Below are 484691 nucleotides of genomic sequence, written 5' to 3'. Positions count from 1 at the left end.
GTGCAGTCGTGGACTTGGTACCTGCTGGGGGTGTGCTGAGCCTGTGAGAGACACCAAACCTGCCTCTCAGGAGCTGAGGCCATCTCTGTTCCCTGGGATTTGGATGGACCTGCTGCTCCTGATTCCTCTGAGGGCACCACAGGGATGGACGTGGGGCAGGCCTGGATGGAGCTGAGGTAAGTTTTGGAAGCACATTCACCTCATCACAGGTGGCCTCAGGTCTTTCAGGTTTCCTCGAAGGAAGAGGAGCAAAAGGAGCAGGGGCCTTGGTGGGCAAAGTGTGTTGTGCAACTGCTGGGTGCACAGGCAGGAATTGTTTGCTGACTGGTCCAGACTCAGGTCTAGAAATGTTACCATTTATTGTAGCAATGACTTGGGAAGTTCTCACAAAGAAATACAAATGTCTAGGAGTTATTTCACATGACAAAGTGTCTCCTTTATTTCCCTATTAACTCAAAAATGTGTGTGTATTAATAGGCCGTACTGTATTTAGTTCTGCAATAAACAGGAACTGTTCTTCATTTCAGTGACAGTGGTGTTTTAAGATGCAGATCCTACAAACATTTAAAATGTCACTGGTGGATCTGATGTTTGTTTTGGGAAAGTTTTTCTACAAGTAGCATAAAAAGACAAGGCATATAAATTACATGAGAGGGTTTTCTATACCCCTTGTGACCAGAGAACCCCCAAATTTCCTCTCTGTCTCAGATAAGTCCTGTGCAGGTCCTGCTGATTACTGAACAGGTGTTATTTTTACACAGAATTTAACAACCTATTTGGTAGCTTGGAAAACGCTGGGACACTAAGATGGGAGGTGCAAAAATTTGAGTGACATGCTTCAAAGAGAAACAATTGCTCAAAACTCAGGGTACATCTGGAGATGAGCAAAGCTCAAAACTACAGCTCTGAGGCTTTTTGTGTGTACTTTGGAACAATTAAATATTTGAAAGTATTTCTTCACTTGTCAGCCTGCTCCTTTCCCTTTACTGTTCTGGCATCTCCCCCCGCCCTCCCAGTTGTTTTCAGCTGCTGTCACAAGTGCTCATGATACTCGCTCACTCGTGCTAAATTTTGGGTCAATATGGTGCACTATTGCTCAGGCCAGCAGAGTTTCTACTTCTCATTAAAGTGCAGATGAAATGACAATCTAGATGTCTTCAGATAATGTTTGCTCATCATTAAATCATGAAATTTAAGAAGGATTGTGAAGCATAAAGCAGTTTTTAACCCAAATTTTCAGACAAAAGTATTCATCTCTACTTGAGACATCAGATGTACAATTTCTGAAGCAGATTTTACATCCAGCTGCTCTGTGGCAGCTTAGTCTTGGTCTCTCAATGTGAGGCAACTGCAAATGGTAGCCAAAGTGGAGGGCAGAGGGGAACTGGGAAATCGCTATGGAAGTAGCTATTTTTCACTAGCTATTTTCTTCCCTGAAACTTTGTTACTTGATTTTACTTTAAATTGCTGAAAAAATCCCCAAACAGTCCTATTTGGGGTGTCTTCCTGTCCAACTGCCCTGGTATGTTTGTTTTTCTTTCCTCATACTTAACTTAGTGCTGAAGTTGAGTCTTAAAAATTTTTCTAGCTTCTCTCTCCCAGTAAAGATCTTGGTACCCAGAGCAGTCATCTGTCACTGTGACTCTGTAGTTGAATAGAAATAGTTAAAAAGGCTACAAGAAAGGCATCTGAGTTGAGAGGTCTGAGCTTGTCTGGTTTGTGTCTTTAAAGAGATGTTTTAATGGCAATTCTTTGTCATAAACGAATGTGTGTTATATGTGAAGTAATAGCCAGGATCCTTCACAAAGCACTTAGAGATTTATGTATAAGAAATGGCTTCATTAGCTAAGATAAATTTGATATTGTTCTGTTTGTTTTCCAGGCTGCAGTGAGATCTTTTGATCTAACTCAGGCATTCCCAAATATTTATGTCTCACTTTATGTTTTAGTTTACAGAAGTAAGAAAGATGCTTTGCTTTTATGGTGCCTTAGAAGGCTTTAGATATTTTGGTTACACAACTCTTCAGTGTCTCTTACTGGTTTTTCTGCTACGCTCTTCATATGTGTTCCTACTTTATGTCTTTAGCAAAATCTTGTGATGAAAGTGAATTAGATTAATACTGGTCAGGTTCCTTGAGGGAACTGGTAGTGCCTGAAATGTGTACCAGCTTTCCTGTAAGGTGGCTTGAAGTCATATGGCTGGATGGGAGATGGCTTCTCTGTACATTTGGGAGAGCTGTTTATGGAGACACCTTGACTGATATTCCTGGATGAGAGATGTGCAGGTGTGCCAATTCCCACCCTAAGTATGATGGTTTATTCATGAGATCATGGAAACTGTCGAGAAACCCTTCATTCATTTATTGCTTTCTGTTGGTGAGGGAGGATTGGGGTATGGTGCAGGGCTGGAGAATCCTTGGAGTGTTTAATGAGCAGCTTTATGTATTTATAGATGAGATTGACTGAGACTGAAACCATCCAGGAGACACAAAAGGTTGCTTCTCATTGGATTTAAAAAGAGAATAACTTTGATCATTTCAAAAGCAATGAAGCCTGATGCTCCAGTGAGAAAGGAGAGTGGTAATTTATAGCTGCCATTAAGGGAACAAAGACAAAGACTGAGGGAAAGTTTCATTCTGAAGATTTACTAATGTGTATAAACCGCCCTTGCAACTAGAAACAGCTCGGTATTTCTCACAGAACAAAACAAAAGAGAAAGGGCAGTGAAATGGGGATGGGAGGGAGGGGTGGAAGAGAATACTGCCTGCTTTTGCTTGCAGCTTGAAAGGTCAGACATTATTTAGGAAATTATAATTTCAGTGAATAATGTATGAGCCAATTTTACCTGCCAAAGGAGTGACAGCTGTGAGAAATCCCTAGCTGGGAATGGAGGTGGGATGGGGCTGGGTTGGGGGTGGGGTGATGTGTGGGTTTTGGCATGGCCTTCAGCCGGGGATTCACGCTCTGCAGTGGGGTGTAATTACACGGTAAAAATGTCAATATTATATTCTTGAACAAACGCAAATGAGGCTGGAGCGAGCCGCGTGTGTTCGGGCTGCGACAGGCTCCTCGCTCGGGCCTGTCTCTGCGGCGGGCGATGGTTCCCGGGCCGCGGGCAGCCCCGGCTCGGGCACAGCTGCCGGGGGCACCCGCAGCCTGCGTGTGGGCTATTCCCGCTCCTGCGGGGGGCAGCGGCTCCGCGGGACACCTGTGTTTGGGGCGCTGCGCAGGTGGGCGAGCGCCGGGGCGGCTGCCGGGGCTTCCACGGGCGCGGATGGGGCGGTTCGCGTGCCGGGTGCGCCCACCGCGCCCGGGGCAGCGGGGCAGGGCCGGGCAGGGGAGGGGGCGGCCCGCCCAGCCCTCGCCGCCCCGCGCCCGCTGTCAGTGCGAGGCGGGCCGGGCGCCCCAGACACTCCCTCCGCCGCCGCCTCCTCCCGCCCGGCGGCGGCAGCGGCAGCAGCGCCATCGATGGGGTCCGGCGGCCGCCGCGGCGCGACGGGGGCGAGGGCGCTGCCGCTGCTGCTCCTGCTGCTGCCCGCGCCGGCCGGCCCCGCCGCGCTGCCCCTGCCCGGTGAGTGCCCCCTGCCCGGTGAGTGCCCCCTGCCCCTGCCCGGTGAGTGCCCCCTGCCCGGTGAGTGCCCTCTGCCCCTTCCCCTGCCCGGTGAGTGCCCCCGCTCCCCGCCCGGTGAGTGCCCCCGCTCGCCTCAGCCCCGGACAGCGGCTCCCCCCGCGGGGCACCGGGCGGTCCCGGCTCTCCTCTCCTGCCCGGCCCCGGGGCGGGGGAGGCGGGCGGCGAAGGGAAGGGGCGCGGGGCCGGTGCCGGGGTGAGGTGCGGCCGTGGCGGGGCCGTGCCCGGCGCGGGTCGGTCGCTGCTCGCAGGGCGCTCGGGCTCCGCGGGTGCTGCCAGTGCCGCTTTCCCGGCGGTTCCCGCTGCCCCGGGAGCGGGATGAGCCCCGGGACGGGGCACCTGGGGAGCGGGGTGTGAGCGGCGTGTGCTGCGGGTGAAGCTGCCTTCGGTCCCCGCGGAACAAGCCCAGGGATTCTCCCGCCGCCGCCTCCTGCCAAGTTGAAGGCTGCGATGTTTGCTCATAGTCTCGTTCCTCCAGGGTCTCTCTTCTGCTCTGAATATTGTCACTGCAAGGGGAAATCTCGCTCTCTGTGCCTGCGGGTTTTTCCTAGCCCTCTTTTCCATGCCTTTCAGTGCGTTAGTGCTGCGGCTTCTTGTTGCGGTTCTTTACCGCACGCTGCAGATCAGAGGGGCGGTGTACGAATAACCCAGCAGAGCCGCCGTCCTGCCGCTGGCACGAGAGCTGATTGATGTCTGTGTGTCCTGGCTTAGAGGGAAGCTCTCTCCTTGCTGTGTGTTTTCTGGGACCCCTCTTGCCGGGACAGGTGTGTCCCGCTGGCTCGGGTAGGGGAGAGCTGGCGGTGCTGCGGGCACACAATCAGCACGTGTGGCTGATGCTGCTTTATGCCCGCTATTCTTCCCTGCCCATCCTTTCTTTCTGCCCCACCTACCTGAGTCCCACTAGCTGGAGGCCCGCAGCTATTCCCCTTGCACGACTTGCTCCTTCAATTCACTGCCTCCCGTATTTTTTAATGGCTTGACTTTTCTGCTTTGAGAGGAGGCAGATTCTGCTGCTCTTCCCAGCTGTTTTCCACTGTTTCCCACCTTCTCCTTGTTTTCTGGTGGTAGCATCTGGGGACCCCATCACTGCTACTGGAGCTGTGTGCACCTGAGAGCGAGGAAAGCACTGCTGCTCTAACACTGGCTCCTTGCCTTGTTTCCCCCAGCCAAACCCCAGGAGGAGTTAAAACCAAGTGAACACTTTCTGCAGTTGGCAGCTGCTGCAGTACCTACAGGCACATTTTGTGATTGGGGAAAAAAAAAAAAAAAAGAGCAGGATGAATGCTATAATTGTAAATGGGAGAAGTGCTGGCTGAAATTCCCCTTTAGAAAGTGATCCCCACCATAAAAAATGGCTGACTATTGAAGTAGTTGCCTTCTGCTGATACTCATGCCCTATTTCTTGTTTTAGGAGGCACTTTTTATACCTGTGTGGACTGTTGCTTCTACAATTCTTCCTTTTAGCCAGTTGCTGGAAATCTTCCTGATTCCATGTTTCAGCTTTCCTCTGCTGTGTGAAAAACTTGTGCTGATGTCTTCTGCTGCCTGTAACTTTTCTTCCTCTTCTGTCTACGCTTCATCTCCAGGACTTCTTCCTGTTGGTGTTTCCCTTTCTCTTCATTTCCTCTTCTCTGAAGTTTCCACCTGGATATTTTGCTTCAGTGCTTTGAGATGGCTGGCCAGGTGATTTGGCAATGCTGCTTACCAGATACTATTCTTGTATTTAAAATTTTTTTTTAAGATTATACATCTTTTTAATGGTAAGTCAGTCTTTTAATGGTTTGGTGGTGACTTTGAAAGTACATTTCTATTGACTCCTCTTGTTATTTTAAAAATCATTGGGCTTCCTGCAGGTGATGCATGGATGTGATCATGAACTCTTTTGGTGACTGCTTTTGTTAATCAGAAAGATTAACAATCTCTGATGAATCTCTGAGACTATCAGTTGAATTTCATGGAGCATCTAGCCCTTAAGAGATTGTTTTGGATGTATTTATAAATGTGCACAAGATCTTAACATGGGCTTATCTGAATTGCATATAAATACATCTGTGTGCAGGTAGAATATTACACAAATTGAAGTGCAGATACTGTCTCTGCATGTTTCTGTCCTGACACACAAAACCACACAGTATTCTCGTGGGCACCACAGAGAGGTGCTCAGCCTTGTGATCTCCTCAGGGATGTGTTCAGGAGACATGCCCTGTTCTCCTCCTGCTGACATCTCTCCTGAGCCTGCTGTCTTTTCACAGATGTGGATGAGTGTGCCCTGGGGCTGGACGACTGCCACCCAGATGCTATTTGTCAGAACACCCCGAAGCTGTACAAGTGCATGTGCAAAGTGGGCTACACTGGCGAAGGGAAGAAATGTGAAGGTAAAGGGACCAGAGCACCATGTTCTGTCTGTGTCAGCATGGAGCATTTCTAAGAAAATAGAGCCACTAAAAATAATGGAGGATGATTTTTGGATCAAAATAGTCATTGTTTCGTCACCTGATTTACTTCTTGTTTACAAAATTAAAGGCCTACCTTGCATGGGTTTTTACCTGTTCATATCACTCAGCCTGATAATGAGTTTGTTGTTTAACCAGCAGCCTTAAAAAATAAAAGCTAAAGCTGCAAGGGGGTCTCAGGGTGTTTTCTCAGTCACCAGAAACGTTCAGCAAGAAATGCATTAAATATAGTGTATTTGCAAGACAATGATGATTTTGGACAGCAGTTGCTGCTTGCATTTACGCAGTCACATCCCTGTCTATAACACTCAGGCAAGCATCCATCATATTGACTTTTGCTTTATTCCTCAGACATTGATGAATGTGACAATGACTTCAATGGGGGCTGTGTCCACGAGTGTTTCAACATTCCAGGGAATTACCGCTGTACTTGCTACGATGGCTTTATGTTGGCTCACGATGGCCACAACTGCCTGGGTAAGGAGTGTGTTCAGGAGCAGTGTGGGTGGTGATGTGAACACTGCCCTGTAGCTGCATCCATGGGGAACACATGGCAATCTCTTGGGCTCAGTCAGTTCAGGGAGAGAAGAATGTTGCATGTGGGACCAAGGATTTCCAGGTACTGATGTGCCATCCCAGTGTGGGCCTTTCCCCCTCTGTAATTGAGGATAATTGTGCTATATTTCTGTGGAGTGCTTTGGGTTTAAGGGTGTCAAATGTCATCTATTATTATGCTAAATGAGTTTATAGAAAGGAACATGTGCTATCGCTGTCCTCTCTGTTCCACAGTTAGCTTAGTCAGGTTGTCAGGTGTGCTTCCAGGCTTAGCAATCGTCTCTCTCAAATGTGTCTGTAATGTGGGGGCTTCTCACTCTTAATGTGTCTGAGTATTCCCGAAAGGAGAGGATGATTTGGAGCGTGCAGCAGCTGTATACGATGGAGGCCACTCAAGAACAGAGGGACCAATGCCAGTGTGTGGGTTTTCCCTGGGTGGTTAGTGTGAGACAAAGGACACACCTCTGGAAGGGTTTTCAGGGCAGCACTCTGCTGACCCTCCATGCACACTCTCTCTCTGACCATCTTTTTCTTTATTTAAGACGTCGATAGTCTCCTTTTTGTGTGCCAACAGGTGAAAATCTTTAGCAATGAGTAACAAGGCCTTGTGGCTTTGCTGCGGTAGGATCCTCCAGCACCGAGTGCAGCAGTGCACAGAAAGGTGGGAGCTGTCAGCCTGCTGGCAGTGCTGCCGCAGAGCCTCGTGCTGCTGAAGCTGTCCTGCTTCCTGGACCCCAGCTGGGCACCCCGTGTGGCTCAGCCCTGTGCTGCCTGTGCCATTTGCTTTTTTGGACATGGCTCAGTTTTCCTCTGCTGCTGCTCTCCATGTGGGTGTGCCCAGACACACCCCCATACCCTTGGCAGTCAGAGGGAAAGCTGCTCTCCCTGCATAACTGAAGTGAGCTTGGCTGGGGCACTTCCCACCAGTGTGTGGCACATCAGGTGGGGGTCAGACCACCCCCAGGCTGTATCTTCTGCTGGGACAAATCAGAAAAGCTCTGGAGATTCAGTGGGATTGTGTTGGGGTTTACCTGCTGGGAACCTGTTGTGTGCCCAGCTTTCTACAGAGTTAGTGGAAGAGGGTGAACTCACCAGGTTCCAGGTATTTAACTAAATAAGGTAGAGAGGGAAACAAAATATCTGCAGATACTTTAAAATAACAGAACATCCATCTTATTTTTGCGTTAGTGTAAACACAGAGTGGAGTTCAGTTGAGGTTACCACGAAGGGCTGGATGTGAAGGAACACACAGCCTCTGACAATGGCACCAAAAGGCATGTGTTTATTCTCTTTGTACCCAGGGCACGCTTCAGCTGGGTTGTTTGTGACCAGCAATGTAACTTAGACCAAAATCTACCACCTGCTGTGTCACTATGCTCAGTGTTGCATGGCAGACCTATAAAATAAAATGTCATTGACATACAATGAGGGTTTTACCACTGATGTGCCAATTTTGAGTTGTGATGTAAACGTTAAATAAATATTTTGGCATGCAGCAAATTGGATCACATCTTCTCTTAATCTGTTTATTTACTTTGTTCACGCCAGGGTTGCCCTCCTCTCACCCTTATTTTTGAAGATCTCGGCTGTGTGCCTGGGTTTAAGCCAAATAGACAATTACTTGTTGGAAAGAGATGATTTTTTTGAAAGCTTTCCAAGGTCTGTAAGACAGAAACATCTGCTGGAGTTCAAATCTATAGCACTAAAGGCTCGTGGTGGCTGTTTATTCATGATTGTTTGCACATTCACATAGCTGCAGAACTCTAAAATACTCAGCTCCTTTGTGATGGACATATGTCAGCCGCTCTTTTTCTCCAGCAGGTCACATTCTTTTGCATCCAATTGGCTTACTCACTGCCTTCACTAGACATTAAATCTGTTGTAATACTATGTTATGCTTCTTACTAACAGCCTCTCTTTCTCCTTTTTTTTAAAAGACAGCTGTTTTCTGCCAGAAACGCTACAGTGTTAACTTAAAAACATTGTGCTATTAGCCAGGAACAATGAACAGAATAGGGAGCAAACATGATGTTACAGATGAATTTGCAAATGAGACCAGTGCTTTGCCTCAGCAAGGTTTTGTCCTGTTTTTAAGGGACTGAGCATTTTTGAGCTCCTGTTAAAATTTCTGAAAATTAGGCTAGAAAAAGTATTTGGTGGTAGTGGTTACAAAAAACCTGTGCTTATTAAGGGGTAAAATTCCAAAGAATTGGGAGATTGGGATGGGCATCTTGTTGTTCAGAGGCTTAGCTAAAGTTTTTCTACTCTTTGGTTCTCTCGGTTTTCTTGCATGCAGAATCCTTCTGTGTTCTCTGGTGTTGCTGAGGCTCTGAATGTTGCAAAATCAAGATTAAAACTGCTTCCAGAATTTCTGCTCTTGTGCTTGACCGCAGTCAGGCAACACAGCAGCAGCCTTGATGATGAGTGATGATGTCCTAGACTTGAGGGAGGAGGATGATAAATCAAACCAAGCACCAGAACAGATGTGGTGTGTGAATTCTAGCTAGGGTGAAAGGAAGAAGCAGGGGATAGGTTTTTAACTGAATTTGAGGTTTGTATTCTTCTTGTTCCTCATTTGCTTCAGGATGTGGAGCTTTCTGGGAAAATGCCTTTTATAGCTTGGATGGGTTTGGATCCAAAGGGTCTTGTCCCATTGAGCCAGACAGACCCAGGTGTGATTGCTCAGCTGGATGTTCCAGAGCTGTGGAGTGCCAGTGCCAGATCCAGCTGCACTGAGGGGCACGGAATGTTCCCGTGGGTGCTGGGGGGCCTGATCTGGCTCTGCCAAGGCTGCTCCTCCTTAGCTGTAACCATCAGCTCTGGTTATTTGGGTTGGCCAGCATTTCTTGGGAGCCCTGTGGCTGCTCGAGCAGACTGCAAACAGGGGAAGAGCGGCAGCAGAAATGCACTTTCCCAAGGGTGACAGCACAACTGCAACCACGGGGTAGCCCGGGGTGTCTCAGCTGCCTGGGTGGTTCCAGCCCGAGCCGATGTCTGTATGTACCGTGGGTTGGTGTGAGCACAAAGCTGATCTCTCTTTCCCCTCTCTCTTTCAGACACAGACGAGTGCATGTTCAACAACGGTGGCTGCCAGCACGTTTGTGTCAACACCGTGGGGAGCTACGAGTGCCGCTGCAAGGAAGGTTTCTTCCTCAGCGACAACCAGCATACCTGCATCCACCGCTCTGAAGGTACCGCCCCTGCCCCCGGGCAGCGAGCAGCAGCTCCTGACAGAGGCAACAGCTCTAAACCATCTTCACAAGTATTTCTAAGTTGAGGTTTTCAAAGCTGTGAAGGGTCTTGAAGTCCTCACTGCTTTTAAAAGGAGCAGCGTGTCAGAATCTTCTAAGAGGCTTTAACGACGCTACATCCCTTCCTCCTCTTTGATCCCACCTGTGTGTCTGCGGTGTTGTGCTTGTTAAAGGCTGTACTCCCCGTGTCCTTGATGCTCTGCTGTGCAGCTAAGCTGTGTCCTAATCCAGGGAATGGCAACAAATGGAAAGACAGCAAGTTCTGACCATTTTCACTGGCTTTAGTTACAGGGCAATACCTGAACTACCTTCAGATACGTTTTAGATTCCCTGTACAGTGCTTAGGTTTCAGCTAAGAGATTTATTGTTTGTCAGCCCAAAAGGTATTCAAACCTAGTGCTTTGTTTTGAGTGAAACCTTTGTGAAGCGACCTTTGAGAGATCAGAGTCTTGGATGTCTAATTAGACATCAGATTGAACAAAATTATTTTGGATGCCCTTAGGAAATACTTTCAAGTGGTTGCTCAGATCAGGGAGTTGTCCATTGAACTGTACAGTGAAAATCTTAGTAAGAAGTATTTAAAGCTGCAAAGCTTTCTTTAATCTATGTTGGCATAACTGGAAGAGGAATCTGAGCATGAATAAACAAATCTCACTTTAAAAATCCCCACAGTGAAGAGATCAACATTTAGAGACACATAGGGCCATCCACAGATGAGGGTGCTGAGGTGGCTGTCATCTGACAGAGCTGAGTTGATCTTTTGTTTGGATTCAGAATTTGTGTTCCCAGCTCCTCTGGCCCTGGGCTTGGTCTCACAGGGGCTGGGTGGTTTCTCAGGCCACGGCTCCGGTTGTCACTGCAGGGGCTGAGCCAGGAGTGGGGGCAGGCAGGAGGGCAGCAGTAGTGGGACAAGGTATGTGGCTAGCAGGGATGTGAGTTTGTGTGCCTCCATGGAGGAGGTCTCTAAGGACAGAAACTGGTTTCTTGAACTCCTTGTCTTGTCTGATGCCAAGGGAGGAAAAACTTCCAACTCTTCACACTTGCTGCTACTTGAGTACATTCTACTCTCCTGAACTGACAGCAGCAGCATTCCCTATTAATATTTGTTCCCTAAATTGTACCTTTAGAATTCTACCTCTCTTCTTAAAGATGCTTTTAATTTCTCTTAGCTTTTTTTTCCCAAAGAGACCTTTTGTTCATAATACCAAATATCCACTAAACTTAGGCCATTTTCTTTGGAAAGGAAAACAAAGAGGGGAAAAAATATGTGGGATTTTTTTTTCATAAATACTATCAAATAAAGTACATCTTTATCAAAACCCATCTTAAGAAAAAACCCCAACACGCTGTTTTGCCTGATACATTTTTTTCTTCTTAGTAAAACACTGAAGTGTTTGTTTTGCTTTCTTTAAAAGCCATTTTTTTCACACTTTCATGCTGTGACTGTTTCCCTCCCACCCCCCTTCATTACTATAAAGTACTGCTCGGGATTCCCCACCTTTTTTTTTTTAACCCTTTTTTTTTTTCCCTTGGGTGGGCATGTCTGTTGTAAGCCAAATCTCACTGCTTTATCTCTCCCCTCACTTTGTTCTCTGCTTTTCTGCTCATTTCTGGGACTTCTGTTCTCTGCCTTGTGTATGCATTGCTCAGTATTCATACTTTATTGGTTCTGTTTCGAGACCTCACAGCACTGATCAAAGTAGCTTTTGTCTCCTACTGCCTAGATCATCTACTCAGTCGTGCTTCTTCTCTGTAAAATGAGGGAATATTTCCTTCCCTGTCTCCCAGCCCAGCTAAGATTCTTCATACATTAATACCTGACAGACCTTCCTTGTGGTCTGCTGTATTGGCCTTTAAATACACAGAAGTAGAGTGAACTGGAGCTTAAACCACAGGAACCAAAACTGTCCTGGGAAGTTGTGTGCAATCCTATTTCTTTCCTTGTTTGCCTGCTGAAATGAGTTGCTCTTCATCTGTGTGGGAGAATGAATTACCTTGGGAGGCTGTTTACCCAGGGAAAGGCTGTTTCATGGCAGGGCAGCAATGCATGTGCACCTTGTTTCTGGGTTCAACTTGCCCCGTATTGGAGAATACAAAAATTTGAAGGAAAACATTTTTTTTGGTGAGTAAATACGTAGTACATCTTTGTGGCTGATATTGCTCTGGATGGCAAATCTTGCTGCTCTCCCTTGTGGTATTTCACAGTCATAGCTCTCTGTTTGTTGGGCTGAATTGATGGGAATGAACTGGATCTGTGGGATGAAAGCCACGTTTCAAATTTCTGTGTGGATGCGTACACAGGGCACCATCTCACTGTCACTCTAGGAGCCTTGGCTGTGGAGAACAGGGATAACTAGAGAGCTTTTGGGGAAAAGTTGCCTTAACATGAGGATGTAGCAAGCATGATGAACGACTAAAGCATTCCTGGGATGTCCTGTTCTGCTGGCTGTGCTGATGCTCCTCACCATTTTTCTATTAGAGGATGCCTCTGAGAACCTCTGGTAACTCTATATCATTGCATCCTCTCCCTCTGTCCTACGGAGTGCCTGCTTGAACATGCCCTAAATGGAGCCTTAATGCTCTTAGCAGATTGGGAATGTTGTCCTGACACCTTCCGTGCGAAAAAATACAAAGATTGAAACACAGATCATACATATAAGAGATTAATTTAGCATGACCTGATAGGGAAATACCATGCTGGCTTTTTTTGCCTGTGTTTTGCCAGTGACAGGAGTGCTCACATTTCAGGCTTGCTGGGTAACTTCAAGAAGGTCCAGTCATCAGAAAGGACTCATCTGGCTTGGGATCTGCTCAGCCAGGCAGGCGCTGGATTCACCTCTTTTGGCTGAGAGTGGCAATCCAGAGTCATCCATCCCAAGATATTTGTGAGACAGTAGGGCAGGGTCTCCTGCAAGAGAAATGGTGGGTCTGGGAAGTATGTGATGGGATTTGACCAAAATTTGTTTGGGGTTTGGTTCTGGACCACAGTCTGCCACTGCAACAGCACTGGAACAATGTGACCTGGGAGACTTTGTGTCCACCAAGGAGTTTGCAGCTGCACAGCTTTTATGGCTTTACAGATGTGTTTTTAATACAACCTTATGAAATGGGGCTTGGAGAGGTTTATGACCTTTGGAAACAAGCAGCAACCCCATAGTAAATGCTGGAATGTGTGGATGTGGGTATCTTCTATGAAACTGCCTTTTGGGTAGCTAGATTTTGGTGGGTTTGGTGGAGTACCTTGTTACACAATGGATACTTTGTTATTAAAATGCATCCTGGTCTGGAAAGTGCGGCTTTAGCTTTCTGTGGAGACCTGATTGAATTCTGCTCACTCAGAACGGAGCAATCCCAAATGGAGCATAGAAACCATTTGTTTGGTGTCAGTGAACTTTACCAAAGTACCTGCTTGAACAGTTTCCCCTTTGGTAGCTCAATAGAGACAAAAGAATGACTTTGTTAACAGAAGCTAAGCTGCTAATTCCCTTAATGCTCTCTAACCCCTCCGAGCTAACAGACCAAACCATACTGCATGCTTAAGACCAGAACTTTCACAAAAACACCAGTGCTAATGAGGCTAATTTGTGGCCTCATAGGTTGTCTCCTTCCTTGACTGACACAATAATGGGTGACAGCTTTCCTGTGGGCTCCTTGGGCTGTGTCTGTGCGCTGCAGGTTTTGAAGCCTCATTGTCTTGTTGGACTTCTGGAGAGTCCTCACTGTGGGAAAGGAATCAAAAAGCCAGTAGAGCAGAATAATCTGGGCTCTGCAAAGTCCATTCTTTTGTTGCTTAAAGCTGTCTTAATAGAGAAAGGGTCCTGTAGCTGGTGCTTCAGGGGGCAAGAATAGCGGTGTGGAACAAGGACCTAATTGAAGTGGAGTGGAATAATGGTGACCTCTGCCTCACAATGCAGTGGGTTTGTTTCACTTAGCAATAAGGCTGCCAAAAGGGCTGTGTAAGTTTAAAAAATATATAGGATGTGGAATTGATCACACAATCCCTTTCCAGCAGCATGGTCACCCTTTCTGTTCTGCTTCTGATTGTGCATCTGCTCAGCTCCAGTGGAGTTCGCTGGGGTGGTGTGGGATGAGCCCTTGCAGCCAAAGTGTGCTCCACTTGGTCTTCACAAATGAAATGTTCTCACTGAGAGAGAGAACATTTTGGTGTAACTTGTCCTTTTAAAGCCAGATGTGCCAAGGCAGTGAATTTGATGGCAAAGTTATGCTCTCTGTATACCCCAGGAGAGCATTCAGGTGTCTTCTCTTTCCTGGTTTTGTAGCACTGTAGAGGACTTCATCAAAAATCTGCGGTATTCTGTTAAAGAAAACCTGTTTGGTCTAATGATCCCTTTGGGTAACTCAGCCAGCTGCTGTGTGTTTTTGTGTTGTATGTGTACAGACTGTACCACCTTCTTGCCAATGGCAAAGCCACTGATTGCACTGAACCATAGGGCAAGGTGGAAGAAGTTTTTACAATTATTTTAGGAGCTATTCCTCCCCATTCAATTGACTTCATCTTTTTGCAAAGGCCAGACAGGACACTCTGGCAGTCACTGAGCGCTGTGCGTGGACTGGCAGAGATAAAAATGGCAGAATGTTTTAGGAGGTGTAGCAAAAGAAATAGAGTCACTAGTGTCACACTGGTTCTTCATTTGGTTAAAGCAGGCACTGGCACTAAATTCTGTCTAGCTGGGAAGGTGTGTAGAAATACAGAATATGGTAATAATACCCAGTGATGTTATCTTGGGTGGTATTTACTGAAATCAGGAAAAAATTGAAAACAAAATGGTTAACAAAAAGAGAACTGATATACAGCATGTGTGCAATCTGCATGTCGGCCTGGTGTCTACTTGGTCACTGCTGAGATAGGTTATGACTCTGGGAATCTGCTTTGTAAGCCAGTAATTGAAATTGGGATGACCCTTGTGACTGCTGTTCTAAACATTCCTGTGTCTGCTGGCTGCTCTTTTAAGCAGAGAAATAAGAACTTCACTTTGGACTTGGATCTTGCCAGGACATTTCCACTTTTATAAAAGAAATGAGGAGGTTTTATGAACACTGGTATAAAGTGGGAGCATTGAATGAGAATGCAGGTGCTGTACAAACCTGTGGATGTTGCTCTTTGACCTTGCAGTCAAAGAACATGGGCACAGAAAAGATCACAGAAGGAGAAACCTTGGGGCCATTGACTATGCGGGACTGGATTTGCTGCCTTTCCTCTCTGTAAGCTGACACTTCTTGTCCCAGCCCTGCGGAGCCTTCCCAGGGTAGCAGGCTGGAGTATGTGTGTGTATTGAACTGACTTTGTTGCCTGCACACAGAGGTGCTGAGGGTGCTGAAGCTCTTGTACCTTTCCTGTTTTGCAGAAGGCATGAGCTGCATGAACAAAGATCATGGCTGTGCCCACATCTGCAGAGAAACGCCCAAAGGAGGAGTTGCCTGTGAATGCCGACCAGGATTTGAGCTGTCCAAGAACCAGAGGAGCTGCATTTGTAGGCAACATTCTGCATATGCTTATGGTTTCCCAAAGTGAACAAATGGTGTTCTGTTTGCGGTGAAATGGGATTTGGTATGTTTTAGCTAATGAGGGATGATACGCCTGAACTGTGTGCATTTGAATTAAACCAGAATTGATGTCTTTTCTGGACACTGTCACACAGGTCAATTAACTGCTGTAGTGTCTGTAGTTTGGGAGTTGTGCCATCATTCATAATGATGGGAAGTTCAGCTCCACGAGACAGCTCTGCACTGTTTCAGTCTCACAGAGTCCTTCAGGACAGGGGCACATTACGAAGGTGTGTTGGATGCTCAGCTGGCGATGGAATTGCACACCGTCCTTCAAAAGTGCTGGAAGTACTTGTGAGAGTGACATGTGTTTTCTTCCCAGTGACATGTAACCACGGGAACGGGGGCTGCCAGCACACGTGTGATGATGCTGATGATGGGCCTGTTTGTGGGTGTCACCCCAAGTACGTCATGCACGTGGATGGGAAAACCTGCCTGGGTCAGTATGCGGTGGAGGGAAGTAGTTTTCTGTCGATGGCCAGCTCGAGGATGGTGTGGTGGTGCTGTGTGTGCATGATTAATGCCCCTCATAAGAGCATGGCTAGAAAATGTGAAGGAATTTAAAATTAGGGAACCTGATAGTGTGTGAGTGAGTTGGTTGGCAATTTATGCTTCCCTATATAAGTAGCTACCTAATACTATTGCAACCTGTAATTATCACTGGTCCCCCCTGAAACACGAGGCCTGTCACTAACCAAAGAAGGTTTCCTCCCCTCTAGGGTATTCTAGGTTCAGTTTCTTCAATAACATGAGTCAGAGAGTGTAACCAAGGAGTACATCTGTTAAAACTGGGACTCTGAAATCAATTAATGTATAATTTTGGCAAGGCAGTTATCCAGTAAAGAAAGTACTTAAGATTGATAAACTCTTCCAGTCTCTGGAAGAGTTTGTTGTCTGTTGATTGAAATCAAATGCTCAGGCATAACTGGCTGGTCGTTGCAATTAACCCACGATAGATGATGACAGTGAGCTCCTCACAGAACAGTTCATGACAGTTCAATTAGTTCTTTCATCTTGTTGCTGTTTGCTACATCTGTAGCACATCTTTTGTTTTGTTAAGAGTACTGAAGCAAACATGACTTGTAAGGAAGCCACAAAAGCAGAGTATTCTCATGGTTTTGACTGAAGGGTCTTCATGATTTTTATTACTGCTTGCGCTTTAAAAATTATTTATTTCTGCCTGGCCAGTTCCGACTGTCTCTGATTCAGCGTGTGATGAAGCTGTTTGAGTGTGTGTGTGTGTGTGTGTTGGATGTCAGATGAGGATTCTGGTCAGGGCACCTTTACTCACTTGCTTTTTTCATGTTCCTTACAGAGAGGGAAGAGGCTGCTGTTGACATTTCTGAGGGAAACACTACAGCAGCAGCTGATGTGGACAAGAGAGTGAAGCGACGGTTGCTTATGGGTAAAAGTGCTGATCCAAAATAATTCTGCTGCTTGTTGAAACTATTTAGATCAAAGAATTGGTGTGGGGCTTTCTTGGTTTTTTTTGTTGTAACCTTCAGCTCTGGGCTGAATTCTGCCTGAGATTATCCACTCCCTCTTAAGGAGATAATATTATTCCATAATGTTCAGACCTCTAAACATATAGCCTTGTTTTCAAAAAGAATGACAGAGGAAGAAAGAAGATGCACTCTGTCTTCCCTTGGAGGTTGAACACAGCGTGCCAATAGTGCATGTGAGATGAGAGACTGGGAGGGAATAAGCCAGTAGAGCTCTCAAAACTTGACAATAAGTAGCATATGCTTGATGCTGCAGAAAACGAGGATAGAGCTAGAAAGAAGACTTCAAAAAGCAGACATAAAAAAATGTTCTTTGCAGCTCTCTCAATCAATACATTCTATGTAAAATTGCATTTGTCCAGCCAGTGAAAAGGTTGTTAGACTGACTGAGGTGATTAGACTGATGACAAGAGGATGAATGCCAAAGAGTGAGTTATTTCTGGTTGGTTGGCTGTGAAGAACTGTGTTTTAGGAGTGTTCACTAGAAAGATTTGGTGAGATTGAGACACAGTTTGCATAGGGGGCAGTGAGAGGAACAAACTTTGGTTGAAATGGCACCTGGGTTACCAGGCTGAGGGGATGCTCAGTGAGGGTGTTATCCACCATGACTGGGAGCACAGGTAATGTGGGAAGGTGAGCTGGGAGGGATTTAAGGAAACTGGTTTAGTAGTGCTGAGTGAAACCAGGTGTTCCATTGGTGGGAAGTGTCAGAGGATCAGCCGGGATTGAGTGCGGGCATAAGGAAACAGACTGACAGTAAGAGATTCATCATCAAGGAGCAGGGATTTGTGTTTAAGACACAAATAGAATACCCAGAAGATGGTATTTTGGTTCCTAGAGTTTCCAAAAAAACCTGGAAATAGCTGAGGCAGGGATTTTGCCAATACATGCGTTTAGCAGTTGCTTGTGTGTTCTAGGCTAAATGTTTGAATAGCAGTGTGCTTGGTACTGTGTCTTGTATCCCACAATGTTTCTTGGTACCATCATAATTTCCCTGAGCAAACCTGAGCTTCGTCTCGTTGGCCAGAAACGTGTGCAGTGAACAACGGCGGCTGCGATCGCACCTGTAAGGACACATCCACCGGCGTCCACTGCAGCTGTCCCGTTGGATTCACGCTCCAGTTTGATGGCAAGACATGCAAAGGTGGGTTTTATACTCCTGGACACGTGTACCAACAACTGTAAAGTGTTACCAAGTCCTGTAAGGTATTAATCTCCTAACAAAGGCAGCCCAGTGTCCAGAGGAAGGCTGGTGTGTGCAATCTGACCAAAGGAAGGACTGCACCGGGGGTAGAGGGTGTGGTTTCCTCCACATCAAGTGTATCATGTGCAGAGATTCTCTTCTGCTCTGCCCTCCGTCTTTCCACTTCCACCTCTTGTGCCTCATTTTTTGGAGGTGAGGTTTGGGAGAGCAAGAACAGCTCTGTGGTCAAGCAGAGGCCAGCAGGTGTGTGGGTACTTACAGGTCTCCAGTCCAATAGCAACAGCCTGCTGTACTACCCACAGCCAGCTGGACATTAGAGCAGTTGGTAAGTAAATATCAGTGTGTAAACAGGGATGTGTTTTATAAATATGCACTGGGCCAAGCACCTCTAATGAGGGCACTGGCAAGGACCAAAGGCATGGTTGGGTTGTATATCATATTGCTTTTCCAGTAATTAGATGTTAAGGCTGTTCTGCTAAGCAAAAATGATGAAATCGCCAGGCCTGAGTCAATTGATATTAGATAAAGGCCTCATTCTACTATTGCCGTGGAAAGGATGGGGTAGCTCAGGAAGTCTCTGAGATTTCTGCAGGGCTTATGAAGAGGAAATGGAGAGAATGTTTAAGACACTAAAACCTCTTAGAGAGCCTTGGAGTCAAAGTGTTTCCAAACAGAACTTAGGGAATGGTCTTTTATGAATGCATTACCCAAATGCAACTGACAGCAATATATTAAATGAGAGCAAATAACACTGTCCTGGGGCTGAATGGGCTGGATCATTCTTAAGAGTTGGATCTGATCTTCCTTACAATTTGTGGTAGTCTCACTAGATTTTGTTTCTGGGCTCCTCTAACCGACTGGACGTGACTCTTTTCTGCATCTGGCACTGGAAGTAGGTTGATTGCTGAAGCTCTGTTTATTTGCTGAAGGCTTTTTTTTCTGTTACAGATATTGATGAATGCCAGTCCAATAATGGAGGCTGTGATCATTTCTGTAAAAACACTGTTGGCAGTTTTGATTGCAGCTGCAGAAAAGGATTTAAATTATTAACAGATGAGAAGTCCTGTCAAGGTATGTGCACTAGAGAGACAATGGTACAACAAAAGTAGGACAAATCAGCGTGGCTTGGACATCTACTACAATGATGAAGTGATAATGGACTCCAGAATAATTTCCATTCCTCAGTTTGGATTTTTTTCTTCTGAAACAGCTGTTGAGTTAATACAGTTGGCTTGATGCTATTGTAGGAGATATGTTCAATGGCACAGTGAGATATTATCTGGAAGGGACAGAGACAGCATCATCTTAAAAAGCTCTCTACGAGGTTAATGCTTCCTCCCGCCTTAATGATCTTAAAATAATTTACAGGGAAAATTAAGCAATGTCTCTCTCTCCGTCTTACTGACTGATTCACCGTTACAGTGAAACTATTTTTTCTTAATAGGATATTTAGTTGCCATGAGCTCATTATTAAGGAAAAAGATATAACATGATCTATGAAATTACAGGTCTGTAGACAGACTGGAATCTCTATTCTCTAAAACATCTTGGAGCATTTGCTCTTGAGGATGACATGGATTTCTCCTGTGAGACCTACAAAGCATATTTGCTTTGCTGTATAGTGGTTTGTATGTATAGATTTATCAATCTTGTTTAAGCTGCTTAAATGCACAAAAAATGTGAAGATCAAAATGGTCTGTGGTTGTGGAAAAGCAACAGGATGAAAAAATGTAAATTCAGTCAGCCAAATGGGGAATTATGCCGTTTCCTAGGCAACCAGCTGACATTAAAGGTGAATTTCAGAAAACAGAACTGACCAAGAGAAAATAATTTTCACCTAGGGTTTTGGTGCTTTCTTGTCCTTTATAAATAGACAAAGAAGGACAACTATTTACATGGGAAAAAAGTTGCTATATAAACATCCGATTTTCAAGATAGCTTGTTTTGGTTTCTTTTAATTAAAACTGTTTACGGATGTATTTTAAAGACATGCATCTCCCTTTTGCCCCTGCCACTTCTGTTACTTTCCCTAGGCTGTTTCAAAAGTGATATCATGATGCATGCCAAAACCCAAGGAAAAAGATTGATGAAAAATCTTAGTGAAGTTGATGCGAACTTTTTTTATGTCTTGCAACATTCTTACCTGGCATGCAAAATGTACTAGCACAGCAATTTTAGGTACTTTTGATGGTATAATGAATGTTCATTCTCAGAGAACACTGTGATTCTCAGCAGGCTTAAATCAGGCACTGTAAATTCATAAAGAGCTCCATTCAGGGAGAAAAAACAAAGGCAATGCTTTCCTTTATAGACTTCTTTTCTACGTAGAGTAATCTTAATGAAATAAGAGTTTTGTCAGCAGTTTTCTTCTCCCATAGAGGAGAAATAATTTGTTTTAAACATAATTGTAAGAATGTAGCATCAGTTTTTGCTCTTGCCAAGAAAAAGCTTGTTTGGCAAACCAAGCGTTCTTCTAAAAACTGTCATTTTGTTATGTTACATTATGTGCTTTGAAAGAATCTGCTTAGTTCACATAAATCTGCACATCTCTGCAGTTGTTGAACTCTGTTGGCTCCTCAGGGCTCCCTGGCCAGCCTGAGAGGTTCTGATGCATCCCTTTAAACCTTGCAGACATTGACGAATGCTCCTTCGAGCGGGCGTGCGACCACACGTGCATCAATCACCCCGGCACCTTCGAGTGCACTTGTAACAAAGGCTATGCCCTGTATGGCTTCACACACTGTGGAGGTGAGTTACACACAGGCCCTGGCACAGAGGGCTGTTCCCACAGGTCTGCTTAGTGTCCCTGCAAGACACAAACTGAAGCAGATGCAGGAGGCCTACGGAGTAAATTTTGCTCCTTGCTGTGATAATGAGACACAGCAAAAGTAGAAACTGATCCTGCTTATTTCTGTCTTTGCTCAAGTGATTTTGCCTTTATACCGTGCATGCAAAAAGGACCTGTAACTATTAGGACAAACTGATGGGTTTTGTACTTGGATCTGAAATCCAGAATTCAATACAATTTTCACATGCAGAAGAGTCATTGACTTCAATGAAAAGTCAGTGGAGTGGGACTTGAAGAACCAGAAGCTCTGAGTGACTCTGAAAATTACAGTTCTGCAGGTTGCTCTTGTGCATGTGTCAGATCCTCATGTGATGTAGGTTGGAATTTAGCTGGTGTAGTACCACTTTAGCCTGGCCAAGATTAATACTCTTAAATTTTTTATGTCTTTCCTACAAGAACGGTTCAAGGAAAGAGAAAGCTGTTCGTAGAACCTTAACATGTGAAAAATTCCCAGAATTGACATGAGGAAACATGAAAAACTGGGACACTAAATTGAATCAAACTTGTTTCATATAAGCTCTAGGCAAGACCTTACTGACTCCAAAGTTTACTTAATTCTGAGTAAGACCTTTTTATTTCTGAGGCAGAATGAGCACAGTTGGAGATGACAATTCAGAAATCTGTGTGCCTGTCCATTCTACCCTCTGTCTCTAGAAATTCTGCAAATAAGGTTACAGGGCTACAACATCACTGTGTTTTATTCTGACGAAGAGGGGAACTTATCTGGATAAGGAATAACACTGTCATGTGCTCTACTTAGTAAAAGAAGGGTTCTGGTTAATTCCTCTGCATTAATTCAATTTCTTTTGGCTACCAGTAAGGAAAAGGAACTGTGATTTTGCTGTTGGCTGTTAATTGGCCTTTTCTTGTCATACCCCTGTGCAGAAGATGTTAATCCCCATACCACAGTGAGTCCCTCATTGACTGGCAATCACAGGCTGGTCAGAGGTGGTAGGGTACTGGGAATACACCTTCTGACCTCTGTGGAAGAAGTCAGTAAGTGCTGGGGATAAGAGGTTGCCATCCTAACAAAAGGTCAATGAAAACCAAAGATTTGGGCTGATTTTGTGGTATCTTAGGCAGCAGTACCAGTTTAAGGTGTTGCCTTCTTTCTCCATTATTCCTCTGCTCATTCCTACCCCTGCTGTCTCAGTTCTGTTAAGAGCATATTTTCCCCCCAAATCAGACTGGTTTTGTAATGTGTTTTGCAGTGTTTTCTAACAAAATGTTCCTTAGAGGGTATCTAGTTTGGGGACAGCAGTGACAAGAACTTACTGCCACTGAGATATATGTATGTGGAAGTAGGTACCCTCAGATGCACAAACTTTATGGGACTTTCAAGAGGTTTCTTGATGGCAGCTTTCTGGGTTTATGTACAATTGCCCTAAAGCTATGGGAGAGAAGTGAAGCCCTCCTCAGCATGGATCCGAGCAGAAAAGACAGAGACCTTTTCATTTACCTTTGTTGAAATTCATGAGATTCCTATTGACCCATTTCTCCAGGCAGTCAAGGTCCCCCTGAATAGTGTCACAACCATCTGGTGTATCAGCCACTCCTCCCAGTTTTGTGTCATCTGTGAACTTGCTGCGGGTGAACTCTTGTCCCACCGTCCAGGTTTAATGAAGAGGATAAATAGTATTGGCCCCAGTGTTGACCCCTGGGATACAGCACTGCTGAATGGTATATTCTGCATCAGCATGCAAGTTTGCACTAGAGGCAGCATGTGTCGTGTTGTCAGTGATTTCTCCTCCTGTTGGCATTTATTGGGTGGGACAAGGCCCCAGAATTGGCCAAGAGAGACAAGGGGGACACAATGGTGGTGTTTGCCCACAGAGCCAAAGTGTTCCACAGCAGTTGTCTCTATCAGAGCCCTTTGGAGGGTTGGTCAGTATGAATCCTGCCCATGTTCTGTCTTTATTTCAAATTGGAAATACTAATTACCCAGACAGAGTGCAATACAGATTTGACTTGATCTGCTTTTCTTAGAGTTAATTCATTATTGTATTGCTGATGCTGGATATTGTTTAATTATGAGCCACCAGTATTTGGTGTATTTTGACATTTATCAAAGGATTTCCATGAAGACAAGCTATTTCAAGGTGGGTGTCCAGGTAGCATTCCTGCAGTCTTTTCAAAACCCTACTGAACAGTATTTGTGTCCACATTCACCTAACAGAGTTAGAGTGCAGAACTTCGGGAAGAGGAACTTTTAAAAAGTATTTTGTCTCTCCTCTGTAGATATTAATGAATGTAGCATCAACAATGGTGGTTGCCAGCAGCTGTGTGTGAACACTCTGGGAGACTATGAATGCCTGTGTCACTCTAACTACAAGCTGCACTGGAACAAAAAGGACTGTGTTGGTAAGGTGTCTAGTCAATACATTTCTACTCCTGATGTGTCTAACGGGCCATATGGTTACAGTCAAATTTGATGGTCTGTCCAGTTAAGTGGTGTGAGTCATTGTTCCCAGTATTCTGCTTTAATTTTTAGCAAGGCATGATGGTAGTGATGTTGAAACTCATAAAAACAAACAGAAAACCAACCCCAAAAACAGGAGATACTTTGAGGGATTTTGATGCTTTCTTTCCTGTGCTTTTATCTAGCTCATTCTTCTATTTCCTTTTGTTCCTCTGCATGAGAAGGTTTTGCTCATGACAAAGGAAATTACTTCTGTGGTGTGACCTTCCAGAGATTTTATTTTGCCTTAATTTTCTGTCTAAACAGCATATTAATTGCATGGGTGCTCTCAGGTACCGGCTATAAAAGCAGCTGCACGCTGATTTATCAGTAGGGTGAAGGGAGATGTTTTAATTCTGTGAGTGTTTGTTTTATCTTATTTAGAGACAAAAGGTGCCTTGTCTGATAATGTGTCACCCAAGGTATTGCTGCACTGCATTAAGAGTGGTGGGAGTGATAGATGCTTTTTGAGCTGCTCTCCGGATGTCCAGGTATTCTCTGGTAAGTCAAAGCTAACGAAATTGAGCATGTGATCCTGGACAGAGTGTAAGAGTGGCCAATCTCCTAACTCTCATGGAAGCCCCTAGAAGTAGTCAATAAACAGATCTTTCCTCTTTCACTGCAGATAATAAAGGGTTGTATCCCTGACAGTGTCCAGGAAAGCCCCTCTTTCCTTGTCTTTTATAACCACTCTACCCTCAGATTCCCTTCTCACGACAAGTCTCTTTTTGAAGCTGGGGAGGACAGGGAAGAATTCTCTGTGCTCCCTGGGCCATTCCTTAATTGGCCCTGAGAGGCACTGGTGAATGGGGCAAAGGCATTCCAGCCCTGCGTGGGGTCTGAGATTTTGCCCACACAGCCCCTCCATCCCACAGGACACGGCATGCGCACTCAGCCGGCGCCTATGGGACAGATGCTGTTTCTCTTCCTGAATCCTTTAAAAGGCTTAGGAAGAGACAAGTTCTAATGTGGAGTATTTCATGAACAACACTGGATGATGATACCAATCAATTTAAAATGTGTTTCATGCTACATGAGTCCTCAGTGTGTGCACTGTGCCTGTGTCTGTACTGTCTGTCTGTCTGTTAGGAGCACAGGATGCCTACACCCTCACCTGTGGCAGGTCCTCTCAGCTTAAGAAAAAACAGCAAAATGCAAATGCTTCCAGCTGGCTGGGTAATCACCACATTTACTGTTACATACTTTGATTTATTTTCATTGATAATTGTGAAACAAAGGTATTTCTGTTGACTTTCTACTTTCCTTCTTCATTATAATCTGTCTCTTTTTTTCTTCCTCATGATTGTAGTTCATGATTGCCGCAGAAAATTCCCCTTATGTGGCTTCATCAGCATCATTCAAACTGAGACTTAAAAATAAAGAAAAAGATCAGTAGTGAAATAAACAGCTAGACTCCTTTTAGTCTTCCAGACAGTATTGACAACATACAACGTGTTTAGGTTGAGCTGTTGGACAGTAAAGTTTAGAAAGCATTTACAGCCATAGACATAAACTACTTTCTGAAATGATGTGGAGTATCTCCTTTGATTTCAGCTCACCCTTATTTGTTTCACCCAGTAGTAGATCTGGTCTTGCTCCCCTTTCTCTCATTTTCTTTTTTCTAATAAAATGCACTACTCTTCATTCTAATTCCAGTTGTGAACCAGCTTCACAGCAAGAGGGTTCTGGCATCTCATTAGGTTTTCTGTGATGATCACTTCATATCAGCACATTTTTTGTTGTCATCATTATGATGTGACATTAGGGTTATCTTAATTTCCTACTCCTTTTTTTAAAAATAATGAGTCGTTGTTTCTTCCTGAAGATGCTTCAGCCATCAAGATAAGCGTAACCTTTAAATTAAATGAAGGAAAATGTAGTTTGAAAAAGACTGAGATGTTTCAAGAAGGTCTGGAGCAGATGATACCAGGTATGGATATAAAAATGCAGGTAAGCAGGTTAGAGCCATAGCTCAGGGGTTAACTGCTTTTCAGATATGAAGTACACCATAAGCAAAGCATAGAGGACTGTAGGCTTTCTGTTCTTCACTGACTTCATGCATCATGCTCCTGCCTGGCCATGATTCTTGCAATGGTTATTTCAGATCCCAGAATCTCCTTGTGGCATCCTTACAGTCTTGCTAGGAAAGCCCTTATCCTTTTTTTTGGTAACACTGCTAATAAATTCTCATTAAAATCAACCATTCTCTTTGTTCTTTTGATTTCTTCCTTTTCTTCCTCTTTTTATCTTTGTGTTCTTTCCTTTCTCACCTGCTGCCTACTGTCTGATGCCTCACTGAAGAATCTCCTGACCTTTTATGCTGACTCTATTGTCCAAGGGTTATTCCTCTTTTCTCTTGTCTTCCTTTCACACTTCAGCAGCCCCAGATGGATGCAGTGAGGTCAGCTCTTCCATCTGTTCCAAAGCAGAAAGTATAGCCTGGGAATTTACAAAGTCAGCAGAAAATGAGGAGGAGTACTTTAAAAAAAAGAAAAAAATTGGGGGAAGGATTCATTAAACAATGTGATGGATCAGTGTGTCTGATTGTTTGTCCTTAGCAGAGTAACAGCGAGAAACTGCGCTGAACGCTCAGTGTCAAGTTATGTAGTCCAGAACCAGAGCTTATTCTGGGTGTTTCCTTTAACTAAACCTTATTTCCTCATTGAAACCATGAATATGGTCATGATTCTGTGCACCAGCTGAGAGACTGGCCAAACTGTTTGTTTACCGGCACATGGAGGTGATTGTTTGCTCCTCTTTAAATCTTCATGATGACACCTGTGCTGAGCACCGGTGAATGTTCAACAACAGAGCTGGCCTAGCTTTTGCTTCCTTTAATTTTGTTCACACAGAGAGACAAAATTCAGTAATGGAGAGCTTCCACTATGTAAACCTAACGTGCAGCTCTGGCAAGAAAGCTCATGGAGCCCTCAGTAGACTGACAGCGACTAGAGAGATTTTTATCACTGCAGACTTTGAGCTTGAAACAAGCCGGAAGGAGGTGACAGGTTGGTTGGAAAATAATTCCAGGTGCGGTTTGAAGCTTCTTGCCGTTTGCTTCTTAATTTCTGTATTTTTCCCTTCTGCCTGCATGCACAATGATGATAAAAAGTATCTCCTGTTTTGAAAATTAATGTTACTGCTTCAGAAAGAGTGAGGGATGGGGATAGCTTCAAAGAGCTGCCCTGTGTATTTGTCCTTACAGATTCCAGACTTGTTCCCAGACATCGCTTTCTCAGTGATTTGAGTTGGTTGGTGTTTTGAACTGGGTGGGGTTTTGTGCATGGTCACTTACAGCAGCTTTCACCCCTGATGCTTTTCAGACACGTGTGACGTGCGCTGTGCCCGGAAGAAGACGGAAAAGAGGTTCCGTAAAACCATCCGAACCTTACGGAAGACGGTCAGCAGGGACCAGTTCCGCATCCGCGTCTCTGGCATGGACCACGAGGTGGCCAGGAAGGCTCTCAAGCCATCGGAGCCACAGCAGTCCTGTGGTGTGGGACAGGTGCATCCAGGGAGCAGATGTGGTGAGTTAGGTGGGGATTGGGAATGAAGCATCTTGTGTGTTTCGCTGCTTTGCTCAGGCCTGGCGAGCTCAGAGGTGGAAGTCCCGGGAATAACATCAAGCACAATGGCCTTGACTTCACCAGTGTTGCTTTTAAGACTACATTTAATATTCAGTGTAATGCTGTGTTCCTGAGCTTGTGCACATCTCACTTCTCCCTTGTCCCAAGGAAAGGCTGCTCAGAATTCGATACAGTCACATCCACTTCGCTGACTTAAGCTCAGAGTCCCAGAGAATCTTCACGACAGAGTTATAAATTCATGGAGAGCAGGGGGTTTATAGGCCAGCACTGAGAAAAGTCTTAATTATCATGGCACTGGAGGGCACCACCATAATGCAGTCCATAGTAAATGCTTCCAAAGCACAAAAGTTAAGGAGAGGGGTCAGATGTTACATCTTAACAGGGGCCTAACAACCATGACGGCTAATTCAGGCTGCATGGGGTAGGCAGCGTGTAGGTGGATTGTGAATCAGCGAGCCCTTAAAATGCCTGTCACATTGAATTAGTATGTCTTCCAGCAGCAGCATTTGGCCTAAGAACAGATTTTCCAATCCAGTTTTGCTAACTCTAGAAAAACTTGGATTTGTAGAACAGAAAAATTGTTTAAAACATCTGTGCGAGCAAGCAGGGAATTACTTAGGAAATATCGGAAAAAGCTCTAAGGTTTCTTTTTTTTTTTCTTGGAACATTGCAATAAGTCTGAAAAACTTTGGAAAGTTCACCAAGATGAGTTTACAAGGATGTGTTCAAGCTTTTTTTTTGGATGCTAGAGGAAGGCTTTGAAAAAATATGTCTCAGTCCAGTTGTACACAGCACAGTATGACTCTGAAGATGTTTGTGATTTCATCTGGAAAAAAACAGCAATGAGTAAGCTAAAAATGTTGCAGGTGGAGAAGGCAATTTGAATTACAATTAGAAACTGGAACAGTGAAGAAACACAATTTTTTTTAATGTAGCTGCAGAACCTGTTTAATGTCGCAGCACAAATGAAAAGCATACCTGGCATTTCTGTGCTAGTTCAAGAGAGGAAGGGGGCTTTTGGGAGAATGCCTGCCTGGAAAACTCTCTGGTGTGGTGATCATAAACAACCTGTCCATGGTTAAAACAGAGTCACTGAGCATATGAAGACAAAGGTTTTGAAGAACAATTTGTAGAAGTCAGGCCTCTTCTGTTGTTGAATTAGTGCCACAGTTTATTCTGGACATCCTGACAGGTGCTGCTGTGAGCAGTGGAATGACCCTGTGTGTCTCATGCCTTATGGTTTGATTTGCTCATGCCCACCAAGGTGCAACCAGTAAATGAACCTTCCTTTCTTCAGCTGAGTTATTCAGACCATATCCTTGTGCAGATTTGCTGTGATCAAACAGGCGGTGGAACTTGCACCGCAGTCTTTCACTTGCAGGGGTGTTAAGAAGGTCTCTCTCCTTGTACTTGTTCCCTGCTTATTTACATTAAATGCACAGAAAATCAGTATCTTTGAAAGCTCTCTGCATCACTTGTCAGGCTGCTGGGAGCTGGGCAGACAGCTCACGAGCTGCTGAGAGGACATAAAAGTACACACAGAGGCAGCGTTGTTACGTACGGCTCATTTCCTTAGAAAAAGCTGATTGTCCCAGGGTGAATGGTTAAGGTAAGACTGGGGGGCTGGTGCTGCTGCTTGGACTGCCAGTCAGATGGAGCTAAGAAATAGACTGGGGAGAAGAGAATGGAGTGGGAACAGTGAGAAAAAAGGCAAGAAGCTAGCTCAGGGATGAGTGGGAGAGAGTGTTTTGGGTTTTTTCCTTTGTTTTGATCTGATTGTTTTGCAGAGCTGCTTGGGAAATTCTGGACAGGATTGGGGCTCAGCTTACCTAGATATGCTAGTGGTTCTAGGGAGAAAGTGACTCCACAGCAAGAGATACTGCTCAGCAGATGGATTTGGTGCAGGTGGTAGAAGTGGTCTCTGGACAGCAAAGGGACTTTGCTCAGTCTGGCCAGAGGAGTAGGAAGCAGTGAAGGAACAAAGTAAATCAAAGGGACTTACATGTTGTCTTTGATGCAGTTACTGAGTGAAATGCAGGTTTTAGTTTATTGTTTTCAGATACTTGGAATATGGCTAGGTTAGATACAGTTTCATTTATTCAGTGAGTCTTGTGCTGGTCCTCTTCCTGTGGTAGAATTCTCCTGGCAAGCACTGTCTGAAATGTTATTTATGTTTGAGCAGTGTCAGAGGGAAAGCTCAGCTCCTGCTCTGACAGCTTTTGTGCTGGGTAACTGGTCTGCAGTCGCAGCAGCAAGCTAAATTTCATTTGGTTTCACACTTCTGGTGAGGTAGTTCTATCCCTGACTTTCCTGTCTTAACTCCCACTGTCTTGAGTGGGGCACAGCACAGAAGAAAAGCTTTAGAAAGGCACCAAGAACAAATTAGATGTGGTTTCCAGGGTATTTTATAATTCTTAATATGCTGGATGATTGCACGTGTGTGTCTGCAGTTCTTTAAAGAGCTGTTGGTGGTAAAAGGGAATTCACTGCTGATTCCATGGGATAGTGTAGTTTATTTAAAGTTTGCTGTTTGATGTACAGTTCTGTTTGGGATTTCCTGGTGCTTTAGAGGTTCAAGTGTTGCATTTTTCTGCCTTGTTATGTGTGAGCTGTGTATCAATGATAAGCTCATTCAGCATTGGCTCATGTTGGTTAATTCCATGAAGTCCTGTGTATGGCTTCCAAGGAGCAGCCAGTGATAGGTCCATAATAATGGATGTCACATGAAATGCATGCAAAGCAAAAAGGGAACTTTCATCAACCTTCCCAGAGAACTGGATTCTCTTAACAGAAGTATGATCTTCCTGCATTGAAGTAGATCTTAAGGTAACAAACATACATTTTGGAATGTCAGTGTGTCAAGGCTGCATATGAACCCTCTGAGGATGCTGGAAATGCTACATGCTTCCTTGAGAGGAGATTTGTCTTGAGGAGAATGCAGTTTCACTCACTAGTCTGGCTACAAGTGTTCTTTCTCCAGTATGAGCTTGAATTCAGAGAGATTTAACAGCCAAAGACCAACCATTTAAATACTACCAATTCCTTTCCAGAAACTGATTTACCAGAAACCTCCATATTGAAATAAAATAAGTCCAAGCAACAAGCAATTTAGCTGCTTTTCCATTGATTAAAACTGTCATATCTTGATGACATCCCACGGAGTCAAAAGCACACCTTGCCTGTTCCATTTGATATTTTTTTTGGTGTTGGACACACCAATACTTTCAGAGGAGGAAGGAGGCAACGAGAATTACCATTTCCTGAAATGGATGCAAAAAAAGGACATGAGGGCATTTCTTTGCTCCACAGTAGTTGCAAGTGGATTCACCCAAAGAGCTGTAACTTCAGAGAACAGCAGGCATGAGCAGCACAGGCACTGCTCTGATGTAAATGATGAGCAGCTTCATCTTGTGTGGGAGGTGTCAGCGCATTTCATTGCTCAGCATTCACCAGTTTTGTCTCCTTAGCTGAGAGGGTGCAAATACCATATAAACATTTCATCCAAAATGAGTAACCACATCTCAAAAGTTTGCATGTGGTATGATACAGGCATTAGGAAAGTATGACGAGATCTAAAAGGAAAAGCAAAGAGCTGCCTGCCCTTGCAGTTGTTATAATTAATAGTTCTTACACAATGGTTGTTGGTTTTTTTTACAGTTTTATGAAAATCCAAGAAGAAGAAATGAATTATCAAATGGGGGGAAAGGGTGCTGTTTTTCCTGCTAACCTGCTAGCCCTGGCAATCATAGATTCAAGATAAATCCTTAGAATGCGTAACCATCTCATGTGACCTAAATGTGTGACCCACTAAGACACAATAACTTAAAGGATGCCGCTTCAGAATCAATTTGCATCACTTGTTGGTGATTTTCCTTATAAAGTCAAGGCATCATTCTTAAGAAAATGGTGAATTGGTGGATCATGACCTCCTTTATGAGGTTCATCTTCTCAGCCCCTGAGATACTACAGCATTTGTCTATAAGAGCAAATGCTCAAAGGCTAATGTGTTGAAAAGATGGGAAGAGCCTTTAAATGTCTTTGTAACTGTTAATCCTGGTTCCCTGTGGGCCCCTCTCTTTCCCCCCCACCCCCCTTTTCTTCTTCTTTTTGCATCAGAAAAGCTTTCACTTTTTTTTTTTCCTTTAAAACATCTGCATGAGACTCAAGACCAGGTTTTTAATGGGTATTGAAGATAAACAAAGGCAGTGGCTGCAGAAATGAAGTCTACTAGAGGCAATTGGTTCTTTTGTTCATTTGGAGAAAAACAATCAAGTTTCTGAAAAAAAGAGCAAAGCCAGCCCGTGGAATTGTGATTTAATGTCATTATTTGCAAATCTTCATATCTGGTTTTGACTGGGTATTTCCCACATGTCAGGAGGGAGCATGCAGTTTCTAGTTTTGCAAAAATGAAGCTCATAAACTTCTGTATTTGTTTTATTTAAGCAAATATCTGGAAAAGTTGAACTTCTTAGAGGTGTTTCTTGTGGATTTTTGGTTTTTGTTAATTTTGTTGGGCTTTTCTTAAGAGAAGGATCATCCTAATTTTATGCACAGTCCTATGGAGTTCTGTGGGATGATTTCTGTGTTGGAATAACGTCCCTATTATTAATGTTACTGTAATTGAATCCAACACTGTTTGTTATGCTAAATTGGGCCCCTGTGAATGCTGTGAGCTTCTAAACAAGTTTTCCTCATTACCCCAGCTCTGTGCTCCAGTGGGGCTGGATGAGAGGCCTGTGTTTGAAACACTTCTAGGTGGACGATGAGGAGGAACTGGGAGCAACTTACAGGGAACGTGTTTGTGGATTGAATTATCTGGACACTTGTACCACTCTGAAAAGCTTGGTTTGATGTAGTCACATGAATATATCATGAGCTTGAGGCATTAAAACTTGGACATGGCATGGAGTAATTCTAATATTTGCATTGAATATTGAGTATTTCTTAGACTGTAAATGGTAAGATCTGTATGTGGGTGTGCTGATCTTGTACTCTTTTCTCAAATGCACATAGGATCAATTAAAGCCTGAAGTGCTTGGTGTGTCTCAGAAGTCAGAGCTTTTTTCAGCTGGTTTTGAACACCCTGTTACGGTGGTGCAGTGGTGGTAGCTAGTCAACCTTTTTTCTTTCTGTTGTTGCCACCTCTTAGGAAAATCAAAAGGAAACACTTGACTCAAATGGTTCAGATTTAATGGAAAAATTTTCCTTTGGCCCAGATTTAGGATCTCAGTGATATTTGAGGAGGTTTTTATAAGTTTACTTTCTCAATTCAAATTTTCAAATATTAGGCACTTTGCTAAATAATCTGGGAAGATTTAGATTAACTCAAGTTGTATTCCACAGGGAGCTCCACAATTTTCACAACATGTGGTTTCAAGGCAAGTAAGATGCAGATGGTAAAGCTGTCAAGAGAGATCTGATGGGATAAGTTCTCACATCAACATTTCCACATAAGTTGTGGGTTTGATTCCTGCCCAGGGCAGGTTTCCTTTGAACTCTGATAGATGTCCTGCTGTTCTGCTGGACTTTGAGCAAGTTTAGGAAAACTGAAGTACAGTTTTAAGATTGAATTTGTATGGTCAGCGTTTCTGTTCAAAATGCAGAACAGAGACACCCCTTCTCCCAAATGTAAAAAAACCAAAAGCCCAAACCACCCCAAATTTGACATGTGATTAAAATGAATGGAAAAAGGCAGGCTGAGGGGAGAGAGCAGAGAGCAGCTATTTCCTAGCAAGGCCACTCAGAGCATTGAGTTCCCATAGAGCCATGGAGTATTATGAGGGAAGGAGATGTACTCAGGTCTTTCCATTTCTCCTAGGGTTCTAAAGTCAGTAGCCACTTCTCAGAATCACCTTTCCTAACCCTGAATTGTCTTTCCTTGTCGTGGAATTGTAAATAGTGCTCTTTCCTTACCTTATTAGGAATGCTGCAATGAAAGCCTGAATTCATTCATGTTTGTGGAAGTGCACAAAGTGTACAGAGATGAGTGTTCTGTAGGAATGTTTATAAAATGGAGAAAGGCTTGAAAAGTGTGGGAGCAAATGAATGTGTGTCCTTATGAGGGCAGAAGTGATGTGTGGTGGAAAAAGTTAGAACCAGGAGCTAGGACTTCCTCACAAGCTTTCATTGATAAGCTACAGAGCATGGCTTAACCTGCTGCATTTTATTTTTAAGCTAAGGAGGAACACTCACCTATTCCTCTCAGTGTATCAGCCATAAACAAAACTCTTCATCATTGATCATGACCGGTAGTTAATGCCCTGCTTGTTGTTAGTCACATATCCTGAAATGAAGCCAAGGCCAATTTAACTTCCTAACAAAACAGCTATTCACTGAGTGATTTATTGGAGCTATAAACTAAAACTAACAGTTTATTATTGTAACAGGTCTTAAAAGGACAGAATTTTTCAGCACAGCTGAACAACTGCAACAGTGTTTTGTGCCTTTCCAGAGCAGGGTAATTATTAAATACCGGCACTGAAGCCAGTTCTTTTGTGAAAAGTTTGAAAACCAGAACTTTTCAAAGATACTCATGAATATTGCTGGGCTTGCTAGATAATATTGAGGTGCGTGTTTAAGTAAAATGAGTCAGATTGAGTTAGTGCTGTCTATGCACCATACAGAACACAGCAGGCCAGTGCACAGGTAATCATTATCCAAGATCCGGCATCAGAGGAATGGCCAGAATATTTCTGCTTTAAAAGCCTTTGAGGCATAATGTTTAGTTTACTGAATTTGCACAATTACTTGTTGCACTTGAGGTTTTCACACAATCCAGTAATGCTAATAGTTATGAAATATGAATATTCAATAATATTAAGATTAAAGCACTCACAGAAATCTGGAAGTACATTTTTGGCATTTTAGGTTCACTACTGAATTATTTCATTTGGGAGGAGTTCAAGAGCTCTCTAGCTAGAAGGAGGAGATAATCACTACATAATTGCACTGTACAGATGAGCAGAGAGCATTGGACAGGCTGAGGGTCCAGGGTGGCCTTGCAATGAAGTGTGAAATCCATTCCAGCCCCCAGAAGAGCTCACTAGCACCGAAGGTTATCAGTGTCTGTTTACAGTGCACATGGGAGGTTTTAAGCTCTAGCTGTTGCCAGCATTCAGTTCTGGACCCCTGGTTGCAGCTGCTCCAGTAAAGGAGAGCAGTTTCACCATGGGGTTTCAGGTCCTGCGCAGGCTCACCAACACACCTTCATCTATGATGTGTGCTCTTCCTCCTCTAGATCAGTGCTCCCCAGGGGAATATTCTCCTGATGGCTTCAAGCCCTGTCTGCCATGTCCCCTTGGAACATATCAGCCTGAAGCTGGGAGAGTATCCTGCTTTCCCTGTGGAGGAGGTCTAACAACAAGGCATAGCGGGGCATCCTTGTTTCAGGACTGTGAGACCAAAGGTAAGGCCAAGATGTACCTGATGAACTGCATTAATCCAAGGCAAAAATAAGTGCTGCTGCTCAAGTGGGGCATTCAGAGAAGGTTCTTTCTCCTTCTGAGGGTCAGTCCTTCCAGGAGTCTCATAGCTGGTTGGCCTGGCCTGGCTGCAAGGAAATTCAGTGAAGCCTCAATTCTTTCTAAGACTGATTACCAAAAGCATGGGTAAAAGGAAATTACTTAATAGAAATCACTAGAGGACAAAGTCTTAACAGAAAATCCTACTGCTGCAGTGCAGAAATAAGGGATAGAAATAAGGTCCTGATGCAAACATTTGGTAGTGGTTTGGATTAAGAGTTCTTTCTAGTTTCAGTTAAGATATGTTTACTATTGAGAATTGCAGCATATTATAAGAATTTTGCAGTATCATTGAAGAATTAATATTAATGGTAGTAGTGTGATATCTAATAGTTTCCTTCAGTGTAGGATTGCTGAATCCACAAATACTGTTTTTTCATACTTAATTTTGCAAAACCGAAGTACTAAAAAACGATGTTAAAACTCTGGATCAAGATAAGAGGAACTGATTTCAGTTTTATTTAACATAAACAAAACCAAGTCTACAAATGAGGTTCAGTTTTCAAATTGGAGTGGAGATTAAAGGGATTCTTTCTATTAACTGGAATGAAGAGCTCAGGAATTTGCACGTGGAAGAGGCCACATGAGACATGGAATCACAGATGCAAGAACTATTTGGAGCTTATCTGAAGCATTTGGATTGGGGCAGCATGTAGGGAAGGACTCCTGGCTGAGCTAGCTTCCAAAACTCAGCAAGAATTATTTGGGAGTAAGCAGAGCTTAAAAGGAATAGAAAAAAAAAGGGACTGTGCAGCACAGAATACTACATTTGATAGATCTTTTCAACTTGTACAAAATGACTTGATAAACTGAAATTGTTTTGTTACCCTCATAGTTTATTAATATGGTTTTATTGCTGCTTTCACATACAACCACTCTGTAGTGCTGCATTTGGGAATTTTGAACCTGCGCAAGATGACCTGATGAACTAAAATTTGCTTAATTACTCAGTTTCTGAGATTACACTAGGTCTTATACAAATGTATAAAAGCATATTCTAGTATGCTACTGTCTCTTTTTTAACCATGATGCATATTTAATTACTGTCCAGTTCAGTGTTCTCCTGGCCATTTTTACAACACCACAACTCACCGATGTATTCGCTGCGCAATTGGGACATACCAGCCTGAGTTTGGACAAAATTACTGCATTTCCTGCCCTGGAAACACCACTACTGATTTCGATGGGTCAACAAACATAACACAGTGCAAAAGTAAGTACAGCAAGATGGCTTTGATGCTCTCTTACAAATAAAAAGACTGGGCCGTTAATGTTTGGAGTGGCCCTAAGGGCAAAACTTAGCTTTGCTCCAGGGAGCTGGAGAGAAGGCAGAGGTGTTGCTCCTCTTTTGCTGCCTGCCTGCATCTCACCCCACATGGCTCACTGAGGTCTGTGAGAGACTGTTTCTGCAGACTGCTTCCATCATCCTTGTCAAGGTAAGGGATGACTGTGTTTTGCTGGTTGGTGCTGGGTTGCTCGGGGTTTTGCTATTAAGTGTTTTCTCCCTTGATATAGCAGAGTTTGTGTTCTCAGCACCCTGATTTTTTCCCTCCTATTAAGAGGAATGGAAGCTGGCTCACACAACTTAATAGCTGTAGTAACCATTTCTTCTTAATAACAACCTTTGAAAGAGGCAATTACAAAGGGAGCCACTGTTCTGGACTTATGGTAGCTGTGGTGTGGGAAGCTGAGGGTAAATTAAAGAGGGAGAATGGAGAGCAGAGATGTGACTGCTCACAACCACCTCTGGAGTCCCTATATACACACAGATGTATGTAAACACACCTACACAGAAATGTGAGAGGCTGGCAAAGAGAACTGTACCTGCAGCAGATGCAAAAAGGAAAAAGAGTGTCTGTCACCCGCGCAGCTGACAGTGGCTGCAGGAGAGCTCTAGGGTCACCTCTCTTTGCCTTGTCCTGCATACTGTGTTCCTTTTCCAGACAGGCAGTGTGGAGGGGAACTGGGAGATTACACTGGATATATTGAATCACCCAACTATCCTGGGGACTACCCTGCAAACACGGAGTGCACTTGGAATATCAACCCACCACCGAAGCGCCGCATCCTGATTGTGGTTCCAGAAATATTCCTGCCCATAGAAGATGAGTGTGGAGACTACCTGGTGATGAGAAAAAGCTGTGAGTCTGAAATATTCACTGAGGCATATCTCAGTGGGCAGCACAGGGCTCTCACAGGCATTGCTGCTTGCAGAAACTGAATGTAGCCTGGTCTCTACCTAAGAGCAGAAATGTCCTTAAGTGTCAAATGGAGAAGTCCTATTCATCAATGCTGCTCCATAGTTTTTGGTGAAACAAGGGTGCAAGGCTATGATGTGTCATGTGTTAAGAAGGGGTAGGTGGTTCATGCATTTATGCTAAGCAGTTCTAGCCTGGGTTAGGAAAGAGGAAATGCTTGCTAATCCTTACAAGAGCCTGATGTGTGGATAAACAGCCTCAGCTTCTGGTATAGGCACGTCCTTCAAACAGCAGACTGTTTTTTTTAGGAAAAAGGAAAATATTCCCTCACCAAGAAGTCCCTTGTTCATGGCCTGCCATCCACTGATGGCCTGCCACATTTTGAGGAGTTTTCTTAACACCAACAAGCATTTTTGTGATGGTAGTTCAACCTATTTTCTAACAGCTCATTAGTATGAAGCGTTGTCACCCAACTGCCTATCGTGTGTTTTCTTTGAAAGCTTCTTCCAACTCGGTGACCACATATGAGACCTGCCAGACCTACGAGCGCCCCATAGCTTTCACTTCCAGGTCTAAGAAGCTGTGGATCCAGTTCAAGTCGAATGAAGGGAACAGTGCCAAAGGATTCCAAGTTCCTTATGTAACCTATGACGGTAAGCGGGTGAGAGCAGCTGGGCTGATGCGGGCTAGTGCAGCCGCAGCAGTGCAGAGCTCCCCTCCCTGAGCAGCAGGGCAGCCCAGCGCTCCCAGCGGTGCCACTAGGAGCTGCTTCCAGTAGCTGTTTCATTTAAACCCAATTTAAGGAATTCTGCAGTGCACTGCAGCCTTTTAAGTGCCACCGTGCTTCCAGTCTTCCACAGACCTAAACAAAGAACTGGAGTTCTGGGCTCTGGCCTGCAAATTGCAGAGCTCAGAGCTAAAAATCTAATTTTTATGCACTTCTGTGCCTTTCCAGTTGCTTCAGGTGGTCCCAGTTAGGAATTAGGCAGAGCCCAAGTACCTGTGATTTATTGTGTTGGTGCTATCATTTGTGACCTAGAACCAGAGAGAAAAATACCTATCTTGAAAAGAAGCTTGAGGGGAAAGATTTTCACCTCATCCTTGTCAGAATCACGAGGTGTGAAACTGGAGCTGAGAATTTCCAGTTCAGCATAAGTGAAGTTCTGTTCACACTGGATTAATTGTGAGGGAGTCATCCCTGCTGTGATCTGCAGAGTTTCACCAGTGGTGGATAAATAATTTTTCAGTGGAGACCTCTCCTTTTGAAGAATTTCAGGTTATGATTGACCAGGGGTTTGCTTTTAAGAAGACATCCTCTTACATAATTTTTTTCCCCTTCTTCCTGTAGAAAGAAGTCAATAACAGGTTGTGGGTGTGCAGATGGGTTCCTGCAGTTCAGCTGGCTTGAAGCAGGTTACTTGGTTACAGTATGCACTCCAGTTTTGGGTGCTTTATGATTTCCTTCTGGCAGATTGATGCTGAGCTGCTCAGCAGAGTACACTGCTCTCGTAGTAAACACAAAAATGTTTGGAGTATTTTCTGGCTGCTAATATGTGGACAAAGTACCACTGGTTCTTCTGAGGGCAGGGCTTCCAAGGGTAGCTGAGGGAGGTATTGAGTATGCAAGTGAAGTGAACCTGCAAGTTACTCTCTTGTGCATTCCCCACAGAGGATTACCAAGAACTCATAGAAGACATTGTTCGGGATGGCAGACTTTATGCATCTGAAAATCATCAAGAAATACTTAAGGTACATTCCTTCCACTAAGCATGTTGGTTTTGATTGGAAATTATGTTATTTGGTGTGAGTTTGCTTCCTGCCCTGCATCAGGTCTGTTCCTTGGTGCACTTAGACTTGTGCTGCTTCAGGGAAAGGGGGTGAATCAGCAGATCCTGATTGTGCAGAGCAGTGCATATGGGACCCTTTGCACAGGGGGATTGAAGGTGGATCAGACCTACTAGGGAAATTAGTTTATTCACTTGGTGCTGCTCCCTGTAGCCTGTGGATTAGCAAAGGCTTTTCCTCCCTGAGCAAAACAAATCTTTTTGTGGATTTCTCTGACCTTGTTTGGGGGACTTCCACACGCAAGTTGAGTGCATGCCTTTATTTTGCTGGATATCAGCTCAAGTGTGTGTTCCTTTTATGGTTTGTTTGGTGTTGCTGGATGTATGAGGAGGGAAGAAATTCTGGTGCTGCTAATGTGGAACGCCAGTGACTTCCCAGGGGCCTGATTGTCAGCCTTGCTCCATTTCTAAGCCCCTGAAACACCTGAAAAGTAAAATGCCCATAATCTTTTATGGGTTAGACAGGCATTAAACTCTTGTAATACTGACCCTAACTCCTCTGTGGAATTACAATAAAATCTGCTTCTCTTTGCCCAGGACAAGAAGCTGATAAAAGCATTGTTTGACGTGTTGGCGCATCCACAGAACTACTTCAAGTACACAGCCCAGGAGTCAAGAGAGATGTTCCCAAGATCCTTCATTCGGCTGCTGCGCTCCAAAGTTTCCAGATTTTTGAGGCCTTACAAATAGTTGGCACTGTCCTCAAAAGCTAAACCAGCCCTGGGCATGCACAGAGGGGCTGTGGTAGGTGGGGCTGCTTTCTGTGTTTTACACACTGGCAGAGACACTCCAGGGAAGCTCTCCAGCTCTGTTCTTGGCAGAGTTTGGCTTTCTCAGCTAATATAAATATTTTGGTGAACAGAATTTTGATTCCTTTCCAGATAATACCTTTTGGGTACCAAAGGGTACTTCACAGGTCCCTGAATTGGAGACTGCCCATGATTTCTGTAAGTGAATGGCGCCAAGCATAAGTTTGTAGAGCTCTGTCCTGTTGCTTCATCAGCACCTCTAAAAGCTAATGAGGACAGGCTAAGTAGTGTGGTTTGGGATGAACCCTGGGCTGCCATTAGTGCATATTACCTCAACAAAGCTGAGTTCATGTTTGATCTCGCTGAAAGTGAGAACAGGATTGATGTCTCTCTCAACTTTTGCTACGCAGGAAATTCAGAGCTAAGGTTGACACAGTTTTAATTCAAGCCAGTGAGGCCAAGACATGGACAAGGTGCAGTTTTCCTCAGAACTATATGTGGCATGAAGCAAAGGGTTGAATGTCAGCTTGAATGTTCAGGGTCTGGCTCACACCAAGTCCATGCTAATGACCTATTGGCTTACATGGAGTGGTAAGAATAAACTGGGGGTACCACAGCAATGGAAAACAGGCCCTGACCCACCAGACACTTCCATTTTGGGCTGTCTGCAACTGTTAGAACAGGTTGGATTCTTTGCTAAATCCCACTGTTGTCCCTGTGCAGAGGCCTGGGGCAGCAAAAGGCATCTCCAAGTTGTATAAAATTCTGTCCTCTGAGCACCTGCAGGTGAACACAGAAGCCCCATTTTAAGTGCAGGCTTTGCATAGATGGTGCTCTTGGTACAACACTGTTTAAAGCTGGATAAGGTTCTTGTATGAGGCTCAGTTGTTATATTATCTACCTTTTCTGAACACCTTGCAATGGCCTCATTGAGCAGAGAAGGGCTGCTGTCCCTGTCTGGCTGGAGAGGAGAGGTACAACAACTCAGCCAGCCTGTCGCCACAAAGGTTGTCTCTGGCAAATTGTTCTTCAGGATTCCCAGACTCTGTGTTCTTCTCCTCAGGCTGTGTTTCCTGTTGGAGACCAGGCTCTCCTGAGAGGGCCTGTAGGGAGAACTGTGTTGATCAAAATGTTGCCTCAGTGCTATTCTGTCCATACTTGCATGTCCTGTGGCCATACAATCCATTGTCTCAGAGTGATGTACCTTGGGGACCTTCTGCCTTGAAGGGAGATTACCACAATCCCATCCACTTGGAAATGGACTTAATGACTTCTGTCTTTTGGTCACTGGCCATGCCAAGGGGTGCAGTGGGCACCAAACTCCCTCTCTGTGCCATCTTAAGAAAGGTATTTACATTTCACAGGGTAGCCAGGACAAATGCTCCCTTTCCTATGGTGTGGAGTCAGATCTCCTGGGTTTCTTTGCATTGGCATGTGGTATTTAACTGCTGTATGTGAATAATACCACGTCCCCGGTGTGACAGAGGAAACCCTTATCAAGAGCTGGGCTCTGAATCTCCTCCCTGCACTGTTGGGATCAAATGGGTGCTCCTGACTCAGCCTTGCTGAGCTGCTGTGCCATGGTGATGTGTGTGGGGCAAGGATGCATCTTGGCCATGGTGTGATGGGGAGGGACAATGGCTTTGGCCACAGCTGGGGAGCAGATCCTCTCAGGATGGGGCCGTGTGGTGCCGTGTCTGTCTTGCTGCTGCTGCTGCAGTGGAGCAATTGCCATGGCCTGGGCAGAGCAGGGAAGAGTTTTATGCTGCTGCCAGGAGGGAGAGCTGTGTCTCCCAGCTGGCTGCACTGGGCAGCTGCTGGGGGATGGCTGTGGCAGCGTGGTGAGTGCCCATTCCAGGAATGGGGCTGACAGGCCTGCAGCAAGAGGAGCAAGGCACAGGGAGAATTGGCAGAGCAGAGGGGAGGGAACATGGGTCCTTATGTGCTGCGCTTTATCCTGCCTTTATCCTGTCCCTGCTGCCTTTTGGGGAGACAGGACAGGATTATCTGGCAGAAGGCACAAAGCAGTGTCACAGGGGAGGGGAATGGCTGAGGAATGCCAGGACAGGAGGGAGGGTGGTGGGAGGCTTTGCTGCATCTGTGGTGAGGTGTGCTGTTGTGGAGAGAGCCCAGGAAGGTATTTCCAGACAGTTTCCCTTTGGCTGCACAGCCCCTACCCCTGCACTGTTGGAGGCTTCCCATGCCAGATGCAGTGTGTCAGTGAGCCCCAGCAAGCCACCAGCCACCTCTGTGCGGCAGTGGAGCGCTCTGGAGTGGTCGAGGTGCTGCAGTCCTGCTCAGGCGGTGGGGCACTAAGGGGAGAGGGCCATGATGTGCCAGCTTCTGGGCCAAGCCCAGCAGAGGGGCTTTGCTGCAGGCTGTGTGCTCAGTGCCAAGGGAAAACAGGCCAGTTCTTGCTGTGTTCCCTCCCAGGGAGGCTGCAGATCTGAACAGCTCTGTTTTGTGGTGCAGAGGGACACACAAATCAGTGATTGGTTTCAAGCAGTGTTCAAGAAAGCCAAAGTTGTGAAACGCCCAAATGTTTCTAGTGGGTGAAATTGGGCTGTCTTGCTCTGTGCACGAGTTACTGACCCCTGCTCTGGGTTTATCACACTGCACCTCCTCTCCTAGTCCTGCTGTGCCAGCTCTGCAGAGCTGCCTGAGACCCATGGCCTGCGTTTGTACAGTGATCTCAGCTTTGCTGCTCTCGCCCCATGAGCACAGGCCATTGTCATTGCTGGGAGAGAGCAGTGTGCATGGTCTGAGGCTGAGGAGAAAACCTGCCCTTTCTCAGAGAAGAATCCTCATTGTTCCACAGCCCTGTTCCTTTCCTTCCTAAATAGCAAATTACTCAGAAGCACTTCTGTTACCCTTGATCTAACATTACAGATCAAAATTTCCCCTTTTACTGTAATTCCTGTGTATGCAGTAGAAAGTGAAGAGGGAATTTTTGCTACCTTGAATGCTGGGAGAAGTGATAACTTGCAGAATGTTGTAAACACTTGGCATTGTATCTTCATAGTGATGGTAGTGGCTCTGTAGAAATTTCAATTTCTACTTTCTGTGTGGTTGTAGACTGATGTTGTGTTTTGGCAACGAATGACTCAAAAGACGTTTAACCTTATAAAACAAGATTTAATTTTTGGAATAATAATTAGTGCTAACTGGATGACTCAGTGTCACCTACATGAGATAAGCATAAGGCTCTTTTTGATGATTGTAAATTAATGTAAAATGTTTCAGACTGTTACTCTTGATAAGAGAAATAAATAAGTGAACATTTAGCTGCATGAAGTTCTTGGGTAATATTTTTAGTTTGCTGTGCTGCATAATAGTTTGGACACATTTAATGGTTGTTTAAGAAGTTATTGCACATCAGATACACTTTATCCTGGGAACATCTGCTTACCACAGCATTCTGTTTCATGTAGTATATTGCTAGGTTGCATCTATACCCATAAAGATACAATTCTTCATGTATGAGGTACACATAATTCTGGCAAGTAAAATACCAGAATTATCCTGGTATTAATTCTAAAAATTATTCTAAAAATGTCTCCTATATGATGAGCTGGAGTCAATTGGTCTGTTGTAACCAGCTGCATGAAGACAGGATAAACAACTTAAAGTAACTACAAAGTATTTTATTACTTTGTAGGTTCATCTGATTATTTTTCCTAAAAAACAAAACAAACCAAAAAAACCCTCACACAAAAAAACCCCAACCCCAAACCACCTTATTTAAAATGAAAAATAATTTAAAAAAACCCAAACCAAGGAAAACAAGGTGAAAACCTGTTTTAAGACACAAGTTCCCAGAATACTTTTAAGATTCCACCACAGTGTCATTAAATTCACTGGCTTAATTTCTTAGAATTTAAAAATATTCATAGAAATAAAATTTCTATGAATTAGGTCATAGAAAACTGTAAACAATTCAATCTACAGTAATTAATACCGTTTTTCTGGTTTTTTTGGTTTTTTTTTTTTAATATTATGTTGAGATTATCAGCTTTAGTCTATCAAACTTTTATGAAAGTAATCCAAATATCTTCTCCTTAATTTATTCAGCTGGCTGTTTGACCCTTAGCTTCCTTTGATCACAGTGACAAGGACTCGTTTGTATTTCACTGAATGTGTCCACCCAGGCTCATTTGGTGTGGTTTTGGAAGACACAACTGTGTAATTCAGCTGTTTGCTGTGGAAAGGTGGCACTGGTTTACGTGGCAAAGACAGCAGAGTAAACGACATACAGGAATATAGAGGTCCTGGAAAGGTATGGTTACTACAGGCTGATCACAGGAGAAAACTGTGTTATTCAAATATTCTTCCTGATTCTGTGAATGCTACTAGTGCTGAATTGCAGTGATGGACACGAGTGCTCAGATACCCTCTGGGACAGGGAATGTCAATATGAGCTATCCTGGTAACTCCCACAACAGTGGGAACTGAAATTCTGACTGGGACCTTTGGGTGTTTGCATAACAGAAATAATTAATAGCAGAATATGGAGAGGAAGACTTGAAGCTTATTTAAATCCAAGGAATCAGAGGAGGTCTGGTGTGGGTAAGCAGGAAGCAATGGCCTTATGATAATCCTGTGTAACAGAATGCAAGAATAGTGGTTCACAAATCTTTCTGAATTCAATAAGCTTCAATGCGGACGCTTTTTCTCTCATGCATCTGTGATGGCATGAGATGTGATGGCATTCTCATCATGCATTCTACAGATGGCATCCTGTAAATGCAGCATGTGGACTGCAAAACCTGTCACAACCAAAATGTAAACACACTTCCACTCTTCCTTTGGATGCTGCTCCACTCAAATTGCTTGTGCAAGGTTGCTGCTGGAGGGGACAAACAAGTACTACTTAAAGAACTTGAGCCAAACTCAGGTTTGTTTCTGGGGATCCCTGGAACAAACCCATCCTCCGACACCTCTTTGCTGCTGCCCATTTTATTTGAACAATTCTCTTGCTCATAGGCAGATTTGCACTCTCTCTTGTGGAAGTCTGCTTTCCACAACACATGTTCTGCTGGGACTGTAGAGAACACCCACGAGCAGCAATGCAAATAGAGCACCAGTGGGGAAAACAGGAGTTAGAGAACTTAAGGGACACATTCCACTCAGTAAGTTCATCTAGTTTTTCTCCAAGTCAGTGCAAATTATGTATCACATTCTCATGCTGCTCTTTAAACTACCTTATTAAATCACTTCAGGTGTTAGAAAGAAAAAAAATATCCTCCTCTGTTTAAATTTGTGTGTTAGTGCAGCTTTTTCTCTGATTAAGCACATCTTGGAGAGGAAGTTTTTCAAATTCTTTGAAGCAAAGCCTGTTTAGTACACAGTGGGAAAAAACAGGTCAGAAAAGAAGACCTTGAAATATTTTTTCTTGTTGGAGATGTCTATAAATACAGAATTCATAAAGGAAACTCCCTCACACTGTCTAGCTGCTAAACTTGATCTGATGCAACCAAAGCCCCCTCTCTCTTTTTTTTTCTACTGGGAAGTTTATTCAATAGGCAATGTAGACCTACAAATCATATGCCATGAAATTTCCATTTTGTGATTATTCTGGGGTTCAGGAAATCAAGGGTTCATAGTTTAAAGGAGAGAAAAAGTTACATTGGAAGCTGAAATACTCTGAAGTGGTCACTTGAGATGCAATTTGGTGTTTAGGAGTTCTTAGCTCAGGTCTTGCCTGTTATGCACACTACAAATGTCCATGAAACACTTCTGTACAGGACAAGTTTATGGCTGGCTAGAGGAAGCCTCATCCTCTGTGCCTCAGTCAAATGTGAGAGTGGTAGCTGTCACCTGTTGCAAAATGCCAGCTCACCTGGCTTCTGGAGGTGCTACCTGGGGTAAAACCCAGCCACAGAAAGCAGCTAAGGGCAAGAGAGGCGACTGTGATTTTTGTGAGGTTTAAAGGGGACATTTAGAAAGCATTCCAGAAAACTGGGATTCAGCATCTCTTTGTCCAGTGGACAAGCTTGTGTGTGACACAACACTGCTCATGGATTTTGGGTGGCCCCCAGTTTGCTGTTACTGATGTAGTGCTGGTGTGAGGGGCTGTGTGGAAAAGCTGAGACCAGTTATTAAAAACAGGACCGACAGAAAAGTGCTCAGGGGGCCTGTCTGGCTTACATAGCACAACTATTGTGCCCTGGCTCCTGTAGGTGCTAATTCTCTCAGCAAACTTACAAAAATAAAACCCTGAAAAGGCTCATCCATGCTGAGAACAGCAACTTCATTCAGTGGGAGAAGGAAGCTTAGCTCTAGGAACTGAAGGCTCAACACTGCAGGCATTGCTGTCTTGCCCAGGGCTGTCCAGAACGCCCTGCAGCCAGTGCCTGTGGTGTGAGAGGGATGCAGTAGTGCTGGAATAAACACATCTCAATTGCCTCTCCCAGCTCAGTGCAGGACACAAGTCCAATGGGACCACGTGCTCTTGGAGTGGATAAAAAAGGCCTATCTATCCCAGCAGGATATGTTTCCTCATGCAGGACTGGAGAAGTAAAACCTGGTGAAGAAGGCAGTCTGGCTTAGGGATGCTCTGGACACGTGCTCTGGCACAGCTTCATGTGAGATGCTAGAGCCCCATCCGTCCCTCAGACACCTCTCAGGGTCTGTTCTTGCCTGGGCTATTGTGGAAGTGCTCAAATAAGGAGATTTTTGAGGGTTTGGGCTGAGATAGTGAGGCTGCGCTGGTCTGCCTGAAGCTGCTGTGCCGGGGCTGTGGAGCAGCTCCCTGCGGTGCTGTCCCCGGGCTCCGCGCTGTCCGTGCCCAGGCAGCCGGGTACCATCCGCAGGGCTCCCCACGAGAGGGCAGCATGTGGCCCCAACAAAGACCGATCCTGCTAAAATCCCTGCTGGCAAACAGCGGGTGGGTCTGGATGGGGCTCCTGCGGCAGTAGCCCGTAACCAGACAATCGGCTGAAACGGGGGCTTCGATACCTCGGCAGCTCTTGAGCCTCACCTCTGCCTCTGATCAATCGTTTGGAAGGGGAGGGGGTGATTTGTAAGTGACCTTGTGTTTTGAGTTATTCTGTTTTTACAAAATGCAGTATGGGACCTAAAAGGAGCCGTGCTGCTGGGCCAGGTATTGCTGCCACTTCAGGTTGCAGTGGAAGGAGACCTTCTCCTGAACTGAGTTCTGACCATTGATCAAGGCTATTCCCCCATCTCTTCCAAATTACTGGTGAGGAAATGTGTGGGTTGAAAGTTGTTGATTTCCAGGCAGAATAAACCTCAAAGGAAGCTGGAGGAAATGGGCCGTGACTCTGTAACTTCAGTTGCTGTTATTTACTTCTGAGAACAGTGAGTGATTCTGGCACTCTGCCTGGCCCCATCACTCTGGTGACTCAGTTCTTACAGATGTCAATAATGGACTTCGAACCTTTCTCTTTAAAAATGAAATTGTGTGTGCAGTCAACTACTGATTTCCTGCATTGTTTGGTTGCTCAGCTTGATCACAGCTTGACTCAGTGGCTGGACAGATGATCCTGCAGTAAATTACACCCAAGGTAGGGCACAAACACCTCAGAGTGCTGTGTGCCTCATCATTCCTGCCCACAGTGCTCGTGTTCCTGCTCTCCTGGGGCAGCTGCCTTCCTTTTGGGGCATAGTGTGAGCTCAAGTGTCCTTCAGTTGCCTAGACTTGAAGGTGGAGGCATTTAACCAAATCACAACATGGCAAACACAACCTCTGTGTTAGGAGAGCCACACTGAAGCCCTGCTGACGATTCTATACGTGAGCAAATATTAGCCCTGAGTATCCAGTAACATTTCTGGCTGAATCTTACCCATCAGGAGCTGCAGTAGCTCTGCATGGGCTGGGGCAGGAAGGGTACAAGGGGAGCTCACTTATACTTGCAGCGCTTGAGAGTCCTGGAGCCTTGGCTTCATAAAATAAACATAAGGGCTCCACAGAGGTGAGAGATCCTGTGTTTGACTAACACTGTGGTGACCTCCTCTCTAATGCTGATGTAAATAATATTTTTGTCTTAAATGGATACTGTAAATATCTTACACTCAGATTTTGCTTTATCTCAAAGTTCCAAAATAAAGATACTTTGATGCATTTGATGAATTTAGGATTTGGATGTTTTAAGTCCCAAAATTTGTATACCTTTAACTTACAGCATTCAATCCCTGAGCTCATAGAATATTGGTCTGTTGTGAAACCAGATCAATTTCAGACTCTATATACAAAACAAGCTACTCCCTTCTCTTCTCCTCTGAAGGAAAGGTGCAAAGCTGTCCTAGATCCAAGCTCCATAAGAAGGTGGAAATATTTGTCAAAGGAAATCCTTCTATGAATACTCCTTTAACTGGTAGCAGCAGAAGAGGTTCACAGTCAGTCTTTTAAAAAGTATAGTAAGAATGTTGTTCCTTGGTGAATCCCACATTGGCACGAGTTGAAACAAACACCTGTTCTTGGGGCTTTTGCAAAAGAGCTGGGAAATTCCAATTTTGTTCAGCTCACTTGCTTACTGCATCACTGGAGTTTGTTATTTTTGTCACCGTCACCTGGTAAACTGGGTAAGCCATAGGGGAACCCTTCAAAAGGCAGTTCTGTTTCAGAGCCGACCTGAAATCGTCCTGTTCCAGAGACACTGTGATTTTTTTTTTCCTTTTTTTCTGAGTTTTAAATTTTGTTCTGAGATTTGTCTTCTCCATGAGGTAAATTCCAGAGAGTTTGCTTGAGAAGTTCCCCCTCCCTCTCCCCAGGTACTGCTATTTAGGAATTTTACCACTCCAAAGCATCTGGAATGAAAAATGCCTCTGCAGCAGATTTATACTTGGCAAGAGGGAAGTTCTTTGGCTAGAAAGCCAGAAAAAGCAGAGGGCTTTTAAAGAGTTTGCATAACTCCTTTCAGGACAGAGAGTTCCCCCCTGTGGCAGGGAGCTCTCAGACACCTGTGCCAGCCCTAAACTTGTTACCCAAACCCAGGAGATGACTCTTTCCGCTGTATAAGCTGCCAGACTTTCCCGATCTTGCTCCTGCTTAGACTGCCTTTGTTTGCTCTCATCCCCAGCTCAGGTTTCAGAACCTATTCAGTCCTGTCATTGTGTGGAGAGGGCAGAGCACTGAGTCTGTGGCCTCACACAGTCCATAGCTTCCATCTTTTATCCTGGAACCAGTGTGCATTTCACACTGATGAAGACATGGGGTTATGGAAAAGAAAACCTTGGATCTAAGCACCCTGGCTAACAGGATGCCAGTGGAAAATGATTATGATGTGTTCTTGTCCTGGTCCATTGTGGGCTCGTAGTGCCAGTTGTTTCTAAGAATAATTTTTTGGTTTGAGAAGAAAGTAAAAGGGAGAAAATGACAACCCAGTGTTCTATGTTTGCAACAATCAGGGGATAAATATTTAAAACTTCTTGCTGCCAAGTTAGGACTGGGTTAGGGAATTACTTCCGTGACTGCAGCTAGGCACAGATGTCATTGTGGGCACCATGTATCCCCACTGTATCTCCACTAATGATCAAGGTGTTGACTCAAGGAAAAATTTCGCCAGCTGCCTTATGATTAATTAGCCTCAGAGATGTAAAAGCAAACACAGATGTCCCAAGTATCCGAGGGAAATGTATACCTATCACACATGATTTTGTGTGCATACTCATATTTTATGTACTGAGGAGTGACTTTTCACAACGCAAGCACAAATTTTGTAATTCCTATTCACAAAAGCGTTTAAGCAGGTGCTTAAGTGAGTTGGTGAATAGAAATGAGTTGTTCTATTGGAGTATTTAGACCAAGACTGGACTCCTTTGTACCCAGAAATCACTGGCTGATAGCATGGCTGGGCTTTTTCCTGAGTGCTGTGCACAGCCTTTGTCCCTTGAGCAGAAGGAGAGAAAATTACTAACGGGACAAGGAAAATATGGGTGAAAACAATGGCATGTCTCAGCTGGAGAAAACTGGGTGCTGCTCCTGCTCCTGCAGTGGCTGTTTCTCCATGTCTCTTGTTAGGTGGCATTGGTCCAGTGGTTAATGACAGTGACAGCATCCTGCAGCTCCCTTGATGTGGGGAGCCCATAATCCCTTTGTTAGGGATAGCTGGGATGGGAACTATTTCAAGAAGCAAACAGGAGCAAGCCTAGCAAAATTCTACCTGTGGAGTGGTTGCTGTTCAGATGGTTATGTACCACCCCTTGCTTTTACAGCTCATTGTCAAGCTCTGATTTGTCCAGGTGCTCTGAGCAGGGTCTAGGGAGAGACACTGAGTGCAGCAATTCCACTACAGCGATCCTTGGCTCTAGGATGAGCCAGGAGATCCCAGCCCCATTGCTTGATCCTACCTGTGATCTTGTTCTTTGCAGAACCCAGGGTGGAGCCTGTGTCTCCTGAGTGCGGCTCAGAGCCAGCATCTCATCCCACCAGCCCCTGCTTTTCCAGAGCAACAGGCTCCCGGTTATTCCTTAGCAGTTCCTGCTGGACTGACAGAGAACCTGATGGGAAGAAGAGCAGCGCCCTCTTCCTCCTGGCTTTCAGAGCTCAGGAATCCCGAGCAGCAGGGCATTCCTGCGTGTCCTGCCCTGCTCCTCCTTGGTCTCCAGATGTCAGGCATCTGGAAAGTTAGAACGGAGCGAGAAAACTGTGTTTGTGTAGTGTGAAGTGACTCGCCCTGGTTTAGCCTTAACAAGATCCCTCCTATATATTTAATGACCTGAATGTAAAATTTATGGCTTGGAATGCCCCAGCAGCAGAGGAAGCCTTCAGCACACAAGCTGCCTTTTGCAGGACAGGAGAAGTAAAATCCCCAGAGGTTTGAGAAGTCTGAGTGATGTAGTTATGGTTGGCACTTCGAATATACATGTAGATTACTTCAAAATAAATATTTGCAGTTCAGCTCTAACATACATACGGGAAGGTGAGAACTAGCATGTATTAATATTTCTTCAAATTAATAATTTTGAAAATTTTACACTGAAATAATTTTGCTGTTGCACATAATAAACAGAGGCTGGTGTGGGTACATGCTGGGGAGAAACATCACCTGCCCTCTACATACACCATTTCCTCCTGTTTTGAAGAAAAACAGCTCTCCTCATGTTTCAGCCTCTTTTAAAAAGGGGAAATAAAGGTAAGGGAGCTCTTGCAAGACTTGTCATTTTAATCTCTTGTTTTGCTATGTGCGGCTTTTGTGTTCCTGAAACTCTCATCCACCTGTTGCCTCTGTGTATGAAGAGAACCAGACAGATAAATTCAGTTCAGTCTCCTGGGAGGAGCTGTGCAATGTCTGATTCCTCTCCCAGTGTCATTCGTGCCTCTGCTTCGTGCTTGATGCCACCAGCCCAGGCACTGCACAGAACACACACAGGGGAAGGAGGTTGGAGCTGCACCCAGGATAAACACAGAGAGATGCCCTGGGAACAGTTGTCTGTGCCTGTGATGGGGCCCATATCCCAGCCCAGGAGATCCTTTCCCTTGGTCAGCACTGGAAACAAAGGAGGTGAGTGTGGGGTTACTGGACAGACTGGGCCACATTTCTCAGGAATCTCAACCTGGCTCTATTTTTGTTTGTTAGAGGATTTCTCCAGCTCTATCCATAGGGTTTGTCTTGCCACAAATGATAATTAGGTAGCTCAGTAAATCCTTCTGGATTTTTGTATCCAACGTTTTTAGAAAATGACTGGTTTGTCGTCTCCCTATTTTTCCAGGTTTTTTCCTGATTACACTAGAACTGACCCTTACTAATGCACGGATGGACAGAAAGCTTATTTTAATACATCAATTATTGTGATTTTGTTTTTTTAAGATCTTCATAGTCTTTTCTGTGGAAATGGATTCTCTAAAATTTTCTCCTTGTGCTGAGCAAATTATTCCTTTTGCACCTACTGCCTGCTTCTCTTTCTGTTAAATTATACCACTCTGTGCTTTCTTCAGAGTTTTCTGGGGCATCTCTGCATTTCTTCAGGATATGGCAGCCACTAACAAATCACTTCTTTTTAGGGAAAGATGAGAAATCAAAGAAAAGGAGATAAAAAAAAAAAAAAAAAAAAGGACCGACCCACTTCCTGGGTTGCCTGCTGCTGCTTTCCTCCTCACCGGGAGAGGAGATGGAATGGGGGTGTGAACGAAAGTCCGCAGCTCCTCTTCTCTAACGCTGATTAAGCTGCAGGCGTGACTGGAGACTGAGCAGTACAAACCGGCTGTAAATAGGGGTATAACCACCACAGGTGAAGCAAATTGCATTTGGAAGGCTATGCCGGTGTCGCTTTGTCTGCCCTGTAGGGTGGCTGATAAGATTATCAAAGCTGCGCGTCCTCTCCCCTCCCTCCTAGGGCACTCATGCTGCCCTGTGGTGCTGCCTTCCCTGTCCCCAGCTGTGATGCCAAAGGGCACTTTGGAAAGGCCAGGGAAAGCACCCTTTCCCTCTGTTCGCTCTTTGCAGTGGGTTTGGACACCGAGGACTTCGCTGGGCCAGCAGAAAATCTCTGGGGAAGCTGCCGCGGGCACGGGACAGAGCCCGTTCCAAACCTGCGGCAGCTCTGCTGGTACCTGGTGGAGCCGCCAGCCTCCGGGGTCCTGCAGCCGCGCCTGCCACGGTGCCACCTCGGCTTCCTGGCAGAGCCAGCCTGTCCTGGAGGGCAGGACCAGACCCTGGCTGCAGGGGTTTTCTCCATCACAGCCCCGTGAAGCCTCTCTTGGACGTCGGACTTGATGTTACACAGAGGTGCAGAGGAACATTCTGTGCTGCTCTGGAAGCGGGAAAGAGCAGGAAAAGCGATTTTGTCCCTCGGAGCTTTTCCTGAGTGAGGGACAGTGGTCATGCACAGGCCTGTCTCTGGTGAGAGGATGGGGATTTTTCGGAAACGTTCCCCTATTTAGGTACATTGTATGGGGAGGGGGTGAAATACCACTGGCTAATCTGTTGCAAACAAGTGATTTAACCAGGTAACCAACTTAACCCCTGGGTCTGAGCTGTCCGAACTGAGCCTCTCTCTCAGTGTGGGTCCTGCGTAGTTTGAGCAGATGACTTACTGCTTCTTCCCCTTTCCTCTTTCTCAGGATTAAAAATCAAGAGAGGAGTTAGGCCTTTGTCTCATGTGTTACTCTTGAGCATTGAGCAGATTTTCTTGGGAGCTGTTGGCACAAAGTGCATTTGTAACATATAGCAGAAGTGAAATTGCAGGGCTCAGACAAAATGCTTGTGTGCTGAATGGAAACACAGGCTGCAGCCTTGGAGCTGCAGTGTGAGAGGGCTTTCCATGCTTCACCTGTGCTTGCAGCTTTACTCTTGAAATAAGCCAGAGCTGACTGGACATTTGTTAATACACTGGGCAGAGTGCTGCTACTCTGGGGAGTTTTTATACTAAAAATTGCCTCCTGGTTTCAGTGGCAGCCCTTTTGCTTCCTCCTTGCCTTTGGGAGAGCATCGATGCAGTCATGTATCTTTTTTTAATCAGCTGGAAAAGTGCCAAATAGCTCCCAAGGAGAAAAATAAGGTGCTTTTATCCTCCCGGCCATGTGTGCCCAGAGTGGAACAATAGTCCTGTCATGTAATGAGCTGAGTCAGCACAGGGAATAAAAATTATATCTCCCTTTAGACTGTCAGCCCTGTTATCCTTCTGTGGGCTGACACATTGACTGAGCTGGGCTGGCTCATGTGAGGCTGTGAAATAACAGGCTTAGGTTTTATGGCATTCTGCCTCAGCATCTGATTTTTTTCCCTCCTCTCTCCCAGGTCACATGAGGAGGGGCTGAACATACATGGTCTGTCCTTGGCTGCAGAGCTCAGATATGTAAGTTCTGGTATCAGCCCTGCCCTGTACCAGCCATACTCCCCAGGCCAGGAGCAGGGGCTGCAGGGTGCCAGTTGTGTCTTGGTGAGCAGAAAGTGGGAGTCCAAGCTCTGTTGGTGGGTGACAGCAAAGCAGAATCAGAGTCCCAGCTCCTCATGAAGGTAAAAGTGTCCTGGAAGTCTGTCTTGGAATAAATCCTGGGCTAAGCTCTGCTTTTCTTGTGGTTTGCCTAGCACATCAAAGGTCTCTCTGAGTTTAACAAGAGCCAAACCCATGTGGATCTGTACTGTCTCTCTGAGGCAGAGCTGCATTTTTTCTGCACCTGTTCTATGCAATAAGCTACTTGGAAAGCAGAAAGCTCAGGGAAGCACCTGCTGCTCTCACTTGCTGTTGCAGCGAAATAAACCCAAGTGTGCTGTGAGTCCTGCTAAGAAAATTCCCTTCTCTAACTATTACATTAATCAGTCTTTATAGCATGGAAGTCTATTAAGTTTGTTCATGTGTGTTAGTTCATGTTGTACACTTTAATGGAAAGAGGTAGAGGAATTTTACTGGAGACTTTGTTCATGCTTAAGTAAAACAAGTTAAAGGACAGCCCAGCCCCAGGAAAAAGGATTTTGCTTCTTGGAAGCTTAGGGCAGCCTGTGAAGAACAAAGGATGTCTCTGGACAGCCAAGGTATTGCCAGCATCCTCATCCTCTAACACGTCTCCTAGCATTGTCTGGGATCAGAGGTAGGTAACTAGATCCAGCAACATCTGGATCATTAGACAAGCAGCAAGAAAGCTGCAAACCTATATCTGGTTTGCCAAGTTTTGCTCTGATTAACAATCAGTTGTGTTGGTGTTAGTGATTAGTCAAATTGTGCTGTACTTGGACATTTGATGGGTACAGAAACCCTGTGTAAAACCGCATTTAAGGTGCCCCAGTTTGGCTGGGACAACTTTTGTGGCAGTTTTCCTGGGCACTTGAGTGGACACTGATGATCCAGATCGGTGCTGGCAATGTTCTGGTGAGACCAGGGGCATCCTGAACCTGCCTCGAGCAGAAGGCACCAAACCTCCCCATGGCCAGCTGCACAGTCCGTGTGGGACAGCGTGACCCCGGCCCGGGTGGGAGCAGCCCCCAGGAGCACACGGGGGCCGGGCAGTGTCGCCTGTGGGGACACCTCCGTTCCCCATGCGGGGCAATCCAGCTGTGCCTGCCGGGGCTGGCCAGGAGAGCGCTGGCTCCCGGGGCTGTGTGCGGCTCTCAAAGCCCCGTGCCGCTGCTCCGGTGCTCTCTTCTGTCCGTGAGGGCTTTGAGAGCCGTGGAATGCCTGTGGCTAACCGTGCTGCCGGGAGAGCAAGCGGGGAGGAAAGGCAGCGATGTGCTATCCCCTCGGAGCAGCCCGAGCTCCCCCGCCGCTGTGGGTGCCCATCCCCTCCGGCCGAGGTACCTGCCGCCCTCCTCACGTCACCAGGCTCCGACTATAAAGCGCAGGCGACAGAGCATCCCCCCATCGCAGCTCCCCGAGACGCGCATCTTCAAGGAGAGAGCCACTCACGGGCGGAGAGATGTTTTATTCGGGGATCCTGACAGAGCCGAGCAGGAAAGAAGTGGAGATAAGGGAAGCGGCGTCTCTCCGCCAGCAGAGGAGGATGAAGCAGGCGGTTCAGTTTATTCACAAGGATTCCGCAGATCTCCTCCCTCTGGATGGGCTGAAGAAGCTGGGCACTTCGAAAGATACTGTAAGGCTCTATTGTGTTTACTGGAAGGAGACTTAAGCTGGTAGGGGAGTGTCTATTTCTTTTTTCACGCTGTTTTTCTCTTAGGAGAAGTTGGTTGTGTGTGGAAACCAACTTGTAAAAAATAGGACTTTTGTATGTAAAAGGAAGGGAGTAGAAATATGATATTAGTTATAACCACAGTTGTTTTCTTCTAGTAGGTGATTTTTACATGCCTGGCACCCAGTTAATAGAATTTAAATTTTTAAATTTTTATTTTTACTTTTGTATGAAAATGGCATACTGTTTTCAGTACAAAATTCCTCTCTGGGTCAGGGTAAGTCAAAATGGCTTCATACAATGCATATATACACCCATGTTTGCCTGTGATGTGTATATACACACAACACATAATCATAAATATTCAGTAAAGTATAGTTACTGGTATTTCAAAATATAAAACTGTCAAGATCACGCTTCAATAAAGGCTTATGCAAATATGGGGTTTTTTAAAACCGAAGAGACATAATGTTAGGTTTAAAATATTTACATATACAGTGATCGATGTGGTCCTGTACTTGGTATTTATTAGTCGTCATGTCTGGGGGCAGGAGAGCATTTCTAAATACTCTATAAATATTTGAGCTTTCTCTACTGAGAAAGGATGCTTCAATGTAACATTGAAAGTTCTGACTTAAGGAGTAAAATTTAGGAAACATACCTACCAGGGAAAGCTCATCTAGCTTTTCTTGCCCAACTGTTGCAAAATTCTTGCACCTTGCAAAACAATAGCTGCTTTTTTTCAGTGCTTGATAATGGGTTTTGTTGAAAAACAAAGTCAATCTTTTTATTTTTAGTGGCATAGTTTTGTTCTGTCAGAGCCTTCCTGCTCACCTGGGTTGTGCTTGGCTCTGCCTGCCTGAGACAAGTGGAATGAGTTGGCTGTTCTCTGCAGTGCACATGGAGATGGTTTTTTTTGATATCCCGAGTGTTTTGCAATTGTAGGAGGTGAAGCTCCTGCCCAGGGAAGGGCTCAGAAGGAGCTTTCCCAGTCACCACTGAATTGCAGCTCTCCAGCAGGGAGCTGAAGTGCCTTTCAGGGAGCGATGGTGTTATTATTACTGCTGTCAGCAGAGTCTAAATGACAACTTGTGGTTCAGTGACCCCCAGCATGCGGGGCTGAGTCCCTGATGTGGGTTCTGCTCTGCCCAGATAAGAAGCAACAGGCAGCAGGAGCCAGGGGCACTGAGCACTGAAGCCCTTTGCCCTGCACAGCGAGGTCCAGGTTTTGCAGCAGCAGCAGGGACAGAGCATGGGGCTCCTCGTCACCACCTTGGACACAGAGATGTCACTCGAGGTGTCCTCCCTGCTCCCGTGCTGTGGCTGCAGCATCACAGCCCCTGCAAGGAGGATCTGCATGGGGACCTCTCTCCAGGGATATGCCAAAGCCCTGGGGAGGTCCACAGCTCCCAGTGCCCTCCAAGAACAAAAAGAAGGTGCATATGGCAGAGGTGAGACGCTCATCTGGCTACCCTGGCTGGGGTGGGTCTCTGGCTGGGGATGGGGTGAGAACCCAGCTGGTGTGGGCCACCCCGTGGCAAAACCCCCTTGTCCCCACGCCACAGCAGGGTGTGATGGCGCAGTGGACACCTGTGGCCAGGGCTCCCTTGGCCACAGCCTCCTGCCTCGTGGGGTGTATGGGGAGTCCCCACAGTGAGAGCACTGGCAGGTGCTCAGGCCCATCCCACAGTCCCACAGGAAATTCCATGAATTTCAGAGATGTCTCCCTGGGTTGTGTTGCAGAGAAACTGCTGTGGCTGCTGGGACGTCACAAGAGATGTCCCCAGGAGGAGCAGTAGATTGTGCATCGCTGAGACTGGAGACCCTCCAAAATATGGGACTCTGCCTTGGCGTGGCCCCAAATTGAGAAGCCCAGAGGGGCTGAGCTGCATGGTCAGGAGGCCCAGGGCATCAGAGATCTTGGCCCAAGGTATTTGCATGGCTTCCTTGGGAATAATTGTGCACCTCCTCACAAAGCAGCACATTTTTGTGAAAGCTGCGTGGCAGCTGTGGTGACGTGGGCGGAGGGGCTTCTGACGTGCCCAGCGTTATTAATGCAGGGTTTCCCGCGGGGGTTTTCCAGCAGCCTTGGCAGGAGCAGAGAGGAGGGAACAGCTCCTCAGAGATGGCGACAGGTGGTGAGAACAGATCCTGTCTGTCACTGTGGCAGCTGGCAGCAAGCATTCCAGTTTTGGGGAGAAATTCCCTTCCTTTTGGCCACAGAGCAGGGGGTGCTGTGCGCAGCGAAGCAGCAGCAGGTCAGCAGGGTGGGTGTGCTGGCATCCCCCAGTCTGTGTGGCATTACTCAGCTCCTGAAGCAGCTCTGCCAGTGATGCTGTGCGCAGGCAGAACTGATAAATACTTGTTGTAATCATCCATTTCAAAGCTCTCATCATTTCCAGTGAATTACTCTGGCCCAGACCGAACTCCAGCTCCTCACTCCCTTTATGTACTCTGTCCATTATGAGACCAAGCTATAGAAAAGCATACACTGAGTTTGGCAAATGTAGGGCTGGATGTAGAGAACAGAAATGGCTTTGTTTTGATGACTCTGCCCTCTAATAGCCTCTTTCCTGAAGCCCAGAAAATTGGCACAAGATGGTCTTTAGCTGGGATGTGGGCTCCCTGACAGGGTAACCATGACCCCTTTCCCAGCCTGAACAGGGTGTGCTGGCTCTTGCAGCCCCTCCTGGTGCTCTGACACTTCTCCCTTGCCCCGAGAGCCCCCAGTCCAGTTTGGAGCAGCTTTGCCTGATACAGTCCCTCATCGCTTTACAAGCTGGGAAACAGAGTTATAAATAGTAACAAACACCAGCAACAGCAACAAAAGCGTTTCCCCTTTCCATCATGCCCTCAGACCTCCCCTGGGCACCCTCAGAGAAGCCCTGGGTGCCCTGTGCCACTCCATAAATTGCCCCGGCTATGGGAAGCTGGGGCTGCATTTGGGTGTCCCCACTCTCCTGCTGTGCCCACCCCAGAGTTTGGGGTGTCCTGCCTGCAATGCAAAAAGCTCTAATGTTGCATGCACTGCCTTGCCCAGAGACCTGGCTGCTGCCTGGGCATGCAGGGGTGCAGGGAGGACTCTTGTCCCACCTCTTCACCCTAATAGAGGGGCTGACAGCACAGGATGCTGGTAGAAGATGTGAATTCGGATGAAGGATGGTAAGAAGACAGAGAAATTGATTATTTCTTGGGATGAGAGCTGTTGATGCATTAAAACTTTTTTTTTTTTTTCTCTACTCTCTAGGCACAGAAGAGAGGGCAAACCTGAGATGGGTTTATGGAGGAGGGGAGCTGGTGTCTTCCCTGACTTTCACCTCCACCTGAGTGAAATTGTTGATGGGTCTGGTTATCTATCCCCAGATGTAGAAGCCAAAATAGAGGGAAACCCCCCAGAGAAATGAATACTACGAGCTGCAGCAATGCACTTGCTTATAAATCAGAGAGGAACAAAGCTGGGCAGAATTATTTGTGCTTTTGACAGTGAGTGGCAAATAACTTCAGCAACAGAGGGTGTCTCTGCTCACTTCTTTAGGTTTCTACTGTGACATTTTTAGGGCATCATGGGTTTTTGCAAGGTCTCAGGCTTGGAAATCCTGATTTGTATTTATATAGTGTGAATGATACCAGGAAAATTATTTTTTCAATGACACAATGAAATGTAACATTTTATGTTTTTATTAAACTTTCAACAGTTTTGTGCAATGCAAAGGAATATTGTACCAAGTAATCTGGATTCCTTCAAACACTGCCAGGCCCACACTGGAGGGAGAACACAGCTGCCTTCCCCACTGCTGTCAGGAGGAGGTGTTCCCCCTCTCCCTCCCTCCCAGACATGGTCTGCTTGCAGTTTGCCTGCAAAATGTGTATTTGCAAATGTCCCCAGGCACATTATCCCTTTACCAAGTATGTATCCATCACTTGAGTCATCTCCATGACTAACATCTCTCACTCTGTTGCACACAAGAGTCAAGGGAAATCCAAGTCAAAGCAAACTAATTAATAGCCTGAGACAGGATGGTGCTGCAGGGAACCTTTCCAGCCCCCTCCTGACAGATTGTTGCTGTATTGGAGCACACCACAAGGAATATTCGTCCCCTCAGAGGCAGGATTTGCTGTGGTTTTCAGAAGGGCAAGTGTCAACAAAAGACAATCCCATTTGTGCTGGTAACTTGTATTCACTGAGTGGTGGATTTTTTTCCTTTTGGTGATGCATCCTGCATAGGATTCATAAAACCAGGGTCTGAGAAACCCCAAGTATGTTACTGATTAACTATCCATGGGAGAACGTGTAGTTAAAGCAATTTAGGTTGAATTCAAGGGTAGATGACAGTTAAAATAGCCATGAGGAGTGAGTTGCAGATTGAGACCAGGCAGATCAGAAGAGCACCCAGACTGTCCTGGATGATGCCACTCAGAAATTTCTGTTGGTCCTGCCTGAGTGGGATTGGACACAAGGAGGTGACCACTGCGTGATGGGCTGTCTTCTGGCCAGCTGGGTGAACTTCATCCATCTACTTCTACACTCCCCTATCCTCTCTCTGGTTGTTTTTAAAAGATGTGAAGAATTCCAGCTGTGTTCCTGAGCTGCAGTCAAACATAAAGGGTAAAAAGGACGTCCCATCCACTGTCAGAAAACCCTGGCTTGCATTTTTGCTCTGGTGAGGAATGCTGGAGGTGATCACTGTGCTGACTGTGCACCTACACCTTATGCCTCATACAAGGGAGTCCTCCCTTCCAAACTGATCTGCTTGTCCCTCCACACAGGGTCCAGTACCAGTGCAGCCAGTCTGCCTGCCTTTAACCCAGTTAAATAGTGCTGGTTTCAGCTGTTTGGCCTCACTGGGAGGGCAGCATAATGTCAGATCTGATTCCTCTCCATCAGAAGTGTGGCTGTGTCACTGCCTGTACACAGGACATGCTCTGTAGTGTGCTGGTCAGACACAGCACCTGCAACCCAAAATGGCCATGGGATTTTCTTTCAAGTAGCAGAAATAAGAACAGTGGAAAGTGGGGACGCAAGGAGCTGACACGTCCCAGTGACCACCGGTGCTGGCTGCAGCTGCCCCATCCCATCAGTCAGGTCCAGCTCCACTGGCCACGTTGTGCCCACAGCAGGATCTTAAGTGCCAACGTGGCTGCAGTTATTTTAAGATGATGCCAGGTTGCATTAGCCTTGTGTAAGTGGTGTTACTTAACATGCTGTGCACAAGGGTGGGCACTGGCCAGCTCGGGAAGCCATGGCCCAAGGTTTTCAACGTTATCCTGACTCTGATATTCCCTTGGGATGAGGAAGTTTGCTGGTTCAGATGTCTCTGCAGACACACCGGCTTATTTAATGTGAATGCAAAAATTCAGGAATAAGCCAGTAAGAATGTCTCACCATGGACAAATTAAAATCAGAAGGAGAGGCAGATTAGCCAGGCAGAGAAATGAGCAAATAATCAGGCAGAGTCATTTCACCTCCAGCAGAGTATGTGCATCCATCTGTGATGAACATTAAATGTAAAAAGGCGTTTGGGAAAGAGGTTGGGGGAGATCTTGAGAGGCAACATGCTTCTCCCAGAACAGAAGGAAATGACAGAGAAAGAGAGAAGTGTTGGGAATTCCTGGGAGAATACCTGCCTACCTCAGACCAACTTACCTCTTCCCCTCCTCTCCTGTTCCTCATGTGGTATGGCACTCAGGATTGGTCCCATTTACCCACCCTTAGCAACTAAATAAAAATATGGGGGAAGAGACACACAGGGCAATTTTAGACCTTCTTCATACTTAGGTGGTGAATGTCATTGGAAAGGCAATTTGTTACATCTGAATTTTTCACATCACTACAGAATTCCCAATATCAAGAGATGAAGGCAGTTATGGATGAAACAGCAGCTTGAAAAGGCCGGACTTGTTTGGATTCCTATAGGCAATCAAATCTTGAGTTTGGTAAAAGAAAAGCATCCCTCCAAAGTCTGGTTAATATATTGAAAGTATTATTCCCTTTGCAATATCAAGTAGCTCTCTAGTGAAAGCCAGGTAAGCCAGAGCTAGCTAGGAAGAGTACTTGTAGTCTGGGAATCAGGGAGAGTGAGTTTAGGGCACTCCTCCCATGAGAGCAGCACTGGCCCATGGGCACCACAGGCAGTCTGGTGACACAGGCCCCTGTGTGGCTTTCCTCTGGCTTCACCCTGCTCTTCTATGTGTGTTCTTTCTCAAAGCAACCGCATAACATCCTGCAAAAGCGCCTGATGGAGACAAACTTATCCAAGTTACGAGGCAGCCGAGGCAGCTGGTCTCCAAAGGGCGATCTCTCATCACAGATCAACAAGCTGAACCAAACCAAACTGGGCAGCTCAGGGAAAATGGAGGATGAAGAGCTCATAGCGGTGAGCTGCCAGGTAATAGTCCCTCCACAGCCTTTTGTGATGTTTTTTCCCCTGCAGATTTTATTTCTAACAGTCTCAGGCTGTGCTCTCATTCTCCATGTTTCCCAGTTAGGGTTGTGCTCCCGCAGGGTTGTCATGGCTGTGTGGATGCACTCCCTCTGCAGCTCCAGGCTGCCGTGGCAGAGATGCCCACCTGGGAACCATAGTGAAAACTGGTCTTATGGATGTCTTCCCCCACACATCAGGGCAGAGGGGGTAGCTAGGCTGGGGCAGCCTGCTGAAATGCTGAGGTGTAATTATCCATGGCAAATCCTTGTGCTCACAGCCTGCTTGTTTTCCTCAAGTGCCATCCCTATTTTCTTTGCCCAAGGGTTATTTCACATTTCTCTTCCTTAGCCCCATGCTCTTTTGTATTTCCCACTCTCCACAATATTCTCCCCTGCCTGGGGCTGCCCCATCTGCTCTCTGCGGTGGCAAATGAGCCAGGAAGGGCTCAGGACCCTACATGCATCTGAGCATGCAGGGGAGCAGGGATGAACTGGCATTAGGAGAGTTCAAGGGGACCAGAGATCCTGGACACTCTGTGCTCATCCTGCGCCCCACACATCATTTCCCATCTCTTCTTGCTCTTGCAGTGTGCGGGGAAGGAGCTGAAGGCTGTGGTGGACACCGGCTCACAGCACAACCTCATGTCATCTGCCTGCCTGGACAGGCTGGGGTAAATATCCAGCTGATTTCTGTTTTGTAGGAGCATGGCACCTGGAAGCACAGGCACTGTCCTGGGGCTGGGGCTTTGCTCATGTCAGTGATGGTCATTCTAGAAGGGAGTGCTTTGGGCTGTGACTGGGTAAGCCCCTGAGCCTCCTGGTACAACCAAATCCCATCCCAATCTTAAATGGCAGAGAGATGGAATAGGAAACCACTGGTACCACCCTATTCACCTCTGAGGGAACCTCTTCAGACGGTTGGATGCATTTGTATTTGTTCACTGCCTGCTTGTCACTCAGTGCCTCACGAAACAGCTGAACCTTTCCCAGCCTTCTGTGTCCCCAGGGCAGGCGTGGGGCTGCAGCCCAGCCCAGCTCTGCAGGCTCCTGTGGCAGGGCAGGGACCAGGCTGCTGGACATGCCCCCACCAGAGGCTGCAGCACTGCTGGCCCAGCACCGAGTGTAAAGGAGCTGTGTGCATGCATGTTCTCAGAACTGGGTCTCCGATGCTGCTCCCAATTACAAATTTCTCCTGGTTAAAGGAAAAGGAAATGTATTTACAGATTGTTGGAGAGGTGACTGACAGCCATTTGCAGCAAAACTCACTCGTCTCTGAGAAACAGGACCAGGCATCAGCTCACAGGATATCAAGGAGGTTTTGGCACTTTATTCCCATGGAGTCACTGCTTTTTTTTGCAGTAATTATGAAAAAAAAAAATTACACCTTTTCCTTGAGCACTACTGCATGGCCCTGAATGAATGGTGCCTGTTCCTGTCCTAATATTAATTACTTATTTGCTGAACAGTGTTTAGTGACTGGAAGGTGGCTGGGCTTACTACATCCTTGTTCCAGTCTGTGGAGCAGCTCAGCCAAGCTTAGGATGGCCACAGGATGGCATTTGGAGGGATATCATGGCCTGGGACAGTTCCTCTGCTCCCTGTGTTACTTACATGTGTCCAGTGCAGTTCTCACAGCACTGCTCTGCTGCAGCAGCCCTGTCCTTCAAAGAACACTGAAGAAAGAGGTTAGAGCCTGTTTCTGGTGCCCAGGTCTCAGGGGACTCAAAACAGCGCATATGTGGCTGATGCTCAGGCTCAATTCCTCCCTTCTTTTTCAAAAATCTTTTTGTGTCTTGTCAGGATGCCAGTCACTCTCTCCCCCTCGCTCTGAGGGAAGCAGCAGAGTAGGCTCACAGGTTGCCAGCATGAGAAATCCCCTGTGGAGCTGTAGGAGGTGCAGGAGGTGGCCAAGGAACTCCTAAACTTCTCAGTGATATGTTCCCACTGGTTTTTAGGGCCACACTCCAAGAAAGCAGCAGAGGGGATCCAGCTCCTTCTCTCTGCTACCCTCCTGGTCCTTGTACCTGTGTTAAATGGTGTGGGCAATGCCCACCTCAGTCCCGGGGCCTCTGAGGGGGCTGGTCCCCCCAGGACAGATGGACAGACAGACACACACACACGCACTGCTGCAATGCGGCTCAGCAGAAAGGTACCTCAAATAGCTGAAAATTGATACAGCTTTTGTCCAAGGGAGAGATCAGCACCTCAAATGGCCTTTCCATTAGATTCTTGTTCACTTTAAAAGAGAAACTGAAGCTAAATAATTAATTAGTATTGTCAGACTGGTGTAGTTAGAAGCTGTACCTCTGACAGAAGTATCTCTGACATCCTTGTTTTCTTTTCTTTGGGCTGATGTGATTGATCTGTCCCCATTTCCTCTGAACAAATCCAGCAGCAGTGCCTAACAAACTAACAACCTGATTGGGCTGCCCTGGGTGTGAGCCATGTTCAGCATGGACAAAAGGGGACTCAGGGGGTACCTTATTACTCTCTACAACTACCTGAAAGGAGGCTCGAGTGATGTAATGAGTGACAGGACCAGAGGAAGTGGTCTCAGGTTGTGCCATGTGGGCTTTAGTTTGGATATCAGGAAAAATTTCTTCACTGAAAGGATGGTCAGGCCTTGGAACAAGCTGCTTAGCGAAGTGGTTGGCATCACCATGCCTAGGAGGGTTCAAAATATGTGTGGGTGTGGCATTTGGGGACAGAGTTTAGTGGTGACCTTGGCAGTGCTGGGTTAACAGTTGGACTCAATGGTCTTAGAGGTCTGTTCCAACCTCAACATCTCTGTGATTCCATGGGGACACAGTGTCAGCGCCACTCGTGGAAGCTGGAGTGAACTACCCCTTCCTTACACCCACACTGCTTTAGAAGCAATTTTGTATTCCCCAAGCCTCGAGGAAATGTGGGAAAAAGATTCCTCAGGTAAAGCCAAAATCCAGTACAGAGCTGTGCTTGGGGCAGCCCCAGGGCTGCACTGTGGGTCCTGCTGTGGTCTGATGTGGGTGTGGGCTGCTGGCTGCCTGCAGAGCATCCACAGAGAACCTGCCAGGGAAGCAGCTTTCCAATAACAGCGTGGTAAATGAGCAAGGCTAAGAGCACTTCAGGCGTAAGCACCCTCCAAACACCGTTTGCTCCTTGCTGGAACAGCCAAGCCATGGCCATCTGATGTTAGGGGTGTTTTCAATGCACAGGTTAAAGGAGCATCTCAAAGCACTCCCTGTCGAAGACGAGACGGTTTCGTTGCCGAACAAGGTCAGAGCCATAGGCCAGATAGAGTGTCTGTCCCTCACAGTGGGAGCGGTCCCCGTGGAGTGCGCTGCCCTCGTCGTGGGTGAGTGTATAACCCTCTGCTCCTCCACTACGGGCTGGGGTCTAATTCCTCTCACCCCAGAAGGACAAAAAGAAGCTTTAGGAAGATGTTAAAATTAAAATATAATAAGTTCTTGTTTGGCCCCTCAGAGGAAGGGGAGAGGAGGTGTTCAGCAGGCTTAGCTTTGTCATGCTGATGGAGCAACTCCTGCATGTCCCTGCAGGCACACCCGCCTGCCCTCCTGCCATCCTGTACCCTCCTGTTCTCCTCTGGAGTCAGTCCCTTTATAAACAGGGTTTTGTTTAGTAGAACAACCACGAAGGAAGGAAGGATGGAGTCACTGACAAAAAGCACAGGAGGGCATTTTGAATGTATAAATCTGAACTGTCCTGTTTTTTTCAGAAGACAACGAGCAACCCTTCTCCCTTGGGCTGCAGACACTGAAGTCTCTGAAGGTAGGGGTTTTCCAGCAGGATGCTTACCTGTGCTGGTGGGGGCGCTGGGACCACTCTGAATTGCAGTTTTCCCTCTCACCTAGAGGCATTTATTCTCTACAGTGTGTCATAAACATGGAGAAGCACCACCTTGTTCTGGGGCAGATGGACAGGGAAGAAATCCCGTTTGTGGGCATTGACAGTGCTGAGGCAGGAGAGCAGTAAGTAGTCTGGGGAGGTGAGCTGCATGTCTATCCCTCAGCCTGGTGGCAGGGCCCCCTGGCAGGGCCAGACAGGAGCTGCCAGACCCTTTGCTGGAGGCGAGTGAGAGGTCAATGACCCCGGCAGAAGTCGTTTTCATCAGCTCATAAAATTTTGAAACAGAGCTTTTTCAGCAGCCCTTGTCAGCTTTTACTGTTTTTTTTCTAGTAAATATTGTACATCAAAGCGGGTGTCTGAAAAGACACTCACAGGGGAATGCCTTAGGAAATGTACTTTTTGGAGGTCACTAAGAAGACTCCTTGAGCCCTGCTTTGACAGTGTTCACAAACAAACCTTTGTCTGGAAAATATTTATGAAGCAAGGCTGACAAACCCACATGAATGTTTGAGAGAGAGATCCTGTCTGGAGATAACGGTGTTGCCACTTCTCCCTGCATTACCCCAGCAGCCCTCCTTCCAGCTCTTCCTGGTGTCCCAGATTTTTCCAGCCTTATCTCCCTAAAGAAAGATAAAGATGTGCTGCACCTCCTAAATGAGTGTGGCTGGCTCTGCGGGCGAGCAGGCTGCAGGCAGGGCAAACCTCCTCCTCCCAGGCACTGCACGGGGCTCTTTCTTGCTGAGTGCTGTGAAGAAGAGATGTATCACCGATTCCTGCCTCTGACTCATGAAACCGGCAGGCACCGAGCGCCTGACAGGGGGAGGTCTGCACTTCTGTGCCATCGCAGGCAGTGCTTGTGGTTGCTCAGCGATGAGCAACCTAAAAAGCGTTTGCTCACTGCTTAAGAAAGAGCGTCTGATGGATGATGTAGGTCAGCATCTTCTTTAGCTGCCTGTCGCGACCAGCCACAGGGATTTGGGATGTCCTGCAGCCCCGTGCAGCTCAACCCTCTGTGCTGGGCACTGCCGAGCTCGAGTGGGGTGGGGGAAGGAGCACAGCTCCCTCAGCCGGTTGTATCGATGGGCATTGGAGAGCGCAGGAGGGATGTGGGGGCTAGTGTGGGCACTCAGGGTGAGAGCGCAGGTGTGCCTGCTCTGTGTCCAGCTCGCCCACCTGCCGTGTGTCCGGGACAGCCGATGGCCCTGGTGCAGCGTGTGAGCCCGGGGAGTGCCGGGCACAGCACTGTGGGGGAGCCACGCCGAGCCATGCCAGACCACAGGCTGGTTTCCCTGTCTCCTTTGAAACAGAGATGCGAGAGACGCAGCGTGGTTCTGTCGCCACTGCAGTGATAAATTATTTCTTAGTACTGCTTTCAAAGTCAAATTGTGCTGCTTTTTTTTTTTTTTTTTTTTTCCCCTGTGAAAAACGCCTGTTTTACTAAATGTCTTTTCCTTCCAGTTTCAGCAGTTTGGAGGCATAAAGAGAAATTGAAACACCATCCCTACACAAGAGCTTGATATCAAAGAAATCCTGTGCAGCTGTTCCAGATGAAACAGCAACGCTCTGCTTTGAAAACATTTATACTAGGCTACAGCTTGAGTAGAGCTAAATGAAATCCTGTTTGTAGCCAGTAATTTAGAGATATTGTCATGTTTATCTATGGATTTTGAGAAACAAACGTGTGCTTATTTTCTGGACTTTTCTATATAGTGTACTCTTTATTACAAACAGTTGGGAAAACCTTATTAATTCCTTCTGATGAGAAAAATACTTTTTATAGTGGCCTCATATGAGTAATTGTACTTAGCTGTGATTAGAGGCTATCAGAATGAGACTTTTATTAATGATTTTTCCAGGAGCTAAGCATTTATATTCTCTTAATCAATATTGCCACATTCAAATGGCCACTACCAGGAAGTTACTCGGAGTAAAATAACAATGTTAATACTACCTAGGAATTATAGCTCATCCTGTTAGCATAGTATTGTTGCCATGTAATTAGGGATGCAACTGCTGGCTTGATGAGAAAGAGTAGTTGCAGAATTATTAATGGGTTATAGGCTTCTCTGCAGTGGTGTGGCAGAAGCATAGGAACAGGGCTTGGGAGGGCTACCAGGGTGATCTCCTGGTGTGGGGTTGGCACCAGCGCTGGGGCTCAAAACCCTCTGAGGAGGGATCCTCTGGGCAAGTCTTGGCTGCCTTCCTGTGGGGGTCATCAAGTAACTAAATCATTACACCGGGCCAAAAAGCAAAAAACAAGCACAAAAGTGTGTTGTCTGGAAGCAGCAGATGCAGTGCCCTTGGTTCCCCCTGCCACCAGGACCTGTGTCTATCCCTGCCCAGCCAGCACCCAGCCTGAAGCCCCTGCAGCACCCAGGCCATGGCTGGTGCAGGTTATTGACTCCAGCTGCACTTCAGTGCTGCTGCCAGAAATGCCATATTTTTTATATCTGTCTGCAAATTGCCTGGGTTTTTAAGTACAACCCCTGATTACCCTCAGGGGAGGTGGGAGTTTTTGCCAGGACAAGCATTTCATTTGGTGTCACTGTCCTGGAGCAGCAGGGTTGCTGCTTAGCCCATGCCATACGTTATTGCCTGGGGGAGCCTGGCCTTGCACAAATGCAGCTCTTTATGTTTCCAAAACCTTACAGGAATTAATCACTGTCATCTGCTGAAGAGGCATTTTTAAAATTCAGAATAATATCCTTGTGATGTTGTGCATCCTCTGACGGCCAGTCCTGCTGCAGCTGGATCCTTAAGGGATCTATTTGTGCTGCAGGAGCAGGAGCTGCTCTGGTAGCTCTGGCTTAGCAAAAGCACTTTGGCCCTGGCATCAGCCACAAGCACCGACAGCATTCCCACTTTGGAAGCTTCTTGATGGTTCTGGGTGGGAATCAAAAAGTTTTGTCACCTCATGGCCATCGGCAGCCAGGCTCCTGCCAGCTGATCCAGCGTGTGCCCACTCCCACCATCCCGTGCCTGCCAGGGAATCTCAGCTGGAGCTTTATCTCCTGCAGTGGGTTTGAACCTCTTTTCAGTATTGGGTATATCCAGCAAACCTGACCTATCTGTATTTTGAGCTATTTTCTATTTTGGTGATAAGTTTCAGTGCTTTCTCTACATACAATATTTTATAACAGCTATAAATATAAATACATATATATATACATTTACAAGGTTGGGCTGCCCACGGTAGTCCCACTGATGTGTTGTAGAAATATTTCACTAAATATGAAATATATTTGATTATTTTATATGCTATGAGTTTGGTACTTTGGTACTTTTTTCTTTCTGTGCATATTACTGTGCTAAATGTCAAATTAAATCCAAATAAAGTTACACTGTTATTGCTGTTTATTTGCTTGCATGCTGGATATGCTGGGTTTTTTTTTTGTTTTCAGTGCACATCTCTGTTAAGAAAAGGAGTTTGTTTCACTCTTTAGTCTGATGGGGCTCTACAGTGCTTTTGGAAATGCTGTTGAGAATTGCCATTGAACTGAGGGAGAGTGGCAGTGGAGATGAATTAACCAGGGCAGGCTAAATGGTACACAGCACTTGGGGTAAAGGTGAGCACTTGAAATCCCAGCCTTCTGTCACCACGTGTCTCCCTCCCGAGGGAGGTATGAGATCCTGCTGTTTCCAGGTTTACACTTTGGAAAGCTGTTTTGGTGTTTATGCTGTGTTTGGTGAGCTCGCTGGGACAATGCCAGCGCAGGTGGATATGAAAGTCCTTTGGAAACTCTGGAAAGCTGGGAAAAGAAAGTGGCCAGGACACAAGAGAGGCGAGGCATGTGACCACAGAGATCTGGGTCTTCCCCAAAGCTTTGAATGTGGATTTAGGGACTTCCTGTCTCTGCCTGGATGGGCTTTAGGCTGCTGCAGCAGTAGTCTAGCTCTGTCTTACTGATGAGAAGTTATCCTTTCACGCACTCCACATCCCACAGCAACAGCCTTTGGTAGAGCAGCAATGCTCTAAGCCCACTAAAACTGTCTCTCCTCAACACTGGGCTGGCACTTTCTATGAGCATGGAAAGAAACCAGGCTCCAGCAATGAAGTGGGAAAAAAAAAAAAAAAGGATCAATGTGCAGGCAAAAACAATGTCTCGTGCTTCCTGGAGCTGCTACAGGTTTCTAGATTTACTCAGACTGTTCCTGATGCTAGAGAGCAGAGTCCCAGCACACGCAAATGGAAAATCAGTGGGCAAAATTCCATCCCTTCTGCACAGAGTAGGGCTAGCCCTGGAGCTAGTGGCCCTTCAGAGCTGGCTTCTGTGAACAGGATCTCTATAGGACAGGACAGCTGCTATAGCAGACAGGCGTTCACCTCAGTGCAGAGGGATTATAGAATATGGGAAGTAATACCAGATCTCTGCATCAAGCACTTGCATGGTCACAGGGGTAGATGGTACAGCAGCTGAGTGCTGCAGAGCAGCTCAGCAAGCCCTGGGTGCTTGCTCCTTCTCCTCTCCAGCCCTGGTGTGTGCCTGTGCTCCTTTGGCAACCTCTCCCTGACGTGAGTTTGCAGGAAGGCCTTGTAACCGAGGGACCTGCTGCTTCTTGTCAGGTGGCTGGGGCAGAGAAGAGGGCAATGCCTGCAGCCATCTGAGATAAGGAGGACTCGAGATAAAGAGACAGCTGTGAGAGGATATTATGAGAAGCCTCTGGGGTGGTAGAGGGTTTTGTTGAATGTTTTATTCAGCTGGTTAATGCTGTCATGCTGCACACAAACATCTCACAGGTGAGGGCAAGCACAACCCCCTTCCCAAGAAGCCTCAGGGAAATCAAGCCAGCTGCTCCTTGGCCAAAGCACTGTCCCTCGTGCTCATGTGGCCAGCAGAGTGTGGTGGGACAAAACCCCTTTGCTCCCTCCAACACCTTTGCTCCCTCCAAGACCATGTCATTTTGGTCATGCCTAAAGCCGAGACAAAGCACACAAAGAAGATACGAAACAGAACCTTGGTGAGCCCATTGCTTCAAAAGCTGGTGGAACATGCAGGATCTTGATGATTGGGTTCTTGCAATTAAGACGGCCCATGTGGGTAAGGCATCAACACTCGCTGAAAATTGTAGAGACCTGGAGATCTGGTGGAGAGTGGCTGTCAGGCTCTCAATGCATGTCTGTACTTCATTGCAACTAACACACCTGAGGGCATGTGGGCAGGCAGCAGCAGAGGAGGAGCACCCTGGGGCTGCACAGTGGGGTTCTGCCCACAACCCCAACACCTTCCACCACATTTGCTAATTAACTCCTTCTGGGCTGCCCACTCTGCAGCAGCACTTGCTGCTGATCCGAGTGGAAAGTCAGAAGCCATTGCCAGGAGTAACCCTACAGCAATCATTCACATGTGTTTTGGATCCTGCTGAGATCCACCAACATCTTTTCATCACCTCTACCAGCAGAGCAGCTGATTAGATGAGACCTGCTGGGGTGTTTCTTCACAGTTATCTCCAGGGTAATCTGTTATCTAACAGCTCTCCAGGGAGGTCCTTTTTTATGGGCTTTTCTATTACTGATGATGAAACGATGCTCAACATATTGTGAAAACAAATCTAATTCTTACATCTCAGAAGCAAATAACTTGATGACTTATTTCTATATAAACATTTGTCTTGGGGCTGTATATTGGTGGGATTATTTTATGGGACAAACATCAGTTGAGGTCTGTATTGCTTTATCACCTGCTGCTTAATAGGTGGAGGTGAAGTATCAGGTTTCCATCAACTACAAGTCTGCTCCTTTTCCTAAGATGAGATTCCTCTTTTCCATGGGCTCTGCACTGCAGGCAGTAACCCAATTTGTCTCCTCCTCCTCCTCCTCCTCTGTTAACAACCGCACGGCTGATGAAGGGCTGCAGGCTCTGGAGATGACACTGCAGGTATCAGTGACATTTCAACAGAGATGGCTTTGCTGCAAAGGCAATTGATTTAATGATTTTGTTACTAGAGTGGTGCTGCCACCACTTCCCCAGGATGAGATTTCATTGCTCCCAAAGTGGGTGTGAAGAGAGTCGACAACCTAAAAATATCGGGAGTTTAGGAATAACAGGAAGCCACGGCAGCAGGAGAACTAGCTGGGGGGGAAGCTACAGGGACTTTCTCTCTGCTTCTTGAGTGCATCAGGATCGATGCCTGGGGCTCGTGGCCGCCCCCTCAGGGAGACGCAGTTGGATTCTCCAGAAAAGCGCCTCAGCTCGCACAAGGGGAAGTGGTGCAAAGTTATGTGCTCATTAAACCTAAAGCCACCCAGTATCCGGAAACAGGTGGGGATCTGCAGAATGTGGGGAGCTTTTAGTGCTGTTTCAGCCCCTTGTGTCTCCACCTGCTCCCCCCAGACAGTGGCAAGGCCAGCACTCATTTACTGCTCACCTCCTCTCACCTCTTTCTCAGAGACCAGGAGAAACAACCTCCTCCCTTCAGTGGAGCTACTGCAGGTGAGGTAACCACTGCCTAACACTTTGAGGTGCCTCTGGGGTTTCATTGCCTGTGGGGTGGCACAGCCTGCTCAGACCCTGTGCTGTGGTATCCAGCTGGTTGTGCTTGGCTTGGCTTGTGCTTGGCTCTGGGCTGGAGTGCAGGGACCCTGCTGGGGGGCAATGGGCTGCAGTGTCCCTGTGCTCTTGCTGGCAGCAGCCCCATGGGTGACACAGGGGCTGCGGAAAGTGGTGTCCTAGCTTGGTGCCAGAAGAAAGGAGCAGATGCTCCTACCAAGGGATGAAGCACTAAGAGAGGACTGGCAGGAAGACTGGGGAGGGAGACCTGGACCCAGCCATCTAAAACCTCTCTGTTGTAAGGAGAAGGTAGGCAGGGCCAAGTACTGCTGTTACCTGCAACCCAGGGCTGCACAGCTGGCCATCGAATATTCCAGGTGTTGCCAGCTAGGAAGCATCTCAATGGCAATGCTGGCACAGGCAGCATTGAAAAATACTGCCTAAGGGAAGGAGCAATATTGAGACCTGTGATCTCAGTGAGAAAACCAATATATTTTGAAGTGTTGCTATAAATCTCAGTCCTCTGTTCCTCCACAAACAAGATCACATGGAGCGATCAGGTGAGTGATCAGGCACTTGACAGATGCAAAACATACTGAGTCATGGAGAACAGGGGCAAAGAGAAAGTGCGCAACACCAGATGGCACTGCCTATTAATTTGAAAATAAAAATGTAATTAGGAATTAATCATTGGTCTTTCCTAGATCACAAATCAAAAACCTGTTTCAAAATCCCTGGGTGGATGATGAAGCCCAGGATGAGTGCATTGCAGACCAGTGACCTGGTTTTATCCAGGCCAGTAGAGATCAGGACACATGAAAAGTGATGAGGACTTTGCCACTAGCCTTTTTGGTTGCTGGTGGGGAAGGAGAAAACCCATAAATGGGCAAAATGTGCCTTGGAGCTGGTGTAACAAAGAAACTTCAACAGTGCAGTCATATGAGAATCCAGTGAAGTGGGTCTGCTGTGAGAGGTGCCCTGGGAAGGCTGTTCAGCCTTCTGGTTTGGCAGGCTTAGAGAGGAAATCTGTGGATTTTAAGCTCCTACTCACAGAGAGCTTCTATACTGAAAGCATCGTGATGCTTCTTGGTTTAGACTTCAATGGCATTTTTCAAATTGACTTTTAAGGCTAACAGAAGGGATAATGGGCTCTTGTTCCTTCAGGAGACTACAGTGTATTTTTAAGAACAAATTACGCATGAAGACTAATTAACTTGGCATTTACAGCTTAGCATTCTCCTGGCTAAATTTGCCCCAACTGAGACCACGCTTTGTTGCAAGAAAAGTTCTGCCTGGCATCTTGTTCCTCCTGCTGCTTCCTATGCTGTGATATCAAGGTCACGAGCCACCTTCCAATGTCCTGTTCAGTGACTTCCAAGGAAGTAGTGAGTAGGGTGAAGATCTCAGGTTTAGCTGTGAGGGCTGAGAGGTGTCACAGGGGGGACGTCTCTCTTATGGTCCTGGTCAATGTTCTAACAGCTAGGAAGTGCCTACTGGGTTCACCTGTACCTATGCAGAGAGCATCTGAGCACAGTGGCAGCTGGAACAAAGCTACTTGGAGAAAGCTCTAGCACAATGAATCACTGTAGTCTGTACACAGGGAGTTAATAGGATGCTCTCATTCAAAAATTGTATTAGAAGACACTGATGACAATGAGCCCACATCAGTTGCTCTCCCTGCACTTCCGCTCTCTGCCATCCCAAATCAAGTTAAGGTGATCCAGATGCACCTCTTATTGCTTTAGGAGAAAAGTATGTTTTGTTTGTTCCTAAGGGTTGCAGGTAACTAATGCAGCAGAGGCCAGGCACAGCAAAGGCCCAGCACTATCCTTGGCACTGCGAACTGCCACAGCTGCAGGGGGGTCAGTGGATCAATCCCAAGGGTCAATCCCCAAGGCCCAGCCTCAGGAGAGAAGCTCTCAGGACTCTGCATGACAGAATGAAGGGATAACATGCACCAGCCTTAAGGCTGGTTTGTGGGAGGGTTGCAGATCTGCATCACTATGTGCTCATACATGCAAACACAAACCTTGAGTTTCTTTCACTCTTTTAGATTCTTTTCTCTTGATTTTTAAGTCTGAATTGACACATCTTCGACCAGCAAGGTCAGTTATTCACTTTCCCCACACTCCCCACAATACCAAACCATAAACATAAGTAGTGGTGGTGACTAAACAACCAGATTCGAAGGACACAAACATAAATCCCCAAAAAACCACTCAGTTGTAAAGCTCAGAAGCTCTAAACAGGGGTCCAGTTTGTTAAACATGATACAAATGAAATGGACTCAGTATCCAGCTTTTGAGGCTGATGAGTTAAAATTAGGGCAACTTGAGAAGGGCAACTTGGATAGTGAAGAAGAGAGGATGGCAAAAGGAAGGACATGAGGTTTTAGCAGAATTAACTGTGTGCTAAAATAATCCTTAGGAGACTGGTATTAGTAACCAACTCTCCTGACATCTCCTTTGCATGGAATATGCTGCTTACCCGTCACAGCTGCATTTAGGTGTAGAAGCAGCCTCCCAGGGAGCACTGCTCAGAATGGAGTGTTTCCAGGTAAGTCCCACTCTGTGGGAAGAAAAGCAAGGCTGTGTATTTAGTAGAATCACCTACCTGCATTTATTGACCTCCCCAGAGACCCTGGCTGCTCACCACCACTAAGCCACAGGCTGGCCCAAATGGCTTTCAAAGAAAGCCACCCAACTCTCTCTGAAAAAGGCCCTAAATTTTAATCTTTTAATTGATGCAGCAAATCTCTTTTCTGCCCTTGAGCTGAGTGAAGTGGGTGCTCTTGTCAGGTAGAGAACAACCAGAAGCACATCTCAGGAGCACATGATGTACTGAACTCTCCAGAGACTGCTAATGATGTTTGATTAATTTTCATTATCGGTGTGAGCAAGCTTTGAGCTCTCTCTGCATCTGTCATATTTAGAGTAGTCTTTTCTTCCTTAGTTAAACAGCAGCTTCTACGGACAGTGATCTAATTGTTCCTCAGCACCTGCTTGAAGCTGTCCAAGTTAAGTATGGATATTGTGTAATTTGCAGTACATGTGATTTGGTCCTTAAGGCTCAGATCAAATAAAATGGAATAGCAAATGAGCCAGTAATTGAGTTAAGTGGAAGGTACTGCGCAGGCTGGCGCTGGGGTGACAGAAATGCTTGGGCTGGACAACACTGACAATGGAACAAATCAAAATACGTGTGTTGTGGTCACCCAGCAGCAGGATGAACAGCCTTCTAGCGGACATCCTGAGCTCAATAACCCATAGAATGCTTTCTGTCTACCAGGGCAACTGGCTTTTGCAGTGGATTTTATTCTGAGTCTTTGCTGTGCTGCAAAATTATTCAGCCAGGGCACAGAGAGTTCAGTTGCTGCTGGTGGGGCAAGTGCCCAGGATGGGTTATGTGCTGTCACCCATGGGCCTGTTACCATCCTCAGGTGCACTGCAGGGAGCCCCTGTTACTCACACCTCCCAAAACCTGTCCTGGGTAAGGCCATGGCCATGGCAGGACAGAGAACTTCCCAACCCCTGAGCTGCTCCTGTGCCAGAAAGGGGATAACTGTATCAGCATTCAGCTGCAAGCTCTCTCAGTTGGATAGTCCTGGAGGAGTCCTTTTGTGGGTCCTTTGGTGAGTCCTAGTAAGGATCTCAGCCATTTTTTGGTTATCAAGCCTAATTTTGATTTCCTCCCAGCCAGATGACAACATTCACCCTTTGAGGCGAATACTGAGCAACTGGGAGTGGTACAGCCAAAGTCACAGACTGAGATCTCAGTCCACATTTGAAAAGCTTAGAATCTGAACAGGAAAAAAGTTAAAAAAGAAAAAAAAAGAATATCATCTTCTACCTCACTATAGCATTACACTGGACTGGCAGGCAGGCAGGAGAACTTATTCTACCTTCCTCCGCTGCCACCCAGCTTCAATGCCTTGAACTCATCTTTATGCTCCATATTTCTCATCTGCTCCTGCTCATTTTGCCCGAAGAACTGCTGGCTTGATCAGTCTCAAGGCTTTGCTCGTGGAATGAGCACACAGCTTTTGGAGGACTGGCAGGACAAATCTCATCCCCAAGAAAAGCAGATTGTTTTCTCCAGAATATTAGTCCAAGCAGCTACTTGCCATCTACTACATGAAACCAGGAGTTACTTGAAGTGCTGTTAGATATTAATTCACTTCAGCATACAAGGAGAAGCAACACCAATGAAGAGAAGAATATAGTCCCTGGAGCCAACCCAAAGTCATTCCTGATTACATTACCAAGGAGCAGTGTGCAGCGTGAACGGCAAACCCAGCCACTCTCCCCGTGTCTGGGTGGTGGAGAGCTTAATCCCTCTGCTCTGATGATCAAAATGCTGCTATTTCAAACAGATCTTTCTTCCTTGGAGAAGGCTTTTTGGTAATTAAAGCAAGAGGCGTTGTCTGGGTTGAAAGTCGGAGCCTGGGCACGCTGTTGGGTGCGATGAGGCAGTCGGGGGAAGCTCGCAGGAGCTGCTTTGCAGGGTGTTGTCATGGGAACAGAGCAAGTAGGGCATTCGCCGCTCCGCATCCTCCACACAAACGCTGGCAGTGCGGTGGCACAAAATCGATGCTGTTTGCAGCACTGGGAGAGCCAGCTCTCAGGTTGTCTCGAGCAGAGATTGGACCTGAATGAAATGCAAAGGCCAGAATCTCCCTTTGTGTGAAAGTGGTGTCATTCCTGAATTGAGTGGAAGACTTTATGCTGTGTTTGGGCATATTTTAACTGCCTATGAATCTGGCATCCATAATGGTTAGTGGCAGCAGATGAAGGGTTGATCCTGGTCATCACCATGGTGGGCAAGCTCAGAATATGAAATATTGCCATATTGTCAATACTTGTGGTCATCTGAAGTATCTGACTCACCTTGCATGATGCTGTCCTTGAATGCAGCTTACCTTCTCTGTGCAGGTCTAGGTATGTGGAATTGTTGGAATTTTCTCCATAAAATACACAAATACTATATGTGATATTGCGATTGCTAGGGACAAGCAGTGGTAGTGAATGGTTTCCTGGATAAAGAAGAATACAGAGATTCCTGCTCTTTCAATTATTAGGGATATGTATCTAAAAGAAAAAGAATATTGTTGCATCACAGAGACCAGTGGAAGCAGAATTAAAGGCAACACGTAAGACAAGATCTGACAGAGGTTGAAAATGCTAATAGGAAAAGGGCTAATGGAGCAAAATGCAATTCATTGCCTCCAAGCTTTCATTTTTGCCTTGCCCAGGTCTGCTGGCAAAGTAAAGATCTGCTAATTAAAGCAGGCATCTGCAGAGTAACTGCGTTGCTGCCGCTGACCCAGGCCAGCAAGGTGCTGAGTGAATACTCCTCATTTCCTATCCACACCGAAGTGTGAATGAGGGGCCCACAGCCATCCAGGGATTGCTTGATATGTGCTTTGGAAAAGTGACCAAAATAGCAGGCAAGGGAAGAAAATGGAGCCAGTGCATGGAGGGGTTCCCAGTTTTCTTCCTGAGGTTACTGAAAGCCCCTCTGCTTAGCAACAAAAGTAATGATAAACTTTGCCATAAAAACACTTGGAGCTGTATCATAAACATCATCTTACCTTGCCTTTAACCTATCCCTCCCTGGCTATGGTATTTCCATGCAGGTTGCAGCAAAGATTGGAATGAAATGGCTGGCACGGGGTAGAGCACATTCTGGATTCATAGTGACATTACTTCTCGTGCTGATCCCATTTAATATAAAACAGGAAGCCTGAATTTATTAGAGTAATCCTAGTGGATTAGCCTGTATACAGAAGAAGAAACTGTGGTTCCTTTTTGGGCATGTTTGCCTCCATGCCTCTGGGGCAGAACAAGGAGCAGCAGATGAAGTGTGTGGAGCAGCACTGACCTTGTCTCTCCCATGAGCAATACAGGCAGGGCATCTGAGGTCTTGCTGGGTCAGGGCTGGTAGAGGCTATTTATAAGTTTTGGATTAAACAAACAAACGCAGAAGCTGTTCTTCATGCTGCAAGGGATGAAGCCAGAGTTGTGGACTTACAGATTGTGGTTGAAGAGCTGAAGCCTCTGTCTCACCTACAAGCTGCTGTTCCATGTATTTGCAGCATGTCTCCTTTGCTGAAGGAAGGGACTTGCAGCAGGAATTGCACTGATAAGAGCATGACATATGTCACTAATTGAAACCACACACAGAACACAGCGTGCTCCCCGTGTGTGTGATGTGGGGACTCAACTGCTGCGGTGTGTGAGAGCCCTGACTGACCTTGCATTAGCAGAGAGGGACCTTGAACTCTCACAGCCTGCAGAAAAGTCAAGAGTGGATTCACTGAGACAGAAAGATAAAATAAATGCACAGCTCTTTCAGCACTTCCCTCCATTCGCTTCATATCATAAATATCAATACAAATATAGAAATACAGAGGTAAACAGCCTGCCCAGCTTGCCCTTTCCATATGCATGCATTTCTGCTGTGAAAGGCTTTATGTAACTCCTGACAGCAGATCACAAAATAATGCCTCAGTTATGGAAGGAAGCCACGAGCCATTACATTGCATTACGGTAAGGTAATGGAGCTCTGAGATGAACTGGATTTGGAGAGCTTGCTTTTATTGTCAACCTTGTACCCCATCCACCCCACTGGCATTGATTTCTCTTTGTATTCTCCAGAGACCAAAGACCACGAGACCAGAATAGCAGCTAGACCTGAACCAAGCCACTGGGGTTTTGGCCCAAAACAGAAACTCATGAGACAAAACTGTGCTGTTTATTTGAAGGGATGCAATACCAATGACAGAACATATTCAGACAGATGCTGATGACCAACCTGCTGAAAGGTGAATTTCTCATTAGCCTAGAGCAACTGACATTATAATTAATCTCTTCCCATGTTTCTTTCCTAAGTAAAGGCTGCTGTGACAAGTGCTGCCATCACTTAAATTTTTTAACTGAAGGTAGGGAATAGAAAAAAAAAAGAATCTGCGTTTACTTGGTTTTTCTTCTCTGCAAATGTCACACCACTTTCATGTTGGCAATAAGTGCAGAAGTGCTGGTCCAATCACTTATTTACATAATCCCCTCAGATTTTTCTTTTATATCATTGTTGATAATGAAAAGATTTTCTCAGCTGGGAAAACAAAGGGAAGCCAGGCAAGTTCTGAATGTGAATAGGCTGAACTGACATAAGAAGATGGTAATTTGCATTAGTAAAAAATAATCATAATGTGGATTATTTAAATTATGGTAAATAGCATCTATCCCTACCTGCCCTGAGGAACATCCACCCCGTGACAGTGAAGGCCCGTTCAGCTGCAGTGTGTGAAGCAGCCCTACACCAATTGTTTGACACAGCACAGCAGAGTCCAGCTTAATTACCACAGAGCATAAAGGTACTTTGCAGAGAAAAGCTTTTAAAATACTCATATTCACACGTGAATCAGTGCAGCACAGTAAGGAGGAGCAGAGGCACAGCTTAGTGCTCTGTTGGCTATGGAGACCACGTGGCTTTGGGAAGGCTCCTGCAACAGGAAAGGAAATGCAGGAGCTCACTGTGCACGTAGAGTGCCTAGAAACATAAAGCTCTTTATAAGCTATTTTTGTAAGATGACTGAGCAGGAAAGATGTGCCCCTGGAGCGGCTGCCCTGCCCAATGCCTAGAGATGCGCAGCCTGTGCTGTGTCTTTGTTGCATAGCCTTGATTCTTGTTCCCCAAAGCCTGGCTCAGGCTGTGCCCCAGTAGCCCAGGGGGATGTACCCCACGGCTCACCCCTCCACGGCCGGGGCAGACCAGGGCTCCCCCCTCCCCAGAACCTCAGAGGCAGAGCGTTTGAATGATCAAAGGCACTGCCAGCAGCTCTCTGGGGCACTTGGTGTGTGAGTATTGATAATGGAGACAAACGTGAGAGCAACTACAAAACTGTAAAACCCCTAATTCAACAGAGCACACTGACAGCAAAGTGCAAGGTTTAGCTTCGAGAGGCCAGTGCATACTTACAACTCTCAAACAAATCTTGTTATTAAAGCATAGTGCATGTTATTTTTAAAAAGCACACTAGATGAGAGAGCTCAGTTCCATTAACTTGAAAAGGATTGGTCCAGTAAGGACAGAGTGAGCAGTGCAGGGAGCAGCCTGCAGCCACTAAAGCTCAGACTCTGCCGATAACCCAGTGAGAGCTCTCTTGAAGATGAAACACATCTTCAGCCCTTCTGGAAGATTAGCAAGCTGAAAAGCAATTATGCTCATGGCAACCATTTCCTTAAAATCAACTTTTGTATACATTTTTTAGCTGCCTTTCCTCTTTTTAAAAAACTGTGGTTTAACAGTATTGCTTCTGATACTGGTGTGCTGACAAATACATTAAAAAAAAAAAGAATGGAAACAAAATTGAAAAAAATCTAAATGTTAAGACAGAAACTCCCAGGGCTCTTTTCTTAATAATTCATCCAGAAGCCTTTGCTTACTTAATCACTTGTTATTGTTTTCTAGGGGAAGAATGGGCTCGTCTGGAAGAAGTAACCTTTACCTACTGCAGCACCAAGAGCCTGTGGCTCACAAGTTCCCGTTTCTTTATTTTGGTACTCCTGGCTTTGAGGAAACTCCAAGACTGGGCCTGAAGATCCCAAAGGCTGTTCCAGCCACCTAAATAAAAGCGCATTTATTACCTGTGTATCAGACCCCTCTGATTGGGTTAAAAAATTAGTTTATCAGGCTCTCTTTTCCTACACCAAACTCTTCCAAAGGCAGTGATGCTTCTGAAGCTGCGTATTGTTTACTTCAGCTCAAAATGTGATCTGTGTTTTTCTAAAGATTCAGCATGTTTTTCAACTCAGCAGTCAACCTGCCCATCGTAGACTACGGCTGTGGGTGGTGGGGAGGACACAGAGCCTTCATGCTTCAAACCACTTTCATTGCAGATAGAGTCATTAAATAGACAAATTGTTTGGCTAAGGCTGAAACCTGATGTATGCTCATTACAGTCTGCTGGCAATTTCCCCATAATTTTAAAAAAAGGTGTTTTGTGTTTCCATAGTAACTCGAGCTCCTTTCCTGAGATGTCTGATGCACTGCTAGGGTTACATAACCTATTGTATTAGGAAGGAGTGAATAGCACAGTTGAAAAGTCTACTGAATCTAAAGGATTATGAAATTACAGCCACCAAGTGGGGGCTGGGGAAGGAGAGGGGAAATAGAGCAGCTTTCAGCCATGTACAGTTTTGCTACTGAGCAATTTAGACAGAGAACCATGGAATTGCAGAATGGATGGGGTTGGAAGGGACCTTAAAGATCCTCCTAGTTCCAATTCCCCTGCCATGGGCAGGAACACTTTCCACTAGACCAGGCTGCTCAGAGCTCCATCCAACCTGGCAGCTTGAACACTATCAAGGATGGGGCATCCACATCTTCTCTGGGCAATCTGTTCCAGTCTCTCAACACCTTCAAGGTAAAAAATTTCTTCTTAATAACTAATCTAAACCTACTCTCAGTCTGAAGCCATTCCCTTTGTCCTGTCACTACCTGCTCTTGTAAACAGTCCCTCTCCACTTTTCTTGCAGGCTCTCTTCCGGTACAGGAACGGCTACAAGAAAGACAGAAGGTATGAAAAGGAGGAGAAGGAATACATGGGTTGAGTCACACAGCCTGCTGTTCCTCTGTGAAGGTGTCAGAGGAGCTGAGACGAGCCCAAGCTGTTTTCCAGGCTGGGCTCAAACCCTTATTCAGCAGTGGCTGCTGTACCAGGGACAGGCTGGATCCATCCAGCCCTGGCTGCATCAGGTAGGTTTGGGGTTCCTACACAAGTAGGGAAGACTCATAGACTGCTTGGTCTGCCAGGTCTTAGGGAGCACAGCTGGAAACGCTGCTTCTCACCAAGGTTGGCCACCCTCTGCAAGAAGGTGAGCACAGCTCTTGGGTGGAAATAATTAACAATGACATGACAAATGGAGAACATTGCTGGATTTTAGTGATGTCTTCTCAGAAAAACAGCTGTCTATAACATGCATGTAGATTTACATAACTGTATGTTCAGATGTACAAAAACTGGATTCTACGCTGCTCACACACCTCGTTTAGAGTGGTACTAATCATCACTTCTAAGCCATTCCAATATTCCAATATTGGGGGAACTACAGGCCCATCAGCCTAACCTCTCTTTAAAAAAAAAAGACATGTTGATACTAACGTGTGTCCAGAGAAGGGTAACAAGGCTCCTGAAAGGCTTAGGAAATATGTCTTATAAGGAGTGGCAGAGAGAGATAGGTTTGTTTAGCCTGGAGAAGAGCAGGCTCAGGAGAGACCTCATCACTCCCACACCTGCCTGAAAGGAGGGTGCCGTGAGGGGCTGGTCTCTTCTGCCGTGCCTGCAGGGAGAGGAGCCGAGGAAATAGCCTTAAACTGACACAGGGGATATTCAGATTAGATATCAGAAAAAGTTTTTTCACTGTCAGCGTGGTCAGGCATTGGAATATGTTGCCCAGGGAGGTGGTGGAGTCACTGTCCCTGGAGATGTTCAAGGGGCTTCTGGATCTGGCGCAGGGTGATACGGCTTAGTGGTTACAGTGCTGGATTGGTGGTCGGACTGGATGATCTCGGAAGTCTCTTCCAATCCTGACGATTCTATGGTTCTAGGAATATTTTTGTGCGGCCGGCCCGCGCCCCGGAACCATCCTGCGGCGCCGCCGATTCCCGCGGGGCCGCCATCGCGGGCGGACGGCGCCCCACGTGAGGGCGGCGGCAGGCGGAAGTGATGGCGGCGGGGGCCCGGCGGCGGCCCGGCGGCGACAAGCGGCGATAAAGCGGCCACAGAGCGGCGGGGCCCGACATGGCGGCCCGCGGGGCGCGCCTCTGCTCGCTGCTGCTGCTGGCCGCGCTGGGGGGCCTGGGCGCCGAGGCCAAGGTGAGCGGGGAGGGAGGGGGGGGACGGGTCACGGTGGTGCTCCCGGTACCGGGCCCTCCCTCCGCCGGGCGCTCGGTTCCCGCGGGTCGTTCCGCCTTCCCGGCCCCGCTGCTTCCCCGGCCGGCTGTAGGGGAAGGCCCGCGCCAGTGGTTTTGTGGGGGCGCTGCCCTGCCCCCGCTCGGCGGAGGAGCAGAGCCCGGCGGCGCGGCCTCGGCGCCAGCCCCGGTTGCCGCGCTCGCCTCACGCTCGGCGGGGTTGATGTCGCTTTGCCGCGGTGCCCGGGGACGCCGTCACACAGAGCTACGGGTGGCGATGGAGCTGCTGTTCCCGAGGCTGCCGGAGCTGGGCCGGGCTGAGCCCCGGGCCCGCCGCAGCTCCAGCGCGGGGCTCCGCGGCCGCTGCCCGGCCTCACCCAGCTCCGGCCGCCTCACCCGCGCTGGGTGCAGGCGCTCTTCTCTTGGGCCTTCTGGGTTAATGTTTGGGGCTATTACCGTAGTTCTCTGTGACGGGCAGAGAACACCGTGTCTTCTCCAGTCAGAGTGCCCGCGTGTCTGAATTTTCTGCTTTTCAGCGGTAATCAGCTGTTTGAGTCCTCTGAGGCGAGACCAGAAGTGGTTTGCTGTATGGTGTGTAGATTACGGTGTGGATTTACGTGCTCTCCTGAGACCCACCTGCAGTGCTGCATCCAGCTCTGGGGTCCCGAGCACAGGAAGGACATGGAGCTGTTGGAGCGAGTCCAGGGGAGGCCATGACCGATGATCACAGGGGTGGAGCACCTCTCCTGTGAGGAAAACCTGAGGGAATTAGGATTGTTTAGTCTGGAAAAGAGGAGGCTCCGGGGTGACCTAATTGCACTACCTGAAACCTTGCAGTACCTGAAGATTGTAAGAGAGACGGAGAAGAACGTGGGCAGGCAGTGTCAGGACAAGGGGGAGTGGTTTTAAACTGAAAGAGGGTAGGTTTAGATTGGATATCTGGAAGAAATTCTTCTCTGTGAAGATGGTGAGACACTGACAGAGGTTGCCCAGAGAAGCTGAGGGTGCCCCGACCCTAGCAGTGTTCAAAGCCAGCTGGATGGGGCTTCGAGCAGTCGGGTCTAGTGGAAGGTGTGCCTGTGGCAGTGGAGTTGGAACTAGATGGTCTTTAAGGTCCCTTCCAACCCACACCTTTCTGTGATTCTGTGCTAGTGCAGTCAAGGTTTTCCAGCTGACCTATGCCCACTTAGTGTTACTCTAACTTGGCTATTCAGTGTAGAAGTTCATTATCAATCCTTGTTCACACATTCTTTTGTAATGCCACTGGAAATTGCCATGAACTTTAGAGAAGCCACGTTCATCCTTTGTCTCTTATTATTTGCTAAAATAAGTTTGGTATTGTTTCATTCATTTTAAGCTCATCACTGTGTCTGTTAAGCAGCTGTCTTCATAAGCTGGATAGTTGAGTCATCACCATCAGCAATTTCTGCATGTGTGGTTTTTCTTAAAAAGAGGAATGAGCTTAAACTCCATTTTTTTCCCCTCGAGAATGTGTTCCTATCTCAAATAATAGTGTTACTTGACAAATTGCTCTACTCTCTTAGTATTTCTGAAGGGTTGTTCCTAAACTTGTAGGAAGTCCTGAGTAAGACTGTTCAAAGATACTTGCAAGTAGTTTGTGTTAAATATTTCAAGTATTATGTGAAGAATGCTTTCTGTAGCCCTGATAATATAACTAATATAATAACTGATGATAATTTGTTCTAAGCATGATGTTTACTTTACTTTTAGAATTCTGAGGATGTCCGGTGTAAATGCATCTGCCCTCCTTACAAGGACCATTCAGGCCATATTTACAACAAAAATGTTTCACAGAAAGACTGGTGAGTGTGTGTGGCACATGCAAAATGATAATAAGTCTTACTGGTTAAAGACCTGTCCTGTAGTCATTACATGAGAATCTCCTATGCTGGTGCCAGGACAAAGCAGAGCATTTTCATAACTTACTGGAGCTTTTCTTTCAAAAGTACTCCAGAATTCAGCTCTAGCAAGGGACAAGGCTTAAACCCTGTAGTTTATGCCCTGTCTTTTGGTTTGCTTGCTTGCATGTTTAATTGTTTATTTGGACTTGGAAGTAGTGGAAGGGAACAAAGTGGTGTATCTTGAATCCAGTGATTTGGAATGGTGTAAAGGCAAGGGAGCACAAACCTGGAGCTGAGACTTGGGAGTATTGTCTTTGCTTGCTCTGCTCTTCAAACCCATCCTGTCATTTAGGGACTGTTGTTTCTGGAGTTTTATGCAATTCCAGTAGATTTTGCACTTTTTTAGCAACTTGAAACTCTGTGTTGGAGGGGAAAAATTCTGATATTAGTATTTTTTATCTTCTCAGTAACAGACTTACTACTGTACTTAAGCAGCATATAAGATTTCCACTATACTTGTGCAGTGTATTGATGCAAGCTTTCAGTCATAGGAACAGCAATTGCACAGATTATATCTTGATTTTTGGTTTTGTAGCTTGAGTGCTGCATTCTTCCACAGAGGAGAATGTAATTCTGCTTTCACATAAATGAGAAAATTAAACCCTCCACTCCCCTCCAGAGGCTGTGAGGTGGCACTCAGCAGTTGCAGCTATGAAGAAGAAATACAAAGAGCACAGAAGAGATGAGCTGGTGCCTGGCTGAGTGTTTGCAGTGTTGTAATTTAGCCCAGTAGAGTCTTGAGTCCCAGGCTGCTGCTGTCACTCCAGGCCTTTTGTTTCACTACCTGCTGCTGACTGTGCCAACAGGTACAGGAGGTAACCAGGAGAAAGGTGAAATAGGATTTTGGTTCTGTCAGTGCTCTGCAGGGCCCAGGGGGTTTGAACTCTGAGTAACACCCTGAGTCAGCAGAAGGACCAGCATTACATAAGTTGTTGTTGGAAGCAGCTGTCTCGTGGCAGCTGGATTTTAGTGCTGTGGTATAGAGTGCCCATAATATTGTCAACCAGGGTTTTCCACAGGGGACTGACTTACATGTGGTAATTTTAAGTCAAATGCTTTTGCTGAAAGCTGAATGCTCTTTATTCACCATTTTGCTGCTTAGAGAAACAACCCAGCTGAGTTCCTTTTTTTTAAATTGTTTTTGCAATGTCTGTACCTTGTGATGACAAGAAAAAAGAAATTCAGTTCATGAATGTCAAAGAGAGGCTAATCTCCCTTCAGATACTGAAAGGATGGAATAAAGTATGGTGAAGAAAGAAGTGGAATTAGTAGCTGGAATTTACTTTTATCCGTGATGTCGGTGTCAAATGATGCATTTGTGCTGGATTCATATCCTTGGACTTGTTCTGCTAACAGCTTTAATACTTTCACTGAAAAATGAAGACACTGTATTGAGTTAGAAAGATCTTAAAACTTGTTTAGCAGCTTGTCAGTAGCTGAATTTCTCATTTAAGTGAAATAACTGTGGCATAGTGATTTATTTATACCTGAAGTTTAGAACAACTGAACTTAAGCAAAGGTGGCTTCTCATCTCCTGCAGCAGAGTGGAACAGCACAGCTAAAGGCAGCTCAAAACTGACTGGGCAGTTTCTGTGTTTCCTCAGTGATTGTCTCCACGTGGTGGAGCCTATGCCTGTCCCTGGACCTGATGTAGAAGCATATTGTTTACGTTGTGAGTGCAAATATGAGGAGAGAAGCTCAGTCACAATTAAGGTAAGTGGTATAATTCTGTTGGCATATATTAAAGACCTCAACTGTTTAGTAAATATGTCTGTTGTCTTTCAGAGAAATACTATTTTTAAAAGGAAAACTTTTCTAAGGCAGTCTAAAATGTAACTTTTTCTGTAGTAGTTGCTCACAATCTTGAGCAGTAACAATAGCATCAAACTTTAGCTGAAGAAGTGAACCTGATACCCTTTGTTGAAGATCTCTGCTTTTGAGATCAGACTTCACACTTGCTAAAATTTTGAGTATTCTGAGATACTTTGTCAAGCTTTGGGCTTTGTTTTCCTTATTATTTCAGAGGGCCTGTCATTACTCAGCTGCCTTACTTGCTTACTATAAATTTTCTTTACCCACATTTGTTCTAACAGATGTTTTCTGTGTTCTTCACATTCTTGTCCCATTGGAGTCGTTGAGGCCTGGACTGGTGTGAAAAGACTGCAGTATATCTTTTGGTTTTTGACAACACAGACTACTTTATTTTGGGACTTTAGAAGTTTGGTATTTTGTTTTGCCTTCCCATTGTGCTTGGTGACCGAATGCAGGTCTGTGCTAGAGAATGGGAGATCATTGGGTGACGCCCCAAATTTGTCACAAGTTGAATGGCCAGACTGTACAGTTGTCTTGGTTGAAGTGAGGTTTGTAACACCAAATTGTTTTAAGAGGGATAGCATACGATTCTTTGCAAGGTCTCACTGTTTCAAGCTGCCCTAAACCCTTTTAATACCATGTTGTAGTTTATTGGTTTTCCTCTCTTTCTGGATTTTAAGTCATCTGATGACACTACCATAGATCAAACTTTGCCTGTACTCATCTTTTGGTCCATGCTGCCTGTTGTGAGGCTGGGGGGGAATGTCACAATCTTGGCATAAACTGTGCTTGTGTTATGTAGGTGACAATCATCATATACCTGTCTATTTTGGGCCTACTTCTTCTGTACATGGTGTACCTTACCCTGGTGGAACCTATACTGAAGAGGCGTCTCCTTGGACATTCACAGCTCATACAAAGCGATGAAGACATCGGGGTGAGTTCACCAGAGTCTTTGAGCACTTGGTTAGTGTAAAGACTGGGATGGTTGGTTGATAAATAATTATTTGGGGTGAGCAGCTTTTATTGCCAGGCTATGCTGGGAAAGGGAAGAGAGAGCTGTGTGATGACTTCTGTGAAGCCACTCTTTCATTTTTCACTGGGCTGGAAAGTAGTAAGGTGAGAACTGCTTCAGTTCCACCAGCTCTAGGCACAGATTGTTTTCACAGAGAAGAAACAGTGTAGGAATGGAGGTAAGAATATAGAGGAGTACAACTTTTTAAGAATTAATGATCCAGTCTTGCCAGTGAGCATTTTTATGTGAAGTGCTTACTGCTTAGATTGCTCTCTACAAAAAGAAAGTATGGGAATTGCATCTTTTATTGTTCCAGTTTGAGTTTCCTGATGCTAAAACTTCAAGAAGAAATTGCTATAATGAAGTAAAATAGTGATGGATGCTGAAATAATTTCTTAGTATTACAGCCAGAAATCAAAATGTGGCAGTATATTCCAACAGATCAGGAGAGCTTTTTTTGGGAGAAGAAGGGGAGTAGTCCATTAATGATGTGGTTTCCTGTCATTACTGACCTTTCCAATCTCTAGCACTGGGTAACAATCACATTTTTTTGTTGTGAAATCAAGGTACATAAAGCATAGCTGATAAAAACTATTACCTGGGAAAATGCTTAATTTTGGATACTTAATTACCCCCTTGCCAAACAGAAACACCTTTTTAAGTGAAGGTGGCTGAAGATTATGTCCCATTGTTTCCAAACTTCCCCGTGTATTACATGTAGACATGTTTCAACTGTCTTTGTAATGACAACATAAGATTTTCACAGTTACCTCTGGAAGGATTTTGGGTTGAGTTTTGGTTTTTTCTTTTCTGAAAAAAAGGTATTGGAATAACTCTCTCTTTAAATTCTTATGGCAAATTGGGCAGTTCCTACTTGAATTAAGTGAGCTTGTGCTGTATGCTATACCTCAGACAAATTTATACCTTAGATAAATTGTCTTAATGCCTCCAACTGTGAGTTAGTCTTTTGATTGTAGGTGGAAGAAGTGAAATAAGTCCCATGGCAGAGTTCAGGTTAACTGCAGAATGAATTTACCTAAAAGTCTGGATCCATCTTAACCAATGTCATGTTTTGCTGTAGCTGTTCTGTGAACATAACATCATTTAAGGTCCCTTATGAATGATTCCCATCCTTGCCTTTCCTTTTGCAAGTTCTTGAGGTATTCTTGTCACACTTCAAAAATACCATGTCCATGGATTTTGTGGCTGAATTTCAGGGAAGTGTGTTCACTCTTTCTTGTTGCCCATTGGTGACAGTGGTAACTGATCAATGTAAGCCGCTTCCTTAGCCCTCTTTCCTCTTAAATTCTTTTTTCCCCTTATTGTCTACATAGAAATTGACAGTAGCTAGCCTTGGAGCTGAGAGTCTTGTTTGTCAGGAAGGCCACTACCATCTAGACTGTCCTGTGTTTTCCCACCATGTGTTCTGCAGTAGAAAACCGTGTGTTGCTATTATGATTTTTTTTTTTCCCCTGTGAATGAAGTGACCTGTTTCCTGTTAAGTGCCCATTCTAGGGATATCCAACTGTATAACTTTTTATGGTGAGATGACAGCTCTTTTGATCAGGGATAGTCTCTTGTTCTCTGTGAGTATATTTTTTTAATGCTCATTGTGGCTTTGGGACTTAGAGCAATCGTTTCAATAGGTATCATTAATAATAATCTCTGTACAGCTGAGAATTGTCATTGAGCTGCTCTACACAGTCATATCACAAATAAAGCATCCATTAATGTAAATGTCTTCTGAAAAAAAGTGTTACGGAAAAAAATAAAAGGAATGTGAAATGTAGGTATACAAAAAGACAGTTATTTAATACAGGACATAGTTACGTTATTTTTCATTATGCATTGTATATATGATGCTTTCTGGCATAGCTTTAGCAGCATGATTTTGTCCAAACAGTTTGATAGCCAAATAAGAAGTTCAGTTCCAACTCTTACTGTTTATAACCTGGCTATATTTACTAGCAGAAAATAAAGCCTCGCAGGTACTGTTAGAAAACAGAGTAAACGTTAAACAAGCACTTGGTTTTTGTTGCGCTCTGTCACTTAACAGCTGTATTGACACTGTGCCTTCAGACAGCTCAGCACAATGGGCTTAGTTTGGTAAATAGCAGAGTGTGTTGGTTTGATATAGAAGCTGTGTGTGAACATCCTGAGGTGCCTGGCAGGAAATGGCCAGGAGCTGGCAGAGAGCTGGCTCTGATTCAGTTGTGAAGTGCACTCACTACAGTAATGGGGTGCCTGGTTCTGCTCTGGGCTGCTGTCCCTCCAGTTGCTAATGGATGCAAGACTATGGGTCTGATCCTGCAGCTCACCATGATGGCTCTGGGCAGCAGGCAATTGATAGTACAAAGAAGTGTGGTGTATTTGGGAAACCTGTGGAAGTTCCTGTGAATGAGAAATTGAAGTACAGTTCCAACAATTCAAAACCTCGTGTGGTCGTTGTTACTAACCAGCTTGTTGGAACATCTCGTTTACCTTAAAAAAAGACGACACCGAACCAAACCCCGCATCCCGTGGAATGTAACGACACAAAAGACTCTTGTAGCTGGAACTGCTGAGGGGTAACTGTGGATTTTTGCTGTTCCAGGACCACCAGCCTTTTGCAAACGCCCACGACGTGCTGGCCCGCTCGCGGAGCCGCGCCAACGTGCTGAACAAAGTGGAGTACGCCCAGCAGCGCTGGAAGCTACAGGTCCAGGAGCAGCGCAAATCGGTCTTTGACCGTCACGTTGTGCTGAGCTAATTGGGGCTCAGGGAAGGAACTCCAGGGATGTGCACTAGTGGAAAGAGCTGACAGAAGTCTTCCTGATCCTGCCAATTCAGAGGAGTTTTCTTGAATGATTTGTTATTGATTTAAAAAAGAAAAAAAAGAAAAATTAAAAAAGTATTTGAACTTTGAAGGAATGTACTGGAGTGGAAGCAGTTTAAAAAGATTAGTTAACCAAAAGCTTAAATCTTTGTTTTCAAATGGCTTTTACTAACAAAACTGAAAAGAAAACAAACCCTAAGATACCTTGGGTTGCCACTGTGGTACATTACTTACAGTTGTGACTTTATGGTGGTTTTTAACTATATATTTCTCTCTACTATTTATGTGGTTAAAAAGTACCTGGGAACACAGTAATTGCTTACAACTCACTAATCACTTTATGTAAAGACCTTTTGTAAATATACTTGGATTTTCTGCTGATTGATGCTAGGTACTGGAAATTGAAATCTTGCAGTGTAGTTTTGGTCTCAGAGAATGAAACCCTGCTGGCTGTGTTCATCATTTGGTTTCTTGCACTCGTACTTCCAAGATGCTTGTATGGCAAGTGATGTCTGCAGATTTAAGGCAAAACATAAGTGGACACTGACTCCTGGAGCTGCATATTTCAAGTACTGTGATGTAGATAAATTCAAATGCAGTGCACATTCAAGACAGTGTTGACATTTTGTTATATTTTGCTTTAATAGCTTAATATATTGTAGGTGTATGATAGATCTTAAAAAAAAATTTTTCCCTTTCTTTTCATGGGTGAAGTCTCAGGAGTTAGTATATGATGAAATATTTATTATAAAAATCTTCCTGCATTTGTCTGGATCGATGGTGTAAGGCACATACTTTCTCTAGCACCTGTCATCTTGGGAGTTAGGTGTATTTTTTTATCTGTGACTCTGTACTCATCTCTCTTCAGAGGTTATACAGTTGCTAGATTACTAACTTTCATATATCCCCTTTGGAATGTAACAATTAAAGATAAAACTGATTTTTGAAAAATGGATCTGCATTATCAGTTTGTCATCATTTTTCTCCCTCATTATGCTGCATGTACATTCCATCCATAAAAGCACTTCCCTAAAAATGCTTCAGAGTAGAAACGCACTTGTTCAGTGATTAGGTAAAGAAAGGCTCATCAAATTGCTAATTGGAAGAAGTTTTTAATCCCTGACTCAGATGTAGCTGTGCACATGCAGTTACATTATTGTGTTACAGTTCTCAGTTCCGCTGTGGAAGGAGGTGGTACATGGAGGAATATTCTGTTTCTGGGTGCAGTTTTGGCTTGCTTAGTCCGTGCCTGGGGGACAGATGGTACCTGTGCTCATAGCTCTGCCAGGTTAGGGCTGCAAACACAGTTGCCCCATACCAACATCTGTACTGACTGAGCTCTTCTGCAGGTACCGAGCTTTGTTTTCATGTCAGTACTGTAGACTTCCAGAACTGAGTTAATCTGGAGGGATTTAAAGCAGGTGATGACTTGGTAGATTCACAGGATTCTTGCTTTAAATAAAAAAAAAAAATTGCACAAGGTTAAGAAAAATAAATTCAGGCTTGGGTTCAGTTTTTGTGTTCAACATTGCCCTGATGAGTGGGAAGTTGTTCAGTTGGTGGTGTTCGGTTACTGGTTATGACACTGATGTCCTTAGGGTCCACTAAAGAAAAATAATGCAACCTGTTTGTGGAATACATGCTTTGTTTGTTGAATATCTCCCTGTCTACCAGTCCTGGGAGTTGTTCTACCTCTTGGCTGCCTTTCCCGTGATGCCTGAAGCTGGTGTGGGAAGGAGAAGGCTGAGTACAGTACTATGGCCCACAGAGGGGCAGCACAAGGTGAAGCTTTCTTTCCTTGATGAATGACAGTCACAAGGAGCAGGACTGAATGTATGTACATCTTTTGGTAGTACAGGTATTTCTAATCTTACAGTGTCTTCTGAAAGTTTTAAGCTAAACTAGTTTGGGTTTTTTTATGTGGTGGTACTTTGATGGATAGAAGGGCTGAACAGTGAGATAGTCTTAAGTGTCAATCCTGTAAAATGTGGGAATTTTGAAGAGAGGTGTCCTATTTCCTTGCACCTGTACAATTGGACAGCTGTATACTGATATATGTAGCATCTATGTACCTGTACACATTACATTATAGATTCCATACTGTTTCTCTTTTTAAGCAAAACTTGTCTTGCTACTGTTAGCTCACTGTTTTCAAATCTTCTCTTCTTATATATATTCACCTTGTATATGATGTTACAGTTAACACTGAAAGAATTTTCCAAAATTACAAATTTCCAATTTCCAAAATTAAATTGAAAGGCATTATGCTGACTAATAATATGTGTCCTCACCTCTAGTGGAGAGAAATCCATAACAAATTTCTAAATAAATGCTATTCTTCCGTGTTTAAAATGAAGCTATGAAAATTAGTTTGCTTATGCCTTGATAGTGAATATTTACCTAAATTCTAACTGATTGTTATATTTAGACATTAGAGTACAAAATGCCAATAAATGAAAATACTGCTTTGTATTTTCATTACTATACTGTAGTAGTCTGCAAAAGAATGCAAACAGGAAGTGAACAAACCACATTCCTGATTACTTTTTCAGGTAATCTGGATGTGTTCAATTACAGTTTCAAAATTTCTAGCCCTTAATGCCAAGTTTTGTTGCCATCATAGCTGTGGTGTGGGTGGAAAAGCCCAACCAGAAATGAGCAGATCTAACTAAGCTACTTTGCATGTTGTCAATTGACTATAAATTGCAGTAGTCATTGACTCAGTGGAACAAGCTACATAATTCAGGTAAGAGACTTGCATGTTGCTGTATCTAGCCACAGATCTTCACTTAATATCAATGTTCTTGTAAATCACTTCTACCAGCCATTTACTAACAGTGTTTTCATAGCTTTTTAATGAATCCTGTTTAATTTGTAACCTATTTAATAAGATGTAAGAAAAATGGAATAATAACTTCTTTTTTTTTTTTTTTTTAAATATCATTCAGACATTTTCAGGTATTCATCACCCTTACGAGAGCACATCTTGTTTCCCTGGATTTTACTTTCATCTGAAGATTGGTGAGTCTCTAGTCTAACAGGAAAATGTTCCTAACACTTGCATTTTGCGCTTTGTGCAGGTGTTGAGGCAGCAGGTAACTGTTTTATGTAACACTGTTACACGGCAGAGATGTCAGTACTAAGCAACAAATACTGCAAGTATCTCTTCTTGAGGGGTTGTGCTGGTTTTGGTTTCTTGCTCTGGAGTGATGTGCTGTAATTTTTTTTTTTTTTTGCTATGTAGCAGACTTTGCTTCCTCAGTGTTTTTAAGTTGTTAGCAGTAGAAAGTTTTTAGGCAATAACCCAACCTGTATAAGTAGAAAAGGGAAAGTTGGCTGTCTACTATTTTATGAAGAGTGTATATTCACCTCTGAATTTTTTGCATGCATATTAATGTGAAATGGATGTGTGTTCATGCTTTTAGCCTACCTACAGAGGTACCTGTTTAAGATGCATGTGACTCCCACTCATGCCTAGCAGCTATAAATGAATTCTTCACTCACAGGATTTCTGTTGTGAAATCTGTGTGCGTTAGAAAAAGAGACAACTCTGCATACAGAGGCATTTTCATAGAATATGTTGTGGGAATAGGTCCATATGAAGTAAAAATTCTCAGTATAAATATGGCAGGTATGAAGTCATTAGAAAACATTACATTATCCTCCTATCCTTGTGAAGGATTAAGGGAATCCCTTTTATGTTGTGGAACTGTGATTGGAACGTTTGAAGCTCTGCCAGATTTCTGTGAGTATGGAATCCAGAAGTTTCTAGTAACCTAGTTTAATGTTCAGGTGTGGTTTCCATTTTAGGGGATTTAATAGAACCTAAGTGCTTTAGACAGCAATGTATGGATGTACAAGTGGATGGTGAGTAAGAGCATTTTTGGATCCATTCTGTGTAAGCAAGTATTGCTTGCATTCTGTGAGGATGGCTCACAGAGATTCTTTAAAAATCAACTGGTTATTTCAAATGTATTTTAAGTAGCTATTAAGTAACAGTCATTACATTCTCAGCACTTAGGCTGATCTTTAGCTGTTTGAATAACAATATTGGGAAGGCACTATAATGGAGCTTCTTATAAACCACTGCAAGATTATCTTTGTAATAAACATATCAGAGTGATTTGAGTAGTTACACCTGCTGTAATGCTGCTCTGAAGAGAGGGTGTGAGGGTTGGCCAGTCTGATTTACAGGTTTCTAGCAGGGCCCCAACAACTGTGTGCCATCCCTTCTTTGTATTACTAGGACATGCATTTTTCCTTTAATAAATTGTTTATTTCTTAACCCTCCAGCAGTAGGATTGTTTTTAGTATTTCATGTCTGTGTTTAATCTGCAGGTGAGCACAGAAGGAGCATGAGGACCCAAGGAGATGTTGTCCGATTTAGTAGAAATTCTCTCGTCTTTCGAAATTCTCTAAACTTCTTGTAAATCTTTGTATGAGTGGATGTAATACCTGACAGACATGGAATTAAGACTGAGATCCATTCTCTGCACAAATTTTCCATCTTATTAGGATGATATATTGAATGAGGCATCAAGTGAATAGAGAGAAAACTAATTTGTCTTTGGAGGCTCTTTGGTATGAATAAGGGAGTCTTTTACTGGAATTGTAGATTGAGGTTTTTTCAGGGAGGGGACGGGAGTGGGGAGAATGCTTCAGATGTTGGCCTGCTTTATTTGTTGTCTGTAGACATGTAAGTTTTGGTGAATTTGGAGCAAGCCAGACCTATGTGGAATACATATAGGTAGATTCTCTTAGTTTCTAAAGCTGAGGTGGAAGGAGACTGCTTGCTGTTTCCTTCAGGAAACTTCAGTGGCTTTATTAATATCTATTGTGTATTAATTTAATCAGTGTGACTGACTTGCACCTTGTACTTTTGAAGTGGGATGTTGTCTCTTCTACCTAATCTTCCAACACCATTCTGAAATGTCACAAATGCATTAAAAAATCTCTTCTGGAAAGTGTCAGCAAGGCCTAGCGTTGGTGAGTCCAGGTGAGCTTTTTCTATTGTTCAGTGTGAGTTGTTCAAAGTATTCTGTAATTTATGTGTTTCCAGGCTAAATGCAGAACCTGATGGATGGCAAAAGCTACTGTAACCTCATCTGTGCTGAGGCTCAGCACATCCAGCTGGCAAGGCCTTTCTGTGCAGACCCACTGGTCACGTTTCACGTGTACCCAGAAACACCAAACCAGGTCCCTTTGTCTGAAGATTTGTCATTCCTTCCTTTCATGTCAGAGCATCTCATCACGGAGACCTTCTGCAGTGAGCCCTGCCCCTTTGCCTACCAAATGCCCCATTCCAGTCTCCACAGAAGTGAGTACTCCTATGGGTCAGCTTTCATCAGGAGGAGGAATGAGAGGGAAAGGCAGCGTGTTAAGTGTGTCAATGAAGGCTACGCCAGGCTGAGGCACCACCTGCCGAAGGAATACTTGGAGAAGCGGCTCAGCAAAGTGGAGACCCTCCGTGCTGCTATAAAGTACATTAGGTACCTCCAGTCTGTGCTGTGCACTGAATCTGTGGTGGCAGGAAAAGGTGTCATGGAGCCAAACCAAGCACCTAAAGCCACTCACAAACAAGCGCAGTTTTTGAAGACGATCTAAAGCGTTCCAAGGCAAGCCAAAGGCATCCTGTCTGGGAATGTAGTAGCCACTATGTTAATGACGTGCTTGTTCCTGGCACTTCCTAGGAGCAGATCGTGGCCCACGTCAGTGTCAGCCCACACAAGAGCTTTAATGTTGCAGATAGTAACTGCGCTTAGATATGAGAAAGACAGCTGGGAAAATCTCAGCCGAATGACCTATGTTAATTCATGAAAATCAGAATGCAGTTCTAAATTTGTCACCAAGCTAAAAATGTAACACCTATATGTGTGAAGTAACTATGTATCATCACAACCTGCATGCTTTAAAATAAAATCTTTCTACTTATGGGACTGAAATTCTTCTCATTTTCTCTAATAGTGCTGGTTTACTCTCACATGCGCTTCCTTAAAATATTCAGTCTAATTGCCAGTGTTTATTTTAAAATACCCTTTTAAAGGTTCCAAGGAGTGTTGTTGGATGCCAAAAGAAAGGATAGTTTAGTTTAAAAGGGTGAAAAATAGAGTACGGTAGGAGGTCTCTGAAGCAGAGTTACTGAACATAGGAAGAGCATGAAGTTTTGCAAGTGCTGTTCCATCATTTTCTTATTATTGAATATTTTAATCACATTGAAAACTTTTGACTTTGCATAATTTCTATTGAAAATTGGATTCTTCTATAGATGTCAGTGCCCTTAAAAATTACTAGGACTGGTTAAACAATACACAGTATAAAGAAGGCTGGCAAGGTTTTGGCCATGGGCATAAAAATAATCCTGCAATAGAAACTCTTTGGGACTTTGACTAATAGTCATTGAGGTCTGGAGTGGTCCTTCCCAACCTCCCAGTCTGTTCCTCTGTACTGCTGATGGTTTCAGTTAAGTGTTATAAAGTAGAACTGTGTGGAGGTGATGAAGAGAGTTTAGCTTGTAACTGGTAAAGCGTCCTTAACATTTACTCTGTGTAAGGGAATCATTGATACTGAATATTCTGCTGACAGTGTGAGAGCATGTAGGCTGGCTGTGCAGTAGAATGTACCAAAAAAATGCTTACAGACTTCCTAAGTGATGTATCCTTCTCCCTACCTGCAGTCATCCCTCGTGTTACATTGTTTTTATAGCAGTGCATTGAAACATGCCTAAGAAACCAATTAAGTATTCCAAGCCCCTCCTCCCCGCAAAAAACCACAAAAAACCAACCAGACAAAAAAATCAACCCACAAATGTCGACTCTTTGTCTTTCTCCTAAGGAGGAAATGAAAATTAGGGATCACAGCAGAGGTTAACACATAGATTTCTGCATTATGACATTTTTGATAGGCACTTTGTAAGAGAGGGGTAGAATTCATGAATCCTTCCCCCTTACTGTGAAAGGAGAAAGTTGTAAAGTGATTTGACCTTAGTTTGTCTCAGCTTCAACCTTTCTGTGCACATTTCAAACCAATTTATTTGTCACACCCTGTGGTGGTAAGCTTTTTTTAAAATTTTCCTTAATGTGAACTGTAACTTTGATGCTGTTTTTCACCCTGCAATCATAGGCAGAAGCCTGGAGGACACTGAGCTCTCTTAAAATGCCTTCCATGCCCCTGCAGTCCTGCAGTGCAGTGCATCCATGGGGAGTTGAAAATTGAGCAAATGTGTGGCAGTCAAATGGTCCTCTCTGCAGTCACTTTCTGCTGGGTTTTAACCAGTAAGGTCAGGATGTCCAGTCCTGGGAGTAACAACTGTGGCAACCTCCATAGCAACTGGGAAACACTGGCAGCAAAAGGCTTCCTGTGTCCAACAGGCAAAAGGGTGAGGTTTCTGCAGTCAGACTAAATCCAAATGGACCAGATGCAGTGTTACCACTAGCTGGTAAGTCTGAAATACTGCTGTGCCAAAGTACTCGGAGTTATCCAGAAAAAACAGCACAATTGCCTTTGTCAATGCACTGTTTTGTGTAGAAACCCTACTCTCAGCTGAATGGTGTTAAAATGTGCTTTAATGCAGAAGTGATAGTTTCCTTTCTTTGCAAAGTATTACTGATTCCATCTTGTTTTGGTTTATAACAGGAGTTTGTGCAGTCATGAAATAAGTGGATGTATTGTGCTGTTTTGCTGACTTAAAGATGGATTTTGCAGCAGTTAATCCACTCTTCTTGCTGGGTTTGCTGTGCTAGTTTTCTGAAATAACATAGAAATCTGGCAGTCTCCATAAAAAGGACGTGCAGATCATATTTCTTAGACGAGACAAAATATCATCTAAACATGAGTGCTTAAACTGCATTTTGTAAAATAAATTAAGCACTTAAATTTTATATGTTCTTGAATTTCCATGCAAATTTTATCCTAAGTGTGTCTAAGCAATGTTTTAAAAGAAAATATGAATGGAAGGTAGTCTACTACATCTTTTGAAATTACCAGAGATAGCATCACATCATTGATCTTACTGTGACAGCCTCTGAATAGTTATCACTTGTCACATCTGAGCATCTCATTCTTTCTCGTTGCAAGCCATAATCCTACCGTTAATAAAACGTGACAGGACAGCTGAAAGATCAAAATATTTCCTCTTAATACATCACTATAAATAACATGAAAATGTAATCTAACATCAAGTTCAAAACCTGTCATGTTTACTCAGCTTGTCAACTTCAGCTGTAATTTCTGTCTCAGCTTGTAAAACAGGGAAGGGTTTGGCTGGGTCTGCGTACAGGAAAGCTTTAAAGGAAGAGTGTAGGTATTGGAAAAGGGAGCTGGGTGTTACAGAGGGAAACAAATGTTGGAGGGAGGTAAAAGTTATTATTTTCCTGGGGATTTGCACAGTATTTGTAGTTTCCTTGGGTGTTTCTGCCCTTTTTCCAGGTTAGGATTTGGGTGAGTGAAGATAACTGAAGTCAGTGATGTGGGTTCATCTGGCCAAATGCCAGTCTGAATATTTTGAATTCAGTGTTTTTAAATAAAAATAAGCAATTAATCAAAAATACTGGGTTCTTGAGGTACACTGGACAGCACTTGCTTGTTAGAAATGTCAGCACATTGTCTCTTTTCATCCAACAGGTCACAACCGAGTCCTGCAGGTAGCAGCTTTTCCAAGAATGGCTCATTTGGACGGGTCCCTGCCCAGGGCTCAGAGATATTGCAGTGTGAGGCCAGCTCCGGACAAGTTCTCATGTTCCAGTGCCATATCTACAGTTAATCCCTGCTGCAGGAGCTCTTTTGTCGTGTACCCTGCCTGGATTGCTGAGCCCCTCACCCCCCAGAGGTAAAATCAAGTTCCTGTTTAAGTCTATGATTTGTTTTTTTCCATGGTATCTATTAGGATAAACCAGGCTGGTGTGTCAGACTAATAAATTAGCAGCTTAAGCATCATTCGAGCTTTCCCATCCCTGCACTGGCAGTTTTTTAGATGTATTAACTAAAGTCATTTGCTACCTTGGAGATTATGAAGAGCAAAGCCTGAGTAAGCCTCTTCTCAAAGAAACATTCCTTTAATATTATTGGGATAAATAAACACATCTTGCATTAACAGCCGTCTTCCATGAAATGTTTCTAAATGCTTTGTGACAGGCAATTATTTTCCCAGTTTTGAACTAGAACCTGTTATCAACCACAGCTTTGTTGTTTACTTCTCTGTTTTGCTGTTCCTGGAATGCTCCAGTGTAAACCATCAGCTCCAGCACTCTGGAGTGCACCTACTGGAGATGGATCCTTTCCCCTGATCTGAAGGGTTGCATTGTCTTGCCGTGTAAACAGCAAGAGGGCTGGTGCAGGTAATGCTGGCCTAGGATTCCAGCATGCCCCTGGCTCACTTCCTATAAACCCCAAAAGCAAAGGAATCTGAGTAAAAGCAGGCACTGATGTGTTTTTCGCAAAATCAAGGAATTATCCCAGCACAAGCAAGTTTTCTGTTTCTTCCCACACGATTTGGCCTGTGGGAGTGCTACAAAATGAGGTGGAGTGTTCCATTTCTTAAATCTTACAAGATTATTTTCTTCAAGACCTACAGAATCTATTTCTTTCAGGGCTGACCCATTTTCTTTTCTTCGAGGTGCCAATGGATTAGCCACTGCCTCCCCTCCCCAGGCCCAGCATGGAAGAGACTGGGGGGATCAGGGGGCCTAGACAGCAACGTGCCTGTGCTGGTGAGAGGGGAACAAGATGGATTTTATTACCGTGGTACAGTAAAAGAGGAGATGGAGGTGAGTGATGGTTGCTGTGTGGTAGCTGAGAGGATGTGTAACAGGGAGCAGTCCTCACACACTACCTGGTTCAGTGTAGCAGTTTTTGGTTCAGCTGATGAGATTAGAGATCACCAGGCCAGCAGGTGCCTGAGCAGCCCTGTGCTTGTGCTGGCACTGGGCACTGAGCCAGGCTCAGCCAGCCCGGGTGCTGCTGCCAGCAGCGTAGGGGCTGCTGTTTTGTGTAGACACAGACCCATCAACAGCACAGGAAAAAGGGTTTGTGTTTTATGTACACATGTCCAGCTTGAGTCAGCCACAGACCAATGGCTCTGGGTCTTTCCAGAAAGGTTAGTGAAAGCTTTAATTCATTGGTTTGTTAGCACTTCAAACTTAACACAAAAAAGAGCCTATTCTTTCTCAAGAACAGGGAAGTACCTCGTCTCATTGTTGATAGAAAGCCTCTTGACAGATAAAAATTCCCAACAATCCCCCCAAGAAGCAGAGCTGGTGTTGTATGTAATGGGGAAGGACTTGGACATGACTGAACAACAGGTCTGAATGTCTCCAGTGTCCCTTGTTCCTTGGCAAACACAGCAGGGTTTGTGAATACACTTGCCTATAGCTTTTTCTCTTGGGAAAGAAAATACAGGTCCTAGTGGGAGTGAATCTGAACATATGCTTCACTCATCCTGCTTTCTGGTGAGCCTCACGGAGCATTTTCTGTCTGTCTCAATGCTGAACTAACACCACACACTTTAGCTGCTGTTCAGGCTTGTTTTGGCCTAGTCATATAAGCACAGGATGGTCTCCTAGTGAAAGTTGCATTACCTGGCACATTATGGACTGTTTTTCAGTGGAATTGTTATTTTGTTCCTGGTAACAGAGTGAAAGAGACATGTTTCTGGTAGAGTTTGCCAAACCACTTGTGTCACATGGAAGGCATCCAGTGTGTGTGCAAAAAACAGCTAAGGATGACATCCTGGAATATGTGAATGGGATGAAGCACTCCTTACTCCCTGGAGACAGTGCTGGCACCCTGGGAGCCAGATAGGGCCAGGTACGGCCCAGGAACCGTCCTCACAGGCATTGAGACAAGGGATCCTTTACGAGGTGAGAAAAGTGGTGCCATCTTCCTCCTCTTGTTCCTCTGGAACACAAGTGAGGCTGTCAGGATAAACTCTAGTCACAGTGCTGCTGCCAGAGAAATAGCAGTGCACAGACTACAGCTTAGTGTTCCAAGCTTGCAGGAGCTGATGGGACTGCTGATGGATATCTGTGTGTAACCTCACCAGTCTGACCCTAAGGAAGTTGTGGCCCATAAAAATGTCATCATCTGTGTCCGTGGGTGTAGCTGGGACAAGGCTGTGTCTGCCATGTGCAGGACTGTGGCCTTTTCATGACAGATACAAGTGAGACAACTATCAGGAAGCATTCATCTGAGCTTAAGTGTTCACATTTGTACCAAATGGTACATCTGGGGGTGATTTTATCACCCAGACGTAGGAGATTTCAACAGCTCATTCATTTTTCCCATGTCTGACAGTCAAGCTCCACTGACTTACCAAAATACTATTCTCAGAGCAGTACTGCTAACTTTGGCAGCAACAACAAAAATTACTCTGTCATCGTTTTCTTGTTCATCTGATGACAAACTGGGAGGAAAGATGCTGCCAGGCCTGTTGTTTTAATGATGCTGCCCACTCCTCCTCTGTGACATTGTGGTGAGGGGTTAGAGAGGGGCAAGAGTTGATCCTGCCCTTTGACAGGAGTAGAGAAAGTACATAAAGCTGCAAAGGCTGATCTGTCTGTATGCACTGCCCAGGCAGGCCAGCTGCTTAAGGCTGCTTACTTTTTCTCTTCACAGCCTCAGAAGATGAAGAAATTACGGTCCATTTCTGGAATGACAAGAAAGTGAAACTCCCCCGTGGTGTGGCTCTGTGGATCCCTCCTAGCCTGTGGGAGAGGATTGTGGAGATGATCCACATGCCCTTCACCAGCAGGGTGAAGCTCAGACCAAGTCAGGACACCAACTCTTGTGTTTTTCCCTGCAGTCCTAAGCCAGCCCTGATTCCTGTTTGTGCTGTACGTAGCCTTGCCAAGCACTGCTTGCTCTGCTCTCCCTGCTGGCCAGATTTCCACCACCACTGTGATGGTGGTATCTGTTTATCAGCCTGTGTAAGGTGCATCTGCTGCTGCCATCCCTGTGCTGGTGCCTGGTGGCCTCTTCCCTCCAGGTCTCTGGTCTTTCCAGAAAAATCTGAAGAGGCAGAGTCCAGCAGTGAGCTCTCTCCAGGTCTTCTAGAACTGAAAGGCACAAAGCAAGGAGAAGCTGCAGCTGTGGCAACATCTTCCCCCTCTTCTGGCTCAGAGTGGGACCTGAAGCCATCCCCCATGAAGAGTACTGTGGGGGACAGTGCTGTTAACACAGGCTCCAGCTGTCTCGAAAAGCCCAGGCTAAAGGATTCTGCAAGACCTGAGGGGAAATACTGGAAAAGAAGCCACCACAAGTCCCATTCCAGTAATTCAGGTACCTTTTAACAACCCCACAGGAAGCAGCTGTCAGAGGTGGTCTGGGCAGGGCAGTCACTCTGCCTGCAGGTTATTGGTATTAGTACTGTAAATTTGCATATCAGACTCTGATACAATTCCTCTCCCTCCCCAATGTTTCTGCTGCCTCATCTGGCTCTTCCTTCGGCAACTCGTCCCATGGAAAACTACCAGAACAATTAATTTCATTTGGAAGTACAGATATTCCTCTCTGTTTCCTGTCATTTCCCTATGCCTTTTATGATGCTAACATCTTCATTAATCTGCATAGCTCGTCCATGCAGAATAATCAGAAAGAATTCCTTTCAGGCTTAAAGTGCATTTTTCTCTCTTCTGAAATGAATGTTTCTCCATTTCAGTTCTGGTTTCACTCTTAGATTCACTTTTACTCCTTCCTAGGACCTGGAAGTTGTAGCAGCACATGTACAAAGGGCCAGCTGGAATCCAAAGCCATCTCCACTGGGGACATATCCCGTGTGGCCCCAGCTAATCAGTGTGCAATATTTGAAACCATTGAACAAACTCCCAGAGGGCAACTCACAGTGAAAAAAATCCTAAGAGACCAAGATTTCAAGCCATCATCGAGGGTAAGGTAATTTGTATTAATATTGTAGTTATGTAAGCAGGAGGTTTGTTTGAATAGAAAAAATATTCTTGTTAATGGTCTGGAACCTGGCGAGAAAACCACATTGTTTGTAACTTAACTGCTTCCTAAGGCCATCCACCAGTTTTGTGATAGGTAGGAAAGTTCTCCAGTAATGAAACCAAAGCAAAAATCCCAAGCCCTTAGGAAGGGCTGAAGCTACTTGGTAAAATGGAAACAATTGTCAGTAGCCATGTGAGCATTCAGTAACGGAGATTTCAATTCAGAAAGCTGCCAAATGCCCATTGACATCTACCCAATGTTGAACCCATGGAAAGGTGCTGAGCTCTGCCAATCAAACTGTGATAGTCACAATCTCTGTCTCTCAGAGGTAAAAGCAGATTCTTTAGTAAACAGTCTTTGCTGAGTTTTTTCTCTTACTCCCCCACTAGAAGCCACAAGTTTAAACAGCAGATCCCTACCCTGAAGCTGGGGGATACAGAGTAAGCAAACTGTGTCACAACTAGGAACAACATCACTACCCTGTTCTTTAGGCCTGGTTTCCCTTGTGCTTTAGAAAATCTAGGAAGAAAAAATAATCAGAACATGAATGCTAAAAAAAGCAAGCACAGAAATGAGGAAGAAAAAAAATTACAGGAAGAAGGGGAAGATGAAAGAGAATGTCAGGATCAACAGAAACAGTGCTCAGCACAAGAGCATCAGGGGTACAGTTAATAAATTTTAGACATGAAATCAAATATTAGTTCTTCTGTACCTTCATCCTCTTGCTACTGTGAGCTGACTGCAAAGTAAAACTTCAAATGTTCTAAACTTGCATGTTTAGAGATGAATCCATGAATAACATGTCTTGGTGAACAGAGAATATACTGGAATACATCTTGTATTCTCACAATTATATGCATTCACTTTAGGCAGATGCCTACCAACTTATCAACTGCATGGTTCCTACTTTCTATTTCTAGTCGACTTTATTGTTTAAATAATCATAGTTACATAACTGCACACCTCTGTAATTGATTTCCTAGGAATTTTCAGGCCAGTATGGAGCTCCAGGCAGGCAAGCTCTATGTTAGCAGTGTCAAGGCTGTGCACTGAAGCGACATGAGTTGCCGTTTGGTAAAACTAATAAGAAAACAGAATTGTTTTGTTCCAGCCCCAAAGCGGCAGCATGAATCACAGTAGTGGATGCAATGTGGTAATGCAGGGTATAATGACATAATTTTGTTCCTGTAAAATAGCCCTTGGTGATTTTAAACCCAGAAGATGCATTGCTACTCTGAGATAGCTGAAGCAGTTTTATCATATGATACAGGCTGCATCAGAAGTGGCTTGCAGCAAACAAGTGGAGTTAGAAGACAGGCTTCCCAGAGGTGCTCTCTGGGGGGCTGATGTCCTCTCACTGCAGTCAACAAAATCCTCCTGACTTCCAAAGCAGAAAAGTTTTTAATCAAAGCCTAACAGCTTCTGAAAAGCCTTTGTTCTTACTGTCCAATTGTGTGTTTCAGCAGTAGAGTTTGTCCTAGCACAGAAAATAGAGCATTATTAAAGCTCTGTGAGGCAGAGGTACAGCCAGGAAAGCAGCAGTTAACAAAGACACTGATGCTTTTTTTAGACCAGACTCCTGAGGGATTTGTTTTCTGTCCTCCAGGAAGAAGGCTTTGCAGCATCAGAAAAACAAAGATATAAAGCAGCATCAGACGATAAATGTAAAGTGACTTGTGCTGGAGATGACAAACCTGATGTTATAGACCTTGTCAGAGCTCACTTGCAACAAAGCAGAGAGAGAAATGATCAACCAGGATTCAGTCCGTGTACAACTGATCAGGTTCAGGGGCCGAAATTTCAGGTAAATTGCTTCTACTATATCAGTGCTACATATATTAAGCAAATCAAGTTCTGATTTAGGTACTGTCTCAGTACAATATCTTTATGGATGACTATATAATTTTAATAAGTGAGGAACTCTATTTTCACTCACATCAAACTTGACCATCCTCATTCTTTATTCCAAGGTGCTACATTAAATTCCTAACTATTTGGACTTGACTTTACAATTCTGGAGAGATCAGATGGACTAGCATGAGCACTAAAAGCCTGAACAGATGCACATCAAGAGTCCAATAAACCTCCAATTTGTCCACGGTTCTCTGGAGTGAGCCATAGAAATTCAGCAAAGCAGTTTCTGTTTGTAGAAAGCCAGAGGGAATGGAGAAACAATACAAGCCGACAGCTGAAAGTATTTTTTTTCAGGATTAAAGCAGAAGCAAAACTTGCCAGAGGCTAAAGGACCTGCTACTGTAGATACAAACAACAAAATGATTAGCATTCAAGCCACTGATTTTTATATTCTGATGAAAATGATCTGAAACCTTAATATTATCAGCTACAAAAAGATGACAGATCTATATAGATCATATCACTAATTCTAGATGTGGAATCTGGCCCTTTGGGAAAGTTAAGCATCCAGGGAGTTTTGTTAGTAGGACTGCTCATGTTTAAAGCATATGAACTTGGTCATAAGCTGCAGTGTGCAGTTGCTCAGCAGTAAATAGGATAACTCAGGGTACCTCCACAGCCCACAGAAAAGGGGTTTAGCTTGGTCTGCAAAGCCTGCAAAGAGACAGGACTGGAATCAATAGTTCATGTGCCTATACTGAACACCTGACACATATTTAGCATGTTTCTGAGTTGAGGTTCTAGGCAGTGAATTTCATTTGCATTTTATTTCTTTCCCAGAATAGTAGAAGTACAGACAGGAGAGTGGCTTGTGAGCCAGCGGCTCTAAAATCAGTCCCAGCCTACAGAAGCTAATGCACATCCATATTCATACCACATGGATCATGCTCTCACTGGTCAACACGGCGACATGGGGGTTCTGTCTGAGGATAACACAAAAGAACCTGTCATCACAGAGGCTTGATCATGTATTTTATTCCACTGATTGTATCTTTAATTGTTTAGAGCAGAAGAATCTGGAATTACACAGTGACATAACTGGATTTAAAAGGCACACAATGTACAAACATTTATAAAAATCAGTGTACAAAGTGGGCTACATATAATTGCATTAAGTAGAAAACAAATATACAGGCCATGAAAATGGAGTCCCAAAGAGGAAGCTACTATTAAAGTGCTAACAAGAAAAAGATATTTATAGTTCATTACATGCATTAAAAAGAACCTCATATTTTATTCCTGCTACTGCCAGGAAACAACAAATATCACAGAACAAAAGTTAAATCAATACTTTGTCCTGCAATGACATCTACTATGTGGGTTTGTTCCACCATGTCCTCTGACATTGCTGTGACAGAATAGATGCCAGGAGAAACTTCAATGTAGAAGTCTTTGGAAGGTCTTCTGGGCTTTGAGGGAAAAAAAAAAAAAAAAAAAAAGAAAAGCTACATTACTAGTTAGTCATCTTAGATTTTCAAAAAAAAAAAATTTGTGTTTAGGTAAAAAAATACATTTCAGCTGTTATACAAATGTACTAAGATTTTTCTAAATATATAGAAGGCAGTGTAAACAAAACTGTAAAATGTTTCTGTCAGTACAAAAATTAGCAAGTGCCATACTCAAAGTATTTCAGCTAATGTTTCAATCAGTGGAAGTAATCACTGTGCTGTAATCTATGTCTCACAAAACTGGAAGTTACCAACCTAGGCAGTTTTGAACATAAACCTGGGAAGCATTCCCTATACCAACAGTGCTCCCACTAATTTATACTGTGGTACAGATTCCATGTTTCTTATCTTTTGTGGCTTAGAAGTTCCTGAAATTGATTTGCTGAGATGTTAGGCTTTGAAAAATAAAAACAGTTTTCTTCTCCTTGAGGAACAGGAGTCTTCAGAAAGCCTGTGGGAGGGCCAAGTGCAAGAATGCCACAATCTAGTTTCTAACTAATTGTGCAAGTCTCTGTATGCCCATTTGACTGCCTATACATATATTATGATTGTGAATGCACCACTGGTTAATATTCTGTGCCATCAAGGTCTCCACATCTGTCACAATTTTTTTGATTGTCACATTGATGCAAAATGATAAAAGAAATGCTATCAAATACCTCCACTTAAACCCAAAGTAGTCTATACACTTACACATTGTTGGCAAGTGTGAGCGTGGCTGGGTGCTCTGGAACCTTCAGTCCTCTGGAAAGAAAAAGATATTATTTTCTAATGATTCAGCACACAAGGCAAATCCAGCCGAAGTGTGTGGATGCTTTAGGTGTGTGAAATTTTCCCCTCCAAGAAAGGACCGATAGGACACTGACTGGTGCCACAAGAAGTTACTCTGCCTTCCCCCAACCCACCACAAAGCTTGGATCAGTCCAGGCATTTCTAAGTCTATAAGGTCAACCTACATACGTGAGTGTGAGTGTCACAGAGATCAGGTGGATAACAATTACCCCACAGCAAGGGAAGGAATAGCCTTTCACCAAAACCAAAAGTACCTACTTACCTCTTCTCCTGTGGAATCCATCTTTCTTTCTACTTTCTTGCCATGATATTTGCAGAAGTGTTTGATTTCATGTTCTTTGCACTTGTGGACTGATGTAGAACCATAGTACTTCTGGATATCAACAGAAAATATGATGTGGGAGGCATCAAAGCATACTTGCAGCTACTGCAGATTTGCAATTGAAAAGGGAACTACACAGATACTGATGGTGTGTATTAATTGGCTGGTTTGTTCTCTGTGAGGGTGAAAACAATGCCTGTATCTTCAAAGGACACCTGCCTTCTGGTACAAGACTCTATCAGACAGACCTGATTTTAGATGCCTATTTCCTGACACAATATGTAGGGGCAGGGACTCGGACACCTCAGAACTGAATTCATGAAAATGTCAGAAGGAATACTCTGTAAATACCTGCCTGATCAGGCTGGTCAAGAAAAGCCCTCAAGGAAGAAGGCATAATTTATGGGTCCTTAAGAGGACATACGTGCAAGCCAGGTGCTCTGCAACCCAGTCAGTGAAGACTGGTTCTGCAGGGCATATGCTGCAGCAGTGCTCTAAAAGCAGAACATGTTAATACTGAAAAATGAGTCAGTAAAGAAGCTGAAGTGTCCTCAAGGCTGGAACCATTTGCATAGCAGTTTTGAGAAGCGCATTTAAGCCCACAGCAGCCCTCTTCTGGCTCTACTGCAGACTTACTGGCATCTTCCCCACTGCAAATGAAACTCTTGAGTACAGTTCTGCTGCCATCTGTTGTCACCACAGAGCTCCTCCCAAGGTTGCCTTTTTGATCATAGGGACCAAAAAGTGCCCAAATACCTCTTATTTCACTTATGTTTTTCTTGTCCCTGACTGTCAATACTAAATGTAACAAAAATAAGGCAAAGAGCAATTATTATTTCCAAATCTACTGCTGTGCTTTATTCCTTGAGCTTATGCACAAATCAACAGATCTGGTTGCTTGTATTGCAGTTTCTGCAGAGCTACAAAATACATCAAATGCTCTCACCTGGTGCATAATGCTTCACAGAGCATCTCTTTTACATGGTGGCACAAGGCAAAAAAATGAAATCCAACTTTTGGTGAGAACTGGGTAAATTTGGGTCCCTTAGTAACCCCAAACATCTCATCTTAAACGACAATTTTAATTGTTTGGATTCAAGTGCCTAAATGGTTATGTTCAGCTGTAGATTTTTATTTGCACTTTGTAAACTTTATCCGTGAACTTATGGATCTGACAATTCTCCCCTTTTATGACTCTTTTTCTCTACAGAAATGACTGAAGCAGTACTGTCTTGGCTGGTGCATAAATGTGGAAGTCAACCACTGCTTGTTCCAACTCTAATACTCTTAACAGGGCACAAGATAGACCCACAGAATAATTTAGTTTGGAAAACACCCTTAGGATCATGGAGTCCAACTGTAAACTTAGCACTGCCAAGTCCCTGATAAGGATGAGTCTCTCTCTACACTTTGTTTCACCTTGTCTAAAACTCTGTTCTGCCCCAGATGTTTTAGGATTAACTGGTTGCTGTGTATGTAGTGCTTTGAAATGATAAAGGAGTTGCTTAAGAGCTAATCACTTGGTGTGTTTAAGCACTCTTTTCTCTAATTTAATTGCAGACTAAGGCTCTGTATTAGCCCTGCAGGCAGTGAGCTCCCTGCTGTGTATCATAACAGACCCCAAAGGGCACAAACTGCTATGGAATTCTCAGAGCCTTCAGTGCAGTAGCTGGGCTGCAGGGCTGTGAGAGGCAGCTCCCAGTCTGTCCACCCAGCAGAGCAGTGACACCTGCCAGCCAGAGCCAGCATGAGAACAGTGGAGCTGTGCATCCGTGCCTCTCAATTTCTACTCATCGCAAACAAAGAACTGAGCCCGCACTCCTAATCCAGTAGCAACACCCCAAATCTAGTTTGACCTGGTTTTGTCTGGGATAGAGCTAGTTTTCCTCCTAGTGGTTGGCACAGTGCTGTGTTTTGGATTTAGTACACAGTGTCGATAACAAACTGATGTTTTGGTTGTTGTTGAGTAGTGCTCAGTCAAGGACTTTTCTCATGCTCTGCCAGTGGGGGGGTGCACAAAAAGTTGGGAAGGAGCAGGGCTGTGACAGCTGACCCAAACTATCCAGAAGGAAATTCCATACCATAGAATATCCTGTATATAAACCAGGAGAGTTGTCCCAGGGGCTGACTTCCCTTCAGGGACTTGCTGGGCACTGGTCAGTGAGTGGTGAGCAACTGTATTGTGCATCACTTGTTCTTCTGGGGTTTATTTCTCTCTCCCCCTTTCATTACAATTATTACTGTTGTTATCATTAGTGTTATCATATTTTGCTTTGTTTCAGTTATTAAACTGTTCTTATCTCAACCCACGAGTTTTATTTTCTCCAGATTCTCCTCCCCATCCCACCAGGGGAGGTGGGCAAGGAGGGAGTGAGCGGTATGGCACTTAGTTGCTGGCTGGGGTTAAATCACAACAGCAATACTGGGGGGGGAGAGGGTAACTCTAAATTCAAAACAAACACAAAGGACACAAAGCATCTCTTCATTCGAGATTCAAACTCTCCCTTATTTCCACCAGCCAGAAGAGGCTATCAGCCAGCATGAGTGGCTCCTGTTCCCCTCATGACAACAAAGGGTTACTATGTCATAAGGCCATTGCCCAGCAGAGATACTTCGGAGCACTGGAAACATTCCATACCTTGTGACACAATGTAATTTGTGATGTCACTGACATTTCTGTCTCTCTAACTATACTGCCTTTCCACCAAGAAATGGAGAAACCTTCTGCTAAAATCTGTACCGGGTTACCGGTACTGTCTATAGAAAATGCTGATCGTGGTGTTTATCAGCCAAGGTGGTACCAGCTCAGCTGGTCAGGACAACACCGGTGAAATGTACCCTGCCACATGATGCTGAATGCCCCAAATTTCTTCATCTCGCCCGGCATCACCGGCTCACTGGCTGAACCTTTGCCATACAATGAGCAAACCCGAAGTCTAACTTTTGCAGTAAAAATAGCGCCAAGAGGCCTCTGGCAAGGCACATCGTGAACATTCCCCTTTGGACGGGTCTGGGGGTGACCCCTCACCTCGCATTCCTTTGAGACTCCCCTCATCACCTTCACAAGCGAAGCGAACGCTGCACTGAGGCGTTCCCGGTCTTCGTCCTGCAACGAGAGACATTCCTGGTCACTCAGCGTGCTGCTCGTCGCTTAGAGGGTGGCGGCGGCGTGCGCGGGAGGGCCCGCGGCCCGTGTGGAGATGTATCTGGCTCTATCCATCCCCATCCCGATCCGTATCTCCGCGTGCCCGTGGCCGTGTGCGCGGCACTGACCAGGGCCGCTCCCGCCGCGCGCCGCCGCGAGCGCTCCAGCACGTCGCGCGCCGGCCCCGCCGAGCGCCCCCCGCACGCCATCGCCGTCCCGCCGCCGCACTGCGCATGCGCCGCCCCGCCCCGCCCCCGCCTGGGGGCGCTCCGCCCTTCCCGCCCCCGCCCTCACCCCGCCCCGGGGCACCGGGGCAGCCGCTGCCGGGATGCGGCCCCACGGAGGGCTGGGACCGGTCTTTGTTTTTCCCTTACGCCCGCGCCCTGCCCTAGGTAATGCAGGAGAGGCTGGCTTTCCTTGAAAGGGTCAGTGAGGTGCCCGGGTGCTGCCCCCCGGCTGTCCCCGCCGTGCGACAACGGGCAAGAGCCAAGAGAAGCTGGAGGTGCCCGGCCCCGCCGTGCCCCGTGGTCTCTGGCGGAAAGCGGTGCTCCCCGCGTGGTTTTTTCTTTTAAACTTTCGCGGTACGAGATAACAGTGACAGTAGGTGGCGATGGCTGGCCGAGTGACGGGCGTGTGGGTCAGAGGGCAGAGCTGCACACTCGCGGCACCCGGTCCGCAAAGGAAAGCCCGTTCGCCCGGCTCGGGGAGGGAACCCGCGCAGAGCCTGGGCCCACTGCGAGCAGGATGTGCCAAACACGGCGGCTCGCTCCCTGGTAGCCGGGTCTGTCCCAGGAGGGCAGTGCCAGGCTGCAGTCACCGCTCGGAGTTACCAGAGCGGCTTGGGAAGTGGCTGTGGCTGTCTGTCAGTAGAGCCACTTCGAGCCTTCGCTAACCTCGTGTGCACCGAGGTGACGCTAGGAAGGGCAAAATAAGCACAGAATCTTTCTTTACGTGCAGTATGGCCAAGGTTAACATGGAGGCCCTGATCCTTCAAGTCCTTCATTTTTGTTGAGAGCTTTGTTAGTTGTAATCTCTTTGGCAAACAAGAAAAATAATCCTCTCCTAGTTTACATTTTGTTGTCATCTTCCTGTTGTTTAACCAGAGCAGCAGCCAGCCCCCGTAATAAACATACCCTTCACAGGCTGCTTGTTCATTAAAACATTGAAAGCCCCCATTCAGTGTTCAAATCCAGCTTAACTTTAAGTTTGGTCTCCTGTACTCAAAAGAAAATTTAGGCAAGCTGCTGGAGTGCTTGAGGTCTGGGGAACTGAAAGCAACATAAAAGGGGGAGAAAAATAATATTTGATAAAAGCAACGTTAGTGTGTTTGATGTGGTGGAGAAACAGCCAGAGCAGACTGCTTCCTGCTTAATTGGAAGTTGAACATCTTTGCATCATGCCTTGTTAGCAATGGTCTCCTGGAGAGGTGAGTGGGTTTGCTATGTTGCTGCTCTTGTGAAATATACTTGGAAAGGCCCTCCTATGTCGTTTTCATAACAAGGAGAGAAAACTGTGTTCATTTTTTATTCTTGCCAGGTACTTGTAGCAGTAGCTTGTTGTTCAGGAGGTAAATTATTCCTGTTGTGTTGAAATTTAAACTCCCACCATTTTTTGATGTTTGGTGACACAGTACTCCTTTTGCAGCTGAGTAAATACATCTGTCCCAAGAAGGCTGACAGCTGAAATAGCTTTTGCTTTGAAACACACATTCACATCAGAATCCAGATGAGAGTTACCCTTATTTCCTGTACATTCATTCTTTTGAAATATAATGGAGGTTTGTGAAATGCTGGGCATTTCCACCAGATTCCTTGTTGTGTGGGATGATGGATCAGAATATCTGAGGACAATGTATTTCATTTTTCTGATGAGGTGGCAAAAGCCAAGAATAGTTTATCCTGAGCACTTGATTCTGGGTTCAGAGAAGTATCCCTGTTGTAGGAAAGATCATGAGCATTTACCTAATGCTGAATACCATTTTGCTTCCATTTCAGTCACAGGAAAGAAAGTCAGCAAGTGCTTAAAATTCCCAGAAATGTGAAGTGCTGGAATTTGTATTTCAAGCTGCAGAACACACATGTTGCTCTTTATTTTTCTTCTGTACCTAGTATAATTTGGTTAATCTATTGTGAAGTGACTTGTTTTATAAATGCCTACATAATACTTCAAGATCTAGGAGCAGTCTTTGTATTGCTATATTCATGGTCCTGCTAACAGTTAGCATACTGCCTCTTCTGTATTATTTTATATCAAATGTTTTGGGTGGGTTTCTCATCTGCCAAACCATCAGAAGTCGTGGACACATGTGCCAGGGAGGTGGCCCACACGGTGCTGTTGGTGGCCTGCGCGGAAAATAAGCCATGCAGGGACTTTCTTCACCTCTGGTACGCACGATGCCCTGGGGGGCCCTGGCTGGGCCGTGCCAGCGAGCGGGACACCTCAGAGCATTCCGCATTGCTGCCAGGAGGCGCTTCCAGGAGGCTGGATCTGAACCAAGGTACCCGGCATGAAGTTCAGAGGCACGCCGCTGCCTCCCTCGTTCTCCACAGGTGCTGTTTTAGTGGGAGCTACCCCATGGAGCTCGGGAAAGGCCCGGGAGCTCCCTGGTTCGTAGCTCCCTAGTGGGAGCCATCTGCCCCGCGCCTGGCGCAGGAAGCGCGCTTCCCGCACTCCTCCTTCCTTCCGCTCTGCCCCGCAAGCGGCTCCGCGCCCAGAGGAGCCCAGGGCTCGTCGTGTTTTAAATAAAAACCAAGCGGTATCGCCCCTCCGGGGTAGAGCGAGGAGGAAGGCTGTCAGCTGGGGAGCTCAGTCCTCCCCTCCTCCTCCTCCTGTGCCCATCATATCTCCCCGCCGACCGGCCGGCCCTGCCTGGCTGCTCCCCTCCCTCCCGCCTGTCCGGGACTTGGGTTTGGGGCTGGGGGGGGCGGCGCCCACCCGTCCGCGGGACCGGGACCGGGACCGGGGCCGGGGCCGAGCGCTGCCGGCGGGAGCGGTGGCTCGGCAGCCCGGGGCTGCAGCCCGGGGCGGACTGCGCTGCGCTGGGGGAGCAGGTTTCTTTGTTGGCTGCCGGGTGACTGGTTCCCATTAATCTCCCGCACTGGCCGTGGCCGTCTCCACTTCCTGCCTTTGCATACTTCTCTCTCCCTCGATCTCAGTCCCTTCCCACCCCCTTCCCTCCCCCCTTTCTTTCCCTCTTCCCAGCTTCTCCAAAAAACCTACAATCGCCCGGGCTGCGGGACGGGGGCTGCAGGCGGCCGGCGGAGGGAGCGCATCCCCTGCGCACCTCGGTAAGGGCCGGGGAGCCGCGCTGCCGGGCGGTGGTCGCCTCTGGGGACCAGGGCAGGGGAGCGGGACTGGGGGGAGAAATTATCGGTCGTGCTCCGAGTGGCCATCCCTGCGCGGCGAGAGCCTCCCGCGAGCGGGGCGGGCCGGGGATGCGCGGCGGCGGCGGGGGCTCGCCGGGCGCTGCGGGTCCTCGGACCGCGGAGCCCCGCGGCAGCGGAGCCGCCGGAGGCCGTGCCGGTGCGGGCTGGCCCCGCGATCGTTGCGGGAACCCTGCCCTGCCCGGGGGAGCGCAGATGGGCGGAGGATCCTTGCGCACGGGCGGAGCGGGGACTCGGCGCTCCCGCGCTGGTGCCGCCGCCGTGCCTCGCGGGACGCTGCTTTTTACGTGGGTGGCGAGGGCAGAGGCACCGCAGAGGGACAGAGCCCGCGGGACCACTTCGGCCGGAACGGGGTAACTCCAACCCGACTGGGGAGCCAGCGCGCCGAGCGTGGGGCTCTCAGCTGGGGGAGACGGGGAGCTGCGGCACTTCTCTTCCTTTCCAATGCCCGCTCGCATCGTCGGTCCAGCCGGCTGCGGTGTTTGCGTGCGTGTTGAGAAGAGTAGAGGAGCCACCTGGACTCCGGCGGAAGACTTCGGGATCCCAGGACAGATTTGGCTGAAGAGCTAAGGGAGTTCTGCAGCAGTTCACTTGGTGGGAAAATCAGATGTCCTGCTCTTGGCTTGGTACCAAACGTTTGCATTACTAAGGTCACTGCAATCAAAGAGTAGCGGTTACATACGAGAGAGCTTTCTTGTGTTTACTCCAGTTTTATCAGTCCAATGTACTCTGAATTTAGTAGTTAAGTTGAATGAAGCTGGGTGCATAGTATTACTGTATGGAGTATGCCAGTAGTAGTGTTTTCTACACCCTGCACTGACTTGGAGAATAGGTTTTCTTTCATTTCTATGCTGGCTAGTTAGACTTTAACTTCAGACATATATTAAATAATCCAATAAAAATATCTAGACTGCTCAAAACCTGTGGAAGACGAAGGATGAAAGTGTTAGTTGTAGACTGGTTTTTGATGATAGGATGGGTTGAAGGGAGGTTGATTTGCCTTTAAGACTTAAGAATGTTTTGTTTATACATGATTAATTTATAGTCGGTGGATTAAAATATTCCATATAGTGGAAGAGTAAGTTAACAGGGCAAAGGTAAGAGTATCATGCATTTAAGGTGACATTTGAGGAAATAATTTACATTTTAGGAGCACCAAAATTTAAGTTTCATTGGGGTGATCAGGTTATGCAGGTGAACTAGTGGAGATATGTTACCAAGTTGACATGTAAGAGTAAGATTTATGAGTTTGATCATTCATTTCCCTCTTGCTTTAAGTTTAGTTATTTAAAGTAAAACTGCAACACATTTAAAGCAATGGTGATGACTTTATCAAGTCAGCACGAGTTATAGTAAAGCACCTTTTAAAGTTAGCTACAGTCTCTCCATGTTAACGAGACAGACGTGGAACTGATATTTGCTTCTGGGGTGGAACCAGTATCCTCAGAGAGTATGGAGTGAGGAAAGAGGCTTTTGGGCAGAGGTGGTAGGGATGGTGGTGCTGGGCCTCACTGGGGCATGGAGTCTGTCCTGCTCCTAAAAGTATGTAGCATGTATTTTCCTCTTGTGAGCAGAAATAAGAGACACCTGCCTGGCTTGGCTTTCTGCTGCTTCCTTCAGGGTGCTAAACTCCCCCAGCCAGCTTGTGCAGCATAGTCACTGCCCTTCCTGGCTCAGGGGAGGGGGAGAGGTGCCTTCTGTCCTCTCCTACCCCTGCAGCATGATTGTGCTGTGGCTGCCAGAATGTGCTCCAAGAAGCTCAGGATCAAGCATTGCTCTTTCCCTTTAGCAAGTGACTTAAGATACATTGTAGCTCTTTAAGGAGTGTGTGACCCCTTATTATTGGTGACCCTGTAAACCATTGTGTAATCTGTTGACTGTAACATACCATGCCAATTTATTCTTGGTTGGGAATTCTTGCCAAGGACTTGATGGAATAGCATGATTTTATCCACTTTATTGTTTTCATTGTGTTTCATAAACATCTAAGACCCTCTGGGAAGAATCACTGGGGCGGCTGGGCCTCCTTTTTCTAATTGCTGGTTAAATAAATGTTGCCAGTTAAAAAAAAAATTGAAGTGGTATGCAGGATCTCAGAATGCCTGGAACTGCTAAACACTCATGTTTAGGAAGCAGGACTATTTTTAGTGTAGGGGCATTTAAAGAAATGATACAAGCCCCTTGTGAAGAGGTCACTGTGAAGTACTCTGAAGAGCCTGCTTTTAACTGGAAAGCAAACCCAAGTTTCCCACAGCTGAGTAAAGCAAAAGATTCGTGTTTCCCCACTTAACTGAAGAGGGGCAGGATGGATTTTTTTTGTTAGTTTACAGTAGTGGGAGTGAGGAGGCCCAAATTCTTATCGTACAATGACAACAACAACAAAAATCCTGGTCTTAATGACACCCTTGCCTTTCTGATTTCCTCTAGTGACTATCTGCAATGGAGATGTAGGACTGAAAGGCATTTAACACTTTGGGAGCGTGGCTGGGAACTGGCAGCTGAGAATATGGTGTATCCCTTGGGATCTGTGTTTGTGGGAGTTCAAATGTCTCTTGAATGGATCCATGGTTGCCATCCTTGTCTATACCTAGAAGAACAGGGGTAAAACTAGAAAAGAAAAGAGCATGTGTGTTGAGAACTCCAGGTGATTTGAGATCCTAAATCAGTTCTGAATATGGGACTGAGGTTGCCAGATAAATTACTGTGAATCCAGAGAAGTCTTTCCTCAGTTCATCTGCCTGAGAAATGGAAGTCCTTGCTTTGGATGGCTTAAAAGAATGTGGTTTAGGTCAAAGTTACCACTGTGTGCTACAAACATCATATAGTCTATGAGGTCTTGAGTAATCTAGCTATGTTTAATATAACCCAGGCTCCTGCAGGGCAGAGGACCAGCATCTGGGCTGATCAGACTTTCAAAATGTACCAAATGATAGCGGAGTTGATTTTTGGTCCAAACTTCATTGATGTCTTGTTTAGAATAAGTTTAGATTAAGAATTTGGGATTTTCCTTTTTTTTTTCTTTTCCTATTGCTGAGTGCCATGTGTGTTAGTTTTGTCTGTGTGCTGTAAAGTGTGTGCAACTGTTGCTTTTCAGATTTTTTGGTCTGCAGTTGCAATTTAGTTGGCAGTGCAGATAGAGACAAGTTTGGGGAACTGAATCCAAATATTTACATTCTCAATTTGGCGTAGTTTTTGTGCTTGTAAACATTCTTAGTCAAATTGAACTTTGGTGAGGTTGTAAGTGGCTTTGCCAAACCTTGGAGAGTCACACCCTACAAGACCTGAAATTCCTCCTTTTGGGAAGAGTTTTGGATATGCTTTTTGGGTGTACATACATCAGCTGAGAATTAGTACTCATCATTTTCACCCCTTATTCGATTGCAAAATCTTTTCCTGTTTGTTGCTTTATTTTTTTATGTAGAAATGTCTCATGCTGGTGAGCTGTGTCAAGTTAAATGTCATGGAGGAGAAGTCCTGCCCACTTATGAGGTCCTGTGCAGATTCTGTAAATCCTGGTCTCCTATACTGCTCTAGAGCTCTGCCCTGGTAGAGAGGGGCAATGGTGGAGATTCCCCTCTCTCTGTAGCTACTGCTTTCCTGGTCCTTGACGTTTTGTTGTGCAGAAGTTTAAGGACTGATCTGAGCAATGGGGATACTTGCTTATGGAGTTTTAGATTTAAATCCCTTCTCATTAATGTAGGCTTTGAACAGCTGTCGGATTTTGTTAGAAACTTTTTATTCACTGGGGACCGAGCCTGAAAGATGTATTCTCTCTTAGCAGTTGAACTTCTGAAGTCAACACTACTACAAACTGTAGGGATGGGGATTAGCTACTACATTAACACTTTGTGGCCAAACCACCCTCTTGTGTGGGGATGCCTTCCTATTTTGGGCTGTTGCTGATAATCGGAGTTTGCAGTTAGGATAGTTTAGTTGCAGAGAGCTGGAGACTATTCTAGGATAGAGGTGACTGTGTTGCAGTGAGTTACAGTAAGAGTTCCTACTCGTCAGCTGAGGTCTGGAGCTTTGAGTCTGGACTGCCTTAGCTTAATCCATGGTGAACATGTTTAGAGTAATGTAACTTGTTCTCCATTTGGAGTGTATCCTCAGATAGTTAAAGCTGTTCAGGGAAATGAATGGTCTAATTCATACAGACAGTGCTTTTGCTACATTCTGCTGTGAGCTTCTGACCTTGGAGATGTGCTTGGTAGGTTGAGGAACACAGGACAAGAGTAAGGTGTTCATTTTTAGTGCCACCTTCCACCATTCTTTGAAGATATGTTTGTTTGAGCTGTGTGTGTAGGCTGAAAATCTGTCAGCTGCTGCAGTGTAGTTGAGAATTCAGTGAACTTGTGCAAATGGAGAAGTCCTTAAGGACACAGGGAAAGCACAGTGAGTTTCTGTCAGAAGTGCACCCTGTGTGTGTTCACACACAGAGGAACGGGGTGTTATTTCAGTTTGAGTATATCTGTCTCCTAATTGCTCTTTAAAATGAAGATGTAAGAATGCTTAATGTGTTAACATTTAGTGTTAGGACTGGTGCCAACACAGGAAACCAGGTCTTTGAGTTGAAACTTTTAACATTATTCTCTAACTCCCACGTTATTAAAAACAGTCACTGCATAAAGTTTTAAAGCCATAATTAATTTTATCATTTTGATGAGGTTGTCACACTGAATTACTGGTTTACATTTTTTCCCCTTAGGAAAAAGATTAGTTGTCTTCATGGGACACCCAGTCACAATCACAGGGGACAGATGCTAACTGACTAGCACTGTGCAGAGCACTCTGCTCAGCCTGCTATTCCGAGTATTGGGGCAGAGACCAAAGACTTTGGGAGGGCCGGCCTGGAAGATCTTGCAACCCTTCTTCAGTGAGGAGCAGATGTTCCAGACACTGACTCGGCTCATTGTTCTGGGAAGTCCTTCAAGTTAGGAGAGGAATCTGTCTCTTGACATTTTTGCTTTCAACATCGTTATTACTTGAGGGAGTACAAATAGTTTTTGCAATATGGGGTGAAATTAATGAGGAGTTCTAATGATTTTGATCCTTTGTCCTGATGAAAACTCCTATCACTTGGAGTCACAGGAAAGGGCCTAAAGTCATGTTTCTTTTTATGTGGGCACAACATACTAAAGAGAAATGGGACATATTGACTGACTCACTGTGTGTGAAAGTGCTTCTCATTTGTGCTACAGGATTGTAAGGATTGAAGTTTCCAGTTTCCCTTATACCTTAATCCTGGCTCTAGGCTCACAAGATCTGCTATCCAGTGTTGCTCAAATGAGCCTTATGAGCCAGGAATATTGTTTTGAAGATATGGCAAATGGGTAAAGTGCAAAAGCTTACCAAATAATCAGCAAGCTCTGATTATTTCCATTGTTAAGTTGCAAATTGGGCTGCAGTTCCATACCATAGCTTGCATTTTACTGCCGGCTATATCCCTGCTATACTGTTAACTTAATCTTTGAGCAGAACATCACCTCTGCCACTCAAACTGCGTAAGACATGACTGACTTGAAAGAAAGGTGAGATCAGGATAGGAAAGGAAAGAAAGGGATCATAAAGAGGAGGCATAAAATCATCTGCACCTGCCTGGCAGCTGTTTGTAAACATTACTTACTTAACAATCTCCAAAACTCTTAAAACGGCATTCAGTTCTCATCAATACAATTTGTGCAGCTTTAGTTTAGTGTGCAGATTTCCGTTAGTGTTTTATGGATGTATCTATCACCATTTCTCCTGTGGAAATGAGTAAATATCTGGAATTATTTCATTGTAATTCAGGGAAAAACAAGGACAAGCACAGGGAGCTCATACTGTCTCCTTCTTGTCACCTGTCTTGTCTGAAAGCCCTTGTGACACTCAGGGGTACTTGCAAGATTTAATGGCACAACCGTGGTTGTCTGATTTTGTTAATATCCATCCTCAGGGTATCCTCCAAGCCTCCCTGCCTGCTTTCACAGGTGCTGTACTTCAGCTCTTCCCTTCCCAGTGCTAAGGATTGGTGCAGAGGTGTTTCCTGCTGTAGGATTGGCTCAGTGTTTACTAGCCTCTGAAGCAGCACCTTGAGCAGAACTCTTTGAGGCTCTTGCTGCTGTAGTTGTAGAGCAGCTGGCAGAGGAACTGCTCTTTCTCTTCATAGGTTTCCATGGGCCTGGGAAGCGAAGGGGGATGTTGCCAGGTGGCAGAGCTACTTTCTCATCTAATGCCAAGGTGAGCTGGGGATAATTGTCATTTGCCTGCTCTGCTTTTCCTGGGGCTGCGTAACTTGGATAGCACAGGTAACTCTCCAGAAAAGATAAATTCAGGAGAGGCAGGGGCTCTCAGACTCTTGCCATTTTTCCCATAAGTAAGGCTTCATCTAAACCTCTGCGCTTTGGGGAAAGTTGCCTGTTAGCTTCCAGGGAAGTGTTGGAAATTCTTTTCTCTTTCTTGTGCTGCTTTTCTTCTTTCTCCTTTTAGCCCTTAGCTCCCCTCTAAAAGCATTCCTAGCCCAGCAGCTGGGCTGTAATAAACTCTGTGTGTGCCATACTCTCTACTTGTACTGCTGCATCCAAGCTGCAGATGGAAGTGAGACCTATGTTTTGTGGACGCCACTTCTACTGTGGCTTGGGATTTGTTAGGCCCTAGAAAGGGGATAAATGGTGACAGATTCTTCATCCACCTGTGAGCATTGAGGCTTCTTGTCTGTCATAGACAGTCTGTGATAGCAGCTACTCGAGCTGCTGGTGATGTATTTCTGTGCTTGCCTGTTGTTCTGATATTGACATTTTTATTTAGTGGAATGCCAAGAGAGGAATCAGATTGTGCTTTGCACTGTTAAAGAGTATCACATAGGATTTGATTGTGATTTCAGCTTTAATTCTGTCACTGTTTGCAATTGAGTTGTCTCCCTGTGAAACAGTTATCTGTGAGCTGGAGAAACCAACAGAGAAGTTGGTGAAAGTTCAGCTAAGGCAGTGTCTCCCAAACAAAGCAGTAAGAGAACCATGAAGTTTTTAGTGACAGGCACATTCTCCAGAGAGAAAATAACAGTGGAAGGTAAAAAGTTCTGGTGGACATACACTGTCTACCTATCCACCTCCAGGAGATTGCATCTGGAGGGGGGAATATGGCTGAGGGGAAGTGTGTGTCTTATCTTTTCAGTTGTGTAGATCATTGTATATTGTGATATTTCTGGCAACTGAAAAATGACAGGGGTTAACACCTAGCTTAAAAGCACAGCCTGTGAGAAAGATGGGAGAAGTTTCTTGCTGCTCTGAGTGAAGCCAGCTTCTTTTGAAGACTAATGGTTCAAATTCAATCCATTATCATTATTTTTAGCAGAGAGCATTATTATGTACAGAGAACATACGATGAACCTGACTGATTTTTGGCATGCTAGTGTTGACCCAGAACTGCTGTGGGTAGACTGATATGACAGAGGGAAGAATCTCACCTATTCTTAAACCTGGAGAGACAGTAGAATGTTTTGCTCTGTAGAACTGTAGCTGAGTTACTGGACTTGGAGGTGTGCTCTGGAAGCAGGACAATTAAGGTTAGTGGCATATTCATGTGAGAAATTCAAATAAGTAATGCATATTCATGAGCCTATGGATAATGGATAAAACAGCAGGAATCCAGCCCTGGAGAGCCTAGCGCTTTGTCTTGGACTAAAAGCTTCCTTTTCCCCTTCCCATGTGCTTTGCAGCAGGACAGGTTGGCAAGCACAGTTGCCTGTCCAGCCCAGACAAATGTAGCGGGAAGGTCAGCTGGGGTGGAGACCACACAGAGCAGCTGGTTTGGACCAGGTGAATTATCCCAGCAGTGTTTGCTCACCTCTTCCTCACCTGGCACTGTAGTTCTGGCTGTTACTTTCCAAATTGTTTCTGAACATCTTTTTTTTTTTTTTAAGTTTCCCCTCCTAGTTAGGCAAAGAGTAAAGGGCAAGTACATGTTAAGTGGTTTTTGTTTGTTTGTTTGTTTGTTTGTTTTGGGTTGGTTTTTTTTGGAACACTTAAGATGACCCTAAATATTGCATGGTCAGTGAGACACATTTCGATCCAGGATTCATTGACATAAATGAGATTTTATATATATATATATATGTGTGTGTGTGTGTGTGTGTGTTTTTGTTTTCAATACACAATTAAGACATATGTCCGTAACTTCTACAAACTGAGTGGAGTATTCCTAAAACTGGGACTAATGGAGATATGTTATTTTCATCTCTAGGCTTTATCATGTGGATTTAAATATCTGAATGATGAGGGCCTCTGAATCAAACTAGGATTAGTGGTTTCTGGAGTAGGGCAAATGACAATAAAACCCGGGAGCTGAATTCAGATAGTAGCAGAAAGATGATGAGCTATAGCAGCAGAGTAGCGTCTTTCATTTGTAAATGTAAAAGCTCTTAACGAAATGGGAACAAATGAATAAAAGAGTACATCTGACTTTAGTAGATGAGGGAAACATCAGCACAGATGAGGATCAGGAAGGTAATTCTGGGAACAGATAAACCCTTTTTTTCTTCATTTTTGGTGTCTTAGGAAAATCAGAAATATATTGTGAGGCAAAACATTTTCTTTCATATTGAACTACAGGTACCCAGAGTAGTGCTTTTGAGATGACAATATTGCTGCTGCCCTTCAGTGGTTCAAAAGGCTTTATTTTATTTTTTCCCCCATGCAGAATGTGATTTCAAGTGAAGTTACTTTTCTTCAAAATTTGTATGAACAGCTGGTGAGACTAGCAGGAGGCTTTTAATACCATGTTTCTTAACTACGTAATCTCAAATATTTATTAATGGACTAACGTATCTTTAGAGAGATGATGTTAATACTTCTTTTTTTCTTGAAAAGGACGAGTTCTTCTGTCTCTGCTTATGTTTAATTTTTGAGACTTAGTCATAACCATTATGTCTGGTTACAAGGAGGCAGTTATTTTGTATCTACCATTCCCATCCTTCCCCCCCCCCCATTATAAACCTGTGCCAAAAGGCAAAATACTTTCTGGTATATCAGTGTGCAGCTCGGGTTTACATCTTATGTAGAGTATATTTATCATGACCATTCAAAAGTTATTAATTTACCCATTTTATTTCACAAATATTTCAAATAGAGCTTTCTGTACGTGGATTAAATTAGCCCTTTTTATGGATGGAAGCAGAGGTTTGCTTTGATACACAAGTTATCACATCAAATGTTTCAATTATCCCTAAACTTCATTTTGACCAGGGAGTGGAGGACGTATAGACCCTTTCTGCCTTCACAGTTTCTGATCTTTATTTAAAAGTCCTCAGCTCTCTATAAAGACTTAACTAGGTTAGATTCAAACAGAACAAAAAATGCTCTGCCTTTTTGTACAGCCCTGCTGAGATTTTGTAAGTCACTTATGATAGTTAGATGCTCATTTTCCATTAAAGTCAGTTTGAACCAAATACAAAAATCCTCAGTGTGGCTTTGGACTAATTGTTTAACAATAAAACATCCACATGTTCCTCTTAGAGGGAACTCAGGATCTTCACATTAGGAATGTGCAAGCAGAAGGCAGCAACTTATTGTTTCAGTGTTTTCCTTGTACTAACGATACTTCTACATGTCTGTATATATCTATTGAAGCAGAAAAGTACCTCTTTCTTAAAACAATTTGGCCCAATAATAACTAGTTTTCTTCTGTTCTCACACTTGGACGGAAACAGGTTTGCTCTATAATGCTGGTGTTTCCATACTTTCCTCCCTTTTATTTTTAACCACTCTGGGAATAATCACCCATGAGGAAGAGCATGTTGATCATTCTCCAAGAGAGAATAATTTATTTTTCATAACAACTAAGTACAATGTCTGTGGAAAGAAAGAAATCTGAGTAAAGAGTTACTACCTGGCAAATCTCTTGTCCAGTTTCTGCTTTTTTGCTCACTCATTCAGAGGTCCTCTTAGTCATTCCATTACCTGGAACCTCAGTTTCCCAGTGCATTTGTAAAGCAATAAGTGATATTGCTTTGTTTATTGCTGGGATCTGTACATTAAAGAAGCAGAAGTTACCAGATGTTTGTATTAAGCTGTTTTTTATGACACATACCTTTGCAGTTTGCTGCATTTCTTTTGGAAAGGTTGTGATGGGCTGAAATTGCACTCTGAAGGGTGGTGGCAATTTCCCTGTACAGTTCCAGTGAGCCTGAGCAGTGCACGTGGCTTGGGGAACTCTGAACTTGGGAAGGCTGAAACTCGTGTTTGTTCTGCACCGACACCTCTGGCCAAGCAAAGAAAAGGTGTTGACGTTGGAAGGAGCTGCAGCTCTGCTCCCTCGCCAAGTATGAGGTGAAGCCCTGAAGGAGGGAATTGCAATGATGTGTGACCCAGCAAAGGGTATTCAAGACTACTCCCTCTGAGTAGCTGGACCCTCCAAGGCACAGGAGGACTCACCATCTGCCAGCCAGGCACTCTTGTGAGAGGCTCAAAGCATACAGGTTTTATAGGCCTGTTAAAGCTGCACTGTGCAAGATGCTACTTTTTGTGATGCAGCAGGATTTCTGACTTTTCTTTTTCTCCTCACGTTTTCCATTGTCCAGGAGCTGTAGCATCTATTGGGTTACACTTTCATTTAAACAAAATGCTACCAATATGCTTACACTTAAATGTGCTACATAAATACCTTATTTTACTGCTTTATTAAATGTGTAACAAATCTGTTTGGCAGCCACCTAATAGGAAATGGTGTATAGGTCTCTCTTGCACATTTACTGGGCTCTAAAGTTTTCAGGTTTAGGTTAAATTGGGTTTTAGATATCACTTTCTTTGAGAAAACCTTTCAAACAACCTTATTTCTTTCTCAGTCCTTTGGATTCTGTAGGGACTCTCTTAGTTTTTTATTCATGCTGACTGTTATTGACTTGAGTCCCCCTGAAGCAAACCTTGCTGCAACTTTTTTCAAATTTCACTTTTGTGTAAATGGATTGCATTTGGGTCAAATTTTTTAAAGTTATATGCATAAAATACAATAGGGGGAGAATAAGCAGGTAACAGGAGATTTGTTTACATCCTCAGCTGTGCTTTGGTTTCACTGTGTCTTTTTACAGATGTTTGGTACCACAGCTGCCAGTTTTCCTCTGTCGTGGAGGGGATGCAGGCTGGAGAAGTGAACTGCTCTCTTTTCCTCCCCCAGTATTTTTTCTGGTCCTTTATTACACTCATGTTGACATTTCCACGGAGCTTGGAGCACAAGCTGAGTTAGCCAATCTTTCATGACAGCACTTTATTGTAATTACCAAAAGTTTCTTTCAGTACCATACTAGATTTGTTGCTACTCTGGAAACTCTCCTTTCCTTGTAAACTGATGGTGGGAGATAGTTTCATCAGGAGACCAGGCTGGCTGGCAATTTCTGGCTCAGATGGAGCAAGAAGGAACATTAAAGGGACAGAAAATGCTTTCAACTTGTGTATGATGAGGCTGAATGGAGGTGATTTAGTATACTGGCTGCTTGTTTTCCTCAGAGCTCTTCTCTGTCCTAAGGGAATCCCTCCTGCAAAGTCTCCTTGGTTTAGGCAGTTAGTGACCTACCCCTGGCCCCACAGCTGCTCCATCCTCAGGCGGTTTGGGCATGTCTTTACACTGGGCCAAATGCCAATTGCATATTTGGAACTGAAACCCCATCTGGGTTTTTGGTGTTTTTTTTTTTTTTTTTTTTTTTTTTTAAGCCAGAAAAAGAAATCCTGAAAATGTGTCTGTTTTTTGTATTTTGCAAAGGATGTTGTTCACAATAAGGGCGATGGAAGTCTAAACCTTGAACTACAGTAACACACTTGCATTTTGCTGAGGTAACTCAAGTATTTAAGTGCATGTAAACAGCATGATACTGTGTTTCTTAGAAGAGGATTGTGAAGTAATGATAAAAACTCCCAACAAGGTGAAAGTAGACTTAAGATCTTTCCAGTGGTTTTGTTTCCCATTTGGAAACCTGATCCATTGATTGTTTTCTCTACTGTGCTTAGTAGCAACAGCAAGTGAGTTGAAAAGCAGGGACAAGCATCTGTTTTTCCATAGCTGATACTCAACGAGATCAGATTATATATCCTTCTGCAAGGCTGAGTGATGCCCAGTTGGTATCCCCCTGGGAGCGTAGTTGTAGGAAAATCAATGCCTTTAATACACTGGGTTTCTGCTCCACTTGTTTAGAAAGCTGCTCCTGGGGGCTCACTGCACAGCGAGGATCGTGCTCCTGGCTGGAATTTGCCATGACCACCTACAGTGCCCTTCCTTACTCTAAGACTGAATGTCAGTCTTTTCTGCAATGTTGTTTGAGAGACCAAAGAAGGAGAGTAGCCAGCACCCCACTCCCCTGCTTCTCAGGGTATTTCTTACTCTACTTAATGTAAAAGGGTGAAAAAAATCCCAGTATGATAGTGTGTTACCCCTGTTTGAAGGAGCAGGATGACATTTTTCAGCAGGCTTGGAAAGCAGTGTGGAATCTGCCTTTGAGCTAGGACTGGTGGCTTTGGCAAAGCAAGGCGTGTGATATGAAACTGGTTTTTGCAAGGTCCACTAAAACATTCTGACTAAACAGTTTCTCGTAGGCTAAACAGACTGGGCAAGGCTCATTCTATGGCCACAAGACCTACCAAGAGCCTGCTTGGTTCTGTGATTCAGGGTATGGCATCTGTCCCCTGACCAGAGAAGCTGAGAGCACAGTCCTCTTGGAGATCATGGTTTTCAAATGAGATCTGGATCAGGTGCTGGACTTAACACTTGTGCGTGTCTGTCCGAGGAGTCATTACATCTCTTGGATCAAAGCAATTGTTCAAGGCACTCTGAGCTCACCAGAATGTAATAATGATTGCCCTGTATCACTAAAGTGTCATCTAAAGATAGCACAAGATCAGCCCACCAACACTGTTAAGCAATCACAAACAGTACAGATTAAGTTAGCCAGTAAATCAAACCCGGAAAACCCTCCCTTCTACCCTTACCATTGCCTATAAAGATTTGTTGCTTTTGACTCCTCCTTGGAAGATTACTAAATTTGGTAATATGAGCTATTTCTGACCAGTTTGGCATCAAGAGCAGGGTGCTATTTAAGTGTTTTTGTTTTATTTTGGTTTACTGTGCTTTTGCCTCCACAAACTTCCCCTCTTGGTCTAAATGGATACAACAATATTTTTTCCTTTGCGGCCTTTATACTTCCGTGGCTTTGAGCTGTTAAATGAGTATTATGTTTTGCTCCAGAAACGGCTGTATTCCAGCTGATGAAGCAATTTGAGAGTGCCCACTTTTCACTATTTATTTTTCAAGGGTGTTGCAAGGTTTTTAATTGTTAAATGATTTGAAATTCTTCCTTGAGGAATATCCTATGACTTGAAGCAGTGTTTAAGTAAAGGAAGGCATGAAGATGTTGCCTATATGTCTTTTGAAGTCTTTAGCTCATATTTGTGTAGGTAATAATACCTAGCTCTGATATAGCACTTTTCAATGCAATTCTCCAAAGTGCTTTGCAAAGCTGGATGGAGCCATTACTAGAGCTAATGAAAAGGTTTTGATTCAGTGAAGCATGATTAAAATATGCTGTTTTGCTTGTGCTGAACCCTTTCTGGAATTCATTTGATGCTGGGGGAGCTTCCTGAGGAGCCAGAGTGGTCTAAAGACCTAAATGAAACAGAAACAAACCCAGCAGTTGCTTTTTATGGGAGAATGGACATATCAGCACAACTGGCTTATTGTGCAACACAAGATTTTTGGTCTCATTCAAACATGAGATAAAAGATGTGGATATGGTAATGTCCTTGAATAATTTTAGCCAGTATCTCAATTTTGTAGGTTAAGAAATCAAAGTGGAGGAAAATAAAATTACTTGCATGACTGGAATTTCCCAAAATGCCAAAGATGGAGCTGGGGCTTTGAGTCTTCTGGCCACAAAGCTGCCTCTTTGATGCTTCACCATAGTTTAACAAGGCACTTGCTTTACCACTTTTGCATGAAAACCATCATTTCTAGAAATTAAAGTTCCAAACAAAGTGAAGTGTGTAGATAAATAATAACAGTGAATTTCTCCTGGTCAAAGAAAAGGCAAGTGAGGTCTAAGTTTAGTTTTAAGTGCTTATGCTGTAAATGAGAACAAAACATGAACAGTTTCACTGCTGATGTATTGCAATATATATGGAGTTTCTTGGAGTTTAGGAGCAGAAATGGAGCTGGAATTAATTTCCTCAGAAGTATAGAAAAATAAAATGGATTCCTGCTGTTTATCAGTGTCTCTAACAATATACCTGTTATGACATCATAGAATAGTTGACAAAAGGATAGTGAGATATACCTGTGGAAAGGTAGATTTCAACTTGAAATTTTTGAAGGTAATTGATCCAGCCAAGTACCACTCTGCTGCCCCACTCTTTGTTCAGGTCATCCTGGAAGACAATGCTTACTCTGCCGTGCTTTGCTGTTGTGAAGAGAAAACAAGGTACTGCCCTCAAGTCAGAAAAGGCCTTCCTCCAACAGTGGCAGAGAGTCAATGCCCCATTTATTGTCTTGAGATTTTGTTTCATTGTTCCAGTTTGCAAAGCAGTCTCCAGAGGTTTCTAAAGTATGCATGAATAAGAGAGAGAAATGAACTCCTAGTTTCTTTTGGGAATTTTAGCTTGGAGACAGGCCTGTCTATCTAAACCCATCTCTTGTTCCTATGGGCTTTGGCAGGAATCTGGATGGCACAGCACCCTCCTACCTCATCTTCTGCTTTTTCTCTATACCTGCCTTCATTGTTCATGCCATGCTGTTTGTTAACAAGACCATGGTCTCCTCAGATGTTTTTTTTCCATTGGCTGCCTTTTATTACCTTTATTCATATTCCAGTGTTGTCTACAACCACCAGTTGGTGATTGAAGCCAGATTTCTTGGTCTTTCTACATGCATAAACTGTGTGTAAGCAGTATCAAAGGTCCCTTTTTGATGTGAAAAAAGCAGATAGAAGAAGTGGGCAGGAAGCAGAGAAATACATGTTAACTTTGATTGATTTATTGGTAGTATACTAAAAAGTGGTCAAAGATGTCACTCACTAAAAATTCTCAGAGGTTGTGGGCTGACTGGGCTATAAGCAGGTTTATGCAGCACTGGTCTTGAAAAATTATGTATGGGAATCTTCCTCACATATGGGAGAGAAGTTATGTTTATATCCCAGAATATAAATGAGATGCTAACTGGAACAGCTTTGTAGCGTGGAATGTCTCTCTTTCCTTCACAGCTTTACATAGTTCAGTGCTTCCCCTTCTTCATGTCCTCATGCCTAAAGAATGCAGACGAATAGCTGGAACAGGTTTGTCTTAGTGCTGTCGGGTCATTAAGGTTCCTGGCCAAAATATATCCCTGACCTCCCTGGTCAGAGGAAATTTCATCAATGGCAATATTTTCACTGAGGCTTTAGCTCAGAGTGTCTCAGCTGCTGTGGATGAGGCCTGAGGGTGCTGAAGGGGAGAGATCAAAACCTGCTATAACTCTTCTTAAGAGTGTGTCTAGTGAAAACCTTTATGCATGAAATCATGCCTGCAGATGATACAGAGGGGCATTCCTCCTGTGTCTGTATTTTTGTAAAATTACAGGACACTTCCCATTAAAATCCTGGTAACTTAAGACGGGTCTGTTGGCATCTCCAGCTGCAGAAGTTCAACTCTTAGAAGGACCTGATCATCAGTTATGAACATGTGTAATTAACGCTGAACTGATTGTACCACAAATTTCAGAACAAACTGCTTCCAACAAATCTATGTGTGTGGACATGAAGCATTTTCATTTTTCTGTAGAGGAGCAATTGGCTTTCTGCTGCTGAGATCATGCCTCCAGCAAGCTCTCTCTGAACTGGAGCTGTCTGCAGCCTTGCAGCACAAATGGACCGTAGCAGTGTGATCTGAGAGACTGTTTATGAAAAACACCGAACTGTTGTCAGGCTGGCATCAGGAGGAATGCTAATACCTGGTCAAGGAGAAACATCAAGAGCCAGGATGAATTCCAGCCAACAAATTGGAATTCCGCAGGAAGCAATACAAAAATCTTGTGGAATATTCTATATTCTGCTCACATTACAGACAGCTGTTTCTATATATCTGAATAAAATCAAATACTCAGAATAGACCATAGAATCCTTTAGGTTGGAAAAGGCCTCTAAGATCAGTGAATCCAACTGTTAACCCAGCACTGCCAAGTCCACCATTAAACTGTGTCCCTAAGTGGCACATCTACATGGCTTTTAAATACCTCCAAGAATGGTGACTCAGCCGCTTTCCTGGCAACCCATTCTAGTGCTTGACACTGTTTTGGTGGAGAATTTTTTCCTTATATCCAAACTTAACCTCCGCTAGTGCAACTTGAGACTGTGTTCTCTCATCCTGTCTCTTCTTACCCAGAAGAAGAGACCAACCCCCACCTTGCTACATCCTCCTTTCAGGTGGCTGTAGGAGAGTGAATCTTACAGCTTCATTAGGAAAGGTCACATCAAAGCACTTGATCTTGTGGAAAGTGGAAAACCCTGACTGTTTATAAACTGAGCCCTCAGCAGATATTCCTCTGATGCAGGGAATCCTCTCTCATTTTCCCCTGAGGAACATGAGAAGAGTACTTGAAGAACATTCAATTGCAGATTAAATGTGCAAGTCACATCTATTATTTGAAAGTGTAGTGTTTTACCCCTTCTGATAAAGAACCCATGTATGGGGAGTTGACATAATCTTCCTCAAATCGTTAGTAACTGATTAGTTTCAGATAAAGTTTATTTTCTTGCAGTTATTGTTGTTCTTAGTCTCGGCCTTTCCTGTTTTGTGACCCTTGTGGGAAGGTTAGGTCTCATGATGGGGCCAGGCTGATTTTGCCACATCAAGAAATCTAATGGTTTAAACTTCTGGATTCAGTTCCGAATGACCTATGTACCCATATGGCTTCTGCTCATATTGTTTCATGTATTTTCTTTATTATTTTAAAACCTTATGAATGTGGTCACTGTTATGTACAAGTACCTGCAGAGCTGTGTGTCTTTTGGGGAAGCTGAGTTTTGCTTTTTTGAGCAAGCATGCAGTGTTGAAACAGAGCAATGCAGACAATGTTAGAGCCCTAAAGTTGTCCTTAGGGAGAGAACATACAAGATCTCTCTTCTTCCTCCGTGTTTCCCTCCTGGAAACTTGGACTACCTGTGGGACTCCCAGGACAAACATTCCAGCCCACTTCTGCTCTTTATTGTCTCATACTGTCTTTGCACAATGTCTCCAGAATACGAGTGTGCCTTTTGTAGGCATCTGTATCAGAATAACCACCAAAGGTTGGAGGGCAAAGCCCCCTTTTTAACTTCAGGGCAATAAAAAAACCCAACCACAATCTTTCCTCCCCAAGCCCCTTAATCCTCCCTGCAAAAAGCCCCCAAAATATGTAGGTAGTGACACTGCAAGAGCTTTTGGTTGGCTATTTAAAGACAGCACTGTTAAGGGGTGGGGTGAAGTGTGGGTGGAATCAAACAGTGCAGGTAGATGATTTAGAAAGTAGACAGCTGTATGTAAAATGGTATCCCTCCCAAAACAAAATGATGTCTCCAGAAATTGTATCTTGGTTTGCTGGTACCATATAGTATAGGATGTCACTATGAAGGTGCCTATACAGGTGCTACATTTTGAAAAACCCCAGATTTGAAACCGACCCCTGGTGGTTTTTCTGTTGATCATATGCTTGGTTTTTGGCTTGTATTAGTTTGGCACATCACTATGCCACTTTGCAGAACCTGCAATAACTTGTGAAGTTCATACAGTGCACCTGGATCTTGGTATCTGTTCTTGGTAGAAATCAGCTCTCTGGATTTCTCTGCCTCTACCTATGAACAGGAAAGAGAGTAAGACTTGTTTATTTTGTTTGAAAGGATGATATGTAAAGAGGAGGAGTGAATCTCCAGGACCAAAAATAAAACAGCTCCAAAACTGGACTCCAGTTTTCTTTCACTGCCTCCAGCCTGAGCTCTCAACAGGCAGAGAGTAAGGCAAGGCCAGAGTGCTCACAAGGATTGCTGCATATCCTGAGGAAAACTCTCTGGTGCCGTTCTAGTTTTGCTGTGGGGCTGTAAGGATGTTCCCTGCCACAATGCATTTAGTGCAAATGGAATAAGCTTTTGAAAATTTGTTTGTGTGGGAATAACAAAGTTATTTTAAGATTTTGTTTTTATCTCAGGCTAGCTAGAAAAGTCTGGATAGCTGAGAACCTTGCTAAGCTTGAATAATTGAATTTGTCCATCAGCCCTTTTTGTGAGCAGGAAATCGTGCATTTCTGTGATACAGTATTTCTGTTTGAAGAGGAATGATTGCTTGCAAAGGTGCCTTTCCTGTTCATACATCTGATTGTATAAGGAGGGATGTTTTGAACTGTGTCTGAACCAGATGGGTATCTTGCCCTGGAATTAATCACCAGGAAAACCAGTGACCCAGTTTCCCAAACCTGCTCTGATACTGGGTTAGCTGCTACTTCGTCAGATTTTCCATGGGTCAAAACCAAGGTGCTGAATCCCTTTGGAAAAGGTGTTCTGATATATCTCCTTCCGCCAAAATTTAATGCCAGCCCCTGGCTACCATGTGATGCTTCTCCTAATCATGCTCTGGGGCCTGTCAAGCTAGACAGAGTGACCAGGAAATGGAAACAGTGTGGGGTGCATGGCACTGTCAGGGAAGAGAGAGCAAGGGCTGAACATGAGAAAGGATGAGCCAGGAGCTGAGGGTGACCCCAGCACAGGTAGGACAATGCTCTCACTGACCTCAGCAAAGTCCCACAGTGCCCAAGTGGGACCAGGTTGGTGACGGTGACAGATTTCCCCAGTAGCCCAGCGATCACTGTGCAGATGCAGAGAGAAGAGTCGGGACCAAGTTAAATCCATGCAGCGAGTCAGGCCCAGCAAGGACAGGGCTGGGGGTGGGCAAACCTGCAGCATGGCTGAGCCTGAGCTTACCCCAGGCTTCTGGTCTCTTGGGCAGTGGCTTTGGGGGTGCAAGTCCCAGGTCTGGATGGACAGAGCATTTAAGGGGTGTTGGTGCACTTGGGGCCCTGGCAGCTGCTCTGATGTGGGCCAAGCACTGACATAATTAATGGCACATGTTATTTACTATGTAAGAATTTCTTCTGGGCTCTGTGAGACAGCTCAGTGACTAAAGTGCTACTGGGTGTGAGTAAGGAACAGTAGGGCTTCCTTTCTGGAGGCCAAATGGTGAGTTATGAGTGTACCCCGGGCCAAAGCATGGAAGAGTCCAATATTTCACTTCCTGAGGAGCAGACTGAGAAAGTGGTTGAGTCTTGATGAGCTCCTCCCTGTTGATGTCCCCTGCAGTCCCAGGGTAAAGCTGAGGTGAGCAGTTGTCTGCTAAAGACAGGGACATTTCTGTGTTAGCGAAGGGTTTGAGTGAATATAAGTTTTGGAAAAGGGAAGGGAAAAATTGTTTGCTCCAAATTTCTAGCTCAAGACTCTTCATGGCCAGTTTGTGTCTAATTTTCCTCTGTGTTGGTGAGAAAAAAATGCACACAGTGAGTGCAGTGAATAAGGTCTGCCTTGAGGGCTTGTGCAAAAAGCTGGCTGAGCAGGTCACTCTCCCGGCCTTGCAGCAGTAGGGTGGTGACTCAACACTTGCCTGAAAATACTCAGTGCAATTCTGAAAATAGTCAGTGCAGTCCTTGTAAATGAAGGAATGTGGGTCTGGTGCAGAGCTTGAAGAAGTCTGTGGAAAAGCCCACGTCGACTTCAGTGGTCTTGAGAATGAAGCTGTGCAAGATTTGCAAAGAGCTGGCGCCAGATGCGCCTCCCACCCACAGCTCAGGCAATGAACATGTGTGCACAAGGTCGGGGCCATTATAAGAGAGTTCAAAGGGAGCTCTTCATCCAAGGAGAAATGTTCATAGGCTGATCTGTCCCTCAACAATGCACTTCCACACAGCAGCCATCCACAGCATGGGTGGGAGAAGGGAAGGGAACATCGCCCTGTCCCCCAGGGCTGAGCTGTACACACATGTTCTCTGGGAGATGAAGTTACTGCATGTGGGGTTCACAAAATAAACATGCAGGAAAGTCCTGCAGCTTGCTTGCTTGCAGTTTGATCTGTAAGAAAGGTCTGTGGTAGCACGTGCTTTTGCAGTCAGCACAGATATTTTTGGGGAGTGTGGCTGAAGTGTAGGCAGCACGTAATGATTCATGTGGAAACAGTAATTGCGGGAGTCGCTATGGAGGGGGTTACAAGTAAAACTAGTGAATGAGAAGAATATGTTCTTAACCGTCATGACCTCTTGAGAGAAGCCTGATGTGCAGATGGATATGCTGATAATGTGCAGATGAATATGGTGTTATTTGCTCCAGGAAAATACCAGAAAGTTTTGATAGTGTGAAACCTCCTGCCCTGGGTTGGTGGATCTCATCTAAGTTGTTCTTTTTTTCCATCTCCAGATGTGCCATTTTTTGGGTATGAATCCCTCTGGTAGGGCAGGGAAGAGCTGACCTTCATTAGGTAGAATGTGATAGGTTTTGTTACATCCTGAATCCCTGTAGGGACACTACAGCTGTGTCACAACCCCAATGTGGTGGCTGTATCCTGCAAGAAGTAGTTGTCAGCTTTCACATAGAGAGACAAAGCTATAATCGAAACACTGGATGGTTATCAAATAGCTCTCATTTGTGTCATTAAAGGTAGCATTGCTCACATTGGGTTAGGGTGTGCTGGTCTGGTCTTCCAGTATTCAAATTCCAGTCTGGTTGATTTCTCTCCTCCTCATCTTTACACCTCCTGTAAGGCTGCCATGTTGTGGTCCAGGTGCTGTTCTGTTTTGCTGGCAAGTGAGGCAGATCTTGTTTGCTCTGTATACAATTACAGTGACTAAGGAATTTTAAAGTAAGATCTAGAAGTGCTGTCACAATGTGCTCTTACCCAATGTTATTGTGTGGGAGACAGTGGGTGGTAAATGCAAAAGAAAAAAATCCAAAGCTTTTCTTCCTTGCTCTTGCCAACTCTGCCAACTTTAATGGAGGATTTTTTGGTTTGTATTTGGGTTTTTTCTACCTTTTTTTAAGGCCTGAAGCTAAGTGACTATCAGAAATCTTGACCCTCTCTGGCTTTTATAGCTACACAGGAAAGCTTAAAACATGAGTCCCAGAGGCTTGAGATCTGTAAACCTAATAGGAGGTGTTTCACCTTTATTTATTCCTAGAATTTTGTGATTTGTTTAGGTCATCTCAGAGTGTCTCAGGGATTTATTTCAAGGCATAAAGTGCTTAAAACCAGTAGCATGAATTTTTTCTTATTTTTACTGTCCACTTGCTTTGTGGTGTTAGAGGGAGAGCAGGAGGTGGGTCTGTGATTCAATGCCTCTCCCAGTGAGCTGAGAGCCGTGACAGGAGAAAATTGTGTCTACCTGGAGTGGTCAGAGATTGTGTTCACTGAAGGGAAAGAAACTGGCGCTTTGCTCAGGGCTGGGGTGAAGAGGGAACTTCCATTATCCTTCACACAGCTGAGTATTGGTTAGGGATGGACAAAGCCACACTTTTTTGTAACTTATTATTTACAGCACAGTTACTTCCCTACTGATGTCACTGCAAGTATATTTAATTGCTGTAACCTCTAAGCATGGCCAAAGGTCAATCAGAAGAGCATCTGGTACTCCAGAATTCTAGCTCTGTGTAAATAAACAAATATTTTGGTAAATCCCTGAGAATGGAAGCTGGGGTCCGTGGCATGACAAGCAAACCCATCAAAAATAGATTTGTTGTTGTTGTTTTGCATTTGATTTTATTAGCAGACCAAATTTTCCAAGCAGGAGGATTGCACACACTGTATGCAATTTCCCTAAAAAGTACTTTCTCTAGAAAGCTGGGGGAAGGGGAAGAGAAGGAAAGGAATAACTTTTCAGTGATATTCTCCTACTACTTTTGTCTTTTATTTAAAAAGAGATGCTAACTCATAAGCTAGAAGCTTTCTCATGCATCAGGATAGCACAGCTTTATGGCCAAGCTCTCCACTTTGCTCCCATTTCAGGAACTGCACCGAAGGTGAGCAGGGCTGTTTGCAACGCAGGCACTCTCCTCCTGTAACACCTGCTTTTCAGAGCAGAGCTTTGCAGGAAATCAGATGTGATTGTGCACTGGGAGGTTTTATCTTCCTGCCAGCCACACAGATGAGGCTAATTTGCTTCCAAAGTTTTTAATAGTTAACAAAGCATTTTGAGGTTTCATTTTCAGACCCTTGGAGGTTTGATTGGTCCTTGGCACCTTTCACTACCTATCCAGTTTTATTTGGTAGAAAACAAACATGTTGAAAACATTGAACTATTAAAAAAAATAAACTGATCCAATCCTCCACCCACCCCCTGCCTCCAAAACTCTTCCAGGATTTGAAGTTCCACGGAAACTTGCCTGTTGATTCTGACAGCATGGCATGTGGGAGGAAGGTCTAAGCATCAGTGATAACCAAACTGAGTGGGGAGTAGCTAGTAACTCTGCTGCATGTTTTTTGGGTGTCCTGTTATTTGACTCCATTGTTACAACTTTAAAACAGGGTCCTGTATGTGTTTAAATAGCTGTCTGCTCTTGGTCGGCTTGGGAGCCTAGTGGCTGGTGTGGTGTTTGCATTTTTGTGGACACATTAAGGACAGGAGCAATCACTCGCCTCCAGGTGTCTGTGGATAGAGTTCCTTATCAGTTATTTCAGCTCCTGACTAGCAGGTGCAAACAGGTACTTGTTCATCTAAAACTCTGGCGAAATGAACTATGCCTTCAAAACTACATACCCTGCTTAATGAAGCAGCCTCTGCTAGGTAGGTGCTGTGCCTTTGTAGAGGACTAGACAAATTTACCTTGTATTACCTTAAATTTACAAGGTTAAACCTATATTGCCTAATATGTGTTTGCTTTGTTTTAAGTAAGTTTTACGGGGCATAATTTTTTTCCTTGATGATCACAGTGTGCAGGTAGTAGTCACAGTATTATAAGGCATCAGAGGAGCATTAGTCATCTGCAAATGGTAGCAATCTGGTTATTATAAACTGCATCTTTATGATAACCCATGTATTAGGTAAACAAGTGTTATAATCCTGCACTTGAGGCATTGAGATTTTCATGTGACTTTGGGCAGGTCAGTGGTACCATGTTAGAATGAAACTTGGGGTTTAGAAGGTCTTAGTCTGTCCATGCTTGTCGCTGGCTGACTCCTGGCTCTGAGCTTGCCTCCAGGGGACCTTTTGAATTGAGGATTGCAGAATCCTTTTCTTCTGACATCTACCAGTTTTTATTTTGGGGAAAAGAGGCAGAAAATCAGGACAGTTAAAAATAAGTTAGATATAGCATTGTCAGGAACCAGAAAGGCTTTGCTTTGCCAGAGGAGAGTCATACTTCACATGTGAATGATCTTCTTTTGACCTAAACTTAAACCATGAGTTCGGGGAACAGCCATTTATAGGAGTGGTTAGGTCTGTAATTCACTGTGTGAATAACAGCATGGTCTGAAAGCGAAAACAAAGATCCTTGCTTCTCGTCAATGAACAACATAAAGACTATCAAATTCGCTTGGGTTTTCTTGTTGTTACTTGAGTTTTTTTGGCTTGGGTTTTCTTTTTTTTTTTTTCATAGAGTGGAACTGGTGGGGTTTCAGAAATACTTTCAAACAGTGCAAACCATTTCCTATTGTGGCTGGCAGCTGTTCTCTGTGTTTCAGATGAGGGGCACAGCAACTCTCCTTGAGAAACAATTGCTTGCAAAGAACAGATGAGTCTGAGGTTATGGTTAAGGGAGAATGCACCCCCATGAATTACTGCATTATTATATGTCAAGAATACTTTTGTAGTCTGTCACTGAAGCAACCGTCGAGTGGGATTCTGCATCCCACACTTGAAAATGGTCCCAGCTCAGCCAAATACTCGAGCATGTGCTTGAAATCTGAGCATTGACTTCATTAGCTTGCCTAAGGGCTCACTCAGGTTCCATGCTGGCCTGGAAGGCTGATGGAATTCTCACAACAGCTCTCATGTGGTGTTTCCTGTGGTGAGAGTGGACAGTAATATTTGTGTGCTTCCTGTGCTTGTGAAATACAACGATCACTCCTTCTCCTTTTGCAAAGCTTATTACCTGGCTGGATCTCTGGGGAGGTGGGTGGGTGACACCCACGGGTGTGGTGGTGTTGATCTAGGGTGAGTTGTGCTGTGAGTTTCTCCAAGTTCACCTGTTACGAGATTCGGTGTTGCCATGTACATGACACAGGGAGCAAAGTTGACACGGAGCAGGCAACTGATGTTAATTGGTGTAGCTGCCCCCTTTAAGGAAGGAGAGTCAAATCAAAAGATACAAAGGTGATCGCTCAGGATTGACTAATGCTCTTGATTTTCCGTGCCACCAACCTGACTCCTTTAGCATGTGACTAGCAGGGCTGATATGCCTTAGTCATGATGTCTCACCCTGAATGGGCTGAGATGTGGTATTACTGTGCTGGGTATGGATATTCCCATAATGATGTTCCGCCCCCCACCCCGCCCCCCCCCAATATTGTTTTATAGTTTCCTTTTTTTTAAGAGGGAAAGCAGTAAATCAGTCTCAGCATATTAGTGATGAATTGACAGACATATCAAAGTTAGTTACTGCATCAGGTAGGAAGCTGGTGATGGTTGGGTCTGTGCAGTTGTAGGGTAGGAGATGGGCTGTAACCTACTGAGCATATGCTGGCTCGGTTTTTGTACAGATTGCTGGGAGATCGACTTTATGCTTGTTTATTCCTTCTGTATCGATTCAGTTCTAAAGTGAAGATAGTTCAATGCAGAGATAATCAAGAGAAAACAAGTCTGACAGATGTTTTGTCATTTTTGGCAAAAGTAAATAACGAGTGTGCAGAGCTGTACAGCCCTGCCTTTGTGTTTGGAAAGTGCACATGATTTACTGCAGGAATCAGTTTGGCATAGCATAGCTGTGCCGATTCAGCAGGACCTACCATTATCTTGTCATGTTTTTTAGCAAATTGACTTTTACAAGGCAGCAATTCAAAAACATGAAAGAGAAATGTGCTGAGCAACCCATCCCTTCTTGTCCCCCATCCAGTGTCTGCTGGCAAATCTGCCGCAGTTGCGCCCATGGGCATGATGATGCTCGGCTCCCTCACTCGCTCGCAGCCTTTGGGCGTTCCGCGTGCGTGAGCTGGTGTGGGTCTTGATTTCATTATTGTGTTCTCAAGCTCCCAAGCTGCTGACTTTTCAGCTAAGTGCAACAGTTCACACATGGCTTTCTGTCGTGCTTCGCTTTACAGACTTAATAGGATTTTAGTGGTACAGCAGGAGTAACAAAAGCACCGTTAGCAACATTTTGTAAATCTCGCTGCTTTTCAGCTCTGCTCACCCACAGCTTGCGGTCTCCCACGGACAGAGGGAAAATGGCCAGAAAGCAGCGAGGTTCCTGGGCTTGTCCTGACTAGCACTGCCTTTCACTGCCTCTGAAGGCAGAGTATGGAGCCAGAGGCACTGCTGGTCTGACCCTGAAGGGCATTTTTGGTGTTTTTAAAGTACATCTCTAGTCCAGTCTTAGCACTGAAGTAGCTGTAGATACACTATTTCTGCATTCGCATATGTTTGGCAAATGTGCATGGATTGTGTTTATTTTTAAGGGGTTAATTTAAAATGTATAAAACTTTCCTACCTTCTGGGAATTCGGGATGTTCAGCCCCATCTATGCCTCAGCAAATGGCTTCTATTTAATACCATCTTTGTACGTTACCATCGAGAGATGGCTATCTCAGAGAGCTAATCTGTGGGTGTGCCCAAGGGTGAAAAAAGACCAAAAGAAGTAAGACTGAGGGGAGTGGAGATGGGAGAAGGAACATTCTTCATTAATGCAGGTTTTTACAATGGATAATGTATGGGAAGGGTAGGGGCGGAGATGCTCCAAGAGCACTCTGAGATAACAAAACAGCTTGTTTAGCTAAGCAGGATGGAAATGACAGCCCTACCCATCCTTCTGTCTTGCTCTCCTGTGAACTAGCCAGCACTCAAGCCGCACTGTTCGTGTTTGGGGCAGGACTGTGCACAGCTCCTTCTCCTCTTCCCTTGGGTTTTGAGATGCCACTGCAGGGCTAGTGGTGTTTTCCCTCCAGCTCCTAAGCGTAGCAGCTTCTGTCTGGAAGCTGATGACACTGCCATCTCCTCATGTTTTGACAGGTCCTCTGGCACCAGCGTGTGCCTGTGTGTCCCCACATTCCATGAACCTGCTCCACAAACCCTGTCTCAAGCCACAGTGCTCGTTTACTTGAAGCCATGACTATTTCCTCAATAGAACGTTCCTCTGTAGAAAGTACTTGTTTCCTTTCCTTTCCTCTGCAGAAAGTTTTTGTTACTCAAAAGACCCATTTTGAAGATAAGCCAGGCACACCAGAGATGCCAGTGAGGGAGATCCATCCTGAAGTAGCAGGTTTTGGATCATGCTGCAGCCCATCACTTGTGTAGGTTTTGCTTCCTCTCTCAAGTAATGTCTTGAAATCTTTTGAATGACTCACTCAAAAGGAAAAACTCTACTCTGTACTAATGGTTAATGGGTCTTTCTAGCAGATGTAAAATCCAGTGAAACATATACAGTTTCTTTAGTTTTAAGAGGAACAGATGATTTAATAAGCAGCTATAAATCTCTTGGGAATGTACAGACATAGTCAAACAGCAAACTTTTGCCAGATTTTTCACTGACTAGACTTATAGCCTATGAGTCATAGCGGTCTGCTCCACTCTCCACCTCAATTGCCTGTTGTTGTTTTGGCTTTTAGAGGTGCTCTGTGCTGCATATGGATTTTTTATCACCTTCTCCTGTTAATGGGCTTGCTCTTTCATCCAGGAGACAGACTTCAAGGAGTTGACTCTTATTCTCCGTGTCCATGACAGTGCATGACGTTTCTTTTCCATTCCTAGCTCACTGTGCCATTTTAAAATTGTATAAGGAAAGTGTTTCTGAGGAGTGTATTAATGCAGCCTCCTAAATGGGCCTACTAGTGGGGGTCCAGTTAAAATGAAAGAGATATAGCCAGTCTCCTCTTACTACAGTAATGTTTTCCTTCCAGCAGTCAGTGGTTAATGAATTTATTGTAATAGTATTTCTAATAGTTCCAGTTATTATCAGCCCTTTAGAGATAGGGGAACAGGTAGAAAGCAGAAAGTTGTTCCAGTTACCTCTGTCTCATGCTGAGTTGCAGGGGATGGTTGTATTTTCTGAGGTACTGAGCTGCCATTACAAAAGGATGTAAAATGACACCGTGTTTAACAAACATCTTCTATATTGTGTTGGCCTGCTGGCTTTCTATGAGTGTCTGAGATATCTGGGAATGGGGGCTGCAAGCTCTGTTTCATTTTACAGCTGGTTCACAAGCCATGTGAATTATACTTGGGAGCCACTCTAGAGGAGGTGAGGAATTAGAATTACTAAGATTTGCTCCAGGTCACGCCCAGGTAAACCAGAGATAAAACTAGTGATAAGACACAAGACTTTGTGTGGAATATTTAACCACTGTGGAGGTTTTTGCAAGACAGGTGCAGTGCAGCTTATTTTGAATGCAGCTGGATGGAGGGGATTTTAAAACTGACTCACAGCACAGATTTTTTTTTCTTTTAAATCTCACAATGTACCTACAAAGATCTAAGAAAAATTGTGCAAAATTCTGACTTCATCAGAATAAACAGGCAGTAAAAATCAGGTTCTAATTCTTTCAGTGGCTCAGGACTGCATTTGTATTTGTTACTCTCTGGGACCATGTAAATGGTGAGGGAAAATTCTTATTTCAGTGGTAAGGATGATGAGAAAACCCTGTTCATATTTGGCCTTTTCCAGGCTGAAAGGAATATCAAAAATGCATAGATGTGAAGCAGGTTAAGAAACTGGAAACAGCCTTAGAGGCTGTTTAATGTACAGAATTGTATAACGTGACCAAAAATAGATATTGTTTGAAGTTCATGGTGGGATTACAATTTATTGCATTATTCCAACACCTTCAGAAAGCCGAACAGGCCTTGTTTTACTGGGCAAAGAAAGCCATCCAAGGTCATATGCCTGCATGGGGTCAAAATCAAGAGCAGCATTTGACTCTTCTGACTCCTTGTTAGGCCCCTCCACGCAGTGCAGGAGGAAGCACAGAGGTTTTCAACACCATGCATATGTGCAAAATAGCCCTTTCAGCGCTCTTTCTGGCAAACTGAGAGCTTTGCTTTATGCTTTCAGTAAGCACAGAGCTCTCACGTTTGCTGATGAGACTTTCACACGTCAGGAAATCAGAAAACTGGAGACGTAATCAGCGTGTCTCTTCTTGAATGGGGAATTTTCCCCAGAGCAAGTTGTGATGCGTGCTCCTAATGATTTGCATCTTACGGTTCAGACTTTCCATGAGCTGCTTCCAGCACTGTAGGCACTAACTTGTGTTTGCAGTGAGCACACACACACCCAGCTGCAAGGGTAACAGCCATAGCTTACATGTTTAAATCTTGGCATAGCTCTGTGGAACTGATTAGGAATGTCCCGTTCCTTTGGAAGCCTGGCCCAGCTGTGGGGTTTAGGTGGAGATGTCGGTGTAGCGTTCAGTGCTTCCCCAGGTTAGGGGCTAGCTAGAAATGGAGGCTAAGAGAGGTTTCGCTTGCTCTTCTTCACCGGCAACCAGGTCTTCTGCAAACTTTCTGGTGTGTGGTCTGTGCACACTAAATGGCTGATGCTGAGCCTGTGTTGTGGGATTCCACTGCTTCCATAGTATGAACAGCAAGCAGCAGCAGTTGCAGGGAGTGAGTTTTGTCCACCCCCTTAAAACAATGTACATAGCAATGGGGAACATCATGTGACTACATGGACCTTATCCAGAGTTTTAAAGGGAAAATATCTATAACAGTGTCCTGGCCTATGTAAACTGTATAGTTTTCCCAGACTTGGAAGAAAAGCACTGGTACTTTCCCAAGTTCCACCCTTTTTGGTTTGATGTGGAAAAAAAAAAAAAGGTTGATTCTTGCTTTCCTTTTGTCTCTAAAATGGGAAGTAATTTAATGAAAATAAGAAATTATGCTTTTTCATGTCAAGAGGCAAAATCTTATCTCTGAGCCGTCTGTTTTGACAAGAATGAAGCAGAATATGTACTTTTTTTTTTCCTTAAGTAATAACCTTTACTGTTAATGGTGAAGAAAAGATAGGTAGATGTGTGATTCTCCAGCAGCCTAAATGTGGACATTGGGACAGTCTATCCTTGACGTGGGGCTATTTTCAGACACATCCCCCAGCTCTGTTTGGAAGAATGCACAGAACTGAAGAAGGAAGGATGACCTTGATTTTAAAGCATTCATCTGGAGCTTGGGTGCTGGGAGCTGAATTTCTAGCCCCGGGACTGGCCTTCTCTGTGGTCTGCAGTGTGTTGCTCAGGGAATGTGTATGCCACACAATGGATGTCAGCACAAAGGGCCCTGGAGCTGACTCCAGGAGGTCTGCACCGCCCTACAGTGCAGTTGGGCGCTGTGTGGAGCCACGGCCCCTTCCCAGGAAATACAGCTGCACTAGTTCAAGCACTGCTTTGTGCTGTTGGAGCTGTGCTGCTTCCAGTTCTGGAGTTAGGATGGTTGTGGCTCATTTGGACATCTCTGTACCACACTCCATTGGTAAACCCAGAAAGCACTGAGATACTGAGAAACAAACACAGAGTTCATAAAATGTTTTTGAACTGTCTGCATGGTCTGGTTTTGGATTTCTTTTGTTCTGCACAAACTCATCCTAGTCACTCCAATGTCACTGGCTTTCATTGCCTCTGTGGCACTGGAAACCAGCTAGAAAAAAAAGCTTCATTTTGGCTGTTTCCCATGCCCAAATTGTTTTCTGGAACATTCCAATTTTGACTGACTCCAACTACCTCCCAGGTTCTAACTCTGGCCTTGGGGGAAGCAGCAGAGCCTGGTGCTCAGAACACTGTTGGTCACACACAGTTTCCAGAGGGCCACTGTGCAGACTTGCACACAAAGCCATTGAACTCCTTTTTTCCAAGCAGCCACACTGGAGTGACATTTACATGGCTTTGCAAAGCACCCTGAGGGCCTTGAATGAAAGGAGTTCTGCATATTCAAAGCAATATTATGTTTATCTGTTCTATCCAAAGTAGAGGAGAAAATGCTTTATTGTCTGTGGCTTAAAATCTGCCTGCTATGATGTTTATGACAGCGCAAAAGACAAACTCTGTATCCCTGAGAAAACACCACTGGCTTTGATTTCAATGGGGTGAAGGTGATGGGGAGTAGTGCTGGGCCAGTGCTTGCACTATCCATCCTCCCCAGAGATGAGAAGTGGGGCTCACAGGCATTCCCCCAGCATGTTAGCAGCAGTTCACAGGGTTTCCAGGCCAGCTTGGAAGTTCAAGTCACAACTGAAAATAAAGGAAGCCAACTGTGTTAGCACACAGAGAAGTCATTGCCTTTTGTCCAAAGGAACATCGGGCTGACACTTTCTTCTTGGAGTCTCTTGGCTCCTAGCATTTCGAAGATAAGATCTATCCAGTCAGAGGGGGTTGCATAAACTTCCTGTGAACTTTCATAGTTGATGATCAAAAGGAATCACAAAACATGTTGTCATTATTTATCTATTTATTTATCTATTTAGAAGTTCAAAGAGTGTACAGTTCTATCGGTTGTGATTTTTTTTTTCTCATGTAAACAAGGTGATATCATAATGGATGCACAGCCTTAGGGGCCCACATTTTCCATTTTGAGTTTAAATTAAGAACTCTTTTCCTCTGGAAAGCATCTTTTCAGGGGGAAAAATGTGAAAAATGCAACCACCACCCATATTCTGCTTCAGAAGTCGTCCCTGCAATATTATGTCCTTGCGTCCCTTGCTTTGCTAAAAGATTCTCTTCCCTGTTAACTTCATATAGCCGGTATATCAATAGAGATGGTTCCCAACAGCATCTTTTTCTTTGTCCCACTTCCTGGATACAAGTACAGGAAGGGCTACCTTGACAACAATTTGAAAAGTTCCCCTTCAGCTGGGGATTTGGCTTATATGATCTGTATTCCCATAATTTATGTGCCCCTCTGTTCCCAGTAAGTCAAAGCTTTGCAGCACTTGCTCAGATTCACACAAGATCTAGTCCTCCCAGAGTTATATTCTTGTGTGTTCTGGTTCCGTGCAATTCCAGGTGTGAGGGGATCTGTTTTTTGAACTGTCTTCTAGTCCCATGTGTATCATCTTGTGTCACAGGATGCGTGCTGTGAACAGGAGCAACAGAAACTTGTCCTTTCACTTTTACTTGAAAGAAAGAGTAGTGAAGTGAGACAAATGGAGACCTTGCATTCATGTAGGGTCAAATCAGAAATCCTGTGGAATTTCAAGCAACTCATCGACATCTCTCCTGATATGGCTGGTTCCCAGAGAAAACCTGCTTGTCTTATTTGCCCTTCTTCTTGGGACATAAATCCACCCTTGATGGGGATATACAGACAGGATATTTGTATCCTCTCCTTGGGGTCTTCTCCATCAGTTTTGGACCTACAGCTTCCTGTCTCTTCCTTTTGGGCATGCCTGGAATATGGCAGAGCCATGCAAGGAAGGATGTTGACTGGAAGGAAGATGGGTTGCAGACAGGGCTCGCTCTGGAGAGTTAAGGAGCAAAGGACTTACTTACATGAGATTCCCACCTTTGGTTATCCCTCTGGCTTGGCTTGTGCCTTGGCCTGGTGCCATCTGACACAGTTTGCAGCGCTGGGATGTTGAGGGCTGACTGAATTGGCTGCCTGGGCCCAGAGCCAGTTTGTATGGCTTGTTTGGCTTTGCACTGCTTTTCTAGCAGGGGAGCTGTAATATGTGTCTCCTGTCATGAATCAGACCATAGGTATGGATAATTCTCAAACCAGGCATTCGCATGAGTTAATTCCATGCTGTTCATGTTTAAAGTTGTTTTATTAAGGAATTATTCAGCTTATTGCTCAGCAAATTTTCAGCATCATTAGCAGGTTTAGAATAGGGGTTGTGTCCCAGTATGACCAAACAGTGTCTTAAAGCTTTAATTGCCAAATAAAAACTCTTTCGACCTCTCTTTTCTAAAATATACAACATTACTAAACCATCACTTTGGTAAAATATTGTAGCACATGTTTGGTGTATTTTTAAGTTCTTTTGAAGTCAGCGTTTAAATGCTTTGCTGAATCAGGGCCTAAAATAATAATATCCACAAAGTTAAGCCACTTTATTTTTGAATGAGTGTTTGCAGAGGAATTGAATGCATGTCAGCTTCCTGTCATGGCCCTCAGGTACAGATCACCTCTTAGTTTCAGTGAATTAGAAACCTTTCCAAATTGCTGTCTTGCACACAGTTGCAGCGTCAGGGTCAGACCCAAGAATGGCAGGCTCTCATTTGCAGAATGACATCAAACTGAAATGGGATATAGGGCCATAAAGGGATTGGCAGCATCTCAAAGAGAGCGCAGCTATGATTAGTCATTTCCTATATACGTACTGTATAAATACTGGGGATATACACATGCATTTCTTTTTTCTGGGTTAATGAAACCAGTACTATGCTGCAAACGTGATCCTTGCTAGACCATTGAGGTAATGGAAACTTAATTCTCCTGTTAGAAGAGAGTTGTGCATACACTTTAAGTAATGGATCTGAAATGGGGAAAGAAAACAAGTCCATAGCTGACTGATCTTTGTCTTTTGCCTGTGCAGTCCCCTTGCAGTTGGGGAGCTCCTGTGTTGGGTCAACTCCTTTGCTATCGTTTGCAAGGCTACAGTGTACTGTTGTGCTACTTACTTTGATACCACAATCCTAGCAAAACATGCACTGAGGCAAAATTGAAATTAACATGCCACTTAAGGCAGTGGAAGGTTTAATCGCTTTAGTAGAATGATGCTTTTGGGATCAGAGGTGTTATCTTGTGCCACTTACTTTGTTGTTGTGTTCTTACACCATCATGTTGGAGTGTAACAATAAGGGCCAGTGCTGTGCACTGTTAGTTTAAAGAAGTCAGTGGTGCTGTGGGATGGCTTCAGAGTGTGTGGTGGCTGCTGCCCTGCCTGTCATCACTTTGTCCCACCTGGTAGTCCACAGAATTCCCTATGCAAAAGTATTGAGTGCTGGGTCTCTATAAAAAGAGCAAAGAACACAGTTTTTGTAGTGCATGTGTGCTTTACATTAAGAGCTGGCTTGGGCTTTTCCCCTTATTTCCATACCTCTGCAAGTCACTGCCTGGTGATGAGGAAGTGCTGCTCCCAAGCTCCCTGACTCTCCCAGTGAGGTCAGCAGGAGCTGCAGGCACTTGCAGCAGTATTGGGTTAAAAACATACTGGGACAGATTAATTAAGTTTCACTTTTTGTTGTTGGGTCTTAAATTATGGAATTTCAAACAAATATATATTTGTTGAGGTCACTGAGAAGATGGTCAGTAAATGTGTAGAGGTGACACAAGGAGGAGCAATAAGGTGGCCATCTTCAGTGGGAAAGGGGCAAAAGCCCTTGTGAAGCACAGAAAGTTATTTGAGGAGGGGAAAAATCCTAAGTAACTTTGCAAGAGTGTTTTTTATCTAAAAACCGCAAAGGAAAATGTTACGGAAGTTGGAGCAGTGATTAATTTGAATTTATACCTACCAGAGGTTTGTGCTGGTGTTGTGGCTGGCTTAGTCTGTAGCTCACCTCTGATGCTGTGCTTTCCCCTACTGAAAGTGATAAAATTTCACGAGGAGCAAGTCTGATTTTTGTTTCCTCTCCTGTTGCTGATGATGGCTGCTTGGAAAGCATTCAGTAAAGAATCTCAGACCAGGCAGCTTGCAGAGTGGGCAGCTCATGGTTCCCTTGCAGGTCTCCAGGCAGAGACTGCAGGTGTGCCTGGTGAGGGCTCCTGCTGGGCACTCACCCTGCTCAGTGCATGCCCGCTCCTGCGCCTCACGTGGCTGCTGCATCATGGGGCCAGGAGCGTAGGAAGGAGTGTGTTCAACCAGTCAGAAATGGGAAGTGTATCGGAAATAAGAAACTAAACATCAGCTGCATGTGAGTAATGGATTTTCTGTCTCCTGCAGGGGGTGAGGGTACACACTCTGATGCCTTTTGATGGCAGGGTAGCCATGATGCTGTAATTAATGCAAAACCAGCTATTCATCATGTCCTCTGCTTATGATTTCAGACTCTGTCCTGATTCTAAATTGTGTTCTGAGGTATTGATGTGCTCAGACGAAAGCCCAGTGAGAAAAAAGTAAAATGTGGGAATAGCTCTTGTTTCACTGGGATCAGTCTGAGCTACATATGTCACCTTTTGGCAAGAAGCTGATTCGGGATGTATTCATGAGGCTTAGAATAGAAATGTGCTTGTCTGAGGGCTTCTGTGGTAGTTACCTGCCCAAGACCAAAGCTTGGGTCATAGTTTTACTCCTGTGCCTTGTTCCTACATATTTGTGTATGCGTGATATATTTTAAGGACTTTGTTTGCTTTGCTTGGAATTTTAAACTGTAACAGAGTGCATATGTAATGCACTGAGCATTTTCAATGATTTCTAAATGCCAGCTTGCCTGCTCCCCCAGAACCTTGCCATATATGCAGATGTGGTCACAGAATGAAGTGCCACAGAGCCATGAATGCTGGAGTGGGATGTGATGCAGATGGTTGGTACATACTCCAGAGTTACCAGTGATGGGGTCTATAGAAGATCAGAGCGTGATCAGCCATTTCACTTGTCCATTGATCAAATCCTAGGATGTTTTTTTATCACTTCTGTGTCTTTGAACACTCTCTCTGCAGTGATGTAGTGTAAAACATTACTTTCTTGGGAGGAATTAGCAGTTTCCCTCTTTCCCCAGTCACACTGCTGAAATTGTGCCCACTTGCCACATGTGATGAATTTACCTTAGTCATACACCAAAGGAAACTTTCAGGACAAAACCAAGTTTAAATTTTTTAGTATTTGTCTCTCATGGCTCTGGCTGGGCATCACTGATGCGTTCTTAGGGGAACTTAGTGTGAAATTGCAAACTTAGCATGTGGCACTTTCATATCTAGGAACTATTTGATATGATGTCATTTCAGCATCTTCTGGACCCTTGATAGCTTAAGCAGCTGTCTTGTTATATTTATCTGCCTGTGAGTAGTCTGCATGCAGTTTTTGGTAACAGTGTAAAATATGCCTCATGTATATGCCTTCGTGTGATGTTCTTGTTAGAGAGAGAGGTGGTTTAAGTGTGCAATCTGCTGGGAGCTCTGTCACTCACAAAATTTAGTTTTCTGAAGTACAGAAAACTGGTGTAGTTTATATCTAATAATGGATATATGGGGAGACAGGTGCTCCCATGAAACATCTTGGCTATCTCACACAACCAGAAGGGTAATATGCTGAAACTCTTTAGTCTCCTCATCTATAAACCTAGTTATGTTGATTATATAATGTATGTTTTCTTGTGTTCAGCTCCCCAAATAACATATAAAGGATTTCATGGGCTGGTGTTGAGTTTTAAATGCAGGGGTGGAATAACATAGCTGCCCAATGAAGTGGTTAATAGATACAGGAGAAATTGATTTCCTATTTAGCTTGGCATAGGCAGCTTTGCAATTTTCTGCCCACTAGAGGGACTGCTGCTTATACTGCTCATTGCAGAGCACACTCATGAAGTCCCTTCAGTATCTTTTATGATGTTTTAAAACTTTGAATGACTGACTGATTAAATGCTCTAAAGATTGTCTCCAAGATATTTCTCAAAATGTAAAAACTTTGGGCACAGTACTCTTCCTCTGAGTCCAAATACTTTTTAAACTGAATTTTCTTAATAAATGTTCTTTCTTTTTTATAAAGTATTTTCTGTTCTCTTGATTTATCAGTCCAGACTTTCCTATATGACGTTGGTGGGGATTAATTTAGATTTTTTTGTCAAGGAAAAAATGTTGTATGTCTTTATTTATGTTTGGAGTAAGTTTTGTTTTGCAACCATGGTGCCAGTGAATATGGTAAACTAATCAGTTCTTGTATTCGCAAATGTCAGTGAAATGAGTTTCTCCTTTAACTGGGAGATAGCAAGTTTTGGGTAAGAGGCACTTAAACTTACAGTCAGTATGAGAAAACTTCCAGATGTATCTGTGTGTTCTTGTTTAGCTGGGGGATTTTTTTTCTGTTTGTTTGTTTGAGTTCCTGACCTGCCCAATTTTCTTCTTAATTACAGAAACATGAAAGAATACAGGAAGTCCTGCATGAGCTTATGAATACCTGTGCTAATTAAGTCACTGGCTTGATACTGGGAGAACAGCAAGGTAAGCACTCAGGCCATGCCAACAGCGTTTCTTGTAATCTGCATGATTGTATTTCAACAAAGCTTTAGTGCTTTCAGATATCAAATTCATAGCAAGGCAGGCAAAGACAAATAGCCTGCAGGGCTGAATGTGATAGATTTACTTTTAATTCAAAGCTTTGGTGAGCAAACATCTCTGTTTTCCCTTCTGGGGGAAAAAAAATACAGGTTTTGTGGTCGTTTTCCCTTTTTTAGAAGGCAATATCTCTAATTTCGGCAATCAATTCCTGACCAAAGCTCAGCTTCCTGGGCTGACTCTGGGGAGGGGCTGGAGGAAGGGTGGAATGTTTCAAAACTTAGCTGATGAAAAGGCATGCTGTTTTGTGGATGCCTCCCAGAATTGTTTAAATCTCTGTGTGTGTGTGCGCGCGCGCTTATGAAGAGGGGGGGAGAGAGATCTCCATGACAACTGGCCTGGCCAGTCTGTGTTCTCTGCAATCATTTTAGCTGGAATCAGTGCTGCGAGAGGTCATATGAAGGAGTTATGGGAAGCACAGCAGGTATTAGACACTAAACGACTGGTTTTCTGATTGCCTCAGATAATAACACAGAGTTTTGTCTGGGAAATACAAATCTGAGAATGGAGTGGAAAGGGAAATGCTCCAAATTTCAGGTAACAAAAATTGCCTTTTTAATGTTATGTCCTCCCATTGTAAAGTTTGATTTTTCTTTTTTTTCCTTACTGGTGGTGGTGTTTACTCCCAGCTGAGAGCGTCGGAGCGAGCTTGGATTCCCTAACTCTGGGGAATGATGTCATGCGGCAACAGTTGGATTCTATTAACCAGGGAAAGAGGAAACATCCTGCATTTTTTGTTTTGGGGAGGGGGGGGCGGGAAGGGAGTTACTTTGGCTCTTTGTTGAATCTTGTGCAAAGGCTACAAGAAGTGTTTAAAAGAAAGTTTGTAACAAATTAACTCCTAGAAAATACCATTTAGGACCTTGGCAGCACCAAACCTTAAACCCACTGCAATGATTACTCCTATATGCAAGAAAATTAATTTGGAAATATTACAGAAATCAGAAGACTTTTCTTTCATCTTGAATGCTCCTATATTCATCTTTAATGAGAAAATTAATTAAGGTATAATTAAGCAGAGGATTTGGAGCCTCCCTGCACTTGGGATCCTTTAGTAATTGTGTGGAGAATGTGCTGCTATAGAGTTTCTTCTGGGTTGGGCTCTGTCTCAAGCGGCTGCTCATGAATAGATGATGCTGGCAGCATTGTTCTTAATAGGGTTTTCAGTCCTAGACTGTGTACTTCATAGCTGTAAATCAGCCTTTTTGGGGAAAGACGCTGAGGAGAGAAAGCAGAAAAGTCATAAATTCAGCAATTTGAAAGGGACTTTTCCTCCCGGCTTTCCTTTTGCTAAATGCTATATTAAACACTCAATGCAAGGGTATAATGTATAGCATTTTAAGCAGAAAAATACCTAATGATGAGTGTACAACTGCTATATCCTAATGAAAAGACTTAAAAATTTGATATAATCCTACTTTGCCAAACATCACAAAAACGCATTGTATCAGCAACCATGATGAATATATTAGGTCACCATTGTGCTGTTTAAATTCCCCTTTGGAGATGCTCGTTTCTACTTTTATGCTGCTTTGTTCCCTTCTATGTATTTCAGTCATGATCCAAAGTTTGCTGGAGTCCATGGGAGTTTTCCCGTCAACTTCAAAGGGCTTGGGATCAGCCTCTGCCTGAGAACTTCCCAGCCTCTGTGTCAGTCTTTTGACTGCAGGACCAGGCCACAGGCTCTCCCTTTTCTTTCTTGAACTTTCCAAACAGAAGGTCTTTTGTGTTGTTCCAAACAATGCCAGGCACTGCTGACTGGCTTCAGCGTGGCTGCTAATAACACACGCTGGAGATAATGGTGGTGCTGATCTCCACTTTCTCCTCATACCTTCCTAGAGGGGAAAGTGCAATGAACGGAAATCGGATCCCTCTATCCCACCTCCTCACCTCACAAATGGCTCTTGTTTACAAGTGTGTATGTGTGTGTGTCTGTCTGCGCAAATTGTTCCTTGATTAAAGGGCTGTGCTTCAGAGGGGAGTTCCAGGAAGACTTTAGGGAAAAAATGCTATCATAGCTGTGACCTACCCTAGAGCACTCACAGCAGGCTGTGCCGGAGCAGAACTGACAGCTGTCATCTGCAAACTGAGGACTCATCAGGACTGCCTAACACTTTGTGTCCACCTCTTGCCTACCAGCTTGATTCCATAAATAAAATACTACTGTTAGCAAATATTGATAGCCCGGTTTGGAAAAAAAAAATTTCATCTCTTTGATGGTTGGGGCCAGTTTAATAAGAAATCCTTGTGCTGTTTTTGACCAGAAATGAAATATCTGTGGAGCTGGTGTGCTGATTTGAGCCATCTGCCTCCTTAAGAAAGAACACTTTGATGGTTTCCCAAGTTTAAGGCTCATTTGCAGGAAAATGCTATTAGTCCCTGAAATTTCTAAGACAGAAAAATCTAATGATTTTCAACATCAGAGCCACTGCTTTTAAGCAGTGACATTTTACAGATGATCATCTTGGGAATCCTGAGAGATCTGCAAGGTGTTGCAAGCTGGTCATACCAAAGGCAACAGTGGGTTTTTGGTGTATATGTGTTTGCTGTGATGCAGCAGGAAGCCTGGTGAATTCTCTCCTAGAGTTTCTGGCTGAGTGGCATTTCCCTTAATGGTCTGTGCTGTAGCATTTGCAAGTTACTTTGAAAAGTGATACAAGGCATCATTCCCGTGGTCCTTTAAGATAATTTCCATATGTTCTAGCATTCTGAACGTTTTCAAATGAAGTTTTCATATGTTATGCTATGGATAACTTACAAGTAGGAAATAATAACAAAAAAAAAATGTATTTTTAACTACAATAATAACAAGCTTGACACATTGTTTTTTCATCCGTTGAGGGAGTAAGCAATTCAGGAGGGCTGCTGGGATAGCTCATAAGGCAGGTGGAGTTCTTGCAGGAGTCTTGCAGGTGTAACAGCTCTGTGTTTAACACAGCACCTCTGGACAGGTCCTTAGCTCAGCATTTAGAGTTTGCTGTAGTCATCACTTTTTAAGTGCATTAATTTCTGTATTTCAAAGCCAGTTGCTTTGTGTTGTCCCGATATAAATATCCTCACAGGTTGTTGGTGTCCACCATGTTTCTGCCAGTGGCTGTATGTCCATACTCTGTCTGTGGATAGTCAGTGGCTCTGAGTTTTCCAGAGACATTGGCATGGTTCTTTGATGGGATTAATTGCTTTCTGTCTCATTGTACTTAGAAGGAAAGTGGAGTGACACAGTAGAAATATTTTTTTGTTCTCTCTTCTTGACTGTCTACTGAGTAGTTTTTATATTCTGAGGTATAGTGTTTTCAATTGCTTGTATTAGCTTGCGTAAGATCCTGTCTTGTGTAACTCCTTGTACATCCTCTACCTCTAGGTTGACAGCAGAAGGGATGTCTGTTGAAATGAATTCCAGGTTAATTGCTACCTTGATGTATTTGTCTTTATTAACTAAAAATACTTTGCTTTGTAAATGAGCTGAGGCTCTCTAGAAGCCTAGGGCTGACTTTGTACCATTCAATACTTGATTCTGATCTTACTCCTTTCTCTAAATAACTGCAGAGTCTTTTCTATTTTTCTTCTTAGAGAAAGTCTGTGAGACATTGGAAAAACCCTGTAGTTTTCTCTGTTTCTGCTATTTTCTTTGAAGGCTGATCTTCAGAGCACCTGGTGTTGTGGACAGACGTACCATTAAATTCTTGAACATGAGATCAGTATTCTTCATCTGTAACCTTATGCCCACTACAGGTAGAATTAACTGATTGAAAACAACAGCGCTGCATGATTAGTAGAGCTGCTCATAAGATGCTCAAATACTTCCTGATTTTCTGTATGTTAATTTCAATTCCAGCAGTATGAACAAGGAGTTCTCCATTGTCTCCTCTCATGTTTGGCTTTCTGGTCATGAGTGTCTTCCCAAGGTGTAAAATGTGACACACAAAAAGATCTGTTCTGTGCAGCTCACATTGGATATGAGTATGGCTACCTTTAATTACAGCAAGAACCTCGACATGATGGCACTGTCATTCTGCTCTGCAGTGAAGGCTCTCATTAGTGCTAATCTGTGATCTCTCTTCTGGCTGTGCATCTTTGACCCAGTTACTTTGCTGAACTTAGCGCAGTTGCTAGTGTGACACAAAGCAGACTCTTGGCACAGCCCTGATCACAGAGCAGGGCAAGATCTGGCAACTTTCACACAAATCCATTATAATTAAGGCTTCCGGTCTGGGATTTAAACTGCTTCTTTCTCTTAAAAGCCTGAGAGGCTTTTAAAAGTATTTTTTCAGGCTGAAAATGAACCCACTGCTGGTAGAGGCAAAGTCCCCAGGTGATACTAGTTTTAGGCAGACCTGGAAAAGGCAGGTGCTGCTCTTGTTCCTTCATCAGGCTTTGCAAACATGCTTCCAACCTGAGTGTTTTTTGAACAGTCTCCCAGATGTTCTTTAGTTTCATGTGACAACAACAGGGTCCCCTAATCAGTTACAGGAGTGTTGCACAGTTGGCTTTCCTCCAGTGCCAGCTCTTATTCTGAGTTCAAGCCTCATGTAACATTAATCTTCTCTGCCCACTTGGAGCCAAGCTGCTGTAGTCAAGGGGCTGTTCAAAGGAGTCCTATTTCCCCATCCTTTCAGAGGCAGTGCTTCCTCCTAGAACCTTTTTTCCCCATCCTGTTGCAGTCTGATGACAAGAAGATGAATTGGAGGCTAAAATTCTGCCAGTGGCAAGAGCACAGTCTGGCATACCCTGTGCAGCTGGCATCCAAAGGATACAAGCCATCAAATTATCTGTGCTCCTGGGCCAGCTGAGCCTGTTGGTTTATGACCAGAAACATCCCTCCTGTCTTTAAAGCTTTCTTGAAAGTTAAAAGGCGTCACTAAACGTTTACCACATTTATGGGTATGCTGAGGACAGTTGGGCAATTTTGACAGTACAAAACCTGTTCCCTGCAATGCTGTTTCATGCCTTCTTGGTAGAGAGCAAAAAGCAATTTGAGGGCTGCAAAAGTATGGAAACATTTGCAGCTGCACAGCTCGCATTCCCATGTTTCAGTCTCTCACAGGCTCATGCAGACCTTCTATTATTAGTTTTAAAAGAATAGCTGACAGCTGATTAATTTGAATGGCGTATTCCAGAGAGAGCTGTTTTATGACTGTCAAGAGTGGCAAGCCAAGAAAATATTGACTGAAGTTACAAGGAGAGATTTCTGATGTAGAGCACAATCCTGTTTATCCAAAAGATTTGTAGGGGGACAAAACCATCTTCATACCACCCTGCTGTCAACATGTTCAAGCCCGTGCTGGGGGAGGTGAGAAGCTGAACAGCTCAGCCTGTTTTGCGTTCATTCCCTCTCAGTTTTCTGGGAGAGTACCTGGGGGTTTCCTGGCATGCTGTCAAAGGGCAGGGGCCGTATTGCAACTCAGTCTTTAAAAACCCACCTAAAAAATATTTTCAAGTGACTCATTCTGGTGTTGGTTTTTGGAGAAGAGTCAAGTTGGTTTCAGAGGGAAGAGTGAAAATAAAACTACTTTTGGACAATGGATATGCTCTGTGTAATCAGCTGATGCTCTGGATTACAGCTGCTCTGCTGTGGATCAGACTGGGTTTCACTGTTGCACTGATCCTGCTGCACTCAGGCTCAGGGCAGCAGATTGGCATTTGGAAGGGTATGAAGATCTAAGAGCACACATTGGTTTTTCAGTACTCTTTTTATCAGTAGCAGCACAGGACAGTAGGTTGCAAGTTGAGCAGTATTACTGCAGCACTTGTGTAGGGGCCTGTGTGGTCACCCCTTTCATTTCCTGTGGAAAGCACTGCCCTTGTGTGCCACTTGTAAGCAAGACTCTGCTCACAGCCTGGGCACCTGAGGCGCAGTTACAGTACTCTTGCCCTGATCTGAGGCTTCAGCGAAGGAGAGCCAGTTCTGTCCCTGCAGCTGCGTAAGATGGTCCATTTAGGCCGTCTGCCTCCTACAGCAACAAGCCTCTGCCTCCTACAGAATCAAGCTGTAATGTCACTTGCTTTCATGGGACTGTTCCCCCTGCCCTCCCTATGGAAGGCTCTAGTGTGGCAGGAGTCACAAAAGGTCAGAGTGGAGAGAGGCATGGGGCAAGAAGGCAAAATTCTCCCCTAGTCATGAGAGTTGTTTTATGTAAAGGTTGGGTGAAGGCAGAGGTTGAACCAAGAGCATTTAGAAACACTGACTTTGTGCCCACATGTTTGGAGCTCTTCGTGTGGTGCGGGGACTGCTGTCCAAGCTGGTTATGCAGAGAACCCCATCAGCAGGTTATGCTGTGTTTTGCCCCAATCTCAGTGTAGAATGTGCTGTCAGATTTGATGTGGGCATTAAGGTCTGCTTTCTTCTCCAATGGAGACATTATCCAGGTTTCCGCTGAAACCCATCAAGAGCTGAGGTCCCTGCTGTGGTTTATTTACTATTGGCTGACGTGTATGGACAGCAGAAAACAAATGTAGACATGATTCAGTAGAAATGTAAACCTGCCTCGGTGCTGTGCAATAGCACAGAATGCCTGCTGGGATGTATAACCACCTGGAAGAACTGGGCATTCAAAAGGCAGCCCAAGGTCATCAGCTGCAGCACCTTGTCAGCAGTTCCCACTGCAGTTCCTGTGCTTGTGACTCTGATAATGGGTGTCCTACCTGTTCTAGAAGTATGGCAAGATCCTCAGGTAGAGGAAGGCAGTGGAGTTATGCTAAAGCGTTCCATGATTTTTCTGGAAAATCTACGCAGTTCATGATCTGGGTAGGGTAGACGGATTGAATGTGGCCACCTGTCCAGGGATTTCAGGAGTCAGGCAATGGCTGCTCCAGCCAGGCTGTGAGATGCCCTGAAATCCTGAACAAATTCCTCTTTCTCCACCTCAATATTCCCATGTACAAAACCAGGCTGCAGTAGGTGAATTCTCCTGTGTATCAGCCTCTTGCTGAGCTGTATCAGGAGTGTAATGTTTTGGCAGCTGCATTGCTGGTGTGATCTTGCCTACAGTAGCAGTGCATGTGGGCTGACTGTCTTCTGAGATCTGGCATCACATGGGTCCCTCAGGGACACAGTGACAGGACAGACTCCAAAATGAACTGCCACTGGTTCCTGAGAAGCCTGAGTTTTTACTACCTGTATTGGAGCCAAATGATATGCTGGCTTCTGGAAGCATTAAAATGTTTACTATTAAAAAATGATTTGTCATGAGAAAAGGAGAAACCTGTTGCTTGCCATGAGGGAACAGCCAGCTGCTCCTGAGTCTGGGTAGAAAAGTGAAATGCTAGGAAATAGCTGGAGGAACAGGGCAGGAAAAAAAAGCCAGCTGATATTGTGAAGGAGTTAAGAGAACCTTGTTAAAACATAATTATTCTTCTGGATGAGAGGTGGGCTTTCTGCAAGGTGGGCAGAAGGGCAGCAAAGTCAAACCCCAGGCTTCTGGCTCAGCTTATCATTTCAACACTTATCCTTTCAAGATTTGCTTATGATCTGATTTAAAAAAAACTTACCCACCATTGTAGACTGGGAACCCTGTAAAATATTTTTTCACTATCGTGGACACGAAACAAAACAGTCCAGGACACTTGTGGCAGTGGGGTGATGCTGGGACCTGCTGGGCTGTGTCACTGCTGAACAGGAGCAGCAACTCTTGCCTCGGACAGATTGCCCTTGCGACAGTGGCTCGTTAAAGATTGTCACATCACTCATGTTTCCATGACAGCCTCAGGTCTGACAAATGTGACAAAGCTGTGTTTTATCAGCAAATCCCTTGTGGGTCCTAGTCAGGAAAGCACATGGATAAGGAGAGAAAATTATTCTTCCTGCTCTTTGTTACTGACCGATTGTGCTCTTTGTGTGTGAAGCAGCCAACCATGACTGGCTAAATTTCTCTGCAATTTGCAGTACCTCCTTTGTGGGATTGAACCAGTGCTGGCTCCATACATTTTCCATTTGTTAAGAAGTTTTACGTGTTGTTTTGGGGACCAAGTAAGCTCCAAATGTCAGATTGAAGTTCTGGGGATCAAAACACCAGTGGAGGTACAGGGCAGACTTGGGGACCCTTAAATCAAACCGAATTTTGCAGAACAGTTACAGAAACTCAGACAGGTATTTTGGCCAGGGTTGGAGCTGTGGGGTGAGCAGTCAGACTGTTCTCTTGCAGTTATTAAAAAAAAAAAAAAGAGTAGGAGCATTTCATTTATATTCAGCTAATATCTCCCTTTGCAATTCCTCAGTGAACGCTACAAGATGTAGCAGTCTGCAACTGCTTGTTATCTGTAGCTTATCTATATGTTGTATGCCAAATCACACTCATACATAAAACATGGAGAAAACAAAAGGATAAAATTATAGGCATGGAGAGCTCTCTTTCTATCATGAACACATCAATCTTGAAATCCAGAAGGATCTGTAATACCAGTATTTTCCCCTCTTATGCAGGGAAGATAAAAGAAGGGAAATAATAGTAGTATAAATAAGATAGTATGACATAAGCATAATAAAAAGGAGGAGGTCTTTTTGAAGGAGAACATGATTGCCCTTTCCTGAATAGAATCAGATCTGCTTATAAGCATTCAGTCCATCTCAGAGGGGAATTGCAAACAGGATGCAGCTTTGCTAATATTGGCAGGTATTGGAGGTTTTTTTTAACTGAAGTGGTAGACCTTGGGGCTCTGTATCAGAAGGCTGTGGGTTGAATCCTGGTGCTGCACTCAGGATGCTAAATAAAATGGAATCAGGATGTCTCTCAGACAAAATTTTGTCACGTGCTAATAGCAAATTCTAATTTCTGAGAGAGTGCTGAGACACAGCAACATCTTGCCCAGAGAAGTTGTGGATGCCCCATCCCTGGAATTGTTCCAGGCCAGGTTGGATGGGACTTTGAGGAACCTGGTTTAGTGGAAGATGTCCCTATCAATAGCAGGGGAGTTGGAACTAAATGATCTTTAAAGGTCCCTTCCAGTCCATACCATTTGGTGATTCTATGAGCTTTGTGACACACCAAGTACAGTCAGTGGGAAAATGAAAGACAAGGAATGCAAATGGGTTTATTCTCAATGGATTCTATGTACCTCAGCACAGCTGGATATTTTGTGAAGGAATACTTTTGTTTCACATTTTTAACAAAATCGAATCTCTATTTTGGGAAAGAGGAAAAAGACTTCTTAAGAAAGTGTGGCTTAATGAATGAAGTATTTCTGTGCAAGGTTGAAATTCTGTGGTGTTTTTGGCATTGAAAGTAGAAAAGGCAACATTTGAGAACCGTCAATCAGAAGGAGTTGACAACCATTTCATAAGGTGTGACCTTTGTATGTAGGCTCTGTTGGTAGCAGTGATGTGCAGCATTACCAACCATGTTATATATTCCTTTGCAATACTGCAGCAAAATGAAGCATTAGGTGGCTCATGAAGTTTACTGCAAAGTGTTCTTTGTCTCCTGGTAACAGCCAGTCCCAGCAAGGTACCTCTTCCATTGCACCTTTGCAGGGGTGGTGTAAGAAACTGTGTGGATGACATCACAGCAAACTCAAATTGCCACAGTGTTGGAAGAGAAACTACTCAAGTGAGACCAACGTTTTGAGTTTTCTTTGTATAATGTTCACTATGCTAAGTCTTACGCTGTTTCTGAGGTAGTGAGTGTAATAATAACTGGGTTAGTAAAGTTCAGGCCACCGTTAATTTGAGTAGAACATTGCCTTTTTCTAGTTGTAGCTCTTCTGAAGATACACACATTTTGATTTTCAAGAGCCATTAAGGCAGCTGGTGTGGGGTCAGTAGCTCTGAAGCTGTGACGGGTCTGGAGAGATGTTCCCGTGGAGGATCGTCTTCCCAGGTCCTGGTGTCTTCCCTCAGCTGCTAGCCGGGGTGCCCATGCAGAGACACTATCAGCTCTTAGTGAAGTCTGCTAATCTCTGGTTCCAGCTCTTGCTCTGCTGGGCAGTCTCCAGGCCAGACCAGGGAGGGAGAGACGAGAGACCCGTGTAGCAGTTCCGCATGAGGTAGCTTTATTAGTCCATACCTGGTGAAGGGGAGGCCAGTGACTGGGCTTTTCTCTCTGCCCTCACAGGGGCAGAGGGCTAGCTTTTATAGGGATACAGGGGGTGAGTGTCAGAGGGTAAAGGCCAATGGGTTACAAAGGATCTGCATAGGGTCTCCCAGAGTATTCTGGGTCTGTCTTCTTCTCACTGTAGCTGCAAAGTGGTTGCCTTTCCAGGGAGTCCTGCTGGGAGGTTAAGCAATCTCCTTATCTCAGCAGGCGTCCCTCCAGGGCAGGGGCTGGGCATACCCCACAAGCCATTAATTTTCTTTTGGTTAAAGGAAAGGTGAATGAGTCAGCACATGTCAATTTGCTCATCACTTTTTCCCAATCCTGTCACAAATCTGTGGCTAAAAATGCATTACTTACAAAATCTCTCCATCCTGTATCTCGATGATAAGTTTGCATTTCTGTCATTTTTCTACAGCCAGCACAGTCCTGTCGGCAGTACAGGTGGGGAAGTGGAAAACCAGCTCCTTAGAACTGTGAAAAAGTGCTTTGTCTCTCAGCTGTCTCCATCCTAGCTTGCATTTTTCATTCTACCTTGAAAATCTTCCCCCAGAAAAATGAGTCTGAATCCCAGACAGTATTCCTGTAAAAGCAACTGAGTCATCTTCCTTGGGAATTGAGAGAGCACTGTGAGCTGGGGTTACTGTCTTAGTGACTAAGATGAACAGATAGTTAAGAATTTGCTGTAAATCTATATTATACCATTCATTATTGTTTCTTTTGTGTGTAGTTATACAGGGAGAAAGCAGACAACATTGCTGTGAAACAGGTTGGGGTTTTCTTTTTTTTTTTTGGTATTAATTTAGTAGCAGGCAAAACAAAAAATAGTGGGACTCATAAGGAGTAAGGTGGAAAATTAAGATGTTTTTCCCTTTTTTTCCTCTTTCTCCATTATTGAAACATTCCAACCAATACTTTTTTTGCAGCAGTTCATGTTTTACAGCTAAATGTTAAGTTTCCCCCACTTACACTGGTTAGGTGGATCATATATTTGCAGTTTCATAGCTGAGGGTTTATTAATAATCTTGTGTATTCTGGTAAAAGTAAACGTGACAAATATCTTTGTGAGGGAGTTAACTTGCAATAAATCTGTGGTGTACGGAAAGCAGCAGATCAGGTCTCAGAAAAGTGTCTGTGTAAGGAGGTGATTATACAGATTTTTATTCTTCCTCCCTCCCTGGATAAAAAGGACAATATCCAAAGGGGAGCTGCAGGATATTGTATTCAGTTCTCGTCTTAATCTGAAAGCTATTATGGGTGGGAAAGAAATTGCCTGCATTTCCAGCTGTGGGAAAGATGTGGACAAATGCCCTGGAGGGCAGGAGGTGTGTAAGGCTGTCAAGGAACAAGGAAAAGAAAGGCATTAAAACTAATTGAATAATTAGGTCTCATTCAAGTGGTGATTCATAGAACTTGGTTTTGGCTGTCTTTGGACAGAAACTTTGGAAGAAGCAGTAGCCAAGAGATGAATGAAAATGCACCACAGTTCTCTTGGCATATTGCCTTCCAAAATAGATGGTGGAGCATCTCATGGAACTATTAGCTGCTGTGTTAAAAATGTTTCTTATCTAAGTCACAAACAGAGCTACTCAGAGATGAGTTTAAAAAAGATATTCTACAGCAGCTCTAGTCAAAGCAGGGTTCATTTTACATTGTCATCCATCCTGTCAAATAACTGCTCAGTGTCAGTCAATGGGAGGTGGAAGGCTTGAAGGGATCTAGACTGTTTTATTAGGTGACCAAGTAGATAAAACATATATGAATGCAATGCAAAGGAGACATGGTAGTGGCTTTGACTTTTCAAATGGAAAGCTTTTTACTGGCATGTGAAAATTTGGTTAACAGATTAATAAATTTTACTTTAGAAGGATTCTGTACTTGATGTCTGTCATAATTTCCTTTGTCTTCATTTAGAGGTTTATGTTAACTGAAGTCTAGTTTCTCCTTCTCCATATACTGTGGAAATCTGATTTGTGGTGTTGTATGAGTATTTCCTGATCAACCTAGAGATTTCTGGTGCAATAAGGTTTGTGAGAAAAATGAATATCTAGAAATGACATGTTAAATCACAGATTGGATTGCTGGAATCTCATCCTTGGGCTGAAGGACAGTGTCACCAATTTCCTTTTCCTTTTCCCAGAGGAGGAAACTGTTCTAGCCCAGAAGTTGATGGGAGTTTTTTTGTAATTATTTAAATTGCTTTTACCTTGTTGTATACTGGCAGCAGATGCTTCTTTCGTCTTGCTGTATGTGGAGAACTATCAATGAAATATTTTTTAGTTCTGTTGCAATTTTTGGAGTGTTCTTTTTGCCAGAGAAATATTTTAAGACACTGGAAGTCTGTAGACAACTGGTGCAAAAAGCAGTGAGCCTATAGATTGAAATAGATCTTACCAGTGTTGTTGAATCCTAAATTCCTTTTAATTTGCATATCAGAGAGTAGAGATTACCTAGAGAACCTAAGGAAGTTCCTGAAACAGCTCAAAGCTTAACTGATGTAAATAAGCCTGTACCTTTGTGGCACATCTTGGCTGCAGAATATGCAATGACTGGGAAGCACTGGTTATTTATTTTGGGGTTTGAAGTTGTCAGGGAGCATTACCGTGATCTTACACAGGAGTAATAGAGCTGGGCTGCTGCACAGACAGTCTAGTGGTAATTTAAAGACAAAGCTAAAATCTGAGACCCAACTCATGCTGTTACTGAGCTAAAAATTTGAGATCCCACTTATGCTGTTACTAAGGAAAGGACCTTTCTGATGCCTTTCCAGCTCAGACTGTTGAAGCTGTGTGTACACAGTAGGTTTTCTTTTCTTTTAGCCATGTGGTATATAACTGGACTTGCTCCTTCATGTCTCTGGGTAGTTGAATTCTGCTGTATTTTCCCTTTATGGATGATCCTGGTTGAAAAGTCTGCTAATCTCCATTGGACTTGACAGAAAAAAATGTTAGGGATATGATTTTGAAACTGAAGAGTGCAGCACTATAATAAATTGTGGCTCTCTGGTTGAACATGAGGATAAAATTCATTCCAGACCCTGTGTTCAAATGGAACAGTTTATGAATGGAAGCACAGCCCCTGGATTGTATTTCAGCATTAGTCTCTGGTTTGGAATTGTGCTGTTTCCAACATAGACAAGGATATATATTTTATAAGCTTTCATTCTTCCACTCTTCAGATTGTTTGAGGATAAAATCGCTTGTGCTGGAGCTGGCTGTGGACTATATGCCATAGGAAAAATATTTTAGTTTTTTTGAAAATAGCTTTATATTTGGCTGAAGGAGAACTGGCTAATACTTAGACATATCATATTTGTATTTCTTCTGCTTTACCTTAATTTCTCACTATCCATGTTGTGTTTTATGTTCATCATCTCTGTCCCAGCTCTGACAGGGATAACTCTGCTAGGTGACATCACAGCCATGTGTACTGTCATTTGAACAATCAGGTGTTCAATGAAGGGCGCCAGCTGCAGTAAGTGTGAATTAGTACTGGTTATATTCAGATGGACAAGCTGGAATACAGTAGTGGTGTAGTTATCAAAGGAGCAACCAAATCAAGAGAAAACATGCTTAAGCAGCATGTATTAGGAAACCAGGAGTCTTGGACTGAAGTCTATAAATGTTTTAGCTCCTGCTGCAGAGAAATAGCAGCTGAATAAGAGATGCTTAAAGGTGAGGAAGGAGCCGAAACCTCCTGTCAGTTAACATACTGTGGTTTCACCCACTGCTTAGAATTGTTCAGTTTTAAACCTCTCAGATGGTTTATGTTACAATGTTGACAGACACAAAAATGAGATGCAAAAAGAAAAGTTTAGGGAAAAAGCTTGAGGTGTGATTTTACATATGTTAACTGGAAACTTAATTTTTAAAAAATGTATTCCTTCTCCCTGGGATATTTAAAGATAATGAGCTCCTATAACTTTGGCTGAGAAATGTGTATTGATGTCTAGCAATTTCTTCATCTCTTAGCTGACAAGACAGGGCTTTAGTCTTGGTTTTACTGATTAATAAGGGGATGAAAGACCTTTGTTCAAATAGGATGCTCATTCAGTCTTTTAAAACATCAGTTACTCTTATTTTTTAAATAATTGGAAAGAATGTAAAGGGGAACTATAACAAGACTTTTTATTTCAAGCAGAAAATTGTGATAGAGCTACAGCAGCTAGTTAATAACATCAGATGGGCTGAATTGGTCAGGTACCTAAATATGAAGGACACATGGAAACAACTGTTCCAGCAAAAAAACCTCTGGAGATATTCAAAGCCCACCTGGACAAGATCCTGTGGAACCAGCTCTAGGTGAACCTGCAGCAGGGGTTTTGAACTGGATGGTTTTCAGGGGTGCTTTCCAACTCCAGTTATTCTGTGATTCTGTGACTTTTATAGCATGCTTGGAAATTGCAAATATAGTATCTGTTGCAGAAGAGGAAAATTCAGGTCAGTGATTATGATCATGATAAGCTAGCTTGGGAGGGAAAGGACATGTGGAGCCTTGGAGTTTAAAAGTAAAACGTGGCTTGTGCTGACTAATCTGATACTTTCCTCAGATTGCTCTGTTGCAGAGTCCAAGAAATGGTAGACTTGTTCTGTTTGGGCTTTTACTTGGTAGCAGAACCACGGTGGAAACTAAGTGAGAAATTTGGAATCAGTAGAGCAACTGGAGAGTGAATTGATAAGGATGTTAAGACTACTGTTGAGAGAACAATATCATGTTGTATGGAGCTTATTAATGAACTACCACATGAGTATCTTGAGACTACTTTCATCCACTAACTCCATAAACATGTTCATTAAAAGGAATATGCAGTTAGATTTGCTCCTTCTATGCACCTGAGTTGGTGACTTTTCAGGCTGAAATAAAGGAAATGGCATGACAGTGTCATCACCTGAAGATGAAGACAGCCTAGGCGGGCTGAAGGCAAGCAAACACAAATTTAAACCAACACCAATGTTGTGACAAGAACTAGGGACTATATGAAGTGGAGAGCAAGCCAAGACTGCCACTGTGGTAGATCCTTCAAGTCCCTTATTTAGTATGTAGAAGAAACACCCTTCCCTTCGACTGCTGATTATGATTTAAAATTTTTCTTGTTTTCAGTTTTAGTTCAGCTTGTTTTAATAGCCCTTATTGGTAAGAATATGTGTAGGCAACAAAGTGGGAACGGATGTTGCAAGTCTTTTACTGATGCTTTGAAAGCTGTAACACAATTGAGATAAATTAGTAGTACCAACAGGCCTGTGAACTCTTCTCAAGAATGTTCTCTTAAAACAGAGGATAGGAATCTGGGTCAAATCCATTTGTTAAGTGGTGTTTTAAATCTTTTTTTTGTTGTTGCCAAAGCATTAGTTTAAACAGTTATTTGTCTGTATGTTTCTATTTTTTTGTTTCTTAATGGAAGCATTAATGTGTATTTTTTTAATGCTTTTCTATCCATAAACCATAGCTTGAATATTTTCCAAAAGAATTTTTATTAACAGTTTCTGCTGAAACTAGTTCTTGGGGGACCTACTCGCTGTTTGATAGAGAGGTGTGGGTTTTCTTTGTTGTTTATAGTGCCCAAACAGAACTTTAATTTTCACCCCCACATACCCCCCTAACAAACCCCAAACCCCCATATTTGGCCTGAGTTCTCAGGGAGTGCTCAGTGAGACTCAAATTGCTTGGCCAATCTGAGCAGGGCCCTTGGACCCATTCAATCAAAGTCAGCACTTCTTTTCCCCTTCCCAGTTCCTGTGGTTGGATTTTTTTTTTTTTTTTTTTGCTTGTAGAACTTATTGGTGCTATTTAAAGTAAGCCTTAGAAAGAAGGTTCAGACTAAAATACAGTGGCCCTGGGCCTTAAGTCCAGATGCCTGAACTCCCTTTGATATTTTGTGGAAGCAACAGGGGCCTGTAATCATTCAGACAAAACTCTGCTGATTTCAGGAATAGAAGTTTTCAGGATTCAATATGTTGGCACAAAACCTACAGGAATGTTACTCTCAAGTAGGTGTTGAAACCTTTCCTACTTCCAAATTACTATTTTTCACAGACAAAAACTAATAGAAATGCTCCTTTAAATTTTGAGTTAACTGAGCAAGCAGACTTAAATGCTTGATTTTTGAATAAGCTGCTTTCACTGAACTGTTGGGCTGAGAGCTTTATCAGTAGGCACAATTCTGCATATTAAAAATCAAGCAGTTCCCAACTGCCTGGACAGGTGTTTCTCTATAATCCTGCTCATGTCCTTTTCCCGTCTTTGGCTCTGTAGCTGTTGATTTCTGAAACATGAACCTGTAATCTTAAACTCAATAACCGATTGCAGAAACAAGGTGCCATCTGTACAGCCCATTTATAGAGAAGAGTATTTCTAATTTAATCTTCATTTCTCCTTAGATGGTTGAGTTTCCAGGTGACTGGACAAGTCAGGTAATAGTAATAATAATAGAAGTTTTGCACTATGTAGTGCTAGATAAAATAACAATCAAAAGTTGATAAACTTGTTGTGTTTATGTGAAACAAGTAAAACTCTTGACTAAATTAGAACTGAGTAAACACTTTTTACCTTGATTTACCTTGACCTTATCACTGAATTTTTCAGACAGCTTGCTGTCTTAAATCTTCTGTATGATCTGTGGACATCAAAGCAATCTTGTCTAACAGCATAATGATTAATGGGGCTTGGCTGAAACAGGGTAGCTTTGAAGGAAAGATTTAGCTGGCAAGTATCTTTTACTTCTTCCAACAGAAGAAGAAAATTATCTATTAAAATATATTTTCTTCTCCTTAACATGGGTAAAGTACCTTGCTGACAGTATTTTGAAAAATTTCTGTAATACCTTTAAAGAGATCATTATGGTGTTTCCTCATGTGGAATTTTGGCTCCGTGTTTTTTTTTGTCTATTTTCATTGGGCATTCACTTGTGGAATTACCCTGAAAATGTGCTGTATTGAAACCATGCTGTATTGAATGACATATACTTAAAGTCTCCCTCTTTTCTTGTAAGAAACAAGATTCCTTCTTGCAACCTGAAAGCCACATTGTGTGTGGCAGGAGTGAAACATCTGAGAAACACGAAGCTCAGCAGATGCTCCCTTGAAGGTCCCTGTGCAGGCATCCCCTGGACTGGCTGCTTAGCTTAATACTTTTGTGTTGAATGAATTGTCTGCTTAAAGCAGCACTGAATATTAATGCTCATTCTAGCACTTTAGTACAGCACCATTAAATACACAAGATGCAGAAGAGACTACTCTTCCTTTCCTACAAATTATGTGTAGGGAAAGGATGGATTTATTAGTCTCAGTACGGTAAAACAAAATGCTGGGTACATCATTGTGCATTGAATCATCTTTAGTTATAGATTTAAATATTGTACTGTCATGTAAGAGTGTAGCCATAGTGAACATCTGAAAGGACTCACTGTCAGCAGCCTGTTGGGTTTCAACTATGTTATTCATAAGATTCTTTCCTCCCTCCAGCTGTTTCCACAAATTGGAAAGGCTTTATTTCAGTTTATAAATGCTATTTCCCCATTGTTCATGCCCACAGATATTTTCCATGCCCAAATATCCATCCTCCCAAGAAAAGAAATCTCGACCCTATAAAAGAAGCCATGTGGAATAATCCTTTGAGGAGAAAGTCCAAAATGGCACAATATTGGATTTGCCATCTGCAAAGCTTCAACAGCTGGTATTCCTCTGTTGTGTATCTGTGGGTGGGGACATGGGGCACAGAGCAGAATATGAGTGGGGTGTGGTTGCATTTCCAAAGAGCTCTCATATTTTGTGTTGTGGCTCCAGTTTTCCCATCCAAATTGGAAGGGCCGAAACTTGCTTCTGTGAGAATTGAATGGAGCAGTTGCTTGATGTTTTGCTACAGCATGAGTTGAATTTATTACTCACAGAAACTCCAACTTTATTGGCTTTTTGATGAAAAGACTGGTCAAAGGGTGAAGAAAATGCCGTTGTCTGAAATAGCAGAGATAATACTTTGAAACTGCCATAAAATTAAACTGTAGTTTGAAAACGAAGCCCTCAAACTTCAAACCATTTTCACACATATATTTTCTGTAGAGTCTCGCCTAGCATATAGCTGCTGTGAAGAATCAGCCAAAGTGAATTTCATGGTTTTCACACCCTAAGGCTCTCTAGGACCAGAAAAAAGATTCTTAACATAACTCTTGCCTCTAAAACATAGGATAAAGAAAACCTGTTGTATATGGGTGTCCCACCATGTATTCTTCTTTAGGTTAAATAGGAGAATATTTGACTGGAGAAAATGAGGTAAGAGTTCAGATTTTAAATATTAGGCACACCCCAGAAAAGAGGCAGTTATTCCATCAGGAAACTTCAGGAATTCATGCTCTGTAGGAACTGTGAATCCTGGTGCATTTATAACACCTACAAATTTCAAGGCAAATTATCAGTTAAAATACCTCATCCCAAAATCATCAGATGAGCAGAGTCACAAAAGGTAATTGAAGGGGATTCATATCTCATAAATCTTTACCTTTTGGAGTTGCAAAAGGCATTTGTTTCATTGTAGCAGGGAGAAATCTGCTGTCAGTCAGCTTTTGTCCACTGTGCACTAGGCACAGGTACAATTTCATCTGCCTCTATAACACAAATCACCTTCCTGGCATCATAAAAAGGTTTATAGGTATTTATCTAACTTTTGGAGGACTAGGACTGAGTTTTGAATGGACTGGGGCCAAGTTTGTGGTACCAACTGGAAACCACAAGGAATTTGGCAATGCAGACTTCATGCCAGACAAAACTGTTAAGTACCTGTCTTGAATGTTTTGGTTTGTTCATTAATCAAACACAGGGAAAAATACATTCACAGGAAGCTGACACCAAAGAGTTTCAGTGTAATTGATTTTTTAACCTTCAAAACATTTGTTTTGTGATGACGGAATTTTTAGCAGGAAAGCATTGTTCATGCTCTGTGTGTATACTTTATTCTACTCAATTTACTTACTGGAAGTTTTATTTTTGAAGTTTATTATAAAATAGTGTGTGCGGCACCTCTGTATCTGTAGCAGTTTGTCTATTTGTAGATGCTCATTTTTAAATTCTCTGCTTACTGGTATTGGGAAGATGAGTGTGCACACAGCTGAACTGAAGGAGGAGCAGTGAAAGAGTAGGAAACAGGAGAGAAGTCTAAGATGTAATTTCCTTTCTGGTATCACCCTCTATGAACAGTAGCAAAGGAGTGTCTGAAACTAGAGTTTAGCTGACAACTGCATAAGCATAAACTCTATGAAAGCAGAATAGATTTGCAGTTTTCCTTTTCACTAAATGAACTATGTGTTATTAGAGAATAAGCTGACTTGGAAAGGACCCATGAGGATCATGGAGTCCAACTCCTGGCCCTGCACAGGATACCCTGAGAGTCACACCATGTGCCTGAGACCATTGTCCAAACACTTCTTGAGCTGTGTCAGGCTGGTGCTGTGACCACTGCCCTGGGGAGCCTGTTCCAGAGCCCAACCACCCTCTGGGTGAAGAACCTTTTTCTAATATCCAACCTAAAGCTCTCCTGACACAATTTCAGGCCATTCCGTGATTGATCATAAAATCTGCTTTGACATTTTTGCTGTGAGTAGACAGGTCCAATTGTGAAGGTCTGGTGGATGCAGAGTTATTGTCTACGGTAACCACGCTTTAAAAGAGACAATAAAAATATTTTTATATGGGGAGAAGATCCAAATTGGACTTCTGCTGCATTCAGCTTAAATCCATAAGAAAGAAGAAAAGAAAGATGAATACCAGCTTTAGTGCCAGTGCCATTTGAAAGTTTGCTCAAATATGGACTCCTGTGAGATGGGGAAGGTGAGTCAAACTGTGCTGTGGGCTCATTCATGTTCGGAGTAGGAGAGGACGTCTGTTCAGATAAGAGATTTTTGTACCCTGGCCTTGTTGTGAAGAAGATATTTCCATATGGGTGCTATACCAAATTTACCCTACTGTGTGTGGAATGCTCTCTGCTTGGCAAAAGGCCAAAACATTCCCTGCAAGGGAAAAGGGCCTGGAATTGTATCTGATCAGAGTGTTAATCTGTGTCCCTTAGGCTTATCTTGTGGCTGTTTCTGTGTTGCAAGGGCAATGCTGCATATGCCTTTTCAATGAGATCATTGCAAAATCAAATTGCTATTAAATTATATTTTACTCACAGTTTTGAACTCAGCTAAAGTAGCAACACCAGTGCTAAAACTTTGAGTAGAAATGCTGGTGCCGGAGCAACATTCCAAATGCTGTCTGGATAAAATTAATCATTTCATACAAATATTTCAACTTAATGTTACATGTTTCAATATTGTTAAGCATAAGTGGTAGCACATTATGGCACTTCAGCCAACCTGGAAACAAGAAATGGGACCCTATTCCTGCACGCACTGGCTGCTTGTTATTCCTGGGCACATCCAGCTGACTGTAAGGGCATGGGATCACGTTTTCTTCCTGACATGTTTTTGAGGCTGTGTTCTTCTGTGCCCTCTCTGGCATTACAGATGTTCAGGCTTGGCTTGCAAGCAGAGAAGTGGGATTTGGGAAGCTGGGATCACCTGTGGGAGCATTCTGCACGGACCCGTGTGACGGGGGCAGCGCTTGTCTGATGGCCCCTGGGGGTCTCTCTCTTCCCAACCTGAGAATGAAGCACTTCAGGCTGCAACACTCCTCTGTGTCAGGTTTACTCCTGCTCTGCAGACTGTGAAGAAAGATTGTTCCCTCAGCAGAACTCTCCTGCACAGTGGGTCTATTCAAGCCTGCATCTGGGAAGATAGTTAGTGCCTTCATTTATGAAATTCCTATCATAGAAGTGTGAGTTCTTCGGAACAGCAGCTGGTCTCTTGAGAAGTCTCCAACATGTCATGTACACAGCTGCATGTAAATCATTTTCATAAAAGGAAAGAAGAGAAGCTCTTTCAAATCACCAAATACCATCTCCCAGTATGTGAAGGTTTAAAAGATATGTGATATCATTTACAGTTTGTTTGTGGATTTGTTTCTGTTTGCCTCTATCTAAACCCCTGTGGTTCCCTTCTGCCACTCTGGATACAGCGTACATGTGAACAGAGCTAGAGTTTCTGTGGCTGCTGCTTGGTTTTCTATCTCTGCTGGTAAAGGCTGTTGCTCCAGGAATCCTCAACAGAAACTCCACTGGTAGGAGCCACAGTCCAGAGTGGTTTGGTGGCTGCAATCGGCTCCAGTGGCTAGATGGGGAGGTGTTTCCCTGCCTCCTTCTACAAAGAACATTAAAACAGGTTTAAGTGTTTGCAGTTGTTTCTCTGGCTAGTGGTTGGAGGGCTGATGAAAGGTGATTTATAACACTTTTGCTTGTGGTAGCTTGTTGAAACTTTCCTTTCATGCAGAGGACAAAGGTCAGTGCTGTGGGAACTGAACTCTTTCCTTGGGAAAAGCGCGGCTGCTGATGGCCGTGTATACCTGTGACTGAGCAATAGGTGGGAAGGTGCTCTCTTCAGCTCATGATCAGCTTGTGATAGTAAGGGAAGAAAGCTTATTTACATGGTTGTTATGAAGCCAGGGGATATCACTGAGGACCATGATATCATTTAATTTTCAATACATTCAGTTCTTCATCATTTTATCTTATAAAAATATCCTTTCTAGGAAGAAACAACTCCTTCGCTGTTAGCTCTTACTGGCATTTTTTACATTTGTGGAGGGCAACTCTTGAAATCCCTTATGTTTCTTTTACTGGCTTTTTAGTGTAGATTCACACTTTTTTTTTGTTGTTGTTTTAGTGTGGAAGAGTGAAATTCCAGCAAGGCTGACTTAGTGAAAACTGAATTAGTGTTGATGGCTGGAGAGAAATGTAACTTGATCTTCTGTCTCCAGCGCTTGAATCAGGAACTGAAATAATTGTTCTAAGATTCTGGTCAAGTTGCCAGAAAATGGAGCGGTGCTTCTGCCAGATGGTCACCGCAGAAGTGCCAGACATTCCTCCCCTTTCTGAGCTTGCAAGTGTGTGTATTTGAGAAGGAAAATACACACAGGCAGCAGGGAACTGAAATGCTTTTCTCCCTGAGATGCTTGCTGAGTGTGCAGGGCCATGCTGCAGGCAGTGTGCATGGGGATATCAATGTGTGATGCCTGGCAAAAGGATATAGGCACAAAGGAGATGTTTCTGTTGAGCAGTGACATCAGTCACTCTGTCACAGCACTTGACAGACAATATGAGGTAAATCCACCAGAAACAGGGCAGGAGGGCATGTCATACAGCAAGAGAAGATAGTTCAGTCCCTGAAGGAATCATGGCTCACTGGAAGAGATGATGTTGCCTGTCAACTGCTAAGCCCAGCTGTACTGGTTAATGATTGGTGCCTTTAATTGAAACCATTGTGCACTACTACAGCCCTGCCTTGTAGGAGCTGCTGGTGCAATAAATCTTGATTTTTCCATATTAGAAAGCTGTGTTCTTTGGGGATATTGAAAAGTCTCGGACTTTTTTCCTCCCCACCCCCCTTTTTGTTGCTATAGCTACTGTAATTTTTGTTAACAAAGGGAATGAGAAGTAGTTTGCTGTGCTTAGTTTGTTTTTGTCATTCTGGTATAGCTGCCAATATTCTCTCAGTCCTTTCTACTCTTCTTTTTTTTGTCCAATCTCCCTTAGAACCAATTCTGTAAAGAAACTGCAGGAGTTTGGGAACTTAAGTCTCCTGCAGTCACTGCAGAGCTGTATGTGCATGGGGGATGAGGCTTCTACCCACAAATTAGGGACTGAAAACTTGAATTTAGATTTGAGTTTGGGCTTGTGTATTGAGTGACCAGCTATGCAGACCCTGAGCACTTCTCATTCTCATGGACTTGCACCTGCTTTGCAGGAATGCAGGAATTTCTGTCTCTTTTGGTGAAGTCTCATGTCAGGTTACCACAGTATAGCAGAACCATTTTTCTTGAAGTATCTTTAGGAGAATTCAAAGTTTATTCCATGAGGAAGATTTTAGCCACGGAATGAAAGCATCCCGGAGCACAAGGAAAGGTGGGCTGCTTTCTCTGGGGGACACAGAGTGTGTTCCTAGTGTGGAGGAGAAGAAGGTGGGTGTATTTCTCCTCCCACCTGGGATTTCTTATTTCCCTTTCATCTTTCTAAAAAAACCTCTTCACTTTCTTGTTTCCCATTTGTGTTTTTCTCATAGTATGTTAGTTATCCTTCACCTCACCTTTGTTCTACCAGTCTTGAACTCTTCTCATGTTTATCTGGACCTCACCCCTCCTCTCTGTTTCTTCTTTTGCATACATCCTCTGATTCAGAGCGCAGCTAGGAGGGTGGTTGGGGTTCACTCATTTTTGCTGGGTCTATGCTTCTCTCTGACAATTCCTTACTCAGTTGTCTGAGATGGAAGCTTAGGCAGGCAGGGCATGGACTGCATCCTTTCAGTCAGGCTGCTCACACCTAATGGTAGTTTACCATCCTGGGAGCACAGGGGGCTTGGGTTTGTTTCTTTTGGCTTGGAACATGTAGAGTTTGAAGGAGAGGGAGGCAGTAGCCAAGATGTTCGTAGACATGAAGGGAATCTGAATCAGAAAACCACTGTGCATGAGAGAGCTGCTCATTGCCTCAAGACAGGCCAGTTTTAGGCCTCTATCTGTGGTATAATAGTGATATTTGGAGATTTGGATAGATTTCTGAGGCAGTAGGAGAGATAGGAGTACCTTTGAGAAAATGGGCCATTCAGCCCGATGCCAGAATGTGGGTGGTGGGCTTTAATCCCTGGGACTGAATTTGTGGATCTCACCTCTAAGCAGGCTTCCTAAGACTGCAACTGAAATCCATGTCAGAGCTCCAACGCAGCTCAGAGCTCCTGCAGATGTTACTTTAAGTGCAAGAACATAATTTCTCAATGTAAACAGATACCTTCCTGAAAGGTTCCTGCACAAATCCCTAAGACAAACAATGGACTTACTTGGCATCCCATTTGTTGCTGCTAATGCCTGTGTCCAGGTTCACTTCTGGATGTACTTTGGATACAGGGGAATTAAGATCTTCTCTAAGGGAATTAAAATCTTCTGTGTGCCTTTCTACAGATTCCCTGGGTAACTGCCAAGAGCTAAAGAGACAGACCCAATGTTGTTCTCATATCTTTGTACAAGCCAAGACAACTTTGGCCAGTATTTTCTACTTACAACCAGGAGGTCTCCAGCCTGTAGCTCATCCTCCCAGGGTGCTTTTATATCATCATATTGAGACAGTCCATGCAAATTAATAATTTTTTCCCTGGAACCATTAGCACTGGCAGTTTGGGTATCATGGACAGGACCTGCTTCTGGGAGATACTGGCTCAGAACGGTCACTAACACACAGTGATCTAACCAGAAGGAGACCCACGCTATCACCAGATATCAGCTCTTGACCTTACTGAGGTATTCAAAGATGATTGCCCTTCTGCCCATCAAGTATTATTAAAACACTTTGCAAGGCTGATAACTGCTAATAATTTTGCAATTCTCACTCTAGCAGGACTCTGAGTGGGAGCCACTTCCCTGACAGGCAGGAAGGGAAGTATGCTGACAACTCTGAGCGCAGCAGCTTGCTCTGTAGTATGGCTGTGACCCGTGTTTTGCCTCAGATGATGCTCTAACAAATCAAAACCTACAGCAGTTGCAAAGCCAAGACGCTTCTCAGCTGTCTGGCAGACTTTGTCAGTCAGCTTTGGCATGAGGAGGGTTCAGTCATCGCTGTCAGCTCAACCGGGAAGTTCCTTTTAAGACTTACTAAGACTTTAATCTTTGTTTGTTCACTCTGTGAATTGCATTGGGATGTTTTTAGGGACTGGTTGCACCCTGTGGGAAATACCAAAGGACACTCTGTTTTCTCATTTATCATATCCTTTGTGACACAAAAGATATTAATGAAAAAGAATCTTTGTTCCTCAAAGCTAACCAACTCTCATTCCTTAGAAAATTTATAATTTGGTTTTTGTGTCACAAGAAACAATTCATTGTTGTGCAAATGATGTTGATGTTGCTATTAGAGGATTATGACTTCACTGAGGAGTAAGCAACAGGAGCAGGTGATGTCCTGAGACTTGAATGGTTGTTTTTATGCAAAAATCCTGGGGATGAAGGGAAAGAATAAAGGAAGAATAATACCAAAGAATTGTGATATATGTTGGGTACAGCTTCTAAGTAGACTCTTCCTACCCTGGTATCTCAAATCAAGATATTTAAGCTTGAAATAGTCAATGTATTTTTTAAAATCCAACCCTTTTCTTTAGCCTACACAGGGAAATACTAATTTCTGATTCAATGTCAGACATTTCTGTTCATGTCTCCTTTTCTAAATGTCTTCTTCCTTGATTTTCATGTTGTTTTCCTTCTACTTGGAAGCTGTGATTGCCCTAGGACTGCTAAGGGTAATAGAGGAGCTTAGCACTGAGTTCTTACCTAGTTTAGACATTAGTTTTGGACTGCATTGCGTTTCAAGTGACGTGTGTTCTCGTCACCAGGTGTTGCCCATTTTCAATTAAAGGGGTAAAAAAATAGCTTGAGAGAAGATAAATGAAGTAATAAGAAGATAAAGTAGGGCAAGGAAGACAGAATAAAGGCACTAAATAGGAAAGAACAAGAATGTCAGCCATTTTATGTGGCAGAAAAACAGGAAAGGAGGGTGAAGGGTGAGCGGAGAGCTGTCTTTGCTCCAGGCAGAATCTGGTTTTCAACTGCCTAGGGAAGGTAACTTATTTCATCTCCAGTAAGTGCTGCAACATCAGATTCCCAGTAGTACCAGTTCAGTGCAGTGAGGACTGAACGGCTGAGAGGGTGGTTTTGGCATTGCAAGGATCAATGGCAACCAAGTCCACCACCCCTGCTGGTTATAGTAGGAAGTTTGTGCCAGAATTAAACTTGTCATCACTCTGTGAAAGCTTAGCAGAGAGACTGGTCACTGACTTGGTTTGAAACAGGCTGTGGGTTGTAGGGAGGGAAATTTTGGATGAGACTGTGGCGTTAATCCCAGTTAATCCCAGAGCAGGTATTCCTGATGTAATTCTTGTAACAATGTTCTTGGGACTCTCTACTGACGCCCTCTCAAGGCAGGAATTTCTAAACATTTTATTGGACTTTCCAGCTCATCAGAACTGATGTTGTTCTGGGAGGACACAATTATCTGTTTTACTGGAAGGGAGCAGGCAAATTGCCACAAAGCAGGCTGCAACTCCTAAACAAAAGTTTAACTGTACCTAAACCTACAGCTCTTGACATGTGGGCGAGCTCCCTTAAAGCATCCAGAAAAGCATATTAATGTATTAAGATGACTTCTTCTTTCAACATTCTGTTGCAGCTACCTTCAAGAGAAAAATAAGTAGACACACTAATTATTATTAATAATATATTTATGAAAATTTGTATTAATTATAAAGTAATTTTTCAAAAACATGAGTTTGTTTTAGCAGCCTGTAGTTCTTCCCTGTTATGCCTTCCAGTTATGTCTCCAGGTCTCTGTTCTCTGGGGCAGACCAAAGGAGTAATATTTTCCCATATTTTTCAGGTCCCAGATCAGTGGAATTTCAAGGGAAAAATAATCTGCATGAAAAAGCTTCAGAACTCAAGGTCTCAAGTAGATTTCAAGCCATGTTAGTGATAAAGGCAGGAGAGGGCTCGGGGACCGACATTCAGAGTCTCCCTTCTCAAGTCATCAGATACCACATGTAAATCCTTCTTCTAGGTTCAATAACATTCAGCTTCCACAGAAGGAGAGGAAGGAATCAGTTCTTGGAATGTGCTAACTGATGGACACTGTATATTAGAAAGCAGGAGGTTTTCTTGAAGCTGTAAAGTGATTAAAGCATTCTGGGTTGCCTTGACTTTCCAGGTGCTTGCTCCAAGCCTCACTCCTCAACGCACTCCCATTCTCAGCTTGCAATGAAAATAGACTTTCACTTTTTCGGTAGTGGGACTGATAGTGGGTGCTTCCAAAGTGTTGGGATGCTTCAGGAAATGAAGAATAATTTTAAACTGCAGTGCAGGGGGGAGGACAGAGGATTTACCCCTCCCCTGCTAACACCTGTTAATGGAATTAGACATTAGACAAGGTGCTGTCATGTTCATTAGCCCAAAGTGTGATGGCTTTCAGTGCCTAATCTGTCCATAAAAACCTTAGGCCACACTTTAATTTTAAAAGAGTAAAAGTGTATGGATCATTAACAGATGGTCCATAAGGAATATTCTGTCATTGCATCTGCCTGCAATGATAAAGATCTGTTAGGAAGCATCTGCATTGCATTGCAGCAGCCCTTTTCAGTCAGGATGCTGAACCTTGCCTGGCATGAGCAGCAGATCCCACGTTGCCATCACACCATTTTTCATATTTGTCTGTCATCTTTACTTTTTGATCCTGATAAATGGTTTGTGGAGGTTTTAGGCAAAATTGATGTAATGATTCTACCATTTGGGCTCATTAAATTGCCATTTACAGAGTTGTCCTAGTGAAATTAGTGAAACCTTGTCTGGAGCAAAACACAAATTACAGCTAAATAAGAGTTTCAGATGAATTTTTTACATTTACAAATGAAACAGAATTCTGCAGTTTTTGACCAGGTTTGTTAGCTGGTTTACGAGGCCATGCAGAATCTGTGTGACATAACTATTTTTGGATTTGTTCTTAACAGTATGCCACAATACTTGAGAGATTTTGTTTTCCGTTGCTTTGCGAAGAATAATTTGCAAATACTGTAATGAGGAATGCTCTCACCCAAGCCCAAGGGATGTGATTCTGACCATACAATGATTCAATACACTTGCAGGGCCTGTCAGACTCATTTGGAGGCTCTAAAATGACTTTCTGCATGACCATAGAACTTAGTTTAGGTTTTCTTTCCTTGTTTCTTTGTCTCTGATTTTTTTTTCCCTTATTTTTGGGGGGGTGTGCATTGGTGGATGGGTGGGTGGGCTTTTTGGGGTGATATAAGTCCTTGCTTCCAGGTACCTCTGTAAATGGCTGAATATTTTTCTGCCATGTTCATGTTGTTTGCATTTTCTCTGCATATGCTGGGATGATACCAGCATCACCTGCAGTGGAGTATTCAACCGAAATAAGCATTAAGGAAAAATTGAATCGAAAAGTCAGTTGATATCACCATATATATCATAGTCTCAACTGCATGGGAAGGAACTCACTTTTTTCACTAAATTTGACATATCTTGAGAAATTGTCTTTAAGAACTCAATTTATCTTTACTTGAAAACAAACCACTTTGTTCTACTTGACATTTAGGGTGGCTTTGAAAGGTGAGGTTTAAATAATCACTTCTTTTAAATATTGACCACAGTGATTTTTATCAAGCTTTGTCATACTATTTTTATTCCCATCTGATTTTGGGTATAGGAAAAATGGACTCTTAAAAAACAGCAGCATAAAAGCACACTATTTTATTAATGTGTCAGGTCAGTGTCCCATCTTTTTGAGGATCCCTTCAGCTTATTTTTGTCTTGAACAGAAAGGCAAATCTCGGAAAATTAATGTTACACATGCATGCTATCAGTTATTGTTCTCCTTATGCCGTGTTTATATCTCTCCTTTTTCTCGCATTAAGTGCTAATAAGTGATTTAGACTTAACACAGTAAAAGTATTGAACTGGTGAGTGGAAAACATTAAAAAACTGCTTACTCCCTGTGGAATGTACAGTCTTAGAAAGCTTGGCCAGCATTAGCATGCTTCCTTTTTTGTCCCAAGCAATCCCTTTTCCAGTCGGAACAGACAGTTCTGTAACAGTCCTGTAATCTTGATAATGTAACACTAACAATAACAATGAGACACTGGAGGAATTTAGGGAGCTTCAGTGTAGAAAAAGTGTTACCAACAAGGGAAAAAAATCTTAATCTGGGAAAATTGGTACAAGACAACGGAGAAGGACAAGTAGACCTGGAGTCAGTGGTCAGCATGATTGACTCTGCCTGGAGCTGCAATCTGCAAATTTTCTGGCTGTGTTTGTGGCAGAACTGCTTGGAATAAAGTGGTTTAGAGAATGTCTTTTTGGCTGTGATAGGTCTGTTAGTACAGGGATTTTTGTGTGTTGTCAGTCCCCAGCTTGCTTTGCAGCATCACGTTACAGTGGCTTCTCAAGCAGTCTGGACTTCCTGTGGGTTTGAGTAAACAAGAAGTTTCATAACACTCCTTATTTTTGCATTAGCTGTGCTATTAATGGTCATAAAAATTGGTAGTTCTGGTCAGACCCTGGGTGGCACTGCTGTAAACCGTGGTAGATAGTTTATAAACCAAGAAGCATCTCAGAAACCACCCAGACTGGTGCCAGCAGACCCGCAGAATCCTTCATGACTCCTGTAGCATCAGTGGAATAAATACTATTCCGTTTCTTTCTCAAGGGACTCTGCTGGCATTTTAGAAATCTTATCATGACATGAAAAAGCATTCCTCCCTCATTTTGAAAAATATTTCTTAAGGGATTACCAGAACAGAGGAAACGGCCACTAAGAGCTGTGCTTTACACCAGAAAAACATGGGATATAGTCAATGGAGGGGCGTGATACTAGGGATTCCTGCTTTTGCATCCCGGGGATGACATCCTGGCCTTTATCCCTACCATCATGTTCTCCCTTCAGTCACAGCATGACATTCCTATTATGACAGCAGAATGAAGGCAAAATAAATCACGGTACTGGGCTGGTTTTTTGCCAGTCTGCAGCAATGTCACAGAAGTGAGACCTATCTTTTGGGCACTTAATTTCAGCCTTGTGTATAAAGTTAAGTTCACAGCTTTTGGGATTACCAAATTGCTAAAAAACCCCTAGGAATTGATAAAGATTCTTTATATTACCTGAGGTTTTGGAAGTGTCCTAAGGCAGTTTTACTTAAAGAATCCTGAGGCCAATAGAGAAAACCATTTGTGCTATTTTCATATCACAAGCAGATTTGAAAATTATATACAAAAAAATTCATAATTGAATAAATCTCGCTACTAGAAAATATTTCCATAATAGAGCTGCACTTTAAAAATGAGAAAGCTTTCTTCATTCCTTGGGATAGCTGTTTTGTGGTCAAAATTCCAGTCTCAGCTCTGGTGTTTGCAAGCATCACACAGTGTTGTTGCTGGGATCTCCACATACTCTGATGGATGGAAGAACCACAGCAAGCCTGTGATATTTTGTGAACTTGGTATCGAGCTCTGATCATCAGACAGGTCAGCACCTGAAGCACACACCTACTTCCCATAAATCATTTCCATTTATAGCACTGGGCTCTGATAAACTTGGCTGTGGATGTGCAATAGCAGCAGTGGAGAGGTAGGGTTTAGTTTTTCAGGTTCATGACGACATGGATTGCGTTTTATAGAGTGAAAAGCAATCTGGAGTTCTGCCTTTACACAGCACAGGTGTTCAAGCAGTGAGTTGTCATTTGGTCTTGTTAAGCTAAATTGACTTTTCTTCTCACAGATATCCACACTTCTAGAAAGCAGAAATGACCATGACTGCCAACAAGAACACCAGTGTCAACAGCAGAGCTGGAGGGAGTAAAGTGCCTCAGGACACTCTGGATAGGTAAGTGGAGAACTGCAGGATTTGTAGATTTTGAGTAAAGTTTGTCTGTGTTTGGAACAAAATCTCTGTTCAAGGGTAAGCATCCTCTATGCTGACACACAGAGAGAGAGAGCTTTGCTGGGCTGAGAGAAGTTTTCTGTAGGGAGAGGAGGAGCCAAGGTATGAGGAGAGGTTGTTTCTTGTTGAGCTTTTGCTGCTCATGGGCTGGTTATGATGGAAGTGATTGCAAGGAAGGACCTGTGTGGCAGGTGCTGTGTAGGGCTCAGGAGTTGTGGGCTAAATTCCTCAGCCATGTGACTGCATGTCAGCTTTTCTCCACTGTCAGTCCCCAGTTTGTGTTTTGTGTTGGTTTGTGTCCCATTTCCTCTGCTCTATCTGCCTTCACAGACTGTGGTCAGAGCGTCTCCTGTTGCAGGTCAGGCAGCAAGTGGGAAAGGGCTGAATGTAAAGTACAGGGCTCATCTCTGTTGCTTTGCTTATTTGTCCTTTCTGTAGCATTAAAATAATTTGCAAAGTAGAGCACCTGTATTATTACTGTTAGGGGGAAAATGAAACTTTTAAAAATGTGCAGTCAAATAAAGACATAGACAACCAGCATCAATTCTGGCGTTTTTATTAGGTATATTATGCTGTGGTAGAGCTCAGCAGAGGTGGGCTCGATATCCTTGTGCACTTCCCAGTTTGTGTTTGTCATCTCTTAGTGCAAAACAGTAAAAACATAAAATAATGAGGGGCCTGGGTGGCTAAAGGAATTTCTAGAGAGATATTCATATGTAGTTATTAAAAGCAGTTCCCTAATGATCTCTGGAATTCTCAAGTTATTTATTGTCCTTCCACCAGTGCACACAGATTGGTGCTGGGAACTTGGGTCTGGACTTTGGCAAACTTTGGACAAGTCTTTTGTTTCGAAATCGTTTCCATTCTGAATAGCTTAGAAAGTACTTTGGGATACTGAGTTATTGGATAGTAACTGTCAAATAAACTCTTTCCTTATCATCATCATCTGTTTTGAGTAGAATTTGTCAGGGAAAGATTTTGTTAGTACAAGTAAGAGCCTGAAGCTAAGGAAAATCTTTAAGTTGCACTTGCACAAGCGAGGAGATGAATAGGTGGTCATGCACCATTTCTCCATCCATTATTTTGCCTTATGTAATCTTCACCTGTCTCTGAGAAACCCTGCAAGAGGATGTTATTTGAGTCAACCATGAGGTTTCTTCATTTGAGTCAGACTGTAAAGCTTGCAAGATTTATTGCAAACACAGTCAAAGATTCACTTAAACTGAACAGTCACTGTCTCTGTTTAGTGTGGGATTTGACTGGACATTTGGAAACCTGCAAATGTACTTTATAATTTGTGGTAGTAGAGTTTCAGTTAATGCTGATACTGGCATAACACACGTGTAGCAGTCTCCTGGTTGCTAAGATTTTTAGAGTTATTTTCTTGTAAATCCTAGTTTTGGTGGGGTTTGTTGTTTCAAGACTGCTGTTGATGATCTTAAAGGTCTTTTCTAACCTTAATGGTTCTGTGATTCTAAGATGCAAGGTGTGATTCAGGGATATGGTGACATCAGCTGGTTCAACACTTTGTGATTCCTTATAGGTCAGAAGCAAAGATCAGTGAAGTCTGCAGAAGTCTTTGTAATTGCTTTGGCAGTGATTCAGATCCCTGCAGATCATGGATTTAAATTTTAATACAAAAAATCTTCAGTGGAAAGAATGTGCCTCCACATAAACATCCATACAACTGTGTGCTTTGCAAGTATCAAGATTCTTGCAGTAACTAAGATTCCCTTGATCCTTACCAGGGTGTGAATTAACTGGCATGAATTCACCAGAGCTGTTTTTCCACCAGAGTTGTGTGAATGTCACTTCAGGAAATTAGGGAAAGACAGAAAGCAGAGTGAGGACATAATTTGGGAGGATAACTGTGAGTTTTAAGAATCTGGCTGTAGGATTCATGGGTTTCTGCTGTGAGTACAGGAGGGAAAAAAACCCTTGGATCTGAAGAAAGTAAAGTGTTTTAAATAAATCCACACCAACACATTATTTTTGAAGTTACCTGAAGTTCATTCACCACTTGTTAAAAATTGAGATTTTTTTTGTGTTAGGAGAGAAAACTGTGCTCTGAATGGGAAAATTGTAGAGTGATGGCAAGGGTGGTTGAAGGTACGAAACATTTTCACTACAAGACAAGAGTAGATTGACTGTGACTCTTCATCCTAGGAAGGAAAGGATTGAAGGGGTAACAAGAGGAGTAATAGAAGTATCTGAAATGATATATGGAAGAGAGATGACAAATAGGGAAAAAATTCTCTTTTGATTTAAGAACTAATACAAATCCAATGAAACTAGAAGACAACAGGTCAAGAATCAGCTGAAAAGAAGGCACTTTTCAGCAGCATGTTTTTAAATTGTGAAACTTACTGTTATGGGTTGTTGCAATCAGACAAATTCATGGAACAAAAATCTTCCAAAGCCTTTTAGTTACAGAAACAAAATCTGTGAGTCAACAGACTTTTAGGCTAGTTAAGTTGCACTGTACATTCTTATTCTCTTCTCCAGGCACCTGCTAACTCTCACGGACAGTGACTGAACCTTGGACCAGGAATGCTATTTTGGTCCGAACCAGTGGGAACATTCTGATGTTGTTTGGAACAAGAGTCAGTTACAGGAAGCAAATTGGAGAAATTGCAGAAGGATTGTTATGCTTACAAAAGGAAACTCTGGCTTTCAGTGAACTTTAAGGGTACGACTTTAATCCTTCCTTGTGAGTCACTGAGGTGAACGCCAAGGAATGGAAGGATAGGAAAGCACCTTGTGTGTAGCTGAAAGTGACTTCTTAGCAATTCTGGCAGGAAGCAGCTCTGTGAAATCTTCTTAACCCTTCAACAGGGAACAAAGGAGCCCACAGCATGCTTACAGCTAGTGCATGCCCATGACCCTGTTGCATCAAATGAGTGCTTGGTTTGATTGCACCATAGTTAAGAGGATCAGTGTAACTCTGAGGAAACCTTAGGAGAACAGAAGTCACAGAAGGGCATAGTGGTGTTAGTAGCTCTCTCTCCTTACAATGTGGCTTGCTTTCCCTTAGTGAATGATTTGATATTTACCTGGAGTATCTGTGTTTTATCAGAAACTCTATTTGTTATTAGGTATTTGTCCAAAACTTGTGTTTTCTCCAGTGCAAACAAAGGTAGATGTAGAAATGGCACTACTATCTTTGACTTAAAAATCACTTCTACACTGTTCTGTATCAAAACAGACCAATAGTTATGTCTATGAAGTCATGCCCTAGTTAGCAAAACACAGCTTTCAAACTTGTAGGCTGTATAGTATAACAGAGGCAAGGAGAAAAAAAAATCCTGAACAAAAGAATTATATACTAATATATCACTATATCTTAAAATTGCAGCTCAGTTTGAGATGCTAGATGTGACAAGGACCAGTTCAGAGCTGAAAAACATTTAGAGCTTGTGGCTACAGGACTTCTGTAAATCATTCCCAATGCCTTTGCCACTGGCTAATATGGCATCCCTTGACTCTGCATCTCAAGGCATTTTACACATTTGAGCCTTCTCACCTGCTGCAGTAACTGAAGTACAGGAAGGGTTTGTTTCTGGAGGAGCTCATCGATTTAGTTTTTTATCTGAGTGTATTGCATGAAGCCTAAATAACTTCAGATTCTGGAGATACAGACTTCTTCCAGTGTATTTGTAATTGGCAGAATTTCTCTTTGCCTGTAAAATTTTCTGTGGTGCAGGCTGTGTCTTATATATGGGTCCCACCTTGGAGAATAGGAGAGAGCTTTTGAAAGCTCAAAAACATTTTACAAAAACAATTACAGTGAACAAAAATTAAGTTTGCTGCAAGTAAGTGTTTTACTAGGGTGGTAACTGTGTCTGAGAAAAATGATTCTCAGAGGCTGTGTGTCCGAGGAACCACAGTTTTTTTAGAGACTGGATTTTGTGATGTGGGCTGTTGTCTTTCCACCCAATCTCCACAGGAAAGGTGGTGTCCTCACCAGAGGATGTTGGTGGAGGATGTTCTCCACCTGAGCAATCATGATTTAATGGCACTGGGGGTGCTTATGTCAGGGTGTGCTATAGCAAGACACCAGAGATTTGTGCAAACAAAGGATTACATCTGCAAATTGCCATGAGCACCAGGTTGCAAAGTGTCTATTCAAATAACATTCTTAAAACTTCTCATGTCTAAATACTTTTAGTTGAATCTTTGAACCAAATATACTTGGTTAAAACTGAAATCTGATCTCATGAGTTGGATCTTTCTCCTTGCTTGGGAAGAACTGAGCTGGGTACCCACAAACCTCTAAATATAGGCTTTGGTTTTTATCTCCCAGCAGTGTGTGAGGACATTCCTGCTGTCACCCGCAGTTTGTCACCCCCGTCAGCCTAACATGTGCTGAGATATGTTTGTATTGGCTTTGTGGCTCAGAACTTTTTCCTTCTTCAAAATTTAGGTTAGTAGGACAGAATTTTAACTGGTGGAGCTACCTTACCTCCAGCGAAGGCAATGGAGATGCGTCACATAAACAAATCTGGATTAATATAACTCTGGAGGTACCTCAGGAGCATTTCAGATGAATTGTTTATAATTCTTTAAATATAAAGTAAAATAATGACTTACATTTCTTATCAAAGTGAGCCCACAGGTTGGTTACTAGAAGTATTGTTTTGGGTTGGTTATCTGTTCCTGTTGTGTGCAGGTCCATGCTCAGCTGTGTCACATGCACATCAAGGTCTTGTGTTTTATTCCTGCATTTCTCTGAAGGCAGAAACAATCTTAGAAAGATCTTAGAAGCTAAGAAAGCTTTTAGAAAAACCTTAGTTGAAGGAAGACTCTGTGCCTGTGCTTCAGCCTTAAAAACCTGAGATGTATGATCACTTCCAAAATCAGTCATATTCAAGCCAAGCTCATTCAGTTTTACAGCAAATGCATTTATTTATTTATTTAAAAGTGAAATTAATTCTTGGTCCACATTACTAAATCCAACTGAAATCCTTTGTTTCCTTTGAAAGGATTATGTGGTTATGGGCTGGGCAAAGGACTAGAAATATTTTGCCTTAGGAACTGGCACCTTCAAAATTCTTAAATAAAACAATGTACAGATAAGTCCAGCGCTGGGGTTAAGCAGTGCTCTGCTGTCAGTGCTGGACTGGGGCTGGCAGTTTTTTGCTCTGCTGGCTTGTCCTGAGAGTGCTCTAGTCTCTTCCCTTTCCACAGTAAATTTTTCATGTCGAAGATGATCTCATGTCTTGAGGAAAACCCATCTGTTTACGGAGAGGGGTTGTCTTCAGAGAGGCAGTGTCTGTGCAGGACTTGTTTCTCATTTAGAGACATCCCTTCATGGATGCAAATGTAGTGCCTTTTGCTTGTGTTACCAGATATGTAACAATATGACTTTAAATTAATTCTTATTCATTCAATCCTTCTGCTACTCCTAGTACAAGAAAAAGCCACAAACGAAACGAGAGCTCCTCAGCTCTGTGTTGAACTGTAGGCACTGCCCAAATTTATTGTCGGGTCATTCATCCAGATGTGATCCAGTCTGCCTGCAGTGACAATGAATTATCTTGTGACTAATGCAGAAGAGCTGTGTTCACATCCAGGGTGGATGACTCCAGGGGCAGATAAGGCAGGACAACACTGAAGAACTCCCTCACCATCGGTTACAGAGCCTTGGGAGGGACATAACTCGGCATCCACCACAGTGGAGCCCTGGTCCTACTATAAGAAAATTATTAACAGTAAGATAAACAAAATGTAATTAATTGCATTTATGTATGTCATGTGAATATAAATTTAAAGATTATGAGATTTATCACATGTCCTGAGTTTTCTGAATGGAGAGCATGGAAAGAATGCAATAACTTGCAAATCCAAAGATGTATCTTCAGCTCTCTGTGTTCTAAAGCAATGAGATTTTGATCTTATTTGAAATTCTAATGCATGCAATTTTCCCACTAATTTTTTGTGATTGCCATTGCCTTAGCACATTTATGATAAAGTATTTTCTCTTCTCTTACTCTTTCTTTGCTTAGTATGTGGACAGCATTGCTGTGAGTGATAGAAAAGCTGCTTGTTTCCCTTGTGGATGGTTGCATTTGAACTACAGGTGAAAGGCACTCTCTGCCTGGGCTTACCCTTAGTACACAGGAACAGGGAAAGGCAGCAGGTCTAGAAGTGGTTGCTGGTTGTTCAAAACTTTTGGGACATTTGTGCATGGTTTGGTAGGTTAGTGGTTGCTGTTTTGTGCATATTTGGGCAAGCAAGTTTTTTTTTTTTTGAGGGCTCTGATGAGGAAGGAATGAGACTAGCTTGGAAAGGAGAGTGAGTTATGTATGCCTAAAGCAGGAAGCAAAGGGTTAATTTCATTTTTATTTTAAAATAAAAGCTTCTATTGCCCCATCAGTTGTGGGGTAGCCTGGGCTGAAATATCTCCCAGTTTTGCCAGCCACAGCAGCCATCAGGGACTTTGTTAGAGCAGCAAGAGGCCAGTGGTGTGAGTTGAGCTCACGTGCTCTTGGCATGTCTCAGCCTTTCCCCACTGCCCAGGCTGGGATCCCTCCCCTCTGCTGTGGGAGATCTCCTGGCAGCTGGGCATGGCTCAAGGCAACGAGGCACTCTACACTGAACTGCTGAGATGTATTTTCCTGCCAAAAGTATTTGCCTACTGCTCAGAAGTACTAGTGAGAATATTTATGAGCTCTTTATGAATTTGTGAGAAAAAAATCCAACAAAAACCCCCTGTAGAAAATGTTTGTTACTTTAGAAGAGAATCAAGTTTTAATATTTTGACAGTGAGCTTGAGAATAGGAGGAATAGTGATTCAATAAAATTCTAAGACAAAGCAATATGCCAAGTTATTTGAGCTATGATGAGACAGCTTTTTTTTTTTGTTTAAACCACTGAGATTTAGAAAACAGTACGAATAAACTTCAGCCAAATAACAGTGAAAACTGAATATAACTGACATGAAATCTATTAGCAAATATTGTGCCCTTTCCCTTACAAGCAGAAACAGCCTGAACCGTGCAGCTGACAGATTTTCAGCAGCTCAGAGCTCCATTTGGTTCAGAAGGGAATAAAAGCTGTTCTTTACCCTGTAAGGCTGGAGGTGCATTTGGGACACGAAGCTCTGGCAGCTCAGCTCTGAACTGGGCCAGGGGAGGTGGGAGGGCACCTACTGCCATCGGGAACAGAAACATTTGCAGTGGGAATGAGTCAAAGTGCTGGTTCAGATGACCCTGAAGCTGGGAAGGGTTTGAATACAGGCTTTGACTGTACTGCTGCCCTTTATCTGGGTAAGCAGCACTGGTGCTGGGCTGACTTCCGATGGTCCGAGGCACAATGTTCCCCTCCCTCGCACTGCTCGGCACTGACCCCGGCCTGGCGGAGCTGAGGCCGTGCTGAAACCTCTGCAGATCGCTTTGGCAGGGCTGCAGAAACATTCTGATCAGCACAGCGGTCTACAGACATGAGAGGAATGGTTTGTAAGATGAGGAGACAGCTTCTAGTTAGATCGAGAGAGAACTGAAGAAATGGACCTGCTTCTGGATACATCCTTTGGGCATCCTCAAACAGCTGACAGTGGGGGGCAAGGAATTTTGCTATTCCATTTCTATTGCTGGCTGGTTTGTTTCACTTTAGGAAGAATTCAGGAAGAATGCACTTGTCAGTCAACAAATCACTTTTTATTAGGTGGAAGCTTTATTAAAATATCCCTCCCATTTGTATAGGTTCCTAAGAAAAAAAACTCCAACAAATCCTAAAATTTTGATTGAATCTTGCTTCATAAAGCTTCAGACCAAGTTGACTTTATTATTACTTAGAGGCTACAGGAATGTAGTGAATTCCTTCCCACTGTAATTTAATTCTCATGACACTTCAAATGCTTGATGCTTTCATATGTAGCAAATTATATCTTATCATTAAAATTACCTTTTCCCTTCTATTAAGGTTTGTATTTGCCAAAACAACTGGAAATTTAAAAAGTAAAGAAATTAAAAAGAGAAACTAACAAGTCTTTAAAAACCAGAGTTGTAGATGAGAGGTTAGACTAAAAGAGGCATTTTAATGCAACTATTGCAGTAAGAAGACTACTTAGACTAACACTGCAATCTTTATTTATTTAATCACTATATTTACATTAGTGTACTCAGGGGTACTGAGACCTGAACTAAACACAGATATTTTCGCAGAAAATTATTACAAGAGCTCGATTTTGGAAATGTTTCTGATGACTTTCTAGTGCTTTTACTGCACTGAAATGTAGTGAATAGAAGCAATGAGCAAGACACATGTTAAAACACTCACAGGAGTCCCCACTGGTGCAGTATCAGAGCACCAGAGCACAAGTCTTATTTGAATTTGTTTTTTGGGTGGTGATAAGAAGCAAGACTGAAGTCCTCAGAGAATATGGCATAGTAGTCATGTGCATAACATTTTTACATCTTAATGCCAATATTTCAGTTTTTCTGGAATGAAACTCTATTGCCTTCTGGACTGGGGAGATGCTGATGATCTCGCTGAAAAGACCAACAAAGATGCAAATCATGAGCATTGCTAATGATATTCCATGTTCTGTGAGTATCTGTTCATTAGGAGCTGTCTAAGACACTCATCTCTTTACACTTGAGCTGTTGAAAAGCCATCAGTATGGGAGAACAATTTCTGTTCTGTGCCCTAATCAGTCTGGATTTGAATCAGTGGCTTAGAAACGAAAGGGTCTGTGTTGTCTTACCAGTTTCCTGCACTGTTTGGTTACCCTAAAAAGATATTTTCCACTTGGGCAGAACAGAATATTAAGAGAAGACATAGCAGAATTTGTAAAGAGTGAATTTGAAAGGAAGATCTGAGCATATTAAGCTAGATAATACATGTTTCTTCCCTGATTGGAAAAAAATGCCATTTGTCTGGGAAAACAAAGCAAGAAGTGAACAGACATAGCATCCTCACAGACTTCAATAACATAGTCACTATTCACCAGGCAATGTTGCATGATGAAACTGGGAATTAGCTCAGTGCTTGATTCAGTCTCCGCACTGAGCATCACCCTTGCATTCACACTTGAGGAATGAACACTGACAGCAAATGACCTTTAAAAGTAAAATAAACTGCAAGAATTTTTCTGCAAGCAGCAAGATAGAAGCTAATGGAAATACACAGGTAGCATCCATATTATTACAATATAAACATGCAAAATGCCCACAGTTCCTGGGAGACTTTTTCAAAGCTTTTGTCACAATTCCCATCATGCACTCTGAGGTTATTTCCATTCTGGCCAGGTCCTGTATATAGAGCTGGCAGTGTGCCACCAGGGAATGTGTCACATTCCCTTGGCACCAGGGAACCCTGGAGCTGTTGAGCAACAGGCAACAATGTGCAGGCATCTGGTAGGATGGGCTTCAGTGCTGAAAGCACGACCAAATATAACAACTATAACAGATATGATGTTCCTAATAACTAAATAGCACTTAAAAAAATTTGATTTATTGAGTCAATCCATAAAATTCTATTGTAGTCAGTGGGAATGCCAGTTCTCATGACAGCCTGACTGCTTTTTTTGAGAGCCTAAATATCCTGTTTGTTATTAACCAGATAAGGAAATTTTGCCCAGAGTGTCCATATGTTGCTCCTGAAGCTCTTTGTTAAAGCACTATTTTTATAAAGGAAATATTTTATGATTATCATATTAATGACGAGCTTTAATGCCAACATGTGTTAGTATTTTACTGTGAGGGAGCTGTAGAAAATTGCTGAAGTAAATGAAAAGTATTAATTTGTTTTCTTCTCTCCTTATCTACAGAAAGAAAATGTTAGGTCTGTAAAGCAAGGTGACTTCTTCAGTATAGGTCAACCACAATACTGTGGCTGTACAGCAACTACACCTTTGACTAACAATTAACAGCAGCTAATAGATGGAAATGCTATTTTTCATTTTGGATTCCTGGGATAAGCCCATTGTGCATCACAATTTCCCAAAAGTAAGCTTTTTCCAGGTAACAACATAACTATTTGAGATGTGAAAACAGAATTCATTGCAGTGGCAGTAGCACAGAAATGGTTTGTGTTTCAAATTCTGCTAGCAAAAAGCTCAGAAGGTCCTTTGTACAGCTAGTGCTGGCAGGCAGGTGGGCTGCTGGTGAGGGAACTCCTGTGTGTGGGATGGAGCAGTGCTGGTGACGCTTAGGTGTGGGTAGGTTGGTTAATCACCGCGTGGATGTCTCTGGCTCACTCACCTTTTCATTGTGCAGCTCACCCCGGGAGGCAGCTGGGGCCAAAAGAGGCCGGGTCAGTCCGGACAACCGAACAAATGCCCAGTAATGAGACTGCTCTCACACGAGACCTCTGTCCCCTTGGTTTGCTGCTGAGCTGGGAAGCCACTTTATGTCAACACAGGCAAACGGGGGAGGGCAGACAGCCTATGGCCATTTGCTGGCAGAGACCTGAAAGCGTTTGAATGTGGATTTTTAACCTCTCCCTTTCCTGTCAAACAGTACTGTCACCCGTGTGCGCTTCAAGATAGGGGCTGAGCCTGGCAGGCTTGCTGTGTCTGTGTGCGTGTGGTTTGGTCCCTGACACAGCTTCTATGATTTCTTTCGCATCAGGCAGCCGGATTGCCTCAGTTCAGAGTTTTAGGAATGAATTGTAAACTGTTGCTTCCTGTAACTTTAAAACCAAAACTCAATTTTTTTGTGGGTTTCCGGGAGCAAACTTCTATCTTGCCGTATTTCTCACACACCGGTCCCTTCAAAGCCAACACGTGAGATTTCAGAGAAAGGCTTTGCTCCTGTTTTGTTAAACATTAATGGCAGTTTCCTCCCCTTAAGCACACAAAGGGGCAGAGGTTTGACAAACGCTCTCAGTGTGTCATTTGCTGCTTGACAAGTGAAGCAGGCAGCGTTCAGGGAACACAGAGGCTATGGCAAGACACATGGAACTGCGAATTCCTACATCTCCATTCTGCATCGTTCCAGGAGGGAAGAGCTTCTGAGTAAGTCTGGGTAGGCTGAAGCGATCGCAGTGGCCCGTCAGAGGCATGAGAGGAGGAAACTAAATACAGCAGAAGTGAAGTGCATGAAGTGCACTGAATTCCTTAGTGCCCTTTCCCGGAACCAGTTTTGTGGGAGATGAATTGTCTACTGACAGGAACTCAACACCAGCCTTCTGCTTACTGAAGGTAGCTATAGGAGTAGCTTTAATTTCCAGAGTTTGTAGTTCTGGTATAGGACAAGTGACTTCGTGGGACTAAAACTCATTTTTACAGCCCTTCTCTACCCTTCTTTCCTCCACCTCTCTTGCTCTCAGACAGAACCTTGTCTCTCTAAGGCTAAATGCCTGCTTCTTGTCTATTTGATGCAATAACATTTTTTCCACTTTAATTCTTAAAGATGATTTTTAAGTTTTCATAGCAGTATTCATACCCATGCTAAGCTGAATTTGTTTTTATTGTATAGAAAGTGTTGGTCCATTAGAGAGAGACTACAGTTGTTTATACTTAGGCTGAATATGCCTTACAATGACTGTACTTTTCTAACTGCTGAGATGAAAACACGGCATTAAATGAGGTGCTGCTGGCACACTTTTGTGGGCTGCGTTGGTTTTGATGCCTGGTTTCAGGTTTTGGGTTTTTGTGGTATCTTTTTTTAAATGTGCTTTCTGTGAAATGTGCTTTCTGGGCTATGAGACAGCTTGCATTTTTCTTCCATTGAATAAAGAGCATAAATCACAGGTTTGTGCTTTTCAGGAAAAAATCAGTATTGCGGGTCAAACTCTGTGAGGTTCTGAGGGATGTAACTTAGGGTCAGAATCTGGACTTCAATTTACTGCTTCAAATATTCATTATTGGAGTGCCCACGGGTTACTGTAAGGAGTTTGTTGTCAGTACTGTAGTCTGTGGGGAGCAAATATTTTCAGAGCTGATGAGCTTATAATTTGCCTGTTGGTTTTTCTTGCTGCTGTATACACACACATTGATATTGCCTCACCAGTACCATAACATTTTCATTTTCTGGATGCTTTGCCTGGTGCTACCTATGTAGCTTCCTGTAGGGACATGAAGCTTACTTTTGTCCTGGAAGGAAAGGATGTCTGACAGGAGAAATGTCTTCTTGCTTTTAGTTGCTCTGAGTTAAAGTTTAGTTGCTCTAAATTAAGTAAAACTGGCAGTTTACTGTGCAGCGTTTCTGTTGCATGTCAGTGGCTGCAAAAAGTTTTCATCCTTAGGGTTATACTACATACAAATTCTCTCATAAGAAGTAAAAAGTGAAGTGAAATGTTAATATGTATTGGCTAGCTCCTTATAAAACCTAGTGTAAAACTAAATCCACAGTGTTATAAGAAGCCAAGGTCTTGTGAGAATGAAATGTTTATAAAGGATATATAAATCCCCCAGATATTATCCTGATTCCAAATTTAGACTTGAGATCCCACAGCTCTTGTAGGTGTGGTGCTAAAATCTGCTCTGGGAGGCTCATTTCAGCTGGATGAGTAATGGACACATTCAAGTTACCCTTGATCACAGTGAACAAAGTCATGGGGAGTGCCTTTCCCTGACCTAACTCTGCTCCTGCTGACAGTTATGGGCAGCAAAAGGCAGAGAGAAGCCAATGTCTGAATCTTTTGGAAAGTTTCCTTTAGATCATGTTTCGGAATATTGGTGTGCACAGCGCTCCAGCACTGGCTGATCCTTCTTTTGTTAATATGCAGTGAAACTGAATTAGGGCCAGATGTAGCCCTCGGTCAAGTTAAATTCGGCCTTGTCTGGACTCTTAGGTAAATAAGTATGATAGCAAGAAGCACTGCAAGTCACAGCTTGGCTTTCTTCTTTTGCTTTCTTTTCCCCCTTTTTCTTCTTTTTCAGTTTATGTGTATATGCCAACAGATTGGGGAATAAATAGATCAAAGAGTTTTTCAAAGCTCTGTTCAACTTAGAAAAAACCCCAACAACTTTTGGCTGGCCAATTTTTTGATATGACATTCAGTTGTGGGTATGCCCAACACATTTCCTCATTTTCCTGGCTTGTTTAGCTAGAAGTAGAATGAAGCATACTGTAACCAGTCAGATGTAGTAACCTAATGTAGTTTTCAGTGCAAATGTTATTTAAACTGAAACTTTGTTTTTCATAAGTGTGCATTTGCACCAGATCAATGCCTTAAATCTTCCTGCACTAACTTTTGCATCAGTTTGGATCTTTAGCAACTTCTTTTTAGCAACACTTGATTTGTGCTGACATAAGCCAGAAGAAAATCAAACACTGGTTAATAGATTTTTAAAGGAAGTGAATGAAAAAATATTCCCTCATAAATTCAAGTGAAGTATATAATTTCTTAATCTGTACAAATCCATTGTCTTGGTCAAGGACAAGCCCATCAGTGATGGTGGCAGCGCCTCTGCGATGACGTATTTAAGAAGGGAAAAAAGTTACTGTGCAGGAGCAACTGCAGCTAGAGAGGAGAGGAGTGAGAACATGTGAAAGGAACAACTCTGCAGGCACCAAGGTCAGTGCAGAAGGAGGGGGAGGAGGTGCTCCAGGCACTGGAGCTCAGATTGCTTTGCAGCCTGTGGTGCAGCCCATGGTGAGGCAGCTGAGCCCCTGCAGCCCATGGCAGACCACGGGGATGCAGAGATCCACCTGCAGCCTGTGGAGGACCCCATGCCAGAGAAGATGGATGCCTGAAGGAGGCTGTGACCCCATGGGAAGCCTGTGCTGGAGCAGGCTCCTGGCAGGACCTGTAGACCCGTGGAAAGAGAAGGCTACGCTGGAGCGGGATTGCTGGCAGCACCTGTGATCTTGGGGGGACCCACACTGGAACAGCCTGTGCCTGAAGGACTGCACCCTGTGGAAGGGACCCGCCTGGTGCGGTTAATGAAGAGCTACAGCCATGGGAAGGACCCATCTTGGAGAAGTTTTTGGAGAACTGTCTCCCATGGGAGACACCACATGCAGGAGCAAAGGAAGACTGTAACTATCTCCCGTGAGAGAGAACCCATGCCGGAGCAGGGGAAGAGTGTCACTGTCTCCAGTGGGAGCGATCCCATTCCGGAACAAGGGAAGAGTGCAACTCTCTCCAGTGGAAGAGAGCCTATGCTGGAGCAGGGGAAGAGTGCAACTCTCTCCAGGGGAAGAGAGCCCATGATGGAGCAGGGGAAGAGTGCAACTCTCTCCAGTGGGAGCAACCCCATTCCAGAGCAGGAGAAAAGTGTGACTATCTCCAGTGGGAGAGACCCCATTCCAGAGCAAGGGAAGACTGTAGTAACTGTCTCCAGTGGGAGTGATTCTATTCTGGAACAGGGGGAGAGTGTGACTGTCTCCAGTGAGAGTGACCCCATTCTGGAACAGGGGGAGAGTGTGACTGTCTCCAGTGGGAGCGACCCCATTCTGGAACAGAGGGAGAGTGTGACTGTCTCCAGTGGGAGCGACCCCATTCCAGAGCAGGGGAGGAGTGTGAGAAGTCCCCTCCATGAGGAGGAAGCAGCAGCAGAAACACCGTATGATGAACCAACCACAGCCCCCGCTCCCCGTCGCTCTGAGCTGCTGCGGGAAAAGAGGTAGAGAAAATCAGGGGTAAAGCTGAGCTCAGGAAGAAAGGGGAGGGGTAGGGGAAAGGTGTTTCTAAGATTTGGGTTTGTTTCTCATGATCCTACTCAGGTTTGACTGATAATTATTTTTTTCCCCCAAATGACGTGATGGTAATTGGTAAGGAATCTCTCCGTGTCCTTATCCCAACCCATGAGCTTTTTTATATTTTCTGTCCCCTGTCCAGCTCAGGAGGGGGAGTGACAGAGCAGCTTTGGTGGGCACCTGGCATCCAGCCACTTCTACGCACATTGGAAAGTGTACCAAGGGTCATGTTTGTCATCACAGCTGCAATTTATTTTGCATTCCATAAGGTCAGAGCCACTAAAGAAAATGATGATAAGAGAGGCTGGGGGTATAAACTTTGAAATCTTTCCTCCTTCAGATAAAGGATGCAATCTCCAAAGATGTTGTATACTCAATTAACATGTTTCCTTCTCTCTTTCTTGCTTCACACCTCCATGAGTCATCTTTTACTTATCAACTGCTCCCTCTCCTTTCTGCTTTTCCAGGTGCCAAAAAAAAAAAATCCTGTGTTTGATTTCTTTCTTTCAGTTGTTTACATAAAAGAGAGTTATTGTATATATTTGAGAGATATTACTACTGCTCCTGTCCAGAGTCTGTTATGAATGTTGGGTTACTTCTTAGAAAAGAAAAAAAGAAGTGTAACTTTTGGTCGGAAAGATCTTTTGCCTATCCTCAAATGTTGCAATGAACGTCAGTGTGTGGGTGAGAGACAGACAACTTTCAAGGTGCAGTTGCATAACTCAGTGACTGGAAAGTTCACAGAGGACTGTAGTACCATTTATTTTGTTGGAAAAATAGTCGAAGTTTGAGACACAGATCTTTGGTGATTGAAGCAGGTGGAAATCCACTCTTCTAAGGGACAAAAGAGAGAGGGCAAAACTTTTAAAAAGAAGTTAAAGATGAAGATCAAGGGCACACTTCTCCAGCTGTGTCATTCTAAGAGTAATGCAGTAACAAACAAAAAGCTGTCAGACTGCTTTATCCATATTACAGAAACATGTACAAAAGGTGTCCTTCAGGGAACATGTAAGTTTTCCTAGTGTGGAGTGTGCTGTTTTATGCCAATGCTTCAGCTTTTTGCTTACAGAGGAGGTTGCAGCAAGTTGAACTGAGTTGCTACACTTGTCTTGACAACAGGATGGCACCCAGCTGCTGGTCAGAGATGAGTCTGCCCCTCAGAGGCCTGAGCACTCTTTGGGCAAAGTTTGAGATCAGAATTAGTTCTTCTTTTCCCCTGCCTCAGATAGTCCACATGGCTTGTGACCCACCTTCCCAGTGCATGAGCTCCAAGCACACAGCACTGGGACAGGCTGGGTCTGATAGACTGTGTTTAGGCAGGGTGATGTTGAGGTTGTTCTGGATTCACAGAGATAATGCAGGAGATTCTATTCTGCTGGTGTTTAAAATTTTATTTTGCTTTTTATTTTATTTCCTCTGCAGTGCAGTAACTCCATAAGCAGCATTCTCAGATCTTTTCAATCACTTTAGTACTATCCTGTGTGACATATTGTATTTTCCCCAGATGTTTCAGGCCTCAGACCTGATGGACTGTGATATTGGTAGTTGAAATGATGACAGAAATTAAGAATGCCTGTAGCATCCATAGCAGACAGACGGACAATGGCTTTCAGTTTTATAACCTGCTCTTCCAGGATACTTTCTCAATGTGTTACATAAACTAATTTGCAAAACTGTATGAAAGAAACATCTACAGAAAGATCTCACTGGACATTGTCAGTACATTGGGGACCACAGCTAAGCTGGTGGGACTGGAAGGATAATGTGGATACTGGTAAGAAAGGCAAATAAAATATTTTATATTTATTCTGAAATGAGCTCTTCTGAGTGGATGAGATTAAGAAAGTTTGTTAAAGATGGGATGGAGTCCTGAATTCTTATTCTTTGTCTGTCCCTGTTAGATAGTTATACTTGAAACTATTTGAGGAGGTTTTGCATGCCCTAAAAGTTGATTTATATGTGAAGCAGGGAAAGCAGGCTTGTCTGTATTCTGGATTAGTGTGCAGCCAGGATTTAGGAGTTTTGACTTCCTGTTCAGTTCCTTTCTCTGTGGATATAGAGTATTTCAGTAAAGTATAGAGTGACCTTGTAAGCTTTTCTGGCTTGTCAGGGCAGAAGAGGGATGACCCTATTTTACAACAACTTTTCCAAACCAGAATTCCAGATTTGGAGGTTGCCAAACCCAGAATGCCCTCAGACATCTTGAAAACTAAGCATCACAATTCATAAAAATAATTTTTAGCCCTTCCCAAATTGTGTGTATGTGAGCATAGAAAACTTTGTCAGAATTAGTTCCACAGAGCTTATTGCTTTGATATTCCAGGACAGATGAGCAAGCATGTTGAAAAATCACCTGTGCTTTGAAAAAGCAAAGTCGAGAGCCTCTTTGTGCACTGGGATTTTGAACAGTCAGCATGTTCAGACATGCTGCTTAAGAACAAGTTTCAAGGACTGGCAGTTCTTAAATAGACAAATGAAGGTTTGTGCTTTCTGCCTGGTTTAAGAAAGTGCCATCACTTGCTGTGTTGCCACTCCCTCTCCAGCAAAACTCCCAAGATCTTAAGAAATCAGGTGAGACTAAAACATACTGAGCCAATTCCAGAACAATAAAAATAGTGGAGCTGTAACAATGGAAATATCTATTGCATAAATTATTATTCAGAACATGTTATGGGAAAAGACTAACTCCAAGGGAGGCTTCCCTTTTTCAACTGTGAATCATATTTTTTGAGGAGAAAACGAGAGACGGTCCTATGAAACCAGTGCAGTGTACTTTGATGGAAAAGAGAGAATGGCTCACTCTGATACTTCTGTTCTCGCTTTTTGATTTTTTCACAGTCAGCTTCTGATCCCTGTGATGGAAAGTACAGCCCAGGCTCATTGGTATTCTTTGCCTTGGGTAGTTATTTGTGTCTGAACAGAGGAGGTGAAAAAGGCTTAAATGGGGAATTGTTTAAAGACCATCCTGCCCTTGCCTTGTAACAGAGCAGAAAACTGCCATAAATCTGGAGTGGCAGGGAATCTAACCCTCTGAGTGTAGATAATTTCACAATTTCCTGTTATCTTCTTCCCCCTGACTTGGCAAAGACACCTAGTGCATGCAGATTGATGGCATTTTATTTTACAGTCATTCCTCGTGCTCAGATTTGTCTTGCTGTCTTGGCTTTACGGATCCTGTCTAATTCAAGCATTTAGCATCTGACTCATCAACTTTGATTTCTTTGCCCTTTTTCTGTACAGTGGTAGAACACAGTTACCACTTCACGTAATTTACTTTGGCAGAATGACTCCTGCATTTCCCTGGTGTAAATCAGACCTTTTTGCTTCCGAGCCATAAAAACACAGCTCACCTGCAGTCAGCTGTGATTGTGTGTACTTCTCTTCATGAACCAAATGCAAAGGCCCAGAGCCCTGGGGGGTGTTAAACACAGGAATTCAGCACAGCACCCCTGCAAATGCACACCACAATTGTTATCATTGACTCAGTACTTCTTGGGAACACAGACACCGGAGCTTTTCAAAACTGCACACAGAGCTTTATTTTAATTTCGCTGTCCTATCATTTTGTAGCTAGTTCTGATATGGTTTCGGTTTTTATTTAAATGGAAAGTATCAAAATTCCTTGGGGAAAAGAAATTCAGAAGTAAAAATAGGAAATACTTGGTGTTTCTATTTTTGTTCTATCTTCAAACATTTTGTGATTTGTTGTCCACTTTGATTTTATTGCCTCATTCTCTCTAAATGCTGGGACTTTTCCATCCCAGCACATGTTCATGAGAGTGAGCCTATTTCAAACAATCCTATAAATGCAGACTAACTGTAAAGTTAAGAAAGTCCAAGTTTTTGTCTTGTTTTTGTCACAATCCCAAAGTCAACAAAAACAGGGGGATGTTACTTGGAATGCAGAGTTTTGGGGATTTTTAGCCATACTCCTGGTGAGAGCTCAAAAATCATAGAGTCTGGTGCAAGAGGGTTTGTTCTGCTACCACTTACATCACTTTCCAAGAGAGAGGCAAGACATGACAAGTTGCACCACTTGCCCCATCACCAAGCTGAATCACCTCAGAAACCACCTTACTAGTGTGTACCCAGCATTGAGTGTGAAAAGTTCACCTCCTTTATTCACCATAAGCCCTTACTTAGATTTAAGGTAATTAAATATAATCTGTAATTATCTACTTGAGTTATGTAGAAAATGAAAATTCTGAGTGCTGTGAGAATGCAGAATATATATTGTAACAGAAAGGTTTACGGCCAAATGGAAGTGGATTTAAATTCAGTAGTGCAGGAGGTCCCTTTGGCCTTAATGTTCCCATAATCCCTAGTTACAAGGAGTAAAAAGATCATTTTTAAAGTCCTTTTCTCCTCCAGGAACAATTAATACACTGAAAGATTCAATTTGTATTCTTTGATGCAGTATACAAGGCAGTTGTCCAGGCCTAGATGCTCATTTATAATTGAAAAGAAAAAGAACTCGAAGGATCATCAGTACATGGGATCCACCTCAACTAAGCAGCAAAGCCATTTCAGATCACCTATTGTGGTGATGGTTCTACTTTTTACCCTCGTGCTGAGCACCTGGTGACCCAATCAGACCAGCCTGACTCCCTGCATTTGTCCCCTGCTTACTGCAATGCCTTGCTGAGTCTTTGCAGCTGTCACTGTCACTGCCTCTGTCTGTCTGTCTCCTCTGGTGAGGATGCAGCTAGGGGTGAGGAAAGGAAAGGAAAGGAAATGGCACATTGTCACAAGAAAATAATGCTGAATCCATGCTGCTCTGTGAAATGACTTGTTCCATAACTCATCTCAAAGTGCAACCACACCACTGACTGCTAGTGTTTGACAGCTCAAAGTGGACTCCTCACAGTCCTTTGGAGGAAAGCGTAGAGGAAGTTCATTACTAGCTCTTGTATAGAGAGAGGAAGGGGGAAATTTTGGAGAAGTGTCCCTCATCATCGCTTTCAATCAAAGCCCTTAAAGGCTTTTGGTCTGCTTTGAATTACTCTGCCTTTTTGCACCTGAAGAGGCCTGGGAGATTGCTGTACTGCAGTGGTGTGTTCAGTTTTTGTTTGTGCAAAAGTATTGATTTATACTGGGAGCTTTCCCAAGAATGTCTGACAAAGGCAGGAGAGTTTATGTGCTCTGTTTGTTTGCTCTGTTTGTTTGCTGGGTGATTTCCTGGCAGCACTGCCCTTGGAGGGTGTGGAACTGCTCATTACAAGGAGCTGTGGGTACCGAACCTCTGCAAAAGTGCTGGTTCTGTCACAGAAGGAATGGGACATAAACACCGCTTCTAATTTGAGCTTCTGTTGGTCTATACATATTTTCTCTCCTCTGCCTGCTTCGTCAAATCAAGTGGAAGTTTGATATGAATGAATACCATAGTGAGCCATTACATCTGTTCTCAGCAGCCGTACATCAAAATGTGCACAGTGTAGTGAGTGGTTCCAGTTAGCAGGTGAATAGGGTGTGATTCCCTCTCACTTTGCCTTGCTCTGGGAAGGATGGATTCCAGTATTTGCACTCAGAGTGGCTGGCAGTTGGTAGCTGAACATTTCTTAGCATTCTAGCTTACAAATTTCCAGAGAATTTCAAAGTTACATCCTCATTAACCTATCAGGGCAGCTTTAGTGTGTCTATTAAACATGAGGTTTTTCTGCCCTTGCAAGGAGAAATTTCTTTTGCTTTTGTTTCAGATCTCCTTAAATATCAGCTAGAGCAACAAGAAGTCTCTAGTGTTGTGTCCAGGCAAATCTACTCATTCCCAAACTCACAATCTGGTCACAGCTGATTCTGATGTTATTGTTACCCTGAAACAGGTTAGGTTGTCCTGATGAAATTGCACAATGCCCTAAGAAGAACCAGGGATTAGAAAAAAACCTAAATAAAACACTAAGAAAGCAAAATTTTTCCTAACAAAAGTGAGGAGAAAGTCCTGAGGAGTAAAACTGGTGCTGGGAGTCTTTGCATGAGCTCACCCAACATCAGTGTCATTGGGAAATGATGGCATCTCATCAACAGGAGCCTGGAAAACCCAGTACCTTTTTGTCAGCATGTTCCTTGTTCTTTCACCAGTAAATGGGCTCCCATGCATGAGCATGTTGAAGTGGGAAATTCCCTGGATCAGAGTGCCAAAATCTGTCCTACTATTCTGTATGTGTTGGTTTAAGAGAGCAGATGGAGTTTGCAAAACTGAAAAATTGCTGAGTGGCTTCTTCCAGCTCGCCTTTCCCCAGGACAGGATGGTCTGTGTGGTCACTCCTGATACTTCAGGAAAGCTAAAACAGTGCTGCAGAGTCTGAGCTGCTTAGAGGTCAGAGGGGGGGCAGTGAGAGTTGGGAGTCCTGTAACTCTTTCAAGGCAAGTCACTTAACCACCCTCCAGTCACTGTTAATGCCTGAAATGCAACCTAAGACTTTTTTTAGTGTATATAAAGTGCATAAAGTGTGTGGATCTTGGATGCAAATGCCTCAATAAATGCACATTCTGATTATCCACCTACACTCTGATTTCCAAAAGACACAGAACCAGCTCTTGAGCTGCTCTTCTTTCTAGCTGCCTCCTGTTGTTGAAAGCTACTCATGAAATTGTGGGAATTTCCTACATCCATTTCTTCTCTTTTCTGGAGTTGATGTTTGGCATTGGAAGTAGGAAGAAGCTTGTGCTTCTGCTCTACTGGATCAAAAGGTCAGGCCCCCTGGTTTTAATAATTCTTCCTCTTCTACAAATGGACAAATGTTAGCACCCACATTTTGCAGGAAGAATATTGGTGTCTTGTCCAAAATTAGAGACCTTTTGACTTTTTGGTCAGATAGAGGGCAAGAACTCAGGTACTTTTGGCATGGAGAACCAGCCCTTCTCCATCCCCATAGATTTTTAGTGTAAGTCAGTCTTGCTAAAGGGCAGGAATTCAGTTTTTTATCTTTTGCCTTGTGATGAGTAGGTTGCAAATTATCTCAAAGAAGTGCTTCTGTTCTCTACTTGGTGCAGCTGAGATATAGCTCCACTTGTATCCACATGTGCTCACTGGACCTGGTGAAAGGAGATGCCTTTACTAGAGCAAACTATATATTTGAGAGCAGCCCTTGAGAATTACAGATTTTGTAAGTTACAAGTTTTTTCTACATTTGGGTGAGAAAAAGAAAAACTGGAGAGAAGAGACTGAATCAGAACACGAAGATCAGTTGTAACTACAGTTCAAAATCCTAGAGAGCATGACTGATATTATCAGTTTCCTTCTACCGTAGGTAACTGCTGATTTCTCAAGGAACAAATCACAACAGCAAAGCTAAGCATGGTCTAGAGAGCTGGAAAGCAACTCTTGGATTCTGTCTGCTCTCCTCAGTGAGCAGCAATGAGTGCAGGCAGAAAGGTGGTTCCAGGGTCTGTGACCTGTTTAGAGGGCATCGTGGGCTGCTTGGCAGCCTTTGAGATTGCAGTGCACAGCTGCCTTGCGAAGGGTTTGGGAACTGCACACCAAAGGCTGCATTTTGGAAGAATGCCCTTAGGGAACCAGAGCAACTTACTACAGTGTCTTTTGAGAAATACTGATATCCTCAAAGAAATATCCTTGCCCAGAATGAAGGTGTTGGTTAAGGGAACTTGTTAAGAAAGCTGAATTTGATTCCATAATCTCTATTTATGCTGTTTATACATGATATTTATAAAGTTTATGTAATAATATGCATTGTAAGGTGCTGCACTGCATCACTCTGTATGCAGGAGACTTCAACAAAAGCATTTTGCTTTACAGTCTTTTTGTGGAACGTTGCAAGTTTCTTAATTTTTATCTCTGTCCAGTAATACTGGTTTTAAAGTCTGGGGAACTGTTGTGCCTTCAAGAGAATATTCTTCTAATGGAAGTAGGTTTCTTGGGCAAGATCCAATTTATTATCCACTGATCAGCTTCTGGACTTGTTTTTTTCTCTCATTCTGTTACTTAGCAGCATCCTTTAGGGAATGCATGCTGAAACCATCAGCTTTGTTCCTCTTTGCTGTTGAATTATTCCTATAGATTCTCTCTGGATTACTTAAATTTAGAGTGTAATGCAGTGTAAAACAGAATCTCTTTCTTCACTGATGCAACCCAAGTCCTTGAGAGTAAACCCCTACAGAAGGCCTGTGGCTCTGCAGCCCCAGTCTTGTGCAGTGGAAGTGAGTGGGAATTTTGTAACTGAATTTGGGGGTTTCAATACTAAGCCTTAATTGCAATTACCTTACTGGGGACCTGGAATTTAAAAGAATGGCTCATACCTCTTAAGAAAAAATGTTTTGCAACTTCTTCTGGTTATGCCAACCATAATTTTCCCCTTTTCCTCCTTTCCTGATGAATCACCAAACCTTTTTCTGACAGTGGAAACAGCTGAAAAGATATTTCTTAGAGTATAAGGACATAAAGGTCTATGCCTATGGTATTTTCTGTGCAGTGTGTCAAAGGCAGAGAGAGGTGTCTATGATTCTCAGATTGTCAGCATATCCTTCACCTCTGCTGTCCCATTCTACTGACCTTACTCCAGTCATTTTGTATTTTATTCTTGCTCTTGTCAATACAGATTAGACTCTAATAAGTAAGTCGTAACATGCTAAAGTGTTCCACAGGGTCTCTTCTTTCCCTATCCTGTAGCTGAATCCTGACAGTGGATTTAGCCAACATGCAGCTTCTGAGGCTGTAGTCTTTAGATGTAAAATACACTTCCACTGGGTGATGCCTGTTTCCTTGAGAGAAATGTCACTGCAGCTCTGGGACAGAGCTTTCATGTCGGCATGACATGAAAGAATTAGCAGAATGTGATCACAAATCTGAGCTGAGGCAGGGTTAAGAATAATATAAAAATTTGGCTTTGAGGTATTAACCTGAAGAGATTGAGATGAGACAGGCAAAAAGAATGAAGAATCAGGGTGCCCCACCAAGCCTGAGGAGGCTGATTCAGGTTTCATTTTCAGACACTATAAGGGTATGTTGGCCAAGGTAATTCCAGGTAATCCACTACAAACTCTGCGCTGCAACAGCCAGCCAAAAGCACTCATCATCTGTCACCTGCTTTTGATCTTCTGAGATCTCTTAAGACACCTGTCTGCAGCTGTATAGAATGGCAGGAAATTCAACTTCTGGGATGCAAAGAGCATATTCTGGCATGCATCCTTTCTCTCCTGAAATAACTGCTTTAGGCAGTTGTTTAAGGAGTATTTGCCATCATCTTTGACATGGCATCTCTTTTTCTACAGGCATGTTTATCTTTCAAAACAATAAAGAAATAAAAGTCACCAAGTGGTGTAACTTCTGTGACAAATAGACTTGCTTGTCTCAGACCTCTGAAAAAAGGTTCCCTTTTGTGATAATTTGATTATTGTATTTTTCTGACCAGAACTTTTCCCTTTTGTGATATTTTCAAGCTTTGATTGTGAAGTATCCACTGTAGGAAACTGGGATGAAATCTGATAATTTGGTTTGGGGTTGCATTTGAAGGAAAAGAAAATATTTCCTACGTCACAGTAAATTTTTCAGAAATCACGCCAGTGCTCTGGAGTTTTTGGATTACTGCACAGAAGTTGGCATCTCTACTGTAGGTATTGGCTGGCTGTTGGAAACAAAACAATATAGCAGCAGAGATCTTCTGAATCTCTTCTCCCTTTGCTACAGTGCAGACATTTGCTCCCTTGATTTCTTTTGGTCAAGCAGGTCTTTCATTTGGATCTTGTCTGTGTACAGGACAGATGATAAAATCCAGCTTGTTGTCCACAGCCTTGTTGTTCGCACAGCACAAACTTAATTGCATATGCGAGGCATTGCTTAGGGGTCTTTCCTCTTTTTCCTGTACTGTTTGGAACAGAAGGGGGTTAATGTTAAAGGAGTTGTGATTATTTCTGCTATGATTTGTATGTATGGATTTTGGCAGGGCGGCAAACCCCCTTTTTTGACATGGTTTTGGCTTAATTTCCTTACTGCTGGCTCATCACTGATGAGGCGAATGATTAATGTGTTATTTAGTTTCCTTGTGTCTTTTGTTCTTAAAAGTCCTTGCAACAACGTACAAAACCCCAGTAACAATAGCTGATTTTGCAAACCATGGCAAGAATTTGTTCCAAGGGTTTTTTCCAGGGTAACACTGAGATCTTTCTATGTAGTTTATATTCTCCAACACACAGTGTGGGCAGATAAATGCGTTTTCTCAGTGTGTAATATTCTTTTGGTAAGAAACTACTTCTGTTTGATAAGGGGAATTGAATCTGTTGGCCACAGCATCAGACTGAAGATGAACCAGGTCTACTCATCTGCAGGTAGTAGATGCTTTCAAGGCAGTGGTTTGCTATGAGAATGTCAGCTGGTTTTAAGTTCAGGGTGAAACAGAGGCGAGAAACCTTGTTTTGGATGTGCCAAGTGTCCTGCTCATGGCCCATCACTGACACCAGTTAAATGCTGCCACCTCCCACCCCCGACTCTGTGGCTGAGTGGTCACTGGTGTCTTAACGATGCTTTGGTCTTGCAGTGTGGAGACTTTCAGCCAGAAGAAATTTGGCAAATAACTCCAGTTTCCCCAAGGCCTTGATTTTTTTATTTCTTTCTGTTTCCAGGTGCCAGTCAGCCACTCCGCCGCCCCTGTTGTCCCCGCGAAGAAGCCCTGCCTACCCTCTCAGCGACAGCGAGGACTCTTCCCGTTCTACTGGGCTCTCCAAAGTCTCCAGCTCCAGACTGTGCCTCAAGGACTGGAAAAGCCGCACCTCTACGCTGCGGAGCACCTCCACGAGCCCATCGGACACCGACTCCCCGAGCCACCCCCTCAAAGCCATCAGTGTGGGTGCTTTGGATAAAAGGCTGTCCGTGTTCAAGGCTGACCAAAAGGAGACTCCAAATGAGGCTCAAGATGGGGAAGCAATAGGGAGCCATCCGCTCACCAGGAGCACTCTGTCCTTGGGCACTGCCACCAAACTGAGGACCCTCTCCATCAGCAGGGTGAGTGTCCGCTCGCAGGCGCTGGACATCAGGCAGAAGATCACAGAATGGGAATGCCGCCGGGAGCTGTCCCCCAGGACGAGTGTGTGTGTGGACAAGAGGGATGCTGGGGAGAGGTCAGGCAGTGAGAGCTGCCCCAGTGTGCTGACCTCTCCCTGCAGCGACAAGACATTTGATTTCAAAGGGCTCAGAAGAATGAGCCGAACATTTTCCGAGTGCTCTTACCCAGAAACCGAGGAGGAGGAACTGCTGGACAGGGATTCCTGCCATCGGTTTGAAAAGAGACCAGGCAGGAGCGAACCTTCTTCTGCCACTTTCCTTAAGAGCCATGTGAGGAAAGAGTCCTCTGCCGTGCTCAACAGAATCCAGAAGATCGAGCAAGCACTGAAGGAGCAGTCGGGCAGAGGCCTCCCCCAGTTACCAAGTAGCTGCTACAGTGTTGACAAAGGGAGGAAAAAGTCTGGGACTCTGAGTACTGTGGAGGGACTGAGTGAAACCCTGAGCGATAGCAAAGGAGGGAGTGTTATTTTGGGGAGTGAACCAGAAACACCTCCTGAGGCTGAGAAAAGCAGTAAAACAAAACAGGGGGTTACTGCAAACTCAGCTGGCCCCAAAGTGCTCCTGGAAAGCCCAGCTAACAGCGCCGTGAATCCCGTCCCCAAGCCCAAACGCACCTTTGAGTACGAGGCAGACAAATCCCACAAAAGCAAACCAAGCAATGGCCTACCTCCATCTCCCACACCTGCTGCTCCTCCTCCCCTCCCGTCCACTCCTGCACCCCCGGTGACCAGAAGGCAGAAGAAAGAGTCGCGCTTTCACAGAAAGTCCCAGAATAGGTAAAAGTCAAGGAAAATCTGCTCGGTTCTCCAAATAAATAAATAACTAAATAAATGGGCTGTATTTTTGTAGTAACAGTATTTTAAGTTCGCCCGCTAATGCAATGCTTTTGACATAAGAAAAGCTAGGAGTTGCCTGCAAGACAAGTGTTTTTCCTGCTGGTCTGCTCTGATAGGATGCACTGGTACAATACCTTTGCATGCCTTCAGTTTTGGAGTTCTACGATCTTCATTCCTCGATCCCCCAAAAAGGCTCTAGGTTAGGTGTGCTAAAGGTTGTCTAGTCCATGTTGGCACAGATGCCCTTAATTGTGATTGTTAATGGACCATAATTTTGTTACTGTCGGGTAGTGGGACCATAGCTGATCCCTCACAGTCTTTTCTTCCTGTAAAACGTACCTGCAGAGGTTTTCTCTTTCTAAAGTTCATTACTTTAGCAGTTGTGTCAGTTTTATGCAGTGTAGATGATTTTATTTAATTCAGTGCTCAGGAATATTATCCTAAGTTACTATTAAAAGCTGTGGAGGATTAATGCTGAGAAAACTGTTTTATCACAGGCAGTCCTTTATATCCTTCCTGAGTTAATGATAGGGAGAGTGTATGGCAACAATTCCCCAGCAATCTCTGGAGCTTGGCTTGTTTTAACCACATGATTTATTTTGAGTTTTAGACATGGTGGAACTCATTCTGCTCATTGCTTAGAAGATTTTAGGCATAGTTGTTGCTAAGCATTCAAATTACAGCATTTTTTAATGAATTCACCTGTCTGTGCCTGTGCATGATACACACCTTCCCTTGATATTTAGTGATGAGGTCTGCAAGGAACTGCTAAACATCATCTCAGATGCACACTATCCCTTCAGTATCTACTGCTTGCTGTTGGTTCAGTTATTGAAAGTTTGTCAGCACAATTATACTGACCTGAATTATAGTGGGGCAGGAAGAGGAGAAGAGGAGCCTTCATATTCTGTCCTTTCCTCTCAGGAGACACCTGCTTCTGAAAGATCAAACAGCTCTGCTGAGGCGTGTTGTTTCTCCCAGAAAGGTGTGGGGGGATGTGGAAACTCAAGCTCTGATTAGCAGTGCTTATCTTTGAGTCCTGACAATAATCTCAGAGGAAGTAAATCTAGTTTTTAATGAGAATTTGTGAAATAAAGCTGTCCTCAGTTTGTTCAGCATAGCACTGGCAATGTGCAGAAGACAAACAGTAATTTTAAAATGGGTGTAAGTGATACCCTTTATTGGAAAAGGGGTAACTCATCTAAGAACCACAATATTTTATCACAATGAGTTTTTGAGATAGTTTTGAAGCTGCTTTCCAGAAGAGGTACAATTCTGCTTGCACCTGCTGTTCTGCAGGTTCAGTCTCCTGTCTTAGCAGAGTTAGACAACAGCACAGTTCAGCAAAGGATCTTCAGGCCTGGGTTAGGGCTAGGAGAAACAAGCCTTCCAAAAAGCATTATTTATCAATTTAAGTTGTAGAATATAAATTGTAGGATTAACAGGGTTGTCATGTGTATCTGATGATCCTTGCAATTCAGTTTGACATTCTACTGGGTAGGTATCCATTCATTTGTAACAGCTTTACCCACTGTAGTTTAATGACTTCTCTGGACACACCTCTTGTTAATCATGATCTAAATAAATTCAAATCAACCTCCCAAAAATCTCAGGTTTGCTGGCTATCTTAAATGGTGGGTGGAAATCCTTTATAAAAATCTCGATTTCATTGTCTTTGCTACTGTTCTTCCTTCAGTTACAGAAAGGAGAACTCCAAGATTTACAAAGAACTTAAGACCATACAAGTCATCTAAGAATAATAATATTTGGTTGATAGTAATTACTGAAATCTCAGTATCTAAACTGTTCTTTTTTTGAGAACAGACATAACTCATTGTGTCTGCAGCTTGTAGCTGTGTGTTTCAGATTGAACATACATGTGGTTTGCACTCCCTGGAATGTCATGAGAATGGACTGAGGGTATTTATTTTCCCAATACTTTGGTTGAAAGCACTGGTTTTATTTTTGGTGGTTAATTCAATATCCTAGTAATATGGAGGAAGTCTCTCATGTTTGCCTGCTAGCAGAAAGCCAGGCTGGATCTGGGCAATCTGCTGCCAACAGCTGCTTTAACATTTCAGAGTGGTGTGGGCTGGGTGTTCCCTAGCAGTTGGAAATCCTCTGGCACACACAGAGCGCAGGAGAGGAGTGTCACAGCAGAGGCTTGGGACACATGGACCACAGCTGAGTGTTGGTCCACAAAGCCATTCCTGTCATCCTATACAGTGTCACCACATCACAGTGGTGCCTTGAAATCTATAGGAGCTGGATATTTAACTACTTTAGGAAGTCTCATTTCATACACAGCTATGTCTTCAGTGTGTCAGCATCCTTTGTAACTGTGAGTAGCTGTGGAGGAGCAGTTGTCTGGATCTGACGTGCACAGACTGTTTCTGCCACAATCCTGATGTGAATAACTTGGACCTGGATATTCCGAAGCTTAGGGAAAGGGGAGAGAGGAGGCTCCTAAGCCCGATCCTGAGCTGTAAGCCTGCTCCAGCAGACAAATAGGAAATGCTCTTTTCGAATGTATTGCTCTTTGCAATAGTCACTGTGTTACCTGTAGGGATGCTTGAGCCAACTCACAGGCCAAAGTGTCTCATGAGACTCTGTCACTGCCACATGGATATGCTGTAACATATGCTTCACTCCAGCTGGGAAGAAGAAGAAGCAGGGTTGATGGTAGGATGATTTATTGTTAATCTAGTTTGGGTCTCAGTGAGTGAAGCATGCAGACCAGCACAGTCCATGCAAGCCTTGCAGCACCATGGGATTTATGCTCTGACCTGAGCCCATTTTTCTCACTGTTTCATCCTCAGCTGTAAATCAATGCAATGAATGCCAGCCCCTGTACTGCTAGCACTGCAAATTGTGGCCCTCCCAGCTTGAGTGTAGATAGCTTGAGAGTGGGAAGAACTTGGCCTCTTCTACCTCTAGAACTGCTCAGCAGTACCTGGGGCAGGTGTGGGTGGGAGACAAGTTGTGTGTGTTCACCTGACCCAGCTGGTCCTCACCTTCCTGCCAGAAAGGGCAAACCTTCAGCCCCCAGCCGTCAGCCCAGGTTGCTCATGTACCCCAGGGATCATTTCCTCAAGGCTTTCTCCTTTGCTGTCAGTGCTTGACACAGGGTGTGCAAGGGAAACAGGTGACTTTCACACGAGTCTGCCTTTGGCATTTGTACACTGAGCTCTGTGCAGGAACATATCTGAAAGTTCAAGATGTGAATAGTGTCAAACTAAGGCTACATCTCCCAGAGCAACCAGTGCAGGAATGCTTTCCAGACACTGTGTCTTTCTTTAGGAGAGAGGGCTACATGTTTCTTGGGCCTCTGGAAAGAACAAGGTAATTTCTAATCTGAGGATTGTGCTGCTAACTTACTCTGTAAACTTGGAAAAATATCACATATTTTCTCGATATTTTCTTCCTGTCTGCATAATTGGGTAGCAATACTTCCAACTTCATAGAAGTGTCATAGATGATTATACTAGAGACTGCTGTGAGCACAGGACTTATGGTCTGCTAAAAGTTAGTCCTTAAAGCATAATGTGGGATTTTTTGTTTGTTGTGGTTCACTTTATATATATTTCTTAGCAAGCAAATGCTCATCTAAATGTTTGAATAATTTTGCATTCTTGTTACTCATTATTATTGTTTTAAACTTTAGAAAATCCTTTGAGTTTGAGGATGCCTCAAGCCTGCAATCCCTGTACCCTCCCTCCCCAACTGAAAATGGAACCGAGAGCCAGCATAAATTTGGATCCAAGAGCACTTTAGAAGAAAATGCCTATGAAGACATTGTAGGTAAGAAGCTGCTGCAGAACATGGGCTCACAGCAGGATGTTGAGTGGCTGTGGGCAGGCCGTGTATTGCTGAACACATGCCATGTGCAGGAACATTCAGTGCTGTCAGTAAAGAGAGATTAAATGGAGGCTAAATGGGTTTGATCCTTCAGTGCAAATGTAGCTCTCAGGCTGCATGCAGGAAGTCTTGATTCTTTCAGACTTCATTGGGTAGTATTGGAAACAGACTGTTTGGTCAGCTTTTTGCCAATGCTTTTCAAGTACCAAATCGTTCTTTTTATCGAGATCTTGGCTTGAAGCCTTGAGTGGTGTAAAAATGTAAAGAACAGAACCCGAGACAGTGTTTACAGAACTATCCAATAGCAAGATTAACCTCAGAGGCCTTGTGTGGTCAGCCTGAACTTTTCAGGACTCCGGTGTGGACTGCCCCAAAGCAGTTATTTGTAGCACTGTTCCTGGTCTCCTCCAAGTCCCAGTTGCTGGTTAAAGAGGAATTAATTTCCTTTAGCTATACAACCATCAGGAATGCACAACAAAAAACACTGTTTTCATTAAGCTTCATAAGAAAAACATGTTTCTTTTGGTCTTAGAAGGAAATCTATGGCCTATGCATACATTCTTTTAACATCAAAAAAAAGTTGTTATAATTACCAAAAATTGGGCAGCCCTTCAGAGGACAGATTTTCCACACAAGTGATGAATATCTGCTTTATTTTTAACTCTTTCAGTATAATATTATTGCAACAGATACAAAGGGGACTTGGTTTTACTTTGGGCAATGAATCTTTATATACTGAAAGCTGGAGGGCTACCAAGATAGTCTGGAACCCTAGAGCACACATCCTCTGAAGAGACACTGACAAGCTGGGCTTGTTTAGTCTGGTAAAAAGCACTCTAATAGTGCTTACAAATGTTTGAGAGGCAAACAAAGACAATAGAACAAAACTATACTTGGTCATATCAGTTGATATAGCAAAGAACAATGGCCACAAATTGGAGCCTGGGGCTCTCTGTCAGACCAAAATTCTGTCTCTGGCTTGTCAGCCTCAGTGAAAACAGGAATTTACTCTTTCCATTCTCAGCTGTATACTTTGTCTATGCCATTCAAAAAAATTGCTTTCGGAACAGAAGCTTTCAGCTCCTGCTCAGTGTCTGTTAAAATGAAATCTTTTTTAGATACTAAAAAGTCATTTTCTGTGTAGTGCATCCTTATATCATCAGCCTTTTCCATGACAGACTGCCGTGCTACTCACACTTGAGAATGTATTGTGTGTTAGTTACAGTGCTCATCTTTGCTCAGGACTTGTCACTGTGCCGCCAGATTTTATGTGGTAATGATTCTTTCCCTTGTCTGGTTTGTTAAATATCAATATAAAAGGTGCAGGACTGGTAAGAAGCTTTCTTCAAATGAGAAGAACTCTTGGGTTCAGTAAAACAAAAATCATAATGGGCTCTTCCAACTCATGGGTACTATAAAGCAGCCCCTTGCAGACTATAATTTGGCCATTTTGGCAGGGCAGTGGGAAGAGAATGCAAAATTTCAGATCTGTGGACAAACACAGAACTTCATTGTTTTGTACTGCTTTTTCACAACCTCTTTCCAAGCACTTCATTCAATACAGGCAGTGCGGGGGGGAACACAAAATCAGTATTATTCTTACAAACTGTCAGGCATGATTAAAGACAAGCCAAAGAGGTTTGATCTCCAGCTTTAAAGAAACTATCGTAGTTTTGTGTATCACATCTGCATAATTTATACCAGTGGTGCTAGACCCCAGTCTCCAAGTAGCACTTTTGTGCTCATGCAAACCAGGTGTCTGCAAGAGTGAGTTTATTTTATAGATCTACATCTGCTTCAAAGCTATATAAAGGGCTCTGTCACTGTTCTCTGAGTTTTCTTGGCAAACAGTTGCCCTGGAGGTGCCAGTGGGTCTTTTTTTCCCTATACCTTGTTGAATCTCCTTGCCTCCCTAAAACTTGTAGGCAGTTAAAACATTGTTGCTGCAGTAATAAGCTTAATAAAGTGTCATGTCCCCCCACCCCTTAGAATTAATATTTGTAATGCAAGGAAGTGTTAGAATACAAGGAAAGAAAGCGGTGAATGCTGTGAATGCTCTAAGTATTCTAGTGTGAGACAGAATCATAAAAAATTCAGGTTGGAAGGGACTGTGAAGTCAGCTGATCCAGCCTCTGCTCAAAGCGAGCCTGATTTCAACATTAAATGAGGTTGCTTAGGGCTACATCTGGTTGAGTTTTCAAAATACCATGGCAGGATGGCTTCACTGCCTCCCTGTGCAGCCTTCTCCACTGCTTAGCCTCCATTGTGAATAATGGTTTCTTGATGTCCCTGTGAACAAATTTTTCTTTCTATCCAGTCTGAATTCTCCTTTCAGACTTGAAGGATGTTGTCCTTCATCCTTTCACCGGCAAGAAGTGCCTGGTGCTGTCTTTTTCACTTGCCTTTCTAGGCAGTGGCAGACAGCAGCTGGGTTATCCCCCAGCCTTCCCCAGGCTAAGCAGCTTCTAAGCGTGTAATTGCTAGGCCTGGAGTCATTGGTTTTTTGGTCACCACATGGCCTCTTCATGTGAGGCATATGCACACCAAAGCTTTGTCTTCCTCCTGGTGCCCTTGCACTGCTTATTCTTTAATGACCAGGGCAGCAATGAACTGCTGTGTGTAGTTTATCTTGAGAGCTGCCTTTATTTAAAAAAGTAAGTTTTAAGGTATATTGAAACCAAAAATGATCATGCTCTGAAATCCAGTGACATCACGAACCAGACGCTTTGTTCAATTTTGTAATATTTCTGTAGACTTTAATAGATGAAATACCTGCATGGTAAGTTCAGGACAGGTATTGGATTGGAACACAATGATCCATTCTGCATTAATCAAGCAGCCCTTGTATAAAGGGGTGCACATTCCTAATAAAAATCAGAGCTGTGTTCCATGTGCAAGGAACCATGTGGACTTCATTCATCTTCTGTACTAGCACTCACAGAAATGTGGCAGTCATAGTAAACTTAACATTGTTTTGCTTCTTGTGGTTTTGAATGAGCCTTTAATCAGACCAAAATTGATGTGGCTTTCTGAATCCGGTTGGGGAAACCACGCTTGGCTTTGTGTGAATTCAAGAAACGATCATAGTATTAAGAGATGGCTGAGATTGTTGCTTCTGCTGTGTTTGTGCATAACAGTATTTCCTGTCATATGGACCATACGGTTCCAGTTTTCCAGTCTGCTTGTCTACATGCAGCTGAGATGTTGGAATACTGGTACTTAAGGTCTTGTGTCTCTGCAGCATTGTTGACCTGACATCTAGGAGAAAGAACTTGTAATCACCACCAAAAAAAAGTTGAACGAGTAAAGTGAAATGAAGGTTAAGGGCATAGTACTAAGTTTGACTTGAGAAAATCTAGTAAAACTAGGTGAAAGAAATAACACTCCATTTAGAAATTAAATTTAGTGGAAGGAACCTCTGACAAGACAAGCCTTCTTACTCTCTAAGTCCCCAGAATGCTGTACACAGCAGAACAGGTGGAGATTTCCTCCAAGAGGACACGACAGATGTGCAGAAAACGCATTGCTCAACTGGGCTCCGTGTGTTGCGTCGTAGATTGAGAATGTTTAATTGAACATTGCATGACTCCGTGTCTGCTTTGGCAGCTGGAACTGAAGTAGTCTAGAAAATAAGGCAACGCCTCAAAAACATTGCTGTGGAATCTCTAAAGCCAGGATGAATTTCTGAATGGGATCTTGCTGGTAGGTTCCCACTGGGAGTGTCCCTCAATTCATTGTCTCAGGGACAGCTGGCCCTCTTGGGGAGGGTTTCTTATGCATCCTCCATCTCTCTGGGCCTGTTCACGGTCATGTTTAGGAGATTTTGAGGCCTTTCAGTAGCTGGACACTTCTATTGACAGATTTTTGCGCCTTAAGAGGACAACATAATCACTGCTTCTGTAGGGGTATATAATATAATTGAATCTTGTTACAGCTGACACCACAGGTGACTGATAAAAACTTGACAGTGGAGTCATACACAATCGTTTGGCTTTTTCCTCTGTCAGTTTGAGTATTGCTTCAGTTTGGGATAATCAGCTTCTTGTTTACTTGTGCATTAAAACAGGACAAGTCACTCCATGCCTGCTGGTAAAGGCACCTCATCTCTCCTAAACCAATTAATTGGTTTGATTTCTTGTGTAAATTTGGCATAGTGCATGTCATGTAACAAAATGAGATTATTTAGCTGTTTTACTGAATCCTTCGCTGTGTGTGATCAGAGCTGCAGCAATGATGACTGAGGTCAAGTTGGAAAATGTTCCAGCTTGACATTGCTTTCAAATTAGAACATTTGCAAAGTTCTTCCAGTAAATGTGGGAAAGGGTTAGAAAGAGAGCAAGTTGATCTTTTGAGTAAAATCTCATCCTCACATGCCACATTATTGCCTGTCATGATTTTGTAGCACATTTCAGTCTGTCATATTATCATCCCATGAAAAATCAGGGAGAAATGGGAATTGCTGGGCTGCTGTGAAGCTGAAGCAAACTTGGAGAGATTGTAACTCTGCCAGCAGTGCTGTGCTAGCTGCTTCTCTGAAGACATTTTGGGTTTTTAGTCAGACACCAGCAGGTTTCTGCAACTAGGATTGATGCAAAATGAGGGCAATGATCACAGACTAGTATATTCCTGTCTTATTCTGCACCCACAGTCTGCCTGTGACAGCCTAAAATGAATGTGAGATTTTGGAAAGTGTAATAGTGGCAAATTTAATAATAGACACTGTAGGGTATTGGCAGCCAGAGCACAATAAATCAAACAGTGTTCATATGGGCCTGTCAAAGAAAGGCCAAATATTCAGCTGATCCTATTGACAATCAGCTTGCTGCTTTGTTGTTACATTTGGATACATGGATTCATTTTTAATAATCATCTCATGCCCTATTTAGAGCTCAGTTTTTCTCTGTAGAGTGTGTCTCATCATGATAACATCCATTACGACTTCTTGTGACAGTCTCTGCCTGGCTTTCTAGTCAGTGCTGTAGGTTAGTAAAACAGAAGAAAAAAAGACCATGAGACTGCTCTCCCAAATCCTCCTTTAAATTCAGAGACTGTGTTGAAGTCAGCAGGGTGAAGCCCCTGAAATGCAGGCAGTTTAGAGGAGCTGTTGTTGTACTGTGCCAACAGTTGCTCATCAGATGTTTTCATGCACATGATTTTGGACTGAGTGGTAAATGGGTGATTTTTGGGGATGAAATTTCTTGTTCATTTACCAGCTGTGCAAATTGTTTTCCCTTATACTTCATTATGACTACACTCTAAGCTCTTGCAGTCCCCACAGAGATCGCAGGGAGCTGAAAGTATCTGCAGTGCTTCTTCTGCTTATTGCAAGGCAAAGCAGGACTGGAGAAGTTCAGAAAGCACAGGTTGTTGCCTACAAAGTCCATGGACCAGGGCCCAAAAGGCTGATTGCATTTTAAACTTGCCACTCTGCTTGTTGCAGACGCTCTTCTGCTTTTCTGAGCTCGTGATACTGAGCAGATACACTGGGTGATAGGACTAAAAGCAAGAAATGGTCTGGAACTTAGTGCTGTTCAGCAAGAGCTTTTCAAAGCAGTTGTAATATGTGTCAGCTGTAACTTGAGATTGAAATAGTTCCTCTTTCTGCAGATTCCTGGGGTAAATTCCCCAGCTGAGATGCAAAGTTGCAGCATCTCTGATGTTGAAAGAGCTCATCTGTGCACCAAAGATCTAAGCTTGGATGCTTAATGGGAGTGTGGAGATTTACTGGTTTTCATCCATTTGATCTGAACATGCTCATAAACATCCCAGTGGCCCAGTTTTCCTCCAGCACTGGTGGTGTGGATCTTCACTGGTGTAATTTTATGACTGAAATGAATGAGCAATGCATGTGCACCTCATTTGTGAGGTGGTAACTGTCCTGGCCATGCAACTCAGGTCCCTGGGCTTTCTAAGTAGCCAGGAATGGAAGGCAGCAGGCTCTTAGCTTGGGCACTCAGCATCACCCTGTGGATTCTGTATCTCCTCTGTGAGCATTGGCTCCCACTTTATGCACCCAACTTAACAAATATTTAAGAGTCTTTTCCTTCACTCTATACCTGCTGTTCCATTCTTCTCTCTTCCTGGCAGTGCAAAAGGCTGGAGTTATAATCAGCACTCTGTGAATCACTTAATTCCTCTGATAATTGTTTCTCCCATCTAGAACGAAATGATGCATTTCCCTGCTTTCTGCCATTTATAGAGAAGCGTCTGCCTGCTTCTTTTTTTTCCCCCTCAGCCTTACTTTTCACTCCTTTCTCAGCGTGAGACGGGCTCGCTGAGTCTGCCTCTGCTTCCCATTTGCCACGTGTGAGAGGCTGAGCAGAGGAACATTGTGTGCTGCCTCAGGACTTGGTGGGGCTGACTCCCAACGCATCATGGAGTGAAGAACTGCAACCCCTGGGGGAAACTCATCGATCCTTAAGCTCAAGGCACTGCATTCCTCAGGACTTTTCTAAACATCAGTGGTTATTTTATCTTTTTTTTGGTTCTCTTTCTTTTCTTCCCTGATGGACTATTCATTAAATTGTCTGTGAGATCTTCTGGAGATAAATGTCGTGTAGATAAATGCCCTGTGTTAATTCAACACTTTGGTACGTAGAATTCGAGAGAATGGGAAACTTGGAAAAAATGCTTATAGAGGGAACTGATCTGGGAGTAGGGATGGTGATTAGAGACAGTATTTGCCAAAGACTTACTGTTTGTGATCATATGCATTCTGGGGGTATGATTCAGCTTCCTTTGAAGTCAGTGAAAATCTACTGCTGTCTTGTGTGGCTGTTGGATCAGCCTCATTAAGACAAGCCTGGCCTCTATACTGCATAATGTTTCTCCTTTTGGCTTCCAATATAGGCATCCATATGGCAGGAACAAGGATGTTTCCTTGCTCTTTCATTGTAAATATGTTTTCCTTTTGCAGCAAATCCAAGCACCGCAGCTTGCAAACATTCCTTGCCTGAGACTTAGGACTGGAGAAGTGGTGGTTGAGGAGAAGGCTGTAAACCTCTGAGCCAGCCCAGTGATATGGAAACTTTCCTCCTTTTTTGTACTGCAGTGGCAGCAGTAGCAGCCACCACCCCGGGTCTCCCGCAGGACCTCACTCCCATGTGGGACCCACACCTGCTGTGACCACCACTTCTCAAATCTTTTCTCCCATGGAAGGGAGTCACTGTGCAGTCAGATGCAGTTAAATGCTGTTTTGAGGCAGTTCAGGGTATTTTCGGCACTTTTAGTTTACTTGACATCTTTGGTTTCTTGTCACTGGTACAGAAACCAGTCTGGGCTGCCTCTTTTTGTGTATCTGGTCTTTTGTGTGTCTACGAGGGAGAGCAAATATACTAAGAATCTGGTAGTTGAAAATTGCTGGGGAGATAGTTTGTGTGTCGCTTCTAGTTCACAGCTTGAACCAAATACTTCCTTCAAAAGTCACATCAGCAAAACCAGGTGGTTTCTGATTGATCAGACTATTTCATTATCTGAGAATTGGGTTGGAAGGAGGTTCTTCTTAAAAAAAAAAAAAAAAGGGCAAAAAAAATGGTGAGGTGTATTTGGTCTCAAGGTGTTATTTCAAAGTGAAAAAAACCCCCAAGCTCTGAAATAATTTGGTTTTTAAGCAAATGAGAGAAAGAATAGACACAAGAGTTCTAGAACAGCAAACCAGTCATCTGCAGAAGCTCTCACAGCTCTAGGGGAAAGGGTTAAAATCCCTGTGGTGTCTCCTCTGACCTTCCCATTACAATGAAGAGGAATTTGGCCCAAGCTCTCTTTTGGTAGAGACTCTGACTCAGAAAAATAGTCTCTGCTCATGGTTCCTTGCTCCTCCCCCTTCTCTCATCCAAGACTTCTCTGGGCCCATTTCTGTACTTAATATGTCAGGTCGGCATTATTTATGAGTTGAGTTTAACTGGGTTCAAGCAATTCTGTTTTACACTGTGTTTTGGAAAGAGAATCCCCCTAACATTTATAAATGCTTTACATTGTAAAAAAGGGTTTTTTTCACTGATGGGCTTGTTTCTTCTCAGGAGTTTGGGTACTCTGTAGACTAATGCAGTAACATTTGTTTTCACAAGGAAGCGCATGTTTGAGCCCTGTCTCACGAAGCCGGGTATTTCGAAATCTATTAATCCATTCCAAAATGCTTGCTTGACCTATACTTGACTTGGGCTTACAAGAAATTTTATTATGCCACTAGAGCCTAATCATCTGTAAGTAACAGCATTTTGCAAATTTTACTATTTATCATTGTTATGATTACCATTTCTAGAGCCGTAGAGTCTACAAGTAACAGAATCAGAGTGTGATATCTATTTTTCCTTCCCTCAGGAAGAATCAACCACTTCTATAGTCCTCCATAGTATTCTTTTTTTTTTTTTTAGGGGTATTTGTTGCTTAAGATTTTTCCTGTTCATTGCATTCATCAAAAGGTCTTCCTTCATATACCCCATGCACCTGAAGGTGTTCTTTCCATATGGCATGAGGACTGGCTTCAATGATAGTGCAGCCTCCAGAATCAGATTCCCTCTGGATGAAATAATAAGCTCTGATTGCCAAGTCAAACATTCTTCAAGAGCAGCAGTGATTCAGGCTTCTAATTAGAACAAAACTAAAACATTCACTCTTGTGCTTATGTTTGACTAGAAATCTCAGTATGATGCACTACTGAAGCAAAACTGTATTTTTATTTGTATTGTGAATATGTGAACTTGCTCAGCAGACGTTCTTGTGGCTGTAATTGATGAATCAAGCAGTCTCACGCTTCCAGGCTCAAAAATAAAGTAGAAAGCACAAACTGCTTTGCTTTTCTTTTGTACAATAAGGAAATTTAATAAGTCTGTCTAGAACAAAATAGCTGGTAGTCACATAGACTGTTAACCCAGGCCTTGCTCTCACTGAAAACACCATATGCCTCAGCTGTAATCTCCTTAAATGCTGTGAATATTTTCTGTAACAGTGGGAATAATGAACCATGCTACAGCTTTCTGTCCTCAGTTCTCAACTGACACAGTATGTAGTGAAAGCTGAATTTCTTATATTAAATAGCCTGTACTACAACACACATATTGTACTAAACTCATGGGTTTTAAATTCGTCTTTAGATATAAAACCAAAAGAAAGTTGGTTTAAAAGCTTTTAACTTCCTGGATGTTTCTGTAAATTCAGGTCTTGATTTTGAGTAGACCACTTTTTTAAGAGATGATTTTCTGTTCAAGATGGCTGGAAAACTGGAATTTCTTTGTGTTTCAAAAACCTGAAGCTCTAAATCAGTTGCTGATCATCAACTGTCTGAAAAAGTGGATACAAAATGTTAATTTTATTGACGGCACTCATTCATCATCATACTACTTTGTTCAGTGAGAGGTCTGCTAAGTTCAGGAGTTTGAGAAGACGATGGGTATGGGATCTCACTTAAACCTGGACTATAAATTTTGGTTCTGGTTTTCAAATGGTAAAAATTTAAAGACTGAGGTCTGCTTTTAAGTGTATTTTTCATTTAAGTCATATTTAGGGATTAATTGGTCAAGCCTCTATATATTACTAGCAGGATGAGTTTCCTTCCAGGAGAGAGGAGTTTCACGTAACTTGAAATGAACAGCTGCCTAATTTGAAGACAGGATATATTTTAAAGAACACTTTGAGGATGCAGTATGGTTGGGACAGAAATTGTTCTCCTTTTGCACTTTCAGTCTTCTCTCTTGGCACTGCTGAGCTGGAGTGTTTATTCTTTCTTTGCCTTCTCTCAGGAGGAGAGAAAAATGAAGGTTGCATCAAATAAGAATTGTCTTATTGTGTGTAAGGGCGGCGTGTTGAGCACAATTATTTATTGGTCTTCATTTCACCCCGTGAGTGGCTGTTACAGATTTATAAAATCCACTGATACACTTTAAAGAAGTTAAGTGCCTTAGCTTTTATGTATCAATAAATTTTCCACAGCTGCAGATGCTCAGAAGCACGTCTTGTGAAATCTTCGCATTTTAGCTAAAAAAAAAAAAAAAAAAAAAAAAAGGACAGTAAAAAAATCCAAAGAAACTTGTCGACTTCATAGCCAAGTTCTCCTCCAAATACTTCCAGCTGCAGCTAGAGGGATGAGTCATGCTGAAAGCTGAGGAGCTTTTAGAAAAGCCTTTCACTTGGTTCACATGATTTTTTTTTTTTTTCTAATTTTACATTCCTGTCTGTTTTTCTTTCCTTAAAAAAAACAACAACCCCGAAATCCCAAACGTGAAGGCGAGTCACCCAAGGAAAACCCGTACGAGGATGTGGAGCTGAAAGGCCGTCACGCGGGGCGAAAATCCCACCAGCTGTCCGAGAATTCCCTAGATTCCCTGCACAGGATGTGGACGCCGCAGAACAGGAAATACCCGGCACCTCCGCAGGTAACGGCGGCGGGCGGAGCGGAGCGCGGCTGAAGGCGCTGCTGGCCCGGGGGGCACGGCAGCAGGAGCGGCGGGGCACGGCAGCAGGAGCGGCGGGCAGCTCCCTGGGCCCCTGTGCGGGCAGCTCCCTGGGCCCCTGTGCGGGCAGCTCCCTCGGCCCCTGTGCGAGCTGCTCCTCGGCCCCTGTGCGAGCTGCTCCCTCGGCCCCTGTGCGGGCAGCTCCCTGGGCCCCTGTGCGGGCAGCTCCCTGGGCCCCTGTGCGGGCAGCTCCCTCGGCCCGTGTGCGGGCAGCTCCCTCGGCCCCTGTGCGGGCAGCTCCCTCGGCCCCTGTGCGAGCTGCTCCCTCACCGTGTGGCTGCGCACCCCGCGGCGCTTTGTGCTGCCCGGGCCTGACAGTCCTAAGCAGAGTCCTTCCACTGCTGCCTTTTCAGTTCCGTCTGGCCCTGAATGAACTCTCTGTGTGGCTGCACCTCTTAGGGAATTGCCTGTGCCTCTTCTGCCAGGAGGGGAGAAGTCGGCTGCTGGTTTTGTCCCTGTGTTGTTATGCGAGGCCTGGTGTGACTCTGCTCGTGGGAAATTTGTAGTGTGGCATGTTTGATTGTAAAACAGAGAATGCCAGGTAAAAGCCCTGAAAAAATACATGAATAATAAAATAGTCAGAAAAACCTGAGTCTCTGCAAGTAAGAGGGCTGTATAAATTGTGTTTATAGCATAAGAAAGATGAGGAACTCTGCAGACCTTCCCTTTTGTGGCGAATTTTCCAAAGCAAGCCTGATTTTTTTTTTTTTGTGAACACCATGAAATGCCAGGTTGCCTTGTTGTTTATGGAATCACTGTGTTCATAAGGAAAAATATAAATCTCATCACATACTTAATTTTGAGATTCCAAGTATCCTTTAAAGGAACTTCATTGTGCACTGAATCAACAGCAAATTTGCAGTTGAACAAAAAGTCACAACAATTTACATTTTTCTCTTGTAGAGACACCTAGAAAGAAAACTGAATGCATTTTCTTTCACTTACTTTGTGTGCATGCAAGCATCACAGTCCAAGAGACAAAAGAAGCATTACCAGGATTCTTAGTGTGCTCCTAGCACATCCTTTGTAAAACAGGAGTGACTTCAGCAAAGCTGCTGGAAAAGGAACAAGTGGAAAGTAGTAATCAGGCAAAGAAGAAACAGGCACTGCAGTCGTGAGGATAACCTCATACTGGGACGTGGTGCATAACAATTATTTCTGGCAGTGTGTGTGTTAACAGGAGTTGTGTAGCATTGAGAAGATCCCTGAAGGTGTGTCATTAGACTGGGAACCATGCAGGTCTGTAGGAAGATACTGGCCAGTGTTCTCTGTTTAACACAGGGTTACCAAAGAATTTACAGACTTAAGTGGCTTCTGTAAAGTTGTTCAGTAAGTAAGAACTCCCTGGTACCTTTGCAACAGGTCTGTCTTTATTCTGGTCGCTTCTTTTTGAAATGCTGCTGGGAGTGCCTTTCCAGGAGTCAGCCCTGCCATAATTGCACTGTCATTGTGCTGATATTTAAAGTGAAGAGACACGAAGAATGGGTCAGCTTTGGGCCTGGGTAATTCTCCAATGACCAGAAATAGAAAAGTCTGAATTTCCTGAAGAATGGTAGCTTTGGCAACAATTTATCACCCAGTTTTTCCATCATAGCAACACAGCTGGGTTAGCAACATGACTTTTCAGTCATGGATAATGATAAACAAGATGGAAGAGATCAGAAGGTCAGCAAGCTTCCAACAATCATCTCCACAAAGAATTCCTTTCAATAAAGTATAGACTGCCACCAGTTTTCCTGGCGTGCTTACCTCTGGTATGCAGAGACCTCAGAAACACTGGTGGTGTGGTCATTTTGAATCCCAGTGTCTTTTCCCATTGATTATTTTCAGTTTTTGAAGTCCTCAGGTATGAAAGGAATGTTTTATGATGACATTGTATTTGTGCTGCAGCTCCTCTCCACAGAAACACCTGTGCTTAATCCCAGCTAGGATGGCACTGCAATCAGTCAGCCAGTAAATGGGAGGGACATTTATTGCTGCAGGCTTATAGCTTGTAATAGAGCTGATAAAATATTCATAAATGTCAACTGATAGATGTTTAATCTGGCAAAATAGTACTTTTTCCTGGACATGCTGGTGAAGCTTCTTAACAGTGTTTGTGTTTGGGAGGAGAAGGCAGAGACCTGGAGCTGGGCAGAGCTGCTCCAAGGACTGCTCTGAAAGACCCCCAGTTTTTTAAAGATAGATGTTACTTGGTGCTTAATCCTTCAGATAGATTTTCCCTGTGTGTTGTAATGATAACAGTTTCGTGGTTTAAAGGGAATTCTTTGGGCATGCAGGACAGAGTTGTAACCGCACCTCTGCACACTGGCAGGTCTTAAAACTTCTTAACACCATGAAAACAGAACAAGCGTGATTTTTCTACTAATTTTTATTCTTGGATAAAATAGCATGAATTAGCTGTTTTAGTTATTACTATTACATTGAATTAATATTACACTGAATTGTGTAATTGCTCTTGATTTTCACTCCTGCAAGTGAAAGGGATGGACCAAGCTCACTGGTCAGTGCTGTGCTGTCAGCCAAGCCCTCAAGTTAGATTTAAGGGCTCATAGAGTTGATGGGATGTGGATGCATGGAAATGCAGCAGAGTCAGAAGTGGTGTTGTTTTCTTTGAACTTTAAAGTCTCCAACGTTGACTCCTGTCCCTTCACCGTGACCTCAGACCCTCTCTTGACACCCATCCTGCAGAGCAGTGGCTCACCTGGCACGACTTCCATGTGCAGCCACCACTCTGTCACAAGAGCTGCCTCTGCCCCAGGTGTTGCTGAGAGGGGAAGAGCTCAAGCTGTTCTTGTCCCTGCAGCTGCCCTCGAAGGCCAGCAGCCACTCCCTGCGCGTCGGGAACTGGTCAGAGAGGAAGAGCCACCGCCTGCCGCGGCTGCCCAAGCGGCACAGCCACGATGACATGCTGCTGCTGGCCCAGCTGGGCATCCCCTCATCCCCCTCCAGCCTCAATGAGGACAGCCTGAGCACTGCCAGCGAGCTGCTGTCCACACGGCGCGCCAGGAGGATCCCAAAGGTACTGGTGGTGTCATCAGGCTTGTGCTGAGGAGAGGTCACCTGTCTGCGAGAGCCTGTGAATTTCTAGCCAGCCTTTAGTCATCACTGAAAGCTCTTTTTGTACCCTAAAGGAACATTTAGATCAGAATCCCTTCCCTAGAAGTAATAACTTCCAAGTCATCCAAGAGGAGCAAAGATCTGATGGCCGCCTTCGCACAGAATTGATTTTAAGGCAGTTCTGTTTTCCACACTCTTCTTTAAGCTCTGTGGACCAGAGCATTGCTGTGTATATAACTTTAAGATTTTGAATGGGTGATGGCCCAGCAATTATTATTTATACCATGTAGCAACATCTGAAGTGGTTTATTTCCCCATCATTTGTTTCCAGGAAAATAACTAATTGGCCTAATAAGTTTCCGTTCATTTACTCACAACTTACCCCATCCTGATAACCATGCTGTCTTGATGGATTTGAAGTAAAACTTAATTTTTCATTTTTCAAGGAGCTTTTCGATTCAAAACGGAATGTGGAGAAAATCCCCAAGCCACAGGACAACAACCAAAAAAACCAACAATACAATAGCAACAGAGGGGGGGAGAACTGCCAATATGCTTCATTTTGGCTTGAGAACAAAGTTGATTTTTACTGTGTGTTCAACTTTTTCCTGTTCTTATTAGTGAGCATATTTTAAAGTACATGGCTATAAATACTGTGAGTAGAGTGAGATTTTTACATTTCTGTCAATTGGTTGGAAATTCTGTTTAAGGATGAAATTAATCCTATGTCCTTAATATTTACTGTATTTTTATTTTCTTGGAATATATTGTTTCACTGCACAAATGGGCACACATCTCTGGAGGATGTTATAGGGTGACATATGGAGTAGCTTACTACCTGATTTTGAGTAAAACTTGGAAAGTTTGGCTGTTAGTTTTGTACACAAATATTTTTTTTAAATGGAAGGGACAGATATTCTCCTTCTGTGAAATTATGATTTCAGCATATGAATATTCACAATTTTATTGCAAATCTGTGATAATTTCTGTTTTCTTATTACTTCATCTTTCAGGATCACATACTCCTGGAGAATAGAATTTTTAAAATTGAGATAGTGTTAGTTATTAGAGGGAAAACATAAAAAGGTTTTACTTCAGTCTGTGCTCTGTTACTGCCCTTCTGCTGTGTCTATAGCAAATTGCTTCATTTCACTCAGTTTATTTCTCTCTGCAAGCTGCGATGAAACAGCTTTTGCAAAATGTATTATATTCTATGAAGAAATCTGCTATGGAATGAAATATACTGCTCCTGACTTATAAAACATCATGAAGATTAATTGCTACGTATTTGTGACTCTCCCAAAGTTATAGTACTTTGTTTAATGATGAATTCTTGGTAATCCCAGCATCACTATACACAAGTTATCTCATTAATATTTTCGATCATCTCAGATATTTTGGGGCAGACAGTTATTATCTGCATTAGCGCTCTTGAGGGAAGTCACAAAGATGATTACCAGGGCTTAAAATTCTGGCTAGTGGTGGTTAAATCCATAGAAGTCCACATGGGCCAGATCTTCAGATGACACAATGTCACTTCAAAGCAGTTGGGTCACCTGAAAAAGCTTTAAAAAGTCAGAGCCATCTCTTGTGCTAATTTGAACATGCTAAAATCTCAGTTCAGAGAGGAGCTAGCACACCTTACTCTTGTATTCAAATAAGAATGTGGTCTTCAGGTCCATGAGAGTTTGGCAAAGTTGGGTATGGCTAATGGATTATTCTTATTCAGAAAATGCAAGTGAAGAGAGAAGCAACAGCATAGAGGAATGAGGTGGTAGAGGATAACAGCTGCCTTTGAATCTTCAGGCTCATTGCTTTCATTGCAAGTGTCTACAGGATTTTTCAAAGTGGGATTTAGGCTTCTGAGTTACTTAATTGTTTTTGAAATATATCCATAGGGAAAGAAATGAGATTCAAAATAACTAATTGAAACAAATGGGATTTAAAAAAAAAGCGATAGTAAAAGTTTTGGGGGTTCAGCTGATCTATCATCTCTATTTTGTTTGGATAGGTTAATTAAGTCTCCTGGCAGAAAAATGTTCAGTCTTACTGATTCCTCATTTTCTTATTTTTCAGCTTGTCCAAAGAATCAATTCCATCTACAGTGCAAAAAGAGGGAAAAAGCGCCTGAAGAAACTTTCTATGTCCAACATTGAGACGGCGTCCCTACGAGGTATGGTGCAAGTGACATGGTTCAGTGAATCCATTTGAATGAACAGGATCATCAACTCCCTTCTTTCCTCCACATCTACTCTGGACTTCACTTAGTTTAGAACTTTCTTCTATGAATGATAACTTCCTCTTTGTAAGTTTTGTCCAAAATTCACAGTTTTGACCCTGGAGTTCTTGCATGCTTTTTCCCGGCACTCACACTGTGTAACTCACACTGTGCTTCAGACTGCTGCTGGAAAAACAGGGGCCAAAAAGGAAATTCAGGCCCTGTTTGTAGTAAGAGTACAACAGAGCTTTAATACAAGACCCCCTCAGTAACACGTTGTCATGAGGTTACTTTTGTCTGTTAACTCTAACTCAGTTTGATGAATTCTGGTGATTGGGAATGTTGCCCAGGCAGACAAAGCTCATAAGGCTTTCTTTGGCTTCTCAAGTGCTGCATAACTTAAAAAAAAAAAAAACAAACCTGAAAACAAGAAGTGAAAGGGTTAAGACCCATTTTCCAAATGGCCCTTTTGCAGCTCAGCATAGATGGGGATTCAGTGCAAACAGTTTGCTGTAATGGAGAATGAATTTTGCCCTTTCATCAAAATGAAGTTCTTACTCTCAAGCAATATTGAAACTGAATCCAAGGAAAACACAATCTAAGGAGTCATTCAAGCTGTTTATTTCAAGATATTTTAAGACTGAGGAGAAGTGCATGTGTGGATCACAAGGCTCAGAGATGTGAGATAGGATTTTTCCCAGTCACAGCACAGTGAACTGAGTTTGTTTGCTCTGGTTTTGCATTAACTGATGCCTCTCTGTCCTCTGCAGATGAGAACAGCGAGAGTGAGAGTGACTCAGATGACAGGTTTAAAGGTAAGGGATCAGCCTTCAGTGACTTCTAGTCAGACCCTGTCACAGACATTATCAATGTGTGTACTCCTGCTACTGCATGTTGTTCCTGTCCATGGTCTGTATTCTCTATAGCTTCCTAACTCCGTTATTGCAGAGCTCACAAAGTTCCAACATGGGAGCATGAACGTGGAAAGCAAGGACAAAATGAGCTGTGAAGGTCTAATAAGGATTTGGCAACTGCGTCATATAATGAAGAACAGGAGCTTTGATAGATTGGCTTTGTCAGCCACTTCAGAGATGCTGATCTATTCCAGACTGACTACTGGGTGCAGGCTTAGAGGGATGAGATTGGATAAAGATGCTCCTTTCTTATCCATATGCTGCTTTCTGTGTTTACTGCTCGCTGCTGTTAGAGGCAAGGATCTGGGTCTGGTCCAGCATTGTGGTTCTTAGACTCTTTTATAAGTCTGCAGTCTCCAAATTGTAGAAATTCCTTTATCAGCACCTGCACAAACTCTTCCTGAGCCAGGCCAGTATATTATTCCCTCCTTTTCCTAAGTCCTGATACAGAAAGAGACCTATAAAAAAGTTGAAGACAGCAGCAACAGATTTCATTACTAAAAACCCAGCACGTTATTAGTAGGTGAGGGCTAAAAAATAGAAGGGTGTGGAGCTGTTACAAGATATGGGGCAATCATTCATGTCTATCCACTGCAGATGTCACCTGCTTACTGTACATGCAGCAAGCCTTTCTGGAAAACCTTGTCTTAGGGAAACAGATTTGTGCCAGATAGGTGGTGGTAAGACCACCCAAAACTGGCAATGTGTGTAACATTGTACAGTGATGTGTGGCAGATGACTCCTTGCTCCTTTGTCTACCCGTACCAACCCAAAAGCACTTGCAGTTCTGTTTCTTTGTGTCAGCAAATAGAGGGGTTGCTTGCTCTCAAAGGCCATGAAAGAAGATAGACAGGGCCTGGCCCCTCTCTTATTCCTGGGAGGATATTCTGATCTCACTGAAAACCGGGAGGCTTTCCCCCATTGTTGTGGAACAGGGGATCTTCATTCTGATGTCTCTCTGAGCAGCTGTTCCTGAGTGACTTTGTGTTTACATTGATGCTCTCAGGGTGTGCTGAGCCAAAGACCCCCTTGTCACGTGTAGCATGACAGGACTCACTGGGTGCCCATCTGGTGGGGTGGGCTCTTTGGTTTCACCTCTAGCAAACGTGAAGAGTGTGGGGCTGTCTCAAGGCAGGAGCAGGCAGGTTGATTCTGAGGTTTTAGCTTCTTTAGCTGTGCACCAGACCCAAGTGCTTTATCAAAATAATTTTTAATTTTTCTGTTGAACCTGGTGTATGAGGGCTGGACATCAAGGGCTTTCCCTTTATTTCTGTCAATTAATTGCTGCTGTGAATGAGTGCTTGTGACATCTTATTTCCCTGCCACCAGGGCCAGTCAGCCTTCTGGAAGCTGTGGGCAGTGGCAGCGAGTAGAGCCTTAAGGTTTGAGGTGTGCTGCTAACAGTTCTTTTGCCTTTGCCCAGAGATCCTGGTGTGAAGAGTTGGGGAAGAGCATGCAGGGAGCTGCTTTTGCTGAGCTGTTTTGTTTTTCCTTCTACCAGAACTGGTAATGATGTTAATAACCAGTCCTCCATAGATATCAAGCAACAAGTCTCTGGATCAAGGCACATCTTTGCCTTGATGAGTGACCATGGATCTAAGATTGTTCCCCAACAGAATTAGCACTAACAAAGCAACCCACAGGAGGCAATTGGCACATCTTTCCTTTCTTCCCTGTCCCCCTTCCTGGAGATTATTCCATGGCTTGCTTTACATGGTTTATAGCAAAAAGCTGTGCTGTGTAGGGACAGGGCACAGAACTGTTTTTCACCAGGGTAAGCCAGGCCTCCGATGTGTCACCCTGGAGGCCCCAGTGCATTTGCACGCCCACATAAGGGCTTATAATCCAGTCTTACGCGTGAAGAAAAGCCAGACCTTTGGCAGGGTAACAGTTATGATCTGCAAATTATTGCAGTGACTGAGTGTTGCATCACTTCAGTACTTGGAGAAAGTTTTGATTTATGGGTGCAATTAGCAAGGGAGACTACAGAAGGTTTGCTAACTAGGTTTGCTTTTGAAAGGAGAACATGCTTGGAATAATACTCTGGCAAATTGAAAGTCCTTTGTGAATGGCTGTGGTTTACAAAAACACATTGCAGTCTCAGGTAATGATCTGTCTCTTTTTTTATTCCTTTTTTTTTTAAATACCAGCTCATACCCAGCGCCTTGTACACATCCAGTCAATGCTGAAGAGGGCTCCAAGTTATCGCACCCTGGAACTGGAGCTGATTGAGTGGCAGGAGCGGGAGTTATTTGAGTATTTTGTGGTAGTGTCCCTGAAGAAGAAGCCTTCTAAAAACACTTACCTCCCTGAAGTGACATACCAGTTTCCCAAGGTAAAAGAGAAATTGCTATGTACAGTTCATTCTAAGATCAGTAAAGGGAATAAATGGAAAAATGATTTGAAATCCAATTTTTAAACAGAGCTTTCAGAATTGTTCCAAAGCAATCTGTTACAAAGCAAAGGGCATAGAGAAGGTAACTGAAAGCTTTCCCTGTTTTCAAATTTATCTTTTCCAGAGCTGGAGAATTTGGCCTGATGGTGGATGCTTTAAAGACTCTGTTTAAATTCAGTTTCTAAATATTTCACTTTTAGCTCATTTTGGCTATATTAGGATTTGTTCCAAAACTCGCTGAAGGCACTGGAAAGACTTTTGCTGATCTCTGGCATTTCTCTTGTGCTCTTGCAGCAGAAAGGTATTTGAGTTAGGGCTGTGTTTTAAGAGGTCATCGTGCAACAAGGGAGTTTCAGGCAATTAAAAGAAAAAGTAAAACCCCAACAGTGATTATTTCTTTTGTGTGAGTAGCTGTAAGCCTGTCCTGGAGTCATGCCTCACTCTGCCAAGCACAAATACAGGACAATCTGATGGGCCCTGGCTCTCAGAGCTCATCAGTGACCCTGCCCCCGAGCAGAGCTGGGAAGGGACGCCCCAGGGACTGACTGAACCTCGCTTTTCTCCCGGCAGCTGGAGAGACCAACCAAGCAGATGCGGGAGGCGGAGGAGCGCCTCAAGGCTATCCCACAGTTCTGCTTCCCCGACGCCAAGGACTGGCTCCCAGTGTCTGAGTACAACAGGTGAGTGCTCCAGAGCTCCTCTGCACGATGCAGTGATGCTGGAATGATGCTGGAGTGATGCTGGAGCACGGCTGGAGCAGCCACTGCCTCGCTGATGCCCAATTAAGGAAGCAGCAGTTTGAGTCTTGGCTGCTTTGTGATCAAGCAGCTGTATTTAATTTTTCTTTCCTTTGAAGCTCTGTGTTCTTTTTCTTCCCTATTCTGCCTGCCTCACAGGCCATGTGGCTGAGAGGAAGAGGCTTGAAGGTTCCTCTGAGTGCTGAACTCCAAAGCATAAATGGAAGTATTTAAAATAAATCTTAAAAAGGATGGGGCCCTTCCCACCCCTGCCCTAGTCATTCACCTCGGAGTGCTTGCCTCACATTGCAGGACACCCCTTCATTTGGCCCAAAACGTTGCTGTCTGAGAACTTTTTGGAGCTGTGCTCCATGCCAGCAGAGGAGCTCTTTCTTCCTTCCATTGGAAATGAATGACTGTGGGAGAAGGGCAAAGGAAGGAGAACCAGGCTTGCATTTTCTTTTTCATTCAAAGTGACCTCAAAAAAATGTATAATTCCTTTTTCCCTGCATTGATATGTCAGAACTTGTTGAGCCAAAGGTGTAGAGTAACAGGATAGGCAGAAGGGATGGAATCATGGAATGATTTGGGCTGGAAGGGATCTTTAAAGGTCCTTTCTGCCATGAGCAGGGACATCTTCAACTAGATCAGGTTAATCAGAGCCCTGTCCAGCTTGACCTTGAATGCTTCCAAAGATGGGGCATCTACCACGTCGCTGGAGAGCCTGTACTAGTGTTTTACCACCCTCATTGTAAAACATTTCTTCCTTTTATCTAGTCTAAATCTACCTAGTTCTAGTTTGAAATCATTACCGTTTGTCCTGTCACTACAGACCCTATTAAAAAGTCTGTTTCCATCTTTCTTAGAAGCCCCTTTTACGTATTGAAAGGCCACAATAAGGTCTCCCCAGAGACAGCTGTAATGATACAAACCCTGGCATTTCCGCACAAGGCAGTACTTTATATAATGCCATTTGTTACTTGCAAAGCAGTCAGGAATGTTTCTGAGCCCAGGCACAAATTCACAGACCCATCCCTTTACCTGTGCTGTAATTACAACCTTAAACTGTTTTGCTGCTCTGTCACAAATGGTATTTATCCTAGACAGAGACATAAAATGAGCTGGATTTTGGAAACCTGTGTTGTTTCTGGATTAGAAGATGATTTCTCTACTCTCAGAGAATATCTAAGGTTCTCCCTTTAAGAGAGCTCAGTTGAAAGACAGGATTGAACTAAAGGTAAAGGAGCACTGGAATACTGCCCTCAAAATCTGATTCTCATGTTCCTTCTGCAGTCACTGACATTCAGCACCCATCTCTTCTAATGAGACAGTTGGCTTGTCCTTAACCACACTGCTGACAGAATTTTTCCACAGAGTATGTCCTAATGATGAAGACCCTCCAGTGGGTAGAATCTCTTACTGGATGAGGCAGTGTCCCTTTCTAAGTGATCTACCTTATAGCCATGCTATAGTTCTGATACAAGCTCTGGGCAATTCACTTTCTCCTAGTGAGACCTTCTCTTTCATGCTGACTGGGGAGGACGGGAGCCGGCGCTTTGGGTACTGCAGGAGGCTCTTGGTAAGTACATCACCTTCACCTCAGAGGGCAGAATTCTCTCGAAGAGGATCTCAAAACTACAGTCTGAACTGAGGGTGTTTCTCATGGTTTTAAAAGGAAACAGGGTTTTCTCACTCTGAAATTTGGAAATGTAAGGATATCAAGTACAATGAGAGTTTGTAACGGCAGTTTCAATCAGATAGGTCCCAAGGCTTGTAGTGAATTTCTGAGAACGTAGAGAGTTTTTTGTTTGAGCACTTAATAAATTCTTTATGTTACGTACTTTCAAGCACAATCAGAAATTCTACAACACTGGAAACAAAGGTAAAGCTGGTATTTCTAAACATCTGTGAGTAGTGTTTATCTCTTGGGCAGCTGCTTACATCTCAAAGGGCTCTGCCAGCACTTTCTCATCAGTCTGCAGCTCGGGACCATGCAACAGGCTGGTGCCAGCACTGGGAAGTCTGGTTTCTCACACTCTTTTTCAGTCCTCATGATCTGAGGTGGTCAACTGGTGAGGTGGGGAGCCTACAAACAGTGTTGTCTCACCACCTGGAAAATCACTGGACACTTGGTAAACTGAGAGCATGGCAGTGTGTGTAAAGCAGGGGGGAGGAATCTGCACAGAGGGTTGCAGAGTGTGTTAAGGGAGCTGGAGCACAGTGCAAACAGGGATTTTGGTGTCCATCCTGCACACCCGGTGGGATGGCAGCAAAGCAGAAAGCAGCTGGTTGTCCTTACACTGGCCTTGCACCTCTTGGATGGGTTTGGAGCTGTTTGTGAGTGACTTGGTGGGGAGCTGTGGCTCCTGTCCTGTTCTCATGACTGTTGCCTACACTTGGTTGGGGAGCTTGTATAGATATTGGAGTCTGGCTGACTCTCGGTGCCAAATGAATGTCCACGGCAGTTTGTAAATATGTCCCCCTCTAAGAGTAAGGCACATTGTCACTTTCCCCTCCCTTCCCTTTCTGGCATGATTTCCCACCTTTTCAGGCAGAAAACCTGTCACTAGAGCAGCAGCCTCCATCCTGCACCGCTGCTTGTGCCTGAGCTGGCTGTTCCCCTGCTCTCTGTCCGTGGCAGAGCCCTTGTCGTGCGGACAGCAGATGCTCTGTCTGGGAGGTATTGCTGTGTGTGGTTCCTCTATTTGTAAGAAGTTTCATTAAACTAACATAACAGAAAACTTGTTTATCAGTTCTGGGGGTGGTGTTTGCCATAGGTAGCATCACAGGGACTCACTCTGTATAAAAAATGTGTCAGAGTGGGCTACAACAAGGTTTATATGTGGGCAGGAAATGTCATTAAAGGCTTGTGCTGCAGTAAATCTAGGGCTGGTCAGAGGGTGATGCAGGGATGAACAAGGAAAGCACCTAGAAATCATCCTTGCTGGTGTAAATAAGCACAACAAGATGTAGGGCAGCATTACAATTCAATTTTTTTAAAATGTGTTGTTATTTAAAAGGATAATAAGGTATATTTAGAAAAAAACCCAACAAAACCTTAGAAAATGTTGTCTAGAATTAAATTGTAGAATGTTTTCACTCTACCAGGTAAGGGTGGTTTAAGACTTCTATCTTTCTGAGAATGTTAGTAAATTTGTAATCATGCACAACCATTTGTGAAATGCCAAATGGTTGCTCCTGGACCAGGCTGAGACTGAAATAACCAGTGACAATAAAAGAGATTTATACACAGGAATGTTGAATCAGTTTGTCAATGAAACATTAACATAGGCTTTTTTTACTCACTTAAAGCTCAGTGAAATTCACCTGACATTAAGGACAACATAAAAATAGAACACTGATTTTAAGCTGGTGCAAAAGATGGCTGAGCATATTAGGAAATACCAGGAACAGAATGAAATCAATAGTGCACACTTTTCTATAATGGTGTTTTGAGACAGCACTGGAGATTTTTATGCTCCATTGGCTAAGGCAAAAATCAATCAAATAGCAAAAAGAAAAAGGGAAAACAAGTAGTGCCTTGCTAAATCTATCTAATAATTATAAAGCCAGTTATAAAGCAGATCTGCTGCTGCCACCTTGGGTGATCACTTAATTCCTGGATTCCAAACCCTGGCGTAGAGAAGCTGACATGTCTCATCCCACTGGTACAGCCTACTCAGCCAAGGAAAGGAAGGAGTGACGCCAGTGCACTTCACCAGCTTTGCCCTTTGTGGGGCAAATCCAGCCACGCCCTTCTGAGAGCAAAACTGGAGCTTAGAAAGAGAGGGGATTTTGGAAGCTGCAGAGAAACATGTCAGCATTTCCTCTACCTGTGGAAAAGGCAAAAGTAGCAGAGACCTCCTTTTATTTGGGTCCTGCAACCTCCTTCTGTCCTGTGGGGAGAAATGGTGGAATCTGGGTGGTTGCCTGAAGTGCCTTTTCCATAGGGCTCGGCTGTACTCACAAAGTGTAACAATTTCATGTCCCCTGCAAACATTGGTGCGTGGTGGGACAGCCTCACTGGTGTGTGCCTCAGTGTGATACGTCTCTTTACAGAAAATACAGATTTTGTACAGGCAGCAAGGAGCAGGTAAATCCTACAGGCATTCTTTATATACCAGCGGCAGATTTTTGTGTTTGGGGGTCCAATTTCCTGAGCAGGTTTTGGAAACTTACGCCAGGGTGGCTCTGATGTCCAGGAGGGCACAGCATCTCCTTCAGTTAGTCCCATTCCAGGCCTGCAAGTTCTGTCAAATGCAATAACCATAATTTGGGAACTACATGCGGTTTTTAGCAGACATTATGTAAGAGAAAGGCGAGGCCACACTGTAATATAGAACCATGAAAATTCCCTAAAATTCTTATAAACTGCTCCACTTCAAGCCAAGCCAACTGCTGTGAGGCTAATTCCTTAGAAAATGTTCCCCAGCTGTCCTGGTGAGGGATGCTCTTGTAATACCCAGCAAGAGGTGTCTCACACCTTCTGGTGCATTTGGCAGCCTCGTTTGCAAAAGCTCCATGGCTGGCTGGGCCAGGCCGGCTGATCCTGTGAGGATGGCTGGCTGCTCTTCTGCAGGGTCTGGTGTGCAGATTCCTGCGTTTAGGAAACAATTGTGTTTTGTCAGCTTTGCTCTCCTTTGGTGTGTTGTGATACAAATAAACTGTTCCATTTTTTTTGCCTTCAGATCTCAGATTCTTCCAGAGCTTTTTTGGGGTCTGTGTGCCAAAACTACCTCAAGGGATACAGTGACAATTATGTTTTGTTTGTTCTAAAAATCCTGTACAGTATCCCCTTTAAATGTATTTATATTGTTTTGTTTCATTTTGGAACAAGATTAGAATGGAATGTAACCTATTGTCCCACAGCAGACAGTCTGCATTTCCATAGATAGCATGAAGTTTTCCAGTTACATCTTGATACCTCCAAGGCAATCCTGCAACAGCTTTTCTAGTGAGTGCACACGTCAGCAGCAAAGATGATTTGGGCACCTTTGCAGGGACTGTTTCATCCTGGCCCTCTCTTCCCTGTCACATAAAATTTGATCCTCCGCCACTTTTCTAGGCTAAGAGAAGCCAGCCCCAAGAATCCATGGAGGAGCAGATGCCTGAATGTGAAGTGTGCACCTGAAAACATGGAAAGTAGTTGTTAGGTGGGAGTAACCTAACATCCTGCATTTGCTGGGGGCAGGAGAAGGGAATTCATTACACTGTGAAAGCAACTTTTGTGGGATGCAGACTGTTTATAGAGCTGCAAAAAGCTCATTGGAAAACCTTTTCTTCTCTTTGCCCTCTTCCATCCTGCCCTTCCCCAAGCACTTCGACAGCCCTGTGCACACTGGGTGCTCTGGCACCCAAAGTTCATGTTTCACGTATAACAAGAAGTCTTTAAGAAGAGCTCTTGGATTTACAACACCCACAGTTTTCTCATGGTCAGAATTTGGATTAGCCCTAACAAGGAATCAAGAGCCTCCATAGAAACTGGCTTGTGACTGACTTTTCATTTTAGCCTCCCAGTGTTTGAATTGTTCTGATTCCTGGCACCATTAAGGAACGTCTCTGTTTCTGGATATGCTGGCTAGTGCATGTGCTTTGCAAAGGCCACTTCCTTCACACAGCTCAGTGCTATGGCAGACTGGGAGGAGATCTCTGAAGGCTCCCCTAGATTCCAAGCACATGGGCGGGGAGGTGGGATTTGAAAGAGAAAAATGGCGGGCTTGGTTTTTGGAGCAAAAGCCTCTTGTTTCTCCTGCCAAAGATTTTGGAGTGGGCTTTGGTCAGTAAAATTCAGATTAAACTTGCTATAAAAAAGATTGTCCTGAGCCACGTGTGGACCAGCCCAGATGCAGAGCTCAGCTTCTCTATCTCAGCCAAGTTCTTATCAGTTCATGTTCATCATTTTGGGAAACTGTCTTGTTATCATCAAAACTCATTAGCATTTTCATTTTCTGGTACTGGACTAAGGCTGAAAATATCCTGGGCTTCAGGAAAACAAATTGAAAGCAAATCAAACCCGAAACATCAACCCTCCATCTCTCAGGAGCAGCGCAGTGCACCAAGGCAGAGTCACTCGGGTCCCTCTCAGCTGGGCTACTTTAGCATTTTGCTTTCCTGGACCTATTCTTTGTGTGCAAGAGTGAGCCTTGGGTGGAGGACATGACTCCAAGAGTGTGTAGCTGCCTTGTGGAGCACAGCCTGCAACTTGGGAGAGCTCCATTTTGGGAAGAGAGGAGGTTACACTGGTACTGATGGGCAGACCCAGGGCCTGAGCCTGCCCTAGTGAAGAGAGAGCAGTCCAGGCAGGAGTGTCATGTCCTATACGATGTTCTTTCCTGGGAAAGAAGCAAACTGAAGCACAATGGGTGTTTTAGGTCTGTCTTTGAGGTGTAAACTGATGGCTGGAGGGGAAGTTATGAGAAGGGTTGCCAGTGTTATAAGTTTGAGGAGGTCTGCCCCTCAGAATGGCTCTGCCTGAGGCTTTTGCTTGCTGCTCTTACCACTGATGTGTGTGCATCTGTGAGGCTGTGCTGGTTGCAGGAAAAGGTCTCTGAAGTAGAAGAGGATGTCCTGCACAGTGAGTGCAGGGAGGGAAGAATCCCAGCTCTCACAGACATGTAGCCTTTAAGACATTTGAAAGCAATGATATTTCATAAAGGAGAAACTTGGAGTAAGTGCTAAGCAGTTATTGTTTCTGGTCTTATAGATGACCCAGGAATGTGATGTTTTTACTGGCACTCGGTGAGACAGCTCTTGGCTGGGAGCTGTCCAAGGCTTCTGGCATGGCTTCGGCATTCCTGCAGATTTGACACAATGATTTTAACCAAAATCCCACATGCTTGATATAATCACTCAGTGCCTTTAGAAAGGATTTTATACCTAATATGGACAAAAAAGGGCTCTGCTTTTTCAGAGATGTGACGTGTAGTGAGCAGGTTTGGATCCAGAAATAGACTCATCTGTATTCACTTAGCTTTGGTATTTTTTTTGTGGTCTTTATTATAACAGGCAGGCACCTGCTGACTGTCCAAGTCTAGAGTGCAATATTCAGGTTTAAAAAGCACATCTGCTCCTCAGTTTCTCTTGATTGTCATCTCTGTGGCATGTGAATTTCAAACACTCCACGGGGAAGTTGATCACTGTGTCAGCAGAGTCTAATGAAGAGATAAGTGGAATAGGCAGGGTAGCAGAGTCCAGTATGCTCAGGAAGTACCATTTGCTTCTCCAGGACATATATAGGATGGTTATAGAGGATGGTCTTCACAGTTCCTTTTGGGGAGGGGGTAAGAAGGATGTGTATTATTGATTCATACTTGCCACTGTTTAAGTAACGTTTGAGTTTCATGTTTATCATGAGTTGGTCTGAGGAAGTTAATGATTTACTCATGCAGCCTGCCTTTGTTTAGGTTGTGAGCTCGCTTTCTGTAGGTTGAGCTCTCTTTGAACTCCAAGGAGTGAGGAACTAAAGTCATCATTGCCTGCCTTAGCATTGCAGTTCTCCTCTTCCAGCACATGGCCCCAGGGTGGCCCCACTCCTCGTGCTGCATCAGGAGCAGGGGACAGAGATAGCAGAGGCATGAGTTACAGCCCTGGTTCAATGTGCTTTTATGGCTGCAAGCTGGAGCGATGTTGGGATACAGCCCCAACACGCTGTGATTTCCAAAGAGGATAAGCTCTATTTGCACTTTTCGGTTTCCTGTCTTATGGAAGAAATACGATGCTTTTCCAAGAGCAGCTATTTGTTGGAGAAGCAGATAGTGAGAGATTTCACGATGGCCAACTGTGTGGTCAGAGAAAGAAGTGTATTTCCTCATGGCTCCACATTAATATGTAATTCCCATCTCCTCTTTGCTGTTATCAGCCGAATGGAAAAGGCCCGCGCCTACCTGAAGTTTATTGTGTCATCAGCCGCCTGGGGTGCTTTGACTTGTTTTCCAAGGTAAGGAGATATTTTTTAATATTGTTTTTTAATTTGGTTGTTTATTGAGATACATCCACAGCGATGAACCAGACTGGAAGAATTTCTTGCTTTGATGGGAGATTACTATTTTACAGTTGCTGTTTTGGATATTCCATCCCTATTATTTGGTTCATCAAAGAATGTCTTATTACTTCTGTGACTGAGGCAGAAATTGATGCAGAAAACATCTGGGTGTCTGTATGATCTGGCTGACTGAAGTTTTTTCCATTGTTTTCTACAGCCATTCTGTGCTGAGCTGTAATTCTTGGCATCCATAGTCTGGATGATGGGCCAGTACCACTTTTACTCCAATACCCCGTGGAATGATGAGGTTGAGAAAAAAGATTATTTGATATGTGAATTCTATACACTTAACACTTTTTTCTTACACATTCTTATACTTGACACTTTTTTTTTTCACCCTAGGAGTCTAGGATAAAGCACAGATGATCTTTTAATCGGCCCAATTTTAATTGATTACGTTTTAATTTAGTAGAGGTTTTCACTTCAGATACGGGAAATCTCACAGAATTTTCACAGATTTTGTTGTTAATTTTCATAGGAATAAAGTTGAAAAGAACATGTGAATCATTTATGTTAATAAAAATCATAGCATTTCTATTGTTCATATGATCTAATATTCATACAGAATGTTATCTTTAAAGCAGGTTTCAAGCTTTTCTAGATAAAACTTTGTTTAACACAAGCCTTGTGTGAAGAACAACAGCTGGGATTGTAATAGTCAATTGCAATTCTGCTTCTGAGGTCTTTCATAAAGCTCTGAAATCAAGGGTTTATAACAATGTCTCTTAGACATAATATGTATCTAAACACAGATATCTGTGAATTAAATGGAATGCATTGTTCTGGGAGGATCACCCAGCTCACCACACTCATGGTGTGGACAGATCTCCTGAGGCTCTTTGTTTGCTATTATGTTTTTATCTAATTTTGATAGCGCTCTATTTTTCAAAGGAAGACTTAGGAGAAGGAAAAAACCAAAATTAGGTATCTTCCTTACAACCAAGTATCAGTGCAGCTGAGGTATAAGGTCAGACAAGGAAGGTCATTGCACCAAAATTGCAAATAATCTGCTTTCCCAGTTCAGTCTGTAACCTGGGAAAAAGTGTGTGATTATCCATCCAGAGTGAACCCAAGGCTGATGTGAATGGATCTTCCCTGGCTCCAGCAGGGGCTGTTCCCACGCACTGTGGCAGGCAGGCCCTGGCCACACGCGCCTGGGGATCTTGCTGTGTGTAGGAAGGAAAGCTCCTGCTCAGTTCTGTACTGGGTCCTGACTGGGGCTGTAACACATCTGTGCTGCTTTTCCGCTCCTGGGTGGTGGAGGGGCTGGGCCGCAGGAGGAGCCCACCCACACTGGGGTGTGGGCACAGCGGCGGTGTCCTGCACAGGGCTGTCACCTCCTGAGGGCAGCACATGGGGCTGACTCCAGCCCTGGGCTGGATCTAGCACAGCTCCACAGCACACGCTCCAGGCACTGCATTTGGAAAGGGAACACTTGATAAATGGAGGAGGAAGCACTTGAGCCTTAGCATCCTTGTTGGTTTTGAAGACAGATGAGGTGTGGATGGAGACAGAAGTTCTTGAAAAGTGAGACACCCTCTTTTTCCAGCTAAAGAGTAGGAACCTGGGCTATCCTTACTTGATAAATCCAGTGAAAGAGAGGAAAAAATAATGAGGGTGCATTTTGCTGAATTAGTCAAAACAACGAATAGCTGTCTTTACAGTACACAGTGAGTGATAAAAAGCCATGGGATATTAAATCTTGGATATTATTTATCACAAAAGCAAAAAGATTCCTCTGGTTTAAAATGTTTATCATTTTTTTTTCTGATAACTTGCATTAATTTCGTTTTCCACAAAGCCTTTTATGCTCACTCACTGTTGTAATACCTATTGCTAAGACAGACTTGAGAACCACAGATAATCTTAACTTCCAGCCGGCTCATTTGGTCATGGGTTCAACAGATGTTTCTGACCATTTTATCTCTTGCGATCTCTGTTCAGCTTTTATTTGGTTTAAATGCTCCTTTTATTTGCATTGTGAAGGTCCTTGGGGCAGGCATATGACACACACATGACCCCAACTCCAGCAACAAAAAGCATCACATAGTGACTGCCGGAGCACAACTGTGTGCTGGCAGTGTGCAGGAGCACCAAGGGACCTGGGGCACAGTCCTGCTTCATTGCTGCTTCCCACTTGGGCAGCTGGGTTTGTTTGCTGAGGATGGTTGTGCTGCAAATTACATCAAGAGTGAAATTCGTGTCCTCATTTATGGTTTTCTGCCACTTCCATGGACTGGAATGCAAGTTATGTACACAGGGGCAGCTTTGCTTTAGTTAGGCCTTCACTATGTCACAGGGAGGAAGGGGAAACTATGTACCAGTGAATGCCTCTGCTGGCATTTGGTGTCACCAGCTATTGTCACGGGTCACCAGCTTGTGCTTAAGTGTCTTTTAATGCTCTGCTTCAGTGAAAATCACTTCCAAGAGAAACAAGAGAAAATGCCTGGCTCAGGCCCACTAACTCTTGTATGGCCTTTTGCTCTGGAGTGGTGGTTAAAATATCACCATTGCAGGTCAAATCACTGACTGCTTTGAACCTTGCTTTCTGTGTTCTTTAGGTTTATCATCTATATGCTCTATCTAATGTGGGAAAACTTAGCTGTGATCTAATTTATGTTGCCCCATGTGACCAAAGAGAGAAGAAAATAGTAGTCTTGTCTTTGTAAGAAGTTCCATCTGCTTATTTCAAGACTAGATTGCCTGCTCTGCATCATGTCCAAGAGAAAATGACCTTAATGCAGGCACCAGTGTGAACAGCTGGGCATGCTTCAGGGGCTGCTCGTGGTCTCCAGCTCAGCATAGACTCTGACCTGACAGCCACTGCTGGGAGCCTTTCAGGAGCTCAGTCCTGCTATCATAGTGGCAGCAATGCTTTCTTTGCTACTCTGGCTTTTTCCTGCCCTCTCATTTGAAATGGAAGGAATGCCCATGCAGAAGAATATTTTTCTTTGACACAGATTTCAAGATGTACCACTGAGACGTGATGCTGACCTGGGCTGTGATCATGGCATTTGTCTTCATCTTTCTCTCCTTCAGCTCACCCTGCTGTTCAGGAATAATCCCAATATATGGATCCCTTTAGTCATGTTGAGTCTTCTTCCTCTTTTCCAGATTTGTTAATTCTTCCTTGCCTCTGTGCTAATTACATTCACAAACAGGCTTCATTTTGTAACCAGAAAACATGGATTGATAGTAATGAAGAAATACACAGCAGAGGAGAAATTAACTGAGATCTGCCATATGTCTAAGCACATGTGCATCAAAGGATGCTTCAAAAGTCTGTGTGATGCTGATATGTTCTATCTCTCTCTCACTTATGTCTTACTAATGGACCAGATCCTGGATGAGGTTGAAAGGAGAAGGGGAATATCTGCTGCCCTGGTTTATCCATTTATGAGAAGTCTGATGGAATCTCCTTTTCCTGCACCTGGAAAGACAATCAAAGTCAAGACCTTCCTGCCTGGAGCTGGAAATGAGGTAAAAAGCAACTGCAAACATTAAAAGTTAAAGCCCTTTACCACTCCATTATCAAAACAGCAAAAGAAAAACAGGAGGAAGCAAACAGATCCTACAGGGAGGTGGGGTGGCACACCTTCAAAATGAGCAGAGCAGGAGCTGCACCACTGTGGATATGCTAATGCTAGTTCCCATTGATGATTATAAGCCAATTTATGGTTATGTATTTATTATTTCATGTTTACTAAGTTGTGTGTAAGAAAAACAGCCAACACAAATGTCTCTGTGTGTCTGGCCTACTGCAGTTCAGAGACTGCAGCATTGCTGGGCTTTATCACAGTGATAAGAGGCAAGTGTGAATTTCCCATGCTGTCTGTACCTGAATGCTTCAGCAGCTGCTTGTTATTTCAAACTTCATTACTGCTGGTCCTGGCATTGGTAGGAGTGACCAGCAGCATTTAAATGGCTCTCTTTGGCCATAAATACCTTTAAACTGGCCCTCAAAGAAAAGCATGTCATGTAAAACTTTCATGTGTGTGCTCACATATAATAGATGTCATTTCTTTTTACTCCTGACTCAAGTAGCTAGAAGCCTAGCTTTAGACAACATATGCCTTACTGGAAAATGGCAGTATTGATTAAAAGGCTTTTGCAACTTGGGGCTGGCCAACCATGTCAAATTCTGCTCCACTCAGATGGGCAAAGGATATAGAAGGGATACATCCCTGAAGATAGGAATAGAATTTGTCCCAGTTAGTGAAAGCAGGAAAAAACCGCTCCCCTTTAGGGTTGTTTTACATTCCTTAGGGTTAGTTTTACAGTGCTTTTGTTATTTTTGCATTGAATCATATTTTCTCTAAATGTAATGCCACTGACTTCAATGGAGTGGGCCTGTAATGTATGGAGTAAGCTGGTATGAAATGTAAAATGTTCTTTGTATAAGTGACCTGCAAGGCATTTTAAAGTCACCTGCATTTTCTTCTGGAGAAACAGCGTCTGAAAGGGTGATTGGCATAACAGGGGAAAGATCTGACAATGCTTTTTCTGTGTGAATGTATCTGGGAGCCATGGATCTGCAACTTCTCTATCCTCTGCTCAAGCTTCTGAACTCTCCCAGAGAAAAACATTGAGATAATTCCAACAAACAAACAACTCTCTTCTGGCTGAGCTTTGCTCTCTGTTGTGCTAGTACAAACTCGTTATTTAAATGGAATGCACTGGCTTAATTAGGAACAGAATCTTGTCCTTCCATTGTGGCTCCTCTTGCCTAAACAAAGATGATGATTAATTGGGAAGCAGACAGTATATTTCTTTGTGATGAGCAGACTGAGGCAGCAGAAAACATTCCTGGTATTTGTAAAGCTGCCGTAACTTGCATTGCATCCTACCCTGCAGCAAGATTTTCATGTTGGAAGGTTTGCAGTAGAATCAGCTCCTCATGGTTTGGCACATACACTTGATTTGAGCTTGCAAGCTCAGTGCAAAGGAATGGAAGTGGGCACCTTTGCTGATTGTGAGGAAGAGTTAGGCAGCATTTCCAAGGAGCCATTCCTGGTACAGTCCCTCCACAATTTGTTTCTTACTGCTCTTTGGGGCAACAGCTGAGTGATGGGTGTCTATACATCATAATGTTCCTGTGTTTCAGGCCTAAAAAAATCAAATCTATGCACAGGTACTGTTCTAAGAGTGGCTTTCTTTTTACAGTTGCGTGTTACTGATCACAAACAATATCACAACTAAACTGATATGAACTTACTTTGTTTACAGTATCCTGTGATCTTGAGCATATCCTTAAAAACAGTATTTGTGAGGGATTTTGTAAGGGCTACTCCAGTTAAACTGGATCCAGTACACTTGTGAAATGTGGTGTCATGTGCATGAAAGCGTAAGAGTAGTCTAAAGCAATAAAGTGACGGTGATTTTTGGACATATGGAAAGAAGAAGATGTATACATGTTCCTGTTAATATATATTCAGAGATTTCAACACAGCTTCAAGTTGGCCAGCTTTTTCCCTTTCCCTTCTGTTTCCTCAAATTCCTCAATAGTCCATCATTTGCTGTCTTGTGTTTCGTATTTTCTTCCTTCTGTTACTTTCTTCTTCACGTTATTTTTCCCTCTTCTTTTTTCTGTCCTCTGCCTTCAAGTTCCACATCTGAACATGTGAATTGCAGAGTAAAAGGAAGATATAATAAAGGAATCAAGGAAAAAGGCATTTGAGAAAAGGAAGGAGAGGGCCTGAGGTCATGGATGAAGTATGAAAATTAGACTGTAAAGGGATGTCACAACTCACCATCTAAGACCTTGTCCTGACTCCCCAGTTAAGTATATAAAAATATATATACGTACGTATCTTTATATGAAAAGAGAAAGGTTTTGAACACTATCTAGTGAATTACACATCACAGAGGAGTGGAAATGAAGTACATTTGGTTTAAAGTCTTCCTGGCCTTTTAGTTGAGTCCCAGGCTCCTCTCTAGATGTTAATATGAATTGTTAGCCAAGCTTAGAACCCAATTTACCTTGTCTTTATGGCTATTTTATCCCTGTAAGCTTCCAGCTCCAGTGTTTGATTGTTACTTGCTTCATACTCTTGACTCAGGCAAGCTTTGCATCTCTGACAGAATGTTTGGAAGGGAGAATTATGCTTCCCTTGGAGATGACAGCAGACAGTGCACACAGCTGTATTCTGGGAAGAATGGCATGACAGGAATTGTGCAATACACCGTTTTTCTGGAGCGCTGTGCCTGCAGCCTCGGTTTGCACGGGGGGCTGGGGTTCAGTCTGTGTCCCCTCGCCAGGCAAGCACGGGACAGTGCTGGAGGGCCGGGCTGGCTCCCGGGCCGCTGGCACTGCCGGCCTTGCCCAGCGCTGCTGACTGCTGTGTGTTGGGTGTGTCCAGGTCATTGAGCTGCGGAGGCCCATGGACTCCCGCCTGGAACACGTGGACTTTGAGTGCCTGTTCAAGTGCCTCAGCGTTCGGCAGATCATCCGCATCTTTGCCTCCCTCCTGCTGGAGCGCCGCGTCATCTTCGTAGCAGACAAGCTCAGGTAAGTGCTGGAGGCGCCTCAGGCACACACACAAGACAGTGCTATCTCTGGGTACAAAGGGCTTTATGAAACATACAGAATGGTTTTCAGATGTAAGGATCCTCTCACTGGAGGATTTAAATGTCTTTTTACATCCATGGATGTTCTGTCTTACTTTCCCATCTGTAAAATAGCAATACCAGTTCTCACCTGCTTCAGTGTCAGCAGATGTTTGCACAGCATTTTGAAGCAATGTAGTCCCAGCAAGGTATCTTTTCAGGTTTTGGACACGGAGTACTCGTAAAGAGTAGCAGAAGTTGTCACTGAGGTGCTTCATCTTGTGCTCATGCAGTGCTGAGAGCTCCCCTGGTTTTGCTCCATGCAGTACAGAGAGTTTATGTTGGTGCTGTCTTTCAGTTCCTGCCCTACCAAACCCATCCAGTGGGAGTGTTAAACTGCTATCACAGTCCTTCCCAACTATTTGGGATATTTTTCCTGGTGCTCACGTGACCTGAAAACATTTCCTTTTGGAAGCTCCATCTTGGGCTCCTTGCTACAACACTTCAACACACCTTTTGCTTCCCTGCCTTTTGATTGCAATCTCCCCTTTTGGTTCCTCTGAAGCATGAACTCACCCCAGGGTGTAAGGACTGAGAGCGACAGGCCACAACTTCACATGGCCTTTCCCAAGGAAATGGGAGCTCTGTGTAAGCTGCACCCCTGCCCCATAGCAAAGAAACATCCTATTTTTTAGATGCTTGTGTAATCCATACAGAAGAGTGTGGGCAATGTAAAGAAGATGTCCTTTGCTGTGGCATGATAAAGAATAAAAATTGGCAAATAAAAATAAAGCCTGTAATTTATTAGACTCAGGAACATCCAGCATCTTTTAAAAGGACACCAGAGACTGTATGGGAGGTTAAAAACACAGATGGATCTACCCAAACAAACTCTGTTAAACACTTTATCAGTCCCGACCTCCTCTGAATGACTGCCAGAAATAATAGCTGCACTTAGTGGCCGCCAGTGTATATAATAGCAAAAATACTTTGCATAGTAAAAGCTTTACAACCTTTAGGGGAGAATTTCTTAAAGCTGTAGACCCTTCTCAGGTTATAAAGTTACTTCCTTAGCAGTCATTTTTGTGTCTAGAACAACAGGAACATTTTATTTCATCCCTTCTCTTGTCAGTAACCCTTGGTTTGAATGACCATTTGGGATGACTTAATTTCACATAAACCCATGATGAGAATTGTGTAACTAGTCCAGGGTTTCTGCAGTACTTTAGTAGATACATGAATCACACCACGAATATTGGGGCAAGTAGCTTTAGAAAATACTGTTGGTGCATTCCTTCTGACTTTTCCTACAGCATGTTTACTTACCTCATTCTGTTTCTGTTTTACCATTCTTTCAGCACCCACAAGTCTGACTGTAATTCAGATTGACACAGATCTGCATTCCTTCCAATGGCACAGTGATCTGAGTGGGAACTCACAGAAATGGTGCAGCGAAAGTGAGGGCCCTGCTGTGCTGCTGCCAACTGCTGCTCTGCTCTGGAGCTCCCAGTTGTTCCTCTGTAGTGTTCTGTGAACCATAGGCACTGTCCTGCAGGGATGGCTTGCTGTGGGAGAGATCCTCAGTCATGAGGGAGGAGACAGACAGCAGCCATTCCCTGGAGCATTTCCCTGGGACAGCTGGCCTAGCCAATGTCATATAATGCTCGGGGCACTGTGCAGAGAAAATCAACATTTAAACCTACTTTGACAGGCTCGAGGTAGCTTGGCATGGAAAACAGCTGTGTTGCTGATACTGAGGGCTTGTGGTAACCCAGGACTTCATCAGGCAGCCAGGGTTTTACACACATTGCAGCCCTGGCTTGAAGTTCAGGCTTGCCTGTGCAATTACCTTTCTCTTGATAGCTGCCTAGTCCCACAGGCCTTGGAGCAGGGAATAAGAGAGTTCTGCTTACAGGCAGTGTGCTGCTCACCCTTTTGGCACACAGAAAGAGGGCACCAGGACCAACAGGAACCAGAAATGATAAAGATCCCTCTTGGTAAACACATACCCAAACATTGTGCTCTCCTGCAGAAACTGTTACCCAGTGAGCTGTTGTTTCAGTGTGAGAGGGGGCCCTGGGATAGGGGCCATTACACATGAGAAAAGAGAGGATTCAGATGGATCTGAGAGGCTTGGGTGGTTTTGTGGTTGCTCCTGTAAGAAGGGACAGAACCTTTCTTACAAAATGGCTTGGATTCGTATGCTTTTCTATATCCACATATACCCTTTATTGTATCTATATACTTTGTTTCATTTGATAAGAGGATTACAAAATCTGGTGTGGTAGATAAGGTTCTGGATTCAGACTTCTGAACCCTCTGACCTGCTGAGTGTCACATGCTGGAAACATAAGCACCTCTTTCTTATCTTTTGTCTGGTCTGTCTGGGGTCCCAAACACTCTGGGGTGGAGGCTGCTTCTTGCTGTGTGTGTGCAGCAGCTCTGCTTTATTCAGTGTGGACCCTCTCAGCATGGGGATCTAGGAGGTACTGTAAACCAGAAGCTAATAATGAGTCCTTTGACAAAGGCCTGGAGAAAGTGACAGTGGATTTAAATTCAATACTTACTGAGATTTTCGTGGTTTAAATAGGGATGAAGTCTAAAATGAAACACTGGAGTTTACCAGTAATGTGGAAAAAAAAAGTGAAATATCTTACAGGTCCACTCTGTGCCCAAAGAACGAGAGCAGGAAATTAAAATGATTTTACAAGGGTTTGATTTCTGTATGTACCCAAAAACTAGCTTAGAAATAAATGGTGTTGAGGTTTAGGCTTCAAACAGTAAGATGCATTGGGCTTTTGTGGCTGCCTGTTTAGTGGGTCTCCCAGCAATAAATGATTTCACACATTATACAAGTTTGGGAAAGTCATGCCTAGTGGAGTGAGATTCATTCAATAAGTTGTTATTTATGGTTCTTATAGTACCCAGAATGTGCCAAAATTTAAAGTCCTTGGTCTTTGCAGGAAGAAGTTGTTGTTTGTCAACACAGAGAGTGATGCTCCCAAGTAGTGAGGAAACAACAGTGAAGTTCTGAATGACAGCACTGTGAGGTTGCCCTGGTTAGATATGTGCAGTCAGGTTTGGGTATTTTTCCCTCCAATAAGTTGATTATGTATTTTTTCTGCTTGAAATTGGGTGAATAAATCCCTGCAGCTATTTGCTCATCTTCAAAAATGAATGTGAATCTGCCAGCGACCTTTCAAAATTTTGGTCTCCGTGAACAGTCATGAAGACAACAAAGAAACAAAAATAATGATAAAGAAACCTGGAATAATAATAATAATAATAATAATAATAATAATAATAATACCACAACTCTCAAAGAGGTAACTCAAGGCTCCAATTCCTTAAAAATCTGCTGAAAGCACAGCTGAGGTGGTATATCCCATCCCACTTCTAATCCATGTCCCACTGGGACCCCCTGTTTATGTTCCCAACATTCTGCCTGGTCACCCCAACTCTGGAGCAGTCCCATGCCTGCCAGCTGCACAGGAGGAGCTGCTCTAGTGCCATCCTCTGAGGTTTGAAAAGCCGCAGATGCAAAACCAGTGGGTCCTGGGGCTCAGGAACATTGACCTTGCTGCAGGCACAAAGGTAGCAACAGAAAATAAATAGAAAGCAAACACTGGAAGAAAAATACTTCTCTGCTTGTTCTAGTTTTATGCTGGGGAAACAAATTTGTGGATGTGTTTGCTGAGGAGGTGATGTATCCGTGCATGTGAGAACAGTCTCTTTGCCTTTTCCCCGGAATGTTTGGAGAGGGGGAAAGGAAGGCCCTGGACATAGCAATGTCCTTTTGTTATAACCCCATTTTTTATAAATAAAAACCACTCTTGCTGTATCCACTATATTGTGAAGGACTTTGAGGATATTTTGCTTACATTTCATATATGGGTCCAGTCCAATGCCAGCCACAGTCAGTGCGAATGTTTGGATGAGGCTTGTTTTTTGCTGTGGATCCAAATCCTCCAGTATTCCTCTCAGTGGCCTTTCGAAAACTTTTGGGACTGTGCAAGGCTTCTGTAGAGCCCCTGCTCTTGTAAAAGACAAAACAACTTTTCATTGTTGTGAATTCTGGTTTTATATGAGATATTTCAGCTACTTCTCAGTGAAGCAGGAGCATGGGCCTCAGGGAAAAAAAACCCTAACCCTACCCCTCCTGACAGTATTTTGAACTGCAGGAGGAATCTGTCTTCCAGCAACTGTAGAAAGTCCAGGCGAATCCCAGACCTGACCAAAGGTTATGGGCTGGAGACAGAAACACTGACTAATAAAGGACAGAGCATAAATATGTAAATAGTGGGGAAGTCATCCCGCAGGCATGTCTCTGTTAACTGTGGAGCAAAAGGGGAGCAGAGTGTACTTGTATTCAAGGGCAAAGGCTTTCAGAACAAACAGCAGTGTTTCCCTATTCTCACGCACAGACACAGCTTAGGGCTGTCTGTGCTATGCCCAGGATGTTCAGGGAGTGGTGATGCTTCTCCTCATGTTTGAATCTGTTGTTTTGGGGCCATGCTAGAAACTGGCAGCAAGAGTTGTGAGGTAGCCTGGCCCCCATTTCTCGGTGCCTCCCTAAAAACATCCTTTAACCTAGCAGCCAAAATCATAGCAAGATCTTGTAGCTCAAGTTAAAATATTCAAATTTAAATAAGAGATAAGTGGCAGTGTTTCAGTAGTAAATCATTGCTCCTCGGTCCTGTAGCAAGGTCAAGTGGAAAAGCAAGAGTAGCTAAACTCTGGGGCATATTACTGAAGTGCAAGCTCATTCCCTATTTCCTTATTGTTCCCTTTTTATTAACAAAAGTAGGATTTAATTCTTACAAAAGAATCATGGCAATGACAGGTCTGAACAGCTTCACCAGCTGCCTGGGAATGCTCCTTTCCAGTAGCTGTCATCTTGTAACATTTGTAAAGTCCGCCAACCTGCAGTTTAAAAGGTAAAAACATGTGTATTAGTACAGACAGAAGTGTGCTTGGTAAACAGATGTGAGCTTTGGCCAGTAATAAAGATTTCTTTTACTCTCCCCGTCACAAAAACCTCCACAAAAAGAAGGGTGAGAGAAATTTGACAACAAATACATGCCAGAAGCCAACTTGTGAGGGAGAATTTACTGCTGCCAGTCTTTGACTGGCCTGTACCATTTCTGAGCACAGGTTACAGGGTCTTGATAGTTTTTAAATTATCAACTGTGAATTGAAGAAGATGTTTGGAGATGCAAACTACTGAACCTGTGGAATGTGTAATAGCTCACAGATCTTCTGTCTAAACCTGGAAGAAGTATGGATAGCTGACATTTCTTCTGGTGTATTTTTATCCAAAGAACTCTAAGTGCTTTCTTAATACTGGCAGGATTATTGTGCTTGTCTGGTCTGATACGCTGAAGATAAGCTCGAGAATTTCTTTCACTAATTTCTGCAGTGGAAGGAATGAGCCCTTCTATAATTATCCAGTGTGCAATCATGCCTAGTAGACAGAATTTATTCTAGAGCAAAAACATCCATTTCTTATGTACGTAACCAGAGAGCTTCTGTTTCCTCCAGTGAGAGCCAGAGCAGCCCCTGTTGAGGGGGGCTAGCAGAGCTGTCTCCCAAGATTCTTGAGAGAAATTTTGCAGTTTACTCCCTCTTCTCAAGGTACTTACATGATGTACCACTTGGATTACTTTCTCCAGCACTTAGATTGTGTGATGGCTGATGCCAACAGAGCATGGGCAGTAAGAAAATGTGTGTCAGGCAAAAGAGACAGCCCAAGAAACAAAATGAACATTTGAAGTCTCTGGCTTGTTTAATATTCCACAGTCCCAGAGAAAACAACCTAATAGTGACATTTTTAATGTGCAGTAAACTCCAGTGGCATTTTTAGTATGCCATGTCCCAAGAAGGGTAGAGCTTGTGTAATTTTCCTTTTCTTCCTTCCCTCCTCCCCTATTTTCCAGTGGTATTTATGTCACTCCAGGCTTTGGCCAATGCTCTACAGTGAGAAAACATAATTTTTCCACTTACAATTTGTGCAAAAAAATTCTGTGTCTTCCCCATGAAAGGAAATGGGATAAGAAGACGACCATGTTGCTTGGTAATTCCTTTCTGGATTGCTTATTGGCACATGGTGGTAAATTGCAACATCTACCCAACCTGACTTCTTGCTCCTTGCAAGAGGATTTAGATTCCCTCTTTTCAGCTTTTAAATGAGAAGGATTAGGGATTGTTCCTCTCCTCGTTTGGTTACAACCTAGAAAAATACTTCATCCTGCTTTACAACTGTCCTCCTGTTAACAGTGGAGAGGTGGCCTGGGAATCTGAAACCCCCAGTGTGAGGAAGGACTGGTGGGAGCAAAGGTCCCAGTGTGGAAGGAACAAGGAGTTAACACTCCTCTGGGGCACCTGGATTATGGATTCGTGCTAACAAATTGACCTGCAGGAAAGGGACTGGGTAACTCTGTGGATACAAAGGATAACTTTACACTTGGAAATGCTAGGTTTGTTTTTTCTTGCAACCACCTGACAAAGCTTGGGCAGGTAGCTGATGTGTCAAAGCAATGACTTCTTCCCCCAAATCCTATTTTCTTGAAAAGGCAAGTCCTTATTCTGTGGGGCACTTTGCATGTCTTTCTCCAGGGGCCTTCATGTGCCTTGCTTACACACAAGTATTACATGAGCAAAAAATACTGTCTTTGTTAACACCACATTCCCCTTTAATCAACTGTTCTCTGCTTTCTTTTAAATTAAGTACTTCAAAGCTACTCTCTGAGAGAGAGAGCTCTCCTGACAGTGTGTTCTCTGCTCTGCAGCTCTCAGCTCCATGGCATGCAGCCTGGATCTTTGCATGAGCCAGGATTGTGCTTTGCAGGTTATCTGTGGGACCTCACACTGTCTGTCGCCCAGTGTTCCCGAAAGGTGGGGGCTCGGTTCTGAAAATGCAGCTCTTACTGAAATAAAATGTGGCAACTTGTGGTAACTTTTGGAAATTTTTGCAAAATTTGGACGAAAACCAAAAAGAATAGACAGAATGAACCTGCACTTCTTGTTTGATAATATCTCATAATGAGTTGTTTAATTATCAAACTTGAAAATCTGAATTACTTTATGTTACTGAAAAATCCATTGGCTTTAAAATAGGCACCTCTGAGGGCACATCATCGTTCATGGTGTCCATCTCTGTATAGCTGTGCGAGCGTGTTCAGTCAGTGTCAGTGATGGATCCATGCTGGGAGGGTAAAGCAGCACAAACCACGAGAGGATGTTACACACTTAAGCTGAAGGGGATGTGACCAGAGAAGAGTTTACCAATGAAGATGTTGCCCACTCAGTTTTCTGTCAAGTATGGGAAGGAGGGACCACAAAAGGAACACAGATGATGACACAAAATGTTGGGCAAGTCTGCTCCATGAACTGTGCTCATTGACACTGCAGCAAGGTAAACCATGGCTCTGTGAACCAAAGTCAGGGAAAACAATTCCAGAAACAGGGTTGTAACCTTTGGTTCATCATAAAAAAATCTCCTAGCAGGAATCATCAGTAGCACAAAGGAATTGCTGCCTGTGTTGTCCATAACTCACCTTCAGTAGTCACTGGAGCACGTCCCAAAAGTAAGTGCGTTACTGGTGCCCTGCTGATGAGGAACTGCAGCACTGCTTTTGCCAGACAGGTGAAGACATACTGGGATTCCTTTATGACAGTTTTACAAGCTTGGCTGTTCTCATGCTGCCCTGTAGAACGCAACAGATAAAACCTGAAGTGTGACTTACTTCTTGTGAAAGAAGATTTGGGTTTGGGCTGAGCTCATTTTCATGGGGCAAAACTGCCATTTGAGTGGTGTGAGGGTTAAGCAGCTTCAGGCTTTGAGTTGTAAGCACAGTTAAAAGATTTTGCAAAGGACAATAACTGATAATTGGGCTGATGTGATGTGGAAAATATGCATTTCCTTCTCAGTCTAAGTGCCCCCCCTGTCCCTGCCAGTGTTATCTATCACTTGTTTGCATTCCATGAGATATCACAAAGGTCACTTGCAGCAAATGTGTCAGCACTCAAATTAGGGGAGCCACTGTGGTTGGACTCTGCCCTTCACCCCTGGCAAAAGCAAAGTTTGGTTTTCACTTCTGCATCAGGCTGCTGCTCGCCAGGAGGGGAAGAGCCTGGCTCAGGAGGAGTAGATGGACCTGGAGGCTGAGGGCACAGGGTGCAATGGCAGTGCTGCTGGACTGGCAGAGCAATCACTCACCCAGGGAAGTGTTCACTTGTTGAGTAATGTTCTTGCTTTGTCAAGCTCCTGTGCAGAGTGAGGGATTCTCACCTGCTTCTGGACCGAGTTGTTACCTCACTGCTGGTAATACACGTGAATATATGTCAAGGCTGGGTAAGAGATGTTTCAGCCCATAACACACAGGGCAGATCTGTTGTTTGTGCTGTAGGGAGCTCTTTACCCGGTGCCAGAGATTGACTGTAGCAATATTTGTTGCAGTGTGTATGATGATTAAGTCGTGAAATGTTTGGAACTGGCTGCTGAATTTGAGACAGCCCAAATGGACCTGGCTCACCACGATCCTCATGTGAATTGCACGTGTTCCCATCCATCATCACATTTACACTGGAGAACTCCTTATTTGATTCAAACACTAGGAGCAGAGCCTTCCATTGGCAGGTCTCCTGTGACATCAAAAGTAACCTAAAATATGCACATACAGATTTGTCTGTGTTTCCTGAAAAGAAGGAGATCAGGTATTGATCAGAGATACAATATTAACTGCATGCTTCAGACCAGCTACTAAAGACCTCAGGTTGTGGCTCTTAGTTCACCTCTTAAGTGTTTGCTGTATAAAATAAGTCACAATGCAAAATATTACTCTGGCTTTTACAGCCTAAACTCATGCAATTTTCCATGTAATATGAACCCACTCTTTTAAACATCTCATTGATTATTCTAGAGAAGTCAGATTTATTAACAGGAAATTCAGCAACTTCAGAACTCTCTTTTGACTCACATATGCAACCACTCCATCCTAAAATTCCTGCAGACACCCAGATTTTCACAGATTCACCTGAAGGTCAGGTGAGGAGAAGAGCTTGGCAGCAGCAGGGGAGTCCTCCTCCCTGTGTACCCCTACACAGTGTTGGAGCCTTTACAGAGGGATTCTGCCACAGGGAATTCTCACTCCAGGATGTTAAAATCTAATTATTTGACTTTAAAAATAAATTATATTCTAAAAATTAAAAAGAATTTAAATATTAATAATATACTAAAATGAAACTACAATATTTATTAGCTTCAAAAATTACAGTCTCTGGTTCCAACCACCGTAGAAAGGCTTGAAGGAATCTCTGTAGTTTGCCCAACCCCTGAAGGGCTTCTAGAAAAGTAAAAAATTATTCAAATTTCCAAAGCTTCAACATGCCTTGCTGATGAGAGGCTGCCTTTGCAGCAGCCTCTCCCACAGCAGTCAGGGAGCTTGTGGTTCAGAAGGTGCTATCATGTCTTGAGGGCTGGTTTGATTAAAACAGAAGTGGGAAAATAAAGGTCTTTGAGGCTTCATTTCAGCAAAGTATTTCAGCACAATGAAAGTAAATTGAGCCTGAAACTTGTGCTGAAATACTGTGTTGAATCAAAGCCTAAACCATGTCCCCTCATGCTTTAATTGGTGAGGCGAGGCATGAACTGATTGTAACTTCTACTGCTCTGTAATCATTGGAAAGAATTATTTTATTAGTGCCCAGATAGTTTACTGGATTAGAATTAATTTGGGTCAAACAGTAGTATGTTAAGGCCAAATTCTGGTGTTTGTTTTGGTCATAATCTTCTGCTTCTCCCATACAGGTAAATGTATTTGTTGTGGAGGAAACTTTGCAGTTTGAGAATTATTCCTGATAAAACTGGTTTTGCATCTGTCTGCTTAGCAGCAGTGGCTGAAGTGTAGAGCACTGGTTATATTTGATTTCCATCGTGCCACAAGTGGGCTTTGAGCTTCTGTCACCTTCAGCTGTGCTGGTGTGTGACCTTCCCTCCTGCAGCTGCAGCCCCTCAGCATCTCTGGTACTGACAGAGGAGGGGCAATTGGCATCAGACAGCCTCACGTCCTTCCATCTACCTATAGCAACAGCGAGGAACAAGCTTCATCTAATTTGGCTGTGTGTGTGTGACAGAGCTTTAACCGTGTTCATATTAAGTGGTTTTCCCTGGTCCTTGCATTGTTCAGCCCAGCCAGTCACTGTCTTGTCCCTTAATTTTTACATCCTGGCCCTTTGCCCTCCGTTTCCTTTTCACCTGCTCATCAGGCTCCTTTTGTCTCCCTCTCCTCCCAGTTCTGCCTCACAGATCTTAATTTTACCTCCTTGCATTTAATTCAGCCTCTTCCCTGCCTTCCTTTTCTTTTCTTTTCTTCTCTTCCCTTCCCTCAGGTTCCCTGCAGGAAGAAGATGATCTCTTTCTCCCAGAGGAGACTTCATTTCTCAGTACAGCCCAGGGCTACAAAGGGAGGTTCTGCTTAGTGCTAACAATTTATTCTGAAGAAATTAGCAGCTAAATAAGTCTCTTTTTAGTATGCACAAAAAATATTATTTTAAGATGGCTTCTAACATAGCCAAATCAGAGTGAGTTTACACATCACTGGTAGGAGTCCTTGGCACACAGGGCACTCCCTCCTGCCAGCCTTCAAGTCCTTGCCAAAGGATGCCACCCTTTCACAAAAAAGTGCAGCAAAGATGTTTAATATAACAAAATAACATATAATTTCATTTGGTTTTGGAAATGAACTGATCTGATGTCATGCAAGGGGGAATTGGAACAGTTGATCTCCTGAGGTACCTTCCTACCTGAATTACTTTGCTTCTATATAACTTTGCTTTAAATTGGAAAACAAAATGGTTATCCAGAGGCAGACACACAAGCTCAAAAACATCAGTGAAAACAAGTTAAATTCTGAATCCAGATCATGTGAAAATAGTGCCTTACAAATGAAGCAATCCTACAAATAGGGAGGTATCCCAGAGCCATCAGGAATTGCAGGCCTTATGGGGTAGTTCTTTTTGTTCAAAAAGCTGCAAACCCATGAAATTTCTTTGATTTGATTCAAAAGACAAGATTTGAAGATTTTTTTTTCCCTTTTAAGTGTCCTAGAAGTGGTAAACAGAGAAACAGCAATAATTTTGTATGGGAAGAAACACTGTCATGTCTGATAGTTTTATACAGGCTGGAAAACTGGAGACATCCTGCACCATGATAGCAAATGAACTCTCGAATTCTTATTTTATTCCTCTCTGTTGAGGAGTAGTTGGTGGTATCTGGGTTAACGAAAAATGTGTTCTCAGGAATGAAGGACAAACCATTGATGTGGGGGCTCAGGGGGTCTCAGGAGAAGAGCACTTGGGGATCAGAGGAGTCCTGGAGCTGAACGCTCACACTGCAGAGCAGGAAGAAAGCAGCAACATGGTCCTGTTGTCAGCCAGCTCTTCCGACAGGCCAGGCATCCTCAAGGGCTTGCTTCAAAAGCTGGCCTGCAGGAATGCTGCAGGAGCTCCTTACAGACAGCTGGAGTTGGGAGACTGTCACTTCTGATACTGAGAAGTTTTCATTTATATCTTGTCCCTGATGCTATGACTTAGTCTTACCCACCTGATTTATAATGCTGCTCTTATTTATTCTTATGCACCCAGAGAAACCTTTATTTTTTCAGAGCCTTAGAGTGCACTGTATCTGGCACAGCACAGTTCTGCTCCGAATTACTGCCAGTACAGTAACAGCAGTGCTGCCTGCACTCCATCTCCACCCAAAGTGCACCAGTCTGCCACGGTTTTTACTTCCATTTCTCTTTACTTTGATGCTTTTCAAGTTTTCTACTTTGTCCTTTCCACCTCTGCAGCCTGTATGTGTTGGAGTGGAGATGGGGTGAGTCCTTGGCCTGTAGCCTTTCCACAGAGTCCTTTATTCTGCAAACTTCTCCGATTATTTTATCTTGTAGAGTTGTCACAGACCTCTGTCTCTGTCAGACCCTGGAGTTAATCCAGGATCAGGAGAGGCATGGGAGGGTGTAGGAGGGAAGTGTCAGGGATCTGGTTTTGCTACGCAGTTCATCAGCGGCCCAAGGGTAGGAGCTGCCCCAGAAAAGCAGGGCCATAGCCTGTGGTGAGGGTGTGTAACACCCGTGTGAGTCAAGGGGTTACACCTGAGGAGGACAGAGCCTCCAGACTCCAGCCTCAAGTGGGAGGAAGCTCTCCTGAGCAGACAAGGGATGTGTGTCAGCGAGGTAACTCAGTCTCAAAGTGGTTGTGGCTGGAGCATGAATGTGTCAACAAGGCAGATGAAAGACTTCTGCAAACATGGACAAAGCAACATCATTTAATCAGTAGCAAGAAATGAGGAACATAAAAAGGTTGTGGAAAAGTAAACAGTGGAAACACTTTTTTGTGAATTTACATTTTTGGCTACGTTTCTCAATGTGAGGAAGCAGGGAGCCCAGATTTGGAGAGTTGGTCCCAGTCCAGGGCATGGTCCAGAGCACTGGCACAGCACAGAGCTGGCACCAGCCCAGGGTGAAAGAGCTGCTGTGTGGCTTGGCCCTGCATGTAAGGGGTGGCCTCCCTCCTCTCCTGGCTGAGGAAGCTTGTCTGTCCCTCAGGAGAATGGGAAGAAGGGAAGGGATATTTTTGGCTTCTCCTTCAATGGAAATGCCAAAATGACTGGGGGGGTGCATGTGAATAGTAAGGTGGGATCAGGAAACCACATCACAAGTGGTTGTCTGTGCTAGAGGCTTAATCCTGGATTTGGGAGATTCTCAGTGTGTGAGGCTCCCTTGGGTCTGTGAGAAATTCTAGGTGTAGAGGGGGAAGTGGGAAGGAATATGACTGTTGGCTATTGTTACAAAGAAAAGAGAGTTACCAAGGGTATTTGTGGAATATTTCCATTGGGAGCAGAAGGTGTAACGGCATATGACTTCAGCAGTTTGAGAGAGTAGGGGACTTGCAGCGTGCAACAAACCACAGTCCTTGAAACAAGCACAGCCAGCACCAACATCCCAGTGAGGGCAGTGTCCATTCCCTGTCCAACAGCGTGTCCTTCTCAGAGTGTGCTAATTGTGCTGTGATAAGATACAGATACAGCCTAAGCTTGTAGTTACTTGCTGGTTGGCCAAACTAGACATTGCTACCAGACATCCTCCCTATCTAAAGGACAAAAAGGTTCTTGTTAAGTCACAGTCATTTGCTTTTTGACATAGACTTAAACCGTCTAAGCAGTCTCCAAAATTCAGCAGAGTCACAGCTATGTCTGAAATTCCGGTGCCTCAGCTCTTAGTCTGAGCTTGTGTCTCCCCAGCCAGCAACGCAACAAGGAAAAGGTTCTGTGTGCTATCATGAGAAAATGATTTGGGAAACAAAATAGCCCAGAGGAACGTAAATCAACTTTGAGTGGGAAAGAAGCAATGATGTATTTTGCCTGTAACATGATAAATTCAAGAGAAATTTGTCATTAAGAAATGTCTCAATATACTTGTATAATCTTGTATTATTACCTTCACGGGGAGAAGATCAAACACTGAAGGTTTTTTTAATCTAGTGCATAAAAGGCATAGAGAGAACCAAAACCTTGGCAAATTCCAAATAATTTTTTTACAAGATGACAACCATGGAAATAAAGAAGTGTTTTCCAGTACAACAACAGCTAGAACATTATGCAGCATTCCTTTAAAACTGCACAGACCAAATGGAAAAGCCCACTCTCCAAACCAGCTCTCTGGAACTGCCCTAGAGTATTAAAAGTGAAAATATTTTGAAAATCTAACTTGGACTATTCTGTTGCTTTACTTTGTGTGCTTCACACACCTTAAAGAAAATAAACCATCTGACCTTACTGCTTAATTCTCATAAACAAGAACAGTTGGATAATGTGTGGGTTGCACATTTTGAAAGGAGAAACTGGAGCAGACTTGGTTTCCCAGGGTAGGCCCTTCTTTTTTACTTTATTAAATATGCTTCTCATCGATAATATCCCTTTAAAAGGATCTGAACTGTATTTTAGAGATTTAGGCTGGGGGTACCCTTACACCCATCATCTCTGAATTTTACCTTACAAAATGTGAAATTTCACTGAAGTGAAAGGTGTGTATCCATTCTAAATATGAATCTTTCCAGCTAGGGCAGAGACACAGGCACTTTGTCCTTTGTGGGAGCAGTGTCCAGGACAGATGGCAGCAGGAGGTTCTGGGGGCTGAAAGCTTGGAGGGAATGTTTGATGGGGATGAGATGTCCCACAGGGAAAGATTTTTCTGAGGCTGAATTTGAAAAGCTGTGTGCAGAGTCCTAAAATTCAGAGGCCGAAATGCTGACAGGGTGGTGGCGTGACTCCCGTGGGGTGCTGCTGCAGGACAGCCCCATCATGGCTGCTCCCTGTGCTCTGCTCTGCCCCAGCCAGCTCCCGGGAAAGCGCAGGAAGAGATTCCAGTGTCCTGGGCCAGAGCCTGAAGCCTCCCCTAGCGTGGGAATACCACGCACAAGAGGATGCAGGGGCTGATTTACGTCACAGCACTGCGTGTAAAACAACATGTTACAAAAGGGCATTTTATAGAAAGGAAAAAAAAACTCACTGAAGAGCAGAAGAATGTTTGCTTTCCTGCTTTTAGCTTAACATGGCTCTTTCTTTAGTTGCTCAGCTAAGATGACCGAATTTGTAGTAGGTAAAAATGCCAGGGAGTCATTGAAGTGATCTTGAGAAAGTGCTGGCAGTCTATACCATCCACAGCTCTTCCAAAACACACCACTGTGCTTTTTGTGGGAGATGCTTGAGACCAAAATATGCCACAATGGCAGCACCATTGCCTGTTATATATAAAAATATAAATTAGAGAAATGCATCATTTTACAAGAACCTTGTGTCAGGCAACATATGTTATAAACCCATGCTGGGATTGTCAGATCTTAAAGGAAGTGTCATTAAAACCAAACCGCAGATTATTTGCAGTAAAAGACAATATTTGTTCTTCCCCAACTTTTTCTCTCTTTGTCCTCTAATTCTCACATTTCTCATTAGCAAACTTTGAAGGTTAATCACTGAAAGGAACAGACAGGTGAAACCTTTCCTCTGGCCTTGGAATAATCCACAACTAAAGTAAAAATGCTCATGAAGGTTATTCTGGTGGAGGTCTGATGCCACCTAAAGTCTCAACCAAGTCTTGCAGTAGAAGAAATGAGCATCTCTCCCCGGCATTTTAAAGCAGTAACAGCTCTGCAGTTATTATTTATAGTTCTTTGTGGCTACATTAAGCACAGCAGAAGTTTGCAGTGTGAGAAAATTAGTTCAATCATACTGGATCAAAATTTCTGTCACCTCAGCCAGCAAGAGGCAGATGTTGTATCTGTGATATGGGGAACCTGTCTTTATTTCCCTGATGCTAAAACTCGCTTGGTAATGATGTTCTTTAATTTTTAACATTTGGAAACCATGTGACTGCAAAAGAGAATCAGATTCAGTAGATGGAAGGACAACATATGCATGACATTTTCCATGATAATATCAAGCCTTAAATTTAGGAGATACCAATTTTAGAGTACTCTGCTGGGCAGGATCAATACCTTTATCACTGAAGTTGGTTAATAAGCCCTTTAAAAAGTATTATAATAAAAATATGCTGTTGTCAAAAATACACAATCTTTGAAAATTGTGTTGCTTTTACCAGCTTTCCTTTGGAATAAGTATTGATTACTTTGGAATAAGTATTGATTGTTTTTATATCTGATTTGGTATTTCTTGAGGATTTTAATTTCAATTTTATTTTACTTTTCATTTTCCTTTGTTCCTGCATTAGCGCTTGACTTAAGAACAATACTATTATGCATTTTTACTACTGATGTGGTCATAACAGGCAAGATATGAAGTTGCTTTTGGATTTTAAGCATTGTTCAAAGTGGCTGCTTTTGAGTGCTTTTGGGAAGATTGAATCTTGACTTCTAAATCCAATCATCTCCTGACTACTACAAAGCAAATGGATTTGGGGTGTTTACCTTTAGTTTGAAGTCTCCTGTGAACTACCACACTGCACAGTACAGAGAGGGTATGGACTGGAAGGGGACTAAGGCTGTCTGAAGTCAGAAGTGACAGAGATGGGCACTCGTATTTCAACAGGCAGAGTTTCTCAGCAGGTGGAAGGCGTTCTGAACCGAGAAAAGCCTTTGCTAACCTGGTTGTTCCTCTCTCCCCAGCACCCTGTCGAGCTGCTCCCACGCCGTAGTGGCCCTGCTGTACCCGTTCTCCTGGCAGCACACCTTCATTCCTGTCCTGCCCTCATCCATGATTGACATCGTGTGCTGCCCTACCCCCTTCCTGGTGGGACTGCTCTCCAGCTCTCTGCCCAAACTCAAGGACCTGCCCGTAGAAGAGGTAGGAGCTGCCACCACAATTGTTTGCTTGGAGTAAAGCTGGCCTCTCCCAAGAGAGGGCTGCCATTGGCACATAAATCCTCACGTTTAATTTTCAATCTGCCTTTTTGTTTCTTCTCTGCCTGCTTCTCATGGGCAACTGCCTCTTGGCAAAACTGCAGCAGTAGCTTTACTCTTCTCTTTTATTCTGCCCCTCTTCCATATTTGGCACCTTGACAGAGACAGGTGAATATTTACGTGGTCACAAGTAAGGGTGTAAATATGCTGATTTGTTCTGGAACAAGAGGAAGCCATCTGCTATGACACCTCTGAATCCTAATGGAAGTTGTGCATGAAGCCATAGCCCACCCAGGAAACAAAACCTTTAACAATTTTAACTTCTAAGACTTTGTTGATACTGTATTGGAAATCAAATGAGAGTTGTACTTCATCAGCTCTTCTGGTAAAATACCACAAAAGTATTCACGGGCACAGTCTTCTCTCTTGCTCCTATTAGTTTCCTGTCATTTTTCTAAGGAATTTTCTTGTGCTTGCTTCCAAGGCCCTGTGTGCCTCTGGCCCATGTAAATATCTAATCCATTTTCCTTCCACTTTCTTAACATTGCTCTTCCACATCTTTCCAGCTCCATCTCTCAGCTTTGCTGCTTTGTTATTTTCAGAAGCCCTTCGGAAGCCCTGCTGCTTCCAGTGACACTGTTTTCTTTAAACCCCTCTGACACATTTTTGAAGTGCATGTTAACAAAAATTATTAGCAATAACTTGAGTAGATTTAAGAAAAAAACCCTTTTAGCTTTTTTTTTATATTAGTCTAGTATGAGATCTGTTGTATCTATGTTAAATTAGATTTTTAGCTCTAAAGAATACCTTCATGTTGTTTCATAAAGCACACAACCTCTTGTTTCACAGTAGGAATTTGATTCATGTTGAGGCTTGTTCAGCAGATGATCTTTTGCTATTAAAAAGCAATGAACAAATGAATGTTTTCTGTATCTTCAGGTATATTTCACTGCAGTGTTTTCTTTTCTTTAGGCTTTGATGGTTAACTTGGGATCTGATCGATTCATCAGACAGGTAAAGTACAGCTCAGAATGCTGCTGTGCAGTCTAGCAAGCTGTTTACTCCTACAGTATGATTGGGTTTCTTTGATCAGAGAGATTTGGCAGGACTTGTGTGTGCAAAGGGAAAGCGATTAGGGAGAAAAAAAGGTTCTCATTTTCTGTTCCACCTGCAAATAAGAACTTCTCAGGTATGCAGAAGGGATTGAGGCTGTGATTGTAAGAAGGAATCAAGAACTGTATTCACAGTGGAAAGAAAACATCCAAAGATAATAACATCACCTTAGCAAGAAAACTCACACTGTTGGAAGTGAAAAGGACAAAAATTGCAAAGAAAATTCCTGATTGAGAGCACAAAAGTGGAGAATAGTTTAATGTGGTAGGAAAAGCAGGAGCCTTGTAAGTAGGGAGATGAGAGATCACCATCTCCTGACAGTCACGTGGCACTAAATAATTTCAAGAACATCCATCTGCAGGTTGGATGAAGAAAATTTTGTGTACAATTCCCTGGATGTGGCTGATGAGCAATGGCTGCTGAGCTAAGGCTTCCGTGTCTATTTGGCTTCTGCTGAAGAAGCATTAAATAAGATGGAGAGACCAACAGGGGCAAGACTCAGAAAACAAGATAAACTGCAAAATAGTAAAAACAACTGTCAAGGACGAAAGGAGCTGTCTAAAACCAGCTACAGCAGCTGTGTGTACACCTAGCAAGGCTTCACTTGATGTGTATTCAGTTAAACACAACTATTTGGACTCTTTGTCATGTAAAGAGCTGATTCCACATTCTGTGTTTACCTGTTCTTTGGATTATCATTCCTGACTTTAATCTTATTAAGAATGACAAGAAATTTTGTTTAGGAGTATTTGTTAGTTGCACATAGATCTTCATTATTTTATTTATGTAGCTGTGACAGTAGCAGATACAAATATTTTTCATCTGAATTTTAAACCTTCTGGAAGTATTTGCTGTAGTTCCTGCAGAGATTAATTTGGCTTAAGGGTTTTCTTTTTTCCTCTATCAGATGGATGATGAAGACACACTATTACCTAGAAAATTGCAAGCTGCTCTGGAGCAGGCTCTAGAGAGAAAGAATGAACTGATAAATCAGGATTCAGATAGTGATTCAGATGACGGTAAGTTCATTTGGAAACAGGGACTTGTGTAAACAAACGTAGGTACAACTGTGACTTTCCATGCAGGAGAAAGAAAAATGGGACTTGACATCTCAAATACCTTTGGTGACATCAAAGGTTGTCTCTGAGCACACAGGGAATGAGACTGATGGCATCAACCCACAGTAATACCTCACCCATGACTTATTTTCATTTCTTTGTAAATGACATGGACTCCTGTGGGTCCCTCTGAACCTTTGCTCAAACAGAGCTTTGCAGTTAACTTGGCCCTAACTCAATCCAGCTAATTCTCCAAGCTTAGGGGTGTGTCTGAGTTTGGAGTTGGTCTTGGCACTCATATTTTCAGGGGAGAGAAGCAGGTTCCACCAGGAAAGAGTTTTAGTGCAAGGCAGGTTGAGTTGGCTCTGAAGGTTCGTATTTCTCTTCAGCAGTGATAAAAACAGCCCAGGGTGAATTGAGATGTCTGTGGTTAAAAGGTATGGAACAGGCCCCTATTCAGTCTTTGAAATTTATTTCTAGTCATATGTATTACATATATAAAACTGTTTTAACATCTCAGAGACTATGAAAACCCAAATTCTACAACAGACCCTTTTGGATCAGTTTTTGGTACAGGCTTATTATCCTCAGGGAAAAATATTTTAATACTGAGTCATTCAGAAGTTTCTGAAGAGAACTTGCTCAAGAGTGAAAATAGGAGGTATAATTTTGATGAAACACCCATCAAATGTTTAATTTTCTGAGCTGTTTCCTGAGGATTTGTAATTGTCGTTGACTCTTGGTCACGGAACACCAATTCTGCAGACTGGCACTCGTGGTTATGGCGCTGTCACCCTCTCCACGTGCATCCAGGTGTGGAGGGAGCCGCTGCAATTCCCCTCAGTTGTTAGCATGGCATCAGGGAACCGGGAGATGCTCAACCTGGCCCTGCGGGGATAATGCTGACAGCTCTGGTAGCAGCTGATTTTGGTGTCTTATTGCCGCCTTATTTTGCAGAATGTAACACCCTGAATGGATTAGTGTCTGAGGTTTTTATCCGATTCTTTGTGGAGACAGTTGGCCATTATTCCCTGTTCCTAACCCAGAATGAAAAAGGAGAGCGTGCCTTCCAAAGGGAGGCTTTCCGTAAATCTGTGGCCTCCAAGAGTATCCGCCGCTTCTTGGAAGTTTTCATGGAATCCCAAATGTTTGCTGGCTTCATCCAGGACAGAGAGCTGAGGAAATGCAGGGCAAAAGGTAAGGGTGGGTGTTTCCCCTGCGGTGCGGGTTTCGCTGTTCCGCTCCTGTCCCGCGGAGAGCGGCAGTGTCCGTCCCCGTGCGCTCGCCGGGAAAGCGGAAACGCATCCCTGAGGTCCTGCCCGCTCAGCCGGAAGGTGGCTGCGAGCGGAGGCTGCCGGAGGCACTGCCCGCGCCGGGGCCGGGAGTCGGGGCCGGGAGTCGGGGCTGTGCGCGGGGACCGCGGCATGCGGGATCAGCCGGACACGGCTCACCCCGGCGTCCTTGTCTCCCTCTGCCACAGGGCTCTTCGAGCAGAGGGTGGAACAGTATTTGGAAGAGCTCCCGGACACGGAACAAAGTGGAGTAAACAAGTTCCTGCGAGGCCTCGGTGAGGAAAACCTTTAGAAGTATTTCTGAAATGAGTTTTCATGGTGGTGGTGGGTTTTGATTTTTTTTTTTTGTTGGGTTTTTTTTTTGTTGGGTTATTAGTGAAATAAGGTAGTCAAGCAGTTTCAGCATGATAGGAAATACAAAAATGAAAAAATGAAAACATAGTTAAAGGTGATAAAACCAGATTTAGTTACGATCCTTGTTAACACTTTCATTTTCACTTGCGGATGGGGGAACCATAATCGAGGAGTGGAACAGGAAGGGTCTGAGCAGTTGGTGTTCCGTAACTCCGCTCTCCCTGCTGGTGCCGAGTAGAAGAGTTACCCCACAGCAATTCCAAGTTAGACCCATTTGCTGTCACTTTTGATTGACTTTTGGTATATGCTAGAGACTGACGGTGTGCTTCCTTTAGGTAACAAGATGAAGTTCCTTCACAAGAAGAACTAGCTCCTTCCTGCTGAAACACCAGCCCAAAGACTGTTTAATGGCACTGCGCGAGACACCTGCAGCGTTCCAGAGTGTGGAGAGGGAGGAGAGCGGAGCGAGCTGAGGGCAGCTCCAGGCGGTGACTGATGCTGTCGGACAGTGTGCCATGTGATGGCTCCTCCATGTACTTGGGTAGAGTTTGTACATAATGTGCTGTAAGCTTTTGTAACTGATTTTGTAATGAGCGAGAAAACTGTGGTAAATATTTGTATATTCCTGAGAATAACAGGTGCTTGTTTTTTTCTTTAGTATGAGTTGAGTTATGCTTGGTGCAAAAATGAGTAGCTGATAATGTGCAGCTGACTGTCTCAGCAAAACCACTGACTTCAAGGGATGTTTGATGCCTGAACACTGCAGGGTGAATGAGCTTGGGTACGTGGGAGAGGTTGTACGCACGGGGCCGCCCTGGTGCGGCACAGGCGCTTGTCTGTTTGTTTGTTTCCTTCTAATTAATTTTAAAAGAGAAATACAAAGTAACTTGATAATAAGGTACTTGGTTCACATTGCAAAACCTCCACTAGGTTTGAACTCTGGTCAGTAAACTCCTTGTAACCCATTCTGCACTAAGACTGCTAAGCCTGGGGAGATCTCAGCTCTCTGACATGCAAGCTGCAGCGAGTAGGTACAGTACAGCCTTTCCTAATGTATGTATGTATGGATCCTAATAAACTCTGTAAATAGACCTATTTGTTTATATTCATTGCACACCTCTGCAGTTCCTCATGTGGAGCAGGTACAAACCCAGCAACTTGCCTGTGATTTTTAAATGAATTTCTAATTAAAATGTAAAGTGGTTATTACGAACCTGTCTTTTGGTAGGTTTGCTATTTCATGGCATGTAGTTTGGGTTTTCTTCAATGTTTTTCACTGGGGCTAAGACAAGGCATTTTATATGCCTTTTCAAAAAATTTTATCCAGCAGAAGCATCTATTAAAACACTTTTTTCATGTGTTAGCAGCGAATAATTTTATCATATCACAGATACTGCTCTTGAGCTATAGTATTTTCAGGTTGGCTTTGTGTTGTGCATGGTGCTCAAGTGTCACATTCATCCTTGATCTGGAAACAGAACTCCTGTTGAGGTTCTGTAAGTTTTCCCATAGTCTGAAGAAGAAAATATAAAATGCTTCAATATGTTGCAAGTCTGACAGATAATAAAAATTAGCTAAAGCCGCTTACCTTTAAAGGAAACCCACCACGCTTTGTGTTTCGGCATTCGCAGCGATTGCTGTAGTTAGATCGACTTTGAGGCTTGCGCAATTCCTAACCTGACAGTGGTTCTGGTTTGCTATCAGCCTCATAGAGCAAATTTGAGGGGCTATTCACTAAAAAGGTGAAGTCGTTTCCTTTTTCAATTATCTCCCTCACACTCGAAAATACACAAAAGCTTTTTAAATGCACATGAAACGTCTGTAAAATACCAGGTGCTTTTGATTCAGGGGAAATGTCATCACAACTGGTAACTCCCATTAGTTTTACTCTCTAATGTCACTTGTATAGGTGGCTTCTGGCCTTTTTATAAACAACAGCTGCTAGTAAATGTAGGGGGACATACTTATTCCTCTGAAGAAAATGATGGATAAAACTATCAGGATGTTCTGTGGAATTACTGCAAAGGCAAGACAAAGCCATGGAATGCTGATGTACAATAATGTGGCACTGTAAAACCCATCTCCTGTGCCAAAGCTGTTTTCCTCCATTTGCAATTTAAAAATTTAGGGAGAAAGCTTTTAAACATTGTATTATCCATCAACATGTTCCCGCTTTTGTAATGTGAATCAGAGGATACTACTAGACAAGGTGAGATCATGTCCCAAAAAGACTGTAGGTGCCTCCTTGATCCTCACACTGCAGCTGTATAAAACAGCCCTTGTGTTACCTTGGAGGTCTGTGTCTGAAAGGATCAGATGAACAAAAACCAAGGAGTGCATTATTTTCCCTACTAAATTCGTTGTTAAAACTAATGGTGTTCCTGAGCATGGAACACTGTAAGTGCACCAGGGAAATCCTGAAGAAAAATAAATCCAGTGCAGAGGCCTGTGTTTAAAATTGGTAAAGTTTTGTTTAAAATCTTAACAGTACAAAATCCATTAAAAAAACCCCTAGGAACCAAGCTTAAGAAACAGTAACACTCCAGGAATTCACATTCCAGTGTGGCAAATAATTGTGTTTAAGGACGTAGTTTTCATTTTCCCATTGTTACGGATGTTTAATAAAGTGACCAAACTTGCAAGTGTTCCTAAATTCTGGTCGAAATGCTGCTTTTCCGCGGCGGGAACAGGCGCGGAGCTGTGCCCGGCTGTGGGCGGAGCACGCACCGCCCCTCAGAGCTCCGCCCTGTCCTTCCCGCCTCAGCGAAGCCTCGCGAGATCTCGGCCCCGCCCGCCCGCCCCCCGCGTCTTTGCCCGCTCTCGCGAGAGCCGCGCCCTTTCTCTCTTTCGCGCACGCCGACAAGATGGTGGGAGCTGCGTCCGGGCCGGGAGGGGATGGGATGGAATGGGACGGGATCGGGACCCCGCGGCCGCCGTGCCTCGCTCCCGCGGTGGGACGGGCCTGCGGAGTAGCGGAGGGTGGTGGGGAGGCGCGTCTCCGAGCCCGCGGCGGGCGGGAGCGGTGCGGGGAGGCCGGTCCGCCATGGCGCCCGGGTGTGCGGGCCCCGGGGCGGGCGCGGGGTTCTCCTGCCGCTCGCTGCCCCCCTCACTCACGGCTGCTCTCCCCATTCCCCGCAGCCTTCCAGGCTAAGGAAGACCCGGAAACTGAGAGGTCACGTCAGCCACGGCCACGGCCGCGTGGGTGAGTGGAGAGGCGGCCGCGGGTGCGCTTGGGCGGCGCGGCCCTGCCGGGGCTTCCCCGGCACTGAGGGGATGCTGCTACCCTTCCCGGATCCCAGAAAAATGGGGCTGTGGCTGCAGGGGCCCGCCCGCATTGTGCGAGGTGGTGCTGAAGGCCGCAGCCTGCGGGGGCAGCTGCCAGGTGATGGCCTGATCGAGTCTTGCACGTTTTAGACTCCCTGGATTTGTAACTTAAGCAGTGCTCAGCCGATCAGTACTGGATATGCGACATCTTAAACTTACAGAGCAGTGCAGTCTCCCTTTTTAACTCTGTTCATTCCTACCTTGTCACACGACACGATAGAATAGCTAGTTTAATTAGTTTAAATTGGTATTGAAAGTATCTCTAAGTATTATATGTAATATTAATGTAACAAAATTTTTCTTCTTAGGCAAACACAGGAAGCATCCTGGAGGACGTGGTAATGCTGGTGGTTTGCACCATCACAGGATTAACTTTGATAAATAGTAAGCTAACGTTCTAAATATATACTAGCAACATGTATGCTCCTGAAGTAGAAGCAACTAACTTTTATATGTGAATAAACAAGTTTTCTTGCAATCCTACATTTTTTCTTTTAATGGGAAGTGTGGCATTATAGCTCCTCATGTCCCCACTTACCCTAAAATCAAAGGCCTTTTCACTTGGAATGTTGGAGTTCAGTGCAGATTTAGGTAAAGTTGGCCAAATTTGCCCGTTACAGTGTGTTCCCTGCTTAACAGTGCTCACACAGCAAATTCAGAATGCAGTGTTGAATCCAAACTGCATCCTGTTATCTGCATCCTATAAAGGTGAGGGATGTTCTCTGATTCCCGAGACTATAGAGTCACATCTGGGCGCTGCCTGTGGTCCTGGTGTGCTGGAGTCCTCGGACAGGAACCACTAATCTCTATTCACTGGCTGTGCCATTCCTGGCTCAGTCAGTCACCGGGTTAGTGACAGCTGTGCCAGAACTCCCCAGGCAGGGCAGGCGTCTCTGGGCTCATGGAGTTCGGGCTTCCCTGGAAATACACAGTCACCAGTGAGGGGGATTGAGTTGTGAGTTCAAGGGAGAAGAAACACTTGGAGTAATTTTTCCTTGGTTTGGATACTAATCGTTACTGCGCCTAAGTCCTACATACATTGATATGGAAAAAGGTATAATGTGACATTTTGATTACTTCGATCATGTAAGATGCTTGTTCCAGTGTCAGTTTGTAGTTCTGCTTGTTCAGGATGAATTAAAAATGTGATATAATGTGGAATGTGTTTCTTTCACAGTCACCCTGGTTACTTTGGAAAAGTGGGCATGAGACACTATCACTTAAAGAGAAACCAGAAGTTCTGTCCCACTGTCAACCTGGACAAGCTGTGGACACTGGTCAGTGAGCAGACGAGGCTCAACTACGCCAAGAACGAGGCCGGACTTGCCCCGGTCATTGATGTTGTGCGCTCGGTGAGTTCCTGCTCGGACTCAGCCCTGGCATTCCTGCTCTCCATGAGTGCCTGAGCTTTGCCTGTCCCACTGGGGAAATGCTGAACTGCAGATAAGCTCCAGTGCTTTAGTTCTCCATAGAGGTTCTTGAGACAGATCTCTTGGGCTGTAAGTAGTTAGAGAGGCACTTAGGCTGTTACATTTTTTCCTGTAAGAACTTTTTCTCCTATTGGTGTGTGTTTGTGGACAGGCACTGCCCTCCTTTGGGTAGGTGGTGAAAGATGGCTCGTTTGAAATGTTCCTGAAGGCATGTACAGAACTTGACATTGTGTGAGACCAGTTCTGCCCCTTGTCCACCCTCGAGACTAGAGTCACATCTCCACATGTGTGGTTGTCTTGGTGTGCTATAGTTCTCGGACAGAAACATCTGATCCATATTCACTGGCTGTGATGTCCTGTGTCTCAGCCAGCCACCGAATCAGGGACACTGCTCTGCCAAGTGCTGATGTTCTGCCTCCCAAATCAAACACCTGCCTTGGCCACTTGGGCCCCACTTCTCACCAGCAGTGACTTCAGCAGCTGTTGTGTTAATGGTCATGTGTCGTGATTGTCCTTTTATGTAATGAATTGCTGGATGAGGTTATGGTGATCATGGTTTTGTTTTTAACTGGTGTGTGCTTATAGACAGGCCTGAATGTCGGAGCCTGCAAGCTGATTACGAACACTGAACTTGTTCTTTAAATCTTTCTAGGGCTACTACAAAGTGCTGGGCAAGGGGAAGCTGCCCAAGCAGCCTGTCATTGTGAAAGCAAAGTTCTTCAGTAGAAGAGCAGAGGAGAAGATCAAAGAAGTTGGTGGTGCCTGTGTGCTTGTGGCATAGAAGTTTCTGTTTTATTCAAATCTTTTGAATAAACACAATGCATAAAGTGAGCTGATTTATAGAAGTTTGGGTTGTTCTGATTTTTCTTTCCTGACGTGTCCAGACACTGTTCACACTTCAGTCTTACCTGGTCAGTTATTTCTGGCAGTTTTTTATCAGTGGTTTCACTGCTTCTCATTTCACTGTGAACTCGCCTGACTGCAGTGTTTGGTACTTTCATTGTTTCATCTTTACAGCGTTGCAGAATAGGTTCTGTATTTGTGCTGCTCTTTTGTTGGTGATCCTCTCTACAGCTGTCTGCAAAAAGGTGACTTGGGGGTTCTTGTACCCTAAAGTGGCATCCAGGGGAAATCTGTGGGGATGGTGCCCTGGCCTGTGGGAATGGAGCAGCAGGAGTGAGGATAAAGAAATGCAGTGCAGCAATGCAAAGTGGTAGGAGTCTACCAGAAATGCTGTGTGAAAGAGACTTGGCATGGGAATTGTACCAGTGAGCTTTTGGCAATGCAAAAAACTAGTTCTGTTTCCACCAAGGTGGGATATAGGAGGGGAGGAACGGGAGATCCCTAGGTGCAGTGGGGGACAGACGGGAAGAGCTGAAATAGGTTTGAGGAAACAATTTAGGGTTTCTACCTTGTTACTGCTGCAATCTGTGCCCTCTGAGCTGGATACAAAAATCCTGCAGTTCCCTGGTCTGGGACAGAGCTGGTGCCAGCTATCCTCAAGCTTCCTTAAGGTGGCAAAGCAGTGGCACAGCTCTAGAGCAGCTGTGTATGAAGTTCTGATGTATTGGGTTTAACATGACTACCTAAAATGATCCCTGCTTGGTTGTAACATCAAACTAGGACTTCTGGTGTCTGCAAGGCTTTTTGGCCCTTCATGCCAAAGCAGGGTTTAATGGTAAAAAAATCAAATAACTAAAGCCGGTGGTTTAGTTATTTACTGGTTCTCAAGTGTCAGACCAAAAGCTTATAAACACTGTCACTTAATTTATGTTTGCTGCTTTACTGTTGATAGTGGCAAATTACCTTCTACTGTGTGTGATAGAATCCTAGTTAATCAACTTCTAACCTAGTGTTTGGCAATAATTTAATTTAGAGGGCTTTTAGGGTGAGGTTGATGTGCATTCCATTTATAAAAGAGTTCATCTTAGCCCGTGGTACTGCTTCCTGTGAACAGCTCTGACATAAATGAGCAGTTTGTTCCAAAATGCAGAGGTAAGGATATGGGAACTCTCACTGGCTGCTGGAACTGCTGTTGCCTAGTATGTGATGCTGGGTGTCGCTCCATCCACCACCACTCTCTGGGCCCAGCCATCCATCCAGTTCTTTTAGTGAACAGTGCACCCCTCCAAGCCATGAGCAGCCAGTTTCTCCAGGAGAATGTGGGAAATGGTGTCAAAGGCTTTCCTGAAGTCCAGGCAGGCAGACAACAGCGACAGCCTTTCCCCCATCCACGAAGTGGGTCACCTGGTCATAGAAGGAGATCAGGTTGGTCAAGCAGGACCTGCCTTTCACAAGCCCACAGTGACTGGGTCTGATGCCCTAGTTATTGCACTAGTGCCACTTGATGGTGCTCAAGATGATCTGCACCATGACCTTCCCCAGCACGAAGGTCAGGCCTGTAATTCCCTGGATTCTCTTTCCAGGCCTTCTTGTAGCTCATTACATACATCAGCCTTCTCCTCCTCCGACTGCCTGCCTACTGCTTTGCACACATGCCTCAGAACAAAATTTTAAACACATTTTTTTCACTCTTATTCTTTCCCTTCCTGCCAAAAAAATTCGACACGTCTTTGTACATTGTTCAAAAGGCATACACTGAAATTCACAGTAACCTGTTGCTGCTCAGCCAGCCCCAGATTTGGCTTTTAAGGTGACAGAGCATTTCCCAGTATCAGGCTTTGTTTGCACTGATTCTCTGTGCATGGATGCTTTGGGCTGTGGTTTCTCTGTGTCAACAATGTGGTAGTTTCAGACCTCAACTTCCTACTGCAGAAATCACATGTTTTTGTAGGTGCTACTTTGTCTTCTTAGTAACAGGAGCTGCAAGAAATGACAGAGATGGAGTGAGCTGGGACACTGTGCTGCTCTAGTGACGTTTGCCTTTGATAGGTGGTCGATGAAGATGCACTGTGAAAAGTAAGCTCGTGTAATAGGCACTGATATGATGTTAGTTAAACCACAGGCCCAACTGGCACAGCTCATTTCCAAAGGGACCTCTGGTTTTGGAATTAGAATATGAAGATTTAGTGGTAGGTTTGAATTTATCTAAGTAATTTGTCAGTCATGATGGTGGACATCTACCTAGTTGAATGGGTGTGAAATAGGATGCAGACTTCAACATAGGGTCCATTTTTTCCTCTAAAGTATTTTAAATACCAATGACTTCAGGATACAACACTTAACAAAACTACTGGTTGTTAATTTCTGAGGCATCATTTTTTTGTGTTGCAGAATAAAAGCCCAAACCCAGAGCCACTTACTAACCATTTCCACTGGCATCTAGCAGAAGACAGAATCCCTCAGGAGAACAGATAGCCCTAAGGTTAGAGCTGCTGCTCTTCTGTGCTGTGGAAATCTGGAGATTGCAGCTTCAGTTACATCCTGCTGGTAGCGGGGCCACCATGCCAGGGCAATTGGCAGCTACGTGGGACTCTGGTCCCAGGAGTTTGGATCAGCTGGAAGAGTGACTCCAGAGGAAATGAGGCTTTATTTGCTTTTTCTCCTCTGATACACTTGCAGGAGTTTCCCTTTGCAGTCTGTATCTGATCAACATCTCTCACAATCTCAGAACTGAGGATGAAATATGAACTGCAAAATTCTTAGTTGACCTTGGGGAGCTTAGGCTGGTGGGAGGAACACTGGGAAGCTCAGGTCTGGTCTATAATCTGATCTGTGGCCATCTTGATAATCAAAATTTGATTACTGCAAAGTGCATTTTCTATAAAGATTGTCAGCAGATGCTGTACATTTTTCAAGGCAGCTTTCTAACATGCATTGCTGAAATGATGGATGCATGGGTATTATTTTCTTTACCTGAAAACTGTAAAATATTTGAGTGAAATTGTAAAGGCAGTCAGAGAATCTCATCATTTTAATTGCACAGTTTCAGTGCTTCTAGCAGGAAATGTACAGCATGTGACAGTTCAGTTTTGTAAGTAGATCAATAGAACAGATTAGTTCAGTTTTTACAGAAGTTGCTAGTATTAGAGACATAGTGGGATCATGGTTTGTAAACCTTAAACCACACTTTCCTGCACAACAATCTGCAAAGATATTCTCCTTGGTAAAGCAGGTATGTGATTTCCAGCTGCAAGAAGCTTCTTTTTTCACGGGGGCTAAATGAATGTTGTTTGTTTGATCGTGCATCCCGTGTTGCCCTCTGGTTTGTGCTTGAGTGATCAAGTGTTTTGTGAACTGCAGGGCTTGTCACGAGCCATTTTGTGACTCTTCGTGTTTTTGGGGCCAGACTTCAGCCAGCAGGAATGGAAACCCTGGATCTGCTGAGGAATTGTTTGGTGTGCAAGTGGGACCTGCGGAGGAGGGACCCCAGAATGCTGCCCTGCCTCCATTCCGTCTGTAAGGACTGCCTTCCAGATTTGGTTCAAGGATACAGCTGTATTCCCACTGAGTATGAAGTTCTCTATGAAGGTAATATTTAAAAATCTCTGGCTTGTGCTCTTTCCAATACAGTATTATAAAAAGAGATGGATTAAGAAGTAATTTTTGAGGCCTATTCTTCTACAGCACTACTTTAAATTGATAAACTAGGAGTCAAGGTTTGTGTGAGCAGAGAGTGGGTTGAGAACCAGCCACCTTCATTATGTTTTTCATCCAACAGCAGCGTTTTGAAGAGAAATGACACAGGGAACATTTTAACATTTTTCAGAATGGGCTGAATGTTTCACTTACCAAGTTGAAATGATGAATATTTGATTTTCTTAGCTTAATAAATGAATAAATGCTACAAGATAGCTTTCAGACCACATCTTTTTTGCAATCTTTTTGACATGCTGGACTTCTGGTCTATGGTTGTAGTGATAGTTTTGTTCTTCCTTCACCCCCTCCTTCAGTGCCTCCCCAACAACAACACAAAAACATCCAATTCTTTGTTTCTAACAGAGGTAATAATAATTATTAGAATATGTGTATTCTGGTGCACTGAAACTCTTCCTTTTATCTCGTTGTGAATGTTGTTTCTCTCTACCTGAGTTAGCTTGTGGCTAACTCACCCTAACAAGCTGAGTAAACTAGTGAGGGTGAGAAGCATTTCTGGCTGTGCCTTTTGAAATCCTGAAATTATCTGTTCTGTTTCTGGTAGTGATATTCATAGAAAATGTGTAACTTTTTTTGGAGTAAAACCTAGATGACAGAATATAGTAATTTTTACTAAATGAGTCTTAATTGCCGTGAGGAAGCATTCCAGACTCATTACTAATTTATACAAGGAGCAAAGGCATATTGATAACTTCTAGTTTCACAGGCTTTGAACTTCAGTTGAGTGAGAGGCAGCATTTATTATCTCTTCCACTGCAGATTTTAGAAATGTGTAGGAAGAGAAGATACCTTCCCTGAGGTGCTGGTGATCAGAATTGATGAGATGACATAAACTAGACTAGTTCAGGTTTGAGAACAAATGGAATCAGGGTTAAGAGGTGGCTGTTGAAAGGCTAGCAAAACACAAAAGCTAAAGGAAAAGTCAAAGGAAAAAGGCTGTTCATGTCTAGGGTACAGACAGAGAAAGATACGAAGGTAGGAGAAGGAGAGAAGGAGAGTGAGGCAGTAATTTCAAGTAATGTCTCCTTAAAAATTTTTATGCTCATTCATAGTAGGCCTAAAGTCTGAGGGATGTCTGTAATAAAACACTGCTGAAACAAGCACTCCGTTAGATTTTATGCATCTGCATTTGACATCTCAGCCATTCCTCTCCTCCTTCTTTCTGTTTACTAAGTGGAAAAGTGAATTTCTACCACTTGCTGATCTCGGATGAAGTGCAGCTAGAGGTTCTCATGAGTTGTTCAAATATTGGATATTTCTATAAGCTGGATCAGGAATTGTTTGTCTGTAGCAAAACGGAATAAATACTAGTTTATTTCTGTGTTCCTGAAGTTTCTCTGTTTACTTCTTCATTCTTGTGTAGATAGGGAGCTTCTGTGGGAAAGAGCAAGACTAGAGAAAGAAATAATGAGCAGTGATGACCCAGTAAATGAAGTGAGACAGCAGGTGCAGAGACTCAGTTAATCTAGGAGCAAGGGAAGCAGCAAAACCAAAACATCTGTGTCTCTTAATTAAGTCAGTGACTGAAACTGCAGCCACCATAGGTCAGGCAGGATGAATTTGTGAACTCTTTTGATGGCACGGTGTTAAATGTTTGTCTTATCTGCACTGGTTGCTGAATTACAGGCACTACAATTCCAACTCAGTTTTCAGTGTTATCTTTAAGTTTGATCAGATGTAGGTGCCAGTGATAAACTGTAAGTGCAAGTGCTAAGCCATTTTAGCTGAGTAAATTCAAACTATTGCCTGTAAGCAAAATGGGTTCCTTACTCACTAGGAATTCCTCAAGCAAGATGTAAGGATGGGAGAAATGAATGTATTTGCAAGTGAAGTCATTCTGTGACATTTGTCACAGAAGGAGTATTTGAATGTGCAGGTTTCTGTATGCTTTACTACAAGTAATACACTGCTAATATAAAGCTCTTTTCTAGTTTATTGTTTTGTACTGAAATTGCTGAAAAGCTGGAGGTAAGTGGTCCTGACATTTGATGGGTGTTGGTGTTGGAACTTACTTTTATTCCTGTGTGTTTAAGGTGACTCATGAATGAAAGCCCTGAGACAGCAGCCAGAGCTCCTATGGAAAAGCTGCATAGACATCAGAATTTATTCATAGCTGTGAGAACTGAGAGTCTGGGAGTAATTTGAGTGGAAAAAGAAAGTTATCTTTGTGAGTTTGGCTCCTACATATGTTTTTTCTATGAAGGGAAATTTAAGATTCTCAAGCCTTTCTTTCCTATATTTTTTTTTTTTTTATTCTTTGCAGGCCAGTGTTGCTTTCCTATTTTTATTCTTTCTCTTCCTGTAACAGAGAATCCACATTCTCCTGCTTTGCAGATCTGCATGTTATGTGCTTCCAGTCTGTTTACTGCATGGGAAAGAATAATTTTGAAAAGAGGGCTTGGGTAAGAAAAAGAAAACATTCTCACATCTCTTGAGATGGAAATGTCTCAGATGAGGACTTTCCCAGGCTCCTACCTGTGTGAATTGCTACTCGTGGTACAGTGTTGGCTCTTGCATGCTGCCTGGGCTTCTTGGGTCTGGCTCTTTCTCATGGAGTTCTAAATACATGCAAAACCAGATTCATCCAGGTTCCTGTGCTTATCCCTCCTCCCTGAAGTGGAGGTGGATGCCAAAATAAATTGTCCCACTTCTGCAAATCTTCCTTTCTGTAAGATGTTAAATGATATAAATTGATTTAGTACTTTAAATATCACCAACACATTAATTCCAAAAGTAGTCAAATGAGGACCAGTGGAGATGCATTGTTGTGAGAAGTTTATGTTTTTGCAAGACTGTCTCAGCTAAAGGGTTTGTTGGTTTTTTTTTTTCCCCCTTAAAAGAAAAGAAAAAATCACATGTAATTGCTGCTCAATCACAGTTAAGACCCCTGAGAACAAGGTAGATCAGAAAAGATGAGCTGAAACATCTTGCAGATTTCTGCTAACTGATATAAGCCCTGGTATTCTTAACATTTTGTGACCAAATTGGGTAATTAGTCTAACTTGTAAAGTAAAATGTTATTAGTAGTTTGTAAATTGCTTTGTGAAGTGGTGGATTTAATTGTGTTATGTTTTTGTATTGAACTTGCATGCTGAGCTATTACTTTCTGCAATTTCATTTAAAAAATGTTCTTTGCCCTTCTGTACTTCTTGAGGTTGGATAACAGAAATCCTGGAAATTGGCTGCATAATTTCTACCCATATTCTCTGCATAAATCAAAAACTATCCATGCTTGTGTTGTGTTAACTTAATGCCAGGAAATAGACTAGGGATAGGTATTAGAAAACTGCAAACAGATTGGGTAAAACCAAGAGAAAACTAGACTTGTAAAGAGAGCAAATGTGCCTTCAACTACTGACAGATGTCCACTTGCTGTATTTTATTACTTCCTGCTGAAGTTTTCCTCAGCTTGTATGGTAGGTGCTATATATATGTATATATCTAACTCTGGATCCCTAATTGTGAATACTTATTAGTGAGGTACACCCAAAAGTCAGCAAGGTGTTGGTCAGAGATATCCTCAGGGGGTTTATTTCAGGAAAAGGATGGAGCTCTAGTACTCCTTTGGCCATAGGCTCGTTTTCAGTATGAAGTTTTGGCATAGGAAGTGTGGTGCACTGGCTTCAAGAGACTCCAGGTGTCAACACACAGTGCCTTAGCTTGTATTCAGCCTGTATTTAAATAATAAAAAAAATAAACAGACAAACAAAAAATATCTACAGAGTTCTTTAAACCACAGTTTAGTTTACAGGGAGGCAGTTTGGCTGCATTGGTACAGCTGTGGTATCTCCAGGATACCCAATAACCCTTTTGAGCTTTGATGCACTCTTACAAGGCAAGTGCTGCAATGCAATGGTCTATTAATTCTGAAGAACACCCTTTTGCTTTATTTAGAGCCACTTAGCACCAAGTGCATGTTTTATTTCTAAAAAGGGAAGTAGAAAGGTTATTTTAAAGAGAGAAACTGTTCATAATGTATATATTTAGTCAACTTAAAATGGGTTTAAAGTTAGTCAGCCCTTTGCACTGTGGTGTTTGGATGCCAGATCCAAAAGGCAAGTGAAACAATGAGGGGTTTAGTTATATAAATATGAAACTGTAGAGTGGGAAGTTGTCTTCAGAGCTGTTTCCTATAACCTCTAATTGGGTCTCCAAGGAAGTGTAAATTATGCCTGCAGCTGGAGCTGTAGTTAATGCTCTCTGAGAATAATTATTCTGATGGTTGGTGGAGGAAAAAGAGCAGAGGAATAGGTGCAACATGTGGACAGCAAGTATGAATGTAGTGTGTGTGGTAGCTCCACTGTTTGTTTCTTTATGCTAATCGATTCTCATAATAATAATAAGTAAATTATCTGCATTGATTTATTTCTGAGGCAGTCAGCTTGAGGGCTCTTTCTGTTTAAACCTGACCAGACTGGAAGACCTTGAACAAAACTGTGAGCTGTGGCTTTTCATGTACTTGGTGTCTGTAGGTGGGGGAGAGGTTACAGCTGGCACTTTGGAGATGATTTCTGTAAATGATCCGTAGCTCTGTCACTTACGAATTAGATTGCTGCAGTATAAGTGGTGTCAAATCCTTGGAAGCGCTCAGAAATTCTAGTTCTCTCTTTATTTCTGCTTTTACAAAGGGACACGCTGTCTGAGTGCTATTATTGCTGGGTCCAATGCAGTGTGGCAGCTTCCATTAACAGAAAAAGTGCTGTGGGATGTGAGAGATCCGGCCTGTGGGGAGCTGGGGCTTGAACAGGATAAGGCAGAACCTTGTTGTTTTCCTGAAGGCTGATTTTGGATATCCCAGGTGTGGAGTTGGAGTATCCAGACTGGGCTTCTGTGTCTGACTAATGGATCCACTGCCTCTGAAATTCCATTTTTTTCCCCCAACCCTCTGTTGAGTTACTCTTGCTGATGGGAGTGTGAAACTGGAAATAAACATGGTAGCTGCTGAAAAAGGGCTGCAAACTAATTCAACAAAGTAAACATCTGCTGCTGGAACTTTTCAGGACTCAGAGGTGCCTGTACGTGTGTGTGGCTGTGTTTATAGCCACACACAGAGTTACACATCTCTTTTCCAGTGCTGGTGCCTTTTGTGGTGGTGTTCAGATGCACAAGCCTGCTGGGATGGGAGTTACAGGAGCAGTGGGGCCCTGGAAGGATGTAGGTGTAGGACTGTTCCTCCACATCCCTCACGTGGTGACACTTTGTAGGAGTCTGTTCAATACCATGTGGTCTCCAGTGATTCTTCAGTACTTGCTGATAACTCAAATACTCTGGGAATATCTTATATGTGGTTTAACCTGCATATAATTCTGAAATAGGGCTTTATTCTGTGCAACACAGTGAAACTGGGCTTAAATCCAACATTAGGACCATTGCTAGCCTTTCTAAATTCGTGGTCGTCTCTTTAGCAGTGAAATGGGATGTCACAAATAACAATTTCAAGTGCTAAACAGCAGGAGGCACTGAACTTCTAAAAGATAGTTTATGCAAATGTTCCTGCCTCCTTCCTACCGATTTAATTTCCATGCAAAAATAGAATGTGTCAACATCTCTGTCAGCTTTTTGCTACTTCTAGGGGTTTTGATATCAATAATGGCCTCCCTTTACAGGCATCCTGACTGTACCATAGCAGAATTTGGCTCCTGATCTCTTAATATGTAAACTGTTGTTTGGGTCCTGTAATTCCTGGTTGAGTTGCTGTTTAGCTCCAGAAATTGCATCATTCTCATGTGTACAAACAGTGAGTCTCCAGGGCTTCTGACTACTCTTGCCTTCACCCCCAGTGCTCTAATAATGATATATTTAAATGAGCTGTCTGCAAAGTACAGGTTCTTAGATTAACAGTGTTGTTTGGAGGCAGTGGTAAGGTGGGAAGGCAAGAAAAATATTGAGGGAATGGTCTTGCAAAAACTACTGTGGGAGTGAATGGCATTGTAAGACCTGCTGCTACCTGGATCTGGAAAAGCTCCACTCTTTCCTTCTGCTCCAGCCTTTTCTGAGGATTGAGTGAAGACCCAGGCAAGAAAGGAAGTAGGACGCTGCCGTTCATTTTGACTATGAGATTTTTATCTGGGAAAAATACAACCAAGGCAAGCTTTCTGAGGCCTGAATGAATCCTAGAGGCAAGGGCAAGAAAGGAGGCAAGAGGAAAAAACCTCTGCACCTTGTAGTGGCTCAGCACATCTTTCTTCCCTGCTGATTTGCCAGCATTCCTGGCCAAAGAAGAGGGAGCAGCCCCAGGTAGCCTGTAAGAAGTGGAGTGACTGCAGCCTGTGCCACGGCACTGCCTGATTCCAGGGAATTCCTGTGTGTGCAGTCCTTGCCACCCACCTGTCCCCCCAAACAGGTGACTCTCTGGGCACCTCTCTAGCTCTTTATCCAGAGCCCAGGTAAGGGGTTTCCAGGAAAATGTGCCTTACTGGTGGTTTGCACTCTGAGCATGAGCACAGCGTGATGCTGCTTGTGGCTGTTTGTAAATATGTGTGTAAGGTTTGCTTAATTTCAGGTTAATTGCTCCACAAACCGTTTTGGAGTGTATTTATTAAGCCAAGCTAACTTTTGATTCTTTGGGGACTTCCTATTGAAAAAGGTTGGGCATTTCCAGAGAGCACAGGTTTTTATTAAGTGGAAAAGGTATCAAATCAGCCCAATTAGCTGAACAAGTGTGATCTCCAAAGCCACCACGCTCAGGTAATCCCTCTTTTAGCAAGATAAAAATTTGTCTCCTGTGTTTTTAATAAAGTTTTAGATACAGAATTCACTATTAGGTGTTTTTGATTAGCCCACCTATGAGTAGGAAATGACTTCCAATACTCTCTTACTGTGGTGTCCCCATTATTTTTCCTGTTAACTGCTCTTTTGAAAAATTTAAAAAATTTTTTTTAAATTAAGCCGATGACTCTGCATGTCTTATGTTCATCTCAAGGGAGTTTTAGATTTAAAATAATTATAATTTACAGTTCTTTGTATAGTTAAGACACACTGTGACATTTACACAATCAAAGCTGTACTTGGTGGTCTGTGGTAGTCAGCCTAAAGCAAAGTTCTGACCCGTGCAGCTTGCTCCATTTGTGTCTCTGGAACAACACTCATTTTAGTAGCATAACTTGGATCTAAAACCTGGGACAAAATTCTGCTGTGCCATCCAGGGCATCGCTTTTAGATATCTCTTAATATTAATCAGCAGTAATGGCATTTACCTACAAACTGTTGATTGCATTTCTCAATATATATAAGGGAGGCTTTTGTACAGAACTGAAATCCAAGCATGATTTGTGTTTTCTAAGTGTGAAAATTATCAAAGATTTCTCTGAGGTTTTTTTTTTTTAATTTAAAACCACTATAAATGTTATCTTGCTCATTATCAAATGAATGCATTCTAATTACACTGTCCTCTATACTTCACTGGTTTGTAACAAGCTAGTAGAATTTAAAGCTCACGTGAATGTGCCTGAGGCCAAAAAGCATTCCATGAAGTATCATTCCATTGGTATAATTTGATTTAACATTCTGCACTAACAGAACAGTGTTGGAACACAATAAAATAGTAACTTCAATAGTAACTTTTTTTACCCTGTGTAGTGTGCCAGTAGAAGTTGTCCTTGCTGTGACAAAGCCCCGTGCCTTTGTTTCCCAGTAAGCAGCTGTTCCCAGAAATGTTTTCTGTGTGCTCACCCATATGGCTCGTAAATGAGAGAGTACCTGTGAGAGTCATGGGTTTCTTACTTCAGAAAATAACCTGTTGGCTATTTCCCTTTTGGTCAATTTGCAGAGTATTATGTAGCCTCAGTATGGAGGTTTTCTCTCAGTGTTAGCCTGATCAAGAACTGGCAATGCTGTTGAGGGAGAAAAAAACTGATTGCAGGTCTCCAGGGGCTCATGGTGACTGTGTGAAGTCAGGAGCTGGTTTCCTATTGACTGCACTGGGAATTAGAGCATGTCCCATGAGACTTATTTGAGAAGCTGCTTGCAGAGTAGGTATCTTGCTTATCAATCAGAATGGGTCTGTCTTTTTATTCCAACTGTGTCACTTTGTACAGGGAAACTTGAAAAGTGTTTCAGCTCCCAGGAATTAGCACTGCAATTCACCATTGCTTGCAGTAAGCACCATTTACAAAGAGTAGGAGGCACTGTCAGTGTAACACAGCTTGTCTGACCTCCTGCTGCTTTTACACGTCTCCTGAGGACAGAGCTGCTAGCAGGCACCTAAAAGTCTCACACACTGTAATTTGGGAAAGCGTGGAGAGATTTCAGTGCCACCAATATAAAAGAATTGTGTTGTGCTAGGGTATAGTGTGTGAAAATGTGATTAGCTACAAAAATTGTAAGTAATTCAGATGCTTTTTCAGGTGCAGTCCTTATATGAAGGATGCAAAGTAGAGGAACTGGCTAAAAGACTTCCTCAGCTTTCTGCCATCTTGAGCATCTTTATCAGATAATTTTTTAGCATCTTTGTAACTCCTGCCAGCGAACACCCTTAAACAAGGCTCAGCTTACATGCCTAATGAGCAGAGCATTGGAAATTGTTTGTGTTGCCCTTTTCCCTGGGGTGACTCATGGCTGAGCAGCACAGCCACCTGTGGGTACAGCCTGTTCCTTCTCATGTCTGCTTAACACTCAGGGTTGTGTGAAATGCACAGTTAAATGAATAGTTTAGGTAGATCATGGTCTGCTACTTGGGCCCCCAAATCACAGTTCTGTTGTAAATGCAACCTTGAAAAATAGAAAACAATTATGCTTTTGCTTTTTTATAAGATTTGGGCTAAAGAAGATCTAAACCTCACGGAAGTGGTTCTTAGTAAGAACCTTCAAAGGAGATGTACCAGAACTCAGAGTTTCTTTGAAACATTTGTGAATGGAAGCGAATCTGTTCAGACATCTGAGTGAGTGCTTTTGTCACAAGTGGAAATGTAGGAATATTTTGGGGTCTGTGTGTCCCTGTCAATGTAAAATGCTGCTGGTACAGTTACAGCAGCCCAGGTCTGAAACTGGGAGACATTTGGAATTAGCATTTTCCCTCTGCAGGAGTCATGTCCCAAGGGACAGTTAATACCAAGAACCTGGAAAACATGAGCGTCTCTGATAATGGTGTAATGTGAAGAGTAATAGACAACTTAAGGTTTAATTAACTTACAGGCCACTCTTCATGTGCAAAAATAATTTTGAGTTAAGGAAAAAAAGCACATTGAACAGTAGAATGTTGTCATTGATCTTGCTTTAAAACCTTGCTTTAAGTGAGTTTAAACTAGTTAGTCATAGAAAATACTGTTGTTAGTTATCATAAATAGATGACTTGGCAAGGTGAGCACTGAAATTCTGTTCTTGACAGAATGGAAAAAACTTGGATTAAAAAAAAAAAAGACACACCTCGATAAGGTGAAATAGACTGACACACCACCACCCTCTCTAAGGGACTGTTTTCACATCTACAGTAGTTTGCAGGAATGTGGCCAGAAACATGCAGTGTCCTTTCACAAAAAACCCCAAACCAACACACTGGAGCTTCTAGCCAAATATAATAGAGCTGCTAGCCCAAAAAAGTCAAGGAATGAAATAGCAGAGGTGCAAAAATGCAGGTGTTCAGGTATGGACACCTGCTTGAACTCTTGGTTCTCACCCAGTTGTGCTCAGTAGTTAATGAAGGTGGAGCTGGGTTTTGCTGCTCACTTTGCTTTGCTTTAGGGGTGATCTTATTTTGCCACCTCTGGATTTACTATAATAATTTTCCCTATGAAACTTTTTTTATCTTTTGTCTTTTTTCTGACTCATTGCTTCTGCTAGCAGCATGTTACTCCCTTGTCACTTCACTTGGATTGCAGTCTGCACTGTGAAACTGGTATTAAGGAGTGTGTGTTTTATGCTTGGATGCACGCCTGGTGGGTAAAGCTGGTCTAGAACTGTAGAGAATCTCAGAAAGCACAAGTAGATCTGTAACAAGGGGATACAGTTTAAAGTGCAGCTCAGTTTTAATCATCTCTAAGCCACGTGAGAATTTGGACATGCAGATATCATCAATAAACACCGAAATAAGTCCACTGAAAGCTGGTGTTTTTCTAGGAATTGTATTGCTTTTCTTTTCTTTTCTATGTATTGAATTAGGCCTAGCCACTTAGGGCTTGAAGAATGGCTTAGTTTCCTGGAACTGCCCATGTGATTTGAAAAAGCCACAAGACTGAAGTGTGATTTCTATCATTTCCGGGTTCGCATGGCTGGTGTGCATTGCTTTATTTGTGGTGGTTTTCTTTTTCCTTTTTTTTTTTTTTAAATTCAGGTATCCTTTCCTGCCCTGTGTGCAAACAGACCTGCTTTGCAAGGGATGTAGTTGAGAATTTCTTCCTCAAGGACTTTCCCATTGGTGATTCAGCTATGGCAAAGGTAGGTGAAAGCCATGAAGTTGTGGGTTGTTGAAACACTGCCAGATGAACACTGGAAACAGAGCAAATCTCATTTTGAACATCAGCTTCTCTTATAGTTTGCTTGTGCAGCACTGTAATCACTTCATTACTAGAGGTGGACATACTGCCTTCATAGTAATTTTAAAACTTTAGTTGAAGAATGAGTTTTCCTCTCTATATTTTAAACAGTCCATTAAAAATATTGATACTAATGTATCTGTGATAATTAACATATTAGGAAGGTACTGAATGTCTTGGATTCCTTATTGTCCCCTCTCTGCTCTCAACACAAAGTAAACAATCCCAGAATTGTCAGGATTAGAAGGGATCTTTGGAGATCATTCGGTCAAACTCCCCCACCAAGGCAGGGTCACCTGGAGCAGTGACATGGGAACACATCAGGTGGGTTTGAGGGTCTCCAGAAAGGGAGACTCCATGATTTCCCTGGGCAGCCTTTTCCAGTGCTCTGTTCCAGTGCTCTGCCATCCTCAATGTAAAGCTTTTCTTCATTTTGGGGTGGAACTTCTTGTGTTTCATTTTATAGCCATTGCTCCTTGTCCTGTCACTGGGCGCCACTAAAAAGGGTCTGGCACCATGCTCTTGGCACCTGCCTTTGAGATACTTATATGCACTGATGAGATCCCCTTTCAGCCTTCTCTGGACTAAACAGGCCCAGCTCCTGCAGCCTCTCCTCATTAGAGAGATGCTCCACACCCCTCATCATCTTTGTGGCCTTTGTTAGACCCTCTCCAGTAGCTCCTTGTCTCTCTTGAGCTGTGGAGCCCAGAACTGAGCACAATACTCTGGATGTGGCCTCTCTGGAGCTGAGCAGAATGGGAGGATCCCCTCTCTCTACCTGCTCAGAAGCTGACTCTTGACTAAATGGTTACACCAACATCACCCATTAGGTCATGTGAGCAGTTACAATTTTCTGATTGTCTGTTTTAATGATGAAAACCCCTCACATCGTATTGCAGTTTCCCATTGGGGAATGGATTCAAAGGAAGACGTTGGATTACTGCTTTTGCCTTGTATTGACATTGTACATAGATGGATTCCACTTCTGTTAAATACCCACTGAACAGGCAGGACTGTTCTCACAGCTTTGCAGTTGCCATTAACTTGAGTGGACAAGAGGGACAGAGAAAGTTGGGTGTTGTTAAAAAGTAAAGAATGTGTAACCTAATCCACCAAGTGTTCTGGGGAAGTAAAAATAATTAAGGCAAGCAAAGTGTATTGACATCTTCAGGTGTACATTGCTTGTAGAGTGCAACATAAGTTGATCTAAAACAAGAAGGGGTGTATTCACATGCCCTCTCCAAAGAGGGGAAGAAAACTCATAAGATACTGCTGAGTGTTTAAAATGCATTTATTATACTGGGATTTCTTAATCACTGTGACTTGCATCATTTACTTTTCAATGAGAATTTGTGTAGAAAGGAAATCAAATGAGAATATCTAATGTCTTCGAAAGCATTAGATTATTTTTTCAAACCATCCTTAAAAGAAGGTTTTTCTTTTCTGTAATCCCTCAGGAGTCCTACGAGCAGTTCAGTAATGCAGATTTCTCACTGGAGCATATGAGTACCCTAGAGCAACTTGTGAACCTTCATAGCTTTTGGCTTCCTTTTTATTAAGTCAAGTCATGTAGCTTTGCTCACTTTCTATGTTTAACCACTACCATCACACCCCAAATTAAAGCCACAATTTCACCATCAGTGACATCAAAAGGAGAAAGCACCAGATCATCCAGCTGAGACATAGCTGAGCTGCCATCATGGTCTTAATTTTCCTGGTGTGCTCAAATGGGAATCTGTCAAGGCTCATAACAAAGTGTCTGGAAGCAAGATGTCTCTCAGTGTGTGAGAGAGTGAACCATGAATGATAGGATGTGCTACATGCCAGCAGCAGGAGTTTCAGAAATATGCAATTCAGAATCTCTTGCCCAAAACCCAATTTCCACATCATAAATAATGTAACTCTGGCAACACTCGGCAACTTAAAAGTGATGTTAACACAGTACAGTGTCAATATAAATTCCAGTCAGACTGACAGCTGAACTGTTACAGGTAAACCTGTGTTTAAGCACTTCTGGTTATGGCAGAGAAGGCAGAGCATCCCTCAGCTTTATACCTGACCCCTAAGATGGACCTAGGTGGGTACATTTTAGCTTAGACGCTTCTTTTTATATACAATCTTTGTTCCCCAATTAAATTAAATAATCCTTGCATTTGGGTTATATAAGTTTTATTAGGCTTTTTGGTTTAAATTTTTGTATGTACCTTTTGGAAAACATTGTTGATAAGCAAATGGCTAAAATACCATATTGGCTTGCACAAACAATTCACTCTCTACACAATGAAACACATTTAAAACTTTGCTTTGTTGTCTTATTGTCAAGAATTGCCCAATCTGTTTGAGAAAGATTGTGAATATTTAGAAACTCTTGAGTAATGGCTCGATAATAGACCTGTTGTGAAATGCCCGACCTGCAGAAGGGAATGAAAATTTAAGTTAATTTTAGCAGAACAAAAATTTTTCTTCTTGTGCTGAAGTGAGTCAGAGCTTGACTCACTTGTGTCTCAGAATTTAGGTGATTTATGGATGTTCCACTAAATGTTAAAGCTGTGATTTAAAACTGAGACAACCAGCCGAGAACTGCAATAGTTCTTCCTTCAGACTTTCTATTTCCTGATCCACCAGGAGGAGAAACTCTTCCCTTACCCTCACCAGAACTTGCCTCAGGGGTTATGAGCTGAGCACAGGCTGCTATATTCTTCTCCTCGTGTTTCCTATCAAATACTTGGGATGCAATCATAGCTGAGTTGAAGATAAGCTGATGCCCAGCAGAAAGGACACCATAGGAAGTGATTTTGCCATCTATTCTTATTTGCTTGAGTAGCCCTGAGTAGTAGCAATACTGAGGAACAATATTGTGTTTACAGTAGATAAATTATAACCTTGGAGGAAATGCTTCAGTTTGATAAAATGGTGCTAAAGCCTTTATGTTTGATGATGGTAAATTCACATCACTGTGCTCACTCTGCCCATTAGTACCAATTTGTGGCTGTGGTGAGAGAAAACCATGAAAATTGGGAGTTTTGAAACAAGGTGTTTTATGCCTAGAACAAATCCTTCTCAAAAGAATTATCATTGTAGCTATCGTGGAATTACTCTTGAGTTTGTTCTGGATACCAAAATTTTGAACTACCCACTTCATTTATGTGCTGCTCTCTTCCTTTCCCCCTCAGTGACGTGTCCAGCAGCATGGCCTGTATAGCAAAGGGCATTCCCTAAGCTGTTGAATCAATAGAGAGAATACTTAATTAAGGTTTCCAGCTCTTCTCATGTTGCTGTGCTTTGTTTCCAGTTCACACCATGTGATATCAAGACATAAATTGAGTTAATTTCTGATCAGCTCTTTAGAGGATAGGAGCTAAGTTTTTCATTAACAGTATGTGGGTGTCCCCATGTTATTTTCTAAATTGTCTCACCATTAGGATGTTTTATGTATTTTTCTGAATGTTACACAGTAACAACCAGACTCTTAAAATAACTTGAATTGCTTTAGTCTGAGGACAAAAAATACAAAGCTTAGCAATCTGTATCAGATATAGTCTGTTAAAGATAAGAGCTTGTACAGCTGATTTGTTATGCATGTATGTAATTGCACTTTTTGTTCTCAGAGCTGCTCCATGTGCAAAGAGAAGAGACCTGCCCACAGCCTCTGTACAAGATGCAACAAGTGGCTGTGCAGCTCATGCACAGAGGAGCACAGACATGGCAAGGAACCTGGAGACCGCTTCCTGTCTGTATCCCTGAAAGGCTGCACAGGTACTGGGGACACACTGATTTTGTTTCTTCTCCTATCAGTTATTCAGCTGCAGAAGGAGCACTTGCAGGCTCTGTGCCACAGACACCAGGCTCTGTCTGTGAGACTCAGGATATGTACATGTCAGTGAGAGGTTGATTTTTCTCCAGCTTTAGGGCCATTGCCACAATCAGCATTCCACAGTATTGGGAAAAAGTTGGATATTTGTGCTTCACAGATAGGGTCTTCTCCACGTCTTTCCAATCCGTGGAGTTATGGGACAGGGTTGGGAGGGCTACAACAGCAGCAGGCCTTGCCCTTTCAGTATTTCTGCCCCAAATTTGGGTAACTTCATTGAGGAAACCATGGTAAAGCAATGCCTGTGCATATGTGCAAGGTGTGCGGGGGAGTCACAGACAGCAAAAGGCTGTGATCACTACAGGATATTCCTTTCCTAAGCCTGGAATGAGAAATGTCTCCTGAGTGTATATTGAGAAATGTCTCCTGAGTGTATATGAGCAAGCACAAATTAAGCTGACTGGCAAGTATGTCTCAACCCTATACAATGGTGATCTACAGAAAGTATTGCCATCTCCTATTATTACTCATTATTTTCTTTCTCCTATGTCGGAAATCCACTGCAGAATATGCTAACATGAACTTATATAAGCAATTTTTCACTTAAGAATTTGTGCTGCACACTCATTCTTCTTCATAAGGAAAATGAAGGACAGAAAAAGGAATAAAAATAGCCCACTGATTATTCTTTCTCTTTTCTTTTCTTTAGGATTTTCCTTTTGTAGAAATCTAGACTTGCCATAGATGGAGTTTTTAAAGTACTGGGTGGTCATATCAAACACAGTTTGAGGCACTAGAGACAAAATATGCCAAATAGAGTGTAAGCAAAAGAAGTCCATAAGAATGGTATTAATAAAAACACAGATTACATTTAAATGTTTCTTGGGTCTTTTCTAGAGAATAATATAAACTGAAGTTCCCCAGTCTCCCCTCAAAATGTCCTGATTGAATGGACAATGTTTTTCTTCTTGAGTTGATGACAAGATAAGGACTGTGGTTTTGAGGCTCCAACTGTTTATAATTTCATGTCAGTTTAGGTAAGATTACCAGCTCATAGTGTTGACAAATGCTGGTGAGACCTTATGCGTGTGGCTCAGCTGTAGGTTTGTGTGTGCTATATGAATAAAAAGATGCAGACACATAAAAACATGAGAAAGAATTTTAGTTCAGTACTAAATTCCATGTGCTGAAAAGACATGAACAAGGAGGTTGGTAGTTCATACACAGACTAGCTAATATAGAAATTATTTGGAATGTAATTTGTGCTTTTTTATTATTGCTGTTATTATTTATGTAGGTTTTATCTGTTTTTGGACATAGATTTCCCTCCAGAATAGTTCCAAGAGAGCAAATACTAGGATATACTTGAACTCAGACTGGCTTTTTTTCTTCTGGAGATACACACACACCATCTTCAGTCTGTGTAGGGTGTTCTGAAAACAGTCACTTTCTTTGTAAGCCCTTGCAACTGTTAAGAGATCTTGCGCCTTTAAACTGTTCTATCTTTTGCCATTTCCCTTGTAAGGGTCAGACCTCCTATTTGCATCTGACAAGTGTTAGATTTCTTGGGTCAGAAATGAAGCAAAGTAGCAAAACACCCTCACCAAACACATGAAATCCTTCTTATTTCTATTAATTTTTTCTATTAGCTAAGATGAGATTGCTTTTCCATAGTTGGCACCAACTGATCTGAGGAACAGAGATTTAAAACTTTCTGTTAATTATTCAAGAGATACACCTGAGATAAAGAAAATATAGGCTGTAGAAAATGTTGACTCAAATAATGAATTTTCAGAATTTAGGGCAACTGAGCTTTCTCTGGTCACCAAGTGAGCTGCCTTTTAGGAAGCTGAAATGGATAGTTGTGGTTAGATATCTGCTTCTAGAAAAAAACAGAGTTGTGCCCTTGTACCTGATTTCTAAGTACTAAACTTACTCCAAAACTGACAAGTGTTGCTCTGAGCTGAGTAAAAAGTAGGTCAAGAAGAGCATGGCTCAGTGGCAGTTCTCACTGATATGTCAATTGAGTCAGGGGATTACCAGCAGCAGAGCCTGTGGGTCTGTGCTGCAGTTAGATAATATTGATTTTATCATTAGTTTGCATTTGAAATCTGCTTGTCTCTTAAATCTGACATGATATTAAAAAACCCCAATGAATTGTCTGGGATGATTGCAATCACCCAAAGGCTGAAGAACCCTTCAGAGAGAGAAAAAGGGGGAAATCATTTTATAGGATTGTGACTTCATGGCACATGGACCTTAAAGGCCACATCTCATTATAAGTTTGAGTTTAATATGGAAAACTTGATCTTGAGTTTACAGAAAAACAGCTTGTATGCTCTGCAGATACTGAACACTTTGAGAGGCTTTTCCAGTCCATAAACCTTCAGAAAGTTATTATGGTCTTTTTTTCCCTTTTGAGATGTAACATCTGATCACATAGGGGATGATCTTTGACATCCTCGTTGGATATCTATTGGTTGTACAGCCTCCTTATTTGCTTTGTCAGCTGCAGGTTTTAGTACAAAAGTACATATTTGCAGTATAACCAGAAAAAAATTTGCTGTCAAGGTGAGTTCAGTTTGCTCCTTTCTAGTAGGAAATATTGGAGTTGGTTAAAAACCCCCTAACCTAATTTCCTCCTTTGTTAATACTATCCATTAGCATTTGATTCAATAATGATATAAACCAATAAACTTCCCTGAAGAGTAAAGCATGATACTGCAGTAAATAATTCGTAACGATGTAAACTATGTAAAGCTGTTACATAAAATCTTGGCCTAATCTGTCACAAATTATCTTCTTGCACATTGTTGAGAAGGTGGAATGAAAGTCAATTGAACTGGAGGAAATAAATCAACCTCCTCAGAAATATTTAGAGTAGATAACAACCTAAAAACTGGGCAATTTGACATGTGTTCTTCTGGAGAGTGGCATGGATTTTCTCCATATTTGTATTGTCATTGTTAGCTATGAGATTTTCTTAGCCTTTCTGCTTCTCTGTTGGGCATTTTCCAATTTGAAAATGAAGTGACTGAGCCAGTATAGCTTCCTGTACTCTGTGGGTCTGTGCCATTGCAATAGTTGTCACTTCAGAAGCTCGATTCTATAAAAGGCTTCATTTTACTACAGGATGAGAGCATGGTCTCTGCCACAGGTTGGGTTTTTAAAAATGTTTAGGTAAGTAAGATTGGTTTGCTGTTGGAAAATGGAAATATTTCTTCTCATTTGATATGAGCAGATAATAATGTATACATAATTAATGCTTTTATATAATTTAAAGTTTTTATCCATATGTGTTATCTAATAATGATTTTGTTTGATTTCTCGTGTGTTGGTAAAGAATAATGGGATAGTGTCTTTTTTGGAGTACTGTGAGGAAGCAATTGAGCTTTTCTTTGGTGGTAGAGGGTTTGTTTTGCCATAGTTTAGTTCTGTCTTTTTCTGGCATCTTTAATTGACAGTGTTCCTTCTTTCTAAAACAATTCTACCATTCAGAAAAAAAGGCAAGAATAGATCGTACAGAAGCAGTGCTTTTACTTTGCATGCCCACTGTCCATTCTTACTCTTCATCACATTATTCTTTAAAAAGTCCTTTTAAAAACAGATTTTAGGGCCTAATATCAGCCCCAGCTGCTGAAGTTTATGAACTGCATTGCAAAAACCACAAATTTGGGAAAAAATTGCTCATGTGACTTTTTAAGAACAAAGGATTTCCTTGCTTCTGCTGTGACTGCAAGTTTGTCATATAGTTGCTATTCTATGTTTTAAAATACAGTTGTGTAGAGTGGTTTACCAGACCAGGGCATTTAGAGTTGTGAGGCTGATGCTCCAAATCATGATATTTAAACTCATGAGAGTTCAGACGACAATATGATTTGTTTTGATGGCTTATTCCTGAGCCCCTCTGGTGTGCTCAGTTTGTAGGATGTATAAGCAAAAAATTCAAACAAACCCAGCTTCACATAATCAGATGGTTCCAGGTTCCGTGCCTTTTAAAAATATCATCGAGACTTTCCATGAAACTGTGAGTTTGGTTGCTCTTTTCCTGAGCTCTCATCCTTGTCAATGACCCCTTGCTTTACATTCCTCAGCAGATGAAGGTGAAGCAAGGGAGTTTTCCTTGTTTTGTCCCGTGCACCCCCAGGAGCCCCTGAAGCTGTTTTGTGAGACCTGTGACACCCTCACCTGCCGCAGCTGCCTCCTGTCGGAGCACAAGGAACACAGGTACCTCACTGCTAAAGGAGCTCATCGAGATTTAAGACTTTTCATCTGTGTTTTCCAGCTGATGGTGCTGGCTGGTCTGAATTTAAAAGCCACAGCAAAACTCAGTTCAGTTGTCTCACTCCCACATGATTTAACACACGGCTCACAGCCCTCCCAGAGGCTCTCCCTGCTCTCACCTGTTCACTCATGAACATGGAAAACCATGGGGTGAGAATTTCCCCTTCTTTCATAGGTTCAGGCATCTTGATGAAGCTCTGCAAAATCAAAGAATCATCCTGGAGAATGTCATAACTAAAGTGGAGGAGAAAAAAAATGGGATTCAGGTTTCAGCTAAACAGATTGAAGACAGGTAATTGCTATGCTTTTTTTTTTTTTTATATGAAAGTAGATGATCTATAAAAATAATATTTTCACTAAATGTAGGTTAACAGAATTAAGTGCAGCTGCTGTATTTTTTTTTTCTTGGAGGGTAGAAAATAATAGGAAGATTAAAAATATCAAATTCATGTTTAAGTGGTACTGACAAGTCATGGCATTATAAAACATGATTCCATAGTCTTTGTAAGGCATGTGACAGCTGGCTTCAGAGTTAAGATTTCTTTGTATAATCTGTTTCTGAACTAGAATTTGACAATATTAGAAATAAAGATAATTTTTAAAATACCTTAGTTCTTCAAGAAACCTCAAAACAAGCTGCAGTTGCAGTCAAGGCTAATAAAAATGAAAATATCTAATTATATGAACTGGATTTTGCTACTGATTATGCATTTAGTAGCTGTTGGATCTCTCTTGTGCATTAATAAAACAGTTTCTAGAGTACAAATCTATTTCTACTATTTACAATCTAGTATAAATTGGAAGTTTTGGATATATTATATGTGTATTTGTTGACAAAGAACTAAAGACTGTTCTTGGCATAATGCTTGAGAGAATCCATTAGCATTAGCCCGTGACACCCAGAGAGGGGTGGTCAGGGTTCGGAGAAGTGGGGGAGAGCTAATGGGAAATGATACAACTTTCACTGCAGTTCTGTCTATAGGTAGGTCTGTTCTTGTAGCAAATAACTGCTGATCAGTGAATAAATGACTAGAGCTGGCTCACCCAGGGGTGTGTACCTCTTACCCACAGGTTGCTTGAAGTAAAACATCTGTACAAAAAGGTGGAGAACCAAATAAAAATGGCCAAGATGGTTCTGATGAATGAAATCGATAAACGAACAAATATCCTCCTTGAACAACTTGAAGTAAGTAAGGCTAGTTTATTTGACACCTTGGGAAATTAAACTAAATTAAATTTAATCCCAGTGCCAGTGGAAAGAATGTAGACTGTGAGAGCTATTCTCCCATTCCTTATATTTTCAAATATTTGGGTGTTTTTCTGCAGAGTTTTTTGTGGAATCAATGGTTGACAAAGTTTCAGGGTGAAGTTGCAAAATGTTTATCGTTAACTCATGATAAGCAATTTCTAATGCATTCACAGAGAATATATGTACACCTTTTGAGTACTTAGAAAACAAATCAGCTTCTGATTTTAATGTTTAATTTGTAGGAGCCCACTAGCAGCACAATTAAAACCCTGTTTCAGAAATGATTCTTTGGTCTTATCTCTGTAGCAGACCTTTCAGTTTTGACTCTTCAGTTTTTGGATGTCCAGCTGAAGTATATAAGTTTATTTTGAAATGTGCTAAGGAGAAAAATTGCTAATCAGAATTTCCAGACAAGAAAGTGGTCCAGGTGCAAATTTGATCCAATTTCTACAGCTTTCTGGGGTTATGTTATTCTGTCAAACCAAGGCCAGAATGATGCAGATTGTTTGCTCCTGGGGAAGCCATTGCTCTTCCTGAATTCAGATGTATGTCCTGAGTTGGATTTGATTTCTTTTTATGATTGGTGTTTAAAGAGACTGAAGAACAGTGTCGCTGCAAATACTGCATAATGTAGTGCCAATGACTGCATGCTTTATGTGTGTCTGAAGAATGACAGCCCTTTTCTACTGATTCACATTATTAACAGAAAATCACCAGCGAGAGGAAGCAGAGGCTGGAGCAACAACTGCAAGGTGTTGTGGTTTTAGGCAGACAGGTAGAGCATGTCCAGAACTTCATCAGCTGGGCCGTGTGTAGTAAAAAAACCATCCCATTTCTCTTCAGTAAGGAACTGGTAAGAGCAGTGCTTATCGTGCAGTAATTGTGAGAACTGCTTTAAGGATTTGATGTTTCTCAAATAAAATATTTTCATGGTCTTAGAACAGTGAATAAAATCATCGTCCTTTAATGTGTCACCAGATTGTGTTTCAGATCCAGCGCTTGCTAGAGACAAACTGTAACACAGACATGGGCCCTCCTCTGAAGATCAGATTCACTTGGGATCCCTCCTACTGGACTAAGCAACTCTCCAATTTGGGTAAGAAAAATATAATAGGCAAGTGCCCAAAGCTAGGCTGGACAGACACAGACAATACAGTACCACCCCTAAAGGGCTCTCCTTTTGTTTTGACATCCAGTTTTGAAACTCTTATCATGTTCTGAAGAAAGGTGGGTGTGGCTGGACTTTGCTGTTTTTCTCTCCACTTATATCCATTCACCAAAAGACCACTGAGGTGTCTGGTGCTTTCACTCTCTTGGTGGCCAACAGACCTGAGCAGTGTTGAGGCACTTGCAATTGATAGGCACAAAGATGACTTTAAGACACTGGCTGCACAGTGATTACAGTGTTATCTACATAACATATAAATGTGTGTGCTGTGACTTTGTTTCCCAGCAGCTACAAATTTCCCAACTGCAATGGGTTCTTGCAGTAAATTCAACTCAGTGGGCTGATCACTCATCTAAAAGATCAGTTCTCTTCCCATTTTAGGGTATTAAAAACTAAAAGGGCTGAAACACTATCGAAAGTGTTGCAGGGAATAATCTCTTGATGAAAAGCATGGACAAGATAATTTCATAGGTCACTTCTATTTCCAGCCTTTATGAGTCTCACCTACGTGACATTAATCTCTTTTATTTTTGTCACTGGCACCCTGGAAGCTGTCTTTTGGACCTGTGCTTATGGATGAGAAGATAAGCTCATACTTCAGTAAAAAATGGAAGTATAAGCTATATTCATCCATTAAGACAAAATAAGGCCGATTTTTCAAAGCGTTTGCTGGATAATTCAACCATGAGCTGCTCCACTGACATCAGTGGGAGTTTGGTGTGAATGGAAATAACTAGATAAATATTGGAAAATTTGTCTTGAATGTATGTTAGCAGACTGTTTGGATAGGTTATTTTAATATCTTTTATATTTGAAATGTGAATGATGGTAATTTCCTTGTCTACTGTTTTCATTGTGTAAATTTGTCAAGACCATAGGAAGGAGTAAATTTGCTGGTTTTTTCCAGGGGGTTTCACCATGGAAGGTGGACACATTTCTCACCCAGATGTGCTACTCTGTGGAAATATTCAAGGATTACAAACCTCTCTGTACCACGGGCACCACTCCCCAGCCTCACAGCTGGAGAGCAGCCAGCCACACCAGTTCCCACCTGCGATCCAGTGCTCCGCACCAGTGTGTTGCTCCCACTGCCTCAGCATTCCTCACCCAAACAAACCTCAGCCTTCCTACCAAGACATGAACCACCATAAAAGCTTCCACCAGCCTCCTGCACTTCAGCAGCAGCACTTCCCCATGCAGTACAGCCTGCAGCAGCAGGACAGAGAGCCCCGGGGTGCCCCCCAGCCCGTGAAGCTCCCGCAGGTTGGGCTGGAGCAGCAGCCACGCTCAGAGCCGGAGAACGTGACTGGGCGGGTGGGAAAGCCCTTCCCACCCCAGCAGCTGCAGCAGGGTTGTGCTGTTGTGTCACACGAGGCTCAGCAGGTCCACACGAGCCACCCACAGGCTTCTGTGCAGGCATCAGCTGTGGGAGTGCAGCTGGGCCAGCTCCAGAAGATAAAATCTAACCACATGCTGCAGCCACCCCTGCAGCAGCAGCAGCAGCTGCCACTGACACCCCCATCGCCAGGGCACGACGAGGGCACCCACAAGCAAGTCATCCAGCAGAGCCTGGACATCACGCACCACCAGTTTGAGCTGGAGGAGATGAAAAAGGATCTGGAGCTTCTCCTGCAGGCCCAGGGACAGCCCAGCTTGCAGCTGAACCAAGCCAAGCCACCTCAGCATGTTCAACAGACCATAGTTGGTCAGATCAACTACATAGTGAGGCAGCCAGCCCCAGCACAGCAACAAATCCAAGATGAAGCACAAGTAAGTTCTCTCAAAGTCATTTCCTACTGCATTTAGTGAGTGCAAGTTCAGAAATGGGACAGACCTTTGAGATTTCATGTATTTCTCTGAACATGTATTTTTCTTTGTGTGTTGTCTATGTGTGCAGCAGAGAGGCTTCGTGCCTCATGTAGATTGGGGCAAAATTTTCTGTGAAATGCTGCATAAACACCCTGGATCCCAAAGATCTGAATTTCTTAATAGACAAGGTGAGCAGCAGTGTGGGAGAATAAAAGCACCATCATTCCTCCTTTGTAAACAGGTGACTGGAGGACTGCAGTAGTTTCACTCTCCATTTCAACTCTCTTTTTTTACTGGAAACATTAAGCCCTGAGTCCTTAAAAAGCATTAGATTCTGAATTATTATTGAAGAGAGTGAAGCCAATTTCTTGGTCTGAGAGTTATTTCCCATTCCAGTAACTGCTCTTGCTGCTGCACCATGTCATTTAAGATTATCATCATTACCCAAACAAGCTGTTGTGCTACAGCTTTGTCAGCAGGGCTAATCTCTTCCCTTTTCCTCTGTTAGTAAGAATCCTGCTTTTGAAAGAGGGACAGAGCTTGGTGGTGAGCATCCAAACCACAAGGCAGATCAGCTGCAGAATAAGGTGGCTTGGAAATTCATTTAAAACAGTGGAAAGGTGGCTCAGACTTCCCATCGTGTAAATTCTGTGGAGCTGCCACCTCGAATAGCTCTCAAAGTGGATTACCTGCAAGGGCAGGCTGCAGGCTTTTGGTATAGCTGTACATTTCAGCAGCTTTACTGAGTATTTTTTAAAGTAATTCATTAATGTCTGTGAGAAATCTGTCTCCATTTATCTCTCTGCTTTGGGTTGCCTTGAACATCTCTGTTGTTTTAGAGTCTTTTTGGGCTTGTCGTAATGTGTATGCTGTGAGTTGATGCAAATTTGTTACTGTTTTTCTTTCTGAGCTGTTGCAAAGACAAATTCTCATTTGTGATTTGTAGGTCTGTGAGAGCTCCACAGAACCTGATGACCAGAAGCCTGTCATTCCTCTTGACAAAAGTGGCAGTCCCTCCCTGTCACAGTCATTAGATGAAGAAGCCAGTGTCAGGAGCCACTCCCCTGAGAGCACACTGCAGCAGTCAACTTTCCATCCAGTGAGAAAGGTATAAAGAACTTCTTAAAAAAAAAAAAAAATTAAGGGAAAACCTGATTTGATAGTATTGAATATGGCATTGGAGTTTGCAATGAGGGGGAAAAAATTAAAATGCAGTAAACGTCAGCCAAATGGCTTGTAAATTTTGGAAGACAATCACAGCCTAACCTTGTGTGCATCTTCCAGTCAGGTGCCAGGATGAGCAACTCTTCTAGGGGCTGATAAGTGTTTAGGTCTGGCTGGCATGATTGGTAAGCATGAACTGGCAAATAAATAAGAGCTCTATTTCTTCACTTCTTAAAGTCTGTCTAGCTCCTATGTCTAGGGATTTAATTACTAGGGCTTGCTAACTACCATCCTAGAGCAGTTAATTTGAAAAAAAATAAATAAAGCAGGAGTCAGAGATGCTGATGAAGTCAAGCCTGAGAAACAGTCTTCAAAATACTTGCCCCAGAAACAACACCACTAGTTACTGCTGAAGGTGGGGTTGCCTGAAAGGGATATAATTCTGTTATACTTCTTCTCGTTGCTCATGTATAGGCAGAAAAATCACAGTTTCTATGTATCTAGAATATTTTATTACATAATAGAGCCAGGCTTTGGTCTTTCCACCGACTGGGAGGCTCTGACTGTTGAAGAAGCAGCAGGAACTGTACCAGGAGGGCCACTACTTATCAGCAGACCCTTGGTGGCTCTGGATATCACCTCTGCCTTTGAAGAGGAGAAGCTGCCTTTTACTTCTCTGGACAATTTGTTTAAAACACTCCAAACAACACATCATATTCTGCTTTTTCAAGTTTGTTTGTTACTTCAGTGCATGACTCATTTTGTGTACCCTGTAGAAGACTTTTGCGTATATTTTTTTCTTGGAATTTGTCTGTGGGATATTGTGGAAGTATTTGTCTTTCTATCCTCAAAAAGGATGTTATTTTTCCTTCTTTTGTACATGACTGTGTTGATGCAACGTATTTATGATGCAATACCCATCCAGAGAATTGTTGGAGATCCCTTTGGGAGTTGCAGACATACAGGCCTGGAAGCAGTGTGCAATTCAGATTTGAAAGCCACAAAGAAATCTGCCTTATGGACCTGTAATGGAAAGTTATTCCCAACAGCTTAAGCAAGAAACGTCAGAAAGAAGAAAGAAAATGGAAGGAGATGTGCAGGAGAGAGAGACTAGTGTAGTCTGGTGGGAAAAGCAGGAGTAATAAAGGAAAATTGCTGATTTGTTGCTGTAGGAGTTGAGAAGGTGGCGAGAGGAAGATATTCCTAGGAACTAAAAAAGGGATTTTTTTCTAATGGTGCTGAGAAGTGTATGCTCTTGTGCAGAAAACAGTTTGGTTTTTGAGGTGCCTGGTAGCTTTTCAAGAAGTTAATGTTCAACAGCTACGACACCCCATCTTTCTTGTATTCATCTCTTCTAATGAGCTCTTTGGGATGAAGACATCTGGATGGGATGAGGATATTTACATCTCTGGCAATGGAAAGTTAGAAATCATGAAGGGAAAAAGCACAGCAAGCAAACCCTTAAAATATATTCTTCATGAATGCTCTTTAAAGATGTCTGACTGCTTTTGCTGAGAGTTGGGTTAAATCTGGGTTTAAATGGGAGATTGGTTCCTGTTTAAGAACAAGGGAATGTGTCTATTCATTCTCGTCTGGTTCACCTGATTAAATGTTTTCAGACTCATCTTCAGGCAAAAATCTCTGCACAGGTATTTGCCCATGTGCTCTCACATGGCCTGTGTTCAGAACATTTCATCTCTCTCAAGATCTTGGAAGACATGGAGAAAGTGAATGTGGGCAAGTCTGAAACACGTGAAAAATATGGTAGAGAAAATGGCTAGAGAAACCTGCTGCCTGAAGAACAATTGTGTTCTGTCTTTTTGGAGAATAATTGTGGTTGGACTTCTTGGCCTCATGTTGCATTTCTGCTGAACTCTGACAGCCTTCAGCTGGGCACAGTATTTCTAGTGGAGTACATAATTCCCTGTCTGCTGAGATTCTTTCATTAAAGAGAAAGCAGTGTGCACCTGAATTTACTGTTTAGTGATAAGGTTGCCAAGATGTGTCCAAAAAGTAAAGAGATAAAAGCTTTCTTTAGCTTAGTGGTTTCCTTTATTTTGGAGTGGGGCAAGGCTTGATTGCTCATATAATTAAACCTCTGTGCATTAATTTTGAAACACATTTATGGTATGAATTTGATGTTATTGATTGGTAGCTAGATGAATTGTCCTCATGCAGAGTTACATTTATTTGTAAAGCAATATAGATAAGATGTTATTAATAGTTTGGGATAGTTTTCATTTGTTTCGCTCATTTTGGAACATTAATGGTGATATTTTGTCAGTCTTTCTGTCTTCCTGTATGTTCTGCTAACTATCCTTTTTCTATGAATTAATTTTTTTGTGCAGAATAAATCTTTCTATACTTAGACAATTGATTGTTTGATATAAGTACTGCACTTTGCATAATTCTGGGCTTGATTATCACCTTTTAGGAATGCAACACTAGGAATGAAACTTTTCTGTTGATGTGGGAAATGGATATAATTTTCTCTTCACGTTCCCCTGTCAGAATACTTCACTGACATAGCCAGGACCTCTGTTTTGGACTGTGGAGCTGTTCTGTCTCCATGCCTGTCAAATACCCAGCCTCTCCAGTAGGAAAGCCAGCAAGACAGAGAACAAATTTCAGCAAGACAGGGAACAAGTTTCTGAAAACCTTTTGTGTTACCTGCACTCCATTTCCAGGGAATTGTGCCAAGCTCTAGCAAACAGATTTTACACAAGCTGTGGAACTGCTCAGTTGCAGTGTGAAGGAATGAGTGCTCAATTAGTTTAACAGTTTTGTGGAAAGGGTTACCAGCCTTCACTGATGATATGATCTTGCTGCTTTTGCACAGTATGATATCAAGTTATTAATTTGTGCACAGGACTAGAGAGGTCACCTATTCTGGAACAAAGGTGAGAATAATAAGATATTTTGGGCCTAATTGTGTTTTCAGGAGTAATAACAGGAATACAGTCTCTGTTTTTTTTGCACATACCTAATTGTCATTTCTGGCTGTGATGAGCAAAGAGGTCTAAAGGCTGCATCTAGCATTTGAAGAAATGTCATGATTACTGCACATCTAGAGCACAAATTTGTAACTTGAGCCTCAGGCACCACTGCAACAGACACTGGTGTTGATGCAGGGCCAGCTGTACACCTCTCCTCACACTCCATGAAGTGCACCCCCTTCTGTAGTTTGGAGCAAGACCCTTACTTCTGTTAGTTCACCTGCTTAAAGTGAATCTCTGAATATGTTGTGCACTGTATTAGTGAGTTATCACTAGACAGCTGCATCTGATCCTTTATAAATATAGCCAACAGCAGGTCCTTAGGAGAAGGGCATCAGAAAAAGACAAACTGATGGTCCACTATTCCAGATTCTGAAAGCCAGCACTTCAGAGACTTTCTGACCTGAAGGTTGTACCCAGACAGTTATGTTTTGGAGCTCTTTATGGACCCCTCCTCTGTGAATTTGTCTATTTTGTGTCCATTTTAATACTAGTGTAGAATACTCCTCAGCATTCAGCACCAAGTTTTGCATTGCATGAGAAGTTCTTGGTTGCTTACCTCAAGTCTGTTACCTGATCGTGCACTCAGATGCCTTCTAGTTCTTGTGTTAGCAAAAACAGTGAATAATCACTCTGTATTCACCCCGTTCATAATATCTGTTTTATAGGTCAATATTTAATTCATTCTCAAAAGTTTCTTTTTGAAGCTTATAAGTGACCACTTGTTTCTTTAAAGAGTTGGCCCCTCCTTTCATAATAGCCATTCTGTACTTTGGTCCTTCATGTCTTTGGCCATTTTCCCTATGCTTTGTGGTTTTGATAAATCATTTTTGAGTCACCAGGATTAGTAATGGAAGTGTAAGCATGTGGAAATGTTGTATAGTGCATTATATTTGTTGTATTGTTCTTTTTGATTTGCAACAAGTCCCAGCTGCTTACTTCAAGAGCTCTGTTTGTCTCAAGCACAATAAAGTACCTGAGATGGGGAAATCCTAGGAAATGTTCTGTGCTATCCAAGGTGCACTCTTCAGAGCACTCTGAGAGGCTTCTGTTTTATTCCAAATATATGCAGTGTGGTGGCATTTAATCGAAGCCTAATATGATGACAGTTTGAGGTGGAACTTCTTTTTTTTTTTTTTCTTTAAAAACGTGTGAAATTTGTGGAAAGGGGGCTGGAGGACAGAGTACAGATTTTATTTGATGGTAATATTGCACAGAGCATGTTGTGATTACTTAGTGACTGAAAGTAATAATAATTTAATATCCGACACTAGAACTTCAAATCTGAGCTTGGGACCAAAGTGGGTTTGTTGTTGCTACATTTTCCCCTTAATTACTATTAATTCTAGGGCAATTAGGGATGAGGGAAAGAACAGCCTGTAATTTAGGGTCCTACGAATTTCTAAAGTAACAGAGTAAGTTTGTTACTTTACAGAATTGAACTGCTCACAGCACAAATTCTTTCATGCTTTATGCAATTAGGTACATTTCCCAGAATGGTGATTTAACAAAACCTTTTTCCTTTGACCTGAAAAAAGAAGATAAATAAAACATGATGCTGCTTGCTCCATGCAATCTCTTCCTCCTTCCGCTTTAAGCCCGCTCCAGTTTATTCAGACAAATTGTTAAGGAAGATTTGGGTTCTTTTTTCTCGTGAAAGCGGAAAGGAAATCCTTCGGATTCTGTTCTCAAACTGGGAATGGGAAGCATGTGCAGCCTGTGTTATCAGTGCTGCTGTGTTAAGCAACTGGATTGGAGTAGTACATTTGTTTAACCTTCCAGCATAATGAGCTGCCAGGGGGATTGCTCCACTTAATAGCAGCCGTTCATTACTCTGCAACCATTTGCAGCGTGGTGTTTCTCCCATAGCAAAGAGAGTTGGCGGTTCCCAGTTTTAGCTTCCTTTATCAGTGACACTTAATGTCAACAACCCTGAGACTTTGCCAAAACAATCCTAACAAATCCTAATCCCTCTGTTTCAAGGTAAGTATTTGCTTCTCAGAATTCTTCTGTATTGGTGCTGCATGTTTACACTGGACCTTTTTTTGAATGCAACAGTGATCAAAGAAATATTTGAACTGAACCATATATTTATTTTTTTTATTCTCTGAAGGCACTTTGCATGTTCTTTTTTCTTACCTTTCACTACCATAGCTAAGAAAATTGTGGTAGAAGGCATTTTGGGGTGGTGATACTGCTGCCATTATATTATAAGGATCATCAGACCAAAATTAATTATGAGACAATGAGAATTCCATTTATAGTGACACAGATGTAGTTCAATGTGCCAGACTGTACATTAAAATGTCAAAAAGTTCAAAATTAACCAACAGCTGAAGCCACCGTCTGCCCAAGAGCATAATTAATGCTTGTTGTTGTTCATATGTTGCAATGTAAAAGCAGTAGAGCTTTTGTAAAAGAGATAAATCCTTTAAAGGCATCCCATTTGCAAAAAACTAGCTGAACTGTCAAGGGAAAAGAGAAATTTTTGCTAATGGCAAAAGAAATGATTATTTTAGGGAGTGAATTAATAGTCTATTAATGAGTCTTGTTCCCAGTGCATTGTTCACTTCACACTTGACAGCAGCTCCATGGATCAGGATGGAATGTGTCTCTTCTTAACTGTGAGTTTTAATATTTTGCACTGAAAGATCATAATGTTGCTTCATCATTAAAATAACCACAAAATTAACTTTTGCCCCAAGGGAAAGACAGATGGCAGTTTGATGGCCTCATTATTCTTTTTAACAAGAGTAAGGTTTTACACTGGCTTATATAATCTAAAAAGATCTCTGAAGAAACTGATGCTAGCTAGAAGAGTAAAAAGGACATAGCCACACCATGCAATTGAATTTCATCTTTCCGAAAATTATAGCTGTAACAAAATCTTGCATGTGCGTGTCCGTATTTTTTTTCCTTCAGTAGGAGTCATCCCAGTGACAACTCTCAGTAAGTAAACTTGTCTTACTGGAGCCAGGAGTAATCCTGTGTTGCCTTAGGAGGGGTAGCATTTCACCTGACTTGCACACAGAGGGTCAGGTCTCAATACATGAGAAGATGGCACGTGCTTGTAAACAACTAAAGGAAGATGTGGGTAGTGACTGGAGGGACTGAATGGCCAGAAGGTCTCCAGTTAACCTGGGAGAGAATTTGGGTGGTGTGCCTGCCACATGTATGCCTCAGCATGCCCATTCCCAATGGAGCACAGCTCTAGGTAGTTCTTATTGACTCAGGAATTTGTGGATGCTTCATGCTTTGGAGAACCTGACTAAATAAATATTTAACTACCTCACAGGGGCTTAATTAATGCTCACAGTGGACTTTGAAATAAAGGGAAAAGGCAAGGGCTGCTTACACTTCATCTTCAGCTCAAGCACGAATTCTGCTTGTTTTATTTTCTTGTAAGTGATATGGGAGCAATTCACATGTTAATTTTGTCATCTGTAAAAGGCTTGTGATAAAAAGAGTGATGGAATGAAAAGGAAAATGTGTATTTGGTAGGTTCCACTTGTCACTGCATGCACAGGAACCTGTCACAAGCAAATTGTGATGGTAAATAAACACTTTTGATCCTTGTGGACTTTAGGATGTGTGGCCCTGAAAAGTGGATTCCTTGCTGACCTATGGAGATAACTTTGGTTTGAATTCTTGGGAATTGCTTATCAGACAGACTATATGGCAAGCTGGGCCTCTACCAGTGTGTTTCCACTTTGGCTGGGTTCTAGTTTTCAGCTCAAATGCGAGGTGGGAAGAACATGTATGGCTAGCTCCAGCTGCTTCCAAAAAGTTATTACATCTCAGACAGCTTAGGTTCAGGGGGGTCCATTTGACTTAAGAGGGGAGAATGACCAATTCCCTGGCTGCAGGAACCCAGTGCTCCCTGGGATGCCTTCTACATGGAGGGACTGTTTAAAGCAGGGCTCACTGCAGGACTGTGTGGTAGGAGGGCACAGACCTTCCCTGACTCTGCAGAGGAGCTGACCTCTTTCTGTCTCAAATGCAGGCTTATTTTGTCTCATCAAATTAAGTGGTCACTGTTCAAGCAAAGCTCCTGTTGTAGTGTCTATTGCAAATCAACAAAAACAAAATTAAATCGCATCCTTAGGTGGAAATTTGTCTGTGGGCAGTGTTCTCTTAGCACAGAGTTGCTGTGCATTGGAAGCAGAGGAATTCAAGATTGACTTTGGCATGATGTAGGATTTACACAGACACATCTGACAGCTCAATCTAGGCTGCAGTCTTTACCACTGTGGGGTTAAGATGGACAAAATGATGAAAATCCAAAACAGAGTATAAGTTCAGAAAAATACTAATTAAATTTAGGAAAAGGGTCCTGTCTCAGATTCACTTCTGAGTCAGAGGCCTCTAGCAGAGAAAAAAGTACAACAGCATATTTAAACTCTAATTCAGATGCAATGGACACATTTCTATTGTCTTGATTTATATTACAATGGGTGCTACCTACTGTATTGCAGTTAAATGTAAAGGATGAAACACCAATGAACTATGATGAAATCAAAGCACAATTGCATATTCAAATGATACAAATCTGTACACTTCCTAAAACTGCTTCTACTTGCTTCAAGATGCAAGAAGAGCCTTGTTTTCAATACAGTCACACATTCTTGGATGTGAGGCAGCTTAGGGAAGTCACCTAGATGGGTGGATGTGCTTTAGTTTGTGGAACAGTGTCTCTATGGCTTTGGTAGTGACAAATCATGACAGTAAAAACGCAAATTGATACTTTGGTAAATATTCCCTTTCTTTGGAACCTGGGCATGTTTCATCATAAGTACACGTAGGATGTTTCTGGATTTACACTACGATATTTAAAGGGGAAATGCCTTAGGTTTTAATGGGACCAACTCACTAACTAGCATAACATTTTCAGCATCATTAACATGAACAATAACTTCACCCACTTGTGTCAGAGTGAAATCTTATTTCTTCCGAACCTTCTCTCTCAATGAAGTGAGCTGATGATTTTTTAATAAAATGATAAAATTTCTAATTTGAATCTTATTTTTTTCTGGGAAAATTTAATGGAAAATAATAGGGTTTATGGTAAGGATTAATTTGGTACAGTGTTCTACATACTTAGATTTCCCAATCATTGTAGGAGTTAAAAATCAGAATCCCTTGAACTGATCTGAGGAAGACATTTTTTTATAAGCCACAGAAGAGTAACCCAATTGTCTCCTTTTCCAGTTTTCAGTTTAAATGTTGGAAAATCTAAAGCTTTTGGAAATAGTATAGGACTACAATAGATTCTTAAAGCCCTTGTGACACAACTGTTTGATGATGTCAAGCTGGAATCGAGCATCTCATCTATTATAGAAAGAACAGTAGCATTTTGCTGCTGAAAAGCTTATTAATATATTGGATTTTATTTTTTTTTTTTTTTTCTTTTTGCTTTTCCCAGCGTTCAGCATCCTTAAGCTTTGTGGGCTTTCCAAACTGTTCAGAAATGGAATTATCTCCAGCAAGGTTATCCAGCTCGGCCGACCCACAGGTGAAATGTGCAGCTGCTGTGACACTTGGCCCGTCCGCAAACGCCCTCTGTGACTGTGATACTCCACCAGAGCCCCTGCCCAGCTACAGCCTGGCACTGGGCAGAGCTCCCAGTGACCTGAGCCCTGGGGCTCCTGCTGGCCTCACACCAGGTGATGCACTCCAGGGAGGCACCAAATGCAAGGTAGGAATCGCTCAAATTCCTCTGCTGAGAGCGAATCCACTTTCATTTACAGCATGTTGTTGTTGTTAGTCAATCAGTCAAAGTAAGTTATGGTTTCAAGGAATAAAGTTTTCCTTATCTGGTATTTGAGGACTGATTACAAATTATTTTTTTAACATGAAAAGAAAGATAACTAATAATAAAATTCTGCATTTCTTTTCCCCCCCACCCCCTGAAGCTGGAAAATGAAGACCTCAGTGCTGTGGATTGTCTTCTAGAAAACAGCTTGGCTACTGCTGGGCAAGAGGTAGTTAATGAATTAACTCTTTCTATGCAAAAAGTGATGGAAGAACCTATTAATCTTTCAATCAAAAAGTCTCAGCATTGCACTTCTCCTTCTGAACTGCTCAGCAACACTTCTTTCCTGCCTGTGAATGCCAGAATGAGACAACCTAGAAGCAAAGAAGGTACCAGGCTTTTAATTATTTCCTTTAGGTTTTGGGGTTTTGTTTTTTCTTAGCACTGTGCATTGGAAGCACAGCAAAGCAGTATGCCATATTAATATACTTACATGTAAATGTGTTTTTCCAGCAAGCTTCAAATATTATCAGAGTACTTAATCCAATGGAAAATTGTGTTTGATCTCATTTGTGGAGGAAAAACATGGAAATGATATGCTTTGAATTTGTAACATCCCTCATCTGCGAAGCAGAAACGAGTGTGACTGTGTGAAGTACCTGGAGTATTAGTTCTCTTAGAAGCACTCCTGTTAATGAGACCTGCAGTTATGACTATTGAAGAGCTGGTTTGAAGAGTCCAAATTCAATTAAAAAAACCCACATTACTTCCGAAATGTAATGTGCCTTCTGCTAAGTCTTTCACATCTGTAGCATACCAAGTTTTTGTTAATACGTTGCACAGTGTGTGCCTTTGCTTGGCTCTGTCTACTGTGGAACATTCCCTTCAGCCAAGGCCTATTTCTTCAGCCCTCATGGAGAATTAGACTTTACTTAACTCTTTTCATGGGCAAATTGCCAACGTCGTTGTGCTGCACTGTAAAGCCTCATTCCTGCAAACTCTGAAAGTCAATGGGACTATTCATGCAAGCAAGGGATTGCAGGATCAAGCTGTTATCCCGTGACTTATGCCAATATTTGGCTGCATTTCTCTATAAAAGATGAATTAATATTTCTATCTCTGTGCTGTATTTTTGTTCAGAGAATTCTAATTAGAACAAAGGAGGCCTAGCCCAGTGAGCCAAGGAAATGTATTTGTCTTCTCTTCTACATCCCATGCCAAATCGTGGCAATTATGCCACAATCATTTGTGTGAGTTGCAAGAATCAGGAGCACCCCTAAAAAGCTGTGCCTCAGTCAGGCTGAAGTGGCTCGGGGAGGAGCAGCTGTGCAGTGCCTGGTGTGGGCTGTGTGACACCACACACAGAGGCAGCCCCAGTGTTCAGAAACTCGCTGTCAGTAGTAGATGCTACACATTTGCTGGGTATAAAGTGCAGGCCCTGTTGTGCAAGAGGGTGGAAAGCTTTGAGTGTTGAATTCAGTGCTGCTCCCTTTTCACGAGGAAGGATCAGGAGTGAGCAATTCCCGTCCTGCTGTCCCTGTTTAAGGGCATGCAGTGAGGGGAGACCTGAGGAGATACAGACACTAGTGCACCATAAAACATGAATTGTGCTGCAAAGGCAATGTTAACTCTGCTGGTGGCTCTCGGTAGGACTTGCTGGCTTCAGCATTGCTGTGCTGCCAAGCCTCATTCCTTCTGGTATGTGTCTCCAGTGACTCATCCTTTTCTAATAGCAAACCTAAACATTTCAGCTTAATTTAAAACAAAATAATTCTTATCCTAGGCACAAGGGATGTGGTAAAAATTGTACAAAATGTCATCATTTTCCCTCTTATGGCCGCTTTTTTTCTTATGACTTGCATAAACACCCTCCCCTCCCCTCCTCTTTTCTAGACTAAACAAATCTGATGGTTTCAGTCTCTCCTCATGGGTCAGGGGTTTGATTTTTTCAAAACCACCTCATTCCTGCTGTGCTATTTTGGGTTCTCTGCAATTAAGGAGTGCTGCCCACAGCCAAACGCAGTGCTCAGTTGAGGCCTCTGGGGTGCCATGAAGAATCAGGGTATCAGCTCCTTGTGTTATACATTCCTTGCTGCTGGTAATACCCTGCAGGATGGCATTCCTCTCTTCTGCAGCAGCAGCATTAGGTGGTTGACTCATGTGTAGTGTACAGCCCATTTTAACCCTTAGCTCTTTCCAAGAGCATTTTCGTAGCCCGTTGTTTTCCTTTGGGATTCATTTGACCCTTCATGAGCACAATACAGTTATCTCAATTTAGTCTTACTGATTTAGGAGATTTTTTTCTCTGATGTACTAAGGTCTATTTTTAACTGAAAACATTCTCCACAGTGCAGCCCCTCTAGTTCAGTGTTTTCCACAAATTTTATAGGCACTATTGTTTGATGGGCCCAGTTGCTGGTGGACATACTGGTTAATGTAGGAACCCAGCATGACTGGAACATCCTCTGCTGTGACAGTGTGCAATGAGAGCCGCTCCTTCACCTCAATGTCCAGTCTCCCTTTAGAGATTCTGTCCGTGACAGGGCTATCCACCCTTCACCTGAGCAACAATCACAAGTGAATAATGCCTTAGGTGTGATGTGAAATGCACCTTTCCTTGTTAGTCTTGATTTTATTGTGTTTCCTGTGGTGGGAAAAACCAGAGTATCCTAGAGGCACATTGCTTTCAAGCCATGGCTGATGTACAGTTGACCTGAGCTAGGTTTTCTTTTTAAAAGCATGTTTTCCTGGCCCTCTCTTATCTTGAGATAACCATGATATTACATTTGTTTCTTGTTAGTATTGGCTATGTCAAACTAATTCCGAACAAGAGAAGGCGAGATGAAATTTTTCAGTGGACTTGTATTTATGAGGGCATCCACTGGGACATTTTTCTCCACCCTGTCCTATCTCCCCAGAACTGTTATTACTTGTGTTTAATGTCAGTCAAAAACTACAGCTATATGCTGCTAGAGCTACATAAAGCTGCAGCTAAATGCTTATGTAGCAGACAGTTCTGAATTCATGTGTTTATATGCTACAGAGGTTGGAGGAAAGAAAGGAATTATAGTGTAACTTTTGTCCTGCGGTGGCAGATGGGAGACACAATTTTCTTCCTGTTTTCAAGTAACTGGAATTATCCAGAAGCTTCTTAGCATGGAGCTGGATGGAGACCACAGAGATTTCCTGAGCCTTGGGGGTTCCGACTTCAGTAGGTCTGTTTTCCTCAAGCGAAGGCTGTACAGCAAAGAGGATTACCTACGTCGCTCCATGTATATGGATGAATGTGATATGGCTGTGTACATGTATAATTCCCTGGGAATAAAGCCATTTCCACAAAATAGTTTGTAAACGCTCCTCAGATTTAGAACAGAAGCTGTGGTTAAAAGTAAAAATGAAAGACAATGGCTCTGCACCAGAACAGAAAATAGCATACACATTTTCTATACATATAGATGAAATGATTCCATAATTCACTTATGATACCATATTAAACACCAGTCAGAAGTACATGAATATTGAAGTACTTTCTATCCTAATCTGCCTGTGATATTATAAATATTTTATTCGTTTTCTTATCTTCTGTTCCAGATTCCAATAACTGTGAAAAGGAACATTTTGAAATGGATATGAAAAGCAATCAGAATGTCAGGTAGCAGAGTCTTTTTTTTTTTTTTTGTACAAAAGCACTGGCTGTGAAATTTTATGCATGCATTTAGAAAATTTGTCATACTTAATGATGATGGAGAACTTCAAAAGAATTCTAGATTCCTTATAGGTAATACTTCTGAAAGTTGTAAGATGGTCTCAAACTTGAAAACAACAATGAAAAAGAAGTGGTGAATTAATGTATTTCTGTGTAATTTTCCAGAATGAATAAATATTTGAAAACTTATCTCACTTGAACAATTAGGAAATGTTAAGCCCCGATGAAAACTAAAAGATATAATGGGAACAGGATTAACATTACATCAACAATTTTATAAAATTTAGTTTTCAGCCACTGCTGTGATAATATGATAAAATTGATGATGTGCTATGTTCCTGTTGAAGCCAGCCACACCAAAAAGTATCAAGTATGACTTCAGTTGGGGTAATTAAGACAAGAATATACACAGCAGGGCAAAGCTTTAGCACAGAAGTTAGTAACGTATTTACGCATATGATCAATTTAAAGCGATTGCATTCACATTTCTTAAAGAATTGGTTTGTGAAAAAATGTCCAGATTTTCAGTGTTTGGCCACCAGAGTCACAGTTACAAAGGAGAAGGAGCAGAAATGATGGTGCATGAAACTGAGTACGGAGGAGAATTTTGTGGAATACGGATTAATTTAATCATGTGTCCTTTTGTCTCTAGAGCTGCCCCTAAGGAGCAGAAGATCCCCTATGTGCGACTGGAACGTCTGAAAATATCAGCCTCAGAAGTGGGGGAGCTCCCAGTGTTTAAGCTCCAGCCACAGGACAATGAGCAGGAGGGAAATTTCCTCCTGGTAATTGAGTGTGGGACACGGTCCTCAAGTATGTCCATAAAGGTGAGTGGGATTGCCTTGAGGTTTTACCTGCCTTCTCTCCTTTATCCCGCTGGTTTCTAGGCACAGCTTCTGGAATACTGTACACTAAACAAGTCTGTTGTTTTGTTTCACCCTCGGGTACTTCTGTGGTGGGTTGAGGTAAAGACAATACAGCTTTTAGCTTGCTGTGGAGCTCCCTGCATCTTCCATTTCCAAGAAGTCTGTAGTGTTTTCATACTCCAAGAAACAACTTGGCTTACCTGTCTGGTTATAAATACAAGATAAATAGCTTAAAACTGGCATGAATGTATATTCTAGTGAGAGGAACTGATCCCAGAAATCACAGTGTAATAGATTTTTAAAAGCCTTTTATTCTATTGCTTCAGTGGAGTCTTGAGTGTGAACTTCTTTCCACAGAAGGAAACAGGAATTGCTGGGGGGAAAAAGACCTATACTGGGGCTTTTTAGGGTGGGGGGTTTGAGCTGTTTACAGTAAAATTTGCAAGTAAGATTGTAGAATATCCTGTTTCTATCACCTGTGGTGTAGAATCTGCACAGCTCTCTCTCAGTGCTACTACACTGTGGTATGTGGAGGAAATGACCTGACCAGGGTGACCTGGCCAGCCAGTGGCAGATGCCAAGACCGTGGGCCTGCTGAACCCCAGTGCCCTCCCCAGTAGAGTTCACTGCAGAGAAGTACTTGGAAGTACTTGTTGGAAAATTGTTGGTAGTTGTGTCTTCCAAGTACAGGAAGTACTTGGCTATCTGCAGATAACCAATGATGTTTTATGCTGATGTATGAACATGATGATTGTGTGATCCCAGATTTTTCTTTCTCCAAGATAAATAAAGATAGCCCAGCTGAAGGACAGAAGTCCAAGGAAGAGAACTCAGAGGACAGAAGATTTCTCATTTCCCAGGCTGCAGGACAGACACAATCTCCTCCTGTAGATACTTTGTCTGTTGATCAGAAGCTCAGCAATGGCATCTCCAGCATGAAAAAATCCCCAGTTACTCAGGAAGTCAGTCCAATTGAAAACGAGGATTTCTGTGCTGTGTGTCTTAATGGAGGAGAGCTGTTGTGCTGTGATCATTGCCCCAAGGTCTTCCACCTCTCCTGCCATGTTCCAGCCCTGCTCAGCTTTCCAGTGTGAGTATGGACGACATTTCACTATCGTGCTGTTCCTGTTCACTGCCTGGGGGCAGAAGATATCCTCAGGGATGGATGTTTAGCCTTATACAAGTACAAGGACTGCACCTCTCACTTGCCTTTTTTGATGCTTTTTTGTCTTACATGCTAGGAACCAGATGAATTATGAAAAGTAGCTGTTTCCAGCCACCATGCCCTTTCTGCAGTTAACTGGCCAGTACAGCAAAGGAGGTGGCAGACCTGAACTTAAAAAACTTTCATATGACTCACTGGAGAAAAATAAAATCCTAACTCTAATGTAACATCTGGAGTGTAGACATCAGCTCTTCTTGGCAGAACAGAGACTAGCACAAGGGAAGGGCAGTCTGTGAATTCCTGTTCAGTTTGTTAGAAATCTTACGGGAGATGTAGGATTATCAGGGCTGCTGTGGAAATATTTAAGTCATTGGTTTCCCTAAGATATGTTCTCTCGCAACTTGTCGCAGATGGATTGTATGCAGTGAGCCAGAAATACACGTCCACATACCAAACTCTAAAAGTGAGGCTGAATAATGTACATTACTGTGGTGTACAATTCTGAATTCTGTTATAAATCATTACTAAGTGGAACCAAAGTCTGCTTCATTTGAGCCAAGCCCAAATAATTGTCTCAGCTGAGAAAAATATATTGTAAGGTATTAATTTGGAGATTCTGGTTTGTCCTTTCTGTTCAAAAACCAGGACTTTTCAGCTCTTGGCTTTTCATTCCTTTCTCTAGTTAGTGGAGTTATTATTACCTTCTAGTTTCAAAGCAGTGTGAAAACTAAGTTTTCCTGTTAGAGTAAACTTTCTAGACAAAATTAAACTCTAGTGAAGTAAATTAACTCCCTTAAGTAAAGTTTTATATTCATAGTTCTTTAATATATCTTTATCTATAGTTATTCAGACCCTGATATTGCAGAAGTTGCATCACTGCCTTCCCGAAATTCTTCAAAGAGATTCTGAAAATGCATCTGCTAGCAAGGACACACATACCCTTGCAGAATTATGTCTGTTTGGTTAGGGGATCTGTGCATTATCACACCTTTTCTGACAATGTTGATTTCTTAGAGAAATATGTCCATTATCATATCAGTTGATAATAAATATCTCGAATATCAAAGGGGTCTGGGTTTGTGTTATGAACCAATTGCTGCCTGTTTTTCCTTAATATTTTTTTTCAAAGCAGCACTTGAATCAGTGCAGCTGCATACACTGCTGGTAGATGATTTCAAACACAATTTTGTCATTTTCTTTTCCTTTGTGACAGAAAAAGAGCTGTGAAGAGAATCTGAAATGATTATACTTCTAACTGGATTCAAATCCAATGAAGAATATCTAGTACAATGGGCTTCAGATTGCCTGCTATCGTAATGCTAGTTAAGGATGAGACTTTCCAAATAGTGATTTCTGAGATTTGCTGTTTGACAAGGTTGTGGAAAAAATTCCCCAGGAGTTTTTTGGTTTCTTGTTTTGCAGGGGAGAATGGGTGTGCTCGCTTTGCCGCAACCCAGTGAAGCCAGAGGTGGAATATGACTGTGAAAACACACGCTACAGCCACAGCTACAATGCACAATATGGCCTTGGTGACTGTGACCAGAAGGTGGGAATCACTATACATTGCACTCTTTAGAGCAGGCCACCTGATCTCAGCATGAGGCTTTGCTTTTTCATGGGAGAGATGATGGTTTTGACTTGGCTGCTACTCAAATGTTACACACAGTGGTAAATACAACAAAAGCATTGTTACCATTTGGTTATACCATTCTCTTCTTTCTAGACATTGCTGCTCAATTTAAAAATGAAAGTCATGTTATAGAAAGATGAAGCAGACAGGTGTGGAAATCTTTTCTCCTTTGAACAGGGAAGACACGCTCAAGAGCAGAGCTTCCCTGAGTCATTTTTGCCTGGCTTTTTGACAGTGAACCTTTTTCTTTTAAAACCTGGCATCTTCTCAGACTTGGGCCAATGCTGTGACATTTTTGTCATGAAAGCATTTTTTGAATTTCAGTTGGACTGAAATAATCATGCAGTGTTCATATGTCCCATTAGTTCCTTTGAAGATGACATTCAGCCTGTTAACTCAGCCTAGATGAAAACTTATCAACATACACACCTATTATCAGTTTTCTCTACCAAATCTTCCATGAAAACAGTGTCTTTTCTCAAAGTCCTCCTGGTATTTGAAAGACAGAAATTCAGAATAGATGTCCTGTGTATATTGGTGACAACTGGACAGAGAGGAGGAGTCCACACAACTGAGTGCAGATGCTGAGCTGGCCCTGTTTCCACTGGATTTGGTACAACTGGACAAAAAATTTTGGGAGTTATGTCTTGAATAGTGAAGTCCTATTTAAAAAATTGAGTTGATGAAAAATTCCTTTGTTTGTGAGAAAATATGGCTTATAATATTTTTGTAGTGCATTTTTATTGAAAGAGCCAAAGACAAGAATAAGTGTTTTACAAGTTAATGGTGAGTAAAAGGAGCTTTTTCATACAGTACTAGTGACTTACATCTGTTTGCATGAATGAATATGAGCAGTGGGAAACATTGCCCATTTACCTCTTTCCATACTGTTGCTGCTGTTCTCTTAGTTGAGAGCCAAGGAATAGATTTGGAGTGCAGAAAGTAAATAATGATAGTGATTAATTCCCAAGAATTTCCAGGAAAATACTTATTTTCTTTCATTTCTTGACTATCCTTATTTTCCAAGGTATAAGAATGCTATGAGGCAAAATGTCCCCCAGGTTAGAGTGAAGTGTTCAATTTTGCATCAGAAATGAACACTCCACCTGAGAATTCTCTTTTAACTAAGGGAAAAAGTAAATTCACTTGTTTTGAATTAAAATGTATTTTGATTCTGGCTTCCACAGAAGTGTGAAAAGCTGGTGCTTTCCCTGTTCTGCAGCAGTATGAGCCTCCCGTTCCATGAACCCGTCAGTCCCCTGGTAAGTACTGCACGTGCACGGATCAGAGGGAATCCAGAGAACGTCACAAGTTCCTCCTTTGTCTTCTTGAAAGATATTCATGAGGTTTTATTCTGAACAGTATTGCTTCCTAGGGATGGGTGGGTGTTTTCCTCTTGCAAGTGCCTTGAAGGTGTGAGGCCCAAGGCAGGTAAATGCTGACCAATTTTCAGGCCACATTTGGGGGCCAATTTAAGATGCTGGTAGAATGGTAAAGGTGTATGAGGGGTTCCAGTGATTAAAAAAGTTGACTTGCCACATACATGGAGATTGTTGTACTGTCATAAGAGAGGTCTGCTCTAGAAGCAACCCTGAACCCCTTCTTTTCTTGTGCTGTACACAAAGAGGGTGAATGTGACTGCGTGCAGGGGAAGATGTAGAGATTTCTGCTTCACCCATGTACTCAGCATTTGCAGTATTTAACTGTCTGCCTTAAGGGAGATGGAGACTCACACTATTGTAACAATAGAATACAATGTGCTACAAGTTGAAGGGGGGAAAAATAAAGGTTTTATGTGAAGGAGTAGTCCAAATAATGATATAAACCCCGTTCCACCTAATAAAGCTTGCAATGAACTTATGGAACAGATTACCTAACATGTAGGCTTGGACCCAGAAAGAGGTAAGGAATGGGATATCCTGGTGGCTGGTGCCCATTGAAAAAGACTTTTGTTGAACTTTTAAAAGAGTGTACAGTACCATATTTTGAGTCACTCTTGACAGACTACTTCCCACGTTATCAGCTGAAAGTATCGCAGCACATTCTTTTTGTACTTGCTAAGGGAAAATGTCAGCTAATTATCAGTGTTACATATATTATTGATCATGGCAAAATCGAGGTTATTGTTATCTGGGGATAAACTTTACAAAGTGCAAGCAGTAGAGTTGTCACTGAAGCATACTATTTTCAAGATCAATCTTGCAAGCAAATATGTTTTAATCAAACCAATAAGCATCCAGGAAGATGTGCAAGTACAGGAACTAAAAGATTAGAGCTCTCTGCCATGATGCAAGGACTCCTCTGCAATGACTTTTGTCCAAACTTGCATAGTCATCGCTGGAGTGGAAGTGTTTTAATTAAAAATGTCACATACCTGTGTTTTATTCTTATTGCAGGCTCGGCATTATTATCAGATCATCAAAAGGCCAATGGATTTGTCCACCATACGAAAGAAGCTGCAAAAAAAGGACAAGTCCCACTATTCTGCACCTGAGGAACTTGTGACTGACGTGCGTCTCATGTTTTGGAACTGTGCAAAGTTCAATTATGTATGTTTCTAATATGCATGGGTGGGGGGTACACAGCAGGGGGTGGCTCCTTCAATGGCTGTCACTCTGGAGCAAGTACTGGTTCTATGTTAATCACATATAGAATTGGGATAAACAGAAGTATTAATCAGTTTTGTTCTTTGGAAATGATGTTAGGGGTTTTTTTAATGACAGGAACGAAGTTTTATGAAGTTATATGTGTGTCTGAGAACTTGAGATACATATGGATCTAAAATTAAAGAGGGACATCTTCACAGACAACTCTGTGGAATGTTGTTGAGTTTGCTGGGAGAGGCCAGTCACAGCCAGCAAAATACCTAGGGAAAATCAAATGCATAGAAATTCCTAAGCAGTGATGACTGCTGTTCTTCCTAGTTCACCGCACATCTCTTTTTCTTAGAGGTGCACAAATGTGTTCCTTAGTAGCAGCATCTGGTTTTTACTTACACTGGAAATGCAGAGGGACTAATGGGCTGTAGAAAGTGTGCAGGGACTAATGGAGATGTAGCAGACAGAGCCAAGGTGAGATGTTGGGGTGGGGTAGTTATTTGGGTTTGATCCTTGATGATTTCTGCCTGTGGTAGCACTGAATAGTTATTCATTCCCTTACAGCCAGATTCCGAGGTTGCTGAGGCTGGACGATGCCTGGATGAGTTCTTTGAGAACAAACTGAAAGAGATTTATCCAGACAGGCATTTCCCTTCAATGCAACAAGATGACTCTGATTCTGAAGATGTGGAAAGCCAGAACAGCCAGGTGCCATGCCAGGATTTCCAGTGGCCGTCGTATGGGCAGGAGTGCGTTCAGCCCAAAAGGAAACGGCGCCATGCTGTAAGATTGCAAAAGCAAAAGCATTTGGTTGCTAAGTGGCCACCCTGCTAACTGTTTCCAGCTACTGATGGGAAGTTTTGGCAGGACTGTCTAGGAAAACTGTCAAGCTTCTATCACGGATGTGTGATCAGTTCTACAATTTTATGTCAAGGTCCCTTGAGTGGAATAAAGTGTCAGATGTGTATAAGTGTGCGAGCAGGAGCAAATGAAGCCTCTCAGGCTGCACAGTTATCTTCCTAGCAGAAAGCTCTGTCAAGGTTTGTAAAAAGACTAAGCCCTTTAGCTATTCATTGTTTGTTTCCTTTGTACACAGGAAAGCGAAAAAACTAAAAGAATGATGTTTCAGCCAGCTAACAGCCTTCCTCAGGTATGACCTCCTCAAGATATGAGATTTGAGGAATCCAGCAGCGTGACTGGCAGAGTTAAGGTGTGTGGGAGGAAAGCAAAGCACTTGGGCTGTTTATTTAAACTCTCCTATTCTGCTGACCATATGCCTTATTTCCAGATCTTGTGGATAGACAACAGATCCAAAATGTTTAAATCTGTCAATATTCCACCTGTTAAATCACGTATATGTCTTGCAGTGTTTACACTGAAGTACTAATGTTTTGGTCATAGGTAATGATAAATAATAATATCTCATACTGCAGTACTGTTTCATAATCTGTTGAATGTGACATCTCTATTTTATAGAGCACAGGTAACCATGTAATAATCTGGCAATCTCAATGTGAATGTTGGCCATGCTTTGTGACAAATACAATGTGTAGCCGTTAAGGCTGTAATCCTGTTGTCTTATTCAATGATTTTTCTGGGAGCTTGGCTGCTCAAAGCCTATGAGATACAGTATAATGTGATTATCTGATTAGCTGTTTCTTTTGAAGCACAGCATTTTCATTAAATCATGAAAGAACAAGTGCTAATAGTGCTAATACAAGGGCTCTGTGAGAGCTGTTTCTCAGTGCGTACTGGGTGCTCTGTTTGCAAGGCATGATTCTTCTGGAATCTAATTCATGCTTGGTAAAGCAGTGTGGGATTTTGTAGCTCTCAAAGGCAGCATTTTTATACAACCCAAGGCAGTTGTTTTTCTATGAAGCAGATATTGGAATTCACTAAATTAACTATGCAGTGAATTACATGGTTATAGAAGTGCCTATAAAATAACGTCATTTATTTCTGATTTTCTCTTTGCTTATTACCTGTAGTTGTGATTACCAGCAGTACTAGAAGATGATGATGCATATATATGTAGAAGGTCAAACAGAAAGAAAGACCGTCTAAGCCTTTTTTTTTCTTTTTTTCTTGCTGAATTTCACAATGTATGGGCAGAACACCACCACCAGCAGGTTTAGAGTTCCCTTGAACAAAGGTTGCATGTCACTGTAGAGTCTGAAGGGTGGGATGGGTAACAGGACATCACACCTGAGCAGAGTGATAGTTTGCAAGCTGCTTCCCACCCCTTCCAGCAGCAGGTGAGCCACATCTTTGCATGGCCAGGGCTTTCTTCATGTATGTGAGGGACATCTTCCTCCTTAGAGCTCTGCCCAGCAGAATAATCTGGGCTGGGGTCCAGCTCTAGGAGAGGAGGTTGTTGCAGACCTCAAACACAATTAAAGATCATTTTAGTTAGGTTCCTGTAAATAAAGATGATATTTTCAGCATAGTTTATATAGGCTATTTTGTCTGGTAACCATGTATGTTATTTTAGATAACACTTTAAAGTAAAGGTTTATATATGAAATAATAAGACATGAATGTTATATTCTGCTATCTGTGTGACTGTTTGCCCTTAACTTGGTAGTGAGCTCATCTTTTCTTTCCTTTGAAGAAATGAAAATCTGGATATTAGAAACTGACTGGCAAACTGTGAGATGAGGGGACAGAAAATGTACATTTTCTAAATGTGAATCCATATATGTTTTCTTTCTGTCAAATTCCTCAAAACAGTAAGAGTCTTGGCACAGGGCAACGAGTGCTGGTTTGTCACTGAATTAATCACCCTTATCTGTGCTACAGGTATCCCTTTTTCTCAGTTCCTCCACCAAAGACCTATCTTTTATGATGAATAGTGCAAAAATTATATGCTCTCTAGATTTCATCTAGGGGCAGTGGTAGAAATGTGAGAGATTATTGATGGCTTCCTCTTTTCCTGGAAGAGCAGAGTCAAAAAGAGCCTCTTTCTGTTTCTTAAAGGCTGTAAGGTTATTAACAGTACCATTAATTTTGGAGAACACCTGTTGAAATAAAATTTATCCAGGGTATATTATGCCTTTATTAAAAACAGAAGTTTTCCAATTTGTTGTCATAAATAAAACACCTTTTGGGGGGTGTGTGCTGGCAGGACTGAATGACCTGGGCACTCTTAAGGCTAACTTAGATTCTGATTAATACTCTAAGACTAGTAACTATTTTTAAAAAACCCTCATAAACCTCATGTCATGTTGGTAAGCAGAACAAAACCTGAAGTCCTATGTATGACTTCATATGCTTTCAAACGTGAATCTGTGGTCAGCAATTCGCAACAGAGTGCAGGTTATAAGAGCAATGTATTTTTCCTGCGTGTAATGGGTTACATGTAGAAAGGGAAAATCCTTTCTGTGTTTAGTTGGAAAAGAGATTAATTGCACTTTGATAATAGGTCTGTCAAAGAAGAAACGGCAGCTACAGATTTGGCTTTCATTCCCCCCTCCCAACAACTTCAAAGACCTGCTTGTTCCAGTATCATGACAGGAGAATGGCATCACAGTTAATACAAACAGGTGTCTAACCATACAGATTAACCAATGACTGCATGTTTATGTGTGTAATGTGCACTGCTGAACAATAAAACATGTGAAACGTCTTCTTGCACATTAATCTGAAATCTTTGCTCTCAGTACATCTGCTTTCAATTCACATATGGATCATATAATACCATTTTAACAATCATTAGCTAAGTTGCTCGTAACTTCTGATAGCAAAACCGAGCAGTTATGAAAGCAGCTATGCTAACACAGGAGACAGCTTGCTACTTGTGCTAATATTTTCAATACCAACTAGATATTTTGCCTTTTTGTTTTTCAGTTGCTCTAAGTTATTGGGAAACAAACATGACATGAACAAGTAGCAAAAAACATTTTTAGTTTAAATGTCTGTACGCATAAAGTGCCAAGGAACATGCAACTTATTAGTGAGAGGAAAACCATATTGTAATGCATTAATCTGGAGGAATCAGAAGAGATATTCTAAAATTGAAAATGCCAGAAATTGGAATAATTTACCAAAAAATAGAACAAAAATCCTCTATTGGCAAGAAGTCAAGCAGACACTGCAAATGTTTTAACATTATCATTATTGGTTCCTCTCTGTTTGGTTTATGGGAAAATAAAACTATCAGCATCAACTTTCTGACCTGGGGGCCTATTGGCTTGAGGGGTAAGGAATCCTCCTCTCAGGGTTAAAGCTGTGCTGTTCTTCAGACATAATTGGGAGATGATTTATAGATAGAGGTAACTTTTTATTGCATAAATGGGAAAATATAGAAAAACTCCTGGATATGCAATTCCTTCAAGTGTTAAATGTAGACAATGAACTGTATTATAGACAAAAAGCTAAATACCAGCTGAGCTTCTCTGATTTTATTTAGATATCAAATGAGATAATCTGTGGGAAATAAAGATAGGCAGTAGTCATAGGCTGAGGAGGATGCATATCTTTTGAAGCTGTATTTGTAGACCAGGAGCAAGAAGTAAAAAGTAGAGTGGTTGTTTTTTGAGAAATGTTCTTGTCCATTAGTAAACGTATGTGAAAGTACATTTTGGTGTGTAGTTATGTGTGTTTTCATGAGAGCATTTAGTAGACTGGTAGGATTTAGACTAAGGAGACTTCCATAGAAGTTTATATTAGGAAATGTAACAGCCGGAACACAGTATTTGGATGGGTTTGTTGGGAAAAGTGTTTGCTGTGGTGGGAATATTACTGTGGAGATGGGAATTTGCAATGTTCAAATTTGTTGTCAAATATCCAGATCCAGTTGCTCCCTTTTCATTCCAAGTGTCTGAAAAGAGGTTCTTGAAAGATAATTTTCAGATAACTTCTTCCCGTTTAGGGTGTAGTTTGTGACAGACTCCCTGTAAATTTTCAAATCAGAGCTAATGTTTGGATTGTACCTTTAAAATGGTGAGATTTGCACATTGCAGAATTAGCTGGTTGCCAAGTCTTGTGCTGACTACCTGCACCAGGATGAGCGTTTCTCCTGGCTGAGTGAACAAACACAGCACCCTAACAGGGCTTCAGATGTTGAACTATGCTCAAAGAAACTCACAGAGCTTAATCTGGTTTTGTACTGGGCCCAGCAAATGTCAGCGTTTAGAGATCATTAAAAAGCATCAGAATTGTGATATCTTCAGATGATGACAGTAAAACAGATAAACTGTGTTGTGCCAGGGTATTTTATGCTGTTATTCCTGGATTGTAGGGTAATTTATAAATTAGTGTTCATTCTGTAAGTAATCGCATTTTTGCTATTTGCTACAATTTTAATGTTTCTTGCAACAGCATTAAAGCAGACCTAGATTTAAGTCAAGGAAATAGTTTATGCACATGTCTATGCCACACTGTGTAGCCTGTGGTGCACAGTGAAACTCTTCTGAATTTACAGCCCACTGGGCCAAGCTAAGCAGTTCTCTCCTGTAGCAGGACAGCAAATGGAAAACACCCTTAATTTCTAATGCTGAAAATATTAATAGAATGGGATGAGCACCACAGAACCAGCAGACTGTGCAAGTGTTCTGTATATCACAGAAATTAAACCAAAACCTTATAGGATATTTTATTCTATGGTATAAATAAAGTGAAAATCAACTCAAAATTAATCTTTAAGTCCTACCCAAACTCTGTCCTGCATCTTACACATAATTGTGAATACCTCAGGTATCTGCAGTGCAGTATATTAACATTTACAGGTGGGCTTTGGCTTGTGAAAAATAACATTAAAGAATTCAGTGCTTTAAGCAAATACTGGACACCCCTCTGTTTCCTTTTTCCTGTGGCCTCTGAGGGCTTTAGAAACATTGGTTAACTGGCTCTCATCCGTGTTTGTGATGTACTTATAAATATTTCCCATTTATAACTGTGGAAAACAGCATGACAAGCTAATGGAATGAGCAAGCAGCAGAGATGGGAATTGAATACAGCCCTTGGAGTTGGTTGCAGGATTACCATGGCGCAGTGTTAAATGGAAGCATTGTGAGACATCTCAGGTTTGGGATACTGAAACCTTTCATTATGGAAGTGGGGATTTGGCTCTGACAGCATGATGCAAATGATGCTCGAGCTTAGCACCTCCTGGAGCAGTGTCAGCAATCACACAGAGCTTGTCTTACCTACAGGGCAGCTCTGTTCAGTGAGGGGGAATGGGGCAGTGCTCAGTCCTCTGCTGCAAACTCACCACTGCCTTACAGCTCGGGAGCAGCGGCAGTGGCCTGGGCAATGCAGGTGCTACAGCCATAACCTCTGGCTGAGTGGGGTTGTCTCAGGGATGTAACAAACAGCACGGATTTTCTCCAGAGCCTGAACCACATAAAGGCTCCCCAGAAGTAATATCCCACACCATTCAAGAAAGCAGAAAGTCTTAATCTTTATTTTTGATCTTTGAAATATCACAAAAATCTCTGCACTCTTAACTGCAGTGAGCCTGCCGGACAAGGAGTTCACAGCAATGGCCTTTTGAGGCGACAGTCTCACTGCGTGTTTGTAGCTCTTGCATCATGTTCAAAGCTCTTCCCAGCGTGCTGTGTTGCATCATACCAGCCTGTGCCATGGGGCCGGGAATCCCTGGGGGCAGGGAGAGACAGCCTTCGGTGGACAGGTGCTGGAGAGGTGGGAATACCCTGGAGACATTCAGCCCCTGAGCTGGGAAAAGTGTTGCTCCAGCACACCCTTCGTCTGCTATCTAGATGACTCATATTGTGAAAGAATATTTAATGGAATGAGAATATGCAATTTCCCTCCTTTCACTGGTCCTAATTAGGGCACACTGTAAATATATGAGTATATTTATAGCCACAGAACTCAACCTTTTACTCCACTCGTGAGACAATACCTGCAGAATTAGCCTGATTCTGTGTTTATTGGCTTTTACTGCTTCCAAATAATGCACAATTTACAAATAAATTTACATTGGTTGCCCCACCTCCTCCCAGATATCAGTACTGTAACGCCCTGCTCATTTTGAGTCAAGTTCTCTTGCATTATTAATTCAGCAGTTTGTAATTAAATGATTAGCTAATCAAATTGTTTCCTCCTGAGTATCTGTGCAAATGCATTGGAGACCGATTGATTTAACTGGGGTCACTCAAAGATAAATTGAGCCTTAACATTATGAAGTGTGAGAAACAAAGAGGAAGAGGCTTTCTGAGAAGAGTAGGAGGACTTGTGTCTTTTAGCCTTGTGGATGTTTTCTTGTAGTTCCAGGGGGGAGAAAAAAAAACCCGGTTCTGGAGCTAGAGAACCAAAAATTAAAGGGAGTTCTGTGTTACTATTTTACCTGATAAAACTTAGGGTCAGATTTTAAAATGCATGTGATAATATTAGCTGTTTTCTCCTTTGTTTTATACTGTCCCATCATATGGGAAGAAAATGAAAATTCTTTCAATGGAATTGAAGGTGAGTAAACACCAAGGGCGATACTGGGCGGGGGCACTGGCACAGCAGTGTTGTTGCTGGTTTTGTCAGAGAAGTTAAGTTCTGTGTATAACTTTCCTCACTGATTTGAGCCGAAGTGTTTCTGCAGCTCGTATGAAAAGATAAAATGCTTACACAGATGTAAAGGCGTGGGAGATAAAGAGAAGGTTTTTATTTCTCTCTCAGTTAGTTTTGCAACCAAACGGGTGTTCTTTCAGGTTCCTGGAAAGCATTTAGGTGCTGCTCACTGCCAGGGGTGGTGGTACAGCCTGAATGGGTCGGTAAACTTTAATGATGCAGCAAAGCTCAGCTTTTCCCGATATTTCCTGGACAACGACACAGCCTCTGGGAACGGGAGATTCACTGCCTTGGGGTAAAGCAGGTGGAGGGTCGGTGCTGGGTTGGCTGCAGGGCCTCAGAAGCGCTGGTTCCTCCAAAGCAAGGCAGCTGGCTCCCTCTGCTGCTTTCAGCACGATTTGAGTCGTTTTGAGCAAGAAGAATTTGCCTCCTCCGAGTCCTCTGGGTTCCAGTATCATTGCACCTTCTGGTTTTGATATGGTTTCCTTCCCTGGGAGGTAGCTACGAGGCTGCATGTTCCCCCTTAGCTTAAAATCTGTACAGACCTTTACAAAGATTAATATATGTATTTATAACCGAGAATCAAACTGCAATGTGGCAGCTGATTGTAAGCATTTTAGGTAACCTCCATAAAACCGTAATTACACCCATCTGTTTCCCTTAAGTACCCAGTAGAAAACAGTTAGCACTTACATATCTCTTGATAGCTCTCTCTCAATATGGTGTTATGGGGAAAGAGGGAAGTTAATTTTCCCCTTTATTTTCTTTCTAGAAAAAGGTAGTGCTTAAATTCAAATTTATGAGAAAAGCAAGCTGAAAGTATTTGTCAAAGGAGTTTAATTTGTAGATGGAGAGTGTCAAAACAACAGTTTTTCACAAGTCTCTCTAACCCTTATGCACCAACTATGGAAAAGACAGAACAGGCACGTTTCTAATAAAGCTGTGGCCATATAAATAGATATTAACAATAAACCCCCACATACTATTTCTTAAAAATATGAGCAATGTCATCAAAACTTTTGGCCGTAAAAAGTGCTTTGCAAATAGCTGTAAACATTGAGAAGATTCACAAACGAGCCTTCCCCTTATGGCCTGGCTGTTCTGTGATTATTTGACCAGATTCTCACCTGTGGTAAATGGGTGAGCACCTCAGTGGAGGAGGGGTGTGAGAGGCCAATTTCCACTGTGGTAGGGCTGATGCACTGACTCTGGAACTGATACATTTATATAGCAAAAAAAGAAAAAAGAACTGATTTGAGAAGGGAAAAAAAATGGACTACAAGAACCTGTCTGCTTGTGGGGTTTTTACCACTTGCTGATAACCATTTTGGAGACACTAGAGTTAGGATATTTGATACTGCACACTTTAAAATAGGGTTACCTACAAGAATTTGCCGACCTGGGTGCAACCGAGTTCCCTAAAGGTAAGCTCCTCATGCTTTTTGAAATGTCCTCACGTACCATAGCACCTCGAAGTCGCTGTGGAATCTCGATGCCATCTGAGCTCATTTGAAGGAACTTGAGACCTTCCACTGCTGAATGATCCTCGGACACTCCAGCTGGGAGTGGGATGAACATCGGGACCAGGCGGTGCTGTCGCTCCGTAGGGGATGATCTGACCCTGCAGCAGCAGCTCCCAGGGAGGTTCCCGTTAAACCTGCAATGCCCGAGGCAGGGTCTCCTCATCCCGAGTGTGTCCCGGGCAGGGTCGCCTCCTCCCGGCTGCCGCCTCCTCCACGGCCGGTCCCGCGGCGCCAGTAGATGGAGCTCCAGGATCCCGATTGCTGAAGGGACCGTGAAATCGGTGTCGAAGGGGCAGGCGACACCTTGGTATTTTCCGGGATAGCTGCCATTTGCCCTTTGCTATGCTAATGAACTTGCACTGACAAGTGAATACGAGCGCAGCACTTCCCAGGATTTGGGAAGTCAGGTTGGCTAAAAAAAAAAAATTCTTTTAGCATTTCATAGAATGATAGAACGATTTGGTTTGGGAGGGACCTTAAAGATCACCTAGTTTCCATCCCCCTACCAGGTGTAGGGACACCTTCCACTAGACCAGGTTGCTTAGGGCCCCATCCAGCCTGGCCTTGAACACTTGAAAGGATGGGGCATCCACAGCTTCTCTGAGCAATCTGTGCCAGAGCCTTGTCACCCTCACAGGTAAGAATTTCTTCTTGATACGCAATCTAAACCTACTGTCAGTTTAAAGCCCTTCCCTCGTTGTCCTGCCACCACCTGCCCATGTAACCAGTTCTTCTCTGTCTCTCTTGTAGCTCCCTTCAGGTGTGGGAAGGCTGCAATTATGTCACCCTGGAGCCTCCTCTTCTCCAGGCTGAACAATCCCAGCTCTCTCAGCCTTCCCTCATAGAGGAGGAGCTCCATCCCCCAGATAAACTTAGTGGCCTCCGGACTCACTCCAACAGCTCCATGTCCTTCTTGTGCAGGGGAACCAGAGCTGGATGCAGTGCTCCAGGTGGGATCTCACCAGAGCAGAGGGGCAGAACTCCCTCCCTCACCCTGCTGGCCACAGTGCTCTGGATGCAGCCTGGGATAGGGTTGGATTTCTGGGATTTCACACTGCTGGGTCATATCTGGTCTTTCATCCACCATTTACTGCTGTGTGTACCTGTCCAAACACTGCTTCCCAAATTTCACTCACTGTCAGTGACACTGCAGCTCTTATTGCCAAATTATCACTGTCAGGGCAATTAAAGGTACTGGCACTTAAGAAGCCTATTCTGCATATTGTATCCATGGAAGTAAAAGTTTCTGGGCATCCATATTTAGGCTCTTGCTAGAATCACACTACTGTATGATAAAAGACATCATTTTCCATCTCAGGGAACCTGTTTCCTGTGGTGTTGCAGGCGCAGGGTGGCTGGTGGCACTTTATCACCTGTGTATTTCATGCCAGACCTATCCAAAACAGAAATAACCTTCTTTAGGCCCAAAGGAGAGGGGTAGGTGTACTCACACATCACAGGATAAATATTTAGATAAATAGCAAGGATATCTAAAGCCTTATCTAAAGCTTTCCTGTTGGTACACACTTATGCTGGATCCTGTTCAAAGCGCAGCTAAGTAGCACAGAGCAGTCAGAGCTTTCTAAATTCCCCTTTCAGATAAAGAAGTTTAGATGTCACATGTCAAATGTAATGTGACCTCAGGGGTTTCAGCCTAGTCTTTAATAGGCATTTCTCACCCTTGAGAAAATGCCTGGCTTTTGAAACAATGCCTTCTTTCAAGAACTTTGGCTTAATATTGTGGCATGAAGGTCAAGATTGTCTTGTACTGACTGAGAGGAGCACAGCAGCTTTCACAGTGGTTCCTTTCTTCATATGTGGCTTTTACTTGTGCTTAACATTTCGAACTAGAAAATGAAGAGAATGAGAAAGTAGCATTTTCTGCGTGAGGCTTTGATGTGTTTTGTCTTTTAGCCTCACTATTGTTGTTGTATTGTCATAATACTGAATTCTTATTCTCCTATTAACTGATGCCCTTTATTTGACAGGACTGTTTACTTCTGTTGGTCTTAAGTTTCTGGCAAGGTACACAGACAGTTTCGACTTGAACCTTTCTGTGGGAGGACACAGAGACAATTCAGTCTCTGGAATAAACAAAGAATGGACCCGTACGAGCCAGGTCAGCTCAACCCAGACACATTGAAGGTAAATTACAGCGCAGGCAGGCTGGGAGCAACCACCAGACGGCCTAGAAAAGGTTATATTGAAACCTCTCAGGTCTGAATAGAGGCTGTAAAAGGAGCCTGCAAACTGTATGTGTGCAGTTGAGCCCAAGGGGCAGGTAGCCAGCAGACTGCAGTCTGGGGACAGTGGGGCAGATTCCCCAAAACAGCCCTGCTTAGGTTGGATTACATGTCCTTGTCATCACCCACCCTGTAGGAAGTCCTTTCCCTCTTACCCCGGGTGACTGGCAGGTGGCTGTGTGAGCTGGCTCCTGGCCTGCTTTCCTGGGGTGGGACAACGTGCCAGGAATAATGCACTTGTTTGGAAGCTTGGATTGGAACATGAATCTGCAATGTGGGTGTCTTAGAGGAGCCCGTGTTGCTCCTGATTCACAAGCCACAGTGGTCAAACAAGCAATTTTTATTGATGTAGCTGGCATGTTATGTGTGACCTCTTCTACTGGAAGTGGCCTTTTCTCAGAGGTACCTGAGTCACTCACTGTCACCTCAGGCTACACTTGCTGTGATGTGTTTTTTTTCTCAGACTGAAACTGAAGTAATTTAGAAAGGATGCCTGGAAGGACAAGAGAGATGGCTTAAGTAGTAGGGCTCTTCCCAAACTCTCAGGGATAACGAATGTTGAGGAATTGAAGTATACTTATAACCCATTCCTTTTTTCTTTTTTTTTAATTTGCCTTTTTGCCTGAAAGGCATTCCCTTTTATTAAATAAGCCTTTGCAAAAGCTCTCTTAGCATTGGTACTTGTGCTCACAAGCCAGGAACAGAACTGGAGGTTCTGTGCCCGAGTCACTGTAAAATTGTAACTGGGGACTCCTTCCTGGAGCTCACTCCATGCAAGGAAAATTTCAATACCCCTTAAGAAACGAGAGCACAAGTGGTCAAGCTTTAGTGGTAATGCCATGAAATAGTATGCAAAACAGGAGAAAACCCCATTTTCTCCCTAAGTCACCACAGGAGCCACCTGTTTTCAGGTTATTCCAGGGCTAAGAAATAGCCATGTCTTTATGTCTAGGAATTTCATAATCTTTCTTCAGGAAAAAAACCAGTGTCAGCTACACTGGCATATGAGGAATGCATAACAATCTACCTGGAGAAGCTGATACATCTGTTACCTGAGTCTTTAAAAGCTCAGTTCCTAAATGGGTGAATATCTGAGATCTAACAGTAAACTTTGGAAAGGTGGCCTGTCTATTTGAATTATGCTGTTTCAAAGTCCTGTGTAATATAGTGATACCAAGAGTTGGGGAGAATATCTTTTAGCCTGGCTTTTAAAATTTCTTTTCTTTAGGACTAATTCTTTCTGAAGCAAACCTGGGGATTCAATAGTGGGTTTGGTAGGAGACGCCAAGCTCTTAAAAACACAGCGGGAGAGGCCACTGGGGTGAGCCCCTTCCAGTTAGCATGAGCTGGAACTGAGTGCCCTGAGGTAATTGAGGGAGATTGCAGCACCTTCAGATTCCTATTTCATAATGTATAATGAGCAGAATAAAAGCACTTTTTAAAATAGAACCTTTTAAATTTTTTTTCTTTTTTTTCTTTTTTTTTTTTTACTGGAAAATCAAATATATTTCAATCAGGTACTTCGGGCATTGGTACTTATGAAAGAGAAATGACAATATTTTTGGCATGGGAAAAATATTGGAAGATTTAGAAAAGAAAATGGATAGCTACTGCATGAAGAGGTAGCTTTTAATGTGCTGATCCCCAGAGGTGCTCCCTCTTGGGCTGGGAGCTGACTCCAGGCACGAGCATTGAGGTGATGTTTGCTGCCTCTCCAGTGGTGATTTGGGGAAACAAATGTAATTAATTGAAGTACCTTATAAATCGTGTTCTTAATGAACGTTATAATTTAAGAATAGTACTTATATTTATTAGAGACACCTCTATTTAGGAGTATTCCTTTGTTGTTTTTTTTTTCCAAAAATAAATTTATCTGGGTCTTAATAATTTCAGTGCCAAGGATTAAAGTCTCTGTTACAGGCAAGCCATGCAGTAGGTCCTACTGTTCCCCTTCTTCCACAGAGTTTTATAAATAAACAGAATGTACAAGTACACAGCACCAGGCATGGATTCACTTGCAGGATATGTCCTGTGTGCAGGGAGAGCCTTGTGTCTCCAGTCCTTGAGCACCATGGGTGGATTTCCTGGATGGTTCTGAGTGTATTTATGTGTCAAAGGTGATTTATGGGTCATGGTGTTTGTTTTAAATGAGTTAAAAAGCAGAGAGTTAATTTATCTTAAAATTAATAAATTGTAAGTATCTAGATTTTTCTGGCTTACCAGCTGAAGATTTTGGTATTCTCTCATATTTAACAGTCTGTCTGTTTTCATTATGAACTGAATTTGCAGTCAAGTACAGGGTTTAATTTTGATAAAATTATTATTGAGTAATGTGCATTGCTAACTTTCTCTGTTTGCCCATAATGATCCAGTTTATCCAGAGACTGCAGAAAAGGTCATCTAAGAGTTACTTGACTGAAGTACAGTGTGTTGGCAATATGAAATACCAACTTTCTAAATCAAGACATAAATAAGTCCTTTAACTTTACTGCTACTTTCCCCCTCTTTCCCAATAATGTAGCTATGTCCTGATTGTACTGCAGTGCAAACATTCAGACTCTTTGATCAAATCTACTTCATAACTGTGCAGACCTTGATCCTACAAAGCCCTTGCCTTCTTCACACAGAAGCTTTGTTTTGTATTATTCTTTTAAAGGCAGAGTGCTTTGCAGTCAGTTTATTTTGATATTCTGAAACCAGTAAAGTGTCCATGGCAGGGCTAAGGCACAAAGGTTAGCTGCTGAGTCTGGCTCTGTTGCCATGGCTGTTCTGGCATTAAGATATGTATTTAGTGTTCCAGATTTCTGATATTATTCATAATTCTAGGGAAAAAAAGAGTCAGTTAATGAAAAGCAAAGATTTTCAATTATGTAAAGGTAGGATTGCATCTCAGTGTTTTCCAACGCTGAAAATGTGGCAGAAGCATTGTTTCTCAAAAGTAATGTGCTCTTCCTGAATTGCATTATTTAGCAGAAACATGGGAGTTGTGGGGATTTGGGTTGGTGTGGTGGTGATTTTAATTCACCATCTGCCTCCCTAGACCCTAATAGCCTTTCATTTATTTCATATTCACTAGGGCATGGAAAATGCTCAGGGTGTTTAAAATATTATGTGGTTTAGAAAGAACTGGATAAAAGAAATGATAAATATTAAGTATAGGTAGAATTAGGGTGAAAAGTTTTTGAGTGCTTTCCAGGAGGATGCACAAGCTCAGACTTGCCTGATCTACTTCCACATATGTCCCTTCACAGTCTCTTCTTCTGAGCCTTTTGGGAAGCTTCCTTATCTGCACATTGCTCTGTAAGGGGTAGGTGTGCCATCTGCATATTATTGTAAATTAGAGGATCCATCCATCTACTATCTTAGATGAGTATGGCTTTCCTGCAGGAATTTGTTAAATTGTGTAAATTTAATTTTCATATCCCTTCTGGAATATTGAACAAAACTAATTTTGTGACTGTAGGGTTTGAAAGCAGAAGGGGCAGTAAGCTAATATAATTAATCATTGTGTCATTGCTGCAGAATAATGGACTAATTCTCTTCCTAATTTCCAGTTACTTATCATTTGAAATCTCACAGGGAAAACAGCACTGTGTTAAAGAACAAGGAACAACCAATTAAAGTACGTGTTTTGTTTCATCATCTTAAGCAACTGTAACAGAACTGGGGAAACTCTGCTTGTGATTTATTAGTTGCATTTTTTGAGTTTTCATATACAGTTAGATATTTGCCTGAACTGCTTCATATGGAAAATGTAATGAATTTCCCCATATTGACATATTTTTGTGCATCAAATTTGCATTTTTTTAAAAAACAATCAAGTACATGGAATAATTAGCTTGAGCTAAAATGAACGAAACAAGCCATCTAAAACTATTTGTTAAAAATTCTAGATTTTTTTTTTATGCCAACTCTGAAAAATTAAAACCCCTTGCAGTTATAAGAATACAACTGTAATCTGACACTAAGTCCTAATTTGGGCCTCTTGAACTAAATACTTATATTTCTCTTACAGGACTGTTTTGAGTATTTATTTCAATGCTAACCATTTTAAATTTACCTACTACCTGTCACTCATTTTGGTGTGGGACTGTGGGGTCTTCTAAATCTTTGCAGGTTCAGGTTTAGACTGGTGCAACAAAGATGACCAATATTTCTGATATCCCCCACTGGGTTTGGAATCTGGGTGATTTTAGAGAGAATACCAAGAAGGTGAAAGAGAACAAATAGAAATGAAAGAAAAATTGGATCAGAGATGGAGCTAAGGGAGGAGCTGGGAAAAATAAAAAAAGCATGACAGAAATGACTGTGTGGAGCTCATAAAGAGGCAGCTGAGTACCAGATGAGGTGATGGAAAGGCAGAGTGGGAATGGAGGAGGGAATAGGAAGTTTTGGCATGTGTGAGATAAGGCTCTGTGGGATAGGTAGGACAGGAAGTGAATAGAAGATGAATATAATTTGGTAGCTTCTGTTGCTGTACAGAGTTCAGCATCATTTCAGGCTGAGCTTTCAACTAAAAATTCTCATTAAGTAGAGGCCCAGTAACCCTGTCAGAAAGGTTACAGCAAAAACACCAAACAAGGCAGCATTTCCCCCACCGTTTTTATATAAGTCCAGCTAATTGAACTGAACTTGGAGGAAATACTAACTTGAACATTTTCATTTTCTTTCCTTGAACAGGAATTCAGCATGAACTTTTGTTAGTTTGAAGTTTTATTAATTTGGAACTTTAGTCACTGCTGAACCCAAATGAGAACCAAACAGAATAACTAACATATTTGACCCTCTAAGTAGATAGAAAAATTCCAAGATTAGTTCATGGCAACACTGTTTTCTGCATTTTTTGTTTTGATCTCACTTTTCATTTATCCTGCCCAGATTCCTTCCAGGCTCCTGCTTTGAATCAGGTGGTGCTATAACTTGTAGAAGACCTTCTGGTGGGATGAGTTGGAGAGAATTCATGTTGGGGTTTAGACTGTGTGAATAGCATTGCTCAGAGCCCTCCTGTTTTTGGTATTGCTTGATTACTGCTTCCACCCTGACAAAGAGCTCCAGGAAAGGTGCAGAGGATTGACCTCCCTGCCTGCCAGACTCTAGGGAGAATACTTCTCCATGTTGTGGTGTGCTGCTAAGTCAGCTGTCCTCGCTGCCTAATTGTCAGAGGAGCACTGCTGTGACAAGTCGCTTGGAAAAAGCAGGGATTGTGTGGCTTTTCATCTAGAACTGACATCAGGTGTTTTTAAGAAAAAAGCTGGGAGCTTCCTATAGAAATTGCTGTGCCAGTTCATGCCAGTTATGTTGTTAGCACACTTAAATGCTGCACAAGCAAGCTTTTGGAGTTTGATTTTTGTTTTCCTCTGTCTGGAGAACATGGTGTCAAGTGCCCATTTTTTATTTTAAGAATAGTCTCAAAGACTTGATTGTTCTTTGATCCTAATGCTGTGTTGAAGGTAGTTCAAAGTTATAAGGAGTTATGTATGCTGTGTCTTAATGAAATGCTTGTCTGAAATTGTACTGATAGCCTGCTGTGAAAAAATCAATTTGCCATCAGCAACTGAATGTACTTGATGCTCAATTTAGTTCACCCAACTATTTCACGTTCGTTCCCTGTAGTAAAACAAAAGGGTCCTGAGAATTAATTACAGTGTTAGCATCTGCTCGTGGCAGCTTTGCTGATGTACTTGGTGCAATAAGACACTTAAGGTGGGAGTGAGATGGAGTGTAAAGTTTTTCCCACTGCCATTTCTTATGCAAATATCTTTTAAAGGACAGGCTCCTCTGGTGTTTCCTGTACTTTTTCTTTTGGCAGTAGAGCACTCAGTTGTGTTTAAAACTAGCAAATACCAATTGCTTCCAGATAATTTGTGTTATGTCACGTTTTCGTTGTTCATATTTCTATAGCTATTGTTGGCTGCACAGTGGAGTATTGTTTATTTGAATGCTGGTAATAGCATTTCTTAGTTTAGAGTAAATCCCAAGCATTTTGGGGGATCAGTAGATGAATGAGAAGTCGCTGAAATTGCAGGTTCCTGAGATTCCCAGCGTTGAATCTCGTGTTAGTGTAATTCCAACCTGCTGTGCCAAGCACACTGCGGAGCAGCCTTGAATGCTGGACAAGGATACTTTTGTCCTGTGCAAAATCTTCTTTAACAGTTTCACCTTTTTTAACATTAAAAATTGTCAGTGTGCTCACATGCCAACCTAAATTGAGGTTTCTTTGTGCTGAACATATAAACTGAGCTACAAAAGAGGCACGCGAAATACCAGTAACTTTAGGATTTTAATATTTCATAATTTTGTATTTTAATGCATATTCAAGTAAATAAATCTTGATCACTTGGTCTAGAAGAAGGATCAGGTCCCCTACCTTTTGCCTGGGCTTTTTATTTCTTTTTGCTGAACCATCACAAGGTATAAATTATCTTTCTTGGAATGCCTGAGAAAACATGATCTCTCAAATCCAAGAGATTTTCATTATTTGTAAGTTGTCTGTAAGTTCTGTCATGTCAGATTTGAAATGTGTTCATCCACATCACTGTATTTTGGAGAGGATCATAGATTTCTGTGAGAGAGTGCTTGAAATTTAATCTCGTCATGGATGGCTGTGATACCTGTTAATGGTGGTAGAGTTTGAACTGTTTGCATTGGAGAACGATTTCACTTCATGGAATTATAATAAACTCCCTAAATTTGGTGAAGTAAGACCAGGTTCATTTTAATTTTCTGTCCACTAGGTTGCCATGTACCAAATGCTTTTAACTTCTTATCTCATAAGAAGATTGTTGAAGCAGTGCCTGACACTGGTCAGGTGCAGTGGTGATTAATACTGAAGTGAAAAGAAAAAAAAAATAAATTAAATATTTAAAGAATGAATATTCTTATAAAACTGCAGTAACATAGTGTGACATTTAATATGCCCACCTGCATATCTTGTTTCTTCTATCCTCTAAAATTTTAGCTGAGGGTTCAAAGAGTTTTTCTTTGCTCCCCATTGGCTCAGGAATGGAAGAACATTTCTGTATTTTGTAGATATGCTTTATTAGAACATCACATGGCATGAAATTTAGACTCTCTGCATGTAGAACCATTTTTTGAAAGAACATTTGCTGCTCCTCCACAGCAAACCTGTCCTCTAAATAATTATTTTTGTATCTACTTAGCAAGGCCATCTTACTTAGGAAAAAAAGGACATATTTCTTTATAAAAATAAGGTGGTTATTTATTAAAAGTGCTGTGGAGAATATTTGTGATCTCTTTAGACATGAACAGATAGGTGAATTGAAAACTAACACTTTTTATGGTTCTTGAATATAGTTCTTATCAAGATATATGCCTCATGTGTTGTTGGACAGTGTTGAGGGGAGGGAAAAGTAGAAACCTCTTCTATCATTCTATAATTTTTATAGTACATGGTTATTGTTACCTTGAAAATACATTATACTTATTTACATAAGCTGTAAGGCTTCTAAACCAATTTTTTTCTATGTTATCTTTGGTCCATGAGGCATGCATAGTCTTCTGATCTCCATTCCTTGCATGAGAAATAATTGTCAGAAAAGAAGTAGGTTTTTTTTGAATACTTCAACAACACAGAAATGGGAATTTGTATGTGCTTTCAATTTGATAGGAAGGAAAAAATAATTTTTTTTCCTTTGGTATGGGAAAAGTATTCCTGATAGCCTAATACTTAATACAGCTGGGAGGAAAACTGTAGGTTTTGTACACCACTTAATTTCTCTAGACAATGAAATGTCTTCACCTGGAGAAGCAGCCTATTTTGTGTCTAGCATTTTTCATTAGAGGTACTAATTAGCAACAGCTAACAAATGATGCTGTTATGCATTAATACTCAGAAGTGCATCCAGGATGGATGGATCCACATTGGATCCATCACTGAAATTGGGGACACCTGCTCTCAGAGCTCTGGGCACGATACCAAATGCAGAAATGGTATTGAAACAGCACATATAGAATATTTAATATATTTTAAATAAATTGTTCAGTGGATTTTTTCAAAGTAAGCATCCTTTGTGTGGCTGCCTGCATTGCATGGAATTAGACTTGATCATTCAGATTGTGCCAGGTAGAAACTCCAATGAAGGGGTGAGGGGACTATTGTCTCTACTCAGGTTTGGTGTTGGTGAAATATAAAATATTTTGTTACACTCCTATTTAAAATAGATCAGTTTTCAAGCCAGATCATTGCCTTAATTGACTCTTTACTACACTTGTTTATCTCTGAGGCAAAAAGACCTTTCCTTCAGCTTTGAAAGGCCTTCATTATCTTTGCTTGATTTGTGGGAGCTTGATACATCACATTGCAACCCTCACCTTCTTTTATAGTAGCAGAAGGGTTTCAAGTCCACCTTAAAATACTTCAGGAACTGAACTCCTGTGTGTAGTTAAGAAAAATAAATTCAATAGAGGTCCTTCTTTCAAATAACCCCTCTCTGTTGACCGTGGCTAGACACATGGGGCAAATGCACACATAACAAACCTCTTGTTTCTTCTGCCCTCATTTTAGTCCAGCTCATAAATTTGGCAGATACTGATTTCATTTTCCTAAATTTTCCTAAAATAATCAATTATAAACTCAGACTAAAGTTATTATTTATGAGGTTACAGTACAGCTGCTAATTTTTTCACGCTCCTGTACCCACCAGAAAACCAACCAAAAGGACTTTTTATTTGTGGGATATTTTTATTTTGTTGTTTTCTTGTTTGTTGGCTGCTTTGCACTGAAACATGTTTTCGTCTGCTTCCTTACCCAAGGCAGAAAATTTGTCTAATTTCTCATGTTTTTAGTGTGTAGGTATAGAAAGGTTACAGGGTTGTGTTTTTTAGATGATTTCTCTTTTCGTGTACTGTATGCCAAGCCAGAAGTTTAGAGGGAAGGTAGGAACTTATATTAGAAGAAGTCTTTAATAAACCATAACAACAGGTACATAAATTTTATTGGAGGCTGTTCCATTGACACATCCCAATGCCTACTAAGATAAATATTTATGTAAGAGGGTGATTTTTACTGGTATATCTTATTTCACTCATATTAGTTTTTTTAACTGCAGAAACAGTTTCATATTCATATTCACAGCAGTCTGTGCAAAAATTCTGCAATAGCTTGTGTTATAAGTGAAAAACCTTTAGGGGTCTTCCAGTTGAAGAAGTTTGGAACAAGTGCATTAAATTTGATGGCAGGCAACCTTTAAGGAGGAATATAGACAGTTGTATTGGATGGGAAAAGTAAAGTAACAGTAAGAATTAACTTTTACTCTTGACATTTCTCTTCAGTAAATAACTATCTTACAACAGTGCACATAATTCCCACGCCCCTGTTTGTATTCTTAAATTTTGATAGATTTCTGCATTTTACGACTGTTCAAACTGCATGTTGATGGCAGTAAAAATGAATGACATTTAATTTAGTACCACTGAGTTTTCATTTTCAAGGAATATCTTAAGTAAAATGCACAAATGTGATATACTCTGGGAGATCCTAGGAACAGTTTTCTGTACCCTTTTCCACCTTGCCAATCTTTGAGATTATAGATGTTATTTTGAGATTTTTGCATAATGTAAATAGCTGAGCATGTGTTTGTGTGCACTCAGCCATGTGTGTTCCTGGGAACTTTTTTATTTAATGTAAGAGAGAAATTGGTACCTTCCCAGTTCATGATAACCAAGTATGGAATTAAGGAATACATACATTTTATTGTGGCAGAAAACCAAACACAAAAGAACAGCACTGAAAACAAGACAGCAGGGTTAACAACTTTTAGGGAGAAAGGCCTGTTTAATTGCTCACCTTTTTCTTCTTAAAATAATTACCTGATTTGTGACTTTGCATCAAAATCTGCCTTACTGTCACATAGAAAATTAATTTTTAATTAGTGTGACCTTGGGTGCATTTCCACAGACACAGTGAAATCTGCAATTACTTGCAATTTTAGAATTAATTTAAAATACATAATGATATAGCTGTTTATCTATGTAACTTCATGCAGAATAGAATGCTTTTTCTTTGGCAGGCCCGTGTTTAGCTGATGCCTTATTTAATTTTTTAGTGATAAACCGTAGATAGCTTTTAAAATTCAGATTTTTGTGGGTAAGTACTGAGTGACTGAGCTGTTTTGATTGGTATCAGACAGGTTTAAGGCTGGCTTTACATATTTAAGCCAGCTTTATACATGTCATAGAGCTTTCATTATGAAAGCTTTAATACTGAGAATACCAAGTATCAGTACGCAGAATACCAAGAGATTTTCCTGCAATCATGTCTAAAGCACTTTCTCTTTTATATTTACTATGGGAAAAGTGTTGGGCTGGATGCCATGACTCCAAATTGATTCCCACCTCAATGGTAAGATCAGTAAATGTTTGATCTGAAAGGAAGAAATATTGATGATTTCTGAATATGAATTGTAACAAGTCTTTGTACAGTGGCCTCCACTTTTCATCTGAGGTCACAGCACCTTTTATAAAGGATAGGTTGATCTTCTCTAGGCTATTAAAAAAGGAAATGTAGAATAAAGATGCCACCTTGTGGGTGAACTAAACGATGCAGTAGATGATTCAAAATGTTTAACAAATAGATTCTATGCATTTGTGACTGGCTGTTGGAAATTGAGTTTATGTTTTCTTAAACATTTAGAGTTACTTTTGGATTTTAAGTTCGTGATTTTTTTACGATGTCTCTAAGTAACTGCAGTTGAACCATTCTGGTGTAGTTGTTAACTGACTGCTAAAAATCATGCTTATAATCACCACATGATTTTGGCATCAAATTCAGTGCATTGTTCCTAGTGTACTAAAGCACAATTTTAATGCTGTCATCCTAACCTGATTGGGTAACAAAAAAACAAACAATAAAAAAAAGATTTTGTAGATATTCCCTGTATGAAAACAGCATGGTGATGCATTCAGCTTCCTGTGCTGGAATTCTCACTACATACCAAAATTAACATGTATTATACATTACATGTATTAATTAGTCATTCTTAACTGCATATCATGGATTTCTTACAGCAGTCAATGAAGCACCGGGTGTCTGTAGCCTTGGTGCTATGGTTTTGAATCACCTTTGCCTTGGGCAGGTGTATATAGAGTGCTCTGGATTTTTAGGATATTATTTCAGTGTTTTTTGACTCATTAGGTGGTAATGGCCTCTCAAGCTGCTCTATATGGGGAACAAAATTGAGAGAAATGGTACTAATACCTCTATTCTTGTCTAGATTTTCAGATATTCATTCATTTTGGATTTTGCTTTGGAAAATCCACGTTTGCTGTGCAGCCCCAGTTTCTTGCATAAGAATCTTGCAAACTCTTCAGGATCACTGAAGCTTGTTTGTGGCATCATGAATCTTTGATGGGATACTGGTGTGAGGAACACTTCTCAGTGTTAGGAGTTTTTAAAAAGTGTTCATATGTCTACATGTGACCTCAGGTGAGGCAAGAGAGAAGCTAATGTGGGCTCTACCAAGACTGGTGTCAGGTTGTTATGGAAGCCAACCACATATTTCCTGGGAAAAGGCTGCAGTGTTTTGATATTATTTTTCATCTTACAGTCTACAAATGAGGTCTTATTGCTAGCACCCTTTCAAAGGGTACTAGTTTGGGTTTTTTCTTTTATCTTAGAGATTTTATACCTCAGACTGGACTCCATGTAAAAAGTATCATGTGTACACAGGTATCTACAGGTAACCAGGTTGCTGAACTTTGTGAGTATCTTATTTAAGGTACTATGAGCAACATCATGTTCCTTTGGCTTTGGATTTATCTCTTCCTGGTTTGTCTGCAGGTTTCAGGAGGATTGTTGATGTAACCTATGTAAATACCTCGCCAGGATTCTCCTTTTCCGTGACTAAATTTGGTTCAGATCAGGCAAAGGCAACTCCTGTCCTCTCCCTTTTGTATGGACAATTAGAGTAATGCAGGTGGGGCCTCTGCTGTGCAGCTGAGAAGTCATGGCTGGTAACTAATTTCTCCACATCTGGCATCAAAGATTATTTTATAAAGGCATGGTTTTACTTCTAGCCAAGAGATAGAGTTAGACCTTTGATTTGGTAGCTGGAATGGTAGAGGAATTCCTGATACCCAGTCACAGCTCTGAAATCTGCTGCTTGCTCACATGCTGTCCCCATGAGCTGCTGAGAAGACAGTGGGAGGTTGCAGCAGCACAGAGTCTTCCCTGTAAACCCTGCTGTCTTTGGGGTCTCCTGGGGGCTGAATAGTAGTGTGGTGGCTTTTCTTGGCTGATGTTGACCATAAGAGGTCAGGTATTAAAACAAAAATCCATTACAGCATACGGAAAAATATTCCTAGCCTGAAGAGGCTTTAGGCTGTTCTCTGTTATGCTCTGAGTTATCTGCCTTGGGCACCCTTAGGAAATAATCACTGACACAAGAATCACCCAAGAAGTCAAGCAATAAGTGCCAGATGCAGATTATTTTTTGTGTGTGGTGGTGCACACCTTTCAAGCATGCCAAGTTTTAATAACCCCATGCCCTATTATTACAGTGGTGTTTATGTATATTTAAACAATAGTGCAAGAAATTAACATCATATTTACTGCTTCAAAATCTATTACTGCAGCTATTTCTAACATCCTGTAAGAGTGCTTTTGATTTGAATGATTTTTCTCTTCTATGGCAGCTGAGTATTCTGAACTTACTGCTTTGTGCCCTGCTCAGAAATTACAGGGTATACAAAATACACCCTGAAATTCATTCAAACTTTTAAAACTTATTATGTCTAGCAGAGACAGATTTAAGATTACTGAGGTTTCTGGTTGAAGTACTCCAAGCAGAAATCCATACTCCATTAGGTTCTGAAACATTATGTGACCTTAATTTTCCAGGTATTTTGCCCTTCAAATTGAAGACAGTATTTTAATACTATTTAAGTCTCCTGAAGAGCCATGTAATACGGTAGGCTTAAGTTGTGAAACATTTGAACAAAATGAAAGATAAAAAAGTAATTTAGGATTTTGTATTTTTTTAAATGTATAGCAACATAAAGATATGCATCAAATAATATATTGAAATAGGTGATAAAAAGTGCATTTTTTTGGTGCATTTTCCAATGAAATTATGTGTACATGCAGTCAACCATATTTCTTGTATGAAGGTCTTTCTTTGCATTTGACTTTTTTAGGCAAAGGCATTTCCAGTGATTTGAACCTAGGGATTTGTCTCTTATGTTGTGGTTTACTTCAAATAAAGTTCTACCTGCAGAGCAGATGTAGGATCACATCTCAGGAGATGAAAGAGAATTTCAGAGCTAAACTTACTTGGTGAGGGAAAAAAAGAAAAATTATTTTAAAAAAATCTTGTAGAGAAAGTTAGGGGAGAAATTTGTTTTCTTATTAATAAAAGTGATACATTCTTTCAGCAGCGTTAAATACAAGGAAATGAAAATTTTCAGCAGCTAGTGGTATGCCCAGCTCCATGAGATGTTAGAACTGGACCTAATAAATTACAGCAATGGCTTCTGATATTTCATCCCCTCTAAGATAATCCTTGAGCACTCCCATGGCTATGCAGTATGACAGAGGCAAAATATATCAATGCTGAAAAATCCCAAAAAAAGAAGGAACCGTATGTAATTGAACTGTAACAGCTCTTATGCTGGATGTGAAATTATATATATTCATGTATGTATTTGTATATTTCGTGTGTATCTCAATGGTTACCCCAAGTTTTGGTGGTTTGGTTTTTTTTTTTTGGTGTAAAAATCACATTTTATTCATATACACCAAAAAGGTGGTAATCGCAGGGTTTTCTGTAACTGCCCACAACACTGATTGTTATTATATACTGTAAAAACTTTGTGTAGGTTGCCTTAGCTGAAGATTTTAATTATTTTGCTGATAACCCCAAAATGTTATTGAATGGAACATCCTTTTTACAGGCCTGTGTGCTGATACCTGCTGTCGTGGTGTGACACTGGCCCAGTGCCAGGTACCCACCAGAGCTGCTCACTCACCCTCCCCTGCCACAGCTGGGCAGAGGAGGGAACAGGAAAAAATATTAATGAAGGCTTCATGAGTTCATAAGGACCAGGACAAAACACTTCAAGGGCAAAACAGGCTCAACTTAGAAGTACAAAGTGAATGTATTGCTAACAGGATCAGAGGAGGATAATGAGAAGTAAAATAAACCCTCAAACACCCCTTTTCTTCCCCCAGCCCCTCCCTCCTTCCCCCCGACAGCGCAGGGAGACAGGGCATGGGGGTTTGGTCAGTTCAGCACCGAGATTTTCTTCCGCTGCTCCGGGAGAGGATCCTTCCTTCCCCTGTGAGCCTGTGGGGTCCCTCCCACAGGAGACAGTTCTCCCACGAACCTCTCCCACGGCGGGTCCACTCTGCAGCAGCAGCAGCAGCAGCCACCCCGCCCCTGCTGCAGCGTGAGTCCCTCGCACGGGCACACAGCCCTCCCTAACTGCTGCGCCGTGGGTCTCTTGCACGGGATGCAGGGCCCCAAGGACAGGCTGCTCCACCTGGAAGTGGGGCCCTCTCTCCCCACCGGGTGTTCCACTGGAACACAGCCTCCTCCAGGCATCCACCTGCTCTGCCACGGGCACCATCTCCCCCACGGGCTGCAGGTGGATCTCTGCATCCCCCCGTGGATCCCCATGGGCTGCAGGGCCACAGCTGCTTCACCGATGGTCGGCACCACGGCCTGCAGAGGCACCTCGGCTCCAGGGCCTGGAGCACCTCCTCGCCCTCCTTCTCCACTGACCGTGGTGTTCCATGTTGCTTTCCTCACATGTTCTCACCACGTCCTCTTCTCTGACTAGAAGGCAAAACTGTGTGATTTTGTTTTGATTTTCTTCTTAAATATGTCATCACAGAGGTGTTACCAAGCTCTCTCATTGGCCCAGTTTTGGCCAGCAGCCAGGTGCCGATCTTTCAGAGCCATCAGCCATTGGCTCTGCCGGACCTGGTGGAAACTTCCAGCAGCTTCCTCACAGGATTCGTCTTTGTGGCCTCCCTGCTACCTAAAACCAGGCTGTGCCAAACCAGTACAGCTGCCTAACAGATTATGTGAATGCCACGATGTCAAAGAGAATGGCCTGGGATGTGGGTGTCAGCACTGAGACATTTTCAGTCACAGTTTCAGGTTGGGCATTCTAGTTCCTGAGCACAAGAAGGAATGTAAAGCACAACCCAGCAGGCAACCATTAATTGCATTTTTCTTGTCTGAACTGTTCGCCTGTTCTAGGCTGCCAAACACCAAGCGTTTCCCACGTGTTTTATTAGCTGTTTCCTGGCCCCGGGGCTTAGCTGCATGTTTGGGATCCTTCTCTGAGAGTTGCAAACACAGTGGTTGGTGGTGGCTACTGAATTGGGTCTTAGTGGCTGGTCCAGTTTTGGTGAAGTCAGAATAAATTCCTTTTGCTGACAAGACTGCCAGTTCTGGTTTTTAAGCATTGCAGGCTGCCTTGGCACTTGGTGAGTGTGAACATTCACCCTGTATTTCTGCCAAGCTAGGAGTAGGACAACTGTGAGTGCAGAAAGGCAGCCAGAAATCTTGAATCAGAGCTGTGAAAAATGATGTCCCCTTTTGTCTGTGCTTGTGGGTTTCATTTTGCCAAGAACTGCAAACTTGACCTCTGATTTGCTAAATTTTACTAACTAGCAACTGCAAGTAATCTAAAAAAGACTGTTTCAAATGATTCAAGATTGTATATTTGCTGATTTTTTTTGTTTCATCTAGAAAGCTGTGAAGTTTTGTGTCTACTTTACCAAGAGCAATTAACCCAGCACTCTGAAATGCACGGAGTGAAGGGAGGAAGTTAGGAAGGTGGAAGAAAGGAAAGGAAAATGCTATCAGAATAGGAAAACGTTGAAAACTTATAAAAATTCCCAATGTCAGTGGGGTTAAGGAAAGATCTTTGTTAGATTTCTAGAAGTACTGAGTATGTACCATATCACATCCTTTTACTACTTAGAATTTTCATGAGCCATAATTTCTGTAATCCCATTAGTCTTTATTGAGACAACAAGCTTCAGTCTGACGTTGGAAGGATGAATCTGTTTTTACATCTTATTATCAATGAGAACTAAATAAACTTTTGGCCACTGTTTCTGCTATTTGCAGAAACACTTCACGGTGTTATGTCAGTTGTAATTGTAATCTTGTAATCTCTGGTGGTTCTGCATGGCAAACACTCTCTGGCTTTCTTAAAAGAAATCCAGCTTTCCTGTTCTTCACATTCCAGTCACAGATAAAAATGTTTTATCTCATAAAATACCAGGCAAGAATGTTTCTATCTATCATCTTACAAGAGAAGAATAAAACTAAGTTTTATCTTTGAAGAAACAACATGATCTTGTCCTTTTAATTGAAAGAAGAGATCCTTTGCCTGTGAAAATTAAATCCTCCACAGTTTGTAGTTGCTCTTCAAACCCCTCAGCCTGACAGTGAAATCATGTAATCTGATAATAGCATGCCTGAGGCTTATTGCGATTTTTTGGGCAGTGGTATCAGCAGATGCTGTGCTCTGTTGATTTTAGTCACTTAGGGTTTGATTCTGATCCCACTGACCTGGGTGTAAATGCAGTGTGACTACACTGACTTCACTGGAATTACCATGAACATCTTTGGGTAGCTGAAATCCGCATTTATTTAATCACATTTACAGTTCTGCTGTGGGCTTTTCAGCAGTCACTAAAGAAAGAAAGGTACAGATGACTTTTCCCATCTCTTTGTGACAGCTTTCTTAATTCAAAGAGTGTTTGTTGCTGACCAGTTGTTAAAATTGCCATGTATCTCTCTGTGTGTACTGACGGCTCAAGGTCGTTGTGCTAAATGCAAACACTAGTTGACTTTCCCTTGTCTTACAGGCAGTTTGAGTTGCTTTAAGATTCCTGTGCCTTGTCACCAGAATTTCTCTTTATTCATGAACCTTCACGCTGACTTTATAGTCAGTTTGAAGCTGATATGAATATATTTGAGTCTGTGGTTGGATGGAGTAATTTGACATGTTCTAGAAGTGGTAAGTGGTTGGTGTTGGTAAGTGGCCATAAATAAAAACTAGTGAAATGTAGGATCTAATCCCGCAGTCATTTTTCCCTCTCTGATGCTGTCAATGGGAGATCTGTCTTTATAACAGGGACTAAGGCGTCAGGATTGTACAGAACAGAAATTGTAGCTTGTTCACAGCAGATTTTATAGCGCAGATGTCTTCAGTGGCACAGACGTGAATGTTTCCTATTTAGTGAAGACTTTTTCTTAACGCTGGAGGCTTTTCAGACTGGCAAGCCAAACTCTCCACAGCAGACCCTTGAGTTTTTTCTTATAATAAGACTAGTTAATTTGATGCTGAGCCTCATGTGCTTTCTTCCTCCTTTATTTTACTGACCAAAGAAAATTAATGGGAATCCTGTGTCCCTTTGTTTCTTGTGGTTCTCAAAATCTCCCATTTCAGTATTTTAAAACTCCAAGTAAAAGATGCTAATTGATGAAGGTGTTGAGATATCTGTGTTAATAACTACTGACTGCTACTCATAACTGGTGATTAAGTTAGTAACCAGTGTCTGTAATCTCTGATTATAAACTGGTCCACCGTATCTTTCATATATCCTCAGCATAATTTAGGGATAACACAGAAATGTTAAACGAAATCAAGAGGAAAAGGAAGGAGGAACATGAAAAAGGTTTTTGAGCTGGTTTTTTTTTTTTTTTTCCTAGTACAAGGGGACCAGTTTGGGGCACATGTGAAAGCAGGATTTTAGCTGTGTCCAGGCTTGGAGGACCTGCAACACACAGTGAGGAAGGGTTACCCCTGTCTTCTGCCTCCTTTCCTTTGTGGTTCTGATTGCAGTGGCCACAGAAAAAAGCAAATGTGTTGGTCTAGAAGAGAAGGTCTCCAGACGTGTCTGACCTAAGCCACGGTTTTCTCTTGGCTTGGACTGCCTAGTTATTGTTAGGTTTTGTCACTGGGGGCAGGGGTGACCCAGTATTCCAGTGCTTCTGCTCCCTGTTCAGGCAAAATCTGATGCAGCTGTTAAAAGGCTGGAGTGCTGCACAGGACACACCTGGCTCTGGGAGTCTCTAGGAAAGTGCTCATGTGTTTTCTAGGAATTCCTAGCCTGCTTTCTAGGAATTCACCTCAGCTTTCCAGGCATTTGCACTGTGCTATCTAGGAAATGCCAGCTTCTGCTTTCTACTTATATTTCCTCATCACTTTCCAGGATTATTTCCCCACACTTTTTTTGGTGTGTTTTTTCCCTGTGGTGCATCATAATAATTTCCCCTCAATTCACAGGAATTGCTATGTGCCTTCTGGAAATTCCCTCTTTCATTTTCAGGAGTATATCTCTGGTGTTCAGTAATTCTCCATGTCTGCGTCCTAGGAATTTAACCTCTTATGTTTTGTGAATTTTCTTTGTGCTTTCTGAGGAATCTCTCCTCTAGGCAGGTATGTTTGCTCTGTACGTTGTAGGAATTTACCTTGCATGTTCTAAAAAATTTTCCTTGTGCTTTCAAGGAATTCCTCCATGCCTTCTGGAAATGTTCTCTGTGCTGCCCAGATATTTTCTCCTGTAAATTCAAGTAATTTCCCCTCTGCTTTCTAAGACATTCTATATGTATTTTGTAGAAATTTTCCACAGTTTTTGAGGAATAACCCCTTTTCTTTGTAAGACTTTCTCACAGGCTTCCTCGGATTTCATCTTTCATTTTCTGGGAATTACATTCTTTTCATTTAAACTGAGGGTAAAAACATACTACTTACAAGTCATTATGTATTAATTTATTAACTAGTAGGATCAACTACTTATATGGTTTCTATCTCAGGCCTTTTGTGTTGAGCCTTTACTTTTTGCAAGAGCATAAGATTAGTTCTAGCCTTGCTTTCGAAAGGATGGTGCACTGTCAGATTTTGGGAGACCCCACATAACATGAAAAGATATTTGCTGCTTTAGTAGAGCAGTTTGAAGTAAGCTCTGTGTAGGTAGAGACTGTCATGTTGTTTTTGTATGACACGTTGCCAGCTGCAAGGCGGTCCTGGCCCTGGTTTTTTTCTGTTCTAGGTGCTGCTCTTTTATAAGTAAAATTGTAGGAGGAGGCCTCAGTGTGCATTCATAGCTCTTGCAGTACTTGTCTTCCTGTAGTTTGCAATGTAATAATATTTTAGAAGGTTAATTGTGATAAGTGACATTATCTTAATTTAACAGATAAGGAAAATTGTAGCAGGAGGGTGATGTAGCTTCTCAGCTCCCAAAGGAGCTTAGAGAAGATTTAATTTCTGCTTCGGTTTAGAAGCAGATATGCCAAAAGTAGAAGTGAACAATTAGTAAGGGTTGAACCCCAGCATTCTGATCTGCTTCGATTTTTTAATCAAGTTCAGATATTGAAGATGTTAAAAATCATGGAGGAATTTAAATAAAAGAGGATTTGGAATGTTGGATTCTAATATATTGGCCACATAGCTCCTAGCTTTCAACACCAGAAAGTTCAAAGTGGGAGCTCCCAGTGTGGCCATTTTTTATCCATGATGGACACCATGTCTCTCGGCATGTCCACGTTGACCAGCAACACCTAAATATATAGATGTGAGCTCACATTCCCCTTGGATCCCTCACCATTTTAACTTTGGTCAAAAGCACCTAAAAATACCTGTGGGTTGGGAAAACAACTTCAAATTGCTCTTTGCTCACATTATCAATTCACAAAGGAAAAGAAAAAACCTGCAAATATGTTAGAGAAATGCCTCTAGGTGCCCAAAGCTGTCACATAACAATTCCTCCTCTATTTCCCTGTTTGTGTCACATGATATTAAAAAGAGACAGATATTCATCTGCTCCTCTTGTACAACTTTTAGTTGTACCAAGTGTGCATTTATCGTAGTTACCTCTAGTGGTTAAAGCAGGTAATTCACTGCTGAAGTGTTTGAGATTTTTATCTATCCGTGGGGCAGTCTGCCACATTATTTGTTCATTCTTTAATTGGTTAATTAAATACGTTATTATAGTTTCTAGTTTAAGAGATTAATAAAACCTTGCAAAATAATCTGTTAGGTGCACAGAGATGGGGTTGGCTTTGCCTGGTGTCTTGCCCTATGGTTCTGACACCCACAAGGATCTGAGAAAGACTACATGATTCTCATGAGGTGATTAAAGCATCAAGAATAGGAAATCTTTATCAAAAGCTAATATAAAATCAAGGATTTTTAAAATCCTTTTTTTAAAAAAAATATTGGCAGTAATCTGAGTTAAAACAGCTGTAGCCTCTCCCTTATTTATTGCTTTGTTGATTTATTTATTTTGAACTAGTAGTATTTTCTTGTGCCTAAACAAAGGGTTCACAAAGGTGTTAGTGAAAAAGTTATTCCTCTTTTTTCTTGAATTGTCATATAAAGAGAAAAACCCATATCCTTCAGTTTATTGATTTATCAACAGAAGACTTTACTCAGGTCAGAAGTTTTTAATACAAAAATTTTGGTCAGAAGTAAAATGTAAAACAAATTCAGGATTTTAGCAGTTTTTTAATATTTTCAGAACCTCTTCAAGAGAACAAAAAGATTTCTACATATCATTAAGCTTATCTCTTTTCTTGTGTTAGTTATCACTTTTTTTTCCTGGTACATTTCAGAGAATCAAGAACTGTAATAACTTTATCATATTACAGTTAAAAATTTCTTAGATAGTAGGACTAAGAGTATTAATATTGTCAGAGACTTAAATATGGAAATAGGGTATTAATCACATTTCATGTAAATTGCAAAACGTAGGCTACTGAGGGAGATTAGAAGTTATCTCATGATAAAAGCACTCTATCAGAAAAGAACATTCTCTTAAGTAGTTTTTGTCTCCATGTAAGTATTTTGTACTATTGTTTTCTAATAAGCCATCTGTCATTCAAATAGAAAAGTCCTAGATCTGAGAAATGAGGGGCTAGGATGGAACCAAAGGGCTTTAGGATGTTCAAGTGACATCTGAGATTATCTCTGAGGTGCATCAGAGGCAATGGAGCAGAGGAGATTTTGCAGAATGCCAGCTGAAAACCTGGTCCTTGTTTTCTGCAGGAATGCAGGTTGTACGCTCTCAACTTAAGCCAATGTTTTCCAGTTTCTTGCAGCTTGGATCCTTCTTTTAGCTCAGTGATGTCTTGCTATGTCTAAAATGCCAACACCCTCATGGTGTCCAGAGACCGAAGCCCCTGTTTGCCTGAGATGAGCGGTGTTGCTTTTCTCACTGCTCAGGGCAGCAGCTGCCTCAGCGTGGGGAGTAGGTGCTTGCTGAGGGGTGACCCCAGCTTTCGGCACTCTGATCCTGTCCTGCAGGAGTTGAGCCAGTTGGAGGCAGTTTCCAGTGCCTCACTTGCAGTAGCCATTTGCAGTGCTAGAATGAGTCTCTTTTTTATAAAGTTGGGCATCTTGGTGGTATTCCAAGAGTTAAAGGCTTGTTAACCTCCCACACTTCCATGGGTTGCTTCTTCTCTGTTGTCTGCTGTGGAGGAACTGAGCTCTGGCCTTCTTGCCTGGAAATGTTTAGCTAAGCTTTCCTTCTTTGGTGCATTTTAACTCCCTCTGAGCCTCTTTGTGCAGCTTCTTGTTTGAGAAAAGTAGACTTTGAGGAATCATGTGCAAATCAGCTCTCCAGGGGAATTGCAAGGGTACCCAGAAATCCTTGCTTTTGTTACCCTTGTTTTGGCAGCACTGCTGAAGGATGTCCTCACATGATGCCAGTTAGAAGCAAAAGTTCATTTTTACTGGATGCTCCAGATCAACAGCTTCCCAGGTTTATTGAAGTAGTTTGAAATCCTCTAAAAATGTATTATATACCATTTGCTTTGACGGAAAAATCTATTATAGTTCTGTACTGTCTGGTGGAAAAAAAGTTTGCTTTTTCCATCTCTGAATGCACCCAGCGATTCTGTAGCTAAAAAAGCCGAAGTACCATTTTTGACTGTGTATTTTGTTTTTTGCAGATCTGCTGTCCAAACCAGCATGCTGTGTTATGCCAGTGTATTCCCTTGTCAGCATGGCAGACAGCTGTAGTTAGAACACAAGGCTTTTGTGTTCCACCCGCCCCCTCATCTCTCAGGTTTTATTCCACTTCTTTGAGCAGTGGACACATTCCTGCCAGTCTCAGTGTTTTAATTTAATTTGGGCATGGACTATATAAAATTGAACAGATGTCTGAAAGCGGCGAAGGGAAGACCATAAAATGTACCATGTGCTCAGCTTCATTTGAACCAAGCAATGCTCTATTTTATTTTTTTTTTTTTGCCCCTGTTGCCACAAAGATCACATGTGATTTGGAGGTGTGTGACAAGAGGATTCAGCATGGGGAGAGGAGGTAAGGAGACTGGAATTGGACCTAATTTTCTTTGTTATGTATTTTTTGAGGTGTGTTTTCAAGACTGGGTGTTTCTTCGTATTCTACAGTTATCAGTGCTCATTTCTCTAAAGTAGAGCAAAGATTTTTTTTCCCAATGAATTCTATAAAATATTAAAGAAAGAGTAAAATCTCTTCCACAGAGAATATTTTTCAACTCCTGCCCCTGATGACAACTTGACATTATTTTCAGCCATCAGAGAAAGTACTGGTTTGCAAGAAATTCCTGGAAACACAGGGTGGTAGTTCCATCCAATAGGCAGGCCAGGAATTCCACAGCACAAAATTTCACTGCCTCACATAATCCATTCATCAGAAGATAAGTTGAACAAATTAACTTGAAATAGTGAACTTTTAAAAATGGTTTATTTTTGAAGACATTTAACAGTATTTTTTTACCTCAAGATAATGTAAGAAATGAGACTAATTACATAATGTTTTGAAATGTTGTCATGGTTTCTAGTGATATTCATCTGTGATATCATGTCTTAAGATTGAGCCAATTCTTGCAGAAGGTTTGTCTGCATGAATGTCTCCAGTAGATGTATTTTCTTACCTCTGACAAAGAAATAATTGCTCTAAAGGAGTTATTAAACCTATAATTAACCTAATGCACATTAGATTAAGTTTACAGGCTTTAAAGGTATTGTGTTTTGAAATGGAAGCTTTTGTTTCAGGAGTCAGAGTTTGCATGTGGTGGGCAATTCTCTGGTTTTCCTACCACCCACTTGTACCTCGACGGCTTTCAATTATGGTACCCTTCAGATGCAGAAAAGTGTGTAAATGGCAATACTGTTCTAAAGATAGTAGGTGAAAAAAATGAGACTGAAGCTGGATTTGAAGTTGATTGACTTTAATTTCTCTGTAGTTCACACTCATTGATGTACAGTCTCTTTTCTTATCATTCCTGCAGTAGTTAACATTGATAAAGACATATTTATCCTGTATCATAATCTGTTCTTTAATGTCGAAGGCTTCTTTAAAATTGTTCAGTTATAAACTTTAAAAGCTTTTGTTGTAGGAGTTCTTTACATGTACATCTGAAAAGAAAATAGAAAAAAACCCCACACTGAAACTGAAATTTCAGAATTAAATGCATTGGAAATGAACATAAATGGGTCCCCTTTCAAGCAGCACTTCTACGCATAAATGTCTTTATATTCATATACATGGATATAAAGTGACTATCACCCTAAATTAGATATATCTGAATATGCAGCCAATTTTTTGCCCCTGTGAATTATGTGGAAAATGTGGGTAGGAGAAGGACACACAAAGTCTCAGCAAGGAAGCTGAAGGTGTGTAGCCATAGATGTTGGTCACTACTGCAAAAGTAGTGTCAAATTATACTGAATAGTCGGCCCTAGGAATTGAAGATGTCATAGCTCTCCAGGTGTGTTACTGGCATCTAAACACTATCCACTTTTAGATCTCCCAGTTTTATGAAAATGCATGAGGCAGTTTGACTAAATGACACTCTTCTCATGGAAAATACTCTTGGGTAGTTGTGGGTTTTTTTCCAGTATTATATTCAGGAATGGCCACTTCATTAAGAAGAGTTTTTAACATGTACATTCTCAGCTACAGACAGTTTTTGCAATTCCCAAGCCATAGGCATCAGGGAAGGTAGCTCTGGTGGTTTTTTTTGTTGTTGTTGTTTTGGTTTGGTTTTTTTTGTTTTATTTACCAATAACATTTGCACACTGAGTATCCACTCACTTTCTCTAGTTTCCTAGAAAGCACCTGGAAATTCCTGGAAATCAGTAGGAAAATGCATGGAAAGCAGCTGGGAAACTGGGAAGGCACTGGGAAATTTCCTAAGAAGCACTTACTAAATTCTTGGAAAGTAGGGACAGAATTCCTAGAAAACAGAGGGAGATTTTCTAAAAAGCACATGGGGGGAAATACCTGCAGCGAAAGGGGAAATTTCCTGAAAAACAAAGTGGTAAGACCTAGAAAGTAGAAGGTAGAAAAAGGAGGAGAGCAGCCAAAATGAATGCTTTAGACAACACATTTGAAATTCCTAGGAAGTTGGCTGTGGATTCCCCAAAAGCACACAAGCAAGCAAAGGGGGAATTCCCAGAAATCTTGTGCGAAGTTATGGACACGTGGGAAATTTCCCAGAAAGCTGAGAATGTTCCTTGAAAGCAGTGGAATGCACTCCTGGAAGGAGGTGTGGATGGACACTCCTAAAAAGCAGAAGGGGAATTTTCCAGGAATCATATGGGAATTTGATGGAAAACAAAGAGAGGAGTTGCAGACAATGACTGTTGGTACTCACAGTACTTTTCAAAGTGAAGTAGAAAACTTACATGAAACTCAGCGAGTTGCTGATCTTAACCCTTACAGCAAACATGCATGAGGACTGAAACATATTCAGCAGAAAAATCTGTAAATATTTTTGTTGGAAAAAATCAGATTGCTGCTCTGGTAGTAAAAACACCTTTTGAACATATGATTGTGAGGTTTAGATTAGTTTATATTAATGGTTAATCAATATATTAAGACTTTTTAGAAGTTGCAGTATTTTTCATGATTGTCTGTTTTTTGATGAAATTCATCCATTTGGAAGGAAACTAGAAGGTAGCAGCCTTGGGATGAAGGTAACTGAAGTTAAACACAAGGCTACTGGCAAAAAATAAGCCATTGAAAAAACTTCAGCACAAGAGTAAATATCATGTAGATGTGTGATATTCTTTAAATTATTCCTAGCTTTCTTACTGTCCGATGATTCTCTGTTTCCAATATCTGTTTGAGCACCAAGATGTCATATTAGATGCAGAATTTATCTTTGCATTTATGTAGATGTTTATTTTTATTTTTCAGGTGTTCCTTTGTGTCTCAGTCATTGCCCCTGTGGCAGAAATCTGAGCCAGCATAAGTTTTTAAACCACTCAAACTCTACTGTCTACCCATGTAATTTAGGGTTCTTTTTCTTTCATGAAAGAATAATTGAAAAGATATTTGCATATTAGATTACAAAGTAACCAAATCAAAGAATATATGCAATTGAACAGTGTTTCTTGTTTAAGCATTTATTTGGATTTTTAGCAATAAAGTAAGGTAAAAATAAGGAACAAAAAGTGTTCCATTCACAAGTCAGTATGAATACCATGGTGCAAATTTCTGCCTAAAGTTTTGTGGCTGAGCTGACTGATAAGATTTCAGGACTTTATAATGGCAGCACATATTATAAATACTACAGTAAAACAATATTATGTAAAACAATATTTGCTTTTAGCTGCATGTGCAGGATTTTTTTCTTGGGGTATTGAATTGTTTGGAAGTCTTTTTTGATTAAAGTATTACGGTTTTCATTCCTAGTTGTTGAAAAGTTGCATTTTACTTTTTTCCAAGGGTTGTTAATTAGGCTTTCTAAAAGTCATTTTTAATGCATTAAATGGAAGAGGCTTTAAGGTAAATCCATACTTAGCCTTTGTTTTGAAATCACAGTATTTTTGTACATTTTTAAAATGCATATATTTTGAAAGCTTGAGGGATTGTTGTAGTAAACACATTGCTGGCAATATTTGTGGCTCGTAAATTGTCCTTTGCTTTCTGTCCATAAAATATTAAGTGCATTGGGGTTCCAGGTCATCACTACAGCTGGAGCATTGCTATTAATCATATATTGTTATTACATTAGAAGAAACTAAACTCAGAGAGAACAAAATAATTACATTCTCCCTTTTATTAATATTAGCAGACATGTCTTGTAATGGAACTGTGTGAGGGTGGAGAACTTAAAAAAATGCTTTGTGGTAAAGGGCATTTTACAGAAAATGAGACAGGACACATCATTCAAAGCCTTGCTTCAGCAATAGTGTGTCTGCACAAAAACTGTAATTACATTCCTCTGTCTCTCCCTTATGTTCATTGATTTCGAGTGTTCATACATTTAACAACAGTTACTGATTGATATTTTATCTATTATGTATTTCATAGGATAAAAATAGTCTGTTAAAGAAAAAGTAAAATACACTACATGAATGCTTTTTTAGAACTTTATTTTTCTCACAGATGCAATACCTGCTGCCATTTTCTTTTATTTCTCTTTCTGCACCAGCTATGACAATAACTGTGTTATTATTTCTTAGCTTGCAACTGCTTTGCATTATAACTTTAATTTAGTTCAGTTGTTATATGTATAGTGTATTACAGGAGGTAAAAAAGCAGAACTGGATTCTTCCTGATACTTCCTAAAGGCATATGTTGCATTTAGGGTTCAGTAACATCAGCATTTTCATCCACTGTAAGGAACCATTGCAATCCTGCACAGTCCACAACAGAATTAACCTCTCCAGCAAAAAATTTAGATTTTGTAGATGGTGCAAGACTAGCAATTCTTGAGTTTTTTGCAAAGCAATTATTAATCTCTTTGTTATACTCTTTCTATGAACCCTTCATTTCCTCTTTTTCTGGAGAGTTATATGGCATTATGGAATGGCATCTTTTATAAGGCCTTGTTTCTTCTATGCCCTCATCAAAAGGGCAAAAATTGACTGGTTTGATATGTAAAAATGAATTTCAGGTATGAAAATATGTGCAAATTCGGTAAATATAAAAGATACACTCTATTTTTTTTGTTGGATGATGTCAGATGATCTGATTTTAAAAGACTGAACCAATATGTACTTTTGCCTTTCTTACAGGATTGTGGTGAAGAATGAGATTTCAAAATTTGAAATTCTTATATGACTCCCTGGAAGAAGTGGGGAGGATGGTTTTTGTTAGGCTGCCACCAGTTTAGAGTAAAATGCACAGGAACTGCTCATAGGAATTAATCAAAAGATTTTAAAGTGTTTCTGTCAGAATATATTCACTGCAACTGATAACATTTTATTTCTTACTCTCTCTTGGCAGGTATTGTTCGCAGAGATCTAAAACTGGAAAACATTTTAGTTAAAAGCAGTGACATCAATGAAGTAAATGAAGTGAAATTAAATGTAAAGGTAAGATGACAATTGTAGCAGTTCTGCTTCAAGAACCGTTTTTAATATCCAGGTATTACTGGGAGACCTGACTTTGATACCTCTTAGTAGGTTTTGAAATGAGTTGCTAAATGGTGTTATTAGGGAAAAAAAAAAGTCATTTGGAAGCTAAGAGCCACTGTTGAAGAGAGAATTTTTTTTTTTTTTAAATGGTAAGTACATTTCTTGGTCAATTAAAAAAAAAATTCCTTAAAATAACCATACCTTGTTCATCCAGATCTATATTTGCATAGTCCCAAGCCATTAGTTACAGGAAGCCAGCAGATGCTGTGAGATGTAATTAATATTTAAATTAAGAATGTTTTCAATTTAAAGTAAATCTGTTAGTAATTTAGCAAAAAAGCCTATTTAGACTGTATCTTGATTGAAATACAAGTATGTTATAGGATTCTTTTGATATTAATAAATATTTTCTACCTGAACACAATGTTCCATATGCTCACGTCTTCTTTTCTATTGAAGAAAAGAGTCTTTGATGCTTTATAAATCATGTGTTAATTATGCATCACCAATTTGCTATTTTAATTCTACTTACTGTTAAAATGTAGGTATCATCTTGTAGAACTGAATTGTTGGATCAGGAATTTACTGTCTGGAAGAGAAGACTCCAGGCGGAGAAGAATTTTAGGCACTGAAGTGGACAAGTCAGTAATTTATGATGGGATAAATCCAGACTGCAAAACTCTGTTTTCTGTTTCATAGACCTGTGTATTTTATATAATCTCATGCTCATTTTAATAAACATCGTTTTGGATTTCTCTGTACCCTTCAGTTTGGGACAGTTTGTGCCTTCCTTCCAGCAAATGCCAGAGCTAGGTAAGACATTGATAAATCTTCTGTCTTTTCCACAGGTTTTCCATCCTTTCAGTCAACTCACCACTTCCATCAATAGAAACCACCATGGCCAGCTGTTCTTTTTTCATGGCCTTGCTTTTTATATCCATTTGGAACAGCAACTAGCGCACTCTGTCATCTCTCCTGCAAGGTGTGAGCATTTTTCCTAGCTTCCATCCTGTGAATGAGGTCAGATCTTTCCTCACTTTGCTTGTTCCTCTCATTTTAGAGGAGAATAACTCTTAAATGACTTTAATGGAAAGAGTGGAAAACACAGAACCAAACCCCAAAGCTGGTGTGGCCGGCAGCAATTAAAGTGGCTACAGGAAAGGAGAGGTCCATCACACAGTGTGAGATAAAAAAACCAGCTAAAACCAACATTTAACTGCTTCAGAGCTTTCAGAGCTCTGAGGTAGCTGATGTTACATGTCAGGCTGAGGTTCACACCCTCCTATTTTTGGCTGTGAGAAAGTCTTCCTGGATCTTTATGATTTTCTGGTTTTGGGCAGGACATGCAGACAGAATTATGGGACAGATTCAGACGTGGGTTGCTCCTGATGAAAGAACAGAGGTTCTTCCATATGGCAGAGGTGCACACTGGCATGGGGCTTGGATGAAATTTTGGTAGTATGTATAGAAAGACCTTCTTTTTCAAGCCACCTCTCAGTATCAGGACATTCCTTCCACTGATATACATACACACATACATCTGAAGATATCAGGGCACTGACACAAAGTCTCACAGACTTTGATATGACAAATATAAAATAGCAAAGTATACTGAAGAATTTTTCTCCAGTAAGTATTACACTCAAATAAGGTTTTACATGCAGGATAAAATGCTATCTTGTTTAAAAAAAAAATCAGCATTTTTTTCCACCCTTTGAAATGTCCTCTTCATGGACTGTTGATGAGTAGTTCCTTTTTGGTAAGACTTCTTTTAACTCTGTATCACTCTACTGATGACCTCTGATTACATAGACTAGTTTGTGACTTCTGTTGTGCTGCAGAAAAATATAGGAATCTCCAGCTAAACAGTGGGAATAAATGATAACCAATTTTTTTTAGACATTTGCCATCCAAAAAATGTGCCTCTCCCAGTGTATGGGACTGATTAATATTTGATGCTGAAATGGAAGTTGGAAAACCCCCACACCACAAAAGCAGGTAATCACGACGTAAGGAGGATGAGCCCAAAGGAGATGCTCTTCAGGGCTTTTCCCTTGTCCATTTAGGCAATGAAAACTCTGCATTCTGTAATATAAAGATTTGTAACCCTTTCTGATTTATACTGCATGCTATAATATACTTCGCTCCCTTATCCAATATAGCATTCATTTATTTAATTCTGTGGAGTCTTTTCCTCAATAGTTTATACCAGCAAATTTCACAGCTTGCTCATAACAAGTGGGAGCAAAAAAGAAATCCGTTTTGGGGGAAGATAATTAGTCTTTCCAACATTCTGATTTATTAAATTCTAGTAACATTAAATACCCTTTAAGTGAGGGGGTTGTATGGGATAAAATTACTTTCTAATTTACTAATCATGACAGAAACATAGACTATTATCACTGCGAGGGGCTTTGAGTTGTTTGATTTATTTCTCTGTCCAAAGGAAGAAGCAGCTATACTGAGGTCTTTTCTGATGAATATTTGTGTAAAGTGTACTTGAAGACCTCCAGTAATGGAGACTCCATAATCTTCCCAGGCATTCCATTCTGATGCTTCATTATCCTCCTAGAAATTTTTCCTGCTGTCTGTCCCAAACCTTTGGTTTGACAATCAGCTCAAACTTTTACCTCCAGGCCGTGATCTCATCACCTTTTTCATTATAAAGTTTCAGTTAACTCACCTGCAGCCACATAATTGCTCCAGCTGACCTAAGGGAGGTGGTGGGAGCCTGTGTGTGGGGCTAAGGAAAAGGGTGGAACTGCAGTTCACATTTTCAGACTATTATTTCCTCTCCCTATCCATCACAGATATGAAGAACAGGTAGGCACCTTCCTGTTGTCAGCAATCTGTTATTTCACTTCTCTCGGTCTCTTGTTCTTTATGCTGAAGAGGACAGACAGCTACAGAACACACCTTGATGCAACTTTCCACTTTGGCAACAAACAAGTTACAACTGAGAGGCATTTTTTATGGACCTGTGCATTGCTCCTGCGATATTTTAATGTGTTAAATTAGTAAATTAAACACAATAATTTGGATTACAAAATAATTTAAGGGAAACACTGTCAAAATCCTTACTAAAATAGAGATGTGTGACATTTTATGTTCCTCCTCTAACCCCAAAGCCTGTCAGCCTGTGCTGCATGGAGATTTGCTCCTGACAGGTGCATAATGTCTGTTACCCACCTCTTTGTTTTCTTCTAGGTGCCTATTAATTCCAGTATTTTCCTGGGAATTAAAATTAATGGGCTACTTTATAATTCTTTGATGCCAGCTTTTCCACTGTCTTACAAATAGATACCATGATTACCTTTTTCAGTTTTCAAGTATTTTATCTGCCTTCCCCTAATGGTTCTTGAAGAGCTAATAGCTCTGAAAAGTCTTGTAATTTTTAAAATACTCCAGAATGAATTTCATCGGTTGCGGCTGATTTTAAAATTTCCAACTCAAGTACTTGCTAACCTTTCTCTTCTCTGTAAAAGACTGAGGTCTTGCCCCATTGTCACTGATATTGATTGGACTATCCACTGCTTGCACTTGACATTTTGGTTAAGTTTGATGCAAGAAGACATTAAATACATTTGCCTTCTAAGCATCATCTATCAATTGCATTCTTGGTTGAATACAACACTGATGTCTTTATTCACTGTCTTCCTACCGTTCCTTATAGATGATTTCATTTCGAGTTACATCCCTTGCTAGTTGCTCCTCATTTTTTCTTTTTTGATTTTGCCCCTCTATGCTTACGTTTTCCTTTTGGTCTTATTTCCATTTTTTGTATCCTCCCTTGTTCTGTGTGAGACTAATGGAAAATCAAAATTTAATCAGACTGGTTTAGTACTAAAGAAAAGGTATAAAAGTAATATCAACGTTCTGAGTTGGTAATTTTATTTTGTGTAGGACATGTATATAAGGATATAAATGTATGTAATTTTGTAAGCTTTCCCAGTATGTTAATAGCATGAATTAATGATAGTTTAAAATGTTATCAAAATGAGTTGCTACAGCAGATTTGGCCAGTTTGACAATATTAATGATAAGAATCTCCCTTAAAGTGTTGTTTTACCAGTTGTGGTATTATCAAACTATAAGTTAACTATTTCAAGATCCTTGTCATAATAATTAGATATTTGAAGCTTGTTGTCTACCTAAGGCATAAAAAAATCTGAGATCACAGTTCAACAGGCTTTTTTGATTTGGTGGGGCAACATCAATTAAAATATTCACTGTCAATCTCCCCTTCCATTGTGTGAAGGTTTTATATTTTGTTCCTTACTGGTGCTAAGTATGTCACCTCCATTGGTTCTGGAAATAAAAACCATAGATCTTGCTGTGAACTCAACCACATCTCCCATGATGCAGCAGATAAAATCTCACTGAGATGGCCCCAAACCAGCATCTTTCTGATATATGACTGAAATAATATAAAGTGAGTAGTGAATATATTATAATTTATGAGTTTTTAATCTAGGACCGAAAAAAGTGGGTTTGAAAATCTTTATCTGTGAGTATTTTGGCACAGATTTTGTTCATCATCTGATGTGTTCAAGCAAACAGAGGCTTTGTGTTTTGCAAAAACCCTGTGTTCTTATGTGCTACCCTTATGTCTGGGAGAAAACCAAGTTTGTGTAATGTCTTGCAGTACTTCAAGTCAGTGTGTCATGAATGCTGCTTTAATAACTTACTGTGGAGATTAAGAGTACCAAGTTTAATCACACAGCTAATGTCACAATGTCACCACCCCCTTAACAGCTAAATGATAAAAGTGAGGACACATCAGCATGAATTGTTAAGGCCTGTACATTATTCATTTAAACATCTGCTGTTGGTTCCTCTTTACATATGGGAATAAATTATACCACATCAGCACATTCTTCATGCTTTGTGTTTAAGCATTTAAAAGTTTTTTTTTCTCTATTATTAATACTATTTTTTCTGCTTGGTTGGCAGCCCATGAAGTTATCAGTGCCTGTGACTACAGCCAACAGCGTGACATTTGGAGCACAGGTGTCATTATGTACATGCTGTAAGTAGCTTGTAAAAGTAATATAAAATGCACAGACCCATTTATAATACAAGTACTTATCATTTTGCACTGAAATAAAAAATAAGCCTGTGTGCTAAATCTTCACAAAAGAGTGAGCTTTTATAACTGCTTGTATGTAAACAATAAAAATTTCTATGCAAAATGAGGTAAAAGATGTCAGTGTTAAAATTTGAGTGTTTGATTTATGGACCACTAAATAGTCTGGAAATAACAGAATATTGCAGTGAAACACCATAAAATCAAACTGAGAGTTTAGGCCTCTCTTTTTCATTGTTGTCTGGATCTATACATGAGGACTGAGTCGTTGATTTACAGATTATTGGTCAAATCCTGACATGGACTGAACAAACTGTGCAATCAGGGTAAAGGCTTTTCTTCTCCACCTCCGACTGGTAACTATAATTGAGATGTTCCAGGGCTGCCAGGTCTCCCTGTATGGGTTAACTGTGTCTTTTGAAAGTTTATTAGTTTGCTGGTATAGGAGGAAGAAATGGAACTTTACATTTGTAAGAGTACATGAATACTTACATTGAAGTCTTTCATCATTTATAACATTTGTCTTAGCTACAAAGTAATTATTCCTCTCTGAAAAATCTTCACCTGCCTATAATAGCTAAAAAGTATTAAAAGGTACCCCAGTAATTGAAAATTAATTGTTTCAAAGTATGTAAATTACTGTGCATATGATGCAACTAAAATGTCACATTTTTTTCAGGGATGTTTTTCTTTCATAAAGCATTTTCATGTCTTTTTCTCCCTACCTTGTGTTTTTCTTCTCTCAGTTGCCACCAGATAATGCTTTAATGCCAGTGTTTCAGAATACCACCACCATCATTTCATTTGTTATTATTTCTGTTCTGTGATTGTTTTGCTTTGGTTACATCCAGCTGAGTTCTATTATAACTTAAGTCTTTGTACGTGGACGTGTGGACACAGACACACACAGTTTCATAACCTCCTCTTCTGTGGGTTTTCTTGGTTTGATTTTTCTTTTCACTTTATTTTGGTTCCTCTGTTTCTTTTCTGTACAATTAGCTCACTTTTCTTCTCGTGTCAGCATGATGAAGTGCTCATACCTTTATTGCCTTTATTTTTATTCATCTTTTTATTTCTAAAATCCATGTGTACAATTTATGCTGATATAGATTGAGTTTTATTGTTTTACTTCATGATATTAATGTCTGCATCATAGTAGTAGGATCTGTACAACTTAGCAGAATACATTATAAAATGTTTGGTAGAACTGGGGTGGTTTGGCTGGCTAATAAGAATCCAGAGCTGTGCCTGCAATCAGCACAATTCACAGCTCAGAACCTGTAAAATTCAGAGCAGTGAACTGTGTTGATTGCAGTTGGAGCTTAGAACTTCTGACCTTCTTCCTTAATTAGCAATATAAATATTTCTTAAAATTAGCATTTTGTAATCACAACACTGTCAGAACAAAGTAGCATTAATTCACCGCTTGTTGTGTTGACTACCCAAGAATGAAAACACCGTGTATGAATTAATAGAATGCAATTCACGCTCCTTTTTATTGCTTAATTTGGAAACAGTAATACAAAAGCCATAAGATCATCTTCTGATTTTAATTCTGCTTTTGCAAATTGCTTTTCTTCCCACCCTGAATAATAGCTTGTGCTCCTGGTGCTCCTCTAATGGAGGATACTGGATACTGTGTGAGGACACTGTTAGAGCCATTATTGCTGCCATCTCCACTTTGACCCTTCCTGGCTCCAGCTAAAGCTTCCCTGCTAAATTCCTGGCTGTCCTGGCTCCTGTGGCTGTGCAGATGGCATGTCCCATCTTGGCACCAGGGCTGTTATTGCCACTACAGGCTCTGTCTGTACCTAGGTGGGGGACACAAGTCTTGAGGTGACTCAAGAACTCTTAATGCACAGTTTCCTCTGCACAGTGGGGCAAGGCTGGCCTGGTGGATTTTTACATGCACTTTAAGGTGTACTCTATACTTCCCATTTCATTTCTATCTTAACACATACTAATAGAAGCATCCACAACAGTAACCAGCAAAAAGAAAATCCATTAAAATACAAAAGTGTGTCAGCACATTGAAGGATTAGAGCAGCAAGGGTCCCGCTGCCTGTCATGCTCAGAGAGTGCGGCCCACGTGCTGCTGTCAAATAGGAAAGGGTCAGGGGCTTCTTTTTCCTGGGCAATCTGCACTATTGGATTTCTGGCTCATTCTTCCAGGTGTGCTCAGAGGCTCTGGCCCCTGCAGTAGTTCTCAAAAACCTTTGTGCAGCTGAAGAAGCCTGGGATACCTAATAAATTACTGCCTGCATTACAGCAGTAAGAAACCTATTAAGAAAGTGTGGTAATTCTTGCTCCTTTCTAAAGGCACAGAGCATTTCTTCACAGATTTTCCAGGTGCCATGTGATATGTTTCACCTACTTGATTTCTTCAGCTGAAGTTATCTGTTGTCTGTCACTGCCTTAGTCTGGAGAGATTTTAGTCCTATCTGTGCATAGCAGAATAATGGACATTGTCACCAGCCAATACTTAGGGTATCATGTCCTGAAATGAATGCATTCTGCCCCTTTTCTGTTCCTTAAATTGAGTTCCATGTGGATTTAAGTCCTGAGGGAGATTGGGAAGGAGAACTGGAGCATAAAAGAAAACAGCAACTTTTGTCAATGGCATTTTGAGATTAAAGGTTTTGAGGAAAAAACAAAATATTAATTTTATGTTTTACCTTAAAAATTAAAACCATGTGAATGAAACAACACAGTATTTTGCTTTGATATAAAGTGACAGGCATCCTTCACCAGGATGTGACAACTACATTTTTCAGTACCTATTTCTGTGTTTTGGGAATGGAACTAAAAAGAATTATTTGTTGCAAATAATTTATTTGATGAAGTTAGTGTCTTTTTTTTGTTTGTTTTAAATGGTCACAAAAAGGTGTACTAGTTTCTCGAAACTATTTGCTACGTAATCTTTGCAAGTCAGTTGTGCATGAGTAGTATGATGTAAAATCTATTGGGAATTTAATCTTTGTTAGTTTTGATTGAAAACATAGACCACGTGATACGGTTTTCCATTCTATGTGATTAGTAAAACACAGATCAATATTTACTTTCAAAGTACATTCTCTAATAATAATTTAGAATTGATGTTTCTGGTTAATACTTCTGCTGGTACATAGTCACAGAAACCATATACCAAATGTCTGTCATTGAAACCTCTTTTTTTATAGGAATACATTTGTTTTTATTTTAATATATATATTTCCTTTTTTATTTGTTTCCACATCATTAAGAATACAATCAGTGTAAAGGAAGCTGGAGATACAGAAAAATTAAATTGAACATACAGATAGCACATTTATTCAAATATTTTACTCAAAATAACAGAAAATAGATACAGGACAAGAATGCACCTGAGGTATATTTTTGTGAGCATATGTACTCTTAATATGGACACTTTTGGGTAGGTCTTCACATTTTTCTGACATTTCTTTTTTATTATCCTAATTTTCTAATGATAAATAACTTTGGATGAGGCCGAACAAGGCAACATTCACACTACATAGGTAAAGGAGATACATCTACATACCAGAACAAAGAGTGAAGAATTAAAAATGATGCTTTGTTTCTCCCAGTATTTTCTGCTTTATTCTTTTGTTCTGAAAAATATATCTATTGGAGCAATAAAAGGATTTTCTAGACTTCCATAATTTTCTATGAATCACAGTTGCTTTAATTAACTCTTACTCTGTGAAGAGTAGCACCTTAGACTGAGAATTGAACACATTTCATAGATTTTAAGAATTTAGAACTGAGTTCTAACATCAGTACATTTGCCTTTAGGGGTACAAGCACCTACTATGTATGACTAATATGACATATAAAAAAGTCTACAGAATAAAAGTATCTAGTAATTCTTATAATGCATCCATGACTTTTGTTTGAAGCTAACCCTGTTTTTTAGCAAGACAGCCGATTGGGGCAACAGTGCCTAAATTGAGAGCGATCTGTTTTGTCTTGTGGCTGTTGTTTCAGTTCTTGTGGCTGTTACTAACCCACCAGTCTAAAAACCCTGGCCTGTGAATTACTGACCACTGCAGTGTAGTGCTTGTTAGTACAGAATTGTTGAACTGTTTGATGGAAGATACTCCTTGGACACGGAATCAAAAGAAATGGTTAGTACACAGTGTTTGCAATAAACATTACTTCTGAGACAGGAACGCTGCACATGGTGGCAGCAAGTTGGCTCTCAGTTAGCCAAGGGATTTGGGTGGGTGAATTAGGCACTAGCAAAATACTCTGTGTTCAGTTTAGTATTTCCTAGCTGATACTTCAGTTGTTTCTTGGTGAACCTTTGGCTGCTACTTAAAAAATTCATATAGTAGCAATTACCTTTCACTTATGTGGATACCTAGTGACAAAGATTAAATCACCTCTTAACCTCATAACCTTTTTCCTTTAAATCTCTCTGAGAGACATATTTTTAGAACTTGAGTCACTTTTGTAGAGTTCTCTGAAGTTCTCCCAGTCCTGCCAACTTTTTGATTTCAGAGTGATCCCATAATACACAGTTTTTGCCTCACCAGTGAAAAATAGTAAGTATTCACTCACTGACCCTAATTTTCTTTTACCTTTTATAGCAAGTTTGGAAGAAAAACTTTTGAACTAATAAGAAGGGAAGACCTCTGCTTTAAAACTTTGGTCTGGGAAACAGTTACCAAGCTTGGTAAGTACACAGTGCTCTCACAGAATAAATGCTGACTGCATTTCAATGAATTCCACAAATAGTAGTTGTGATATTTTTCTTAGCTTTTAAGTAGTACATGTTTTCTGAAAAGCAAAATTGATGCTAAAAATAAATTAATATAAATGATATTGTGAACTAATTTCATAGCATTGTAAGAAGAAAGGTCTCTGCTGAATTAAAGCACTGTTGAAAATGTGTCTTGTTAGTAGAAGTGAGAGGTTTAAAGTTGTGGTTTTCACTCTTAGAAGAAAAAGTTTTGAAACTACTTGTGAAAGTTGATGCTGTTCAGCAACTCACAAGTAATGAATTACTGGATAATTAGTGGATAACAGTGAGTTTTGAAGAGATGCAATGTCTTTCCCTTGTGTTGTACCTCCTTTATGGTACGTAAAGTTGCTTTATTGCCTCAGTGGAACCCAGTAGGGTGGAAAATTAAAAAAAATGCAGTCTAAGCAGCATAACACTTGCTAGGGGTTTGATCCAAAGCTCCCAAATCCATTAGCATGTTTGCTTGTATCCCATGGGCTTCTGATCAGTCTGTTAACGAAGAGAAGCTTTACACTGTATTCCTTGCCCAAACCAACTTTACCTGATTTCCCATAGGTTTTTGACATAATATGGAAGTATGGATTTGGATCAGGTTTGATTTATTCAAAGATTTTTTTCCCTTTTTTAATTAAAAAAAAAAAAGAAAAAAAGTAGGACTTTGAGCTACAGGACCATTCTGAAGGCAAGTGGAAAGTAGTGCTGGAAGGGAACCTGTGGGGTCCCAGCTTGCTGGCTGGGCTGCAGATCTTGTCACTGTGAGAATACTGAACTTTCATCTGTCTCGTGGAACACTTGTGCTATTTTGCAGTTGAAATTAAAGCAGAGGGAATGGACATAGCTGTTACTTAAAGATAACTGATGATAGCAAACCCTAATTTCTTCCCTAGCTGGCTTCTGCATCATTTAGGAAGAGAAATGCCTGTGAATCATTGCAACATATTCTGGTATGTGGGAGGATAAATAGCTCTCTCTATTCAGATGGAGCACTGGATTTGCCTCACACCTTCATCTACAAAAGAGCTGTTCTGGACGAGCTTGCAGCTTTCCTCCTTCCTGCTAATTGAGTAGAGCTGAACAGGAAGCTTTTTTCCCTAAGGTTTCATTGCATTCTTGTGTGTGGGAGAATAGCCACAGCCAAATGTGTAGCTCTGAAATGGCCTGGAAAATGAGGCAATTTTCATCCAGCTCTGCCCTGCCATACTATGAGCACCATGCTCTCTTTGCTTCCTGAAAATGAAGATGTGGAAAGCTGCCACTCCTGTGATTTCATGACTTCTCACCATGTATATTCATGGAGCTTGAGACTAATTTCCATGTGAACATCATTTTACGTAACAGGACCTTCCTATCGTTCATAGCAAACCATTGCATCTCTCCATACTACACAACATTTCAGGCACAGTAGATTTTAATTTGCAGTACTTTTCTTCTTTTATGAGGTAGGCAGCAGTCTGGATTTCTTAACTACAAAATACCTACAAATGCAGCCCTGTATTAGTTGGCTTCAATTTGCAGTTCACAGTAAATGTGCAACAACTTTAAGCATTAGTTTCAATGCAGAACTGTGTTTTAAATTTTTTTCATCAGGTTTGAATGGTTTCTAAATGTTGAGAGGTGATCCTCTTAGGCTGATGACAGAATTCCCTCATGCCAGGAAATGCACTCCGAGGCCTACAGACATTCTTGGGTCAGAAACCATCAGAAATAAGCTCTGGAAATACACTGAAGCCATTTGCACCTCCAGCTGATCTGCTTCTAACAGTTTTAACTGCTTCCTTAAGGGAAAATTTTCTGGATGAGACAGTGCTCCAAACAGTGATTATGCCTTTATGCTTCAGCCTTTCCTTTAGGTGATCAGCCACTGTTGTCTATCACTCAACCCTTTGTGCCTCACACTGGGCACCAAAAAGGGCTGTCATGGTTTAACCCCAGCTAAGCACCACTCACCCAATTCACTCCTATAAAAATTTGCTCCTCAGCTTCAGTAGGCAGACAGCGAAGGAGAGTCTTCTCCTGTTCCATACCTTCTGCATTCCATCTGCATGTTCCATCCAAAGCCCCAAGTTGCTTTATTTGCATTCTCCTATGCTTATGGTCTTCACATGTATCACATATTGCAGTGTTGAATATTTTTCCATTTCTAATGAAAACTCCAGGTTTTTAGAGGAGCATAAAAATCAGAAATGGGGACTTAAAGTGAAAAGTGTCACTATGCCAAATTCTTAAAGAAATGCTCCTGAAGTTGTCCTAATAATGGCCTGGTTTTCAGATCTATGGAGCACCTGTGGCTCCCTCCTTACTTCAGCAGGAGTTGCAGATAGTAAGTACCACTGAAAATCAGGACACTAGTTTCTACTTCATGCTTGTGCCTTCACAGTGTCTGTGATTTTACAATAGCCAGATGGGGAACATGAAAGTGCATTATCATGTAGAGAATTCTGTGTGTAAAAACATTAACCCCTTGGAGCCATGTGACACCTAAGCTTCTGCATAGGAGAAAAATGCATTTGGCACCACAGTCTCCCACCAGGAAATCCCTGCCATTTGTACCAAAAATTTATGAAGTCACAAGTCATTCTCTATGATTAAAACTGGCATTTCAAACATAGGTGCAGCAATTTTATATTCCAGAACAATACTTTAGCAAAAAAAAAAAAAAAAATTAAAAGTTACCATGTTCTTACAGCTAAACAAATGACCTCAAGCTCAATTCAAGTTAGTGGATACCTCTGGAGGTTTATGTGTTGTCAGTTTGAGACCATATAGAGTTTTGGCCGGGGGCTATGCAAAGGGTTGATGATTAATTATTTACCAGAAATACTAATTAATGCAGTCCTGTTACTAGTTTTGATTATACTGATCTCTGTACCAGTTAAAATTTTTCCAGACACATTTAACTTTTTTACATCTGCTGAAATACATGACAGGATAGCAGAATATTTTTAAGTTTCTAAGAAACACAAAGATTGTATTACCACTATGTATTTTTTCTGCATTATCTGCACAGAACATTACTTATACAATGAGTATAATATTAGTGAAATATAGAGTAAATCTAATTTTGCAATAAATACCTTTATGGATACATATACTTTGGTTTGATTCTATAATTGCCAATTACTTTAAGCTACATTTAAGAATTATGGTCTTTTCCATTTTTTTTCCTACCTAAATGTTGTATGGATTGTGATATATTTTAACTATAAGAATATTCTGCATCATATTCTTCACTTCTCACTGTGGGAATCTGATATTTTCTTAGATCTGGTTTAAAAGTTGGTGTTTCCTTTCAGGTACGGGGGCGGTTTATTTATGTTTTTTCTTCTATATTGCTTTTTGCTCCTATCAGAAGAACTTTTGAGTGCATTCATTGCGAGCTCTTATTTAGAATTCTGTATTATTGCTGTGATTTTGGTGAAATTTAGAGGTATGTAAGTATGCTTAACTGAAAAGGAAAAGCAAAACCCTAAAATATAAAATTTATGTGTACAGCGTGTGAGATTTCTGGTTTCTTTTCAGATTGACTTTCACAAGGAAGCCAAATGCCTAAAGCCCAAATCGTCTTGTGTCTGAATTACAACTCCAGTTCAGCAAAAAGCTTGTGTATCTGTTGTGCAAATTATTTAAGCACGTTTCCGAAAGTATGTGAGGACTTGAAAAATTTTATTCAATGAAGCACTGAGATCCCTAAGGATGCCTAATGATTCTGAGAAGAAATCTGCTTAGAGCTCTTACTTCCCTAGCTTAAATTTTCTCAACTATCTGCATATGAATCTTTTTGTGCACCAGCACCTCCATCCCCTGGCAGTGCTGGGCAGTTTGGACAAGAGGCTTTTTTTTTTTTTTTTTTTTTTTTTTTTTTTTAATTCCATAGTTTTATTTGGTTTGTTTTTTAGACTTCTCTGTGCACATCAAGACTTTTCTCTGGCTCTGTCAACTTTCCCCATAGTATCAAAAGCATTTTTACTATTTTCAGGCATCTTATTCTTCCATTTACTGTGTATCTTAACTAATTTGAAGGTTCTTCTGTTTACCTCTACAACATTTTAATTCTTTCAATGGGATGTTTGTTGTGTTCTGAATGTCCAATGATAATGAATCAAGAATTTAACAGCTCTGTTTCCTGCTCTTGGTGTTAGCTAAATTTTTTTTCCTCCTGAATTGATAACTGAATTATTGTCCCCTAAAATGTCTATTTAAAATATTCCAGACCAATGCATTGAACAGTTCTTGCAAATGATCACTTCAACCAGTCCTTCTCCTTGGTATTTAATTGGTGTGTATGTCAGTGAGATTAACAAAATATGGGTGCTCATCAGGCTGCAAACTTTGCATGTTACATGTGTTTATGGAGAAAATACTTTATTGTTTTCTCCAAGAGGAGCTAGTTATCTCTGTATGTTTGCCTTGAATCCTGCTAAAGTTTGCTTACTAAAAATTGGGTAGAAAAAACCCCATTGAAATAGAAAAAACCAGAACCAACATAATCTGTCACTTAGTGACCCCCAGGCCTGTTATCCACAGTTGGCACCAGGTGCTGATGAATTAAACCCAACAGGTGTTTGAATGAGCCAACACAGATAATTAACTTAAATGGTCCCATTTTCTTAAAAACTGTCACAAAATAAACCCCCTCTTCTCTTTTATGGGGTATGCAATTATCTGGCACTTCGTAAGGCCTAGTCTTTTAGAAAGGCCTAATCGCAGCCTCTGATTTTGTGGGTGCAATTCGCTGCACATTTAACTACATAATAGTTCATGCAAAGGAGGTAGTTAAAATGTGTGCCATCAGTTATGCCCACAGTTGTCATAATTGCAGATGTAAATCAGCTTGTTCAGCAAATGAGGTTGTTTTGCACAATCCAAACCCACCTTTCTAATGGCTGTGAGTGTTTATGCTTCAGTCATTTGCTACATAAGTGACTTTGCTCTCTGTTTCAAAGGAAGGAAATACTTTCTAAATACCAGTCCTCATGTAACAGAAAACAAATAGTTTGAAATGAGAATTGTCAGTTTAATGAGATGGAGGAAAGAGCTTTAGAAACCGTCTCATCTGTGACCTCTTTCCTCTGCTGGATCCACTGTGTGACCTCAAAAAAAATATTATATTTCCTGTGTTGCAGTTTACCAGTCTGTACAGTCTAGATAAACTGCCTAGTAACTATATATTGTTAATTAATATTAGAAAAATATATCCCAGCTGTTAGTGAAGTGCTCTGTGTCAGAAGATTGATAGTATTAATGTCCAATATTATCTCTTGAAAATAAGCAACAAGACAACACTAGTTTTCAGAGTTGTGTATAAACTTTGCATATAGCATGTGCTTGCCTTTCTCTCCAAACTTTCTGATATGTAATTGCCAGCTTTACTGAATAGCCAAGGTAGCAAACCCAAAACGATTTCAGATCATTCATTGTGAGGTGAGAGGACAGATGCCTGATTAGTTTAAAAAGAATTGTTCCTTTGCTATCCATAGATTGTTGCACTACTCATTATGGATTGGGCTCAATAAAATGGGAGTGTGGTATAGGCACATTGATTTGCTCAGTAACCTAAAGAAACATGGATAGATAGAGAAACAGGGAGAAACAGGGGTAGTGGAGTGTCTTGGTAATCCTCTAACTCTTTGGGTTTTCTTTTTATTTTTACAGAAAGAGCTAAAATTCCTTTCCCAAAATCACTGAAAAGTACTCTTTCTCAGAAGGAGGAAGTAGAGATGGTGATGGCTCTTATAAGTAGGATGTCATATCAAAATAGAAAAAAACCCCTAGAAGGTAAGAAATTCCTTACAGAGTGATGTCATCTATGTCAGTGCACTCTCTGACAGTGATGACAGGAAATGCTATTTAGGGAGAATATTCAAGCCTGGCTATTTCTTCCATGTAGCACCAAGCCTGGATATTTCCTCTCATTTAGTACTCCAGAATTATCCTTAAGGTTGTGAGAAGATACATTCCAACATAATCCTGTTAGCATTCATTATGGCCCTGTTGTCAATGAATATCCCGGATTCCTTGTTGAATATACTGATGCCATCTGCCTCTGCAGCTGCCCATGGCTGTAAGATCCAGAAATGCACTATTTAATGAGTAAATAAATATTTTCTGTTTTAAAATGATCTCCTACTCTATTCATCAGCTGGCCCTTATTTCTAGGAGTACAGGATGTGGCAAAAAGCTCACATTCACTACTAAGTAAAATCTCAGTTATATCCCTCCTCAGTCACCTTCTCACCAAACCGGTGACTCCAAGATTGCTTTGCTGAGTGGTGACTGTAACTGCCAGTTCGAGTTGAGCATTAGTAAGACCTGCTTTGGATTACTTTTCCCCAAGTGTACAATTTTATTTGTTTTCCCTCTCTTGTTTGGACTAGTATTTTCATTGGAGGTGACCAGGGTGTTCAGAAACTTGAGTTTGTAACTGTATATTTAGGAGTGGGATTTTCAGCTTTAAAACTATCAGACTATTTTCTCTGTTAGTACTGAATATTATTTGAGTTAGGAGTAGTGTTCAGAGGATGACATTTTTGAAAGTCAAGAAATTGTCAGTGTACTGAAGAAAAAGGCTTACCTTCATAGCAGGTATAAATCATTATTATGACTATTACTTAAATCACTGATTCTTATCAATTAAAGATCTCTTCCGAGGAATATTCAGCTGTTTTGCTAGCTTTGTCTTGCTCTCTGAAGAAATAAATCTAGTGGCAAAATTTGAACTTCACCCCATGAAGACCACTGATCCTGTCTTGGTTGAGTTTTGACAACAAAACAGAGCAGAGATAGCAAAGAATATATTTTTTGTGAGAGATGAAGGTATAAGTCTTAATTTCTCATTTTTATAAAATGAAGATACCATTTTCTATTGTGTTTGAATATTGTGATGAGGTAATATCTGTCATTTTGATTAAGAAGCCTAGTTAGTGAAGATTAAAATCAAGAAAATAGTCATACACATTTCTTAAAGCAAAAAAAGTTCTGTCTCAAGGATTGGATTTAAAATTTAAAGACAAGAACCTTGTCTCTGTGTACTGTAGGAGAGATTTAAAATTATCTGTTATAATTCTTTTATTTCTGCATGATCTTATTTTTGCATATTTTATGATAATATATATTACAGTAGTTACATTAGAATAGTATTTTGTAATTGTTCTCTGTTATGATATTTTGTTCATGTCTGTATTCTTCCCCCCCGTTTAGTGCATTTATAAGGTTGTAGTCTTTAATTTTTTTAAAATTGCAGTCCCCTGAAAGTAGGTAAGAATCTCTTGTATCAAATTCAAAGCAGAACTTGTATTTCCAAGAAAAGAATGGAGAATTTAACATGTTCTCAATGTCTTCCACCCAGAAACTGGGACAGAAAAGCCTCCTGAGCTCTGCTCACTCACAGTCAGACAGAAATCATAGGACATCCATCGACTTTGAACAACTCAAGAGTAAACAACTATTACTTGTGCCAAAATGAGCAAACTATATAAAGATGGACAAATATATCCTGAAGTGTTTTGTCTCTTTGCTTGCCTGAACCCTTTAATCAGAAAGCTTTAGCTTTCCTTTAGCCCTGAAGAAAATCTTACAGCAGTGTGAACTCCTAACCTGTAAGAGGACATCTGCTGATAGTATTTTTGTCAGAGTACAAATTACGGAATTGTCTAAAATGTATGTAATTTATTTGTTCTGTACTAATAGACACCATGCCAGGTAGGCAGTTTTCTTTCACAAATCCATTTTGTTGTGTTTTCCTTGCTTTTACTTTCTTTACTTTTGTTACAAACATTGGGGGTGGGGGGGATGTGTGTGTGATGAGGCCAGAATCTGCAATAGGGGCTCCTGGTAACTGCATGCTTCACACTCAGAGAATATTCTAGGAAATTACTTATAAATTTGCTTGAGGCACTACAACACAAGTGCTTCAGTCTATGGAATTTGTTACTGCTATTTTAGGTTGCTTTCAATTGCTTTTTTTTGAGCAGAACTTATTTTAAACTGCACAAATAAGATATGTTCTTTAAAGTACAGTGAAATTTCTGTGGTTCTTGCTACTGAAATTCTGTTGTGTTGATTAAACTCTGTATAAAGCAGGTGTTAGAGTAATGGCCTTTACAAGTTAATTAATCTTCATTTTCAAAGGATGAGATACCATTTGGCTTAGGTTTATTATATGTAAGTGTAAATTACAATGTGATTTACGGTCCTAAAGAAAAAGCCACTCTCTAAGGACAGGTCTTGCCAGTAAACTGGTGTTGTGGCACAAGGTGTAAGCAAATTATGTGCACTTTTCATTAAAAAAATTTCCTTAAATATATGTACCATCTGATTTATGGCTTATTCAAGAAATTTTGCTGAGAATATCAGTTTTAGGAAGTACCTTATAATCTCCAAAATAGTATTGAAATTCCTCTTACAGTCATTACAGCATTGATTTTATTTAGGTGTGAAGTATTTCTGTTAGGGGGGCAAAGTCTTTTTCTGTACATATGTGAACACTTGGAGAGATTTTATTTACAGTAAACTAAGAGCTTTTTGACATAATATTGAAAGGGTAATATATCCCTTTCATTCTCACTGAAGAACACAGCTATATGTATAATCAGGCACCTTTTGGAAAAATTGTTCTAGTTTCTGTTTTTCAGATTACATCAAAGTCTGTTGAGGAGTAAAAATGTATGTTTTACAAAATGCAGTGAGTATAAGCCACAGATTTCTATATTTTTCTGACAGAATTCAGTAAGATTTTCACTTTAAGCAGAAAGTTGACCTTTTTTTCTCTTTTTGTTGTGCACCTACTCAGTAGCAAAGTGAACTTCACTTATGAGCTCTAATAGTCACACTGTTTTTATTTGATGTGCTTCAAACCTTTTATAAAGTCCCAAGTGCTTTCTGGTTCTCGTGACACCAAGATGGTAGGTCAGAGTGTGGCCTGGATAACTATCTCCTCAGCTGGCAGGTGACACTGCTCATTCCTTTCATTTAGTGAGAGTCACTTGGAGGGCACGTCTGGACTCACCATTACCACAGTGGCTGCATCACCAGCCCACCTTGTGGCAGTCCTACCCGATCACTGCACTTGCAGAGCAGTAAACTTGAGGCACAGTGTTGTCCAGTGCTGGTATTTGGTTGTCATGTGCTTTTTTGGAAGAGAGATGAAATTTTCAGAGGCCCAGCAGACACGCTGGGTTCTGGTGGTACATTTTGTACCACCCTTGCTCTTTGAAACCAAGGGAGCTTGAAAATGCACTGCTTCATATCAAAGGGTTATGTAATTTTTACAGCACTAACAGAACACAACAAGTGTAATTTGCCTTTAGAGGGTGACGTATTTACTTGTCATGGCTACATCCTCCTATCCTGAGGTGTTAAATCATTTCCCGTCTCTGTTGATTTTAAGATATTTTGGTTAGAGCACAGCTTTGTGATTGGCTCCCCCACGGAATTAACTTTGATCTCACCTGTCGTGGCTTCTCCTTTCCTCTGTGCTCCTGATTTATTTTGTATGCTGTTCTGTTTTGGCTCAGTACAATTCTGTTCCTACAACTCCTCATGCTTTTTGCCACAGACCAGATGCACACCCTGCATTACCCTGTGTAAATCTCACATATGCCCAGTGCTGCCTTGACATATCAGTGTGCTTTGGTGAGGTGCAGTGGAGCTCTCTGGAGCTCACAGGAAAGAAGGCAGCAGCCTGCCAGATCCATGGCTGTGACCTGTCTCCTGCCCAGAGGTGAGTTGTGTCAGGCAAAGAAGGGAATGAGGAATTAGAGTACAGGCTGGTTGTATCTCAAGGGTGATGTTGCCAGGATGGGAACAGCTGGGAGGTGCTAAACAGTTGAGTTTGTGTAGGAACTGCAGAAGAGTAGAACATCATCCTCCCAGATGCTGGAGAAGAAACTTCCATCATGTCAGTGACTCCTAGCATTAAACCTCTTGTTAAACAAAACAGAGCTCTTACAGTAAGCTCCATGCATTTTTCCTTTTTCTTCCTTATCCTCTTTTTTCCCTTTATGGCTTTTTCACTCCTTTTCAATACCTTCATTTCCTCAGTTGATTTTTTTTTTTCATTTGTCAAAAGATTTCTTTTTTTCTTCCACAAATCCCTTTCTTGTTTCTCCTTTTGATGTGGCTTTTCTCTGTGTTTCCCTTTCAACCCTCAGAGCTTATTTTAGTCTCTTCTCTGTATTTGTTACATGGAGGAGTGCTATTGAAAAATTAAAAGTAGATTGCATGGGATTTTCTTATTTCTTTTTTTCCTCTAGAGGCCTGTTTCTCTTCCCTGCTATTTCTATGAAGCTTACCATTTCCAAATGCTTCCTTCCTTTTCTTCCAAATGATTTTACTCATCTTTTCTCTCTTACTCTGTCCTTCTACTTCAACTTCCCCTTCACTTATTATTGCTTGATATTTAATTTCTCTGGCAGAGTGAGGCTTTGTGGAAGCATTCTGGATAAATACTCCAATCTGTACCTCAGCTCTGCTGACAAACACTAACTTCACAACTGTATCTATACTGGCTTTTTGTTCAATTTTTTTCCTATTCCACCCCCAGTAGCAGCAGCGAGGTTGGCAGTGTTAGGTGCTACAGCCACACTATAACCACAGCCTTGTATAACCCATTAAAGATCAGGTCTGTATGACATTGTAATTTTAATAGCAGTCGCTGGCAGCCTATCTCTGCTTGTTCTCCTATTATTACAACCACCAGTAGAGCTGTTCTTCTGGGAAATTTCAAGTATAGACAAAGCTTTAATCAACAGTAATCTGATCCTTTAAAAATGCAACACCAATTCATTTATTTCTCATTTCACATATGAAATTTTAATAGGTACAATCACCCTTAAGGATGTTTCAAATATTAACATTATGCACAATTACAAAACAGAATCTTTTTTCTGTATGAAACTATCAGCATCTTTGAACCAAGTAAGTAGTTTTCTGTGCAGACATCAAGTTTACTATCAATCAGAAGCTTATTAACAGCTGTGTTAGTCCTAATTAAGTGCAAAGCAATGGCAGACTTTTTAATTAAGTCTTATTTTCCTAAGAGGAGTCTGATGGGTTTTTTTTTTCCCTTTCTCTTCCCCACCTCCATCCTTATTTATTGTGTAAAGTCGGCTTTAAAAATAACTGGGACACAAGATGGGGCCATTGACATGGGGCCAAGGTGCCAGGAAATATTTCCTTTACAGAATGGCTGTGTTGTGATTATACAGACCATATTTTATTCCTCTGGTTTTGTAAAATAATTCTGATTTTTTAAGCTTTTCTGCAATGTTTTTAATTTTGTCATCTTTTTTAGTTCTCCTCTGGTCAGTAGTGTATTTCCTGTATTCTCAGTTTCAACAGAAGTACAAATTAACTTTAGTGTGTAAATCCTCACGAGAGAAGGTGGAAATGTGTGACATCGTATACACCAAAAATGTCCTTGTTGCCTGACTAGACCTCTGTGCATGTAGTACAATGCAGTAAATACTCAGGTCTTATGAGAAAGAATTGGCCTCACAGGTAAGTTGAAATTTGAAAGTCTCTACAAGTGTTTGGTTTTCTTAGTCCTGAGCAGTGCCCAGTGGTGTATGTGTACAAGTGAAGGAGGGAGAGAAGTGCCCTGAAAACTCTCTTAATCTGCACTTTCTACCCAGCACTCTTTAGTCTGGAGAGCTTCTGTAACCACAAATAATGGCTGGATTGTTACTTTGCTAAGAGGATAAGCAGTGAGTACATGTAAGAGGGCAGAGTAACCTCTTACTGCTCTTGACAAAGTATTGCCAAGCACGAATATTTCTCTTTGCCATTACAGGTATAGAATGCCTTTGCCTGAGCTCTGTTCAGTCGATATTTTAACCTGGGATAAAATGTCTTGAGACAATTCCTGGCCTGGATGAGCTCACAGTTACACCAAGGATGCCTGTGAAATGCTGACAGTTTACAAAGGGTGAGGATCTGTCCCCTACAGTTTAAAGAGAGGGTGGATCACCACATGAGATGAATTTCAGGGTTTACTTCTCTAACCAGCCCCTGAACTCCTGGGTTTGCTCTTGCACATTTTAGGCTACAGACTGTTTTCCTTTGGATAACGTGTTCTGCAGAAAAAACTTAACATGTTCCTGTAAAAAACTGCTCCAAAGTTGCAAGGAGGGAGGGATCAAGGCATTGGCCAGCAAGTTTGAAAGGAAGTGGAGCCTAAAAGACATTAAACCTCATGGTGTTGCCTAGCTAGGCTTAACACTGTGGGCTCCAAGGAGCAGGAACTGTCATGTTCTAAGGGTTTGCAGAGCACTTGTTGCAACCTGAGCTGGCTTGAGCCTAAGGCACTAATGTAATGTAAGCACTGAGGTCAGTAAAATCACAGTAACCATCGTGGTGGCTTTAAAATGCTCTGGCTCAATTAAGGCAGTAAATCCAAGTCTAGATATAGCAGCTCTTCATTTATGGGCACACAGGTATGTCATAATTATCTGTAATAAAGGATGATGGAAATTAAAATGGAAACCCTTTACCTTGTGCTTTGTGGAGCAAACCAGTGAATCTTTTTTTCCTCTGCACCTATTGTGTGGTTTCTGTGCTGTTTCCAGCACAGGTTCTGGGTTTGTATATTTAGAAGTTTCTGTTCAGTAATCAATACCTGGTACGCTCTGGTTCATTACAGCCACAGGGGTTAATGAATGACTATTGTTTATACGTTGTCTGATGTTAAAGCTTAATCCATATTTGAGTCTAATGCCAGCTTTATTTCCAGGAAGAAAGAACTGAGATAATGGCTAGGCATATTTTAAAAGAGAATAGGGTTTTTATAATGGTTATGGATCATTTTTATACTTTGGTTATCTTGAGTACACTGGACCGGTATGCTTCAGGATTGCCCAAGTCTGATTATTTTTCTCCTCTTACTTTAATAAAAAGCAGAATAAGCTCATGAATTTCTTCCACTTCTTTTCTCTGTCTCTCATCCACTTATATGAGGTTTTTATTCGTATAAGAAACAGTTATGTCCTCTGAATAATGAATTTTAAAAGCACATTTTATTTTACTTGTTTTGATCGCAACAGCTGTGATAGGTTTAGGTGGGAGCCTTGACATCCAAACAGGATGCTCTAAGGTCCTCTGGACAAGGCAGCTGCTTGTAACCAAATCTGTTGGCAACTGCTGTTAGGAGTGCTTGGAAAGGGTTGTCAGACATTGGAATGGGCTGCCCAGGGAGGTGGTGGAGTCCCAGTCCCTGGAGGTGTTCAAGGAACAACTGGATGTGCCACTCTGTGCCATGGTCTGGTTGACACGGCGGTGTTCGGTCAGAGGTTGGACTCGATGACCTCGGAGGTCTTTCCCAACATAAAAGATTCCATGATTCTGTAATGGAGACCTTGGAAATGACTTCTTAAAAACAGTATTCTAAGATTCCTGAACTTCTGCCTTTTTTACATGTAAAATATCTGCTTTCCAAAGGTGGAAGTTTGTTTTGGTAACTCCTAGATTGCCAAGAGGTCTGCAACATTTACCTTGTACCACTCTCCTGTGTCTAGTGAGGATTTTTTAACTGTTGGCATTTCTTTGCTTTTCTGTCCAAATTAAACATATTAAGGAATGCTATGAATGACACCGTGTTTACTGGGTTAACTAGTGTTTTATGGCAAAAATTGAATTAAGCTTTACCAAAAATATGTGATAAAGGTGAATTTATCTTTTGTGTTGATACTATGAAGCAGTGCAGCATAGGTTTTCATGTCTATGCTTACAATTTCCAAGAAGAATAGAAAAGTATTGTGCAAACATTACTATATTCCAAATCAGAGCCTGCAAATAAAAGATGGTGCTTAACAAAAATATTACTCTCTTTCCATAAGTAGATGGTTTGCTAATTATATAAAAAGATATAAAGGATAGGGCGGCCATAAATGTTGAAGACTGTATTAGGGAGTTGTTGGAGGCTTCTTAGGACTAACTAGGAAATGTTTTGCAATAGATGGCACTTTAATACCTACTGTCAAAGAAAAGGAGACTGTGGGCTGAAAGAGAAGGAAGTGGAACCAGCAGCACAAGGGTGACTGCCATTACAGGTCTCTGATAAAGAAAGGAGATTGCACCTGTCTGGAATGAGGAAAGTCAGCAAGAACACCTTTGAAAGAGATAAAAGGACTCTTATCCTCCTTTTCTCCCTTTATTTATTCAGTGAACTTCAGCCGTTGCAGAAAGCACCTGGCTGACAGCTCTGTACCTTGTAGTCCTTGGTGTATTCCCAGCAGGGTGTATGCTACAGACATCTACAGCACCAGTTTCCCGTTTGCTCTCCTGATGGGAAATGTGGGCTATGCTTTTATTTCCAAGGTGTGTCCCATCATGGGCCTGTCTGCCCGCCTCTGCAGCAGCGTGGGCACAGGCTGGGGTGTCTGCAAGGCTTGGAGGCTGGACTAAAATGAGGCAGCTAATGCTGTTAGTGCTCCAGCCATCATCCCCACCCTTTGGTGGATGTTGCCACCCCTGAGGCAGTGATGTCTAATCCACTCATGAATCAATTATTGAACTGTCGCATTTTTCAGCCTGGCCTATTAAATTAAACTGACATCAGTCTCATCTCACAAAGACATTAGATAGTGATGAATTTCAGGTACTGTTAACCTGGTTTTGAATTGGCCAGCTAGAGACAGACAGATTCATTTTACATTCCAGCTGCCAGAACCACTGTCATGTCCTATCTTGCTGTTGTGGCTTTTTGATCAATGGCCTTCCTTGCTAACTCCTGAGAAGGAGCAATATCATGAGAAGAAAGAGAACATAAGAAAGCCAAAAAGGTCAAAGCCTGGATTTTTTTTTTTCTGTCTTTGGTAGCACTGTGAGGAAGAGGGTGCATGTGTAAACAGTGAGGTTGGCTGGCTGGTTAAAAAAGCTTCACTGAAAGAATCATAGAAGGGTTTATTTTGGAAGGGACCTTAAAGATTTTCTGGTTCCTCCTGCCATGGGCAGGGACACCTTTCACTAAACCAGGTTGCTCAAAGCCCCCATCCATCCTGGCCTTGAGCTCCTCCAGGGATGGGGCATACACAACTTCTCTGGGCAACCTGTTCCAGTGCCTCACCACCCTCATAGTGAGGGAAAAGCATGATACTGCCTATAGGGGTTTAAAGAGGCACTGTGTGCAATTAATGCAGTCTGGGTTAAGGGAGTTTATGTCCACGGAAAAATGCAAAAGAAATATTCCATGCTGCCAACAGCATTGCTTTGTACCTGCAGTACACCCACTGTGGGTAGGCCCTGCTTGCTCTGTGCTCTGCTTCATCTGCTGGGTGCACCTGGTCAGAAAAAATGTGGAAACCTTCAAATGTGGCTTGTTAAGAGGTGGAAGGTCCTCAGTCTGCTCTGAGCTGAACCTGCATGTGTTTGGCTTTGTAAGTACTCATTCTCTTCTTGGATTCTGGTTTTATTGGTAACTGAAATATAACAAAAAATGTGTTGCTTCACTGCTCCGACAGTTTATCCTCTTTTCTCCACCCAGGACTTAGGGGGAATTGATGAGTGTCTGTGTGCTTCCTTTTGATTCCTCAAGGCAAGATGGAGCCATGGGAGACCTGTTACAATGGATGGCCAAAAGGGCAGCCTGTGGCTTTGCAGGATGCTGACCTGTGCTGGTGCCCTGTAAAGCCTGTGTGAGTGCACAGCTCTTCAAAAGCACTTGTCTTTTTCACTGTGGGAAAAAAAGTCAACAAGGAAATGCTGGCAGATAATTCCTGCCTGCTGGAGCTGCGGATTCATTACTATTAATAGAACTCTTAATTGTCTATTTGAGAGCAGCTATAAAAATTGATTAGATGCATGTGAGGAAATAAACATGGGTCAGTCTGTAGTGGCACAATGATATGAATTTGATGACCTATTAGGACACTTTTGTGTCTAACAAAGGTTTTTTTTTTTAATAAACATTAAACACTTCACCCAAATTCTTCCCTCTAGCACTTCTCCCAGTCTAATGAATGCATAATGAAAGCAAATATTTGGTATAGCAAAAGAATCCCATTTTTTTAAATCTCATTGCTGTACATTTTTAAGAGGTTAGGTTACTTGACATGTAAAGCATCTATGAATTTTAAGTGAGGCCAGATTAGTAAGGCTCTGTAGTTGGTCTTTCATCTTAATGTGACCAAGAATGTCCTCTAGCTCACTCTATTTACTAAGAAATTAAAAAATAGCAAATTGCACATCGTTGCAGGCCATATGTCCGTTCCTCTCCTGGGCTCTGCTCTACAGCAATGTTAATTGACTTGCCCAAACCCTCTTCTCCTGAGTTGTGACCACTGCTAATGAAACAGTCCTGAGCAGAATTCTCCTGAGCAGAATAGGGAATGAAAAAACAATGTAAAACAATGAACCACATTAAGAATAAATTCATTTCTGCAAAAGGATGATAAAAATTTAATACTGACATATAACCTAGGCTTGCAAAGGTAAAATCTTGTTTTAAGTTCACTTAAAAAGCAGGGGTTTCAGCATGGCCTGAGATTTTCAAAAGCTCTTTACACTGAGAAAACAAAACCAGTAATATACATTGACTGTTACACACATTTATTTCTGGTTTAGTAGACTTTGAATAAGGCACACAAAATGAAAAAAAAGTGCAAGGGCTGTTAAATAAAGGCTATATATTCTTCTGTTGGGCAAACAATTTGATAACTCTGTATGTAAAAGGTAAATTGTATTAGATCACATTGAACAAAAATAAAAAGGACTATAAGCTTGTAGTGTATTAATGAGCTTACTTTTTACCTTTTTACTTGGGTCTTCAGAAAACCTCCATTAAATCACAAGCTTTGTCTTTGGAGCTAATACATAATATTTAGATGAGGATGCATTACTCCATCTCCACAGGCAACCCTCTGGAGCGTTAAGGGACACACCTGAGTGCAGGACCCAGCTGAAGCCAGTTTTCCCCACAGCCTGTGGCAGGTGCTGGCAGTTGCCCTGGGCTCCTTGCCCAGCCCGTAAAGAGGTGTTTGTGGGCTCCCCTCCTCTTTGGGCAGCCGAAGCTTTGTCTTCAGACCTGCTTGGCTGTGGGAAAGAGAGAGGAAGAACCCAGAAGAGCAGCCAGAGCCTGGCAGGAGCCCAGGCTGCAGCCCTGGAGCTGCCTGCACTTTCCTGTGTGGCTTTAACTCTACCCCTGCTCACCCCAGCAGAGTGCTCAGTCCCCTACCAGCCAGGGGAGATCAACCACAGGTAATTTTTGTGACTGGTCCTTCTAATGCTCACCTTGAGGGTGCCTGTGGGGCAGTTTTTCAGTGCATTTCATCCAAACCTGATGCAGAATGTGGGATTTTCCAGTTTCTCTGCAGGTTTATGCAACCAATTCTTTACTTATTGCCTATACCAAGCTTACTTTCTTTTCTTTTTCTTTTTTTTTTTTTTTTTCAATTGTGTAAGGTAACATGATCAGGTCAGAATTCCCTGCACTTTCCTTTTCCTTCTTGCACTTTTTATAAAAATAGCCACCTAAAATAGTAGGTCTTGTGGATGTAGAGAAAATACTTCAAATATGAAAACTGAAAAGACTCAGAAATGAAAAAGCAAATATAGTGAAAGCTTCATTATCATTAATAGCCTGATCACTTTCTCTAGCAGTTTTGTAATTTTTTTTTATTCCTTGAAGCTGGCAGTGCACAAAAATGGAAAGTGACTATAGTAGGCTTATTCCAGATTTTCTTTATAATATTATTTGTTTAGTAGCTATGAAGTTAGAATTTTAATTTTAATAGCACTTTTTTTTTTTTTTCCTAAACACGATCAATCTATCTTTTTACTATGACAAGTTATTTTAAACTACTTAGTATTCAGGATATTTGCAGTTGCAACGAACGAGTTCATTTAAACACCAAATCAATCAGTATTTTCACTAGAGAGAAATTTTTAAGTACCAATTAAGAATGAAAAAGTGATCTACATTCTCTAATACAATATTAATGTGCTGAGAGGGGTGATCCCAACTGCATGAGAAAAAATGCAGCTGTGCATATGCTTGTCTTAAGAAAGGGGTTTTTTTCTGTCGCTTAGAATAATTTAATGAATAAAAAGTGGCTCTTTTATTACTACTAATGAAAGGAAATCCCATCAAATTGCAAGGCATCAACACAAGGACATTACTCTTAAACTAAAAGTGCCGTAGATTATCCCAGTGATAATGGAGGCCATGAGCACTTTGTGGGGATGGATGGACTGTTCTCGTGGTGCTGTGCTGGAGTTACCTTTCAGCAGTGCATACATCAGTGTTAAGAGTTATGCTAGGTGCTTAATTCTGTTATTCTCTCTTGAAATACCAACCTATCTGCTCATAACGAGACCGTTTAAAAAAACATAATTACAGAGGCTGCGGGGAAATCACGTCCTTTAGGTTGATCAGGGTGTGCACTGATCTGCTGAGGGGAGTGGTTGAGTCTTGCTGATTAAGCAACTCATAGATGTGTTGGTGGATCAGTGGGACATGTAATGGTGGGAAGGATACTGGCCTGGCTCTGTGTTCCAGTGGCCATATTCTCCTCTGGTACCTGCAGTTTGGGTATGGTATGCTTTGAAGTAAGGGGAACAGCACATGAAACAGCCTTGGGGGAAGGGGACCTGAGTTTTTTACAGGAATCAGCTGTGGATGGAAGGACCCTGTTTAGGTGGGGCTTAGGTTGCATGGAAAAGGATTTTACAGGCCTCCAGCAACTGGAGGGCAGTTCAGGAGACCTAAAAAAGAAGGAAGCAGTGCTTTAACCAGAAGAGGTTCTATCACCTTGACTTAGATAGCTTTGTTTCAGCTTAACACCCACTTGGCTCTTTAGAGTCGATCTGCCAGGGACATTGCTGAACAATTAGGTGACAACCTCACCCTATCAAAATGACATAAAATACATTTTCTTTTAAGTTGTCTTTGAACTTGTCTTACCATAAAAGTATTTTTAGAGCACAGGCACCTTGGGGCAACATCTGAAAATGTGAACAGGAAAAAAAAAAAAAAAGAACCTGAAGTTGAATTTTTGAACCAAAGATTGCCTGGCCTCTCCAAGGATTTCATTAGTGACTTTCCTATGAAACAGTTTCAGGACCCTATTTACAACAATTTTGGTTTTTTTGTTCTAGTGACTCTCTTGCATTAATTTGTATAAATGCTTTTCTTTCCTGTGATATTTCTGTAAGTTTTATCTAAAACGTATCATTTAAATTACTGTTGGCTTAACTATTTTAAGATAGTATCTTTATGAAATAGACTTTTTTTAGGACAGCAAAAGATATATAATCTCCTTCTGATTATCTAGGGGGAAAAAAGTATTTATTATTCATAAACACAAGAATTTGTGCATATAAAACCAGAGCCATTGAAGTTGGCTCGATATACACAAGCTGAAATCAATCCATGTTGTTCTTAAAGTACTTGTTTTGCAGTTTTCGCATGAAGAGTCTGCAAGTAAAACAGTAAAGCTTCTGCTCCCTTGCTGGTTTATAAATAGTTTATGTATTAGGCATTTAGTATGCATTTTTTAATAAATCATTACTTGTCCTGAAATTCAGGATGCTTTGATCTGTGCATATTTTCACAAATATGTATCACCTCTAGGATGACCCCAGCGCTAACAGCAAACGGTGTGGGAGGGCTTTTCACAGGAACATTCCAAGTTTCTGCAGTTTGGTGGGCAGCAGCCTTGGCTGTGTGCCCCATCACCCTTTCCCCGTGCACCACTAAGTCGGTGTTGTTGGAGACACCACAAAACCAGGCTCGAAGTTACTGAGCACAGGATGAAAACACCTTCGTGGGGTATTGCTGTGATAACCTCAGCCTAGCAAGGTAAAGCTACATATAAAAGATCCCTTCAGAAGAGAATAGGAAAGGTAGTAATTGGGGAAGTGAGTGGAATCATGGGGGAAAATATTTGTACCAGATGACTCTTTTCCAGCGCTGCGGCTGTTACATTAAAGAGCTAATGTGTAAGTTAATGCTGCCTGAGGCAGGATTAACTTCTGATGTGTAGGGATTGAAGATTGCTAATGGCCTAGCTAGCATGAAAGCCAGCTTGCCTGGGAAGGTGACTTACTGTACTTCTCTTATTTGGCTATTGCTTGGCTTGTTGTGCTGAGTACCTGGCACTGAATTTTCACTGTCTGCCCAGCTCTTAAGGGGGCACAAGAGCTGTTGCCAAATCCAAGGCAGGGCAGAGCCATTGGCAAGTCGATTTGTCCATGAGACAAACCAAGGTGCATGACTGACTGCTTTCCTCATCTCTCCTCGGGCTGCCCTGTTGGCACAAAAGAGCTTGTGCTACTTCCCAGGACCAGACTTGTAGCTGCTGTCAGTGAGTGAATCCCAAAGAAAATGGCAAACTTGCATGCTCTGGGAATGTGATGCTTGTGCTTAGGTGATCCACTTTGCTGTGCTGCAGCTTTCCAGCATGAGAGAAGGTGCTCCTGCATTGATGGAAGGTGTCTCTGAGGGTGGTCTCGTCATGCTGTGATGGATGCAGATAAGAGGATGCCCTCTTCCAGGCCTAGCCCCAGCTCTTGCTTTTCTCCTCTGTTGTGGAGGGGTGGCTGGGGTACCTCTGGTGCATGCCAAGTATTGGATGGAGGTAAATTCCCTCTCCAGTTTGGGTGTGAGGCAAAGAGCACACAGCATTGCTTCACACACACACAGCAAGGTAGACTTTGTGGGGCTGGGAATTCTCTGGGGTCACTTGCCATGGAGCTTTGTGTTTCTCATTGGATGACGTCTTTGTAGGGATTTAGTCTTTTTCATGTTTCTTCCTCAAATATGCTCCCAAGCTCTTACTCTGCTCCCAGCTCCTTCTCTGGAAAACTACTTCAGTGTACTCAGCTGTGCTGAGGGCACTATTTCTTCAGCTTCTGGCTGCTTTCTCACCTCCAGTGTTTTGCCTCTCCTGGTGAAAGGCAGAGCACCTTTATGTATCCCAGCTGCAGTAGGTTCTGTTGATTTGTCTCTCTGTATTGGCTGTTTTGCAGTTAATCCACTTTCTTATTAACATGCATGCTGTTTCAATACTGCTATCTAACTGCCCTCTTAGGATAAAAGGGAATTAAAAAAAAAAAAAAAAGAAAAGCAAGAGATGGGGTAAAACAAATGACTTTCCCTCCTTTTTATAGAACGTGTTAATTGTGGGTGGAAGTGCTTGTATAGACTCAGCAGCCTTGTATTGGGGTTTTTTCCTTGAAATTTTTTTTTCTGAATAAGACCTCAACATTTGTACCTAGAAATAGTATTTCAAATACAGTATCTTTTTATAGATGTCATTCTTTCATGAATATACTACCACTCAGCTGTTGCAGAGGTAACAAGGCCCATCAGCATCCGTCAGTCTGAAGGTGCCTCTGTGGTTGCTGTGTTAGAGATTCCTGCCTGTTGTGCAGCTTTCAGGCTGAGTGCTGAACATGGAATATTTCTTTAGCACACATGTGCACAGTGGCTGTGTGAGGAAGCAGAGGGGATGAGTGGTGCTGGTGAGAAATCCAGGAGTTCCTTCAGCAGCACCAGGACATATTTTCCTCTCAGTGAACATGGATAAGTCAACACTAATGGGTGTAACGCACAAGGGAGAGGATCTACCCCATTGCATGCTCTGGGAAGTGCAATTTAAAGCTTTCCTGAGGCATGTTTAAATTAAATTCATTGGAGTGTCTGTCTCTGAGTTGTCTCACATGCAGAACTCCCACTGACTCAACAGGGCTTGCTGCACACAGATCCATGGCAGGAGATTTCTCCTTTGTTGTATCTTTCCAAGAGATGTAAAAGAGAGGTAAATAGCTCTTACTGGTATGACAGACAGGTCATACCTGCCTCACCTGTGTATGTGCTAGTGATTCACTACAAGGCATGCACTTCTGGGTTGTGGGAATGTGAAAAAACTGGAAAAATAAGCCAATCTAAAAAATGGTCAAGAATATCCCTTCCTTCAATCCAGAAGAGCCTCCTCTACTGTTGACTGGTGACAGGAGCTGAAGGAGGGTAGATTGGACAGATGACCTATAAAGACTGGATGTTTAAAATGGCTAGCAGGAACATATAGGTTTGCTGTGACAAGAATTATACAAACCAAAACAAAATCCCCACAGCCACAGGACTTGGGTGGCAAAGAGGTGTACCCATAAAAAGGAGGATTCTGTAATAGCTGTGTCAGGGTTTTTAGCATCTTCCTCAGAAACATCTGGTATTAGTTGTGGTCAGTGATTGCAATGTGGGGTTTAGCTGACCTCTGCAGCTGACCAGTTCCCATGTTCTGGTTTTATCCAGTAGAATTCAAAGAGCCTGGATCCTTTTAACTCTGCAGAAGATGGACTTCTGTTATCATAGTTACACAGTGTTTGGCCAAATCCCTTGCATTTTGCTAGTGAAATGAAGGAGGCAGCATGGGGATTGTTCTGCTGAAACCAGAAGCATCAGACTAACACGTGATACTGGTGTCTGCAATGCCAAACTGCTGCTTTCTGGTCTTACCTTATTTCTTTTTCCTTCTTTAAACACAAGGGAAATTTTGAAATGATATCTTTTTCTTAAACAGATTTTTGAAATCAGTGGGGGTTAATTAAAAACTAAATTTGGAATCTACAAACACCCAGAAATTATTTACACTGTTGTTAATTTCTTCTTTAATATTCATAAGTGTTTTCTGTTAATTAAGAAGAGAGGGAGAACATGACGAAAGGCTCAGAACAAAAGCAGTCTGCATACAGATTAGGGACTGAGTTCTCAAAGAACTGGACTAAATACATACTGCCAGCACTGAGTGAGGAATTTATATGCAGTGAATGTGTCTTGCAGCTGAAAAATTAGGCAGACTTGTGTCTTAAACTTACTGCATCAGAATTTGACATGATCCTCTTACCACTGTGGTTGCCACTTTCCTGCTTTCTGGCGTTGGACGTTCTGCAGTCCTGGAGCAGTTTCATAGAATCATTGAATGACCAGGGCTGGAAGAGACCTTAAAGACCATCTTGTTCCCACCAACCTTTCACCAGACCAGGTTGCTCAGAGCCCTATCCAACCTGGCCTTGAACACTTTCATGTATAGGGCATCAACAACTGCTTTGGGCAACCTGTTCCAGGGCCTCACCACCCTCAGGATTAGCAGCAGGCTCAGGATTTTTCACAGCAACCTATTCCAAACTATGCAGCCTTATTTTCTACAAATGCTTTCTATAAATCATTATATATTTATAAACCTGTCAGTGGTATTAGCCAATACCTTAGCAACACCTAGAGGCTGTTGGTCAAGATCAGGTTTCGTCACGCAAGGTGAGATGTAGAGCCAAATCCTTGCTATCAGCAGGCATAAGTGTTGCAGCTTTCTCAGTGAATATCCTTTTCTCACATGTGGAGATATTTGCAGCCTCTTCCACATCTGGGATCTTGACCAGCTTTGTTCTTTCCAGTTTGTAGGAACACCTGCTTAGCTTCATCCCTACAGTGTATTTACCTTCAGTATTGAAACAACCTCCTAGTGTAAATCTTTTTTTGAGCTGTTTTGAATACTGGCCTATTGGGCTGCAATTTTTCAACTCTGTAGGATCTGGGTGAGCTTTAAATAATGTACTTTAAAATATACTTATGAATAAAAGTACTGTATTTCTCAGCAAGATTTGGGAGTCTTGTGTTAGCTGTAAATAGCTGGACTTGATGCCTGTGTGGATTCTCAGTATAGAGAAGAGATTGAAAGAATGACCTTAGTTAAAGACATATTTCACTTAGGATATTGAATATACCTGTGTCTAATCTGTTTGACAAGTAGAAAATACAAAAGCCTAGGTCCCTAAAATTCCCTATGTAAGTGGGCTCTGTGACTGGCATTCCTACACTGATGGCTGCTGTCTTGCAGTGCTACCAAGATAGGCCTATTTTCAGGTTTCAGACTCTACCATCCCTGCCTAATATTGTGGCAATCTTCTAAGAATGAGCTGTGGGGATAATAAAAAGCCGGAAGTAAGGAAAACAGCACTTTTTAGAAAAAAAAGAAATTAATTGTATTTCTTACCTCAAATCAAAGGTAGAAAATTATTTGTTTGGTTGGGTTTTTTTTTGTTTCCTAAGGGTGGAGAATCTGGAATGTTGCTGAGGGAAGAAATAGAATTAAAAAAGAATATGAGTTCCGCTGTGCTCCAGGGAGGTTGTTGTATGCTCTGAACTCATTGTACACAATATTCTAAGCTGTGACAGTAAGTCTAAAGCTGCACAAAAATTTATTTTGGCAAAGGTTTATGGAAGAAATGCAGGATATAGGGGAGTCTGGAGAGTAGAAGCAGACTTCAGACTTTGGCAGCTTGAGCACAAGTTAGAGACCTGGGTTAGAGATGAGTGAGCTGTATGTACAAATACATTTCTGTGATCTGTTTGATAGGAAAAAGATCACAAATTATATCAGAAAATACAGGGTCAACTGTAACAAGGACACCTTGGGGGAGATGGGAGTTGCAGTAATATCAGAAGACATCTGCTAATGGGGCTACAGCAGATATTTTTTCCCCCTCAGGGGCGATGATGGAACAGTAATTACCAACAAAGCCAGCAACCTGCAGAGTGTAGGAGTGTCTTGCTTGTAGTTAGGGATACTGAAGTCTGGGATATATAGGAATCAAAACTTGGTCTCTGAACAACTGAATCTGCAGATGGTGACAGGTAAGAAGGCAGTTGGAATTGGGAAGGGGGAGAAAGAACTGACTTCCTCAAAGACCTAATACACATTAGTTATGTTCTTTAAGGGTTCATCAGATAATGTAACTGCACCTCCCTTAGCCAAATTTTATCTAAAACTGAACCCATGAAAAGGAATAATCCAGGTATAAATGGGTGCAGTTGGATCAGTCCCATATGTCACTGAAATAAAAATGTGGCTGTGCTTTTTATTTTCTGTTGTTCTCCCAGCTGCTCTACAAAAATGTTGTGCTGGTTTAGCTGGTGATTTCTAACCCTTCGTGTTGGAATTGCAAACAGCATTTGCATGGATTGTTGGTGTGAAGATGAAATGGAACTCTGCTATAAGTGATAAGCTGCAACGTAAAAGGAATAGACACACACTGTTTGAAGTGACAGTGATTTGAGATGCTTGAAGCTCAGTGTGAGAAATCAGAAAAAAAACTGAGATCTTGGGACTGTTCAGGCACCTCTAAAGGTCAGCCCTCTCGATGCTATCCCAAGGAGGTCACTTAAAGCTAGATTAGGCAAAAAACTGTCTCCCAGCAGGACAGTTAAAAGTGAATGCCTGGAAAATAAAGCTTGGTACATGTGTGGTAGTTGGTTTCTGCAATACTGGTTCCTGAGGCTAGAACTTACTGATGTCTGTTTCTGTCCTTGCCAATACTTCTGTCTCTCTCTACAGAAGTACATGCAGTTTCTTCAGGGATCTTGTTTTGCTATCGGTGCCCATGAACTCCAGAGCAATCTGCAGTGTCAGAGGAAAAAAAAACCTAAAGGTTTTCAGTGGGAAATTGCCTATTCCCACTTTTCCTGCAGGTGCTCTCAGGGTTGCTCATCTCTGTATCAGTTGCTCTCTTTCTCTTAAAAAGACCTTCAAATTGCTTGGTTTCTGCTTTGTGCTACTGGAGCCCTGTGTGACTTTGGTAAGTCGTTAGACTGTATTTATATGTAAGCATTAAACATTCTTCTCTTAGAATAAGAGGTGAAACAAGTGGCAATGAAAATGCAATTGAAAACAAAATCCTACACAGCTGAATAAATTTTGTCCTTTGCATATTAATGAAGATCTGGTGGGATCAGCAGAAGGTGCAGTGGTGGTGAAGTGTTTGAGTGGGTCTGCCCAACTCCCATGTGACTGACAAAGGAAATGGGAGTTAAGTCACTGCAGAACGGAGTTTAAAACACACGGTTTTAAAAAATCATAGATGTTGTTTTTAAAAGAAATAAAGCAACAGATACTACTTTTCATTTTTTATATGGACAGAAATAATTTAGCACATACATTTGTCTGTCAAGAGACTACTGGCTGCTTGTTTGTGTAGTGGAAATCTACCAATATAATAAAGATTTTCTGTTTCTGAGAGTTAAAACATCAAGCGTTGAGTAGCTTTGAAATGCATGTTTTTTAACTGAGGTCTTTCTCGAAGTAAAATTAACTGCACCTCACTATTTAATGCGTGAAACCACGATTTACTGTCCTGAGAACTAATTTCAGCTTGCTGCAGTTGTAAACTTGCCCTCAATTAATGTGCTACTGGGCCCAATTCAGAGATGGGTGAAGTCAGCAGGTCTTTCCAATTACTTTTATGGGTATCAGATGAAGTCTTTAATTAATGCATCACTGAGTGCTCAGGCTCATTTAAAAATTTCTCATTTCTGGATATAATGCAGATCTTTCAAAATGTCATTGTACTTTAAAGCTGTTCTGCTCTCTTGGATGAGAAGTTATTTACACTTGTGTGACTACATCTGATATATTCCTTCTTTCCTCACACCAAAATATGCCTACAGTATGTGTTTTGATATATTATGTGTATCTTTGAATACATAATATATTACCAGATGGTATGTGATTAGCAGGGTACACTAAAGTAGAAAGATGTCTTCTGCCCTGGGTACATGTACACAGTCTGGTAGTGTACGTATTTAAAGCGAATATTTCAAGATGTATTTTTAGGAGAGAAAATAATCTGTTGGTATATGCAAAAGTTCTCTGTGTGCAGTAAATGAGCTACCCGGGAAAGTTTTATATCTAGCATGCTACTGGAAGTGTTGGAAAACTACCTCTGGCTCATGAGGTCATCCTGGTGAAATTTTGACTGAGAGGACTTAATGTTCAGATGCCACTGGCATATTTGCAACTCCAGGAGCTTAATAGTTCAGATTTGGAATATGGTGTAGCTGTTCTTAATTTGTACTGGAGCAAACATGTTTCTGGTGGGTTACTGCCTGCTTGGGTGGAAGCATGTGAAAGCCATTGTTTTCTCAAAACAAGTAAGCAAAATGCCAGCTTTGAGGTTGAGCTCCAGTGTCAAGGAAAATTTATGGATATGTTTCAGACTCATGAAAAATCAACATTTAAATCAGAAACATTGATACAGCTTTGCCTGAAATAATGTAACTTGCTGTTACAATTCAGGCTGATGTTGTGAGGACACCTGAAGTTATGGTCACCTGTTCCTTGCATAGATTTTAGTCATCAGAAATGGAATGCCATTGGCCAGACTTTCAGCTCTTAGCAATAAAAATTACACAGTGAAGAGGAATTATAGACATTCCAGAAGTGCACTGTTTATGGGTCGATTCAGGTTTGGGGGTAGGTTTAGGTTGGTAACTGATAGAAAATTCATGTAAGGGACTTACCTCACATAAATCAATAAGGTTTCCTTGATTGTAATGAGCTAATGCCAATTTATACTGCCTGAAGAGCTATTGCCCAGATTTACAGTGTAAGTGTAATTACTATGACATAGATTTGCTTTGGTTCACTGAGCTGGCAACCAGCAAGGTTTCCCATATCATGTCTTTTTGTTCTTGCTTAAGTTGCCTTTCTAGAGGGTGGCTGGAGTTAGAACCCAGACCAGAGTTTCTCTCCCAGTTTGCTGTTTTGTTGGTATTACATAGGTTCATTCCTGCAGGCCCTGTGTGCTGTTGGCACAGCAGGGAAGGGCCATTCCAACGTGGTGCTTGGCACAGCAGGAGCCTGCTGGCTCCCCGGTACCTGCAGGAGGCTCCCTGCCTTTCAGAGGTGGCTGCTGTAAGTGGCTGTGATTTCTGTATTCTTTTGTTGAAAATCACTTCATGTCTTTGGCCACGAGCTTTCCTGGTCTCCAAAGTGTGTCAGCACAAGTCTCTCTCTGCCTGGTTAAAGGCTACCATTCAATTTCCATTACTTTTCCCCTTTTCTGTTCATGACATGTATTCCCCAACTGTTAATGTCAGTAAAAAAACAATAAAGAATTATTAGCAATAATTAAAGCATGAGTGGCCCATTATACCAGGTGAGCTTGGTCCCTCCAAGTGTAGATTCTGCGCTCAGCTGTGCAAGTGCACCTGGAGTGACTTGGTGCAACCGCAGAGAGCTCTGGATGTAACTGAGAGCAGGATGTGGCCCCTGGCTCTAGGAGATATTCTCTTAAGCTATTGTTAAATGCAGTAAAACTTCTGATTTTAAGTGGTTGAAGCGCCAGGTAAATCAGGGAAAATTGTGCAGGAAGGAAAGGAGCTGGAGTGAGTCAGTGAGCAAGCTTTTTGTGCTTGGAAAAGAGGGGAACTTGTTTCCAAGTGCTCTTTGTGTCACAAATAAGAGTACAATAGTTTCAATGGTGGCATGTAGCAGTCATTTCCCACAGTGCAAATGCACCATAACTTAGCATGATTTCTGTGCTCCTGGGAAGCCATACACTTAAATAATAAGGGTGCTCCAGGTCACAGCCGAGATGCAATTAACCCTGGGATTGAAGAAATACCTTCCCACCTGCAGGAAGGATTCTCATTTTGAATAGCTTTCCATTAGTTTTCCTGTGGGAATTACACAATATTGGCAGCATTTCTGGAACTAATATGACAGTGCTAGCCAGGAAGCAGCTTAGCTATAGGTCCTTAATACTTCTGTGGTCACAGAGATTCTGTGGGCTTTCAGTTAGACTCTATCTTCTGGCTATTGGGAAAATTTTTTTGCCCTTCTTCAACTAAGGTAAAAGAAATGCCATGCCTGTATTTAACAAGGGCTGTGTTAGTGTGCATCTGAGATGTGATTTTGGTTGTTTGTTAATTCCTTTTGCTCCCTTGGGTGACCTGTAGACCTGAATATGGTGGTGTTTTAAGCTGACCAAAAATATTCAGATGTTCAAAAATCCATGAAAGAAATTTATTTGTATCTGAGGAATAACCTGATAGATAAATTGAGCAGGCACATTTATAAGAATCAGAGCTTCTGATGATTCAAAGTTATATAGCTAGGGTCACTAGGAAAAGTTTAAGGATTTAAAAATGGTAATTTATGGTGGAAAACAATTTTTTTTTTTTTTAACTTACTGTGCAATTTTCACCCATGAGTAACTTGATGTGTGTCTGAATTCCTCTGACTCTTTCTCTTGGAATTGATTGCGTGTTTTCTTCTTCTCTGCTACAAGGTTTTTAGATAAACTTATATATCCAGATTGATGCTGTTTGCTATTCAATTACTTAAATGTTTTTTCATCTCTTCTTTAAGTTTCATATAACTCTTACTTTACTATAAACCCACTTCTGCAGAGGGACAATAATAAACATACAGTAAAAATGAAACAAACCAGGAAATGTTACTGTGGAAGAAACTTGGTTAAGGACAGGATGTCCTTTAAGTCTTATGAAGTGTGAATGCTTGAGATGTCCAGCATGAGAGAATCCCAGAGAGAAGAGCTATGTTCATCTGGGGAGTAGGTTTGGGATGACTAATGGTTTGGTTTATTGATACTCCTGAAAATTTTTGCATCTGGACTGTGGAACATCAAAAGCCACTGGCTAAGGGAAGAGACTGGCTTAAGCTGGTTCTTGTGAAATCTTTAGAGGACATGGTCAGTGGACTAGGTCACTGATACATGAGAGCAGGACTGCAGTGACACTGAGGTGCGTGTGATGCAGGTGTAAAAGAGGCGTTGTGAAATCAAGTGTTCTGCATAATCTGCTTTCCTGCCTCCCCTGCCCGTGGAGTCTGACCTGTTTGGGTCCCTGGGACTGTGGCTTTATAAGTGCTGCTGTCATCCACAAGGAGATGAAAGGCAGTGCTGCTAGTGGTTCATGTTATCTTTGAAAAGTCAAACTTGCAAGATCCTGTAGAACAAAAGGCAACAATATTGAAAGCAGTGAGATATGGCTGCAGTGATGAGGAGAAAAATGATAGCTGTAAAAGCATCACAGAGGCAGTCTGGCTCATCAGTGCTGTCATGTGTGTGCTTAGGAAGGGATTATTCCTAGAGACCAGTTCCCACTCTGTCAGATGACTCAAAAAGTGGAAGTACTTAGCAGCATAATAAAGCATAGAGGATACATATTTTAATCACATGAAAGTGAAAAAGTCTCAATTTTCTTAAGGGGTCATGAGACAGGTAGTGAAAATTAGGAGCATTTATTTACATTATAGTGATTATTGAATGAACATCAAATTTGGGAAGCGGGGAGATTTGGACCAGGTGATTTTTTTTTAAGGTCCCTTTTGACCTAAATCATTCTTTGATCATCATTTTTGATGAAGCCAAGAAGCAATAAACTCTTAAAGGATGTTTTGGCCTGTAGACCCCCCTGCCATATCATACTACTGAGTCCATGATGTTAAATAAGAAAAAGAGGATTAGACATCAGTATAGATGAAAAAAACCCCCAAACCCAACTCCACTCTTGGGTTGGATGAGATACCTTTTGCCAAGGGCTGGATGTTGTAAGGCACTGTAAGGAGATTTCCTAAGAGGTAAAAAGGAGTTTCCTCTCCTTTCCCTAGTGTAGTTGATGTGGCCATGGACAGAGACAGCTCATCTGGCTTGTCAGGACATGCTCTGTGGAGAGTGAGTTCAGGCTTCAGCTATGAGAAGACAGTTCTCATAACCACAGCATGGGAACTTCTTTGTAAGGCAGTTTGACTTTCATACAAAAATTATTGGGGGAAAAAAAATTATGAATAATTTTTCCCTAGATTTAAAACTTACATTTTGCACTGGGACCAGATCTACTCTGTTGTACAGGATGGAGAGAGGGTCCGGTTCCTCATGTATGCATTCAAGGTGCTAGGCTAAGAAATGTATGAAGGAATTAAGCAGGGAAATGTTGAATCCCTCCCTTGCAGAGGGTGCAGCCAACCTTGTTACATTGCTCTGTGACCCCTAAAATGATGTTACCCCAAATGAAGCCAGTGGTTTCCTACTTTTTGCAAACTAGGCCAAGAGATTCTTGAAGTGTTAAAACACTATTCATCTCTTCTTGAGTAAAAGCAGATTAAGAGAAGAGGGTTGCCTCTTTTCTACAATAAACCCACCAACCTGTCCTTGTCCAGAATTTATTTCAATAAAATGCCGTCTTCAAGAGTGGGTAATAAGAGGATTATTTTTGAAAAGTGAGAGGAAAAGAATATAAGCCTGAAACCCACTTTTGTTACTGCTGCAGTGTGAATTTGTTGCAAGGTTAATAATAGAGTTATCGCTGTCAACAAAGGAAAGAGCCTGACAACAGAGGAGAATTCCAAATGGGTTTGAGTTCCTTGCATAATTGTTATTTTAATTACCATGTTCAGAAAAGGCTTCAGAGGTTCCTCAAACACTGCTCATATCCAGATGAGATTTACCAGAGCACCACTCACAAGCTTTCTTTTGAAAAGTCACTTTCTTGTTTTATCGTGTTTACAAAAAACTGAAGTGAGAGTTAGCTATGAATCTTCTGTTATTTGAGTCGATGGCAGATGCTAGGAAGGCTTTGCTTTGTGATAGAGTTAAACTCTCTGGGACTGATTACAAAGAAATTCCATTAGCAATATTTAAATGCCATCCTTGAAAGGCACTCAATAATATGTGTGTTGGCGCTGATCAAGAATAGTACCTTTTAAAAATGAAAAAGTAATGTGACTGTTAGTTTAACATAAAAATGTCAAACTGTGGGCAGTCTCTTGTCAATTAAAGAATCTGGGCTATTCCTAATGGGAATAAGGATGAAGGGGCGGGGGGAGAAGTGGGTACTAAAAATTGCAGATGTGCAGAACTACTTAGAGATAATTTGTGCTGGCAAATAACACTGTCAGCCAGTTTGAGAGTAATACAGGCAGCTTGATACTTGTTCTTCCTGAGCCACCTTTTTCGTAGTATCTTCTTTAATAGCTAGCAAGGCTTTAACAGCAGGCAGGGCTATGGTAATGGTGTGCTGAGTGGAGGTGGATTTGTCCAGATTTAAAGAATGTGCTTGCTAAAGTTCATAAAATGTATTAAATAGTCAAACTTGCTTGTTGCTGAACTGAGGGATATACCTGTGAGAGGGGGAGGAGGATTCTTTAAACTTTGGATGCTGGCGGAGCTGGTGCTCAGATAGGAGATAAGGGAAGAGGATATGCATCTCTGTAACCTGTCACTTCTTGTTAAGGGTATGTCTCTATAAATAAAACACCACAGTCAAGTTTCAAACTTTGCCTCATCTAAAAGTAGCTTCCAAGGAAACAAAAGTCTGGTAGAATTTCACTTGGAAGGAATGCCATACAACAACTCTCTTTATTAGCTCGCATGGGTCTGTTGCTCGCTTCTGGAAGGCCAGTGCCTGATTTTTTAATCTTAAATCAGTGTTATTTCCGTTATAATTCACACACATATTTCCTCAACCATCTTTAAACTACTCTATTTAGTGTTCCCTCTTCCTTGACATGTTTCAAATATCTTCGCAGCTTTTAGAGAGTTTCTAAGTATTTGCTCCAAAACTGTCCCACCTAAAATGAGGCCTGTGTAACAGCTGCTGCTGTGGTAGTGTGTGGATGTACATCCAGAGCTGTTTTATGATCTAAATGTCAATTAGAATGGAAGCCTTAACACCTCTCTTTTGTGAGGTAGGAGTGGATCATGAGAGTGTGATGTGACCATGGTCATGCAGGTCTGTGGCAGGCCTCAAAGCTGAACGTCCCGGTGTGTCGTCTGCGCCCTGAGATACTCTTTCATTTTAATCTTTGTATCTTAATGGCAATTTCTGTTTTTCTATCTAAACAACCATCCAAACTGTAACAGATTCTTTTTATTCTTCACCCTGGGATCTTTTCTTTTATTCTTTCATTTTTTTCAAATTCCTCTAACTGCTACTTGTAAATTGCTTACCAAACTTTGTAACCCAATCGTTTGGATCTTTCTCCTTCATTAATTTGTTGCTCTTTGCACCTTAATTTTTTGACTTAATTTTGACTTAATTTAATGACTCTTATCCCAACTTCTTAACAGCATTTCATCCATAGATTTGATGGCTTTTCATGTCAGCTTAATATTTTGTCGTCCCTCAGGGCTCACCATTTTTGACATTACTAATTGTTATACTTCGTTTTATTGCTCTGTCCTTCTATTATCCTTTCCCAATACTTTGCTCAAAGTGCTATATAAATGACTAAAATATAGCGTTACGGGCCAGCTGTAAAGTAAATTAATGGACAATCTTGCTGTGAGGCCAAAACCTGGGATCCTGAAGAGCTATGCTGCAGAAGGTCAGCTGAAATTTGAGCTCTGGTTACTCTTAGCACCACTACCATCAGAATTTCTCAGTGTTGTTAATCACCAATATTAATTTTTTTTTTTTCATACAAGCACGTATCTTTCCCTAAAAAAACAGTAGGTGGCATGAATTTTGCATCTTTAAAGGAGCTGTGGATGTTCAAATGACGTTTTCCCAGTGTTTGGGGGTTGTTAGAGCAGAGGTTGCAAAGTGAGGAGAGGATGCAGTGTGAGCAGACACAGGGCAGGCAGTGGGTGGTGCACATCTCTGGCAGATTGGGCTTCTACCCAAGCCTAAGACAATTTTCTAATTTTTGCAAAACCCATGTAATCAGTAAAGTGAGAATTTTTCACATAGCTGAAACTTTGGACAGCTTTTAGGAGAAGCAAAATGTACCTTGTTAATTTGATGTAGGAATGTGTGAGCCTTTAATTAGGGACTCTCTAATAAGAGCAGCAGCAGACTTCCCCTCATGCAAATGCTGTGGAGGGAACTTGTTCTCCACAGCATTTGATGAGTTTGATGAGTGCACTTTTTTTTATTATTACATTTTGTCTTTAAAGAGAGAATAAGTGTGTTTATTAAGGTGGTTGTATTTAGCCTTAATGCAATGCATTAAGCACCTATTTATTTCTGAGAAGTCTGCTTTAGCAGAGTGTGTGCCTGTAGGAAAGCAGAGCTATTGATTAGACAGCGTCTGAGGCACTTTACTGTCATTACAGTCAGAGCAGATTTGATATGGTGGACTCTGTTTCTATAAGCAGTGTGCTATGCATGCATATCTTGTCCACTGCATGTTTAATGGTTGCTGTTGGAAGAGATTTTTGCTCTTACATGGCATTGGTATTGGTTGAATGGTGGCATTTCCTCTTCCTTTCATTTGTTCTGTCTATGGTAATAATTAACCATCTCTGATTTCACTTTTATTTATGTATTGATCTCTCATGTATCATAAAAGGAGCCTCAGTATCTGTACTTTTGCATGAAATGATGCTCTGAAATTTATTGCAAATAGCTTTTAAGTACAAACAAGCAAAAAGAATCTTGCAGCACAGATGTTCCAAAAATATTTAGGAAAACAAGGTTCAGAAATTGGGACACCAACACATTAGTACAGTGATTTTTGTAATTCTTGTCTGTGATGTTGCAGAGATATAAACACTTGTCTACAATTTGTGTATGTTAGAGCTTTCACACACTGTAGTTGAGAGTAGGGTTGAGCTAACTTGGGTTTTCTGTGTGTGTGTGGTTTTTTTTTTTTTAATTTTGTTTCTATTTTTGAGAAATGTGAATGAAACTTTGGAAACCAGGAGCTCTTGAGCTAATTTTTGTGAGGCTTCTGCTTTCCTTGCCCTGAATGCAGCATGAGCAGAAATGGCAAAACCTGTGTTATTCATAAGCAAGAGAAGACATGAGTTGGAGAGGTGGGGAAATCAGAAATATAACATTAATTTCCATACCTAGGAAACTTATTTCTCCGTCCTTGTACTGATCTGGAGTGCCAACATCAGAGACTGAGGCCGTGTTTCTCGTCTTCAAGGACCTTCACCTCATTTTTTGAGACAAGTCTGGGTGATTTTGAGCAGTATGGTTGTCCTATCACCGTGCATTTAAATTCTTGTCAGCAGTCTTAGGAATGCTGTGGGAAAGTTTGTAGACAGCAGCAACAAAAATTTGGGTTATACAAAGTCTGAAAAGAGGAGCTTTGGACAGATTTCTCTAAATTAGAAAATAAGGGGCAGGCTTGAAATAAAAACTGTTTCCTTTTCAATCCTTTATTTGCAAGATGTGTGTGGATTTCTGTCCTGGGAAGGTACCTGTGTGACATTCTTCCCTTGGCATGCCTGGAAAGTTGGGTGCAAAGGTTCTGTGCTGTGTTTCCAGCAAGGCAAGTGCCAGTACTTGAACCCCTGCAACTTTGCAAGTGCTCTAGCAGAACTGAGGCTTCTTGCAGAATCAAGGCTGATCATAGAATCAGAGTTGTTCTTCTGGAGAGAAGTTTAAGTTCCTGTTGTAGAAAGATAAACACATTTGTTTTGTTCTTCAGAGAGTGGAAAAGAGGGTTTTTTTCCAAGTCAGGAATATTTTAGTTAATAGAAAAAGTAGATTTACACTAGATGTATTAACATGGGTGGATGTTTTTTCTCTAAGTATGTCCTGCAAATTTTTAGTCTAGGAACCTAAAAATTTCAGAATGTAGGAATTTCAGAATACAATGGTGGGTGCAGCTTCATCACAGTGGTTGCTGCCTAGGTTTCAAACACTTCAACGAGAGAGGTGTGAAAGAGGCATTGGAAAATAAAGCAGTGTAAAAACCAGATTCTAGGGGAAAGTAAACCCTGCCTTGTGATTTTTATCAACCAGTGCCACATATTGAAGCAGTGGAAGAGGATGCAACTGTGCAGTAAGCCCAAGGCCAGACTCAATATTTGCCTTTCCCCTTTTGAAATTCATCCTTTAACCATGTACAATTGCCTGCCTTGGCCTGAATGTTACTTTAAACCAAACCCAGTTTCAGTATGTCTGGGGAATGTAGTAATTGGAAGCAGATTGTAACAATTGCAAATAGTTATTCCCAGCAATTGTATCCCTGTTGTGTTCAGGATCTTCATAGTACTAAAAAACCCTAGGTAACCAAGGAATGGCATGCAAGAGACTGGACAACAAAAAGTGGTCTTAGACCTGATACATCTTTTTGATGATTACCATTACTTACTCTTTTCTTCTTTCTCCTGTTCCTGAAATTGTATTTATTAAAAGTGTTAATATTCCTCCTGCTTTGCTGATCTTGAGCACTAGCATAAGGCAGGGCAATTGTGCCAGTGCCACGGTGAAGATGGCAGGCGCAGCTGCTTCCTTCAAGCAGGTGTGGCCATTTCCTTGGAAAATGCAGAGAATTGGGGAATTCTGTCTGCCAGTTTTCTCACCAGAATCCTTCATCATTCCCCAAATGATTTTTATAGCCACATTCCTCAATTTAGCCAACCTACCATCAGCAGAGGGACCAGAACAAGTAGAAAAGGCTGTTCCACTCAAAATTATCTTTCCTAAATTGAAATATCCTTAAGGACTTTGTCCTTTCTTCACAGGCAGCTCTGTACTCATGAGTGTGGGGGTTTTTTGTAGCAAAATCCCAAGTGGTGGATGTGTGTTGAGCAGAGTGGTGTGGTGTGTGGAAACGCAGTCCTGGGAGGGTACCTCAGCTCAGGTTGTTACTGTGCTTACACACATAGTTAACTCACTAAAATTGAGAGTGCTTGCACATGGATTTACTCCAGTAACATCCCTTCAAATCTCATTTGTTTGCTCTTTCTGTGCTTGGCTGGACTGGGAGCCCTCCTGCAGCTGCTGTTGCTCTTCCCATTCTCTCCCCCAGAGGCTGGCGGTCATTTGCCCACGATGGAGTTGCTGCTGAAACCTTCCAGTGGTCTCCTTTCTGCTAGTTACTCCCAGTTTCCCATACCAAATGTACCCCCAGGGCCAATATTTTTCCTTTTGGGTGGAAAGCCCTCATTTTGGGCCTCGCAGCTGCTTCCTGGGCTGCCTGAGGGGTCTGCCCTGCTCTGGAAGGTTCTGTGGAGATGCATAAGCTGTAGGTGCCTTGGGAAGGTCACCTTGGGCACAGCATGTGGCCAACAGCACTTCTGCAGCCCTTCAAAGGATTAGAAGAGTTGGAAACAGCCTGATTTTTTGAGGGAGAAGTGTGCTCTGAGGAAGTGGGGGTTTGGATTTGAGGCCCGTGTGCTGCTGTAAGAGTGGGGTCTGATGGCAGTGGGGCTGCCTGTTAGCAGGGCAGGGATGCAGAGAGGGGATGGGATGGACTGGGCACTGAGCAGTGCCAGGAGGGGAAGAGATCTGTTTGGGAGCAAAAAATCTCTGCTCCCTGGCTATGGTATGCCAGTGATAGGGGGTGCTCAGTTATCCTGGGAAAGGGGAGAAATCTCCTGAGGATACTCCCACACCAGTGCTGCAATTGAAATGCCCTCCAGCTCATTAAATCAGGGCAATACTCTGTCATTAGATGGCCTATCCTTGCCATTTCTTAGATTAAGTTTTCCTTACTGATTTTTCTAAAATGTTAAGCTTTTTGCCTTTTCTCTTTCTCTTTTACTATCGTGTTTTTGAACCACAGCTGTGGAACTGCTGCTCTGCCTTGGGCCTCAGGTAAATGGCAGCAAGTGCCTCACTGTAGGTCAGGGAGCAGACAAGGGAAAGGCTTTCTCCTGGCAGAATTGTATTTTATTCCACGGGGAGACAACATTTCTTTGCAAAACACTCCTCTGACTTTAAAATAATACATAATAACTATAAAATTACCAAATGTCAGGTAAACAAAAAGTTATTAAGGATGACCTTATTAGTTCTATCTGCAATTCGCAGAGCGAGGTAATTGTCAAGCCTCACTGTTATTAGGTTGAAATAATAGTTTGGGGACCATCAACATTAAAATTTCATTATGATGGGACAAAAAGGCTCATGTATAATCAATAGTAAGAATCCATTATTATTGACTTGGAATGAATGAAGCATGAACACATTTGTGCAGATATGAACAGTTAGCAATCTTTTGAATAATAAAGAATGAACACTACACAGATAATGCCATTCTGGGAATTGGACTCGATCTCAAATCGGTGCATGTCTCTTTGTTATAAAGTCGGATCCATATCCCTGGGTAACTTCCATTAGGCATTTTCTCAAAATACTCAGTGTCTACAGTTTTGTGTTCCCCAGCTCTGGTTCATGAGGGATGTGGGCATGCAGGCCAGGATTGGGGTAGGAGCATGCTTTGCCTGCCATGTTTGGTGATCCTGCTGGGAATAGCACTGCTTTGGGACACAATGAAGCGGGCACAGGTGGCTGGGAGCAGGCTGGAAGGGTGCAGTTGCTTTGTGCCATCATGAGCCTGGCAGAGCCATTTCAATGAGACAGTGTTGCTGCTTGAATCACAGGCACTAGGCTGGAATAGGTGAGGGGTGGTGAATGCAGAGTAGAGAAGTACAGAGCCTGTGGAATGTGTCGGGGATGTGGCCAAAGCTGAGGTTGGGATGTACGACATTACCTTGTCTGTGTGCCGAGACGAGATGTTCCCAGCATGTTCTGTTCTGTCTCTGTGGGATGTGTCACACTGGCAGCATTGCTGGGCTCTTTTTATCCGCTGATGAGGTGAACCCAAAATACACTTCATTATGTGCTAAATCTGATGCATTTAAATTTTTTTCAACCTCACTTTGAATTTCTATGTACTAAGTGCCTTTGAAAAGTGTTATTTAAGTGTATTGTAACCCTCTTCCATGCTACCATCTGCCCCTCAGCATTACCTTCTGGCTGTGGTTTACCTGTTCCCTCATGCTGACTCCCAGCTGCTTTGACATCCAAGGGACTCTGAATCTCTGTTGACTTAGACTGCATTTTTACACGGAAGAAGGTTTGGGTGGCTCCAAACCTGCCTCTGCTATTACAGTGAAGAACCTCAAATGTGTTGTGTTACTCATGGGTTATGGAGTGTTCTCCAGTGCTCCTAATCCCACATCTTTCACATTTCCAGTCATGTAGTCTCCCAGCACTGCAAGGGGGATTCTGACCTTCTGCTCTGAGGCATCTCTGCTCCAAGTATCAGATGTGCAATAAATGATGAAGCACTCCCTACAATTGCAGGTCCAGTCACAGAGAACCTAGGAATAGACTCCTCTGGAAATTTGCCTGTTTTCTTCCTGTGGCTTCATTCTGTAGCATGCCATACTCCTAATGGAATTGGGGAAGTCACCTGATGTCTTAAAAAGAAGTAAAGGGATCTTGTGGCTCTGGCACTTGACAGGCTCAAGGAGATGTTCTGGGGAATCTGGGAAATAATTTTGTTTTCACCTGTGAAGTGGGAACAATTATTTTCTTGGTAGAGATGGGATCATTATTTATTACTTGCGTTGCAATAGCACTAAGGGCTGGTTAGGCTAAATGCCCAGAAATAGAGAAAGTTATTTAATGAAGTAAGTGTATTTTATTTTTTTTTTCAAAAGCACTCATAGTACTTTAGATGGAAGTGGGAATGAGTGGTGTATTGCAGTGGCACCTGCTTTAAGCCATTAGAGTGAGTACAATCATGAAAGAATATGAGTGTTATTTCCTTTCAAATTTACTAACAGTGCATTTCTTCTTCCCAATGCTTAACTTTCAGATGCCTTTCAGGGGTAAGAAAGGAAAATAACCAAGAGACAAAGGGGAGTACAGCAAGGCAGAGAGAAAAATCTGACCTAGTCCTGGGAGAGAGGGAGGATTATACTGGCTCATTTCTGGTGTCCCCGTTTCCAAGAAGGGGGCTGAAAGAGGGGGAAGCCCTTTACCTTTCCAGCAAGGAAGGCTGGAGACCCAAAAGTTTTAGAACATATGGATATAGATTTGATTAGGCTTGATACCCTAAGCCTGTTTGAAATGATGGGCATACCTAATTTTTTCATAACTTTTCTCTATGAGACTGGAGGTTATGGGCAACTTGAGATGTTTTCAGTGAGAAAGGCTGAGGGGAAACCTGCAGAACGGAGATACACTGAAAATTGTTGTCCTGCTGAAGGCATGAGTCTCTCCTTGTTCTTTTTAAACCCCCCCCTTTTTTTTTCCCCTTGTTTTTCTGTTGACACATGACATAAGCCATTGATGTTTCCTTTACTTCCCTGAGGATGAAGAATAGGGAATGAATAGGTGTATATAAATTTATCAAAAAAGATGCAAGTTGTATTACCTTTTTTTTGTGCTGAGTTTAATTTCTGAAACTCTTCTCAAATTTTTACTATTTTTTTTAAAGTGAGAGATACATGCAGGGCACATAAAAACATATAAAAGATTTTACAGAGCACATACCATAAATCAATGAGTAAGTTGTTCAGAACAGCACAACAATGAATATAACTGAGCATATATAAATCTAGGGAGAAGGAAACCTTTTTTTCTCATCTTGTCAAGTCTCCTGCTGATTTATAAAATAGGTGAGTAGCCAGCAAAATCATCAAAGTGTGCCCAGAAATTATACAGCGATCTAAAAATACAATACTATTGTATTCACAACACAGAGTATTCATCACTGATACTGTTCCATAATTATAATTGTTAAATATGAGTCCACCATACCAGATCTGATACTTTATTAGAGTGATTGATCACTGCAAAATTTGTCTATAGAGAAAAACCCTATTTTTCTCCAGTGAATTGCATCAGCCTATTTTCCTTTCAGTGCTAAAACTAGTTTCAAGTACTCCATTTCAAAGCTGACTTTTTAGCATAACTAAGTTTTCATTTAAGCTGAAAATTTAAAGCCCAAGTCTTTCCAAACTTTTTCAGAGCTAAAACCAGGAAGCACTATAGGCTATAAGACTTATGGATCTTGTCTTCTGCTTCTTTTGGACCTGCTTCCCTGCAGTGCTGCTTGGATCCCTTTTGGCTTCTGTGTGAGTGTTTGTTTCCATTTGTATGTAAAAGTTTTTCTGATATCATACATGTAATACCTTGGAAGGGGCTTAACGTACTTGAATTCTCTTCATGGGAAAAACATTTTGGTTCTGCCTTCCTTGCAATCTATTCCTGAAACTTGGAGGCGAATGATAAAGGTAGAGTGCTTTCCATAATGAGTAATATTTCAAGTAAAAGCATTTACTTATGGGTCATAATTGTTTTTAAGTAGTATTTATAAGGGGAAAATGCAGTGCAATTTACAGTAGTTCAAACCAGCCATGAGAATACTTCATGCTCATAAACCGCATTTCACTTTAAACTGTTACAAATACCCAAGAGACCATGAATTTGCATACATGCATTTTAAACCCTGCATTTTCTTTCCTTTTTTTTTTTTTTTTTGGCGTGCATGGTGATGTTTTCCTTGCTGAATTGCTGCCTTGTGTCTCTGGCCTCGTTTCTATTCCTGTAGCATACCTGCCACAAAATAATTGCAAGTATGGGCAAGGTCTCATTTTATTCCTCCTCCTTCCTACCAGTTGGAGAGCACATAATATTGCGGAAGAGACATAAACAGAACTTGTGGTTCTGTTAAGGCATGAGCATGTCTGAACTCTATAGAAGCCCTTTTTGTGTGACCTCGCCACTAATGCAGCCCTTTGCATTAGAGAGAAGGATTTCCCCTCCCTAGCAATAAAGGAACCTGCACACAGAGCTGTTGGTACTGCTATTTCTACTTCTGGATAGAAGCCAGAATAATGAGAGAAAATGTGAAGTTGTTACTTTTAGGTGGTTTGCTTTGTATCGAGTGAGAGAAATAACTTCACCAGTTTTACGAGGCCTAGTAGCCTTCGTATTCAAAACAAATAATGACTTCCTTATGTTTGTCCCAGCCAGAGTGTCCAAACCCAGACAAAACTAATTGGCTTGTCCAGTTGACTCTTTTAAGGATAATTCATATCAACTGACTCTTGTCATTAAAAGGAGATGGGGCAATTGAATTGATTCAGTCTTAGTCTGTGCGAATGGTTCTAAAGGTTTTGTAGTCACTCCAGTCAAGTTGGCGCATTTGATGTCTATCAAAAGAAGAGGTGTGAGCCATTGAGAAATGAGTCTCGTCTTTGAAACAAATCTGTTCAATTTTTTTTTTCTTTGAGTGTAAAAAGCATCTTAAAAAAATTTAACTTCTGTTTCTTTGTCACTTTTATAGCTCCAAAATGCTAGACAAGTGTTCTTGAACTTCAGTAGAGCTCTGTGAATGTTACTGAATTTTGAGTGGTGGAAGGAAGATTCTGGTGAGAAATACTTCTGCTCACATCAGCTTCCAAAAGTTTTGGTCCTCATTTAAACCTGCTCCAATCTTTGATCTGGCAGATGGACTGGAAGTCTCTTGGCATCTGATATTAAGCTTTTTCTAATTTCTGCCACTGTAAAAATTTTCTGAGAAAACTATCTCACCTGGCTTCTTTCCCTTCTGCTGTAAGAGAGAACACGTTATTGTGAGACCTTGACTTTAGTTAGGACCTAGATCTGGACTTCAAAACCATGGAGGAGTGGGAAATTTTGAAGCTGAGCTTTCTAGAGCATTTTGATTGCTGAGAATGTTGTTAGCCAAACCTTTTTTTTTTCTTCTTTATACAGGCTTGTCCTAGCTAAAATGTATATAATTCTGTAGTAAGTTCTTAGAATAATGGAGTCTCACAAACATTTCAATTTTTACATCTTTTAGTTATAATTCAATGAAAAATGATTCTGCCTGTCACAGGTAACTATTTTCCCTGTGATGTTTGAACTTCCATTATGACACTCATTATATCATGTAATACGGAGAGTTCTTTGTAATTACATTTTGACAAATACACATTTCATGTTCATGACATTATACAAAATAACTTGCCTTTGTTTAACTCTTCAGCTTCTGCCTTGTTTTTACTTCACTGCAGTAGGATTTTACTATTCCTGAACAACCTTTTTATGGAATGTATGTAAAAAAAGAGTGCATTTTGGTAACTTTTGTGTTCATATTTGTCATATACACAGGTCGGTCTTGTGGTTTCATTAAAGTAGTCAGAAAAAGCGTGAATAGGTGCAATTGTGCCATATAATGGTTTATGTACAATCATAAATTAGTGTAGAATTGTAATGAGGGGATTGATTAGGCTTGTTAATCTCAGAGGTATTTTCCATCTAAATGATTCTATGATCAGAACCTCCTCTTTGCATGTCAATTCTATCCAAGCAAACCAGTGTGAGTGGAATTTGTGTGTTTTAAGCATGAAAGATTCCCATCGATTGAGATGGGTGTCATGCGGAATCAGCTGAAGCTTACCTGGTGTTTGGCCATCTCTGGAGAGTGCTGGACAGCAAAGCTTGTGTTCTGTATTTAATCCTTGGAGAGTTAAAAGGAGTTTATTCCCCAGCTGAGCACAAGGCTAGATAAAACCCTGTATGAGAGGAATCCCTTAAATCCTTATAAAAGGAGAGGTGAAATAGGGCAAGTTGCCTCTAGTATTCAGTGTTGTTTCTTAGCATTTCCTGCTCATCAGGATCAATTGAACTGTTCTATAACTGGTGAGGCTTCACATAATGTTTCTTCCCCATTTATTTAGCAGGAAAATATTGTTGTGGCTTCTCTGCTTCCAGGTTTTAAGGTTGTCCCTTTGCTTTTGTGGATTGCCTTCCACTCTGCAGATCATTGACTAGTGAGGCCTGATACCTCTGTGCTGACAATGTGTGAGCAGTTCTTGTGTTCAATACCCTGTGTTTGGTTTTGAAATCTGTCTTTGTTCCCAGAGAACCAACTGTTTCACTCAGCTCTGTCCATTAACAGTAGACCACATTGTATCATATTTATTTAAAAAAACCCATGGGAATATTGCTATCCAAACTAGCAAAATTGGAATACATTCATTCCAAAGAGATTTTCTCCTCTGCATTCAAGGCATCAAAATTTTTCTTCCATCAAAACATAACATTTGTAATGAATGATATCATAATACTGAGAACTGCTTAAGAGCTTCCACTTTAAAACTGTAATGGGCCATGTAGACAGAAGAGAAAAAAAGGCTAAAAGCATAAATTGAAGATAATCAATGTGAATAGACCTTACCCATTGTGCAGCTTGAATAGGATAAGCACATATTATCTGGCATAATTGGTTCATGTGATTTTCTAATTGAAGAGAAGAAGTAATTAGAGCCTAATTGAAGCAAAGTAACACAATGTCTGTCAGCATTTCTCCTTCTACCACACATTATATTATTACCTGTCATCTTTTACTTTAGTCAGAGTGAAAAAGTGAGGAAAAAACACCAGTATGAAGCATTTGGAGTTTACCTAGCCAAAGCAAAGGTACAGATAAAAGGCACTAAATAAAAGCAAATAGGGCTGACATTAACTGGGTACACTCATGGGTGCTTCTAAACTAGGAGTGCTCCGTTTGCCTAATTAAGAAATGAATTGCATTTGGTAAAGTGATATTATAAATTCAGTCTAATTAAATATTAGGAAGAAGAATATTTAAATCTTGTTTGATTTGATTCAGGGCTCTGTACTTGCTGCTTTACATTTCTAAGTGAAGAACGTTGCAGTGACAAAATGTTTGCTATTTTTTGCAAAATGGTGGAAAACATCTGATTTTTTTTTTTTTATGAACTACATTATTCCAAAACTGTCTAACATGAGAAGACCAATTGTTCTCAGTGCAGAAAACAGAATGTACTCAGAAGTTGTTTGGGAGATGCTTTGAATAAAAAAGAGAGAGGAAATTTGCAGGTTTTCTCTGTCTTGGGAGCAAAAATATGTTTTAAATATTTTTAATTATTGGAAGAGAGAAAAGAGCCTGGATGATGAATTAGTTTTTATCACTCTACACCTATAAATTCAGGTGAAACTTGAAAACAAGTTTCTTGACACAATATGCAGCAACTCTTATTAAGGAAAGGTGATGTCTTAATGGAATAAGAGGTTACATTAATTAAAGATGAAATACTATTTTTGGTAAAGAAGCTGTAGCTAATCTCTTCTCCCCTTGTTACTGTCACGTATTTCGTGTTGAGTCACTGCCGGTAGAGCAGCGTAGTGAAAATGAGAGATCAATCACCTTCGTATTACAAGGCCTCTCAGGTTTCTTGCTGGCCATCCTGACATTAGTAACTAACCTATAATGTTAATTACAGATCTGAAAACTTTTTGGTGGAAGCAGTGAGAACAGCACTGTGAGACAAACCAGCTAACCATGATTAGAGCAGAGCAGCCAGTTCCCAGCCAGCAAGTTCAGGAAGGCTCACTCAGGCATCTTTATAGAGTCTAGCACAGCTACAGACCAGAAAGGCAGAGGGATTGCTAAAAGGATTTTTTAGCTTCTGTCTTTGAAAGGCCTGAATTGATTAAATTGAGTTGAAGTGAGTTTTGCTATTTGTCCTGATGCTGTTTGGGTTTCAAATAAGACATTTCCCAGTATAAACATGTTACTGGTGAAAACCGTGCTTAATCCTGCCTTGGTGCTGGGTAAGTTTGTGCAGCCCATTAGAAAACTGAATTTTTTTGGGGACAGTGAGAGATAGAGGAGGAAAGTCTGAGTAGAAAAATGGGTGAAGGTATGCAGCCTTATGCTTAACTTGAGAATATATAGAATGCGATGGTTTTGCTTGGAGCTAGACTGGCAAATAAAACAATGGTTTGTTCAAAAGAAAGAAATTAAAGTTCCCACCTAGTTTTTTTGGTTCTTGTTCCTTAAAAATATTGGAAAATGCCTCTGCTTTTGATGAAATCTGAGGCAATTCCTAGCTCTGCTTATGCCCTTAAAGAAATAATTTTTACGGGAAGGCTTTGTGGAGTACCTTTTATATTTGTTCTCTGTGGTCACAACTTGCTGGGCAGCTGCCTTATATGTCCTGGAAAGGCTAGAAAGACGTGACCTATAGACGTTGTCCTTAGTTTGGTGCTTTCTGTAAGGGATTCTGACATTAAAACAAAGATATCACGGGCAATGAAGGAGAATAATAGTCTGATAATGAGTAAAAGCCAGAGCTGCATAAATTGTTTATATCTGAAGCTTTGCCTGCCAAATTCCTTAGGCCAAGGAAGATGTGTTCATTTGGGAAAGCTGACATAATATTCTTTCCTTGTGTTTGAATTTGGTTCACTTCCCATGAGAGGAAAGATTTAAGTTAGGCTCTCTAAAGTCTTGGAAAAACTTTGAGTTTAAATTTGGAACTAAAGCTTCAAGAGATTTGTGGCCCATAATGTCCCTTTCACCACACAGCATCCAGAGCCTTCCATCACTGCCATCAGGGCTACCTTTTAGCTTTTCACATGTACTCACTTTCCCATTTTCTGGTGTGACATTGTGGGTAGAATCTGTTACCCTCCCATCTGCTGCTGACTACCACTGGGGCCAGGCTCATTCCTGAATGGCATTTACTATTCTGAAATACATCATTAACAGTGAGGCTGTAAAAATGCTTTGCTACATTATGTTGGGTTTTTTTAATGGAGGTGAGAAAGAATTACATTTTTTAAATAAAACACTTCATATGAAAGTAGATATTAAAATAGTAATGCCTCCAGATGCTGGCGCTGGCACTGTCAGAGAGGCATCCATTCCATTTATCAGTCCTTTTAACATGTGGGCTTTTTTCTCCTGTGTTGAGTAAATGTGGTGCACTTTGCCTGCATGGAATAAAAATTGAATGTAATGACATGCTTTGCAAGAGCTGATGAACACAAAGGAATTAAATCTGTCACCTAGCTGGGTGGAAATTCCCAGTGTGAGAAGCTCTAGCACTGAGCCAAACACCTGACTCTTGCATCACCTCCTGTTTGCTCTGATGGAAACCATATGTTAGCAGGTGAATGTGGGACATGGGCTTCCCAACCTGGCCAGCAAACACATCTTGCCAGCTGATATCAATTAGCCTTTTCTGCCTGCCTTCCCCCCTCCCCCCTCTGTGGAGGGTACAGAACCTCCCCAAGGACTGAGGAGTTGCAACCATCTCTCTGACACCCAGTATTGGGGAGGCAGGGATGAGCTGTGCAGGCTCGCTGCTTACCCTCAGCTTGCATTAAGCCTGTTCTACTGTGTCTTCCTTTCTGTTGATTAAATTAGTTTGATTAAGCCTAGCACATGTGACTGTACACTGCAGTCATACATCCTGGCTGATTGCAATGCCAATATGTGTGTAGTTAAATTCCCTTTTGCTTTACTTAAGCAGTGTGAAACTTTGACTGAGTTCTATCTTTAATAGCTCTGCAATTTATGTTCATTGATGATGGATGCAAAACAGAATGAAATTCAAATTGTAGTGAGCAGCCTCTCTCAATCTCTGTGCTTAATTAAATGGTTCTTCTCAGGAGCACTAAATATGAAAAACTTGTTAGCACAGGAGACGAGGCTACCAATGTATTATGTAGGCTCTGCACACTGCCAGCGAGGTTCTGATCTTTGTGTACAGTCTTCTTTTTGTTTGACAATGCATGTCAATAAGTTTTTACCACCAATGCCTTCAGTTCTCCTTGAGGTATGCTGTGCTGATGCTGGAATGTGTGCTTACTTTAAATGCATCTCTGCACTGTTGGCCTCAAGCGTGAGTGGAAAAGTGTAAAGATCAAATGGGTATCATCTGAACATTTTTCATCTAATTCTTCCAAAGCCTGAAACTCCATTGTTGAAGACATTAATGTGGAAGAGTAATCTCCGGCAAAGTCAAAGGCCAAGCTGTTTTTATTTTTCAATACAATGAGCCTCATTCATTTAGAAATTGATGGAAGAATTAAATTAAGCATTTGCATGTACTGTGGATTGATGGAGGTCATGTTTCTGGCTTGCTTTACAATTACTTACATTGCAGACATCCTCACAAAGCAGACAAATACTGTAGGTAGTATTGCTTAGGGCAAATGTGACAAGGGGAGTTATTTGCATGTATCCATAATATTTAAGTTGTATTTTTTAAGTGTGAAAATGCCAAGAACCAAACCTAGGCCCTAGGAGCAGCCTTTTGCTCCACACAGACTGTCTTTTCATGTAGCTGTTTCTTATGCCTAGGGAAGGCTGGTGGTATTTTGTGCTTACTCAATTATGAGATGTTATAGTTTGACCCTGCTCTTTTTGTTAATAATTAAAAGGGAAGAGAGTGACAGAATCTAATAACAATGATTGGATTATAAAGATCTTCTTTATGAGTCTTTCCCGTCTCTCTGTCCCAGCGCAAAAATTAGGAGGAATTAATTAAAATTACCAGGAAACAAACTGGATGAAAAGACAAATGAACAACAGAGTTTCTTTGCATCTCTGAAGTTGTTGTGTGTTTGTGTGTGAAGGAGAAGACTTGCAAGCACATATCCTGATTTTATCTGATTGAGTACTCATCTTGTAAAGCTTGAGACATAGGAATTCTGATAGTATTGCATATTGTCTGTCATACTACTTAGATGTAATAAGCTGAAATAAGTGTACTAATTCTAAATTGGGTTTTTCGAGGCTCTGGTTAGACCTTTCGGAGTACAATTTCAGCCTAGCCTCTAATAGGCCACTGTAAATTATACTGAGGTACAGTTATATATTTAGCCATCTGTATGTGATAGACTGTGCTAGCAAGTAATTGCATGTGTAAAAAAATGAAAGCCAATATCTGAAAATTAAGCTCTATCTTACTCTGAATAACGTTCCATTTGTGATATATAGTAGTACAGTAGCAAGTTAAAATGCATGCCAAAAATTACTTGAAAAAAGCATCTCAGTTTTGCTTAAGTTACCATTGTTGAGGAACTATAAAATGGTGATGTGAAGGAGAAAGAGAAAAGAGAGTTTCAGTGAGGAGACAAGTCAATGCAAAATAGAATTCAAAGTAAATGTGTTTACCTGTGTAGACAAGTTAAATGTGTTAAAAAACAACTGGGAGCAAAATTTTTAGGAGTGATAAACCGAAGCCGAAAGCATGTGCTACAGCATTTTTCCAGCAGTCCTGTCTAGAGAAGGAAAAGGAAAAAAAAGCCTTGAAAACATCGGAGTGCTATATGGCTGCAAAACCTAAGGCAAATGGATGCCAGCAGGCATTACACGAATAGGACAAGATAAAGATTCAAAGATGTTTGTATGTAAGGTACGGGCTGGAACTAATCTAGAATCCTACTGTGCAGGAAAACTATTAGAAGGGATGCTTAAAATGGCTAGTGGAAAAAAAAAAACCCCACAGATGCTGACCATTAGCAATATTATTAACAAAAAAGTTGTTCTCAAACAAGATTAATTTATAGTATTTGCATACCTTTGTTTAATTTGTGTTTCCTGACACTAGGACTTCTTGTCTTTTGGCTTTGAAGACTTTTCTTACCTGAATCTGTTCCCCTTTTATGTACAGACTGCAAACACAGTTTACATGTTAACCCCTTGTTCAGGTGCAGATTCAGCTGTACATTAGTGATCATGTAGTATCTTCCAAATTTTCTTTATTCTTGAGGCTCTTCTCATTTCTAATTTATTAATAGCATTTCTGGACCATGGATATTAAAACTAAAGCCTGTATTCCAGTGCTAATTACCTTAATGCCAAACTAAGGGAAATAAAACTTCTTGATTCCATCTTGCTGTTTGCTCCTTTCAAACATTTTAGGACCAGGTATACTTGGCAGCAGCATTGTTTAGGGTCCATACTTGGCTGAATATGACAATGACACTGAAGGTCTAGTCACAACTTGTGCCCCACAGCCTGCACATATACACACTGTTCCCAGATAAATTGCTTTAATAGTAACATAAGTGTGCTCACTGGGCAGCAGGTTGTTCAAAATCTCTGCAGCTCCAGGAGGTGTAGGGTAAAGATTTCCAGGGGTAAAGGTTTTAGCGGGTAAAGATTTCAGTACTAGATAATATGAAGTAAGGTGATGGAGACCTTAAGCTTTAAAAGCTGAAAATTTTCCATGCACAAAGTCAAGGTGATGATACATTGCCTCTGTGCCAGTGACTGCCTAATTAGCTTGCAGAGTTACTGTTAATGACTCCCCTTCCGCTCCATTTCAGGCCAATTCGGGCTGCATAGTGGTGCCTCACAGCACCACGAGGGAACTTTCAAACAGCATTCCGTCAGCAAAGACCTCTGAGCTGCCGTTTCACAAGTGAAGGAAGCAAAGGTTGCTTAAGAGATAAAATAACACAACACTGTAGGTAATGTTATGCGAATTGACTTAAGCTCCATGTGCTCCCAAGGATTTCCTGGTTTGTCTTCCAAGACTGAAGCAGATGCTTCCTGTGAACGTGTTACCCTTCCTTGTTTTAATATGAGGTGCAGCCTTAGCTTTAAAATGCAAAATTAGGATGATAAACTGTGTCCCAAACTTCACAGGAATGAGAGGCTTTAATAAGGTTCTTACTGATACTTTTGGAAGGTCTCACAGTAGACTGCTGTTGTTACTGTAACTTGTCTCCTGTACCCCATGCCTTAAGCCTTTAAAGAGACAGGCTAAAGACTTTCCCAAAAGGTCAGGGGTTTTCTGCAGTGACAGACTGCAAAAATAAACTGCAGAAGACTGCAGATTCAGGAATAGGTGTGATCGAATGCATTTGGACTGCTTTTTTGCAAGCTCATCTTGTTCCCTCCCTCTCTGTGATAGTCTTCCAGCCCCCCAGAGGGCCGTGTGTTGAGCTGGTCTGTATAAACCTTTGAGGAGCATGCACTAAAAGCAGCTAGAGATATGAACTTCTTGATACTTAGCTCCTGCCTTTTGTGAGATTTGACTTTAATAGTAACTAAAATAAAGAATGCAAGTCGATTGCTGTCTCTGGATATGAAGTCTTGTTGCAAAACTCTCCGGCAAGCAGAAATACCTTACACCCTTCTTGTCCTGAATTATGTTAGAAGGTATAATCTTTCAAAGAAAATAGAACAGGTATTGGGCAGAATCTTTTCCCAAGGTCTTTATTCCTGATATGAGGTTGCATTAACAGCACTTTGGTACTGCTTTCAAAAGTGTGACAATTTCTGTGAGTAAATAGAAAGCTGGACAGAACTGTCTATGAATTTACTTTTAGTTTGTGTTATTTTATTATATAATCTAAGCTGCATGATTAAAGGTAGTATGTGTTATTTGCTATTTCGTATTTGGCAGTGGCTCAGAACAAATACAGCACAACTTGAAAATACAGTTTTATGGGTTTGTTATTTTCAGAAAGTGACAGAACTTGCATCTCAGAAGTTCAGCCTCTGTATTAATGAATACCTTTTTAAAAACAGGGGCATCTTTGTATGGTGTTTCAGAAACCATAAAAAGGCTAGGGGGTCTGACAAGGCATAGAGGGTGTACTCATAAGTATATAACCCGGCACTTACAAAATGGTCAAAGAGAACATATTTGTAATCATAAATTCTAAAAAACCAAGGAAAAATTTGGTTTAGATATATGTTAATGAAGAATCAAAATCACAGCATTTGGATTTATGGCATTTTGTTTAATTGCTCCCAACATGCTGAAAAGCTAGAATAAAACAAGAATACTATTGCTAGTATTCTTGAGCCTTTTTCAGACACAAGTCTAGGCAGCACTGATCTTTAGTCTCCTTTAGAGAAATATGACCCTGGAGTCAATTACTCAGAATTTAGATTTAAACGAATGTAGAAGAGAACAAAATGTGTCCCCCAATGTGAGCCAAATGATACTTAAAAATAGTTTAAACTTGATAAAACCATGCTATTTTTCATCTACTGCACTATTAGCATTACAATCATAGCGTTTTCTCATATGCTATATGCTATTGGAAATTTACAGCTGGATCTGGCTTTAATTTATTGTTATTTAACTTACTCATATCTACAGGTGGCTCTGAATTTGGCCATTCTGTGTTGTTTTTACTTCAGTAGCTGTTTTTTCTTTTTCTCTGTTTCCCACTTAGCACTTTTAAGTCTCAAACTCCCTTTCTCTTTTTCCGACTCAAGTTTTTCAAATCATTCTCCTCTCTGTCTTGATCACTTTGTTGCCTTGAAATACAGGAGAGCCAGTGATTTTTTTTTCCTTTTGACTCATAAGTGAAGGCTCTGGGGACAACAGAGGAAATTATGCTGGCAACTTAATACGGATCCATCAGTAAGGCTTGGTATTGATAGTATGCATGGAATGAGTCTATTAAAAAGTCAAAGAATAGCATTTATGAAAATACAGCATTTACAGCAATATTTTGCCTTAGCATCAACCAAGAAATATATTCATGTAGAGCGACATAACATTCAGTGGAGTGGAAAATAGTTTATGTAAAATTGTCCTGACTATGAAATTGTATCAATACGCAGGAAAAAAGGAGATATTTTTAAAGGTAAGAAGCGCTGTTCTGTTGCTTCATTAAAAGACTTTTACATGTGATAAAAATTACTTTAGACAGCTAAGCAAAAAAGCTAATTCACAGGAATTACCAAAGAAAACAAGTCATAGGCACTGTGAAGAGAGGTTGCATTAAGGTCAGAACCTCATAAATGATCATGACAGAAAATCGTATGTTCCTTTTGTCTGACCTGCGTGAAATATCCATGTCTGCCCTAACTCATAAATGATATTAGGTCTGTAGTCTGACTCATTCATAAACCAGTCTCTGATAATCCTCTGATGGATGGTCATGATTACCAGTGATGAGAAGATATTTATAGCCTGGTGTTTTGGGTACTCCTCATGCAGATACTCTCTTCCCATGGAAACAAGGGAGTGCAACAAGACAAAACTCTTCAGTGAATGAGTTTGATTCCTGCCCAATTCTTTCAGCCCCTGGGAATGTGTGGGAGGCCAGAGACGTCTTTCAAGCCTGAGTTCTTACTGTTCTTCCCAGTGCCATTGGACTGTGGCTCTGAGGTTCTCACCAGCTGTTGTCATTGGTCTTCAAGAACACAAAAAAGAAGATATAGAGTAGTTAATGCAGCCTCAGGCTTAGGCTGTGTGGTTGTCAGCTCTATTCACTTGCTTTTCCCTTTTGACTGGGCCTAGAGCCAGATCCCCAGACTTTCATCTCTGAAGAGATGGTGCTGGAAGGGCATGGATGCAAGTGTAAAGGATTATGCACTCAATTACTTGTAGCCAGATGGTTTCTGTGAACCACAAAATCTCTTCCAAGAGGAGGGAGGGAAAGGTGGCTGTGGCTTTTTGTTTTTTTAATACCTTTTAATATCAAAGATCATTGCTTTATATCTGTAATTATAATACAGTTGTCTCCAAAGAGATTTTTACCTTAAAAAACCCCAACCAACGAACCCCCCTAAAATCATACCTCTACCTTTCTGGCTAAAAAGTTAAAATTCTTTGGTCGACTACAAAAGCTAAAACTGTCAGGAAGTTCTGAGTTCAAGCACTATGCAGTTTGCATTTCCTGTTTTTTACTGGCCTTTACCATGCATAGTTTACAGTAGATAATTTTACTTGGAAATGCTGGTTAGCTTAATGTGGAGCCAGATTTCCAAAGTTTAGGACTGTGATTTTATACAAAAGATATTGTTTCTGGGTTTGAAAACAAACCCAAAAAGATCTTTGAACTAGAAACCCATAGAAACTGCTTTTCCCTGTTGTATCAGCCATATAGAGAAGGTGGTGTTCTACTGATGACTTGTCTATGTTCTAAATCTTTCTTTGTTGCATGAACATTTACATGTGTCCTATTATTGCATAACTTTGTTGGGTATTTGACCTATGACTTTGGATTACAGAAGCACAGAGTCCAAGTTATTCCTCAGTAGAGTTAATTTCACAGTGTTCTGATTATTTCAAAAGGGTTATATTAAGAAATGTCTCATGTTGACATTTTCTCTATTTGACCAATACATGGGAAATCAGAGGTGCTCAGTCTGAGTTTAGATAAGTTATTTGTGTGTTGGGGCCCTCCCCCTGCCATGTAGCCCTGGGAGAGGGGCCCTGGGAGGAGACACGGGGTTTCCCTGCTCCTGGTCAGCCTCGTTCCCCGTTGGTTGTTTTGTGTTCCCCTGTGCCGGGAAGGACCCTCGGGTCCCGTGACTGTGATCAGTTCCTCGGCAGATCCCAGCCATGCGGCTGGAGAAATAAACATCTCTGAAACATCTGGCAAGAATCGGTCCATATATATTTCTTTTCCATGGGCTCCTTGTTTGATACGCGTGTTGCAGCGTCCGCACTGTAACATTTGTGTGTCTTGGAAATCTTCAGTGGCTGCCTTTCATTTCAGTGGTTTTCTCCAAACTTCGCAGTTTTTTTATGCTGGCTAAAAGAGAATAATTACCTGTAGAGACACCAAATGTCTGGGCTAAATGTAAAAAAGGCTTGAGGGATCAGTATTGAGTCTCACTAAAATGGTGGATATGCTGCATGGAACTGACAATACTAACTTAGTTTTTGGTGTAGAAATAGAGTGCTCAGTGAAACTCTAAAGTTTTTTATTCTGAGTTCTGCAATCTTGATACAGGAAAGTTACCCTCCATGAGCTGATCTCTGGGTGCATTTAATAACAGGACTTAGAGGTGGCTGTCCCATTACATTGAAGTATTTTCTATTCAGGTAGTGGCCAAGTCTTTGAATACCTGGACATAATCTCTGTTTGAAACCATGCACTGCAGCCATCAGGACTGAATGATTCAGCAGTCAGCCCATTGCTTTAATTTGAGACAATATCATCCCTTAAAACAGAGCTTTATCATACTGCTTTAAATACTGCATGCCAAGTATTTTTATCCAAGAAATCTTTTGTAAAAATGTGATAATCCTTTACTGGAAGCTTTGGCAAAGGGATGGGAAAGTGGACTCATTGTCTGTGCCCACATGGCACCAACTTTCATGTCGTAAGAAGTACTATTGTAACTTAAAATCTGCCTCCAGTGAATGCACATTCTTTGCATGCTGCTCCTGGATATGTCTGTATAGTGCAAAGTAATTTTTTTCTTAGGCGTTGAATAGGTTTTTATATATGTAATTTCCTTCATTGCACATACTTTGTGGATCTGACATTATTATGTTAATGCTAACTTTGTTGTACCTAATAGTGCAAAGAAAATGCAAAATTCTCTTCCCACTTATCAGTATGGTCGACTGAGAGCAATAGCTGGGTTATATACAAACAACCTAGATTGTCTTTCCCTTCAAAAGTCTCAAGCCAAAGGCGGTTTTAGTGAAGCAGGTGTCAGTCAGTAGAGAAAGGGATTTTTTTGCCTTTGTTTTGCTTGTTTTTAGAGGTTGGTTGGTTAGAGGGAGATGAGAAAGAACAGGGGAAAGCTTGGACATGACAGTCATTTTGTTTTTGTTGGAAAATAAGAGGCCTGCTTACACCTTCAAAAATGGTGTGATGGGGTTGGGTTGAAGTATTTAGAGTGAACATGATACAGCCATCCTTGGGAGCAGGACAAATGATGTGGCAGGAATCAAGGTGTCTCCACACATTGATTACATAAAATTTTCTGTTGAAGGGAAGGTGGGAAATGGAACCAGATCAATAACACTGTTAGGACCTGACTTTTCAGGGCTGCTCAGCACACTCTGTACCAGTCCCACAGAAATCATGTCCTTCATCTGGTAGCTGGGGCACATCAGAACATTTTCCTGCAGTCTCTTATTTGCAAACCCACAGACTAATTATGATGACTGCAAGGAACCAGTTTGGTGATGAATAACCAAGGGTTTGAAATAGTATGGAGAATTATGAAACAACCAGAGGAAATAGGTTGTTCATACAAAAAATTGGTATTTACAGGATGTATAAAAAGTTGTCCCCAGAGAAAAGCTAAGACTGATTCACTCTTGCTTTAACCTTCTGTGCTGAATGCAAAAAAGCTTAAGGTACAAACAGATTGGGAATTAATTGGTATAATTAACATTTTGTGATTATAATTACTTCTAATCAATACTTTATGCAAATACCTGTATTGATGTGCTGAAAAACGGGTTCTAGTTGTATTTGGACGGGAAAAAAATGCAACCCACTTTAAAGTCCTAATGAAATTCAAACCTTTCAGCTCAGGTAAAGTCCTGACCACATCTTTTTCAAGGTAAAAGGAAGATCCTTTAGTGACCTATTTAATTAAAATGGCTCTGATACAGCTGCTGACTAAACTTCATGAAATGAGGTGGCTGGAGGATGAAGCACATCCTCCTGCTGACTGTTCCCTCTGTTAAAACACTGTGTTTTATCACGTTAACAAAGCAAAACAGAGAAACTGTCCTGATCTGAGCTTGCAGCAATGAAACCTCTTCCTGTGGTGGGTGTAGTCTGGGGGACTTGGTTCAGATGTCAAAGAAGTGAATGCGATATCAAGTAGCTTTTCAAGGCCAGGAGAAAAGGGATAGAAGTCTTTTTTTAGATAAGTGAATGGTATCTGACTTCTTTCTCTGTCTCTAGAAACCACCTTCGAATTGTTCCTCAATTTTTTTCCTTTCTAAAGTTCTATTTAGAATGGGTAGTTTAGTGATCACAAAAGGTTAGATAGGAGCTGCCATTGTTCCCACACTCCAACCTTCAACTTTGTGGTAAACGATACCTTTAGCACACCTTATTTGCCAATGCTTCCATTTCTTTCCTCTTTTGAATATGAATTGGAGATTGGGAGGCATAAAAGTGCAGTCACTGCTTAAGTCAAATACTCCCTGAATCATCTATGTAGATAAATGATGGAATGAAAAAAATACATCTTTGAGCCTTGGTTTTCAGAGGTAGCAGGAGTGCTTTTGAAATTGTGGTTTGTAAACCTTCAGACATAAGGAGGCCTGAAATGTTCTGGAATTGGCTCTTTGCCATAAGAGATCAGCATGCTTTCGTGGTTGGACTTAAAGACCTTAAGAGTTTTTTCCAATCTAGATGATTCTATGGAATATATTTCTGGTCTTCAGTTTGGGTCTTCATGGATGTCTTCTCACAGGGGACAGGAGGACAGGCCTTCCTCAAGGCAGTCTGAGGACTGTGACAAATCAGGATTGACAGATCTTGGAAAATACTATGTTGGGAAGACTATATAATTGTCTTTTGTGATAAGGCTACACTTGACCAACAGAGAAGAAAACTGTGACAAAGTAAATGAGCAAACATTTTACATATACAGTGTTGGTCTTGTTTTTAGAGATGGAATAAAAATGCTTTTTGTTATGGTTTTTGTGTTCTCAAAGGAAAAGTCACTGTTAGGAATGCTGGTTGCTGGAGTTTGTCAATAATGTGATGTTAGTTTTGTAAAACTTGCAAGCCTTTTGGCGAGTCATAAGGAAGCATTAAACTTTTCAAGAGAGCCTGATAAGCAAACTCCCTAAGTCCTCAAAGAGGAAGCAGTTCATGCCAGGTATTGGCCAAAAATAGCAGTTGGGATTTCACACAGTAAGCATGTGTCTCATCAGCATTCTGCAGCGCTGCCAAAGTTTGCTATAGCATGAAGGAGAAAGAAACAAAGAAACATAAGGAGAAGGGGGGGAAAGGAAGCTAATGAGAAGAAAAATTGCATTTTAGCTGTTCGTTGCAACTATTTTGGTTTCCCAATGAACCTGAACAGCATCTTGGGTGATAATGTGGGGAAGCTAGCATTTTTGGCACCTGAGCAGGACACATTTGCAGTTTGGGCACTCTTGAAAGAACTAGTTTAAATGTTTTGCTGAACAGTGACAGAATGGAGTTTCTGTACTTTCCTAATGTCTTGCTGAATTGGGACCTTAGTCTGACTCCAGTGGTAAAAGTGCCCCCAAAAATTGTGGGTCTTCACCTTGGACTGCCATGGACCACACTCCCTTATTAATGAAGGGCTCACACTTCATATGTGCATAAATGTCTGTTTAACTGCCCTGGGAGTATAAAGGGACCTTGAAGTGGCTGTAAAGGCCACATGGTACAAGACTTTCTTCTTAAACAACAATCAAACAAAAGGTAATTTTGTTTGTACAATTTGGTGGGGTTCTTTTAGCCCTGGACAACATAAAGTGTAGTTGCTTGAGAGAGGTATTCAAAGGAAATTTGAGAAGACCCCTGCTTGTGATGCCTTTTCCTGGTCTTAAATTTGAGAGTCAAACAGAGTTAGAAGGAAATAAGGGATTTTACCTTGGTATTTATTTTAAGGATCTTTAGGTGCACCACATCCAAGTCGAATGCACCTCAATGCACACCACCATGTACACCCCCAAAAGATCTGGTCTAACATTATAGGTTTTACTAATTAGCTTATCTATCAAAGATTCGCCAATGAGAGGCTCAAGTGAGCCCCCCTCCCCAAGGAACCTTCCCCTGGATGGTTCTATCTTGGTTTGCAGAATGTGTTCTGGAGAGGACCTTGGGGTCTGGGGCACACTGATCCCTAACTACGAAGCTTCTAAAATGTTTAGTCTTCTAGCTTGACAATCAAGTCCAAGAATGTAGGCAAAAAGCACTAAAGAATACAGAAGTTGTAAAAGGTATAAAAGGGGTAAAAAAGAAAAGGCAAAAAATCATCATGGCTTCACTTGGGTCTGCCTTCATGTGATAATTGTTTTCACTGTGTCATTTAGAATAGCAGATATCTACTCTGCCTCTGAAGAGCTCCCCTCTCCTTGGCAGCTGACATCTTTGCAACCCTGATTTGCTGGGGCTGACAGAAAGCCTGCTGAAGCCAAGGTGTTAAACTCCAATCATCAGAAAGTTGCCAAGGTGTGTGCGTCATGCCTTTTGAAGATGTAAAGCTGAGAAGTTCAGGAGGACGCATGGCACACAGGTGGCAGTGTGGCTGCCACCCTCCTTTTCCTAAGGAAAGAATCCCTATGAGTTTTCCCCCTCAGTAGCTACAGCTTTCTCTATACACCTGTTCTCTCACACCTCACGTCCTACCAGTAAATTCTGAATTAAGTGGTTAGATGCACAATGGTCTCAAAACATTAGGTTAGATATTTCATGAAAACAAGCATTGTTAGAGCCCTACCATACACCAAGACTAGTCTGCCATGCAATCCTCACCACATAATGAAGAGTCTTTATGACCTCTAGGAGGAACTTGTTTGGCACATGACCTAAATGAGCAGGATACAAATGTTTGGGAACATTATTTGACCTCCTATTTCCAGAACTGCTTGTCTGTAGATAGTGGAAGTGTTGTGCTGCTTATTGCAGGAAGAATAAATTAATTTTTTGGCTTTTCTGTGTTGTAAAGGTCCTTCACAGCTACAGCTATGATGTTTGCTATCACACTGTGTCCTTGAGTGATGATAATACAAGTTCTGAAGTTTTGTCTGCAGTTATGGTTTAAGAAAGATCTGACTGAAAGCAAGATTTACAGGCTCTAAAGCATGTATGCAAAAATTCAGTTGCTCAAGGGGCTCTTCTGCTTTGTCCTCAGCACAGCATAAATTGTCAGGAAAGATGGGATCCAACTGAAGGCTCTAATGTTTCAGCTTTGTTGAAAGGGAAAGTACAAAAAGCTAAAAAAACCTTTTCTGGGGATGCCTTTGATACGGCTAAGGAAGTGGAGACTGCTCTGTATCTACCTGAATTCTACTTCTGAAAAAGATGAAATATTTCTACCCTTTGTACCTGTAACAGACACAAAACTGAAAGCTAGGGAGTCTCTATAGGCTTCAGGAATATTCTTCAGTCCATTTACCAGCTTAGCCTCTTATTCACTTTCAGACTTGCTTTGTATTTGGCTGAAAAAAAAGGTGGCTTAAAATCAAAATACTTTAAATACTGTGCCTCAGTAACTTGCTGTGTGAATGTTGTGTGCAACTTCCCTTCCAGAGGATTATGGCCACATGACGGCAGGCTGGAGTTTCTGCTGGGTTGTGTCATGAAATATCTTTACTTTGTGTAACTCTTTTGACCACCAACAAATGACTTTTTTTTTCTGGCCTGCCTTCTGCTTTAATGTAGAAGCATGTAGTAAATATTCTGAAGGCAGGGCTGGGAGTGGGGCTTCTAAGCCATTTTGGTACTTTTGATATCTCTAAAACAATGTTGCTAGGCTGCTGTTTATTCCAGCAATGCTTATCTGTGCTGTGGTCAGAGCCACCCTAGAAATAATAGCCATATTAATGGCATCAACACCTTTTCAAATCAATTAATCCCCTGGAATTCTCCTGGGAGGAGGCAAAAAGGAGGGGAAGAACAGCAAACTCAAAAAGAGACCTTTGAAAATGGTTAGCTTGAGTCCATAAGATGAGAGAAAACTGACAAACTGTCCAAACATAGAGTATTTTGCAGCCTCTAGAGAGGTGTCAGGCTGGAACATGGTGCTTATGGGGCAGAACCAGGGATTGAGTGTAGGTTTAGCAGACAGAATAGAGGGTTTCTTGTGACCTGGCATGAGGCTCAAGAAGCAAATCAAGGCAGTTGGCCAGAACAAGGTGTTTCTAAGAAATTGTGTATGTTTGTGTTCTGTGAACCTTTGTTTCACTGAGCTGCAAAGCTGAGAGGAACCACCAGGCGTTGAAATGGAGACAAACGTGCAGGAGAAGCAACAACTGGGAATCCCAGAAGCTGATCTCACCTTTAGATTCCTTATAGCTTGTAACCAGGCAAATCTGTATTTCTGCTTTTTTGTTCCTTGGCCTTAAATTGCAATAGCAGTAATGAAACCTTCACAGTTCACTTTATGCTGTAGGTTCCTTTATTTGTGTTTGGTTGGGCTCTGGGAAATAATTCTTAAAACTTTTATTCTACAGCGAACCTCTGTTTCCATGTATCTCTAAGAACTCCTCTTTGCACCTTTGTCTTCCAATACTGGTCCAGCTGAACTGAGTGCATTTTCCCTTTCCTCTTTTCTGATGAGTGAGGATGAGAACAGGCTGAGCTGGTCCAGTCCTGCTGCTGCTCAGTATTCTCCTCCCACATCTATATGTTTGTTGCCTATCCCATGTCAACCTGATGTTTAAAAAAGTCTCAGACCCTGTCCTCTCTCCTCAGAGCAAGAGTAGTCACTGCATATTTGAAGAGGTTTCAGTGACCCAAGGAAGAGATTTTTTTAGGAAGGCTGGGGTTTGTTTCCACCTTATGTGGCATAAAATGAAGTCAGGCAGGAACAGCAAAATTTAGGACTTTATAAATGTTTATTACCTTGGCCATGTAATAAAGATGTCACTCTGTTTCATTAGCTAAAGGTGTGTGGGACTGTTGTCTCATGATACACCACCTCCACTAGCAAAATATGCTTTGAAATGTAGAAATTGATTCAAAGTTTCCAAGTGATTATGTCCATTGCCTGGTTCTACAGTGGCAGTTAGTCTTGAAATATCTTAAAAAACAATAATGATTGACAATGTATAAATTCTTTCCTTCTCCTTAAGTGTTTAGTAAATTACTGTGTGCTTTTCTTCTTGTAACAAATATATGAACAGATCAGCGATGATTAAATACTAAGGTCTGCTTCAGAGAAAAATAACATTAATATGGTGGACTGTTTTAGAAATGGATATCTTCTGATTGATAATGAAACCAGACAATGCAAATCAAGTGGAAAAGAATTAGAGCTGATGCCTGGCAGACTAGTTGTTTACAAGATTCTTCTGTGTGCTCTAATGTGTGGAGTATTTTTGCCAAGATTTACTAAATGATGAAATGATACTGCAATTAGAGTTAAGACTGGCAGGGACATTTGTTAAAATTCTGCTATTTCTTCTCCAAAACATAATCAATTAAAAAAAGGCCTTTGAAAATAATGAGAACAAATGAGAAGTCAGGAAGAAGCCAAATAATCACTTGGCTAGTTCTGTTTGGAGAAACCGGAAAATTCTTCCCAGTCACAATTAAAAATTAAATTACACAAATTATGTCCTCTATTCTGCAAGTTCATGGGGTAGATGTGTCTGAAAGAGAGAAATAGCTATAAAACTGCCTACTTCTCTGCAGGAGCGAAGCCAATAAAGGTCAGGTTTAACCTTCCCTATAACCAAAATCAACATATTATGAACAAATGATTAAAAACCCATTTACTTCTCTAAGTATTCACTATCACCAAGTGAGATCCTTAGAGATAGCTGATGATTCTAAAACTTATCACAGACCCAAGTGTATGCTTATAAATATTATTATCAAATTATTGATTTGCATAGCCTGAGCACACATCTACAGTCTGAAAAGGGAAATGTGATACCCCAGGTAAGTAGAGCAAAACTCTGAACGAAACCAGGTGGCTGAAGAGAACGTAGATGGGTTGTTAGGTTTGGTTTGGTGTCTGTTTTCTTTTTCTGTGTGATTGGATACTGAGGCTGAGGGTTCCACTGGCACATCATTCCCTACTTCCAGGTCACACAGATTCACTTAAGGATTGAGCAGCCTAGCTGCCAGTAATGAATTTTTGAGATGTCCTCACAAGCTCATCTGAGAAAAATAGACCCTCAGTTTTCTGTAATACCTAAAAGTTTTAGTCATTAGTCCAGAATTTGAAGTCATGCTCTGGAAAGAAAACAAACAAATGAGCCCCCCACCCCCGACCTGCAATTCTTATGCCTAGATACCAAAAATTGGAGAAGATTCAACTAACTTTGGGAAACCAGACTTGAACCGAATTGTCTATTGTAAAAATGGGAGTCTAGAGCATTTTAAAATGAGACTTCTAAAAGCTCTTTAATTTCATTCCTACTAAACTTATATGCAAAGCTTTTGAGGCTAGGATGAGTGGCAACAAGATGGATTATTCCATTCACACAGTATAATAGTAATTAAATGTACAGTGAAAGCCTTTAGAAGATTCTGCCAAAATTACTGAAATTATATTGAGCCAAACTCGTGACTAATGCAACTCCATCTGTGTCAGTGTTCCTGCTCCATCTAAGCATGGAGAGATGATGAGTCATAAGGAAAAGTGTATTTCCAAGGAAAGAGAGGGAAAATGGGTAATTGTAGTACAAATAGGAAGCAAGTTTCTAAAATTGTGTTTGACAAAAGACAGCGTTCTTTGATATTTTCCCAGCTGGTTAAAATTTAACTAGTTTCAGGAGGCAGCGTACAGAGTTTGGTCAGAACTAGTGTAGGGAGGGGAAGCTTTTCATAAAGAATTGCTAACAAATGGGATTCAACACTCAAGAGGCTTGGATGGCCTATTAATTCTGGTCCTGGCTTTCTTCCAAAACAACTGTGCTTCTCTTAATTCATGGCTAATTTCTATCAGAGATACCAAGAGACCATTTCTTTTTTTGACAGAAAGCATCCACATTGCTTAAATGGATTCGTGCGAGGGGCTTTAGCGAGCAGACATTGATTGGCTTCTCTCTGGGGCCCAGTGGAGGCCCGACAGGTTCTGCTTTGACACAGGCAGCAAATGAAATATGACCTCCTGTAAACGGGCCTGAGCTTTTGGGCCTTTGTGGAATCTGGGAGCTAAGGACCTTTTCAATCCCTTTTAATTAATGAAGTGATTTGACTTGACTGAGATTACACTTACAATAATGAATTAAAAAGTAATAAAAAGAAATCTCTTAACAAATATGCAACAGGGAATGAGGACCAAATTCAGTGCATATCTGATCCCCACTGTATATCTCATTTCTGTGTGCACTTCAGATCGATAGTTTTTAAAGGGAGGCTCTTATTTTCCAAGCACTGACATCTGCATATTTCATTTTTTTCAAGTGCTTTTGTATAGAAGATTAAAATTATGATGATCTCATATGCTTGGATGATTAGTCCTTTCTTATCTCTGTTGTGCTAAATCTCTCCATTTCTCAGCTTTCTTGACATCTTATCCCAGCCACCTCTGTGCTGTATTTTCTCCTGTGGTATGGCACGATTTTAGCCATATTTTGCTGCATACCAGTGAGCAGTGGTCACTGTGTATATTTTGTAATGGGAATGCAGTCACTCAGTGTCACTTCTGATGTGCACATAGTGAGTGTGAATCTGTGTCCAGCCCAATTTAAATGATTCCCCTCTGTATTATGTCTGAAATCATGGTTGCATTTTTCTCCCACCCCGTTCTTTGTACTATAAAGAAACATCCTGTAGAAATGATCCTAAATTTTTTTGAAGAACATTACATTCTGACTCTGGTAGGTATGCCATAGTTTTGGAGACATAACTCACTGTCATCTCCTTTTTTTCCAGTCTGTTTTGAGTTCAGGTGTGATTTAAATCAGTGCAAGTCTAGAAAAACTCCACAGTAATAGTTTGGGGCCATTCCTGGAAGTGTGGCTTGGATTTCTCCCTGATGTCATGTTTCAAGGTTGTCAGAAGTGTCTTACCAGCTGAGAGGGTGCTTCATTTAAACAGTCAAAGCAGTTGCTGAAATGGAAGGAAAATATAGGTTGATGGAATAAATGGATCAAAGCCTCTGTATTCTTGGCTGAACTTGTGATATCCAGGGGCTTTCAAGAATATGAAGAGTATTTAAGTGCATAGATGAGGTTAGTTAGGAAAAAACATGTAGAAAACTTCATTCCAAGAGTTATATTTGTGCATTTGTATTGTGTGTTTGTTCATGGACATGCACAAAATACTGTGTGTGAGCACATCACAGTGCAGTGTGACACACAGAGGGATCTTGGAACCTTCCACTCACAGGATTTCCATTGTAAAGAAACTGCAAGGCCACCATAGTAATCAATCTGCTTTATTATATTATAGGATGTGCTTGAAGTTCAGTTGATTCAGTTTCTTTCCTTTTATCACAGCCTCGTTGTTTTCCTTTGCTACAGTACAGATTTATTCTGTTTTAATTCTCCTCATATATATTGTCTATAGGAGCCACTCTATTTCTTTTTTCTGCTATAAAAAAGAAATGCCATCAATATAAGGTTGAAGTAGAAAACTTAAAATTGTCAGATTTCTAAAAATTGTTTCATCATTTGACAGACTAGAGAAAAACAGGAGTACAGATGTCATAAAGGCCTTGTGTGTGATCCACTGGGAGCTCATTAAAAAGCAGTTACACTTAGATACTGTTAGGTTTTTAGGATGAGAAGCATCTTGACATGTAGAAGAGGAGGATTTAGAGTGGTAAACACTGAGCAGTAATGTAGCAATTGTTTGAATAACAAAGCATAATTTCTATTACAACTTCAGTTTTCAGCATTTACAGCTTGGTTAAGATGCCACTTAATTACACAAATTTGTAAGAAATATCTCCTTAATTGCTGATGTAGTGGGAGAATCCACAGAGAGGTGGTTATCATCTACTTTAATCTGCTATCTATTGCTTAAAAATAAGTGACCTAAAATTAAACCGCGCTGCTCTCTGGAGAAGTCTCCTTGCAGATTGAAGTTTGGAACTACAATAGTTTTAAATGCACATTCAGACTTTTAGATTAATTGGAAATTAGAATTCATCAGTGAATGAACGATCAGCTGTTTTTAATAAACGTGATTTTACTGGCTAGGGGTACCTAGGGATACTCTGAAAGAGCCACCCATGGTTTATAAAGAGTTAAACCGACCGAATGCAAGGTTCGTAACTACATTTTCCTTTGAAACTTTTTCCCGGTACTTTTAAGCCAACACTACCCATTTGGCAAGTACACTCTGGGAAGATTTAGTAACTCTCTTATTCTCACCATTATTCTACAGTAGCTGCTGCAGCTGGGAGCTTGAATTACTGCGGAGAGCGTGCGGCAAACACGGACGGCTGCGGTGCGGCTGTGAGCAGGGGAGGGATGGGTCCCAGTCCCTCGGGATGTGCGGGGAAGGAAGGGTCCCAGTTCCTCGGGATGTGCGGGGGTTCCCGGGGCTGTCGGAACCCGCACCCAGCGTCCTGTAAGAGCTGCACCCGAGGCGAGCTTGTGCTTCGCGGCAGGTGCGGAGCCGTGCGGGGTCCGGGCCGTGCGGTGGTGGCACGGCACCAGGTGGCAGCAGCGCACCGGGGATGTGGAGCCACCCGCGGAGGAAGCGGCGGACTGGGAGCGGGCCCCTGGAGGGAAGTTTGAGCTTGGATGGAAAGCTTCCCCTCGGAGAAATGCCATTAGTGAGGGTGGTTGGAGTGGTCTTGGTTGTATGGGAAGTGAGGCAAAGTAATATACTGATGTCTCAACTTAGAAATGTCCGAGTCTGATAGCTTTATTAAGCTTCTGCTTATAGCTGTGTGGCAGGTGACTCAAAGAAGAAAATCACCTAGGAGGTATCTCTGAGGGAGGTGGCAAGTTGTCTGGAGCACAGGAGGATGGAAGCTGCCCATAAGTTACAGATGTAAACACGTACATGCACGTGTTTACTGCATATGACGGTAGTACCTCAGTTCAGTTATCTTAACATGCCGGTGCCACGAACTTACTGCAAAGTAGATATGCTCATCTTCTGTAGGTGGGTCTGCTGTACTTGGTTTTCAGAAATAGTTTGAGTTAACTGGAAAATAGCCTTGAGAACAGAGATATCAGGAAGGAGGGGAAAGAAAAAATAGATGTATTTATTTGGCAAAATGTGAAGAGGTCACTGTGGTTGGCTGCCCACCAGAGAAGGCAGTGATAGCAAGAAGTTTTCTAAAACTTTGAATACAATCAAGGAAAATGGAGGAACGATACTGGGGAAGGTATGTGAGTGAGACTATATTCGAGCACCTTATCAATAGGTAGACAATCTAGATATGGGGAAATGACTGTTTAAAATAATGCAGAAGGAAAGATTCAGGAGTGACACAATGGATGAGTAAAACCTATTTTCTCTTCCAGAACTTGGGAGCAGTGGGAGGAAGAAGGCCGTGAGGCAGGAACAAAATTTTATGGAATGGTAAAAACTTTAGTGTAATGGAAAGGAAAATTATTTGGAAAAGAGAGTTGAAAGATTATGCTGAGAATGAGAAAGAGACAACTGAGATCTCTTTTAGGACAGCTGGAAGAGAGGCAGAATGAATTGGAGAGGGCCACCCTCAAATGTAAAGTATATTCCATCCTCATCAGTACGTTAGCAGGCGAATTGCTGAGAGCTCAGAGAACCTGGCAGAGTCTGGCATTTGGAAATTAAGTTCCTCGTTGGAAATATGTGTGTATTATTTTCTAATGTGGAAACTTTGGGCTCTGTGGCCCATTTACCTCCAGTTTCCCTTAAATCAACTCTTTGGGTGTCACTAGTTTGATATTATATCTGAGATTTATTGGTGAGATTTGTGCTGTGCTGCCATATTCCGGTTCCAACGTGCACTGTGTTCCCTGGCAGTACTCATTTCTATGATCCCTCCAAAGTCCTATGAGGAGGTGATGACAATATTTCATAAGTTTCCCTCCGTGGATCCAATAGTGCTTTATGATAGCCGTCAGCATCCTGATTCTCCCTGTGTAAACAGAGACTCTGTGCCAAGGATTAGGGGAAGACATGAAAGACAGGTCCATTTAGTCACTGCAGCATGACGGGCTGCATGTACAGGAATCCCCCTTGGAGAATTTCTGCCTTGGTGTTTGCCAGAAGGTGCACCCAAGGAAAGGTGTCCATGCTATCCACAGCCTCTGCTCCCCTTGCCTGATGGAGACAGCTCACTGGGCTGTGCAGCTGGGCTCTGGCCTGGCACACCTATCTTTGTGATGTGTGTGGATTCAGATTATGCACATTTGCTTTGATTGACAAATTAAACAAGAATAGGAATTCGGAAAAGCATGATTTCAGAAACAGTATATCATCCTAAATGCACCACTAGGTCACAGTGTTTAATGCAGCACTTACCTGTGGCAGTATTTACATTATGTTGCATCTTCCCTGCCTTGTACCGTGTGATCCTCTCTCAGCACATTGCCCTCTAGTATTGTCTAAATAAATACAAGACGAGTCAGCTATAGAAATTGAGTTATTTTTACTATTTTCATGTAATAACTGTGAGCCCTGCAGGCCTAGTGCTGGCAAAATACCACAGATTTGTCATTTGGAAGCAGAAATTTCTGTATAATTTCCCAAATAGAATTTTGGTCCCCTCTGCTGCACTGAATTTGTTATTGTTGCATGTTTTTGCTGGTGTTTCTAATGAGCTGTTAATGAGCTGCTAACTATGTATGTAAATTAAATGGGGTTAGACATTGAAAGGTTATCAGGAAATAAAATGCCATATAATACTTCAAAGTGATATAAAATAAATTAGTGTATTTAATTTTGCTGGCACAAAGCTGATATTTAATAACCTGTGGCCTCAATTCTTCTAAATGATGATAATTTGAAACATTTTCAATCTGTACCCTGAGTGACACAGCAAACAAGTTCTTTCATTCCCCCTTCATCAGAAGATATATCTGTAGTGTAGGTGTGGGTTCCTCTGTGCTTCAACCGAATGATCAAGTTATTAAAGATAATTTGAGACCAGTGAAGCTTAATGTAAATATTTTTGTTATGATTTAATACAGCAGGTTAAGGATGTGGCAATGGTGAATGCTTTAGCTGTGGTGATCTTTTGGAAATTATGATGCTGGCAGCTCAGCTGTCTGTCTTGTCGCTTGTGGTTGTATTTTAGCACCCCAATAACAAAGTGTTGTGGAGCAGGCTTTTCACAACACAAAGCTGCTGTGGTGGAACTGCTTTCACTGAAGGTCTCCACCACCTTGCAAAGAATGAGCAGCACAGCCTTTTCTTTAGTGTCACAGCCAAAAGATCTTAAAGAGCTGGTGAGGTGCAGCTCTGGAGGTTCACTAACCAAGATATCTCCTGTAAATATTAATATTTCCATTAGAGGTATGGGTATCATAGGACAATCATAGGCTGATCTTCTCCATGCATCTGACTGGGCAGGCATTAGTTAGGCTGAACAATCCATGTTTTAATTCACTCTTCACCTGAACCTTGTAGATATGCAAAGCAACCAGGCATCAGCTCCAAGCTGTATTGCTCTGACTGTGGTAGGTACAAAAAAAAGTCCAGGCTAATTTATAGTTTGGGCAATTAGGAAGCTGAGAAACAGTACCAGAGTGAAAAATCTAGGGTTCTGCATCACAAAATGTAATTTAGTCATTTGTTTGACAAGTGTAGTTTAGCTTAAATAATGTAAAAGAATACTTCAGAGTATGCTAGCAAATGTTCTGCAGTATGTATTGTGAAATTAATGAGGTTGTGGTAATATGAGATCTCACTACCACACTTTGCCATTAAATGTTTGCTAAAAAGTAGGACAGGGCACAATTCTTTATGGTGGCTGACTCGTGAAGAAGTCTGGTTAGTCTACTAGGAATCTGCATTATTCTGCCAGACTTCAGTGCAAATAGGTATTTACTCCCTCATGTTGAATACTACAGTTATGCACAAAATGTTTAAATCTGGCTTTTCTTTGTCATGATTTGAACGTTTATATTTTTTGCAGAATGTTATGCTTAAGTTAGTAGTAGTATTTAAATCGTCTTGGAAACCAGAAGAATTGGTAGACAAAAAGAACAACATATATAACCATGCTGCTTTTGCTTCTCATAATTTCCCAGAGTAGCTGCAGGAATTTCACCATATTTTACTGCCATATCTAGGTCAGAAAGATGGACTTTTTCTCAGTTTCAGTCAACGTAGAGATCTGGGATAAGATCCTTAACTATACTTTTTCAGTACTTACATGGAACCATCCATTGTGTCACTGTGTGATGCTGAAAAAAGGCAATTTCAATTTTTTTCTTTTTTTTTTTTTTCCTTCTTTTCTGGACTGAGCCATCCTTGCTGCTTGCAGAAAATAAGATATATAATTTATGTTCATTTCCCAGAAGACTGACAATTTTGTCCTAAAAGCCTATAGGGACTTTAGTTCTCCAGAGTCAGCACTCCAAAGACTAGTAACATAAAGCAGCACTCCACTGCAGACAAACTAATCCTCCAACAATGTTTCATTCAATCAAAAAATGCTGCAGATTGGAGGTGTTATTGCATGCCTGTGTTTTCAAGAGATTATTGTGAATGAACCGTATTTTCCACTGAATAGTAACAGCAAAACAGCTTACCCATCGAAACATTTCCCATGATAATTTTGCCCTAAATGAGCAAAGATTGGGAAACCAGCAATTTTTTGTTTTAACCTTTCTCCCTTTGAGTATGCAAATAAAGCTGTTTTGAAAAAAATTAATATTTGTGGTTTAAATTCTAAAGTGAAATTTATTTTACGTGGTACCTGTTTTTATCTTTGACTAAATATGAAAAAAATTACTGAGAAGCCTTGTTATAACATGTTTGAACTTATTTTGCCACACGTACATCTAGATACTTTCCCCATGTATGTGTTTTGTTTTGCAAAATCAAGACCTGGTGGATCTTTTCCAGTACATGCAGTTTTCTACAAAATTTGCATTAACTAAATGTTCTGCTTTGGACAAAATTTTGTTTCTGATGTCATGATCTTAGTGGACTGCCCATATCCTGTTTTTCAGATGCTCAGCTATCCTGTGTCTGATATCCTATATTTTGTGTCTGAAAGCATTCACGTGTGTCCTGATGATAGAGCTGAATATTTAAAAACCAAGATCTGTCTGCAGAAGGAGAGAGTGTGGCTAAAGCCTGCATGGCTGAGATGACAGGTCAATTCCCAAATTTGCCATTCCCTTCATTAAAGGCTTGAGGCTGATCCAAAGGGGCTCACAAAGGGGCATAGCCTTGTGCCAGTCTTAGGACAGTTTGAAAGTTCCTCAAGTCCTCCCCAAAAAACTCTTTGGTCAAATGCACAAAGATAAATGATGGTCCAAATGCTGTTTTTAGTGAATGCATTTTTTAAATAGCAAAACTCTCAAGTCCCTGCAAATTATTGTCAGATGTGGCAGGGACTAATAGCGTGGCTCAGGGGCCTGGTTGTGTCCCTCTTTTCAGGCCTGTTTGGGAAAAAATGGGCCTGTTCAGGCCTGCCATGTGTGCCTGCTGTGATGAATATCCACATTATTGGAGTGGTATCTGTCACCTGGATGCTTTTCCACAGTCCCATAGTTTATTCCTAAAAGAAAAATCCCAGCAAGGTAATGAAACCACCTGAACTGTTAATCGGAAGCCAGGGATGGGTCGGTGCCCTGTGAAATCCACATTACCAAATAATCTAATGACACAGTGACTGCTTTAGTTATGGGCTGCTCTTTATTTCTGTTCATGTCTTATTGCTTCTTAGCAATTAAATGTTCTGGTTTTAAGGCTCACAGCCAAGCTTCATATAGCAGAGATGAAGTTTCCACCTAGATTAAGAAGGTTTTTGCTGTGAGTTGCCATCAGGTACTGCAAGAGTACAAATGGACACTTACAGTTTATTAAACAGGGAACCACTCCACTGATGCACACCATCCCACCTGGCATTTTATATGGCTGAGATTGAAGATCAGGGGATAAAGGTGTGATCATAACAAAAGCAGTGGGGGTAGGGAAGTGGTGGTGATGGAATGTTTGCACTAGTAATCGCTTTATGAAGAAAACGAAACGAAGAGGGGGGAGAAGGAAGAAAAGAAAAATTAATGCATAGGGGGGGAAGTGTGTGTATTTATGAACCAAACCTTCTTTCCATAAAGTGAGGGGGAAAGGGTCTTTTAGCCAAGGGAGGTCATTCCATGCAAACCTCTAAAGTAAAGAGGATTTTGGAACAATGAAAGAAGGGGGGGGAAAGAGTCTGTTTCTTACACTTTAATGATTTTTTTGCTGCTCATAGATAGCAACTGGAACTCCACACTATTAGCCACAAATGGCATTTTGAAATGACTTTTTTTTTTTTTGGGCAAACCCAAAAGACATTGCTAAGATTTACATTTTCAAATATATGCTGACCTTTTTTTCCCTCTTTCTTTTAGTTCATTTGTCATCAGTATGTAATTGAATCAATATATTTCCTGATCAACCCAAAGATTGAATAAGGTCATGGGAAGCCATGTGTGGACATTAAAAATCATTATTTTACTCAAAATGAGCAGAGATGGCATAGACCATTCAGAGTTCCAAATGAAATTCTATTAGATTCTATTACACTTTTACAATTATAGAGACGTTCCAATATTACAAGGGGAAATGAAGTCATAATAAAAAAGCCCAGAGGTGTATTACAAAGAAATGGGCATACTATTTTTCTAGTTAAAAACTTGATGAAAGGAGCTCTGCTACTTTTCAGTTGCTGAGATGTGACCTTGTTCTTAAAAAAAAAGAAAAAAAAAAAGGCAAAAAAAAAATACCAGGAGCCAGTTTTCTTCTAACCACTTATGCTTCTTGTTTCACAGCATGTTTCTAAGGAGTATAGAATGTTTAATCTGATTTCAATTGTAAAAATATTTATAGAAAGATGCAAGGAAATAGGTCTGATATATTTAAACACAAATCATTTTAGTGTCTGATACTGGAAAAGTAGTTTTGGGGAGCTGCTTGCCTGTTTGTGGAAGCTGGAAAGATAGGAGCTTTTGGAATATAACAGATATGAATACTATCATTTTATATGCTTTCCCTGACTGGTCCTCTTTACTTCATCTCCCCACCCTCACTAAAGTGTTTGGTCAAGCTGCGAGTTTTGGATTTGAGGCGAAATTCTAGAATTTTTTGGGAAACCCAGAATTGGCGTCTGACAGGGAATCATTCCTACATTTTGGAAGGCAGTTGTGCACTGACATGCAGATAAGGATAAGGTTACTTCAGAGTTTTAAAGGCACAGTCATTTTATGACCAAGGACTTGGCATTCCATGGAGAGGAATGGAAGAAAACAGTTTGTGGAGTTCAAGCTCTATCCCAGATCTGCAGGAATGGGGAGGGCTTGTGCATCATCTTTTTTTCAAGATTCCTGCAGGCTGTTTGCATTAGTTCTATACTTAAATATGGTGGCCTAGGTGATAAGGAGTTTCTCTACCACTGCATCCAAAGGAATAAGGCAAGGAGTATTGAGACTGTTCAGAGACAAGTTAATTGAAAAATGAGGCAATGAGTTGTTGCCCGAGATACACAAGGAATAGAGGAAAATGGTGTGGCATATTCCAATCTCCTAACTACATAATGAAAAGTTACTAAGGAAATACAAAACTGAGGAATGGAGATGCAGAAACAGTGAAGATCAGGCATTTGGAGTCCTACTCCTTCTGTAAGGTTTCTGGATATCTGCTGAGAAAACCAGGGTTGTGCTGGGAAATGCTCTTTGGTGCATATGTGGATGTGTTTGTGTACAGGATTCTAGACTGACACAGGCTGCAACGGTGTCTCAGTTTCTATGGGGGCATGAAGAAGGAAACAGGGTCTTCCACACAGTTTTTCTGGTCTGTAAGTCAGATAGCAACTTTAAAGGCATCTATTAAACCCTAGAATAATGTGTATTACCCACCACAATAAATTAGTCATTTTCAGAAATAAACACTTCAGAGCTCATCAAGTGGAGCATGTGAAGGGGTAAGATAAGAAGCATAATCTCTTCTTTCTAAGGTGTGAGACACTAGCAGAGCTGCTCTGGAAGAATTCCTAGTAATTAGGTTGCCATTTGTTTCCTTTTTGCATGGTGAAAGGCAGAAGCTGTGATTCAAGACAGAAAGAAGTACTTGAAGAGCCCCCTGGTAATGCCAATGAGAGTTGGAGCATTAATCTTCCCTAGTGTTTCCAATGTTACCTTTGACAATATTCTGTTGGTACCTGAGCTTGTTTCTGCAAGTTATGAAGTCGTCTAGGGTCCCTCCAGGTACTTTTCAGACAGTTTACTCAGACAAGTCAACAAACTGTGGTTATATTTCCAAAGGTGACTGAGCCATGCTGCTGGCTGAGTGCTTTCTGAGCACATTTATGATTCAGCCTTTATTTCAAATCATTGCATAAATGGAATGAATTTGTAATTTCAGGACATAGATCACATGTGGCTCTCCTGGAAGCTGCCAAGAAGTCTGTTTAAATGTGCAACAAAGGATAGGCTTTCTAATATGTTCTGCTGGTGCCATTAGGGCTTTTCTCCAGATACTTATTATGGATACATTAAATATCACGGAATCATAGAATGGCTTGGGCTGGAAGGGACCTTAGAGAACATCTGGTTCCAACCTCACTACCATGAGCAGAGACACCTTTCACCAGACCAGATTGCTCAGAGCTCCATCCAACCTGGCCATGAATGCTGCCAGGGATGGGGCAGCCACAAATTCTCAGGGCAACTTGTTTCAATGCCCCAACACCCTCACAGAAAAGAATTTCTTCTGTATATCTAACCTAAACCTACTCTCTGTCTGAAACCATTCCCCTTGTCCTATCACCACATGTTCCTGTAAAAAGTGCCTCTCCAGCTTTCTAGCAAGTTGCCTTCAGGTACTGGAAGGCTGCACTTAGGTCACCTTGAAACCTTTTCTTTTCCAGGCTGGAAAAATCCAATTCTCTCAGCCTTTTCTCATTGGAGAGGTGGTCCAGTAGGTGTTGTCTTGGTTCTGGATAGCAATCCTGCATCTGCTATTTGGACCTCATAAAGGGCAAATCTGGTTTTCTTCATTTTTGTTTCTGTACAGTGTTGATCCTTTTTTCACCTGGGGAAAATACTTCTTAACAGGTTGATTGTTTTTTGGCACCTTCTCATGACTTAGACAACTTGGCAGCTTTCAATGAAATAGTTGCAAAACATGTTTTAGCAGTATGAATGGCTGCTGAATATTTGGTAAATGAATGCAAATCTAGATTCTTTCATGTCTCTCATGGAAGTGGTAATCCTGAAAATGTATCTTCGCTTGCCTTCTTAAAGCACCTTGCTGGGATAAATATATTTTGAACTGGCATATACCTTACAAGGTTCTGTGTTAGGCCTGTGAAAGGAGTTAGTACAGAATGCAATGAAGAGGAAGAAAAAAATCTCTTAAAGGATTGTGTGGTCTGGACTAAATCAGGCTGAAGTCACCTCCAAAGCAGGAGACTGATCTTGAATCTTGAGCACAGATTTCTACCTGCTACCTTGAAGTCGTGCGGTGAGATTTGTTTTAGGCCCGTTGTGTAATGAAAATATGTGCAAGTGTCCTAGCAGCTTTTAAATGGGTAAGTAATAATTGATGAAACAGTCAATTGCTGCAATGACCTCCCCACACCCTCCTAGCAGTTACTGAGACATTAAAGTGACAGAGATGGGATCAAGCTAGCAAATGGGAATGTGCGTTGCTGTCTTCTCTGGATGATTTCCAGTCACTGCAACTATTTTGAGCCCAGAATACCGTGTGATAGTTTTGAAAGCAAATGCCTAATGAAAAACTGAATTTAAGTGCCATGACTGTTTAGTGGGCTTTTTCTCCTACAAATACTTACAGTTTTGCCATTATTCTTACCCTCTCTGTTCATTTGTCAGTGTATTTTTTTCCATATGGATAAAATAGAAAAAACAATAGGAAAAATTAGAGAAGTTTTTTTTTTAGCCTAAACCTTTGTCCAGCCCTGTTTAATATTCTTCGTTCTTTCACAATTTGAACCACAGTAATTCATTTTGGCAGTCACCTTGCAAGAAAACAGGTGAATATTTTGCACTAATTTCACAGAACTGAATCTGAAGGGCAAATTTTGCTTTCCTGTCTTGTTCTGCAGAGTACCTGCCCTCCTTCATGAGGAGAGCTATTTGAGTCTGACCTTAAATGATTTGTTGAAAGCCAGAAAAGCAGTCAGTGTTAGAGTGGAGGAATTTTGGCTTCTAATCCAGAGTTCAAATGACAAAACCATATATCTGATAAAATGAAACTTAAACCTGTGATACTGCATACCATACAGCACATTTAAAATGCATTTGCTTCCCCACCCCAGGAGCTTCAATAGCTCCAAAATAACTTTTAAAAATAAATTGTTTATTGAAAGATTAAGGGCATTTTATTGACTTTGCAGTTATGGCCAATTTCACTGCATTTTTGTGACCGTATCTAGTCACAGATAGTCTCTTTGCTACGTGTGATGGTTTTATTATGTGAAAGAAGTCTACCTACTGTTTATCCTTCCCTTGCTCTCATCCTCAGAGTCTCCCAAGTTCCTCCAATGCTTTGTATGTCAAACGATCTCCCAGTCTCAATACAAATCCCTCCTTAAGAGATGACTTCTGTGCAGATTTCCTATAATGATTCCCCCAAGATCTCCATACTGATTTGAGACAGGGCTTTCATCTATTGTAGCACGTGTGGTTGATGACACAATTTCTGAACCTAATACTTCTGTGTTCAGAACAGTTTTGAAAAAATCTTTAAGAGAAAAAATCAAATGCTCTTTTTTTCTTTTGCTTGTCTTTTTTTTTTCACCATGCCTCTCTAAGAAAAAAGCTTACTTCAAAAGCAAGGTAAATGAACAGATCAACTCCTAAATATGCCGAATAAAAGTTGGTTCACAAAAAGTTTAAATATGAGTATCTTTATTAAAATCCTGTAGTGTCCCCCACATCCAAGTGTGCGTAGAACTCCAGTGAAAGTGAATGCATCTGTAAACCTTTGCACTTTGGTGGCTCTTGCAGCCTTCCTGACCTTTCCTTTCCTGTGTGTGTGGGCTGAGCAAGGATTTGGGGTGCTTTTTTCAGCCAGTGTCTCCCTTTTGAAGAACAGGGGGAGTCTGCTCCTTGTGGGAGGTTCCCAACCTGGGAGTTTCTTTTGTTCAGATTTTTAAAGCTAGAGTTTAGTACTGTGCAGAGTGGTGCCAGTTCTACCTTTGCAGCGGAGCCTTTGCCCAAACATTAAGTTAAAACATCGCTTTCCATTCTCCCTTAGTTGACTAATTTTTTCTTTCCCTCCTCCACTGACTTCCATATTATCACAGATGGATTTTTTTTCAAAAAAATCAAAATAATATGGGCTGTGCCCATTTGGTGGACAAGGAGGCACAATAAGTTGTGAAAGTAAGGGGTGTATTGTGTGGTAGTTGCACATATGACGGTATTGAACAGCCTTCTAAAGCACCTGTAGGCTGCTAATCTCTGCAAATGAGACAGAATTAGCTGACCTTTGGTCTGCTCTGGTAAGACAACTAATATGTTCAAGGAACTTTCTGGTAATGTTCTACATGAAGTCATGGAAAATGAAGTGGGGGGAAAAATACTTGGAAATGTTTTTATTCTGTAGCTTCTAAATTGACTTGTTGGGTTCTTTTTTTGAATGTTTATTACATTTGGAGGGGGAAAATTGACCAATAATGTAGTGATGCAAATGACACTTTCTCCTAGCAGGGACTGGATGGATATTAAATCCCCAGGAGCCAAATAAACTCAAAGGAGTTCTGTAAAATGACACATTGTTGCAAGGGATTTTGTGACTTATGACCACTGTGCAAGTATGAACCAGCAAGCACACATAAATATAGACTTTGTGGAATTGTGGTAATTTTTAATCATAAGCCTAAAATTCTTACAGTATTTCTTCCACTCCTGTTGAGTTTTTGACTTATGTCTGTCCTGTGGCTTCTGCTTGGCTTAATGTGCTATAAAGGCGGAGTCATGGCTTTTTAATTTCAGCCCAAGAGAAGTTAGCTTTTGACAGGTGGTCTGAAAACATGCAAACCAGAACAGTTTTTCAAAAAAAAAGATACCCCTTCCCCTTGTATTTGTTTTGGATCCTTTGAACTGGAACCTCTGAGATAATAGGTGTATCATGGATATAGATCTATAATCCATGACCTTATTACAAGTGATAAATTAATATTTGCAAACCTAATTGCCTCACTAATGTGCACCCACACCTGTCCTAACTCACTACTTCCATTTTTCAAGCTGCCAGTGAAAGCAGCTGATCACCATTCTCTACTTAAATAAATCTACATTTAGTGGGCAGAGTGAAGAGCAATATCCTACTCACGCCTATTAAAAAAGGTGCCATATGACATGTAGATAGAAATAGCTTGGAAAAAAATGTGGCTTGACCTAAAAGCTTTGACTAGAAAGCTGTTTAACTCACAGGCTTCACAGATGTACCACCTCGAAGCTAATGGGCCGGGACCAGTATAAATGAGAGGAGAATCTGGACACTTGTGTCAAAATACCCAGGACACTTTTTCTCTTGGGTGCTGGTTTCATTCCCCTGTATTCCAGTGCTTCTCATCCTTCCCTCTAGCACACTGTCCCTCTCAGCCACAGCCTCTCTGATTCCTACCTGTGTCTCACTTGGACAAGCTCACATTATCAGTCAGCAGGCACCTGACCAAGTGGAATTTCAAACAATAAATGCTCCTCTGTCATTTAGCAAGGCATGCTTCTGCAGGATCTGGTCCTGTTAGATTGCCTGGGTAAAGCTGAATTAAATCACAGTGTGGCCTCAGTGTAACCTTTTGGTGATGCAGCAGGTTTTGTATTAGTCATATCTCTGGCTTTTTTTTTTCAGTATGGTCTGAAATATTGTGGTTGAAGGGAACAAACAAATACTTTTCTTGCTGCTTCTCCTCCTGGACTCTAGTCCAAAAATCCAAATTACATTTCTTTTTTGTATGGTCTAATAGCTACTCCTCTAGGCAATGTTTGTTTCCTCTGATCATCTTTGTACACCATGTGTTAATCCCACTTTGCACTGGTTTCTCCAACGTGTTTTATTCTCCTAAGTAGAACTAAGTGTCCAGTATGCATATTGGTCCCAGTGCACAGGTGTTTGGAACAAAGTGATAAATGGGAATATATTGATTAGGAAACTCAGCTCTAATTTCTCAAATGTCACTGAATAAGAGATCACTCTCATGTGAAGCAGGATTGTCTAGTTTGAGTACTTCTAGGATTCTTCTGAAATCCCAGCCTTCTGTTTCAGAAATTATTAGTGGATTGCCAGTAAAAGAGCAGGGTAGAATGTCTTAAGTATCTTCAGGCTTCCTTCTCAAAACTAAACATGGTAGACTTAAAAAACAAACAAATAAACATAACCAGACAAACTCCCTTTCCCCTTTTCCTGTTTCCCCTCCCCCCCCTCCAAGAGAACCCGAAACCCCCACAAAACCACCTTCTGCAATATTTCAGCCTTGTGTAACAGTCCTTAAAAATTGAAATATCCTTAGAAAATCATAGCAGATATGAAATTAGAATTTGTTTGGAAATCAAGTGCAGGGTCACAGTGAAGAGGGTAGGGAATTGAATGAGAATTTCCTTAAAGAAAGTGAGTATACTTGCAGAGGCATATAATGGGCTGATTTAAAATCTGATGTTGACGAAGAGAATAAATGTGGAAAGTCAGAGCAAGACAGTTAGAATCCTGTGTGTAAAAGCCACAGGTGATTCTTAATAGGCAGCAAATTAGCAGAAGGATAGACATTGCCATTCTTGTGACAATAGCAACACTTTCAGTTTTTATCAAGTTTTTAACTTAAAAAAATTAATTGAAGAGTAATGCAAAGAATAGGAAGGTAATTGTGAATTAGGAGCCAAATTATGCCAGGCACAATTGAATAAGTTCTGACTTTTCCTACTGACAGACATGTATATTAATAGTTGGCACTTATTGAACCAAATATGAATATTCATCTTCATTTATATTTCAAGGCCTTTCATTCCTCAAGGACCACAGTGCTTTTGACCAATTTTCATCCACATTACTAAAATGACAGCTTTCACTCCTGGGCCCTGACAGAGGTCTGCAGAATTCATTGGAGGTCCTGGGAGGAGGGAACCAGCTCCCGCTCCCAGCTGTCCACAAACACTCATTAAGAGAGGCAAATATCCAGCAGAATCTCTGTGAGAATTTTTAATCACGCAAAGGCTCTGCTAATTAGGTAGCTGATGGGGCATAGAGAGCACAAGGACGAATTCTTTAAACAAAGGACTAGAAACTTTAAGAGCTTTAATTACTTGGGCACAGAGTTCATTTCAGAACTTGGGAGCAAATTATTCTAATAACAATAAGACCAAGTAGCAGGCCATATTAGTGAGAATTGTGTGGAAAAGTTCAATCTTCTTGGGCTGTCACAGCTGTGATTAGAGCGTATTGGAAACTGAGGGGGCTATAAAGGTATTAATAATAAACTTTATTGTGAACTGGGTTTGGTGCAGAAGTTTCCTATGCTCTTCTTTTCTGTGAGTTCTGCTTTGTCAGGGAGTACTGCCCTGTGTCCTACACCTCAAAACGCTGGCCTAGCTCAAGAGGTGGATACTTTTACACAAACGAAGAACAATACCTATTTTCAAAACAAAATCCCCCCTTTTGTTTAATGCACCAGACTGTCGCCAAAACCTAACCGCTGGAAGAGTGTTGCTTTCTTGTAGGCTAGAAGAAAATCCCTTTCACAGTCTGAAAATTATGGGTTGGGTTTTTTTTGCTTGTTTTGTAAGTGCATAAAGAGCATGGCTGGGCTGTATGGTTTCTCCCAGGACACGGTTCAGGCTAAAACAATTTCCAGGATCCCTTTCTCTGAGATGGACTAAGAAAGAGTGAGAAATTGCTAAGGAAAAGGAAGATGCAGAAGCTTGAGGGATCCAAATTAGGGAATTGTGCTCTTGTACAAGTCAAGAAAATAATATAGAAAATACACAGCTTTCTTGCCCTTGGAAAGTGGAAAACAGCTGATGTGCTGCTCTTGTTATTGCTGCTGAGAAACCTTAGCAAGCTCGCCTGTAATTGAGCACAAGGAGCACATCCTGCCTGCATGCTGGATGAAAGCTGATTTTCCTTGGACAATATTTGGGGTGATGGGGTAGGAGAGGAGATATTTGCTGTCAGGAGCCTTGGACATTTACTCAGTCAGGGTAGGGGGAACCACTGTCTGCTACACTTGCTGTAGATTAGAAATCCTCTGTGAAGGTACATTTGGAGTGTTCTTCATTTTTTTATGAAGGGATGGTGACTTGTCTGGGTTCACTCTGATAAGGAGAAAGCTGATAACTTTTAAAATGTATTTATATACATTTTAAGAAAACTGTTCTAAGCCAAAGGTTGCTCTTCAGTAATTTTAGTGCAAAACACATGCAAGCGTTACTCATATGTTAAATGCTGGTGGAAATGTTAGTATCCAAAACCAACTTCTCTATCTAAAAGACTGCTCACTGCTGCTGGGAAGATGGGTTTGAATATGTCTGTTGAACATGGGTAAAGAGACTGGTGAAAATGTAAGTTGTGATAATTGAGGGCTAAATAGTCTCCGTGAATGATGGACTGGTGTTCAGAGTTGCAGAAAGAAATTGGAGAAGAAATAAAAAAAGATACGTCTGCACAGAGAATTGGTCTGAGTTAAAGCTTCACTATCAGTTTTGAAACTTGAACAAATATTCTGCTTGTATTTGCTGTTGAGCTTGCTGCATGCTTTATCCACTGCAGAGGAAAGGCATTGCTAAAAAAACCCACTGCAGTCTGTGGCTATAGACAGGCTTTCAGTTTGTGTGGACTTTCCCCACATGAATAACCAGAGGTCTGAGTGCAGTGAATATAGAGCTGAGTCGTTCCATTAGGAAGTCGTTCTGCCCACTGTGGTCCCCCAGCCATTTGTGAGAGCAGCTAGACTAACAAAATGTGGTACTGACAGAAGAGCTTTTGCTTTTCATTGTTGCTTTTTGGTTTTCTTTTATTTCCCCAGACATCAGGTTAAGCTGACATGCAGGAGTAATTCTGTCACCTAAGATCCTAATATTTCTGACAGCAGTAAGAACAGAATAAACAAATAGGTATGGGAGAAAATGTGAACAGAAGATGGGGAGAGAAAAGTCCCATATAGTACCTTCTTTTAAAACAATCCTTTTGTAATTTTGAAAAGTACTTAAACTTCAGGTATATTGTGCTGCTATTCTCTCCCTGGATCCTTTGGGGGAGTTGGGAATATTGTAGTTTGATGCTCATTTCATGTGCTGCTCTGTTTCTCTGGCTGTTGCTTTTACCCACTTGCATGTCTGGCCTTGGACATGCAGCACACCAACAGTACTATCACCAGTTTGATTTAAACAAAAAAAAAAACAACCCCAGACCAAAACTTTGTAAAGACCAGAGTCCAAGAGCATAGCTGAAACTAATTGGGGTTTTTTGCATAAGAATATATCTAATTTATTTTTATTAATAAGTACTGTCATAAATGTTAATATTTTACTCTTAAAAATTATATAGAGCAAGCTTTTCACAGTTATGTTTAACTTTTTTTTGAGGGGGGGAAATATAATTTGTGGCAAAAGTGCCTGACCCTGGTGCATCACCTCAGCTGTTAAGACTCAGATGAACAAAGTTCCAGATTTTCAGCAGTTCTTTCGTATGTCAGATCTCTTTACAATTTCTTTTCTTTATAAGAGTAAATTGTGTCTTTTTCTTCTGTCTTTTTTAATTGTAGATATTAATTGCCCATTTTGTGTGTTCTGAAACTATGCTCTTTCAACTTGTACAGAGATCCTTAGCACAATGTGTAAGACAAAAATATATACAAAGTTTTATCAGTACTGTGCTGAAGTTTTAAGTAGATCCATTTTAGACAGATTGTCAATATCAAGATCCCAAAATATGAACATTTTTGCACAGAAAGATAGCTGTCTATGCACATTTGTCAACTGTGATGTTCTGTTTTCTATTGGAAAGAGTCATTCATCATGTTACAATCACTGTCCAGTGCAAAGCTGATCAAGAGGCATAACCATTAATTCATATCTGCCCATAGATGTCAACTCTAAAGATGTATGCAGTTTGTATGAAAATAATAAGAAATATTCAAGTAGTTGAATACAAGAGTCTTTAGAACCACCCTCACGTCATTTTGAGGGATTTTACCCTGTAATGGGAATGTGAAGGAGCTTGACTTTAGAGTTGATACTTAAGGAAAATAATCTTGGAACTGCAGAAACTGCAAATGCCTCTTGAGTGTGGTTTCTTATCTAGAAAGGGAAATAGAAGAGAGATTTCTACTGATAATGTATTTTGATAGGTTTATGTCAAGAGAAGCTCTGAGAAACTTTTATGATGCAAAAATATTGGCATTCCTAATGCAGGCAGGAGAGCTGCTTTCACATTCATATCCTTACCCAAAGAAAAGAAAATAAGTCTTTCCCCTACCTTTCAGCAGTTAAGAGTTAGATGGGCTGTGTTCAGGCAAAAAATGCTGAAATTACAGATATCAGCAAAAAGTCATTGTTTGGTGGCAACACTGGTAGAGATCAGCAGGTTTCTATGGATGAGGCAGACCTAATAGATCCCATACTGATTACATGGTTAAGATGCTGATTGAGAAGAACTTTCACCCTAACTGATGGGGTAGTCCTATTCTTCTCCTCAGTAGGATTTCCCTCTCTCCATTTGAAGCTGTGGCTGGGCCTTTGACAAATGCTCAATTTGGAGTACTCAGGCTTAAAATGGAGACTTTTAAAAATCTTTAATTGGGGCTAAGCGCTAGTTCGTCATGCAGCCCATTGTTTTGAACAAGGAGGCAGGACTAAAGAGTTAACTGCTTCCAATTGTAAATACATCAGTGGCAGGCACATTACAAAGCTCTATACAATCCTGCAGAGTAAATGGTGGACAGCTCATCACAATTAGGCACGGTCATAATGAAGAGCCAGAAGAGAGAAAAGGGGGCATGGGGAAAAACAGACCTTTTACAAATGTTTTATATGAAGAGAAATTATAGCTAAAAGGGATAGTTAATTAGTTTAAAGAATAGGTGGTAATGCCTTCTCTTTGCAGAAAAAGAAAACTTTGAAAGCATGGAAAATGAGTGAGTCTCTAGCTGCTGATCTGGAAAAGGAGAAAACAATTCAAAGCAATACTGTACGTGGGTGTTTCTCAAAAGATGCTGTGGTGGGAAGTGTGTGATCTGAGTAGTTTGCTCTTAGCAGAGATAGTAGGCACTCTTGTGTTTGACAGAGACCCTGCATGTAGCCTTGTTTTCACTGGTGTGTATCTGTGTTATTGCAGGTGCTCAGCAGAGACTGGGATGCTCTTGGTTTGCTTCCCAGCTTTGCTTGCCTCTCAGGAAGGCAAGACCCATCTGTCTTGAGCTGAGAAGGACGCAGGGAAGAGCAAGGTTACAGCCAGGCTTGTGCTCTGGCCTTTTTGCAGTTTTCTGGCTAACCAGTCACCTGTAAAAAAGTTTTTCATTCTGAGATACATTGTTTGGGGAAGAAATGAAGAATGGCAGTAATCTGTAGCAGATTACTAAAGAGCAGTGTAGGTGTAAACTCAAGTACTGTAGTGCCTGTGAGATACAGGCTGTGGGACACTACAGGCTGTGGGAGGTGAAGCTTTTTCCAGCATCATTGAGTTTTTGTGTGTCTCTTCCTAGTACCAGTCCCACTGAGTGTATCTTGGGTAAGATGGATCTGTGTGTCAGTAATAGAAACACATTCTCCACGTAGTCTTTCTGCTGTTTTGATAGGTACGAAGTGCGGTCCTTTCCCACAAAGCTGGTTGTGGGAAAGCTAGCTTCTTCTACAGCTTGCTTGTGTGTTTCTGTGTTACACCACAGATTCTGAGAACTGCAGAATAGCTGCAATCTTTATTTTTTAGTCAGGGATTTTGGAACTGTGGTCATCACTCCCTGTGACAGCTATGGAATCAGTGTTGGTGTTAGCACAGTCTGTGTCTGTCACGTGGCACAAAACAGATTATGTTATAGTAGTGAATGGGATAAGGTTATTATTTCTCAGCTGTTCCTGCCTGTAGTAGCATGGGTACCACACTTTGTGTTCACAAAGAGGAAACTTATTTGTAGTAAGAGCCTGATTCTCTATTAGTAAATGGGCAACTGCTGTGGGACTGCTTTGGTCTCTTTTGTCCCAGGGGAAAAAAATTGGTATTGCAGCTGTCTCTAATCTGTCACCTGAGTTCTCTTGGAAGTTGCCTGCTTCCACAACATCCATCAGTCTCCAAGGATAAGTAATATCCAACTGCATATGCCAATAGTTGTGGTATTGCTTCAACAACCCGTCGATCCTACTGTGGTTTTTGTGGTTAAGTGGAGACACACAAGACAGAATTTTAAGATGCTACTTTTCCTGCTGTTGAAATCAGTTGCAAGACTTATGAGAGAATAAAGTTGGGCCTGCTTTTGGCACTTCAAAAACCCTCCAGTAAAATATTTGATTTTTTCCATTAATTGTACATATTTGCTTGTCGTGCCTTCGTAGAGAAAGCTGTAGCAAAAAGATTGTCTTTCATCATTGCTCTCTGCAGACCCAAAATCAACATTTCTGTAACTCCCCTTTTCTTTAAACCATCTCTGATAAGGTCTGCTTTAGCATTTGAATATGTGCAAATAAGATGGATTCATGCCCCCAATTACATTTGTCTTGTACATGAACAAACAGTATGGTTAGAAATTTAAAGGATAAAACCTGTACCAGTGCCTTCATCAGGAGTTATGTGAATATAAGCCCTTTGAAAATTACATTTCATTGGTAAAAATCGATGTAGAAGGGAAGGCAGAGCCATGGAAGGCAGATATTCTGCTGCATGCTCAGGAATGCAGGAGTGTAAAAATGTAACTAGTATACAGATTAGATTCTTCAGGTCTCCCCAAACACTTCTTAAAGGGTTTTTTTTGAGTATAATATATTTTAAGAATGAAGAAAAGTAACGTTTTTTGTGTTTATTTAGATTTAATATAGGGCTGGATGTAGACTGTGGAATATTGAAAGGGAAAATAGAGAACTGAGGATGCTGCTAGAAGGATAACAGACACACAGCATTGTTCTGAAAAAACTTGTGTCCTTAAAATACTATTATGCAGATAAAATATTGGGAGAAGTGCCTGCATGAAAATCTTGAAAGAATTAATAGGGTTTTGCATCACATTAGTACACATAAAAACATAGGGTAAAATAGGAAGTTGGAAGAGAATTTATTTTTCCACTCAACCTTCTAAAAGTACGTTTTTATTGCTTGCACATCTATGCTTATGTAGAGACTAAAATTTCAATATTTTATTCAGTTTCTCTGCAGAAAGCTATCCTCAGCCTGTAAAAACATCTCTGTAACTCTGGTCTTTAGGTGGGTAGTGAGCCTGTAACAGATCAGTCCATTCCTGTCATTTTATAGAAATACCCATCTTGGAAGCGGAAGACTCTGAAGTGTGGTACAACAGAAGGAAAGCTCTTTCATACACTACCCAGGAGCTGGGTCAGAGAATTAAAGACCTTGAGAAAATTGTTTCTGTGAGATTGTATTTTGTTTAACCATTTGGCTAAGCAGGGAGACAAAGTTGGAGGTGATCCAAGCCCAAGAATATGTGACAAGGCAAGATGAAGAACATATTTGAAAAGAGAGAGCAAGAGGTGGGCCCAAATAATGAAAAATTCTAACATTTTTAAGGATCATATTGACAAGGAAAGGTAGCAATTGATGGGAGGCCAGGCCTACAATACTTTCTTGCAATTTTAGCAAAGTTCTGGTGACTTTTTCCATCAGTCTGTGAAGTATAAATGAGGCCTTTTGTAAAGACCCTCAGTCAGCTGGCTGGTAGAATCCCAGTGCAAAGATGAATGGATCAGGACAAGACTGTGAGGTCTGTGGATAATAAAGTCTCTGCAGAATTGCATCTCAGCCATGGGCAATTGCAAAGCAGAAGTCTCTTCATTACAAAGGTTTTGGTACTTCTGGAGGGCTATCTGGTAACAGTGAACACAGCAGCCTGACCACTCTGCCCCTGTTTAGTGTGTTCACATTGCTGTTTGTATCAGACTATGACTATAAATCAAGCTTTTCCCTGGGCTGCCCTTTACATAAACACTAATATTCATGCTAAGCTTCAGTGTCTGCAAATACTTTCTAACATTTAAATGCTAGCTTTTAGCTAGAAAATGTTCTTTGTGACCAGATATTTTTGTCACATCAAAACCTACCAAAATTCCATAACTGTAAGATTTATTAATAATTGGAAATTTTTTATTTAATCTAGTGTTCAAATGTAGTTATGTATGCCAACTTAATACCACAAAATAGCCTAAGAATATTCTTAAGCAGTATGTCAGCTAAATTTTATTGCAGTTCCATTAGTATTACCATTAAGCAGCTGACTAAAGGTCATAATGAATACTTACTATTTTATATCACCCAGGAGGTACTAAGCACAGCTGGAGTCTATTTCACTACTTGAACACATATAATAGTCGACAAATTGTCGATCAGTGGATATGTCCATCTTATCAAAGTACTTTGTCTGCCCAAGTATGTAGCAATTCTTCTGGTGTGCATTGCATGATAGATGGTGGAGGTTTTTTTAAAAAAGGGAAGTCCTTACTAAATGGCTGGTTGTTGCAGCCCTATTTTAAGTACTGCCTATGATTCTGTGCTTCTACTGATATTTCAGAAATGCTGTCAGGTCTTACATGGTTCTTGTTAACCAGTTTAGCAAGTGGAGTAGCTACTATTGAGATTTCTGGTGTTCAAGATGGTGAAAATGATTCCAGAGGTTTTATTTTATTGATGCTTTTTTGGTACTGCTTTTCGTATTTTTTCTGACCATATAATTCCTCCTACTGATGCCAAGTTCTGCTGGAACAGCAAGAAGATTATGCCCTTATTGTAATTTTTTTAACACCTGTGGCAAAATAAGCTTTGGCCCTTAACAAACCAGTTCTGTGCATTTAGAATGGATTTTTTAGAATAGTTGGTGGAAGAAAAAATCATGGAAATAGGTGGCTTGATTTATGGGATGATTTGAGCTTGCTTTATTCTTCTTTCTTGTGAGAAGATAAATATAATGCAGAGCTGTGTGGGCAGCATGGACTTGGGATCCTTTTAACTGTTTTATCCATCTAATGTAGTTCAACAATTGTAGTTGCAATAGGAAAGCCCTGGCTTTAAGTAGAAGTACTTAATATTTTCAATTAGTGCTTTTTCCTGTTTCAAGTGGATTTTATGAGTACACGTAGCTACACAGGACAAAGGGACAACTTCTTTATGAAATATGAAAAAATATTCCACAATCCTCTTGGCCCTATTTCTTTTCACTACAGAAAGTCTATGAAACTTCAGACTGCATTCAATTTCACATTCATTTTGGCAGCAATGGTACTGCAAACCTACTCATTTCCTACAGGGCTTTTGCAATATGTATTTTAGCACACACATTCAGCAAGGACTGACTTTTGATCTAAAATGAACTAAAAATACTTTATTATCAAAAACTGTGTGTGTATGTGAGTGAAAAAGAGAGGTTAGGCCTCAGCTGGATTTTGCTTGTGTGTCTTTTGACACTAACTTGTTGAAAACAGAATAATTTACACTCAAATATGATTATATTGACAAGCAAATATAGGATTCTCATCTAAAAGTTTATGCTCTAAAGCCTTCAGGTGAGTGAATTTATTTCCTTTTCTTCATAAACACAAATTTTCTTCTTTTCAGCAGTAACTCTTTCTGCTTTAGTCCATTAGTACTGGACACTCTCTCTTACTATTAGTAGCAAATTGCAAGATGAGAAAGGGTTAAATTTTTATGTCAAAATACCTTGTTGGCCTTAGCAGTCTGAGTAATTAGGTAATTCACCAGCCACAGTTCAATGGGACTGGATCTTCAAATGTTGCTCTTCTCCACACTTCACCCTGGCAGAAGCTGGGAATGTAACTGAGGCCACAAAAGAAATGGGTTATCTCAGAAATGTCCCAAACCTCATGGTTATCACCAAAGTACGTGCTTGTCAGGTGGTCAGCATCTCTGGTGGGGCATAGCAGAGCTGCAGGTTGAGGTTTTGCCTTCCCATAAAGGGATCAAATAGGTGTGTCTTAGACTTCCTTGTCAGAGTATCTCAATCTGCTGTGAACAGTGAAGCTGCATTTGAGATTCAATGGAAATTGAGAAATGCAGACATAAAAAAGGGGAAGGAAAATTGAGAGATATTTTAAGAGTAGCAGAGGCTTAAAAACCCAAAAGTCCAGTACTGTATCAGAGAGAAATAGAAGCCACACTTGTAATAAGTGGCTTTTATGCTCTATATACACACACATATCAGTTGTTATCTGCAAAGTTCTTTCAGACTAGAAATAATGGAATATAAAAATTCAAAAGAGAAGAAATTATGATTCCTGCTGACAGAATCAAGGACTATGACTTTTGCAGCATGTTTAGGGTAAAAAAATAGTCCCCAACTATCCACAGACCCAAAGAACTGTATCGATCATTTACTAGATGGAAACTTCCAAATTATTTATAGTGCAGAAAAAAATCCCATATATGAGTAAATAAACACTTATCTTGCACTTGGACAGAAACATGGTGGTGTGTCCAAATATTGTATAAGTGCAATGAACAACTTTAAAATCCTTTAGTTAGTTAAAGAAGGTCTTTAAAAAATAAACGTTTTGGGTTTAGTTAAAGCAGGCTTAGTTGACCTCAGTGCAAGAGTCCTAAAAGACTTTGCTGAGATGATTTCTGGTCAACCTCTTTATTTTTATTAACAGGTGATTTTTTTGCATATTTTAAAACCTGAGTCATAAAATTGTGCTAGTGTACAGAACTGTGAGCTGAATGGTTTTGATTTGTATAGATTAGTCAGCTTGCTATTGATTGCAGGTAAATTAATGGAAAAGCTGATCACAAATTCAGTAAAGGATTACAGAATGGAATAGATCATGGCTGTCACATAGCTTTATGATGAAAACACCTTGTAAAACAAACTTCCAGTTTTCTCATGCAGTTGTAAGTCTAATGAATGTACTGTTTAGACAGAGGGTATTTAGGCTTCAAAAAGCTCTTAATGCCACTGTTGAATTAAGAGGAACAGCAGCGCTGTCACAGCGCCATCTAACAAACAAACTGAAACTGGCCTCACTGGCAGATGCCAAAGAGGAGATTTTACTGAAGAGTGCTTGTTCTGTGGGATGTTTCCAATGGCATCCTGCTAGGACTGGTTCTGGCAGCGTTTGGTGTCATCACTGACTGGACACCAAGCCACAACATCTTGGCCAAGAACATTTTTTGGACAAAGATTAGTGGAAAATTATGAGGGAGGGCATCTTCAGGTTTTTATTACTTCATGTCACATAGACTCTACCTTCTTGGAATAAAATATATTTTGACACACTCTGGTGTAAGGTTGTACAGAGGAGACAAGAGTCTACGGAAATGGCAACTGCATCCTGTGAAACAGTCATGGACTTAAAAGATTTTGAGGTCACAGTGGCAAGAGTGATGAATTGGAGCTCTTAGGGAAGCATGCTCAGAAAGGCCAGTGGGATTCCTGGATGTGGCAGTAGTGGGCTGGAAAGTGATTTTTACCTCCTACAACTGAGTAACTAAGTGTTTCCCAATCAATACTCTGCTAACTGTTCTCTTACAGACCCTTTGTATTATCTGGGGAGGCAGCTTGTCTTTGTCATTGTCGTTCATGCTTCCTTAGCTCAATGTTATAGGCAGAATGTTATGAAGCAGAACAGGTACACAAGCAATTTCTTGGATAAAAGCCCCAAAGTACAGAACTTTTTCACCTGAGATGGTCTGTGGTCAATGCACTAAAAGAAGACTCATGTGTCATTGAGTTGAGTTGAGTTGTTACTGGTTCCATGCAGCTTTTCTGTACGACCTAGAGCTGGTTTTGACAGCATCTGCAGTGGTGGTGAGAGAGAGAAGGTTGTGATCCCTACTCTTGAGATGCATTTCCTCTGGGACATCATAGAAATCACGCTCAGATTCCATGACTTGAAATCACGCCCATCTGCAGAGTAGGGCCAATGCCTCTTCCCAGTCCTGGAGGCAATCTGAGGGTGAGCACATTAATGACAGTGTGAGGACACTGTGCAGCAGTGAGCCCCTTGGGGAGAGCTTTGGAATAAATGAGACAAACACCTTGTGTAGGGGGATATAAAGGAATCTGCTCAGGCAAATGTCTTCCTCACAAATGCTGTGCAGAAATATCAGCCAGTCTAACAGAAACCTGACTGCAAGTTTGTTTTAAAACTATTTTTAAATGTTTAAGACTTAATATAAAATGTGTTGGCATTAGTGTATTTGTAGAAGTGCTTCAGTTCCATTTAAGCACTGGATATCCATTTACATTCAGGAATGTATCACTCCTTTATTAAATATATTCTCCTAGGCCCTAACACACTGTCTCCAAGTAGCAGTTCTACATTCATGTATTCTTTATCACTTCTGAAACATTTAGTTCTGTGTAAAACATTTAAGTTCCTTGCTGTCTCTAAGTACTGTGGCAGCCGTGTGCATGGCCAGAGAAGACAAAGATGAACTGTTTATTAACATATTAATTAATGTTTTAAAATTCAGCAAGTCATTTTAAGTGACATAGATACAAAGACATCTTCATACAGAAATGGTTTTGGACTAAATATAACTTACTTGAAGACAGTAAGCCTAAATATGTGGGAAGACCAGAATACTGCTCAAACTGGTCAAAAGAAGCTATGTGTTTGTCTTAAAAAAAATTGTTTACTGGCAAAAATTTTTATGTTTTTCTTTTAGGTAGCCAGGCTCTTATTAACATTTTTTCCAAATTCTTTCCAAGGGGTAGCAGCTCAGTTATTCGATAGCTAACTGACAATAATTAGCCTATTATGATGATTAATGCTTATTCAGGACATTTAATTTGCATGCTCTAAGCACGGTGAGACAGCTAATTTGAAGTTATGCCAAATACAGTATTTAGTTTTTATATACAACATTTGTTTGCCTTTCCAAATATAAAATAATTGACAAGAATAATCATAGCTGAGGATGTTAGGTTAGCAAGTTTTCATTTCTCCTTTTAATAACAATGATGTGTTACTTAGTGAACCAATTAGCAAGGTAAACTTTACTTGCATTAAAAAATGCGTAAGGCTAAGGAAGAATTTCTAAATTGTAGTTAATGGAATGTCAACAAAGATGCATATTCTGTCATTTTTGCCCAGGTGAGAACCATCTGTCCTAGACAGATAGCATTTCTCCAACTTTTCACAAGGAAGAAGGATACAAGGTCATTTTTATGCACCTTGTAATGAGGATTGACTTTATGAAAGTCAATTAAACTACTAGGCCTTAGCCATAGTTTCAAAGAAATAGCCAGTGAAAGAATAAATGTCTTTAATCACGGTTACTAGAAGCCTTCACTTTTCTCCTCGGTAAATGCCTACATATTCATGTGGAACTTGCATCTTGTTCAGGATATTTGGAGGGGCAAATTTTCCTTGCTGCTTCTGATTGCTTGGGTTCTTTGACCCAGACAGCAGAGCACACTTTAAAACGTGATGCTCTTCTCCAAAAGCTTCAGTGTCTCTGGATTTGAAGCTTAAATCTCCTTAAGTGTGCTTCAAAAGGAAAAGCCAAAAGGGGAAACATGTAGGGGCTTGTAAGAGAAAAAGAATGTCTGCAGTGTTGTCTGGAAATTGAAGTGGTGCCTTTGGAAGATAAGGGCAAAGACATGTTTCTTTATAGGAAAAGTCGATGTTTCCTTCAAAGTCTTCCTTAGGCTTCAGCCTTTGAAGCAGTATGCATTGCAAAATTCCTCCATGGGCCTCATATTAGATAGCCCATCTACATTCATGTACCAGTCCAACCAGTCATCTAATCATCTCTGCTTAATAAGTATTTCTGCTTGTTTTCTGCAAAAGGCACTTCTGGCTGTTCTCTCCAGCTAAGCGAACATCTGGACTGCAGGTCACTGATGAGAAGCAGAAGCATCTATCTTTTGTGTAGTACCCTAATTTATTTATTTTATTTTATTTATTTATTTATTTTTACCATCTATCAACCTCAGATTTGAAATACCTGGGATATGTTGCAGTATATTTATTCTCGTTCATGCCATTGTTTCCTCAAACTGCTGAGGAAGCAAAGCGTCTGGATGTTTCTGACTCTGAGGAATAAGAGGGAGAAGAAACAATTGTTCTCCTAGAGGTGATGACAAGACCCCAAGTCTCTGTTGCTTGCCCAGACTCCTTTTAACCTTTTGTTATTTGGAAGAAGCTGGCAGTCTGTATTAATCTGCGTGAAAAATAGTGGACCTATTTCCATCCATTTGACCTTCCCTCCCCTGAAATGATCACAAGCCAGCCATGCAGGTCATATCCAGCACTTACTCCAGCACTCCCACTTTCTTGCTGAGGCACAGTGATAGCATTTACCACGCTCTTACAAGGAGCCAGTTAGTGTGCCCTGAATCCATTAGAGTAGAACAGAGCAGCTATGCCTGCACTAGTAAACTAAGCAAGACCAGGCACAGACTTGTGTGCATCCACAGGGCTTCAGTGCCCCACGGCCATGGCACGATTTTTGTCCTGGCCCAGGCTGGCCCTGCCCTCGATGATGCCCAGGTGTGGGGCAGGGGTTTGCCGAGGTCCTTTAATGAGCAGGATGAATGAGGGCTGCTCCCATGGTGGGGGTGCAAAGAATTTGGCCCACAGACAGGAGCCATGCCGCACCTCTTAGGGCTTTGTCCCTTTTGTTTACAATTACAGCCATAGAAAAAGGAGAAACTGTTCACAGTTTCTCAGTAAGAATATGGGGAATCACTGGTTATCCGCCACCTACTTAGATCCTCTTTATTTTATTTTTCTATTACATCTCCCAATACTTCATTACCACCTTTGTAACTTAGAGGAGTGCAGGGACCAATTTAAAATCCATTGAAAGGGCCTTGGGCTTTCTGTAGCGGCTCCTGGATATACGCCAGGGGGTATAAACTGCTAGTGGCAAGTTTACAACAGTGCTCCCTTTGTGGGTGCCACTGCTGGGGCTTACTGAGGTGGCTGAACACTTTAACAAAAGTGATTTTGCAGATTAACCCTGTGACAAGCTGTGTGTTCTCAGTGGGAACTCTTCCAAATTTTTAAAAACAATTATAATTCTCTATCCATGAACGCTGGACTATCACATTCTGCCAACACATGGAAGCTTCAGAGAGGATTTTTTGGGCTATGCTGAATCTCCCTCTGTCTTTGTACTCTAACTAATCTAATCAGAGATTAATTTGCTACTTGCTTTATTATCCCCATATTCAAACACACACAATGCAGTATTTTGTGAGCTTACTTCTGAAATAGATTCTAGAAAGCTTAAAAAAAAAATAGCCTCCTTGCGCTGCATATATACCCACTTAGCACTATGCTAGTCATGCATTAAAAATACTTCTGATCTGGTATTACCAGGGAAAATTAACTGTAAACTGAAAGGAAAAGTGGTGCACCACACTTCAGTCTCAATCCTACTCTTTCAGTCTTGTATTTATTCAAATCAAGTGTAATATAAATACATTAGTCAGTAATTTGGTTTTTACTCATTCACAGGCAAAAATCATCATTTCCTTAGTTTGATAAAAATTGTTCTGATGGAAATGCAAACCTTCAGGAAAAGTTCTGACACGGTTTAAATGGTCCATTGCATGTTTTTGATCACTTATATGAAGTCAAGGACTACCCCACTTGAAGCAAAACTCTCAGTTAAACCAAAGCATGAAACACGTTCTTGGGAGAGCAGCTGCCTAAGAAAAGTATTGTGTTAAATTTTACCTATGCTGGTAGTTGGAAAGCAAAGAGGTTGCATTACTAATGGATAAATCAAGCTGATGAATTATTGCAACAAAATCTTTTTTAAAAAATTGAACCTGTTCTTAGTTGAAACATGTTGAAGCTCAGAGAGTAGGTTCACAGTCTGTTTTCTAGTGAGGGATTATTTTTTTTGTTACAGATGGGATCATTTGTGGTTAGGTTTCATTTTTACTGTTGTTGAAAACTTAGCTTAAACTTGTCCTTGTGAAGCTGGGAAGTGCTTGATATATTTGTGCAGCCTTGAATTCACTGTGCACAAACAAAAAATCCAGCCATGTGGAAGTTGCAGTGACAATTTCCCGGCAACCAGTGGCTTGTGGCTTGCAAAGCATTTTTTTTACTATTTCAGTTGTGATTTGCTACATTCTGCTCTTTTTTTTTTTTACATAACATGTAAAGGTCCCTTGTTGTTTGTGTATCATTGATACAATTCTCCTGCTACCAAAAGCAAAGAAGGCAGTAGTGCTTTGAATAGAGGGTGCCTGATTGATAAGCTAGTTGCAGCCAAACCTGCTCTGGCTAATTGTCTTTCAAATGCCCTCATTAATCAAACAGAGGAGTAACTCTGACAGGAGGGCTGTCACTGTTTTCATGATTTCCTACCACTCACCTCGCAGTGTGAGACCTGGCTGCGTACCCAAATCATGGCCTTTAAAGCAGTTTTAATGCCTGCTCACTGCAGAGCACACCTGGCTTTGGTGGGATGGGGGCCTGCCCAACTCTGAGGCATGATCTATCCCAGGAGACCAATTTAGCAGTTATTTAATGATTCATAGCTTGATGTCTGGAAATGAGTGCTCCACACGATAACATACATAAACAAATTTAATTAGTTTTTGCCTTTTTTGCATAAGTAGCCACCAGTGTATTAAAGCTGCAAACAAAACAGGTAGGCTGCCTGGAAAGTCATTGAAGCTGGTTAACAGCAGATCTTTGTAAAAGGCTATGGTGCTTTCTTTCATCTGCTGATAGTCACTGATGACTCTTTGGTCAGGTCCTGAAGTTGCTGGGTTTGCTTATTAAGGACAAGGGAAGCAGCTATCTCAACTATCTTCTGCCTAGGTGCTAGCATTACCTATCTACAGCAAAACTTGGTAGTTTCTCATCTACTTCCCTTCAAAGCTGCAGAACATAATACTTTTTGGAACTGTTTTAAAAGGATCTGCTTCATATATTTCCTGTTTGCAATCTATTAGAAATATTATTTAGTAAACATCAACCTGAGTTATTGTTCAGAGATAGGGATTTATATATTTGCATTTTTATTGAACGTACATGGAAACGTTGCAGAATTATTTCTAGTTGTGCACACTACAAAATAGGGCAAAATATTTAATGCTTAAGAAAGCAAATTGAAAGCTTAAGGGACAGAATTTTTTTTTTTTTACCTTCTTTTGCAACATTGCACAATTAACACTGGTGATGTATGAAGTGAATGGGGGCTTGTTTCTCTGCTCTTAAGTGTTTCATATTCTCTGTGGAGCAGAATTCTAGAATTGATAGTCCAGAATAATATCTTGTCATTCTCCTAAGCAATGTAAGTGAATATATTTTGCATGAAAAAATGTTGTATTTTGCATATATTCATATTAAGTGAAATTCTTACTTTAATAACATTTCAGGGCTGAAAATTATTCAGCAAAACACATGCAAATATTTTATATTGGAGAGTTTCTTTGGACTCTAGACAGCAGAGCAATATAGCTTGTCTTTTCTTCTTCATCTGGGAATAGCTTCTACCCACCGAGTGGAATATTTACTCCTATGAAAGGTGCCTTTTTCTTTAATAGGGCAGTTTGAGCATAATTTTTTGCAGATTTTGGTTTTGGATTAAAATCTGTCTAAACCAGACACCTTGTTTTCCTGAGCACGCAGAGGAAAATCTTAGCATGGAACACATTGGTTCCAGGAATCCTGCAGTCATCACTTTATAAATGTGCTTGATCTCAGGCTTGAACAAGGGGGACCAAGCCATGATTTAAGATCATATTCTGCTATCCAAAAGTGAAATTCTGTCTCCAGCAAGTTCAGTGGAAACTTCGTTATTGGTCTCAGTGGGGCCAAATTTTATTTTTGTTGAAGTATTGAGAACCTTGAAAGCAATTTAGACTGGGAGAGAAGGTGGGGACTGGGGACAAATTGCTTTTGACCTTTTTATTTTAGAAATTTAACAGAGACCATTGGCTCATTTCTGCCAGTACTTCCCAACACCTATCAGAAAATGTATTTTCTCTGAGTCACTATTAATTTTATATCATGGCATTTTATTTTATTATGAGAGACAGGGTTCCAAGTGGTGTGATTTATAGGACATGCATACCTGGGTAGATACTGCCTCCTGTTTTCTCTCCTCTATAACCCAAAACAAAGAGCCTTAAAGGGATATATTAAAATCAAGGCACCTGCTCCTAAAATTTGACTGACTTTAACAAAACCAGAAGGAGGTAGGTAAACATTTCCAAAGGCCTATGATTAATTTGATGAGCTCATTCAATGCCTGTAAGTTGGGCTCTGTGGACACTCATAAGGATTTCTGATTAGTGTCATCGTGCCCCCTATAAATCTATTTTCTCAGGAGTTTATATCTCGGTCATAAAAACTTGTCCTGCAGTGAAAGGTCTTGGCCTACTGGCAGAATTATTACTATTCTTACTCCATTCGAAAAGCAATCTTTGCATCTTGTCCCCATCCTCTAGAAACACACTTTTTTTCTTTTTTTCTTCTGTGTATGATGCAGCCCCAATCCATTTGTTTGGTAATTTAATTAGGTAATATTAATCAGTGTACATATCCTTTCTTACACCGATTGTTGTGGACTGAACAGCTATAACCTTGTTACTGTTACCTGGCTGCTTGTGTTGACCCCTGGCAGACTTAGTTCACAGGGCCCTCACTTGAGAAAATCTGTCAGCATCTGCCTGAATTTCTGGTTTTGGTTTCAGATTTGGGCTCCCTGAATCAGGATGACTCTTTAAGATACAATGAGGAATCAAATTTTGTATTTAAGTGTCTTCCCAAAAGCTACAAGAGGTCACACCATTTTAAGACTTCACATATGGGTTCTTCAGCTGTGACCCAGAGCCTTTTCAAGCCTGGTTATCTGAAGTTTTGTATATGTTGAATATGGCCCACAGGTCTGTTAAAGAGCACAGATGATATTTGACAGGATCTACAAAACAGATGAAACAGTGACTAATTTATTTTGAGACTGGCCAGAGCCTGCTGCTTAGAGTAAGTACAGGTACCACCTTGACAGTTGTTGCTGTGTCTGCTCCTCAGGGAAGAGCAGTACTGGACAGTGCTGCCTTCCGTGTAACAGGTGATGTCTTTGCTGTCCAGGCAAATGAAAACTTTGTTTTTGTTCTGACTGGCCTCCTAGTGGCAGTGATTCCCCTCTGCAGCCAGCTCAATAAAGCCTTTGCATGGGAAATAAATTGTTAGCGATTTATGTTTTGGGTTTGTCTATAGAATATTCAGTGAAATTGTTGTTGAGAAAAGCGCTCTGCTATTCCCATTTAAGATCAAGCATGGGCTTTAGCTAAACCAATGCTTTATTTCTTTGTGGGACTGTTGTGAATCATGCAAAAAAGAAAAATTGCAGAGTGCTTCCCTAAAAGAAATGTAGTGTAGTATCTGATTGCAAGTAGTTAAGAGCAACAGGGTTGAAAAAGTGCTAAAATTGAGGAAGTGAGTAGGAATTGGTAGATGACAATTCCTGGGCCAGTTGGGCGTCTGGAGGCAGCACTGTTCCCAGCCTGGCCACGCTGGGGCCTGGCTTCTGCCTTCGCAGGAGCAGCAGAGGAGAATCTGCCACGGGGCAGCTGCAGGAAGATCAGTAATCAGATCCCTAATAACTTGAGTGACTGCTGCAGGCACACTTTGGAACAAATAGATTGCACCCTGGCAACACAGTGCAAAGTGATGGTGTGGGTTAGGCAGACCGAAATAACTGGATAGAGTTGAATGAAACTGATTAGTTTTTCGATGCTTCTGGTCGTGTGCCAAAACTTATTTTCTTTTATCAAGCAATCATAGTTGTGATATATTAAGAATAAACAGTATTATAAGGGAGTTTTCATTAGTAGTAAAAAGGCTATTTCATCTTACTTTGCCTTTTGTTTTTCTCATGTATAATTTTAACTATGACTAACAGTTTATTAGCTACAGCTTTTGTAAAAAAAAAAAAAACAAGAAAAAACCACTCAAACCATACAAAACCAAGGTGGTAATATAATACTTAAATGACCATTTTGGGTTTTTGTGTTGCAGAAAAAATGTTACTCGTTCAGATCTGGTGAGGAAGAGGTGGGAATACATTGGTGGAGAAAGACATACATGGTAAGAATTTGTCACTAAAGAAAAAACATACAGGGCTGTCATCTATGTTAAATGCTGATGGCTCATGGATTAGACTTTATCTGAGGGCTTATTTAGCCTTTGGGTATGGAGTACATCTCTGAGTACAGTGCTAATGGTGATTATTGCTCTGATGGATCATCTGCCCAAAAATAATAATTGAAAGGACTTTCCTGAGTTTGTAACATTAGCTTATCCCATGGGAAAAATGCATAGATGAGAAGATCTCCACTATGAAATGGAGATGTATGGAGCAGTTTCTCTCTCGTTTGGTATTGTCCAGTATTTTGTTTGTTTTTATGAAGGCTTAACAGTAAAACCTGAAATTTTATATCAAACTTCAGCAGAAAAACATAGTTACAGGTGAAAGATGCTTATTGGATTTTGGTTTATAGTAACAAAAGTATTTGGCCTGGAAGTGCTTTAGTGATGGATTCAGAACAGCTATCTGGTGGAAGTCAGCTCTGGCAAGGACATAAGAAACACAAGAGTTATTACTGCAGCAAAGTCAAACTCATTTTTGCTTTTTAATTGTTTTTACTGTGTGAACTTACCCTCTTGAAACTATGACTGATAAAAACAAAGGTGTTGTTTCTATAAGGGACAGGATTGTGAAAGTCAACTGAAATATAACCCGGGAGTTTGGTATGAAAATTTTCATTTCAAGGAACAGACACCTAACACTGCTAATTTGTCAGAGATGCTGGGTCTGACCTCTGGTGAGTGAGATCTTTGTGGGTGACATTCAGATGTCTTCACCAAGACATAAGAAATGTAGATATCAAAGGCTGGGGAAGTCACCCCAGATTCCACTTTACAGTCAATTGAGGAAAAATGGGCACCTTCAGAGAGTGATTCATCTCAGCCTAAAATAGGCAGGTCAGACAACTTGCCCCCTGGAGATGCCTGTTTCTTGCCATTGAGTGTAGAAAAGCCTACAGTGACAAACTCAGAATTAAATGTGTAACCTTTCAGCGTCTAAAGCTAGGTTAGATGAATCTCACCATGAGGCAAAAAGGACAGGCTCTGCCAGCTGTGCTAGTGGTGAATAACAGCTTCCTGGGGTGCTCCAGTGGGACTGTTTCTGGAAGGAATTGAAAAGGTCTGGCTGAGAAATTCTGGGGGTGTTCCCAAGACGAATGATCCCAATGATGATTTTTGGGGTTTGTTTAATTTTTAGTTTCACTGGCAGTAGGTAGTTTTATTTTTCTTTTTTTCCCTCCCCCTGTGGAATCCTAAAAATGAAGGTGTGCTTTATTCTGAGTGGTAAAAGTTGCTGTGGGATTTTTTTCAAAAGCCAATGGCTGTCTATTATTTGCTGTCCCATTTCCCTTCCCCATTTGTAGTGTTGCAGAATGTAGATAGACAGTGGCTACCCTGTTAATCCAGTAAGCATAGGGGAAGTGGGTAGAAGCTTGTTAAAGCCTGGCAGTGTGCGCTGGTCTTGGAGGATGTCTGTGAGATTGAAGATCCAGCTACATTTGTGATCAAAATCCTTGCCTGTTTAAAATTAAAAAAACCCAAAAATTCAGAAAGACATGGGAATGAATTGTTGTGGCTGTTTTATACATTTGCTATTAACAGAGTTAATCCAGGAAGGATATAATATGAAAATATTTAGAGAAAAATTGTGGTTTTGTGTAGTTCACAAACTAGAAAAACAAGATTGCTCAGAAGACCCTTGCTTTAAAAAGAATTGCCCTGAGCACTGAGCTATACCGTGATAGAATATGTTCAGCCTTTTAGGTCACAGGATACTTTCCATGCTGAACTCCTGTAAACACAATTTGAACATAACAGGAGCATGAGGGTTTTTTGCTCCCCAGAAATCCCCAGAAGTGGGAGGACGGAAAAAGTCCCAATAGTATTTACGACTTTTATTTTCTGTTGTTCAGAGAACATACCAAACATAAAATAATTAGAACTTTGTGCTCGAGGTCATACTGGTTCAGTGAATTTATACCTGAGCTGATGTTTTCGGTTACAGAGTGTTCTGAATTTCCTGACACTCATGGACGTGGTAAAGTGGCTCAATAGTTCAACACGCTTGTAACCTGCTGTTATTTGTTTTTTATTGGGGTTTTTTCATGTCTTGACAAATACTAAAAATAGGACATAGATTGTCCCAAATCTTGAATGTACCAAGTGACTAAAAAAAAAAAAAATCTAAGAGACATATAGGAAGGAAGCTTAAACTTTTACAACTTCTTACATCTTCTCTTGCTCATATGTCCACAAACTAAGTCCCTTTTTATTTAAATATTTCCCTGTATAACCCACCACATCAAATGTTCTATGAGTTTAGCTGCTTGTAATTTACCAGGAAAACAAGGGGAAAGTGCATAGAAGGCAGGCTTCTTACTTTGAACTGAAATTGTGCACTGCCTTCATTAATAGTGGTAGGATCTCTAAACAAACAACATCAATGAGTGTTTGTAAATTTAAATTCAGCCAAGCATGTTGTGTAATACTCTGTATCCCTCTTCAGACAACTCAGAAATGAGGTAGTTCTGAGCACGTGCTGGCAGTTGTGTGCATGTTGCTTAATCACTCTTGTGTGTACAACTTATGGGCTGCTTCACCTACATTTGCTTTTCATTTAGCCCTTTTCAGTTACCCATTCAAAAATCTTTGAAGACTGCTCCTCAGTCCTGTAATCTCTCTTCATTGAAAGTGAGTAGACCCACAAAGAGAACTTGAACAGAATTCATTCTCTTCTGTGTAAAAGAGAATGGATAAAAGCTTGACTTTAATACAGGTATGTGATAACACTGCTGTTATAAGGCACCTTTTGACTGCATAGCAAACGAGCTGAAATAATCTGTTCCTTATCACACAAGGCCTTCCTAATTAATGGGAGAAATCCTCCATCAGAAAGATGAGCAAAACTGAGTAGAACTGAGTACACTAATGCTGTGAAAGGGCAAATTTCCCTGTACTTCTGTAGTACTGTTTGCAATCCGGAGGCAGGTAACACTTCTGAATGCAAAGTGAAATTAGGGGAGTGGGATAATTCTTTCAGAAGTAGAGAAAAGAATTTTACCTTCACTAAAAATCAGGGATTGTCTTTCTTGTATTGGGATGGCTGGAAAGTAATTTTATATATCTATTTTTGATTTGATTTGCTTGGAGTGTAACTTATTTACTTGAAAAATATTTATATGGAAACAGATAGTGGAGCCTTCCTAGCTGCTCTGATTTTCCTCACAGTGGCAGTCTTGATGGCCTTCTTCCAGGACTGCTATGATCAGAATACAGTCTATATTTTGAGTTTTACAGAATATTTTCCTAAGTTCAATTTCAGAATAATTGCAGCACTGTTATACTTTGAAAATAATAACTATTTGTGTGGGATTTAAGAGGTGTTTCAGGGCCTCTGAAATCCAGGGAAATTTCTCAGGTTGTCAAAAGGATGGTTTGAGTAACTCTTCTGGAAGCTCAGTTAATGCAAGGGCATGGTAATTTTTGCCCTCACAGGACTGATGACATGATTAACCCATTAAAAAATCTGTATCACTAGGCAGGTATTCTTTGCTATGGACCATCCAGGAGTTAGAATATTCATCACTTTGAGAAAACACTTATCACTGTTGGATTTCCCAGATAGTTCCATCTTCTTTTGGTGTTATCCCAACATTCTGGTGATGGAAGAATTGTGTTGATTCAGTGACTGCATGTGATTATTTTCCCATAAATCTCCCATGGAATTTTTTCCTTGTTCAAATGGATTTATCTCAATCAGTTATAGCAAAGGATAATGCCTTCTTATTTAAAAGTCAGAGTATTCTGTGTGTAGAAATGGAATGCTCAGACTTGACAAGGTTACCCTGAAAAAATTGGATGTGTCGTGGCTGCTGGCCTAATTACCTTTTCCTTGTTGAGTTCAAATACTGTTGTGAATAACAGACAGTGACTCGAGCAAACACAATGGAAATTTTCTTGAATAAACAAGACAAGAAGTGAAATGGAAGGACATGTAGCTGTTTATGTTAGTTGTTCTAGTGAAGGCATTATTCAAATGATGGCAAGTTTCTTTCTAAGTCTCATCATTTTCTCTAGGAGTACACTTGCATTAGTATTTTACTTCAGGAGAAAAGTGCACTTGTTCTCACTTGCCCTGCTTTGGTAGTAGCATGGCAGTCCTGGAAATGCAAGGCCCGACATATCCATGTGGGTACAAGGCCTGGGAAGCTGAGGTGAATGAATAAGAACTAATAAATATCACCTTGCTGCATGGGTACTAACCGACATACATCATTCTCTCTGTGCTTAGCAAATAACCTCTGTGAAAGACAGACAGTTTTGTCAGTACACTTGGTTATCTTTAACCAAAGTGGTCTCCAAAACTCACATTGCCAGCTGCATTGGATTGATGTTTTCTGGACAACAGTCCCTTGTGTGCCTTATAAAGGGAATGCAGAATGAAGTGAGTTTCTAGTGTTGCTGACCTACCAAACATGTTTTACTTCAAACATGACTTACCTTGGTTTTACTTTCTTTATATCATTCTCCCCATCTCATTGGATTTGTCTTTCATTTTATGGGAAAAATTTTGGATGCAAAGTTGATCTGTTGAACCGTTTTTCTTGAAAGTCGTTGTGTAATTTCTGTGTAAGGTTGCTGCCGCAGGTACTGTAAAATTTTGTTGCACCTTGCCATGATCTTAAATATAGTAGGTCTGCCTATAATTAGAGAAATGGAAATGAGCAAACAGTGTCAATACAGACAGAAACAAGTTTTTGCCTGGGAAGAGCAGTAAATCCTTTCAAAATAGAAGTTTTAGAGATTTAAAGACCTCTAACTGGTGTCTAACTGACAAATATAATTAGTGCTGGGTAGAGCTCTTGACCACCTTTGCTGTTTGTAACAAGGGAGGATCAATTCCCTCATCCATTGGCACACTGTGAGTTGTGAAACATATCGGTGCCATTGGAGAGGCCCTGGCACCTCAGCACTCAGCTGAGGTGGTGGGGTGTAGATAATCTTAGCACTGAAATGGCTCCGTGACCTTTTCTATAAAGCACTAAACTTGCTTAGGTTACATAAGTGATTAAGAATATTTCCAGTTTGTTGGAAGTCAAGGAGTCATGACAGCCATTCCTCCATTTTCAGTGTGTGTGGACAGTTTGGTTAGGAACTTTTCTTTCCAACCACCTCTAAAAGTTCTTTGGAGAAAGAAAATAGAATAATAGGCTCTAAAACTATTGTAAGGATTAGAAAACATAAGGATCAGAAAGCAAACAGACCAGACTCTCATAAAGATACCAAATTTGAAGACTTTAGAAATGATATTCTAGGCTTACTGAAGTCTGCAATAATTTTATATTTTCAGAATTGGCAAACTAGCATGCTATTTCAGACTTCATTTTGAAAATTAATTTTTGTATTTTTTTTTTCCTAAGTGATACCATATTTAGCTGAAGTTCTAAATCACTTCATGATCTGTGTTTGCCAGGGAAATGCTAAGTGTCCCATTTTGTTTCTAATGAAACTCTTGTATGTGTTTGTGTGTAGCCTGCAGTTTTACATTCTGTCCAGAGATGGAAGCTGCTTGCTCTGACAAGGTCAGGTTGGGAAGGAGGCCACATTCCCTGAATAAGAAAGCCAGGAGGACAGAGCATGCCATTTCATTAGACAGCCCAGGACTCTCTTACAGAAAAGGAGGGAGAATGAATGCTATGGAATTTAACATAACTATTTCAGCTTTTCTGTAGCCTGGAAAATGTTACTCTTGGGCAGTATTCTGTTAATGATCACTATTGGGCCAGATGTTCAGCACACGTAAATGAGTGTATTTCCATTGACTTCAGTGGAACTAGGCCAGCTTACGCCATCTGAGAATCTGTCCCCTCAGCTTTCTTTCTAAACCAGTTGTGATTTTAGATAAGGACTTGCAGTATTATCTGTCATAGTTGCAGTCTCCAGCAGAGGAGAAGAAAATTAATGTTCTTATTTGCCTCATCAATGTGAGAACAGAATAAACTGTGACAAAGAATCAAAGTAATTCAAATAATCAAATTTAAGAATGTGAAATGTAACAGACTTGCTTTGTTTTGCAGTGGGTGTTTTCTCTGCCAAAACAAAACTTCATAATTTTCTAGATGGCTGGCTAGTTCTCCAAGCTTCTGCTGCCACTTAGGCCAGTGACGTGGAATAAATTGAACACATTAACCTGAAAAAGATCCCGAAGTTTTGTTCTTTGTTGTTGAGGTTATTTTTTATTTATTAATAAATTAAGACAGACTCATGCAGGGGCTATAAGAAATGGGACAAGACCTGTGAACTGGGTGCATTCCTTCTGCCTTTCTATTCTGCTCCCATTCGGCACTTATAATGGTAATGAAGTCTAATTACAAATGCATGTGACTGCCCGTTGTAATCTGTCAGTGTGTTTCTGAAAAACCTTGTGCCAGTTCAGTATTGGTCATTAGATAATAAGGATTGATAAAACGTAAGGGGCAAAATGTTAAAAATGCTACTATCGATTAGAACGCACCTTAATAATGAAACCATGGGCCTGGGGACGAAAGCCATGGATCATTTTGACAATTCGGCCTTAGATTGTGGATGAGACAGAGTGGGGACAATTAATCCCTCAGAGCCACAAATCACAAATAAAGTAGTTGCAGCTCATTACAACCTGACCTTGCTAAACGGCCTTGAAAACATAAGTGACCTTCTAGTATTTGAAAAGATTACAAAGCTCTATTGAGAAATATATATATATATATATATATATATATATTTTTTTTTTTTTTTAATGCTTGGGAGCCATATGGCTTAATTTTAACAGATCTTGATGAAAGAAGCTTTTAACTTCTCCATCTTTCAGGAACCAAATTGCTAACATCTCGTGGAACTGATGGCGGTACTGCAGGGGAGTGTTTTGGAAAGGTCTTAAAAGTCAAAAATCTTGATCTGTGCAATCAGTCAGGGGAAGTTTGTGCTACAATAGCTTTGAAGAAACAAGAGTTTCAATGAACTATCTAATGATTCTAGTTAGGGCTTTTATAAATATTATGGTATTATTGGAGCGCTGCATAATTGCAGGAAAACATCTGTGTGCATTGTAGCCAAGGCAAATCCCAAAATTTGGAAATATGTTCCGCAAAGCATTTCATGCACTCTCTTTATGTTCCCACCTTAACTGGGAACAAGGAGAAGTCATGTATTTTGCATTTCTGTCCTTAGGCATGCACTGCAGATGCTCTTTGGCTAACTGACTTGAGTGCCTTGTCATGGGCTTGCGCATATGGAAATCACAAAATATTATTGCATGACTAATCAAAGATCCTGTGATAAACAGCTACATTCACATCCCTTAATATAGTGTTTAGAATTGAATTGTGCACAAAGATCTGAGATTCTAATGGAATAGTCTACCTTAATTTGATCCTTAATGCTGAGTCAGGCTCATCTTCCCACTGACTGTGGTAGAAGGGGATTCTTTCAGCTCATTTGTGAGAAGAGGTAATGACCACAATCCCTGATGTTGTCTTAAATGTGCAATGAATTTGGAACACTTTGATGATTTCATTGTGCTTTCAACTAGGCCCATGTGTGACTCTGCCTATTGCTCCTTCCTTGCCATGTGCCTGAATGAGGCGTTTCTAAGTGTCCTGGTTGTACAGAAATTCCAGCCTCTCCCAAAGTACTGTGTCCCTAAATTACATAAATGAAATGTCTGTTAAGAACTACTTCTCTGTAAATACAAGAGACTTATGGTTTAGTAAAAGGGTCAGTGGTCTTGATGCCTTTTCCTGGTCTTAAATTCAAGAGTCAAACAAAGTTAGAAGGAAAAAAGGGATTTTACCTTGGTATTTATTTTAAGGATCTTTAGGTGCACCACATCCAAGTCGAATGCACCCCAATGCACACCGCAATGCACCCCCCAAAAGGTCTGGCCTAACATTATAGGTGTTACTAATTAGCAGATCTATCAAAGATTCGCCAATGAGAGGCTCAAGTGAGCCCCCTTCCTCAAGGAACCTTCCCCTGGATGGTTCTGTCTTAGTTTACAGAATGTGTTCTGGAGAGGACCTTGGGGTCTGGGGCACACTGATCCCTAACTACGAAGCTTCTAAAATGTTTAGTCTCCTAGCTGAACAAACAAGTCCAAGAATGTAGGGAAAAAGCACTAAGAATACGGAAGTTGTAAAAGGGTACAAAAGGGGTATGAAAGAAAAGGCAAAAAATCATCATGGCATCAGTCTGGGCCTGTTCCATACAATAGATGGGGTCTGCTCTGGTGCTGAGGACATCATTAAGAATGCTCTACATGCAGAACTTGTGGTTGTGGTAAGAGTCATGACTTTCATGATGTCAGTGATGGCTGTGGGGATGGAGGGAACAGCTCCAAGCTTCCCAGTTCTTTGATGTTCAGACAAAAGCATCAAACATCTTATGGTAGTGTGGAACCACTATATTAGATCATAGATTACTGAGGCACGCTGAGTCTGAGAAATGGCACTGGATAGATAATATTTTCTGCAAAAGTGGAGTTTTCAAGATAGCTCTAAAAAGCAGCCCTATGTAGAGGACATTGCAAAAAAACTCTGTTGAATGTATCATGAGAACAATTATTTCAGTCCCCTGGCTGTGTGGGGAGCAAGGTTAAGGAATCTCCAGGCTGCTTCTAGAGAAACTGTGAGAGCCTACTCTGGATTTAGGTTGTTTCACCCTGGCATTACCAGGACTGAGGTCTAACCATGGTAGAGCTCTCTCCTTGACACTGGGCTTGGATGACAGTGCTTTTGGCATTGGGAGTTTTCTCTGTGTGATATCACTGTTTGTAATACATTGATACTGGCTCTCCCTTTGTTAGCTTGAAACAAAATGGATTAGATGAACAAAGGGGATTCCTTGGAAACCCAATACAATTATTTCACAGTGACAGCCAGGTAAAAACTCAGTCTATCTCCTGGATGTAGCAGTTTCTGGTTCTGGTCAGAAAGCATTGTGACATTTTCAACTCATTGGTGGCTGAGCAGTCACTTCACAGTTTGAGTTAACACTTCATCTCCTGACCTTCCAGTCAGCAGTCCCAACTGCTTTCCAGAGACTTCCCCTCCAGAGATTCAGCTGTACTCAAGGTCTCATAACAGTGATAGTCCTGGCTATGCACTTGTAGGGATATACCGTGGGGCACAACACAATTACTGGACATAGGATTGGGAAACAACTGGAATAAAATGACTCCTTGTAAGAGAAAAATCATTCAACCATTTATTAAGTAGATCAAGGTGCTGAGGTTAGTCCAGTAAAGAAATGGACAACCAGAGTTATTACTTTGGCACTTCCTATTTTCCTTTGTGAGTGGGAATTTAAACAGCATTTCTGAGAGCATCAAAGGTGCTTCGAGAATCAACCCAAAAGTTTCCTTTACCTTTCCTACTTTGTAGCTTCACTTAGTGGCTACTGGGATAACAAAGGATTTTCCTCAGTGCCTGTGTTACTGTGCAGTGGTGCTCATCCTCCTTCCCTCCATCCTGCCGGATCTTGCAGGGAAAATGGCCACGGATCACTCCGGGTGTGTCGGAGACTAACAAGTGCATTAATTGCAGAGTGGGAAAGAATCCCTGCTGATTCTCAGCTGAGCTATCTTTGTAGAAAACCTTATGTCTGAGACTGTTTCTCTATCGAGTTCTTGTGTAGTTGTGGTTTCCTTTGGAAATTCATGGGTCCTACAGAGCACTGAATCATAGCAGCTCAGCACGCAGCCTTCCACCCTCATGGGTGACACTCTTTCTGCTTGGATTCAGTCAGGCCTCCTCTGCAGGCTTTCTGCTGTTTGAATCCTCATTCATTTTATTTCTGCCTTTTGGGGATGAATTTGTCACCCTGTGTACTGTATTTACTAGGGAATGTGATTTTTCAGGAGATATTAGGCATGCTTGAAGAATACTTTGGGAGACAAATTCTTCAGAGGAGCAGAGAAATCTGGCTTTAGGAAGGTGAGATGCCAACTGTCCTTTATATAAAAGCTCAAAGTACTACCCAAAAGATAAAAGCAAAAATAACTGAAGCAGCGGAGATATTTTGGTGTGGAAGGAGCAGAGAAATCATTGTCAGTGCATAGCTGTGAACATAAATAGATACTGGCCTTTCAAGGGTGTAACATCTGTTTTCTCCAAGCAAGGCAAACTCCTAATAGCTGTCCTTAAAAAGTGGTTATTTTGGAGAATGGAGTAAATGTTGTAGGTGTGCATTTGTAGGTGTGTGTGTGCCCTGCATCTGACTTTGTCTAATCCAGGTGATGTTCAGCATGCTGGCTATGTAATACGTGCAATATTTGGGCATTATGTCAGCTCTGTAAGTTACTGAGGTGAAACCCAGTAAGTTTCTCCTTCGTAATTAAGCACTTGTCTCTTTTGTGGCTGCTGAAACAGCGAGGTAAGAAGTGATTCCCAGGTCCAGTTGTGTAACCATGGAGCTGTTGTCTGGATCACAGATCAGAGGAGCACAGGGCTCACTGGAGATAGCTTCCCTGGATAGCTGTGGGACCTTGCTGGGTAGGGGAGAAGCAGAAAGGATTGATACACTGGGAAAAGGCACATACAGTTCATGTGGGTAGACCTTGGAAGCAAAGAGGTGCCTGTTTCTGGGGCATGCATTTGACATATACAAAATTTCCAGTATTTAGCTGCAGTTTTTCTGTCTGTCTTATTTGGTAAAATCACATCTGTTTGTATCCAAAGAAATAACCTGTTTTCTTGGTTCCCTCCATTTTTACTAACTACAATTCATTCATATTTATGTCATGAGTTCCCAAGTATCCACATCCAGTGATCTTTACTACTTAGAAGTCAAATGATGTTTTTCACAGTGCAAGTCAAAGGTGGTACTTCAGCTTCCTTTAAGTTGATATTTTGGGCATTGACCTGCCTATTGGATCTCAGACTGGGACTAAATTGTGTCAAATATAAGTTCTTGTTTGGGTGGTGCTTCAATTTTTTCTTCTGTAAGTCTGGAAATGCATATACAAGCCCTTCTCTCCCCCTTCATACATACAATAAAAGAAGCTAATAGCATAACAGTTAATGTCACAAGTGACCTATTTTAAAACATAACTTAGAGTTACTTATTTCAGTACTGTCTGTGCTGAAATTTTCTGTTTTGGATGCCTGCCTGAGCCCACTTCTGTCTGTTTGAAATGAAAAAAAAATCCTATTCTTTTCAGAAAGAAAGAAGGCAAAGTAAACTTTGCGTGTTCGTATACATGTTTGATCAGTTCCATCATACTGTTCTTCAGCCTCAATCTAAAAGTTTTGTAGGATCATTATCTTTTGCTGTTCCAGTGAAAATCCCTTAAGGAAAACACTGAAAAATCTGTTTTTTCACTTGCTCAGTAGAGATTTGGTATCTGAAATTACTGTCTGTACAGCACACACCAAGCATGGTATTGCAGGCATTGAGGAAAATCTTGCCAGGGATCACTTCTTGTAAAATTTTAGGCTACTGTGGCATCAAGCACTGGGAGTTTCAGCATATGCTGGCTCAGAGTAGTGCAGCACTTGGTGCTGGAGATGCTGAGGTGGGGGATTCAGCTCCTGGTTCCAAGTACTGTGCAAGCAATCAAGGCTGAAAGTGAGGACATGCTCCTGGGCTTTTGAGGTTCTCTTTTTACAGCTGCTCAGAGCAAGGTGGAGGAAAATGTCCTTAGCTGTAGAGCTGAGGAGCTGTAAAAGGACTTGGGTAGGATGAGACCTCAAAGGGAGCAAGAAAGAACTCATGTGGAAGTAGGGGTGCTGCCACTGACATAAGAGGTGGCAGAAAAATTGGAGGAGTGTGGATATAGTTTGGGATAGGAGTCAGAAAGGAAAGAGAAACCTGACGGTAATGTGTAGTAGAGAGGCTGGGACTAACAAATAGGGGTAAGAAGAGGAATAGGTACTCCTAGGGTGAATCTGAACAAGCCATAGAACACAGCACTAAATAGAAGGTTAGAATGGGAAACTCAGACTGGAGGAATTTAGGGGTTGCATTTGCAAAAATATTGGCACAAGGCAACGACTGGGAGTGGGAGGAAGAACACGAGAGAAAAGTATTTGCAGTGGAAAGCAGCAAAAGGCCACCAAAGACAGACCTGAGAGGCAAAGCTGAGCTACATGGTGCCCTGTGTTCCAGTGCTGCAGTATTTCCAGGGAAAGCTGTGTGCATCCCAGCACAGCCTCCCTTCAGCCTGCTCCACGTGCAGACTCAGACATTGCTCTTTCCACTCACGTGGCCAAAGCCTCTGCTGTGGACCATGAAGTGCCAGCCCTGTATTTCAGTATCACTGCCATTGCATACAATAGATTTTTTTCAGGCTTTCTTTTCTCTCCCTTTCTGTATTTTTTTTTTTAAGCAACCTATGAAATTATAGATAAAAGGGTACAAGACCATGAACGTTGCAATAAAACCAAGCACTATAAAAAAAAAAAGGAAAAGGAAAAAGAATAATGCTGTCCGTGAAGCCTTAATTGGGCCCCCTTGTGTGTATACATTTTGATACTGTCTCTAATTACATGGTCACACACTGCTTTTCCCATGGACCCCTGCATTGTTCTGTGCACTAAGTAGAAGGTGATTGCTGAATGAGTCCAGCTTTAAGTTGTTTTATTCTCTCTGTTGCACGGGTAGTCCCAGGCCTGCCTTACTGCAGAATGCTCAAGACCAACACAGAATCACTGATTTCCTCATGGGTTTTTCATTGCTCTCTGTTTTGAAAACAATAACATTTATTTTCACTTGCTCCAAGATGTGTGGTAAGGCTCTCTACTAGCACATGTGGAAAAAGGGGATACAGGATGGTCGAGTGTGATGTTTTCCTGGCTCTCCATAGTGTAGGTCATGCTATATGTTCAAACCAGACCACCCCTGACGCTGGTTTGCAGCTGCTAGGCACACAGTCTCTTATGACATGAACCTCTTTCTCAGGACACAGAAGGTGAAGGTACTACAAATAATGAGTGCCATGAGAAGGTGAGCTTGTCTTCCACGCTGGAGACCAGCTATAATCTGCTAGGGCAGAACTGCAGAGAGTTAACCCTGTGACCATTCATTACTTTAGTTCTTTGCCTTATTGCTCTCTTTTCTCCTCGTCTTTGACTGAAGATGGGATATGCAGGGAGTCTCCTTTTACTGATGAGGACAAATTCAGAGTGTGGGTTTGGTATGGATGGTGTTGAGATCATCTGGGGAAGAGCTGTGCAGTCATCATGGACGTGTGCAGCATTGGGGACTGAGTTAAGGTAGTGCAGAGGATCTCAATTACGGCACCTGAAAACTTCTGACTGCTTTGCTTTACAGCCCTAATGTTCTTATTATAGAATCTGTGTGTACATGTGCTTAATATATATTGTTTCTTCACTTATGAAAAGATGTTAACAGGCTGCACTCTTCAATACTTTTATAAAAATTCTGAATTTAGCTTTCTGAACAGGTTTTTGAAATCAATACAGAGAGAGCTGCTAACAGGAGGTAAACTACAAACCACAAACACTTTCAATAGGATAGCTCTTTTTATATAACATTTGATATCATTTTCACAGCATGATCTCTACTTTCATACTGTGATAGCTTTTACCTGGAGTTTAGATGATTCATTTTTGTAGTGGATACTTAACTTTTATATGAGCAAAATGCAAGAGAAGCCAGCACAGCATTAAATGAACTATAGTTGCAGCATTAAATGAACTACAGTACAGTAATAATGTCGAATGCTCAGATCCTTGCCATGGCACAGGGCTGGATTCATGAAGGCTCTATTGATTCATAAGTGAGGAGATATGGAGGTCTACAATTTCTCTCTCAGCTTTTGGCATATCTAATTCAAGTTTTAGGAAGTAGATTGGGCACTCAGTGCTTGTTTGGTAATTGTTAGAAATCTGTATAGGATTCTGCTTGAAAATTGACCACGATTTCCTGTTGGTGTGGGTCTCAGACAGCCATGTGGCTGTGTTGGTGGCTTGTCCTCATGTTTTCTTTCTCTGAAGCTCTTAAAATGAATTTAGAAACGTTAGTTTTACACTGACTTCTACAGTAACCACCGAGACAAGGACTAACATTTTTGTTAAATTTTCATGTTTATGATGACTATTCTTTCAAAGAGATCCAGATTTTTGTGTGGCTTATATAGACTGCATGGAACTACGTCTGTTATTTCAGCTTTTCTGGTAAGTGATCGCAGTTGTTGAGGCTTTCTGGGCTACTCCGCCAAGCTTCTGTTTTCACACTCTTGTAACTTCTAAGAACCATTTAAAAATGAAGTTTTCTATATATACAATTCCCAACCAGTTTTTGTGTCTACTTGGTTCTGAATAATGCAAAAATGAGAAAACTAAAAAATATTGGTTTGATACTGTTGAAAAATAGTTTAAAGATAAAAATTGAGTATTTGCCTTATTTCCTCTCTTCAGCCCATCACCAACCTCTTCTCTCTTTCTTCAGGTTTCCATCACACTCTCATTCCTCTTTTCCTCTCCAAGAAACCTATATCTGAATACAAAAATGTGAAATGGCCTGACAGTCACATGCTATTAAAAATCTGTCAAACTTGAGGTTAGTCATCAGAAATCTTCTCAGAGTTTCTGGATGGAAAAAAGAAATTGATTAATAATATTAGATGAGGTTGAGCTGGACTAATTCTTGAAAATTCTGGTTAAGATTTTTGTTCGTAATTTAGTTCTTGCTCTAGAAACAAATAATAAAGGAAAGCTTTCCTCCTTACTACAAGCCAGACATCCCTCGCTCACTTTAAAACAAAAATCTTGTAGGTCTTCTATTATTTTTATAAACTGAGGATCAACCTGATTCAATCAAGAAGTTTCTTGTGGGACCTATCTTGCACCTGGTCAAGATGAAGGTGTTTGACCCTTTCTACTCTTGTCACAAATATTGTAAAGCTATTTTGAAATGAATGAGAAAATTGTCTGAGCCTGGCTAGCTTTGCCAATAGGTGATGAAAGTCCTACCCTGGCGTTTCAGGTTTGAAATCCCTCTTGGTGGCTATCTCCTGTACTTTTCTGCACTGAACAGCATACTGTGTCTAATCAATATTTCTTCTGCTCCCTGAGGTTCTTAATTCACATGCTCAGAAAACTTCATGTTTTGTATTCCTTGAGGTACACCCTACAAAACCTCAGATACACACAGGAATGCACATTAAAGGCCCCCTGCTCGCACCCCATCTGTCTAAGCTTATCACCGAGAATGATTGAGTGAGCTTTGCTTTACAACTCCAACTTTTGTGTGTAGGCACTCTCCTCTCTCTTTTGATTCTCCTGTTGGAGCTCAGGAGACAGGTTTTTACCTACAGCAGGTTTTACAGTGCATGCCTGACTGTCGTGCCTGGCTTCTCCTTGCTCCTCTGTTCAAGAATTGCGTATCTGAACTCATTTCTAGGAAGTTTAATTATGCCTAACCTGAAGCAGACTAATGTTATTTCCAGTGTCTCCTAAGATAATTTTTATTTCTAACGGGGTAGGGATCCTAGCTGAGGTCACAGCCTGGGCATGCTGGCTGCTGTACAAACATTTTATGACAATCACTCCCCAGAAAAGGAGCTGTAACTCTTGAGAAGATGGCTCACTGTGCTTTAGGGTTTCTGTCCCCTAATGTCAAGTTTCAGTGCATTTGCTGAGAATGGTGAAGCAAGGCTGGTTTACACCTTCCGAGGACTCTGCTTAAGAACTCTGTTAAATTTGAGACCCTCAAATTTAGATTTAGTTGTTTAAAATAAAAATCTTGAGGATCTTGCAGGTACTTAGACTGCAAATTTCTTGAAGTGGAACTGAATCTATTTCCATGAATGTATGTTTTTTTTCTGAGCCGTACAAGTTCAAAAAGATCCTTCTACATAGCTGAAGCCTGCTGTATGTTTAAAACATTAAACAGGGTGAGGGCAAACTTATAGGATAAGCAAATACTGGGTTTTCTGACAACTTTTGGAAAATGCAGCCAAGTACATATTTCTGCTTCAAGAAATTACTACGTGCAGCAGCCTTGATGTTACAGTCATTTACCTTCCCCTGCACAGAATCTCCTTTTCAGTCTAGCTTTCAGTTCCCTACTGTTGCATCTCAAAACTGTAGCCAAACTGGGTAGTGCTCAGGACAAGTACCTGGAGATCTCCCTCTTATGTTTTTGCATGAGGTAGGTAGGGAATCCAATAAGAATCAGAGGTGGCCAGAGGGGAATCCCAAAGCTTTCAAATCCTGGGATCCCTACGCTGAGATTTCAATCACTGGTCTTGAATTTGAACAAACAGGTCAAAGACACTCCCTGTGAAAACCTTTTAATTTAATTAGACATCCTCATGTGATTAAAACTCTTTGATATAGTTTATTAACAGTTTCAATCCCCAATTAACATTTTGCCGTTAAAAATTTGGACATCAGTCTCTGACCCCACCTTTTTTTTTTTTTTTGTTAGGGAAAAGATCTCTCTTGTATTACATGTAAAGGCTCAGAAAATGATGAAATTATGTTATCAATGGAAAAGTTTGCCTTTCTTTTTTTTTCCCCCCAGTGTGGACATTGGAGCATACAGAGATTATTAATTGAATAAGAACTGTGTCTATGCTTATAAGACCCTTGTTATGAGGATTTCAATTGTTACTAATCTCTTAAAAAAAAAAAGAAAAAAAAAAAGAAAAAAGAGGCAGTAGATAACTATCACAACAGGACCACAGGTGAAATTATTGAAAAGCCATAGAGTTTAAGTCTGAAGATCAATGGTGAGCCCTAGCACAAGATTTATGCCCAGTGAGAATCTACATATTCTTGTAGTCCCAGGCATCCTGGTGAGATGCTGTAAAGAGAACCAGGCACAAAGTCAAAATCAGATTAATTTCCTTTCATCTTCAAAAGTAGCATGGTGTCAACTTCACCTTGAGCTAAAATTTGTCCTCTGATCTGATAAAGTCATTATTTGCCAATAAAATATGGGACAATTCTGCTACTTGCTCCCCCACCCCTGCTGTGCACGGAGGCACTCTGTCTTCAGCTACAGCTCATGTGGAGTTGTACCTTGGTGTGAGAGCAGCTTTGATTGCAAGCAGAAGCTGCTGTGTTACCTGAGATGATACCTCTGATTAACTGGCTGGTAGTTGTGGCCATAAAGGGCTTGACATCACAAATTAAGGGCAGTGTTTCACTCTCCTTCTGGAATCTGCTGCCATTTGCTGACTGCATCCCAGAATTAAGTCTTGTTTGTAGAAGTTGCCAATAAGAAGAATAATTAGGCATCTGTCATCAAGTGAGACTTAATAAAAGTGCACCAAGAACTGATGGTCAGGCTGATTTTCAGTCAGAATTAGAAAAATGATTGTTACAGGTGCTCATCTTTCCACTTGCCTCATGTTTTCAAGTGCAGACCCTCATCTCATGACAAGGAAAACCCTCCCTCAGGCAGAGCAGCTGACAGCAACTCTTTAATCTACTGATTCTGATCCCAACAGCATTATAAGTGAAGGGGAAAAAAACAAGTGCTTTTGACCCTTGGCAAACTGAGCTGCAGTATTTACCAGGATTTTAAATTATTATCTTTTGAAGGATTTAAGTATGAGCAGGTATTTATGTAAATGATGATTCTTTAATTTGTTTAATAGTGTTGGGTTTTTTCCCTTCCACCTCATTACTCATTTCACTATTTTGCTTGTGACATCCAGCTGTGATCCAGGTTTACAACCAGACAGTGTTTTTACTGAAGTTCAGTAGCATTGTATCTAATAAAGTCCAATAATGATGTTTGTATTTTCTGTGTGTAAAACTTGCTTGAAATCAGGCTGCATGCGCAAGCTGAAATAAGTGACAGAGGAATGTAATGACAAAGACAACCTGAATGTGTTCAATGAAATAAGCAGCAAGGCATGTTGGAAAATAAAGAAGACTTCTAACTACAATAAATTACTGCTTAGAGAAAATGCCTTTCAAAGTTACTTTTAATATTTGTAGTGGGCCTATATATAAAGATTTTGTGACAAAACACGTACGTGTTACACATCGAACTGAATGTGTCCCCATATCCCAAATAATATCAGGCTGTATATCATATAGACAGTGTGTGCCCAAAATAGAGTAATAGCTCTGAAATAGCTTATTTGTAACTGGTGGTGTCGTTATAACAGAGGTTGCTGGGCTGTCATTTTGTGTTTTTTTACCTGAACAGCAGGAATTTCTTTGTTTGGCCAAGCTTGCCTTGGAGCCACAGAAAGTGCAGCTCACGAGATCGTGTGACAAAAGCAGCTCCACAATATTTTTTAGTGAACCTCCAGCTGTGAGGCATATCAGGGGCTTGAGCATTGCTGCTCGTCTGTTGTGTCCTGAGGTGGCCCCAAACAAGCTCTTGCAGGTCTCCAACACCACAAGACTTTCCAAACAGAGTTACTCCTTGCTACTTGTGTAAGTCCAAGTCAGGCACAGCCAAGGTGCGTGTTCTGCTCTGTTGTGTTCTAAATCTGGTTTGGCTCCCTACACCACTTAGCAGTGGATGTACAGGAGCAAGGTGAGCAGGCAAGGTGGGATCCATGCTGCTGTTCCAGGAGCCATTCAGAGGGACATTGCCATGATATCCCAGGTCTAACAGCTATGCTGAGCTGTCCAGCTGCTTGTGTCATAATCGCACCCAGTCATCACGGTTAACTTTTTGGCGAGGGTTTTTATTTTAATACCCAGTTTTGGAAAGTAACGTAAATATTAATAGCAGCTGATTGTTGTTGTGCTAATGTGACCAGACTACTTTTCACTCCCTTTTACCAGGAATATTTTCAAACTTTAGTTTTCAGAGAAACCCAAACTGCTGCTGCCCAGAGAGATAGGGAATACAACAGAGGATATGACCTTTCTGAATGTTTTCTTATCAGGCAGCATAAGTACTGTATGTCCCACTAAGCTGCTTCAATAGAACCTTGTCAAGTTATCACATTACTCGACATGTTGCTGATAATGAATACATAAAGGCTTTAGATATTGAGGACTCGGAGGAAATAAATAAGATTTACTGAAAAACTGCTCAACAAATATCCCAGGGCCATGGTTTTTTTTCCATGTGGATTGTGTGCTGCCTTTAGCTCCTTAGATAAATGGGACGATGCAAGAGTTTCAGCTTGTTGAAATGTAAAGTGCAGATGTGAGCAGATAAATGAAGAAAGTAAATGGTCATCTATCTCCATTGTGGAGAACTCAATCACATTGTAACCGTATCAGTCGTCTTCTCCAAAAGTGCCTGATATTTTCCTTTTCTACTACCACATGCTCCTCTAGCTCTGGTTGATATCTGCAATATCTTTTCTTGTCCTGTATTCTTATGAGTGTTGAGTGTTGGGGAAGAGTTCATATTCATCTTTGCAATTTTGCCTTAGATCTCTTCTGGTGACTTTGAGGGATTAAAGCAACAAACCCGAAAAACCAAAATGCAGTAGAGAGAACCAGGATCAACAGCATTAACCCCTTGTGTCACTGTGGTAGGAAGTGGCCTTCAGGCTTAGGAATCAAATAGCACTTGCTGAGAGGCTGCCCAGATTTACTCAGCTGGTTCCCTCCCCAGCAGGAAGGGAGCACACGGAATGGGAAACTCCAGGTGCTGTTGACGAGGAATAGGGTGACTTACCCCCTCACTCCATTTCTGAAATGATGCACTGGTAGTCATGTGGCTTTGGAATGGTTTTGGTTAATTAATTCCATGTTCTCCCTGGGTCTAGGAGGCTGTGTGTCTCCCATCTGTCCTGAAAACAGCCTGACACTGGCCGAGATTTCACGTTTGCTTTATTAGCAGTCTCCCAGTAGAGCTGGGCAATAAGAGCTGACAGTGTCGACATGATTTGTTGCAAATAAGCATCTGAACTTTGGATGCAGCTTTTGATAGCTATCAAGGATTTATTCAACAAGAACTGTTTGTGTGCCTTTGACTGTTGAAGGTAAATTAATACCTCTGAATCTGATCTCCACAAATTCTGACTTGGAAGAGCTGTAAAATTCATGACAGTTATCTTCTTTACTAAAAATACTTGATTATGTATTTATTTATCTCTGCTTCAAAAATATGCATTCTGTTGCCTGTCTAATTCCTCATTTTTCATGTTTAGATTAAACGGATCAACTCCTATAGAGAAGATGACTTTGAGATTTACTTCAAGTTTACTCATTTAGTAGACTAGTGTATGCTTTAAGCATAGAATAATAAACTATTATTTCCCCATTTTAAAATGACTCCAAGCACCTGCAATTTACTAACCTAAGAAAAGACACCCATGGAAGTTGTTCTTTATTTCCATCCAATGCCCCGCGTGCCGTCTTTCTCCAGAAGGCTGTGCTTTCATTCTGGGCTCCTGTTGTACATAAAGAGACATTCTTACAGCTGGTATCTTGGCTGGTTGAGACTTTTCCTTGTGCTTAAAGTCACCTCTCGTGTTAGACTGATCAGGAGGAAGTGGGAAGCACTGCTATGGCACAGTGGCTC

At 41.9% G+C, this 484691-nt stretch overlaps 10 protein-coding genes and 2 non-coding genes across 20 annotated transcripts; 10 read left to right on the top strand and 2 right to left on the bottom strand.

Moving 5' to 3' along the window:
* Positions 1–3024: 3024 nt before the first annotated feature.
* SCUBE2 (signal peptide, CUB domain and EGF like domain containing 2) lies at positions 3025–42652 on the top strand. Its single transcript, XM_039552945.1, has 22 exons — positions 3025–3571; positions 5881–6003; positions 6433–6558; positions 9693–9827; positions 15254–15379; positions 15775–15891; positions 16768–16857; positions 17982–18098; positions 19107–19229; positions 20790–20906; positions 23245–23367; positions 23849–23965; positions 24554–24640; positions 25290–25394; positions 26317–26472; positions 26788–26991; positions 34289–34456; positions 35623–35784; positions 36515–36712; positions 37270–37422; positions 38439–38518; positions 39151–42652. The coding sequence occupies exons 1-22, from the start codon at positions 3025–3027 to the stop codon at positions 39301–39303; spliced, it is 3327 nt and encodes a 1108-aa protein (XP_039408879.1). The 3' UTR covers positions 39304–42652.
* An 11782-nt stretch (positions 42653–54434) lies between these two features.
* Positions 54435–68509, top strand: NRIP3 (nuclear receptor interacting protein 3). Its single transcript, XM_010406630.4, has 7 exons — positions 54435–54849; positions 61092–61271; positions 61895–61977; positions 64501–64640; positions 65022–65074; positions 65177–65274; positions 66611–68509. The coding sequence occupies exons 1-7, from the start codon at positions 54676–54678 to the stop codon at positions 66630–66632; spliced, it is 750 nt and encodes a 249-aa protein (XP_010404932.1). The 5' UTR covers positions 54435–54675; the 3' UTR covers positions 66633–68509.
* A 13845-nt stretch (positions 68510–82354) lies between these two features.
* Positions 82355–91071, top strand: TMEM9B (TMEM9 domain family member B). The gene is made up of 5 exons (XM_010412895.1): positions 82355–82519; positions 84286–84377; positions 86081–86189; positions 87091–87225; positions 89897–91071. The coding sequence occupies exons 1-5, from the start codon at positions 82445–82447 to the stop codon at positions 90050–90052; spliced, it is 567 nt and encodes a 188-aa protein (XP_010411197.1). The 5' UTR covers positions 82355–82444; the 3' UTR covers positions 90053–91071.
* A 104-nt stretch (positions 91072–91175) lies between these two features.
* ASCL3 (achaete-scute family bHLH transcription factor 3) lies at positions 91176–96060 on the top strand. Of its 2 annotated transcripts, none has more exons than XM_010410960.4 (2): positions 91176–93139; positions 95178–96060. In XM_010410960.4, the coding sequence occupies exon 2, from the start codon at positions 95183–95185 to the stop codon at positions 95720–95722; it is 540 nt and encodes a 179-aa protein (XP_010409262.1). In that variant the 5' UTR covers positions 91176–93139; positions 95178–95182; the 3' UTR covers positions 95723–96060. The 2 variants fall into 2 exon arrangements, with proteins under 2 accessions (XP_010409262.1, XP_019138656.1); XM_019283111.3 differs by having other exon boundaries at positions 91176–94699.
* Positions 96061–96143: 83 nt separating this feature from the next.
* Positions 96144–109835, top strand: C5H11orf16 (chromosome 5 C11orf16 homolog). Its single transcript, XM_039552147.1, is given in 8 exon segments — positions 96144–98942; positions 99729–99879; positions 100745–100884; positions 100886–100971; positions 101726–102388; positions 102808–102995; positions 104661–104858; positions 108741–109835. Coding segments are annotated over 8 exon segments (1599 nt in total). The 5' UTR covers positions 96144–98775; the 3' UTR covers positions 108747–109835.
* AKIP1 (A-kinase interacting protein 1) lies at positions 105924–110797 on the bottom strand. Its single transcript, XM_010408602.2, has 4 exons — positions 110559–110797; positions 107471–107581; positions 107110–107160; positions 105924–106377 (listed from the first exon to the last, which is right to left on the bottom strand). The coding sequence occupies exons 1-4, from the start codon at positions 110583–110585 to the stop codon at positions 106234–106236; spliced, it is 333 nt and encodes a 110-aa protein (XP_010406904.1). The 5' UTR covers positions 110586–110797; the 3' UTR covers positions 105924–106233.
* A 2906-nt stretch (positions 110798–113703) lies between these two features.
* DENND2B (DENN domain containing 2B) lies at positions 113704–267211 on the top strand. Of its 6 annotated transcripts, XM_039553315.1 has the most exons (22): positions 113704–113962; positions 150181–150268; positions 150846–150919; positions 180802–180906; positions 206127–207341; positions 211066–211202; positions 221481–221629; positions 224514–224729; positions 226844–226940; positions 227756–227800; positions 230050–230234; positions 230865–230974; positions 232541–232610; positions 238890–238967; positions 242412–242552; positions 245432–245580; positions 261798–261975; positions 263004–263045; positions 264052–264163; positions 265160–265399; positions 265683–265769; positions 266184–267211. In XM_039553315.1, exons 4-22 carry the CDS (start codon positions 180827–180829, stop codon positions 266216–266218), a joined length of 3366 nt encoding a protein of 1121 aa, XP_039409249.1. In that variant the 5' UTR covers positions 113704–113962; positions 150181–150268; positions 150846–150919; positions 180802–180826; the 3' UTR covers positions 266219–267211. The 6 variants fall into 6 exon arrangements, with proteins under 6 accessions (XP_039409249.1, XP_039409246.1, XP_039409247.1 ...); XM_039553312.1 differs by lacking the exon at positions 150846–150919; XM_039553313.1 differs by lacking the exons at positions 113704–113962; positions 150846–150919 and adding an exon at positions 114280–114652.
* A 1458-nt stretch (positions 267212–268669) lies between these two features.
* RPL27A (ribosomal protein L27a) lies at positions 268670–271447 on the top strand. The gene is made up of 5 exons (XM_039553318.1): positions 268670–268715; positions 268987–269050; positions 269481–269556; positions 270350–270524; positions 271255–271447. The coding sequence occupies exons 1-5, from the start codon at positions 268713–268715 to the stop codon at positions 271381–271383; spliced, it is 447 nt and encodes a 148-aa protein (XP_039409252.1). The 5' UTR covers positions 268670–268712; the 3' UTR covers positions 271384–271447.
* On the top strand, positions 269901–270033 carry LOC120410177. The gene has a single exon (XR_005602135.1). It is a non-coding gene; the product is annotated as a small nucleolar RNA SNORA3/SNORA45 family (small nucleolar RNA).
* Positions 270862–270993, top strand: LOC120410178. The gene has a single exon (XR_005602136.1). It is a non-coding gene; the product is annotated as a small nucleolar RNA SNORA3/SNORA45 family (small nucleolar RNA).
* A 97-nt stretch (positions 271448–271544) lies between the features above and the next one.
* Positions 271545–321464, top strand: TRIM66 (tripartite motif containing 66). 3 transcript variants are annotated; one of them, XM_019285428.3, is made up of 21 exons: positions 271545–273927; positions 274852–275033; positions 285427–285530; positions 289237–289384; positions 293534–293666; positions 293899–294015; positions 294795–294909; positions 295679–295825; positions 295951–296068; positions 297048–297910; positions 298896–299057; positions 307532–307804; positions 308022–308250; positions 311453–311513; positions 312220–312394; positions 313216–313523; positions 315021–315144; positions 316416–316490; positions 317625–317777; positions 318390–318608; positions 318922–321464. In XM_019285428.3, the coding sequence occupies exons 2-21, from the start codon at positions 274868–274870 to the stop codon at positions 318979–318981; spliced, it is 3750 nt and encodes a 1249-aa protein (XP_019140973.2). In that variant the 5' UTR covers positions 271545–273927; positions 274852–274867; the 3' UTR covers positions 318982–321464. The 3 variants fall into 3 exon arrangements, with proteins under 3 accessions (XP_019140973.2, XP_019140974.2, XP_039409245.1); XM_019285429.3 differs by having other exon boundaries at positions 271545–275033; positions 293537–293666; XM_039553311.1 differs by having other exon boundaries at positions 271545–275033.
* A 4040-nt stretch (positions 321465–325504) lies between these two features.
* On the bottom strand, positions 325505–327035 carry LOC109144421. Its single transcript, XM_019285096.2, has 2 exons — positions 326811–327035; positions 325505–325894 (listed from the first exon to the last, which is right to left on the bottom strand). The coding sequence occupies exons 1-2, from the start codon at positions 327033–327035 to the stop codon at positions 325505–325507; spliced, it is 615 nt and encodes a 204-aa protein (XP_019140641.2).
* Positions 327036–484691: the final 157656 nt, after the last annotated feature.

Source organism: Corvus cornix, chromosome 5 (assembly GCF_000738735.6).
Source record: "Corvus cornix cornix isolate S_Up_H32 chromosome 5, ASM73873v5, whole genome shotgun sequence".
NCBI classification, from domain to species: domain Eukaryota; kingdom Metazoa; phylum Chordata; class Aves; order Passeriformes; family Corvidae; genus Corvus; species Corvus cornix.
This window is presented reverse-complemented; position numbering and strand designations above follow the sequence as displayed.

Coding starts and splice junctions, on each gene's coding strand:
- TRIM66 (XM_019285428.3), top strand. CDS start 274,868: ATGGAAACCCTGGATCTGCTGAGGAATTGTTTGGTGTGCAAGTGGGAC. Junction 293,667..293,898: donor TCGGAGCACAAGGAACACAG/GTACCTCACTGC, acceptor CTTCTTTCATAG/GTTCAGGCATCTTGATGAAG. Junction 297,911..298,895: donor AAATCCAAGATGAAGCACAA/GTAAGTTCTCTC, acceptor TGTGATTTGTAG/GTCTGTGAGAGCTCCACAGA.
- LOC109144421 (XM_019285096.2), bottom strand. CDS start 327,035: ATGAGGAGACCCTGCCTCGGGCATTGCAGGTTTAACGGGAACCTCCCT. Junction 325,895..326,810: donor AGCGACTTCGAGGTGCTATG/GTACGTGAGGAC, acceptor ATCTTTGTAAAG/GTCTGTACAGATTTTAAGCT.
- RPL27A (XM_039553318.1), top strand. Junction 269,051..269,480: donor CCACGGCCACGGCCGCGTGG/GTGAGTGGAGAG, acceptor TTTTCTTCTTAG/GCAAACACAGGAAGCATCCT. Junction 269,557..270,349: donor AGGATTAACTTTGATAAATA/GTAAGCTAACGT, acceptor TTTCTTTCACAG/TCACCCTGGTTACTTTGGAA.
- NRIP3 (XM_010406630.4), top strand. CDS start 54,676: ATGTTTTATTCGGGGATCCTGACAGAGCCGAGCAGGAAAGAAGTGGAG. Junction 64,641..65,021: donor GTGCGCTGCCCTCGTCGTGG/GTGAGTGTATAA, acceptor TGTTTTTTTCAG/AAGACAACGAGCAACCCTTC. Junction 65,275..66,610: donor AGTGCTGAGGCAGGAGAGCA/GTAAGTAGTCTG, acceptor TTTTCCTTCCAG/TTTCAGCAGTTTGGAGGCAT.
- SCUBE2 (XM_039552945.1), top strand. CDS start 3,025: ATGAGGCTGGAGCGAGCCGCGTGTGTTCGGGCTGCGACAGGCTCCTCG. Junction 20,907..23,244: donor TGGCTTCACACACTGTGGAG/GTGAGTTACACA, acceptor TCTCCTCTGTAG/ATATTAATGAATGTAGCATC. Junction 36,713..37,269: donor CCTGGTGATGAGAAAAAGCT/GTGAGTCTGAAA, acceptor TTTCTTTGAAAG/CTTCTTCCAACTCGGTGACC.
- DENND2B (XM_039553312.1), top strand. CDS start 180,827: ATGACCATGACTGCCAACAAGAACACCAGTGTCAACAGCAGAGCTGGA. Junction 238,968..242,411: donor GCTTTGACTTGTTTTCCAAG/GTAAGGAGATAT, acceptor CTAATGGACCAG/ATCCTGGATGAGGTTGAAAG. Junction 242,553..245,431: donor TGCCTGGAGCTGGAAATGAG/GTAAAAAGCAAC, acceptor GGGTGTGTCCAG/GTCATTGAGCTGCGGAGGCC.
- TMEM9B (XM_010412895.1), top strand. CDS start 82,445: ATGGCGGCCCGCGGGGCGCGCCTCTGCTCGCTGCTGCTGCTGGCCGCG. Junction 84,378..86,080: donor AATGTTTCACAGAAAGACTG/GTGAGTGTGTGT, acceptor GTGTTTCCTCAG/TGATTGTCTCCACGTGGTGG. Junction 87,226..89,896: donor AAAGCGATGAAGACATCGGG/GTGAGTTCACCA, acceptor TTGCTGTTCCAG/GACCACCAGCCTTTTGCAAA.
- AKIP1 (XM_010408602.2), bottom strand. CDS start 110,585: ATGAGGGGAGTCTCAAAGGAATGCGAG. Junction 107,161..107,470: donor TGGATTCCACAGGAGAAGAG/GTAAGTAGGTAC, acceptor TTTTCTTTCCAG/AGGACTGAAGGTTCCAGAGC. Junction 106,378..107,109: donor CTCACACTTGCCAACAATGT/GTAAGTGTATAG, acceptor TTTCCCTCAAAG/CCCAGAAGACCTTCCAAAGA.
- ASCL3 (XM_010410960.4), top strand. CDS start 95,183: ATGCAGAACCTGATGGATGGCAAAAGCTACTGTAACCTCATCTGTGCT.